The sequence below is a fragment of the Homo sapiens genome, chromosome 2, assembly GCF_000001405.40.
Source record: "Homo sapiens chromosome 2, GRCh38.p14 Primary Assembly".
Classification (NCBI taxonomy): domain Eukaryota; kingdom Metazoa; phylum Chordata; class Mammalia; order Primates; family Hominidae; genus Homo; species Homo sapiens.
The window spans coordinates 201,369,785-201,946,500 of record NC_000002.12 but is presented as its reverse complement, the minus strand read 5'-3'; the positions used below and the strand labels follow the sequence as shown (position 1 = coordinate 201,946,500).

Here is a 576,716-nt window from a genome sequence, read left to right as displayed (position 1 = left end):
AGAGAGGGTAAGTAACTTGTCCATGATTACACAGCTAGTGACAGAGGTGGCCCTTATACCTCAGAAGCTTGGCTTCAAAGTTTGCATTTCCTACCACTCTGCTATGCTAATGCAGTAGCCGCATACACCTTTCAGGCAGCCCCTATCCCATGTGAGCCACAGGATGCAGACCACCCGAGTCTGCATATTGTAAGTAAGGTATAATGTCGGTCTCAGCCCCTGAGAAGTTCAGGGAAGACTTGCTCACCAGAACTGTCAGTGCATTTTCTTGTCCATGCCAGAGATGATAGAGTGTGCACATTAAGAATCTTATAAGTCTCTTTCAAAGAATTTCAAAAACATTGGTCTTCAAACTTCCAGGAAGAAGGTGAGAATTCAGATGGCTCATTCATTCAAAATGCATTTATAAGGCTGGGCGTGGTGGCTCACACCTGTAATCCCAACGCTTTGGGAGGCTGAGGCAGGCGGATCACTTGAGGCCAGGAATTCGAGATAAGCCTGGCCAACATGGTGAAAACCCATCTCTACTAAAACACAAAAAATTAGCTGGGTGTGGTGGCAGGTGCCTGTAATCCCAGCTACTCGGGGAGGCTGAGGCACAAGAATCGCTTCAACCCGGGAGGCGGAGGTTGCAGTGCGCCAAGATCATGCCACTGCACTCCAACCTGGGGGACAGAGTGAGACTCCATCTCAAAAAAAAAAAAAATGCATTTATTAGGGGCCTGCTGTATGCCAGGTACTTTGCTGGGTTCTAGAGAAGTGATAATTCAGACTTGGTGGTCCCTGAACTCAGGACACCTCTAGTCCTGGAACATGTGAAGATGAAGTGGAAAGGGAAGGATGTTTCTCCAGCCATGGGAAGACCTGGGTGGGGGCCCATTCTGCCATTAACCTGCTCTGTGACCTCTGGACTTCAGCTTCCACAGCTGTAAAGTGAGTGGGACTGGACAATCTCTGAAGACCGTTTCTAGCTTTAAAATTTGATTCCATGCCAGGTACAGTGGCTCACGCCTGTAACCCCAGCACTTTGGGGGGCTGAAGCAGGCAGATCGCTTGAGCTCAGGAGTTCAAGACTAGCCTGGGCAACATGGCAAAACCCTATGTCTACAAAAATACAAAAATTAGCGGGTCATGGTGGCATGCACCTGTAGTCCAGCTACTCGGGAGGCTGATGTGGGAGGATTGCTTGAACCTGGGAGGTCGAGGTTGCAAAGAGCCGAGATTGCGCTGCTGCACTTCAGCCTGGGTGACAGAGCAAGACTCTGTCTCAATAAAAAGAGAGAAAGGTCATCTTTGAGGAAACTGCTGCCCTCCGACCTACTTTCCTTTCTCTGGCATGGCTTGGGGGAGCACCTACCTCCTCAAGGTCAGGTTTTTCTTTCCTTCTCTCTACAAAAGTCAGCTTGGGAAGGGTGTGCCTCTTTGGACCAGCATTCCCTTTGGCTTCTGTCAGCATGAGACTTGAAGCCTGCAGAAGAAATTAAACACAAAGACTTGGGACACAGTCCAAAGAGAGACATTTCTATTTTAACTAAGAGTTCCTCCTCAAACCAAATTATCTTCTGTGGCAAGGCCATTTATAGCTGGGACTAGGAAAGGTAGGTAACAGTAACAAGAGAAAACATATTGGTCTAGCTTTTACATGTGGTACGTATTGGTCTAGCTCTTTATTGGGTAGATAAGTAGCTGAATGAGACAAGTGTCTCTTGAGGAACTTTCTATTTATGAGGCAGCTACCCCATGAAATTCCAAAAATAATTTTAGGAGGTTTAATATTAAAGACACTTACGTAATAAATCCATATGTAGACAGCTATACCCAGAGACACATCAAGATATAATAAATGGAGATATAAATAGAAAAATATATACATATAGTAAATGGAGATATAAATAGAAGAAAAATCTATGGTAATATATTTGTTGTGATAGAGTACTAAATTTAGCTTTGAGCTTTCTGGCAGCCAAGGCAAGATAGGAAATACGACGAGATATGTGTATCATTTTCATCTGGTAAAAAGAAGAATACCAGTGTGAGATGCTGGGATTGCCAAAATTCAGAAAGATGTTCAGGAGAACAGACTTCCATGTCATCAAATAATCCTACTAAATGTATTCAGGTCAAAAACACCCCTGTTTGTGTCTCCTTTCAGATAGTTTTATATTTAGTTTCTTGGGGTCCTCATTTCTGAAGGCTTTCATGTTACATAAAATATATTAAATAAATTTGTATGTTTTTCTCTTGTTATTAATGTCTTCTGTTATAAGGGCTTCAGCCACGAACCTTGCGATGGGTAAGAAAAAGAGTACTTTTCCTCCCCTACACTATAAAGGATATTGGTCAATTGAGAAAAAGATTGTATCAATGTTAACTTTAATAAAATTGATAATATACTATGGATATGTAAGAGAGTACTCTTATTCTTATTCTTAGTAAATACATACCGATGGTTTTAGGGGTTAAAGGGCCATGAAATATGTACAGTTGACCCTTGATGGCACAGATTTGAACTGCATTGGACCACTCGTGCATGGATTTTAGTTATACCAAGTGTGCCCAACTCTCCCACCTCCCCTTCCACCTCCTCCATCTCTGCCACCCCTGAGACAGCAAGACTGATTCCTCCTCTTCCTCCTCCTCCTCGGCCTACTCAGTGTGAACATGACAAGGATGAAGATTTTCTGATGATCCACTTCCACTTAATAAATAGTAAATATATTTTCTTTTTGTTATGATTTTCTCAATAACATTTTCTTTTCTCTAGCTTACTCCAGCTTATGTGTTAATTGATCATTTATGTTATTGGTAAAGCTTGTGGTCAACAGTAGGCTATGAGTAGTTAAGTTTCCGGGGAGTCAAAAGTTACATGAGAATTTTTGACTGCATAGGGGGTTGATGCTTCTAACTTCTGCATTATTCAAGGGTCAACTATACTTACTCTCAAATGGTTCAGAGAAACATTTGACATATATGTGCATGGGTAGGTAAAATTATATATTTGTATGTATTTATATGTGTGTGTATCGAGAGAGAAGAGAGAAAACGAGAAAGCAAATGATGAAACAAATGGGCAAAATATGAATCCAGGTAAAAAGTAGATGGGTTTTCTTTTTTTTTTCTTTTTTTTGAGATGGAGTCTCACTCTGTTGCCCAGGCTGGAGTGCAGTGGCACGATCTTGGCTCACTGCAATCTCTGCTTCCCGGGTTCAAGCGATTCTTCTGCCTCAGCCTCCCGAGTAGCTGGGATTACAAGCATGCACCACAACACCCGGCTAATTTTTTATATTTTTGGTAGAGATGGGGTTTCACCATGTTGGCCAGGCTGGTCTCGAACTCCTGACCTCAAGTGATCCACCCACCTCAGCCTCCCAAAGTGCTGGGATTACAGGCGTGAGCCACCATGCCTGGTGGATGGGTTTTCTATGTATGATTTATAATCTTGCAACTTTTCTGCATGCTTGAAATTATTTTTGAATAAAAAGTTTTAAAAATGTATGCTCTTAGATGAATAACTCTTTGGAACATGTTGTTACATAAACTTAAGACTTCTCTTCTTTTGTTCTTCAACAAACACTTCCTGAAAGAGAGATCAGCACTCTACCTCATTTCCCTGCCTTCAGCTCATGACTCGACCCAAGCAAAACTGTATTCCGTTTGCAGCTTTCTGCTGCAGCCACACTTACTAAGGCCAACCCCACCTCAGTGTTCTCCACTTGGCAGCCTCCCAGTGGGCCACATCCTTCATGACGTTCTATAGCATCTGATATTGTTGACCATGCCCTTCTACTTGGGACTTCTTCCAGATCTTGGCCCCACTGCACTGTGATGATGTCATCTCAATCATTTCTGGACTCATCCTTCTAAATGGAGGCTGTCCCAAGGTTTGGTCTTGGATTCTCTTCTTTTTTCTCTTTCTCCCTCTCCTTTTCAGCACCTGAACCCGAGGTGTGAAGATAACGATGAGGTTGACTTCCAGAATTGTATCTTTAATCTGATCCTTCTCCAAGACTCCAGAACTCCGTGTACAGTTGCTTTCATCTCAGCCTCCACGTATCCTGACTCACACTCTTCCACTTACCCTCAATCCTGTTCTGAGGTCACTTAGTAGATTATTCAGACTCATGACTCTGGCACCTTCTCTTCCTCAGCTTGCCCTATATCCAATCCTGTTGGTTATTCTCCTCTGTAATACATTTCCAATCTTTTTCCTCTTCACCATGGCTATTTCTCTGACCTAGTCAGGCCATCACCATCCTTGCTTTCATTGATGGAACAGCCTTTAACTGTTCTACCCATCTTTAATCTCTACCCCTTTGTCCTGTCAAGAACCTATATTTCTAAAACACTAATCTGATCACATTGCCCCTCTTCTGACATTTCTTCATGGCTCCCCAGTACAAATAGAATAAAATTTAAATATCCTAGGCATTCAAGGTCCTCCATTATTTAAAGATACCCTATCATTCTAACTTTGTCTTCAAAACACCAAGTACCCCACTCATGCTGGGCCAGTCACCATGCCCTGAATCCTCCTGCACTCCCTTCACTCGGAATCTCTGCCTCTCTCTCCGTTTATAACACCCCATCCTTCCTGTCACTTCAGACAGAACCCTCATGCTGCCTGCACCAGGAAGTCCTCCTAGGGCTCTCACAAGCTGAGTTGGCCTCTTGCTCCTGTGGGTTCCCTGGTGCCTTGCTGTACCTCTGGTGCTTTATATTCTTCATGCATCTGCACCACCTGATCCCATCCCTAAAGAACTGTCTGCTCCAAAGACAGGCGCTCCTTACCTGTGGCATCTTCGTCATTGTGGAGGCACTCAGCCAATGTCTGTGCTGACTCTGCAAACTCACAGTCTCACCTGTAAGAGGTAAAAATGCTTTTGCCAGCCTGTGACATTTTCCCTCTTGTTGACTAGAACCCAACTTTTAGCAACCTGTTTGGTTTTCCACTAGTCTGGGATTCAGGAGAAGACATGGTAGGCACTGGTTGGCAGAGCTGCAGGCCACACTGTCTGCTCCCTGGGACACGGACAGGAGTAGGCAGGGAGAGGATGCCTGTTGGAGAATCTGAATAGGGCTGGGAAGAAATAGGAAAGAAACAGCCCTTTGGTTTTGGGACATATCCTCACTAGAAGGCTGTGTCTTCTGGTATAAGGGAAGAAAAGCTTGCTTTCCTCAAACATTGCTAAGTTCATGGCAGAGGCCCCTATAATAAAAGAAAGATACCAAAAGAAAAGTATAGAAACTTATTTAAGTTTTACATGACACAAGAGTCTTCATGAGGAAATGAAGACCCAAAGAAACAGGCAAATGTGTATTTTTACGCTCAGCGTGATGAAGAGATGGGTAGTCATGGAGAAGTATGATTAGACAAGGGGGCATGATCTAATGGCAATAAACTAGGGAGGGTGAACTTAGCAAGGCCTGTTCATATTTTTCTCTGTGTCCCTGTGTTTTCAGACATAAGGATGTTCCTCTCCTCCAGGTACAGGGGGGCCCCCTCTCTGAGTGTCTTTTGACCCACTTCAGGGGAGAAGGGTGGAAGAAAGGTAAGAGGGACCTTCCTAGGTTTTATGACCTGCTGCTGCTGTTTCTGCGAATGCCAAGATGCCACGTACTGGGGGAGTGTGTCCAAAGCCCATTGCTGGGAAGCAGATGCTGAGACAGAGTCAAGAGTGCAGCAAGAGGTTTGTTGAGGGATAATGCCTGTGAAAGATGAAAGGGCAAGGAAGCCGAATTGGGTAGGGAGAGTCTGAGAATGCAATGCACATCTGACGATGTCTCTCTCAGCCAACTCACTGGGAATGCCATGCTGGTAGAGACTCCAAGCCCCACCCTCCACCATGCTCAGTCATTAGCTAGGGCTGACCAAGAAGAGGTAACCTCAGAGCCGGGGTGAGTCCCAAAGGCTCTACCAACTGGAGGCTGTCAGCCCACCGCACTCCTTGCAGTGGAGTGGCAAGTCATCTCTTGAGGGGAGATCCAAGCAGCACACCCCTGAAGCTGTCACAAAGGCAGTAGGGAAGCAGCTGGATCGGCGGGTCCAGCTGTGGAGATGTGGAGACATTAGTATCTCCCTCTCCGTCTGAGCCCCCCAACCCCCTATTCTCTAGGCCCACAAGTTTCTGAACCTGGTGCTCTAGGCATGTTAGTGACAAAGTATGGAGGGGACCAAGGGTCTCCCTAATCACCAGGCTAGGGTATGAGTAGAGAGGAACGAGGTTTCCAAATGGTGTGAGCTCTCTATGAAGCACAGCACAGGCTCCTGCCTCTATCAGTGTCTCCTCCTCCCTATTAGAGATGTGATCCTGAGTCTAAGTCTCCAGCCTGTTTGGAAATGTTTCATTCAACTGAAAAGGGCTGGTCGCTTTGTCATCTAAGCCTAGGCCTTCCACTTGCCTGCTGCCCCAGGGATACAGCAGAGACAGGCCACCCTTCCTCAACTTTCTTGTGCTGGAAATCACTGAATCCCTGATGCTACTGTCCCCTTAAGAAAGAAAGAAATGAGAGTCTTGCGTCCCTACAAATAGGACCCTCCCGTCACCACTCACCCTCCCCTCACCCTTCCCTTTCTTTCCCCCAAACCCAGACTGGTGAGAAACTGCCGAGAAACAACATCCACAATTAAGTACGAGGTCACATTTAGTTCAGCACCATTGGCTGCTTAATTGGCTGATTCTATTGCTGCTCTCCTCATCTGCCAACACAGCCTCTAACAAGCCGCTTGCAGAGCAATTAATCCTCAGGTTCCTGAGCCCCGGCCGATGGAAGGGTTTGCTCCCCTTCTGGGCATCATGGTTTCTGTGAACCTGCTGGTGTTGGGGAGTCGCTTCTCACCTAGAGGTCCTGGGTGAAACTTTCAGGGCTTAGAGAACCACATCATCCTAAGGAGGAGGAGGTTCCAAGATCCAGGAAGGAAGCTTGGCCTTTCTCCAGGGCCTTGAAAAGGCAGGCCTGACTGCCCTTCTAGGGTCTTCCGGGGAAAGGGAGTGGAGAGGCAGTAAAACTTAACGGTTGGATGATGCACAGAGTCGGGCAGGTCCTGGTCGAAATCTGGCTGTGTCCTTATTAGTGATATGACCTTGGGAAAACTACAGGTACTAATCTTTTCTAGGCTTCAGTTTTTTCCCATGTAAAACTGGGATCATAAGAATAACAGCAACAACTAGTATTCTATTATCACCTGCAAATAAGGATTATAGAATGTTTCTGAGTCCAGCATGCATTTTGCTGCTGTGAGAACAGTCATCACAAACATTGCCAAGGGGATGGGCTGCTTATGCCCCTTCTAAACATAGCTGGGAGAGGTTGTCAATGCTTACCGTAACTCTCTGTGCGAACATGCAGGGCCACCTAGGCCAAGCTGTGTTGCCAGTAAAAGGAAATGCCAGCCCCCTACTTTCTACCAAGACTTACAGGCTGAATGTGGGGCCGGTGGCTTGGTTTTGAAAACACTTCCATTCGTTCATTACCAAACCTAAAGCTTCTGGGCTGCTGTCATATGATGGCGTGCAGGAGCTGGAGCTCTCTAATAACTGCCCGACTGCTCTCATCTCGTGGCCGAGATGGCGGTCTCTGTTCCACCAGCTGTGGTCAGGAGAAAGGCAAATCCCAGAGAAAAATCACTTTTTTTTTTTTTTGTTATAGATGTTGGGGAAAAAATTGACCTTTAAAAAGTAGAAAAGATATCTTTTTCCTTTTGTTCAAATTCTGCCAAGGAGACTGAAAACCTAGGAAATCATTACCAATTCCTGTCTAGCCTACACCAGAGTTAGGGTGAATCCAGTTCAGTGTGGGTGGAAATAGTGATCAATGCTCGGGGAAGGTGATGTAAGTACTTCGACATGCTGGAAGGGATGCCTGGTCCCCCCAGCCTGCCTCCACACCCTTCACTTTGTTTACCTGATTTAGCAAGGGCTTTTGTGCTTCTCTGACTCATTTGCTAGGAAACTGAGAGGTGGGATCTGAGTTCTCAACTTGGGGAGTGGGGTTGGGCCATTATCCTTTCAACAGGTCTCAAAAACAATTGGCTTGATTTAAAAATAAAAAGTTACTTGAGATACCTAGGAAATGAGAGAATAAGAATGGAACCATTGAAATGTCTGGGTGTCTAAGGAATGTGCCTTTTCTGGATTTAGCTGTTTTCAATATCTCTAAGGAGGCTGGGACTTGGGGTGGGGGTGGACAGGACATGGGAAGGAGTCAGTAAAGTAATCATGTATGCTGGAAATTCAAGATAATCTCAAGCAATCATTCCTTTCAAAGTCTTCCTCAAAAATTTTACCAGGGTTAGTAAGGAGCTGAACTGCTGATTTGGAGTTGTACTTCCTTTTTTTTTTTTTTTTAAACCCCATCCTTTTAGACAGTCTTCTTAATGAGCAGGGGGTGGCTAAAAGGCAGGCAGGTTCTTAATGAGCAGGGGGTGGCTAAAAGGCAGGCAGGATGTGAGAACAGAAAGAAGGATAATCCACATAGATAATTGGGCTGTGATTAATCAAGGGCAATATTGCAGCCCTGGTTCTTTTAGGGGAAGCGCAGACAGAAAACACAGGGAAGAGCTTGGCATTTCAAACTCCTGAAGCCCTAATGAAGAAGAAATGTGTTCATGGGAGTGTTAAGGAGAGTGTCATATCATAAGTACCCAATTAAGGAAGCCCTTGCAAGATTATTCACTCCCAGGAAGTATTAAGAAGGGCAGGGAATTTGTTCGTTTAAAATCAAAACAACAACAACAACAAAACCTATAAGTTTTATAGACATTTATTGATTGGCTCCCCAATATCTATCCATTCTCCCCTTCCCCTTCTTAACAATACCCCCAACTTCCTCCGGGAAGTCATCCTCCCTCCCATTTTCAGCTGTGTGCCACAGGTGCTCCACCCCCAGTGTTAGGGAGGGAGCGCGTGATCTACTCTAAACCAATCAGTGCATCACTCTCCTCCTGGCCTTCTTGATTGGCTCCCAGTTGGGACCATCACCTTCATCTGCCCATCAGGGCCAACAAGACTCTGTTTGGGGTACTGCTGGCAGCCATCTTGCCCAAAGAAAGAGAGCCTCATGTGGGCAAAGGCTGATGAGGAAAGGAAGCTGGGAAATGCAGAGGAAAAAAAAACCCCAGCCTGTTCACATTGTTTGCGCCACTAGAACAGCTCTTCCTAGAAGTCAGCCCTACTCTAGACCTTTAGATTAAACGAAGCCGATAAAATACCTTGCTTATGTGAGCAGTTTGGATTGAATTTTTCATTATTTGCAACTGAAAGCATTCGATTGGAAGAAACCAACAGTAGAAGACCAAATGGGACGCAAAGTCAGCATCGTTGCTGGGAGAGGACATAAAGAGAGGAACACCCAGTTGAAACTCCACAATGCCTTCCTGTTATGCCCCAGATATGGAGCAGCTGATGTAGTCACAAGCCTTAGGCCTTGTTCTTGCCCCTACAGAGCCTGAAGTTACGGAAGCAAAGTCCAAGCTAAACCCTGGATCAAGATTAGCAGCAGTACTGTACAGGCCACAGCCTGTACCTGTAAACTGGCCAATCATTAACCCCTGCTTACTCTTGATGTGCAGGGAGTAGCGTGAGAGAGCATTGGGGCCTGATGCAATTTATGCACACCTTCAGGAAAACTAGTGGCATCACCTCCTCATGAAGGATGCCAGTCCCTCTTCCCTCTGTTCTGACAAGTTACCAACAAGGCCAAATGTTAGCTTCTCCTTGATAAAATAAAAGAATTCTCATTGTGGACTGTGCATGACCCTCTGTGCCAACGTCCTTGTCCGAGGTGGGTGGTGGACTTTTAGAGGGAAATGCCGGCATAATTTGTTTTGTAAAGTCTGTTCCTGGTTTGTAAGTGATCTGAGACAGGATGAGCCCTGATTCCCATAGCATAGGACCTAACATATGGGAAGTACTGGCTAAATATTTAGTGAATGAATGAATAGGACAATGAATAAATGAACTCCTTGGAACTGGAGCTATAAGAACTGCCTCACCCAATCTCTCACTTTGGGGGATCCATAAGGAAGGGATATATAGAGCAGGGATGAAGGGAAGCCCCAAGTAAACTTTCCTAGAGGAACAGCTGCTGACCAACTGTGCGACCTTGGGCAGGTGATCAGGAGTCTCTGAGCTCACCATCTTCATCAGAAAACAGAGTACTAGCATCTGCCTTATAAGGTTGCTGCAAGGGTTAAATTAGAATTATGAACATGATATATCAGCACATAGCAGATGCTCAGTAAATGTCTATTGCTTTCCCTCCTCATCCCAGCCCTTGCCACTCCTAGCATTGGCCAGAGATGCACAATCTGTGGGAATAACTGCCTAGAGGTGCACTGGTGCTCCCTTTTGTCTCTCAGGAGTCTCTCTGCCATAAACGGCAGCCCTGCAACTAGGGCATCTCCTGCACTTGGGAACCATCTGAGTTTTCTGTGGCTGCTATAACAAATGACCACAAATTTAGTGACTTGCAGGAATACAAATTTATACTGTCACACTTCTGGAGACAGGAAATCTGAAATTAGTTTCAGTGTGCTAAAGTCAAGGCGTCAGCAGGGCTAGTTCCTTCTGGAGGTGCTAGGGGAGAAGCCGTTTCCTTGCCTTTTTCAGTTTCCAGTGGTTGCCTTTATTCCTTGGCTTGTGGCCTCTTCCTCCATTTTTAAAGCGCATGACTCCAAGCTCTGCTTCAGGCCTCCTATCGCCATCACTTCTGTAGCCACATCTCCCTCTGTTTTCCTCTTATAAGGACACTTGTGATTACATACAAGGCTCACTCAGACAAGTTCAGGATAATCTCCCCATTTCGAGATCCTTAACTTAATCATCTCTATTAAGTCCCTTTTGCGAGATGAGATAATGTTACAGTAGGTAGGCAGGCAGGGATGAGCAGGAAAAGATAGGGCCCCCACCCCAACCAGGAATGTCAGGTAACCATTAGGTGATGGTCAGGCAGTTGTTAAACTGTCTCTCTAAAATAATAATTAGTCACAGCCAGCACTAAGAAAAGGCAATTTTCCATTAGAAAGAAAACACCTGAAGTGGGTGATCAGCAGGAAGATCTCAGGAGTTGGGTGAGTGGACTTGAGCATGTGCACTAAGAGGCAAAATGGCGGAGTTTAACTGGTATGTGACCTTCCTCTACACCTGACTGGTAAGGGAAGAATGCCTCAAGTGAGCATGCATACAACTTCAGTGAACACACTGTGCATGCAGCCCTTCCCAAGTGCTGGCCAGCCACTGTACATGCGGACAGCCCACCCCAAGGGAAGAATCAGGGGAGAAGGAGTGCAGACCCCGGAAGCATGCTGATATGGTTTGGCCGTGTCCCCACCCAAATCGCATCTTGAATTGTAGCTCCCATAATTCCCACGTGTTGTGGGAGGGACTTGTGGGAGATAATTGAATCGTGGGGGGCAGTTTCCCCCATAATGTTCTCATGGTAGTGAATAAGTCTCATAAGAGCTGATGGTTTTATAAGGGGTTTCCCCTTTCACTTGGCTCTCATTCTCTCTTGCCTGCCACCCTGTAAGACGTGTCTTTCACCTTCTGCCATGAATGTGAGGTCTCCCCAGCCACACAGAACTGTGAGTCCATTAAACCTCTTTTTCTTTATAAAGTATCCAGTCTCAGGTATGTCTTTATCAGCAGTGTGAAAACGGACTAATACATGTGCCAACGTATAAAGCCGCAAGTCACAGATCAAACAGTGCAGTTGAATCGCTCGAGTTGCCTACTTGGCCCTCTTCCAAGTGTACTTTACTTCATTTCATTCCTACTCTAAAACTTTTTAATAAACTTTCACTCCTGCTCAAAAACTTGCTTCTGTCTTTTACTTTCCCTTACGCCCCCTCGTTGAATTTTTTCCTCCGAGAAGGCAAGAATTGAGGTTGATGAGAGAACCTGAACAGAACAGAACAGAGACCTGTTCCGATTTGCTGCTGCCAACAGTAACACTCACACGTTCCAGGGATTAGGATCTGGGTATCTTTGGGGGCCTTTATTCAGCCTACCACAGGAATCAAGTCATAGGGAAGCTTGGTTGGGCCACGCCACACTCAGGGGCCTGCTTCTCTCTGCCTTGGACAATGGCTGTGCCACCAGGGGAGACAAAATGTACCTCTCCTCAAAGGGCTCCAGGGCTGCCCTGTGAGTTGCATTTTGTTTTTCCTGGTGAACTCTTTCTCCTAACCGTTGTCATTTGTCAAAGGCGGCAGGCAATCAAAGTCCTGGCCACATTCATCTTGCCCTCCCTCTCTTCCTCCAGGATGCAGGCCCATGACAGCTATTGCTGCCAGCCCTGGGCCCCCCACAGCCTGACATATGAAGGCTGTGAGGATGCCCAGTTGTTGGACCTGGCTCTGCTCCAGGCTGTCAGCCCTTCCATTAGTAGGAAGCAGGTCAGAGCTCTCTCTAAAGCTTCAAAAACATCGCCCCAGCCGTTGGACAGACCGGCAGTCACTTGAGCCTGTGGTAGGTATCCAAACCTCAGGAAAGTCTGTCTCACACAGGCCTGAGCTGGGCTTCACAGAGGAAGGGCATTATGTCAGTGAAAACAAAATGAAACCGCAGGGTCCTGCTTGGTGGGGCTTTGTTCTGCCAAATCCTTCAGGCTACCCGGCTCTGCCCGAGCCTCCTCCTCACTGTGCCAGGACATTCTTCAGTGACTTTGCAAGAGCAGGACAGCTGGCTTCCGGGGAGTGTGAGAAATGGCTTCAGAGGAGCATCCTCTCTGGAGGGTGGGGGAGAAAGAAAAGGGGAGAGAATTCTCATACCGGGAAGGTGGGAGGTAGTTCTTGTCAGGATCAGGATGAAATTGAGATGTTGCTCTGGCTGTTATTCATGAGTGACTATTTGGGCTAAAGTATTAATTTTTAATAACATGAAGGATGAACATGTTATAACTACCTCTAAGTAAAATCGAGATAGGAAAGAATAACCGCAGATGCTGGGAAATGGCTTTTTAAAACATGCATTTTCTATGGATAAATATAAGTCTGTATGCATTTATCCAATGCCCTCATGTGTGCAGAAATGTGAACATACTTTACTAATTCAGGTTAATTGGGTGAGATGCCTAAGTGAAATGTCTGAATTCATATTTTAATAAAGAAATGCAGTTTTATTATTTTCAAGAGCTTTGAGTAATGGGGCTAACAAGATGTTACCTAGGAGACATATTTATGGATTTATTCTTTAGGTAGAAAAGACTCCAATTTAGAATGCAGCAATTGGAGGGCAACGCTGGCAAATTGAAGGTGTGTTCTGAGTGCAGGTGGGGATGTGTTGGAGGGTTTTGATTCATAGAAAACATTAACTTGTATTAATCATTCTGGACATCAGTGCTGCGGTTTTAGGCACCAGACATAGCCATCCCCGCATGCCTCCCTACACACACACGCACACACACACACACAGGCATGCATGCACTCCATAGCATGTAATTCTGTACCAACCATGACACATCAAAGCAGAAAAAGACCTTTTCAGTCATCTGGTCAACCACTGAACCCATGAGGAGCTGGAGGGGCAGAGAGGTGAGGTGACTTGCCCAGCAGCCCACTAGAGAGTGAAAGAACTAGAATTGGGATGTGCATTCCCACTCCCAGATCAACTCTCTTTCCTCTTTTACTATTGCTTCTGAGGCATCCACAGCCACATTAGGGAAGGGGAGAAAGAAAGAGGGTGAGAGAAGAGAACAGAAGAGGCACAGATTTGGGGAAAGCAATGAATCATCTGACTACGACTTCTAATTGGATTTGGAGTGTTATTCCGTTTGTGCCTGCGCTTCCCTGCTGGGAAGCCAGCCCTGGGTCTCTGGAGCTGATACAGCAGTAACAGCAGCAGTTGCCATTTACTCAGTGTTTGTTCTGTGCCAGACACTCTTCTAAGCACTTGACATGGATTAACTCACTTAATCCTCAGAACAGGCCCTTGAAGTAGGTCCTGTTACTAAGCCCATTACATCTGTGAAGAAACTGAGGCAAGGAGAGATTAAGGGTCTCATCCAAGGTCATAAGTGACAGAGCCAGGACTCAAATCCAAGCCCTCTATCTTCAGAGCCCTCTCTCACCTGGCACTACTCTGCCCTAACCATTTTGCTCTACACTAGACCTCCCAATAAATGGCACAAAATATTAGCCCTTCAGCCACTGGCTGCCCAGGCAAGGACTGGAGTGGCTGGAGCCACTTGGTTAGTTGCAAACAACTTCATTTGTTTGCCCTGGGGTGTCTTATGTTGTATTATTATTTTCTCCGTGTGCCATGGCGTGAGGAATGTTGGAAAGTGCTGCCCTATTCTGTAATGTAGTCACGATGGATGATTCAGTTAGTTTCGTGCTTTCTGGCTAGCTCAGAATAAATTAGCCACAGGTTTAGCCCTGCCGGCTGATGATTTAGCCTCCCAGACTCCGCTCAGTCCTCTGGGAGGCATCTCATAAACACAAGGGAGAGAGGGCAGGAGTGTGTCTGAATCTGCATCAACACCTCACCTGCTAGAAAGGCTGTGGCACATGTGCCCTCTGGGAACAAGTCGGCAGCCTCATCTGCATCTATGGACAGGACTTTCCAATGCAAGGAGAAAGCATCAGGAGCCGGAGTCGCACAGCAGCCTTGATTCCTCTAACCCTGGGTGGCAGTTCCTTTTCAAAACAATGTTGACTTCTCACCCTGACATACAGGGGTGCCTGCATTTTGTATTGGCATTGCAATGTTGTGTTCTTTTGGAGAACTACGTGTTCTGGAGATGTCAGGGTTAGAGGAGTCAGCAATTATGAGCTTATGAGATAATGACACGTGTGTTTAGTGTGATGGCAAATTATACCATAGAAAAAAATTTTGAAGATTCAGAGTGAACTATTTTCCTATATAAACTTACTGCCTCAGGAAAACTGTGGTTAAAATGATAAATTACCAGGAAACTTCAAGTTTCCCCTAGAGAGTCAAAATAAAAATACAAGAAGAGGCATTGTTGAAATAATCCCAAATTGGAAACAGTGATTATTCAATTAAAAATAAGTGTGGTTACACTTTCTATTTATATAGTATCATCTGGCAGTTTTTAGCCTTGAGACTCAAAGAGAAATCTAGTAATCCTAGACTTCAATATCCTCTTCTCCATGAGTTTTGCTATCCTACTCAACATCTAACCTTTTTCCTATAAATCTCCAAAGAAGTAGCTTCATCTCCTCTCCTGTAAATCTACTTCAGCTTTTTTGGGCTTTGTGACCAGAAAGCTCCTTCTAATGTCTATTCTGAATCTTGTTGCTATGATTTAAACCCATAATCTGTTGCCTTGTCCTAGGGAAAAATGGCAGCCACAGTTAATCCTTCACATTCTTAGAGAATATAACAAGGTCAACCCCTGACCTCCTCTTCTCCCTACTTAGCTCCATTTTGGGAGAGGTTTGTCTCTGGGCCCTCTCCAAACCCACATCATAGTGGAGTTCCAGAGTCTGAACCTAAATGCAATGTGGTGGTGAACAGGGTGGTCTCTGTGGGTTCTACCAGTCTCCCTGATTCACTGTTCCATCTGTAGAGACAAGGCTTGGCCAGCCTCCTGGGAGGATAAACTTGTGGTTTCCTCATTTACTACCCAGGAAGTGCAGGGTGTGCAGGAAGGAGTAGAAGAGGCACCACTTGGAAAAGGTGAGATTGGTCTGGACACCACTGCATGCTGGCCTGGGATCTTGGGCACCTCAGTTAAGCCTTCATAACCCCCTCCTTGATGTAAGGGAAAATTGTACCTACTGCACACAACCTCATAGGATGTTCTTAAGATCGAAGGAGATGAAATGTCATTGAAAAGCTCACTCTTCCCTCAGCTCAGCCCAGAAGGTTAAACTGGTTCCCCTTTGGCCCAGAGCCCAGTGGCCGAGTCCAGCTGGTTGAGACAAGGGGGTTAAGTCTAGGAGGCAATGGTCCAGTGGCTGGGCTACACCCTACTGAGTTAAAGATTGCTGACCACTTTACAATTTTGTGATGTCTCCCCTTTATTTCCTGTGGCCATAGCCTCAATGTGTGTGACAAATTTTATACATAGAAGGAAAAAGACAGTCACCCACTGGGTTAATGTAATTTCCTACACAAGACTCGAAAATGCCCATTACAGTGAATCCTTTGGATCAAGGCCTAGCAAATAGAAGACTGACATCAAAATACAAATATTTTACCTGCGATGGGTGAACCTCTGACAGCTGTCTCTACATTCTCACCGATAAGTGAGTTAATTCCCTAGCAAATAGCCAGGCCCTTGGGGGATGGTACGTGTCATTTTTGGGGAATGCTGGATCAACAGGCAGTTTGGAGTGGAAGAAAGGATATCAAGCTTTGGCCCCAGATTTGCCATTTGTGAATTATGTGACTCCAAATACCTTGCTTAACCTCTTAGCTTTCTCTTCTGAAAAAAAAAATTTAAGGATACACAATACACCCCACAAGGTGGGTCTGTATTAAATAGCAGAGTGTGGGTGTTGAATGTGCTTTATAAAACAGGAAGGGAAATGCACAGTGTTGGTCATTGTCATCGCTATGGGTTTCCTAGGACCCAGTGCCAGTGGAGAGAGGTGTAAATCATAAGCTAGTTATTTTGCTAAGGACATGGGTGTGTCTGTGTGTGGTGTGTGTGTGTGGAGTAGGGGAGTCTATGAAGGGTGTCAGACACCAAGATCAACAAAACCATAATAACAGCTTGCATCCTGGAGCCCCTGCTGGGTGCCAGGCGCTGTGCTAACTGCCTGTCTCTGTTACCTTCAGCTCTCATGACAACCCCAATAGTATTAGTGATATTAGTAGTATATTCATTTCTTTGAGGAAAGGAGCTCAGAGAGGGCAAGTAATGGTCCAAGGTCACATAGCTAGTGAGGGCTGAAGCTAGGACTCAGGCTGGGTGACTCTAGGACTCATGTCCCTTGCATTTACTTCCCTATAGGTCTCCTTCCAGGTTCAGTACTCCAAAACCATCATCAGGGAAGCCCTGGTTTAAACAGCAGTCAAGTGGTTCCTGGCGCTGCTCCCACTCAGTCAACAGACAGCAATAAACTGGGGTTCCCTGGCTCTTCACTGGGAGGCTTGGGAGATCCCAAATGAGAAATGACAATCCTGTATTTGTTGTTAACCCAAAGTGCCTGTTCCTCATTTAAGGCATTAGTGGTTGTAACAGAAATAGTAATATTTCAACAACAGTGGTGATTAGTTACAGAAGGAGCCAAGTGGCACTCATCTCCATGTCAAAAGCCCTCCCTCCAGGCCCTTCCAGGCACCCTGGCCTGTGGTGCCATGTTAATTGAGACAAGATTGGGTGCATTCAGGGTGGCATGGCTGTAGACAGTGCCATGTTAATTCCAAGTATATTTTCTGCCTGGCACCAGCCGGCAAGGCCGAGCTTGTGTGCAACAAGCCCTTTGAAACTCAAAGAACTTTTCATCAGCCTGCAAGAGAGAAGAAAGTAGAAGAAAAGTAACAGGAACAAGAGCAAGTGGGGTGGTAGGATTCACCCTTTCTGCACAAGGGGATGGTACTGGCCCCCTCCCTTCACTGGAGAAAGGGATAGGGCTGGAAGGAGACGAACAAGCATCCTGGAAGTCCACAAGCCTCTCTTTAAGCTCCGGAGTCTCAGCCCGGCCTTGATTTGATGTCTCATGCTCATTTAACTCTCAGCCACTGGGCATGTGTGACTTGGGAAGAAGAATGAGGGGTGATTTGTTTCAATCACATAATCCTTCATCCACAGGAAATGCAGGGACCATTGGTTTCCTCCTGAGGCCTCCCAAACCAGAAGGCCAACTTTGTAGGTGTGCAGTTTCACACCCCGGGCGTCTACCATACGGGGACTAATGGGGCAGACGGGAAGGAAAACATCCCAAGACCCAACTGGGGTCACCTCCTGCTCCATGGAAGGGTTGGGGACCAGCCAGGGTGCAGGCTGGGCCAGGGGAGGGAGGGATGTTCCCGTGTGGCAGGAACCGAGAACAAATGTGGGTGAAGTAGACGAGGTTTAATTTAGCAAAGGTAATGTCATAATTGTCTCCTCAGCAACCACAAGGTACAAACTCTGGGAAGGAAGGCTGTCTGCATACCCATATTTAAAGATCCATATATACCTATGAGTATTAACAACGCAAAAAGCTCTCTCTCTCCCTTTTTTTTTTTTTTTTTTTTTTGGCTTCAGTGCTAAGATTCTTGGTCTACAAATCACTGTTCATGTTAAAAACTTTTCTGAAGCTACCCAGTTAAACAAAAGATAAAAACAAAAACAAAAACAACCAGGCTGGGCATGGTGGCTCACACCTGTAATCTCAGCACTTTGGGGAGATGGAGGCGGTCAGATCACTTGAGCCCAGGAGTTTGAGACAAGCCTGGGCAACATAGTGAAACCTTGTCTCTGCAAAAATATAAAAAATTAGATGGGCATGGTGGTGCACACCTGTAGTCCCAGCTACTTGGGAAGCTGAGGCTGGAGAATCGCTTGAACCCAGGAGGTGGAGGTTGCAGTGAGCCAAGATCGTGCCACCGCACTCCAGTGTGGGTGACAGAGTGAGACTCTGTCTCAAAAAAAAAAAAAAGAAAAAAAAAAGGAAACAATCAACCATATTCTGCCGTTATTTTCCCAACTTCTAACCCCCCTTTTTCTTCTCCTAAGTCTTGGATCATGCCCATGACGTAGTTTCTGTACATTTGCCCCTGTGGAGAAAGATCTTAGTCAACCAACAGTCTTTATTGATCTAATAGACACTACCATGTCTATTGCATGTCAAAGCAGAGGAGTGCCTGTGTTAAAACTAGGCAGTCCCTGTTCCCAAAGTGAAAAGAGAAAAAGTACAAATGGTAAATGCTAAGTTGAGGAAGGCACCGTTTTAACCAGAAGTCTGGGACCATCTGAGCTTCCTTCCCTCACCTAGGGTACTTACTCTTTGCCATTCTTAGTGACTTCCCACATTTAACCTCATTTAATGTTCTTTCTTAAAAAAAAATGAAATGCTTCATGAATTTGCATGTCATCCTCACACTGGGGCCATGTGAATCTTCTCTGTACCATTCCAATTGTTTTAAGCACATGTGCTGCTGATGCAAGTACTCCTTATTCTTATATTTTATATTGCTAATACTAATTCCTACAGTTATTGGGTGTTTACCATGTGCCAGGTACTGTGCTAAGCTGATTACTTACATTTTCTCTTTACTTCTTCATGTAGGCTGGTATTCCTCTCCTGTTTTTCAGATGAGGAACAGAGGCTCGGAGGCATTGTCTGAATTTCATTGGCTTGAAATCACAGGGTGATGGTTAGGCTCATGCTTAAGGCTCCGTGGTGCCTTGACTCCAAATCCTAGGCACTTTTTATTGCACAAATACGGCTCTGACAGCAAGCCTGTGAAACAGGTATCATTCACCCTAAGTCAATGGGGAAACTCAGGATGAAAGAGTTCAAGGGATTGATTGCTCAGTTCCCTCATTAGGAAATGGCAAAGCCTACTGGAACTTGGGTCTTTTGACAAGTTCAGTGTTCTTCCTGTGACCCATGCAGTGATCCTCGTCAATGGGAAATCAGATTAGTTCAGCCTTCTTTCCTTAGTCTGTCATTACCCAAGCCCTAAACTCAGGTGCTTGGACCTTCTTAGTCCCTGGGCTAAGAAAGCTAAGTCTCATGATCCTCCAAGGCAACTATCATCAAAAAACACTTTCCAGTGCATTTCAAGCACAGTCATCCTTACCTTGGTTTGACTACGTTATTGATTCCTCAGGCTCCCTCTTGGGTTCTTTTCCTTTGAAGTCCCACCTCTCTAGAGGTCTTCCTTATCTCTTTGGCTCATTACCCTTCTTGAAAACTTCAAGCTGACTTTCTCCCTTCAGTTCTGTGCCCTGGGTCACACACGAGAGTCCATGCTCCAGCCCAGCTGTGGTCTTCCTTGAACCTGAAAATTCCCAGCTGCCCCTTGAAGGACCCACACATCTCTGGTGCGGGGATAACCCAAGGGGCGCTCTCTCTGCACATTCTCTGGGCCCATCCCCCCTCCTGTTGCTCCCACCTTGGGCTTCCCATCCTCCTGGAAAAGGTTTGAGGCGTGATAGAGTTAACGCAATCCAACTCTTGCCTGTGAGGGAGAGCTTGGCACTACTTACAAACCTCCTCGTTGCCAGGGGGGCCCTGTTCTCCATCATCTTCTGCTCCCTCTCTCCAATAAAAGGACCCATTTAAACCATATTTTTCTTATTAACAAGCTTCCTACTAAATGGCTTCAGCTGTGCTTGTTGATTTATAGGGCTTAGAAAGCACTGCTGAGCCTTGGCCCTCCCTGTGGGTCCAAGGGCCTGAGTGAATCATGCTGCTGTGGTGACATTGTAAGAGGGCAGAAGCCACCCTCCAAGGGGCAGCTCCAGAGGGGGCTTCTTTTTTTTCTTTTCAATATTTTAATTATGGAAATGGCCCAATACACAAAATTAGAGAAAACAATACAATGAAACCTCTTGAACCATCCCTTTGCCAAACTTGTTTCATCTGCTTCTCCCTGCTTCCAAACCACCCCCACTAGCTAGATTATTTTAAATTAAACCCAAAATATTGTGTTCTTTTATCCACGACTATTTCAGTATATTTTCTAAGAGATAAAGAGCATCTGGTCTTTTAACATAACCACAATACCATTGTCACATCTAAAAATATTAACAATAATTCTTTCCTTTTTGATGTTTTACTTTTATTTATTTAATTCTTTTATAGAGACGGAGTTTCATCACGTTGGCCAGGTTGGTCTCAAACTCCGTGACCTCAAGTGATCCACCCGCGTTGGCCTCCCATAGTGCTGGAATTACAGGCGTGAGCCACCATGCCTGGCCAACAATAATTTTTTAACATGATCTGATATCTACTCAATGTCCAGATTTTCTTGATTGTCTCATAAATATCTTTTTATATTTGATTTATTTAAATCAAGATCCAATCAGTGTTCCCAATTGCATTTGACTAATATGACTCTTATGTGTCTTTTTGTTTTAATCCATAACAGTTTCCCCTTTCTTTTTATTTCCCAGGGGCATCTTAATGTAGACAGTTTCCTCAAACTTATGTACACTGTGCCGTCACCGACAAAGAAATACTGAAAGCACCCGTGTCAGCAGAGACCTTCCTTGTACCATGGATTCAGTGATTCCCTTGAGGGTGGCCCTAACCCACAGGCCTCCATCCACTGTCCCTCAGAACGCCTTCAGAAGGCTAAATCATCTTGCTCCAATGCCAGTTGCAATGATGGGATCCTAAAGTGTTGAGCAGTTACTAATCCACTCACTCCGAAAATGACTCACATTTATTAAGTATTTACCACAACCCAATAGGATAATTTTTTTTACTATCCTCATTATATAAATGAGGAAATGGAGGGATAGAGGAACCTGTTTTACTTATCCCAATTGGTGGATCTGGGCTTTGAAATGGAATTGTCTGATGGACACCCCCACTTGCTCAATCACTGAGAGACCCTGTCTCTGCATGCAAGATCTCATTTCATGCCAAGAGGTTTGCTGAGCTTCCAGGCCCCTCTCAAGCAGGACCAGCAGAGAAGAAGGAGAAATCTTGATCAGTAGGATGTCGTAGTTCTGAGGAAAGGTGAGAGCAACAGGGAGCTGGGGATCTCCTGCAAATTCCCTTTGTCCACGCTGGGCTGGTGCCCATTTCTATGCATTGCCCGAGGCGGGCAATGAACAGGCTTCCCACCCCCTCTTTCACAAGTCCCCATGAACCATTATTACCACATGCTTTCGGGCCCACATAAATATCACATGCACATGCCCTCAGATCCATACCATGCACTCTACCCAGCCACTTGGCTGACGGGCCAGCCCCCATATGGCTCATTCCTACAAAGGCGTGCTTGCAACATGCACACCTTCCTGTACTGAGTAAACACAGACATTGGAGGCCATGGGGGAGGAGAGGGGAGCTGGTATTTTCCCAGTGGCAGCCAGAAGGAAAGGTTACCTGACTTCAGATAGAAAGGTGGTCTGTCTGTCTGTTTATCTATCTATCCATCCATCCATCTATCTTTCATAGATCTTCTTAAGTCCTGGAAAAGACAAAGGCTTTGCAGCTCCTGGTAGACCCAGGGAGTCTAGATGGGGCTGGAGGGCTTATGAACCAGGGTGGAGAAGATGGAGTGGGGTGAGGAGCCTGCTGGTTGAATACAGCTAAATCTAATTCCCCCCATCTGAAAGTGGGGAGCTCTCATCTGTGGTTCTAAGTGATAGAAAAACCCCAACTGCTAGCAAGATAATCCAATTTCCTTTCTCCCTTGTGCTGAAGGGAACGGCCCTGACCCTCCTGCTCCAACTTCATGCTGGGTCTCAGTCTGGCTAGAACTCTTTCTGCCTACAGCAGAATTCATATCAAAGCCTAAGCCCCCCAGGGTTCATTAGGAGGCATTTATTTCTGCATATTCTTGGAGGGCAGGAGGGAGGATAACTTGATTCGCAATGCAAATTGCTTGGCTGTAATTTCAACTCTCCCTCCCTTCTCACAGGGAGATTTTGCTGGTTATTAAAAATATATGATTGCCTCTAAAATAGCAGTGACAGCCGCTCTGCTGGGCAGAGCCAGGTGCTGCTGTTTGAAGGCTACTGAATGATGTGGAATGAATGCCCGGGCAAACGCAAATGGAGCCAGTCCCCTGCTCCTGTGCCAGTATCCAGGCTGCAGATCGTAGGACTGCTGGCCGGGGTCTGAGGTGGACCCGGGGACTTGGCCTATGTGGTCTGCAGCTCAGGCTCAGATTTACCTTCTGCTGCTGTGGGGCACACAGCAAGGGTTTCTGAGCTCTTGGCTTCCTGCTCTCTAAAGGTGGGGGTAAATAAGGAGCTGGACACAGAGCAGCTGGTACACAGTAGGTGGGCAATTTGCTGGGCAGGCCAGGCTCTCCCCCTCCACACCCCTGCTGCCTGGCTCAAAGACATCCTTCCTCATCCCACTGCCTTCCCCAGTCTGGACTACTGAGATCTGATCCGTCACAAAAGTATTGCCTAGGTCTTCTGGTCATGATGAACGTCTCACTTGGTCTTTTCTTCTCTGTATTGCTGTGGGAGCTCAGCACCCCCAGAACTATCTAGGCCTTTACCCTTCACGACCCTGTAGACATTGGTCAATGCATAAGGGGAAGAGGGTGGGCAGGACCTACGCGATGTGAGCATTGAGCAAAGCCAAGATTTTAGGCCAGACAGGAAGGAAATTTCCTCCATGAGTCTGAGATACTAACCTGGGATTCTCCTGGGAGGCTGGATGGCGGCACCTGCAGGCTTAGGCCAGCCAGAGCCCAGGAACTATGATGCCCTCGTCATATAATAAACACATAATCACAGAGGAGCACAGACCGCTGTGTACAACTGTGTAAACCAAAAAGGATCTGAGAGAGGTCTCAATCCATTTAGAAAATTTATTTTGCCGAGGTTAAGGACACACCATGACACAGCCTGAGGAGGTCCTGACAACATGTGCCCAAGGTGGTCGGGGTACAGCTTGCTTTGATGCATTTTAGGGAGACATAATACATCAGTCAATACATGTAAGGTGGGCGCTTCCAGGTCACAGTGGATTTAAACATATTCTGATTGGCAATTGGTTGAAAGAGTTATTATCAGTAGAAAGGAATGTCTGGGTTATGATAAGTGGTTATGGAGTCCTAGGTTTTATCATGCAGATGAAGCCACCAAGTAGCAGGCTTTAAAGAGAAAAGTAAATGTTCTTATCAAATTTAAGGTCTCTGTTGACATTAATGCTGAAGGGGTCTAATGAGGCATGTCCAATCCCTACTTCTGGTCATGGCCTGAACAAGTCCTTCAGATTAGATTTTAGAGTGCCCTAGCTGAGGGGGAACTTCATTCCGGTGGTTGTGGAGGGGAGTGGGGGGCTTCAAATTTTATTTTTGCTTTACAACTGTTAGAAGGAAGCCATATATTTTGAAATTTTAAAATTATCTTTTAATTCAGATTTTAAAAGTATAAAAAAAGTGTTTGGCAGTTCTTCATAATGTCAAATGTAGAGTTACCATTCGAGCCAGCAATTCCACTCCTCCATCTGTAACCAAGATAAATGAAGACATAGGGTCCCAGAAAAACTTGTACACAAACGTTCGTAGCAGCACTACTCATAATAACCAGAAAGTGAGCACAACACAAATATCCATCAAACAATAAATAGAAAAACAAAATGTGGTACAGCCACACAGTGGAATATTATTTAGCCATGAAAAGGAAGGAAATACTGATCAATGCTGCAACATAGATGAATCTTGAAAATAATGTTAAGTGAAAGAAGCCAACCACAAAATCCCATATAAAATAATCATATTATATTATAATCATATTATATATAATCATATGATACATATATGATATATTGAATATATAAATATATATTATGATATTAATATATATAATATAATATTATATGATTCCATTTATAAGAAATGTTCAAAACAGGCAAAACTATAGAGACAGAAAGTAGATTAGTGGTTGCCTAGGGTCAGGGGTCAGGGAGCGGGGGAGACTAAGGAGTTACTGCTAATGGATACATGATTCTTTTTTGGGTGATGAAAACATTCTAAAATAGAATCAATTTAGAATATTTCATCACCCAAAAAAGAAACCATGGTTGGTTTCAAGATGGTTGTACAACTCTGTGAACATACTGAAAACCACTGAATTATATACTCTTACATGGTAAATTTTATGGTACGTGAATTGTATCTCAAAACAAAACACAAACACACACAGAAAGGAGAGACGTGGATAACATTAGAAACCCATGCTGAACACTCATGACGTTCAGTGACTCAAAGACATTTCCTTGCTCCAGCCTGCTCAGGCTGGGCACTTGTTTCATTGGTGGCTTCCCTAGTCCTGCTCACCAGAGCCAGAGGACACTCACTGAACTGAGAGGGAAGTGGGTTTAGGACAGGCAGAGGGGACAGTGATGGGGCATAGTTGAGGGGAAATTTATACATCCCATTGTCATCCAAGAGATGGTGCAGTCTGAAAAATATAATGATGACATTCACAAAAGGTTTAAACAAATCTCTAGCTGACAGAGGCAGTCCTCACCTTTGAGGTTGATGTCATGAGCTTGTCAAATGAAATAAACGATATCTTATGCAACAGGAGATCTAAAAGAACAGTTAGACATGAATTCAAATTTTTAACAAATGTATTCATCACCAACTCCTGTAGCTCTGTCTCAGGCGCGCATGCATGCGTGCATACACACGCACATGCATACCCTGGCCTGCATTCCTGGTTTAGTTTTGAAAAAAACAGGAGCCTTCTTCACAGGAGGGGTCTGGTGCCAGGCTCCCTCCAGGGGTCTGGGAAGAGAGATCCCTACGGTTCTCCAATGTCCCTCCTCCACATCTACCTAATACTGTAGATCTTCAACTTTTTGCAGTTTTGGAACCTTCCATGCCTCTGTGGATGCTGACCCTGGAATGCTTTTCTCCTAATTCTCTGCCCAGTAACTTGACTTTATAGAGCCATCCCTGACCTTTCCTTTCCCCGGAGGCAGTTGGTTTCTGCCTCCTACTCCAGGCTGTGGTACAGCTTGAGGCTGTCCCCTGGGTAGGGAACAGGCACAGGCCCTATTGGATTGTGAGTCCTCAGGGGCAGGGACTGTGGCTCACTCACGGGAACTGTAGCATAATGCGGGGAATACAGTAGGTGCTCAAGTGATAATGGGAAGGAAGAAACAAGAAGAAGATAGAGGGACAGAAGGAAAAGGGAGATCATTTGTAATTTTTATTTATTTATTTTTTTGAGACAGAGTTTTGATCTTTCTCCCAGGCTGTAGTTAAGTGGCATGATTTCAGCTCACTGCAACCTCCAACCCTGGCTTCAAGCGATTCTCCTGCCTCAGCCTCCCGAGTAGCTGGGATTATAGGCAACTGCCACCATGCCCAGCTAATTTTTGTATTTTTAGTAGAGATGAGGTTTCACCATTTTGGCCAGGTTGGTTATAAACTCCTGACCTCAGGTGATCCGCCCACCTCGGCCTCCCAAAGTGCTGGGATTATAGGCGTAAGCCACCACGCCCCACCTCATTTTTTATATTTAAACAAAATTTTGGGTACGCTAGCTCATGCCTGTAATCCCAGCACTTGGGGAGGCCAAGGGAGGCAGATCACCTGGGGCCAAGAGCTCCAGACCAGCCTGGCCAACATGGCGAAACCTCGTCTCTACTAAAAATGCAAACATTAGCCAGGTGTAGGGGTGGGCGCCTGTAATCCCAGCTGCTGGGGAGGCTGAGGCAGGAGAATCGCTTGAGCCCAGAAGGCAGAGGTTGCAGTGAGCCAAGATTGCGCCATGGCACTCCAGCCTGGGAGACAGAGTGAGACTCCATCTCAAAGCATCAACAACAACAACATAATAATAAAATTTTTATACAATAATATTTAAAAAGAGAAAAGGAATTTGTTACAAGAGGTCTCTGAGTTTTATGTAAACTTTTTATTGGTATGCAGTTTCATTCATTAATAACGTGGAAAAGGAGAAACTCAGGCATATTTTACATCTTAATGAAATTCAAATAGATTTAAGGATTTCAAAAATTGTTATTTTCCCCCAATTTCTTAATTGTGATAAAATACACCTGACATGAAATTTACCATTTTAACCACCTTTAAGTGTACAGCGGTATTAAATATATTCATAATGTGGGGCAACCATCAAAACATGGCTATCTTTCATAGTCAATATTCATTTCTCCCCTGGAGAAAGGAAAAATCATTTCCCCTCCTCCAGAATGACGTTGGTCTTTTCTACTTCTGGAAAAATGGGGTTTGATTGATCTAAGGGCAGAATATGGAACTCCTTTTCTCTTTGTTCAAGTGGAGAATTCACACGCAGGATCATTCCCTTTCAAATCAGAAGGGGCTTCACTTTTTTTCCTTGGTCCAAACCCATCCCCCTCACGCCTCCCTGTGTACAAACGCATCAGGTTTGTGGACTTCAAAGGGCGTTCCACATGAATGCTGGAGATATAGGGGTTCGGCAGGTGGGAACGGTCCCTCTTTATTAGCATTTACCAAGCTTTTATAATCATTAACTAGTTACCCTGATGGACTAAGTCCCATAGGCACTGATGAGAACAGTCTGAACACAGAAGGATAGAAACGGAACTTCTGACTGGGTTACCCTATTCCTGTCCCCAGTCAGCTCCCTTTAGGAGGCAGTTTTCAGAGCTGAGGGCCGTATGGTGCAGAGGAAAAAACACCGTACTGATTCTTGTTCCAACTCTGTCATTAGCCAGCTCTGCGGCCATGGATACTTCCTTACCTGTTTCCCAGGGAGTACTACGGGTGGCCTCAATCAGAGAGAGAAAATAGGTAGCATATGGGCTACGACTGATGTCTTCCTGCCACCATGGCAGACACTGTTAACCAATCATTGTCCTTTTCCTGAGCCTGGGTAGAGCTCCATACTCCCAAGTACCTACAACCCATCAGATGTCCTTGCAAGCTGCTGCTTATTTACCACGCCTGGACTAGAAGGTCTCTTCACTATCACTTCCAGGGTTAATGTTCAACAATTTTAAGTATTACAGCTATACATTTTGTTTTGGCAACCACCACCAACAGACCTCATAAAATTGGGCTATTCTGTTCCAAGGATCTCAGAGTATTTCTGTCCTTAAAATACTCATAGGAAACAGGAAAATAAGCCTGCATTCCAATGTCCCAGATGTCGAGGCTGCCTGAAACAAAGGGGATGGCCTAGATACTCTGAAACAAGTTCTAAGCAAGGCCAAAAGCAAAAGCCGGCACTATGTCCACGTCCCAGTTCTTCCCTCAGGAGTAAGGGGCAAGAGCCAGCCTGTCTATCCAAAGGGGAATTCCCCTACGAATTAATGTGAATTTGACATTAAAATGAGGTTCTTCTCATACCCTGCAGGTGGGAATGTAAAGCAGTGCCCCTGTTTTGGAAAAACATCTGGCAGTTCCCTAAAATGTTAACCATGTGTATACATAAGATCCAGCAGTTCCACTCTAGGTATATACCCAAGAGAAATAAATCATATATCCACACAAAAACCTGTACATGAATGTTCACAGCGGGCAAAAGTAGAACAACCCAAATGACCATCAACTGATGAATGGATAAATAAAAATGGTATATCCTAAAATGGAATATTATTCAGCCATAAAAAGGAATGGAGTACTTACTGATAGATGCTACAACATGGATGACCCTTGAAAACATTATGCTAAATGACAGAGGCCAGACACAAGTGACAACAAATTGTAGGATTTTATTTATATAAAATGTCCAGAATAGGCAAATCTATAAAGACAAAAAGTAGATTCATGATGGCCTAGAAATGAATAGGATGGAGATTTAAGGGGTGATGGTTAAGGGCTATGATGTTTCCTTTTGGAATGATGACTATGTTCTAAGATTGGGTGTAGTGGTGTGTCCCTATAGTCCCGGCTACCCAGGAGGCTGAGGCAGGAAGATTGCTTGAGCCCAGGAGTTCAAGACCAGCTGGACAAGAAAGGGAGACCCTGAGGTCGGGTGCGGTGGCTCTTGCCTGTAATCCTAGCACTCTGGTGGGCCGAGGCAGGTGAATCACCTGAGGTCAGGAGTTTGAGACCAGCCTGGCCAACATGGGGAACCCCATCTCTACTAAAAATACAAAAATTAGCTGGGCATGGTGGCATGGGCCTGTAATCCCAGCTACTTGGGAGACTGAGGCGGGATAGTCGCCTGAACCCAGGAGGTGGAGGTTGCAGTGAGCCCAGATCGCGCCACTGCACTCCAGCCTGGGCAACAAGAGTGAAACTCCATCTCAAAAAAAAAAAAAGAGAGAAAGGGAGACCTTGTATCAAAAAAAAAACGGAAAGAAAATGTTCTAAAATGGATTGTGGTGCTGGTTGCACAATCAACCTATATGCTAAAAGCCATTGAATTGTACACTTTAAATGAATGACTTGTGTGGTATGTGAATTATACCTTAAGAAGGTTGTTTTAAGAAGCTGTTTTTTTTTTTAAATTTTTTAAATAAAATGAATAGACTCCATTTCTGTAGAAATCTTAATGTGGCAAGTTAAAGGTAGTTTTGTGTGTGTGTGTGTGTGTGTGTGTGTGTGTGTGTGTGTGTGTGTGCCCAGTAGTGATAATAGAATAACATCTCACAAAGTGTTCTATGACTTGGTAATTAACAGGACTAAACACTGATCTGATCTTTTAAGGTCTGACAAATGTGACCCCCAATATCTTCACCCCTACAAATACCACGTCCTGTAGCCACTAATGTCTGCACTCTCCCTGTTAGATGTCATGAGAAGTGGCTTGCAATAATCTTCTTTTTTTTTTTTTTTTTTTGAGATGGAGTCTCACTTTGTTTCTCAGGCTGGAGTGCAGCGGCGTGATCTTGGCTCACTGCAACCTCCGCCTCCTGGGTTGGAGCAATTCTCCTGCCTCAGCCTCCTGAGTAGCTGCGATTACAGGTGTGTGCCGCCAAGCCCAGTTAATTTTTGTATTTTTAGTAGAGATGGGATTTCGCCATGTTGGCCAGGCTGGTCTTGAACTCCTGACCTCAGGTGATCCACCCACCGCGGCCTCCCAGAGTGCTGGGATTACAGGCGTGAGCCACCAGCCTGGCCGGCTTGCAATAATCTTAAAGGAGAAGCTCAGCCCAGGTCAATTCTGTTTCTTGGCCCTGATGATGAGAAGAAGCTCCTGAAACTGAGTAGCTGCTGGCCTTGAAAGCTCACCTGAAAGGGTTTTCTGTTCTGGTGACTTCCACAGACACCTGGATGAGGGCTTTTGCAAGAATTCTTCTTTCAATTCTCACATACAGCCAACTCCTCCTTGCCTGTAGGTCTCCTAGGGCAGAATTTGTTCTTTCACCAGTCTCTGACCACTGAGATCTATCCCTCTTCTCTTCCCCTTGGCAGCAGGGCTACCTTTCCAATACACAAAGGGTTTCCTCTGCCTCTGTATGCCCCTTTCCATAGGCCCCTTGCCCTCCTTCTAGCTGTTCAATGCAAGCTATCTTCAGTTGTTCCAGGGCATTTGGGCCTTTTCAAAGGGAGGCTTCTATGTTGCCTCTTATCCCTTGTTTCTTAGGGAGGACAAAATAACCCCTGGGTTACACACATAGGGAAACTACCTTCATAAATCCAATATGGTTTTCTGATACCTTTCTTGCTGATGATAAAAGGGGAAAATATCTGTTTAATCCACAGTGGGGTAGCCTACCACATGGTCATGCCTATCTCCTCCTTACAAGCCTTCCATCCCTCTCCTTTGTGTATAGGATAAAGTCAGAACATATATGACTCTTTACAAGCTTCCCTACCTAACTTACTAGGTCACATCCTGACACTTCCCCTAACACCATGTATTCTCTTGCCCTGTGGAATCATGCACCCCTGCTGTCATCCTGTCTCTTCCATACCTCCGAACCTTCATAGATGAGGATCCCCCTCTCCGCAATGCCCTGCTCCCATCCACTCTGTGTTTCCTTACCTGGCAAATTCAACTCACTTTTTTGGAAGGGAGTGCCTCTGGGAAGCCTTGCCTGGTCTCCCAGGCAGGCTACTTGTGCCCATAACTCTATATGTAATTCACTGCTTGACATACACTTTGTGATTCTTTGTTGCTATGGTTTGAATGTCCCCTCCAAAACTCATGTTGAAACTTAATACCCAATGTAGCAGTACTGAGGGGTGGAGCCTTTAAGAGGTGATTGGATCATGAGAGCTTGGCCCCCACAAATGGGTTCATCCATTCATGGATTAATAGATTAATGGGTTATCATGAGAGGGAACTGGTAGCTTTATAAAAAGAGGAAGAGAGACCTGAGCTAGCACGCTCAGCCCTGCTTGCTGTGTAATACCCTGTGCCACCTCTATGCTCTGCAGAGTCTTTACCAGCGAGAAGGTCCTCACCAGATGCAGCTGCTCAACCTTGGACTTCTCAGCCTCCGTAATGGTAAGAATAAATTCCTTATCTTTATAAATTACCCAGTTTCAGGTATTCTGTTATAAGCAACAGAAAATGAGCTAAGACATTTGTTGACTTGCCCATCTCCTTCACTCCATGTGAGTACCTCAAGGGCAGAGATGATGTCATGGAGATTCATTAATTCCCAGGGCCTAGCAACATGTCTGACACATAGTGGGCCCCCAAAACATAAGTCAAATACTCAGTAGCCCTGAATTTGTGACAGTAAAACATTATTTTAGTGAGATAAATACACACACACACACACACACACACACACATATATATACACACAAATATATGTATATATATATATATATATACACATCTTATTAAAGAAAAAATGTGTATATTTTCTTTTGGAATGGAGGAGAGGAAACTAAGTTTGTGTATAAACAGAACCTTCAAGAATTTGGTTTCATTCCAGTGATAGGTTTTTCTTCAAAAATCTAATTGTTGTGTGGATTATGGGTACACCACCCACCTAATTAGGGGAGTCTCCTCCCTAATCCCTGAGGTAAAAATCCCTCCTCAGCATCACCCTCTTCATGGTTGAGGAAGATTCTCGAGTATCTCAGTTTGTAGAAGGCGGAGAAAACAATGAAAGGAACAGTTTCTCGGGGTCTAGATCTGACCAATGAGGAGAAAGTGGTTGGAGAGGTGATGGAAATCTTGTAAGAAAACCACCATATGGCGTTGGTTCACCACTCCAAACTACAGTGTTAGTCTGGGCTATGTCGTTCACTGGTCCTGGTGGCTCACCCCAATATATGTATAGTTTTTACTTATAAATTGTGTTTATGCTGCTGTACCAATCGTATACAATTAAATAATGCAAGCCTTTTATATACATATACACACACATCTACAAGTGCATACATAGTCATCCCTTGGTATATGTGGGGACTGGTCCCAGGACCCCCACCCCACTTCCCGTATATCCAAATCCATGCATACTCAAGCCCTCCAGTTGGTCCTGCAGAACCTGTGCATATGAAAAGTTGGCCCTTGCTATAGATAGGTTTTGCAACCCGTGAATACTTTATTTTCCATCTGTGTTTGACTGAAAAAAAATCCAAGTGTAAGTAGACCCTTCAAGTTCAAACCTGTTGTTCAAGGGTCAGCTGTATAATATATAATCTGTGCATGATTTTACATGTCCATATTTAACAAAAATTGTATTTATTACTATGCCTATATTATAAAGTTATGTAAATACAATATGTATATATATTCTATTTTTTTCCTAGCAGCTTAAGGGATCTTAACGCTGTACTACCACTTCCTTCCTACTCTGTCCCCTAATTTGGGGATGACCATCTAATTTAGCACAAATTCCAGGAAACAGAGCTCATTCTCCCATGTTTAAGAAGGAGAAAAGTGGCCAGCTGTGGTGGCTCACACCTGTAATCTCAGTACTTTGGGAGGCTGAGGCAGGTGGATCGCTTGAGGTCAGGAGTTCAAGACCAGCCTGGCCAACATGGTGGAACCCCATCTGTACTAAAAATACAAAAATTAGCCTGGCGTAGTGGTGCGTGCCTGTAATTCCAGCTACTTGGGAGGCTGAGGCAGGAGAATTGCTTGAATCCGGGAGGCGGAGGTTGCAGTGAGCCGAGATCGTGCCATTGCACTCCAGCCTGGGTGACAGAGTGAGACTCCATCTCAAAAAAATCAAACAAAAAAAAAAGAGAGAAAAATAAGACTCAAAGAGTTAAAGGAATAGCCCCAAGTCCCACAGCTAGTGGATGACAGTCATGTTCATTCCCCCAGCCTCAGCTGCAGGGGAGCTTATAAGCTCAGTGCAGAGAGGAGCTTATAAGAAATCTGAAGGGCAGCCACAAGTTGTATAGAGCCCCAATTGTCGTGTAAATCATTTAGGAACAAATAGAAACCGACTCTCATCCCCTTTTGCAAATATTAGAACATGCAAGAATAAGTGTTTTAGTGAAGCATCTCAGCTTCATGCAGTTCCTGGGCCTGAAACCTTATACACAGTGAGCTGCAGGTTGATAGCAAACCAGCCCTCTGTGTATACACAGAATAAGTGATGGCTCCATAAAACATGGATTTCTTTAATCTACTGAGGGAGCACCACTGACAAGACACCACGAGGGCACAGCTGTGTTTACTCCAGGGTCACCTAGCATTATTTATAATAAATGCTTTCTCTTTTGCACTGTGAATATGAAGTATGTTACCACAGGACCAGACGCTGTTAATGGTCCTACATGGCTGTGAGCACACCAGCCAGTCTGAGGTTTTATAGCATCCATCACGGGACACCAGGATCCTTATTAAAGAGGCAGCTTTTACAGTGTTTTCCGAGCACCATATTTTCTGGACCCAACCTGCAGGGAGAGTAGCACTTCAGTGAATGATATTGCTCAGCAGGCCTTTACACAGGGTCTGGGGCTATGAATGCGCGGGAAGAAAATCATCAAATGGTATTTATGATGTGCTCTCCTGTGTTGATGTGGTGCTAGGGGCCATATGAGGAAACTTAGAACCTCTTGGCCCTTTTCCCCCAGGAGCTTCCACTGGGAAAGAGAACACCGAGGAACAAGTAAAAATGATGACAAAATCCACCACATACAACCTGGAGTAAAAATGTAATTAACTTTGATTTACAGTGTGTAGTTCAAACTTTGATCAACTCAACCCTTCTGGGCCACCAGAAGTTTTTTTTTTTTTTCTTCATTTTCAGCCTTGTTTAATATCTTATCAATCTGTCTCAGGCTCCTTTTCCTATTTAGGAATCAGAGTTTACCAAATACAATCTTATCTTTCTTTGAGGACCAAGAATTTTTGTGGTGCCAGGTTGATGTCTGTGAATGCTGACTCTCTTTCTAGGGGTGTGGTCCGTGTGCTCTGTGGAAGACTGAGGATAAAATGGGCTGGCTTTGATGTCAAAACCTGGCTCTGCCACTTCACTAGCTGGGTGGCCTGGGACAAAGCACTCCGCCTGTCTAAGCTTCTGAGCCTTAGTGTCCTCATCTGCAGAGTGGAACTAATTATAGTTACTTTGCTAGGTTAGGAGGAGGCTAGGACTAGAGACAGTGAGTGTAAAGTCCTTCAAATAGTCTCTGTTATGTAGGAAGCACTAAATTAATAATAGCTCTTCTTATGTCATAGCAAGACAAGATGGAATAGGTATTGATCTCAGGACACGCCCATAGAAACATAGATTGCTTGTAGGGAATATCCTAGCGCCTGCCCAGATCCTCTCCTCAGCGCCAACCCATCCGTCCCCCAGCAGCAGTAGGTAGAAATATCAAAGGTGGATGGCTCACAGTATCTTATTGCCTGGGCGTTGCTCCAAGCCACCAGGAACCGCCTCACCCAAGGCTGTTCTGTCTCTCAAACCAGATGATGTGGATACAGAGCTTCAGCCCCTTTGCCTCAGTTTGGGGCTATTTTGAAGGGCCATCCCAGTTCCAGAGCTGCCTGTAGGATTGTAGGATTGCCTAAGGCCTCAGATGCAGTTGCATTGCAGGCCAGTGTCTCAGCCAGATCTAGCTTTTTGCACCAGAGAGAGCTCCCCAATAAACCTGTGGCCCCCAATCCTGTCAGGGTCTGTTTGAAGAGAATTCAATCTAGGATCTTGCTTAAAAGTAAACTGTTGATTTAAGTTTCTCTTGAGATTTGAATATTTCTCTCAAAAGTGATACGCAGAAAATGTGAAGTGAATGTGTCTTCTGGTTATTTAGGCTTCAGCTGATTGTGTTGGATTCCTATTGTTGCGATAACATGTTATCATAAATTCAGTGGCTTAAAATAGCACAAATTTCTTACGATTCTCTAGTTCATAAATCTAAAATGGTACTCACTGGGCTAAAAACAAAGATTTCGGCAGGGCTGTGCTCCATTTTGAAGGCTGTAGGGGCAGTCTGTTTCCTGGTCCCTTCCAGCTTTTTGAGGCTGTCTGCATTCCTTGGCTGATGGCCTTCTTCTCCCATGTTCAAAGCCAGCAACAGCAGGCCCGGTTCTCCATCACATCACTCTTTCTCTTCCGCCTCACTCTTACACTTGTAAACCAAAAATAAAATTCAAAGGCCCTGCCCACAACCATGTGAATGGACTCCCTTCTCAGTCAGGGCACCCTAAAAATCTAACCTGAAGGACCAGTTCAGGCCATGAAGGGAAGCAGGGGTTGGACATACCTCATTAGACCCCTCCAGCATTAACATCAACACAGACCTTAAGTCTGATAAGAAATTTACTTTGCTCTCTAAAGCCTGCTACTTGGAGGCTTTATCTGCATGATAAAACCTAGGTCTCTGCAACCCCTATGGTAACTCAGACATTCTTTTCTACAGATAACAGATCTTTCAACCAATTGCCAGTGAGAATCTGTTTAAATCTACCTGTTACCTGGAAGCCCTCCCCACCTTTGTGTTGTCCTGCCCTTCCAGATGGAGCTAATGTAGATCTCACATGTATTGATTGATGTATTATGTCTCCCTAAAATGTATAAAAGCAAGCTGTACTCCAACCACCTTGAGCACACGTCGTCAGGACCTCCTGAAGTTGTGTCGCAGGTGTATCCTTAACCTTGGCAAAATAAACTCTCTCTTTTTTTTTGAGACAAAGTCTCGCTCCGTTGCCAGGCTGGAGTGCAGTGGCGCAATCTCGGCTCACTGCGACCTCCACCTCCCAGGTTCAAGTGATTCTCCTGCCTCAGCCTCCTGAGTATCTAGGACTACAGGCACATGCCACCACGCCCAGCTAATTTTTGTATTTTTAGTAGAGACGGGGTTTCTCCATGTTGGCCAAGATGGTCTCGATCTCTTGACCTCGTGATCCGCCCGCCTCAGCCTCCCAAAGCACTGGGATTACAGGCGTGAGCCACCGTGCCCGGCTGGCAAAATAAACTTTCTAAATTGATTGAGGCTTGTCTCAGATACTTTTTGGTTTACACACTTTCAGGACCCTGTGATAACATTGGGCCCACCTAGATAATCCAGGATATGTTCTCTATTCTCAGGTCAGCTAATCAGTTACCTAAATTCCATTTGCAACTTTAATTCCCCCTTGCCATGTAACATAGCATGGGTATAGGTTCCTGGGATTAGGATGTGGGGATCTTTGGTTGGGGGGTGGGCAGTGTTCTGCCTACCACACTAATCAAAGTTTTGCTATTTAACTGATAAGACAAATGGGAACCAGACCAAAGTAAGCAAAGATGGACTTACTTGGATAATTACAACATGTATATATTTTGTCATGTGGGATATTTCAGGACTGTGAACATCTGGAGAGCACAGCATGATGGGGGCGGGGGGTGCTTTGGGAGGAAGTGGGAGGCAGCGTAGGCAAAACTGAAAGTGACAAGAACTTTAACCAAAGTTATGTTACTGCAAAAAGTAGAAGAGCTGTGCTGTAAGTAAATCAGCAAGGAAGGGTTTAAGTAGGGTCTAATGTAGTGATGAAGCCCAGCTACAGTGTCTTTGGGCTGGGTTAACTACCCTGACTCATCAAGTGTTGGCGACTGAAAAAGGTTGTGGAAGGATGATCTCGTGTGTATTGATTACCCAATGGCTGGCCACATAAAAATGGACAACTTTTGTTAAAAGGCTGTCTGGGCTCAGATACAGCTGCAGGTTTTTAGCAACTGGAAGGCATTTAAGTTAAGCTCAGGGTAGTTGCAAGAATGGAAGTTGCTGACTTCCTATCAAAAAAGCTGCCTATTCTGATTTGTCTCTTCAGAGCCCCAAATAGTCTCTCTAGCCCTAAGCCAGCAATGGCTTAAGGCTCCACATTGCAGAATGGAGAGGTGGGTTGAGGTGCATGTGTGTGAGCGTCTCTGTTTAGGCAGGGTCCTTTCCCGCAGTGAAACCTTTTGCTCATGTTTACAATTCACTGAATAAAAGTTTAAGAGTCTAGGAACATACAATTCAAAAGGACTTGATGACCTCATCAATTTCTCCTGCCTTAGTAGAGCTGAGTGTCTGGGGCTTCCAGGCAAGTTACTTGTGAATATGTGTAAGGAAATTTAAGGTATGTTTTAAATAAACATACCAGAGCTTATGCATCCCACATGAGGCTCTCCTTCAAAGCAATCTCCCTGGAAGATGAATTACTTATTCCAAAGATGCTGTTAAAAACACTCTGGATCGTTTCTTTTTCGACACTGAAGTGAATGGAGTATCTTGATGAGGACAAATATTTATCCTTTAAAGGTGGATTTGATTTTTAACAGCTAAAATTCATTTAGATCAAAGTCCGGGGAATAAGGTGCATGATCAAGTTAAGTAATACCATTTTAGATTAAAAGATGAGGATGATAAAATTGAGACTCATTTTCTCGTGAGGATTGTGTATGGTTCTGAAGGCCAAAGAGCCTGAACAATGGCAGTATTGATGGGGTAAGCTGGCACTTTTCAAAGAGATTTCTTTAAAAGACAACACGTTTGAAAGCAGCAATTTTTGGAATCTATTTTTTTAAGCCTATTGCCTCAGAGAGACACTGTAGAATAGTGATTAGAAGCATAGGCTCTCAAAGCAGTTCTGGAATCTAAGCTCAGCATCACCATATATAATATCAACTGTGTGACTCCAAGCAAGTCACTTAACTTGTGTAAGCTTCATTTTCTTTTTTCTTTTATTTTCTTTTATTTTTTTTTTTTGAGATGGAATCTCACTCTGTCACCCAGGCTGGAGTGCAGTGGCACTGTCACAGCTCACTGCAACCTCCACCTACCAGGTTCAAGTGATTCTCCTGCCTCAACTTCCAGAGTAGCTAGGACTACAAGCATGTGCCACCATGCCCAGCTAATTTTTGTATTTTTAGTAGAGATGGGGTTTCAACATATTGGCCAGGATGGTCTTGAACTCCTGACCTCAAGTGATCTGCCTGCCTCGGCCTCCCAAACTGCTGGGATTACAGGCGTGAGCCACTGTGCCTGGCGAGCTTCATTTTCTTCATCTGAAAGGGAGGATTATAATATTAACTACTGGCTGGGCATGGTGGCTCACGCCTGTAATCCCAACACTTTGGGATGCTGAGGTGGGCGGATCACCTGAGGTCAGGAGTTCAAGAACAGCCTGGCCAACGTGGTGAAACCCTGTCTCTACTAAAAATACCAAAAAATTAGCTGGGTGTGGTGGCGCACGCCTGTAGTCCCAGCTACTAGGGAGGCTGAGGCATGAGAATCACTTGAACCCGAGAGGCGGAGGTTGTGGTGTGCCGAGATCGCACCACTGCACTGCAGCCTGGGAAACAGAGCAAGACTGTCTCAAAAAAATATATAATAATAATAAAAATAATATTAACTACTTCACAGATGGCTATGAGGAATAAATCAGGTCATATATATGAAAAGCATGAGGTTATGTGTGCAGAACCCCTATTCTACTACCTGACATATAATAAGTGCCCGATAAATTGTGGCTATTGTGTTTCTTCTTTGTCACATTGTGTACACATAAACACACGACTATTCATGCCTAGATGGGAGTAAATCCATAATGTTGATTGTATTTGTGATGTGTATGACAATACTAGTAACTATCATTTATTATACAGTTGTCATGAGTCAAACCCTTTCAAGCCTCATGATAACCCCCTTACAGGCAGGTACTATTGCTGGACCCATTCTTACAGATGAGGAAGTTGAGGCTTAATGAGGTTAAGTAACCTGCCGAAAGGCATTCAGCTACAAAGCTGTGGAGTCAGGATCTGAACCCAGGCACTCTGACACTTTTAACCCTTTCCCACGCAGCAGCTTCTGAAGCCCTGTCAGTCCTCTTCACAGTGACATGAAGACATCACGAGTAGACGTTCAAGTATGGACATTGAAACCTCAGGGGCTGGATTTGAGTTTGAAGCCCAGCTTACTCACTCACCGGTCATGTGGCCCAGGGGACTAATGAAGACATGATTCCAGGACAGCATCTAGTACAGTCTAGTCCTCAGGAAACAGGGACTGAAATTCAACATGGATGAAACCTGAATCAACTGAGTGTTCCATGCTCAGAATGGTTTTGGTCCCCCACCCCCTACCCTTGAGACATATAAGCTCCCCTGGGCGATAGTAGTACAAGTGTTCTGAAAGGCTTTGGTGATAGCCGAAGTATGAAAAAGCAGCCTTACTGATAGTGGAAAATTCTCCTGAAAGTGGGCAAAGTGTTTCTATCAGATTATGGCCAAATTCCAGCTGGGGTGAAGGAGGTGACAGACAAAACCACTTAGTGTTCCTACTCAGTCCACAAGCTGACACTCTGATCAAGCACTTTTCCTAGCACGTGTTCTTGGAGAGCAGCTTGTTATCTGAGGCTGGGGGCCGGGGCTGCCTGCCAATCCCCGGCCTGCAACAGTGCTTTCTCATAGAGTCACATTAAGTCTGAATGGTCACAGGGAAACCTAACGTTGCTTGCAGTTTAGTCTCTGGCTGGTCTGGATCATTCATTCATTCATTCATTCATTCATTCCTCTTTCTTCTGCATCTGGGAGACTCCACACCAGGTTCCCGGGAGTGATTCTGATCTTGGGGACATGTGGTGATTCATTTTTAAAAAGAGGCTTATTTACACGACTACATCTGCTACATGCTTTTTTATCTGTTCTTTGTTGTTGCCTGGAACGACACCTGTTAAATGACCTACATTTTGCCTTCTACCTGCCCTTTAAAAGGACAGAGCAACATAAATTTACATGCACGTTGGGTAGAAGGTGCTTTATTTTCCACCAGATAAAGTATATAATATGGAATTGACAATACTCAAAAGTGCCTCTGATGATTTTTGTTAAAATTCTTCTCAACTGCCCAGTTTCTCACCATGAAAAACCAAGCACTGTCCTAGTTAAGTATCACCCACCCAAGAACTTTTACAAATGTGAACTTGCTTTCCTACTTGGTCAGCATCCACTCCCAACCTAGAAATGTTATCCTCAATATTGAAATTAAAATGGCTTTCCTGGTTAGTTATCTCCCTTTTCTCACCTGTAAATGAGAACCTTTAAAAATGATTTCTGAGACACCTTCCAGTGGCCAAACTTGTGATTCTCTGTTTTGTAAGACAGACAAATGTGTGAGTCTCTCTGTGCCCCAAACAGCAAGCCATCATTCTAACCCAAATATTATTCATTTCATTCATTAGCTTAATAAATGCTTGGTGAATGAGCGACCGAATTAATTAATGAATGCCTACTGTGTTCCCCGCCCCAGGGAACACACGGATAAATAAGACAGCTTTTGCCTTTCAGCAGCTCACACTGAAGAGAGAAACAGATGTATAAACAGAAGTGCTGCTCAGTTTAACTTTCTTTTCAGTGAGTTTTATTTACTTATTATTATAATAAACATTTTAATTTATTTAGTGCCTAGTCTGTGTCAGGCATGCTGCTGGGTGTTATACAATGAATCTTCACACTCACTCTACAAAATAGGCATTATTGACCTTATTTTAAAGATTAGAAAACCAAGGTCAGCAAGTGACAGACTTGATCTGGTTGGCTCCTAATCACGTGTTTGTGGTATGTGATTACTAAGTCATATGTGTATGATATGAGATATATGATCTTTACTGATTCTGGAAAGAAAAGCAAAATGGCACCATGATTTGATCTCAGTGGAAGGCAGCAAGTGGTGGTGTTTCCAATTCATTCGCTTAACCAACATTGATTGAACATCTTCTCAATGTCCAACTTACACTAGACACTGGGGATAAAATTAAAAAGCTAAGCATTCTTCTAATCTCCTAACGCTGTCAGTTTTTAAAAAGGATAAAGAAGGCTGGATGTGGTGGCTCATGCCTGTAATCCCAGCACTTTGGGAGGCCGGGGCGGGCGGATCACCTGAGGTTGGGAGTTCAAGACCAGCCTGACCAACATGGAGAAACCCTGTCTCTACTAAAAATACAAAATTAGCCTGGCATGGAGGCACATGCCTGTAATCTCAGCTACTCGGGAGGCTGAGGCAGGGGAATCACTTGAACCCGGGAGGCAGAGGTTGCAGTGAGCTGAGATCATGCCATTGCACTCCAGCCTGGGCAACAAGAGTGAAACTCCATCTCAAAAAAAAAAAAAAAAGAAGAAGAAGAAGAAGAAAGAAGTGTCAACTAATAATTGCAATGAAATGGGACCAATACTATGATGTACATAGCAACAGAGTGCTCTGGGATCCCAGAGAAGAGAGCAACTCACCCTGGGCTGGAGGACCTTTCAGCTGAGCATTGAGGGATAAGAGTTCACCAGGCAGAGAGGATGGAAGAGGGCATTCTAAGCAGAGGGGACAGAAAGTGCAAAAAGCTAGGGATGTGAACAGAATACTGCATTCAGGGAATACTGAGAAATTCCACGTGGCTGAGTGTAGAGGAAGCGAGTGAGCCTGGAGGCTGATGGAGCCAGCTGGAGTACTCAGTTGGGGCCATGCTGAAGAGCTGGTTCAGAATTTATCCTATGACTGATAGAGATTTTTTTAGGGGGGATAGTGACATCATCTGATTTGTTTTTTAGCAAGAGAACACTGGCTTCCGGGTGGAGCAGTGATTATCAGCCCTGGCTACACATTAGAATAATATGGGGAGCTTAAAAAAGTCCTGTGCCTATGTTGCAGACCAGAGCAATTAAACAGGGACCCAGGCATCAGTATTTTCAAGATTATTCCAATGTGCAGCCAAGGTTGAGAACTACTGGTATGGGGAATACTCCAGAGAAAAAATTGGTGGCTGGAAGGCCAGTTAGGAGACTACAGGGCAAGACCTGCAGAATACAGCCAGGACAGTGTTCTCACTTTAGTGAATGCAGATTTACCAGGCTCCACCCCACTCAGTTCCAGATTCAGTAGGTCTGAGGTAAGCCCCGAGAATTTGCATTTCTAACCACTTCCCAGGGGATGCTGATGTTGCTGGTACAGGGACCTCACTTTGAGAACCACATAGCCTGGCACTGGCTATAGAAGAAAATGTACTGAAAGGTATTTAGGAGGCAGGGAGAGGGGAATCAGGCAATTGGGAGGATGGTGATGCTGTTAACCAAAACGAGAATGGAGAAGACCTTTTTTGCTTTGTTTTTGATGTAGGGAGAAGTTTGGACATGCAGAATTTGACATATTTGTTAGAAACATCTAGGTGAAAGCACCTCGTCAAGCAGCTGGAATTACTTTTCTAACCATCAGGAAAAAGTGAGGCGAATTCCGGGACAAATTAGGACCTTAAACTTACCCTAATTGAAGATAGATATGGACCTTTATATAGCTTGAGAATATATATTACTTATAATTAGAAACCTTTGACTGTGTGTGGTGGCTCATGCCTGTAATCCCACTACTTTGGGAGGCTGAGGCGGGCAGATTGCTTGAGCCCAGAAGTTCGAGACCAGCCTGGGCAACGTGGTGAAACCGCATCTCTATTTAAAAAAAAAAAATTAGCTGAGTATGGTGGCTTGAGCCTGTAGTCCCAGCTACTAGGGAGGTTGAGGCTGCAGTAAGCCATTATTGTGCCTCTGCACTCCAGCCTGGGTGACAGAGGAGACCATCTCAAAAAAACAAAAAACAAAAAAAAAGAAAAAGAAAAACACTTTTTTTTTCTGATGACATGTTTAATTAACAAAAGACTAATGGTGTTCTTTTAGCCACTGGAAAAAAAAAGATTGTATATATATATATATATATATATATATATATATATATATATATATATATATATATATATATACAGTTAACCCTTGAACAACATGGGTTTGAACTACATAGGTCCACTTATAAGTGGATTTTCTTCTGCCCCTTCCACCCTGAGACAGCAAGACCAACCCTTCCTCTTCCTTCTCAGCCCTTTGAATATGAAGACAGAAAGTTGAAGAACTTCATGATGATCCACTTCCATTTAATGAACAGTAAATATATTTTCTCTTCCTTATGATTTTCTTAATAACATTTTCTTTTCTCTAGCTTACTTTATTGTAAGAATACAGTATAAAACACATACATAAAATGTGTGTTAATTGGTTGTTTATCTTATTGGTAAGTCTTCTAGTCAACAGTAGATGATTATTAGGTAAGTTTTTTTTGAAGAGTCAAAAGTTACATGTGGGCCGGGTGTGGTGGCTGACTCCTGAAATCCTAGCACTTTGGGAGACCGAGGCGGGAGGCTCACTTGAGACCAGGAATTCAAGACCAGCCTGGACAACACAGCAAGATTCTGTCTCTGCAAAAAATTTAAAAAATTAGCCAGGTGTAGTTGCATGTGCTTGTAGTCCTAACTGTTTGGGAGGCTGAGGTGGGAGGATGGCTTAAGCCCAGGAGGTTAAGGCTGCAATGAGCTATGATTGTGCCACTGCACTCCAGCCTGTGTGACAGAGCTAGATCCTGTCTCAAAAGAAAAAAAAAAAAGTTACATGTGGATTTTCTACTGCACACAGGGTGGGGAGTGGGGGTAGGGGGTGGGGGGCTTGGCACCTCTAATCCCTGTGTTGTTCAAGGTCAACTGTATATATCTATATGTGCCATTAAACCTTGTTAAGTATACTTAGGTCAAAATGTTTAAACTGCTTCCACCAGCTTTTTGCATTCATCTTCATACATAAAAGAAAATAAAACTTTTATTTGTCATATTGATAGTTGTCATGCTTTCTTTTTATTTTATTTTACTTTTATTTTTTATTTTATTTTATTATTTTTTTTTTGAGAGGGAGTCTCGTTCTGTTGCCCAGGTTGGAGTGCAGTGATGCGATCTCAGCTCACTGCCAGCTCCGCCTCCAGGGTTCATGCCATTCTCCTGCCTCAGCCTCCCGAGTAGCTGGGACTACAGGCACCTGCCACCATGCCCGGCTAATTTTTTTGTATTTTTAATAGAGACAGGGTTTCACCGTGTTAGCCAGGATGGTCTCAATCTCCTGACCTCGTGATCCGCCTGCCTCAGACTCCCAAAGTGCTGGGATTACAGGCGTGAGCCACCACCGCGCCCGGCTGCTTTCCTCTTATTAATGAGAAGAGTCCAAGGTTCCCCCAGTGGTAAAACACAGGGGTTGGGTTTTGTGCCTGCTGAGGACCCATCCACTTCCAGCATTCCATGAATTTGCCTTTGATTCTCTGTCAGTTTTGCCGGAAAGATCTCCGAGAGTTGGTAACACTGGAAAAGTTTTTTTGCCCATTTTAACTTTTTTAGAGTTCATTTCTATCAAAAACTAGTAAGGCCCTATTGTCAGAGCTATGTCTTAAAGGTATTTCCAAACTTGTTTCTTATTCTTCACTTGACAAGTGCTGTCACAGGGCTCCATCACTCCTAGAGTAACAGCTACCAATAAACAGAAAATTATTTCCAACCAGCTAACATGCTGTTTACTTTCCAGAAAAATTGCACTTTCCAATCTGACAGTTGATCAAGGGGTATCCCGCTGCTGTCAGCAGGAAGAAATGTTTAAACACAGAGATGGGAGTTTAAACATTTTCTCATTATCACAGAATAAGGGGAAAAAACACAAATAAATAAATAAGTAAAAATGGCATCCAGACTCTGTAACCCCCTGCTGGGAGCGTAATGAAGCTGGGTCATGTGACCTGAAGGAGTGGGCTTTTATCTCTGGCCCCAGTATCGTTACTCAAGTGACACCTGTCACATGACCCAACTTCGGTCTTTTATCTGCCTTCCCCAGGCACTCTTTTGGGGAACTGTCTTTTCCAGAGATGCGTGGCCCATTGCAGCCATTGTAGTGGGCGCTGTTCGTGTGATTAGCCTGGCCTTTTGTGTTTCCTGCCTCGAATCCGCTAGATCTTTCTCTAAACATTGAAACATAAAAAAATTACAAAATACCTACAAAACTGAAACAAAAACCAAAAAGATCTCAAAGCGGAAAAAATCAGTGCCATTATTTTATTCATACAAGTTTTCAGGAATTGGAATTGGTCTGCAGAGAAAAATATCTATATTTTAAAATTCTGATCCTCATTTTTTAATCTGTTCTTCAGAGTAGGAGGTTAGTGAAACCCAGGGTTCCTGCAGCTCTAGCCAGGCTTACCAAATGGAGCCACAGTCACAAACAGAACCAGAATCAGGTGTTGTCGACTTTCCCTCCCAACGTCATCCCCAAACCCAAACTCACTGTTAAATCTAAGTTGGTTCCATATTGTCCTCCTGCCTTCCCTTCCAGGTCAAACCCCATGGGTATTAGCATATTTAATTCCCCTGTTCCTTTTTTTTCATTTACTATCACCACCACCACCTAATTTTTATAGTGCTTACTATATGCCAGGCACTGTTTAAAATATTTTATTACTTATTATTTTTTGAGATGGAGTCTTGCTCTGTCACCCAGGCTGGAGTGCAATGGTGTGATGTTGGCTCACTGCAACCTCCACTTCCTGGGTTCAAGCGATTTTTGTGCCTTAGCCTCCCGAGTAGCTGGGATTACAGGTGTGTGCCACCACACCTGGCTAATTTTTGTATTTTTAGTAGAGACCAAGTTTCACCATGTTGGCCAGGCTGGTCTCGAACTCCCGACCTCAGGAGATCCTCCTGCCTCGACTTCCCAAAGTGCTGGCTTACAGGCGTGAGCCACAGCGCCCGGCCCAATTTATTTATTTTTTTTTGAGACAGGGTCTTGCTCTATCACATAGGCTAGAGTCCAGTGGCACCACCACAGCTCACAGCAATCTCTGAACTCCTGGGCTCAAGCGATCCTCCCACCTTAGCCTGCCAAGCAGCTGGGATTACAAGCGTGTGCCACCATGCCCAGCTAATTTTTTAATTTCTTGTAGAGATGAGGTCTCACTATGTTGTCCAGGCTAGTCTCAAACTCTTGGCCTCAAGTGATCCTCCCACTTTGGCTTCTCAAGGTGCTGGGATTACAGGCATGAGCCACCGTGCCCAGCTTCTTTAAGATATTTTAAATGTATTAATTCGTTTAATCCTCACCACCAACTCTATGAGTCAGATACTATTATCATTCCTATCTTACAAAGGAGGAAGTGAAAGCAGAGAAGGGAGGTAACTTGCCCCCAAATCACACAGTTAGTAAGTGGCAGAGACAGATTTGAACAAATGCCTGATTGTGTACCACCTGGCTCCTGATTCTGTACACCTGCTCAATGGTTTGATTATGTTTTATCTGTGTACTTTACCTCTTCTCCAGTCTCAGAGGACATGCATCTCTTACCCTCTCCCAGGCAAACATAGACTCTCAATCTCCTTTCCTTCAATCTCTGAATCTTCACTGATTCATTTATTCCACAAGTGTTTCCTAAGCACTGACTATGTGTCATGCACAATTCTAGGTGCTTGGGATATATCAGTAACAGAACATATCAAAATCATTTTTCCTGTGGGGCTTGATTTCTACTGTGGGAGATAGAAAACATAACAAATGTAATACACTGGTACATCATATATGAAAAAACAAAGCCAAAACAGAACAGGACAAGGGAGAAAAAGTGTGCTGGGTTGCAGTTGAAACATGGTAGAGTTCATTCATTCAAAAGACATTTACTGAGACTCTGCTACATGCAAGACAGTGTTCAAGGTGCTTGAGATACGCTAGTGGATAAAACAGATTCCTAGGCCGGAGGTGGTGGCTCACCCAAAGGCAGGTGGATCACCTGAGGTCAGGAGTTCAAGACCAGCCTGGCCAACATGATGAAACCCCATCTCTACTAAAAATACAAAAATTAGCCGGGCATGGTGGCATCCATCTGTAATCCCACCTACTTAGGAGGCTGAGGCAGGAGAATTACTTGAACCTGGGAGGCGGAGGTTGCAGTGAGCTGAGATCACACCATTGCACTCCAGCCTGTGTGAGAAGAGCAAAACTACATCTCAAAAAAGTATAAATAAAATAAAATAAAACATATTCTTATCTTCATGGAACTTACATTCCAGCTGGGGGGAGAGAGAAACAATAAATATCATAAATTGGTAAATCTATTATGGAGCACGACATCAAGTGATAAGATGCTTTAGAAAAATAGGGCAGGTTAAGGGGGATTGGTGTACAGGAGGCTTCCAAATTAGTGGCCCATTAAATAGGGTGGCCAGGATAGGCTTCACCAACCGGTGACATTTGGACAAAGGCTTGAAGTAGGCAAGGGAGTTGGCTGTGTGGATATTTGGAAGAGGGGTTCTAGGCAGAGGCACGAGCCAGGCAAAAACTCGAGAAGGGATCATGCCTGGTATTTTTGGATTATCTACTGATTCTTCAACTTCTTTCTCTCTTTTTTCTTCAGCTCATAAAAATGTATAATCTCTCCTATGCCAAACAAAACACGAAACCTGTCAGTCCTTCCGTGCTCTAGTGAGTCCTCCATCTTTCCTATCCTTTTATGCAACAATTTCTGAAAGATATTCCCTCATTCTGCTTTCTTACCTGTCACTGTCTCTTTAATCCATCGTGCTCTTCTATGACCACCATGCCATGGAAGCTGCTCCCTTGTAGGTTACCAAGGACAGGTAGCCTCCCAAATCCACGGCCTTTCTTTGTTCACACCTTCCTGGTGGTTTTCTCTGCAGGCTACTCAATCTTGGAACGCTCTTGTTAACTTCTGTCACACAGAATGGTTCTAGTCCCTCCCCTCTCCGCACAACACCTCCCCTTTCCACCAATTTCTAACCACTAATGCTTTGTCTCCTTTGTTGATTCTTCCATCTCCAAGCTCTAAATACTGCTTAAATAAAGCTAATATTGAGCTTTCCCAAGGTACAATTCTTGTGCTTCCTCTCTTCAGATATGTTCTCTTGGGCAGTCACATCCTGGGGACTTCAAGGACCATCAGTGTGTAGATGACACTCACTCACAGCCATCTCCACGTCCTGTTCCCAGGCCGGCGGTTCTAATCATCTTATGCACACCAGTACCTCAAACTCAAGATGTCTAGAAGTGAGCTCATAACCGTCTCTCTCAAAGGAAGTACCCAACTGTGAATGATGTAACAAGCCATCCAGGCCCCCAGATTGGAAACCTTATGCCCATTCTTCACCTCCCACTGCCCCCAACACCACACGGCCCAATGATCAATTAGTTGCTGTGGCAGATTCTATTGGTTGTCTGCCCAACAGTCTGTCCCGACTTCTTCCTCAGTCATCTCCTCTGTGATAGGGCAGACTGATAGGTGGTCATGACTATTTAGGAATTTGCCCCTCAGGAGAGGTGGTCCTGCTTCAGATCAGGAGGAAATCCTGAACATTCTAAAGCAGCTATCGAATTCCCCTTGCTAGCATTTCAGAAGCAGGTATGTGACAGTCTTATCAGAAGATATAAAGAGAACTGTGCTTTCTTGCTTTCTTTCCTTTTTTTTCTTTCTTTCTTTTTTTTTTTTTTTTTGTTAAGACAGTCTCACTCTGTCACCCAGGCTGGAGTGCAGTGGCATGATCTCAGTTCACTGCAACCTCTGCCATCCAGGTTCAAGCAATTCTCCTGCCTCAGCCTCCTGAGTAGCTGGGATTACAGGCACCTGCCAACACGCCCAGCTAATTTTTGTAATTTTAGTAGAGATGGGATTTTACTACCTTGGCCAGGCTGGTCTTGAACTCCTCACCTCGTGATCCACCCGTCTCAGCCTCCCAAAGTGCTGGGATTACAGGCGTGAGCCACTGCGCCCAGCCTGTGCTTTCTTTTAAAATGAAGCATACAGGAAGAGATGGTCTCTTCTTCAACTGGATGTAGACATATCTGCATATGATGCTGGGAATTGTGGCAGGATCTTGTGACCATGATAGGAACCAGCCTGAGGACTAAGGCAATGAAGGACACTGAAGATGCAGTGAAGAAAGATAGAAAGACCCTACGTCCCTGTGATGTCATTGACCCATCAGATGAATCAATCTTGGAGCCACCTACTTCTAGGCTTCTTATGTAAAATAATACCCTTGTGGGTTAAGCCATTGAATTGGGGTTTTCAGTTCATTACAACCCAAAACACCCTGTTCTTTCTTTTTTATTAGTTTTATTATTATTTTTTTTAGCGATGGAGTCTTGCTCTATTGCCCAGGCAGCCTCAAACTCCTAGGCTCAAGGGATCCTCCTACCTCAGTCTCCTGAGTAGCTGGCAATACAGGTGCATGTCACCTCTCCCAGCTCCTGTCCTTTCTATAATACTGTCACATTGGGGATCTTTTGTTGTTGTTGTTGTTGTTTTTGAGAAGGAGTCTCACTCTGTCGCCCAGGCTGGAGTGCAATGGTGTGATCTCGGTTCACTGCAAGCTCCAAGTAGGTGGGACCACAGGCGCCCGCCACCAAGCCTGGCTAATTTTTTTTTGCATTTTTAGAAGAGACGGGGTTTCACCGTGTTAGCCAGAACGGTCTCAATCTCCTGACCTCGTGATCTGCCCACCTTGGCCTCCCAAAGTGCTGGGATTACAGGCGTGAGCCACCGCGCCCTGCCCGGGGATCTTCTTATCCCTTCAATTGCCTGCCTGGCACACTCTCCCTTCATGACAAAGCCTATGTCATCTCCTCTGTGATAGGGCAGATTGACATGTTGTCATTGGATCTTATATTTATTTACAGCTAACTCTCCATTAGACTATATGATCCTTGGGGAAACTGTTAATTTTTGTATTTCTATTGCCTGGATGTTTGTTGAATAATTAATGAGAAGGATTATTTTACATCTTGGTTCCATTTTGGTCTACTTACAAGATTTTCTTGTAATATCCAATGATATTAATAGTTCTTACAATAGAAACAATTGTGTATAAGGATGATAATAAACTTGGATGATTTCATTACTATGCACATGAGATCTTATATCAGGTGCACATCAACCCACTTAGGGATAGAGAAGAGTTAGAAGTAGAAAATGTGCAGAAAATCAGGGAGGATGGACTAAAATAAAACTGCCCTCGGAATTTATTAATGAAAGGTGTCAAAACTAATCAAAAGGTGTTCATCTTCTCTGTCAATGTAACCGTCAGGAAAAGACCTTCTGAGTTGTTTGGTTCTAAGAAGTGTAACTTTTCAGAGTGATTTATTTTCTTCCAGCATCCACTGGAGGCTCTCAGAGATTTTATTTTTAAAAGGCAAAATCTTTAGAGACTAACTTCAAGGTGGTATTAAATGCACACTTAAAATATCAAGAAATGTTAGAAGACATCACTATCAACTCTCGTATAAATCCTGACACTCTATGTCAGCACCGTTCAACAGAACTTTCTGCAATAATAGAAATGTTCTGTATCTGCATCATGCAATATGGCAGCCACCAGCCTCTGAGCTATTGACATTTGAAATATGGTCAGTGTGAATGAGAAACTGATTTTTACATTTAATAATTAATTCAAATGTAAATATAAAGTCACATGTAGCTAGTAGCTACCACGTTGGATAGTGCAGGTGTGTGTTTTATGTGTCCTGGTAGCAGTCAGGATAGACTAGGTTATACTATAGTAACAAATAACCTCAAAATATTAGTGGCTTAAAACAATAAAGTTTTACTTCTCTCTTCCACTACACCTTCATCATATGTCATCCAGGAACTCTGTTCTACATCTCCTCATTCTGGGATCATCTTAAACACTGCTGGTCACTGGAACCGAGGGAAAGTAAAGTGAAATTTGAGTCAGATGTGGTGGTGCACACCTGTAGTCCTGACTACTTGGGAGGCTGAGGTAGGAGGATTGCTTGAGCCCAGGAGTTTGAGTCTGTAGTGTGTGATGATCACAACCTGTGAATAGTCACTGCATGCCAGCCTAGGCCACATAGTGAGACCCCGTCTCAAAAAACAGAACAAAAAAAAAAAAAAAAAAAGGAAAGAAATTTGGAGGGTCTTATACTGGCAATCAAATGAATGCTTGGCCCAGAAGTGACAGAGATCACGTCCACTCACAATTCATTAGCCAGAACTAACCACGTGGCCATATCCACCCATCAGAGAGCCAAGAAGTGCGACCCCATTATGGATGCCTGGAAGACAGAAATATTAGGAGAATAGCACTAGTGGCTAAGTAAGCATCACTAAAATAACTAGTGCCTCAAACTGAACAAAAATAAATTATGTTTTTTAAAGTCTGGTGTTGGTCTATACGGAAGAAACAACCAAAACACGGGATGAAAAAATATGCACAAATTCCAGGAATGTTTATTTGATAAAATTGAGAAATGAAAGATTTAAATGTTTTAGAGTCTTATAACATTTATTAAGCTTTTGAATAGGTAAATCCATTAAAGAAGGAAGCACAAGCATAATCATATGCATAAGGTATATGCATATGCATAAGCATAATGTTCCTCCATTATAAAGAGGATAATTCTGTCAACTTCCACTTAATAAAATCAATTTTTTAATAACAAAATTTGTCTATTCATTCCTGCAGCAATAGTATCTAAGCATAATTCCAAGTATAATCTGTACACAGCTGTTCCAAAGTCATTATTGGAGAATCTTGGAATTAGACGGGACATTGGAGGTCAGCTCTTCTAACCTCCAACATGGGAATCCCTCCTATAGCTCTCATATCTTCAGAGAGGCAGAGGAATCCCACTACTGTTGTGGGAACTCTTTGTATTGATGGACAGGTAAAACTGCTCAAGAACTCTTGCTGATGCGTCAACAGTAGCATCCCTGAGCTTTCGATTGGTACTAGCATTATCTCTGGGGGACAGCGAAATTATACTATTAATTCATATTGTACTTAAAAGTGCCAATTTCCACTAAGTCATAGCCTTTTTTAAGTTGTAGCCCAAAGTGTAAGAATTTAAGTCAGATGAAATTTGATGCAAGTAAGTGTTGTTTTGGCCTGCTGTTCATTGGCTTCTAGCAAGGTGTCTTTTGAATCATGATCCAATACTAAATAGCAGCTGCCTCTGCAAGAGTTGTGTATTCTCTAAATTCGATAGGTGTCAGGAACATTGGAGAACCAGGTCTGAGGTTTGCATCTTCACTCTGGCATGCTACTATGAAGGAGTTACCTAACTTCACTGAGCCTCAGTCTCCTCTTTTGTGAAATGGAAGTCATAAATTAATAATAATAGTACTTACTTCAAGGAGTTGTATAAAGTTGTCCATGTACTCTGATTTATTCGAGTAATTAATAAAAATATTTGACCAGAATAGGACTCAAGACTGAACCTTGTAGCACACCACGGCTGGCCTTTCTCTGGGTTAAATAAACACCATGATTTGAGTACATATATCTGCTCCATCACCCAGCCTACACTGTTTCATCTTTCAGGTATAGCTGGACAGTCTTTGTCAAATGCCTTACTAAAATCAGATACTTACTCAGGCAGGTTGATTTGGGCTACCCATGTGTCTTTTTCCTTTTTCCATCTCAGACATTGGGGGATAGTTACTATTTTTTAATTATCTCTTAATTAGTTCCTCCTTGCTCTTCCAAAGGATATACAGAGGTCTCTGGTTTCTAGGCTGCTACATTTCCTGAGATGATCCCTGGACAGAAGCGATTTGAGTTTCCCTGGCTGCTTTTAGAAGGAGTCATTGTATAAAACGGCACACGTGTTAGCTAAGACAGATCTCTCATTTTACTTGAGGGGTGTGTGTGTGTGTGTGTGTGTGTGTGTGTGTGTGTGTGTGGTGGTGCAACAGGGCTTAAATTACATCTTTGGAACTCTGCTCCCAACTACTTATTCAATATCTCCACCATCAAACCAGCGCTTAGATTCCCCATCACTGTTGCCATCATCACAGACAATTAAGATTCAGTAGGAGGAGATAGCCTGAAATTCATTTCTAATCAGCAGCCAAATCCAAACTTCTAAAATATGGGTTGGGTGGTAATACGTTCTGATAATCCAGTTTAGTGAAGGAGGAAGTGCCCCCTACAAAATAATAATAAATAGTCCTCAGGAAGTCCTTTTGTTAACAATGTTATCCAAGAAACCATCTTTTTCTAAACTTTAGGCTAGTTTTCTCCTTGCCACAGAAATCCTTTTGTTGGGAGAAATTGTAAGTGAACACAGGAGTGGCAGGTCTCTGTAAGCACCAGCTCTGTCTCCAGATTCTTTTAAATTGTCAGTCTCTTATCTGTCTTTTTGGGAAATCAACCTTCTAGCCCAGGAATCTCTTAACAAATGCCAAAATGAATGAAGTTATTCAGAAGCCCTCTTCTTAGACTTAGTTTATGTCCAGTTTTTTTAAATCAATCACTTAAATTCTATGCAAATGACAATAGCAATAACCTTCCACTGAATTTTCTTCCACTATTATGTACTATTGCCTTGAACACCATATTTAAACTATTCCAGGTCATAGGTGAGGACATAAAGCCCCTTGTTCAGTATGGAGTTAGATTTGAAGCTTCTTAGTAAGCTGAAGCAAATGAAAACCGAAACTGCAGAAATACAGCCCTGGAAGTGAATGAAAAATAAACACAATCAAAATAATGAACAACAGAGTATTGATGAAGGAAAATCAGTTAAACATTGCAAAGTTATTGATGGCATTATATATATTGATAGAAAAGGTAATGATAAAACATAAGGGAGGCAGCATCTTAACCCTGGTTATAAGAACTAAGAAAGCTTTGCAAATAATCAAAATCTATCTCCAGATGGCTTCTATAAGCTATCATTGTAACTCACCACCACCAACTGCTCAAAACATGCCAAGCTTTGAAAGAATATGTGTAAAGCCCTTACTGTAGTGCCTGGTGTGTGGTATCTATCCAGTAAATTTTAGTTCCCCTCTATTTCTCTGTTGTAGACATCAGTACACATTTTTTCCCTGCCTGAAACCGACATTTTGAAGCTCTTTCAAGAATCTTAATTTTGAGGCATTGCTGCCAGTTACGAAGTCCTAATACGCCAATTTACATTTTGACTCTCCTGAAAAGTGAATATTTTAACATAAATTCAATTCACTGGAAAAGATTTACAGGCCCCAAGTGTCCATGTGATTACTGCTTTTAGTCTCTCTAACTCTAGCACTCTAGATTTTGCTGATCCCAAGCCATTTATTAAACAGTTTAATTGCTCTAGCTTTTCCCTCTTGTGGCTCATCTCAGTTTTATCTCCTTACATTCGTACCAAGGCCTAGGGACATCATGAGCTTACTCCAGCAGAGGCAAAATCTGCCTTCTCCCTTCTTCAATTGCTGGCGCAGGCCACAAGCTTGACATGCTGCATTTAATTGATTTTCTATTGTGACCAATTTATGTCTACAGGTAGCAATTTTTTGTGGAAGGTCACTGTAGATCAGAAAGGCAAGGTTATCTCCCTACCTTCCAGCTGCTTAAGAAAATAAAATAACAACAATAGAAATAATAATAATGTTAATGGAGCACCACCATCTGAGCCCATTTCCATTAGTATCTTTGATAATTTTATGAAGGGTAAGGCCCTCCACTTCACAGAATGCAGCTAAAGTTCATTCTGTCCTTATAACTAGCAGGTTTAAAATAATTATACAGTAAAAGCTCTGCTCTAGAGAATATTTTGCTTGGGAAATACCATATTATATCACCAATTGTAATTCTAAATGTATATTGTCAAAATACAAACTTAGGTATTTCATAAAATGCTCTGAGGATCAGCTATAATTTTAAACTTCCCTGCTCTTTGAAGACAAGACAATGATCTTAGAAGAGCCAGGAAGCCGATATCTTTAATGTGTATATGCCTTTAAATCGTGACAGCCAAAGATAGAGATCAAAAGAAAGAATGAAGAGTGAATCCAGCCATGTGAGTGATATTGTTGGGGGGTGTGTAGGGAGATACCGGTGGTTACCATCTAGGCCCCTGGGAAGCACGGCCAAGCTGTGGTTGTCAAATGGGTGGCCAAATCATAGGATAATGCTTGTGGTTTGGAATATAGCCAGGGTCACCTAAAGGGCGGGCAGGCTGGCTGGCAGGCTGTGCATGTGGGCTCTACCTTGATTCCTCTATCTTGTTTGCTGTCCCATCTACCACCATGGAAGCCCCAGTATGGGAAGTGCTCTTGAGACATCTATAGGGTTGTCTATACTACGGTGACTTTTGGAGTTGTCCCACCTGGCTTCCTGTGCCTGCTAGCAGTACTCATTTAAGGGTATGGTGGGTTTGGGAAAATCCTTCACAGCACCCCTTCCTCCTCAAGATTACCCTGGAAGGTAATTTGTGCCACAAAGGTGACCAACCATCCTGGTTTACCCAGGACTGCACCAATTCTAGTACTGAGCATCCTACATCCCGGAAACCCCTTTGTTTTGGGGAAAACTTTGTTTGTTACCCTTACCAGGACAAAATTTTGCCCTGTCAGTTGACAGTGAGAATTCCCTAGTTAACGGAAAACAGTTGTTTTCAATTTGCAAAAGTTGCACCTTAGAGTCTATACAAATAGATTTCCAGCTGGGCACTGTGCCTCACGCCTATAATCCCAGCACTTGGGAGGCTGACGCACCAGGAGTGCAGTGGTGCGATCTTGGCTCACTGCAACCTCTGCCTCCCTTCGTCCCACCTGTGTCAGCTGAAGATCTCACACCGATGAGGAAGCATAGAAGTTCTGTCTTAGGAGCTTTATCCCTGCTCCGGGAGTGGAAGAGAAAGGCAATGCATGTAATTATTCTCTTTGCCCAGCCCAGGCAATGGAGGCCTGAAGAGGCAAGGCCACCTGTCCTAGAGCTGGCGAAGAAGAACTAGAAACAGCACAGAGGTGCTCTGAATCCCTGAGCAATGTCCTCTCCACCCGGCACCAATTGCTTTTCAATTTGTTCCATAAGGAACCTCACTGTTGCAACCACTTACCTGGAAGAACCTTGGTGATCTCGCCCTTTCTTTTCACCAGCATTTGCTAAACTGGGCTGGGTGGTGACCTTTCTGGTAGGAGGCCAAAAGGTCACACATTTCTGGCTTTAGCCTCACTCCTGAAACTGTAAACAAAGACTCCTCTGTAGGAATGAAAAGAGAGAAGCACCAATATGTTATTTCCTGGGATCTTCTGTGGTATATTTTTGTCTGTTGTAATATTTGCCACCTGAAGAAATGTCAAAACATGAGCCAGACTTATTTACTAATAATTCATACTGACTCATAGATGACTCACTTTACTGAATCCAATAGTTGGCAAGTGCCTTCTATTTAATTCAATTTAATGCATATTTACCAAGTGAACACTTGTGCAAGGCAGTATGCTACTTGTTGAAGATGATAAAAATAGGAATACACACACATACACATACAAAGAAGGACCAAAAGTGAGGCACAAACAAAGGATTATGATAACCTCTCCCTCCAAGTCTATGGAGCACAAACAGAGCATAGACAAGGTGCCCTTTGAGACTTGAAGGATTACTATGCCCTCAATAGTGAAGGACTGCCAAGGAGGATATTCCCGGTTGAGGGATCAGCATGAGCAAAGATATGAAGGAAGAAAAGTGTTTGAGGGAACTGCAAGTCATCTTGCATGGTTAGAACAAGACAGACTGGGAGATAAAGTTGGAAAAATAGTTGGAACCAGATGGTGAAGGGAACTAATATCATGTCAAGGAGTCCGGACGTTAGTTAGAGGGTGATGTTCGAGAGTGATAGGCAATGAGCATCACGTTGGGCTAGATATGTTTTAGGAAGTTTCCAATTTTGTTAGATACATTAGGCAATCTTTTTTTTTTTTTTTTTTCTTTTTTTGAGACTGAGTCTCACTCTGTGGCCCAGGCTGGAGTGCAGTGGGGTGATCTCGGCTCACTGCAGCCTCCACTTCCTGGGTTCAAGTGATTCTCCTGCCTCAGCCTCGCAGTAGCTGGGACTACAGGCAAGCATCACCACATCTGGCTAATTTTTGTATTTTTAATGGAGACAAGGTTTCACCACGTTGGCCAGGCTGGTCTTGAACTCCTGACCTCAGGTGATCCACCTGCCTCAGCCTCCCAAAGTGCTGGGATCATAGGCATGAGCCTCGGGGCCTGGCTGGCAATCTATTTATATAGACTCTAAGGTGCAACTTTTGCAAATTGAGAAAAAAAAAACTATTTGAAAATATATATACTACCTTTGATGTCCAAATCAGGTATTTGGTTAGCTCAGAATACTGGCAGTTCGCATTTTCCCAAGTGCCTGTGTTTGTTAAGTGCTTGCTACTCCTGAATGCTCACTACACTAAAGCTACAAGCCAGTTCCTCCAAAAGTTGACATTGCAAGGGGCTTATCTGAAAAGTACGGAAAATAAAACTTCCTGGCAGATTGCTGTAAGTTTAAAGAAGATAATATATGCAAAACACCTTGTGTTAGTTTATGATACACAATATGTTTTTAATAAATGGTAGCCATTGTTACAAGTATTAGCACAGATATCTGAGAAAAATAGCAAGAGGCAGCAGCCACATTGTCACCAAAGCACATCCGCAAAATTTACTCAGGGCCCCTTTCCACTTGGGCATTGCTTTTCCCAGGTTCACAATTTGCATAAATCTGGGGTGCTCAAAATATCTCACAATTTAACAAAAAGAGAGCCTTCTGTTATTACTGCACCAAAAGCATAAAATGCCTTAAATAATACTGTTTGCTGGAAGCTGCTCACACCCAAAGGGAAGAAATAAACTTGCCAGCTCTGCCTCGCCTGGCCTAAACTTCTGCCCTTAAATGCTGTGGGTAATCTGGGGTCTCGTTGTCTTGTATTTGGAATCGCATATTCCAAATAGGCTGGAAAGGGGAGCCATCATACCATTTGTTGATATGCATAAGACATTTTCACACGGATATTATAATATGCAATTTTGTATTCTACTTTCTATTAGATCTTGTCATAGCATAGACAGTTAAATGGCTAAAATAAACAGTGCGTATACTTTACCAATTATTCTCAAATCAACTCAAATCCAAACCATTTGGGGAACTTCTCTCGGGGAGAAGTATCCTCTTGCCTTGGGGACAGTGGCATGAAAAGCTGGGATTTCCCTCCGGCTTCCTTGCCCCTCAAAAGCAGCAGCTCCTCAAAAGCAGGGAGGGAGGGAGAGAGAGAGAGACACTATCTGGCAGAACATGCTGGGAAGGCAACCGGTTAATCAAAAGGATTCCAATTTGGCTGTGGACTGCCAGACTCTCCTTCCCAACTCATAGAAAAAGAAAAAGGAGGAAGAAAGAAAGAAAGGGAAATAAAAAACGAAAAAAGCTGCAGCGCGGCTCTCCTTCAGCAATCTCACAAATGCAAAACCTTCCACTCTGGTGACTCCTCATTAGCTTCCCGAGGCTGACAGCATAATTATCGCAGCTGCTTCACTCTTAGAATAAATAAATATGAAAGCGGGTGTTTAAAAATTTTTTGAGAAGGGAAATTCAGTCATCTAGACAGTCGGCAGGACAAGTTTATTTAAAACTTTTAGATTCTTATGTATTTAGATCATTTCGGAACGAGATAATGAGATAGTTGTCTTTTTAGTCTAATTGAGTTCCTAAGCTCATGGCTGTTGGCTGTCACCCCTTTCAAACTTTGCTTTAACTTTCCTTCCTTTAGAAATCTGATCCTGGTGTCTCCATTTACTCTTCCTGGGCTGATAACCTGAAGGCTCAGTGCACTGGAGTGCAGAAAGTGACTTAATGGGATTGAGGGGCTAAATAACCTTTCACAGGAAACAAGATAATCAAATCTCTTTTACTTGCCCATAATCGCTAAAAGAGAAAGCACAAGCAAAAAAAAAAAAAAAAAAGGTTGAAAATTAAGCTATCATTTCAAAATGTCTTGTAATCTTCCGTGTCACGTGGGTTTTGCACTACTCTCCCACATCATCAATCCATCAGCTGGAGATGTTTAGTGCATTCAATTATTCAAAGTGCACACATCCTCGTGATTATGCGGTAATTTTAGCTCATGTGTATGTATAGAGAATTCATATCTTCAAAGCCCAGAGGATCACACAGCACTTTAAATTGAAGTTGCTAACTAACACGAAGTGCACTTAAAACTCTGACTAGGGGCACAATACACATACATTTCCGATTAAAGCAGATGATCTTTCCTTTTAAAATTAATTATGCCTATTTATTTTTTCCTTTCCCTCCTGCCCTTCATTCTCCCAGGACCAAATTTATATGAACCCTTGCATTCGGTGAGTTAGAAGCATTATAAAAATAAATATTCTGTCAACCTGGGGTAAAGAAAACTAGTGTTAACCCATCATGCAGATGGAGAAACTGAGGTTTATTACAGCCAAAACACATTATGTTGGGAAACAAAAAAGAAGAAAACTCAGGTCCTTTGACTCTCAATCCACAGCTCAGACTGCCTGTGCCATTTTGTTTTAACTTATTCTTTTAAACAACTAAGACAATATAACACCAGTTTAAAGAAAGCTCTGAGAAAGGAAAAGAAATGACCTACAACCCCCCTAAACTAGAATAGCATTTTTATTTTGTACACTACCTTTCAGTTTTGTTCATGTGCATATTAATTTTCAGAGATACTTTATAATATGCAATTTTGTATTCTAGTTTCTTATAGCTCATGTTACAGCATAAGAACTTTCATAATATCACACAATTCTATTAATGATCATTTAAAATGGTTACATAGTACTGTATGTTGAGTCAATATACCAACATTTGTCCAATTGTTTCTCTGGTGTTTAACAGTGACATTGCTTCTTTTTATTTAAAAAATTGTAAAACATTATAGACAACACTGCAATGAACATTTTCATTAATCTAGGTTTTAGGGTTTTCCCCCCTATTCAATTATTTCTTTGGATAATTTCCAGGAACAAAGGTATAGGGTATAAGGGTATGATCATTTTTATGGCTCCCGATATGCATGCTATAACACTTTGCAAAAGTTTCAATACCATCAGCAGAGAATCATTTTACCACAATCTCATCAACACTGGGAGCTATTAGGTTACAGGAAAAAACAACTAATTTAACGGTAATTTGTATTTTTTTAATCCCTAGTAAAGCAGTCAATTTATTCCATGTGTTGCTGTGCTCTTTTTGTTTCCTCTTGCATAAATTGCTATTTTATGCCTTCAACTCATTTTCCACTGGATTCCTTGATGTTTTCTTATAAAACTGAATGAGTCACAGGTGAAACAAAAACATTTATCACCATCGATTAAGAAATCTTGGCCAGACAAGGTGACTCACGCCTGTAATCCCAGCACTTTGGGAGGCCAAGGCAGGTGGATCACCTGAGGTCAGGAGTTTGAGACCAGCCTGGCCAACATGGTGAAACCCTGTCTCACTAAAAATACAAAAATTAGCCAGGCGTGGTGGCACAGGCAGGTAATCCCAGCTACTCGGGAGGCTGAGGCGGGAGAATTTCTTGAACCTGGGACATGGAGATTGCAGTGAGCCAAGATCATGCCATTGCGCTCCAGCCTGGGCGACAAGAGCAAAAGTCCATCTCAAAAAAAAAAAAAAATCTTAAAACCCAAGGCTGATTGCATATATTATTACAAGAAAAGAAAAGAAAAGAAAATAAACTAAAGTAAGATGGCATTGAGGAAGAAGTTGGTCCTGGGGTGTAAATCTCTATTCAACATAAATTGAGCCCTCTTAATTGTGAGATATTAAACACGCTACCTGGAGATGTGTGGAATCTTTCCCAGAAAAGCTTTAAAATAAACACAGTACATGAGAGAGTGGGAGGAGCACAGAACTGGGCATCAAGATCTTGGTTCTAATCTTGATTTTGCAGCTAAGTTCCTATGTGATCTTTAGCAAGAACAATGAATAGTAGGAAAGGAGTAGCTTTTAGGAGTCAGATTTGAAGTAAAATCTTGGCTCTACAACTTTCTAGCTGTGTGACTTCAAGCAATTAGCCTACCTGACTTCCAGCTGTCTAATCTGTAATATGAGGATAACAATTCCAGCCTCACCAATTAGTACATAGATTGATAATTTATATAAAGCATATAGATGTCCAATAAAAGGCAGGTACGATTATTCTTCCCTGGGCATCAGTGACTCAGCTATATAATGAAGGTATGGAATAAGTAATCTTTAAGATCCTTTATAAATAACTCTTTTCTGAATTATTTATCTTTACTTGGAGACTCAGCCATGAACGTAACAAATTTAACCAACTTAAGGGCTTGGTAGGGCTGAGGGACTTGGTTTTCCCAGACTTCTCCCAGCAACACAATGCTATGCAACCCCATAAACCACGTCTCAACCCAGTATCTCCTCTAACATATTGAAATGGATGGAGAACAACTTTGTGCATAGAAGGTGAGGAAGTGTGTTATGGAGGACATCTCCAAATTCGCTTCTTAAGGGCTGATTAATGGAGGATTTAAAAGGTGGACAGATTGGTCTGAGTTACGTTACAAACTCCTAGAAGTAGCACAGAGTCAAGAGGATGGCTGAGAATCTTCCCTCCCTCTTTTCCAACATCCCCAGCCCCTGAAACCTGGCCTCATAGAATGACAAAATATTCTGGTTCAACTTTGAATAGAATACACAAAAAAACCAATAAACAGAATAGGTTTGAAATTACGTGGAAGCATTCAGAGTGAAACTAAGCTTGATTAGTACATGTTAAAGAATGTTTAAATTGTTGCAAAAAGGCATACGATGGTAAGAAAAACTACAATGGTATATGAGTTAAGACTGAGCCACTATGATTAAAAAGAAGACAACTTCAGAATGATCTTAGATGGTATTGAGAGGAACACGACATTCCTTTGCCCGTATGCCCTTCCTCTCCAATCATCCAGACCCATCATCTTTCAAGGCCCACTCACAAAATCATCCTGGATCCCCACAGCTGGAGTTAATCTCACCTCCTTCAAACACTTAGAGCACTTTATTTGTATACTTGATCTGCAGCTGTTTATATACTTGTCTTATTTCCTAAAGGACCGTAAGCTCTTTGAGGACAGGGTCTATGACTAATTCATTTTTGTATCCTTTAATATCACACCTCATGGACACTCAGTAAACCTCCAATGAATGAATGGAACATGATTCTCCCACCATGCAAGAAATTTGAGTCTATGCTGCCTCCATATTCTCAGAGATAAGCAAAATAATTGGAACAGATTCAGAAGAGAACAATAAAACAAAATGACTAAAAAGTGGGAGAAACAGAATTTGTATTTGGAAACAAAGGTTAAAGGAATTCAGCCTAAAGTGGCCTTTGGGAAGTGATATCATAGGGACCTTCCAATATATTAAGGAGATAACACTCAAAGAAGGCCTGAAGTTATTTTATTGAACCAAAACAAAACACGACTCAGATTTTAACAGGGCAATGAGGCATGCTGAAGAACTTTCGGAGTATAGATATCGGGATGGTGTGATCAAAGGTAGAGGTAAATGCCATGCTTTCTTCCATCCCTATGTGTATATAAGTATACTCTAACAATGGGGGCTGTGGTACAGCATTTTTGCAAAATTACTTGTGAAACAATTGCAAGCTTTTTAGATTTTCTCCCCCTAAGATGCTAAAACCTGTTTTAAAGGAGAAGGGGATTTAGTCCAGGAAGGAATGGGAGACTCAAGTATGAGACTTGGCTAGCAAGCAAAATGGGACCAACCCAGAGAGAGAGAGAGAAAGAGAGACAGCCTTTGATGTCCTGACGATCAAGGACCATGGCTTAAAGACCAGACTCTTAAATCACGTGTCATTTACTGCCTCAGATAAAAAATACTTTTCTGGATCAGTGTCTGTAGTTCAAAATGGCTAGGTTCCAAAATCAGTCTTAAATTTCCAAGGGTAACATTTGGAAGGTTTCCTGAAAGAACAGAGCGGAGCCAGTTTTAAGAAGGGGCAGCTTAATGATTTCCTACTACCCCCACCCCCAAATCATTAAACAGTGTTCCTTTCCCAGAGCCCAAGTTCATGCTGAGGGCAAAGAGAATTAAATGAAGAAGCTGAACCTGCAGCTAAGATTAGAGAGTTGCCAAGGGCCTAATTTTAGGTCCTAGCTGCTCCAGCTGACGTCCTGCCCTGCTGGCTCAGCCACGAGGACCACAAGTGTGGCCATAAGCCGGTGTCTGAGTGGGAAGAGCGACTCCCTGGCCATCTGCAAAAGCAATTAGCTTGCTGTTGGCTGTGTTTTGAGAGGGACTACCAATAATTTCTCCTTCAACAAGTGTTTCTTCAGGTGTTCACGAGTCAATAAGGGAAAATGTCAGAACTTGGCAGAAGTTCCCACATGCTTGCCATTCTAATATTCACACTTTTCCACTTCAGGTGCTGTCCAAAAGGAAACTAATCCTGGAATTCCTGGTTTTCATGGCAAATAACCCCCTGATAAATGCCCTTTGGCTCTAAGCGTACTGCCACAACCTAGGGAAAGCATTGTTCGGGACTTCTCAGCGTCATGAAAATAGAGATGGACTGGAACAATTCTTTCATTTTGTGTGGAATTTCTATGCCGCTCCTACACTGGGATTTAGGCTGTCCTTCCACTCTCCACGTATTTCCCAGTCCCAGGCTTTATGCTTTAATTGTCTTCTTTAGAGGGCAGACAATAAGAGCTGGCATCTTCCAGATCAAAGGGGAAACAGAATATATTTTAAAGTGACAACTCTGTTATCCTGCAACCAGAATAAAATCAGAATAATAAAATGATATAAATATAAGCCCCTAAATAATTTTATACTGAAATGCCACCAGAGAGCAAAATTTCTTGCATAATTATGGCAGAGAAACTCTCCTTACAAATCACTCACAAGAGCATGCCGATTTTTGCACAATTCTCATGCCTGGGGCAGCCCTCCTCAGGGATGGAGTTTCTATGTCCCTGCAGATTGGGAACTGTGATTACCCACTGGTGTGCTCTGTCTGCAAAGGAGGCTGTTAATAAAGGCTCATTGCCAGGGGCAATGAAAAAGCAGGCTGGCACTGCCAGGCCAAGGACCGCATCTCTTAGTAGATAATGTGCTGGTGGTGAGAGCCACTGTCACGAAGGTGCACAAACCAGCCCTGGCTGCTTCTGTCTCTTCCTCTATTTTTCTTTCCTGGTAGCTTTGCTTTTTCTATCTACTTGTCCATCTGTCTATATACATATTTCTGCACACCCACCACCCTGTCACACACATACACAAGCACACACACATGCTCGTGCACTCATGTGCACGAGCACACACACACAGAAGCACACACACCCAATCTTGCCCCCGCCTTTCCCTGTCTCTTGGCACCGGCGCTTTCATCTTCTCCCTCGGGGATTCGAGATGTCGCTGCAGGAAATGCTTGTCCGCCGAGGCAGCAGCAGCAGAGCCCTGTGGCTTTGACAAACCTCATTTAATTGGGAGGAAGCCAGGAGAATTTGAAAGAACTGAAACATCCACGAAACTCCTTTTATCAGGCATAATTTAAACTCTGCATGGAAAAACCCCTATATGTATAAAGAAAAGTCAACTTCCCTCCTGCTGTGAGCACTCCTGGTTTCCCCCGCTAGTGCAGGCAGCCTCCTACAAGATTCCATCTTTTCATTTTTCTAAAAGTGTCAAAGTAGATTTGGGCTCTGTGACTGGGCGAACAGGGAAGGAATACAGATTGTTCTCTCTGTCTCTCTCTCACACACACACACACACATACGCACACACACATATACACACATACACACACAACCTTAGATACCCATGCACCACGGCCCCTCTGTTGGTGGCTTTGCTTTTGGGTCAGCCAGGAAAAATCAAAACCCAAGTTTCTAACAACACATCAGTTTGGACAGTGATTGTTTCTTCCTAATCATCTTGCGTCAAGCAAAAGCTGGAGCCTAGAAAACTCTGAAGATCCCCAGCAATTGTCAGCATGTGGAATAACAGATCCTAAAGGAGGGCCAATGGGGAAAGTTTCTTTAAGTGGAGAGAAGGGAGTGTGTGTGTGTGTGCGTGTGTATGTACATCCAAGCGTGTACACTTGCATGAAGTAATAGAGTTATAAGTCCCAAGTCTGACAGGAGAAAGCTGAAAAGGAACAATCTAGGGGCTTGGACTGGGAAGAGGGGATTGGGATGGGAGTGGCCGGGGAGGAATGGGGCTGAAGTGGGGGCAGAGGTACCAGGAAAGGAGTGAGAACTGTGGATCTGCCTGCAATGTCTTTTGTTCCACCCATATGCCTCTCTCCTCCTTCCAAATTCCACTTTAGATTCACCTCCAGTCTAATCCATCTCATTTGAATTCTTGTTCCTCCAAATAATTGCCTTCAACACACACATAGTCTCTGCACATCTGCAGTTGATTATGCACAGATTTTTTGCTGTTTAGATATGATGTGTGCTGATATGTGTGCGAGGGTGCCCCGTTTCCTCTTCCTCACCCTCTTTTCCTCCCACTTCATAAGAACCTGGAGGCCAAGGACAAGTCTCTTGTTTTCCTCAACTTTTTATAGCACTCAATATGTTCTTGACACTTAATGGCAATTTAATAAATACTAATGACTGACTCTTTCTACAGGGTTAAGTAAGACATTAACCCCAGTTGTATGATTATGGTTATTTTTGGAGATCCTAAATGACTCACTTTAGTCATAAAACAGAATGCCTCAGCAAGTCCCAAACTAAGCGCTTTGGACTGCTGCAGGACGATGTCCTAGACACAGAGGAGCTGCGTCTGCAAACTCTGGCAAGGCGGACCAGGCTGTTTCCACACCTCTTGGGCAGTAGCTCCTCACCCTGTCCCCATCCTTATCTCACTGCACCCCATCGCCACTCCCCCACGCCCCTTCCAGTGTCCTCATCGCAGTTCCAGCCCTTAGGCCCTCCCTCCTAAGCTTTCTTTTCTCTGGCTTAGGACTTCTAAAACCAACCCTGGCTGCTTCTCTCTCTTCTGTTTTTCCTTCCTGGTAGCTTTGCTTTTCTTGTCTACTTGTCCCTTGCTCCTAAAACTATTTTTAGTTGAATGGTGGATTTTTTTTCAAAGAAACCTCACCTAAGGATAGTCCCCCATGACCACTGCCCACATCCTCCTGTAGCCCTTCCTGGCCACAGTCCAAGAAACATGACGGGAGTTCCAACCACATGATCCCTCAGCAGATTTCAGGTTTGGAAGATGACTTCAGGCCCAGGCAGCAAAGGCTGATTCCAAGGTAACTTGTGTTTACAGGAGGTGGGCAGCCTCGGAGGAGACCTCCCTTCCCCCAGCACCCCACCCCGGCACTGCCTTCTGCAGCTTGCTATTACCAATCAAGAAAGGCCCAGCTCCCTCTCAGGACATATCCGCTTCACCTATCATCTTACTCTCCGCAGAAAGGGAGAAGAGTCTTGTTAGAAACACTGGTGTGGCTTCCTGGCAGATGGTAGCTAAGGCAAACAACTCAGAGACAACGTCCATCTCATCCAATTTCTGAGTGTAAATGTGTACCTGTGAAATGTCTGGACCATTACAAAGAGGTCCTTGTAACCTCTCCCCACCAGTGCTTCAGAGTTTGAGAGAAGCTCATGCAAAACTCAGACAAGATTAGGTCCTATCTTGCTTCTCCCAGGCAAACTGATCTCTAACTTCACTCCTGGGGGTAAATGCTATGATTCTCCGGTGCTGAGGCAAACTACTTAAGACACCAAGACTTACACACACACGCACTCACGCACATGCACTCACGCACACGCACACACTCCCTCGCTCACCATCAGGAAGCTGGTACAGCTGAGATGGCAGGGCGCTGAAATAATCATGAACAAGTGCTTCCTGGGCGGAGACGCGGTCTCTGGGAAAGCCTTTTAGCATCTGGGAGGCCAGGTCTTCAGCTTCAGGAACCCTGCCCAGCCTGGAAAAGTGGGAGAGAAAAATAGAGTTTCTCCAGCAGCCTCCCTTCTGAAAAACAAAGGGATAAAAACAAAAAGTAAAGAAAAGGAGATGGCTAGACTTAGATTTTAAGTAGAATTTTCCTGGAATTGCTAAAGTTGATGGCAACTGGAAAAGTAACCCCCATACTAAACTCTTACTGACTGTCCTGTTACTAAGTTGAAGGGGAAAAATCTCCTCATTCTATCACTCAGCTCCCTTGCCCTCCACCGTGTGTCTGGGCACCATGTACACATAAAAGACACAGAAATATAATTATAAACAGAAATATATAATCAAGGATTCTTTTTGGAGGAACACTGCAGCCCCAACCAAGTAGAAAGGCCTGATTCAAAATACGATCGAACTCTGAGAGGCTGAGGTAGGCAGATCACTTGAGGCCAGGAGTTTGGGACCAGACTGGCCAACATGGCGAAACCCTGTCTCTACTAAAAACATAAAAATTAGCTGGGCGTGGTGGCATGCACCTGTAATCCCAGCTACTCAGGAGGCTGAGGCATGACAATCACTTGCACCTGGGAGGTAGAGGCTGCAGTGAGCTAATATTGCACCACAGCACTCCAGCCTGGGCAACAGAACAAGACTCTGTCTCAAACAAACAAACAAAAAACATGTTCAAGGCTCTGGACTCCAAGGGTGGCAAGCACAGAAATCTGGAGGGGGAAAAGCACAGAATTCTAAAGAGGTGATTCTGGAGGGTGAAGCTTGGGTAGAAAATACACTTGTTTGCAGCATTTCTGAAGCTCACCCAGTCTTATTAGTTAGGAAGCTCTCTTGGTTCCCTTGAGATGGAGCAGAGGAAGAGAGAGAATTAAGTACTTAAATCACAGTAAGGACAAATCCTCAAGTTGATCTTATGTTGAAATATATATCTGGAGATGAGCAAATACATTTATTGAGCAACTACTATGTGCTAGTAAGTGGTTGGCTTTGGGAGACACAGGACAAGACTGTCTTCTGGCAGCTCAGGTAGAGGAGTCAGATGTTCATCAAATTATCACACAGATGTCTAAGTACAACTGTGAAGAAAAGAATCCTATGGTCTGACTGTTTGTATCTCTCCAAAATTCAAATTTATGTTGAAACCTAATCACCAAAGTGATAGTATTAGAAAATGGGAACTTTGGGAGGTAATTAGGTTATAAAGGAGGCTTGAGAGAGCCCTTTTGCTCTTTCTGCCCTGTGCAGACACAGTGAGAAGGTGCCATCTGTGAAGCAGAGACCCCTTGCCCAACACCTAAGCTGCTGGCACCTTGGTCTTGGTTTTCCCAGGCTCCAGAGCTGTGAGAAATACATTTCTATTAATTGGCAATCACTCAGTTAAGGTATTTTGTTATAGCAGCCCAGGTATAACATTTTGGTTCCCCTGAGATGGAGCAGAGGCAGAGAGATAATTAAGTACCTAAATCACAGTAAGGACAAATCCTCAAGTTGACCTTATTTTAAGGGTTAAGATAGCCTCAATACCTGACCTATAATGGGAAGAGGTGGTCAGGAAAGGATTTCTTGAGGAAGTGGCATTTGAGCTGAGAGTTGAAGAATGGAGGGCAGGAAAGAGGCAGGCCTTGACTGACAGGGATCTGTGGTACCTACACAGACCCTAGAGTGGGAGGGAGAAGCCAGAGTTTTAAGAAGGGAATCAAGGCCAGTTGGCTGGCCCAGGACAAAAATGGGGAGAGAGGCCTGACATGAAGCTGGGGAGGGTGGCTTGTGGGTCTTCATGTTTCCCATTTACTTACAATGCTTGAAAGGCTTTGCTCATCTAATGCCAATCATTTATGTACACCCAACTCCACAACCCACACATAGGTTTATAACTGGAAAGGCACAAGAGGGAAAACTGTGCATATCCCAGCGGGCAGCTGATCATGGGACTGATGTCTGACATTCAGAATTAAGTTGTATGGCCATGAGACACCACAGTAAATCCCCAATTAAGCAGACATAGATGGGCTTACTTAATGTCAAATACACCTACTGACTTAAAGCAAGAAAGATCAGATATTATTTCCCTTCCAGGTGCCATGATGCAGAGATGCTGGAAGTCTTGGCCCAGAATTCTAATTTACCTAATTTTTGCATAAGATTTGCATTAAAAAATTTGAGCTATTTGATTCCCAAGACATGAAACTGTTTCTGCAAACAGATAACTACTTTCAAACTCAGGAATAATTGCTTCATAGGCAAGATAGAGAAGAAATTTGCAAATTTCCAAATCCTTGCAAATTTCCAGGCCAGTTAGGAGAAAAAGGAATTGTGTAGAAGTCTACTCATTTGCTGTGGCCTGAAGAAGGACTGGCAGATATATTCCTCATCCAGGGTATCCTGTCCAGGCAGAGGTTTTTTAGGGCCCATGAAATGGACGTTTGGAAGAGGAATGTTAGTACAAATCACTAGAGCCTAGGATCTCTCTGGAAGGAGACTCAGGGGAAATCTCATGAACAAATTTTAGCTGGTCCACCCACACTATTGGGTAGTGAGGTGAAGTTTGTGCCAAAATTTGGCCCTGAATCCACTTTCTGCAGGCTTCATGCTTTCTGGTTAAATATGAACTTCTGGACATGGGGAGGGCGGGTAGGTGGTGGGGAGCAATGCATCTATCAACTTCCACCTCCACAGTCCCACCCCAATCAGCGATTTGTTCTCTCGAATACTCCCCCAGCATTAACCCACAACAGATGGCTCCTGAACTGCCCTGTAGTGAGGGCTGAGGGGCTGCAGTCTGATTGGACAGGGAAGGCTGGGAGACCTGTTTTAAACTTGTGTTAGCATGGCAGGCATATTGTTTTTATTTAGACTGTGTTTGTGTAGAGTGTCTGGGGAAGCCAAGAAAGGCTAATGGAGTTTACAGGGGTATTAGGGGCACCCCTTTTCTTATAAGAACAGGTTATTTGGCCAGAGCTGTGCCTCATGTCTGTTATCCCAACACTTTCAGAGGCTGAGGTGGGAGGATCACTTGAGCCCAGGAGTTCAAGACCAGCCTGGGCAACATGGTGAAAACCATCTCTACCAGAAAATACAAAAATTAGCCAGGTGTGGTAGCATGCACCTGTAGTCCCAGCTACTCAGGGGGCTGAGGCGGGAGAATCACCTGAGCCCAGGAGGTCGAGGCTGCAGTGAGCCACGATCGTACCACTGCACTCTAGCCTGGGTGACAGAACTAGACCCTGTCTCAAAAAAATAAAATAAGAACAGGTTTTTGTTTTTGTTTTTTTTAAACCAGGTGAATGAATAAAAGAAGGGTAGGTACTAATTAGTGCAAGGACCTCTTTTTTAGGATTTTCCATTTCAACCAACAGAACCTACCCTCACCCTCCCCACAGGGTTGTTTCAGGGCTTCTGGTGGTTTCTGGACTTGTTCCAGTCTCACAGCCTCTGAACTATGACTGCTGCACTTTGCTTCTCCTTCTCCTTCGCCGGTAGAGGTGGTCACCAGGGCAAAGCGGGCAAGTGAAGTCTCTTCCTCCTAGGAGCCAAGTGTGTGTCGGTCTCCCCTGTACAAGCCAACTCCACCCCACATGAACACAAACCTTCACTGGCAGCACTGGTAGCAAGACCATTAGGATCTGGGCCTTTGGCAAGTGCCCCAGTAATCGCCGCCTTGCTATCGCACATTGAGCTCTTTTTGCAAGGCTGAGGAAAGAGTCCCGGGAAAACAAATGTTACTTTTTGGGCACAAATGTTGATTTACTGACATCTTCCGTGTTTGTATCATTATGCTTTTTCCTGTCACCTATGGCCTTGCTTGTTACCAATTGCCTTTACTGTCATAGTTGTACATGTGGCCACCACCTCTAACTCCCGCTGGAACAATTATCCACTGGTTACAACCCCTACTTTAAAAATAAACATTGGCATAAAAAAATGAACATCACAAATGTTAATTTGCCTACCAGCACCTTTCCAAGGTAAATGTGAATTCATACTCTTAGGTTTGTGATGTTAACTACCAAACATGACAGGAGTATCTTGCAGAGGTAGGAAAACCCCCCGCCCAATTAATGAGAATCTGCTATTAAAGGTAAAGAATCCTGTGATAAATCAGTCCTTCTAGTAACATTTCAAGAGGTGAGAAGTGTTCCAATGCCAAAATAATTCATACTTATTTGTAGAGCACTTAGAAAATGCAGAGAAGGAAAATTATGACTAGCCCATCACTCTGAGATAATCCTCTGATACTCAAAGATAATCACCATTGCTTGAGGTCTTTGTTTTCTTCAGTCCTTTGCTTTTAGACAGGTATAGTTTTTGTTTTACAAAAAAATGGGATCATACTATACATGCTCTTATAACCTACTTTTTCCATTGAACTACCTTGATCATCTTCCCATAACTTTGAATCACTTTCTAGGACATTATTTTACTGGCTGTTATCGTTCGATTATGTAGGCATATCATAATTTACAGAGCTAGACTCCTATCTGAGTTGTTTCCTTTATTGTTGGGATGGAGGTAGTACTATTAAAATCACGCTGTAACAAATATTCTCAAAGAGAAATCTTTGTGGGTTTGTGTATATTTCCTTAGGATAAATTCTTAGAATTGATGTTCGGTTGAAGGATATATACAACATGTTAAAGTATTTGATTCATACTATCAGCTAGAAGAGCTGTAGATTCATACTATCAGCTAGAAGAGCTGTACCAATTTCCATTTCTGCCAGCAGCCTAAGAGCGTGCTCATCCCTGTGGGCAAGGATAATAAATTCATTCCAACCCACCTGAATTGCCACAGGCCCCATTGCTTATAAAAGTCATAAAAATAATTAAAATTGTGTATCAATCCTAAAAGATGTGCTGGGGGCCGGGACAGCTACATGTAATCTTAAAAGTCCAGAATAGAAACACAAACAATAAGAAAAAATGAAAATTGAGTTTTGTGACTGCGTAAAACACCATCTACTAACCCATCACTCCATACTACTAAAATCTGGTTGTTCTCAGGGGTCTGGGACAGCAGTTTTGATTTCCTAGCACAGCCTGGCTCTGAGTATAAAAGTCTCCCACCCACAGCACTGCCACTGACCTCTGAGGTGCAGGACAGGCTGGTCAGTATGAGCTCAACTGGGTTCTTTGGTTTTCCCCCTAGACCTACAGGAAGAGGAACAGGGCAGGGATAGAGTAGGCACTTTTTAAATGTTCTCAGTTTGGGATGTAGTAGATGCCCACAGTCAGAAATACATCCAATACTAGGAAGAAACATTGCAGAAGCTGTCCTACAATTTGCCAATCAATCTAAAAAGTGAGTGCGTACCTACTAGGCCCACATTAAGGAGATCACCATCAAACCTCAAGCAAGCCCCGGGGATTCATCTACAGGCCTGTGAATGGTTCCACTGCACCTCTGAAGGGATTGTGTAGAAAAGCCAGTGACACTTCGGCTGCTTGTTACTCGCCACATCTGCAACCTGATTCAACAGCCAAATCCACAGAGACCTGGGTACCGGATGAATCCTGGCTCTACCACTTACTTAGTTGGACTACCTTGGCCAAGTTACTTAACTTCTCTCAGCCTCAGTTTCCTCCTGTTTGACCTGGGAATGATATTTGTAAGGATTAAATATAATAATATATGTAGCACCCTGCTAGGTACATAGTATATATCCCATCCAATGTTAACCCTTTCACAGAGCCCTTCCAAGAGCCAAGAATTTTCCCATGTGATAATCCAGGCTAACGCTGCCAATGGAATTTTCCATGATGATGGAGATATTCTATTTTTGCTCTGTCCAATATCATAGTCACTACTCCAATGTGGCTACTGAATCCTTGGAATGCAGCTAGTGCAACAGAATGGAATTTTAAACTTAATTTAAGTAAATTAAGAAGTTAAATAGCCACATGTGGCTAATGGCTACTGTATTAGACAACATACCTCTAAACACCCCTAAACATTACCTCCCCCCAACTTTTTTTTTTTTTTTTTTTTTTTTTTTTGAGACGGAGTCTCACTCTGTCTCCCAGGCTGGAATGCAGTGGCACGATCTCAGCTCACTGCAACCTCCGCCTCCCGGGTTCAAGCGATTCTCATGCCTCAGCCTCCTGAGAAGCTCGGACTACAGGCACATGCCACCACGCTCGGCTAATTGTTTGTATTTTTAGTAGAGACGGGGTTTTGCCATGTTGGCCAGGCTGGTCTTGAACTCCTGACCTCAGGTGATCTGCCCACCTCGTCCTCCCAAAATGCTGGGATTACAGGCGTAAGCCACCGGGCCCAGCCTAGACATTACTTCCTGTGTTAAAGATCTGAGCAGAGAAGCCAGAAGTCTGAGAAAAGGTGAATACATATTGCTAGGGGACAAGGGAAGGCGCAGAGGCCATGGGTGCTATATCGTCAGAAAAGCCAGAGAGGTATTCAGAGAATTCAAGCCTTGCTCAGCCCTCGAAAGAAAGGCTGGTGGGGTGATAGCAGGAGGCTGGTGAACTATCTTCTGCCATGGGACAGGGGCAGCTGCAGCAGCAGCAGCATGGAGTATTAAGATGGTTCTCAGGTTGAGAGTTGCCATTTACTTTGGAAGCTGATAGTGACATGAAAGAAAGCCACGGGCCATGCTAAAATCCACATATCTCTAGGTAGAGGGGAAGGAGCCTGACTATACTGCACGTCTTGAATGAAGTGATAAACAGTAGTTCCCTAGAACCTGTCTCCAAAAGGTTTCAGGTTATACAGTGCTGTTGAAAATAAGAGTGGAGGGTGCAGATGTCCTGGAGATACCTGTCCCTCCCAGTGAAAGATCTCTGGTAGTCCATAGTTCTATGTTCCTAACCTATTTTACTCTTTGTACCCTGATATTTTATTCTACGTGGAGGCTTTTTAAAGGAAATGAACAGTAAGAGTGAAGAATTCAAACAACTTTTGGTTAAGTTAAATTCTACCATATTTTCAGGGAAAAACAATGTTCGAGTGTTCAGTCAGGATCTTGGCCAGTGAAACTCTTCCACTTCTCCCCACCTGCAAGACTGTGTTTTTCTCTGACATTTGAGCTCGTTTCCCCTGTCTCTGATGTTTTCCTCATTGCCCTTTTTGCCTCCTCACTGAAGCAAAAAGAACAGAGCCTCGGCTAATTACTCTCAGATCAAATAATACTGGTTATTGTAATTGGTCATTGTCCGAAAACACTGAGTTCTTCTTAGCCCGGAGGTTGCCTGGCACAGCTTAGTTAGCTAACTATTCCCGGAATGTCTCTATTATCTGTTTTACTTTGCAAAAGAAACTAGGGATTTGTTGAAAGCTGGTAATAAAAGTCTGCCCTGGTCTGAGCCGAGACTGCGTAGAGAGGGCCTGGGAAAGCATGACCCCCATGAATCAAGTTGCCCCCCCTCCAATAGCCACTCAATGATGTTATTTGGTTTCTCTGTGTCAGAGAATAATAAACCCACTAGGTTTTCTTGCAGACCAACACTCCCTCGTTCTCAGGGCCTGGGGCATGGCTGAGGGACACAAAACAATTTTAACGACCAAACTCACTGAAAGTAAAATGGTTCATAGAAAAAAATTAACAGACTCTCAGGGGTCTGGCGCTTCCAGAGGCATCTTCCTACAGCTTAGAGCCCCCACATGGAAGTGCTCGGGGGCTGCTGTTCAGTGGACTGAGATCCAGGGAAATGTCTCTCCAATCCTGCTTAAAGATCCCTTAAAGATCCCTTCCTGAGGTAGTACTCACCTGTTCCAGACAACATGAAGGCTTCGAGGCGTAGGCAGTGGGAACCATTCTGGGAAGCATACAGAGGGCGTTAAAAAATAAAATCCACCCGAAAACCCTGTTGCCAAATATACTGTTAAAATTCTAAATGCTCTTCTTGGCTTGGTTTAAAAAAATGATTCAAGTATCAGGTAGGCTAATGTGATTTTTAAAGCCTCATCTCCTGCTGAATTTTTATGATTTGGTGAAAGGTCACTATTATGGGTTGAATTATGTGCTCCCAAAATTCACATGTTGAAGTCCTAACCCCAATTACTTTAGAATATGATCTTATATGGAAATAGGGTCATTGTAGATGTAATTAGTTAAGATGAAAGCATTAGGGTGGGCCCTAATGCAATTTGACTCACATCCTCCTAAAAAGGCAAAATGTGGACCCAGAAATAGACGTGCGTCAGAGAAGGTGAGGCGAAGAGACTCAAGGAGAAGACGACCATCAACAAGCCAAGGAGAGGGACCTGGGACAAATTCTCCCTCACATCCCTCCCACGGAACCAACTCTGCCAACACCTCAATTTCAGACTTCCCAGTCTCCAGAACTGTAAGACAATAAATTTCTGTTGCTTAAGCCACCCAGTTTGTGACTTTGTTACAGCAACTCCAGCAAACTAATACAGTCAACATATTCAGTAAAGTCAATAAACATTTGTTTAACATACACTGTGTGCAGAGCATGTACCAAGTGCTGGGAAGAATACAAAACAGATCAAAAGAAACCCCACTACCTCTGCAGAGCTTACAATTCATTTGGGAGAACAAGTATACGCGCGTGAAATGTGATGAATAATGAGGCAGTCTTAAAGACTCAAAAGTGGTTAAAAAAAAAAAAAAGTCAGGGGAGCCAGGCGTGGTGGCTCTTGCCTATAATCCCAGCACTTTGGGAGGCTCAGGCTGGAGGATTAGTTGAGACCAGGAGTTCAAGACCAACTTGGACAACATAGTGAGACCTGTCCCTACAACAACAACTGAGCCTGGTGGCATGTGTTTATAGTCCCAGCTACTTGAAAGGGTGAACTGGGAGGATCACCTGAGCCTAGGAGGTTGAGGCTGCAGTGAGCCGTGATTGTGCCACTGCACTCCAGCCTGGGAGACAGAGCAAGACCCTGTCTCAAAAAAATAAATAAATAAAAATAAAAATAAAAAATAAAGTAAGGGGAGCTAATTTTATATGTCACTTGTGGTAAAAATGGAAGTGAATCCTGGCTTGAATATTCCAAAATAGGTGATAATAAAAATTGGAGCACTCTATAACATTTATATTTGGGTGTATGTGTTTTCATGATTCTTAGTATTGATACCATTTAACCCAAACAAAAACCATCCTAAAAGGGAATGATTTCTCATTCACTCAAGAAATACTAACTGAATGCTTCTTCTATGTAAGGGCTTCTTCTATGTAAGAGGAGCTGCAGGGGAGGCAAGCTGATGGATGCTCTTTATCAAATTTCCTTTATTGTCCACTCCAAATTGAGAAAATAATATTTCAACTCTCATTCAAAATGGTATTTCTGCCTTATATTTTTCTTAGGCCTGAAATGTAATTATTTTGTTTGTTAGTTTGTTTAGAGACAGGATCTCACCCAGGCTGGTGAGTACACTGGCATGATCATGGCTCATTGCAGCCTGGAACTCCTGGCCTCAAGTGATCCTCCCACCTCAGCCTCTGGAGTAGCTGGGATGACAGGCATACACCACCACGTCTGTTTTTTTTGTTTTGTTTTGTTTTTTAATTTATTTAGAGATGGGAGTCTCGCTTTTTTTTTTTTGTCCAGGCTGGTCTCAAACTCCTGGCCTCAAGTGTTCCTCCCACCTTAGCCTCCCAAAGTGCTCGGATTACAGGCATGAGCCAACGTTCCCAACCATTATTTTGGTTTTAAAAATCTCTTCCTCCAGTTCCTATATAAATGGAATAAACCAAGGCTGTTCATCACAACAAAGAATTTAATCATGTTGGGCAAAAATTAATTTGATAATACTCATCTGTTCATGTTGGCATGCACATAGATCTGGAAGACTACTCACTAGATAGTGGTGGTGGTTACAGGGGCTTACCCTTTTTCCTTCTTTGCCCATTTTCTCAAACATTTTTGAAATAAAGCATATACAATATTATTTTGTAATTTCAAAAGGAAGTTCAATGAAAATTTGAATTCATAGTGCTAAGAGTTGTAGAGTGAAAGGAGTGATCAAAGAAAGTGACTTCAGCTGAGTTTTCAAGGTCAGGCGCAATCAAATGTGGACCTCTCTGCTGGCATTTTATAGTCCCAGGTGGGCACTAAGAGAAGCAATTGTCTATACAGGTTATTTACTCTCTGTTCAGTATGATTTTGCCTAAGTTCAAAATAACCAGTAAAGATAAGAATATCTGGCATTTGTTTAGTATGTTTCTCTTCAAACCACTTTCTGCTGCCTATTTACAGCTCTTCCCTGGCCAAACAAAATCAAAATATTTCCTCATTCAGTCATCTCCCAATTTCAATCAACAAAATGAAATCCATTTCCATCCTTTCCCATTTTCTATTTTTCCCTTCTGAGAGGTCTATGTGCTGTGTTTTTGGCCTCCAATATTTTAATACTCTTTCTAACTTGAGTGGGGTTCTTGTGGCACATGGGTTGGGGGTTAGCTGACTTAGGGTTTCAATACAGACTCTGCTGCTTCAGTTTTGCTGAGACCTCATGTAAGATACTTTGACCATCCATGGCAACCCTCAGTTTTCTTTCTTTTTTTTTCTGATTTTTTTAATTTAATTTTTTTCATTATTGTACTTTAAGTTCTAGGGTACAGGTGCACAACCTGCAGGTTTGTTACACAGGTATACATGCGCCATGTTGGTTTGCTGCACCCATTAACTCATCATTTACATTAGCTATTTCTCCTAATGCTATCCCTCCCCCTGCCCCCCACCCCATGACAGGCCCCGGTGTGTGATGTTCCCCGCCCTGTGTTCAAGTGTTCTCATTGTTCAATTCCCCCCTGTGAGTGAGAACATGCGGTGTTTGGTTTTCTGTCCTTGCGATAGTTTGCTCAGAATGATGGTTTCCAGCTGCATCCATGTCCCTGCAAAGGACATGAACTCATCCTTTTCTATGGCTGCATAGTATTCCATGGTGTATATGTACCACATTTTCTTAATCCAGTCTATCATTGATGGACATTTGAGTTGGTTCCAAGTCTTTGCTATTGTGAATAGTGTCACAATAAACATACATGTGCATGTGTCTTTATAGTAGCATGATTTATAATCCTTTGGGTATATGCCCAGTAATGGGATTGCTGGGTCAAATGGTATTTCTAGTTCTAGATCCTTGAGGAATCGCCACACTGTCTTCCACAATGGTTGAACTAGTTTACACTCCCACCAACAGTGTATAAGCATTCCTATTTCTCCACATCCTCTCCAGCATTTGTTGTTTCCTGACTTTTTAATGATTGCCATTCTAACTGGTGGGAGATGGTATCTCATTGTGGTTTTGATTTGCATTTCTCTGATGACCAGTGATGATGAACATTTTTTCATGTGTCTGTTGGCTGCATAAATGTCTTCTTTTGAGAAGTGTCTGTTCATATCCTTTGCCTACTTTTTGATGGTTTTTTTTTTTTGTAAACTTATTTAAGTTCTTTGTAGATTCTGGATATTAGCCCTTTGTCAGATGAGTAGATTGCAAAAATTTTCTCGCATTCTGTAGGGGCAACCCTCAGTTTTCTCAATGCAAATTGAAGGTGGTATTCACCTGAAGCGAACCAATGAAATAATGAGTGCAAAATGCCTGCTCTGGACCATTAAACAAAATAAATCCTATCTGCTTTTCCTTCCTCTTTCCCTTCCTTTGAAAAGTTATGGGCAGTATAAACAATGCGTGGCCAGGCACTTGGACCCAGGACCCGGGTGAACCCACACTATGCCTCTTACCAGCTGTGTGACCGGAAGATATTGCTTAACCTCACTGGGCCTCAGTTTTCCCACCTGCAGAAGAGGGATAGTAATAGTTTCTACTGCATAGGGTTGTGAAAGTAGGATAGTAAATGTAATATAAAAATTTCTTCACTCTGTCTCTTTTTTTCCTGCTTCTCTCCCTTTCTGACATAACATCCCTCTCTCTCCCACTCAGGTGTTTCTGCCTTATTGTTAGTTCTCCTTGGAAACCTCCTCTAAATGTCTTCTACTAAAATTCTAACTTGCTCCAAGCCCCAGTTCCTCTAAGTCTGACTTGATTTCTTCTGAGTCCTCAGTGTGGGTCAGTGGTGTGTTTCTTAGCTTGGTAGTATGGTAACATGAACACAAGCCCAAGCTCAAGTCTCCTTTTTGCCACTTACGAGCTTTGAGACTTTAGGGAAATTGCTTAGCCTCTCTGGTTAAATAATTGAGAAGTTTCCAAATCTGTAAAATGGGAATCATTTTCCAGTTGCTGGGAGAATTACAAAAGATTAAGCACGTGGCCAGTCGTAGGGGCTCAGTAAGTGTTAATCTTATTCCTTTTCTTCTTTTGGTTCTGACCTCTCATTTTGGAGAGGTAGGTTCTCAAAGGGAGCTGCATACTGGCATCGTCTGGAAACCTTTACGAGAAAGGAAGCCCTGAGGTTTGATTCAACTAGCCTGGGAAGGGTCCAGACATTGGTTACTTATTGTACTGTTATTATGAGTTTCTTTTGGTTTTTGAAAGAGGTTCTTATTCTGTTGCCCAGGCTGGAGTGCAATGGCATGAGCATGATCACAGCTCACTGCATCCTTGACCTCCCGGTCTCAAGCCATTCTCCTGCCTCAGCCTCCTGAGTAGCTGGGATCATAAGTGCACACCACCACTTCTGGCTAATTTTTAAAATTTTCTGTAGAGATGGGGTCTCCCTATGTTGCCCAGGATGGTCTCAAACTCCAGTTTCCAGCAATCCTCCAGCCCCAGCCTCCCAAAGTGTTAGGATTACAGGCATGAGCCACCATGCCTGGGCTGTTATTATGTCTTCAATGGTCTCCAGAATTTTCCAGCGAGGAGCTAAGGCAGAGGACCTTTGGTCTAGCAAAGAGGGCAGGGTCTATCACTCACCAGCAACTCAACAAACACTTCTCTGAGGCTCATTTCCTCATCTGTAACAACTCAAATGAGGTTGTTGTAAGAATTTAATTAATCAATGTATATACATGTTGCAGAACACAGTGTCTGACACATACTTAATATGTTTGTTCAGGGATGTGAGAGAGGAAGCATGACAAGGGAAAATTCAGTTCTCGTAAATTCTGCCAGAAAAGGATGACCTGTAATAGTTGCCCCAGGACCCCAGGAATAACAACATTTTGTACTTGAGTCCATGTTTGGGGTAGAAGGATTGTGCTGACGCCCCTCCCACCTCTATTTTGTAGCTACATTAGCTGAGACAGGAATGGATGTGTCCGGGTCAGTCAGGGAGCTGCTATTAAGCAGAAGCAAAGCCCATCGCCTGTTTGTGGCCTGCCCTCCCACTCAGGCAGATAACCTGAGGCTGAATGACCTTGCCTCTCTCCCATTGATTTTTCCCAGTAGGTAAGCTGTGAGTGATCAGTGAGAGAATGATCCACAAACAGATAGGCATTTCACACAGCACCATTTCAAGAGGAGTCTGGTTTCTCTGGCTTCAATAGCCTCTAAAAATAATAGGTCTGGAGGTAGCTTGTTTCCCTTCTCCTTCCAAAGACAAGAGTAAATCATTAGACCTGATTTTTCTCCTTCTCATCCCTCTGCAGTTCTCTCTAAAAAGAGTTCTCATTTGAGTTCAATTGGAATTCGAGGCAGGAAAAGCAAAGTTGCAAAAGGAAAGTAATAAAGCAGAGCATTTAAATTTCCAAACTAAGTGGAGTGAAATCAAAATGAGGGCAGAACTGTTGCTACCATAGTAAAAACCGTCCATTTTTCATAAATATTTAATAAAGCTCATTTCACAACGGAATTCAAATCTGGTAACCTTAGTCAACAGAGATTTGTTGATTGATTTAGTAAAACATCACTGCACCATTCTGAGTCTCAGCTCAAGGTAAAACATTTTCTAGTTACTATAGTCTTGCCACAATCACCCTAAGGTTATCTTATAGTGCTGTCTACTGAACTACACCTCTGGAATTTCCTGAATACAATGCATTCTTGAGATACCGTATATTTAAATAGTTGATAATGTTGTTAGCCTTATTTCGCTATCTGAAGCAGTAACTTGAAAACTGCACTGCCAAAATCTGTAACTCTTTTTCTCCTACGTGCCCTTCACCCTCACCCCAAACACACACACACACACACACACACACACACACACACATTCACTCATGTCCTCAAAACTGTTTGCTTCACTCTTCCTCAGGTAGCTGGCTTGGAAGTTTCTCTAGTATTTGGCTCAAGGCTTCCCAAGCTTTTTTTTTTTTTTTTTTTTTTTTTTTGTTGAGATGGAATCTTGCTCTGTCGCCCAGGCTGGAGTGCAGTGGCACGATCTTGGCTCACTTCAACTTCTGCCTCCCAGGTTCAAGAGATTCTCCTGCCTCAGCCTCCTGAGTAGCTGGGACTATAGGCACACACCACCACACCTGGCTAATTTTTGTATTTTTAGTAGAGATGGGGTTTCATCATGTTGGCCAGGCTGGTCTTGAACTCCTAACCTCAGGTGATCCACCCGCCTCGGCCTCCCAAAATGCTGGGATTAAAGGCGTGAGCCACTGCACCTGGCCCTTCCCGAGCTTTAGAGTCCCCTTTGAGCATCATCAGGATGCTCTAAAAGCCAGTGTCCTCACTGAGGGTGCTCCTTGGCATTGTTCAACCTTGGTCCTCCAACTCATATTTGTAGCGTATCACTTTTCTAATTGTGAATCAAAACTTTCTGTGGATTCTGAGAAAATATCCCATCCGCTAAAGCCTGTTCCTGAGGTCTCTGTAAAGGAAGGAGAGACCAGGCCTTGCTCCTGGTGGATGGAGAAGGTGGAGGGAATGGGCATAGTCAGGACTCTCCCCTCTCTTAGAGGCAGGGCTATGACTGAACTCTGTCTACCCCAACAAATGATTTTTGACCTATGGCTTGATCATGCTTTTCAGTGAGTGTTGTATTTAATGAGGCATCATTTGACATTGACAACTCCTTGTAGTCTCCACAAATATTGAAGGGCCACCACATGCAGCCAATGAGCTCAGCATTGAGAATACACAGGCATGGAACCCAGCCCTCTTCCAGTGAGTGCTGGCCATATGATTTCCATGGTATTGCTAGGATTACCTACTAGTCTCCTTTAGCTCCTCTGGCTGTTCCTTCTCAGCTTCTAAAGACTCCCTTCCCTCTACCCAGTCCTGCAGTACTGGCCCCACAGGGTTCCCTCATTGTCCTTTCTTCTTTCTCTACACTCTCTCCTTTGGGCAACTAAATTCACACCTGAGGCTTTAAATACCGATTTAAGCATGTGACTTCTGTATTTCTAGGCTGGACTTTTGTACTCACAGTTTATATTTCTACTTGCTTTTTAGATATCTCCATTTTGTGGTTCCACAGATACCTTAATCTCAAAATGTTAAAACCTTATACTCATTACCTTCTCTATAAATCTGTTCCTTCCCCCTTCTGTTTCCTTTGAATAAAATAGCAGGGGTGGCCGGGCACAGTGGCTCATGCCTGTAATCCCGGCACTTTGGGAGGCCAAGCTCACATCTCTTTCTTTAAAAACCATCCCTAGGGCAGGCACGGTGGCTTATGCCTGTAATCCCAGCACTTTGGAAGGCCGAGGTGGGTGGATCACTTGAGGTCAGGAGTTAGAGACCAGCCTGACCAACATGGTGAAACCCCCGTCTCTACTAAAAATACAAAAATTAACTGGGCATGGGGCCGCACACCTGTTATCCCAGCTACTTGGGAAGCTGAGGCACGAGAATCACTTGAACCCTGGAGGCGGAGGTTGCAGTGAGCCAAGATCGCGCCACTGTACCCCAGCCTGGGTGACAGAGTGAGACTTCATCTCAAAAAATAAATAAATAAAACTATCCCTAAATTCCCCAAATTAAGAGGGCCATTTCCCTAGTTCCTTCTTTTCTTTTATTTTCCTGTTCTTTCTTGTCATATCACAGCCAAGTCCAAGATTTCCCTAGTTTCTTAAAGATCCCCAGGCAATGCTGCTGTAGTATACTTCCCACATTGTATTATTTATTTATTTTCCCCTCTAGACTATATTCCTGGAAGGCAGGTACCAGTGTCATATTTATTTTTTACTCTCTCAGTCCCTAGTACCTAGCATTCAATACATATTTGCTGAATAAATAAGAAGTAGATGGTTGGATGAAAAATAAAAATGAAATAAATATATTAAACCTTACTTTAAAAACGTTAAAGTAACTCAGGTGAGCCCACTTGTATACCTGCTCTGTTTATGTGTGTTTCTTTTGTTGTTGTTGTTGTTTTTCTGAGATGGAGTCTCACTCTGTTGCCCAGGCTAGAGTGCAGCAGCATGATCTTGGCTCACTGCAGCCTCTGCCTCCTGGGTTCAAGTGATTCTCCTGCCTCAGTCTCCTGAGTAGCTGGGATTACAGGTGCCTGCCACCACACCTGGCTAATTTTTGTATTTTTAGTAGAGACAGGGTTTCACCATGTTGGCCAGGCTGATCTCGAACTCCTGATCTCAAGTGAACCACCCGCCTCGGCCTCCCAAAGTGGTGGGATTACAGAAGTGATCCGCCCGCCTCGGCCTCCCAAAGTGCTGGGATTACAGGAGTGAGCCACCACACCCAGCCCCAGCTCTGTGTTTTACAGAGCTTGATGGTGCAAAGCACTGGCCATAAACATGGAGAAGGAGGCTCTGGTTTGAGCCATTTACATGTTATTTGGCACCTTGAGGCAGGCCTCTTTTATTCTTCAACTTGGAAGGAACTTTTATTTCTTTTTAACATTAAGAACATTTATTTATTATTTTTTAATTAATAAATTAAAATTGTATATATTCTTGGAGTTTTACTTTAGAAAAAATACTTTTTACCTGCTTTCACTCACTTGCAATTTTTCCTAATCTTAATTACTTTAAGATCATCTACTCCTCCCTCAATAAAAACTAATAATTGACACCAAATAAATTAAAGATGAGAAAACTAAAAATAAATGTAGAAACTAGAAGCAACCATTAATGAAGATCAAAGTGGCTGTGTATCTAAATTAATTTCACTGACTGATTTGGGGGACGGGTTAATAAAGATGTTAATAGTAACTCCCCAGGAGCTTTCAGCAGCGCTCCAGAAGTGAGACAGTAATGAGCCCAATCGAGGTTCATAGATTCAGTGAACGCCAGTGGCTTCATTAGCTGTAGCGAGGGAGGCTGCTGGAGTCCCAGGGTAGGAACTCCACTCAGATTACACTCCTGAAATATGTCGCCAGGCTCACAGATTCTAAAATCACGTCTGGGTGGAAAGACATAATCATTTGGAAATGAACCTGCAAAAGTTTATGGCCAGTCCCCAGTCTAGGGCACTGTTTTAATTACCAAATCATTATATCTGCCCTTTGATAATTAAGGTAAAGTGGAATACGGCTACGACCCACTTGGAGTCCAACAGGTGTGGATATTCTAGGTCACCCCCTTCCTGGTTAGGTGACCCTAAGCAAGTCACATACCTCTCTCAAAGCCTCAGCTCTCTCATCAGTAAAGTAGGGTTTACAACATTGTCTCTATCTGATAAGGCTGTTGTGAATCAAAGTAAAGTAAAATATGTAAAGTGTCTAGCTCATAGTTAGTCCTCAATTATTATTACCATTATTAAGGTGAATAATAACTTACATGTTCTTCTTTGCAAAGCAGACAATAAGAATTATTTAGAGTCCAAGAGGGTGCAATTGGAACTAGAACTCAGGTTTTCTAACTCTTAGTCATTGATTTCATTTCACAAATATCTACTGACTACTTATTATGTGCCAGGTAGGGGGCTTGTGTAAAATACTAGAAGCACTAGAAGTGGTCAGGTGTGCTCTGTAGAAAACTTCAGCACTCTTTCCACTATACCATGTTTGGGTGAAATTAACAATGGTAACACTAATGTTGTCTGTGATTTAGTAGCCCTTACTAGATACCCATTATGTAGCATGTAGATGACAAGGATTCTCCCAGGGAAAGGCCCTGTGGGTACAGAGTGGGCAGACATATTACTGCAGTCTAGGTGTGGGGAGCAGAATGGACCCATCACCAAATAAGAACAGCCTTAACGGGCACACAACTGACTTAGGTAGGCATTTGAAAACTCAGAGTCAGCTCTTAGGATGTGCGGATTCAGGCAAGGTTTAGGCCATGCAAGTAAAAACAAAAGTCAGTTCTGGTGCCTGGAGGTATTTCTGACCTCTAGAAGAAAGCCAATATTTCTAAGGGAGCAGAGATAGCATCAGTTCTCACACACCTGTCACTGGGTCTGAACCATGGCAAGTCACTGAGCAGCTGAACTTCCACACTGTGTAAAAAACCAAATGGAGGCAGTGGCTCACACCTGTAATCCCAGCACTTTGGGAGGCTGAGGCAGGTAGATCACTTGAGGTCAGGAGTTCGAGACCAGCCTAGCCAACATGGTGAAACCCTGTCTCTACTAAAAATACAAAAATTAGCTGGGTTCAGTGGCGTGCGCCTGTATTCCCACCTACTCGGGAGGCTGAAGCAGGAGAACCGCTTGTACCCAGGAGGCGGAGGCTGCGGTGAGCCGAGATCATGCCACTGCACTCCAGCCTGGGTGACAAGTGAGACTTCATCTAAAAAAAAAAAAAAAGAAAAAAAAAAAAACAAACCAACAAAAAAAACTGAATGGGAACTTTTATTGAGTACCTACTAAAAGTTAGGCACTATAGCAGATGCAATTCAATATAATTTATTTTTCAGACTCATCCTGCAAAATGAGACAGAGGGATACAACATGATTAATGAAAGGAGAACAAGGTTTGGATGCAGATTTCAGCCATTTCCAATAAGTATACACCTCTCTGTGAGCCTAGGAGAAAGCCTCTGTTTCCTCATCTGTAGAATCGGGCTACTCCACCCAGCATCGATCTTGGCAGGCAGTAATAGGATTAGCAATTGTGTATGTTCTGTGTCTGGCACATAGGAAACACTTTTACAATGATAGGATTTCTCCCATTTTGCAGATTACAGAACTAGGAAATAAGTAACTTCCTCAAGTTACCCCAGATAGTAAAAGGGGGAGCTTGGACTTACAGTTCCATATGAATTGATGCCTGCAGTTAAAGCCTCTTTTATCAATATCTTTCCCCTTAGTTCAACCCACTGAATAACTCCCTTGGCTAATAGCTCATACAACCAAGCTGATGCCGACCCAGATGCAGACCTTAGCTTGTGCTCACAGCAAACACAGAGACTTGCTCAGAACTCATTGAGCCCAAAGCAGAATAGCTCTTTATCATCCCAGTGGGGACAAGGATCATTTTAATCATCTTCTGTCTCATAGTGGTTTCAGACGCAGTGAAGCTCTCACACTGGATTTAAGGTCAAAATGAGACATTCCTAGAACAAGGCTGCATTGCTGCAGTACGATGCTGTCCGATGTCAGTATGCCATCCATGCTGTTTCTTGCTTCCACCTGGTGGTCAGAAGTTGATAAAGCAAGCATACTGAAAAACAACTGGGCATCCCTTGGCCTGTCGCTTATGGTACATCTGATTCTGGTCCCTGCAGGGCTTTTAGTACCGCTTTCCTGCCTTTTGATTTTCATTACGTTCTTCTAGTGGAAAAACTTCCCACGTGCAGTGTTCTTTCCTAGGACTAAAATAACCAGGATAATCCCGGATGCTTCCCTGCGGCTGAGCTCATGTCACAAATCAGGCATGATTTTCAGCAGATATTTCTTTAAAAGTTTGAAGGCCTCTGTGGACCCTATTCCCTTCTTTATGGGAACAAGCATCAAAGAGACAGGAATAAAATGCTTTGCACGCACATCAGGAACTAATTGCCAATTTGGCAAATGCATTGACTAATGTCATGCACTGTTATTTCTAAATCCTCTCCTGTCCTTGACCCCCAGTATCTAGATGTAAACTTGGAACCATTAGTGGAGAAGGATAAAGTCTTCTGGTGCCTCAAATGGAATTGAGAGGGATTTAAACTCAGCGCTTTTGAGTTTGGTGAAATGAACCCAGCAGTACATTAATGCTAGGATTTGAGCTCACACAGCGTGAGCGCTTTCAAAAACCGTGTTTAAGGAAGCAAACAGAGCTATGACAGACCCTTTCAGTGGAGCAAAAGGAGTTGGATGAAACAATCAATGACACATTAAAAACCACAACTGGGCTGCAATCATGTAGGCAAGAAAAAAAGTTTCTCTTTATCGCAGGATCTTTGCATCTAATGAGATGGTGACTGGACAACCTCCAGAGGAGTAAGGCCTCCGTTTACTTTAGTTGAGAAATGTCTAAATATTTAGTTGATTCTCTTAAAAGCTCTACATGATTCTGTAGCAAACTGATTTCTAAGGTATGATCTTATCAGCTCTGTATTGCCATTGGAACATCTATTTAAAGGGAATTTGAGAAAGAAAAATCAGAAAATATTATTAAAAATACAAATGTTAACTTTTTCTCTCCCAAAATTAACTATTTTTAATACCCTTCAGATGCTTAGTTTAGGACCAATACCTTTCCAGCTAATACTTTCTCTTAATTTGTTCTAAATTGAGAGAACTCTCGACTGGGCTCCCCGCTGGGCTCCCTCAAATTGTACTGGCTGAATTCAAAGTTTGGGGGTGCTTATGACTACTTCGAATGAAATGGAAAGGAATGGAAATCTCATCCAGAATGGTATTCTCTGCTTCTTGTATATTCCTCCTTTCTATTGGTTCTGATGGTGAAACCTACACTGTATGGTTTGGCATAGCCACTGCCCAGGGCTTCAGTCTTCAAAGCGGAGTGGCTCCTGAGTGCATTTTCGTGGGAGTGGTAGGGAGAGCTAAGAAGGCTAAAGGAACTTTGTAAAAATGTCTCTAGAGGTTCGCCATTTGAATGCACAATACTGTCTTCTACTAGCAGATTTTAGCCAAGACCAACATTCAATTTGCTCTAAGTTTCTGGGATCTTCAGCGCCACAACTCCTGTCCATTCTAGCTACGGCATCCATTGGGGCTTTAAACTCTTCCAACTTTCTGATAGCAGAATCCTCTCCAGCTTGCGGTTCTTTATTGCTTCCTGTGGAGTATTATTAAGACTCACCAAACTCTCTCCCCTCCCCCACTGCAGGAGGCCCGCGCAGCCCCGGCCCGCCAGCTTGATTAATGTGTCTTGGCTAATTGTGTGAAAGACGGCAGCCCTTTAGCAAGTGTGACCAGTTTATTGTTCAGCCAATCACGGGCGCCTCAGTTAGCATGTGAAAAGGGGGTGTGCTGCCGGAGGAGGGTGAGTGTTCTGGCGGCTGAGTCAAAGGAGGAGCGTTTTGGGGGGTCACAGAGCAACACCCACTTCTTTGAGGGGATGTTACTATGCTCTACTAAACCTGTAAACCTCTTACTCAAAACACTTTTTTCTCCTCCCTCTTTTTTCAAGATTTATTTTTTTTCCCTTGGTGAAAGCAGGCAAGACACTGGGTACTCTGCAGATGGAGTTCACGTTCCAGGGTTTTTAATATTTCACTTTTATATTTCTGTTAGAGAATGATCCTGCTGAGAGTCTGGGAATCCGTGCTCGTCAGAACCCCCTCACTGACATTTGGATATATTGCTCTGAAAGCTATCCCAAGAGAAAAGATTAAACAAAAAAAGCGCCTACTTTTCAAAGCCTACTTTTCAATCTGCCCACATCAAAATAAGACAACTGGCCCTTTGAAGTGGAGGACACAGAGTTCTCAGCCAGCTTGCTTAAAACGGGGAGTGGGGGAGACAGAAAGGAAGGGAGGGAGGGAGTGAAAGAGAGAAGGAAGGAAAGAAGGGAGGGAAAGAGAGAGAGAGAAGGAAGGGAGGGAGGGAGAAAGGGAAGGAAGGAAGGGAGGGAGGGAGGGAAGGAAAAGCAAGTTTCCAAAATTATACAACCCTCTTACCTTGCCCAGGTTTAATCAGGCACTAGAATCTGAATTGATGGCTAGAAAACTTACAACCCTGCTCATCAAAGCTCCAAGAAAACAGTTAACTGTCAGAGAAATCCGACTGGGTCAGCATCAGGTGACTTTTTAAAAGCTGTACAAATGGAAACTTTGCTGTCCTCCTAGAGGTGTCCAGATAAGGCCTAGAAATGGAGGCATGGGTGTAGATGGACACTGGATGGTTCTCCCAAGTTCCGGACAACTGGACTCCCTCAAAATTGTACTGGCTGATTCAAAGTTTGGGGGCTCCTAGGACTACTTAGAATGAAAAGGAAAGGAATGGGAAGCTCATCCAGAATGCTGCTGACACGGTGCTCATCTGTGACACTTTCCTGGCTCCCAGCTTGTCTTCTGCTCCCCTTAATCACTGACATTCAAGTGTTTAGAAGCCACAGCAGCTCAGGGATGGGGATGGGTAGGGGGTGGCTCAAAAGGAACTTATTGACTCACGTAAGAGGATGTTCCTGAAATGCAGATGTTGGAGACCCTTTTAAAACACAGTCCTTGGGATTGAGTTATCAATAATACTGACCCCATGGCCCAAGATAGGCTGGACTTTTAAGATTTCCAAATCCAGGTTTAGACATCATGTCTATGGCTAAGGTTCCAACTCCCTTTGCTCCATAAGCTCAGCCTGGCCCACAGCCACAAACTCTCCAAGCCATGGAAGCAGGGCTCACAAATGAGCACCCCAGTAACAAAGAGAACTGGTGAAAGAGTGTGGGTGAATGAATCCAAACCCAAACACTAGAGATCCAAGAATGCACCCTCTCCATCTGTGTAGCCCCAGCGCACGGCACAGCACCTGGCAGATAGTAGGTACCTGAAAATTTTTGACTTATTTGGATTAAATTGAAAACTTAAAAGAAAAACAATGGATGATGAGCCCTATGGATGTTGGGCCTGGAGACTTTTCTTCTTATATAGAAAAACTGCACATTGTTTTGAAACAACAGAAAATTTTTTAAAATGTAACATATTTTCTCTGTTTTATTGGAACCCAGTTATCTTTTTTTTTTTTTTTTGAGACGGAGTCTCGCTCTGTCGCCCAGGTCGGACTGCGGACTGCAGTGGCGCAATCTCGGCTCACTGCAAGCTCCGCTTCCCGGGTTCACGCCATTCTCCTGCCTCAGCCTCCCGAGTAGCTGGGACTACAGGCGCCCGCCACCGCGCCCGGCTAATTTTTTTTTGTATTTTTAGTAGAGACGGGGTTTCACCTTGTTAGCCAGGATGGTCTCGATCTCCTGACCTCATGATCCACCCGCCTCGGCCTCCCAAAGTGCTGGGATTACAGGCGTGAGCCACCGCGCCCGGCCGGAACCCAGTTATCTTATTAAGCACACAATCTGGCAGGGAAGCACTTTGGCCAAGTTTCTTGATTATTGCTCTCACCAAGACATTTTGTATTAAGGATCACTGTTGATTGCCTGGACCAACCTGAAACCCAAATGTCTGAAGTTTGGGGGAGCAGCATATGCCCACCACAGTAGCTTTGTATTGGCATCATCCAAATTGTTTCCTACAATCCATCTGTGACTCTAAACTTCTGCTGGCATTCTCAGTTAGGAAGCTGAGGGAAAATAGAGAACAGAGTGGACAGGGAGAAGTACAGGCAGGGCAGGAAAAGATGAGAGCCACGTTCTCCTGGAAACCATGGCAACTGGAGATAGGAGCAATTTGCAGACTGGACCACGGCTCCACAAGAAACTTGTTCTTTTTTCTCTATCTCAGACCAATGGAAATAGGCACTATTCTAAGTCCTGTGACCAGAGAGTAGCATTTTTCTCACGTGTTAAACTCTAGAAAAATAGTTAGAAATCATAAACTATTTGCAAATGATATTAAGGCCTTTTAGCAATAGATATAACCATTCACAAAGCAGCTGAAAGGACTTTACAGTTAGTCTTTAGCTTGCTGTAGGGCTTCCATAATCCTGGTGGTTCAAGATGCCAGATCCCTATGGATAGCTGTAAGCAAAAGTATTGGATGCTAAAGAAAATAAGAAAAAGAGTCCCCAGCTCCCTATGTATTTTATTCTCTTCTTTAATCACATTTTAACTCTACCTACAATTTCTTGCTCTCAGGAAACCCTTCCAGGATAATCTCATACCAAAGTTAGTAAGGACAACAGGCCAGGCGCGCTGGCTCATGCCTGTAATCCCAGCATTTTGGGAAGCTGAAGCAAGTGGATCACCTGAGGTCAGGAGTTCGAGACCAGCCTGGCCAACATGGTGAAACCTCATCTCTACTAAAAATACAAAAAATTAGCTGGGCATGGTGGCGGGTGCCTGTAGTCCCAGCTACTTGGGGAGGCTGAGGCAGGAGAATTGCTTGAACCCAGGAGGTGGAGGTTGCAGTGAGCCGAGATCGTGCCACTGCACTCCAGCCTGGGCGATAAGAGCAAAACTCCATCTCAAAAAAAAAAAAAAAAAAGTAAGGACAACAATTTGGGAAGATTTCATTTTTAGTAATGGAACAATGTAAGACCATAAAGACTAGAAAAATCTGGCTTGGAGCATATCCACCCTAATCTTGTCGTTATCTGTACCTTTCTACCTCCCCTTCAACCCTGCCAGTGAGAGCTCAGCTTTGGCATGGGCTTTATTTGCTTCTTCAGCTTCTAATATGATCCTTCATCCTGTAGTTCAGTGCCTGTCTCCTCCCCTCTGTCTCAACATCCTTGAAGTGACTACTGCTTAATCTGATCCCTCTGATGTGGCCCTGCGACAGCTTCTCAAAGAATTCCCCCATGGATAACACTTCCAGCACTTCTAAATCGATCCCAGAAGCCAGTCTTGAAAGATGAAATGTGTGAGAGACAATGACCAAGTGTCAGGTTTACAGGCAATGAATGAACTCTTAGTAAGTATAACCTACAGACAGCTTACTTGGCATGTCCTAGGCCTAGCGAGCCTCTACCTCTGTTCTGTTGCATTAGCTTTCTTTTTATACATATGCAATTCAATACTAATCAATACACTTATGACAGTCAGGGGGCCCAAAAGTGAGCCCATCTTTTGAGTTGTTCTTTTGAGCCATTGGGTATTTGACAATGGATGTGGAATCCACAGTAATAGTCATTTCAAATTCTATTCAGCTTGCTACTTGTGTTTTACAGAGCTGGGGAACTGGTCTAACCTCAGCTACTCTTTCAGTGTCTTCCTCATACAAAGATTAGTCAGGGAATATATGAATGTAGAAATTCCTCTACACCCATCTTTGCCGCTGAGTTCACAATACAAGAACGCCCTGTTAGCGTGGCCAATGCTCTCCTTACATTACTAATTCTCAGAGTATTCAGAAGCTCAGATCAATATTACCTGGATTGTAGTTAGGTAGCTTGGAGACTCCCGGCCAAGTATCCTCTGTAGGGACTCCCAGCACCTATATAAAGCCAAACAAAGAAAAAGAAAGGTGAGGTGGGGAGATGAGGTGGATGGAAGAGGTATGGAGACATGCAGGACAAATCAGGGAAGAACAGGGAAGCGTCAGATGTATGTCCCATTGCATGACACCAGCTGATGTATACGAGAAAGAAACTTGAGTGTTTCCAACGTTTGTGGTTTCTTGGGCAAAACTGTAATACATTCCTATGGTCCGGGGCCTGCATTCTTACTGACTCACTTGTTCTGAGGCAGATCATACAGCCTTGCTCAAAGTCATGTTCTCATCACTGAACATTTACTGCATGATTATCATGCATTAGGACACCATGTTGGGAGCTAGGGATATAAAGAAGCAGGAGTGACTGTCTCTTTGCCTTGCATCAGATGACCACATGTATATTGACAGGAGACACTTGACAGCTTAAATTATGCCTCAGCATGGGTATTCAGCTGTTCCCTGATGTGCTCAAATTAAAAAGGATTCAGATTACTGAGCTTCAGGCAATGGAATGTTGGCTAAAGATGACCCCAAAACTAACTCTAGTCTTTTCTATTACATTCATCTCATCTGCTTGTTTTCTCTGTGACTAGCAGCTTGGAATATGGTATTTGGTTTTTCACTGATGGATTGTCATGGGAACAACATCACTTGAAAAAGGGCTGGTCTATGCTTTGAATTACCGATGTTTTTTTTTTTTGAGACGGAGTCTCGCTCTGTCGCCCAGGCTGGAGTGCAGTGATGCGATCTCGGCTCACTGCAAGCTCTGCCTCCCAGGTTCACACCATTCTCCTGCCTCAGCCTCCTGAGTAGCTGGGATTACAGATGCAAGCCACCACGCCTGGCTATTTTTGTTGTTGTTGTTGTTGTATTTTTAGTAGAGACGGGGTTTCACCGTGTTGGCCAGGATGGTCTCAATCTCCTGACCTCGTGATCTGCCCACCTCGGCCTCCCAAAGTGCTGGGATTTCAGGCATGAGCAACCGCGCCTGGCCTTGAATGACCAATTTAAAGCCCCAGTTTTTAGTTAAGATGTATGAAAATAAAGTCTTTCGGAGTATAAAGCCAAAACAGCTCAGACTTTGGATGAAGCCAGCACCATGAGTTCCCCGGTAGGCATTACCTTAGTATTTTTTTTTTTTTAAAGAATAATCATAAAAGCCCATAGACAGTTATATATGGGAGACAGAGTAACATTGTTCTTGTGAAATACTAATAAAACACTAGTAGCTTTCATTACACTACTACAGTATAACTTTTCTTAGAAGCATATCTCACTATAACTCTTTTTAGAAACATCTCTTACAGAAAGAGTCTAGCGAATCCATCTGTAAAATGCTGGTTATAGATACTGGCCCAATTATTATGGCAGGGAGTCAATTGCCCAACAATGACTGAATATAATCAATGAAGAATCCAGAATCTTAGTGTCTATCAGCTTGTTGACTAGGAATCTGGCTGAGAGATGTACTTTTTAGCATCTGTTAAGCTTGTCTTTAAACAAAAGACAGTGAAGTGCTATTTTCCCTCATATAATAAAAAAATCATGCCACCCAGTAAAATCTTCCTTCTTTGATCCATTCCCTAAACAAACTGAAAAGTGACTGAGAGGATTATAGGCTTTTCCTATCAACCACCCTGAGCCCGAGGGAACACTAAGAATCCTGGAATCCATTTTGAAAAACCAACTGGACTAATTCTTCTTTTGTGGGAGAAGGCCAGGGGACAAGAAACTAATTCTTCTTTTTTTAACCTACCATCTTATGTATTTGCACAGATGCATGTGTAAACAAGTGGGTGTGAGTCACATGTACCCATACATCCTCTGTTGGCTGGCAAAGTGCAGTGAAAAGAAAGCAAAGATAATGAAGAGAAAACAATAGAAGAAATAGGTGACAACCACTATCATGTTTTCTCTAAGGTGAAAGTTACCAGATGGTTGGTTACTTTGTATGATATTTAACTAAAGCCAACAAAATGGATACTAAAAAAAGTTTTTTTAATCTTATGTTCAAAGCTTTAAGCTTGAGATTTTAAAAGTTTAAACAAAAATTCAATATACTTTATTTGGAAATTTGATCTCAGTTTCTATTTGCAAGTTATTGAATTCTTTTTCACTTGAGAAAATTACTAAATCTCTCCTTCACTGTCTGGGAAACTGAAAACCAAAAATTGTTGTTTTGCTCCCTCCCTGAAGGCTCTTAAAAGGCAGCCAGTGAGTGCTATGTTTCAAACCACAGTGGTCTGAAGGGGCTGTTTATCTGCCTTTGTTGGAATGGAAACTAAAAGCATTTTGATTAATGGATTCAAAGTTTGCATAGTTTATTCTGATTTTAGAACTAAATCCAGGATTATTTATGAAAAACACTTATTTAAAATTAGTTTTTAAAATTGATCAGAAAGTGGTGACAGCTATTATTTAGATGTAAACACACACACTACAGGCACTTCAGAAAAATAGTAAAATAGAGACTCAGGACTTCTCAATGTGTTTTTATTCCTAAGAGTGAGATCTCAGGATAAATATAGAACAAATTATGGTTAGAGGTTAGGAGATTTAGAATGGACCCATTGCTTTCAGGGATGCACTTCTGACATCAAATATCACAGATTCTGAAGTGTAGCTTTCCTGTTTTCATCTGTGTAGGCTACGTTTAGTAAAACACAAATTCAGGAACTATTTATAATCTGTATAATTTTCTAACCTGCTTATAGGCAACAAATGTGAAAATAGACAAATGGGAATAAATAAAACTAAAAAGTGTCTTCAGAGCAAAGGAAACAATCATTAGAGTGAAGAGACAACCTACGATGGGAGAAAATATTTGCAAGCCATACATTTGATAAGGGGTTAATATCAAAAATATATAAGGAACTCAATAGCAAGAAGACAACCCCATTAAACAGTGGGCAAAGGGCCGGGCACGGTGGCTCACGCCTGTAATCTCAGCACTTTGGGAGGCTGAGGCAGGTGGATCACCAGAAGTCGAGAGTTCGAGATCAGCCTGGCTAACATGGTAAAACCCTGTCTCTACTAAATATACAAAATTAGCTGGGTGTGGTAGTGCACACCTGTAATCCCAGCTACTTGGGAAGCTGAGGCAGGAGAATTGCTTGAACCCAGGAGGTGGAGGTTGCAATGAGCCAGGATCAAGCCACTGCATTCCAGCCTGGGCAACAGAGTGAGACTCGGTCTCCAAAAAAAAAGTGGGCAAAGGACTTGTTGTGGTTTAAATGTTTGTATTCTCTTCATAATTCATGTTGAAACTTTATCCCCAATGCAACAGTATTAAGAGGTGGGGCCTTTAGCCACCTTTAGCGTGTGATTAGGACACAAGGACAGAGATGAATGCCCTTATAAAGGAGCTAGAGGGAATCAGTCAGGCCCGTTTGCTCTTCTACCCTTCCACCATGTAAGGACACAGCATTTGCCCTCTCTGGAGGATGCAGCGACAAGGCACTAACTTGGAGACCAAATCTCTCACTGGACAACAGCCTACAGTGCCTTGATCTTGGACTTTCCAGCCTCTAGAACAGTGAGAAATAAATTTCTGTTCTTTTTTTTTTTTTTTTTTTTTTTTTTGAGATGAAGTCTCACTCTGTTGCTCAGGCTGGAGTGCAGTGGCACGATCTCGTCTCACTGCAACCTCCTCCTCCTGGGTTCAAGCAATTCTCCTGTCTCAGCCTCCCAAGTAGCTGGGACTACAGGTGCACACCACCACGTTCGGCTAGTTTTTGTATTTTTAGTAGAGATGGGGTTTCACCATATTGACCAGGCTGGTCTTGAACTCCTGACCTCAGGTGATCCACCCACCTTGGCCTCCCAAAGTGCTGGGATTACAGGCATGAGCCACTGCGCCCGGCCAATTTCTGTTCTTTATAAAATGCCCACTCTAAGGGATTTTGTTATGGTAGCAGGAATGGACTAAGAACCTCAATACACATTTCTCAAAAGATGACCTACAAATGGCCAAGAGATATATGAAAAAATGCTCAATATCATTAGTCATCAGACAAATGAAGTCTAGGACCATGGTGAGATATTGCCTCATAACTATTATCAAAAAGATGAAAGAGGTGTTGGCAAGAATGTGGAGGAAAGGGAGCATTTGCACACTGATGGTGGGCATGCAAATAGCACAGCCATTATGGAAGATGGTATGGAGGTTCCTCAAAATATTAAAAATGGAACTACCATATGATCCAGCAATCCCAATACAGGGCATGTACCCAAAGAAATGAAGTTAGTTTGTTATCTACAGTCCCATGTTCATTGAATGCAGTTTTGTTACTGCATCTATAGTTTCTTGCTCTGCGGACAAAGTGAGAAAGTCATCACGTTCAGCAGCTGTGTTATCATTTATACCACTATGTCTCAAGCAGGTTAGAAAATTATTATTTTTTCTCTTTCCAGCATAGTACCTAGCCCATTGTGAGTCCTAAAGAGTGATCAGGCTTTGAGAAGCATCTTGCTCACTTTATTCTATGATTTCTAAGTGCTGTGCTAACTGAACACTAAAGAACCGTAAAATGATTGCTTTTTAAATTGTGTGGTCATTCAAAGATAGTATGTCATATTTTAAAATGTTATTTGAAATTTATATTTATTATTATTAGAGATGGGGGTCTCACTATGTTGCCCAAACTCCTGGGATCAAAGGATCCTCCTGCCTCAGCCTCCCAAGCAGTAGGGACTATAGGCACACACAACTATGCCTAACTGTATATTGTATTTTAAAAATCAGTTTATGAGGCTGGGCGCGGTGGCTCACGCCTGTAATCCCACCACTTTGGGAGGCCAAAGCGGGTGGATCACGAGGTCAGGAGTTTGAGACCAGCCTGACCAACATGGTGAAACCCCGTCTCTACTAAAAATACAAAAGTTAGCCAGGTGTGGTGGCGGGCACCTGTAATTCCAGCTAGTCAGGAGGCTGAGGCAGGAGAATCGCTTGAACTGGGGAGGTGGAGCTTGCAGTGAGCCGAGATGGCACCACTGCACTCCAGCCTGGGTGACAGAGCAAGACTCCTTCTCAAAAAAAAGGAAAAAGAAAAAAAATCAGTTTATATACAACTCTTCAAATACTAATGGCACACAAGGATATACTTATATTCTTTTCAAATAAACTACTCTTCAAGTATCCTAATAGCACATCTTATTTCAGTATTACAATTTATATTAACTATCTATACATACATCCTTTTACATATATACATAGTTTATGTTTGTTTCACATATATTTACGTATACTTCACCCATCGCCCTACCTAGACTGAACAACACTTGAAAATACAGATCATGTGTTTTTCTTATTCTTCTTTTTTTTTTCCCCCTTGGCTTATAGCTTCTTACAAGACCTTGTAGAGTCTTGTAGAGTTACTCGCCTCATATATGGTGAGTAAGTGTTGTTTCCTGATTAAATGACCAGGAAAAACTCTTCAAATGTATAAAAGGTCATTGCAGCATCAGAACTGCAATTGTGCTTCCTCTATTGTGGACAAGAAATAATACTGCTAAGTGAAAGAAGAGAACAATCGGGTTAAATTTCAGGTAATACTTGCTAGCAGTTAGGTTATTGAAACATCTGTACAACAATTTGTATGGGACAGGAAGAAAGCAAGCATCTATTGAGCATTTATGGTGCATGGAGCTTGTTATGCATTTGTTTTTATGGAATTCTCAATAAAGAATTAGAAAGTCCTTATTATCATTGTTGCCATTTTACAGACAAGGAAACGAAAGTTCAGAGGGACTACATAACTTGCCCATGTTCATTTAGCTAGAAAATGGTTAGAATTCAAACCCAGGTCTTTGGACTCCAAAGCTATGACAGTAGGCTGTCTCCAGCTTAGATGATGTTATAGCACCCAATAACATAATGTGAAGATAGCATTGCTCTGTCTTGCAAGAAAGTTTTTAGAAAAAGTCTTTTGGCTTGGATTTTTTTTTTTCAGTTGTGAATGCTTCCCAGTTTTTCCCATGTTCCTTCATAATAGCCCCCATGTTTCTAGAAGAAAATTTAATGTCAGTAATTAATCTCTATAAAATGTCTTAATTTCACAAAGTACATTTTATTTTAGCCAGAAGACAAGCAGCAGGATCCAGGATAGCAAGTAATAAAGTACCCCCCTGCACCCCGCCGATTTAAAGCCCCTTGACACATTCTACAACATGGATGAACCTTGAAAATATGCTAAGTGACATAAGCCAGATACGGAAAGACAAATTTGTATGATTCCACTTATATGAGGTACCTAGAATAGGCCAATTCATGGAGACAGAAAGTAGATTAGAGGTTACTAGGGGCTAGGGGAGTGTGGGGAGGGAAGATGGGCAGTTATTGTTCAGTGGGTCCAGAGCTTCCCTTAGGGATGATAGAGAAGTTCTGGAAATGGATGGCGGTGATGGTGGTGCAACTATATGAATGTATTTAATGCTGACAAGCTGTACACTTAAGGAGGGTTAAGACGGTAAATTTTGTTTTGTATATTTTACCACAATAAAAATATGACCAAAAAAGGAAATATACAGATGACTATAGTATGACTGTAATACTATATAAGGGCCATAAAAACAAAGCATATCATAGGCAACTGCGGTAGGGATAAATAATGAATTAAGAAATGGAGCTGCATACACACACAAAGGCACCTTGACACTTTAGGAATTTGGCTGTGGATAAGCATGATAAATGGTACACTTCTTTCACACTAAGAGGGAAAGCCTCTGTTCTATCAGGGTTCTATGAAAATTTTGTGTCTTTTTTTTGTTCCCCAGCCTGGAGTGCAGTGGCGTGGTCACAGCTAACAGCAGCCTCGACTTCCCTGGGCTCAAGTGATCCTCCCATCTCAGCCTCCTGAATAGCTGGGACTAAGGTGTGCGCCACACAGCCCACTCATTTTTGTTTTTGTAGGGATGGGGTTTCGCCATGTTGCCCAGGCTGGTCTCGAACTCCTGGGCTCAAAGCAATCCCAAAGTGCTGGGATTACAGGCATGAGCCACTGCACCCAGCTAAAAATTCTATGTCTTATTTTCAGTTGACAAAGATCCAGGGCCAAATATATGGTAGCATTAGAACTGGAGGTAGCAAGGTAGGGACATGTCTGAGTAGTAATGGCAGAAATTGCCCTGGGAGGTTAAGACAATACTAATGACAGGGAGCAGGAGACCTGAACATCATTCAGTGAGCTGGATTCATGGGCTGCTATGGGGCAACAGGGAGTTTCCTGACCACACATTCCCAGGGTGCTTATAGCTGTGGCAAATGCTACAGTTTCTACAATCTTAATATAGGGCTTAATATCTCAGAGCAGATGGACTGCTTCATTTGTCTGTAAGGCAAATTTGGTTCAAAACTTAAAATGCAGATATTTCATTTTCTTTAGAAGAATTATTCTCCTACCTCCCAGATTTTCTCCAGCTGTTCAAGGATGTTGGAAACCCCAGGAAACAAAGGTTGACCCTGGAACATTTCAATAAAGATGCAGCCTGCACCCCTAGCAAATGAAATAAGAGTAAATTGACACTTTGAAAGAAATCATACAAGCGAAACTGAACTACTAGAATTTCTCTTCCCAAGAAATATTTTAGGGAGAGTTAAATACGGACCACATGATATTAAAAGTCTTGGGCCAAAAAAAAAGTCCCTATGTCAAACAAAATAAGAACAGCCCACAGCTTTTTATTAAAATGGAACACCACGAGCAGCAGTTAGGAAAGCAGTAGAGTTAGCAAACATTGTAGATCATTCAAGCTCATTATCTGTTTTAGGAGAAGAGGGGAAAGTACTGTATCCCCAAATTTCATTTCATCCCCACTTTTCATTGAGTCTAAGATGCTATCATTGTAAGAAGCGTCATTGGTTTTTTGCCATTAAGACAAAAAAATGCAAGTTAAACTATGACATGATCAGAATGTTCATTTTATACTTATTGAAAGGGCTGTTATAAATTTAATTAAATAGAGATTATTTTCTCATATAGCATACTTGTACACGAAAAAGAGAAACATTAAGCAAAATAAATTGGTTTCGGTATTCCTAAAACTTTTTCACATTCAGCATTTGACTCAGACTCTTTGATGTCTACACTTACCCATGTATCATCCTCTATATTAAGAATTTGATGATGCAGCATTTCTTAAAATAATCCATAAAACAACAGAGAGTCATTGGTCCTGGGCTCCTAAGCTGGCCTTGCAGTTATGTAGTGTTAGCTTACTTTTGACTCCTGCTTAAAGAATGTTGCTAAACATGTCTGATTTACTCCTTCTCCACAACCATTTGGTTCCTAGGAGTTTAAAAAAAAAAAGAAAAAAAAAGGACTTTTCTTTGCAGAATTTTCTTCCAAGTCGCTGACACCAATTCTGCAATTTTTTTTTTTTTTTTGGTGGAATCTTGGTCTGTCGCCCAGGCTGGAGTGCAGTGGTGCGATCTCAGCTCACTGCAACCTCCGCCTCCCAGGTTCAAGCGATTCTCCTGACTTAGCCTACCAAGTAGCTGGGATTACAGGCACCTGCCACCATGCCTGGCTAATTTTTGTATTTTTAGTAGAAACGTGATTTCACCATCTTGGCCAGGCTGGTCTTGAATTCCTGACCTCAAGTGATCCACCCACCTCAGCTTCCCAAAGTGCTGGGATCACAGGTGTGAGCCACTGTGCCTGGCCATTCTGCACGTTTTGATGCTGGCTCATTTGATGTTCACACATGTGCAATTCTAACTACAGTCACAACTGCAGCCTGGCTGACTTATATTGTTAGATGCTACTGATTATAAGGTGCATCCTGATTTAATGGGAAATGTTCATCTTTAAATAGATTAAACAGTGAAATGTAAATTTTCTTTCATACATGGTCAAGCTGAAGGATAATTAGAGAGGGACAGGAAGGAGTAAGATTTATTTTGCTAATAAATCTTAGCAAAAATCAGATTTTTATTCTCATAAGTCTTTTGAGTATTAAAAGTGGTTCAGGTGACTGATTACAGAGACTATCCCCATGGCCCCATACTTCTCTCTCTCTCTCTCTCTCTTTTTTTTTTTTAACCGCAAACCTCTTTCACTATACCACATAATTTTGCAAACTCTCTTAATCATTTTGCCATTTTTGTGTGGCATGATAAAGAACGAAATTTAAGTAAAACATTTTATCGTAGATAATATTATTAAAAATTTATTATCAAGTTTATTTTAAAATATGGTCCTTAATATTATTCATATGTGTTTATTACATATTTTTACTTTTTCCATCTGACTGCAGACATATGGTCTTTTTTTTTTTTTTTTTTTAATACAGATGGGGTTTCGCCATGTTGTCCAGGCTGGTCTTGAAATTCTGGGCTCAAGCAATCTGCCTGCCTAGGCCTCCCAAAATGCTAGGACTACAGATGTGAGCCACTGTGCCTGGCCTGACAAACACTGTTTAGATTACTTTTCATTGATTGTGTAGGAGAAAACAGATTTCTTGACGATCAAGTTTAAAAATTGCTTTGTGTCTGGTTTGGGAACAGAATACATATTAAAAGAAAGACTGAAATTTATTTGTATCTTATCCTGTAAAAATATACAAAAACCCTTTTCATAATCAAATATTTGGTTTTAGCTTAACTGACTGGCTTGTTCTTAGAGTTTTGTTTAAAAAATGATATCAGACTGAGCTTTGCAAGCAGGTTTTTCCTCCAGCAAGCAACAGGTTGTTTTTATTGCCAATTTTTTTTTTTCTTTTTTTTTGAGACAGGGTCTCACTCTGTCACTCAGGCTGGAGTGCAGTGGTGCAATCTCAGCTCACTGCAACCTCCACCTCCCAGGTTCAAGTGATTCTCCTGCCTCAGCCTCCTGAGTAACTGGGATTACAGGCATGCACCAGCATGCCTGGCTAATTTTTGTATTTTTAGTACAGACAGGGTTTCACCATGTTCGCCAGGCTGGTCTCAAACTCTTGGCCTCAATTGATCCGCCTGCCTCAGCCTTCCAAAGTGCTGGAATTACAGGTGTGAGCCACCACACCCGGCCTTATTGCTGATTTTTAAAAAGCCAATTTGGATATAACAGCCCCATTTTATTCTTTTTCTTTTCTAATTTTTTTAATAGAGATGGGATCTCACTGTGTTGCCCAGGCTGGTCTTGAACTCCAAACCTCAAGCAATCCTCCTGCCTTGGCCTCCCAAAGTACTGGGATTACAGGTGTGAGCCACCACACGCTTGGCCTATTTTTTCTTTTCTACTGATTTCTGCTGTATAAGAAACATCTTGATATGTGACACAAGAATTTTGATCAGATAAATGTAACTTATGAATTTGGTAAAGTATCTTGAGGTAAATTTGTAGAATTATTATTATTTTAAAGTTCCTCATTAACTTGTATTTAAATATCCATGTTCTTTTTGTCTCCTGTCTTTAAAACAAGAGATACTAAGGGTGTAAATGAAACAATATATGAAGGCAAATAAAAGTGATGGAAAACTGTCAAATGCTTAAAAACACCCTGGTTGCTAGCAATGGTCCACTAAGAGATAAGCCAACTGAGAAACCTAGTTAGTGGGCACCACCAAATGGTCTCCACCCTGCCCCCCATGACTTCGCCACATGCACTTTCTTGAAAGGCCTCAGACCATTTTGTTTTGGAGTAAAAATAAATACGTGTCTGTGTATATAAAATACATGCATAATTGGGTTATTACTTGGTTATAAAAGAGAAATGGAAATGTATTGGCTTTTAAAGGCATGAACTAACCCTCTATCCAGTTCCCAAACACCTTCCAGAAACCCCAGGAGCTCACAAACCACTAGAAGGATTGAAAATATTTTAAACAAGTTTCAAAAAATGACATTCCTAGGTTTAAACCTGTAATTCACTTTCTTTTCTCCCCCAAAAAGCCTTCCATTGCCTGGAAGAAGCTTGTTGCCTTTTCATGGTGTGTTTTCATACTTAACAGCTGTAGGGAACCAAGAAGTCATTTTGTTACACAATTCCTTAGTGTCCTTTATCTTCTATACCACTAAACTTGTATACAAAATTATGTAAAATATATTGGCAAAAACTAGAGCATTCAGGCCATTACGTAAGTACCATAAAGTAACACAAGATGTTTGTGTTCCAGAGATAAAATGCCAATATTTGGTTTATATGGTTGAAATTCTCCATTTGCATTTTGGGGAAGGTTGAAACCTTCCTCATCTAACAAATCTAAGTCTAAGGTTACTCATTTATATACACGCACATGCACACACACTATGTATATAGTGTGTGTATGTGTGCACTTGTGCAAGTCTTTAGAACACTTATAAGACAAAATTCCTAAATCAATTTTATTTCAGTACATGGACTATCCATAGGTACTGTAAATATCAATGCATTGATAACAAAACAAGCCCACACTGTAAGTTTGAAAGGTGACAGATCTGTTCTAGGTGTAAGCATTGTAATCCTAGCACTTTGGGAGGCCGAGGCGGGCAGATCATGAGGTCAGTTCGAGACCAGCCTGGCCAACATGGTGAAACCCCGTCTCTACCAAAAATCCAAAAATTAGCCGGGTATGGTGGTGTGTTCCTGTAATCCCAGCTACTCAGGAGGTTGAGGCAGGAGAATCACTTGAACCGGGGAGTTGGAGGTTGCAGTGAGCCGACATCGCACCACTGCACTCCAGCCTGGGCGACAGAGCCAGACTCCATCTAATAAAAAAAAAGAACTATGCAATTTATCTTATTTTTTCATTTCTGTTCAGAACTGTTTCTTTTTTTTAATTTGCTTCTTACCCTTAGGAATACAAGTCATGTGGCTATCATCTATTTTGCCCACCACAGACTATTCTTAAAGCAAACATTTTAAATATTCTGAACATTCAAGTCCAGATAGGGAACCAGCTTCTATTTCCTTTTATTTTTCTGTTTTGTCCTTAAATCTTCATTCCTGGGGCTCCTCTTACCCTACATATCTTTAAGCTTCTCTGAGGATTTCTGCTGTGTGGAGATACCCGTGGGGCAGCCCGTGTAGACGAAGGGGAAATTCATATGCAGGGGAGAAAAGACCCTGTGACATCAAACATTAAACCCTTCCAGAAGGGAGAGATGTGCTGGGTCATTTTATTGTTCCAAATGTGGTTCTTCAGTCAAGTTAGAGGAAACTGCTTAGATGTTTTCTCCTCTTTCTGGTTCTCCTCCTACTTTTTCTCTATTCTGAGCATGAACAAATTCTTCCATAAGAGGGGGAAAGATTCCTCAGATTCCTTAGGCAGTCCCTGGAGAAAAAAAATCCATCTCGGGAGTTTTAGGCTTTTTGGAGGTGCAAGGAGAATATCAAAATGTTGTTGGGAGAAATGAATCAGTATTTCATTTCTTACTGTTGAAGTTAATTCAGAATAACGTAATATATGGCAGTGACATGACATTCTCACTTGCTTTTCTCTAGACCACCCTTTTTATATTTGGAAGTTTGCAGCGAGAAATGTGACAGTAAATGATCTGTTAGGCAGAGACAACTTTCTCTAGTCCTAACACCAGCAGCTGCCTGAAACTGATACTGAATAGATGACCTTGTGTACTGAAATAAATGCTTCTGGAAAACTCAGTGTACTACGACATGGATGAACCTTGAAAATGTTATGCCAAGCAAAACAAGCTAGACACAGAAGAGGTATTGTAGGATTCCACTTTTATATGAGGTACCAAGAATAGTCAAATTCATCAAGATAAAAAGCAGAATCGTGGTTACCAGGGACTGAGGAGAGGGGGTAATGGGAAATTATCATTTAATACGTGCAGAGTTTGAGTTTGGGATGATGAAAAGTTCTGGAGATGGACAGTGGTGACGGTTACACAACAATGTGAATGTACTGAATGCCACTGAATTGTACACCTGAAAATCGTGATGAATGGTAAATTTTATGTATATTTTAACACAATACAAAAAACTAAAAACCACACCATTTAATAATCCTAAAATATTGCATTTTTCTCACTAAAGTCACTAATGGAATCTTTTAAGGTCTGAAAAGGTAGCAGAAAGAGAGAGAAGAAAAGACGTCAGAAGATGAGAGAATGTTGGTTGGGAGCTTTGGGAATAACCAATATGTCCTAGTTGCAAGTTTTCCATAATTAACTAGAGCCCCTGTTTATTTGCTCTGGCCCCCTACTGACACTGCTGCCACCAGGCCTCATTGTGAAGGAGAGGCTCTGCACTACGGGTTATAATTGGTTTCTTTAAGACAAATGCACTAATGCTGACCCAGTGTCATCTACCTCCTACAAGGGCATTCACTTTGGACCCTATGGGGTTGCATGGCCTAGCAGAATAGGATTATTCTTTCTTTTTCATTCTTTGTCAACTGGAAATCTTCTCCCTTCTCACTTCCCCTCTTATCACTCTGAAAAGAAAAAGAAAAAAATGGGAGGAGAGGGATCTCAGTGTAAATACCCAAGGTCTAGCAATTACTTTGAGGGTAAACAAATATAGTGAGCTCAATGGAAGATGCATATTGTTCTATTTCTACATTACATTTTTAGTTTTACCAGGAAAACAACAATCAAATGGAATGAATAAGAGTAATAACAATAATTTTGACTTATAACTGCATTTTTATATTGTGTCATTGTTGCTCATGGTTAAATTCATGAAACACTTATTCATAGAATAACATACATTTTTGTATATGTGGTAAAAAGGTAAGAGATATAGGTTGATGCAAAAGCAACTATGGTTTTGCCATTACTTTTAATGGCAAAAACTGCAATTACTTTTGCACCAACCTAATACATAGTTTAAGAGAGACTTAAAGAACTGGTAGATGAGCTGAAGAAATTACCCAGAATGCATCACAGAAAGTTAAGGAAATGGAAAATATGAAGGAGAGAAGAGAAATGGATAACAGAAGAATGTGGTCTAATAGTCTTTCATTGGAGCTCTACAGAGAGAGAATAGAATAGAGTCAATATTCAAAAAGAAAATGGCTGATGAAAGACATGAATTCACAAATGGAAGAAACACAAGATATACCAAACAGGGTAAGTAAAAAGAAATCCACACTGGACACCTCCTAGAGAAAACTGCATAATCATAAAGGCAAAGAAAAAAGTCTTTAAAACATCCAGAGAAAATGAGATCACCTGCAAAAGGAAGATAATAAGGCTAAAAGCAAACTCCTCGACAGCAACAATGGAAGACAAAGAAGGGGAATGACATCTTCAAAGTTCTGAGAGAAAATAACTGTCAGTCTAGAATCACATCCCCAACAAAACCACCTTTCAATAATTAGGGTTTATCTTCTGAAAACAAAAACGAAGAATTTGCCACCAGCAGGCCTACACACACACAAACAAAACAAAACACTCTAAAAGATGTATTTCAGGAGAAATGAAAATTATTCTGAAAGTGGTAACTAAAGTGTACAAAGGAATAATGAGCAGTCTTAAATTTATTTGCCCTTAGTGAAAATAGCTTCAAAGCATATAAAGCAAAAGTGGATAGAATTCTGACAAATCAACAATATAGTGAATGAGTTCAACACACCTTTCATTGGTAGGTTAAAAAGACAAAAATAATATAAAGAAGATTTGGATAATATAATTAGCAACCTTGAATTTTTGAACATATGTAAAAATGGGTACTTGGCCAGGCGCGGTGGCTCATGCCTGTAATCCCAACACTTTGGGAGGCTGATCACCTGACATCTAAAGTTCGAAACCAGCCTGGCCAACATGGCGAAACTCCGTCTCTACTAAAACTACAAAAATTAGCCGGGTGTGATGGTGTGCTCCTGTAATCCCAGCTACTTGGGAGGTTAAGGCAGGAGAATCGCTTGAACCCAGGAGGTGGAGGTTGCAGTGAGCCGAGGTTGAGTCACTGCATTCCAGGCATGGAGACAGAGTGAGACTCTGTCTCAAAAAAAACAAAAACAAAAACAAAAACAAAAAAAAAACCCCAGCAGCACTCAACAATTGGGTGGACACACACATTCTTCTCAAACACACATGAAGAAATTACAAACACTGATCACATATTAGGCTAGTGCTGTCTTACACTAACTTTGATGAAACAGCAAGGATTTCGCAATTTGGAGGCAACTTTTAATCTTGAAATAATTTCAAACTTATAGAAAAGTTGCAGCAGTATAAAGAACTCTCTTATATCCTCCAAACAGGTTCATCCATCGCCAATATTTTGTCACTTTTGTTTCGTTATTTTATCTATCTATCTGTCTGTCTGTCTGTCTGTCTGTCTATATCTTTTCTGAAACATTAGGGAGTAAATTGTAGATATCATGACTCTTCATCCCTAAATAATTATGTTGGTATTTTCTGAGAACCAAAGTATCCTCTTACATAACAACAGTGCAATTATCAAAATCAGGAAATTTAACATTCATCCAATACCCCTATCTAATCCACAGTCCCTACTGAAATTTCACCTATAGTCCCTACAGTATTCTTTAGAGCACCATCTCCCCCAAGATCCAATCTAGGACCATGCATTACATTTAGTTGGCAGGTTTCTGGAGTCTCCTTTAATCTGGAACAGTTCCTCAGTCTTTATCTTTTAAAATCTTGACACTTCCAATAAGTACAGGTCAGTTACTCTGTAGAATGTCCCTTAAACTAGGTTTATCTGATGTATCCTCATGAAGAAGATGAATAGGCTGGGAGACTTGGCCTACAAGGTATCAAGTATTATTGCAAAGCTATAGACATTAAAAAAAATGAAATATTCACTAACAGAAAATAAAGTATAGCTAAACAGATCAACATGGATGAATCTTAGAAACATGTAACATATTGAATGAAACAAAGCCAAGTCACAGAAGACTAGAAGCAATATAACATCATGGCTGAGGCAGGAGAATGGCGTGAACCTGGGAGGCGGAGCTTGCAGTGAGCTGAGATCGCACCACTGCACTCCAGCCTGGGCGACGAGCGAGACTCCGTCTCAAAAAAAAACAACCCTTAAAATCAAGTAAAACAAAAAAATATTTTTAAGAATACCTCTAAAATGTAAAAGGATTATTTTTAAAAAGATATGAGAATACTGATGAAAAAAGGAAAAAAAATTTTGGTAGAAGGCCTTCTAGTGGAGGGGCAGGTTGATGGGAAAGGGACACAGTTGATAGGACAGTACGGATTATGTTCTAGTTGTTACACTGGGTAGCAGGTTATGAAGTTCACGTTATTAAGCTTCTTAATTGGTTGGGCACGGTGGCTTATACCTGTAATCCCAGCAGTTGGGAAGGCCAAGGCAGGAGGATCTCTTGAAGCCAGGAGTTTGAGACCAGCATGGGCAACAAAGTGAGACTCTGTCTCTACACTTTTTTTTTTTTAATTAGCCAGGTGTGGTGGCACACACCTGTATTCCCAGCTACTCAGGAGGCTGAGGCAGGAGGATCACTTAAACCCAGGAGTTGGAGGCTGCAGTGAGACAATCTCACCTCTGTACTCCAGCCTGGGCAACCAAGGGAGACCCTGTCTCTAAAAGTAAATTAAGCTTCTTAACCTACATCGGCTTTCTTAATCTTGATACTACAGATGTTTTGGGTTGGAAAAATCTTTGTTGCAGGGGCTGTCCTCTGCACTGTAGGATGTTTAGCAGTATCCCTGGTCTCTACCCACTAGATGCCAGTGATACCCCCCACCACCCCACCCCCAGCTGTGAAAACAAAAAATGTTTCCAGACATTGCCAAATGTCCCCTGCAGAGCAAAATTGCTCCCTGGTTGAGAATCACTGATCTACATATATGTTATATATACTCTTGAATGTTTTAACTATTCCATAATAAAATTAGTTTAAAATTGACGGGTAGAAGTTTCACTCTGTGAAACATAATCAGGAAGACATCATTAAGAGCTGAGTAAGCCAGAGCCTGCCGGAGTCCTTTGAAGTGACAGTGCTGAGCGGTGTGAGCTGACAGTTTCAGGAGGGTTTTGACTAGCAGATGATATTTCTATAAATTGTACTGGGTATCAGAAATCAATGACTCTACACTGGAGAAAAATGTCTGCAACCTTTCTTAATTCTTTGGGAGATCTAAAAGCTTAGTTTAGCCTTTTAGGACACCATTTAATTTTTTAAAATCAATTATGGATTTTTGAAAATGGGGCTTTGTGTTTTTATATAAACCCTTTCTTCCAAGGTACTGAAAGAGATTCATATATTTCCTTACCTTTGGGGAGTTGTCTACGTCTGTAAAGTCATCACATATCTAACAGTGGCCCCCAAATGACTGGGAAGTCTCCAGGAACATGATCCAGAGAAAATAACACTGCCGTTCTAGGATGATGCATGTCTGACAGCCCATGCTCACTATTGTAACCCATTAACCTTAGAGCCTCCCCAACTCTGTGGCTTTACTTGATAGCACCTATCTGGATTCTTTCCTTCTTTCCTTCCTTCCTTCCTTCCTTCCTTCCTTCCTTCCTTCCTTCCTTCCTTCCTTCCTTCCTTCCTTTCCTTCCTTCCTTCCCTTCCTCCCTCCCTCCCTCCCTCCCCACCTCTCCCCCCTCTCCCCTTCTCCCCCTCTCTCCCCCTCTCCCTTTCTCCCCCTCTCCCTCTCCTTCTCTTTTCCTTTCTTTCTCTCTCTCTCTCTCTCTCTGTTTCTTTCTTTCTTTCAGACGGGGTCTCGCTCTGTAACCCAGGCTGGATTGCAGGGGTACCATCAAAACTCACTGCAGCCTCAATTTCTCAGGCTCAGGAGATCCTCCTACTTCAGCCTCCTGAAGTGTTTAATTAGCCATCATGCCTGACTAATTTTTTTGAAAAATGTAGAGACAGCATCTCACTGTGCTACCCAGGCTGATCTTAAACAACTGGGCTGAAGCAATCGATCCTCCAGCCTTGGTCTCCCAAAGCGCTGTGATTACAGGCATGAGACGGCAAGCCCAGCCACCTATTTGGTTCTTATATTTGTACTACAATTCCATTTAACTCAGATGGAGAGAGTTTATTACCTTCATTTTTAAAAATGGAGAAACATAGACACAGAGAGGATACATGACTTTTTCAAGATAACAGAATCCAGAGTTAATTGATTAGAAATCGAACTGGCATGAAAATCAGGTGTCTTGAAGCTTGGTCTTTATGCTTTTTTTTTTTTTTCCTAAACCAGGCTCTGAACTACGTTTGGACATGTGTGAGTATGTTCATGCAGATGTGTGTGCATGCACATGCACGTGCACACACATCTGTGTGTCTGTGGTTTGGGGATATATGTTTGTTTCTCTGTGGATAAGGTGTCAAGGAGAAGACAAGGCAAAGGATTAAAGAGAGGAGCTAGGAGGAAAGGCGTGAAAGAAAGAGCATGAGATTGCCAGGGTGCAGTGGTGCAGCCCTATAGTCCCAGCTACTCAAGAGGCTGAAGTGGGAGAACTGCTTCAGCCTGGGAGCTCAAGACCAGCCTGGACAATATAGCAAGACCCCAATCTCAAAAAATAAAATAACATAAAAAGAGTGTCAGATTCAGAAGATGCCTTGGGCAGGAACTCTGTGGGTCTCAGTTCAACAGTAAAAGGTTATAGAATAATTGCAAGAATCTTCTACAAATATTAGTATTTTTTTAGTAGAGCTACTCAGAAGGCTGAGGCAGGAGAATTGCTTGAATCTGGGAGGTGGAGGTTGCAGTGAGCTGAGATCGTGCCACTGCACTCCAGCCTGGGCAATAGAGTGAGACTCCATCTCAAAAAAAAAAAATACATATATATATATATAAAAAAATATATATAATATATAAATATATAAATATATAAAATATATATAATATATAAATATATAAAATATATAATATATATAAATATATAAATATATATAAATATATAAATATATATAAATATAAATATATATAATATATATATAAATATATATAAAATATATATAAATATATAAAAATATAAAAATATAAATATATATAAATATATAAAAATATATAAATATATAAATATATACAAATATATATAAATATATAAATATATAAAATATAAATATATAACTATATAAATATATATAAAATATATAAATATAAATATATATAAAAATATATACGTGATTGCCATTTTTAGAATTATTATTAAAATATAATGTAGATGATAAAGCAACCCTCGTGAGTAGGATGACTCACATTTTCTCGGCACCACTCTTACCATATGTCCAGCTCAGAGGAATATTCAGTGGCTCCCAGCAAAGCATCAGGGGGCCGGTACCAGAGGGTCACGACTTCTGAAGAGTATGTCTGGCTGGGAATGGACTTGGCCCGGGCAAGACCTGTCCAAAAGGGAAAAGCATAAAACCCATCGTTCTGGACCTTGGCTTGCACCATGATGCACTGGACCAGGGTAAACACCATTAGAAAAAATAACACACAAACTTTAGGTGCTTTTAGTAGAACTAATCACTATCTTGACTCTTGTCTATCACTTCATCAAGTGAATTTCTCAAATTTTGGCCTGCTTTGCAGCTAGATGTGGCCTTCTTGGCAGCTGGGTGTGGTCAGGTGACTAAGTTCTTGCCTATATGATATGAACAGAGGTGATGTGTGAACTTCCAGATTATGCCTTAGTGGAGGGGTTAAGGGTTCTGCTTCCCTTTTCTCCCTCCTCTGGGCTGTGATGAGCAGGAAGTGGCAGCCATCTTGAAACATACAATTGGGGATGGAGGAGCCACGTGACAGAAGCAGCCTGGGCCAAGATAGCATGGGGCCACCATACATGCTCTGCCTGCTTAGGTCAGGACTGTGATGCGAAAGAAAGTTAAGTTTCTAGCATGTTATACCTCTGTAATTTTGGGTCTCTGTAACAGAAACTGAGCTGTTCATGACTAACATGGCCACCTTCCGTTTTGGCACTCCAGGAAAGCCCAGTTTAGTAGATAAACGGTAGGGACTGCTCATCCAAATTAATTAGTTTGGTAGGACCTTAGATGAATTTCTAAGTACTGTTCTGCAAAATGAGTCTTTCTGTCAGTCAGCTGTTTATCTCACAGAATTGCATGATCTATTGTTGGGAAAAACTTCAATAGATGAGTTTGCTATTGTGGAGAATTGATAAACAAATATCTGTTAAATGCTTACATGTCAGGATAAAAGCTGCCATCTCAGAATAAATACTGCAGTGATAGTATCACCATTTGGCATCTGCCAAACAGAGAAGAGTGGTTCCTTAGCTCACATAGAGCCAGTTTTTCAACAAGTACTTATTAAGCACCTACTATGGTACCAGGCACTAAGGATAAAATGATAAGCAAAAACAAACCCAGGCTGCCCTCATTATGCTTACAGTCCAGTTGAGACAAAATCATCACGCAAATCTATATATATTTGTGTGTGGGGGTGTGCTCACACATGTATATATATTTGTATGTATGCATGTATGTATTTATGTGTGTGAATATAATTATAAACTGCGATAAGTGCTAAAATGGAAGGATACAGTGATACTTAGAGGAAATCTGCTTCACTTTAATGGGAATAAAACTTTGCATCTCACACTTATATAAAGAAGGTAGGAGAGCAGGAACAAGTGTCCTGGAGTCTCCATCCTGACAGGAGTCCATGCTACAATCTGGGGTTAACCTCTTTATCATCTTGGGATAATCTCAATCTATTCCAATATAATTTGTATATTCACTTAGATTTAGGAAAACTTACTAAGTACAGTTTACTCTACCAATGTCTCTATATCAAAACTGGCAGTGGGGCAGCAAGGGTGCCCAGCTTTTGGCCATCTGACTAAACTGGGACTTGGTGGAATCCTAGAAAGCTACCAATCCCTCCCTGTTTCGTGCCTCACACTTCCTTTGTGGTAGTTTGATATCCTCACAAAGCATCATGTTCTTGGGCCTCCAGTTTTCAAAGGCCAGGCCCAGTCAACGCTTAAACAAGTGCACACAAAAGCATCATTGTTCACAGCCCAGAATGAGACCCGAGGGGCGACTTACCAAAATCAGCCAGTTTGAGCTCTCCCAGGTGACTGATGAGTAAGTTCTGAGGTTTCAGGTCCCTGTGAAGAACGTGTTGGTGGTGGATGTACGCCAGGCCCCGCAAAAGTTGAAACATGAAAAGCTGGAAGGAAGAAACACTATCCATAAGGAGATTTGAGCCACCACGTGCTGATTTCGCCTCTAAATCAAAAACAGTCATCTCAAAGAATATAGTAAAAGTGTCTCTTGAGAGACCAAAAAAAAAAAAAAAAAGAAGAAGAAGAAGAAGATTTTTACATTCAGAGGGGGAAGAAAAAGGACAAGAAAAGTCAAGTAACTAGACTGTGTCCTAAACAAAGGGATTCTGGCTTTTCCTGACATCTCATTTCTTTGATACTGAAGGAATTACCCTTCTTTAAAAATCTAAAGTGAAACTTTGAAGTTTCCTTTGGAACACTAGTTATTGATTTAGATGTGAAAGATTTAATTTTTTTCCCCACCGATGAACTTGGCATATAAGATCAAAGTTGACCTGGAAATGATATTCTAAAGTTTACAACTGCTTAAGTTTTCCAGGCTCTCCAATATGAAACCCTTTTAAAAACACAACACAAGGAGACCACACTAAAAAATATATCTTTAGATGGTATTAGAAAATAAAGAAATCTTTATCTTTTTAAAGCTATTTTTAAAGTCTTAAATTCAAAGTTGAAAACAAGGGAAATACACAGTACAGATGAAAAGGGAAGAGAGACCAAAATAAGTTAGACCCCCCCCCTCAAAAAAAATCAAAAAAGAATAAGGAACAAATTGTAGGAGGAAGAAGGGAGAAAGGGTAAATGGTAGTGGTGGAGAAATAAAAGGGAAAAACACATTCTGAGCCCCAAATTAAAAATGTTTCATGTGGTTATGAGGCACAGAAACCAAAGCCATTAACTAGGTTCCCATCACTACAGAAACTTACGGGAAAAAAAGAATGCTTAGTATTCCAAGTATCTTTTGCTATTTTCCAGTGCCATTGGCAATTGAGAATTCAAACACCAACATCAGTATTTACAAAGACGTATGTCAACTGAGAACGTGTTCTGGCAGTTCAGAAAGGAAGGGCTAGGCCCAGCATTCCTGGGACATGGGCAAAATGGCAGATGCAGAGTTATGTGGATTAATCCTCTTTTTCAACAGCATCTTAGAAAGCTAGGACTTTCAGAGATGCTAGGACCAGTATTGATCTAACAAAGACCTGGAGACATTGGAGCCAAATGGTCCAATGGAAGCAGGAGCATGGAGAGTTTACCTACCATAGCATACCTGCAGCTATGCAGGTTTCATGTAGCTACCACATCAGGTTCATAAACCATTTAAGTATTTTAAAAATTTCTTATGACTCCTAGTTCAAATGTTAACTGGTTCTATGAATCTTCCCAGCATTTTCTCTTTCTGATGCTTCAAATATACACACATTATTCATTTTACCATTCACCAAGCCACGAAGCTTCCATAGCACAAAATTCCTACACTGACATTTAAACCTTCTGATTGGTTATAAATATAAATGTCCATGGAAAAGGTAATACAAACAACCAGCTTAAATTCCAGGTAAAAGACAAGAAGATATGATAGTATGTGCTTAAAAATACGTTTTTCAGACTGGCGCAGTGGCCCACGCCTATAATCCCAGCACTTTGGAAGACCAAAGCGAGCGGATCACCTGAGGTCAGGAGTTCGAGACCAGCCTGGCCAATGTGGTGAAACTCCATCTCTACTAAAAATACAAAAATTAGCCAGATGTGGTGGTATATGCTTATAATCCCAGCTACTCGGGAGGCTGAGGCAGGAGAATTGCTTGAACCTGGAAGGCAGAGGTTGCAGTGAGCCAGGATCGTGCCTCTGCACTCCAGCCTGGGTGGCAGAGCAAGACTCCATCTCAAAAAAAAAAAAAAATGTTTTTCAATATGCAGGACTAGGGAAAGAGGAAGAGGAAGACAGGTGGATAGAAGACAGGAAGCTGGTGACCAGTGAGGGATACAACCTTTGGGATAGCATGCTTATCCTCAGTTTACAGAGAAAACCAGGGCTCAATGTAACTTTTAAAACATGTCTAGGAATAGTCAGAGCCAAGACTCAAATTCAGACTTGTCTGACTCCACTATACCATCCTGAGAAACTAGAGAAAAGACAGAAAATGAAAACATGACAGGGAAGGAGAGAGCCAGCTGGCTGAGTCAGAGACAGAGCTTCTTAGTAGGTCAGCTTGAAATGCCTTTTATGTCCCAAGTGTAGACTATTTTCACTAACTAGCCACAGTCCCTTCCCACATTCTTGCCATTCAACCCCTTTCCTCTCTGCCAGATACGTCTACAGGCATTTGTGAGTGGTAAAGCACTGCGGTATTAAGGTATGGTATTTTATAACCACATTTCTCAAAATTGCAGTCTGTGCTGACAAACCTCATCACCCACTCACCCTTTCATCCCTTCCAACCTGGATTCTTCATTCAACACTACAGAAGCTTCACCAATTATTGCATCCTAACATAACCAAATATGATGGTGTCTGCACAGTTCAACATCAGCCAGATCGTGGGTGACTCTTTCCAGAAAGGCTTCCCAGATCCCAGGAGTTAGACCTGTTTCCAACTCAATAAGTTTTGGGGGAACAAAATAATTCCATTGAACTAGTGCCATCTGGGCCAGGAGTTACTCAAAAACCAATGAGATCCGTTAGCCAACTCCTTATAGGGAAGCCTGAGTCCTTCCATCCCCCCTGGAATCCCTGGGACTCATTCTACTAGAAATCTGAAACAAGATAACCTCACGAGGATTCCCACCCTGTCTTCCTTGGTCACAACTCAAAATATAAGCCTCTGACTATTCCTTTTCCTCCCAACATACTCATCTCCATTCTGTTCTGTGCTTCCTCTGTTTAGCTTCATATCTATTGCTCCTCTCTCTCCCAAACATTTTCACTGTTTAGTCTCCATTCTTCAATCCTGCTTTAAAAACTACCTAAAAGCTAACCTCTGGTGAATTTCCTTTTGGCTCCTTTCCTTAAATGAGACCTTGAGCTCACTGCTTCCCTATAATATTCTCAAGTGGATGTTAGTTTTTCTATAACTTCCTCATACCTTTGACCACTGACAAGTGTCATAAGCTGCCTCCCTTTTCCCCACTACCACTTCAAAACCATTACTTCTCTACTTTTAAGTAAAAACCCCTGTCCCTTGGATTTTAATGCCATCCAGCCACATCTTCCATTACTCTTCTTTTAGCGGTCATTCACTGAACTCTCAATCCCTCTCTGTCATTCACTGAAGATGTGGGCACTTGGATCACAGCTGTTGACTCCATGACATTAGTGCCCATGAGAACAGCTCTAGCCAACCTCAGCTCCAATGATCTGCTTCTCCAATCCACTTCAGACACTAACTCCCGTGGTCACACACTAGATCTTGCCATTGTATGGAACTGTTTGTCCTCTGAAATACAAAATTCATCCCCCTATAAAAATGCTTTTGCAACGATTGTGTCATTCACAATGTTTTTTTACCATGGTTTCCCATGACTTTTCCTATGAAATCCAATGGATACTTCTTATTCCTTATCTTTGCAGCATTTGGCATCATAGACCATGCCTTCCTTCCTGAGGCACTCTCTTCTTTTGGTTCCACAATCTCCTAATTTTTCTTCTGCCCCTCTGGCTGTTCTTTTTATAGGTTCTACTTCTACTAAAATCTAATATATTGATATTCTGGCCAGGCGCAGGGACTCACACGTGTAATCCCAGAACTTTGGGAGGCCAAGGCAGGAGGATTGCTTGAGTCCAGGAGTTCGAGACCAGCCTGGGCAACATAGCAAGACCCCATCTCTATAAAAAACAAAAATAGGCCAGGCACAGTGGCTCATACCTGTAATCCCAGCACTTTGGAAGGCCAAGGCAGGTGAATCACTCAAGGTCAGAAGTTCAAGACCAGCCTGGCCAACATGGTGAAACCCCGTCTCTACTAAAAATACAAAAATTAGTCAGGTGAGGTGGTGGGTGCCTGTAGTCCCAGCTACTTGAGAGGCTGAGGCAGGAGGCTCCCTTGAACCCAGGAAGCGGAGGTTGCAGTGAGCTGAGTTTGCGCCACTGCACTCCAGCCTGGGCAGCAGAGCGAGACTCCCATCTAAAAATAAATAAATAAATAAAAATAAAATTAAAAAATAAAACATAATAAAATAATAAATAATAACTTATTGTTATTCTTAGGGTTCCGTCTTTGATCTTCTGTTATCACTCTACACATGCTCCCTTAGCTATCTTACCCACTGACAGTGCTCTAATGAACAACCGTATTCTGATGATTTCAAAATCTTTATCTCCAACTCAGATTGCCTTTCTACTTTAGGCCCACACAGTCTGGAGCTCGCCTGTACATCCCATAATCACCTCAAACTTAGCATGTCTAAAACACAATTCATGGTATCTCTCCAAAATAAATTTTTCTTTCTGATTCTCTATCACAGTGAATGGCACCATCATCCATTTTAATACTCAGATCCAGAAAAAAATATCGCTGACTCTTGTTTTTCCCGTCAGTTCCGGCTAAGTAATTGGTCTCATATCTGTCCACTTTCTCCCACCATCATCTCACATCTGTACCACTGTGGTTCTGATTAGCCTCACTGTCAAGGCTGGAACCTTAACAGACACCAGCATTCAGGGAATGAGTAGAGGGAGAGAAGTTTTCTGTGTGAGTAGGGGGAGAGAGGTAGAAGAAAACAAGGAGAAAGTAGGGTCAGGGGAATATAACATTTCAAAAAAAAAGTATTGCCCTCATCCCAATCTATTCACCACACTGTCATCAGTGTAAGCTTTATAAAAAGAAAATCTGAATTTATCACCTCTTTGTTTAAAACCATTTAATGGCGCCTGATATAAAATAGCACGACTGTGATATTGTGAAATATATATTTGATCTTCAACTAAATTCCTGACAGCCAACTCCTAAAATCCTTAGAATCTCCAAAGTGATGTCTTTTTGTAGAGTTGACTGATAGCTGGCAGACCATTGGGTAGCTTAGGATAGGGACTGGTCACTGGAAAGACCAAGGCATGATTAGGGAGGGGAGAGGGGTTGAAGGTTAAGTTGATCACCAGTGGCCAATAGTTTAATAAATCATGCCTACACAATGAAGCCTATGCAAAACCCAGAAAGATTAGGGTACAGAGACCTTCTGGATAGCTGAACTCTCATGGAGGCTTCTGGAGGGTGGCTTGCCTGGGATGGGCATGGATGCTCTGTGCCCCTTCCCACATTCACTGATGCCTCCACCTTGGAGAACTCATCCCTACTCCCACCTGCTTTGATTTGGATAACCTCTTCCTTTGTGCCTCCATATACCCACAATAAATTCCTTTATTTATTAGTGTGTCCCTCACAAATCCACAAGGTCAATGCATCAAGAGTATGACTTTTAGCTGTATTCCTGATGCTTGTAATACTGTCCACCATACCCTCCTTCTTGAAATTCTTCTTCCCTTGACTTCCATGACAGTGTGTATTTTTTTTTCAGATGCTCTACATTCCTACAAGCTGCTTCCCTTCATTCCTTCATTTCCTGTTCCTCTTCTCATCCTAAAAGGCAAAAGTCTCATCATCAGTCCTCCTCTCTTTGTGTATTTGCTCTTTTGGTTGCCTACTCCTTGTCTTCTAAACTCTATGTGCTGATGACCCTCAGATCTACACGTCGAGCTCACAGCTCCCTTCTGAGCACAGATTTCCTTTTAGGTTGCCTACTGCTCATTTCCCTTTGGAGATCCTGTCTCACCTGGGACCTCAACACGTCTGAAACAGGACTCCTCTTTCTCTCCAAACCAACTTCTTCTCCTATTTCTGTTAATAGAGCTACAATTCTCCTCGTCAGTCAAACACAAAACCAGTTATGTTTGGCCCCATCCTTTTCCTCCTCATGCTCACATTACCAAGAGGTGAACTCTTCTTTGTTACTGATTTTCACATTCCTCTCCATTCTTATTGTCACTACCATAATATCAACCTTGATTACTAATTGCTAACTAGATCCTTGCTGCTCAGTGCTTGGCTCTTGACCAGCACCATCTGCATCAGCTTGACTCATGTTAGAATGCAGAGGCTCAGGCTTAAACCCAGACTTGTTGAGTCAGGTTCCCGGTCACTTGTCTGCTCACTGAAGTTTGAGAGGCACTAGGCCAGACCACATCAATAAACCCTTTGGCTCACACCTGTAATTCCAGCACTTTGGGAGGCCGAGCTGGGAAGATAATTTGAGGCTGGGAGTTTGAGGCTGCGGTGAGCCATGACTGCACCATTGCACTCTAGCCTGGGTAACAAAAAGAGACTCTGTCTCAAAACAAACAAACAAACACTTAAGTGGAATCCCTGACTCTAGTCTCTTATTTCCTTTCATATATCCTACAGACCACAGTGATATAAATTTCTTCTGATCATATTATTTTCTCTCAACTCAAACTTAATGACTAATGACTGTACTGTCTAAGGAATAAAATCCACATTTCTTTCTTTTTTAGGGACAGGGTCTTCCTCTGTCACTCAAGCTGGAGTGCAGTTGTGTGATCATGGCTCACCTTAGCCTCAAACTCCTGTGCTCAAGCGATCCACCCACCTAGCCTCCCAGGTAGCTGGGACTACAGGCGTATGCCACCATGCTCAGCTGATTTTTAAATTTTTTGTAGAGATGAGGTCTTGCTATGTTGCCCATGCTAGTCTTGAACTCTTGGGTTCAAGCGATCTTCTTGACTTGGCCTCCCAAAGTGCTGGAATTATAGGTGTGAGCCACCATACCCTGCCTAAGGTCCACATTTCTTAGAAAATGAGGCTCTCAGCCACCTACCCAATATATTTCCCCAGACTTGTGTATGCTGTTTCACTAATATATTCTGTATTTCAGGCCAACAGAACTAGAAATGCAGTATGGCACTAGTGGGAAAGAATTTTAACTAAGAATCACTTTTAGCAATGGCATAAGCTGGTTCTATAACCTCAGGCAAAATGTTTGTCCTCTCAGATCTTGGATTTCTCCTCTGCAAAATAAGGAAGTTAGACCAGGCCAGTGCTTTAAAGATTTTTTGACTGCAGTCTACAGTAAGAAATATATATGTATCTGGTATTCACATCCATACATAAAAATATAAGTACAGTTACAATTGGAGCAAAAGTTGCAGAAAATAATACTTGCTCTTTCAAAATGTAATGCATGCTAATATTTTCTATTCTCTTCTCATCCATTTATTTCATTTTTTAAAATGCAGGTTGCTAACCACCATATTGATTTCATAACGCACTAATGGAACCTGGAGATTGCAAAACACTGTGTTTCCTCTAACCCTAACAAACCATGACTCTGGGGTCCTCTTCCTTGAACATATCCTCTATTTCCCTACTCTGTACCTTTGCTGAAAACATTTTCTCTCCCTGTAACATGCTCTCCTATTCTAGACTGTTGAAATGCAGTGTGTTTAAGATCTGAAACTTTTTTTTTTTTTTTTTTTTTTTGAGACGCAGTCTCACTCTGTCGCCCAGGCTGGAGTGCAGTGGCGCGATCTCGGCTCACGCAAACTCTACCTCCCGGGTTCACGCCATTCTCCTGCCTCAGCCTCCTGAGTAGCTGGGACTACAGGCGCCCGCCACCACGCCTGGCTAATTTTTTATATTTTTAGTAGAGACGGGGTTTCACCGTGTTAACCAGGATGGTCTTGATCTCCTGACCTTGTGATCCACCCGCCTCGGCCTCCCAAAGTGCTGGGATTACAGGCGTGAGCCACTGCGCCCGGCCGATCTGAAACTTCTTGAAACTAGAAGATATCTTTGATGCCGTTGCACATCTACAGTACTAGATCGTATTTCTTTCTTGATATTCTACACAAGTGTCCTATAATAGTATTGGTGTGTATTTCTTATCTCTTGTTTTTGGCTGTAAGTCCCTTGAGGGCAGGGATCATGTCTTTGAAGCATTTAGCACAGTGTCTGGTATGTGAGAGTCACTCAAGCCTGAAAATCTCACTCTCTCACAGTTATTCTTTCTCCAATCATTCTTCTATTTAATCAACACCTGTAGGTCCTTGAAGCCTTCCACTCTCTTCATAACTATCAGCAAGCTGCTTATCTTCACTTCCTTCCCTCAGATTAGACTCAGACTAGATGCCACTGGCCAGCACATTAACTTCTGTCTTGATAATCTCTTCAACTCTCTTGCCTACCTGTCTCTTCCTTTCACATGTCTGGCAGAACTTCAACTCTGACTCAATCCAACTGTCTACATTCTCTGCTCCTCTATTTAAATTGCCAAGCATTACCATAAAAAAAAAGTCCCGCGATGGTGCAGATAATGTAATGGTCTTCACCCTTACCAGGGTCCTTAACATACCATGAAACATTCCTATTTGATTTCTCTAGTTAGCTCCCTATCCCATTCTCCACACAGCTAACTGGTATTTTAATTTTTTTTTTTCACTCTCTTTAACCCTTTGTCCTCAAACATTCCTTTCCAAAACCTTACTTCCAGGACTGGGTTAGGTTCCCTTATTATGTGTTCCCACAGTATTCCTAGTTACCATGGTCATAGGCTTTAGCACTTTGCTTCTCACTGCCTATTTATTTGTTATAGCACAACTTACATATTTCTTTTTTTTTTTTTTTTTTGAGTTGGAGTCTTGCCCTGTCATCCAGGCTACAGTGCATTGGTGTGATCTTTGCTCGCTGCACCTCTGCCTCCTGGGTTCAAGCAATTCTCCTGCCTCACTCTCTCGAGCAGCTGGGGTTACAGGTGTGCGCCACCACACCTGGCTAATTTTTTGTATCTTTAGTAGAGACGGGGTTTCACCATGTTGGCTAGGCTGGTCTCAAACTCCTGACCTCATGATCTGCCCACTCTGGCCTCCCAAAGGGCTGGGATTACAGGCGTGAGCCACCGCGCCAGGCTAACAACTTATATATTCCAAATGTACAAAAATTAGTATCATTTACAGTATCTTAAGATAAATTTCCTTTGAATGGGAGCTTTCTTTCCAGTACTTTGAGCTCTACAAGCTGTATCTAGAAAATTTACTACTATGGAAAATGAAGACTGCTTACATCAAGTATGGGGGAAGGGGAAGGGCCTGTGGTTTTTCTTTTTGATCAATTGCTGTAACACTGTCCTTCAGATGGCTGAGGGTGTTTCACATTTTCTTTAGACATCATTAGGCGCTGAAGCTCTTGAAGGATAACTTTGATGATATATGAATTCTGCCATTTTGCTAGCGCTGATATGGCTCTTGGGTTCACCATTCCATTAGAACTATTAACTCTACTCATATTAATTTTTGTTACAAATCTTACAAAGGGGAGTTCTTCTGGGTATTTAGGTCCACATTCTATTTTAAGGCTGTATATTTGGCTTTCATAAATTGCCTGAGCCCATGGTGGCTGCCATCTTGCATTGCTGTTGCTTGAAGACTGGCCCTCACTGCCTATTTAAGTTCATATATCTTACTGGACTTTAAGCTCATTGAAAATAAGAAACAGAACTTATTCATTATTGAAACCCCAGAACTTATTACAGCAATAAGTACTCAATAAATATTTCTTAAATTAATGAATAAATGAATACATAAATAAATATTAGTTAAATGAATAAATACATCATATACAAATTTCATACGGTTATTTTAAGAGCCAATCAATTAATTAATGCCAATAAAACCTTAGGGAATGAAAAGTATGAAATATAAATGGTTTCTAAAATTTATAACAGATGTAGAATTATAGCTAATTAAGAGTTTATTATTTCGATTCTAATGACTGGAAAAATGGGAGTTAGGGCCACATATATAATAGGATCTGCTAGTACAAGTATTGCAGACTTCACCTTAGACCACAGTAATCTGATATGAAGAAGGTATTTATTTTTTGATGGCCTAGCTTTACTTTTTTCCTTTTAGTATAATTCTCCTTCACTCGTTTATTCATCTAAAGGCACATTTGCATGTAGCCATGACTGACAGCATTAGGTTGCTCAGAAAACATTGCTCCATATCTTAAGAAGCAACTCAGCAACTCTTTTTCTTTTTTCTTTCCTTTTTAAAAAAAAACAAAAACGAAAACAAAACAAAACTTTTTTCTGGAATATCAGTGATGTCCATCCTCTTATTTAGTATCATAGGACTTTGCTTTGTGAGACAGTCTGTTTCAGAATTCTCCTTCTGTGGGCAAGCCAGGAGAGGGTCCTGACCCTTAACGTACTCACTCTGACATTATGAGGATGAAGCCCTCCTGGATGCTGAGACATATACTGGGCCAGGTCTGTGTGCTAAATAAAACAGCGGAGAAAGAGAAGTGAGTGAATTTAGTGGTGCTTAGATAGCATCCTAAAGCAGAACATTGACTTGACTGTCAGAAGGTATTACGAAGTACAGAATTTTAAGAATAAGGTGCAAAAGGAATATAACCAGGTTTTCTGAGAACCCACTGTTAAGGTCAAACACAGTGTGTCTTTCTAACTGGCTGTTCTTAGAACAAAGCCTGTTTCTCAGCACAGAGATGCTCATTTTAAATGACTGGCACTGAACACAACGACGCAGGAATTTTTCACTCTCCAAGTGTCCTTGGAGGCAAGTCAAGTACACATACCTTATAAGTTCTTTCTACTTATTTAAATATTTTTTCTTCCAAAAATACAACATGAGTTATTCTTTAGCAAGCTTGCATACAATTTTTAAATATCTTGTGATTTTTACCTTTATTGTCAATGAAAAAATGTTGGATTCTGCTCAGATAGTGATTAAAATTAGATTAAAAATAAGTGCAAAAGTTTTATTTAGAAGGTAAACTCAAGATCCTCATTTATTATTGCTGATGAGGGGAAAAGGGACAGCAAAAGTCATGGGTAAGGAAGCAGGACCAAAGATGGATGTGGGAACAATAAGGTTCTACTAATCACAATAATGAAAATTTCCATGATACTTTTCACATTATAATAAAAGTTTTATCATGCCATAAAATATTAACAGATTCATTATACAAGTACCAGGTTATTTTTCTCAAGTGTTGTAAAATGCTCGAACAACTCACCATGTATTCAAAAACGAATGTCAGTGTCTCTTTGGTGTGGATTATGTCATGCAGGAGCACAATATTGGCATGTTTCAAACCCTTCAGGAGAGAAGCTAGAAAAATTAAACAAAATGTTAAATCCATCATTGATAATGAAAGTGCTGCTCTAAAGATATCAGACGGTATATATTTTTTCAACATTTCAAATCAAACATTCTGGTTATTTTACTGCTGGAAAACAATCTCTTGTGGCAAAAGAATATTTAAAATTACAAAGAACCTTCATTATTTCAAAAATGGCAAATCATTGCAACTTATTGTTTCTACAGGCTAGAGTGGTTGCAAAAAATATGTTTCCATTTACCTAATCAATTTCATCAAAGCACTCAGAGCACTAAATGCTCCCCTCTGGGAATCTCATCAATCCAGCTTCAGAGCTACAGGAGGAGAGGCCTGGAGAGATAAAGGGCTTTGGAGGAGCAGGAAATGGAGTGTTCTGCCTTCTAGAGCAGGACTTTGTGACATATGACCAGTCTCCAAAATTCTAACTCCCACAAGCGGTCAATAGGGCCGGTGGATATGATTGGTGGGAGACAGGGATAAAAGCATGGGGTAAAGAACTGTTGAAACATGATAGAGACTGGAGATGATTTCTTAAAGGTAATGTTGCAAACCTCTGTGGAAAGGAGAAAATGTGAACTTGAAAAGAGGAGTCGGCCAAACTTGGGGAGCCCAGGGAGGTGAAAGTGGAGAAGGCTGAGGGCTTTCTCTTGCCTCTTCAATAATCGGTTACTAAAGGCAGCCTTGAAGGAAAGAAGTCATCACAAAAGGCCAAGTGACTGGGAGGGGTTTGAAAGTGTGTCTTTGGAGCTTCTGGAGATAGGAAGACCTCTGGCTTCAGGAAAGCAGAGACTAGAAAAGGTACAATAAAGAGACCATGAGGCCGGGCGTGGTAGCGCATGCTTGTGATCCCAGCACTCAGGGAGGCCGAGGTGGGTGGATCACCTGAGGTCAGGAGTTTGAGACCAGCCTGGCCAACGCGGTGAAACCCCGTCTCTACTAAAAATACAAAAATTAGCCGGGCGTGGTGGGGCCTGGTGGTGCACACCTGTAATCCCAGCCACTCGGGAAGCTGAGGCAAGAGAATCACTTGAACCTGGGAGGTGGAGGTTGCAGTGAGCCAAGATTGCACCACTGCACTCTGGCCTGGGTGACAGAGCGAGACTCCATCTCAAAAAAAAGAGATGATGAGGCTCACCTCAGGGCAACCCTGCATGAAGAAATCGTGTCTTTAAAGCTTAAAGGAAAGGAAAAGTAAAGGATAAAAACTCAAAGCATTATTCTGTAGCCTATGCCTGCATATCATGAATCTCCTGCACCAACTCCCTCCCAGTGTAGAATTCCATAAGATTAAAAACAACTGAAATACTCCCTTAAATTTAGGAATAAAATTATTTTCTTTAGGCATCAACCTATTTTAGTGAATCTGTCGTTTTGCCCTCCTGACAGCCATTCTCCCTTCTAGCGGGGGCACTTCTATTTTCCCCTGGAAAAACAACCGTCTTCTTCCTCAGACCATGCTCATCTGGTGGAACTGACCCGGCCTCTACCCAAGAATGGGCATATGACCCAGGGCTGGCCAATCAGAGCACGGCACTCCCCTATCCCTAGTGATTGGTTCAGAGACAGGCACAAAACCCAAGTTTGGCAGAGCCCTGTTTTGCTGGTGCCATTAGAAAAGAAGTGCTTTCTTTTCTATTGTGAGAGCTAAACCTGTGGGATTTAGCCAGGAGTTGCTGGGGTCAGATTACCAACACCTGGTGACAACATGCCTGGGAATAAAATGAATGCACAGCAAACCAGTGTTGGGTAATGAGAGACACGGCTTCCTGATGATATTGCTTATGCCCTACCAGCCTGTAGTTATCAGATCTGTGAGCCAGTGAATTTCTCTCTTTACTTGTCAATTTAAGCTGACTTACGCCGAAGGAGCTCCATCACACCTGTTAACCTTATTTGCTGTAATGACTAATGCCTTAATTTTTACTTTTTGCCCCCAGAGTCCTTATGGGCTAAATTTATTATTTCACTTTGACAAATGTGTTGCTTTGTAAATGTAATAAACAGCTTCTCAGGCATCTGTTTAATCTCCCTAGTCTCAGACTGAAGGCCACATGGGAATTGAGGGAGTGACTTTCCCCCTTTTTGAGATGCTGCCACACCACCTAGTACCACACTCAGCCGAGAGTAAGCACTTAATTTGTCAAACATATTTATTGAAAGTCTTAAGGAGAACTGTCTGTGGAGCCAGAAGCCCTAATATGAATCCTGGCCCTGTCACTTCCTATCTGAGTAAGCTCTGGAGAGTATCTCAACCTAAGTCTCAATTCATTCCTTAGGAAAAGAGACATCGTCTTTTCTGACTTACTTCATAGGGTTGATATGAGGATGGAATCAGATACCATTTGTGGAACCTTGGTAAATGTAAAGCATTACAGAGGCAAATTAGAATTAGTATCCCTTCCCTCTTCTTGCCAGCTTCTTGCCCCTGCCTTTCACCCTGAACCCCACTAAACGTCTACTTTCAGTCTTAAAATCTTGTTTATGGTATGTTTCTGCTAGAGTTTTGAATACCTTCCATATTTTCTGACCATCAGTTGAGAATGCTTATACTTTAGGTGTATTTTTATTTATAAATTATCTCATAAATTTCTCTCTTTCCCCCACCCCTATGTTACAAAGCATATAGCAAAATTAGATTTCAAAAGGATATGGTAAAGCTGAAATTGCTAAGAATATTGTTAAGATATTTTAATTTTATGTTTAGTATAATTTTAGTCTCACCTAACTATATTACTAAAACTCCAGATGCTTCTTTTTAAATCATGATGGCATGATTTGTTCATTATGATGGCCTCATGCTCTCACTTGCTAAAATGGCCAAGGAAAAATATCTACTTGGAATGAGGCTTCCTGCTAACAATACTGGGTATAAACTTCATGTCATCTTCTTGATAATTACAGTTTTTGTAGGAGTAGGAAAAATGTCTGTTTTGTATTTCTCTGTTGTTCACTTACATTGGAGTTACTAGTTTTACCTTCAACCCACAGTTTCTTTGCGGAAATCTTTTTAACCATTCATCCATTTTATGAAGATTAACCACTCGTACACGTCAAGTCCTCTCAACTTTTTATCACATACAAATCTATTGGCATTACCTTCCAAATTGTCCAGAACCCCTCCCTTGCCATATCTTCTGCCAGCACCCTGGACCAAGCCACTATCATATGTTGGCTGAATTATTGCAAATGCCTGCTTCCCTGCTTTCCTCCTATGGCCACTTCTTCACAGGACAGCCAGACACTGCTATCCTTCTCAAATGAGTTAGGGCATGTGCCTCCTGGTTCCAAACCCTCCAGTGGCCTCTCATCTCCTGCAGAGTAAATTCAAAGGACTTGCGATTTCCTGCCCACCCTACTGTTGGCTGTGCCCATCGTGACCTGTCATCTCCTCACACTCCCATCTTTGCTCACTTGGCTTTAGCCTCACTGGCCTCCTAGCTGTTCCTTAGACACACTTGCAAACACATTTCCACCCCAGGATTTTACACTTGCCAATGTCTTTTCCTGTAATCCTCTCTTCTCACCTCTCTGCCTTCATCCTCCCTCACTTTCTTCAGAGCCTCCGCTCAAGTGATACATATAGGTGCAGACTTCCTTGACCATTCTAGGTGAGATAGCAGCCCTCTACTCCATCCCACCTCAGCAGCCCTCCACCCCATCCCACCTCTACCCCATCCTACCCTCTCTCTCTGGGCCCTGCTTTATTCTTTTCCATAGTGCCTGTCACCACCATCTGACATTTTATATATAAATATTTGTTTATTGTCTGTCTCCACAATTGAGAATATAAACTCCATTGAGAGTGGGCACTTTTGTTTTGTTTTGTTTTGTTTTTTTTGCTTATTGCTATATACTCAGTGCCTGGAACAATGTCTGGCACTCAATAAATATTTATCTTTAAATTAGTGGTCACTAATTACCTAATATCATTTCTATACCTCTAGTTGGTTGGTAAAGGGTGTTTCTGTTGAAGATGCTTTTATTCCTTCTTTCTTTTAGTTGTCTCCCTCATTAGATTATAAATATTCTATGCTTTATGGCCATTCCTAGTACTGCTTTTCTGGTGCCCTAGAACTACTGAAATCGTTATATGAAAACTGTGAATGTTGCCGAATAATGAATAGGGAATTCAGATGAAAGAGCAGATGATGTTTAAAGCATTTATCTCACAGTATTGTTTATCATTTTGGTCCATCCACCAGAGGGATCTGAAATGCCTACAGCCTCAGATGTGTGGGTCTTAAACCCAGGAAGACAAGGTCTTTCTTTCTTCTAATTTTAAGGACATTTTATAAACTGCACAGCAGGATGTGATATCTGTCCTGCAGACTAAACAGTTGAGGGACACAAAAGTCAACTGAGAAGGGCAAAGATCCTAAAATTAGCATTCTGAGTCTCATAAAATACTGTTTTTTTATTATTAATGTATCCTATGTATACTTATTTTTGTTTTTCTTCAAAGAAAAGACACAAAAGTAAATAGGGATGTCTTTAAGGCTCCAGAGGAAAGCTGATTCTCCAAGTCCTAGGATGTCGCTCTATGTAATGAAGGCCTGGTAGTCAAAGTCGTCTTTAGGCTGTAAACTCATTGAGGGCATGGATTGAACTTGCCCTTGTCTTTGCATCTCCAGCACTAGCACAGGCCTGGCATGTGGTGCTCAATAAGTGCTCATGAATTAATGAAAGCCAGGCCAATTGTAATGAGTTTATGAGGAATTATATAATGAGTCAATGATGGAGTCCTCCCCAACCCTCATTGGACATTGAATAAAAAAGTGTTTCTAGACCCTGTTGTTACATTTCCTTTGATCTGAGAATCATAAATCAAGTCAATGAGTCAAGTTATGCATTCCGAGAAAAGAAATAATTGAAATAATTTTAGATAAATGTTAGAGAAATACTAAGACAAGTGTCAGATAAGTAGTTGTCTTGGTATCTTTGGAATTGTAATGCTGATCACATACCATTATCCTGGCATTATTTTGTTTTATAAAGACGTAACTATGCACAATGAATTTGCTGTATTTGTCATGTGATATGATGGTGTTCAATGGCAGACTTTCTGTCAACCAGGCCTACCCTAGACTATTTGTGGTCATTGGCAATTCAGAAGTTCTAATCAGCCTCCTCCCCTGCCTCATTGTATGACCTTAGGGAGGCTCCTTAGCCTATTTTTGGCTCAGTTTTCTCATATATGGATTGGGAATCATTACTTTGTAATGTTTTTCTACTAGAGAATGATCTTAAAAGATTCTTAGCTGAGACTGTTTCTAATTTAAACACTGCAATTACCGGCACTGTAGAATCAATGATAGAATCAGAATTGATGAATATACAACATGATGTATTATTTTCTTTAAAATATTTCTTTTGGACACACAAGTGGCCAACAAACATATGAAAAAATTGCTCAACATCACGAATCATCAGAGAAATGCAAATCAAAACCTCAATGAGATACCATCTCACACCAGTCAAAAAGGCTATTATTTAGAAGTAAAAAGTTAATGGATGCTGGTAAGCTTGAGAAGAAAAGGGAGTGCTTATACACTGTGGGTGGGAATGTTAATTAGTTCAGCCACTGTGGAAAACAGTTTAGAAATTTCTCAAAGTGAGGCAGGGCAGGCAAGTCCCAAAACTGGGGCTTAGCCTGGGAGGGTTCTTGGCTTCACCCAGGAAAGAATTCAAGGGTGAGCCTGTGGTGTTAGACAGCAGCTTTTATTGAAGCAGCAGTGTTCAGCAGCAGCGGGTGTACCTCTCCTTGCAGAGCAGGGCTGCCACATAGGCAGTGTGCCCAGAGTAGCAGCTCATAGGTAGCTCTACAGTTATATTTATACCCACTTTTAGTTATATGCAAATTAAGGGGCAGTTTATGCAGAAAGTTTTAGGAAAAGAGTGGTAATTCCAGGTTGTCAGGTTGTTGCTACGGGAAAGGGTGGTAACTTTCAGGTGTTGCCATGGCAATGGTAAACTGACATGGCACACTGGTGGGTGTGTCTTCTGGAAAGCTGCCTCCCCCCAGGCCCTGTTTTGGCTAGTCCTAAATTTGGTTTAGTGTTCAAGCCCCATCTCTGGAGTCGAGTCCCATCTCCTGCCTCAAAAAAACCAAAAACAGAATTACCATTTGACCCAGCAATTCCATTCCTGGGTATATACCCAAAGGAAAATAAATCGTTCTGTCAAAAAGACACCTAGACTTTTATGTTCGTCACAGCACTATTCACAATAGCAAAGACATGGACTCAACCTAGGTGCCCAGCAATGGTGGATTGGATAAAGAAAATTTGTACACTGGCACCATAAAACACTATGCAGCCACAAAAAAAAAAAAAAAAAAAAAAAACCATTTCCTTAGCAGCAACATGGATGCAGATGGAGGCCATTATCCTAAGTGAATTAACCCAGGAACAGAAAACAAATACCACATGTTCTCACTTACAAGTGAAAGCTAATAACTGGGGGTATTGGGAACACACAGACATAAGATGGGAATAATAGACACTACACCAGGGACTCCAAAAGGGGAGAGGAAGGGAGAGGGACACGGGTTGAAAAACTACCTATCAGGTACTATACTCACTATTTGGGTGACAAGATACCTCAGCATCATGCAATATACTCATGTAACAAACCTGGACATGTACCCCTTGAATCTAAAATTAAAGATTAAAAAAATACTTCTTCTGCATTTTCCTTAATGTTTATATAAAATGTATAATAAAAACAGATTTCTATTTTTATTTTTACTGTTGCTAAACAATAAATACTTTAGTTAAGCATTTCCAAATTCATCATAATAAAGTAGAAGGGATTTTAAATAGAATAGAAATGGATTCTAACAACTCTGATTACTATCTCTGTGACCTCAGACAAGTTAACTAACCTCTCTGAGGCTAGAATTTCTTTATCTCTACAACAAAAATAGCACATTTTACTTCCTAGGGTTGGTATAAAGGTTTTAAAAATATACATTATGTAGGGGAAGGGGGAGATTATGTCATATGCCTTGTCCTCAAAAAAGATTAGTTATATGACTCCTTCCTAAGAAAAATGCTATTAACAGGCTGAAAGTCCTCAGTTTAAACCAAAAGTTGACCACTTGAACAAAAATATTTAAAACAATGCACATTATATTAAGATATTGCTATAAAGTTTCATAAAACTAAGAAATGTTGTACTATGTAAAAACATAACACATTAGCCTATTCAAATGAAAGTATTTCCTCCTAGTTGTAAAAATCAACACTTAAAATACAATTCTAGAGTCAATTATGAGAGATTTCCAAGGCACTATGAAGGCCTCTGCTTTTCTTAATTAGCAAAGGAATGAGGGTGGTAGGGAACACATCTATTTTGTGTATTGCTGTGTATCTAGCAGTTCGGCAGAGTACCTGGTCATAGTAGGTGCTAAATGAATATTTCTACAGTGGGTGCGTAGAAAGCCTATGAATTTTTGAATCAGAGAGATTTGGTTTGAATCACCACCATATAGTGGAATAATATTAATAATATCTATCTCTAAAGATTGTTAAGAGGATTGAAAGAAGTATGAAAAGCACTGACACATGTATTAAGATATATTTCCCTTGGGAGGCTGAGACACGCAGATCACTTGAGGTCAGGAGTTCAAGACCAGCCTGGCCAACATGGGGAAACCCTGTCTCTACTAAAAATACAAAATTAGCTGGGTGTGGTGGCACATGCCTGTAATCCCAGCTACTCCGGAGGCTGAGGCAGGAGAATTGCTTGAACCCCGAAGGCAGAGGTTGCAGTAAGCCAAGATTGTGCCATTGCACTCCAGCCTGGGCAACAAGAGCAAAACTTCGTCTCAAAAAAAAAAAAAAAAAAATGTTCCTTAGTGCTGTTCATACTTTTGCTAGTTTCATAATATCACATGTTAAGGTCAAATGAAAATAGTACTCCAAATGACCAGACTAGTAAATTGCCACATGTATTCTACCTGTATAGAAAGAGACCATATATGTAGTAAAATCATACTTAATAAATCTTTGGCTGCTATACCATCAGGGCAGCCAAATTGTTCAGGAAAAGCAATTCCTGCTTCAAGGCTTTTTAAAGAGGGCTGCATTACTTGTTCAGTTTTCCTGCACGTGCCTTTCGGTTGCCTTTTTAGCTAGTGACCCTGGATTTTAGCTAATGAACTCCAGCTGTTCTTACTTTGCCTTCCAGCCCTTCTCATTTAACCTCCTGTCTCCCTGGTCTCACATCCTTAAAGTTCTTACAGGAAAAATGGGACAGTGCCAAAGTTTTCGAATAAAGCCTCATATCTTCTTGAGGGGAGAGGGCTCTTTTAACAAGGGCTCCAAGCTTTTATAGTGGTGTAAAAAGAAACATTCATTGTTGGAAATTGGATTCCTAACAACCTCCAATGTGTCAGAAATCCTCTTGTGGTTTTTAATATTACACGAGCAAAGCATTCGGTAAGGTAAGTCCATAAAACAAACCAAGAAAGTCCACAGTTGACTACTAAATGTAATTGTAAACACCTGTGATGGAGAGGCAATTCCTCCGTAAATATGCAATGAAAGAAACATTTAGCATACAGAAGAAAACGGATCCAGGTTTTCTGAACCATGCTGAGAACCATCTGTTAGCAAACCTGGCAAAAGGTTTCACTGTTACAGTTAAATGTCAACCTGAAAAACTTGGCTGTGGGCAATATCTAAGCAAAGCCAATCTTAAGCAATTGGCAAACTCAAGCTCACAAAGGAAACCTTCCTCTTATGCGGGTGACCTGGGAATTTCTATTACGTTCACAAATACTCTTTAACCTATCCATACATCTCTTTCCAAATCTGATCATCCTTTCATGGAGACCATTAATAAGTACATTAGTTAATGCAGTTTCCATTATATTAAACACTTAAAACCATGCCTTCTCCCAGAATGCACCTGATCCTACCAGGATGAATCTCTGGCTAAACCAATAGCCCATTTGGCCCTTCCAATTAAATTCAAAATGATGTATTCCTCAGGGGCTCTGAAAGACTTTTGAAAAGGGTATCAAATTCAGTTATAAACTCATTTTCTGAATTGCTTTTTCCATGCTTGTTTGCATAACCTATCCTTCCAAGCTCAGTTCAAAATCTAGTGACTCCATCAGTCACACTGAGACTAACTTGCTCTCATCTTAGTTTATGTCTTTTATACACTTGTAACTTGAATCATGTGCTCTGTTAAGACTGCAAATGATAGAACAAAGACATGGGTTTCTCTTCTCATCCTTCACAGCATCCAGCAGCATACTCTGCATATAGCATGTGCTCAGTAAAGAACAGAAGATAAGTAGTTAAAAGTGGGAGAAAATAAGGCCAGGGAAGTGCCATTTCTCTGGGATTTTGCTGAAATGCATAGCAATCCTATCATCATCTTATTTCAAATGGCTCATGCAATAAAGGTTGATAAATTATATTTTTAATGATTCATTTCACTATGTTGGCTTCTTGATGTTTATGTTATAAAGTATTAGTTATCTTGATGGTAAATAAGACATTACCCAGGAAAAGAAGAATGGAATAAAAATGGTCAACATTTGTTGAACTCTGAAAAACTGACTCTGTGATAAGTGCTTTATATACATATTCTTGTTGAATACTCATAACAACTCCATGAAATAGGTACCACTATTATCCTCTTCCTGCAAGAAACTGAGTAATAAATAGCTAAAGTAACCTACCCAACATCATACCACTAGTGATTGGTGGACCTGTGCTGCAAACCCAAGTCCATTTGACACCAGGTTCCTCACCCATTTGCTGTACTGTCCAGGGCACAGAGAAAATACAGGCAGAACACTAAACATGCATGCCTTCTGGAGAATCTCCAAGTGCTAGCTAACAACATGTTATGTTCAGGCAAATTTCCCAGTAAGAATTTGTGTGATTATATATTTTCTCTTTTATAGGAATTTTCTGAGGTTATATAGGTATAGCCTTAGCACCTAGCATGAGGCCAAACACATGGAAAGTATTAGTAATTGCTCAGTGAATTTATAGTTTTGGTCAAGTGATATAATAGTTTTAAATCTCAATTTCCTCAAAATTAAGTAATAAAATAGCAGTGTAAATTTCTTGAAAAACTTGTATGAAAAATAAAAATGTAATTATAGTATTCCAGAAGAATCAAAACTAGATGCTGAATGGATCAATGCAATACATTTTTTACCAAATCAAGGACTCAAAACAGATCTATTGGGTCCATTTCTGCTGTTCTTACCTTCTCGGATAGCTGTAAATGGGACTCCTTCCTCTGCATTCATGCTGATGACTTTTAAAGCCACTAGTTGTCCATTTATTCTAGAAGAGAGGGATTGAGGGGCACACACTTATTGAGGTGGTTCAAAGCAGCAATTTATACCAAAGATGGCTTAACAAAAGCACTTTCACTTCAAAATATATTCTAGCATATAAATCTATAATTTTCTCAAAATAAAAAGTTTAACATGTATCAATACATATATAACATATATATTCCAAAGCATTTTCCCTCTTTACTAAAGTGATATATATATATATGTCCATTATAGAAAATTTGGAGCTTATTATTATTTTTCATCTGACTTATTGTAGTGTTTTTTTGTTTTTTTGTTTTTTTTTTTTTTTTTTGAGACAGAATCTCGCTCTGTTGCCCAGGCTGGAGTACAGTGGCACGATCTTGGCTCACTGCAACCTCCACCTCCTGGGTTCAAGCAATTCTCCTGCCTCAGCCTCCCAAGAAGCTGGGATTACAGGGGACCCCCACCACACCTGGCTAATTTTTGTATTTTTAGCAGAGATGGGGGTTTCACCATTTTGGCCAGGCTGGTCTCGAACTCCTGACCTCAGGTGATCTGCCCACGTCAGGCTCCCAAAGTGCTGGGATTACAGGCACGAGCCACCAAGCCCAGCCTTGTAGTGGTCTTCTAACAGTTTCCCTGCTGAGACACTTGCACTCCTACTATTTACTCTCAGCAGAGTAGTTGGAGGCATACTTTTCAAATGACAATCAGGACAAGTCACTTTTCTGTTCAAAAGCCACCATATCTCCACGCATTACTTAGAATAAAAGCCAAATTCTTGCAGCGGGCTTCTAAGTGCTACCTGATCTTCCCAGGCCACACCATTATTCTCTCTCTCTTCATTTCCTCCTACTGTCCCCTCATTCATCATTTTATTCATATCAGCTAAGTGCTGAGAATAGAGAAGATTTTAATGCAGGTATAAATCCATTGTTTTTAATACAGTGGGATTAAAATCATATTGTTAGTAACCTTTTTTCCTCCATGTAACTTTTCTCTTATAGTTCATTCTTGTACAATCCGATATTTAATAAAGATTTAACATTTCATCAGGCCGGGCACAGTGGCTCACGCCTGTAATCCCAGCACTTTGGGAGGCGAAGGCCGGTGGATCAGGAGGTCAGGAGATCGAGACCATCCTGCCTAACACAGTGAAACCCCGTCTCTACTAAAAATACAAAAAATTAGCCGGGTGTGGTGGTGGGCACCTGTAGTCCCAGCTACTGGGGAGGCTGAGGCAGGAGAATGGCGTGAACCTGGGAGGCGGAGCTTGCAGTGAGCCAAGATCGTGCCACTGCACTCCAGCCTGGGCGACAGAGCAAGACTCCGTCTCAAAAAAAAAAAAAAGTGCATACCCTCAGCCAGGCGCAGTGGCTCATGCCTGTAATCCTAGCACTTTGGGAGGTTGAGGTGGGTGGATTGCCTGAGCTCGGGAGTTTGAGACCAGCCTGGGCAACATGGTGAAACCCCGTCTCTACTAAAATACAAAAAATTAGCCGGGTATGGTGGCACGCGCCTGTGATCCCAGCTACTCAGGAGGCTGAGAGGAGAATCGCTTGAACCCGGGAGCCGGAGGTTGCAGTGAGCTGAGATTGCGCCACTGCACCCCAGCCTGGGCGACAGAGTGAGACTCCATCTGAGAAAAAAAAAAAAAAAAAAAAAAAGAGTGCATACCATCATCATGATTTATGACTTTTGATGTTGACCTTAGTCACCTGTCTGAGATAGTGTTGGTCAGGTTTCTCTACTCTAAAGTTACTCTTTCTCCCCCTTTTTCATACTGTACTTTTAGAGAAATGCCACTATGAATGACCCACACTTAAGGAGTGGAGAGTTATGCTGTACCTCTTTGAAGGTATATTATCTACATAAATTATTTGTATTTATTTGGCATGAGAGATTTGTTTCTTCTCTCCCATTTGTTAATGTATTGAATCATTTATTTATATCAGTACGGACTCATAGATATTTATTTTATACTTTGGGTTATAATTTAATACCACTTTTTTTGGTTGCTCATATTTTTGCAGCTTTGTCCTTTGGAAGCTCTTTCGGTTGGCTCCTGTGTCCCTCTGTCATAGCCCTATCATGTGGGTTGGCTTTTCGCTTTCATCTTCTTTTTTTTTTTGGCCTATTTGAAAAGTAAAAAGGTTTATCGCATTTTAATTTATATTTCTTTAACCATATGTGAAACTGACTTTTCATAAGTTTATGGATCTTTTCTGTTTTTCTTGTGATTTGCCGATTTGCCCACCTTTTTATTGAACTATTTTGCATATACTTTTCCCCAGTTTCTTTTGTTTGCCTTATCATGTCTTTGAAATTTTGTTTTAGAGTTTTATGAGGTAAGTATTTTCCTCAGAACATGGTTCTGTGAAATTCTCCCCCAAACCCTGCAAAAAGTTTTTTGGCAAATATGTTTATAAGAGAAAATGCTTTTTTTTTTTTTTGAGACAGTGTCACTCTCACCCAGGCTGGAGTGCGGTGGTGCCGATCTCAGCTCACTGCAACCTCTGCCTCCAAAGTTCAAGTGATTCTCCTGCCTCAGCCTCCTGACTAGCTGGGACTACAGTTTTATAAATAAGGTAACACTTGAACCAGGAATCTGATGGCGAGGGGGAGTCAGCTGTGTGCATGAACAGTGGAAGGCAGCTCCAGGCAGAGGGAACAGCAAGTTAAAAGTCCTTGACTGAGGCAGGAGCAGTCTGTCATTGAAGCAGGAGAGGGGAAGGAGATGAGGACAGGGAGGAGCTGAGTGTGTGCCGGGGAATGGAGGGTAGGGATTCTATAGGGTCTTGTACAGTGACCATCCAGAGACTGTTGTATTAGATATTTACAGGATATTTGTATTAGAAAATCTAATAATGCAAAGATGTCAATAATTCTCTAACGTAGAGTTTTGATATATTCTAAAAATAGCCTAAAGCAACAATAATTAAAATCATGCAGCACAAATATAAGAAAAGATAGATTAAGGAAACATGATTTTTAAAAGATTAGAACAGAAAGAATTTCAAGTATTCGTGAGATCTAATATATAATCATGGCAGCATTTCAAACCATCAGAGAAAAGAAAATCTAATAAATGGAGCTGGGGTGATTGTGAATATACAATATAAATTCCCAGTAGATGAAAGAGTTAAATGAAAAAGAAAACATAAAGTAACTAGAAGAAAAGATAAGTGAATTCTGTGTAAACTTCGGGCTGGAAAGGTCTGTGCAGAACAATCAAAGTCAGAACTCAGAAGAGAGGATCAGAAGTGTCCATGGTGCCCATGTATCCAAGTATGTTCCAGGGTGCCCCCGTTCCGAGCCACCTTGAAAACAGTTACCATGGCCAAATTGATATGAGGAAGCTTAGAATAAAATAAAATGTGGTCCTTTATTGCAGATGTTCTCAGCATTGAAAAAAGTTAAGGTACACCATGACTAAAACAGATTAAGAAAGTATAAAGGGCCAGGGGCAGGAGAGTTGCTTGAACTCAGGAGGCAGAGGTTGCAGTCATCTGAGATCGCACCACTGCACTCCAGCGTGGGTGACAGAGATTCCATTCCAAAATAAATAAATAAATAAATATATAAATAATAAAATAAAATAAAACTGTATGTCCCCTACAATCCTGTTTTAACAAGTAAAAATAATAATAACAGCATAAATACTAAGATAAATAATAAATATTTAGTCTTGTAGTAGTTATATAAAATTTTTCTTTTTTCGTTTTTGGCCAGTTAAGTGAAGCAGTGGGAGTGGAGAAGGAACAAAGAAATCTGTAACTGGTTGTGATCAAGTAGTTGTAAACACCACTGCACTCGGATCAGCTATATTTTTAAAATTAATATTTAACCACTATTGAGCCATTACTTTTCTCTCTATTGGAGTAACATAAAGAAAAAAGCGACCATCCAACTTTCCCACCTTGACTAAAAGGGGAATTCATGGATCTTTTACATATATTTAACAAAGTTGGTTGTTTACCAAAATTAGTACTTAGCTTTTGGATAAGCAGTATTTTTATTCTCCAGACATTTTGTGTATTTTGCAAATATAAAAAATCTAGGATTTATCATCTTTTGCATGTACCATAATTTGCAGAAACCAACTTCAGTTTCTTCTATAAAGGCCAGGTGGAGGAATGAAGCAGCAAATTCCAGGTTGCCATTACAAACCTCTGTCATTGTGATTTAGGGAGGGATATAAAAAACCTGTTAGAGACGCTTTACCAACTGTGCCTCCCACAGGCCTGAAGAGTGATAATTGTTCTTTGGGTCAGTAGTAGAGAATGTCTATTTTCTTTGAATTCTCTGAATTGAATGCAAGAAGGGAAAGGCTGATAAACATTTAAGTGGGCTGATTTTAATTAGGGCAGGGCAGGTTTGTTTTTCTTTCAAGGCTGTTTAAGTTATCATGTCTCTCTCCCTGTCGGCCATGGTGTCTTGCACAGGTCCTGAGTGCTATGAACTTCTATGATGTCTCACCTGGCTTTATAATATGAAATTGGGGGGGCGGGACTCTCATCTCTAAAGTCTCTCCCAGCTATGTGTCACTCACCTGCTAATCCCCTTGTAAACTGTCGCATAAGAGCCTTCACCCAGCTTCTCCAAGTTCAAGTAAGATGAGGCTGCCCCAAAAGGGAGGCTCTTCCTCTGCTCTAGGGGAATGGGGAAAAGGAGCGGGTGAAAGGGAAGAGAGAAAGAACACTTTTTTTTAGTGTTGACTTTTTTTCCCCAGGGAAATTAGACAGCATTGCCAGAGCAGACTTGGGAAGGCTCGCTCAGTAATTGCCCTGGAAGCAAGGGCCGGCCTCCGTAGACAAGCTCACATTAAATTCTTCTTGATCAACATCAGCTGCTCACTCACCCACTGAAAACCCTGCCTCAGATCCTCTTCCTGAAAACAATCACTGTTACTCCGTGGCCTTTTACTCTTGAACTTCTGGGCACGGGCAGCTTGAAGTCCCCTGGGGTGAAATGAAGTCATGGAACATGATGCTTCTTTTAGGTCTGTTAGCTAGAGAAAAAAGAAAGAGCAGAAATAAAATTTATGCAAAGTAAAGATTCAGTGCCTGGTAAAACCATTTTTTCTTTATTTGCCTCATTTTCACTCTTCAAATGTTTTCTAAGCTTCCTGTACCCCCAAAAGGCACTTTTCTTGAAAGATCCCTGAAAAAGACCATAATGGTATCAACTCCTGAAATACTACATTCTTTCTTCACCTAAAAATGTGTCTTTAACATTCAGGTTAACCTAAATCTCTTTGATGGATGTTTTGCAACTTTTTTCTGTTTAAGTCTGGCTTTTTTTTTTCATGTCCACTTAATTTATTGCTGTAGGGGAATAATCTATGGCATTGCTAATAATCATGAACTAATTACTAAAGTTTCAAATCCATAGCATACCAACTAATACTGCAGCTTGCCTTTTAAGTTTCAGCTCTGTAATTTAGGACCTTAGAGATTTTGAGAGAACTACTTTCTCGACTTCAAGCCAAGTGAGTTTCGTGCAGCCCAAAGCCAAGGATTATTTTTCCCTTTTGGTTTACAAGAAATTCCCCAAATTTGATAACTACAGCCATAAATTTTCTGTGACTTTAATAGAATTTTCATTTTATTGGTTTAGACCTACCGCAGAAGAATCAGATCCCGCTACAAAAAGGGAGTGTCTGAACTCCTTGGTTTATCAATAGAGAAAGATGCTCTCTCCTGGGATACAAATACCTTGAACGCAGCCTCCGTGGTCTCAGGCTGACTCCTCCGACAGCTGTGTGCCTCGCCTCCCTCTGAACAATGGTAGCAGCTGCATCCAGGCTGTACAGTCTTTGCACACAGCTCTTGACCCATAATCTTGTAGGTTCAAGGAGAAAACCCGCACTTGAACCTTTCCCCCACTGCCTCTCCTATCCTTGTTCTCTCCCTTTTTGCCAGAGGTCAGCAGCGTGGAGCTTTCATATGACTCACATGATGGCTCTGCCTGGAGCAGCCTCACAACTTCAGCAGTTTTTCCTTATCAGTGCAAGAAACTCCACATCAGACAGGGATTGCTTGCATTCAGATGTGCACAACTGAAAACGAGGCAGCTGTTATTGAATAGAATAAAATTTGGCACAGTTAAGGTTCTTGTTCTGGCCACAAGTTAGTGCTATTGGTATACATAGTTTTTAGGGATTGACATTGCTTATCTATGCAATGATATTTATATGATATCATTGATGGTGATATTGATATTAGGTTTTCCTGGTGCTAAAGTGGACATGTTGAGGAGTATTTTTCTCCCTACCTTTTATCTGAAAGCATTTTGGTTTTCAGACTTTAAAACAAATTTGCTACCTAGCTAACTTTTAGTAGTCAAAGAAACCACAGAATCATAAAACAGGAAAAAAGTTGAAAATATCTACTGCATCTCTTTGCCTTCAAACAATAGTGTATCCAATAGTCTTAGAAGGGTTGCCATTCATTCATTTATTCAAAAACTATGTGGTGAGCACCTATGTTGTTCTTAACTGTACAAATGATGATATTAGCCAATGGTGATGGAGAGAGAGGAGTTTGAATGAAATACTTTCTTCCTTTCTTGCTTGCTTCCTTCCACATATATGTAATTAATGTTTACTATATGTAAAGTACTATATTAACAGCACAACATGTCAAGGAATCTGGCTTAAATTGGTTTGCAGTCTGTAGTCTTCAAATGCAACACTTTTCTCTGTTAGATTCCTAAGATTATTGCCACTATAATATACTAATCATAAAGTGAGACAGAATGGAGGATATATAAACAATCATTATTAAGGGAAAAAATAAGAGTTATGTCTATTATCACAACAATATTTATGAATATTTGATATTTGAACCTCATGATGGTTTTTTAAAATGTTCAGGTAATTTAATTATGAGCATGTATTTTTTCATTTCAAAATTGCCACAAGAGAAGAGACTTAAGCCAATTCCAAGATTCAATCTAGAGATATTTTTTGAAAAAAAAAAAAAAAGAAGAAGAAGAAAAGGAAGACTACTTGGCTCAAAGACCATTCAACTTTTTTTTTTTTTTTTTTTTTGAGACAGAGTCTCGCACTGTCGCCCAGGCTGGAGTGCAGTGGCGCAATCTCGGCTCACTGCAAGCTCCGCCTCCCGGGTTCACACCATTCTCCTGCCTCAGCCTCCTGAGCAGCTGGGACTACAGGCGTCTGGCACCGCACCCGGCTAATTTTTTGTATTTTTAGTAGAGACGAGGTTTCACCGTGTTAGCCAGGATGGTCTCGATCTCCTAACCTTGTGATCCACCCGCCTCGGCCTCCCAAAGTGCTGGGATTACAGGCGTGAGCCACCGCACCCGGCCAAAGACCATTAAAGTTTTGACTGACAACTGAGAGAGTGAGAAGCTAGTTTCTCAGAATATTTAATTCCATTTGAATTTATAATAATATAATTATAATACATTTTATCAGAAATGCTAATTTCTTCCTAAAAGATTGTGAATTTCATCACATAAAAGTTATGTCCCAGGTCAAGTTTATGATGTCTTTTCTTGCATTTTTTTTTTTTTTTTTTTTTGGAAACAGGGTCTCCCTCTGTCTTCCAGGCTGGAATCCAGCTGGGTGATCACTGTTCACTGCAGCCTCAGCCTCCTGGGCTCAGTGATCCTCCCACCTCAGTCTTCCGAGTAGCTAGCTGCAGGCCTGTGCCAAGACAACCAGCTAATTATTTTTTATAGACACAGGGTCTCACTATGTTGCCTAGGCTTGTCTTCAACTCCTGGCTTCAAGCATTCCTCCTACCTCAGCCTCCCAAATAGCTGGCACTGGGGGTGCACGCCACCATGCCTGGAAAATTCTTTTATTATTTGTACAGACAGAGGTTTCACTATGTTACGTAGGCTTGTCTCCAATTCCTGAGCTCAAGCGATCCTCCTGCCTCCCAAAGTGCTGGGAATACACGCGTGAGCCACAGCATTGGCCTATAGCCTGATTATTAAAGGTGTAAATTGCTATGTTTAGATACTAGAATTAACTACTTTTTTTTTTTTTTCTTCCGGAGACAGGGTCTTGCTTTCTTGCTCAGGCTGGAGTGCAGAAGCTATTCACAGGCATGCACCGCGTACCTGTCTAGAACTCCTGGGCTCAAGCAATCCTCCCACCTCTGCCTCCCAAATAGCTGAAACTACAGGTGTGTGCAAGCACACTGGCTTTATAGTCTTGTTTAAAGCCAAGGAAAAATATCTGATGACTTCTTAAGATGTTTTCTTGCGTGTTAGAAATAGCTTTTGTTCTGAAAGATTTCTGAAAGACAAAAGACTTAGATGATTTCATTTAGCATTGTGCATTAGGCTCAGCTTCTGAACCACTCCAGATTGGCTTGGCTGTACCTCCTTTAGCAGCCTGGTCGCCATCATAGCAACAGAGGCCATTTCTGGGGTCTTGAAGCACACTCATTGTTGCTGCCACCTCCCCCCATCAGAGGACAAGAAGCCCCAACACATGAAGCTGACTGACCAGGAGAAACCCTTGCGCTTGCCCACCAGCCTAAATAGACCAAGAGCCAGAGAGGCTCAGGCTTCTCTAGCAACTGCTTGCGAGGGCCAGGTGATACAATCCAGAACTGCAGGAAGTTCCATGGAGCACGCTTCCACCACTGGGAAGCCAGAGATGTTGTGGAGCTGAGATCAGCTCAGAAACATGCTCCATTTGGGGAGTGTCACTTGAGCCTGGGAGTTTGAGGTTGCAGTGAGCTATGATTGCATCATCCACTCCATCCTGGGCAAAAGAGTGAGACCCTGTCTCAAAAAAAAAAAAAAAAAAAAAAAAAAAAAAAAAAAAAAAGAGAGAGAGAGAGATGAAAGATGAAAGAAAGAAAAAAAGAAAGGGAAAAAAATCTTCCATTTATAAGGTTGATGCAAAAGTAATTACAGTTTTGCCATTACTTTCAATGGCAAAAACCACAATTACTCTTGCACCAACCCAATAATCCTAATATTTGCTCTCTCCTTCTCCTCACTTCTACTTCCCTAGGATTGTACAAACTGCCCCTACAACCCTACCCCTTTTCCTTCAGGCTCTGTTTTCAGGGAATTTGTGTTAAGACAAATGGTAGCCACTTTTTAAATTGGCAGTGAACATTTTAGGTTACTGATCATTTCAGGCTAGCTTCTCCACCTACCACATTTTTGGAGTTCTTTTTCCTTTCTCAAGTGGTGTGAATTCAAATTACTATGTTTAGTTAAGAGTTGCCATTTTTTTCCAGTCTTTGCATTCTATCTTTATTTAGCCAAATATAACATTTCTAGAATATGTTGGTTATCACAGCATTCAACAGATAATATGAGAAATAATGTAAAATCTATGTTATAAACATTGAAAATAATTCATATATGTCCACACAATGGAGTAATATGCAGCTGTTAAAAGAAAGGAGATCTATATATAATGACATGGAGTGATGACCAAAATATATTGTTAAGTTAAAAAAGCAAAATGCAGAACAATATTTGGTGGCAAAGAAATGAAGGGAAATAAAGTATAGTCAGGGCCAGGCATGGTGGCTCACACCTATAATCTCGACATTCTGGGAGGCCAAGGTGGGAGGATTGCTTGAGCCCAGGAGTTGGAGACCAGCCTGGGTAACATGGTGAGACCCCATCCCAAAAAATAAAAATAACAAATAAAAAAAGTGTAGTAGTAATCTTACCAATAGTAGCAATATTATTGCTATTATTTTAAATCTGTTGTAGAGGAAAAAAGATTTCTCACCCATCTCTAGGTTCATGAATGACATCCATATACCAATAGACAGATTAACAAGAGAACAGCACACAAATTTATTTAATGCAAGTTTACACAACACAGGAGCCTTCAGAAATGAAGACCCAAACAAACAGGGAAATCTGTATTTTTATGCTAAGCTTGATGAAGAAAAGTAGATAATTGTGAAGAAACATGATTGGAGGACAAAAGGGTCTGATCTAATGGTAAGAAACTGGGGAGAACTTAGCAAGACCTGTTTGTTCAGATTATTCTTGGTGTCTCTGTGTCTTCAAGGATAATGATATTCCTTTTTACGGGGTATAGGAAATTTATCTCTGGAGTTGAGGTCTTATGACCTACTGTAGAGGAAAGTCAGCTAGATTTTATGACCTGCTTTAATGGAGAAGGGATGAGAGGAAGATGGGAAGATGAGAATGACTTTCCTGCTTCTGCTATTTTCTCAAATACCAAGGTGCCATACTTGGGGGTAGCATATTCTCAACCCCATCATTATTATAGGCATATCTTAGGTTAAAACTAGTGAGCAATTATGCTAATGCCATTGGAAACCAAACTTTTCAGCGTGAGAGAAAATAGACATAAATATCAAATCAAAGAAATCAAGTAAAAATTATGTGATCTTAAATTTGACTTGGAAATAAAAACTTACGGTTTTTATTTGTTTAAAAAAAGCTCTGTCAACCAAAAAGACCTAGAAGCAATGACAACTCAATAGCTATGAGCAGCCCTACTGCTCCAATTTTGGTCTCTTAACACCATTTTCCACTAAAAAGAAAGAGCTAAACATCCATGGAGAAATGGTGGATTCCAGATTCCAGGTCTGGAGTATGAACTCAACAAATGAGCCTGGGATATCTTTCTTGCCAGAAAACAAGGAAGTTATCAAGAAAGATGTCCTAGGCTCATCTTAAGCCAGTTGGAGTCCTGTCAAAAGGATATGAAAGCCAACCTGAAAGGGACTCTCATTGGTTTAAGATTGGGCAATCTGAGTAGCAAAAATAATAATGACTGCAATGGATTGAAACACAGGGAATGCGTAAAATCTATAACTTTACAGTAATTCTAAACAAAAGTGGTCACTTGAAGGTTTCTAGTTTACAAACTTATTACTCTGAATATTAATAAAGGAGAAAAGTCAAGTATTTCTGTTTTCTATATAAATTATTTTTTCAAGATTATAAAATACTTAATGAGGGAAAATTTTTTCCTTATGGGAGAATTCCAGCTAATAAATGCAGAAGAAGGGATAGAAATAGAAATATCACTATCATGGAATCTCTAATGCAATGATCTAAGAAAACAATCATTAATGGATGCTAAAATCATTAGGTGGAGGATTGATGAGGAACTTTGCAATGAAGGGGTCAGGCTGACACTATCTGAGCCCACTGATCAGTCTTAGCTTCACTAAATTTGGGACATCCAGATACTATGTGCCTCCTGTTATGATGGAACGGGACATATAGCACCACCTGTGATGTATTTTTGACTGAAGAAAACAATTAAACCAGAATCTAATAAAGTTTCTAGCTCTAAAACCAAATTACAAGAAACATGGAGGACGCAGAAGTTAAATAACACCACAAGGAATCAAATAGGCAAATCAGGAAGGACAAAAATCTCTAACAGATTTCTCTAACAAATCAATGGCATTAAATAAGAAGAAAATGAAGAGAATTTAAAAGACTTAAGGGCCAGGCCCAGTGGCTTACGCCTGTAATCCCAACACTTTGAGAGGTCGAAGTGGGACAATTGCTTGATCTAGGAGTTCAAGACCAGCCTGGGTAACATAGTGAGACCGCATCTCTACAAAAACTGTAAATTAGCCAGATGTGGTGGCATGCACCTGTGGTCCTAGCAACTGGGAAGGCTGAGGTAGGACAATTGCTTGAGTTCAGGAGGTCAAGGCTGCATAGAGCCATGGTTGTGCCACAGCACTTCAGACTGGGTGACAGAGCAAGATCCTGTTTCAAAAAAAAAAAAAGACAAAAGATAAAAAATGCAATATGTAGATATTGTTTGGATCCTGATTTGAACAAATTAACTGTAAAATGACATTCCTGAAAGCAGTATTGAAATTCAAATATGGTATTAGATGATTTTAAGAATTTATTTTTAATTTTACATGATGATTATGTTTTAAAAACAATCCTGACATTAGAGATGTACACTAAAGTATTTATAGGTAGAATAGCATAATTTCCAGGCTTCCTTTAAAATATTACAGACATATAATGCTGGGGGTAGAAAATACAAAAGTGGTAAAAATATTGATCATCGTTTAAACTGAGTGATAACTATATGGAGGTTCATTTCTGTGTATTTAAGACTTCTGAATAAAAATGTAGAAAAATAACAGTATTAAAAAAACACCTTTATACAAAATCTATACATTTCAATAATGTACTTCTTTTTTTATATTCATGGCTATTTTCATCAAGGGTAGTGGAGGCTTTCAATAAAAATACAGCAATCATCATCATCATCATAGCAACAGCTACCATGTCACTGCTTGCTCTGTGCCAGGCTCCATGCAGGCAGAGATTAATCCTTACAATGCCATGACAGTGAGGTAGGTACCATTATTAACCACACTTAATCATTGAGGGAACTGAGTTCAGGGAGTTTAAGTAACTTTCCCCCAAGGTTATTAAACTAGCAAATAGGCCAGGCATGGTGGCTCGTGCCTGTAGTCCCAGCACTTTGGGATGCCAAGGCGAGTGGATCACCTGAGGTCAGGAGTTCGAGACCAGCCTGGCCAACATGGTGAAACCCCATCTCTACTAAAAATACAAAAATTAGCCAGGTGTGGTGGCACGTGGCTGAAATCCCAGCTACTTGGGAGGCTGAGGCACAAGAATCGCTTGAACCCAGGAGGCGGAGGTTGCAGTGAGCCAAGATCTCGCCACTGCACTCCAGCCTGGGCAATACAGCAAGACCCTGTCTCAAAATAAATAAATAATAAAATAAACTAGCAAATAGTAGAAAATATTTATAAAACTCCCCAAAGACTATATACCAAATTTCACAAATTTTATTTAATGAGGAGACATTAATAATTTGTATTTGTAAAAGAGCATGAACTCTCTCTCAGTGTGCTCACATTTCTTACTAATTATAAGGCTGAAGTTTAAATGAGTTGTTATATTTCAAATAAACCAGTAATAGATAAACTAAACCAGGTATAAGTGATGCTAGTTCATTAATCAGGAGGCCTGTAACATTATCCTTTGTAAAAAGATGGTATGTCTTTTGGTAAAAAATAAAAGCAGCAGAGTACAATTCTTTTTTTTTTTTTTTTTTTTGAGACGGAGTTTCGCTCTTGTTGCCCAGGCTGGAGTGCAGTGGTGCAATCTTGGCTCACTGCAACCTCCACCTCCCGGGTTCAAGTGATTCTCCTGCTTCAGCCTCCCAAGCAGCTAGAATTACAGGCACGTGCCAACAGACCTGGCTAATTTTGTATTTTTAGTAAAGATGGAGTTTCACCATGTTGGCCAGGCTGGTCTCGAATTCCTGACCTCAGGTGATCCACCTGCCTCAGCCTCCCAAAGTACTGGGATTACAGGTGTGAGCCACCACGCCCAGCCAATTCTTAAGTCACACTTCTTCCTGGAGTACCCTAACTTGAAACTGACATGCTGAGAGTGCTGTCTGCTGACAGTCAACAGAACTGCAGGCACATGGTATCTAGGTCTCCTTTGTAGCCTTACACACATACCTATCTGTTCTTTCTTTATATCATACTATTATTTCATAATAGTATGCTATTTGTTTACTTGTACTTGCTTTTCACAATGAAGTTGATGTTGCAAATTCCAGTGTTATCTTCTGTTTCCATTGTTTTTAATAAAGAGTAAGGTTCGAAACTGGTGAGTTATTCAGTTTTTACTGACTTTAAAAGACCATTCTTGGGGCCTGCGAATAATATGCTTAGGTTTCTAGCCTTAAATTCCATGGTCCTTGCCTTGATACTAGATTCCTGCCTCTCATTCAGGCTTTCTCCACATCCTGGACTTCACTCCTGAAACAAGATTACTGGTTGTGGATCAAAATTCTTTTAACTACAAATGGAATGCTCAAGAATGCTGAGTGATTCCATATGTGTAGGTCCACATTCTAAATCTACTGGAAAGCATTTGACGTGAAAAAAAAAAAAAGACATTGCACAGGCAGGTAAGGAAATCTCATTGCAAGGTGTTCTTGTGACAGAATGGCTTAGCTTGTGAAACAATGCCATTCCAGTAGTCCTCCCCAATCCATGGTTCTGCTTTCCATGGTTTCAGTTACCCGTGGTCAACCACAGTTTGAAAATATTTAATGAAAAATTCCAGAAATAAACACCGCATAAGTTTTAAATTGCACGCCATCCTGAGTAGTGTGATAAAAATCTCACACTAACCTGCCCAGGATGTGAATCATCCCTTTGTCCAGCTTATTCACCCTGTATATTCTTCCCTCTTATTCGTTACTTTGTAGCCCTCTAGGTTATCAGATCAACTGTATCTCAGCGCTTGTGTTCAATAACCCTTATTTTACCTAATGGCCTCAAAGCGCAAGACTAGTGATGCTGATATATTGTTACAATTGTTCTATTTTATTATTAGTTTTTGTTATTAATCTCATATTGTCCCCAATATAAATTAAACTTTATCATAGGCATGTATGTATAGGAAAAAACGCAGTGTATATAGATGTTCGGTACTAGCTTTGATTTCAGGCATCCACTGTAGGTCTTGGAACACATATCCCTCGCCGCTCACAGATAAAGGGGGACTGCTGTGTACTGAACACTGTACCTAAAAAAGGACTCGTCATCTCAAACTGTAGGAATACTTGGGATAGCTGTAGAAGCAGGGAAAGTGGAAGACTTCTTTCTTCCAGTCTAAACAAAAAAGAAAATTATGCTTCTACAGACTGGATACTTTCTGTTTTTCTTTGCATTTATACGGTTGATTGGTTTCTTGAGTCTGAATGGACTATGGGAAAATTCCAGAAAGGACTTGAACTGATGATGTGATTCCCCTGAAATGGAGAACCACAACTTTATATTTAATTTTCCACTCTCAGTATAACAGCATGAATTTTTAAAAGAATGACTCAACGTTCTTTTTATAAAGAACAGGTTGCAAATATAGCACAATCAGGTCCCAGAGTGAGGCAACTTGTCATGAATTTAGTCCAAGTCTTCTGGCTCTAGGAAGTGAAAATAAGAAGGCAAACACATGGTTTACTTACATTTACTCATAACCATTCTGTGGCAAAATTATTAAATAATTTGCCCAAATAAGCAAGATGTGGTAGAACTAGGATTTGAACCAAGGTGGATCAGCTGCAGAGGCCATACTTTTAGCCTACTTCACCATTTTCCTTCTCCATACAATTTAAGAATGTGGAGATGATGAGTCATACCAGAGTTTTTGTGCCCGCGCTTGCTTCTGCCTTCCTTCAGTAGGCATTATCACCGAATATGGCTACCATTTTGTATCTGTTCTAAACAAGCACTTTGCATACATTATCTTAGTTAATTCTGTGATGTAGATATTTATTCCCCCAATTTTGAATAAGAAAACTGCAAATTGTTCAAAGTTTTTTAGAGCATAGATATCAGAACTAGAATTTAAACTCACTGGTTCTGGGATCAGTGGCTCACGCCTATAATTCCAGCACTTTGGGTGGACGAGGTGGGTGGATCACCTGAGGTCAGGAGTTTGAGACCAGCCTGGCCAACATGGTGAAACCCCGTCTCTACTAAAAATACAAAAATTAGCTGGGTGTGGTGGTGTGCACCTGTAATCCAAGCTACTTGGGAGGCTGGGACAGGAGAGTTGCTTGAACCCGAGAGGCAGAGGTTGCAGTGAGCCAAGATTGCACCATTGCACTCTAGCCTGGGTGACAAGAGCAAAACTCTGTCTTGAAAAAATAAAAATAAATAAATAAACTCACTGGTATTGACACTAGGGACTTAGCCATATCTCCAACAATGAGGACCTGGGTACTGTGAGTAAGCACCCTTTCCCCTGACACAATGGGTCTGAGAGCTCAGCACATCATTCCTTGTATGTGGGATTTGCTTTTTGATACTCATGTGAAAAAACTTCCTCTCTGACAGGAAACATGCATTACTAAAATAGAGGCTGAGGTGAGCTTCCTCCACCTGCTGTCTTCAATTCCATGTCTCTCTCTCTAGCACTCCCTCACAGTCAGTGTACATGCAGAACAATCAGTCCACTATAGAAGTGCCCAGCCTATTGACTAAAGAATGATGATATCTTTGTACAACTTGTTAATTCCTGTGAAGTACACTGAAACGCTCCCATTAACTTCTTTAATATTATCCTAAAGTTTCCTGCTGTGTCAGAATAAAGTGGTCTGGCCTGGAAACCCTCCTTTTTCATGAAGTTCAGCACACTCCGCAGTACTAAAAACAGTAATTTTAGAACTGTTTGAAAAGTCTTCTGCAAGTTATTATTACTTTAAAATATGCTGCATGTTTTGTGGATGTATAAAATACAAATAAATGCAAGTTGCAAAACCTGATTTGTAAATTTCTGATATTCACAAATTGTGTGGGAGATCCTCTAAGACTCCCTCTTCCCATCTCAATCCCAGGGTGCCTGGACACTTTCTGGCTCTCTTTCCAGAAAGAAGACAGCCTTGTACCGACAGCACCACTCGGTGGTCAGGATGGAGAACTGACCAAATCAACTTTTCTTCCCTCCCAACTTTTTTTTCAAGATGATGATGCCCTTCCAAACCCCAAACCTCTTCACCTACCCCAATTTTCCTTGGACTTTGCTACTCACAGCCAAGTTGGTTCCACCTCAGGCACTCTTTCTCAAATGTACACACATCCTTTGTTAAAAAATCTTTTTTCTTTGCCCTATCCAGTTGCTTCATAACATTTTCTCACTCTTCCAACTGCCTTTATCACATACATAAGCCTAGCAGTTGCTAGGGCCAGACAAGCCGGACTTGGCCCCAAGGCTCTGAAATGTAGAGGGGCTAACCACACTTTTTAAAAATTAAGTATTTTAAAGCTTTGTGTAAAACTGATTAGGCCATTCACCCCTCAGAAATTCTGTCCTCCTCCCAGCTCCCAGCCCCTAGTATCCAGTTGGCTCCTGCCCATAGCAGAGTCTTCTATAGCAGCCAGGGATGGAGGTGCAAAGTAAGAAAAGAAAATGGAAAGGAAAAAAGGAAGGAAGAGAGGGAGGGAGAGAGGAAGAAAGAAAAAGAATGGAGAAAAAGAAAAAGAGGGAATATTTTCGCCTGGGGGACCCCTTATGTAGCTCCCTTCCTCACTGTTTCCCATGGGTGCTGGGACTGAGAGGAAGCATAAGGGGACCCCAAAACACTCAGTAGTTAAATGCATAAAAATAATAAATAATCTTATAATGCAATATTTCTAAAACAAACTTTAAAATTAAAATAGGCTGGATGCGCTGGCTCACTCCTGTAATCCCAGCACTTTGGGAGGCTGAGGCGGGTGGATCACCTGAAGTCAGGAGTTCGAGACCAGCCTGGCCAACATGGTGAAACTCCATCTCTACTAAAAATACAAAAATTAGCTGGGCGTGGTGGCGGGCACCTGTAGTCCCAGCTACTCGGGAGGCTGAGGCAGGAGGATCGTTTGAACCTGGGAGGTGAAGGTTGCAGGGAGCTGAGATCACACCACTGCACTCCAACCTGGGCAACAGAGTGAGACTCAGTCTAAAAAAATAATAATAATTAAAATAAAAATTAATGCACAAAAATCTATGACGAGCAAAATAATCAGTATCAGAATTTTAAAAAGAGAATAGTGGTTTCCAATCAGTCCACAGGTCCCAGGTCACTGGGCTGCCAGGAGGGCCCCCCCTCCCCATCCTCCTCTCTGCCCCAGCCCCTACAGAGAGGGTTGATCTCTATGTGAGAACAGATCGACAACACAGGGCTTTATATATAGGTGTTTCCCAAATTATAGGAATTATATTAATTTTTCTACTTGATTCAATATGTGGAAGGATATTTTGATATCCATAAGTATAAAGGCACACATTGTTCCTTCTGCTTTGGGCTCCCATATGGCTGGGCAGGGTGCTGTTTCTGCTCACCAACCCCTTCTTCGCTGTGCCCCACAACTCCATGGTTTCCGTGGATCTCTCGGTCCTGGTACCCTGAAACATGCTTTTCTCTAAGCACCGATATTCATGAAAAATGACTCACTCCATACCAAGGGTTTTTTCTTCTCATTTTCTAAATTACAAAATACTGCAAAAGCATTGCTTTCAGCTAAGAACGACATCATAAATCAGTAATTGTAAGTAAGCCCAGGAACTAAACCATTATTAACCTCACTGTTTCTATGGGAAAACAATTCACTTGCAAATAAATATCTGAGGCATGATTTTTTGGTAGATGGGGGACTAATGCTTTTTAAATAAAAACGTATATAGAAATGTATGTGTTATGCATTGTAATATGAAAAAAGAAGCTCTTTAGCCCTAAACTACTGCTCTTAATTTTTAGAAAAAAAAAGAAAGAAATTTTAAAAAGAAAAAAACAAACCAACCAGGGTGCTTGTAATGCCCAGCTTGAGATCAGAATGCTAGGCCATGTCAACAGTACAGGCTTTGCCAACAACACTGAGACAAGAAAAGAAAAAGACAGGGAAGTATAACACCATTAGGCACACATTGCATAAAACTATTCAGATATAGAAGAACATTTTATTTAAATATAGATATTTACATTTTATTAAAATATTCTTGCTTTGATGTCTAATTACTTATAAGTCAATATAGGATTTATGAATGTGTCTCAACCAGTCTCAAACAGCATGTGCTTCCATTTTAAAAATAGCAAGCTAGCATCTGCTTACCTGCAGCTGGTGATTAATCATTCAGTCCACTCATTATTTTTTGGTATGAGATGAATAGAAGCATTGCTATTTAAATCATTCCTCCAAATTACCGCATGTCATCAGCAGGTCTTTGCTCTTCACTTTGGGCTTTATCTTCTTGCATGAAGTTCAGCCACATAGTAAAATACTCCCAGATGTCAATGAGGGGTGAGTGCCCCTTTTCTAAGATCTCATCCACTTAGAATCTCAGCATATATTTTTTAAAAACAATAATCTAAGTTATTCTTAACTACCTTGTTTAACTTGAGAGAGGAAATGTAATCTAATTTAGTAAGAATAAAAAATGTAACATGCACACACACACACAAACACACAATCTCTATTTTAATAGTTAAGTAGAATAAGGTACCCAGACTACGACTGTACTTTGAAAGCGCAGAAGATCTTTCTGCGGTTTATTTATTTATTTATTTATTTTTGAGACGGAGTCTTGCTCTGTCGACCAGGCTGGAGTGCAGTGGCGCTATCTCCGCTCACTGCAAGCTCCGCCTCCCGGGTTCACGCCGTTCTCCTGCCTCAGCCTCTCTGGGTAGCTGGGACTACAGGCGTCCGCCACCGCGCCCGGCTAATTTTTTGTATTTTTAGTAGAGACAGGGTTTCACCGTGTTAGCCAGGATGGTCGCGATCTCCTGACCTTGTGATCCACCCGCCTCGGCCTCCCAAAATGCTGGGATTACAGGCGTGAGCCACTGCGCCCCGCCTGCAGTTTGTTTTTTTAAATGCCTCTTTGACCATTTCTGATTAAACATCCTCAAGTTCCCCTACTTACCTATGGAATCAAGTGTCGATTCCTCAGCTTGGCTTCTAACTGCCTGACTCTATCGTGCCCTACCTACCTGTGTTCACAGGAGCCACACCAGCAGCTCCTCTTTCTAACCAACCTTCCTTGCTCATCTGGCTGAACCTTCACGTGTTTCTCATCTGACATGTTCCCCTTCCTTTGTGCCTAGCCCTCCTTCAAGTCCAGACTGAGGTGCCATGTCTGCTAAACCTTTACTTGCTTCTTTGCCCTCCCCTCCCCAACACTGACTTTCCTCAAGGCTGAGCTCTGGGTCACTGTCTGATTTGTGCAATCTTTTTTTTTTTTTTTAATTTTTTTAAAGACGTTCTCGCTCTGTCACCCAGGCTGGAGTGCAGTGGCATGATCTTGGGTCACTGCAACCTCCACCTCCTGGGTTCAAGTGATTCTCCTGCCTCAGCCTCCCGAGTAGCTGGGATTACAGGAGTGCACCACCACACCCGGCTAATTTTTGTATTTTTAGTAGAGACGGGGTTTCACCATGTTGGCCAGGCTGGTCTTGAACTCCTGACCGCAGGTGATCCACCCACTTTGGCCTCCCAAAGTGCTGGGATTACAGGAATGAGTCACTGCGCCTGATCCTGATTTGTTCATTCTAATCACTATTTTTATTGTTTTCCTCACAAGATGGTAAGTATACTGTCAGGGTATGAACTAGATCTTCTACCTCTTTTAGAGTCCTAATAAACACTTGTCAAATTAAATAAGAGTACTTATATAAATGTGAATACACCTCTCCCACACACCCACACATACACACACACAGGATGGGCCCCTGGAACCAATGTTTACTTAGTATTCATTCCGATCCCCCTCTAAGGCATATCCCTGTACCACCCTCCCATGAATCTTATCCTCAGTTTTTAATACTGGCCTTCACTGACCTTGTTATTTCATTTCTGTCATCCTCTATCATCCCTTTCTTAAACCGCACTTTTTATATTAGTCCTGAACTCTACTTAACACCTTAATTTGTCCGGGCGTGGTAGTTCACACCCGTAATCCCAGCACTTTGGGTAGGCTGAGGTGGAAGGATCACTTAAGGCCAGGAGTTCAAGACTGGTGTGGGCAACATAGGGAGACCCTGTCTCTGCAAAAAATCAAAAAATTATCTGGATATGGTGGTACCTGCCTGTGGTCCCAGCTACTCAGGAGGCTGAGGCAGGAGGATCATTTGAGCCTAGGAGTTCGAGATTGCAGTGAGCCATGGTTGCCCCACTGTACTCCAGCCTTGGTGATAGAGTGAGACCCTGTCTCAAAAAATAAAAAATAAAATAAAAACACCTTGATTCATTAGGGGTTGAAGTAGGGAGAAAGCAGAGTATTTGGAGTTTGGAGACCTGGGTTTGAGTCTCCCACTTAGAATAGCTGAATTAACTTGGACAGGTCACTGGGCCTCAGTTTCTTCATCTGTATTTTGGGAATAATTATTCCTAGTATGGGGTTGTTTTGAGGATAAAATGCACACACAAAGAATTTTGCAAATAGTACATTAAAAATATATCATATTGCAACATTATTAAAATTAGTCCAAATATCATCACCTCCCAGAGGCTGCATCACATACCACTCCACACTTGTGGATCACTCTGGGGAAGAAAAGCCATTGCTTTCAGTCTTTTTGCCGTTTGAGACGAGGAAGATCCTTGTCTTGTATGACTTTTAAGGATAGGGAAGTGGGAAGAACTCTCTTCAATTCCTCCCAGTGGGCAGCCAATCACAGGATGTGAACTATAAGCAATGGCAACCAGGTAGGTGACAGAAAAGGCAAGTACTTATGTCTATTTCAATGAACTGCATTTCAACAAATGGTTAAATTGCTGAATCTCAATAAATGAATTCATCGAATAGTCAGTAAAGTGCAAGGCACTGTGCTAGACTCACGAATTTAAAAATAAGTAAAATTGAGAGCTTAGACTCTAATAAGAGAGACAGACAGGTTTGTAAATTAGTGTTATATATGCCATGATAAAAGAACTTATAAGTAGATTTGACCCAGACTGTGCACTCACAGTATTGAGTCTACAACAATATATAGAGAGATACATTTGGATATCTTTTCTGTTTTCCTTTTAAGGTCAGATTCTGCTAATAGAAAATCTAGCTTTGCTGTCATGCTATCTGTTGTCGTCGTCATCGTTGTTTTTAAATGCTTGGGTTTGGAGTATCTACTCTATACCTTGACCCCACATCCTCTCTAGATACTGCCCCAGGTTTTGACTCCGCAGCAAACCTTGAAGGAGATGTCTTCACTTCCTCACCTCCTATTCTGTCTTTAACTCACCCCAATAAAGTTTCTGGGTTTATTGCTCTAACAAACCTGCCTTTGCCAAGTCACCAGAAATTCCATGCTATCAAAATCCAAAGGCTACTTCTCAGATCTTACCTTGCTTTACTCTTTGGTGGCATTTAACACCATAATCATGCCACCCTTTTTGAAAGCCTCCTTGATTCTGTGAAGTGGGCACTTCCTTGGTTTTCCTCCTGCCTCTCTGGGGACTCCTCTGCAACCATCTTTGCTGATTCCTCCTCCCCTGCTCAACTTCCTAATTTGAGTGGACCCAGTGTTCAGTCTGGGCCTTATCTGTACTTTGCTTCTAGATAACTTCATCTAGTCCCTTGGCTTTGAACGGCGCCTATCTATGAATAATTCTCAAATCTCCAGCGTGACTTCTTTACAACACCAACTGTCAATTTGACATTTCTACTTGACTGCCTAAAAGGTATTCCAAAGTTTAATAATATGGCAAAAACAGATTTCTTGAACTGTGCAGAGATGGCTTCTCCTTAGTTTTCTCCAGTTCAGAAAATGGTATTCTTGGCCGGGCGTGGTGGCTCATGCCTGTAATCCCAGCACTTTGGGAGGCTGAGGCGGGCGGATCATGAGGTCAGGAGATCGAGACCATCCTGGCTAACACGGTGAAACCCTGTCTCTACTAAAAATACAAAAAAAAAAATTAGCCGGGCATGGTGGCACATGCCTGTAGTCCCAGCTACTTGGGAGGCTGAGGCAGGAGAATGGTGTGAACCTGGGAGGCAGAGGTTGCAGTGAGCCAAGATCGTGCCACTGTACTCCAGCCTGGGTGACAGAGTGAGACTCTGTCTCAAAAAAAAGAAAACAACAACAACAACAACAAAACCCAGAAAATGGTATTCCCATCAATCAGTTACTCAGAAAAGTAAACCCAGGCAGCATACAAATAAAATCTCACATTTAATCCATCAGTAAATCATGTCAATTCTACTTCCAGAAAGTAACTCAAATCTATCTAATTCTCTATTCATACAGCTGTCTCTCTCTAGTCCAAGCATCACCATCCCTCATCTGGCCTAAAGCAATACCTTCTACTAAGTTTCCCTGCTTCTGAAACCACCTTTGCAAAAATTAAAACTGAGGAAATTATGACAGTGAAAGTGATCAGACCTAACCGACTCGATCCTGCTTCTAACCTTTGAGCTGTCCTTGTTCATTCCTGGGTGAAGGCCAAACTAACTTTGGGAAGGAAATCAGTTCATGGTTTGACTCTGAAACAAAATTGATAATAACCCTTTCATGAAAAAGGGCCCCTTCATGCCTGGGGACCAGTTTGCCTTTGCAGGACTAACAAGGTAGTTATAAGACTAGAAATTAGGTTTAGGAGTCATGCAGCCTCTGGCTCCAAGAGTCTGAACCTCCCCAAATTGCTCCTGGGGATAATGTTACTATTATAAAACCTAAGATCAGTGCTTGGGATATTTTGCAGACCCTGCACTGGATGGATCAGCTGACACCACCCGGACCCATAATCTGGCTCAACCAGTTCTGTCATCCCACTCAGGAACAGAAGACAGCCAGAAAACCCACTTCGACCCCCTATGATTCCATCTCCAATCTTACCAGTCAGCACTCCCCACTTCCCAAGCCCCTACCTGCCACTTTGTCTTTAAAAGCTCCGATCCCCCAAGACTGATTTGAGTAATAATAAAACTCTGGTCTCCCGCACACCAGCTCTGCCTGAATTACTCTTTCTCCATTGTAATTTCCCTGATAAATTTTCCTTGATAAATCAGCTCTGTCTAGGCAGCAGGAAAGGTGAAGCCATTGGGCGGTTACTTCCTTCCTAAATTTCCTATAATCTATTCAGTCTGAATGAACTTAAACAAATAATATTAATTTTATGAACTCCTAACTCTTAAGTAAACATCTTTTTAATATTCTGTTTAATGAAATGGAAGTACCTGTAAAGCACACGCTAGAATGAACTTTGAAAAATACAAATCAGGTCAGGTCATTCCCCCACTTAAAACTTTCTGATGGATTTAGGATAAAATACAAAGTCATACTCTGGCCTACCAACCGCTACATGATCGTTGTAACCTCATTTTGTGCCACTCTTCCCTCTCACCCCTTCTCTGCTAGCTATTTTTGGCCTTCTTTCTGTTCTCATTCACGAACACAAATCATTCTCAAACACAAATGATTTCTCCCTTCAGAGAACCCAGCAGGATCTTGGACTAGATGCTTTCCATCTTACAATCTCTAAATAGAATGAGTGTCCCAGGGCTCAGGCTTCAGACTGCTTCTCTTTTCTATCAATGACTTCCAGTGTTATATCTCCAGCCCTGATCATTCTCCTCAACACCAGACTCCTATCCAGTCAATGCCTAGTAGCCATATAAAATATTGCCACTTTCTGAACATGAAAACCTAATACTTCCTTCCCATAGCCTCCAATATACTCTTTTTCCAGTCTTCCCTATCTCAGTAAATTACAGCTTATTTTTTTTTTTTGAGACGGAGTTGAGTGCAAGGTTGCTTACTGCAACCTCCACCTCCCAAGTTCAAGCGATTCTTCTGCCTCAGTCTCCCTAGTAGCTGGGATTACAGGCAGATGCCATGACGTCCAGCTAATTTTTGCATTTTTAGTAGAGACGGGGTTTCACCATGTTGGTCAGGCTGGTTTCGAACTCCTGACCTCTGGTGATCCTCCTGCCTCAGCCTCCCAAAGTGCTGGTATTACAAGCGTAAGCCACTGCACCCAGCCAGCTCATCTTTACCAATAACTCAGGCCTTAATTCTTTTTTTCAAAGCTCATGTCTAATCAATGAGCAAATATGGCAGGCTCTACCTTCAAAATACATCCAGAACCAAACCGCTTTTTACCTTTTCCTCAATTGCCGCTTGGGGCTAAGCCATCATAACTATCTGCAACTATTACATTAGCCTCTTACTGATCTTTCCGCTTCCAATCTTCCACTCCTACATTCTGTTCTCTACTCTCCACAAAGCAGAACAATCATCCCTTGAAAAAGGGAAGCTAGATTACAAAACCCTCTGTGAAAAGGCCTCCAAGGGTTGCCTGTATCACTCAGATAAACCCTTAGTTCTTTTCCTGGCCCTATTACCAGATCATTATCTACTGGCTCTTATCTTATCTCTCACCTTCCCACCCTTTTCTCAGCTCTAGCAGCAGCACCCTCCTTGCCTTTGCAGTTATGTCCATGTGGTTTATGTCCTCACTTCTTTACAGGTCTCTGTTCAGATGTCTTCTTCTTTTTTTTTTTTTTTTTTGAGACGGAGTCTCACTCTGTCGCCCAGGCTGGGGTGCAGTGGCGCGATCTCAGCTCACTGCAAGCTCTGCCTCCTGGGTTCACGCCATTCTCCTGCCTCAGCCTCCCGAGTAGCTGGGACTACAGGGGCCCATCACCACGCCCGGCTAATTTTTTGTATTTTTTAGTAGAGACGGGGTTTCATTGTGTTAGCCAGGATGGTCTCGATCTCCTGACCTCGTGATCCGCCCACCTTGGCCTCCCAAAATGCTGGGATTACAGGCGTAAGCCACCACATCCGGCCCAGATGTCTTCTTAAAAGAGAGGCTTTCCCTGTCCAGTTAATATAAAATTAGACCCTTTGCCTTCTAGTTCCTCACCTTTCTTTGTTGTTCTCAATAATAATAGTAATAACAACATACATAACATTTACTATGTACCAGGTACAATAGCACTTTATATATATTAGGTCATTTAAATCTCATATCACTCCATAAAGTAGGCAACATTATTATCCGTTTTCTGGATGATGACATTGAGACACAGGGAGGTTAAACAAATTGCACCAAGGTCACAAAGCTGGAGTTGAAATGTGAATGCAGGCTGTCTGGCTCCAGCATGGCCTTTTAGCTACTGCACTATTTTGCCTCTTTATAGCCCTGGTCATTACCATATTTTAGATTTATTATCTCCCATTCTTCCCACTTGTTTCAGTTACTGCTGCATAACCAACCACCCCAAAACTTGGTGGCTTAAAGCAACAACTTATTATTTCTCAGGAATTTAGGTCAGGAATTCAGGAAGTGTTTGACTAGGCTGTTCTTCTGCTTCACTTGGCATTGGCTGATGCCACTCATTCAGCTGCATTCAGATGGTGACTGGGCTGACCTGGAAGGTCCCAGAAGGCTTTACTCATATGTCTGGTACCTCAGTGTTTATCCATGTGACCTCTCTCTTCATATGGTCAATCAATCTGGGGTATACCATGGAAGCTGGCTTTTTAGAGAAAAACATGGAAGCTGGCTTTTTAGAGAGAAACATGGAAGCTGCCAGTTCTCTTTAAGGCCTTGATTCAGAACTTCATTACTGCCACATTCTATTACTTAAAAAAGAAAGTCTCAAGGCTAGCCTACATTTGCGGGGAGAGGACACAGGATCCATCTCTTGATGTCAATAATGATGTTTGTATGCATGGAGGGAGGAAGTGATGACTTCCGTGTTGAGACTCTCTTCCACACCACCAGAGTGTTTGTTCCATGAGATCAGGGACTCGTGTCTATTTTATTCATTATTATGTCTTTTCAGCGCCTATAACAATGCCTGACACATAATAAGTATGTAATAAATATTTATTTTGTCCCTGAATTTAAGGGGCAGGTGAAAGGAGTCTGCAAAGGTAAAGGAAAGGTCTGAAGGAGTAGGGGGGAAACTCCTGCTATGACTCTTGGAAGGAGTGTGTCCCGGCAGTCAAGGAAGAAAAAAGTGAAAGGAAGATACGATTGAGAACTAGACCCTTAAGGAAAATGTTTAGGGATGGGTGCAGTGGCTCACGCCTGTAATCCCACCATTTTGGGAGGCCAAGGCAGGCGGATCGCTTGAGATCAGGAGTTCGAGACCAGCCTGGGCCACCTGGGCCACATGTGAAACCCCATCTCTACTAAAAATACAAAAATTAGCCAGGTGTGTGCACCTGTAATCCCAGCTACTTGGGAGCTTGAGGTGGGAGGATCACTTGACCCTAGGAAGTCAAGGCTGCAGTGAGCCAAGATTGTGCCACTGTACTTCAGCCTTGGCGATGGAGCAAGACCCTGCCAAAATAAAGTTTAAAAGCTTTAAAAATAAGTAAAGAGCATATGATTAAAAATTTAAACAGCACAAAATGGCATAGAGGGAAAAGTGAATTTTCTTCTCCCTCTTGTTCCTGATTCCCCTCCACAGTGGTAGCCACTCTTTATCCTTTCAGAGCTAATACATGCATATACTAGGATAAAAATATATGTTATACCTATCTATTTGTTGATAACTAAAATTAAAATCCTGAGTCCCCCACCCAACTGAATGGACCCTCTTTTGGCCAAGGGGACCCCTGAGAAACCTTAAAAACTGAGTTCCTGGCAATGGCAGAGTCAGACATGCCTCATTATAACCCCTCCCTTCTGTGGCTTAGACACGTGACGAGCCGTTAAAATAGAGATCACAAGACTGATGGAACAGACTCTTTGTGGCAATAAGATACCAAATTACAAACAGGATCTAAGGTCACACCAGGAAAAGGTTGTCACACACCCCTACACTTAAAGAATAACCTATGTTCTGGGCCAGGTGCAGTGGCTCGCACCTGTTTGGGAGGCCAAGGTGGGAGAACTGTTTGGGCCCAGGGGTTTGAGACCAGTCTAGGCAACAGAGTGAGACCCTGTCTCTACAGAAAAAAAAAAAAATTAATTAACTGAGTGTGGTGGCATGCACCTATAGTCTCATCTACTCGGGAGGCTGAGGTGGGAGGATCGCCTGAGCCCAGAAGGTTGAGGCTACAGTGAGCCATGTTCACGCCACTGCACTCCAGCCTGGGTGTCAGAGTAAGATCCTGTCTCAAAGATGAATGAATGAATGAATGAGCTATGTTCTAACTGCCAAAGGTTTCTTTCTTTCTTTTTTTTTTTCCTAGCAGCTAAACAAGTGCTGGCATTGAGATAAGCAATATTAAAACAATTGCAGCTCATTTACCACCAGATGCTGACTAACTGAGCCTCTGTCCCACAAGCCATAACTATAGCTTTGATTGGACAAGACACTGATTTCAGTAACTTTCTCCTGATAAGAGACCACCGGCCATGGACTGGTTCTGGCTAGTTCACAGTGGCTGAGCACTTAAGTGCCTTTGTATTCCTGCTTCACCTTCAACATTAAATGCATTACATAATTATAATTGCCCTCTATATCAAAATGATATTATAATTATGTAATGCAATTAATGTTAAGTCTCTATCCCAAAGTGAACATGGGGTGCATGTAACATGCATGCTATTCAGTATACATGTGTCAGGACCCCCCTTAGTGAATATTCAATCTGTTCAATGTGTATGTTTAGCCAACCCATTCAGCTCCTGACTCAATCGTTCCTCCTTCAAAATGCCTGCTAATGGTCTCTACTGTAGGCTATACTTCCAAGCCTGTCAGTATGGCCACCTTGCAGGTTATAACTCTTTATAAGAAAAGAAGTCTCAGCGGGGTGCAGTGGCTCACACCTGTAATCTCAGCATTTTGGGAGGCCGAGACGGGTGGATCACGAGGTCAGGAGTTTGAGACCAGCCTGGCCAGCATGGTGAAACCCCATCTCTACTGAAAATACAAACATTAGTTGGGTGTGGTGGCGCGTGCCTGTAATCCCAGCTAATCGGGAGGTTGAGGCAGGAGAATCACTTGAACTTGGGAGGCGGAGGTTGTAGTGAGCTGAGATCAAGCCACTGCACTCCAGCCTGGGTGACAGAGCAAGACTCTGTCTCAGAAAAAAAAAAAAAACGAAGTCTCCTTTCTAAATCTGAGACAATTTGTATATCTCAAATTTAGAAAGGTGATTCTTCAGTTTACACTATCTTCCAACCTACCTATCTCTCTCCTGAAAAGACATACATAACACACAATTGGTAGACTACTATGGACAGGACTTAGCATCTAGCTTTTTTCTCTTATCTCCTAATTTCCAGATCATTCCATATCAGTATATAGAGATCATCCTCTTTGTTTTAGATGGTTGCATAGAATGCTTCCATTCTATGACAGTACCATTAGATTACAAAATGAGAAGATGACTATTGATTTCAGTAGACTTAAGGAAATGGTGAGGAAGACTGGGAAGTCAGAAAGTAGAGGTAGGAAATGAGGTTGGAAAGGAAAAAAGGCAGAAAGTAAAAAAATTAAAGATGAGATAGATAGCAGGTTTATACACTGTAAGTATATAGGAATAAGAAGACAGGCAGAGGTTGAAAATACATGAAGGAGAAGGGATAAGTAATGGAAATGTAAATAAAAAAATGAAATTCTTAGCCCCCCCAACCAACTGAATAGATCTCCCTCCACCCTCCTTGGCCAAGGGGATCCTAAAGAAAACCTTAAAAACTAGTTAAGGCCATGATGCGAAGGCAGGTTGGACATACCTCATTATATCCTCTCCCTTTGGAGTTTAGACCAGCATTAAAGTGGTCTAAACCATTTTCATGAAATGAAAATAGAGATCATAAGACTGACAAAATAGACTCTTGTAGCAATAAGATTATCCAACTCTAACCTGACTATGGTATAGCATTACAAGACAGATAGTTGGCCCTGAAGAAAATAAAAATATTTTACCCCAAAATATATTTCTTTGACATATTTTGAAATGACCCTGCAAAGCTGTCTCTTGTGGGGGGAATTTGCATTTTATACAGAATCACTTTCCTTTTTCAGGTCTTTTCTTGATCCAGGAGAGATTTAACCAAGAGTCTGACACATTTTAAGGTCCTATAACATATGCTACCTGGAAGCTTCATCTACGTAACAAGAACCTTGGCTTCTATAACCCCCTTCATTTTAACTCAAATATTTCTTTCTGCTAACTTCAACTCTTTAGGAAAAGCTTAGCTTTTTCAACCCATCATAAAGTCTCTGAATCCACCTATAATCTGTGAGCACCACCGGCCCCCCATGTATTGATCTATGTCTTTGCCTATAACTTCTGTCTCTCTAAAATGTATAAAACCAAGCTATAACCCAACCACCCTGGGCACATGTTCTCAGGACTTCTTGAGGCTGTGTCCCAGGCCATGGTTACTCATGTTTCGATCAGAGTATATTTAACCTCTTCAAATATTTTATAAAGTTTGTCTTTTTTCATCAACAGAACAAAGTCTTTCCTTTGGGGAGATTAGGGATCCTGAGTTCAGGATCTTCTAAGAAGAAAGAGGGAGAAGAAAAGGACTCGGTGAAAAGGAGCCGGGGCTCGGTGGCTCGCGCCTGTAATCCTAGCACCTTGGGAGGCTGAGGCACGTGGATCAATTGAGGTCAGGAGTTCGAGACCAGGCTGGCCAACATGGTGAAATCCCATCTCTACTACAAACACAAAAATTAGCCGGGCGTAGTGGCGGGCACCTGTAATCCCAGCTATTTGGGAGGCTGAGGCAGGAGAATCGCTTGAACCTGGGAGGCGGAGGTTGCAGTGAGCCGAGATCGCGCCACTGCACTCCAGCCTGGGCGACAGATCGAGACTCCCTCTAAACAAAACAAAACAAATCAAAACTGGTTGCAGGTAGGTTTTGTGGTAGTGGCTGATGGGATTTGGGATTTAAGGAAATTCACCTCTAGTGGTCTCACTTTCCTCAGAGATGTAAGAGACAAAATTTTTTATTTTTATTTTTACCAAAGCGGGTGAGTGAGTAGAGTTCAGTAAGAGGTTAGAAGAGCGTGAGGGCTGGGAACAGCAGGGGAGGGGAATAGGAGATAATCTGAGTAGCAATGTGTAAATGTGACTGTCTTAGGCTCAGCAATATTGCGTAGTCGCACGTGGAAGTCCCGACTGAAGTTGGACACTTTTCGTTCGCAGTGGTGCCAATTCTCAGGGTTGTGTGATTTTCTGCACCGATGCAGGAGTGAGCAAGGTTGGTTGAACTGTTGCAGACTAACAGTTTTGCAGGTGGGCGAAGGATCAGGGAGGAAATTGAGTTGAGGGTGTTGGTGAATAGGATATAGGAGTTTCAGAACCCGACTACACATCTGTCGTTGATGGTCTAAATATTTGCATGTTTGCAGGTCCAGCGATGGCACAATGCCTAGCAGCAGAAGGTTTGCACCCACTGTGCGACATGAGTGGCAGCTCTGGAAAATCATAAAATCATGGGAGGACTTGAGAGTGCAGGCTGGGTGGGGTGGGACTGTGGCTGCGAAAAACAGTGTTATGAAACTGTGCGCGGGACAAGAAAGCTGATTTTACTGATTGTATATTGGGGAGTACTACGGGAATCACTGGAGAGGCCACTTCATTTTCTCCTATCCCACCCCATCTTTTGGGGTTGCAACTAACCAGTAAGTTTACACATTGAGGATACAATGGCGAAACGGGGCCGCGAGGCGATGACGTCATTCGCGGGAGTAGGGGGGAGAAGCGACCACTGTTAGGGTACTGTCCATAAAGGCAATTTGAAAATATTTCAGCCTTTTTACTTTTATACTTCCGGCCCTTGCAGTTTGAGGTGGTAACAAACGACTGCTGCTCCCAACCACTTTCACCACCGCCTGTTACCATGGGAGCGCTCGGGTAGCTAGGCTTGGACGACTCTATTCTACGTCATCATCAAAGCGCATCTCAGGACTGATAGCTCCGCCCTAAACTAAGGGAGAGACTGTGCTCCCAAGTACGTAGCCTGCAGTGCCTAACGCATTCTCAGCAATTTTGACCCCCAACAGACGCCGTCGACAGTCTCCCAAGAACAATTCCCAGGAGCTCGGATTCCAAGAGCCGCCCGCGCCCTCGTTTACCTTCGCTAGTCGCCCTGCAGCCCCGCCCTGTCCGGAGGCCCCGCCCTCCATGAATCAGCTGATCCCGCGGACCCACTGGGTTGCCAAGCTCGCGCCGGATGCGGAGCGCGGTGCTGCCGGTGGAGCTTCAGGTGAGCGAGTGTGGGTCCCGGGTTGGCTATTGGCTAAGGAGGGCTTATCGGCTGGGACCCCTTGTATGCGGAAGGCCGGGGACAGGGAGCTAGGCGGAGGCTGTGGTCGAGGCCGGAGAGCGCCCTGCGGGGGGCCTGCGGAGACGGCGCCCGCATTTTCCCAGCTCTGGGTGCGATCGACTGCTCCTGCCGGTCCAGCAGCGCCCGAGGCGGCCCCTGCCTTGGCCCCAGGTTCTCCCACTTGCCCCGGTCTCTCCCTCCCCAGACTGGGCGCCGCTGCAGTGGTCTCAGCTGCGTGAAATTCCTTCAAGCCCCCTCTTCCCGCCTCCACCCACGCTGCCTTCCAGCTATTCATTCACGAGAATTTCTTGAATGCCCACACTAGGCGCTGAGCTGATAAACTGGGGTCCGTGGCCTGGAACCCTGCTGAGTGTCCCTGGCGGCCTTGCCACAGGGTGCAAATCGCGTTGAAGAGTGGACCAAGGGCTACTTGAAAAGGCGGTTGCGGAGAAAGAAAATAGCTTTGATAATAAGAATTAGTAGTTTAGGCAAGTCTTTGAGCCTATCAAGTAATTCATCAAGAGGAGAAGATAAGTTATTTTGAGAAGCGAAGCCAGAAAAATAACACAGGTCCTTGACGCTGGTGTTCGTCCTCGGATAATAGGGCTGCTTTGGAGACAGGCAACAGTAGACTGGTAGAATCGTTCTATTGCTTAAGGCTTTGATGGTGGAAGAGAAAAAACACTCTTGTTGAAGTGGCATATCCAAGAACAGTGCTTTCTTTCTGGTTTAGGATGGAGAAGGAACTGACTGCTGTACCCAAGTGAAGATCTTTACTCAGTTACCCTTATATTTGGCTATATGGAATAAAATTGTGTGATATGTTTATTCTGAGCAGGTACAAAACTTCAGCAAACCTATTGGTCCCACATTTTCCCCCCCATTTATCATATGATTTGGAGTGACCGGTTGACCTTTGAGTTAATGAATAATTTAAAGCAGTGAAAAATTTTTTGCAGTAAACTACGGTGTTTTAACCTTGATAACATAAGCATAGTGGTTAAGATTCTAGGCTTTGTATCTGAACATACCCAGAGTCACATCCATTTACATCTTTGATTTTGGGCAAGTTATTTAATCTCTCTGCCTCAGTTCTCTTGTCTCTAAATTGGGGATAAAAATGTTTTCCTGATAACAGTACCTTTACGTGTAATGGTTCATGTATCGTATTTATTACAGTGCCTGTTTTATGGTAAATATTCAATACATATTAGCTGTTTTTATAATTAATTCCTCCCACTACATCATGATCCAAACTGACTCTTTTCTTAAGTGATGGGGAAGGGAACTGAATATTTTAAGGAAGTAGCTATAAAATATGATTTCAAGTTGTTCTGTAGTAATTTTGGTGTTCCATAAGGACATTTTAATGTGAAAAAGATACTGACAGAATCTATACATGGTTTGAATTTATTAGTTTCTAAACTATGACCAGTATTAGCAGATTTAAAATTCATAATTATAGCAAGAAAACGTCAAAGTTGTTTAACAGTGTTAAAATTTGAAACTGTAATGATCCAGAAAAATGAAATACCAAACCGATAATTTTGGGAAAAAAACAAAACTTGAGTGGCATTATGCAGGCCATTTACTTTTTAAATGTACTCAATATAAACAGGAATCCCTTCTCTCCAAATTTCAGTTTTTCAGAATTTGGGCTGTCATTTGAAACACTTACTTTGGGCACTTTGACTGTTAAAGAAGCAAAGGGTATGCTAAGAACTTCAATGAGTCTTGATGTTAGTGTTTTTGTAATTAGGTGGAATCTCCTACCTTTTCATGAAAACTGGGTTTAAAGCAGTAGCTGCTGGGTCCATTCTAATGATAATCTCAAAAATGTGACTGACTTGTAAAAATCTACAATTATTTATTAATGTGAGACTAGGTAAAGTATGAGTTGAAAAACTAGGAAGAAAGGCAGAGTGGTGATTTTTAAGCTTGTATAAAGGAAGGCCCGCTTTGGGTACTATGAGGTACCTTTCTCACTCAGAGGCATGCTGTGAGGATTTGTGACTTTTAAATCATTTAGCTCTTTTTATAACTTTGTGGAATTAAATCTACCACGTATTTCAAGTGTATTCAGGATATGAATTTTCCTGGTAGAGAGTTTTAACAGATTTTTTTCTCTTAACCCTTCATTGATGACCAAACAATTTTGTTGTCTGTAATAAGAAAGTACTCGGTTTTGTAGGGTGTCAGTCCTTAAGAAAATGTTAGGTAGTCATCAATAAAATAGCAACAATCTCTGGCTTGTTTCTTTTTCATATTGCATTTAATTTTCCTTTCCCTGTCTCTTATTCATCTGTATATGTGATGGTGCTTTCTTTAGCTTATGTCTTGATGTTTGCCTGCATGTAGCTGAACTGATTGATCCAGGTGGGTAGAGGAAAAAATATTTAAATTGGTAGTTTTTGGAGCTATTGTATATTTCTTTCAAATTTGAAGAAAATTTACAGTTTTCTCAATACCTATGAGAAAAAGACTGGGGTTTGTTGGCAGAGTTTCGCTTAGCTGCTAGTGAATTATGTCCAGAGAGAAGATCAGCTTTCATCTCATTAATTCCACAAATTGATCATCTCATGTTTCCCTTAATTATCACATTTTAAATATTTTTCTTTTGAGTCATCACACAGTTCTTCAGTTCACATGGCCTCCCTATCAGGAAGGGAGTGGTTTAGACCCAATAATGGCATTTGGGTGGGCTAACATTCACTCCAGGATTTTTTTTTCTTCCACAGCCTAAATTTTTGTAGAGCCAAGATCTTAACTAAACTTGGGGCAATTGGCTAAGCAAACATATAACAAGGATGATTATAGCAGCTCTTTAAAAGAGCAATAAAGTAGAGCAATCCAACTGTAAAGATTAGTGGGGAAATGGATAAACTGGTTTATTCATGCAATTCAATACTATCTTCTCATAAAAATGAATGAGCTAGATCTATACTTACCAACATATATACATCTCAAGTATGTAATACTGGGTGAAAAAAGCAAAATGCTAAAGGATTTATACAGTAAGATGCATTTGTGTACACTTTGAAAGCAACATAATAGCATGCATTATTTATTGATATGTGTATATCTAATGAAAGTACATAAAAGTAAATATGAAAACGTGGGAATGGGATACATTAACTTTAGAAATAGTAACTAATTCTGAGTGGAGTTTCTTCACCTCTGTAACTTATTTTTTCTTGTGTTTTAAAAAAGAGCTGAAGCCAATATGAAAATATGTTAATATGTGTTAAAACTGGATGATGAGTACATAGATTTGTTATTTATTTTTACAGTTTTATGTATAGTTAAGATAGTTTGTGAAACTAGCACTTTAACATTTTTATTTATAATCAGGACTGTTTCCCAATATGTTTGCTTTATTTTACTTTGTACCCTCAAATTAGGAGACTGTGGAAAAAGAACTCTTCTTTCCCTGCAATAAGAAAGGAATGTGCCAGTGCAGCTCCACTATGTAAAGCTTTTCTAAGGAGAGGAGACAGACCAATTATTTGGTCAGTTTTGCTTTGCTGTTTGTGCTCCTGGGAAAATGCTTTCTTTAGGACATGAAGCCTGCAGGGGAATTAACATTCTAGAGATGCTTGGGAAATGTAGGCATATACCAATCATGAACTCTGGAAGTATAGGGGAGCAAGTTGTATAATAAGGCCCTCAAAGGAATTTGGACATGTTGTGACTCAGATACAAAATTACTACAGATTTGTGTAGTATTAGCATTAACACTTTGAAAAGCTTAACTTGGTTACATTTTATTACAACGTAGTTATCTTGAGTTTATACCTTGAATGCAAGTATCCCAGTTGTTGCTCAAAGAAAATAGTTGTCTCTATAGATATTAGTAAGTAACCTGATGACAATGTGTTAAATGGTTGACTAATGAATAATACGTTTAGTAGCTGATCCCTAATGTAACCTCAGTATTTAAACTTGTGAGTTAAACAATATTTTTATTTCTAATAAAGAGAACCTGCTACTAGCACTATTAAAGCAAGTGAAACTTGTATCACGAGAATAATATTTTTTAGTATGTGTATTTCCTGTTTAGTTATGTGGCCCCTGAATGATCCTAAGCACTGTTATCAGTTGGTGAAAGAAGTCATCATACTTTGAACTGTAAATCTAATATTGCCTTTGAAAAAATTGTGGCCATTTTAATAAGAGAGTAGTTGCAAATATTAACGGAATAAGTAGTTTGTGTCAGGACTTACCAGGACATTCACTGTACCATGTAATAACAGGCACAAATAGTGGCAGTACCTGGGAATTTGAAATTCATTTGTTAGTATTATAATATTCATCACAATGCATCATGGGATTATTATTTAATAATCCTGAAAAATGTGTTTAAAATATGCAGTGGGTACAAAAAAGAGCTAAATGGGCATTGCTGGGAACTTATTGTACCATGTTTACACACTTTCCCCCCACTCCACCATGAATAATTTCCGATTAGAGGATCGTCATAACCAGGAGAGTGTAGTTTCAGTAAGTTTCAGCATGAAATTAGCAAGGCATTAAAAAAAGACTGTAAAGTCTTCCTGTTTCTCATTGCACCAAAAGCTGTCTGTGTACTAAGGAGAAAGGGAGAAAGGAACACTTCTCTGAGTTGTTTAACCATTTTTAAAGTGACATGAGATAAAAGTGTCTTCATTGTTAGGATATACCTTTAGCAAATTATATATGAGAGTTTCTATTAGGAGAAGACACTTTTTTCTTTTGTATCTGTTACTGACTTTTATTACAGGCACTAGAAATCTATAGCGTGGAAGTCTGTGGATTGCAACTGAAAATCAGGGGCTGTATCTTTCACTCAAGCACTCACTTAAATGTAACCAGCTTGTTCAGAATGATTATTATGGGTACAAGAGTATACCGGTGAATAAGTCATAGTCTCTGACCTCCAGGAGCTTAAAATATATTTTGAATCAGTGACTTAGTGCATATCCTATTAGTAACAACATTATAACTAATAAGTAGCTTTCTAGGCCAGCCTACCGAATATATCCAATGCCTTAATTTACTGAATTCTCTTACTCTGAGTCAAGATTTGAAGGCTCATTGGCTCCCATACTGGTATCAGGCAATGCTTTCTGTGCAGCAGTTAAGGCTGAGAGGCGTGGGGTTCCAAGTGGCCTTCTTGGTGGTTAGTTGGCCAAGGCTTCAGTGCAAGGTGAGTTTTCCTCAGCCTTCCACAGTGGTTGGGAAGGCTTCAGTGGCAGGATATCCAGGAAGTAGCAGTTGTTGTTGGTGTATAGATTATTTGTAAGTCAGGTGTTTGAGTCAAAGGTTACCATAATCCATGTGTAAACATTGACCTAGCCTCTAAAAGCAAATTATTTATTAAGCATTTACCATGTGTAAAATACCAGACTCTGTTATTGTTTACTGCAAAGTGTAAACTCTGGTTTACTACATTGTAATAATATGTAACCAACTCAGACTTTAAAAAGGAGGTGTTAATGACTATAGGAAATTGATGGTAATTTTGTATCCAAATCACTTGTCACTCTACTACATTGTAATAAAATGTAACCAACTCAGACTTTAAAAAGGAAGTGTTAATGGCTACATGAAATCTATGGTAATTTTGTATCCAAGTCACTCAATGTCTATATTCCATTCAGGGCATTATGATACAGTTTACTCACCTATTATTTTTATTGCCTTTCTATCTGAATGTCTTGTCATTCTAATCACTGATTAACATTACTCTTATAACTACAATTATTACTGTTGTTTTACTATTTTAAACCGGTAATTGAGACAGGAGAATAAGACTAGGAAGGCCCAGTTTTGCTAGTGTAAATTAGCTTTCTTATCCCTTAAGGGTACTGTCTAACTCTATAGAGAGCCATTATTCTAATGAGAAAGAGAACATACTAGTATGGAAATTTCTTAAGGGCAGGAAGTCATGTATTTACAGATGTTTATTGAGTACCTGTTATATATCAGGACTAAGCTGCTGGGATGTACTAGAAAATACGATATTTGTCACTCTGCTTCCATGGAAATTTTAGACTAGCATAATACCTGGAACATAGTAGATGAAAAAAAATACATGTGGTTTTAGTGGTTGAAATTTAAGCATTTGCAAGTTATTATACTTATGACTCACAAATTTACCTTTCACCGAATTAAGCCAAAAAGACTTTATCCAGAAAATAGTTGAGTAGAGATGAATACATAGGATCCTGCATGATTTAACTTTCTCTTTGCATTTGGGATAATACACTCAACACATTTCTCTACCACATTTAAAATTTTTATTTATATCCTGCCTTCTTCCCAAAAGGATTTAAAGCAGCTTACAAAAATGTATAGCAGGGTGGGATAAAATAAAGAAACAGACTATACAACATGCATACTGTGAAGTCCTCTTCACTTCCAGGTACCATCATATGGAACCCTTATCCTCCCACCACAAAATGTATAATTCTGCTTATATCTGTACCTGTGATCTCTCTTCTTTCAAAAACGTAGACCTTTCTTCTTATGAAAAAAACAATCCCCCCACATATATTCTGGATGGCATCCTCCTTCACTTTGTCTGGGACTTTGGCTCTGCCCACTGTCCTCATCATCCTTGTATCCAGGACCACAGCCTTTGTCATGCAGACATATTCAGCTTCCTCCCATCTCCCCAACCTCCAGCAAAAGAAAACCCTTCATTTTCACATTCCCCTTCAGCTACTGCTCCATTTCTTTGTTTGCCATTTCAACATTTTTCAAAAGGATCACCCACTGAAAATAAAGATATTTCCACATTGTCACCTCCTGTTTATATTCAGCTTACTTCAATCTGGTTTTCAGTGCCCAAACAAACCACTGAGATTGTGGCCATGCTCAGCCGTTACCTGTGTTGGCAAATCCAATGGACACTTTAGTTATCTTACAAGACCCCAGCTGCCTTGACCTAATTGACGTCCTCCCTGAAGTGCTTTCCTTTGCTTTCATGTGCCCACGGCAGACCACTTCTCAGTCTCAGTCCTCTTTGTCCGATCCTCATCCTATCCAACTTCCAGGCGCAGGAGCTCCTTAAAGCTTGACACTGCGCTTTCCTTTCTCTTTCCATATACCCAATGACATTATCTATTGTCTTGTTTTTAAACACTATCCATACGCCCTCCCAAGTTTAGCAGCTGCTGAGACTTTTCTCTTGAACTCCATGTTCATATATTCAGCTATTCACTTAATATGTACTCTTGGGTTTCTCACAGACATCTTGAACTTAAAAATAAATTTTATCCTACCAGAATCTTATCTTTGCTTCAGAATCGTATCTCCCTCACTCTTGCCCATTTCAGGAAATGGAGCCACCAACACACAGCTATTTGAGGCAGAACCAGGGATCATTTCTGATACCTGCTTCTCCTTGGTCCCCCACCTTTGTCTAATCACCAAGTACTAGTTGTTCTGCCCCCAGAGCATCTCTCATTTATTCACCTCTTCTTCACCAAATTGGCAGCATTGTATGAAACTTAAGAACCCAGGCTTCCTTCCTCCATTGAGAAGATGAGCCGATGGAGTATTTGCAGGCAGGATATTCCTTGCAAAAATTCATTTTGGTGCTCCGTGAGTGTTCACCATAAAATTGGTTTAAAACTTTTGAAACAAATGTAAATCGTCATTGAAATAAATCATTGGCCCTTCGCATTGGCTCACGCCTGTAATCCCAGCACTTTGGGAGTCCAAGGTGGGCAGGTCACAAGGTCAGGATTTCAAGACCAGTCTGGGCAACATAGTGAAACCCTGTCTCTACTAAAAATACAAAAATTAGCCAGGTGTGGTGGTGTGCACCTGTAATCCCAGCTACTCGGGAGGCTGAGGCAGGAGAATCATGTGAACCCAGGAGGTGGAGGTTGCAGTGAGCTGAGATCATGCCATTGCACTCTAGCCCAGGCGACAGTGCAAGACTCCATCTCAAAAATGAAAAAAAAAAAAAAAAAAAAAATCATGAAAGCATCCATAGACTGTCCCACTGGAAGCAATGCAACTCCCCAGTGTACTCTCCAAAATGAAGTAAATGTTCAAAGTACATAAAAGAAACCAAGTTAAGTATAAAATAGTTAAAAGTTTTGAGACTTCTACTAAAAAACGATAGTTGTTTTTGAATATAGATTCCTGGTCCTTTATTCAAAACCCTTGGGGCAAGGTGCATTTTGGAATTCAGATTTATGTTTTGTTCTTTAGAGTAAGATGCATAAACTATATATTATATAACACTTCCTGTGGGATCTGTGGTGCTGCCCTATTCATACTGATATTTCTACAACACGATGTATGAATATTCACACTAAAGGGATAAAAGTGATAAATAACCTCATATCAGTTCAGGTCAGATTTTGCTGTCAGATGAGTTCAGGTCAGATTAGATTTTGCCACCAAAAGTGTTATTGAAAAAACTTTTAATTTTCAGAGCTATAGATTTCTGGTTAAGGTATTGTAGACCTGTAAGATGGTTGTAGCTCATCTTTCTAACAGTTGGGACATCTAGACTAGATTGTTGTTGTTGTTGTTGTTGTTAAGGGCACTTCCAGATCATGGTATTAAAATGATATCCTTGGCTCGTACAGGACAACTTATTTCTCTGTTAGATGTAACAGAAGGATGTGTATCCAGTGGAGTCTAAAAGTGGCATCAGTTTATTAAGAAGCAAGGTTTGCTCTTTGTTTAAAGGGCCCCCTGGGGTTTTGTTACTTTACATATCACTGTGAAGGAGATAATAATTTGAAGGATAGAGTGGTATGCTTTAAAGTGAATCTAGCTGTGTCCTGCGGTTCAGAAGACTGAAGTCTGGTTTGCTCATTTTACGGAGATGCCATTTATCTGTGGAGAGGCCATGCAAGGTAAGAGAGGGTCCCACAGTAAATGCTGTTTATGCAACATCACATGGCTTCTTTATCAGAGCTGGTTAACAGGTCTATGCAGGAAAGTTACTGTAACAGAAGAAAAGCAGCAGAGTACAAGGATCTTGCCCTCTTAAGGAATGATAAAGACCTTAAAGCTTCTCTGGAAGAAATATCCCCAGAGGAAGTTTTATGATTAGGCAATTTTATAAAAACTTAAAATGTTAAAGCAATGAAATAACATACAGAAATTTGAATGCTATTTGACTGGTTGAGGTGAGTCTTAATAGATTTCCTGGAGAGACAATCATAAAAATATTAGAAAGACAAAAGTTTTTCATTTACTTTCTTTTCCTGGATGGATACGTAATTGAGAAAGAATGTTAGATTAAATAGAGTTGGTAAATACCACCCTTACTTAAGTATATGAGGATAAAACTTTAATAACATAAGATCCCCACATTTAGTTGCAATATTCCTTTTTAGTTATGTTTCCTCAGCAATCAGTTTTCTTCATTGCCCTATTGGAGTTTCAGGCAGACGTATCTTGTTGGAAGATGTCAAACATATTAAACACCATTAAAACAAAATGAGATAGGGGCCGGGCGCGGTGGCTCAAGGTGGCTCATACCTGTAATCCCAGCACTTTGGGAGGCCGAGGCAGGTGGATCACCTGAGGTCAGGAGTTCGAGACCAGCCTGGCCAACATGGTGAAACCCCGTCTCTACTAAAAATACAAAAATTAGCTAGGCGTAATGGCGGGTGCCTGTAATCCCAGCTACTCGGGAGGCTGAGGCAGGAGAATTGCTTGAACCTGGGAGGCGGAGGTTGCAATGAACCGAGAGCGTGCCATTGCACTCCAGCCTGGGTGACAAGAGCAAAACTCCGTCTCAAAAAAAAAAAAAAAAAAAAATCTGTAAATACTGATGTAAAAAGATGTCTGTGAAATAATATATTAGTTTTCTACTGCAGCTGCAACAAATTGTTATGAACTTAGTGGCTTAAAATAACACAAATAAATATATTATCTTCAAGTTCTGTGGGCTGAAAGTCTGTCACAGGTCTTGTAGACTAAAGTCAAGGTGTCGGCATGGCTGCTTTTTTCTGGACGCTCTAGGAAAGAATTCTTTTCCTTGCCTTTTCAGCTGCTACCTGTCACCTGCATTCCTTGGCTCATGGCTGCCTTCTTCCATGTTCAGTCAGCAGTGTAGCGTCATCTCTGACCCTGCCTCCATCATCATGTCTCTTTGATTCTCCTCCTGCCTCCCTCTTCCACTTTTAAGGATGTTTATGATTACATTGGGTGCACCTGGATAACCAGGATAATCTTTCTATCTTAAGGAGAGTTGGTTAGTATCACACAACCTAACATAGTCACAAGTTCTGGGCATTAGGACCTTGATGCCTTTGGAGACCGTTATTTGGCCTGCCCTATAGTAAGTAAGAAAAGAAAGTTGTAAAAACAGTTTGTAGAGTTTTAATTCCATTTAGGTTAAAAAAAAAAATGAGTGGTGGTGATAAATAATATTGAGTAAGGTGTAACCAACTTTAAGAAAACTGTGCTCAAAAATCTGGCACTAAGAGAGAATAAAGGTTGACTTTATTCATTTTATCAAAAGATTCTCAACATTTTTGATTGTTAGTAGGACAAAATTCCGTTTACATATAGTGTGTCAGTTGTGTGAAGTAAGGTGTGCTTGTGTGCTTCCACATCCTCGTAGAATAATTCTCTGGCTTCCGCTACCTATTGTTGAAATTTAATCAAGGGCGTAGTAACTCCATGATCTCTGATAGATAAGCACAGATTAGATCTGGTGGCAGAATTTCTCTGTACACCATGAACTGTGCATTTTACAAAAGGCTAATTACTATCATGGACAAAGCATAGTAGCACTTAATTGTATTTATTAAATGAATATCATTTATTAAATTTATTCAGATATATCTCTTGTTAACATAGTACCCATTTTCCAACTTTGAATGATTCATAATCTTTCTAAAATAAGCATTAGGTGGAAAGTAATTTTCTTCAGATGTACAGATGGGAAATGGTAAGAATTCACAGGCAACCTGGAGGAAACAGATGGACCCCAGATCACTCCTGCCAGTATGAGCTGTTTCCAGAACACAGTGACCATTCCATATCCTTTTGCAGAAAAACCACAAATTTGGCCCCAATATTTTTATGGTTTACACAAATAAGACCTAACTGCTTTTGTTTTCTTGTGTTTTGGTACCCTTACAAATGTGGATTTCTGAGTTGAAATGCACTCAGCATTTCTGTTTATTTTTCTATCTCTTATTTTATTAAATACTGAGTTTCTAAACTGATGGGCCATGATATTTGTAACTATAATTTTCATACAGCTATTTTCTATTAAAGGTGGATTTTAAAACAGCTGATTTAAAATTCAGACTTCTTTCTTTCAACCGTTTGGGTTATGAGGCATGTTGGTCTGAATCGAAGGTGATTTGGGGAAAATGTTCCTTCTTCCAATAAGTGGAAAACTTCCTATTTTAATGACATAATTTTTGTGCATTACTGAAAAGTATAAATTAAAACTACTTGAATCAGATACATTACTGAAGAGATTTTAGAAAATCTGAGTTAATTGGTATTTAAGTCTTCATGCATTCCAGACAGAGCGTTTAAAAAGTACCCTTAATGTGTGTGTACTTTTTGTACTTAACACATTGATTTTTCAGATTGAACTTTTTTCTTTATAATAAAAAACAAAATCTATTGCCTGGAAGAGTACAGCTTAATTGTGGGTAGTCTTTTCTTCCTTTGACATTACATTTGACAGTCAATGGGCATTTTTATAAGCTTAGTGGGCAGGCTCAGCCTATGTTTGACTTTGGCAGGCAAGATATGAAATAGTTTAAATAGTTTTACTGCATATTTATTTCCTAGTGAATGTGCACTTGTTAGAGGGCTGCTTTTTTTTTTTTTAATGTCTGAGGGGTAAAATATTCTTTTACTGCTCTTTTCCTTACTTGTACTGTTTAGGTCTTGATAGACTTTCTGTAAAGAAGGAATGATTTGGTGATGGAGTGTTCCCACTGACCGATGGACTCAAAGAAGAGAAGGTAAAATCATTTCTTCCTTTTCTCTTATCCTCCTAGGAAAACATAGCAAACAGCTTCACATATGTGTAGCTTCTCTTCAGTTTAATTTTCTTGTTGATGGTTGTTAAGTGGGAATAGTGACATTTGTAGTTAGTTCGTTGGTAAAGATAAAATTTTAAAAAGGCTTGTTAGTTGTAAGCTTTGTAAGAAGCACTAAATGTCTTCATTTCATCATTTTAAAGTGCTTGTAGCCATTTTTCCCTCACAAATAATTTCAGGTTTTCAGAAGTAGCCTTGCTAATCTTAATCATCTTCCATCCTTAAAGAACTAGTTATGGAAGATATTTAAAAGGAAGGTTAAATGTATACTGTTCCTCCTATAGAACCATGGTTATGTCCAGTTATAATTTAAGGGAATATTATTTAGCAAATATAGATAAATGCTTAGCTATTCAAAAGAGTTTCTGTGCCTCATTAAAATTTTGGCATCAGCGTTCTAGAAAAAAGAAAATGAAAAAATGTATTACCAATGGTGGCACATATCTTAATGTGCCCTTTTCTTAGAAGAAGGCAGTTAGGATATGGTCATTACTGTGCAGCTATGTGTTTTGTATTCTTTAAACCGAAATCATCAGATGTGTAGAATTCTTTAGCTAGAACTTGAGCAAAGCATTAAGGATTTTACTGATATCTATTATAAACTTGATTCCTAAAAATTTAAATAGCAGTTCTACACTTAAACTCAACATAAAGTGAAATATGAATTCCTGTTTCTCATATTGTTCTCATCAAGTACTTTTTACTTACTATAAAATTTTATGATAAGACTTCAACTTGGGCATGTTGTAGCTTTGATATCTCAACAAGGAGTGAATATATTGAGAAGTTAGAATCTTGGAATTTTATGCTACCAAATGCTAAAACTTCTAAAAATAGCCCAAGTTTTGTTTGCTTCTTAGATGGAGAAAAGTAATTTGTGGGTTTAGAGTGTCCTTCAGTCTTTTTTTTTTTTTTTTTTTTAGACAGAGTCTTGCTCTGTCGCCCAGGCTGGAGTGCAGTGGCAAGATCTTGGCTCACTGCAACCTCCGCCTCCCGGGTTCAAGCGCTTCTCCTGCCTCAGCCTCCTGAGTAGCTGGGACTACAGGTTCACGCCACCATGCCCGGCTGATTTTTTTTTTTTTGTATTTTTAGTAGAAACAGGGTTTCACCGTATTAGCCAGGCTGGTCTCGAGCTCCTACCTTGTGATCTGCCTGCCTCGGCCTCCCAAAGGGCTGGGATTACAGGTGTGAGCCACCACGCCCCACATCCTTCAGTCTTTTATATAAATAGTTGTTTTACCTTGGCTTCTGTGAGCATAACCAAAGCATAAAATAGGTGCTAATTCAGCTATCTGACCTAGTCATCCATGTGCTGGTAAAAGGTACAATCATGAAAAGTATTAAGAACAAAGGATACTGTTCTGAATTGTAGAAACAATTAAGCTATGTTTCTTGATGTTTTAGCTCAACAGAGGCAGAAGGATCCAAGGAAAGAGGCCTGGTCCATATCTGGCAGGCAGGATCCTTTCCCATAACACCAGAGAGATTGCCAGGCTGGGGAGGAAAGACTGTTTTGCAGGCAGCCCTCGGAGTGAAACATGGAGTTCTTCTGACTGAAGGTAATGAAAAGAATGGCGTAACAAATACGAACTGCAATGCTAACAAATGCCTGAGTGTGGAAGGTCAGGTATGGGAGTCATTGGATACTAGGGGTTCTTTTTCTTTTTCTTTCTTTTTTTTTTAAATTTTATTATTATTATGCTTTAAGTTTTAGGGTACATGTGCACAACGTGTAGGTTTGTTACTTATGTATACATGTGCCATGTTGGTATGCTGCACCCATTAACTCATCATTTAGCATTAGGTATATCTCCTAATGCTATCCCTCCCCGCTCCCTCCACCCCACAACAGGCCCCAGTGTGTGATGTTCCCCTTACTGTGTCCATGTGTTCTCGTTTTTCAATTCCCACCTATGAGTGAGAACATGCGGTGTTTGTTTTTTTCTCCTTGCGATAGTTTGCTGAGAACGATGGTTTCCAGTTTCATCCATGTCCCTACAAAGGACATGAACTCATCATTTTTTATGGCTGCATAGTATTCCATGGTGTATATGTGCCACATTTTCTTAATCCAGTCTATCCTTGTTGGACATGTAGGTTGGTTCCAAGTCTTTGCTTTTTTTTATTTTATTTTTTTTGAAACTGAGTTTTGCTCTTGTCGCCCAGGCTGGAATGCAATGGTGCAATCTCAGCTCACCACAACCTCTGCCTCCCAGGTTCAAGCAATTTTCCTGCCTCAGCCTCCCGAGTAGCTGGGATTACAGGTGCTCACCACCATGCCCAGCTAATTTTTTTGGTATTTTTAGTAGAGATGGGGTTTCACCATGTTGGCCAGGCTGGTCTTGAACTCCTGACCTCAGGTGATCCACCCGCCTCGACCTCCCAAAGTTCTGGGATTACAGGGATGAGCCACCACGCCCAGCCTAGGGGTTCTTAATGAACTATTTCTGTTTTCAAGATATATTCTTACTCCCTTATCAGGAATCAGATTAGTTCTTAAATTTAAAATATACTATTAACTAGAATAAAAGGGAGAGTTATAGTTTTAAAATTTTATGGTAATAAATACATGAAAAATTAACTTTTTAAAAGGTTACCTATTCAGAGACTCTTGCTATAACTTTTGTTCATTAAGTCTATCAGAATACTAATGCTAATAATAGCTAATGTTTGTTAAGCAGTTGTATGCCAGACACTATACTAAGCCCCATGTGTTAGTAGATAACAAGTTAGTGAGATAACAAGTTCCATGTGTTATCTCACTGAATCTGCACTGCTACCTTATGAGGTAGCTTCTATTATTATTCACAGACAAGGAAACTGAAAGTCAGGGAGATTAAATTTTCCCAAGCACACACAGCTATTGAAGTGTCAGAGTCAGGACTGGAACTCAGTCTGATTTCAAAGCCTGCTTTTAAAGCCACTTGGCTGAACTTTCTCAATATAATTTTTTTTTTCAGGCATGAATAGCAATTCACAATGCATATTATAAAATCTATGAGTCTATTACCGAAACGTGTGCTGTAATTTATAGAGGTACCTTTAATCTTAATGGCACTTTATCAACTCAATCATGACAAATTTGACTTGGGCACCAATTGCCATCTACTTCACTAATTTATAAATTTCTGCTCTGTAAGTATTTATTAAGGTATTAAATAATGCTTTGGTATTTTCTTTCTAGGAACTAAAGGAAGACAAATTCTAGGAAACAAGGATTAAATCTGGTCCTGGTGGTTGTATGGGATAAACATGGATTTCTTTCTAGTTTGTCTTATATCAGTTTTATTATAATATTATTCTTCAGGACTTTAAAAACAATCTTACTTTAAAAGTGTGAACTATATTCAATACCTGTCCTATGAGATTTAAAATATATAGTTCTCAAGCAAATATAAGTGGAATTCTGTTGTTGTTTTCAATAAGATATTTGGAATATTTTCATTAAGCTAATGAAACTGGCTGGGCACAATTGCCTATGCCTGTAATCCCAGCACTTTGGGAGGCCAAGGCAGAAGGATCCCTTGAGCCTAGGGGTTCAAGATCAGCCTGGGCAACATAAGGAGACCATGTTTCCTGGGCAACATAGGGAGACCATGTTTCTACAAGAAATATTTTAAAAATTAGCCAGGCATGGAGGCCTGCGCCTGTAGTCCCAGCTACTTCAGAGGCTGAGGCAGGAGGATAGCTTGAGTCTGGGAGACCAAAGCTGCGTGCAGTGAGCTGTGATTATGCCACTGCACTCTAGCCTAGCTGACAAAGTAAGATCCTGTCTCAAAAAAAAAAAAAAGTTATTCGACTATAAACATGGTATCTTTAGAATCATACCTTCAAGGCTAGGACAACTGAAGGAAAACTTTTCAAAAATATTTAAATAGCCTATCGTTATTCATGTTTAAGCAGTGTCCTGGTATTAAGTGTCACAGTTACCAAAAGAAAACGTCGTCTAACACAAGTGTATGTTTGAAATTGCATACGGACCTCCAGTGCTATCTTTTCCAGCTGAGGAAATGGTTGAGTGCTAGAAATTTTCAAGGTTCTTCATCTCTATTAAATATGACCATTAGCTCATAATTCAATGAAGATACCTCATTGATTCACTTTTATTTATTTATTTATTTATTTATTTATTTATTTATTTATTTATTTATTTTGAGACGGAGTCTCGCTCTGTTGCCCTGGCTGGAGTGTGGTGGCACGATCTCAGCTCACTGCAACCTCCACCTCCTGGGTTTAAGCAATTCTTCTGCCTCAGCCTCCCGAGTAGCTGGGACTACAGGCCAGTGCCAGCACTCCTGGCTCTTTTTTTTTTGTATTTTTAGTAGAGACAGGGTTTCACCATATTGGCCAGGCTGGTCTCAAACTCCTGACCTAGTGATTCGCCTGCCTCTGCCTCCCAAAGTGCTGGGATTACAGGCGTGAGCCACTGCACCCAGCCTGTTTCACTATTTTTTATATGCTCCAGTTTTTGTTTTTGTTTTTTAAGGAGAGGGATCTAAATATCCATTTCTTTGCAGTATTGCTCTTTCTAGTGGAATAATGTTAATTGAAAGACTTGGTGAGCTTTTTCAAGTATACTGTTGTATTAGGAAACAAAGTTTAAAAGAGCTTAACCAGTGAGCTTATTTTCTCATGTCAGTATTCTTGAACCAGACTATACATTTCCTAATAAATGCACATATCTTCCCTGTAGCCACTATTGAGTCCTTACTTATATAGATGATGTGATGAGTTAACTTGAGTGTATACATGTATCTGCCATGTATAATAGGTCAAAGATAAAGTTTGCATGTTTTCATCATCAACTCAATTGCTGCCTTATGAGAAAAAAAACAGTGCTTATTTCTTCATTAATTAAAAAAAATCATAAATCTCTGGTCATATGGAAAAGAAAGGATAGTGGGCTTGGCTCAGTATTTTTTAAAACCCGTAGCCAAGTCTTTGTTTCATTGAATTTTTAGCCAGCATAGCTTATGTGTACCTGCTCCCAAGCTCCCACAATACTACAGTAAAATTAAGACTTGGTAGCATAGCTGGACATACATGAGTTATTTATATACCCAACTCACTGGTGCCTTTCATTAATTCTAAAGCTAGCCAGTTATTCTGACAGGTTCATTTGCTTTTTTGCTTTGTTCTGTTGTGATGATTTGCTTTTTATTTTTAACATTTTTTAGGCTTACTTCACTTTATTTTTCTTGTATAAAAACCCTATGTTGTAGCCACAGCTAGAGCCTGGGTCCTCTGTCTGGAGACTCTGGTGTGGGTCTTGACGAGGTGGCCAGTGAATTCCTGATACGGAGACTTGGTGAATACAGTCTCCTTCCAGAGGTTGGGGGCCAGTTAGCTGTAGGTCTTGGAGATGGCATCATAGGTGGCCTTGGTGAAGTTGGCCAGGGTGGCAGTGCAGCCCCTGGCTGAGGAGTAGCAGTCATCGATACTGGCCATCATCAGCAGCTTCTTGGGCACTAGGGCTAAGAGAATGCCAGTGCCTCTGGGTGCAGGGATGAGGCGCACCAGCACAAAGCCACAGCAGTCTGTCACCTTGCAAGGGACTGCGTGGTGCTTGCTGATCTTGTTCCCCCAGTAGCCTCTGTGCACGGGGACATTGGAGAGCTTGGCCAGGATGATAGTCCCTTGGATGGCAGTGGCCACCTCCTTGGAGCAAGTGGCCATTGTAGTCCCCAGTGGCAACAAACACCTGGAATCTGGTGTGCTGGCCAGTGCGCGTCTGCTTCTGCACTGGCACAATCTTCAAAACCTCATCCTTGAGAGAGGTCCCCAGGAAAAAGTCAATGATCTCAGACTCCTTGATGGGCAGGGAGAAGTGATAGGTTTTCAGCAGGACTTCATCTTCGTGTCTTTGACCAGGCAGCTCAGCTTGGTCATGGGTGTCCACTCCTTATCCTCAGCCTTGCCTCCTTGAGCTCTGTGGCCCCGACCCTGGCCCCAGATGCCACTGCCCAAGCCTCCATGGAAGTCACTGTGGTTCCCCATCCCAGGGTCTCTGGGGCCTCTGGGCCCTCCTGCTGCCCTAGCTTCATCTGCCATTTGATGTTTTTTCAGAGAAGAAGCTGATTTGCTTTTTAAACAAATCTCACCTCAGAAAGACTAGCTAGTATCTAGTACATAAAGTCCAGGGTGAGCATCCCACATTAAAAAATCTGAAATCTAAAATGATCCAAAATCCAGAACTTTCTGAGTGCTGATGTGATGGTGCTCAAAGGAAATGCTCATTGGAACATTCAGATTTGGGATGCTCAGTCAGTAAGCATAAGGCAAATATTCCAAAACCTGGACCTGAAATCCAAAACACCTCTGGTCCCAAGCATTTTGGATAAGTGATACTCAACCTGTATATTTATGTAACATCTCAAAACTATATATAATGTGACATACAAAGTGAAGACAGCCATGTCTTGTTAAGAACTGGTGCTTCCTGTACAGCCTAGAGGCATAAAGTTAATTTCTTAGTTTTGGCCAAAATGAATCGCTAATATTTTTAAGCCATTGCATAATTTTTTGCTGTTCCAACTTGTTTAGTAGTAGTGAATTGTAGATATTAGTGAATGTGTCTGTTTTGTCTTATTTTTTGCTTATTTTATCTTAACATGGTTATTTATTTTGCCTTTGAACACTTGGAATCTGTTTCTATAATAGCCTGGATGATGGCCGTTAGGAGTGGATTGATGTGAGGAGTTTGTAGGATGAGGCTGAAGGAAAGGATTAGCCTCCTGCACTTTGTAGAAATTCTCACTATAGTGCAGAATATTAAAAAGAGTCATTTTTAAAAAGATGAATTAATGTGAAATACTGTGTGCTTGAACCAGATTTCTACAACTGCTTTTGAAAATTTAAAAAGAAAATCCAATTTGGTTAAATCTATAGGGGACTAAAAGTTTGCTGTTAAAATTTTTAGTTAATTCACTAACCCTTTTTTTTTTCTTTTTTCTTTTTTTTAACCTTCAGATGGTGAGGTCTACAGCTTTGGGACTCTTCCCTGGAGAAGTGGACCAGTGGAGATTTGTCCAAGTAGCCCCATTCTAGAAAATGCCCTGGTTGGGCAATATGTTATTACTGTGGCAACAGGAAGCTTCCATAGTGGAGCAGTGACAGACAATGGTGTCGCGTACATGTGGGGAGAGAATTCTGCTGGCCAGTGTGCAGTAGCCAACCAGCAGTATGTGCCGGAACCAAATCCTGTCAGCATTGCTGATTCTGAGGCCAGCCCTTTGTTAGCAGTCAGGATTTTACAGTTGGCGTGTGGCGAGGAGCACACTCTGGCATTGTCAATAAGCAGAGAGATTTGGGCATGGGGTACCGGTTGTCAGTTGGGTCTCATTACCACTGCCTTCCCAGTGACAAAGCCGCAAAAGGTAGAACATCTTGCTGGGCGAGTGGTGCTTCAAGTTGCCTGTGGTGCTTTCCACAGCTTAGCCCTTGTACAATGCCTCCCTTCCCAGGATCTGAAGCCAGTCCCAGAACGATGCAACCAGTGCAGCCAGCTCTTGATTACTATGACTGACAAAGAAGACCATGTGATTATATCAGACAGTCATTGTTGCCCATTAGGTGTGACACTGACAGAATCTCAGGCAGAAAACCATGCCAGCACTGCTCTCAGCCCCTCCACTGAAACCCTTGACAGGCAGGAAGAAGTATTTGAGAACACTCTTGTAGCAAATGATCAGTCTGTTGCTACTGAACTGAATGCAGTAAGTGCTCAGATCACAAGCAGCGATGCCATGTCCTCTCAACAAAATGTCATGGGAACAACTGAAATTTCCTCTGCCAGAAACATACCATCATACCCTGACACCCAAGCAGTCAATGAATACCTACGGAAACTGTCAGATCATTCAGTAAGAGAGGACTCAGAGCATGGTGAAAAGCCAGTGCCATCTCAGGTACCTGCTCAATTTTATAAAATAAAAGTGTGTCTAGAGTTGAACTGTATGGGCTTTTCTTTAGAAACTTTAAAATGAGTAAGGCTTGGTAGCATTTTTTATTTTTTGAGTTTGATTATAATTTTGTTTTATCAGGCAAGCCTAGATAAAGGAAAGAACCTGGATTAATTCAAAATCACTCTTTATGTTTGTTCTGGCCCTTTATGATATTGAAAGGTGTCATGTTGGGCTTGTTTTATAAGTAGGAGCATTTCATTTTTTTTTCTTGCTAGTACTTTTTTTCTATGGCTAAAGTACTGAATTTTGGTGGGCCCTGAATAGTTTAATATAACTAGAGATTCACAAAGATTCTTCTTACTTGTGTTTGTAACACTCTTCAGAATTCTGTAGAGAAAAGTCTTTTCCTTCTTTAACAGGGAAGATTGTTTTGTGGCAGATCCTTCAATTGTAGGCAGATTTAAAACTTACAGGCAATTACATGTTTCAGTTTTTTTCAATTATAGCTGTGGTCCTTACTGGGCTTAATTTGAAGAGGTGGCTAATATTTTATCTTTTTGTTTGTTTGTTTTTGAGATGGGGTCTTGCTCTGTCACCCAGGCTGGAGTGCAGTAATGCGATTGTGGCTCACTGCAGCCTCGATCTCCCAGGTTCAAGCGATCCTCCCATTTCAGCCTTCCAAGTAGCTGGGACTATACACATGCCACCACACCTGCTGATTTTATTTTTAAGTAGAGTAGAGCCTGTTGCCCAGGCTCATCTCAAACTCCTGAGCTCAAGCAATCCTCCCACCTCAGCCTCCCAAAGTGTTGAGATTACAGGCATGAGCCATCATGCCCAGCCTATTTTATATATCTTATTAAAACTATTTTCATTTTGAAGATTTGTGGTAGAATGAACAAAAGTTGTTTATCAGTAGCACATGGTAAAGTTTGAGTTCCCGCTTAAACTAAATTGTTTTAAAAGGATTATTTCTGTGTTTTACTCTTAGTGTGGCCTTTTGATTTTGCTTTACCAAAACTGTAAGAAAACAAAACAAAAGATCATACTCATAAAAGATCTGTCCTGCAGTGTTTCTTTTTAGGTTTTTGAAACCACATAGCCTCTTGATTCTCAATTCTTATTGTTTACTCTGTCAGAATGTGAACATGAAGGTATTTTTAGAAATAGTCTTTATTTCACAATCTATTCACTGAAACTTGTGGGTATTTGAATTTTTAAAAAAATCAAGGATAAGCTGTTTGGAGAAAGGTATTATAAAGTCTGAACAAAGCAAAAGTAGTAGTTTAACAAGAATGCATGTAGAAAATTCTTAGACTGTACATGCTTATCACATTTTACTTACTTTGTTAAACATTGGAAGTTTTTGTTACTTATGCTAGTAACAATGTGTGTGTTTCTATTGAATTAAATTTAATTTATTTAAATTAAATGTGTGTTTCTATTACATTTAATTTATTCTTTGTAAATAACATCTCAATCATACAGCTAATTCACAAGGAATTTATTTGTTTTAGGGCAAGTTTTTTCTCTTCTGGCGAGATATAACTGAGACTCTCTCACTTGGGAAATAAACCAAAGTATTACTGGTTGACTGGAACTCCTAAAATTATATATTTCATCAAAATTGCTAATTATGTTTTTTGTAGGGGAGGGCTTATTACTATATTTTTAAATATAATTAAGTAGAAGGAGCCAGTTAGAACAGTAGTTCAAGGTTTATATAAGGTAGAGTTTTGTGACTTTGCTGTACCTAGTGGTTAAGAACCCCCTAAAATAGTTACCTCTAAATACCATCACTGCTTATGTAAGGAGCCTTTGTAAACAAAAAGTGGACATAGTGACACTAGTTCTTCTGAACAAGCTATCGTGGGAGCTGTATCACCAAAGAAGTAATAGGCTTTGTATTTCTTTTTCGTTTTATTAAGTATATTTGTTTATTGACTATTTACAGACTAATTTGCATGGAAATAGCTCTTTTGAATTTAGCGTTTAATTCAACAAAATGTTTTGAGTACTTACATGTCAGGCACTTCGCTAGGTACCAGGAATTATTTCCTTTAGGAAGTCAGATGCCAATGTTAAAATATACAAACAAACACACACACACACACACACACACATGCGCACACACACACATTATATTTGTATTTTAGTTTAGGACAAATGAAGGAATGTGTATATTCCCTTTGAGATCTTTGGGTACAATAAGAAGCAAATTTTTCAATATGATCTATGCTGATGAGCTGAAAGCTTTTTTATGTGTTTGGTAGGTACATTTAATGACCTTCCTTTTTAGGGAACAATGATGTTTGACAGCTTAGAGTAAATTTCAACTGATTTTTTCATTAAGATATCAGAAAACTTTAGTTTGACTTTCTAGTACACTTCTAGAATCACACTAAGAACACTGGTTCCAAATGTTTAATTATTAACCTACCACATTTGCCATCTGTGGTAGCAAGAGCAAAGGTAATCCTACAGCTTTTCTAGCCCCTGGGTCATAGAAAATAACTCATTGATGAGCCAGTAAAGGCACTCGAGTTGAGCATAATTTGGGAGATGATAGGTTACAGGTATAACTTATTTTTCCATCTCCATATGCTATATCTAAATTTCAATTTATAAAGCATTTCAGGGAAAGCTTTTTTTTTCTTCATAAAATCTAATTTTTTTCCTGCCACTTCTAGGTAGTAGTCTGTATAAATTTTCCTGAAAGGGATCAATAATGAAATTTGCATTTTTTCAATCTTCTGTCCAGGGCTGTCACAGTGCACTTGGCATTAAAGGCAGTGTTTTCCATGCCTTTTCTTCTCCCTCCCTTTTTACTGTGTTTAATTTTATAAAAGCAGCCGAGGCTTATTTTGAAATACCATAGAAAAACACAACATCTAGACAAAAGGAAGTACTTTGGAGAAGGAACTGTATTTTGAGTACTCATTTCCATTTAATGTGTTAACTCCATGATCAAGAAGAGAATACCTTTAGTTGAAGATGAAGAGAACTTCTGTCGTTTTAGATTCTTACATGCAAATAGCGATGGATATTAGCCTTTCTTTTTATTGATTGCTTGTTGCATAAGGGATTATATTTTTATATAATTTTTTATGTGTGTATATTTTAGCCTCTTTTAGAAGAAGCAATTCCTAATCTCCACAGCCCGCCTACCACAAGCACCTCAGCCCTAAACAGCCTGGTGGTCTCTTGTGCATCTGCTGTTGGTGTGAGAGTGGCTGCTACTTATGAAGCTGGTGCCTTGTCACTGAAGAAAGTTATGAACTTTTATAGTACAACCCCTTGTGAAACTGGAGCTCAGGCAGGCAGTAGTGCCATTGGCCCCGAAGGTTTGAAAGATAGCAGGGAAGAACAGGTTAAACAGGAATCAATGCAAGGAAAGAAAAGTTCAAGTCTTGTGGATATCAGAGAAGAAGAAACAGAGGGAGGCAGTCGAAGACTCTCCCTCCCTGGATTGTTGTCACAAGGTAAGGAAATAACTAGGTTTTGTGAATTGACTTTTGGGGAATCCAGGATGCTCCTGACATCGCATGCTGTATTATTAAAAAAGCTGTCCTAATTATGAAGCTGACATATTCAAATGTGAATATTTATTTAATGGTGGTTTTAAAAGAAAGTTACATGTTTATCTGCTTTAGATATCACTATAAAGTTAGAACGTCACTTTTTCTTGATGTTTGCTCCTGCTTATGAACCTTATTGTGAATCTTATTTTATTGTTCTGGAGTGTTACAGTACCCTTCTTATTTCCTAATTGGGACCGATACTCCAGATCGATGAGGTTGGAGATGCGACCATTGGATAAGTGAATTACTGTACTTGACTTGAAAGAGGAGAGAATTCTTAAGCTTCAAGAAGAGAAAATTTCATTTTCTGAGACCATAGGCAATAAACTTTTTAGAATATTATGCAGTTGGTTCTTCTCCTTTTCTCAATCAGTTCAGCAGTCTCAGCCATCTGGACTTAATGCTTCTCAAGAGTGGCCTGCAGACCAGCAGCATCAGCAGCATCTGGGAACTTGTTACAAACGCAGACTCTCAGGTTCCACTCTCGACTTACTGAATCAAAACATGCATTAGAGCAAGGTCCCCCAGGTGATTAGTATGCACACTAAAGTCTGAGAAGCATTTGATGAGACCAGGATTTGGCAGACTTTTTCTGTAAAGAGCCAAAGAGAAATATTTTAAGGTTTGTAGGACATCCTGTCTCTGTGACAACTACTCAGCTACGCTGTGGTTATGTAAAAGCAGCCAGAGACAATATGTAATGAATGAGTGAAGCTATATCCCAACAAAACTTTATTTACAAAAACATATGGTAGGCCCTGTTTGGCCATGGGCTATAATTGACCAACTCCTGGTTTACATGATTTTGTGCAAAGCTCAAAAGTTAGGAATTCTAGACTGTACTAAAACTTACCTTTTTTACTCTGCACCTGTTTCTCCCCTTGTTCTACTTACTGAACACTCTTGTGCCACTCTTAATTCTCATTACCACCAGATTTTCCTCTACACAAATAAAACTTAAGTCATGATTAATGTGAATATATATGTATATATATATAATATATATGATGTATAAGAAGGCCTATGATCTCTATTAAATCTGAAGGAGAATCTTGCACCAAACTTTTCTTATTCTTAAGTGTCCTTTAGCATTTTAAGTATATAAATATATTTGCAATCTCTTTGAACTACAAATGTGGAATATTTTTTCATATCATTACATCATGAATCCCACTAATAGACTTATATCCTATGGTTAAATTTTACTTAGTAACCTAAAGTATCTTTCGAAAAATTTTACATGTACTCTTTTCCCCCTCTCTAAGAATTATCTGGAGTACATCCTTGAGGAATCTTCAAGTAGGTTTATTTGAGTCTCCGTATGCATAGAAACGATACATTCACCAGAAAAGATGTTGATATTAGGCAGTGATGATCACTTTCTTGTGGCCCTCAAGTTAATGACCTAATGACTAAGTCTCTACTGAGTGACATTTGATGATTTTCTTCAAATCTTATCCTGGCATCAAACACTATTCACATAGTGTTGTGTGTGTTTGATGTAATTTTGAACACTATAAAAGATGGCAATGTTCTTTTAAAACATTTTTTAACATCTCTGTAAAATAATTTGAAATAGGCAAGTACAAAAGCTTTTTAGTATATCCCTTTCATAATCTTTTTCCCGTCTCAGAAATGTTTACATTTTATAGCTAAAATGAATTCTTTATTACAATTATTCATAATATATTTCAACTTAGACCTTGACTTAGAAAGGCTTTTTGTGTTTTAAGAGATGGGAGCCGGGCACAGTGGCTCACACCTGTAATCCCAGCACTTTGGGAGGCCAAGGCAGGAGGATTACTTGAGATCAGGAGTTTGAGAACAGCCTGGCCAGTATGGCAAAACCCTGTCTCTACTAAGAATACAAAAATTAGCTGGGTGTGGTGGTGCATGCCTGTAATCCTAGCTACTCAGGAGGCTGAGGCAGGAGAATCACTTGAACCCAGGAAGCAGAGGTTCCTGCGAGCCGAGATCATGCCATTACACTCCAGCCTGGATGACAAGAGCGAAACTCCGTCTCAAGAAAAAAAAAAGAGACAGTGTCTTGCTATGTTGCCCAGGCTGGAGTGCAGTGGGTATTCACAGATGTAGTCATAACACACTATAACCTCAAACTCCTGTGCTCAAGGAATCCTTCCATCTCAGCCTCCTGAGTAGCTAGGACTACAGCCACTTTGCCTGGCTCGTTAATTTTTGTTTTCAAATGAGAAAAGTATTTGTCAGCCTTAGTATAGTATTTTGTTCAGCATATTCTTTAGAATACAAGTTCTATAGGATGTCACTAGATGTTGTACAGAAAAGGTTTCTGTGGCTAAATGTTTGGAATTCCAGCTGGGTTAAACATATTTAAACAGGGCTTTTATTTACAGGATTTGTCACCACCTTCAGTGTGTGCTAATGTGTGTGTGAATCTCTGCAGAGGAGGTAGTGGGAGGATAGATTGTAGCAGTGAGTATTTACCAATTTCATTTGACTAACAGGTCCCCTTTTCTACAGAGAGCCTCTAGAATATGCTTCAAAAATACCATTGGTGGCGTATGTTTTTGAAAATCTTAAGTTTGTCCAAATGATATGTTTTCTTACCCTCTGGACTCCCACTCCTTCACCCCACGTCTGGTTGGTTTTCAGTTTCCCCCAGGCTCTTAAGAAAGGCTGCACGGGTGAAAACGAGGACAGTGGTTCTGACCCCCACATACAGTGGAGAAGCAGATGCGCTCCTGCCTTCTCTGAGAACAGAAGTGTGGACCTGGGGGAAAGGGAAGGAAGGGCAGCTGGGGCACGGCGATGTTCTGCCTAGGTAAGCGCTACCAACATTTACCGATAGAAGTTGGCTTAAACAAATAATCTCTCTCCTGGGAAGGTCTCTAAATCTCACTTTCCTCATAGAGGAAATCTGGGCTCTTCTAGCTTCAGATTATTACACACCATTAACTCTGATAAAAAGCTGTCACTTTACTCTTGAATTTGTTCTTAACAGTAAAGGACTTGGCCAGGCCTGGTGGCTCACACCTTTAATCCTAGTGCTTTGGAAGACTGAGGCAGGTGGATCACCTGAGGTCAGGAGTTTGAGACCAGGCTGGCCAACATGGCAAAACCCAGTCTCTACTAAAAATACAAAAATTAGCTGGGCATGGTGGTGGGCTCCTATAATTCCAGCTACTCAGGAGGCTGAGGCAGGAGAATCGCTTGAATCTGGGAAGGGCAGAGGTTGCAGTAAGCTGAGATTGTGCCACTTCACTTCAGCCTGGGCAAAAGAATGAAACTCTTATCTCAAAAAAAAAAAAAGGAAAAGAAAAAAAAAGCAGTAAAAGACTTAAGTATCCATGGTGCGCTTTTCCATATCTTCTTCAATGTGTGTTCATCTTGGAGTACAGAAAGGGGTGTTGGGATAAGATTATATTTCACTGGAAGACAGGAATGGCTCAGATTTTTAATTGATGAAAAAGAGGCCCCCACCTGTCACATAGGAAAAGAAAAGAGCCAACAGTTTTTTTTGTTTTGTTTTTTAACCTGAAAGATGTCTCTGCCACTGCCAAAATAACTATAATTCAAACATCAGACTATGTCTATTCACATATATTAGGGTAAAACTGGCATTTTGTTTATTAGAAATTGTTACGACATTAACAAATTAGATATTGGGAAGTTTTTAAGTGAGTAATTGGAATGATTATCTAAAGTAGTGAGTTAATATAAATGTCTGTATTCATAGTAGAGTGAAGGCAACTGGAATTAATTTAAAAATTACCTTCCTTCTGTGGTTATTTTTTACTGTATCCTAAGTATACTTTTTGCTATAAAGAATCATTTGTAGTTTTATGATTCTTAACAGATTCTAAATTATGGGGATTAATTAGTGATTGATAGACAAAGGTTAAAACCTTCCAAAAATTATTCATGATATTTAGGAGTAGATTGACCATATATCCATTATGTTTATTTTAATGTTTTCTTTAGAAATGTTTATTTTTACACGACAGCACTTTATAATTTGAGAAAGGCTACGATTCTTGCTGAGAATACTTTGACTTTGTGTGCCTGTGTGTTTCTTTTTAAGGCTTCAACCGTTGTGTGTAAAATGTCTGGATGGCAAAGAAGTAATCCATCTGGAGGCAGGTGGTTACCATTCTCTTGCACTTACTGCGAAATCCCAGGTAGGAGGCAAACTATTAAATGCTTTACCTTATTTTCATGGAAGGCCAACATGACATTGTTGGACCCTCATTTGTTGATTATCTGCTATATGTCAGGCAATGATAACCGTATCTCATTTTAGCTTTCCAATATTTTGTATGGTATTATTTCCACTTTACAGACGAGGGAAGTGGAGTAAGAGAAATTATGTAACTTGTCTAAAGTCACACATACGTAACAGTAGAGCTTGGATTTAAACACTTTTCTGCCTGATTTAGGAGCTTTCTATAATGTGTTCTCACCTAAAAAGAGAACCCCAGATTTTCCAGGGTATTGGTGAATTTTTATTTGTTACAAAGAAGATACATAGTAAAACACTAAGAAAATAAAGTCATTTTTCTTTAAAACTGTGGGACCTGAAAGTGACCTCTAGCATTACTAAAAACCATACCCATGTACATAAACATAAAGAAGTTGTTTTAAGTTTTTTTTTAAACCCAGACTGCTCATCTGCAATAAGTTAATATTAAATATATTCATATTTCGATAATGGTGCTTCACCAATTCCTTTATCTTTTTAAGAAGCCAATAAAGGATTCGAAGCCCTTTTAATATTTGATTTGATTGCACATTTCACATACTAGGCTAGCCAAAAAACTAACATAACTTGTATAAATATTAATATTAGGAAAGAAAAAGGGGAATTTACTGTTTTTAACATGATTCATTCAAAAGACTTAAAAATGAGAGATTAGGAAGGAGGTCAGTTACAAAATAAAAATTACTGGCTTTATTATATACATATAATAAAACAAAACATACTCGAGGAAATTCTGCTCAGAACTACACCAAAAGTGTTAAGGAAGTAGGAATAAGTATAAAATGCATATAACCCATATGATGCAAACTTTAGAACTCTTTTGAAGGGTCATGAAAGCAGTAGTAAAGTGAGAGGTTTTATTTTTGGATGAGATGCGTCAGTTGTAAAAATGTCATTTCTCTCTTAAATCATTAATCAGCACAGTGAAAATTCAGTACAGTCCCCAAAATATTCCAGTGTAATATTTACAATTTGATAAAATAATCCCAAAATTACTTCAGAAGAATAAACATAGGTGAGCCAGGTAAAAAGAGAGATTTATCCTTATATATTATAAAATTAAACAGATCAATGCAACAGAAATATGCCTGTCGGCTAGAAATAATCTCAAGTATATATGAGAATTTAAGATATAAAAGTGGGTGTTTCCATTCAGTTGGGAAAACAAGACTTGAGTATCCGGTAAATGTAGTAAATGTTTACTGGCTTCGTATTTGTAGGAGAAAACTAAGATGGCTATACATATTCTAATTCTGGGTGTATTAATGATGTCATTAAAAACTAGAACTGTGTGTATGTGTGCGTGTGTGTGTATGAACAAATTAAGATGAGTCTTTTAGGCATAGAAAAAGACATAACATCAAAACTGGAAATTAGAAAGTAAGATATGTTTGTCAATATGATAATTCAACAGTCCCGAACAGCAAATAAAACAGTGTAAACAAAATGAAAATACGTAACAAACTGGGTAAAAATATCTGCAACATATGTGATAAAGTGTTGCTGCACTTATATATAAAGGAACAGTTGTCAAAGGATAAAAATTGTCAAAAGGATATTTATATTTTCGTCATAAAAGAAGTAGAAATGGCCAGCAATAAATGAAAAGATGATCATTTAGCAAATACATTTAAATTAAAAAACAACAGTACAGTGTTTTTCTCACCTATGAGATTAACCTATGCAAACCTAAGGATTACATTCAATGCTGAGCATTGATTAGGATGTAGGAGAAAATGTGCGTGCAGTGCAGGCAGGAATGTAAATTGGACCTTGCTGGAAGAGAGTTTGTCAGTATGTATCAAAAATCAGAATGGCATAGTCTTTGCCTAGGAATTTATCCTAAGCAAATAGATACATGAATATATGTATTCAAGGATTTTTCCTATCCTTTTTAATATTAAAGAATTGGAGGCTGAGTGTGGTGGCTCATGCCTGTAATCCCAGCACTTTGGGAGGTTGAGGTGGGCGGATCACCTGAGGTCAGGAGTTCAAGACCAGCCTGGCCAACATGGTGAAACCCCATCTCTACTAAAAACACAGAAGTTAGCCGGGCGTGATGACAGGCGCCTGTAATCCTAGCTACTTGGAAGGCTGAGCAGGAGAATTGCTTGAATCTGGGAGGCGGAGGTTGCAGTGAGCCAAGATTGCGCCATTGTGCTCCAGCCTGGGTGACAAGATCGAGACTCTGCTTCCAAAAAAAAAAAAAAAAAGGAATTGGAAAGAACTTAATTCAGTACGTAATTTGTTAAAGTATATGCACAGTAGAGTTCTAGATAGTTATTAACAATGATGTTACAGATCTATACTTACTGATGTGCAAAAGAGTAGGTGCCACCAAGTGGTTGATCAGTGATTTTCACTTTATTTCTATTTTTATTTTTGTACTGTCACAGTCTTGTACAATGACCATGAATTACTTTCATAATCAGAATAAACAAACATTTTAAACCTAGTCATTGCAATCTAGTTTCTTTTGTCTGTAGTGTCGTGTAGGTACTTGTGTTTCTCTTACAGTAACTCTTCATGTATGAAAGGTTTTCTGTTCATTCCATAGTACTTTTATCTACAGAGTAGGAAATCATGATTACTCTTCCTCTATATCACTTAATGTTTTTATTGCTTTCTCTAAAAGAGGCAGTATACGATAATTCCTGGGATTAAATCCTGCCTCTTACATATGAATTTGTGACCATGGGTAAATTAACCTCTCTGGGTTTCCTTATTTATTTATTTTTGTTAGGATTGTTGTGAGAATGAATCATCAATTAATATACAGAAAGTGTTAAGAACAATGTCTGGCAGTTAGTAAGCACCTGAAAAGTGTTAGTTATTGTTATTGTTATTGTTGACTCCTCAATTCTGCCTTCTTCTTTTCTTTTCTTTTTTTTTTTTTTGGGATACCGACTTTTGCTCATATTGCCTAGGCTGGAATGCAGTGGCATGATCTTGGCTCACTGCAACTTCTGCCTGCCGGGTTCAAGCCATTCTCCTGCCTCAGCCTCCCAAGTAGCTGGGATTACAGGCATGCACCACCATGCCCAGCTAATTTTTGGACTCTGTCTTCTTATGTACCAAGACTCTATTTGCGCATTATCTCTGGTCTTGTTAAAAATGAATTTCCTTAATATCTGTTAAAGAGTGAAAGACTAATATAAGTACTTAATGTATAATTGTTGGTATTTGTGTATATATGTTAATTATTATAAAGGTTCAGAGTTGATGTGCAAAATCAGATTCACAACGCTTAGCTACTTTTCTGTGTTTTTTTGATAGGTTTACTCATGGGGTAGCAATACCTTTGGTCAACTTGGGCATTCCGATTTTCCAACAACAGTTCCTCGTCTTGCAAAGGTACTTTTGTGAACTTGATAGCAACTTATTCCACAATTCTTAGCTGTAACACCTTATACTTCTCCATTTCTTATTTTAAAATATCGGGGGAATTTCATACGTACAACCTAAATTTGTTTTGGTTTTCATAAGAAAATTTTTAAAAACAGGAAGCCACGTGTTTTCAAGCTAAATATCCGTTTTTTATGTGTTTATATTTCTTAGCTTCAACTGTTCATTAAATATGCATAGTTTCTTTGTTTTTTTAAGTAAAAAAATGAAAAAGTGCTTTCTTTTAAAACATGTTTCTAGGACTCTGCTGTTTTCTCAGCGTTACCAGATAATGTCTACTCTTTGAATTCTCCATTGTTTGACTTTTACATAACATTATTTGATGGTGTAATTTTGTGTGTGCATTTAAAAATAACATGCAGAGTAGTAAAACATTTTTTTTTGTAAGCCTTTTCACTTTCTGTAGTAAAGCTAAAAGTAGAGGTGAATTTTTTTTTTTTTTACTGTTAGATGGATTGGTTTTAGTTTATGTAATGCCATTGAGAGATTGGTAGCTTCTAGTCTCTTTGATGAAGTTCTGTAGCAGTGTTTCTCCACCTTGTGTTCCGCCTCATCACCCTGAGGAAATACCAAATTCTCATCAATTGTACTGGTTCCTTGAACAAGAGTTTTAGGGTTTTTGGTAGAGATGCCCTCCATGTGACAGAATGGAATATGGAGGTCATAGATATGTAGTTGGATTCTGATATCTCCCCGTTCCCAAGACATGCTCCCTCTGGAGTAATGGAGATTAAAGAAGGGCAATTACGTCAATTTTAGGAATATGATTTGAATGTGACAGTTAATAAATATGCCAATAATTCATATATGCAATGTGCACTGTGCATCTGTCACTATTTAAGATTTTTACATGCTGCCTTTCCTTTTGGTGAACTTAATTTTACTGGGAAGAAAAGGCTTAATAAAACATTAGGGAACAATTATTACTTCTAGCTCCAATCTGAAATGTTTTCAGTATAAAACATCGTAGTAGTAAGCTATTCAGTTTCTGATACATTATCACAAACAAAGATATTGCAAATCATTGTTCCTTGTTTTTTGTTTATTTGAAGTGTGTGCTTATTCATACTAAGGAAACCTTTGTAATGTAGCATGGAGACCTGAAAATCAAACTCCTTTTTAACATTTTAGAGCAAACAAGAGAATAGTTTGTTACAAGATTTTAGTTTCATAACTCTCCGACATCATTGGGAGCTTGGTTTTTTTATTTGAGGAAGGCTGAGAAAAACATTTTTGAAGTCATCCTGATTAATCTGTGAGAATTAAAAGTGAAGGCAGAGTGAGATTTGAGTTAGTTTTGAGACTAGGAAGAAGACTCCTTTTGCAAAAATTGTAATGCGTCCTTTGCAAAATGAATGGGAAGTCCGTTATTTGGATCGCCTGAATTTGAGAACATAATGTCATGCCAGAAGAAGACTGCTATAAAATTAGTAGTAGACACACACACACACACACAACACACACACAAAATCACCTATGATTTGGAGCCTAGCTAGATACTAAGGATCTAATAGATTAGGGGTTGTTCGTCAGTCCAGGAGTCAGTGCTGAAACTATCTAAACACAAAGGATCTAACAGATTAGAGAGTGTATTTGTGTGTGTGTGTGTGTTGCCTATCAGTCTAGGAGCTGAAGCTGGGTCTAGAGGTTAGAGGTAGTAGTTTTTGCAGTAACACACTTTCTCCAAATGAAATCTTATGAGGAATCCCATACATAAAACCCACAAATGAGGAACTACTTTGGTTAAGGATGGAGTGGGGGCCTAGAGCCCTGGCACCTGCCTTGGCATGGTGGCCACTGAATCACTGTGTGGAATCCCGAGGTTTGAAAATTATTGGTTTAAAGGCAGTGGTTCTCAAACTTTTGCATACATCAGAATCACCTGTGGAGTGCTTGTTAAAACAGAGTGCTGGGCTGGGCGCGGTAGCTCACGCCCGTAATCCCAGCACTTTGGGAGGCTGAGGCGGGCGAATCATGAGGTCAGGAGACCGAGACCATCCTGGCTAACACGGTGAAACCCCGTCTCTACTAAAAATACAAAAATTAGCCGGGCGTGGTAGCGGGCACCTGTAGTCCCAGCTACTCGGGAGGCTGAGGCAGGAGAATGGCATGAACCCGGGAGGTGGAGTTTGCAGTGAGCCGAGATTGCGCCACTGCACACCAGCCTGGGCGAAAGAGTCTCAAAAAAAAAAAAAAAAGCGACCGAGTGCTGGACTCTATTCCCCATTCCCCTTCCCCCAGTAGCTCTGGGGCCTGGGAATTTGTGTTTCTAACATGTTCCCAGGTGATGGCTGCTGCTGCTGCTGCAAAGACCACTGAGAACCACTGGTCTAAGGGATCCCTGCAGATGGGCTTCTCAGGGGCTCTGCCTGTTTTAACATCCTGGGAGTAGGCACAGTAAAGTCACGTAGGACTGGTAGAGTTCCAAGTGGGAAAACTGAATTTTAGCACCCAAGAGTTTAGTTGGCCAGAATAGAATTTAGCCTTATTAGTTTGTTTTCTTTTACCTCGATTTTTGTGCACACAGCCAAATGTGGAAGGACAGAGGTATGTCCTAATTGTCACTTCAAGAGTAGGGCTCTGGAAGTTTCTGGGTCTCTTCATTATAATACAGTCTGTGCAGACTTCCAAAAGTAACAATAAAAAATTAGATGTGTGGTTTTTCCTTTTTAAATTCCAATTTTTCAGATTTTTATAAAAACAGTTCTAAATTTAAAAGCTGAACAAGGGATTCCGTCTTACTCCTGCACCTGCTCTGCATTTGATTGGGCAAATTGCTGGGTAAGTTTGCTCTCAGATATGACTGACTGCACCACGCTTATTTAAGCAACCTAACGTTTCAGTTCCTGTGGATCCGAAGTTCTCTCTGATTGCCTTTATCTTGGACAGACACTATCTTTCTGTCGTTGCAGATAAGCAGTGAAAATGGAGTCTGGAGCATAGCTGCAGGCAGGGATTATTCCCTGTTTTTAGTGGATACAGAAGACTTCCAGCCTGGGTTATATTACAGTGGCCGACAGGACCCTACAGAAGGTGACAACCTTCCAGAGAATCACAGTGGTTCTAAGACTCCAGTACTTCTCTCCTGTAGTAAGGTGAACAGGAATTGGATCCTAAGGCCCACATTCAGTAACACATAAGAAGTCTTTTGTTTTTGTTTTTATTTGTATGTATGGCTAATTATTAGTAAGCATCTCTAACTACCTTATTTAAAATTGCAAACTCCTTTCAAGCCCCCTTCACTCCTTATCTTCTCTCTCCAAAGGGCCTATCACCATCGAATACACTATATAATTTACTCACTTTGTCTATTGTCTGTCCTCCTTACTATAATGTAAGATTCAGAAGGGTAGGGATTTTAGGCTATCTCATTCACTGCTGTAGCATAGTACATACTTTATAAATATTTTGATGATATTTGATGAGCATAGTACATACTTTATAAATGTTTGTTGAATTAACACCCTCATGTAGGAATATTGGAAAGTACATTTTACTATGAAGTTTCCTGACTGCAGCCGTAGAGCCCTCGAGGTGAATTAGAAATAGAGTAGATGAATTTCTAACTATTAAGTGGGAAGTAACAATGCAAGAGCCTGAGATAGGCTCATGGCAGACCATGAGAGACCCAACAGACAACCAACAGTGTTCTGTTTTTCCCTGCTTCACTTCTCCACTTTTAATTTAATTAAATTAATTAATTTATTTTTTTGAGACTGAGTCTTGCTCTGTTGCCCAGGCTGGAGTGCAGTGACACAGTCTTGGCCCATTGCAACCTCTGCCTCCTGGGTTCAAGCAATTCTCCTGCCTCAGTCTCCCAGGTAGCTGAGATTACAGGTGCCCACCACCACGCCCAGCTAATTTTTGTATTTTTAGTAGAGACGGGGTTTCACCACGTTGGTCAGGCTGGTCTTGAACTCCTGACCTCAAGTGATCTGCCCGCCTCAGCCTCCTGAAATGCTAGGATTACAGGCCTCAGCCACCTTGTTTGGCCTTAATTTTATTTCCTACTGTTTACCTACTGTTTATCCCCTTTTTATTTGATCTGCTTTCCCACTCTGTTTTCCCTTCTTTTTTGTAAACTGAAACCATTGGCTTATTTCTAGCTTTCTTTTCCCCATAAAGTAACTCACATTCTCAAAGTGACATGCTGCAGGGAAATTAACCCCCAAAACTAGTATATTCTAGGATTTCTTATTTTTATTAAGTAAAATAGCATATGGGCTTTTTTTTTTAGTCTTTGTGTTTGTTTTTCTGGCTAGTAAGTTATGAATGTGTGGGGACAAGATCTTTCTTGCTAAAGGTAACATTGGGACCAAGTACAATGGTTCATCCCTATAATCCCAGAACTTTGGGAGGCCAAGACTGGAGGATCACTTGAGGCCAGTTCAAGACCAGCCTGGGCAACATAGCAAGACCCTGTCTCTACCAAAACAAAACAAATTTAAAGATTAAAGGCAACATTGGCCAAGATGTGTCTGTAGTTGCCAGTCCTGGCTTTACATTCCCCATGAATGATTTCACAGTCTAGATAGACGATCAAATAGGCTGATGAAAGGAATGAAGCTCTCGTGTGTGTCTTTGGTTACCATGGGATGTTAATAGTGCATTGGGTCTGTAGCTTGCCTGCCTGATTTAATGGGATATGTGAATAAAGACATGGAATGTTTTTTATACAGTGGTATCTGGGGTAAATGACAAAAAGTCCCTTTTTAAGAAAATCTCTTTTCATTGTACAAAAGGCAGGTTAATTCTTAGATCCTAGATATTTTAATATATAGCATAGAGATCCTCCCTGGTCTCATTAATCTTATTTTACTCGGAAAGTGGTCCTGAGACATGTATCCCTATCATTTGGATCTTTATATATCCAGGGGGTCTGTTTCCAAACAGTTGTAATGTGAAATGAAAGGTATCTTGGAGATAATTGAAAGTAGGTGTGTATAGTTATGTATAGATCTGGATATGCATATATAACAATGATGTACTGATGAACCAGCTCTAAAAAAAAGCGACCCCGACGACCCCCCCAAAAAAAACCCTAGTCTGTGGTGCTTGCAGATTTTCACTATGGCCAATTTTCAAGCTGCCAATGGTTTAATTACTTGCTTGCAAATTTTCTGAATATTTAACAGTTAGCTCTTGTCAGCTGATATAAGCCAGCTTCAGTATACCAAATTAGTAACATAATTATATGTTATATTTAATCCTTTTGTTTTCTTCTGTTTCAGCTTGGATATATAAGCAGAGTGACAGCAGGAAAAGATAGCTATTTAGCCTTGGTGGATAAAAACATTATGGGGTATATTGCCAGTCTCCACGAGTTAGCTACTACAGAAAGACGATTCTATTCAAAACTAAGTGATATCAAATCTCAGATTCTCAGGCCTCTTCTCAGTTTAGGTAAGTTGCAACCCCCTCTCTCCCACCATTAAACCATCAGGTCTTTATCTCTTCTTCCTATGTCACAAATAATGAAAACCTGTTAGTTTATGGTTTACTTCTTGCTATGCACTGTCTTTGTGTGTGTGTACACAGGTAGTCAACAATTTACAAACTGTTTCCAATTTGTCAATAGCCTCACTGCCCCTGCCCTGTCCTACCACTCCCAGAGCTCCTGCGGCTTCCAGAAGTAGAAAATGGAACTTTTAGGATATTCATGGCAGAGGAACAAAAACAACTTTGGGAAAGTTGACCCTACATAAAGTTAGACTTCCAAACAACACTTCTCCCCCTGCTGGTCCTAAGAGATCTTCCAGTATACTATCTGAATTTTTTATTTTCCTCATTATAGTTCTTAGAATTGTATCAAGTAGAGATTTATTTGGATTTACAAGTAGTCTCTTAAAGTTGTGGATAACTATAAGAGTGTTAAAGCTCTTATCCGACTGGGCTTGGTGGCTCACTCCTGTAATCCCAGCACTCTGGGAGGCCGAGGAGGGCAGATCATGAGGTCAGGAGTTCGAGACCAGCCTGGCCAACATGGTGAAACCCCATCTCTACTAAAAATACAAAAATTAGCCAGGTGGGTGCCTGTAATTCCAGCTACTCGGGAGGCTGAGGCAGGAGAATTGCTTGAACCCGGGAGGTGGAGGTTGCAGTGAGCTGAGATTGTACCACTGCAGTCCAGCCTGGGTGACAGAGCAAGACTCCATCTCGGGGACAAAAAAAGATCTTATCCCTCAGCATGAGTTGATTAAATCTGATTCTTTTTCTTAGCTATGCCCAGCTACAAAGAGGTTGGAAGTGACGGGGTAATACAGAGGCAATGGGTTACAGTAGTACTAGATGGGATGCCACTGTCCAGATATACTGGGTACCTGGGGGTCTCTGGGAGAATAGAAAGGAATGCAGAATGGAAGTTGAGGGAACTGTTGCAGATAAACTTTTCCTATTTCAAATTTTTTTTCTGGGTTTGGCCCTACAGTCAGAAAACAGGAAGTTTTCTTTCTCTTTCTCTCTCCTGCACTCCTTGCCCCACTGTGTTGACCCAGAATTCAGGTTAATTCTCTAGTACATCACTTTTGCCATGTTGAGGACATTGTCTTCTGCAGGTCAGCCCATTGTTTCTTTCTTTTTTTTTTTTTTTTGAGACAGAGTCTTGCTCTGTCACCCAGGCTGGAGTGTAGTGGCACAATCTCGGCTCACTGCAACCTTCACCTCCTGGGTTCAAGCAATTCTCGTGCCTCAGCCACCTGAGTAGCTGGGACTACAGGTGTGCACTACCACTCCTGCTAATTTTTGTATTTTTAATAGAGACGGGGTTTTGCCATGTTTCCCAGGCTGGTCTTGTACTCCTGGCCTTAAGTGATCTGCCTGCCTCGGCCTCCCAAAGTGGTGGGATTACAGGCATGAGCCACCGTGCCCGGCCTGCCCATTGTTTCTAGTGGAAAAACATCTTTTCAAACAACTAATTTACAGTCTTTGTGAATATAATCCCTTTGTAAGCTGAGGACTGTCTGCATTTGTGTTTTTGTTTTTATTACCTTCTGCCTTTTAAGTGTTGTGGAGTCTCTGTTCTATAAATTCCCCTCCTCTAGGTAGGCTGAACACTCCAGGACTTTGCCAAGAGAAAGGAAGCAATCTAAGCTGGAAGCTTCCTGGATTGCTCTGAAAGAAAGGTTAAATCTGCCTCTTTCCTGTCCTGGTTGCTGATTTCTTTGTTGGTCTTCCCAGTCTACTTTCCTAATTGCTTGGAAAGAAGTCCTAGAAATGAGGAACTTTAGACAGGCAAAAAGCAAATAATATCCTGGTGCCATCTCTGAAATTCAGAGCATCCTCAGTGGTCCAATGTTTGGATTGCCTTCTCTGCACTGAAGGGTTGGGCTTTTCAAAGAGGCAAGTAGAGCAGAAGTCAGAACAAAAAAGCTGAAAATGTTTACAAAGATATAACTCCCCAAGTGAGTTTAATTCCTGACTGTCACTAATCAGTGGCTTAAGTTAGATAATTGACTTCCCTTCTCTTGGCTTCAGATTACTTATCTTCAAAATGACCAGAGAGTTGCATTAGCTCAGTGGTCCTCAAATTTGGCTCATCTTTAAAATCACCTGGAGAGTCTTTTTTAACAGAAAAAGCCATCCTGGAATCTATAAGGTTCCTGTGAATGTGTTTTTAACAAGTTCCTCAAAGGACTGGATACTGTGATCTTTGAGGTTGCTTTAATACTGTAATCATTTGGGTTCCTTAGTTGAGAGCACATGGCAACAGGTTAAGTAGTCTTAGAGGAATTCATAATCATAATCACATCATAATAAAGTGATCGGTTTTCAGTTTGTGTTGTCATCATCATCATTATTTTGTTATAGAAAATTTGGGCACTACAACTACAGTCCAGCTGTTGCAGGAGGTGGCTAGCCGATTCAGCAAGCTGTGTTACCTCATTGGTCAGCATGGAGCCTCATTGAGCAGCTTCCTTCATGGGGTAAAGGAAGCCAGGAGTTTGGTCATCCTGAAGCATTCAAGTCTCTTCTTGGATAGTTATACAGAGCAAGTATCCAGTCCCGTGTCATGTTCAATCTCTGCAGGGTTATTCTGCCAAGGAGAACAGCTCCTTAATCAGAAGAGACTAGATTAGGGAGAGTGATATAAGGTAATAGAAATTGCAAAGCAGTATTTTAATCTTAAGCCAACTATAGTTCTGGATTGCTAAAATTTAGTCTTCTCTAAATGAAAAAAAATTTAAAAATAATGAATTATCATGTTTTCTTCTATATTCTAGCAGAGTGATAGCATAATTTACATTAAATGTACTATAATAAGTCTGGTTCTTTAGAAAACAATTTTGTTTACTTAACTAAATTGTACTAAAACTTGGAAGAAATTAGTAACTAAACAAATTATTTCAAGACCAACTGCTGATTGTAAATATGGAGCTGTTCTGATGTCTGCTTTTGACTTTTATATAAATGGAAGTTTTAAAAGACCCAACTATTTTTAACATGAAGATGTTTTTCCTTAATAAAACCTGGAATAGTTATTCAAGGTTCTTTGCATATTTTTCAAGCAAAATATCCCAAGTGTACTTGAAAATGTAACTTAAAATGTTTCTCACGTTTTCTTAACTTGTATTTTGATATGATGATGTGAGGCATAATTTAAGTGTTATTTTAATGTATGTTAGGTTATGCTTTGATCTGAAGTATGTATAGGTTTTGTTCTCTATTCATTCACACCTCAACCATCCAGCAAACACTGAGTGCCCACTCAGTGCCAGGCATTTGCGGGGAGCTCCAAGCCCACAGCAGCACAGCATGGGGCCTGCGAAAAGCACCAGCCCTCAGGGAGTTCGTGTTTTGTTGGTGTTTTGTTTTGATTATTTATAACATAATAACATGTGTTTATTACTGAAAACTGCACAAATAAAGATAATCAAAAATCACCCATAATCCTACCACCAGAACTAACCACTGTTTATCATCTTAGTGTATTTCCTTTCCAACCTATATAATATGTACAGATAGTTGGATGCTATTTTAATTCTAAGCAAAATTGAAAATATTTGAAGCTGTTGTCAAAGAGGAAGTACCCTGGTTTGAGTATTTTAACTCATCATCTTTCAGAAATGAAAAATAAAAATAATAGAACTTGATACTAGTTTCTTTTTTAAAACTAGATTTTGTTGTTTCTGTGATTCCAGCTTTTACTGGTATAATTTTCCTTTTTTGACTTGAATTCATCTCATAATACCTCTATTTCACTTCTTTTTCTTCTCTGGTACTTTAGGCCTTATGCTTAAAAATGCTTTTGATACTTTGGGCTTTTTTTAACATAACAGGTTATTCCTATAGATGGGGCAAGTAAAATATTTGGGTTTATGTATGAATCTTTAAAATTATTTTTATAATTATAAAGTTATTAAAGCCTGGAGTGCAGTGGCACCATTACAGCTCACTGCAGCCTTGACCTGCCAGGCTCAAGTGATCCTCCCACCTCAGCCTCCCAAGAAGCTAGGACTACAGGTGCATGCCAGCACATCCAGCTAATTTTTTTAATTTTTTGTAGAGATGGGGGTCTCACTATGTTGCCCAGGCTGGTCTCAAACTCCTGGGCATAAGTTATCCTCCTGCCTCAGCCTGCAAAAGTGCTAGGATTGCAAGTGTGAGCCACTGTGCCTGGCGAAAATTATTTTTAATTGTGATAAAATACACATCACATAAAATTAACCATTATAACCATATTTAATTGTATAGTACTGTGGGCTAATTTTACTAGGAGTTTCCCTTCTTCCTCAAAGTCAGTTGATTCCATTTGCCAGCCCAAGTGTGTACAAGAAATGTACAGGGCTCAAAGCAGTATAACTAGACTTGTTCTTTAGCAGCATATCAATATTTAATCAACATTTTCTAACACTGACTCAAGCACTTTTAACATATTTTCTTACCTTCACTGTCATTTCTTTTTTCTTTTTTTTTTTTTTGAGCTGGAGTTTCGCTCTTGTTGCCCAGGCTGGAGTGCAATGGCACGGTCTTGGCTCGCCGCAACCTCTGCCTCCCAAGTTCAAGCGATTCTTCTGCCTCAGCCTCCCAAGTAGCTGGGATTACAGGCATCCGCCACCGCGCCCAGCTAATTTTTATAGTTTTAGTAGAGACGGGGTTTCACCATGTTGGCCAGGCTGGTCTCGAACTCCTGACCTCAGGTGATTCACTTGCCTCAGCCTCCCAAAGTGCTGAGATTACAGGAGTGAGCCACCGCCCCCAGCCTTCACTGTCATTTCTTAATTGGGAAACCTGAAGTGAAGATTACAGAAAATTTTCATCAAAAATTCAACTATTTTAATTATGTTTTCTCAAGTATGTTAATTAAGTTACCACGTAATAGATATTGCTTGGTAGATACCAAGTAAATTACTGCATTTTCTGCTTAGCTTTAGGTGTTTTTAAAATTTCCTTTTATATTACCATCTTTTTTTTTTTTTTTTTTTTTTTGGGAGACAGTCGTATCCTGTCACTCAGGCTGTGCAATGTTGGAATCACAGCTCACTGCAGCCTCAACCTCCCAGGCTCAAGGGATCCTCCCACCTCAGCCTCCCAAGTAGTTGAGACTACAGGCATGTGCCACCATGCCTGACTAATTTTTCTATTTTTTTGTAAAGTCGGGTTTCCCCATGCTGCCCAGGCTGATCTCAAACTCCTAGGCTCAAGCGATCCTCCCGCCTTAGCCTCCCAAAGTGCTGGGATTACAGGTGTGAGCCAATGTGACCAGCCTTATATTACCATCTTTACTAAGCTGGAATTCCCCTACCACTCCCTTTACCTCCATTATTGTAATTATTACACAACCTGCCCTTCACAAATGTTGACATCACAAAACTTCTGAAATTCATTGGTGAAATAATCAAGAATTATCTATTCCAGGTATGTGTTTGGAAACTGAAGAACTAATTTACATTTCAACTAATGTACATGTGTTTTCTTTTCTGCTCAAGGTATTGCACATCTATTACAAATTTCCTGGTTATGGGAGGATTCCAGCTTCTTGCTAAGCCTGCCATGTAAGCAAACCCACACCTTCCAGTTATCATTCTCTCCGCCAAAGATGACATTTTATAGTGCTCTGTTTTCGAGTGCTCAGGGAAAGCTTTGACTTCATCATTTTACCAAACAAGTCAAAATATAAACTTTCAGTAAGTCTTATAAAGGACAGGTACTATTAGCCACTGGTTATCATTATAAGTAGTATGCTATTGAAAAAGTACTGAATGACTAGGCTCAGGTTCGGGGTCCTTCTGTGCTATCCTTGAGACTTTGGACAACTCTCTTTACCTCAGTAGGCCTAGTGTTCTTCATCTGAAAAATGGGAATGTTCTCTCCCATTGGAGAGGAACAAATAATGTATGTGATGATGCACAGAAAAAAGTGTTTGCGCAGATACAACCTATTTGCATTTAGCTTCTGGGTAAATAATTTAAAGGCTCCTTACACAAGGCAATAATCCTGAACAGATAGTTTCTCAACAAGTGTTGACCCAGCAACAAAGCCAAGGTTTTAAAAATTCTGTGTTTAAGTTTTTTTTATTTTTAAAATAGAAGAGATAGGGTCTCACTGTGTTACCCAGGCTGGTTAGGAACTCCTGGGCTCAAGGGTTCTCCTGTCTCAGCCTCCCAAAGTGCTGGAATTATAGGCATGCACCACTGTGCCAGGCCAAAAATTCTGTATTTTAATAGAAAATACTTTAAATATGTACTTACCACCCAGATTTAGCAGATGTTAATGTTTTGCCATGTTTGCTTTTTTTTTTTTGAGACGGGGTCTCGCTCTGTCATCCAGGCTGGAATGCAGTGGCGCAATCTTGGCTCACTGCAACATCTGCCTCCTGGGTTCAAGCAATTCTCCTGCCTCAGCCTCCCAAGTAGCTGGGGCTACAGGTGTGCACCACCACCCCGAACTAATTTTTGTACTTTTAGTAGAGATGGGGTTTCACCATGTTGACCAAGCTGGTCTCAAACCCCTGACCTCAAGTGATTCACCCACCTCGGCCTCCAAAAGTGCCGGGATTACAGGCGTGAGCCACCATGCCCAGCCCCATGTTTGCTTTTGATTTTTTATCCTAATAGAAGGAATGCTAACATTCTCATCTCATTTCTAGTTTTAATGAGAATACTTTTAATATTTCACCATTAAAAATGATTACTTTAGGTTTTTGGTAGATATAATTTATAGGGTTAAAAAGGCCCTATTTCTAAAAGTTGTAGAGGAATTTTTATAATGTTAAATATCTGAGTTTCCAAATTCCAAAATTCAGTAATCTTAATGTATTAAGGTTTTAATACATTGCTGAATTAAATTTACTTATACAGTTGTCTCTTGGTACCCATGAGGGATTGACTCCAGGACCTCCCAAAGGAAACCAAAATTCAAGGATGTTCAAGTCCCTGATATAAAATGGCTTAGTATTTGCCTATAACCTGTGCACATCCTTTCATATATGTTAAATCATCTCTAGATTACTTATAACATCTAATAAAATATAAATGCTATATAAATAGTTGTAATATGGTATCGTTTAGGGATTAGTGACAAAAAAGTGGTAGAAACATAATTTTTTTATGAAATATTTTTGGTCTGAGGTTGTTGAATCTGCAGATTTGGAACTCACAGATATGGAGGAGCTTTTTCTCCTTTTCTGTTTCCTGGAAGTTCATAGTTTATATGAAGTAGGAATTATTTGTACTTTGAAGATTTAGTAGAATTCATCTGTAAAAATAATCTAGGTTTCATGGGGGCATTTGCTGTAGGGAGTTTTTACTGATTTAATGAATAGGTATGTTCAGGTCTTTATTTCTTCTTATGGCTTTTGTTATTTATATTTCTCTGGAAAATTGTTCATTGCACCCTTGTTTTAAAGCTTATTGGCATAATGTTCCTACCATAGTCTTAAAATGATTACACCAGAATAACTGTAGTTGTACCCCCTGTTTCTCATTCTTACGATTATTCATTTGGGCCTTTTATCTTTTTTATCTTGATCAGTCTTGTCGGCAGTTTACCCCTTTTTAAATTAATTTTTTCAAAAATTAGGGAATCATTTCTTTCGCTTTTAAAAAATTTCATTAATTTCTGCTTTTTATTTCCTTCTACTTTCTTTTTGTTCACCTGTTAACTTCTTAACAACTTCTAGTTTAGCACTTGGTTCATTAATTTTTCAAATTTAAAATTTTTCTAATGTAGCCATTTAAGGCTATAAATTTCCCTCTAATTGTTGCTTTAGCTGAATCTTACAAGTCTTAGTACGTTTTGTTTTTATAGTCATTCAGTTCTAAATATTTTCGAAAGTATTTTTCTAATCCATTATGAATTATTGGACTCACATGCTTGTTGATTTCCAAAATATAGGGGTTTGGCCTTTATTTTTTTAAAATGACAGTTTCAAGAATATGTCTTTAACCTTATGTAGTAACTTTAAAATTCTTGATCTTAATACACCACAATTTTCCATTCTTTTACTTTCAGCCTGTCTGCATTGTTTTGATATATTTCTTATAAGCAGCACATGGATGGACTTATTGTTTGTTGTTGTTGTTGTTTACATTTGAGAACTTCTGGTTTTGACAAGTTTACATTTGTAATTACTGATTTTATATTTATTATTTTAAATATCTTTATTATAATGAATAAAATAGCTTAGTTAACCTATAATGTTGGTGAAATGCTGAATCATAGCCAAAGAAAATAGGAGAAAATGGGGCTGTAGCCAAACCAATAATTAAATGGAGCAGAAAGAAAATTCAATAGTTATTTTTGCAAATAGTAATGCTTGAAGAAAAGCAAGTTTAATTACAGGAAGATGCAAAAAATAGATGGAGACTTGTGACAGTTTAAATGGAAAGCTTCTGGGCTTCCTGAAGGGCTACAGCAGTTACTGACCCTGGTTCCTTATTCTGCTGTTGTTGACCTTCCTCTGGTATTTCCGAGTTAGATTCACAGTACTGAAGAATTGACCTTGTTAGAGCAGAAAAATGAGATGACATAAGTTGAAAGCCTCTTGCCTTTTGCACAGCACCATGCCCAGAGCCTGGGTTTTACATAGTTAAAGGCAGCAATGACATCTTTTTCCAACTTCTGTTTACAAAGTCAATATTTAAAATTACCGTAAAGATTTCATTTTCAGAGGAGAGTTTGAGAATGTCTAAAGCACAGCTAGGCTGCCCACATGGCTGTTAGTGGATCTTGGATGATGATGCACAAGCACTTATCATTCATCTAATTGATCACTCAGCTGCTCACATCAGGCTTGCCTGGTGGTTTGATTATTATGCAAGTTTTTTTCCTAATGTGATAAAATATATGTAATGTCATATTTATCATTTTAATCTTAATTGTACACTAATAAGTGTACAATTTAGGGGGCATCAAATACATTCGCAATGTTGTATAACCATCACTATTTTTTCATTATCTCTGAGAAAAACTCAGTGCATGATAAATAATAACTCCCCCCATACTGTCTCCCCCTGCCTGCCTGGCTCTGGTAACCTCTATTCTACTTCCTCTCTGTTTGAGTTTGCCTGTTCTAGGTACCTTATATGAGTCGAATCACGTATTTATTTGTCGTTCTGTGTCTGGCTTATTTCTTTAAGTATAGTATTTTCAAGGTTCATTCATGTTGTAGCATACGTCAAAATTTCATTCCATTTTATGGCTGAATAATATTCTCTTGTATGTACACATTACCACATTTTATCAATCAGTTCATCTGCTGATGGACACTTAGGTTGTTTCTACCTTTAATATTTTTTTATTTTAAAAATCTGAGTAAAAAGTACAGACCTTGCCATATAAGGAAAGAGTGATATTGCCACTATTAGATTAAAAACTCCCAAGAAAAGATAAGCTGATCAGAGATGGTTTCTGGTTCAGATTTCTTAGGAGTGTAGCTTGGCCTCTTTCGGGGAAGATTATAGGTAAGGACATGAGTGAGTCCTGGAAAGTAATGGAGTTCACAAGAGTTGGAACATTTCTGGTCTACTGTAGACTGGGTACTGGGTATTGAGGAGAAATATGGTCCAAGGGAGTTTGTGTTCACTATATCTTACCTCCGTCTCTCAGGAGCAGGTCAAAGCAGAACACTTGTGTAAAATTAAATAAGTCCTCAGCTGATCTCTGCAGTAGAACGTGGAGAAAGAAGTAGGAACATTAGCACCAGCCAAATATAAATAAAATCTGGGCACTTTATCTAAGATCTTTTTTTTTTTTTGAGACAGGCTGGTCACCCGGGCTGGTGTGCAGTGGCACAACCACGGCTCACTACAGCCTCAACTTCCTGTGCTCAAATGATTCTCCTGCCTCAGCCACCTGAGCAGCTGGGACTACAGGTGTGCGCTTCCATGCCTGGCTAATTTTTGTATTTTTTGCAGAGACAGGGTTTCATTATGTTGCTCAGGCTGGTCTCAAACTTCCGGGCTCAAGCTATCCACCCACCTTGGCAGCCCAAAGTGCTGGGATTGCAGGTGTGAACCACTGCACCCAGCTCACCAACTCTTACTGCTTTACCATTAAGTATTTTGGTTTGGTGAGCTAAGCCTGAATGGGTTATTGATCAGCATTAAAATTTGGAATAAAATTTTAACAATGAATTTATTAAAAACTGAATATTAGCTAATTTTTGGCTTCAGTTTGAAATGCTTTTGAAGATCTCAGCATTGAAATCTTCACATATAATCATCTTTATTGTTTCTTGTTAACTGTAATACTAGTTCTTGCAGCTTTTTATTACTTTCCTATAATAAACTCTTGTTAGGTGATCAATAATTGAAGGAAAAAAGAAGAAATTAGAAGTGTTTTAATATCCACACTAATTCTGTTGGAGCAAGGAGCTTTGCTTTTTCTTCCAGTGTTTCTATTTAGCACAGCTGCCTAGAACAATTAGTCTTGCCATTTATTGCTGTGACTTTTGGCTTTGAAATTAACAGGTAATGGTGTCAGCTGGTCTCTGATTATTCATCTTAAATTGTTGGATGCATGATTCATTTCCTAGAATATAGGCACAAGTCTGTGATTAACCGTTTGTATTGCTACCATTTGCTACTTTTCATACTAAAAATCCTGTCTTATAGATAGGGAAATTCTTTTAATTATATCTGGCTTATTTCATTGTATTTCTACTTTCACAGCACCTAAAAAATGTGCATTCTGAAAGAGGTACTTTCTAGTGAAATTTTTTATTTAATGTACATATTACCAATTCCAAAATGATTAACTAAATTTTTTTTTCCTCTGCCTCTAGTGATTTCCTAAATAAAAACCAAGAGCTGTTGCAAGATTTGTCAGAAGTGAATGACGAAAACACTCAGTTGATGGAAATACTGAATACTTTGTTTTTCTTGCCAATCAGACGACTTCATAATTACGCAAAAGTTTTGCTAAAGCTTGCTACTTGTTTTGAAGTGGTAAGCTCCCATGTATACCTCTTTGGACATTTGGAAAGCCAAGGATCATAGTTGTTTGTATGGATTATGCCACCACAAGATCTGGAACTCCAGTAATTTAATATTTACCTGTGTCTAATTAAATTTAATTTTCTTCAGGGAAATGACAGAGGAAAGTATGACTGTAGATAAATTGAGTTTTCTGTGGATTCAGTTTCCCTTTAGGGCCTTATCAAGATGAATAAACTGTATTCATTTTATGAAACTGTCTAAAGTTGAGACTCTATCAGATGCTACTCATTCAGTAGTTGTCAAAATTTATTGGATGCATGCTGACTATGAGTTAAACAGAGCTCTTTAAAGCCCTGGCTTTCTGTATAATGGCATACACCTGTAAGGCAGGGGTGTTACCCAGCCTGGATTCATGCTAGACTTTATGCCAGGTGTTTAGGTTACCTTAGCAAATGCTGAGAGGAATCAGTTACAGGATTTTCTCAAATGTTAACTAGTCCACCCTTACATAAAACTAGTTAGGTGGAATCCTAGGAAGTTAGCACCACACTAGGATATAGATGTATGTTAAAACTGGTCCTGAGACATTCACCTTTCAAATCCCATCGAAATATGTGATTTCATTTTGTTTCTACCCTGAAAGGCTCTAGAAAAATTATAATGACTCCAAAGTCCCTTATAGGTTTTTTTTATTGTTGTTGTTGTTTGTTTGTTTTTGAGACAGAGTCTCGTTCTGTCACTGGGGCTGGAGTGCAGTGGCGCAATCTTGGCTCACTGCAACCTCCACCTCCCAGGTTCAAGTGATTCTCATGCCTCAGCCTCCTGAGTAGCTGAGATTACAGGTGTGTACCACAACACCGGCTACTTTTTTTTTTTTTTTTTTTTGTATTTTTAGTAGAGATGGGATATCACCATGTTGGCCAGGCTGGCCTCGAACTCCTGACCTCAAGTGATTGGCCTGCCTTGGCCTCCGAAAGTGCTAGGATTACAGGCATGAGCCACCACGCTGGCCCCTTGTAGGTTTAGAATCCTCTTAATCTTTGGGTCTGTCTCTTGATCTAAACAGATTTCACCCCTCAGAGTGACCCAGGAACTGATTGATGTAGGCTTTCTACATTTGAGCCTGCTGTGAAACCAGACTAAAGAAAAGACCTACAAGGTCTTTAAACTGATCTAGCTTTAGCTGTGAAGGTTTGACCTCTCAAATATCCCAATGAGATACAGCTTTCACCTCAATATGGCCTCAATTAATAAAAAAATTTTCCACCAGATCAGCTTAGAATTGTTGAGAGTCAGAGTTCAGTTTCCCTGGATGTAGCTTTCATATGCTTTATATTTCCTTCCTGAAACACTCCCACTCCCATCCTCATTCTGGGACAAAAGTCATTTTATCATGAAAATAAAGCCCTCTTTGACTATATTGGTTCTCTTTCACCTATCCATCTCTGAAGGATTATTTACTCTGTGTTTTGCTAACACTTTCTTTCTCTATTATTCACTTCTCATGTTATATCAATGGCCCTTATCCTTATCACAGGGGTTCAAAATCAACTGTGGAAGCTTTTTCAAAACAAAACCTGCCTGTATTCCATCACTATACGTTATAATTTAGTAAGTCTAAGGCACAGCCTTGACGTCATATATGTGTGTACACATATATGTATTTTTTTAAATGTCTCCATATAAAAATAATGATGATACTTTTATTGAATGAATTCTATATGCCAGGCACTGTTCTAAGCAAGTTATATGTATTCATATATACATATAACTTTAATCCCCACATCAACTCGGTGAAGTAGGTATTATTATTATTACCGATTTCATCATCAGCCTTTTACAGATAAGAGAATTGAGACACAGCTGAGAATTGGCAGAGCTAGAATTAATATCCAGGCTCTGGTTCCAGAATCTGTCCTCTTAACCTACTTTCCTAGATTGTCTTTTATGATATATAACCTATTAACAAAACCACTGCATTATTCTGGTACATTTTTTATCTTGTCTAATTATGGTACAAAGATCATACCTTATTTTTTTTTCCCTAGCACTCTAGCAGAATGTTTTATATGTGGTAGATACTCATTAAATGTTTCTTAAATGAATGGAAAAAATGAAAATGAGTGACTCTCAGAATTGTAGCAAGTAAAGTAATTACTCATAAACGTGAGAGATCATCCTTTGATCTTACCTTCTGCTCCCTCGCTACATGGTGTAGCGGTTACACCCATCCCAGTAGTTGTTTCTCAAAACTTGGTTTGCAGACCCCTGGGGCTTCCAAAGACTATTTCAAGGGGTTCACAAGGTCAAAACTATTTTCATGACAATACTAAGATATTTGCCTTTTCCACTGTATTGTCATTTACACTGATGGTGCAAAAGTTAAGGTGGGTAAAACTGCTGGCTCCTTGGTAGGAATCAAGGCAGTGGCACCAGACTATACTAGTAGTCACTGCGTTCTTCACTGCCATGCAGTTGCAGTTAAAATACAATTTCGCTTAAGAATGTCCTGTTATGTGTGGTGACATGCAAAGTACATGTAAAGCAGCTCTGCTGCATGCTGAAGTGTGGCAGTTTTTCAAGAAAAAGCATGACTGTGATAGTTGAGTTGAGAGCTCCTCTTGAAATAAATGGGTTGCTTTTTTTTTTTTTAAACTTGAAAGGACAATTGACAGATAAACTGATTTTTCAGATTTGGATATTGGCAGATATTTTCTCAGAAATGAGTAAATGAACCTGTCATTTCAAAGAGAACAACTGATAGTATTTGTTGCCAATAATAAAATCTCAACTTTTAAGCGAAAATTAGAATGTTAGAGATGGATCTGCCACTGTGAGTCTGACAGTTTCCTGATACTTAGGACTTTATCTCATGAGATTGGTAGTTCTATTATCCTGTGATTTTTGATGTTATAGAAAAAAAGGTATCAACATTTGGAAAATCTGCATAATTCAGTCAACCGATATTTTCCATATGTCCAATCCACAATCATAGATGGTACAAAGCCATAGATGGTAAAAGACCCATTCAAAGTGCATGATAGACCCCTGGATTTTAACATCACAGGGTACAAAAAGCTCATTGCTGTGGTTTCAGATTCTACATTGCAGCTCCCTTTAAGAATCTACCACATAGCAAGTTTTAATATAGTATCAAAGGAGAATATCCACATTTATTTGAAATGGCTATTAAAATGCTTCCCTCTATTCCAGATATATACCTTTATAAGGCCACATTTTCTTCATAGGTTTTAACCAAACAACATATAACAGATTAAATGCAAAAGCTGATATAAAAGTCCAGCTGTCATTTTTAAAGCCAGATAATAAAGAGATTTGAAAAAATGTGGACCATTGCCACTTTTCTCACAAAAAAAGTTGTTTTTTTTTTTTTTTTTTTTTTTTGAGACGGAGTCTCGCTCTGTTGCCCAGACTGGAGTGCAGTGGCGCATCTCGGCTCACTGCAAGCTCCGCCTCCCGGGTTCACGCCATTCTCCTGCCTCATCCTCCCGAGTAGCTGGGTCTACAGGCGCCCGCCACCACACCCGGCTAATTTTTGTATTTTTTTAGTGAATACGGGGTTTTACCGTGTTAGCCAGGATGGTCTTGATCTCCTGACCTCGTGATCCGCCTGCCTCGGCCTCCCAAAGTGCTGGGATTACAGGTGTGAGCCACCGCGCCCTACCATTAAAAAATTTTTGTAAGTGAATTAATAAAAGCTTCTAACATTTCTTAATTTTATGTTCTAATATGGTAAATATCAATAGATACAGTCCACATAAGAAAAATAAAGGGATCCCGAGACCAAAATATTTGAGAACTCCTGCTCTATCCTGGGGTCTCTGCTGCTCTATTCACTAACTGCCAGGTTTTGTCTCTGTCACCTGAGTTATGCCCCTATTTCATATGTACTTTTATGTAGTAGAATTTTTCTGAAACCAATCTCCTTTTCCCAGTCTCCTGCAGTGTGCTACTTATGCTCGTGGGCTGAATTTTCTCCTACATTTAATACTATATGTCTAAGGCAGACTGAGGCTACAGATTCTGCATAATGGTTTTATGTTCTTTTTTTTTTTTTCCTCTTTAATTTTTGCCCTGTAGGCATCTCCAGAATATCAGAAACTGCAGGATTCCAGTTCTTGTTATGAGTGTCTTGCTCTCCATCTCGGCAGGAAAAGGAAGGAAGCAGAATACACACTGGGCTTCTGGAAGACCTTCCCCGGAAAAATGACGGTAAGCCATGCCAGTTGTCATTTGTTACCCTAGCAAACAGCAACCATTTCGATAACAATTGATACAATTTTCTCTGTTCCTCACTTGTTTGTGGTAATAACCTTTTAATGACCCCTTTCCTAAAATGTCTAAGGACCATACTAATGGGTACTCTAAATACCTTCTCTCATTTCTAGAAATCCTCTCTGAAGACTTACTCACCTTCTTTAGTTTGTTTTTGTCTTCTTTTTAATCTCCTTTGAGCTCTAATTTTGTGAAGTGTTTAGATCCCATATAAATTTAGATTTTACACCAAGCTAAGCTACGACCAGCAAATTCCCTTAAATGTGATTTGTGTCTGTTTTATTTTCTCTTTACATGTTAAAATAATTTTGATTGTTTGACTTGTATTATATTTGTCTTTAATTCCAGGATTCCTTGAGGAAGCCAGAGCGTCGACTGCTGTGTGAGAGTAGTAACCGAGCCCTGTCTCTGCAGCATGCTGGGAGGTTTTCCGTGAATTGGTTCATTCTCTTTAATGATGCCCTGGTCCATGCCCAGGTAGGCTGGATTCCTAACCTTAAAAGAATTCCTGAAAGGTGGACCCCTATCCTTATTAACTGTACTATCAGTTTATGTTCAAAACTAGTGTGATTTTACTGAAACTGTTGACTAAAAGAGGCTAGCCATCATTCTCAGCAAACTATAGCAAGGACAAAAAACCAAACACTGCATGTTCTCACTCATAGGTGGGAACTGAACAATGAGAACACTTGGACACAAGAAGGGAAACATCACACACCGGGGCCTGTCGTGGGGTCGGGGGAGGAGGGAGGGATAGCATTAGGAGATACACCTAATGTAAGTGACGAGTTAATGGGTGCAGCATACCAACATGGCACGTGTATACATATGTAACAAACCTGCACATTGTGCAGATGTACCCTAGAACTTAAAGTATAATAATAATTTTTTTTAAAAAAGAGGCTATTTTAGCTACAGCATGGATTTCTGTATGCGTTGGATTTCAGAGAACTTCTTAAGTTTCCAGCTTGAGAATGAGTGTCAGCCATGTGAAGAGGGCCCTGCAGCAGAGATGGCAAGGCCCTTTGGGTTAGCTGTGTTATGGGGACAATGTGGCAGAATTGGTGGCACCTACATGGGCTTAACTATTTCAAGGGGTTCTGCAGCAGAGACTGCAAGGCCCATGTGGGTTAATGACATGAAGGGGATATGGGCAGAGTCCCCGAGGTCTACATGGGCTTTCATAAAAGTGCCTCCGTGTTCTCTGTTTCAGTTCTCCACGCACCATGTTTTCCCTCTGGCCACGCTGTGGGCAGAGCCACTGTCTGAAGAAGCTGGTGGTGTGTAAGTGCGTCCCCCCTCCCCACCCCACCCCGTCCAAGTCTGTTACCCAGGTTGCTTCCTTAAATGTGAAAAAAAGCTCAGGAAGGCTTCGGAGACAGTCTCCTCATTCTGTATAATGAGGCCCACCTCTCAGCACATTAGACAGTAAAGTAGTCTATTGATAATAAAATGGCCTGTTGTGAAGATCATGGCAAGTCACGATTAGGTGATGAAAGGGCATCTTCATTGCACACATCCCCATCGTTCAGCACAGAGCAGAGAATTCTTTGTTCTTTCCACCGTGGTGGCGCCCAAAACCAAGCAAGCATTTACATTAATTGATTTCTGTTCCTCTTGAAATAAAGAGGTTGCTTTTCATATTTGAGGATCGATACTGTAATGACAGGTTGTTAAATGTCCTGGTATTTATCCTTGTGAACGTTTTAGGAATGGCTTAAAGATAACTACACCTGAGGAGCAGTTCACTCTCATTTCATCTACACCCCAGGAAAAGGTTAGTCTATTATGGTATTTTCCTTCAATCTTCGCCCTGGCTCTTTCTGCCTCTTGTGTAATAAAGAAGAAATATAAATTGTTCTTGCTTGACTAATGATGCACAGTTCTGTCTGATAAATCTTCATTAACCCAAAACTGTAGGTTCTTCATTGTTTTTTTTTTTAATGTGACTTAATTTTAAACATATAGCAGAGAAATACAAGAGCCAGTCAATATTACTCTATTAATAAGAAAAGCATTAGGACACAAATAATTTATTCACACCAAAGAAAACTAGCAGGATTTAAAGCAATGCTTGATGAATTGTTGCCTTAAACTTATTGACGTTACTTTTTGCTCCTAGACAAAGTGGCTACGAGCTATAAGCCAAGCCGTAGATCAGGCTTTGAGAGGGATGTCTGATCTCCCCCCTTATGGAAGTGGTAGCAGTGTTCAGAGACAGGAACCACCCATTTCACGCAGTGCCAAATATACTTTCTACAAGGATCCTCGCCTAAAGGATGCCACCTATGATGGACGCTGGCTTTCAGGGAAGCCTCATGGCAGGTGAAAATGTTGAAGATTTATGCCTGGGGTGAGGATGATCATCACATGATAGAAAAAGTATTAATTATCTGAAATATTAGTTGACATGCATTATTCTTTGCTTATGCATTCCAGAGGGGTTTTGAAGTGGCCTGATGGAAAGATGTATTCTGGCATGTTCAGGAATGGCTTGGAAGATGGGTAAGAAAATTGTGTAAAACATGACAGTAAATTCAAGTTCGGTAAGGTCGTAAATTATGTTATTTTGTATGCAGAGCTGCTTTTCAAACAAGTAGTAGATTTTTGTTGTTATTTTTTAGAAATGCACATGTATGAGCATGAAGAGAGCCAGGAGTGAGGGGTACAGCCTCTGATTTACCTAGACTGGGTCATTTTCCCTGATAGCCGTGTGACCTCAAATTACACAGCCTTCCATCTGTTAAAATGGGGCTATGTTTTCTATTCATTTCTCAGTTGTGAAGACTGAGATCTTTGGTAATGTTAATGGTGGGACTATTGAGATGGTAGTCCTCCTTTACACAAAGGACATAGAAAAATTTTCCTTTCAGTCGTTTTAAGTCATCTTTAATTTCTGTGATCTGTTAAAGGAGAAATTTTCCAAGTGCTATATTATCTCAATGATGCTCTAATGACTTTTTAAAAATAAGTTTATCATGTTTTCTAACACTGTAAATGTATTTACATGATTAGTTTATGGCAGTATTTTGTATAATGTTAAGGAAGTAATTTAGTATATAAAAAATGTTGGGTAGGTGATTTTGTGTGTCTGTGTGATCATGTAAATTCTTGTGATGTGTTAAAATCTCTTTTTAATAGATTGTTAGAATGAGAAGAGACTTTAGATCATCTAATTTACCCACTGAGTTGCCCCTCTTATTATCCAAATAAAGGAGCTAGATACCTGGGCTTACCGCATGGTGGTGCAGGTAATTAGTGACAGAGATAGGTGAAGGACACAGGTCTTCTGTTTTTCACTGGAGTTGGATTAAAACACCATATCTTAGTGTAGTGGGGCTGATGTCCCACTCCTCTTGCCAAACAGCTTAGGTTATAGATTCACCTTAAACCAAGATGCTGTTTTAACCCTTTACTCCTACAGGTGAATGTTTTCTCTGTCTTCCTTGTTAAAATGTTTACCAGGATATACATACAAAAGGTGAATATGTCATAAATGCATCTTCTTTTGTTATTTTTTCTTTTTCATGGCAGGTATGGAGAATACAGAATCCCAAACAAGGCAATGAACAAAGAAGACCATTATGTGGGCCATTGGAAAGAAGGAAAAATGTGCGGTCAAGGAGTCTACAGGTAACATTGGAAAGGCTGTTGGACTGGTGTTTGTTTTTCATATAACCATGTAAACCTGAATGTTTGCATAGCCAAAATTTCCAAGTTTTAAGTTTTGTTTAGTCTTATAGATAAAATTTAGAGGAGTAAATAAAATTGAAACTCTGTGTGATCATCTTTTAAAGGTTAACCCCTCATCTATCGCAGGATTAAAATACTGGATTATTAAATTTAGTTCTTATCTAAATTTTTTTTTTTTTTTTTGAGATGAAGTCTCGCTCTGTCACCCAGGCTGGAGTGCAGTGGCGCAATCTTGGCTCACTGCAAGCTCTGCCTCCCAGGTTCATGCCATTCTCCTGCTTCAGCCTCCCGAGTAGGTGGGACTCCAGGCGCCCGCCACCACACCCGGCTAATTTTTTGTATTTTTAGTAGAGACAGGGTTTCACCGCGTTAGCCAGGATGGTCTCGATCTCCTGACCTCGTGATCCACCCGCCTCGGCCTCCCAAAGTGCTGGGATTACAGGCATGAGCCACCGCACCCAGCCCTAAATTTTATATACCTTATAAACCATAATTTTATGAAAAAATGGTCTTATCTATAATAAGACATATAGGATTCTAATGGACAAAACTTTTATTCTTCCCTCTTAAAAATAACTCATTATTTCATTTTCCCATAAGAGAATAAAAACACATTGTTTTTCATGTTAATGCAAAATACCACACATGGTGTCTTTAACTTTTTAACTTTAATCATTCGAAAATGAGGTTTTTTTAATTGGTGAAAAATAATCATATAAACAAATAATTATAGCTACCAGTGAGACTGAGTATGGTTTTGGATTTTCTAAACTTTGTAAAAATGAGCATCAGAATTCAATGTGCATGTGATAATTATCCATTCTTTCCAACCACAGCTATGCTTCTGGTGAAGTATTTGAGGGCTGTTTTCAAGATAATATGCGTCATGGTCATGGTCTTCTACGAAGTGGGAAATTGACGTCCTCTTCTCCTAGTATGTTCATTGGCCAGTGGGTAATGGATAAGAAAGCAGGATATGGTGTCTTTGATGATATCACTAGGTACAGTATTCTCCTTCTATTCCCACAGTTTAAGCCAATGATTAAGCACCATCATTATTTAACAAGCAGTTTATACTTATTTTGTCTTTTTCATGGAGATTAGTAAGATTTCTTTGAGTTTGAGTAGGTGAAAAATGAACCTTCTTTTATGACAAACCCTTTTATTTACTTTTTTATTTTTTGAGACAGGGTTTCACTCTGTCACCCAGGCTGGAGTGGTGCGATCTCAGCTCACTGCAATCTCTGCCTCCTGGGTTCAAGGGATCCTCCTACCTCAGTCTACCAAGTAGCTGGGACCACAGGCACACACCACCACGCCCAGTTAATTTTTTGTATTTTTGGTAGAGATGGGGTTTTGCCATATTGTCCAGGCTGGTCTCGAACTCCTGGCCTCAAGTGATCCACCTGCCTTTGCCTCCCAAAGTGCTGGGATTATAGGCATGAGCCACCGAATCCAGCCTCTTTCTTTTTAAGTTAGCAAACTTTTGTGTAAGAAAAACCTGTGCATAGGTTTTATTCTGCTTATTACATTTTAAATGAAATTATTTAGAGTTGAATTCTAGACCTTCTTTTTAAAAATTATGTATTTTAAAGTTACCAAGTAACTACCTGGGATATATACAGATCTGTGTCAGACCACAACATTAAATTCCTCAGAGAGGATTACTGAGTGAGATGTCTTTTGCTATCACTTTGTCCCATATTTGAGGAGACAAAGTTAACTATTTTAACTAGAAAAATGGAAGCAATACCAACCTAGGGTTGATGCCTGGGATCTCCCATGTGATAATTGTCTTTTCCCTACTTTATCCTTATCTTCAGTGCTTTTTCTTTTCTTTTTATTTCTGTGCAGGGGGGAAAAGTATATGGGAATGTGGCAAGATGATGTGTGTCAAGGGAATGGTGTGGTGGTTACCCAGTTTGGATTATACTACGAGGGCAACTTTCACCTTAATAAAATGATGGTGAGTGGAATATTTGCATGTAGTTATTACTAACTTTTTAAAGCTCCTTTGTCCTTAACTTTTTAAATCATCTTTTGATTAGTTTCCACCTTCTTAGTACTATTTTCCTTCTTTTAAGATTCCATAAGGCTTTGGGGATATGACTGCGTGCACTCTTAAGTTACTCTGTATTTTATGTGTTGTAATTTTTCTCTTGTTTCTTCTTGTAGGGAAATGGGGTTTTGCTTTCCGAAGATGATACTATCTATGAAGGAGAATTTTCAGATGACTGGACTCTTAGTGGAAAGGTTGGAAACTAGCTTTCTTTTTTTTTCTCCCTAATAAATTCTTTTACTAATTTTTTTTTACTTTAAAAATAGCTGATTTACATGCCATAAAATTCACCCCTTTCAAGTGCACGTTTCAGTGATTTTTGGTCAACATGGCTGTACAAACCACCACCACAATCCAGTTTCAGAACATTTCCATCGCCCAAGAAAATCCCTTCTGCTCATTCAGTGACTTCCATTTCCACCTAAAGTCCCAGCCAACCACTAATCACCCTTAATCACTCTATAGATTTGCCTTTTTTGGGCCTTTTGTATAAATGGAATCATACATGCAATCTCCTCTATGTGGCTTCTTACACTTAGTATAATGTTTTTGTTTTTTCCATATTGTGGCATGTATAGTATTTGTTCCTTTTTATGGCTGAATAGTGTTCCAAAACTACATTTTGTTTATCCTTTTACCAGTTGATGGACATTGGGTTATTTCCAACTTTAGACTATTGTAAATAATGCTGCTATAAACTTTTGAATGCAGTTTCTTGTGTAGACATATGTTTTCATTTTCATTTCTCAAGTAGATGCCTGGAGTGTAATTGCTAAGTTGTATGGTAAATTGATGTTTAACATATTAAGAAACTGTCGAACTTTTTTCCAAAGTGTCTGTACCATTTTACATTCCCATCAGCAATGTCTGAGGATACTAATTTCTCCATATCAAAAAATATTTCTTATTTTCTGTCTTTTTTCTTATAGCCATTCCAATGGGTATGAAGTGGTATCTCCTGGTTTTAATTTGCATTCCCTAGTGACTAATGATGTAGAACATGCTTATTAGTGATTCATATATCTTCTTTGATGAAATGTCTATTCAGATCTTGGCCTATTTCTAAAATTTTGTTTGTACTCTTGTTGAATTGTATGGGTTCTTTCTGTATTCTGGATACATGTCCTTTATCAGATATGATTTGTAAATATTTTCTTGCAGTCTGACTTGTCTTTTATTTTCTTAATAGTGTCTTTTGAAATAGAAAAGTTTTTCATTTTAATAAACTCTATAAAAAATTTTATGAATTATGCTTTTGATGTTATGTCTAAGAAGTCTTTGCCTGTTGGCTCAAACCTGTAATTCCAGCACTTTGGGAGGCCAAGGCAGGTAGATCACGAGGTCAGGAGATCAAGATCATCCTGGCAAACATGGTGAAACCCCATCTCTACTAAAAATACAAAAAATTAGCCAGGCGTGGTGGCGGGCACCTGTAGTCCCAGCTACTCAGGAGGCTGAGGCAGGAGAATGGCGTGAACCTGGGAGGCGGAGTTTGCAGTGAGCCGAAATCGTGGCACTGTGCTCCAGCCTGGGTGACAGAGCGAGACTCCGTCTAAAAAAAAAATGAAAGTTTTATAGTTTTGCCTTTTATATTTAGGTCTGTGATTCATTTTAAGATAACTTTTGTATATGGGCTGAGTTATGTGTCCAAACTAATCTTTTTGCATATGGCTATCCAAATTTCCCAACACCTTTTCCCATTGAATCTTGGCACCTTTGTTGACCAGAAAATGTGTTTATTTCTGGTCTCTCAGTTACATTTCACTGATAAACATGTCTCTCCTTGTGTTAATACCACACCATCTAGATTACTGTTGATTCCTAGTAAGTTGTGAAATCAGGAATATAAGTCCTCCAAATTTGTTCTTTTTCAAAATTGTTCTGGCCAATCTAGATTCTTTGACTTTTCATATAAATTTTAGGACTGGCTTATCAAGATTCTGCAATAAACCTTGCTAAGATTTTGATAGAGATTGCATTGAATCTATAGATTAATTTGGGGAGAATTGCCATCTTAATATTGACTCTTCAACCCATGAACATAGAACACCTCACAGTTTATTTACATCTTTAATTTCTCTTGGCAATATTTTCCAGGTTTCAGTGTACACATCTTGCATTTCTTTGGTTAAATTTATTTCTAAGTATTTTATTGATGCTATTGTAAAGCGTTGTTTTCTTAATTTCATTGCTATAATATAAAAATGCAGTTGATTTTGTATTTTGTTCTTGTTTCCTGAAATCTTGCTGAATTCGTTTATTAGTTTTAGTGGTTTTTTTTGTGTGTGGATTTCTTAGGATTTCTTACATACAGAATCATATCACCTACAAGTAAAGACATTTTTGCTTCTTTCTTTACAATATGGAAGGCTTTTATTTCTTTTTCTTGTCCAGTTGCACTGGCTAGAGTCTCCTGTGGAATGTTGAATAGAAAAATGTTAAGATTGGACATCTTTACATTGTTTTCTATTTTAGAGAAAAGCTTTGTGTGTGTGTGTTTGTGTGTGTGTGTGTGTGTGTGTTGAGATAGTGTCTCACTCTGTCACCCAGGCTGGAGTGCAGTGGCGTGTTCTCAGCTCCCTGCAGCCTCAACCTCCTGGGCTCAAGCGATCCTCCCTCCTCAGCCCCCCAAGTAACTGGGACTATAGGCACATGCCACCATGCCTGGCTAATTTTTTTTTTTTTTTTTTTTTTTTTGTAGAGACAGAGTTTCGCTATGTTGCCCAAGCTGGTCTCAAACTCCTGAGCTCAAGCAATCCACCCACCTCGGCCTCCCAAAGTGCTAGGATTACAGGCATGAGCCACCATGCTTGGCTGAAAAGCATTTTTTGTTAAAGTGCTTTTCCATTATCTGTTGAGATGATCATGTGGTTTTTATCATTTATTCTACTAATATGGTGTATTATATTGGTTGCTTGTCTGATGTTAAACCAACCTTGCTTTCCTGGGATGAATTGTACTTGGTCATGGTGTATAATTTTTTTTATATGTTGGTGTTGCTGGATTTAATGCGAATATTTTGTTGAGGATTTTTGCATTCATATTTATGAGAGGTAATGGTCTGTAGTTTTCTTTTATTGTGATGTCTTTGTCTGTCTTTGATATCAGGATAATTCTGGCCTCATAGAACAAGTTGGGAAGTGTTCCCTCCTCCCCTATTTTCTGAAAGTTTGCGAAGCTTTGGTATTATTTCTTCTTTGAATGTTTGGGAGAATTCACCAATGAAGTCTTCTGGGCCTAAGCATTACTTTGTGAGAAAATTTTTAATTTCTAACTCAGTTTCTTTACTTGCCTTAGGTCTATTTAGATTTTCTATTTCTTATTGAGTCAGTTTTGGTACTTTTTGTCTTCCTAGGAGTTTTTCTATTTCTCTATGTTATCTACTTTGTTGGCATAAAGCTGTTCTCTTAGTATTCCATTCTGTCTTCGTATGTTTGTGATGCTTTAACAAAATGTCATAGACTGAGAAATTTATTTCTTCACAATTTTGCAAGCTGGGAAGTCGAAGATCAAGGCTACAGCATTCCCTGTTTGGTGAAGGCCTTCTTGGCTGAGGCCTCACATAGCAAAAGATGGAAGGGCAAAAAGGCCTAAGATAGTTCCCTCTGGCACTTTTATTTTTATTTTTATTTTTATTTTTATTTTTTTCGAGACGGAGTCTTGTCTGTCACCCAGCCTGGAGTGCAGTGGCATGATGTCAGCTCACTGCAACCTCCACCTCCTGGGTTCAAGCGATTCTCCTGCCTCAGCCTCCTGAGTAGATGGGATTACAGGCACGTGCCACCGTGCCCAGCTAATTTTTGTATTTTTAGTAGAGACGGGGCTTCACCATGTTGGTCAGGCTGGTCTCGAACTCCTGACCTCATGATCTGCCCACCTTGGCCTCCCAAAGGGCTGGTACTACAGGCGTGAGCCACAGCGCCCAACCCTCTGGCCCTTTTCTAAGGCACTGCACCATTCATGAGGACACTGTCCCTAATCACTTCCCAAAAGACCCCACCTCTTACTACCATCACAGTGGGGTTTAAGTTTCAGCACAGATTTTAGAGGAGACACACTTTCCAAACAATAGCACCTTCTAACTTTTTTAATTCTATAGGCTGGTAGTAATAACCTGTTTCACTCTTGATTTTAGAAACTTATGTTTTCTCTTTTTTTTCTTGATTAATCTAGTTAAATGTCAATTTTATATATCTTTTCAAAGAAGCAACTTCTAGTTTCATTGATTTTTCTTTATTTTTTGTTTTCTATCTCATTTACTGATTTTTGCACTAATCTTTATCATTTCCCTCCTCTTTCCTGCTTTGGGTTTAGTTTGTTAGTTTGTTCCTCCTTTTGTAATTTTATTAGGTGGAATTTTACATTACTGATTCGAGAACTTCCTGAAAAGATAGGTGTTAACAGCTAAAAGTTTCCCTCTAAGCACTGCTTGTAATTTACATCATCCCCTAAATTTTGATATATTGTATGGTCATTTTATACAGTTCAAAATATTTTTGACTTTTCCCTGTGTGTGTGTTTTTTTCTTTTACCCATGGATTATTTTCATATACTCTTTTAGACATGCATGTGCCCATATTTTGTTTGAGTTTTAAAGAGTTGGAGACTGGTAAAGAGCAAGTTAAAAAGGAAAACAACCATTTAGTGCTTTTTTTCTCTTGATTTTAAAAATTGAGGGCTGGGCGTGGTAGCTCATGCCTGTAATCCCAGCACTTTGGGAGGCCAAGGTGGGTGGATCACTTGAGGTCAGGAGTTCAAGACCAGCCTGGCCAACATGGTGAAACCCCGTCTCTACTGAAAACACAAAAAATTAGCTGGGCGTGGTGGCGGGCGCCTGTGATCCCAGCTACTTGGGAGGCTGAGGCAGGAGGATCACTTTAACCCAGGAAGCGGAGGTTGCAGTGAGCCAAGATCGCATCACTGCACTCCAGCCTGGGCAACAGAGTGAGACTCTGTCTCTAAATAAATAAATGAATATTGAATATATTTCCTCTAACCCCACATTTTATTCTCTGACTTTACCTAGGGAACACTGACTATGCCAAATGGAGACTACATTGAAGGTTATTTTAGTGGAGAATGGGGATCTGGGATAAAAATCACTGGAACCTACTTCAAACCTAGTCTATATGAGAGTGATAAAGACAGACCTAAAGTTTTGTGAGTAACTAGTGTTAATTCTGGATTAATTATTGAATGTTTGGAGTTGTCTTGCTTTTATCAAAGCTGGTTAATATTTTAAAAGCAAAGTCAAGTTCTTAAAGTCTTCTTTTTTATTTTATTTTATTTTTATTTTTTGAGACAGGGTGTCACTCTGTCACCAGGCTGGAGTGCAGTGGCATGATCATGGCTCACTGCAGCCTTGACCTCCTGGGTTCACGTGATCCTCCCGCATCAGCTTCCCTAGTAGCTGGGACTACAGGCACCCGCTACCATGCCCGGCTAATTTTTCTAATTTTTGTAGAGACTGGGTCTTGCTATTGCTCAGGCTGGTCTTGAACCTGAGCTTAAGCGATCCTCCTGCCTCAGCCTCCCAAAGTGCTGGGATTACAGGTATGAGCCGCTGCACCTGGCCAAAGTCTTTTTTTTTTTTTTTTCTTAAACAAGATGTAACCTCCTTGAATTGTCAACTGACACTGCTTTAGATGACTAAATCTGTAGTCTTGTCTGTAGTCTTGGTTTAGATTATAAGCCTTAAAGCATGGATGTTTAAAAGGAAAGTTCCATGTGTGAGAGAGTGTTCTTTTTTTTTTTTTTTGGAGGTGGGAGGGGAGATGGAGTCTTGGTCTGTCGTCCAGGCTGGAGTGTGGTGGCGTGATCTTGGCTCACTGCAGTGTCTGTCTCCCGGGTTCAAGCGATTCTCCTGCCTCAGGCTTCCAAGTAGCTGAGACTGTAGGTGCACACAACCATGCCAGGCTAATTTTTTGTATTTTTAGTAGAGACAGGGTTTCACCATGTTGGCCAGGCTGGTCTCGAACTCCTGACCTCAAGTGATCCACCCACTTTGGCCTCTCAAAGTGCTGGGATTACAGGTGTGAGCCACCGCGCCCAGCCTGAAAGAGCATTCTTAAATGGAATCTGTACACAACTTGATTTTGAAAAGTAAAGAACATACACACACACACACACCCCAAGTGGAATAGTAAAATCTGCATATATGAGGAAAAAAAGGCAAAATCTAAGTATATTATACCCATTGCATTTTTGGCTTTATTTTCTGTTCTCCCACCATCTCTCCCTAGATGTGGCACAATCACAGAAGTGGACAGTTTTTGGCATATGTCTGTTTTTCTTTATTGATTGCAGCTTTAATTTTATTATTATATTTGGTAGCACCTCAGGTTTTTGTTCCCAAGGATATGTTTTCTGTACCATGTTTATTCTTAGAGTCTTTTAGAACCCAGTATGTAATGCATTTTAAATTCTCATTATAAGATGTGCAAGGTTCAGAAAGTCCTTGTTCTAACAGGAATCAATTTTTATTTTTATTTTTTTTTAATTTTTAAATTTTTTTTTTTTTTTGAGATGGAGTCTCACTTTGTCACCCAGGCTGGACTGCAGTGGCGTGATCTCAGCTCACTGCAACCTGCACCTCCCAGGTTCAAGCGATTCTCCTGCCTCAGCCTCCTGAGTAGCTGGGATTACAGGTACGGGCCACCACGCCTGGCTAATTTTTTTTTTTTTTTTTTTTTTTGAGATGGAGCGTCACTCTGTCGCTAGGCTGGAGTGCAGTGGTGTGATCTCAGCTCACTGCAACCTCTGCCTTCTGGGTTCAAGCGATTCTCCTGCCCCAGCCTCCCAAGTAGCTGGGATTACAGGCATGTGCCACCATGCCCAGCTAATTTTTGTATTTTTAGTAGAGATGGGGTTTTGCCATGTTGGCCTGGCTGGTCTTGAACTCCTGACCTCAGGCGATCCACCCTCTTTGGCCTCCCAAAGTGCTAGGATTACAGGCGTGAGCCACCATGCCCAGCCAATTTTTTGTGTTTTTAGTAGAGACAGAGTTTCACCATGTTGGCCAGGCTGGTCTGGAACTCCTGACCTCAGGTGTTCCACCTGCCTTGGCCTCCCAGAGTGCTAGGATTACAGACATGAGCCACCACACCTGGCCAGGAATCAATTTTTTAAAATTAATTCTGTGGAATTATAGGAGGCAGAGTCAATTGGTTTGCTTTGTACTTAGTATTCCATACACTTTAATATCCAAAAAACAATAATTAGCTAAAAAACATTCCTTTAAAATTTTCATTTAGTGTTTTAAAAATAGAATTACCATCAGTCTTGGCAGTTTTGGTCACGAAAAAAGCATTCTCAGTTGTATGTTAGAAAGTTTCTGTTCTTTGGAACAATTTTGCACAAAAGAAATGATTAATAAAAGGTTGATATGACTTTATTAGCAGGAAGCTAGGAAACCTGGCAGTGCCAGCTGATGAGAAGTGGAAAGCGGTGTTTGACGAATGTTGGCGCCAACTGGGCTGTGAGGGCCCAGGCCAAGGGGAAGTTTGGAAAGCATGGGACAATATTGCTGTGGCCTTGACCACCAGTCGGCGCCAGCACAGAGACAGGTGAGTGAACACCTGCTCAACATACAGCAGAGCATGTTAGGAAGATGAAACTTAAGACCAGTAAGTAGTCAAGGCTCACCACATTTAATTTAAAAGTTAATGATTTACTTCGCTTCTGAGTAAGAGAGATTAAAACACACTTTCTTTATCTTCTGTTGAACTCAACTGTTAAACCTGAACAGAATACATGGACAGTTATTTATGAACTCTGAAAAGTAAATATCAACAAGTAGATTGAGGAAGAAAACCTGAATTCAAAGTACCACAAAACCAGTGGTGAGTTTACTTAGATGTTTTGCTCCAATATCCCTCAGCCAGAACTCAGTGCAGCCTGAAACGTGAAAGCAAGTACTGTGGTGCAGACAGACAGGGATACAGAAAAAATCCCTCTGGTTCTGGCTCAAGGAGTGACAAAGGGACTCCTAAAACTCAGAGTGGTTGATATATACTCAGTTTTCTTTCTGTCTTTTTTCTCTATTCTCTCATGCCCAAGCCTCCAGGACCTTCTGTGGCAGTAATGGTAGCAGCTGGAGCAGGCGTGAACAGGAAACTTGCAAAAGTCAAAACTCTTGAGAGAGTGGAATCTTCTTCCCCCTTTGGTGGCTCCTTAGCTCAAGGGAAGGCCAAGCCCCAACCCCATTGCATTTTTGGCTTTGTTCTCTGTTCTCCCACCATCTGTCCCTAGATGTGGCACAATCACGGAAGTGGGCAGTTTTTGGCCAGAGGACCTAAAAAGGGGTGCCTGCGAACCAGAAAATACTGGGGATGTGATGGAGAGAAGAGCTCTGGGAAACAAGCCCATAAAGTTGTTTGTGAACTCCTGGGCTCACCCTAGACCTGCACATGTATGAATTTGATCCTAATTAGTACCAAAGAGTTTGAGAACCAAGCTCATAGGTTGACCACTCAGGTCCCAGAGTAGTCATTAAGTTGTACACTCACAGAACAAACCCAGGAAGGATGCAAAGGCTTTGAGAAGTGAACTGGCATTGGCACCATGGCCCACAGGAGACTAAAGCAAAAATATCTGCTGTTTTAGGGATTCTCAATATCACTTACACATTCAGTGATTTGCTGGAAGAATTCACAAGACTCAGCATATAGTTGTACTCACAAGTAAGATTACAGCAACATGGTAGGGACGCACAACCAGATCATAAGGGAAAAAGACACAGGTAGAGTCTGGAGGAATCCATGTGTAAGCTTTCCATGATCTCTCCTTTCTGGGATGAGTCACACACAACACAGTTTTCCCTGCAGCAAAATGCAGCGACACGTGTCTCATGTTTCTGCCCAGGGAAGCCCACTAGAGACTCAGTGCCCAGGGTTTATACTGGGGGCGGGTCACATAGGCACCCTGTGCTTGGCAGTTGCCAAATTCCACAGTCCCAGCTTACAGGAAAGCAGATGTTCACCATAAATCACATTGTTAATCTAAGGAAAGCAAAACACCTTTGTCAGTATATGGAACTTTTACGAAGCTTAATTCCCAAGTGCCAGCCAAGGGTCAACCTTATAAGCAGGTTCTTTTTTATTTTATTTCATTTTTATAAATAGAGACAGGGTCTTGCTATATTATCCAGGCTGGTCTCGAACTCCTGTCCTCAAGAAATCCTCCTGCCTCGGTCTCACAAAGTGCTGGGATTGCAGGCGTGAGCTACCACACCTAGCTCAGGTGCTTCTAAAGATAGCAGTTTCAAGCCTGCTATGTTTACTGTTTTATGAATGTCAACATTCTCCATAGGATATAAACAAGACCCAGAGTTTTATAATGCTCAAAATATCCAAGACATTAACCAAAATTACTCAGCAATGAAAGAACCATGAAAATCTCAATTTATTTCAGGAAAGAGAATCAATAAATATCAACAGATGACATAGATGTTGAAGTTGTCTGACAAGAACTTCAAAGCAACTATTATAAAATACTCACATGTGCAATCACAAACACCCTTGAAATAAATATTAGAACAAATGTATCAGCAAAGAAACAGAAGATATAAAGAAGAGCCAAATCAAAATTTTGGGGTTGAAAACTGCACTAACCGAAATCACTTATTGTATGAACTCAGTGGCAGAATAGAGATGGCAATGGAAGAGTCAGTGAACCTGAAGATAGATCAGTATGGATTATCAAATCTAAACAACTGAGAGAAAAAACATGAAAAAATAAAAAAGTGAACACAGCCTCATGGACTTGTGGGTCTAAATTTGTTTCCTTAGAATTCCAGAAGAAAAGGAGAAAGAATGGGCTGGGCATGGTGGCATGCACCTGTAATCCCAGCACTTTGGGAGGCTGAGGCAGGCAGATCACCTGAGGTCAGGAGTTTGAGACCAGCCTGGCCAACAAAGTGAAACCCCATATCTACTAAAAATACAAAATTAGCCCGGGCCTGAATCCCAGCTACTTAGGAGGCTGAGGCAGGAGAATCGCTGGAACTCGGAAGGTGGAGGTTGCAGTGAGCCGAGATAGCGCCATTGCACTCCAGCCTGGGCAAAAATAGCAAAACTCCATCTCAAAAAAAAAAAAAAAAAAAAGAAAAGAAAAGGAGAAAGAATGAGGGATGGAACATTTTGTGAAGAAATAATGGTTGAAAACTTATCAAGTTTAGTAAAAAGACGTGAAACCCATAGATTCAAGTAGCTGAACAAACTCCATCTTGGGAAAAACCACAGATAACCATGTATAGACACATATTAAAATTCATGGACAAAGATCTTGAAAGCAGTTAGAGTGAAATAATGGGAAATCAGCAATTCAAATGACTGCATATTTCTCATTAGAAACCTTGGAAGCCAGAAGGAAGTGGCCCAACATTTTCAAAATACTGAAAGAAAAGTTACAGATGTACTTGTTCATTTCTCTCTTTTTCTCCTTTTTAAAATTTTCTTTTTCACCTTCTTTTCTTTTTTTTTTTCTTTTCTCCTGCTTTTCTCCATCTGCCTTTCTTCTTTAACTTGACCAGTAACTCCCACAAGCATTGCTTAGCATTTGGACCTAAAGAATTTACTAATCCCTGCAGCAAAACTTCCTAATTAACTGTGACTTTCTTGAGTTTAATTCTAGATAATGGTTTGTTTGAGCTGTGCCTTCGTTGTTAAAATATCAAGGAGCATACTTTAATCTGTGCGTGTAGCTACATACAGTTAATTTTTAAATGAGCTTTATGCTGGTCTTCATTTCCACATGTCAGTTGCTTTCTAAAGGGAATTGAAGAAAAATTGAGCAAGTATCCATTTATTCAGAATGTAAATGTTTGTTCTGAATAATTAAATGTTCTAGTTTGCTAAAAGTTACCAAATTCTTTAAATAAATTACCAGTATTCAAATAATTTTAATATACTAAAGTATAGTTACATAGAAATTAAATTCCAGAGGTTGAAAGATACTTCAGGAACTTTAAACATTTCACAGTCAAGTCTAACAAATACTAATTGTTATTCTAGCCTGGAGAGATTAGTTTAGAGTTTATCTAATTGAGTATCTCCAAAATTGATACTTAAAGTAAACCATAGTATAATTTTTGCTTGCTTGAAATTCGTGTATGTGTTTCAAGAAATTAAATGTAGAAAGAAGTAATTTTTTTTTCTATATTTGGGATAAATAGGAATTGATTTTAGTATTTCATTCATGAAGTTCATAATTGTTACCTTCTACTCTATCAGTAGAAGAAATGGAAACTCCCAGAATTGATGAAAGCCATTGACTGCCCCTTGTGCGTGATACAGATGGTCAGCTTAGTACAGCCTGTCAGTTCGACCTTAAGACTTTAGCCCTTCAGTTAACCTGGGTTAACTGTTGTTAGTTAGGTGTTTCTGAGAAGTGAAAATGAATGAACTCTTTATATAAAATTATGTTGCTACCACAAAGATCTTATATGTTTATCTAAAATCTCTAATAATAATGATTATGCACAGTTTTCAGTTTCTCATTGGTTGTCATCTAATGATAGAACACTATTACCAAAAATTTCAGTTGATTACTAGCGTGTGTTTTCTCTTAGTATCTTCATCCAGTTTCTGTTTACCCGTTATGTGCTTACATTGTCACCTGTTGGAGTGTCATTATCTCCTTGCTTCTTAACCTTGTTTTCATTTCTTCCTTTGCCCTTTGACTTATTTCCCTTTTTCCTTAACTCCCTTCCCTCTTTTATTCCTTTTATTCCATTTTTCTGTTGTCACCAACGGGTCTATCACCTTCAAGCTAATATTGTATTTATCTTCAAGCTAATGTCATATTATTTCCAACACCATGGTTTAGATTGGAGTAGAATCTTCATTAATTTATTGTAGAATCTTCATTGTAGAATGAAGAATGAATCTTTATTGTAGAATCTTCATTAATTTATGGTACAAAGTAACACTACCTGATTTTTTGAATGAATGTTATGTAAACTGAGTACCTAATAGCAGGATCGTGATGATTTCTGAGTTCGTTGGGTTTAGTACTACGTTGGATGCTCCACTTTGACTGGAGCTAGTGATTGTGTTTCATGTGAGTATTTACACGTATCTTGCTTTCTTGATGTGAAATACAACAGACTTTTCTTTCCCTTTTTATAGTCCAGAAATACTGAGTCGTTCACAGACTCAGACACTAGAGAGTTTGGAATTCATTCCACAGCATGTTGGTGCCTTCTCTGTGGAGAAATATGATGACATCAGGAAATATTTAATAAAGGTAAACTAGAGTAAAAATTACATTGGTCTTGTGAATTAATGATTCACCTACCACAATATATCATTCAGATAGACTCACAGCTTAATGTTATTCTAATCCTGTTTTTGCATCCTGTGCATTTCTTTTGTTAATTATCAAACTACCAAGATTACATTTCTACCTAAAGATTGTCCCATTATTATGATAGAACTTTTTAAAGTTTTTTAAGGCACTCAAGGGGGTTCTTAAGAAATAAGATTAGAGTTTTAAATTGCTTTTTGTTAATAACATTAGCAAACTAGAGATTGTGTAAGTAAAGCATGCTGCCCTCACCCCTGGAGAGGGTCTTTGCTTCCTTCGAAAACTTGTAAGACCAGCTACAATTTAAAGTGTGATGTATATTGATGGGAAGTGCAGGAAGGAGTATTCTGAGAAGTCAGGGGAACTGAAGGATGACTGTTTCAGAGTATCATCAACAGTCAGTGTTTAGTTTTCTCCAAGGTAACATTTTCTATCATTTTTGTGAAGTTTAAAGTATATTTGAATCTTTTTAAAATTTTGTATTCTTTTTTTTTTTTAGATATGGGGGTTCTCACTGTGTTGCTCAGGCTGGCCTCAAACTCCTGAGCTCAATTGATCCTCCTGCCTCAGCCTCCCTAGTAGCTGGGACTATAGGCATGAGCCACCACATCCAGCAGAATCTTTCTTTTAGTGGTATTCCATATCAGTACTTCCAAAGCTATTTGCCCAAAATGTTAAGGAGATTCTTTGATCAAGATTAGGAACTCCAGCTTCATATAATTGGGGTAGACAGTACTTTCAAAAAAATTAAAGTATTTGAATATTCCTGGTCCCAAAATTGACTCTTGACATTTTGACAATTGTGTGTCATTTATGAAGTTGTTTCTTGTTGATGGATTGTTTCTGCTGTTAATGCACATCAACTGACTTCATTGATTCTTTTCCTACTCAGGCCTGTGACACTCCTCTGCACCCCCTGGGCAGGCTTGTGGAGACACTGGTTGCAGTGTATAGAATGACATACGTGGGCGTAGGAGCCAACCGCAGGTTATTGCAGGAGGCTGTAAAGGAGATTAAGTCCTATCTTAAGCGAATTTTCCAGCTGGTGAGGTAAGAGAGCTTTTCACTAAAGTCTGCGGGCTATGGAATACTATTTTATACCAGTGCTTGGGTAGTTTCACCCTGAATCATCAAGAAAATAGTTTTATGCCACAGTCCTTTAATAGATTAAGTAAAACATGTTTTAAATGTATGTGTAAGCTATAAACATAAAAAAGATGAACCTTAGCTATTGTTATTTATTTATTTTTATGTCTTATTAAGTAAAGCTAAAATAAATGTTTGGGGTTTTTAAATCTAATTTTGGTATGAAGTATAGTAGTCGTCTTATTTAGATTCAGTCTCTAGGCAAAATCATGTATCTAAAACCCAACCACAGAGTAGACAAAGTTTAATATGAAGTTTTGCCCTTGAGTTTTTGTGTCTTGTCCTTTGGCAACAGTATCACATATGTTCATTTATTTAACAAATATTTATGGAGCGTTTCTATGTAATAGCCATCATTCTAGGCTCTCAAGGGATTTATCAGTGAACAAAGACAAACAGTCTTTGCTGTCATGGAGCTTACATTCTAATGGGGGAAAAGAGTAAACATAAAAAATATATGTAGTATGTCAGATAGTGATTAGCACTATGGAGAAAAATAAAGGGAAAGAGTACTAGATGTGAGATGCTATTATTTTGAAGAGAAGGTCAGAGCAGACTGACTAATACGGTGGTAGTATTTGAGCAGAGACTCGAAGAAGGCAATTAAATGAGACAGTAAGCATCTTTGGGAAGAGAGTTCCAGGCAACAAACAGATTTAAGCTTGTGAGATATAAGATCTTTTACTGAGTTGAAGCCAACAAGTAAATACTATAGTGAGATAATTATACAAAAGTTTGTAAATTTGTCCCAGAACTTCCATATATTGTTTGCCTCAACATTGGAAATGTTTCAGGTTTTGAGGGAGAAGTGTGGTCTATTAAAAAGATCACTAGCCTGGGCTAGCTCTGACATTAGCTAGATGAGTATAATGAAAGTAAGTGTCCTGACCTTTTTTAGTTTTTTTCAACTATACAATTAGGGCAGATGGAGGTGCAAGATGTAAGTCTACAAAAATAGAGAAGACTGCATATTGCCTTTAAAGGGTCAAAATTTAAGTCCGTAAAAATAAGAGAAAATAAACTTATTTATGGTAGAGTACACTAGCATACAAGAAGTCAGAGATAAAATCTATGGCAGAACTCAAAGCCCAGGAAAAAAAATTCCTCACCAATTTATCCCCTTGATCATTTGAAAAATTAATTTTCAGCAAGTTTTAAAAACACATTTTTAAATTTTAGGTTGAGTACAGAGGGAAATAATAGACACTGAGGACTCTAAAAGCGGGGAGTGTGTGTGGGAGGGTGAGGGTTGAAAACTTACTGATAGGATACAGTGTTCACTGTTCAGGTGATGGGTACACCAGAAGCCCAGACTTTACCACTACCTGATATATCCGTGCAACACAACTACATATGTGCCTCCTGAATCTATAAAAATAAAATAAAACTTTACATTGTGTCTTCTATAATTAATCATTTTTTCCCTTAATGTTGGACACTTAATTTCTGTCGGTGTTTGCTTATATTGTAGAAGAGTGGTCCTTGCTCAGAGTTAATATAAATTGACCTCAGATGAGATTTGCCAGTAAGGAACACATATCTCATATAGATCAGAATTCTCCATTCCTTGGTAACTAGACAGGAGAAAATCATAGCACGTGAAGATTTTGTAGTGGTATTATTCATTAGCTGCATTCTTAATTTTATCCTGTTAGAAACATCAGTTTTCTCAGGGAACTAAAATACTTAGTTGATAATAAAGCTTGCTCTCATAACTAATGGAAATGTGTTTTTATGCTTTTCAACCCCCCTAGAGGTATAATTGTATAATTATATTTTTTATTCTTCCTTAGGTTCTTATTTCCTGAGCTGCCTGAAGAAGGCAGCACAATTCCTCTCTCTGCTCCTCTGCCAACCGAAAGGAAGTCTTTTTGCACTGGGAAGTCAGATTCCCGATCTGAATCACCAGAGCCAGGGTAAATGGAGTTGGGTGGGGACAGTGAAGAAAGGGAATGGTGACTAGATGATCTTACTCAAAGAGTCCCAGCGAGAAAGTGTGTTCTCTAGATCTATTTCCTCATTTCTAAAATGATATGGTTGGGGCCAGGAGGGTTGGGGCCAGCCACAGTGGCTCACACCTGTAATCCCACACTTTGGGAGGCTGAGGTGGGAGGATTGCTTGATCTTAGGAGTTCAAGAGCAGCCTGGGCAAGATAGGGAGACCCCATCTCTACAAAAATAAAAAAAATTAGCAGGGCATGGTGGCACACACCTACGGGTTCAGCTACGTGGGAGGCTGAGATGAGAGGATCACTTGGGCCTGGGAGGTTAAAGGCTGCAGTGAGCTGTGACTGCACCATTGCGCTCCAGCCTGGGTGACAAAGTGAGACCTGTCTCAAAAAAAAAAAAAATGTAGCTGGGTAGGTGCCCCCTCTGAGGTCCCTCTTAGTTCTCTCAAGTACTATTAGCCATACCCCAGGAAAAAGCAACCACAGATGATCTGAGCACAAAGGCTGCTTAGCAAAGGAAGTAACATCACACTGTCCTAGAATAACCTCAGAGAAATCAGCCTCAAAATGGAAACAATGTAGGTTTTCAGTGAGATTTTTAATTCATGAAAAGAATTCACAGTTTCCTCTAAGACAAAATTATAGATAATGTCCTCATATCAACTCCATATGTAAAGAGCAGAGTAATATTATAACTTCTTTAAAACTTCCCATCTCTACTTTTGACTTTTTGAAACTGAAGCTCTACCTTGGATTCTGTATTCAATTTTAATATGAAAAATGCTCCTTTTCTCCCACTCCATTATTTTGTAGTTATGTAGTAACGAGTTCTGGATTATTGCTTCCTGTGCTGCTACCTCGGCTCTACCCACCGCTGTTTATGCTTTATGCTTTGGATAATGATCGCGAGGAAGACATTTACTGGGAATGTGTCCTTCGACTAAATAAGCAGCCAGATATTGCTCTCCTGGGCTTTCTTGGGGTGCAGAGGTAAGTGTAGTAGTTACAAGCGCAACCAAATGGTTTTAATTTAAAATGCAAACTGCATTATTGGAAATTTGGCACTTTGATATCTAATTATATATATGGCTTGTAATTATTTTTTGCATATGTCTTCTTTAACAAAATAGTGATAGTTAATAATCTTTATTTCTGAGAATATTTGGAGATGAGTATGAAACCTGCTGATTCTTTGGAATGTGTTTTTTATTATGTTTTCATATATATAGTAATATATATTTATTATATATTAGTAATGTATTTTATATATTATGTATAGTTATATATATATATATATATAAAGTGTGAGCTATTTTGCCTGGTATTTTATAGCTCTTTAGAGCAGAATACATATCTTTGGCATTCTTCCTTCTCTTCTTTTCTCTCCTCCCTCTCCATTTGCAATTTTTAAGTTAAAGGTTTTGAAGTGTTTTTTTTTTTTTCTTTTTTTGAAAGAGAGTTTCACTCTGTCATGCAGGCAGGAGTGCGATGGTGCAATCTCAGCTCACTGCAACCTCCACCTCCCAAGTTCAAGCAATTCTCATGCCCCACCCTCCCAAGTAGCTGGGATTACAGGCGCACGGCACCATGCTCAGCTAATTTTTGTATTTTTAGTATAGATGGAGTTTTGCCATGTTGGCCAGGCTGGTCTCGAACTCTTTGCCTCAAGTGATCTGCTCGCCTCGGCCTCCCAACGTGCTGGGATTACAGGTGTGAGCCACTGTGCCCAGCCCTGCTGTTTTTATTAGAAGGTATTATTGCTTGCTATCCAGGGAATACTAAATTATTATGTTTTCTTTCTAGGGCAGTGATAAAGCTGATTCCACCTCCCCAATCTCTATTTGTGCTACCAGGAAAAGTGAATAAGCCTCAATTTTTTTTTTTTTTGAGACGGAGTCTTGCTTTGTTGCCCTGGCTGGAGTGCAGTGGCACCATCTTGGCTAGCTGCAACCTCCACCTCCCAGGTTCAAGTGATTCTCGTGCCTCAGCCTCCCAGCTAGCTGGGATTACAGGCCTGTGTCAACGCACCCAGCTAATTTTTATATTTTCTTATTTTTGTGCTTTTTTTTTATTTTGTGCTTTAATTGTTTTCAGTGGAATAATTCAGTAGTAGAAATGAGATAAAACTGAGTGAAGGAAAAATATTTGGTAATATCTGTAACGTGTAGGTTATTGGGATATAGAATGACAAATCCCTTAGGGAGATGATAAAAACTCTTAAATCACTTCTGGAATGTTTATAAAAACTTAACCTATTGTGGAGCAGTTCTTTTTAATGGGGACAAGGAAGCCAATATAGCTGTCAACTATTTTTATGGGATTTTGTTTACCATAAGTAACAACTTATATTAATAATTTATGGATTCCATTATAGGAAATTTTGGCCAGCAACCTTGTCAATCCTTGGAGAGAGTAAAAAGGTATAGTAGATTTTCTTTTCCTCAGCAAATATGCTTTTCTCTAATGGGAAGGATTTGAGATAGCAAAACTTTTTCATTTTACTTTGATAGAACAGTACCCAAGCTTGTGTTTGCATCTGTTATTACCAAAGACCTGCACTCTGACATCAGTATCATTTATTTCTGTTGTTGCAGAAAATAGTTTTCCTCCTTGACCTTCACTCTCTTTTTTGCAGGTTTTGCCAACCACGAAAGATGCTTGTTTTGCCTCAGCAGTAGAATGTCTGCAGCAGATCAGGTAATCTCTGATTTGTTGAAAAGCCATACAAATCAAAGTAGTGCTTGGTCTATTAAGATATTATTAATATGATCTTATCTTTACCTAAGCCTTAAGCATCCCCATTCTATATGCTGATGGTGTCAAACTCAATCTGGAAATCAGAAATCAGAATGAGACCCTTGGGTTATCTTTTACTCTAAAATGACCTTGCATTTTCAAAAGTAGGAGAGAGCCAAGCCAGAAATTTATCCATATAATCACATCTTTAGCCAATTGGAAATTAACCAAATTTCTCATTCAGAAAAGAGCATATATTAGGAGAATGAGATTTCACGTGGGTAAAAGGAAACAATATATGAATCGTAGACAGTTGGAGGCTACTTTTCTCATAGCACCATGGGAGTACAAAGTCATCCTTTCCAACGACTCATAATGCCTAAGTGTCCGGGTTAAGGCATGTGAATCCCAGGAGGGAATATTGTCAAAAAAGCACGATCAAATGGCTTTATTAAGAAAATTATAGGATGTCTTTTTGTCATTGTTTCTGTAACAGCACAACATTTACCCCATCAGACAAACTTAAGGTCATCCAGCAGACTTTTGAGGAGATCTCTCAGAGTGTCCTGGCGTCACTCCACGAAGACTTCTTGTGGTCCATGGATGACTTGTTTCCTGTTTTCTTATATGTGGTGCTACGGGCCAGGTAACTGTTTTATGACTTTGTTATTAGTGAGTCGTTATTTTTAAAAGTCTGCTGCTTGCATTTTCTGAACTGACAGCAGGAGTACGCTCTTCCACTAGAAAAAAATCGATTAACCCATTCCACTGTGACATTACCCTTTTATTGAGCTGTTCTTTCTTTTTCCCATCAACTAGATTCAAAAGGAGAATGGACATGTAAGTGAAAATAACTCAGCATCTTTTTCTCTCTGGGGCAGGATTAGGAATTTAGGCTCTGAGGTACACCTCATTGAGGATCTAATGGACCCCTATCTTCAGCATGGGGAACAGGGTATAATGTTCACCACCTTGAAGGTGAGTATAGTTATTATTTAATACTTTCTTATCTTCATATCTGTCTTTCATTTACCATATTATAAATGCCATTAACCACTTTTTTTGTATAAAAGTTTAATGCAAACCTTAAATGCCTTTAGAGCACATTTTGTTCTACACTTTAAAACATTATATAGTATATTAAAGTAGGATAAGCCAGTTGTTCCTCAAAATACTAAAGCAAATTCTTCATTATCTAATCCTCCTTGTAAATTGATCAAACTGTTATAAATGTTTACATTTATATAAATAATTGTAATTCTAAAAAAGAAACAGAAAGGATTCTTAGTGTCCAAGAAAGTTTCCAACAGGAGTGCTATTCAATGGAACAGGGTAAAACACAGAAGGCAGTATGTAAATAATGAATTTGAATTCCATCTTCTTTCTTTGCCTTGTATTTACTGTAACCAATAGATTACAAATGAGCTTCTTTGATCTGGGTGGCCTGGAGAGATTGTTAGAAGTCATTTGTTTCCTGCCTTGATTTTTCTTGGAATTTGGAAGAATCACTCTAAAGTTTATTGAAAAAACAGCAGATAGAAAGTGCAAAAACACTTGTGAAAAATGAGAAAGAATAGACCTACTCTTCCAGTTAGTAAAATTTATAAAATTACAATAATGAAGATAAAATAGTATGTGACTGTCACAGGAATACACAATTACCTAAATAGAAAGGATAGCTCCCATATAAACACATCATAATAAAAACTTCACATGAAAGTGGAAACACCAAACCAAAATGGAAAAGAGGAATTATTTAACAAATGGTAAAACAAAGTATTGGATAGCTTATTAGCAGTTTTGGAGGGAGGGTAGAATAGCAAATTATATAGATGCTTTGGGGTTTAAATATAGAGAAAGGAAGAGAGAAGGAAAGACAGGTAAATTAAAATAAGAAAAATAATTAGAATTCAATGTCAGGTTTCTGGCCTAGGTTAACTATTTAAACTTTTCAACTAAAATACCATTAATGCTTCTTTTTTTTGAGACAGAGTCTCACTCTGTCGCCCAGGCTGGAGTGCAGTGGTGCAATCTCGACTCACTGCAACCTCCACTTCCCAGGTTCAAGTGATTCTGCTGCCTCAGCCTCCCAAGTAGTTGGGATTACAAGTGCCTGCCACCACACCTGGCTAATTTTTGTATTTTTATTAGAGATGGGGTTTCACCAGGTTGGCCAGGCTGGTCACGAACTCCTGACCTCAGATGATCCACCCGCCTTGGCCTCCCAAAACGCTGGGATTACAGGCGTGAGCCACTGCACCTGGCCTACCATTAACACTTCTATTAAATAAACTGAAAAGGGGGAGAAACTGGGGAAAATATTGGCCACAGATGACTTAGATTATTAGTGTTTATGTTATTTGAAGAGTATCTCTAAACAGATCACCAAAGAAGAAACTGAACTAGTAAGTTTACATGTAGAAAAATACTCAACCTCACTGAAAATCGTAGTACTGCAGATTTAAATAAGGTACCATTTTGTGCTGTTAAATTATCAAGAATATTTTAAAATTACTGATGGGGTTATAGTGAAGTCATTATTATTCCCACATTGCTGATAATGGGGTAAGTAGCCATTACCCTTTTGGAAAGCAATTGTTACTAACATAGATATCAACAACATCAAAAAATGTGGAGTTTGACTCAATGGTTCTACTCCTGGGGATTTATCCTAAGAAACTAAAGAATGGAAAATGTTACATGTTATCTGGATGTGTTATTCATTGGGGTATGAGTAATTCCCATACCTGGAAACTCATAATTCAGGGTGCTTCTTAAAAATGCATTCTTGGAAGTTATGACTCCCCAGGTCTGCAATGATGCTTAATCTGTATATTTATTAATCATACTAGGTGATTCTAATTAGAGTTGTACCTTTTAATGATTGGTATACTCTAAATGTCCAATCAGTAATGGCAAATTGTGGTGTCTCTGCATGTGAAGAATATTAGCTAGCTTGTAAAAAAACTTTGTTTTAGAATAAGACGGGAAATGAAAAAATTTTGTCTATACTAATTACAAGTAGGCAAAAGACAGCCACTAGATAGGGGAACTAGAAGGGAACAGGGAAAAGTGAAATCAATTAAATCTGTTGGGCCATCAGCTGAATTTGTTCATAAGGGATTTTGTTTCTTTAGTCCCATATGCATTGCTCTCTTTATGTAATTTCTTTAAAAGTGAATTTGAAATTATTTTGAACTTTTCTTCCAGGCATGTTACTACCAGATTCAGCGTGAGAAGCTTAACTAGGCTGCATAACAGCTTGAAAACTGGATTATCTACTACAGAGTGTTATAACACCATCTGGAGTCTTCCTGTAGTGGCAAAAAAGAACAGTGTTGAAATTGGAAAGGACTTTGTGTTATTTAGGTTGTTAGAATGAGCCTTACCAATAATAAGAGCCCTGAGCCCAGAAAAAAGGACTGTATAGTTTAAAGGGAGGATTGAAAGGGAGGTAAAAAATCAGATTAGACCAGTTCTTGGCCTATGATAAGTTCCAAAAATACCATTTATCTACTATTTGAAAAAAGAAGAGGATATCCCTTCCTACAGTAAAGGGTATGTCAGCTACATGAAGTTGTAAGAAAAGCTTCCAGTAGAGCTTCTTATATTAAAGAAGTTGATGGATATTTTTGAATTTCTGGTTTGCCTGAATCCACCTGCAGTTACCCCGATCCGTTTGCAAGAACCAGATCGTACTTGAAACTATAGTGGCCACACTCTGCCTTCCTGAGTCCCTTCCAGTCATGTGTGCATCATGTCTCTTTGCCAAGGGAGGGGAGAAAGGAACTTTTAAACTGCAGTTTTAACTTTTTCTAAGCTGTTTCTTGATGGGAGAGGTTCTGTGCAAAACTACCACATTCTGTCCCCAAAATGTGGAATGCATCCAAATAGGAGTCTTCTGCCTCTTAACTTAAAAGAACATAGGAATTTTGTTTTTGGTTTCTTTATCATGCTACAGAGAGTGAATACACTGGAATTCAGACACCGACTCTGAGCTGCTAGGAACCTCATTTGTCCATGTGCAAACGCTGTATTCCAAGGCCTGTGAATGGCAGCCTGAGGAAGTTTTGCATGCAGGCTGTGTTTTCGAGCAGGACTAACAACTGGGAAATAAGCAAAAAACTGCATCGATCCCCAGCCTGGTGTTGTTCTTCCCTATACTTCACACTGAACTCAGGATGGGAAGAAAAAGGAAACAAGCTTTGGCTTTTTCCATCTCAAAAGTATTGTGGCACCTCAACATTTCAGTGTTTTGCTTTTTAAAAAATGCCCTATTGTAAGTTGTTGGTTTATACTGTATAAGTAACACTAGTAGCTGTTTTGAATAACATAGGTGCTCTTCCTCATCTCATCTCCTACACCGTGGTGAGCATACAGAGTGTCCTGATTTGTGTTAAGTGACTGAGAAGATGTTAATTACTTTTGAAAAAGGATCATGGTTTTTGCTCTACTTTATAATCAAGACAAGTGTTTATTAAAATACTGTTTTGGAATGTTGGCTGTAATGTAACAGCAATTTTCATAATAAAAGGCATTCATCTTTATGTGGTTGTTTTATGATTGTAGAAGAAATGAACAGGGCAGCCTAAAAGATGAAAGGAAACCCAGACTTAGTATTTCTTTAGCCCACATTGTAATCCATGCCTCTAAGTATTGGCCTCAAAAGTCCCTCTGGGGTTTTAGAAATCTCTGTCTTTAAAATAAACGTAAACCAATAGTTATAGCACCCTTTCTAGCAAAGAGCAAATTAACTTTCTGACCCCAATAACCCAAGGACACGGGTCTCCAAAGAAATCTATTATTTCTTTGAATAAAAAGCATATTTTGATAGTTACTCGTTATTTTTTTTCCTCCTAAACAGATCGAGGGAAGGGAAGGTGAGGCTTTAAAATTCTGCTTAGAAACGTTAGATATTAATTATCTCCCAGTTGTAATGTTTTCTCAAGAGGCCTTTCCATCTTGTTGCTGCCTCTACCAGAATGTGCCTGTCCTCTGTTGGAAGGGGACCAACCCTTAAAAATCCGTTTATGTTAAATACTTTGCATTTACATTGGAGATTGTTTTGAGTTTCTGAACAAACACATAAATAACCACATTTGCCTGGTAAAGCCAAATTTACAGAATTTCTGACTCTGGGCGGGGGTGGATAATATGTGGAAATGGACAAACAAAAACTTTGAGACAAATTGACCCATTGAGAAGATTTCCAATGATGATAGGCTGTCTCTGTTCTAAGAAAAGCCATGTTACAATTCGTCCTTTTACTGGAGTCTTGAATGAAACTGTTCAGTTACTTTGGATTCTTCCTACTATATGCTTTTCAGATAGCATATTAAAGTTATAAATTTTGAAGTGTATTGGAAGAAAAACCCTAAATCTCCAGGCCAATGTTTGTAAATAGAAGTCCTTGGCACTCCTGCAGCAGTTTACAATGGTCATTCACATGCGTAATGAATGCTTACAGCAGCCCAAGGATGCAGGTGTTATCCCCATTTCCCCCCATTTTTCAGACAAGCAGTGACCAAGATTTGCTCACTGCCAGAGCTGGGACTCCAGCCTAGAACTTCCCTACTCCCTACTTCCCTAGAAGTCCAGTGCTTTTTGCTACTACAGCTGCCAGAGATGTCATTTCATAGCTGGTTATGTATTGAAAGTTCTTAAAAGTGAGTTAAAAATGAAAATCTTATTGAAATCAAGTGCTTTTCACAAAATATGCTGTACTCAAAACACAAATGTATCACATTCCCAACTTGTGTTTTCATCTATGATGGAGAGATAAGGAAAGCCATGTGATTAATATGGGTAGAAGGGCTGAGGACCCTCTGATAATTGCCATTTGGTCTCTACCTTTTGCCTTGCTGTCAGCAATACCTTCCTCTCCTTTCTGCAATATCCCCTTCCAAATGCTCTCCCCACTGAGCACTCCCTGCAGTATTAAGTTTTCAGATAAAGAAGTAGCTCCTATCTGAGACAGAAAGCACTATTTGTTAGGTTCAGAACAGTGGCTTGGGAGGGGATTGACCAGAAGGTACTGTTTTTGATGGGTTTCTATTATTAGCTGAACAGTCTTCAGTTGTTTTCTCACCATAACATGAGAGATTTAATAAGGTTAGTAGGTTATTGGCTTATTTCCGGTCCTGCCACATTTTTTTCTTTCATTAAAAATGCTATCTTCTGTTGTGGAATGTCTGTCATCTTGAACTAATCAACAAAAATACTATGTTTTTCTGCCGTTAACTATGTGTTGGCAATTTGAGAGAAAATACTAGAATGTAGGTTTGAAAATGATACAAATTAGACTTCAAGGAATACTTAAGAAGATTTGTGGCAGGAAAGGCTTGTGAGTAATTTAGTTGTTAGGCTGGGTTAGGCATCTGTGGATTACATCAAAGAGGATGTGCAGAGATTTTATCGGGAGCAGTGAGGTGACTTTGGCAGCTAACAGGCCACTAGTATCCTACTAAAGCTTTTGTCTGGATAGGAGCAACATGCATGTTTACAGTCTTGCAGGTAAGAGACCTTGGCAAATAATCCTCAGTTACCAGAAGATGTATCCATAACTGCCTAGCTTGCCTGTCAGTTTTTAATAGCTAAAGATATAAATCTGGGTAATCTAACTCAAATGGCTTAGTTTCATTTTAACTCAAATGATATGGGGAATTTTATGATCTTGAAAGAGCAGGTTTTGCTTCGAGAAGCCATTTCTTCAGTATGGAATAATGAGTTGTCAGGAAGATTGAGTACAATGGGCATTTGCCCTGGTCCTAATCAACAGCATTTGGACCCAGAGGAAGCCAGCTATTTTTGTAAGGGCCATTTCTCATCATTAAGTTTCCAAGTGCTTTTTTAGGGTTTGTCTAGTAAAAAGCACTATTTTGAAAAACAAGCATAGTAAGGGTAGGGGGTTGTGGCATTTAATAGTACGTTTTAAAAAGCTAATGGAAATACTTTTAAAACAAGATTTAGGACAAATTCCTTAGGCATCAGTCACACTAATGCATCTTCTGAGTCAAGAACTGGCTATCCTTTCTGTGTACTCAGTCCGGAATTGCATGTGGTGGGTGCTTACTTATTTGCAGTCTCAATCAAGAATTCTCACTCTCAAGATAGCAGAAATAGATAAGCTTCAACTGACAAATTTGGTACAGAAGTCATGGAAAGGAAGGTAAGTCTTTTGCCAGGCATCATGCCAGGCATCAGCATCTTTCAGGACTAAGGAAACAAAAGAGGAAAACTCGATTTTACTACATGTTAACTCTACTGAATACCTCCTTGAATGTCAGATTCCTTATCTGTAAAACAAAGGTTTTGCATTTGATTATCTCTAAGATCCGCTTCTGCCCCCAGTTTTAAAGTTTGATAGGGAAAGAGGTTTAAGTCAGGATACCAGGCCAGGGAGGAAAGGAAGGGAGGGCACAGGCCTCTGGAGTTCAGCTGCCTCCCCCATTAGGATTGAAGTCCCAGCTGCTGGCTACTGCCTTGAGGGAGGTATCAGCCTTTTACTTCTGGATCTTGGCCTCTCCTTGTTCTACCCCTTCCCAACAACAACTGAACATACCAAGTGCTTGCTATGGCCCAAGCACTGTTGCAGGTGAAGCTGCAGCATGAACAAGATAAGCAACATCTCTGCTCCCCAGGCCCTCTGCAGACATGACACCTGCGGGAGACAGACACTGAGCAAGCCAGTGGATACAAGAACTGGGAAAATGAGAAGTGCTATGAGGGCAAGAAGTTGCAACTGTTTTCTTAGCTACCTGGAGGGAGGGAAAATCATTTTCTGGAAGTTTTTTTCTATGAGTTTTGTCTTAGCTTTGGCTGTCATAACAAAGTACCATAGACAGTGGCTTAAACAACAGAAATGTATTTTCTCATACAGTTCTGGAGGCTGGAAGTTGAAGATTGGGATGCCAGCATGGTTGGGTTCTTGCGAGGGTTCTCTTCCTGGCTTTCAGATGGCCGCGTTTTCACTGTGCCATCATCTGGCAGGGAGAGAGAGAACACATGAACTCTGATGGCTCTTACCCAGACGCTAATGACATCTTGAGGCCTCTACCTCATGACCTTAACCCAGTTACCTCCCAAAGGCCCCATCTTCAAATGCCATCAACAATGGGGATTAGGGCTTCAACATCTGAATTGGGGGTGGGGACACAACATTCAGTCCACCATAAATTTGTCATAGGAACCTGAAGATGAGGAGCCAAGCACAGTTTTTAGAATTTGCATAAGTTGTAGATTACTGTAATTATTGTTTTTGCCTCTATGGCTGAGAAACTTTGGGTCAAAACGAGCCTTTTAGAATGTATGAATTAGTTATCTAGGTAGCCCTGAAGTTGGCTCTAGATTTATTAGAAGCTATTTTAACCATTGCATTCACTCAAGAAACCACCGCCTATCTGTGAAGCACAGTCTATCTGTAAAGCTCCCTCACAATAAATTCATCTCAGAAATATGTAGTCTCTAGTGTGTGCCCCCAACTGCTGAATGGGTAGGCCTAGCTCAGCACAGTCATTCGGGCATTAAATATGGCAGAAATGTGGTCCACCTCATGACGTGCAAACAACAGTTGGCTTGTTTAATCTGCACTGCTTTGCCAAGGACGTGTGATTTGTGAGGTGCTGGAGGGGAACCAATTTTAAGAGTCAGCCTGAGTGTCAGCCTCATCTGTCTGCTCTGACTTTTGTCTGCTCTCTAGCAGGCACTCCATCTCCCTTTTCAATTTTCTACCCTGGAAGTGCTCCCCTCCAGGGAGGAAGATGAGTCAGATATGCAGCTGTGATGCTAAATGATTCAATAGAGTCAAAAACAACACAGAACACAGGAAAACGCATTGTTTAATCTGACTCAATTACAAGTGGGCAAGGTAGGTGATGGAGGGCAAGTCAAAAGCATAACGATGTCAAGCTTTGGTAGAACCTAGCAAACCGGAAGACTTCAGGGTGTTTGGAAAGGAATGTGTAGGGGAAAGTTGTCTAAAATGCTGTAACAGCTTTCTGTGTTGCTCTTCTCACTGCCTTAGAATTTAGAGTCAAAATAATAATGATCTTTTCTTCTTTTAGATAGCCTTCCTGGCTTCAACCCACAATCAGTCTAGATTCTAGACAGTGGTTCTCAACCCTATCAGAGTCAATACTCCAGTCTTTAACAACTAATTTGAAGTGTTCCTTTTATAACAAAAACCTTAATGTATTCTTTATTGTCCTACTATAACAATGTTGTTGGTCCCTACCCCCACCGCATACCCCTTGGTTGTTACCATTTTGGTGCACTCTGAGCCCACTCCAGCTGCTAGCCCCTCCACTTCCTATCCGAAGGTATACATGTTGCATGCTGGAAGAGTCAGAAATAATGCTCTCTGGGAAGAGCTCTTAACCTGTTGGCTCTAACAGGGGCCAAGAGAGTGAGGGTATTTATATACCAAGGTTGCCATTGGTGTATAAAAACCCTCATGTTGCCATTGGTGTGTAAATACTCTCACTCCCTTGGCCCCTGTTCCCCCGTGGGATTAAGCTCTAGTTGCCTACAGTGGTTACTTCTTGATGACAACCTATTACTGGCTTTTTCACCTTCCCTGCCTCAATACCCTACTCCCCATTGTATATTAAACCAGTGCAAAAGTGTCTTGTGTTTATATGTAAAGAAAAGTTGGCGTCTGGATTCAGATAACTACAGGTTTTATTGTTTTTCAGTGACATGATAGTTCAGTGGGACATTTGAAAGCTATACAGGGCATGAGGCGATTCTTCACTGTGTAGGGCAACTTGTGGAAAACTTTGCTTAAAGAGCAGTAGGCATATTTTCTTTGCCCGTGTTTTCTTAATCCCTTCCTCCCCTACCCTGTTGGCCGAAATGTAGGCGTGATGACTGGAGCTGCAGCTGCCATCTTGGAGCAGGTAGACAGAACCATGCTACACCCTAGGGTGACAGAGCAGTAGCCGGAAGGAACCTATTCCCTGAGGACTTCGTGGAGCAAGGCTGCCCTATTAGCCCTGGATTCTCTCTGTCTCTGAACTTTCACACGAACAAGATATAAACTACTCTGCTAAGCCAAAATTATTCTGGGTTTCTACTTCTTGAAACTAAATCTACCTAAAGCAATACCAAAAATAAACATTAAAATAAGCATTTCAAACTAGTTTTCAAAGACTGGTATTAAATCTGATAGGGTTAAGAAAACTGTCTAGGCCAGGTGCGATGGCTCACACCTATTATCCCAGTGCTTAGAGAAGCCAAGGTGGGAAGATTGCCCAGAAGTTGGAGACCAGCCTGGGCAACATAGTGAGACCCCATCTCTACAAGAAGTTAAAAATTAGCCGAGTGTGGTGGCACATGCCTATGGTCCCAGATACTCAAGAGGCTGAGGTAGCAGGATGATTTGAACCTAAGAGGTCGAGGGTGCATGATCATGAGCCATGATCATGCCACCACACTTCAGCCTAAGCAACAGAGTGAGACCCTGTCTCAAAAAAAAAAAAAAAAAAAAAAAAAGGGAAAAAGAAAACTGTCCAGACTCTATACAAATTGTAGGATTGAGCCAGGAAAGCACTCTAGAAACAAAACAAAACAACAGATCGTTACAGTGTTGTCTCTAAATTCCAAGAGTGTGCCTCAGTAATAACCCATAATTCTTGCAACTGTGACCAGACCAGCTAGTTCTTCTATGAAGAACTATAAGGTGCAATGAGAGGAAATGGGGCACCTGAGTGGAGCTGGTCCACGCAAGACTTTTCTGAGCTCTAATGATGGGTAAAGTCAACTGGGTAAAGAGGTGGAAGATAAATAAATATAGTATTTGTCATTTACTTCTAAAAAGTGGGTAGGTGTGGTTTCTAGGAAATCAATTCTTCTGAAAGGCTAAAAAATGTGTTTAAAACATGGAGTTAGGGGGAGCATTTTATGCAATAGTCGTTTTCTCTTTCACGCCACTGGTGATGGTTAAGAGTAGGCACCACAGGGGAAGACTGTGTTTCATTTGATGTGTATCCCAGTGTGTAGCACAGGGCCTGGCTTGCTGAGGAAATGCTATTGAAAATATATTCCAGTGTGCTGAGAGCTGGTGGCCAGTGGGACTGAGTGAGCTGTGTGCCGTGTATTGACCCGCTTCCTAGTCCTGAATTCCTTTCAGAAGCTCCGGCAGGGAGGATGATACAGTCAGACAAAGGAGCAGATCCACCAGACAAGAAGGACATGAAGCTTTCTACAGCCACCAATCCACAGAATGGTATGTGTCACCAGGACTCCTTTTCTAGACCAGAAAGTAATATCACCTCTGACATGTGATCAAATGAATAGGCAGAAATCCTGACAGACTTACTGTGATCCCTATGAGGATCTTGTACATTTTTGGTTGCACTACTGCCCTACCAGTGATAACTTTAAGAACAAATTTCAAGCCAGGAAGGAAATAAATGGACATGATGGATTCAAAACCTTTTTTTCCCTTACCTGACAATGTTTTATGTAAAACTTAGAACTTCTTAAGTTGTTCACATTCAGAATATCACTACAACACTGTGAAAATACTGTCAAAAAATAGAATATTCACTAAAATCTGTTTAGAGACCCTTTAATCAGGAGAATACTGAGCTTTGCATTAAATCTATTGGGAGTTAGAATTTTTCAATATCACTCTCAATAAGAATTTTTTGAGAGGATGAAATGACTCTTATGTTTGAGTTAGAGAAAGAGGATACAGAACACAAGTAGATAATTTTGGGATAAACGACAGGCTGGTAAGATGGGGGAGGGGAAAGCAATCATTTTCCTTTCATGACATCTTACATCTGCACATCACGATCTATTATTTTACTCAGTGTTAAGAACAACACTATGACAAAGCTAGCACCTTCTCATCTTGGGCAAAGAAACTGGGTTTCGGATAGCTATGTGACTTTGTGACGTTCACAAAGTAAGAGGTGGAACAGGGCTTGAAGTCAGATCTTTTGGCCTGAGATCCAGTGTCATTTCCACTCCTGGTGAGACCCCATGGCATGCCCCAGCTATCTGAGTTGCCTTTCACATTTACACCCGCACCTGCCACCCCATCTCTGCTCTCTTCCTTTCCTAGGCCTCTCCCAGATCCTGAGGCTTGTGCTGCAAGAGCTGAGTCTGTTCTACGGCAGAGATGTGAATGGAGTGTGTCTCTTGTACGATCTCCTCCACTCGCCGTGGCTTCAGGCTCTGCTAAAGGTGAGTGCTTCTTTGCTCGGAAGCCTTTGCTTGCTGAAGGGGTTGTGGGGAGTGTGTAGAAAATGACAGCTTCAGTCCATTCAGGCTGGATAGTGGAATAGTTTATAAACAACAGAAATTGATATCTCACAGTTCTGTAGGCCAGGAAGTCCAAAATCCAGTCGGCAGCAGATTCAGTGTCTTTTGAGGGCTCCCTCTCTGGTTCCTAAATGGTAACTTCTTGCTATGTCCTCACATAATGGAAGGGGCTAGCCAGCTCTCTTGGGGTCTCTTGTATAAGGGCATTAATTCCATATTCATGAGGGCAGAGCCCTGATGACCTATCGGCTCCCAAAGACCTTACCTATTTTTTTTTTTTTTTTTTGAGACAGAGTCTCACTCTGTTGCCCAGGCTGGAATGCGCTGGCCTGATCTCAACTCACTGCAACCTCCGCCTCCCAGCTTCAAGCGATTCTCCTGCCTCAGCCTCCTGAGTAGCTGGGATTACAGGCACCCACCACCACACTTGGCTCATTTTTGTAGTTTTAATAGAGATGGGGTTTCACCATGTTGGCCAGGCTGGTCTCAAACTCCTGACCTCAGGTGATCCGTCCGGCTCAGCTTCCCAAAGTGCTGGGATTACAGGCATGAGCCACCACACCCAGCTAGCCTTACCTTTTAATATCATCACATATGCATTTTGGAAGTACACATTCAGATCATAGCAACTACTTACCCAATGGTGTCATTTATCAACTGGTAGGAAATTTCAACTTGGAAAAAGTTCTTAGAAGGCAACTCTCAGAGAAGAGCTACACAAACTTCTTCGCTTAGGAAGGAATTAACTTAGGTGGAGGAGAATATGGTAGTCCCTTCCTTTTCTCCCCACAGCTCTTTTTCTTCCAGAGGCCCCCTGGAATCACAAAACAGCCACCACGATGGTCATTGGCAACACTTTATCAGCTGGCTACAACCGTTTGTCCTTGCAGCAACCCTGGATAAATAAAAGTGCTTTAAAAAGTTATTCCTATTTGTTTGTTAAAGTTAGAAAGTAAAATATCTACAGTTCTGTTTAGGTACCCTGAAGTTTCTTATTCTAAAGTTTCTTCTGGCCCAGTGTGATGGTTCATGCCTGTAATCCCAACATTTTGGGAGGCCGAGGCTGGTGGATCACCTGAGGTCAGGAGGTTGAGACCAGCCTGGCCAACATGGCAAAACCCTGTCTCTACTAAAAATACAAAAAATTAGCCATATGCAGTGGCACGCACCTGTAATCTCAGCTACTCTGGAGGCTGAGGCACGAGAATTGCTTAAACCTGGGAGGCAGAGGTTGTAGTGAGCCAAGATTGAGCCACTGCACTCCAGCCTGTGTGACAGAGAGAGACTCCATCTCAAAATAAATAAATAAAATAGAATAAATAAAGTTTATTCTTTTTTAATTTGGCTAAAATTCCATGCACTATACAATAGCGTCTAATAGATAGTAGAAAAATAGCATCTACTATCTAGTAGATGCCACTACTATAATTTTGTTGTTCTGAACAAGTGTTATTATTAAGAGAGATCCTTTTGAAGTTATTTTTTGGGATGTGGGTATTTCCTTCACTTAAGTGTGAAATGTGGTCTGTCTTATAGTGCATGTTAATATTATACAATAAAAGTGGCAACATCTTTGGCATGAATGAAGTACTCCTCATAGCACCTGTTATAAAACACCTGATTTCTATCAGGCATTTTCCCACAGGATCAGCTAAGATAGGAGTTTTAATTTCATGATGGGCATTGCCTTTGCTCACCACTGCTAGGCCCTTGGTGAGTTATCCAATCAGCCTTCATCACTTCCAGGTAAACCTGAATGCGGGCCCTGGGATAGAGCAGGGAAGCAGCATCATCACTAATCTGGATAGAAAAGACTGGGGGCTCAGCCGGCCCCTTGGGCCTTATTTCTTCGTCTGTAAGAGAAACTCAATTCCTAAAATAAGATCAAGGGGTGCATTGCAGAGCTAGGCAGGCTTTGGTGTCCTCAGCCCAAACCTAGATCTTGGTATGGAAAAAAATTCCCAAGGGTATGTGGAGATGAAGTTGGAATTTTAAAAAATGAACTTGTACTAGAGAATTAGGAGAGGAATGGGAAACAGCCCCAAAGCACAAAGCAGAGTACAGAGAAGCGTTTGTGGCATGCCCACCACTTATTCAGAACCTTCAGTGGCCCTGAGCCACACAGCTCACATGCTGCACAGGCGCCCAACACAGGGGTCCTCACAGGTGTCTGGTCCTAAAGGGCCCCTCCTTTAAGACGCTCCTTTATGCATCATCTACAAATCCCCATTGGTTTCAGTCCCAGACACCCTACCCTCACTCTGTTTAACAAGATTAAAAGTTTGAATTTCTTTTTATTACTGAAATGCTTGGAGAAGATCAATTTCCCAATGGCAGCCAATAATTAAGCTTTTGAAGCATCGGGGCCACCAAACTCAAGTTCATTTCTCTTTGGCAACTAGAGACACAACTTACTAAACACCAACCACACCGTGCTGTGCAGCCATTGGTGCAGTTGCCTGGGGTGTTTCTTCTCTTTGAGAGTCTTAAATCCAAAATGGCAATAGTCATATTATCAATATCAATTCTCCCTCCCTTGTCCTTCTGCAGATTTATGACTGCCTCCAGGAATTTAAAGAAAAGAAACTAGTTCCTGCCACACCACATGCACAGGTGTTATCCTATGAGGTAAGGAGATTTTATTCCACAGGATAGTAGAGCTCTGATGTGGTGCCATTTTCCCCACATTGCTAGTTCAAATGAATTAAAGGTTCTAAGGAAAAGTTTTATTGATGACTATGCATCTAATAAATGTTTCTAATTGAACTTTAATATAAGGAAGAACATTGGCTGGGTATCTCCCCAAATTAAAACACTCCCCACCACCACCCACGTCATTTTTAGCGTGTGTTCATTTCTTTCTTTTTTCCTAAGTCTCGTACTCCATTTGCCCTTCATAAACAGGGTAATGTTATAGTAATAATTCTCGGATTTATATCTCTAGCCTGGAGATTTCCCTAAATTCCAGTCTCAAATATCCAACCGCCTCCTCTCCATCTCACTTGGATGTCTAACGGACTCCTCCAAGTTCACATGTTCCAAACTGAGCTCCCGATCTTCCCCACCTGCCGATCACCCCCACCCACTCTTCTGGAAGCCTTTTCTATCTCAGAAACGATACCTGTGTTCTTGCAGTGCTCAGGCCAGAATCTTAGGGGTCATTTCGACTCTCTTTTTCTGATACCTCACACCCAATCAGATAGCAAATCCTCTCAGCTCTACTTTCAAAATATATCCAGGATCTCACCAAAATATATCCAGGATCTCACCACCCCATACCATCATCATCATCTCTTACATAGATAGTTGCAAAATTGCCTCCTATCTGGTCTCCTGTGTCCACTCTTGCTCCTCTACAGTCTACTCTCAACACGGCAACCAAAAATACCCTCTTTGAAAGCAAGTCAAATCATGTCACTTCCTCACTAACACTCAAACCCTTCAAATGACTTCCCATCTCAGAGTAAACACCAAAGCTCTTTTTTTGTTTTGCTTTTTTGTTTTTGATACAGAGTCCTGGTCTTTCACCCAGACTACAGTGCAGTGGCATGATCTCTGCTCACTGCAACCTCTGCCTCCTGGGTTCAAGCAATTCTCGTGCCTCAGCCTCCTGAGTTGCTAGGACAACAGGAACCCACTACACCTGGCTAATTTCTGTATTTTGGGTAGAGACGGGGTTTCACCATTTTGGCCAGGCTGGTCTCAAACTCCTGACACTAAGCTATCTGCCCACCTTGGCCTCCCAAAGTGCTGGGATTACAGGTGTGAGCCACCACACCTGGCCTAAACACCAAAGTTCTTACATAGCTGAACACAATCAAGCTGCTGTTACCTCTTTGACTTCACACTCAATGCTTTCTCCATTCACTCTGTTCCAGCCACATTGACCCCTTGTTATTGTTTAAATTCATCAGGCTGGGTGCAGTAGCTCATGGCTATAATCCCAGCACTTTGGGAGCCTGAGGCAGGCTGATCACTTGAGCCCAGGAGTTCAAGACCAGCCTGGCCAACATAGCGAAACCCCATCTCCACTAAAAATACAACAACAACAAAAATTAGCTGGGCGTTGTGGTGCATGCCTGTAATCCCAGCTACTTGGGAGGCACGAAAATTGCTTGAACCCAGGAAGTAGAGGTTGCAGTGAGCCGAGATCACACCACTGCACTCCAACCTGGGTGACAGAGTGAGACTATCTCAAAAAACAAACAAACAAACCCAAAAAACAAATCATCAGGCATGCTTCTGCCTGGGGCCCTTTGCACTCGCCATTCCTTATGTCAGCAATGCTCTTGCCCAGATATATACCTGATCTGTCCCTCATCTCCTTCCAGTCTCCACTCAAATGCCACCTTCTCAGTGAGGCTTTTCCTGGTCACCTATCTAAAATTGTATTCCCTCCTAGCACTTCCTAGCCAGCTTCCCTGGTTTATTTTTCTTCTTAACACTTGTCACCATCAAACAAAACTATTTTACTTACACATTTCATTTGTTGTCTGTGTCTCCTCCCTAGAATGTAAACTCCATGAGAATGGAGATTTTTGTCAGCCACTGCTGTTTTTGCATCACCTAAAACAGTTCCTAGCACACAGTAGTGTTCAATAAATATTTGTCGAATGAATGAATAAATATAATCCATTTTATTATTTATTGCCCATCCCATATTAAAAGAAACAGCAAAAAAGAAAGAAAAAACTTCTGCTCTCAATTCCAGTAATCAACAATTCAAATTGTTCTCAGTTGTCCACAGGAAAAGCACATATATAATATTTTATTCAGTTGAAATCCCAGTGAATGGAGGTAAACCTTTGTAAACTGCTTGTTTTCATTTGACTGTAGGTAATGGGGCTGACTAAAGTCTTGAAAGGTCTTATGTCCTCTGAAAGCAGGTCTACGCCTAAACCACAGCAGAGAGAGCAGAATTTTTTTCCGCTTAGCACTTTTTATTGTAACAAGCATTAAAATTGCTAATCAACTGATACTCTAAAAGAGAAATTATGATTTCCATTTTCTATTTGAAGAATGGAGCATCCCATGGGATTAAGCTCTTTGAGTTCCCCAGGTACGTTCCTAGAGAAACTCATACAGCTTCATAAGCCTGCAAAGCATTGACATCAGCCAACAGCTATTATATTTTAGAGGCACTAGAGGAAAAGTGCCTTGGTTCATATGCTGTTACCAAATTGGTACATCCTCCATGCCTATGTGCCAGGATTGGGCATTGGGTTTAGATCCATCTCAACTCTTGAATTCTATTTGCTATATTAAAGTAGCAATTTTAATGAATAAAGAAGGATGGTAGGCTTTAATGGATGGCTTTATAGATGAAAAAGAAGGCTCCAGTAATAGCTTTTTAAAGGTCAATATCATGTTAGTATGTATGTTATCCAGCCTGGGTGAGGTTAAGTAGGTGATAAAGATTTTTTAAAATTTTTATAATGTATCCTTTTCCATGAACCAGGTAGTGGAGTTATTACGTGAAACCCCTACTTCCCCTGAGATCCAAGAGCTGAGACAAATGCTCCAGGCTCCACACTTCAAGGCAAGTGCCTGCTAAAATAGAAAAGATGTCCCCATCTGGCACATAGACAAAGTTGGGAAGGAGAAATATATGTGATGGAAAATGTTCTCTCTGAATAGATGTTCTATTACTGTACACGGTTACTGACCAACAGATTGTACTTAAATATGTGGGACTCAGATGTGACTAGCTCAGTGTTGTCAATCATGCAGTCAAGCCTGCTGTGTTTATGAGGAGGCATCCAGAACTTTCCATGGTGCTTTGTTTCCCCTACAAAGCTATTGCCCATCCAAAAATCTTGGGTAGCAAACAGGGAATGTTCTAGTTATAGAGGAATACCTCCATGCTTCCTTTCCAAAGTGGGACTATTTTGAGTTTTAGATAATGTGTGTGTATTTGGAATATACAGTATAATGATGATTATCCCTGTGAGAGGGTTTATGAAGAACATTTGATTGCAGAACAGAAACCTATCTCTTAGTACTTACAGATTTGAGACCAATTTATCAATAAATTAGAACTTTAAGACAATGTCTGTATTTGGAGTGCTGAAATTTATCAGTCAAAAGTTATAATTCACAACACAACCACCAGTCATCAAATATCCTCAACGGCACGCACTACTTAGAGAATTTTCTGAGTTCCAACTAAATTGTGTCTACCAATCTCAGTCAGGGTGGCAGAGTGACAGCTTCTCCAGCCCGTGAAATGAAGAATTTAACCTAGTGGACTAGTCAAAGAAACTCTTTGATCATACCCTATGATCATACCCTATGATCAAAGAGCTTGATCATATGAACTCCTCATTCTGTACCACATGAGCCCTTGAGTGTTACTAACAAATTAAACCAGCAAGATATTTTGATTGCTGCCCTTCGTTCTACCTTAATTGGGGAAAATATTATAAAAGTTGTTTTGTAGTTCAAACTCCACAGGGGCATCACAGATTACATGGGCTGCCAGGAAATAAGAATGTCGTGGCATAATACATTTTAGCAGAAATGAAAGAGTGTATTGTGCATTGCTTAACCTCTCTGTGCCTTATTTCCTTATCTGCAAATTGAGGACAATTAATGTACCTGCCTCATAGAATTATTGTGAAGATCGGATTAATTCATATAAAATGCTTCGCACTGTGTCTGGCATGTCTGTATTGGTGTTTGTTGTTGTTGCTGTGTCTTAGATAGTATTGAGTTACTATCTTCTAGAGGGGTTTGGCCCATGTGTGACATTTGCTCACCTTTTCCTTCCCTGTGCCCAGGCCTTGCTCAGTGCCCATGACACGATAGCTCAGAAAGATTTTGAACCCCTTCTCCCTCCACTGCCAGACAATATCCCTGAGAGTGAGGAAGCAATGAGGATTGTTTGTTTAGTGAAAAACCAACAGCCCCTGGTAAGGAAATCATTTTTTATCTTTCCATTTAGGGTAAGCTTAGGTTAATTGTGAACCAAATTATATCTAGTGGTTACTTGGGCAGTAGCCTTGCCTGCGATCACATATACAGTGATAATAACGGCTGTCAACTCTGCAAGTTTTGCCTGTGGTTTCAAACATATTACATGTCACGGTGTTTTCTCTAAGGAAAGATTTCAGCTTAGTGTTTTTCTTTTGTGAAAAGTAAGATGAGATTTATAAGACATTTTTGTGAGAAATAAGACATATGTTTTATTTTAATATTTGGCTTTCTGACCTATGCATGTATTTCCCTCAATTCCATTGCATTTGCCTATTTCCTTATATTAATGAGAAGCTAAGGAAGGCATTAATCTGATTTTCTAAGAACAGTCCCTCTAATTAGGTTTTAATTGTGGGAGGTTTCTGTATCTTTGGATGAATCTAAGTATTCTTTTATGTCTGTGTGGTTGAAATGAGACTCCAGGAAGCCAAAGCCGAATGGCCTTTCCTTTTTGATGGCATGCTATGACTGACAGGCCACAGGGCACTGTGTGGCCCCTCCGTCCCTGGTTGCCTGAATAGCCTTGTTTGAAAAACCAGAGCTGCATTGATTGAAAGACCAGAGCTGCATTGATTGAAAGACCAGAGCTGCATTGATTGAAAGACCAGAGCTGCATTGATTGAAAGACCAGAGCTGCATTGATTGAGGGAAGCCACCTGGAAAATGGTCATGTCAGGTAACAGAGGGATCTCGTCTATTCTCTCTTCAGGGAGCCACCATCAAGCGCCACGAGATGACAGGGGACATCTTGGTGGCCAGGATCATCCACGGTGGGCTGGCGGAGAGAAGTGGTAAGCTGGAGCAGCTGGGATTGAGAGTTACCAGAAAAACAGGAAACCCTTGACTGTTTAGGCTTCTTTCTAGAGAAATCCCTTTTTTTTCTTTTTTTTTTTCTTTTTTTTTTTTTGAGATGGAGTCTTGCTCTGTCGCCCAGGCTGGAGTGCAGTGGCGTGATCTCGGCTCACTGCAAGCTCCACCTCTGGGGTTTGCCATTCTCCTGCCTCAGCCTCCCAAGTAGCTGGGATTACAGGCGCCCGCCACCACGCCCGGCTAATTTTTTGTATTTTTAGTAGAGACGGGGTTTCACCGTGTTAGCCAGGATGGTCTCAATCTCCCGACCTCGTGATCCGCCCACCTCAGCCTCCCAAAGTGCTGGGACTATAGGCGTGAGCCACACACCCGTCCTGAGAAATCCCTCTTTCTTAACTTGGGTCAGGGCTTTAGTAAGTTCCATTTCTTGGATAAAGCAGTAAAGAAAGAAGAAACAAATATTCCAGAGAAATCTTACTCCTCTCCTTCACTGAGTCCTTCCCATTCTAGGTACCACATTAAAGTCTCTCAGTTTACATTCTCATGGCAACCTCAAAGGTAACTATTATCATGCCATTGTATAGATGAGGAAACTGAGGCTCAAAGAGATTATGAAACTAACTTGCTCAGAGTTACACCGTTTGAGTCAGGATTCAAGCTGCTTAGCTCTATATTCCCAACTTTTTCTCTGCACTTTGTCCTTCTACTTTCAGAAAGGCATAGCTCTTTCCCATCTTGAAATGCCTTTTGCTCACACTTTCAACCAGTTAACCAGATTTTCATCCTTTCACTGCTGTTCTTCTAAAAACTTTTTTTTTTTTTTTTTGAGACAGGGTCTTAATCTGTTGCTCAGGCTGGAGTGCAGGGGTATGATCATGACTCACTGTAGCCTCAACTTCCTGGGCTCAAGCAATCCTTCCACCTCAGCCCCCGAGTAGCTGGGTCCACTGGTGCACACTACCATGCCCAGCCAATTTTTCTATTTTATGTTTAGATAGGGTCTCACTATGTTGCCCAGGCTGGTGTCAACCTCCTGGGCTCAAGCAATCCTCCTGCCTTGGCCTCCCAGACTGTTGGGATTACAGGTATGAGCCACCACACCTGGCTACTGTTGTGCTTCTGAAATGAGTGGTTCTATACCTGTTATACATCTTCACTACCCCGAAGCCCTAAAACCTAGCACATGCTTTATACTTCAACATTCTCATTGTAAATACCAAGAATTTCCTAGTTGCTAAGTCCATTGGCCCTTCCTTCCTCCTCAGTTTTCTTTTCTTTTCTTTTTTTTTTTTTGAGACAGAGTCTCACTCTGTCACCTAGGCTGGAGTGCAGTAGGGCAATCACAGCTCATTGCAACCTCTGCCTCCCGAGTTCAAGCAATTCTCCTGCCTCAGCCTCCAAAGCAGCTGGGATTACAGGCATGTACCTCCACCCCCAGCTAATTTTTTTTGTATTTTTAGTACAGACAGAGTGTCATCAAGTTGGCAAGGCTGGTCTTGAACTTCTGGCCTCAAGTGGTCCACCTACCTTGGCCTCCCAAAGTGCTAGGATTATAGGCATTAGCCGCCATGCCTGGCCCTCCTCAGTTTTATTTTCACTTCTTGACCACATCTGATGCTGTTGACACCTTTCTTGAATTTTTTATCATGCTTCGTTTCTGTTCTATAACACCATTCCACTTCTTCTCTCAACTATCTGACAACTCCACTGTTTTACCTCACATTTCTCAAGTCTTCACTTAAACCCCAAGTTTCTCCACATTTTCTCTTTTGAATAATACCTACCCCATTTCCTTTTTGTTGTTGACTTATGACCCTGACATCTTTGGATTTAGTGCTATTTTCTTACCAGCGTTCTGGTTCCATTTTACAACATCAGACTAGCAAAAATAAAAATATGACCATAAGTCAATGCCAAGTATTTATGACGAGGTAGAAAAATGGACTGTTCACACATTTCTGGGGGTGATGTAAGTTGGAATAACCAGCTTTCTTTTCTATTATTATTTTATATTAAACATTTTTAGAGCATGCTTGGGTTAGTGAGTTAAATAGCTATCGAGGTAGCTACTGCTATTTTTATCCTACTTCTTTGTATCTTTCTTTGTTTTTTGTTACTGTCTGCCTAGGGTTGCTATATGCTGGAGACAAACTGGTAGAAGTGAATGGAGTTTCAGTTGAGGGACTGGACCCTGAACAAGTGATCCATATTCTGGTAAATCTTCTTTTTGCCTTTTTGTTAATGACTTGGAGAAATGCCAAGGCTGAACTGGGACCATCAAGCCCACGTGTGTGCACTGGGATGTACCGGGGACTCAAGTTCTCTTGGCAGCTTTCTCCCTCCAGGCTCCCAGACCTTGTCTGTCACCCATGTCACTTGCTGACCTCCCTCCTCTACCCCGAGAAGTTCTGGTCCTGGCTGGGAAACTTCCCGTCCCAAGCAGCTCCTTCCTCCTTCAGCCACGGGAAGACTGCCAGGGCCCCCAGCCCAGCTCCCTCATCACCTGGTTTGCTCCATTGGAAACTGAACCTGGGGTGGACAGAGTGAGACTTAGTAGGAGAGTCTGAACCCAAGCAAACCACTCCTTCCCCCACTAACACTTTTCTATGGCTGAAATGTTCAACATCTTCCTGGAGGGCAGCCTTTCTTATAGTGGATAGACCAGTGGTTCTCAAACTGGGTTCCTGCCAGGATTTCATAGCAGTGGCTTAGAGACTGAGGCGAGGAGTGGTGCTATGAGACAAGCACCTAAATCCTTTGTAAGCCACTGCTGCAAGATTCTGTGTGGTATAGAATGTGCTGCAAAGGAAGCTTGAAGTACTAGAAATCACAGATATGCATGGCTTCTACCCCCTGGTGCCAGCTGTGATGTTGCCGGGACAGTGGGATTTTGAAATTCCTGAGTACAAACGGGGTCTTAATCTCTAGATGTTTAATGCCCATCACAGTGTATGTAACAGGGGAATTCTTCCTTCCCCCGGTCTGAGAGCTCCCTATTTCCTCTATTAGTTTGGAAGGTTGTCAGTTCTCCCAGAAAACTTAGGAGCCCCTCTTCTTCCCCATCAGACTGGGGTATCTGGTGTAGAAACAGGCATTCAGGAAATGCTTACTGAGTAAGGGAATAAGGAGGGAAAGTCAGATGGAGATCCTGTCTCTCCCCAGGGCCTGTGTGAGGAAGACCTTGCTGGTGGGGTGTTTCTGTTTCAGTGTAGGGTGGGGGGGGGTCCCTGGAAGAGGCCACTTCAGTGTGGCTTTTAGCAGACCAGCGACCCCAGAACCACACAGCAGGGCAGATGCAGGGGTAAATTGCTTCCTGATTTCCATTTCTGGATGGTGACAGCTGCAGAGCCCTTGTGAAAGGCTCTTGGGGGATTTTACCATGAGACCTGGATACATTGCACTGTAACTCTGTCCACCGAGCCCCAGTAACCCTGCTAGCTCCATGATTGTCATCCTTTCTCCTCTCTTATTTTCCAGGCCATGTCTCGAGGCACAATCATGTTCAAGGTGGTTCCAGTCTCTGACCCTCCTGTGAATAGCCAGCAGATGGTAAGAATTTACTGAGCCTTCAATCTCACACACAGTAAATCCCCAAGTAACAGCAACTAAATATGATGCGTAATAATCCTATCCTTTGTACTGTGTTGGACCTGGATTCAAGACTGTGTTGGATATTTTTCAATACTGATGGCCCGAGAAGCAAAATAAGTAAATGAGTACAGTACAAGGAGATGGGATACTAAGAAGTCAAGAAGCAACATAAAAAATCATGAACATTTGAGCCTAAACTTCTCTAAGCTAAGAGATTCTGTTCCCAAAGATGCTTTTTATCATGGTACTTAGGCTCAGGAGGCGAGTTCTCCTTTTTGGTGAGGGTGGAGAGGAAAGATAGGAGTAGCAGGTGGAGGAGTGGGAGAAATGGTTTTAAGTCATGATGGCCCATGGGCAAGGGTTCTTCGGATGGCACCATTAGGCACCTTCTGATAGCGTCATTATGCACCTGCCATCAGGTGTACGTCCGTGCCATGACTGAGTACTGGCCCCAGGAGGATCCCGACATCCCCTGCATGGACGCTGGATTGCCTTTCCAGAAGGGGGACATCCTCCAGATTGTGGACCAGAATGATGCCCTCTGGTGGCAGGCCCGAAAAATCTCAGACCCTGCTACCTGCGCTGGGCTTGTCCCTTCTAACCACCTTCTGAAGAGGTAAGGAACGTCACCACTCCTGGACTCAGGGCTGAACCATCAGGAAACAAAATGTTTTTCTTGGGTTTCTGTTACCTCAAGATGAGATAAAGAGGGACAAGCAGATGAATGAACACACACACACTGGTTTATAAATCCAAATGTCAACTTATCGATAAACCCTAAGCATCTTAAATACCAAGGAGACGAGAATAATCATATCAGCTAGAAAACAGGGAAAAGTCTTGGGAAACTAAATTAAACTTAAAAAGTGCTATGGCCTGAATGTTTGTGTCCTCTCCAAAATTCATATGTTGAGACCTAATCCCCAATGCAATAGTATTAAGAGGCGGGGCCTTTAGCAGGTGGTTAGGTCATGAGCACTCTGCCCTCATGAATGGGATTAGTGCCCTTATAAAAGAGGCCTGAGGGAGCTTATTTTCCCCTTCCACCATGGGAGGACCCAGCTAAAAGGTGCCATTTATGAGTCACGGAGTGGCCCTCGCCAGACACTGCATCCACTGGCTCCTTGATCTTGGACTTCCCAGCTTCCAGAACTATGAGCAAATACATCTCTGTTGTTTGTAAGTGACCCAGTTTACGGTACTTTGTTATAGCAGCCTGCACAGACTAAGACAAAAAAGGATTCATCTTTCAAGGCTGAGTTGAGACCTCAATTTCAACCCACCACCCTCACCTTATGCTACTGAGTTTTGACAAGCTACCAAGGGAGGGCGTGCAAATAGAAAGAAGCAGCAGTCCCAGGCTCAGCCACTGTTAAGAGATCAAGAAGAAAAAATGGAACCAGTAAAAGATATTGAGAAGGAATGACCAACGAGGCAGAATGAAAATCAAGACTGTATGGGGTCCTCATCAGCTATATCACCTTCTGCTGGGAAGGCTGAGAATTGACCACTGGATTTAGCAGTATGACAGTCATTAGTGATCTTAATAAGAGCAATTTCAGTGGAGAAGTGGGGCCGAAATCCTCATTAGAGTGGGATTTGAAGAAATGGATGACAGTGAGCATAGGAAACTCTTTGAGACATTTTGGGAAAAAGCAGAGCAGAATGATGGAGAAATAGCCAGAGGGGAGAGTGGAGTGGTGTGAGCGAAATTTTTAGATGGCATAAGTAATGGGAGTCATCCACCAGAGGGAACATTTTGATGATAAGGGAGAAACAGAAGAGAATTGCTGTTGTTGATGTCTTTGAGCAGGCGGTAGGAGATATGCTTTAGTATTCAAGAAGAGAGCTTGGCCTGACCTAGGACCATAAACAGCTCATCCATAGAAATGGTACCACGAGGGAAGATGGAGTATGGGGCACAGCTGAGGGTGGAGCATATGGCAGGCACTTGTGGAAGTTCTCTCCTAACTGTTATTTTCTCAGTGAAATGAGAAATCATAAGCAGAGAGCAGGGTGGGGAAGGGGGCATTGGGAAGGAGAGAGTAGAAAGCTTGAAAAGTTTCCATGAGAGTTGGAGAGCAAACAGATTAGGTAAACATAGTGTGATCAGCATTAAAGGCCCTCTTAAGTTAAAGGTCATATATTTGAAGTGCTTCTGGGGTGCGGGTCCAGATTAGACAGAGGGTTGGATTTAACAGCAAATCAAGAGGGGGCCAAGGGACAGATTATAAGGATGGAGTGTGACATGTAAGCTGTTTAGGAGGGAGATGAGGAAATGAAGCAGGTGAGGATTGGTGAGAAGGAAGTAAGATCAATGGATTGCAGGTCTTTATGAGGTCAACGGTGTATTGGGGCTGGGAAGATGGGAAGTGTTAGTAGGAGAAAGGGATGCTGGAAGTTAAAATTAAGGAGAGATTGCTGTTGTCAGTACTGATGAGGTCTTGGGTATGACAATGGGAGGCAGTGGCTGAGGTTGAATGAGGGAAAGGTTATTGGAAAAGAGGAGATCAAGCACCCAATAGGCCAGGGTGCTGAAAGGGACATTTGTATGTGTGATAAAATCATTGAGAACTGTGACAGAACAGTGTTGAGACCTAGGAGTGAGCAGGAGTGAGCTGGCGATGGCTACCAGAAAAGTAGTGGGATGATGTTCAAAGCTGGGGGCTCCTAGGGAAGAGGAAGAATAATCTGGAAATGGCAGTGAGAAGCAAGGACACACCCCCCACCTCCAGGCCCAGTGGAAGGAAAGCTATACACAAGGATGTGCTGGAGCCATGTGACGCGAGCCATCTCTTCACACACCCACGTTCAGTGAAGACAGGATGGTAGCTTGAAATCAGCCACCGTGAGAGCATCAACACTGTAGAAATCAGCAGAGCCTCCGAGTCAGGGCTTCCATCCCCCAGAGCTATTTCACCAGCACCCCACTGGGCGTGGGAGAGGAAACATCCCCCTCTTGAAGGCTGCAGGAGAAGCAGACCACAGGGAGAGTTGGGCTGCAGTTAAAGCAAGAAGAAAGGGCTCAAAGAAGAGGCTGAGGTCTAAGAGAGTTTGCTGAAGATTTGCTGTGGGTTCCAGAGGGCGTGGGTGGGTGGAAGGGGTCTTATAGGGATTAAAGCACAGGGGATAAGGGGTGACCTGAGCTTGGGGGCTGAAGGACATGAACAGGGATAAAGGCCTAATGAGATTAGTCCTCATGGTTTCAGGTCAGAAAGTGGTGAGGAGGGTCTGGCAGGGGCCTTGCAAGGAGCACACAAAACCCAATTATGGGTTTCTTGGGGGGGCACACAAACAAAGAATGATAGGAAGTTCTCATGCTGCTTTTAGTCATTGCCACGTGAAAACCTAATATGAAAATAAGAAATTAAGCAATTTCATTTAGAAGCAATATGTCAATAGCAGAGTCTACACAAATGTCTTGTTGGGGACAGAATAATGGAAGGCACCTCGGACTCTCCTGAATCTCATTCAGAAAACCAGGAGGCACATTGGAGGACTGGAGGAGGGTGTTGAGACTAAATCCGCTGCCATATCTGGGCAAGAGGCCTGCCCCGAGCGCGGGCTGATGTGGCTTTTGAGAAGTCAGTATCTCTGAGCCTCAATAAATGAGGTCTTTGATATCTACAAACAATTTTTCTCTCTTCCTACCTCTCCAACTTTGCTATGAGTAAAAATGAGCTGGGTATTTTGTAAAATACGGATTCCCCGGCTCTGCCCTCCCCTCTCTGAGGATCTGATTCAATAGATATGGACTGAGCCAGGAATCTGCATCTTCACCAAGCGCCTCAGGTGCTCAGGGTAAGTGGTATGAAGAGCAGCATTGTGCTTAGGAATAGTGAATGAGCGCATAAAATATTTTTTAAACTCTTTATAAGAGTGACAGATTTGAATGCAAGTAGCTGGGGGGGTTTTGTTTTGGTTTTGCTTGTTTGTTTTTACTTTCAACAGGTAGAAAATTATATCTGATTTTAGAAAACTGTGAAAGAGTGAGGAGGAAGGCTTCTCCAAAAAGGGCATATTGGTGGAAAATAATACCCATCTAAAGGAGTTTGGAATGACTCTATTGCAAATTGGGGGAGTTAGATGTTGATGGTTTGTGCCAGAGTAGCAAATATTTTTGGCAAGTAGACGTGACTTTCCAGTGAGAGGCCCCATTCGCTGGAGTTTCCCCCAGAGGGAACATGTGAAGATGTACAGGATAGCATTTTGTAAGAATGAAAAACCAGGAGCTCCCAGAGGAGAAAGGCCAGGGTGAAGCCTAGAGAGGAAGCTGATAGAGAATGAGAGACACAGAGACAGAGATAGAGAGAGATCAGACTACCAGGTAATTAACCATGGAGTAACCAAGGAAAGGTACAGAAGGTTAAAAAACAGGAAACACAGATATTTACAGAGCTCATCACCTAACTAGGAATCAAGAATCTTGGCTCTGGCCTGCATGTGCTGTGAATTAAAGTACCTTAATTATGCAGAGAATATTTCTGGAAGAATGCACAAGAAACTGAGCAGAAGGAAGGGAAGAAGCCTTACTTTTTAAATGTTTTTATTTTTTGAGATGGAGTCTTGCTCTGTCACCAGGCTGGAGTGCAGTGGCATGATCTCAGCTCACTGCAGCCCTGGCCTCTTGGGTTCAAGCCATTTCCCTGCCTCAGCCTCCAGAGTAGCTGGGACTCCAGGTGCGCACCACCACGTCCAACTAATTTTTGTATTTTTAGTAGAGATGGGGTTTCACTGTGTTGGCCAAGCTGGTCTCGAACTCCTGACCTCAGGTGATCTGCCTGCCTCGGCCTCCCAAAGTGCTGGGATTACAGGCGTGAGCCACCACACCCAGCCTACTTTTTTATACTGTTAAGATTTTTACTCTGTGTATATGTTATCTCTTCAAATAATTAATGAATCTGAATGCCCTGCATGTCCATGCTAATTGAGTTTACAGTAAGGTCTCATGTATTATTTAGTCCTCACGATGCCAAATGCGCTGAGCCCCATTTCAAAAGTGGGGAACTAAGTTTCAGACATTAGGAGATTTGTCCAAGATCCTAAGGAGGGGAAGCATGCCTGGAACCCAGGTCTGTTGAATCCCAGTCCATCACTTTGTAGATTATAGCATAGATGCCTCCTGCTGCTAACTGTTCAACCTCCACCACATTGCTTGACTTCCCTGGATCAGTTTCCTCATTTCTAAAGTGAGGAAGGTGGACTAAATTGGCCCTTCTTCAACTCTCTTGTGAATTAGAATCACATGGAGAGTTTGATTTAAACATGTAGATGCCCTGGCCTTATCTCCAGGGAATTGGAGGCAGGAGCTCTGGGAGGCCCAGATTATTTGCATTTTAACAAACACCTCAGATGTATTCCAAAGTTTGAGAGATTAAATTAGAGCTTGTTGCCTTTAACATACATATGACTTACCTGGGCTCTTATTAAAATGGAGATTCTAATTTGGAAGGCTTGGGGTGGAGACTGAGATTCTGCAGTCCTCACAAGCTCCCAGGTAAAGGTGATGCTGCAGTTCTGGGAATACAAAGAACAGAGTGTCTTCGAAATCTTCTCTTGCTCCAAACTTCACAGTGTTGAATAAAGAAGGAAGAGCAACTTTGCTTAGAAAGTTGCTTTGAAGTAGGCAAGGCAAGGAAAACCTGCCCAAAGAAATTGCTGGGGGACTCAAGGGAAGAGGAACAAGTCAACAGAGGTTTCAGGTGCCAAGAAAAGGTGAAGCCTTGCCCTGGAGCCCAGGGGTGATGCTAGAGATCAAGAAAGGAGCAGAGTCATCTATAGAAACTGTAGAGAGCCTCTAATAGCCTGAGAGGGAAACCTGAACATGTCATGAGAATTCGAAGGAGACTGCAAAGACAGGCTAACATGCCTGAGAGGCAGCTTACCACGGGTCATTTACTGAAACTCCATGTGCAAACTTGTGATCATGTGCGAGATTGTCACTGTAAGTCTTTGTTGTTCTGAAAAGATCCCGTGAGGCAGAAGAAGACATGAGAGAGCCTATATGTTTGGAAAATTTATTTGACAATGTATTTGGAGAAGCAATCACCCTTTTCACTTGAGTGAAGGCAGCAGAATTCTAAGAAACATTCTGTTTGTCGTTGCTCTGGGTCTGTTTCATCTAGGTTAACAAAGAGTGGTTTTTGTTTGTTTTTTGTCGCATGGTTTTTTCCCCCCCATAGGAAGCAACGGGAATTCTGGTGGTCTCAGCCGTACCAGCCTCACACCTGCCTCAAGTCAACCCTATGTGAGTATTGCAACTGCCCGACAGGTTCTTCCTGTTTGCAATAAAGACCATGGCATTGCAGTAAATAAAGAGTCTAATTGATGTGAGGCTGGCCATGCCACATGGGAGATGGAGTTGTTATTTAAATCAATCTCCTTGAAGGGCCCTAGATTAGGGGTTTTTCAAAGGTAGTTTGGGGAGGGCGTGGGGGTGGTGGCTATTCAGTGGGCACTTGCTACTGATTGGTTGGATCAGAGACGAAATCATAGGGAGTTGAAGCTGTCCTCTTGTACTGAGTTGCTTCTGGGTGGAGCCACAGGAGCCATTGGTTGGTGGGTCCAGATGGAGCCACAGGTGTCAGACATGCAAAAAACCTAAAAAGATGTCACAAAAGGCCAATCTTAGGTTCTACAATAGTAATGTTATTTGCAGGAATTATTGGGGAAATTGCATATCTTATGACAGTCTACACCTTAGCAGAATTCAGGCTCCTCTCCTTCCACTAACTTGATGGTCTCTCATTAGCTTTATAAAGGCGGCTGAGTTTTAGGGGAAGGACTGTTATCATTTAAACTATAAATAAAATGTCTCTCAAAGCGAACCCTGGAATGAAGGCAGCTTGAAAGCTAAAAGCAAGAGGAGCTTGGGCTAGATCAGATCTCCCCCACTACCATAATTTTCTCACTGATGTAATTTTTACAAAGGCAATTTCAGTATGTGTCTACCTCAGACCCAGCATGTGCATCCTGGGAGAGCCTGCTTCCTCCCTCCAGGGCTGGCTTCCTGCCTAGGAGATCTCTAAATGTCCCCACTGCCCCCAAATAATCTCCCTGGCAGCCAGCCATCTGAAGTCCTACCGTTGACATTCCTTCTTTGGATTTAGAAGGGTTTTCAGTTTATGAAAATGCATATGTTCTTATCTTGGTGACACCTGAAGACATCCCTCCCCAAGTTGAGGCCTTCCAAGATCTCTGCAGCTCATATGTGCATTATACCTGACTGGCAAGCAAGGCTGCATAACTACACATATACCTTCATTTGGGTTCTATCAACTTAGAGGACTTAACCTTCACACTGTTCAGAAGCACTGATTAACAATTGTGTATGCCTTTGGTGAATAAATATGGGATGGAATTGTTACTTAATGAATGCAGTTTGATTGCTAGACAATATTATTCAAGCAGCTGGGGAGTGGTGAGTAAAGGCTCCATGGTGGCAAATGCTTGATTAAAGGTGCTGTGGCTTGGCAGAGGCCAGCTGAGCCTACTGAGCGAGGCCCTTCTGAAATGGCCCTCAGGTGGGCCCTGGAAAGGGGGTAAGGGAGGGAACTGGGCACCAGAAGGACGGAGGGGAGGCAAAGAGAGGAGACTGGAAGGACACAAAAAGTATCAACATCACAGATCTGCCCGGGGCAAGCCTCACCCACTTTATTATGTCTCCCTTCTCCAAGCCAAAAATTACTTTTCCTTTTATTTTCTTATTGAAAAGATGTGAGGACAACTATAAAGGCAGTTTTTGACAAAAGAAAACATGCCTTCTCAATGACAATATTTTCATATTAACTTCCAGTGGTGAACACATATTTTAGATGGTTATAGTAATAGCTGCAATACCACTTTTTATTTTTTTAAACTTAACATCTTTTTTTTTCTTTTTTAATTATACTGTAAGTTCTGGGATACATGTGCAGAACGTGCAGGTTTGTTACATAGGTATACATGTGCCATGGTGGTTTGCTGCACCTATTAACCCATTATCTACATTAGGTATTTGTCCTAATGCTATCCCTCCCCTTAGCCCCCACCGGCCAACAGGCCCCCAGTGTGTGATGTTCCCCTCCCTGTGTCGACGTGTTCTCATAGTTCAACTCCCATTTATGAGTGAGAAAATGCGGTGTTTGGTTTTCTGTTCCTGTCTTAGTTTGCTGGGAATGATGGTTTCCAGCTTCATCCATTCCCATTCAGTATGATTCTGGCTGTGCGTTTGTCATAAATAGCTCTTATTATTTTGAGATACGTTCCATCAGTACCTAGTTTATTGAGAGTTTTTAGCATGAGGGGGTGTTGAATTTTATCAAAGGCCTTTTCTGCATGTATTGAGGTAATCATGTGGTTTTTGTCATTGGTTCTGTTTATGTGATGGATTACATTTATTGATTTGCATATGTTGAACCAGCCTTGCATCCCAGGGATGAAGCCAACTTGATTGTGGTGGATAAGCTTTTTGCTGTGCTGCTGGATTTGGTTTGCCAGTATTTTATTGAGGATTTTCCCATCGATGTTCATCACGGATATTGGCCTGAAATTTTTTTTGTGTGTGTGTCTCTGCCAGGTTGATGGTATCAGGATGATGCTGGCCTCATAAAATGAGTGAGGGAGGAGTCCCTCTTTTTCCATTGTTTGGAATAGTTTCAGAAGGAATGGTACCAGCTCCATTTGGTCCTGGGCTTTTTTTTGGTTGGTAGGCTATTAATTACTGCCTCAATTTCAGAACTTGTTATTGGTCTATTCAGGGATTCAACTACTTCCTGGTTTAGTCATGGGAGGGTGCATGTGTCCAGGAATTTATCCATTTCTCTAGATTTTCTAGTTTATTTGCATAGAGGTGTTTATAGTATTCCTTGATGGTAGTTTGTATTTCTGTGGGATCAGTGGTGATGTTGTCCCCTTTATCATTTTTTATTGTGTCTATTTGATTCTTCTCTCTTTTCTTCTTTATTAATCTGGCTAGTGGTCTATCTATTTTCTTAATCTTTTCAAAAATCCAGCTCCTGAATTCATTGATTTTTTTGAAGGTTTTTTTGTGTCTCTGTCTCCTTCAGTTCTGCTCTGATCTTAGTTATTTCTTGTCTTCTGCTAGATTTTTGAATTTGTTTGCTCTTGCTTCTCTAGTTCTTTTAATTGTGATGTTAGGGTTTCGATTTTGGATCTTTCTTGCTTTCTCCTGTGGGCATTTAGTGCTCTAAATTTCCTTCTAAACACTGCTTTAGCTGTTTTCCAGAGATTCTGGTACATTGTGTCTTTGTTCTCATTGCTTTCAAATAACTTATTTATTTCTGCCTTAATTTCATTATTTACCCAGTAGTCATTCTGGAGCAGGTTGTTCTGTTTCCATGTAGTTGTACGGTTTTGAGTGAGTTTCTTAATCCTGAGTTCTAATTTGATTGCACTGTGGTCTGAGAGACTGTTATGATTTCCGTTCTTTTGCATTTGCTGAGGAATGTTTTACTTCCGGTTGGTGGTCAATTTTAGAATAAGTGTGATGTGGTGCTGAGAAGAATGTATATTCTGTTGATTTGGGGTATAGAGTTCTGTAGATGTCTATTAGGTCCACTTGGTCCAGAGCTGAGTTCAAGTCCTGAATATCCTTGTTAATTTTCTGTCTCGTTGATCTGTCTAATATTGACAGTGGGTTGTTAAAGGCTTCCCCTATTATTGTGTGGGAGTCTAAGTCTCTTTGTAGGTCTCTAAGAACTTGCTTTATGAATCTGGGTGCTTCTCTATTCGGTGCATATATATTTAGAATAGTTAGCTCTTCTTGTTGTGTTGATCCCTTTACCACTTTGCAATGCCCTTCTTTGTCTTTTTTGATCTTTGTTAGTTTAAAGTCTGTTTTATTAGAGACTAGGATTGGAACCCCTGCTTTTTTTTGCTTTCCATTTGCTTGGTAAATATTCCTCCATCCCTTTATTTTGAGGCTATGTGTGTCTTTGCATGTGAGATGGGTCTCCTGAATACAGCACACCGATGGGTCCTGACTCTTTATCCAATTTGCAGTCTGTGTCTTTTAATTGGGGTATTTAGCCCATTTACATTTAAGGTTAATATTGTTATGTGTGAATTTTATCCTGTCAAAGCTGGAGTGTCCCAGGTCAACTTCAGACTGCTGTGCTGGCAGCGAGAATTTCAAGCCAGTGGATCTTAGCTTGCTAGGCTCCGTGGGGGTGGGATCTGCTGAGCAAAACCACTTGGCTCCCTGGCTTCAGCCCCTTTTCCAGGGGAGCAAACGGTTCTGTCTTGCTGGTATTCCAGGCGCCACTGGGGTATGAAAAAAAACAAACAAACTCCTCCAGCTAGCTCAGTGTCTGCCCAAACGGCCGCCCAGTTTTGTGCTTGAAACCCACGGCCCTGGTGGTGTAGGCACCCAAGGGAATCTCCTGGTCTGTGGGTTGCGAAGAACATGGGAAAAGGGTAATATCTGGGCTGGAGTGCACCCTTCCTCACTGCAAAGTCCCTCACAGCTTTCCTTGGCTAGGGGAGGGAGTTCCCCGACCCCTTTCACTTCCCAGGTGAGGCAACACCCCACCCTGCTTTGGTTTACCCTTTGTGGGCTGCACCCACTATCTAGCCAGTCCCAGTGAGATGAGCTGGGTACCTTAGTTGGAAATGCAGAAATCACCTGCCTTCTGCATTGATCTTGCTGGGAGCTGCAGACCAGAGCTATTCCTATTCAGCCATCTTGCCAGCCACTTAACATCTTATCAGAAACATTTTTCATGACACAATCTTTGTAGTGATATTTTAGTTACTTCTTCCACGTTTTGAAAATTTTTTTTTTAAAACAAACTTTCATTTATCAAAGGCACATGAAAATGCTAATTACAGTTTCTAATCAGCATCTGATAATTACCTGTAGTATAACTTCTGGTTTTCATTTAATTTGCTTATGTGGCCTGTGTGATTTATATTAGACTTTCTAGAAGTCCATGCTGAAAATAGTTTTCAATATTCTATTATTATCCTCACAAATATCTAAGTCCACGAGCCTCAGGTTTGGAGCCACTGACTTAAAGGGTCCCCTCTCTTAGGGAATGTTTCCGGTAGACATGATTATTTTTTAAACTACTAGAAAGATCATTTATTTTCAACTATTATAGATGATCCTTCAATTAATATTATTTTGTATGTTTCTGCTCTGCTTAAGTCTTATCATACCCTCCTCCCCCCAAAAAAATTAGGGGCAGGCTACTGAGTCCAAAGATATAGGGCAATTTTATTAATGAAATGTTATTGATGTTAGTTTGCAGATGATTATTAAAATGTTATTTACTGAAGGTGCACTTATAGTTGTCTTCCCTCTTTCTTTCCCTTCCTCCCTCCCTCTCTCCATCTCTCTGTCTTCTTCCCTTCCTTTCATTGAAAATTTGGGTTCCTAAAATATGCTGAAGTAAGCATGTTAATTCAGAAATTCATAGAATGCTACCCTTGTAGAACTAGCTGGGATGGAAGAAGGCGGGATTTACCAGAAGCAAGTAGATTTCCATTTCCAACAAGGCTCACAAATGTATCAGTTTTATAAAGTATTCATTTATCATTTTCTTACTAAATCTTCCCTGAATTTCTAGAGAATAAACCCAGAATACTAATTACAATAATTTTTGCACATTACATTTCTTATTGTAAATTAATCTGAGAAAATATAGTACAGATACTGTGTTCTTTTTATCCCCCCTGCTTCAATCATTTGCTTGTACTCAGCAATTTCTATGGAAGAAGGTAAGAAATAGTATTTAGGAAAAAACTCTTATCTCCAAAGTCTTTTAGAAATTTCTTGTAGTTTAAAGAATTCACTTTAATTCAGTTCAGCTATTTATTAAGCTCTTCCTATATACCTAGTAGTGTGATAGTCATTATTAAGCTCTTCCTATATACCTAGTAGTGTGATAGTCATTGATTTATAAAAATATGTCATTCAAAGATATGCATGCAAAGTATAATTGTCCTAACACTGAGAGGAATAAAGAAAAGAGAAGCAACATTTATATGCAGCTCCAGAGTTTAACATAGCGTATGGCAAGAACTCAATAAAAGCTGTGAAACTGATGAGATGTTTTGTTTCAACTGCTTTATACATATTACCTAACAATAAAACTATAGTGAAAATTATTATTATTATTCCCATGTTATGGATGAAAAGATTGACACTGAGAGAAGGTAAGAACAGTTGTCAGCAGTTGAAAACAGTGTAATCTGGATTCAAGATTCCCTCTGTCTAAAAGGCCCTGCATTAGGGAACAAATGGGACCTTCAGTTACTATCCTTTCCCCTTCTCCATGCCCAACCATCTGGATGACTCATTATGATGGTGCTCTCTCTCTCTCTCTCTCACACACACACACACACACACACACACACACACAAAGCAAGATGCTTTCTGCTTCCAGAAAGAGGAAAAAAGAGGTGTCCCCTTAGCCACCAACCACAGTTCATCCTTGAATTTGGAAAGGGAAAACAGAGAACTGCAAGATGACTTTTGAAGGCTGATCTATGGGAACAAGGCTCCAATCTGTGTCCCCCCAAAACAAAAAAGGTGTATGACACAGGAGGGCAAGAGAAGAAGGTGAGGGAGAGAGGGGCAAGTCCAGGGTGCCTGCTTCTGGTTTGTCTACTCAGGGTCATGTTACAGGCTGCACTGTTAAGAGTTGTGAAGGGCAACCTGGGCATAGCCCTTGGTGGGAGGGAGGAGCTGGGAACTGTACGGTAGTGGTGGGTGATAAGGCCATGGTCTTAGCTTGAGCTTCCGTAACAAGATACCACAGACTAAGTGGCTTAAACAACAGATATTTATTTTCTCACAGTTCTGGAGGCTGGAAGTCTAAGATTAAGGTTCCAGCAGGGTTGGTTTCTGGTAAGGCCTCTTCCTGGCTTGCAGACAGCCACCTTCTTTGCTGTGTGCTTATGTGGTGTTGCCTCTGTGCATCCTTAGAGGGAGAGGGAGAGGGAGAGAGAAAGAAGAGAGAGAGAGAGAGAGGAAGAGAAGAGAAGAGAAGAGAAGAGAAAGAGAGAGAGATCGATTGATCTGATGTGTTTTTTCTTCTTATAAGGCCACCAGTTCTATCAAATTAAGGCCCCAGCAGTATGACCTCATTTAACCTTAATTACCTCCTTAAAGGCCCTCTCTCTAAATACAGCCATACTGAGGGCAAGGGCTTCAACATATGAATACTGGGGGGAACACAATTCAGTACATTATCCTAGCTGATAATGTGGAATCATTGATTTGGGGAGAACAAAATCAGTGGCCCTATCTTAGATCCCAGAGTCAAGCGTCAGAAAAGTCAGAGCTTCTCATGCTGTTACTAGATAATCATGCCTGGTTTTTTGTACCTTCCTCTGTAAAATAAAAATGAAAATTGTAGTCTTTGTTTGCCCTAAAGAAAAACAACTTTGTTATGTACTGGGAACTAATGAACTCACTGTTGTTATGGATGGCTAATAACAATCTAATTATTTAACTAGGAAATTAAATTAATCTAATTAATTAGGAAAATAATCTCTAAATGAATATAAGTAAACAAATGACAGTGCAGAAAATCTCAACCATGCCACTCGTTTATCTGTGTCCCTACCTGTATGAGACAGTGTTATTTCATAAAATTTTTCATATTTCACTTAAAAACATTAATGAGTGATGTGGTTTTTAAGGGGTGGCGATAACACCTTATAGTGTTATAAAGGTTACCTTATAGTGTAGCTTATTCTACAGACTATACTTTGGACTACACTTTTACAGACTATGTACTTTTGGAACATGTATAAGCTTCATTTATTAAATCCGTATTTGTTGAGCACCTGGGATGTGCTGGGCACTGCTAGAAACAAGATGTAAAGTGCTGAAAGAAAAAATTCAGAACCTTTATTCAAATCAACAATTTTGATATTTAAAAGAAAACTCAATTTAAGAAATAATTTATCATTTGCCCACTATGTGCAAAATACTGTACTAAGAGTCTGTAAAAACTAGTGAGGCAGTCCCTGTCTTCAAGAAGCTGTCTAGGAGAACAAAGAAGGCAAACCCCCGAATGGTTATAGATGTAGAATAGATGTGCAGTAGCAGACAGTTCAAGGTAGTAGGAAGAAAATGCTCTGCAAGGGGGTATTCATTCTGATCAGTGTTTGGGATGGACCTAGAAGCATGACAGGCACAGGGAACAGTGTAAGCAAAGGCTGTGATGTCCACTCTAATGGTAGCGTAAGATGCGTGAAGGAGAGAAGCAGATGACAACCTTCCAAGCTGGGTTTAGATCATGCTGTAGAGAGTTTTGAGAATTAGGATAAGTAGTTTTTAAAGTTATGTTCCTTTATTCTCTTATATATACTTCAGCTAAAGGTAAAGATAATTCACATTTATTGAGTACTTACCATATGCCTGAGCTTTTCGTGCATTTTCTCAATCCTAGCCTATATGGTAGGTACTGTTACTCTCCCCATTTTCACATGGAGAACAGAGGCTTAGAGGTCAACTAATTTGTGCAGCATTCAAAAGCCTATGGTTTTTAATTTTTAACCATTTTATGTTATATAGCCTCCCACATCATACATTTTCATTTAATATAGGAGAGCCCTTTTTATCTCTCCAAGTAAGCAATAGTTGTAAATTTATCATAAGGTGGACTGAGTTTTATTGACATACCTAATTTTATTTGTATTTTGTGAGTTTTATTGACATACATAGGGAATTTTTTTTATTTTTATTTATTTTTATTTATTTTTATTTTTATTTTTAGATGGAGTTTCGCTCTTGTTGCCCAGGCTGGAGTGCAATGGCACTATCTCGACTCACTGCAACCTCTGCCTCCCGGGTTCAAACGATTCTCCTGCCTCAGCCTCCCACGTAGCTGGGATTATATAGGCATGTGCTACCACACCCGACTAATTTTTGTTTTTTTTGGTAGAGACATGGTTTCACCATGTCGGTCAAGTTGGTCTCGAACTCTTGATCTCAGGTGATCCGCCCGCCTCGGCCTCCCAGAGTGCTGGGATCACAGGCATGAGCCACCATGCCTGGCCGGGAATTTTCTTTTTAATGCAGACACATTTTAAATTCTGTTTCTCCCTTTCTATACTCTTTTATAGAAGATGACATGAAGATTGATGAGAAATGTGTGGAAGCAGGTAACATTTTCTCTTGATTGCTTTGCTGTTAGAAGAAATATGAAGCATGTCAATTATAGATTATCTGAAGCAGAGGTGTCCAAAGGGGCCATGGGCCTTTCCTCTAGAAATGTGTAAAATGACCCTCCACCCCCATCTATCTTCTGTAGTTCTGGCACTTGGAAGGAGAAGCTGTGGTAATGTCTCCAGGTTCCCACTGATCTACTAGAAAATGTTCTAGAAAGCAGTGCTTTGTAAATGATCTCAAGAACACTTAGTAACTCTCAGCATATCCGATGGTAGAACACTTGGAAACCTCTGCTCTTTGTGAAATACCATAAAATATTGCAGTATCAAATTTTTAAAGAGCAATATATATATTTTATTATTAAGTTTGATGCCATCTTCTGGTGGATTCTAGTATAGATAAATAGTAGTAGGTTCCAAAATGATGAGACATGCATGAAAGTTTTTTACATTTCTACTCTTTAATTTTTTTGTAAATTGGGAAAAGATTTTTCAAATTTAGTGGCAGAACTAAGATTGGCTTAAGAATCACTAGGATTTTGTTAGGAGACCAGTTGGAGAACCTTAGTCTGACAGGTGAATCTGTCTTTGCTTTACAGGCTAGTCTAGTTTTTAGAAGTGAGAGAACAATGTAAAATTTTAAAACAGTGGGCATTTCAATGATTCACATATATTTTCCAGAGCAACAGCAGAATACTGCTGACATTATGTTTATTTTACCAAGTATACATTTTTTTAAACTTGCAGTAATATTCATTTCTTTTCTACAATTTCCATTATATTTTTATTAGGTAACAATTCACATAGTTCAAAATTTAATAACTACAAAGGTATATTCAGTAAGAAGTTCCTCTCTTTCCATGTTCTCCTACTCATTTTTCTTTCTTGGGGCAATAAATTTTAATAGTTTCTTCAGTATCACCCCAGACATATTCTGTGCACATAAAAGCAATGATGTGGCCGGGCGTGGTGGCTCATGCCTGTAATCCCAGCACTTTGGGAGGCCGAGGTGGGCGGATCACGAGGTCAGCAGATGCAGACCATCCTGCCTAACACAGTGAAACCCTGCCTCTACTAAAAAAATAGAAAAAAAAATTAGCCAGGCGTGGTGGCGGGCGCCTGTAATCCCAGCTACTCAGGAGGCTGAGGCAGGAGAATGGCGTGAACCCGGGAGGCAGAGCTTGCAGTGAGCCGAGATTGCGCCACTGCACTCCAGCCTGGGCGACAGAGCGAGACTCCGTCTCAAAAAAAAAAAAAAAAAAAAGCAATGATGTATGTATTTCTCCTTCCCCCTTCATCACCCCCATCTTTTTTTCCAAATCCAAATGCACATACTCTTTGATAGCAAGATATGCACACTGTTCTGTTCCTGGCTTTTCCAACTTAACATTCTGTATCTTGGAGGTGACTCTATCTTAGCACATAAAGAGCCTTGTTTTATTTTTTTAACAGCTTATTGGTTATTGTATACTTATACAATCATTTATTTGTAGGCATTGTGTTATGTCCATTTGTTTCTATTATAAACAGTGCTACAATGAATTGCCTTATAACTATATCATTTTACATGCATGAGAATACCTTAGATGCAGCATTGCCTGATCCAAGGACGCATGCATTGGTAATGTTGCCATGTATTTCAAATTACCCTCCATGTATGTTTCTTAATCCTTAATCTCTCTTTAAAATGCTAACAAGAGTTGTTTTAACTAATGCGGAAGTTGGTTTATCTCACATCCTTCTCAGCCACCTGATCAAGCCTACGTAATCAAGTCATTCATATGCTCACTCTCCTCGTCATCACCCCCGTTTGTGGGTCCGCAACTCTTCAGGCAGGGTGCACCCCTCCTACATCGGCAAGCCCTCTGCAGCAAAGCCGAGCAGTATCCAACAGTCTCTAGGGATTTCCCTGACATTCCACTTTCCCCTTCCCTCTGAGCTGCTTTTTACATTTTATTTTATTCACCTTCTATTATTTTATTTATTTTGAGCTCCTGCTGCACCCCTGACTGTCATCATGGCTCAACTGCCGAATACCATGTGTTTCATGTAAAGCTGATATATGCCATAGAGACACCATCGATTCGACCTTGATTTAGGAAAAAAACTTTACAAAGGTGGTGTATGGGCAGAAGTAGGGGCCAGAGAATTAGACTTAAAATATAGACTCAGTGTAGATGGTCATGTAATAACATTTTTGATTTTTGCCTCCATGAAAAATCATAGATGAAGAAACATTTGAATCTGGTAAGTAAAAAATGAGTATTTGGTACTGATTTTTAAATGTATATTCTAAATTTTGATGCAATTTATACACATATTTATAATAACTGTTTAAATATATCAACATTAAAAAATTAAAAAGTAACTGCGTGTATCCCACATCATGTTGTCAACCTCAAATATACATTATAAAATTTATTTTTAATTTTAATTTTTAATTTTTTTGAGACAAGGTCTCTCTGTCACTCAGGCTGGAGTGCAGTGGTGTGATCATGGCTCATTGCAGCCTCGAATTCCTGAGCTCAAGTGATCCTCCCACCTCAGCCTTCCAAACAGCTGGAACTACAGGCATATGCCATTACACCTGGCTAATTTATTTATTTATTTTGAGACAAGGTCTCAGTCTGTTGCCCAAGGTGAGGTGCAAGTGGTATGATCATAGCTCACTGCAGCCTTGACTTCCTTGGCTCAGGTGATCCTCCCACTTTAGCCTCCCAAGTAGCTGGGACTACAGTCCCATGCCACCATGCGTGGCTAATTTTTCAATTTTTTGTAGATACAGGGTCTCACTGTGTTGCTCAGGCTTGTCTCCAACTCCAGGCCTCGAGTGGTTCTCCCACCTTGACCTCCCAAAGTGAGCCACCACACCTGGTCCCAGTAAAATGTATTTTAAAAAATACAGCAACAGTGCAGTTGTGAGATGTAGATTTTACCTTAGCCAGTACTTCTCACAGGGCTAGTACTGTCCCTGATGTAGCATTTTGGAACTTTTTGGGAGCATTTTTTTATTGTCACATTGATTGCGGATACTCCTGGCCTTTAACTGGTGTCTCTTGACCCACGTATCTTCTGAATGTCCTGCTGGACAAAACTCGTTACAAATATAAAAGCGTCATTTTTCAACACACAAAAAGTTTTCATAAGATTTAGCATGAGAAGCACAGTGGTTTAGAAGACAGTCATTACAGAGAGAGACATTCAAACAGAATGCAGGCATTGCCTTGCAATTATTGAATGATTTATTCCACGTATCCTGTTTATTCGATATTGCTAGTAAATAAACTGGAAAGTATATCTATACTGAATTAATTTTCTTTTTCTTTAATATATTATTTGTTATTATTGATGACATATGGTATCAAGTGTCTGTCCCTCAAAATAATGTTGACATCATTAAAAACAAAATAGGCCCCACAGAATTTTATTTTTAAACTGCAAACCTGCTGGGGCATGTTAACATGACTTATCCAATTCCAAGTATATTATTTTTCCTCATTTTCTCCCATTTCATTGGTCTCTAATTGCTTTGGCATATTATCTTTACCCCAATTAAGGCAATTTTCTTCTTTCTCTTATCACATACAAATAAATCTAGCCTTTTATTACTTACCAAAACACTTTTTATTCTAGTGTCCACCTGTTTCTTTTCTATTTTTCTGTACTTCATATAAGGAATATTTTCTGATTTTCTTACTTCTCTTGAATCCATGCTTCGTTATAAGTAAATATTAATATAAGCATCTAGTAGTTTCTTAGGTCTTCCAAATATGTTATGCCCAAGGATTTATATTTTGATATATATACTTTTTTTTTTTTTTTTTTTTGAGACAGAGTCTCACTCTGTCACCCAGGCTGGAGTGCAGTGGTGTGATCTGGGCTCACTGCAATCTCCATCCCCCAGGCTCAAGTGATTCTTGTGCCTCAGCCTCCTGAGTAGCTGGGATTACAGGTGTGCACCACAACACCCAGCTAATTTTTGTATTTTTAGTAGAGACGGGTTTCCATGTTGCTCAGGCTAGTCTCGAACTCCTGATCTCAAGTGATCCGTCTGCCTTGTATATATATACTTTTAAAATATATATATATTTTAAAATATAAATTACTTCTTTTAAAATGTTTTTTAATGTTACAGCTGGAGCATTGTATTGATTTTTAAAATTACATGTGTGGTAGATTATGCCATCTATTAATTTCCTTTCATAAAAGTAGAGAGATGGCTACAAATATTAGTTATAAAAAAAGAAAGCATTGAGACAGATGAGTTGTGAACCACTTTTCTAAATTATTTACATTTATGTTGTTTCAAAATTTCCTATTTTCCGTTAGATGGTTGGCCTGTTAGAAATAATTTAATTGATTATTTATACTTGCCCATTTGGCTTAGTTTTTAATTCCCCTAGCTTATTCTCATCCTTCTTTGTTCTGTCCCACTGGAAAACACTCCACATGTGAAGGCTGAGGTTGAGGCCGGGGAGTGTTTGCGGGTCTGTGGAAGGAGAAGCAGTGGGTGAGACCACCGACTCCAGCCAGATTGGCCAGTTTGAACCCTGGGTTCATTACTCACTAACTGCGGGTTCTCTGGCTCTTAACCTCTCTGCCCTTCAGGTTCCTCACCTCTAAAATGGCAACAATAATTTATATGAATAAAGTGCTTAGAACAGTGCCTGGTACACAGGAAGTGCTACACAAGTGTTAGCGGGCATTATTATTGTGAAATCTTGTTCCTTGGGGGAGTCAGCAGCCAGTTCTTTTGAGAACAGCACTGCAGAGGGAGGTGCCTACTGTAAAACGCCCCTTGTGGACTCCTCTCAGCTGGAAAAGTGAGAACTCTCAAGCATCGATACGTTCTGAACCCAGCTCTCTGAGGAGCTCAATTAAGGAACAGTTAGCACCCAGCTGGCATATTTTCTAAGCATAGAACCCTTGGCATTCATTCCATGATGCTTAATTCTGTTACTTAGACTGCTTAGTGAGCAGTTAAGGTTCTTCAGTTTCGGTCTGTAGTCTGAATAAAGTATAGTATGACTTCCTTGAATTTCCCCAGGAGGTGACGAGGTGATTGTATGGTTTATTTAATCAGAAGCGTCATTAAAAAAAAAAAAAAGGCTGGATATGGTGGCTCACGCCTCTAATCCCAGCACTTTGGGAGGCCGAGGCAGGCAGATCACTTGAGGTCAGGAGTTCGAGACCAGCCTGGCCAACATGATGAAACCCCGTCTCTACTAAAAATACAAAAATTAGCCAGGCGTGGTGGCTCATGCCTATAATCCCAGCTACTCAGGAGGTTGAGGCAAGAGAATTGCTTGAACTTGGGAGACAGAGATTGCAGTGAGCCAAGATAGCACCATTGCACTCCAGCCTGGGTGACAGAGGGGACTGCATCTCAAAACAAACCAAAAAACAGAATATGGCTATTTTGTGATATCTAGAAAACAAAGAAAACAGTTTGCTTTGTATTTGGTTTCCTCTGTCTTCATGGGGCAGCTGGGGATGGAAGTGTGTGAGACCCAGGAAGGGGAAGGAATGAGGACCCTCGCTTGGGCCAGAGGCTGCTGCAGCACCCAGCAGCAGCACCATTTCTACCACTTCCTCCCCTTCACAGAGCTGCTGCAATACTGCCTCGGGGAGAGAGGAGGGAGAAGGCTCAAACCTGTTGCTTTCCTTTAACTTCTCCCTTTGAAGCCCTATTTTGTGCCAACCAAGTAGAGTCTTCCTGAGTTAAAAAGCCTTCAGGGAGAGTCTTGATAGGCAACTTTCAGAAAAAGTTACTGTCCCAAGCAGCAGAGTCAGGGCAAACCAGTTTCTCAGTCCCAATCATGTGGTGATCATTTGCCTTGCCAGGCCTTACCCGAGTTACCTTTTGCTAGTGGTGACGTGCACGTCTTGCTTATGTCATTTGCCTTGATTTGATGGCTAACATGATCTTCTTAAAGGCTTAACTTTTTCATGTCTGTTTCTGCACTTACCCAAATATCCAGAGGAACTTTCAGAAGGTAATTGTTTTTATTTCCTAGATATACCAAATAGAACTATGTTTAAGATCTTTCAGTGCCTCAAAAATGAATACTTGACTGGATAATGTTTAAGATGAAGATACGGAATTTGTTGTTGTTTATGGTTTTCCCCTCATATTTACATTTTTTCCCGAGGAAACACACTTCCAAACTAAGTTTGTGAGGTTCTCCAAGGATATGACATTTTGTGGGTGAAATCAATGATTAAATATTCAGTTTCATAGACAACATTTAAAAGAACAATAAAAATAATTAAGCTTTATGAATGTATCCCCAAGAAAACATTTCCTTTTAAACTTACTGACATATCTAAGTGAGAAAATATACTTACTTACCAGAAGATGGAATTGATATTGGTGTGTTTTCTTTCTATGTATTTTAAAACACTTAAAAAAAAAAGGTTAAGAAAAAAGGTTGCATATGTCAGTTCATTCTATTAACAAATGCTCTTTATATTTTATATATATGTTTATATTTGAGACGAAGTCTCTCTCTGTTGCCCAGACTGGAGTGCAGTGGTATGATCTCAGCTTACTGCAACCTCCATCTCCCAAGTTCAAGTGATTCTCCTGCCTCAGCCTCCCAAGTAGCTGGGACTACAGGCACAAGCCACCACACCTGGCTAATTTTTTGTATTTTTAGTAAAGGCGGGGTTTCACCATGTTGGGTAGGCTGGTCTCGAACTCCTGACCTCAAGTGATCTGCCACCCTCGGCCTCCCAAAGTGCTAGGATTACAGGCATGAGCCACTGCACCTGGCTATATATTATTTCAATGATCAGAGCAGAGCTGTATATTTGAGAAGGAACTTAAGTAAAAAGTAATTTGAAAATAATTTTCTTAATAACTTTTTTTCTGGAGTTTTTTCCTGAGATCTCAATGAAAGGAGAAACAGGAGTTTGAACTATCTCTAGATGCTTCAGAGGCAGTGGGCACAGTTTTCCTCATTTTGTCTCTCAGAGTCCTGGCCAGTCAGAAACATTTGGCAGCCACAGAGCAAATCTTATCTTATATAGAATGAACCCTTTTAAGAGGGAGAAAATAAAAACCCATATCTAGCAAAGAGATTAATTACAGGACTTGCAGAAAAAAAAAATTATAAACACAGTATGGTCAAGAACAAGGCCGGGCGTAATCCCTGTAATCCCAGCAGTTTGGGAGGCTGAGGTGGGTGGATCACCTGAGGTCAGGAGTTCAAGACCAGCCTGACCAACATGGTGAAACTCCATCTCTACTAAAAATACAAAAATTAGCCGGGCATGGTGGTGCGTGCCTGGAATCCCAGCAACTCGGGAGGCTGAGGCAGGAGAATCACTTGAACCCAGGAGGTGGAGGTTGCAGTGGCCGAGATCGTGCCATTGCACTCCAGAGTGAGCAACAACAGCAGGGGGGTAGGCAGGGAGGGAGAAGAACAAAAAGCTACTTTATGCTTATTTAAAGTTATATGATACTGAATCATAGTAAAAACATAAGAACTGGGTATGTATTTTTAAACATATCCTAAGGAAACTTATCTTAAAAAATTAATAAACTCGTTTTGGCTTTAACCATACTAGACAGAATACATTCAGTGTAACGCTCAAATTCTGTGAAGTGCGTCCCTATAGTTTGTTGTGTGTGAATAATAGGATGAAAAATGCTTAGAACATTCGGTGAGCCACTCAAGGATAAATTCAACTCTGCTGCCGTCTACTAAGGTGGTCACTTGAAAAGTTGAAAATGATTTCATGAATTTATTCTGAATAAACTTCTCGCTCTCACATATTCTGCTCCATCTGTTCTTTGTGTTTCAGACAAGGAGGAGTTTGTTGGCTACGGTCAGAAGTTCTTTATAGGTAGGTGATAAATTAACAAGAGGTGGGTCTCTGTCACTTGTTAAATTATGTTTCCAAACCTGACACTGTTTTGAAAGTTTCTTTTGCTAATGAACATTTCCAGACCTGTTCCTCATTCTAGTTTCCTTTTCTTTCTGTCCTTTTTTCTTGTCAATATTCTGATCCATTAATTATTCATTGTTATTCATCTAATTTCCACTGGGTTATCTATTAATTACTCATCAAACACAAATCTTTTTGTTTTCTTCCAGACTGTTTCGTAACCTATTTATCTTATGCTAAAGAGACAAAGTCTCTGACTTTTAAACTTACTTCTTATGGCCACATTTCTATCATCTGTCACCTGGGCAGAGCTTTGTGAAGGACCAGGTACCACTCATGTAAAACCGCTCTGGGCTTCCTTCTATAGGGAGGCAGGGGAAAACTAGCAGAGCCGCAGGGTCTAGAAGGTTGGTTCCCAAGCTGGATGCATTTTGGAATCATCAGGGGAGCGTGAAAAAAAAAAAACAAAAAAAAAAAAAACAAGGGGCCACCTTTCTGTATTGCTTTCAGAATCATTCAGCCTAAAAGCTATTAGGTAGAGCTGAGCAGAGTAGGCAGCTACACAAAGGTGGAGAGTAAGGAGCATGAGCAGGGTGAAGAAGGCATCTGTGCAGGGGACAATGGTAGCCTGGTGCCAATTGTCAGAGGCAGAGTAAAATCAAGAGGGCAGCTGCCATCACTTGGCCTCTGATACCCAACAGGCTTTACAAAGATGCCCGCCTCATCTAGCTTGGGCTCTGACACTTTGTGCGAGGCTATCAACACTGTCTGTCCCCTATCTTGCACATTTAAGTGCTCTTGATTGATACAATAAGCAAAAAAAAACAAAAAAACAAAAAAAAAACAAGGGCCAGGGTTCTCACTGTTAGAGAAGGGAGTTACAAACATGGAAAGGGGAAGTCTAGAATGAATCCTGTAGTGTTGGATTGACATTGTATGTACTGGTGTGAACTCATGGTTTTCAATATATAGACATACAAATATAGATCGAAATGTGCATGTGTATTTATATGTACACATAGAGTTGCTAACTCTGTCTACTGAGAGCACCTGGAAACAGCTCTGAAGATACCAGAAAGCCCTATGATTCGAAAGGCAGATTAAGCAGGAATCTAGGAGCTTAGAAATCATGACCCATGTGTCCAACTTTGCACTGATCACACAGTCCTAAGCAACCACCTAACCTGTCTGTGTCTTAGTGAAACCACCTGAAAAATGTGAAAAATGAGCCTGCTCCACTCTTTCTACCCTGGCCCAAGCCACCCTCATCTCCCACCCAGACCACTGCAGTAGCTTCCTAACTGCTCTCTCCTGAGGCCACACTTGCTCTCCCTACGGTTTACACCAACCAGAGGAGTCTTTCAGAAACATGAATCAAATCATGTCACTACCAACAGCTTCCCATCACACTTCCACAACAATCCAACACTTTCAGAGGCCCTGTGTGATCTGGCTCCAGCCACTTCCCTGACCCTATTTCCATACTCCCTGTTGCTTACCGCCCTGCAGCTATACAGGCTTCCTTGCTGTTCCTCAAATGCTCCAAGCACAGTTCGTTTCTCTGCACCACTGCACTTGCTGTTCCCTTGGCCTGGCTTGCCCGTCTCTGCAGAGGCTTCCTGATGTGGCTCCCTGCCTTCCTCCAGATGTCTGCTCAACGCCAACCTTTCAGAGATACTCCAACCTTACTGCCTATCTAAAAAAGCACCCCCATCACTCTCTATCTACCTCATCTTCTTATGAGTACTTATTTTTTGTTGTTTTTTATGTTTGTCTCTCTTCTTCTACAAAATGTAGATTTCATGAGAAAGTGGCCTTGGATTAGTTGAGCCATCTATCGCCAGCACCCAAGACAATGCCTGGCCCAGAGCAGGTGCTAGATGGGCTAGCACAGGGGGCATTTTCATATTTTTCCCTCATATTACTTCCCATCTTCTAACTTCAGACAGACCTGACTATATTAATGAACACTTTAGGATCATGGTTGCTACATATTTCATCAGGTGTGAAGCTACAAGTGATCTCTCCTGCCTGGTTCTTACGTTCTGTGCACTTCCCCTCCCTAGCTGGCTTCCGCCGCAGCATGCGCCTTTGTCGCAGGAAGTCTCACCTCAGCCCGCTGCATGCCAGTGTGTGCTGCACCGGCAGCTGCTACAGTGCAGTGGGTGCCCCTTACGAGGAGGTGGTGAGGTACCAGCGACGCCCTTCAGACAAGTACCGCCTCATAGTGCTCATGGGTATGTCCCAGCATGCACTGTCTCTCCTCCTCCTTGAGAAGTCTTCCTTCTAGATTCAGGTGTCTTGCATTGGGAATAATGGTGAAAGTAGAACTCTTTATGGACCCCCATACAAATACCTTTTTTAAAAAACAAAGCCATTGTACATGTGTGTTTATAAGTAACATTTTATTGTATCAAGCTTTTTAAAAAATCTACAAGTGAATGTGTTATGACATGGTGTCCATGAACTATATAACCAGTATTACGATGTCATTATGACTGAGATTTTTTTTTTGCCTGCTTAGAATTGTTCTGTAAACATAGATGAGTGTTTCCCCAGACAGATCATTAACCTGTATCCTGAAAATAAATTCTTAAGGTCCATTTCCCTGAGAAATATGTTAAATTCTTAAAGTCCATTCCCCTAAGAAATTTGTAACTACTTCCTTTAGAAAAGTATCTAACATCTTCTGGACTGTATCTTTGGTGCTTTATAAAGATCATGGCAAAGATAGTGCAGGAGTGACCTGCTTTTGTGACCATGACTTTTGCAAAGTTGGTCCCTGTAGCAGTAGCAACTTGTATCCTACTGCCTTCGTGTCTGCCTGTTTAGCTTCATGAGCAAGGCAGGTCCCTGTAGAGCAGAACGATGTGCCTTACAGCTGGGACCAGCAATATCATTTGCAGGCCCCATTGTAAAATGCAAATGCAAGGGCCCCTTGTTAAAAAATTATCAAAGATTTCAAGATGCAATAGTAGAGAATTCATCCAAGCACAGTATCCTTCTAAGCATGTGCCCTGTGTAACTGCACAGGTTCTATACCCATGAAGTCGGCCCTGCCTCCGGCCGGACATGGGGGTGCTGATCGATCATCTGTCAGGAATGTGCCCCTGAATTCTGTAAGTCACAGAACCTATAATTGTTGATGCTGGTTTCTGGCTGTCACTTGATAAAAACCTCATTTGAAGAAGAAAGGCAGAGCTCTCTGATTCTCTAAAATGAGACCAGCTAATTCTCATGGCATTCAACATTAGATGAAGTTTGCTGGGGGTCAGGTTCCTGTGATTCCTTACCTCATTCCTGAATGTTGAAACAATGTGGATTACTCCATGGGTCACTAGAAAAATTCCCAAGAGTTTTCTGGGGTTCTTCCAATTTATGAGAAAGGAAGTTACATAATTTCCCTAAAAATATTTGCTCTCAAGTTTCTTCAGTAGAAGGACTAAAATGATAATTCCATCACATAATTATATTTATCCACATCTGATGATTTCTGTGTGTGACTTTTTGTGTTTAGGACCCTCTGGTGTTGGAGTAAATGAGCTCAGAAGACAACTTATTGAATTTAATCCCAGCCATTTTCAAAGTGCTGTGCCACGTATGTTTAGTTCTGCTTTCATAATGGTTTGTGTTTTGGTAAAACTTTCTTTGCTGATCTCATTTAACTATGTCATTCCATCTTTGTTGTAAAAGTATACAACACCAGGGATAGTTCTTAAGTATTTCTAACCATATTTATTTTAATAAGGAAAACTGACTTATTGGAATGTAGGCAGCTGGCTTTTAAAAGGGCTTTTTTCTTTTTTTAATTATTATTATATTTTAAGTTTTAGGGTACATGTGCACAACGTGCAGGTTTGTTACATATGTATACATATGCCATGTTGGTGTGCTGCACCGATTAACTCGTCATTTAGCATTAGGTATATCTCCTAATGCTATCCCTCCCCACTCCCCCTACCCCACAACAGTCTAAAATGGCTTTTTTCTATTTCTTAACATTATAGGGATGGCCTTTCAGGCAAACTAATAGTTAGCAATAATAGTTAACATACACCCAGTGCTTACTATCTAAAAATTGATATATGCCTATACAACTTTATATAAATTTATGAGTATGATTATAAAATACACAGCTTTTTAAAAAATGGTGTTTTCTGGCTGGGCACGGTGGCTCACTCCTGTAATCCCAGCATTTTGGGAGGCTGAAGTGGGTGGATCATCTGAGGTCAGGAGTTCAAGACCAGCTTGGCCAACATGGTGAAACCCCGTCTCTACTTAAAATACAAAAATTAGCTGGGTGTGGTGCTGCATGCCTGTAATCCCAGCTACTCAGGAGGCTGAGACAGATAATCGCTTAAACCTGGGAGGCGGAGGTTGCAGTGAGCCGAGATTGCACCATTGCACTCCAGTCTGGGCGAGAAAGTGAGATTCTGACTCGAAAAAAAAAAAAGTGTTTTCTTATTTCCTTTTACTCGTAACTCCTTTATTTCTCCTAAGCTCCCCCTTTACTACTACCAGCTCCAAAGCAACTCCTAAAACGTAATCTTCCAGACTTTTCTCTATATAGAGTTGTGTGAGTTTTTTACCCATTTAGAGTTGTTATATGAAGTTTTTTTTTAAGCTTTAACATTTGAGAGCTACAATTCTAAAAATAGAAGGAATTATTTGTTTCATACTGAGATTCATCGTTCAAAAAAAACCTTTAAAATCACTCTAAGACAACCTGTTTTATTGTAAAAATAGAAAAGATCAAGACTTGAGATAGAATTCCTGATTTCAACAAAATAGAAAGTTCATAATAATGCATGTTTATAATAATGTATAATAATGCATCGTTTCTAATATGTGTAAAAGAAAGTTAAAATTTTGACTGAGGCACTAAGATGCACATCTGTAACGAGGAATGTGAAAACAAGTTAAACTCTTCACACACCTCGAGGGTATAAAAGGCTTGGGGAGGGAGATTCATGGGGCTTTTTGGGGAGGCTTTTATTGGAGAGAGCGGTGCTGGGTGTTCCCGACCCACTGAGTGTGGGAAGAGTGTGTGGGTGTGCTTGCTTCCCCCTCCCCTCAAGGCAAGACAGAGGAACCTAGGGGAACCACTTGGAGAGCTTCCTATGTGTCTTCTGCACTTTGGGGGACACAGAAGAATGGTGTCCGAATTACACCTGAAAAATCCAAAGGAGAAGAGCTTACAGGAAGTGGCCAATGGCTATAATTTGGGAAGTAGCTGTCCTTGTAGGGTCCATCACAGCTAGACTTGTGATGTTCCCCAAGGACCAGATCTGGGCAGGTAATGTATAAGACAGTCAGCCCAGGGTTATATGATTCCTGCCCAGGAGGAAGCCTGAGGAGAAAAAGGCCAAAAGTGGATTCCCAAATATATCAGGCTTTGGAAGGAATCACAGATGACAAACTGGAATAGGAATGGACTTGAGAGGCCTTGTGTTGGTGAGATAGGGTTTGCAAAATAACCCAATATATCATTTAGGAGAGAAAGAGCCGGATTTAAGGATCTGCCAAATCTAAAGAAAGCCAATAGCAGCCAGAATCAGTATTTGCCAAACCAGAACCTTCCTTCCTGCTTTCCTCTCCCTCCCTGCACTCTAGCCTTAGAGAGTTCTAAACCAGTGGAAGTGAGATCTATCGGGGGCAGAGAGAAGCAGGAGCAGTAGAAATATGGTGAAAGGAAAGAGAAGTGACTCATACTCTCGTCTGGCTCTCGTCTGGCTTCTCTGAGCGCAGGCTTCCCTGGTGCAGCAAATTTGAGCCAGATGTGTGGAGAAGCAGCCTAAAATCTAAGTGAAGTTTATAATTTTGATGATTATGTGAGAATGGAATTTTAATTAGTCAGTTGAGACTGGATGATGAAAATGAAATTGTGGCATGAGTGATGATAGACTTTTAAAATTAAACCTGAGTGAAAGAGTCATGGAAACCGCTAGTGTTTTTTGTTTTGTTTTGTTTTGTTTTAAGACGGAGTCTTGCTCTGTCGCCCAGGCTGGAGTGCAGTGGTGTGATCTTGGCTCACTGGAACCTCTGCCCCATGAGTTCAAGTGATTCTCCTGCCTCAGCCTCCCGAGTAGCTGAGATTACAGGCACCCACCACCATGCCCAGCTAATTTTTGTAGTTTTAGTAGAGATGGGGTTTCACCATGTTGGTCTGTCTGTTCTCCAACTCCTGAACTCAAGTGATCTGCCCACCTCAGCCTCCCAAAGTGCTGGAATTATAGGCATGAGCCACCACACCCGGCCAGGAAACTGCTAGAATTTTGTGCAGGGGCTGGGGAAGATCTTGCCTCACATAAGGGCTGTGGGAGACCAAGAAGTTGCTTTATGATCGCATGCTATAGGCTGTGCTTTCTGAAGTACTGCTTTCATGTACAGGAATGTGCATTAATCTGAAAAGCAAAAACTACCAAAGAAATCAACATTTTCCTTTTCTTTCTTTTTTTTTTTCTGTTTGTTTTGTTTTGTTTGAGATGGAGTCTCACTGCATTGCCCAGGCTGGAGTGCCGTGGTGTTATCTCGGCTCACTACAACCTCACCTCCTGGGTTCAAGCAATTCTCCTGCCTCAGCCTCCTGAGTAGTTGGGATTACAGGTGTACGTCACCATGCCTAGCTAATTTTTGTATTTTTAGTAGAGATGGGGTTTCACCATGTTGGCTAGGCTGGTCTTGTACTCCTGACCCCAGGTGATCCACCCGCCTTGGCCTCCCAAAGTGCTGGGATTACAGGCGTGAGCCACTGTGCCCGGCCAAAATCACCATTTTTCGATAGTCTGAATAAAAATAAAATGCCCACAGAATATAGAAGAATTTTAAGAATATCAACGTAGATTTTTAATCATTCAAAGTGAGAAAATACTGCTCATATTTTGCTTTTTAAATTGAGGTTTTAAGCTTAAAATGGATACCTCGAGTTATACATCAATTCACAGACTTTAACCTACCATATAAATATTAGTCCAGTGGAAGCAAAGGAGGAGTCATCTTGGGTTTAGATTGACATAATTCACTATCACCTGAGAGCTATAAGGTTTTACTAGAATTTTGTTTTAAGTAGGAAGCTATGGGAGATGTGATGTAACTGTAGGAACTCTAAGGATCTGATGAGAGGCTTGAATAAGGAAAAAACAAAAATGACCCCAAGATGACATTTGCTTTTAGACCCCCTTGAAGGTTGGTAACTCCTTTGATAATTTAAGGCCGGTTTCTAGCTTCTACTTGATCATTTCCATGTATTGATATCATCAGATGTTGATCTATTTCATCCTTAAACTTTGTCAGATGCAAATACACAAATTCTGTATGAATAAGGGGAACTAATGGTAATATAGATTAAGGGACTAGCTTTACAGTATATAGGATGCAGAGTTGAAACTGTCTTACTCATCTTTGTGTTTTCAGAACCTAACATGATACCTGGAACATAGTAGGCACTCAGTACACACTAGTTGAATAAATGAATGAGCAGACAACAAATAACTTTTAGATATTTGATGAACTCCTATATTCTATACAACCTGGCACTATTTAAGTTGAAGAGTCTGTAATCAAAGTGGCCATATCAAAGAATCAGACTGAATCTAGACTCAGCTAATCTTTCCCTCCTAGAGATCCCTAAAACGAATCACCACTCGGTTGGGTATTAATGCATCTGGTCAAGATTGCAGAATGTCATGGGCTTTCTCCATTTCAAATTTGAGAATCTATTGTTGTAAAAAACACTCATCTAGAGGAGTCAGAACACGTAGGTTCTAATTTCAACTTCGCTTTTCATCAGTCTTATGAATGTGAGCAAGTTTCTCCAAAAGCTTTTCTTATGAGTAAAATATAGATATTAACAGTTTACCTAAGGTAAGAGTGTGGAAGATGAAATGAGATCATGGGAAATGCACTATCCAAATGTAAGATATTATTGGTATTGCTACCTGGGAGCTTTCAGGCATCTAAAGGTTCACACATAATTCACTAGCACTTATTTTGAAGTAATAACAGGTGTTCCCTTAGGTCTTTCTTATGCTGGCTTAATACCTAGTGCATTCTTTTTCATACCATAAGCACTCAGTAAAGGTTTATAGACTAACTGATTTTGATACGAGAACTTATCACCAATTCAGGCTTCTTCTTTTTAGTTCTAGCATTTTATCTCCTTGATTATATATTCATTTATTTATTTTGATTAGATATCTTTATTCAAATGCATATTGGTAATCAAAGAATTCTGAAGACACTGAAACCTTTCATTCCCTTTTTCTGATAGACACTACTCGTACTAAAAAGAGTTACGAAATGAATGGGCGTGAGTATCACTATGTGTCCAAGGAAACATTTGAAAACCTCATATATAGTCACAGGTAAAGTAGAGGTTCAGAAGCTGATTCTTACCTCTTGTTGTTTTACATTTGAAATAGATTCCCTATTTTTATGTATTTTCCAAATCTCCTGGGTAATTCCTTTTGTTTCTGAGGAGTTAAGCAAGAAATGTACATCGATATACAGCACACCAACTCACTGGGTTTAGAAAGGGAGCAGAATGGAGTCTGCAAACCTTGGAGAACTTGAGGAAATACATAAACTCTAGATATGCTCATTTTGTTCACCTCTTGAATATCTATTCATTCTTTCTGTGTTAATAAAGTCCACATATTTATATTCAACTCTAGTGCAGTTTATCCTCATGTTACTACTAATAATATTTTCCTTGTAGAAAGTGTTCTGTTTTGTTTGGCCTGCTCTTGCAGGATGCTGGAGTATGGTGAGTACAAAGGCCACCTGTATGGCACTAGTGTGGATGCTGTTCAAACAGTCCTTGTCGAAGGAAAGATCTGTGTCATGGACCTAGAGCCTCAGGTGGGTCCATGGTGGAATATTTATGTCCCCAAACAATGAATGCGTATCATCCATTTTTTGTGCACATGCTGTAGGTTATAGTTGAGACATTTATTCTGTTAGCCTTTTAAGAATAAGGCCATTTCCCATATATAAGATCTTACTTAACGTGTCAATTGACAACATTTTACTTTTAGTTGGGAAAGAAGTCTTGCTTCTCAGACAGAAAAGCAGAACTGATTGAGTGGTCACAAAGAGAAGCAAGAATCTTTCTTGCTTTAACCTTGATCACAAAGGCATCAGAGTAACTTCTTGTGGAGTGAATAAGATGTTGCTTTGTACAAGGAGGTGAGGTTTCTATGTTGTCATATCTGTGGCTACCTTCCTGAGACCACATGTAGAATGGAGCAGGGGTGAGCAAGTTAAGGTAAGATAAACAGCATGCAATCCGTAGGCCCAATTTTTATGAACTTTGTATTTTCTTCGTGTGTGTGTGTGTGTCTGTGTGTGTGTCTGTGTTTGTTTTGTTTTTTGAGACAAGGCCCTGCTCTGTCATCCAGACTAGAGCGCAGTGGCATGATCTCCGCTCACTGCAACCTCCGCTTCCCGGGTTCAAGCAATTCTCGTGCCTCAGCCTCCCGAGTAGCTAGGACTACAAGCACAAGCCACCATGCCTGGTTAATTTTTGTATTTTTAGTAGAGACAGGGTTTCGCCATGTTTGCCAGGCTGGTCTGGCAATGGAACTCCTGGGCTCAAGTGATCCACCTGCCTCAGCCTCCCAAAGTGCTGGGATTATAGGCATGAGCTACTGCGCCCAGCCATGTTTTCTTAGTCATTTAGAAATATACTTTGTGTGCTAGAGAATCAGAGGAAAACAGATGGTAGTAGTATCCAATGTGAGATAATAGCAAGAGGAAAGGGAAGTGAAGGTGAAACAGAGCTGATCCACCTTGAGAGTCTGTCTTTGTCTTTGTCATATGAGATCATGTATAGAATCCTACTCTCAGTAAATGAGATTCTCTCATGTATAGACTCTTACTCTGCTAGTAAGATTTCAATTGCTAGTCATAGCTAATAAGAGTCAGGATCTGACCTTAATTTTGATTCTAAAACTACATCTTCAAATTTTTAAAATGTTCATTTGTTTTTTAGAATTGAGGAGTTGAGGGTACATGAGACTATACTCTAAAAATAATTGCTAATTTCTGGTCTTAGAAATTTTGAGAAGCTTCATGTTCACTCTAGAAAGCTAGGACTTCTGTTTTTAAATGTGCATTTAGATCAGGTGCAGTGGCTCATGCCTATAATCCCTTGGAAAGCCGAGATGGGAGGATTTCTTGAGGCCAGGTGTTTGAGACCAGTCTGGGCAACATAGTGAAACCCCATCTCTACTAAAAATACAAAAATTAGCTGGGTGTGGTGGCACACGCCTATAATCCCAGCTACTAGAGAGGCTGAGGCACAAGAATTGCTTGAACTGGGAAGGCGGTAGTTGCAGTGAGCAGAGATCCCACCCCTGCGCTCCAGCCTGGGCAACAGAATGAGACTCAAAAACAAAATAAAACAAAACAAAATAGCTGGGCATGGTGGCACATGCCTGTGGTCCCAGCTACTTGGGAGGCTGAGATGGGTGGATCGTTTGAGCCTGGGAAGCTGAGGCTACAGTGAACTGTGATTGCACCACAGCACTCCAGCCTGGGTGACAGAGCAAGACCATGTCTCAAAACAAAACAAACAAAAAATAAATGTGCATTTAAATTTTCTGTGTAGGATATTCAAGGGGTTCGAACCCATGAACTGAAGCCCTATGTCATATTTATAAAGCCATCGAATATGAGGTGTATGAAACAATCTCGGAAAAATGCCAAGGTTATTACTGACTACTATGTGGACATGAAGTTCAAGGTAAGAGCAAGTCAAAAACTACTGTATTGCTTTCAGTGGCTTCTGCGTGGGAGAGATCTGGGTTGGGCTGGGCCAAGGATCTCTGATCTCATTGTCCTCCTCCTCCTTTTTGACCCCCTCTCCAAAAGGCCCTCAATAAAATGGTTTACTATGGTTTTATTTAAAAAAAAAATTAAAACTGTATTGTTTCTACAGGATCTGTGTTAGAGAATGTAATTTTTGTTTCTAATGGATAATGCCCTTACGATTTATCCTTTTGGATGGACATCACTTACAGATATAAAGTTTAATAAATGTTATGATGCTACCCTTATTTTTTACTTTCTTATTTTTTTGGGTCTAGCTTAAAAAAAAATCCTTGAGCCGTAGTTTGCAAAGCCAAACAGAAATTGGGCATGTATGAGCCTGGTGTTTGTATTTTAAACAGAATATCTTTTACTTAAAAGCTTACTTTAAAAATGCTCAGTGAGTATATCTCATCTGTAAAATGATGATGGTAATAATAGAGGGGGCAAGCCAAGTGAAATTAATCAGTGATCTCATCCTAGAACAGGTGATTTTTTTTCCGGTTGCGTACATATATTTTACATTAAATATGCTTTAAATATTGTGTCATAACATACATTCAGTAAGGTGTACAGAGTGTACAGTTTAATGAATTTTTATGTGTGTATGCACCCAGATAACCATCACCCACATCAAGATATTACAGCCACTTGTGTGTGTGTGTATATGTGTGGTAAAAATACATAAAACTCACCATATTAACCGTTTTAAGTGTACAGTTCAGTGTTAGTATTTAGTGTTAAGTATATTCACATTGTGTGAAACAGAGCTCTAGAATTTATTTACCTGGCAAAATTGAAACTAAAAATATGAATGATTCACTAAATATTTGTATGTCATGCTTGTACAAGGGCCATGCTAATCTCTGCATTGTTTCAGTTTTAGTCTGTGTGCTACCAAAGCAAGCACAGGTATCTTTAAATTATCCTTTCTCTTATTATTTTTATTTTCATATTTTTTGCAATGACTATGGAGGTCTGATTTTCCAGTTTGCCTTGTGAACAGTGGAGTCCATGAATGTATTTGCTGAGTCTTATGGGCATTTAAAATTGTTCTCATTTTTATGGCAGTCTAAACAAATTAACAAAATTGTTTCTGGATCATATGTATGGTCACTTTGTAAAGCCACAAGATTTTGGTGCCTGCATTTGTGTTTCAGATTGTATTGGTGACAAGTTGTACTATTTTCATGAACTAATAAGAAAATAACAGCAATGAATTTAATGCATTAGTGCCAAGTGAATGCCAAATTACCTTCATTAAATGAACATTTCACAATAGTAGAAACATAATATAACTGGCTTATACCATCCTCATGTTGAAAGTGGCCATTTTGTATCTTTAATGTTATCCCTATCAGATTAATGTTCACTTGAAATTTATGTTTAAATTTTATTTAAACTGGTACATTTTCTTTGGTTTTATGTTGTATATGGTTAAAAAGTTTCAAGTGTTTAGGTAAGAGTAAGATAAGTTCACACGGGAAGTTGAGGGGAGTAATCTGTCTGCAAACTATGACTAAATTTTGCAAAACATGACGAGACATTAAGACTAAAGATTAAAACATAAGTTTTGTAGTTTAGAAGACATTTATTGGACCTCATTTTTTAAAATAAAAACTTCAGTCTTTTATTATTTAAAAAAACTTCCAAATTAAAATTTCTTTATCTCAGTAATACATTTCTAAGAAATAAAGGATGACATACTGTGGATAGTGATATACTTTTCCCAGCTTTGCTTATGCTTCACATTAATTTAGAAGGATATGTTTATACCTGTTATAATAATTATATTTTCTCTACAAAAATTAGCTGGGCATGATGGCATGTGCCTATAGTCCCAGCTACTTGGGAGGCCTAGGTGGGAGGATCACTTGAGCCTGGGAGGCAGAGGCTGCAGTGAGCTGAGATGATCCTACTGCATGCCAGCCTGGGACAGAGTGGGACCCTGTCTAAAAAAAAAAAAAATTATTTTATCTATACTTAGCCACATTATTTCAATAACAGAGGGCAAAAAAATTACTATTTTCTAGTTTGCTGGTTTTGTAGAATTTTGAAAAAATATTTTTGAAACTTTATTGAAAATCATCTGTGCAAAATTTTCGGACCTTACTGTTTTTATACATAGTTTCACAACTGAATGTGACAGCATAACAAACTGTATTTTTTCCATTTGTCCAATTAAGTCTGTACTATCCATATTTTTCTATTTCTCCTAAAGGATGAAGACCTACAAGAGATGGAAAATTTAGCCCAAAGAATGGAAACTCAGTTTGGCCAATTTTTTGATCATGTGATTGTGAATGACAGCTTGCACGATGCATGTGCCCAGTTGTTGTCTGCCATACAGAAGGCTCAGGAGGAGCCTCAGTGGGTACCAGCAACATGGATTTCCTCAGATACTGAGTCTCAATGAGACTTCTTGTTTAATGCTGGAGTTTTAACACTGTACCCTTGATACAGCGATCCATAGTTGCAATCTAAAACAACAGTATTTGACCCATTTTAATGTGTACAACTTTAAAAGTGCAGCAATTTATTAATTAATCTTATTTGAAAAAAATTTTTATTGTATGGTTATGTGGTTACCTATTTTAACTTAATTTTTTTTCCTTTACCTCATATGCAGCTGTGGTAGAAATATGAATAATGTTAAGTCACTGAGTATGAGAACCTTTCGCAGATTTCACATGATCTTTTTAAGATTTAAATAAAGAGCTTTCCTAAATAAAATAAGCAATAGTTAACTTTAGAAACTGTACTCTATGAAACGTGTTTTATGAAAACATCTTTTACAAAAAGTGCTTACTTGACTAACTCAGCAAGAAAGGTTTAATGTACACATTTCACATCTAAAATCAAAACCTACAAGAAACTGCACTGCCTTCACTATTTACAAATCGGCCTACAAGGAAAAAATTATTCTCATGAGAGGTGTGACAAACACTAATTTTCCTTAACAGCCAATATCTACATGCAGGCCTAAATTAGAAAAAGGCAATGGATTAATCCCAGAGACCTATATATAGAAAATCACAAGAGTGAAACCGTGTCTCAGAGTTAAAGAAACCAGGGACTAACAGAAATTCTTGAGCATGCAGGACGGCAGATAAAAAACAACTTGCTAAATAAAACGCCTAAACTTCTTCCATTGTGAGATTAAAAAACAAAACAAAACAAAACAAAGCAAACTGGCTGAAAGTGGTTAGTACTAACACGGATGGCTACCTGGAGTCTGTACAAAATGAGCTTGCTGGCGTCACAGCTTGAATCTTTCCCCATGTTTCACACTGACTCCCTCCAAAATTTGCACATGCGACCCATGAAGGGACATGAAGAGGTAACTGCGAACGCCAGAGGATTTTCCAGATGGCTTCTTTCCTTCCACCAATCACCTACTAATCCCAGAATCCACCCCCTAAACGTTTTCTAATAAAAATACTGTCTTAAAGCCAACACAGGGAGACAGATTAGAGCTATACTCCTGTCTCCTTGTTAGCTGACTCACAATGAAAACTTTTCTCAAAAAATCAGCGCCATAATATTGGCTTCTGTGCGTATAGGGCAACAAGCCCCGTTTGTTTGGTAACAAGATTAGGATGCCATTACAAAGTGCTGTTTCTCTTTCTTTCCCCAGATTTGAGATTTCCAGGCGCTTTCCCTGTCCCTGTATCTGTTCATCTTCTGCATCATTCTCTTCTCCATATCCACACCATTCTTCCATCTTTCCCATTTCTTTCTTAACTGTAAAACAGAATGCATGATTCAAAATATTTGTAGTTCTCTGTTACTTAAAGTGAAAGTTATCTTTAAAAAAAAACAAACCCAACCAAACCAAACGATGCAAATCAGGTAGTTTGTAGTGATATTTATGTGAGGTTGGATTTGATTTTAAGGTTGAGAAAAAGTTTTTCCAAATTTGATTTACACAGTTGTGGGATGAAGGGTAAGCAATCGGAGAAAATGTGAGAATTGCCTATATTAATACACATCCACACACCCAGGCCTGCACAGACTCGTTGGTCCTGGAGAGTAAACGCATTCCTCCCAAACCCAGCAGCGCCTGGCAGGACAGAGGCGGGCGGGGACCTGGCTCAGGGGGCGGCTGCCTCGCCAGGCGCCACGAAGCCCCGGCGTCCCACAGGTCCCGGAGGCCGCTGCGTCGCGGGGAGCTGGGCTCGGGCCGCCGGCGGTTGCGCCGGGGCAGCCCCGCGGGGAGAGCACCATGAGGACTGACTCGGGGGCTCGGCTGGAGGAGGGCCACCTGGTGAGCGGCGAGGGGCGCGTCGGCCTCGAGAGGTGGCGGGTAAACAGCTACACTTGGCAGTGGGGGTGGGTGTGTGTGGGGGGGCGCCAACGAGCTGGGAATCACTAAGGGAGGGCCTTGCTCGTGGGGTGCGCGCATCCGCCCCTCCAGTGTTCACAGGAATGGGACGGAGACGCAGGCGAGGCCGGGACCGAACTCCCGGAGTGGGAGAGAGAGGCCTGGCATGAAGTTTGCGGGGACCTGAGCCCGCGTTGCCACGACGACGCCTCACTCATCTGAGGCCCGGGGCCCGGCGGGTGCCGGGGCTTCCAGCCAGGCCTCTCCTAGACTCCTCCGAGGAGAGGTCTGTAGCTGCCCAGAAGAGATCTGTTCGCCTGCGGAGTCCTTTAATTAAGGTCTTCCGTCACGCCCCGCTTCCCGCAAACAAATCACCGCCACCACTTAGGAAACCACGGGAAAGCTGTGATTGCAGCGCCACGGTCGCCAGATTTCTGCTCCTGGGCACATTACCCCCAACTCCGAGGCCCCCTTTTTGGCAGGGCTAGTCTGGACTGGCCAATCCAGGTCCCTGCACGCCTCTCACCGCAACATCCCCGCAGGGCGCTGCGCGCGGGGTACTAGCCAGGCGGCGCGGCCCGATGACGCATTGCGCCTGCGCGCGCGACCGAGCCGGGAGGGGTGGGGCGCCAGGTGCTTGGGGGCCGGCGGCCGCCGAGGCCGGCTAAACGCAGAATGGGGAAGAATCCTGTGGTAAGCGAGCCTTAGCTACTTTTAATTGTTAGGATTTTTGTCTTCAGTTGAGCCGTCCTACTTTTGAGGATTAGAGGTTGGGTCTCTGGGTGGGTGGAACGTCATTTTTGCGGGACTTTTGAAATCAGTTACGTGAACAGAGCCCTGGGATCGATCGCGCGCGCTTCGTAGCATCTTTAGAACAATAGCGCGTTCCTGTGACTGTCATTCTTCTCCAATTGTAATTTTGACTACTGGATGGTATTACGGCAGCTTGCCTCGTCCTAATCTTGTAGTACTTGCATTAATCTACTGTTCGAACGAATGGATTGCTAAATGGGACAAACTACAAGAGTGTCTAAAATTTAACCCTTTTGAATAAATGTCTTATGCAAGCAGCATGAGATACTTGGAACATTAAATTGGCTTCTAGGCATTTCTGTTACTATATGATTCTAAAATACTTCTCAACTGTAATGCTGTCTGAACTACAAACACTTTTCTTATTCATGTAAATGAGGGTTTAGAAGGGTTCCCCCCACCTTTCTTTCTGCCCTAAAACGCATTCTTCCCAGTGTATGCAACTGGCCTTTTTAAAAATTGTGTTAGTATGTGGTTTAAAACCTCCATTTGTTTCCCATTGAATTAAAACAAAATCCAAACTTCCCTTGGTCTGCAAGGCCCTAACTAATCTGGCTCCTGCCTACCTCTCCTTGGTAATTGTGCGGCAGCCTTGCTGTCCTTTTACCTGAAACATTCCAAGCCCAATTTAACCTAAAAATATTTGCATTTGTTCCGGTTGCTGCTTTCTCATTCAGGTCTCAGCTCAAACTCAGAGAAACTTTCCCTAACAAAAGTAGCACTCAGTCTCCTTCATTCATTACGTTTTGTGTGTGTGTATCTTGTGTATATATATATATATGCACACACGATATGTATACAAGATATGTCTTAAATATAGCATATAAATATATTTTATCGTACATGCTGCATATAATATATAGTATATATTATCATATATATATTTTTAACATTGTTTCTAATACTCAACCACTAGAATGTAAGTTTCATAAGAGCAGAGTTCTCTCCATTGTGTTCATTAGTGTATTCCTAATGCTTAGAAAAGGGCCTGGCCTAGAGATGGAAAGGAATGTAGGAAGGAAGGAATTTTATATGAAATTTAGGATGGGAGAACAAATTTTAAATTGCCCATGTTTCTCATCAGTACCTCCCAGGTTTCACTGATGAACAAGATTATCAAGAGATTTGAAGATCCTAGTCTGATCCATTATATTTTTCTGTCATGTCTGAACAACAGACTTTTGAAAGAATTGCTTTGGCCGGGCGTAGTGGCTCACTCCTATAATCCCACCACTTTCAGAGGCCAAGGTGGGCGGATTTCCTGAGGTCAGGAGTTCAAGACCAGCCTGGCCAACATGGTGAAACCCCGTCTCTACTAAAAATACAAAAATTAGCCGGGCATGGTGGTGGGTGCCTGTAATCCCAGCTACTTGGGAGGCTGAGGCAGGGGAATTGCTTGAACCCAGGAGATGGAAGCTGCAGTGAGCCAAGATCGTGCCGTTGCACTCCAGCCTGGGCCACACAGCAATACACCATCTCAAAAAAAAAAAAATAGCGTGATGGTATTTGAAGTAAAGATGCTCTAGGCTTTTACTTACAAGCAAATTTATTTTTTCCGCCACAGCGTCCTCCACGAGCTCTTCCACCTGTGCCAAGGTAAAAATAATTTACAGTAATTTCATTATTGAGCTTTAAAAATGGAAAATGAAGACAGTGGAAAAATTGACTAGTATCATTGCAAAATTACAATGATTCAGGAAACTCTTCTGAAAAATTTAGGGATTTTCTGAAATTTTAAAGGTGAAAAATCCTTGAATTTTAAGAATAACAGTTATAATGGAATGTTATATTTAAAAGCCTGAATATCAACATGGTAGGATAATGGATCCATTCCCTTTCTAACTGTTTTGGTGTCTTTTTTTTTTTAAATCAGAATTCTGGTCTTTTGTGAGAATAGTTTCCTCAGAGTTTAAGCTGATTTTAATCAGTCACAAGTAAGAGTTCTTAATCTGCTTAATCCATTTTATTAATAGACAGTAGGGAATATGTATATGTAGGTTCAGAAAATATTGACATTATTTTATTAGCAGTGTTATTAAACCACTTAATTATAAACAGTAAACTAGTTTGTAAACTAGCTATTATGTGAAAGCTAATTTTATTTTAAATTTGTAATGATTTAAGTCAATTTTCACTGTGAATATTAACAGGTTTCTAATTAATTGTTTCTTTTTTGTCTTTGTCCTGCTGATTAAATTTGTTTGGTGTTATATGACGTGTTAGTCAAGGTGAGTTAGTTTAATGTAAATATAATATTTGGTGTTCAAAAATTAGTTTGATTCCTTGGTTTGTTTCTCTTAAAACTGAGTCTGAATGGTGTAATTTGTAATTCTACAATATGTTTTTGTGAAATAATCTCCCATGACTACCATTTAAAAATTGTCATTGATACATAGCACTAGATGACCTTTCCATTATAAAAGCACTTCATCCCTGAATGGGGTCACCCAGCACATAACTGTTGGCTAATTTGTAGCTCTATAATGAGGACTGCACCTTCCTTTGTCTCATTTAGTCAGGGTAGACAAGGTTATACTATACTAAAACCCCCAAATCTCAGTGACTTAGTGTCACACAGGGTTATTTCTAATTAATACAAAGTCTGCTATGGCAAAAATGGGGGACCATTACCTTTCACTACCTTTTTACTATTGATATAGCAATCTAGGCTACTTTTTTTTTTCTTTTGTTTTGAGACAGAGTCTCACTCTGTTGCCCAGGCTGGAGTGCAGTGGTGTGATCTCGGCTCACTGCAATCTCTGCCTCCTGGGTTCAAGTCATTCTCCTGCCTCAGCCTCCTGAGTAGTTGGGATTACAGGCGTGTGCCACCATGCCCAGCTACTTTTTGTATTTTCAGTAGAGACAGGGTTTTGCCATGTTGGCCAGGCTGGTGTCGAACTCCTGAGCTCAAGTGATCTGCCTGTCTTGGCCTCCCAAAGTGTTGGGATTACAGGTGTGAGCCACTGCGCCTGGTCTGCAATCTAGGCTACTTCTGTGCTGTGGTCCCACCATCTTAACATGAGGCTTCCTCAGTCACCACAACAAGGGAAGAGAAAGCTGGAAGATTACTCACTGGCTCTTTCAACGTTTGGCTCTGAAATGACACAGATCACTTCTGCTCACAGCCTATAGGCCAGAACCAGTCATAGACTACACCTATGTGCAAGGAGGCTGGGAAATATAGGGGATCAGATGAATATTTGTTGAACCCACTTTCTGTGTCATGGTTTCTAACATTACTGACATGCAGTGTGCTACTGGTACCACACTGTGGGCTCTCTCTGATCTTCTCAATTTCTTGCCTTCTTCCCCTAATCTATAAACGTTTGCCAGGCCCAGGGAAGAGAGGGAGAATTCTTCCCTGTTTAAAAGTTCTCTTCTGACTGTTCTCTGCATTGAATTTTAGGCACCCTTTTCTGTTGACGTTTTTTCTTGCTTTATAGATGATATTCCACTTAGTCGTCCTAAGAAAAAGAAGCCCAGAACAAAAAACACACCAGGTAAGACGTTATTCTTTGTTGTGTGGGATCACAAGTTTTCCCAGGACCTCAGGCGTAGTAAACATCACAGATAAGGGAGAATTAAGGCCCCAGCAGCCCCGAATCTCCACTTCATTGAGGATAGAATTAAGGCCAGTTTGAAGCAGTGGAATTCCTGGTGGTGGTGAGGTACAGGGCAGTGGGCAGCCTGAGGAGTATCTGGACGCATTCATGGAATAGAAGGTGGTGCCATCTAAGCTCCTATTTCCATGATATTCCTGGACTCTTTAAGGTCTTTTATCCCCAGACAACATACATGGTTTTAAGCTATGATTGATTCCAGACCCTTGAACAAGATACTGAATTTAGAAACACAGAGTTCTTAAATCTCACTTCAATCAGAATATCTCTACATTACAGCATGAGTCTGAAGGCATGGCCACATCATCATTTAAATAGTAAAGCTTCAGTCATGAGCAGAACTCGTTTTTGTCTTAGTCATCCACTGATAATCCTGGAAGTTGCATCCGTAACTCTAAACTCAGCACATCTAGAATCCATCGTTGCCTTTAAGAATAAATAATTTTTTTACGTCTCATGATTTTCTGTTAATGGAACCTACCATTTTCCCAGCCCTCAGGCCTGAAACCTCAAGATTATCTTTACCTGATCCTTTAACTTCACTCTTTACTTGAGACCTCTCACACTCCTAAAAGGTTTCTGTGGTTGCTGCTCCTTTTTTAAAACAAACAAACAACAACAAAAACATAAAAGGAATCATACATACTATCTTTGTTTCTTAATACATAGAGTTCTATGTATTCTTAAACAGTGACTTCATTGTATTACATGATAAGAATGTACCATAATCACTGCTCTGTTATTTATTTAGGTTATTTCCAATTTTTCACTCCAACAATGTTGCAGTTCTGCATAAAATAGTGGGTGGTAGGGAAGAAGTACTTCTGTAGGATGGATTGCTAGCAGTGGAATTGCTAGGTGCAGGATGTGTGCATTATTAGTATGACTGACTCTGCTAAATTACCTTAAGGAAGCTTTAGTTATTATCTTGCTACCTGTAGAGTCTGAGAGTGTCTCATTCTCTAAATCCTTAACAACATTGGACAATAATCAATCTTTAAAATTTTTTTGTTAATTTAGTGGGGGAAAAGTAGCTTATTTTAGTTTACATTTCTCTATGTACTACTGAGGTTAAACATTTTCATTTGTTTATTGATACATTTCTATTTTTTTTTTTTTTTTTTGAGACGGAGTCTTGCTCTGTTGCCCAGGCTGGAGTGCAATGGTGTGATCTTGGCTCCCTGCAACCTCCACCTCCTGGGTTCAAGCGATTCTCCTGCCTCGGCCTCCTTGAGTAGCTGGGACTACAGGCGCATGCCACTACACCCGGCTAATTTTTGTATTTTTAGTAGAGAGGGAGTTTTGCCATGTTGGTCAGGCTGGTTTCGAACTCTTGACCTCATGTGATCCGCCTGCTTTGGCCTCCCAAAGTGCTGGGATTCCAGGCATGAGCCACTGCACCCAGTGCAATTTCTATTTCTTTTGTGAAGAAGACAAGCAAGGAAGGGAATGCAGTCAGGTATGTGTTAAAATTCTTTTAAAAGATTTCATGAGGGAAGAAGTTGAAGTGAATGACCAAATGAAGAGACTTATAAATTACCTGCTAACTCCAATTATCCATGATGACTTTATTATTCTTTAACTTATTAATGAAGGACTTTACTATATAGAGGCTGATGAAAATTCTTAAGGCAAGAGGCAAGTAAGAGAATTCTCTATGGTATCAGTTTTTATTATGTTTTCCACCTTTTTCAAAGTTCTAAATGTTCTGAAGCAATTTCTCCTCCTCCTGTCTTTTGCTCTTCTTTTTAGCCCCCTCGTTTTTTCTTCCTCAGCCTTTCTTATTCCTTCATTTATTTCTTTTCCTAACTTAAAGCCCAAAGTTACAGGTGAGGAGGAAGGAAAGATTTGGGGGATAATTAGTTCTGAAAGAGATGGGGTTATTCTATAGGAAACATTCTAGTTACCTTTTCCTCCATCTTTTTAAGATTCAGTGATCTTTGCTCAAGTAATCTCATTTTTTTCTACTCTGTTTTTCTATAGCAAGTGCTTCTTTGGAAGGCCTTGCTCAGACTGCTGGTCGAAGGCCCTCTGAGGGCAATGAGCCATCAACTAAAGAACTCAAAGAGCACCCAGAGGCTCCTGTTCAAAGAAGACAGAAAAAGACAAGGCTACCTCTTGGTATGTGAAGAAACCAAGGTTAAGTTGTGATAGCACTTGTGATTTTGATGACATGATAAAAACCTCTCTGCTTTCATTTCTTTCCCCCTATCCATATCCCACAGGTGGTTTCTTGCTTTTATGTTTAAAATATTTACCACTAGAATAACTCCAATGGCTTAAGCCAAGAATACTTTACAGGTCTCTTTTGATCATATATGTATAGATTATGAGAGGAGGGCAACAAATACAGGACTAAACAGAAAGTTCAGATCTCAGTGCATAGAAAAATCTAGTAAATGATGAAATGGACATTTCAGATTAGTGGGGAAATGGTAGATTCTGTACTAACAATAATATAGTGAAACAACAGCTAACATTTGTTTAGTCTTTCTATGTCCCAGGCAGTTCACAAGGTAAATAAAATACTATACCATTTTTTGGCCTATCAAATTGGCAATGCTTTTTTCAAATTATAAAATCCAATATTGATGGGAAATGGGTGCACTCATGCTTTGCTCATAGGAGCATAGATACAGCCTGTCTGGATTTCTGGGAATAGTAGTAAATTCAATAGCTGCAGTAATTAAAGGATGTTAACTGCAGCGTTATTTATAAGAGTAGAAATTGGTAATGACCCAGATATTTAACGGTGTGATACTGGCTAAATAAATCATACTTCATCCATAAATAGGAACCAGGTACCCATTAAAAGGATTGTTAGGGTGACACAGATAATCATCAGTTGTGTATTATTAAATCAAAGAACAAAGGTTATAAAATAGTATGTATTGGAGGATCCCATTTTTGTAAAATATACTATGTTAATTTCTTAGGGTTGCCATAACAAATTACCACAAACTGTGTGACTTCAAACAACAGTTTATTTTTTCATAGTTCTTAGGTGAGAAGTCCAAAATCAAGTTGTCTGCAGGACTATGCTCCCTCTGAAGTCTCTAGAAAAGAATCCTTCCTTGTTTCTTCGAGCCTCTTTTTTTTTTTTTTTAAGATGGAGTTTCACTCTTATAGCCCAGGCTGGAGTGCAATGGTGCGATCTCAGCTCACTGGAACTTCTGCCTCCCGGGTACAAGCGATTCTCCTGCCTCGGCCTCCTGAGTAGCTGGGATTACAGGCATTTGCCATGATGCTCGGCTAATTTTGTATTTTTTAGTAGAGACAGGGTTTTGCCATGTTGGCCAGGCTTGTCTTGAACTCCTGACCTCAGGTGATCCGCCCACCTCGGCCTCCCAAAGTGCTGGGATTACAGGTGTGAGCCACCGCGCCTGGCCATTTCTTCTAGCTTCTTATGGTTGTTGACAGTCCTTGGCATTGTTTGACTTGTGGTGGCATAATGCCAATCTCTGCTTCCATCTTCACATTTTTCCTTGTGTGTCTGTGTCCACATTTCCCTCTTATAAGGATATCAGTTGTTGGATTTAGGGCCCATTCCAATCTAGCATGACCTCATCTTAACTTGATTTCATCTGCAAAGACTCTTGTTTCCAAATAAGGTTACACTCACAGGTATTATGAGTTAGGACTTGAACATATCTCTTTTTGGAGCACAGTTCAACCCAGAACGTAAATATGTACATACATCTACATAGTAAAAAGAATGGAAGAATATAGCAGTGTTACAGTGGTAGAAGTTTTAGAAGGAGGAAGTATGATTTTTAAAATTTTCTTCCTTCATTTATTTTACTAATTTTTTATATTTTGAGCATTATGACTTTTATAATAATTAGAAAAATGACAAAGAGTTGTATTGGAGCAAAACTCAGGGAAGGAACAAAGATGGGGAGATTAGTGCTCTCCTATTAACATCAGCCCTTATTAATAATTTATTATAATTTTCCTAATTACTTGTCCTTCTAGAAAACGGCGTGTCTTGATTGGATGGAAGAATTATAGGAGTAGAAGGGCAGGAACTAGAAAAGTCAGGAGAATGGAGCATAATTTTGGAAGGCAAGTTGAAGTGGGATGCCACAGTGCCTGGGGGCACTGAGGGTCTATGAGAACGAAGGGGCGGATGATGGCAGAAGAAGGAAAAGAGACAGAAATGGTGCTCAGACTAGCTTTAACTACTCTACAGTTTATTTCATTAGTGGCAGTAAATGTAGTTTCATTAAAAGTGCCCTTTTAGTAATTTAGTTAAGATACAAGTTTAAAAATCAAGATGGATACCAATACCTAGTTTTATAATTTGTGAAAAGTGTGTTTACAGAAATGACTTTTTTAGAAAATTCAGGACCCAACTAAGTTTTGAATCAAAAAGGACCTGTCATTGCCATTCCAAAGTACACCAAGCCTGGCAGGTTCACCTTTCTAAGTTTCTGGATTTAAAAATTGTGTTTTTATTTATTTTGTTCAGGATGACCAATGGTAGGCTCTACTGCTTGCATTATATTTCCAGTCGAGGCTGTAAGTATTTTATTACAATAGAATTGTAAGGTCTTGAAGGTATTCCAGGGAGCTAGTATTTCCAGGTAGGAAGAGTAGCTAGTGGATTAGAAGAAGGCTTCACTGACTCATTTAAACTTAATACCTACCCTGTGTGCAGAAAAGAGTTAATATAGCAGACCTGAGACTGCTATCCTTGGAAAAGCCTGCTGATAAGATTGGCCGTTAGCTGGCATCTGGGAACTTGGATGATAAACAGCTCCCTACACTGATAGAAAACTTTCCCTAAATTATAAGGTGACTCACGGTGCATTTGTGCACACATAGTGATTTTTGCTGAACATCTGTTTCCCTTCCGGGCATCCAGAATTTTGGTATGTGCTAGGCTTATGTGACTAGCCCCTAACCTTGGGCACTGTCTCTGATGAGCTTCTTTTGTACAACATGTGTCACATGTGTTGTCACAACTCATTACTCTCCAGTAATGTTAGTACATCCTATTTGACTCCACTGATAGAGGACTCTTGGAAGCTTGTACTTGGTTTCCTCTGGACTTGGTCCATGTACTTTTTCCTTTTGCTGATTTTGCTTTATATCCATTTGCTGTAGTAAACCATAATTGTGAGTGTGATGATTTCCAAGTCCTGTGAGCCCTTCTAGAAAGTCAGCGAACCAGGAGATAATCTTGGGAATCTTCAGCACAGCCTGGGTATTGGGTTACTTAATTTTTTTCCATATTGTTTGGCATTACAATTTCAATTTTTACATTGAGAGTTTAGAAGTATAACATTTTTAAAAAATTAAAAATTTGTAAGATAGTGAAAACATTTTTGCCCAATTAAAATTCTTGAAGTTCTTTTCTCTTATACAAGTCTTGTACATTACTTTTCTTTTTATGTTTTAGTTATTTGAAAAGTTAAATTTATTTTGTTTTCAGAATTGGAGACTTCCTCCACCCAAAAGAAGTCATCTAGTTCATCTTTATTACGAAATGAAAATGGTATTGATGCGGAGCCAGCTGAGGAGGCAGTTATTCAAAAACCTCGGAGGAAGACAAAGTAGGAATTTATTTATTCTTCTAACTATTCTCCAGGATTACCCTGATGCTTTGTTTGGAGCTCCGAAGCAGTAGCTTCTCATTAAGTCTTATTACATACTTGTATTTGTGTACCTCTAGGATAAGTATTATTACAAAAAATCAGTTAAACCAATCGAATGATAAATTTCAGAAGAGTAAACCACTGAGAAAATAAAAAAAATTAAGATTGTACTTAAATAAAAAAACTTAAGAGCCATCTCTAAAAAAGAAGAACACAAATAGAATATATAAGTAGCAAAATTAAACATTAAGGATATTTAAAAATTAAAGATAATGAAATAGGCTATTGTGATTTATTTTCTTATGTTAACAGAATTCAAATTATGATTATTTTAGGAATAAGTAAAACTGGGTTTTAGCATTAAGATAAAATGAGTAGTGTACTTTAAAGAAATAACACTGGAAGTCATATATATAGCACTATTATTTGTATTTGAAAATGAACCTACAAATAGTGATCAATGTCTGTGTTAGTCCGTTCTCACACTACTAATAAAGACATACCCGAGACTGGATAATTTATAAAGGAAAGAGGTTTAATTGACTCACAGTTCAGCATGACTTGGGGGTGCCTCAGGAAACTTACTATCATGGTGGAAGGTGAAGCAAACACACCCTTCTTCACAGGGCAGCAGGAAGGAGAAGAATTAGAGCTGAGTGAAGGGGGAAGCCCCTTACAAAACGATCAGATCTCCTGAGAACTCACTATCACCAGAACAGTCCCTTGACAGGTGGGGATTATTACAATTCAAGATGAGATTTTGGGTGGGGACATAGCCAAACCTTATCAGTATCTATACAGAATCATACAGTTTTAAATTTGGAAAGAAGCTTACAGATCTAGTTCAGTCACTTCAATTTTCAAATGAGAAAACTGAAGCCCTCAGAAATGTAAGTAACTTGCTGCACATAATAGTTAATAACCGATTTATTTGAGTAAAAACCACATTTCTTAACTCCAAGTCCAGGGCCCTTTCCATTATATTTATAGCTAGTTCCTTATGTAAGTCTGTAAAAAATTCAATAATCATCTATTTTTCATACATACGTCCTTATTACAGGAAAACCCAGCCAGCAGAATTACAGTATGCCAATGAGCTAGGAGTAGAAGATGAAGACATAATCACTGATGAGCAAACTACTGTGGAACAGCAGTCTGTATTCACTGCACCCACTGGCATTAGCCAGCCTGTAGGCAAAGTATTTGTGGAAAAAAGCCGTAAGTAGATGCCTTGTTTTAGAATATGAACTCTTTAAAAATTGTCCAAGGATATCCTTTATACTTCTGGAAATCTGAATTAAGGAATTAAGCAAAACTGTGTACAACAATTTATACACAAAACTGGTCATCATGCTATGATTCATGAGAGTGAAAAACTGGAAACAACCTAAATGTGAAATAGGAGAGGAATAATGTCAGTAAGTTGTGGTGTATCTATATAATAATGTTCTTCACCATTAAACATAATGTTTAGGGAGAATTTTTCATTTTATGGAAAGATTCTGATAAAAAATGAGCATATACACATGTGCACACACACACACACAGTTTGATCTATGCATAGGACAAAAGACTTGAAGGAAATAGGCTCAAATATTAATGCTGGTTGTTTCTGGATTTATGGGGTTATGGGCAATGTAAAGATCTTCCCCACCCCTGCCTGATTCTTTATTCTTTCTTGTACTTTACCAGTTTGCTGCAATTGGTAGTAGTTGTGGTGGGACAGATAATAATATAAATTCTACAATTGACAATAAGAGAAAATACATGATGATACTACCATATTAAATAAGAAATACAACATTATAGCTGTATATTCTTTTGCAAGATAGTTGTGACATTGTATAATGTATACTAGGTTTGCAGTGTATTTTAGCTCAGGCTGCTATAACAAAATACCACCGACTAAGTGGCTTAAACCACGGACATTTATTTCTCATAGTTCCTAAAGCTAGGAAGTGCAAGACAAGGTTCCAGCAGATTAGGTTACTGGAGAAGGCCCCTTCCTGGCTTGCCGACAGCTGCCACTGTGTCGTCATGTGGCAGAGAGAGCTCTGGTGTGTCTTCTTCTTCTTAAAAGGATTATAATCTCATCATGGGAGCTTTATCCTCATGACTTCATCGAAATCTAATTACCTCCCAGTGACCTCGCACTCACTGGGGGGTTAGGGCTTCAACATATGAATTTTTGGGGGACGCATTCCGTCTATAACACAGTGTTTAAGAAAAACCTACTCAAAGCATGATCATGACTATATACTACCATGGATATGTTAAGCATATGCTGCCTAAAGAACTCATCTGAAACATAAAGGTTAGTCCTTAAAATTTACAATTTAGATTTTGTGTACCTTGTTTTAGAACCCTACTTCAGAAGATCCCATTTAAGGGATCTTGCAGTTCTTGGCCAATAAGAAACCTGTGGTCTAGAGAGGCTGACTTACCCAGTGTCTCACAGTTTGGTTAGGGTGGAACTGGGACTTGAACTGTGGTTTTATGACTTCTAGTCACATGGTTTTATTCATCTACCACGTGGTCATTTAAATTACCGCAGTTCTTTTTCAAGCAGTATCACTTAATCCTCATTTTTATTCTTGCTTCACTTAGCATAGAAATTTCCCTGCTAGAGTAACTGGCCATAAAAGGTACCAGTGGTTCTATTGTCTGCCCAGAAGTTGTCTTTTCTTAGGGAAAATTGTCACACCCCTGTCTTTCATCCTCCAAAACACCTGCGAACTGGGTTTGGTGAGGATAATTGAAATGGAACCTTTCCTGTTTCCTGAGGTCTATTTGTGGATTACTAGATATACAAGAAGGAGCCTCTGAATCAACAGTAAAAAGGCTAAAGCCCTGCTCATACAATATTGCAGTGCTGACTTTTGAACTGATGTTCTTCACAGGAATGTTCTAAAGAGAAATTTATGAAGCAGCCTATTTCTTTCCTGTCATCCCAGAAAGCCATGCTACACATCCTGACATCTTTTCCTAAGAAATTTAAAGTAGTTTTCAAATATTGACTTACCTTGATAGTATAGGCATATAAACTTTAATACTTCTAAAGTCTCTAAATTAGAATTTTGTAGACTAGGTCATGTTAAAGATTTCTAGACTTTATTCTGAGTTGAAAGTTCATTTTTTTTTATTAAATATAATTGATTTCTGAAATTGTTACTTCACTTTGGATTGAGAAGAAAATACACTGACATCGCTTATTTTTCTTCAAGATGAAAAATTATGTTTAAGGAACCCCAAGAAAAGATCCTTCTGAAATAGGTACTGAGTCAAGGAGAATTTTCAGATAGAACAGCAATATTTCAGTCTTAGTTTGCGGCTTCCTGAGTATGGAATTTAAAAAAAAAAATGGCTACCAGGGTTCTCTCTCGCTAGTTGTTAGTAATTACGTTATGTGTTCTTAGGGAGATTCCAGGCTGCTGATCGTTCAGAGTTGATAAAGACCACAGAAAACATAGATGTGTCAATGGACGTGAAGCCTTCCTGGACCACCAGAGATGTGGCACTTACAGTGCACCGGGCTTTCAGGTGGCTGCTTTTGTTGGACTTTTCTTAAAATAAATGTTAACTGAGTTCTGTAATTAAAGAAAAAAATAACCTCTTGGTTGTTCAGTATTATTAATGAAATCACAACTTAAAATGGTAGGTAGGTATATTTTTTAAACATCCTATTGGAATTGAGTGATCTACCTATCAGTGTAACTAAAAAGAAAGAGCTTGCTTTTACTTGTCATGAAATGTTGAATTTTATTCTTGTATATGAAGAGATTTTAAACATGTTTTAGCTTTTTACTTTAGTAATTCATGTATAATAATCAAACCCTTTTCCATTCAGGATGATTGGTCTCTTTTCTCATGGATTCTTGGCTGGCTGTGCTGTGTGGAATATTGTTGTGATATATGTTCTAGCAGGAGATCAGCTATCCAACCTCTCAAACCTTCTGCAACAATACAAGACCCTAGCGTATCCATTCCAGAGTCTTCTGTACTTGCTTTTGGCTCTGAGTACAATTTCAGCTTTTGACAGGTAATGCCTATGACTCCAGATCTGTCTAACTTCTTCAGGAGGAAATGCTGAGCAAAATGTGTCACTGACCATGATAGTTTTCAAAATAGAATTATAGAGTATCAATGTTACTTCAAAAAGTTTTAAGGCCAGTCTACTTCTGTTCTTTTTTGAGGGGATGAGACCATTGTAAACAAAATATTCCCAAAAGACTTCACCCATTCCAGCATCAATTCATAAGTCCAAAATTTCATCCAAATATAGTCAACTCAGAAGTTCCTAAATGTCATCTAAATCAGGTATAGGTGAAACTCAGAGCATTTGTATTTGTCTCCTAGCACTGCTGTAACAAAGTACCACACACTGGCTGGCTGAAAACAGCACATTTATTCTCTTATGGGTCTGGAGGCGAGCAGTCTGCAATCAGGATGTGGCCAGGGTTGATTCCTTTTTCCAGGGCTCTGAGGGAGAGTCTGTTTCATGACCTTCCCCTCACTTCAGTGGTTGCTGACAGTCCTTGGCATTCCTTGGCTGTAGATGCATCATTCCAATATTTGCCTCTATCGTCATGCAGCACTTTCCCCCTGTGTATCTCTGTATCTGTGTCTATTCTAATAAGGACAGCAGTCATACTGGATTAGGGTTCATCCTAATGACCTTATCTTATCTTTATTACATCTGCAAAGACCCTGCTTCCAAATAAGGTCACATTCATAAGTACTCCAGGTTAGGAGTTCAACATATCTTTTTGGGAACACAATTTAGCCCCTTTTAAAAAAAATCCACCGAGTTAGAGCCCAATGATATGGGTAATAGAAAGAGGTAGAAACTAATGAAATTTTATAGATCAAGTTTAATTTTCTTTAGGATGTTTTAACCCCAAAGGAATGTTGTCCAAAGTAGTCTAGTTAGATGTTTTATGTGGCCTTTGTAAATTAGATAATTTTGTCATGCGTGTTAAGTATACACTGTAGCTACTTAAAACCTAGTAATAGTATATGTGCTAGCATTAGACTAGAGAAGGAAAAAACTATAGTCAAGAAAGTAAAGTTTTGTTAAGTTTACAACTGCGCTGTGACAAGAAACTTTTATATTTTCTAGGATTGACTTTGCTAAAATATCAGTAGCAATCCGAAATTTTTTGGCCCTGGATCCTACAGCTTTAGCATCTTTCTGTGAGTAAGCAGTTTAACATGATAACTGTGTAATACTTCAGTTATACCATAATTTTGAACCAGGATAAATATAATTTTTTTTAAAAGTTGTATTACTGCTCCTTATAAACATTACCTATAGATGTTCAGTGAATTTGTAATTAGAAACATAAAAGGCATAATATTGATAGAATTATTTTTTCAATTGAGGTTCATCTAAATAACTTTGAAAAGCTTAATTTATTGTACTATATTACTTACTTTTTAACTTTTGTATTTTCTACTTGACATTAAACAGATTCAGCGGGTATGGCCTTTTAATAACAAACAATATTTTATATCTTTCTGATCATTTGGAATGCATTTTGTTCTAAGTTTTGAGAATATTAATAAAACTAGTTTTAGGACCTTGAGCAAGTCATTTAACTTTTAAAAAGATGTTCTAGGTTCTTGTCAGTTCTAATGATGAAATAGTGAACGTCTCAAAAGATCCTTCTGCACCTATTGTTCTCAAAAATTTATATAAGGATGTCTGGCCTATTGAAATATATTTATTTGGTCAAATAAATTTCTTTTATATCATCAGTCATGAAAGTATAGATTATTTTCGATATTAATCTATAAATTCAAAATAAACCAGGTTGTTAAAAATTATTAGTAATTTCATTTGTCTTTTTCTCAGTGTACTTTACTGCTCTTATACTATCTCTGAGTCAGCAAATGACAAGTGACAGAATCCACCTTTACACACCTTCTTCTGTTAATGGTAGCCTCTGGTAAGAATTCACAATGACATTAGCAATTGTTAATGGCAATAACAGCAACTTTTCTTATCCTTCCATTCTTTTTCAACTGCAAATAATGAAGGCTCTGTTTTTGTTTCCAAATATATGGCAAGAAAATACTTATTCCTTTGGTTAATGGGTAACTATTGTTATGTCCACCTGCATTTTTAATGAAATATCTTCCTTTTAAAAATCTGTTTTAGATCTTCAAGTTATAGTTTTTTTTTTTTTCGAGATAGAGTCTCGCTGTGTCACCCATGCTGGAGTGCAATGGCACTATCTCGGCTCACTGCAGCCACCGCCTCCTGGGTTCAAGCGATTCTGCAGTCTTAGCCTCCTGAGTAGCTGGGATTACAGGCACCCGCCATCATGCCTGGCTAATTTTTGTATTTTTGTAGAAATGGGCTTCACCATGTTGGCCAGGCTGGTCTTGAACTTCTGACCTCAGGTGATCCACCCGCCTTGGCCTCCCATATTGTTGGGATTATAGGCATGAGCCACTGCGCCCAGCCAAGTTATAGTTCTAAAATAAGTCATCATATGATGGACGGAAGGAGCCCTGCATTCTTACCCCCTGTCAGGGAGTTTCATATCCCAGAACAGTGATGGGAGTGAGTAGCTGGGATAGATTCAGAAAACCAAGCAATGCTAGAAAGAGCGGAACAGGGAGAGCCAACATCTGCAGATCAGCGGCCAGCCATGAAGCTGACAGGATGGCTGAGATTATAGTTCATAAAACTTAGAGAAGCAGTCTTTTTTTTTTTTTTTTTTTTTTTTCCCCAAATGCTGCACGTAGCATCCAAAAGTAGTCTTTTTTGAGAGAGTGGCTAGGGACATTAGGTAAAGAGAAAGCAAAGATACTTTATTGAGGATTAATGTCATGGTAGTTGGAAGGAAAACTTTTAGAGAATTTTCTTGGGAATACTAACTTTGCATTTATATGAATGTATACAGCAGATCTGTTCAGAGTTTAAATAACCTTTGAACCCTTGTTCTCATTATATATGTGGTATATTTTACAGGGAAATTATATTTTCTTTCACACTTTACTTGTTATTTCTCTAGGAGAGGACTGCTGTTTTTTCTTAAAGTTCATAAAATAGATATATTTGTGTATATGAACCAAACTGAAGGCACTTCTAATGAGTGTTTCTACATTTTTAGGGAAGCAGGAATTGAGGAACAGATTCTCCAGCCATGGATTGTGGTGAATCTCGTGGTGGCTCTTCTGGTTGGATTATCTTGGCTATTTTTGTCTTATAGGCCAGGCATGGATCTTAGTGAAGGTATTAAAGAAAAAAAATAGCATAAGAATATCCTGAAATCTTCTATAATGGTTTTATAAACCTCCTTTTAATAGGTATAGCTTATAATATTCCAATAACAAAGACACATTTAAATTAAAATGATACAAGAAGAGAGAAAATAAAGTGGTGTAACAGAATGCCAAGAGAAGCAGGGAGGAGTGTCTAGGAGGGCTTGAGTCTGGAACTACTTAATGAGGGGCTTCTGTGGCCCTTGTGCATTTTCAGGAGGTATTTCTTCTCTTGGAACCCTTCAAGTAATGTAGAAAAAGTCTTTGCTCTTCACTTCTCTTAGTCTCCTGCTGATGAATTTTGAAATAAATCATGCTTTGTCTACATAGCCTCTCTGTCGGACACATACTCAAGTCAATTATTCTTCCTTCTCTATTTGGTACAAATTCTTAACCGTTCATTGGCTAACAGTGTTTAGTACTCTTTTAACATGCTCAGTGTGCAGTGATTCACTCATCTCTAGTCCCCAGACCCCTTTTGGAACACCTGAAGAAGAATCATCATATTAGCAAACTGCTAACCTTTTATGCTGCTTGAGGAACTGTTTAGTATTTGTATTGTAAATTGTGTTTCCTTGGCCAATGTTCAACAGTTTTACCCTTGAATATCTTTTTTTTTTTATTTTTTATTTTTGGAGATGGAGTCTCGCTGTGTCGCCCAGGTCAGAGTACAGTGGCTCGATCTGGGCTCACTGCAAGCTCCGCCTCCCGGGTTCATGTCATTCTCCTGCCTCAGCCTCCCGAGTAGCTGGAACTACAGGCGCCCGCCACCACGCCCGGCTAATTTTTTGTATTTTTAATAGAGACAGGGTTTCACCATGTTAGCCAGGACAGTCTCAATCTCCTGACCTCGTGATCCGCCCGCCTCGGCCTCCCAAAGTGCTGGGATTAAGGCGTGAGCCACCGCGCCTGGCCAAACATCTTTTATGGATATTTTCTGGGTCTTGGTTATTATTTTATTTTTTATTTGACCAACTATTTACAACCTATCTGCCTCAGAAGCCTTAGCATGCAGAATTTCGCCAACATCTATGCTAAGTAATAGTTTAAATGTAGAAAATGTCAGCTAATAACATTCTACATTGTGGCTGGGATCAAAACTGCATCTGGATTGTGCAGTATTCAGTCTAAATATTTCCAGAATCCTGTTCTTTTAAGGCCATGTTAGTCATACAACATGTGGATTTAAAAAGTAAGTATAAAATGAGATGATAATACCTGGCTTCTTGCGTTGTTTTGATGATTAAATGGGATGACCCATTTAAAATATCCTGGCACACATCTCTTGTTAGTTCCAAGTCCTTCCTCTGTATCTGTCCCCTATGTTTCAGATGATCTGATCACTGTAGAATTAGACATTTTAGCTGTTTAATGATCTTTGATTCTCTAAGTGACTTAAATTTCCAGGTAGGATTGTGTATATTGTCTCTATTACATTTTACTTTTAAGGGGTCTATAATTTAAAATTTAAATATTTTAAAATGTAAAACTTGTACATTTGTTATCAGCTTACCTTTTAAATCATATTTCACTGTCAAGAAATCTTACTTGAGGGCTTTCTATTAGTATATATTATGTCAATTTTTTAAAGGACTATTTATAAATAAGCTATACAACTCTGTTGGAGGTACTGGGAAACAATTTTAAGTATGATCTGTTCATTTTCTTCTCCAGAGTTAATGTTCTCCTCAGAGGTGGAAGAATATCCTGATAAAGAGAAAGAAATCAAAGCCTCTTCATAATACCAGCTCACCTTTGGAGGAATAATGACCCAGTATTTGTCCCATTTTTGTTTTTAAATGTATTTTTATAAGATGTATACATGTGTATTTGTAATAGATTTTTTGATTATATAATACTGAAACATCTCTCAATATTATGAAAAATGTTAAAATTGTGTTTGCTGTTTATGTCTAAACATTAATTTGTCTAGCATTATCATCTTAATGACAAAGGGAATAATGAACTAGAAACCAGCAAGTGAAAGTGTTTATTTCCTATTTTCTCAAAACAGTTGTATTTATAACTATTACCTTAAAAAGCACTGGTTTAGAAAAAGCCATAACTTAAATAGTGTTATAAAATATATATCAGGTTTAAACATAAATTTAGCGAATATGGTAGAAGGGAAAAAAGCCTTCATTTTTGACCTCCCCTTACTGAATAAATTGAAATATGAAGTTTGTCTTTTCTGAAACTGGCTTAGTGATTGAGTATCATGTAATAATTATAATATAATTTAGCTTGAAAGATGCTCTACATTATGACCAATAAAAAGGGAATGTATGTTTTGTTTGAAAAATTATATAACCTAAATTTTTTACCTAGAAGTAACTAAAAAGTTGCTTCTCATTATAATCTGTACTAGTGGTTCTCATATCTGGTTGTACATCAGGATCATAGAGGGAGATTTTAAAAATCTATGTAGCAAAAGAGGCTGAGCAGGGCAAGGCTCAGGGGAATAAAGGAGAGACCTGTGAGCTTGTGGGCTCCCAGTTGACATCTGCAGTACCCTTTCCTCTGTCCCTTTTTTCTGAGTGACAAGAAATAGGAGTAGAAATTCACCATCTCTGTTCTCCAGCTCTTTGTCAGAGAGGTTTCTGGTTTTCCAGGAAATCCCCCTCTTGAGATGGGTCCTGCACTGGGAAAGATCTCTTCAGAACTATATCCAATGGTACCTCAGCTGTTGTATATGAGACCCTAAAGCTCAAGTTGAGGAGAAGACTAGCTATGGGAAAAAATGTTTCAAAGGCTGTTGAGCACATCAATAAAACTATTGAGCCTGCCCTGATTAGCAAGCACCTGAATGTTATAGAACAGAAGAGGATTGACAAATTGATGATAGAGACAGTTGACCCTGACAATAGGTCTAAATTTGGAGTGAACATTATACTGGGAATCTCTTTTGCTGTTTGTAAGGCTGGAGCTGCCGAAAAGGGATTCTCCCTGCTGTCACAGAATTGTGAATTTGCTGGCAATTCTGAAGGCATCCTGCTAGTTCCAGCTTTCACTGTGACCAGCAATGGTTCTCAATCTGGCAATAAGCTGGCAGTATAGGAGTTCATAATCTTCCCCGTCAGCAAACTTCAGGGAAGCCATGCTCGTTAGAGCCAAGGCTTAGCACACTTGAGCCGTGTCATCAAAGAGAAATGTGAGAAAGCTGCTGCCAATGTGGGGGATTGTGGTAGGCTGCATAATGTCTCCTAAAGATGTCCATGTCCTAATCCCTGGAACTTGTGAATATACTACTTTACTTGGCCAAAGGGATTTGCAGATATGATTAAGGTTATGAACCTTAAAACGGGGACATTATCCTGTATTATCCAGAAGGGTCCAGTGTAATCTTATGAGTCCTTAAAAGCAGAGAAGAAAGCCTTTTATGTCTGTGGTCAGAGAGGTCAGAAGTTATGATATTGCTGGCTTTGAAGATGGAAGAGGGGGCCATGAGCCAAGGAGAGTGATGACCTTGCAGCTGAGTACGGCCCTTGGCCAACAATGAGCAAGGAAATGGATTTCAGTCACATAACCACAAGGAACTGAGTTCTATGAGTATCCCAAATGAGCAAGGAAACAAATCCTCCCCTAGAGCCAAGAAAGGAAGGCAGCTCTGTGGATACCTTGGTTTTGGCCTGGTGCTGCCCATGTCATACTTTTGACATACAGAACTGTAAGATAGCAAGTGTATGTTGACTAAGCTGCTAAATTGGTGGTGATTGCTTATGGCAGCAATAGAAAGCTATATATCCTAGAGAATAAAGAAGGCTAGAGCTGCTGTGGAATGCACTTGGGAAAGCTGGCTACATTGATAATATGTAACTGCCATGGGCATAGTTGCCTTTGTATTCTTCCAGGTCTGGGAAGTACAACTTAGACTTCAGATCTCGTAATGACCCAGGAGGCATATAAACCTGAGCAGCTAGTGGCCCTGTACAAGTCCTTCATCAGGGAAAAACATTGAGTATTCCCTGATTAAGGACTTGTACAGAGGACTCTGTTTTCCCTGGTGTTTCTGGTGTGTCTCAAAAATTGTTTGACTGTGATGACAGGGAAGTTTGGAAGAAGTTCACTGCTAATGCATGTCTCCAGGAAGCAGGGAATGATCTCACAGTGACACTTGAGGCACATTGCTGAGGCCGTCGATGAGAATTCATGTAACTTTCTCCAGCTTACAGTGGACTAGATTGACATGCAAGCTGATCCAGTCCAATTGGTAGGGCATCATGGTTTCTCATTACTCACTGACTTAAAATACTTTTATTGCCATCCTGGTGAAGCACTGCACTGGGTAGATAACACAGGGGCACCTTGCTGATCAGAGCCCTTGGCCAGGTACAAAGAGCTCAGTTTCTAAAACTCTGTCATTTCAATAATGTTATAAATTGAATCATACAGTATGTAATTTTATGGGATTCGCTTTTTTTCTGTTGATCTCTTTTTTTCTGAGTCATCTCAGCTGTTGTGTGTATCAATAGTTCATTTCCTTTTACTGTTTTGTTTGGTTTAACTCATTGACCTATTGAAGGATATCTGGGCTCATTCCAGTCTGTGAATAATGCTGCTGTGGACATTCATGTGCAAGTTTTTGTGTGAACATTAAGTTTTCATTTCTTTAAGATAAATGCCCAGGAGTGAAACTGATGGGTTGTATGTAGTTACAAACTGCCAAGCTGTTTTCCAGAGTTGGCGGTACCATTCTAATTTCCCATGACAATTTTTTGAAGAGTCCAAGCTAGTTGCTTTAGAGTGCCTCACCTACATTTTTTAATTGTCTGACTTTTTCCTAATGACATCACTTAATTTGTTCCTCAATCTCCTGAATTTCCTATAGACTGGAGGTTAGGTCTGGTGGTTTGATTAGATTTTTTAAAAAAATATGACTTCATCTGTGATGCTGTGTACTTTATGTTGCATAACATGAACCCTAAGAACAGAGTGAGCTGCTGGACAGCAAGTTTCATGGGGTGCAGTAATTAACACACCACATAGTATAAATCTGAAATAATGACAAATGTGTTAAGGGCCTTGGGATATTGGGCCATGTACTCTGAGGAGCACAAGGTGAGGTGCAGGTTCCTGCCCCTAAAGAACTCTATCTTTTGAGATTAGCAACTAACAGTGTGAGCCCACTAATAGGATGTGAAAGTTGTCAAAATCAAGTTCTGGTCATTGTGTTAAAAATCCTAACAAATAGAGCTGGGGAAGGCCGTGAAAGGACGATTTTCATGCACAGATGTCTGATAATGAGGACTATCATTAAAAGACTGCACAAAACCACACCTTGCACAAAGGCCATCACAACCTGACACACACAAAAAATACTTCTATGAGGACATTTGCCCAGCAACTCCCTGTCCAATGTCCAACTGGCAACATCCTTGTTATTGATCCTTGTAGCCAAGGATAATTCTCTCAAAACAATCATTTTTGCTTTAAAAACCGTTGTCTTCCTTGACCTCCCTGTATATGCACATAGTTTACTGTGGCACTTGTATTCTTATTGCAATGCCTACTCCTGAATAAACATCATTTTCTTTCAGAGAGTCTCCCTCTCTGTTATTTAGGCTGACAAGGATATGCCAAGAAGTAGCTTGGATATAGCAGTTAACTCTGCCTTTAGGATATGTGTATGGGGATATAAGAGTTAACTAAAAGCTGACCTTTGAGTTGGTCCTTGAATAAAAGAAGAATAGATTCCAAAAATAAGAGGAATAAATAATGATCCTGAGCTAGGAGAGTACATTTTGCAGACCTTTGGTTTCCATATTAAGAAATTCAGATTTTTATGTACAATAAAGAAGTTCTGGAATTCTCTGGTTTTGTTCTGTTTGCATTTATTTATATTTTTAACTTTTAGGTTCAAGGGTACATGTGCAGGTTTGTTATATAGGTAAATTTTGTGTCATGGGGGTGTACAGATTATTTCATCACCCAGGTAATAAGCCTAGTGCCCAAAAGGTAGTTTTTGATCCTCTCCCGCCTCCCACCCTTCGCCGTCAAGTAGGCCCCAGTGTCTGTTGCTCCCCTCTTTGTGTCCATGTGTTCTCATTGTTTAGCTCGCATTTATAAGTGAGAACGTGGTATTTGGTTTTCTGTTCCTGTGTTAGTCTGCTTAGGATAATGGCCTTCAGCTCCATTCGTTACTGCAAAGGACTAATACGGGGGCAGTGAAAGGGATGGATGACAGCAGGTTGGCAGACCCATGAGTAAATCATTGCAATTGTCTCGTGTGTGTGTTGTCCCAAATTAGGTGCCATAAAGGGAAAAGGTAAGTAAGATTCAGATATTTAGGGTCAGAATTTTAAAATGTGTCTGAATGTTTAAGATTTTGTGGATATGACATTGCTGCACCAAATGAGTTTGGAACCTACTAGAGGTTTAAGAGGGAAGATGAATATTAACGTGTTATGTGTCTGTGGAACAATTGGGTAAAGATGTCAAAGTAGACTGTTGGATATTTAACGTCTGGAGCTCACGGGACAGTGTAGAGGAAGTAATGACTGACACTGTAAATCTTCTAGAAAGAAATGGTGCAGGGAGAAAAGGACTCGTGAGGGCTACAGGGCGGACAAGACAGTGAACTAAAGTGGTTGGGCCCCATGAGGGGCCTTGCTCTCCACCAGCGTGCTCTGATTTCCTTCTAAAGGAGACTGAAATGGCCTGGCAAGTGCTTGCAGCAGACCCTCCAGGCTCGCTAAGCACGCATGCTTCCAAAGCTGCCTCCAGCCACTCCCAGCATGGGCCCGGCCTGAGTGGGTCACTAGGCGGCACGCACGCGCTGGGAAAATGTGAGAAAGGCTGCGGGAGGGCCGCGCCTGCGCAGTAGCGGGCCGTCGGTTGGGCGCAGACAGGCCGCAGAAGATGGAGAGATGGAGCCACCCCAAGAGACAAATAGGCCTTTCAGCACACTTGATAACCGCAGCGGGCAGGTCCAAGTCCTGTCCGCCACCCCGCTATTGCAGAGGAATCCCTACAGCAGCCCGGATATCATGCACATTAAAGGGTCGGAGGCTTCTTCGGTCCCTTACGCCCTGAACCAGGGCACGACGGCCCTGCCTAAGAACAAGAACCAGGAGGGCACCGGGCACCGGCTGCTGAACGTGAGTGAGCGGGGGCCTGGCCGGCACCTGGAGGACCGGGGCCAGCAGGGCACCTGGAGGGTGGTGAAAGGATTAAAGGGTTCAATGTGTGCCAATTGCATCTCCCTTCAATTGGCACACATTGAACCCTTTAATCCTTTTTTTTTTCGTTTATAGCAATTCCTTTTTTTTATTTTTATTTTTTATTTTTTATTATACTTTAAGTTCTAGGGTACATGTGCACAACGTGCAGGTTTGTTACATAGGTATACATGTGCCATGTTGGTGTGCTGCACCCATTAACTCGTCATTTACATTAGGTATATCTCCTAATGCTATCCCTCCTCCCTCCCCCCAACCCACGACAGGCCGTGGTGTGTGATGTTCCCCCCCCGTGTCCAAGTATTCTCATTGTTCAATTCCCACCTATGAGTGAGAACATGCAGTGTTTGGTTTTCTGTCCTTGCGATAGTTTGCTGAGAATGATGGTTTCCAGCTTCATCCATGACCCCACAAAGGACATGAACTCATCCTTTTTATATGGCTGCATAGTATTCCATGGTGTATATGTGCCACATTTTCTTAATCCAGTCTGTCATTGATGGACATTTGGGTTGGTTCCTAGTCTTTGCCATTGTGAATAGTGCCATAATAAACATATGTGTGCACGTGACTTTATAGCAGCATGATTTATAATCCTTTGGGTATATGCCCAGTAATGGGATGGCTGGGTCAAATGGTATTTCTAGTTCTAGACCCTTGAGGAATCGCCACACTGTCTTCCACAATGGTTGAACTAGTTTACACTCCCACCAACAGTGTAAAAGCGTTCCTATTTCTCCACATCCTCTCCAGCACCTGTTGTTTCCTGACTTTTTAATGATTGCCATTCTAACTGGTGTGAGATGGTATCTCATTGTGGTTTTGATTTGCATTTCTCTGATGGCCAGTGATGATGAGCATTTTTTCATGTGTCTGTTGGCTGCATAAATGTCTTCTTTTGAGAAGTGTCTGTTCATATACTTTGCCCACTTTTTGATGGGGTTGTTTGTTTTTTTCTTGTAAATTTGTTTCAGTTCTTTGTAGATTCTGGATATTAGCCCTTTGTCAGATGGATAGATTGCAAAAATTTTCTCCCATTCTGTAGGCTGCCTGTTCACTCTGATGCTAGTTTCTTTTGCTGTGCAGAAGCTCTTTAGTTTAACTAGATCCCATTTGTCGATTTTGGCTTTGGTTGCCATTGCTTTTGGTGTTTTAGTCATGAAGTCCTTGGCCATGCCTATATCCTGAATGGTATTGGCTAGGTTTTCTTCTAGGGTTTTTATGGTTTTAGGTCTAACATTTAAGTCTTTAATCCATCTTGAATTAATTTTTGTATAAGGCGTAAGGAAGGGATCCAGTTTCAGCTTTCTACGTATGGCGAGCCAGTTTTCCCAACACCATTTATTAAATAGAGAATCCTTTCCCCATTTCTTGTTTATGTCAGGTTTGTCAAAGATCGGATGGTTGTAGATGTGTGGTATTATTTCCGGGGGCTCTATTCTGTTCCATTGGTCTATATCTCTGTTTTGGTACCAGTACCATGATGTTTTGGTTACTGTAGCCTTGTAGTATAGTTCGAAGTCAGAAAGCATGATGCCTCCAGCTTTGTTCTTTTGGCTTAGGATTGTCTTGGCAATGTGGGCTCTTTTTTGGTTCCATATGAACTTTAAAGTATTTTTTCCAATTCTGTGAAGAAAGTCATTGGTAGCTTGATGGGGATGGCATTGAATCTATAAATTACCTTGGGCAGTATGGTCATTTTCACAATATTGAGTCTTCCTATCCATGAGCATGTAATGTTTTTCCATTTGTTTGTGTCCTCTTTTATTTCATTGAGCAGTGGTTTGTAGTTCTCCTTGAAGAGAACCTTCACATCCCTTGTAAGTTGGATTCCTAGGTATTTTATTCTCTTTGAAGCAATTGTGAATGGGAGTTCCCTCATGATTTGGCTCTCTGTTTGTCTGTTATTGGTGTATAGGAATGCTTGTGATTTTTGCACATTGATTTTGTATCCTAAGACTTTGCTGAAGTTGCTTATCAGCTTAAGGAGATTTTGGGCTGAGGCGATGGAGTTTTCTGAATATACAAACATGTCATCTGCAAACAGGGACAATTTGACTTCCTCTTTTCCTAATTGAATACCCTTTATTTCTTTCCCTTGCCTGACTGCCCTGGCCAGAAATTCCAACACCATGTTGAATAGGAGTGGTGAGAGAGGGCATCCCTGTCTTGTGCCAGTTTTCAAAGGGAATGCTTCCAGTTTTTGCCCATTCAGTATGATATTGGCTATGGGTTTGTCATAAATAGCTCTTATTATTTTGAGATACGTCCCATCAATACGTAGTTTATTGAGAGTTTTTAGCATGAAGGGCTGTTGAATTTTGTCAAAGGCCTTTTCTGCATCTATTGAGATAATCATGTGGTTTTTGTCTTTGGTTCTGTTTATATGCTGGATTATGTTTATTGATTTGCATATGTTGGACCAGCCTTGCATCCCAGGGATGAAGCCCACTTGATCATGGTGGATAAGCTTTTTGATGTGCTGCTGGATTCGGTTTGCCAGTGTTTCATTGAGGATTTTTGCATCGATGTTCATCAGGGATATTGGTCTAAAATTCTCTGTTTTTGTTGTGTCTCTGCCAGGCTTTGGTATCAGAATGATGTTGGCCTCATAAAATAAATTTGGGATGATTCCCTGTTTTTCTATTGATTGGAATAGTTTCAGAAGGAATGGTACCACCTCCTCTTTGTACCTCTGGTAGAATTTGGCTGTGAATCCGTCTGGTCCTGGAGTTTTTTTGGTTGGTAGGCTAGTAATTATTGTCTCAATTTCAGAACCTGTTATTGGTCTATTCAGGGATTCAACTTCTTCCTGGTTTAGTCTTGGGAGGGTGTATGTGTCCAGGAATTTATCCATTTCTTCTAGATTTTCTACTTTATTTGCATAGAGGTGTTTATAGTATTCTCTGATGGTAGTTTGTATTTCTGTGGGATCGGTGGTGATATCCCCTTTATCATTTTTTACTGTGTCTATTTGATTCTTCTCTCTTTTCTTCTTTCTTAGTCTTGCTAGTGATCTATCAATTTTGTTGATCTTTTCAGAAAACCAGCTCCTGGATTCATTGATTTTTTGAAGGTTTTTTTGTGTCTCTATCTCCTTCCGTTCTGCTCTGATCTTAGTTATTTCTTGCCTTCTGCTAGCTTTTGAAAGCATTTGCTCTTGCTTCTCTAGTTCTTTTAATTATGATGTTAGGGTGTCAATTTTAGTTCTTTCCTGCTTTCTCTTGTGGGCATTTAGTGCTATAAATTTCCTTCTACACGCTGCTTTAAATGTGTCCCAGAGATTCTGGTATGTTGTGTCTTTGCTCTCATTGGTTTCAAAGAACATCTTTATTTCTGCCTTCATTTCGTTATGTACCCAGTAGTCATTCAGGAAGAGGTTGTTCAGTTTCCATGTAGTTGAGCAGTTTTGAGAGAGTTTCTTAATCCTGAGTTGTAGTTTGATTATGCTGTGGTCTGAGAGACAGTCTGTTATAATTTCTGTTCTTTTACATTTGCTGAGGAGTGCTTTACTTCCAACTATGTGGTCAATTTTGGAATAAGTGTGATGTGGTGCTGAGAAGAATGTATATTCTGTTGATTTGGGGTGGAGAGTTCTGTAGATGTCTATTAGGTCTGCTTGGTGCAGAGCTGAGTTCAATTCCTGGATATCCTTGTTAACTTTCTGTCTCATTGATCTGTCTAATGTTGACAGTGGTGTGTTAAAGGCTCCCATTATTATTGTGTGGGAGTCTAAGTCTCTTTGTAGGTCTCTAAGGACTTGCTTTATGAATCTGGGTGCTCCTATATTGGGTGCATACATATTTAGGATAGCTCTTCTTGTTGAATTGATCCCTTTACCATTATGTAATGTCCTTCTTTGTCTCTTTTGATCTTTGTTGGTTTGAAGTCTGTTTTATCAGAGACTAGCATTGCAACCCCTGCTTTTTCTTGTTTTCCATTGGCTTGGTAGATCCTCCTCTATCCCTTTATTTTGAGCCTGTGTGTATCTCTGTACGTGAGATAGGTCTCCTAAATACAGCACACTGATGGGTCTTGACTCTTTATCCAATTTGCCAGTCTGTGTCTTTTAATTGGACCATTTAGCCCATTTACATTTAAGGTTAATATTGTTATGTGTGAATTTGATCCTGTCATTATGATGTTAGCTGGTTATTTTGCTGGTTAGTTGATGTAGTTTCTTCCTAGCATCAATGGTCTTTACAATTTGGCATGTTTTTGCAGTGGCTGGTACCGATTGTTCCTTTCCACGTTTAGTGCTTCATTCAGGAGCTCTTCTAATGCAGGCCTGGTGGTGACAAAATCTCTCAGCATTTGTTTGTCTGTAAAGGATTTTATTTCTCCTTCACTTATGAAGTTTAGTTTGGCTGGATATGAAATTCTGGGTTGAAAATTCTTTTCTTTAAAAATGTTGAATATTGGCCCCCACTCTCTTCTGGCTTGTAGAGTTTCTGCCAAGAGATCTGCTGTTAGTCTGATGGGCTTCCCTTTGTGGGTAACCCGACCTTTCTCTCTGGCTGTCCTTAACATTTTTTCCTACTTTTCAACTTTGGTGAATCTGACAATTATGTATCTTGGAGTTCCTCTTCTCGAGGAGTATCTTTGTGGCATTCTCTGTATTTCCTGAATTTGAATGTTGGCCTGCCTCGCTAGGTTGGGGAAGTTCTCCTGGATAATATCCTGAAGAGTGTTTTCCAACTTGATTCCATTCTCTCTGTCACTTTCAGGTACACCAATCAGAGATAGATTTGGTCTTTTCACGTAGTCCCATATTTCTTGGAGGCTTTGTTCATTTCTTTTTATTCTTTTTTCTATCAACTTCTCTTCTCACTTCATTTCATTCATTTGATCTTCAATCACTGATACCCTTTCTTCCACTTGATCAAATCGGCTACTGAAGCTTGTGCATGCGTCACATAGTTCTCGTGCCATGGTTTTCAGCTCCATCAGGTCATTTAAGGACTTCTCTACAGTGTTTATTCTAATTAGCCATTCATCTGATCTTTTTTCAAGGTTTTTAGCTTCTTTACAATGGGTTCGAACATCCTCCTTTAGCTCGGAGAAGTTTGTTATTACTGATAATCTGAAGCCTTCTTCTCTCAACTCGTCAAATTCATTCTCTGTCCAGCTTTGTTCCCTTGCTGGCGAGGAGCTGTGTTCCTTTGTAGGAGAAACGGCACTCTGATTTTTAGAATTTTCAGCTTTTCTGCTGTGGTTTCTCCCCATCTTTGTGGTTTTATCTACCTTTGGTCTTTGATGATGGTGATGTACAGATGAGATTTTGGTGTGGATGTCCTTTCTGTTTGTTAGTTTTCCTTCTAACAGTCAGGACCGTCAGCTGCAGGTCTGTTGGAGTTTGCTGGAGGTCCACTCTGACCCTGTTTGCCTGGGTATCACCAGTGGAGGCTGCAGAACAGCAAATATTGCAGAACAGCAAATGTTACTGTCTGATCCTTCTTCTGGAAGCGTTGTCTCAGAGGGGCACCCAGTTGTATGAGGTGTCAATTGGCCCCTACTGGGAGGTGTCTCCCAGTTAGGCTACTCGGGGGTCAGGGACCCACTTGAGGAGGCAGTCTGTCCATTCTCAGATCTCAAACTCCGTGCTAGGAGAAGCACTGCTCTCTTCAAAGCTGTCAGACAGGGATGTTTAAGTCTGTAGAAGTTTCTGCTGCCTTTTGTTCAGCTATGCCCTGCCCCCCAGAGGTGGAGTCTACAGAGGCAGGCAGGCCTCCTTGAGCTGAGGTGGGCTCCACCCAGTTTGAGCTTCCCAGCTGCTTTGTTTACCTACTCAAGCCTCAGCAATGGAGGATGCCCCTCCCCCAGCCTTGCTGCTGCCTTGCAGTTGGATCTCAGACTGCTGTGCTAGCAGGGAGCAAAGCTCCGTGGGCGTGGGACCTTCCAAGCCAGGCATGGGATATAATGTCCTGGTGTGCCGTTTGCTAAGGCCATTGGAAAAGTGCAGTATTAGGGTGGGAGTGTCCCGATTTTCCAGGTGCCGTCTGTCACAGCTTCCCTTTGCTAGGAAAGGGAATTCCCCAACCCTCTGTGCTTCCTGGGTGAGGCGATGCCCCACCCTGCTCCGTGGGCTGCACCCACTGTCTGACAAGCCCCAGTGAGATGAACCCAGTACCTCAGTTGGAAATGCAGGAATCACCTGTCTTCTGTGTCACTCACACTGGGAACTGCAGACGGGAGCTGCTCCTATTTGGCTATCTTGGCTTTTTTTTTTTTTTTTTTCCAAGATGGAGTCTCATTCTGTCGCCCTCCCCCAGGCTAGAGTGCAGTGGCATGATCTCAGCTCACAGCAACCTCCGCCTCCCGGGTTCAAGTGATTCTCCTGCCTCAACCTCCTGAGTAGCTGGGATTACAGGCACCCACCACCAGGCCAGGTGAATTTTTGTATTTTTAGTAGAGATGGGGTTTTGCCATGTTGATCATGCTGGACTTGAACTCCTGACCTCAGGTGATCCACCCACCTGGCCTCCCAAGGTGCTGGGATTACAGGTGTGAGCCACCGTGCCCGGCCCCCTTTAATCCTTTTGAAACCCTCTAAATTAGAGGGTGGTAATACCTGAGAAAGAGTTGACCTGTGGGACCTTGGGCAATTATTTAACTTGTTAGAGTCTCGTTTTATTCACTGTTCAATGAAGACAATTACTACCTGCCTTACTTAAAGGAGAGCAAAAGGAAATAATGATATAAAGTGCTTAGCACAGTACAAAGAACAAAGTACAGAGTCAAAAGTTAGCTGCTGTCACCATCATCATCATTACTGGGATTTTATTTATTTGGTTACAGGGCCAAACTTCAGAAACTTTAGTTACCCCTGTTTTCATTCCTGAGGTTATTACAGAGTGAATCTGCAGAAGCAAATCTGCATCCTGTCTGCAAAGTGAATTATTGGCCTCCTGAAACTCTTGAGTTTACCACTATACTTAGTAGTACCACTAGAGCATGGAGACCTAAACGGCAAAGGGGAATCAAATTGAATCTCACCTTTTCAAAGTTGTTGGAAGATATTAGGACATTTTCAAAAATCCTTTAATTGTTAGGGATACTAGCATTCATCTGTGATAAGTGTCACAAATATTTTCTCATAATTCAACAGTTGTTTTTTTTTTGACTGTTGATAGTGCTTTTTGCTGTGCAATCCTTAGTTTCATTAATGTTTAAAATGATTTTTCTGTTCTCTATTTTATTTCTGCTCCAATCTTTATTATTTTTTTCTTCTGCTAACTTTGGGCTTACTTTGTTTTTGCTACACAGTTATTAAAAGTGTAAAGTTAGGTTGTTTATTTGAGATCTTCTTTTTTGATGTAGATATTTATTGTTCTAACCTTTCCTCTTATAACTGCTTTCGCAGCATCCCATAAGTTTGAGTATATTGTGTTTCCATTTTTGTTGGTCTCAAAATATTTTTTGATTTCTATTTGATCTCCTTTGATCCCTTAGTTATTCAGAAGCCTGTTGTTAATTTCCACGTCTTTGTGAATTTTCCAAATTTCCTGTTACTGATTTCTAGTTTCATAACATTATGTTGATTTTGTATGCTGTAACTTTACTGAATTTATTTATCAGATAGAGGAGTTTTTTGTAGGAATCTATAGGTTTTTCTAGATAAAAGATCATATCATTAGCAAATAGGGACAATTTGACTTTCCCTTTTCCAATTTGGATGCCTTTTATTTTTTTTCTCTCGCCTGATTACTCTGGCTGGGACTTTCAGTACAGTGGTGAAAGTGGGCATTCTTGTCTTATTCTAGTTCTTAGAGGAAAGGCTTTTAGCTCTTCTCCATTCAGTATGATGTTAGCCAGGCATTTGTTATATATGGGCTTTATTATGTTGAAGTACATTCCTTCTATGCCAGTTTGTTGAATTTTTTTTTATCATGAAGGGATATTGAATTTTATCAAATGCTTTCTGTGTCTATTGAGATGATCATTTGGTTTTTGCCCTTAATTCTGTTGATGTGATGTTTGATGTTTATTGATTTGCATGTGTTGAACCATCCTTGCATTCACTGGGATAAATCCCATATGATCATGGTATATATATATATTATCTTTTTGATATGCTGTTTCATTCAGTTTGCTAGTATTTTGTTGAAGATTTTTGCATCTATGTTCATTAGGGATATTGACCTATAGATTTCTTTTTTGTTGTTGTATCCTTGTCTGGTTTTTGCATCAGGGTAATACTGGCCTCAAAGAATGTGTCAGGGAGAATTCTGTCTTCTTCATTTTTTGAAATAGTTTGAGGAGAATTCATGTTAGTTCTTCTTCGAGAGTTTGGTAGAATTCAGCAGTGAAGTCATGTGGTCTGTGACTTTTCTTTGTTGAGAGACTTTTTTTTTTTTTTTTGAGACGGAGTCTCGCACTGTCACCCAGGCTGGAGTGCAGTGGCATGATCTCGGCTCACTGCAAGCTCTGCCTCCCAGGTTCACGCCATTCTCCTGCCTCAGCCTCCTGAGTAGCTGAGACTACAGGCGCCCGCCACCACGCCCGGCTAATTTTTTTTCATATATTTTAGTAGAGACGGGGTTTCACTGTGTTAGCTAGGATGGTCTCGATCTCCTGACCTCATGATCTGCCTGCCTCAGCCTCCCGAAGTGCTGGGATTACAGGCATGAGCCACCGTGCCTAGCTGAGAGACATCTTATTACTGCTTCAATCTCATTACTTGTTATTGGTCTGTTCAGGCTTTCTATTTCTTCCTAAGTCAATATTGGTCACTTGTATTTGTCTAGGAATTTATCCATTTCTTCTGAGTTTTCCAATTTGTTAGTGTATAGTTGTTTCTAATAGTCTCTGGTAATCTTTTGTATGTCTGTGACATAGTTATATTTCCTTTTTCATTTCTGAGTTTGTTTATTTGAGGTTCTCTTTTTCTTGGTTACTTTAGTAAGGTCAAAAGCCAAATTTTTGTTTTGCTGATTCTTTGTACTTTTTAAAGGTTCTATTTCAATTACTTCTGCTCTGATCTTTGTTATTTCTTTTCTTCCACTAATTTTAGGTTTGGTTTATTCTTGCTTTTCTTCTTTCTTGATGTGTATTGTTAGATTGTTTATTTGAAACCTTTCTACTTCTTTGATATAGGTGCTTACTGCTATAATCTTCCCTCTTAGCACTGCTTTTGCTGTATCCCATAGTTTTGGTATGTTGTGTTTCAATTTGTATGAGTTTCAAGAAATTTTTTAATTTTCTGTTTAATTTCTTCCTTGACCCAATGATCATTGAAGAGCATGTTGTTAATTTACCTGTGTTTGTACAGTTTCCAAAGTTCCCCTTGTTACTGATTTCTAGTTTTATTCCATTGTGGTCTCAGAAGATACTTGATATGATTTTAATGTTTTAAAATTTGGTAAGACTTGTTTTGTGTCCTAAGATATAGTCTGTCATGGAGAATTTTCCATGTGGTGATGAGAAGAGTATGTATTCGGTAGCTGTTGGATGAAATATTCTGTAAATGTCTGTTAGGTCTATTTGGTTTAATGTGTAATTTAAATCCCATGTTTCTCTGTTAGTTTTCTGTCTAGATGATCTGTCTAATGCTGAGAGTAGTGTGTTAAAGTCCCCAGATATTATTGTATTGGAGTCTATCCTTCCCTTTGGATGTAATACTATTTATATATCTGAGTACTCTGGTGTTGGGTACATAATATATTTAGAATTGTTATATCCTCTTGCTGATTTGACACATTTATCATTATATAATGACCTAATGACCTTTTTTTAAATTGTCTCTTTACTGTTTTTTACTTTAAGTCTATTTTATCTGATATAACCATAGCTACTTCTGCTCCTGGCATAGCTATTCTTGGAATATTTTTTTCTATCCCTTTACTTTCATTCTGTATGTGCCTTTACAGATGAGATGAGTTTCTTATAGGCAGCATATAGTTGGGTCATGTTTTTTTTTTTAATCAACTTTTTTGCATTTTTCTTTCTTTCTCTTTTCTTTTTTCTTTCTTTCTTTGTTTGTTTCTTTCTTTTTTTTTTTTTGAGACAGGATCTTACTCTGTCACAGAGGCTGGAGTGTAGTGGCATAATCACTGTTCACTGCAGCCTCAACCTCCTGGGCTCAGGTGATCCTCCCAACTCAGCCTCCTGAGTAGCTAGGACTGTAGGAACTCGCCACCATGCCTGGCTAATTTTTATATATTTTGTAGAGACGTGGTTTTGCCACGTAGCCCAGGCTGGTCTGGAACTCCTGGGCTCAAATGATTTGCCCACCTTGGCCTCCCAAAGTGCTGGGATTATAGGCATAAGCCACTGTGTCCAGCGTATTTTCTTTGTAGTATTGGTGAAGTGCAGTAGTGAGAAGTGGGGAAAGCATTTTGATTTTTTTAAAAACATGCATTAAAATATTCCTCGAGGGTCACATGCCCAGAGAGAGCATGAGAGCTCCATGCCCCTTCCCCTCTACCAAAATTTTAAAAAAAAGTGTATACACATTATTATCATGGTGACTGAGTTTTTTGGCATTCAGTTAAGTTTTGTGCCTGAGGCTGGGTATGATGGCTCATGCCTCTAATCCTAGTACTTTGAGAGGCCAAGGTGAGAGGATCACTTGAGCCCAGGAGTTTGAGGCTACAACGAGCTATGATTGTACCACTGCATTCCATCCTGGGTGACAAAGCAAGACCCTGTCTGCCCCATGACCCAAAAAAATTATGCTGGAGGCAATTACCCTATATGAGTCCCAGCTCAGCCAGCAGGTAGTAGGTGCTAATAAATGCTTATAGAAGGAATGCTTACCATATGTAAAATCTAGCATTGCTGTCCCATAATGCAAGCAGCATTTGTTGCTAGAGCTACATGACAAAGCTCCACAGACTGGGTATTTTAAACCTCAGACATTTATTTTCTCACAGTTTTGGGGCTTGGAAGTCCAAAATTAAGGTGGTAGAGTTGGTTTCTTCTGAGACCTCTCTTCTCAGCATATGGGATTAGGGTCCACCCTGATGACCTCATTTTAATCTAATTACCTCTTTTAAAATCCTATCTCCAAATACAATGACATTCTGAGGCACAAGGAGTGAGGATTGCAACGTATGCATTTTTGGGAAAGGCAATTCGGTTTTTAACTAGAGTAAACTCTTAAGTATTGATTACCATATACCAGGTACTGTATATTAGTTGCTTTCTTTATATTAATTTTGTGTGTGTGTGGACAGAGTCTTGTGTGTGTGTGTGTCCCCCAGGCTGGAGTGCTGTGGCAAAATCATAGCTCACTACAGCCTTGAACTCCTGGGCTCAAGCAATGATCCTACCTCAGCCCACAGGCATGTGCCATCACACCAGGCTAATTTACTTTTATCTTTTGTAGAGATGGGGGCCGGTATCACTAGGTTTCCCAGGCTGGTCTCGAACTCCTAGGCTCAAGCAGTCCTCCTGCTTTGACCTCCCAAATTGCTGTGATTACAGGTGTCAGCCACCATGTCTGACCTATTTATATTAATTTCCTTAAGTCTCACAAGAGCCCCATAAAATAGGTTCTGTTATGATTCAGCAAATTGCATGCAGCATCTCTGGGTTAGAGAGGTTAAGTAACTTGCCCAGGGTAACACAGCCAGAGAGGGCAGAAGCAAAATGTAAACTCAGTAGGTCTGGCTTCTTTTACCCAAATCCGAAAGATCGGGTCATGTTTTTTTGATCCATTTAGCCAGTGTATATCTTTGAAGTGGAGAGCTTAATTCATTCACATTCAAGGTTATTATTGATAGGTGGGGGCTTATTCTCATCATTTTATTAATTAATTTCTTGTTTTGTGTGTACTTTGTTCCTTTCTTTCTCCCTTACTATTTATTATAGTTGTTTGGTGGTTTCTGTAGTAGTAACATTTGAATCTTTACTTTAATCTTAACTCTGCAGTTAAATATATTAACTGCTCTCCATAAGTCTTTTTTTTTTTTTTTTTGAGACAGAGTCTTACTCTATCGCCCAAGCTGGAGTGCGGTGGCGCGATCTTGGCTCACTGCAATCTCCACCTTCCGGGTTGAAGGGATTCTCCTGCCTCAGTCTCCCAAGTAGCTGGAATTACAGGTGTGCACCACCACGCCCAGCTAATTTTTGTATTTTTAGTAGAGGTGGGTTTTCGCCATGTTGGCCAAGCTGGTCTCAAACTCCTGGCCTCAAGTGATACACCCACCTCGGCCTCCCAAAGTGTTGGGATTACAGGTGTGAGCCACCGTGCCTGTCCTCTCCATAAGTCTTATCCTGAAGTTTTCCCCACTATCTTTTGGTTTGGTTGAAGCTCATCTTTTAGTAGGTTTCTTGGGAGGGGCTCAAGAGTAAAATGTTATCTGGAATGCCTGTTTCATGTATTTTTTAAAATAGCCTTGATACATGAATGCTGTTACTTTGTTGGATAAAAATAGACTTGGTTGGATAAAAATCCTTGGCTTGACCTTCCTTGCCTTGAACTTTATAAAAATACAGCTCTGCAGTTGCATTGCTTTGTATGTTGCCCTTGAGAAATATGATGCCAGTCTTATTTCTTATCTTCATAGATAATTTGGTCATTTGCCTGTAGGCAAGATGTCTTTATAAAGCCTAATAATCTTACTAGGACACATCTTGGAGTTGATCATTATGAGCCAGTTTTTCTAGACACATGGTGAGTCCTATCCACATACAGATTTTTCTCTTAATACTTAAATTTTTCTTGGATTATAACTTTAAACATTCGTTTTTCCTCCATTGTTTTGTTTTACTTCGAGGATTTTTCATTTGCCTGCCTTCCAATTCAACCATTTTTCTCTGACCCTTTATGCTTCTTTCTCTATCTCATTATCATTCTCTTCACTGGTTCTTATCTTCTTCAATGCCCCTTATAAAGTTTTTTTGAATCGATGCTACCTTTGGGCACTTTATAATTTAGCATTTATTTCTGGGATGGTTTGTCTTTTTTAAAAATTTCTTTTCTGAATTGATCAACACTCATTTCATTTTTTCTTTCTTCTCTTTGGTCAACTTCTGTTTTAATTGTTGAATAAATGAATGAATTGTTAATTGTAGGCTTAAAAACATCTCCAAATGCTTGTTTGAAGATACTTAATTCAGTTTGAAATCTTATGTTATAATTTACTTCTGTTTTGTGGTTATTTGGGAGGAAGAATTTTTGTCATCTGAAGATTTCTCCCCATTTTCTCCCTATAATAGCTTTTAATGGAGTTGGTCGGATTTTCCGTATTTCTTGGCCATGGTCATTTCTTTGCCATAGTTTAAGTGTACTCTCTTCTTTCAGTGTATTGAAGCAGTTTTTTTTTAAATGGATGAAGTTGTAATTGATGGGAGGTAAGGGGAAAGGAGGGGCATAACCTGTTGTTCTCTTCGGTTTTTCTGGTATGCTTAATTTTCCCCTCTTATATCCTTCTTTCTCTTCCCTGCCATGTATGCAGGGATACCTCTTCTTCTCTGATGCCTTCACCCCAGAAGCAGTGCGCATCATGATGAGCTACTTCTGGTCCTTCTCTTTCAGGTCCCTTCTCTATGGCCATTGCTGTGAACTACCAACTCCTAGACCTGTGGTCAGAATTTTTGTGCTCAATGTTGAACTTTCTCTTTCTCAGGATGATTTTGTCTGTGCTTCCTTTTGTGTTCCCTACTCCTCTCTGTTCTTTTCCAGCATCTCTTAAGATTTCTCTTTCCTTGCTTTCTGTCCCTATAGTGTGTGTGTGCATGTGCATGTATATGTGTGTATATGTGTGTGCATGTGTGCATATATATGTTTGTGTATGTGTGTGTGTGTGTGTGTATGTATATATATATTTGATTGAGTAGAGATTCAGACTCAAAGTATCTCCTATACTAGGGCCAACTGGAATTCTCTTTATAAGCTTTTCAAGATATCCTACTAAATATTCAATTTCTTAACAAACTGAAGAACTATGTACTTTTCTCTTCTTTCATGATTCTCTTAATTTTATATTTGTGTACATTTTTATTTCTCTACTAACTTCTTATTGAGGATAGGGATGAGTTTCTTAATCATATTAATACCCCAATACCGAGGAGACCTGACACTTACTAGAGATTCATACAATAATTATTGAATTGATGTTTCATCTAGTTATGTTTGTCTTTCTCTTCCCAAATCTTAATTTATTTACATTGTAGATGCTGAGAAAAACTCTTAAAGAGTCTGATAGTGAAGAACTGGAAATAACACAGGAGACGCCAAATTTGGTGCCATTTGGGGATGTGGTATGTATGAGTAACCCTCAAAAACCTGTATAAGTTATTTATTATTTGATAATCAAACAGTATATGCAGAAAATGGTTCTCTCTGATGGCGTATTTATGAATTTTTCATTTTTATGAGTCAGAAAAACATTGTAATAATCACTGAAATTATGGAAAACATCCTGATTCACAGAAATAATATCTTCTATATTAGGGATTCCCAAATCTAGTTATATCGGAATTACCTCAGATGCTTTTTATAAAACATTAACTTGAGGCTCCACCTAAGATCTGCTAACTTAGAATCTCTAGGAGAGGAGCCTGGGAATCAGTAATTTTACTGAGCTCTTAAAGTGATTATATTTATTGCTAGATCATGCTAAAGTCTGAAAATTGATCCTGCGCCCCTCCCCGATCCAAAAAACCTCCTAGAAACAAAAGCAAACACCCCCCTCTCTCTTTCACACACACACACACACACACACATACACACACACACCACACAGAGGGAGGACGCAGTATCTAGGCTGAGAACCAGAAAAATCTGTTATTCTGTTTTCAAAGTACAGAACAAGACATGAGAATCTACATGCATATAGAACTGTCAAATATTATGACATTCATTTACAGTTATTTTTATTTTCTGAACACTATTAGAGTGGTAACTGGGTATGAAATAAGAATTTTTCTTGTCCCTCTACCTCCTATCATATACAATGTTTAATATAATATTTCTGTTGTTTTTACTTGGTTTTAAATACTAAACATGGCTAAATATATTTGGCTAATTCTCATATTAGGATTCAGATGTTCCTGCATTTATTTTGTATTTGATTTTTTGGTTAAGCACATGATGCAATTTTCTTTAACATTTAGAAAAACTTGGTGCAAGAGCATGAATATTTTACAGTCCTTGGCATGTTATAGCCAATGAATCATTGCTGAATGAATTAAGTGGTCTTAGGACACTGGATAAAAGAGTTTGTCTGAAATAAGGCACATTTCTTAATTTTATATGCAGGGTGCTATATTTTATCAGTTCTCACCTAATATCAAATAAAAACAATTTAAAGAGTGATGATCAGATTTATGTTAATAATGAATTATTATTCTTTGGCTTTGTATTCTTGTTCATTTTAGGTTTACTTTGAATGTGGCCTGCGCATTTTTCTTCTGTATTTCTGCTTTCCGATGATTTCTATTAACTAGATATTTTTCATGAGAAACAATATTTCAAATGAGAAAAACCAACAACGTGGAGTTTTACTTTTTAAAAATAGAGCTCAGTGTAAAGTGAAAGAACAGTTAACTTTTTAAATGCATTCACTGTCTGTGTTTTTGTTTTGATTGTTGTAGGTTGGCTGCCTGGGCATTCATATAAAGAACTGCAGACATTTTATGCCTAAGAGTATCCTTTCTTTTGATTTAAGAATCATAGTAATTATATCTCACTGTTTCAGTTATCCATTGCTGCATTACAAACCATTCCAAAACTTAGTGGCTTAACACATTGACCATTTTATCATCAATCACTACTGTTCATTCACTATTTGCTTCTTCTGCTTCATGATATAAAAGCTTGGGCTGTTGTCTGACAGTTCAAAAGGGCTAGAATATCTGAAGTGGCCCATTTACATGTCTAGTTGCTTTAGTGGGGATGCATGGAAGGCTAGACTTAGCAGGGATGCTGAAATGGTTGGATCTCTCTCTCTTTCCCTAAGTCCTATCATGTTTTATCCCCCTTTATTAATTTTAATTTAAAAATATATCACAGTAATATATTATTTATCTTGATTACTAGTTGTTGGTGTCCCCTTAAATTTTGTGCTCTAGTTGAGTGCCTTTTTGGCTTACTAGTCCCAACCCTAGTCACATTCCATTACATTTTATTGGTTAATGTAATCATAGAGCCAGCCCAGATTTAGTGGCAGGGGAAATAAAGTGGACTTTTTGATGTGAGAGTAACAAAAGCTTTTCAGCCATCTGTAATCACCTCAATCACCATATAAATGAAAGGAAAAATATATATCTTCTTGTATGATAATGCTAATTTATTTGTAAGTAATGTGTGCTTCCTTTAAACATTTTTAAAAGGATTTAATTTATATTGGTGCTTTTAAACAAGCTGAGTGCTTATTTTTAGATTTATCACAGCATAAAACCAGCCTCATTATGGAGATTTGATGTTTCTTTTTTATATAAAGAGAATTTTGGAAAATAATTCTGTATAATGAGATTTTTGAAGATAGTTAAATCTTGAAACAAAATTGTTTTACTCTGTAGCATTCTATGAAAGATACAATACAGACCAATATAGTATAAATGAACTATATTCTTAAGTGAATTAGAGTAGAACACTTTTTGTCTCAAAATTAAAAATAGGTTAATCTGATATATTTTTAAATATTTTGAATTTCTACATAATTTTCCTTAGGAAAAATTTCAACTATATATTGCATATACTTAGTCACCTTGAAATTAATACATAGCAAAACTTGCAAAGGAATTTTGTTGGAAATGTGAGGTTAAAAATATAAGGGATGTAAGGAAGAATCAACCTTCTTTTACTTATATTGTGTCCACCAGTGATGGGCAAAAATACTATTTTAGAATACTTTTTTTCTATTGTTTAATGCTACATGATTGATTCTTAGGTTTTGGTCTGAATCGTTTAATGTATTAATTTTATAATGTATTATTGTTCAATTACAACAAAATTTATTTCCTGAATATCATTCTATTTTCAGTCAGTTTACAACATTATGCTAATTTATTCATTCGCATCTCTATAAACAAAGCTGTGAAATGTACAAAAATGTGTAGCTTGCTATCCAAAAACGATGAGAAGAACACTGTAATTAAGTTCGATGAAGTGAAGTATTTTTCTGTACAGGTAATGTTAATATCTCTTCTAGATATTAGAATGGCTCCTTATAGTTCCAAATATTCTACCCTAATTCTGTCTTTTTATAAAAATGAGTAGAAAAGAAACAAAAGCAGTAAGTGCCTTTTTATTTGGTATCTTACAGTATTCTATTTCTATACCATGGGCTATAGTGGTGTTTTAAAAAAAGAAACAATTTTACTGCGAAATGCATAATCTTAGTAGATTTCTTTCCTGAGATGTTACTGTCTGTGGTTTCCAGTATTCATTCTGCATGTATTTATCTCTATCTTGCTCTTCTCTTCCCATCTACTGTCTTCCACCTTAGAGTTTTTCCCATCTCCTTTCCCATTCCTTTTCTTCTATCCTGTATTCCCCTTTGTCTCTAATTATTTTTTTAAGGATTAACTTAGTCAGTCTTTATTACAACCCACACACACACACACACACACACACACACACACACACACACACTATCATCCTTATTTTACGGATGAAGAAACTGAGGCACTCTGTGGTTAAGGACCTTTCTTAAGGTCATAGAGCTGGTAAGTGGTAAGTGGTTGAGCTGGGAATGTGGGCAGTCTGGTTTCAGACCACACTTCATTAAACTGCCTCACACACCGGCACTTACTATGTTTCTGTTTACAGTTAGGCTTATTAGAATCTTAAATGTATCTTAAAACTTTTTAAAAAATGGCTGGGCGCAGTGACTCACACCTGCAATCCCAGCACTTTGGGAGGCTGAAGTGGGCAGATTACTTGATGTCAGCAGTTTGAGACCAGCCTGACCAACATGGTGAAACACTCTCTACTAAAAATACAAAAATTAGCCAGGCATGGTGGTGCACACCAGTAATCCCAGCTACTCGGGAGGCTGAGGCAGGAGAATCCCTTGAACCCAGGAGGTGGAGGTTGCAGTGAGTTGAGATCATGCCATCGCACTCCAGCCTGGGCAACAAAGCTGGACTCTGTCTCAAAAAAAAAAAAAAGAATGACATTATTCCATACAGCTGCAGGATTCATCGATTTGTCCAATTATTTATTACATTAGTTGAATTTTAGGGAAATCCTAAAGCCTTTTCTCCTCTATGCTCCATATTATTTTTCAGACTTTATCTGTTTAAGTGTTGAGTAGTGAAGACAGTTTTTTATTTTTTTTATTATACTTTAAGTTCTAGGGTACATGTGCACAACATGTAGGTTTGTTACATAGGTATATATGTGCCATGTTGGCTTGCTGCACCTGTCAAGTCATCATTTACATTAGGTATTTCTCCTAATGCTATCCCTTCCCCAGCCCTCCAGCCCCCTACAGGCCCTGGTGTGTGATGTTCCCCACCCTGTGTCCATGTGTTCTCATTGTTCAATTCCCACCTATGAGTGAGAATATGCGGTGTTTGTTTTTCTGTCCTTGTGATAGTTTGCTAAGAATGATGGTTTCCAGCTTCATCCATGTCCCTGCAAAGGACATGAACTCATCCTTTTTTATGGCTGCATAGTATTCCATGGTGTATATGTGCCACATTTTCTTAATCCAGTCTGTCATTGATGGACATTTGGGTTGGTTCCAAGTCTTTGCTATTGTGAAAAGTGCCACAATAAACATACGTGTGTATGTGTCTTTATAGTAGCATGATTTATAATCCTTTGGGTATATGCCCAGTAATGGGATCGCTGGGTTAAATGGTATTTCTAGTTCTAGATCCTTGAGGAATCGCCACACTGTGAAGACAGTTTTTTAAGCATAGGTTTTTGTTGTTGTTGTTGTTTGTTTGTTTGTTTTAAGCAATGAAAAAACAAGGAATAGTTTTGCTGGAGGCAACACATACTGTTTGTTTTACTCTGCAAATAGTTTTTCCTAAGCTTCATTGGCAAATTCTCAAGAATTTGGGGGATATATGTCCATTTAAATAAAATTTGAAACATTAATACTTGAAAATAATGTAAAGTATATAGTAAGGTGTTTATCTTCATTAGCATAATCAAAATCTGTTTCCTGTATTTATTTAAATAGGTACTGTTAGTTTGAGCACATTAAAAGGACAGTTTTAATGGAACTCTAATAGAAAGTTTGAGAATGACTTAATAATTACACAGAAAATTGGACAAGCAAACAAAGAAACATAAAAAAGCAAGACACATGTTAACTACAGGGAAATTAAAAATGATACAGGAAAGGAAATATAATTATTGTAATATATTGTTAAACTCTGACAGTTACACATATAAACTAATATAAACACTAACAATCTAACAAAAATGTATGTTATAGAATATATTGGAGGAATGGCGAGAAGTATGAAAACTGTCAGGGGAGAATTGAGAGATAATATTTTTCTTCCACAATATGCAGTTAGTAGTTAGTATTTCAAACTAAAAAAAAATCAATGAATAATATAAACATGTTACTTAGAAACATGAAGGCAAAACTTAGAGAAATTTATTTAGAGGTCGAAAAGGCAGCTTCTGAGGAATGGAAATTAGGGGGTGAGTGGGGTGGAATTCTAAAATTGCACCCAGGATTTAACTTACAGAAGTATGACTGTATGAAAACGTGGAGAGGTACTGTCATTGAAAAAAGAATTTGTTATATTCTCTGAGAGTAGGGGACATGACACACCACTGAGGGCCACAGGGGAAGTATCAGAATGGTCAGGAGGCAGAGGACAGGAGTGAGGGGAGAGTCTAGGCCTTTTGGGGGTTGCTGAGGGAAAGGCAAGCCAGGAAACCAGTTTAGGATTGGCTAGTTTGAATAATTTCAGGGGTCTTTGGGTTATAGGAATGGTCTCTAGTTTTCTAATACCTGGCCCTGGGATAATTTAGGGCAAGGGAAATGTGTGTGAGAATTAGATTAGGAGGTGGTTGGCTGGGCACGGTAGCTCATGCCTGTAAGCCCAGCACTTTGGGAGGCCGAGGAGAGCAGATCACTTAAGGTCAGGAGTTCGAGACCAGCCTGATTAACATGGTGAAACCCGTCTCTACTAAGAATACAAAACTTAGCTGGGTGTGGTGACACATGCCTGTAATCTCAGCTACCTGGGAGGTTGAGGCAAGAGAATCGCTTGAACCCGAGAGACAGAGTTTGCAGTGAGCCAACATGGCACTACTGCACTCCAGCCTGGGCAACAAAGTGAGACCAAAAAAAAAAAGTGGTTGGAGCTATAGCCTTGGGATTGGTTAGTTTGCAAATAAAAGATGTGCTCTCTGCTAAGCCTTTGCTGTCTCTAGCAGTCTAACCCTGGGAGGGGACGTCTCTCCCTCAACAAGATTTTTAAGATGCCAGAACATCATAACTTACAGAAGCTTTTTTTTTTTCTTAAAAACAAAACAAAATGTGATTGACTGAGCATAGTGGCTCACGCCTATAATCCCAGGATTTTGGGAGGCCAAAGCAGGAGGAATGCTTGAGGCCTGGAGTTCAAAACTGGCCTGGTCAACATAGTGAGGCCCCATCTCTACAAAATAAATATTAAAAAATTAACTGGGTGTGGTGGCATGTACCTGTAGTGCCAGCTACTCTGGAGGCTGAGGCAGAGGATGGCTTGCACCCAGTAGTTTGAGGCTGCAGTGAGCCATGATCCTATCACTGCACTCCAGCTTGAGTGACAGAGTGAGACCCTGTCTCAAAAATATCAAACCAAAACAAACAACAAAAACAACAAAAAACCATGATTAATACAGGCGGGAGTAAGAAAAAAGTTGTTTCTTTGTTTTAACCATTGTAGAAATTCTTGACTTTATATAGTATATAATTAGGATAAAATAAAATTACATTGCATACGCTTTAGGACTTTAATTTGCTAAAATGTACAACATAGATCTAGGTTAAAATTTTTTAAATCCATGCAAACTAACAACTGAAAATACATAGGAAGTGGATTTAACTTAGTTTAATTGTTCCAGAAAGCTGCTGGGAAAGTGATATAAAAACTCAGACTGAAGAATGAGTAGTAGTGGATTTCTGGTTCTGGCCATGCTGGAATAGCTGGTATTGGACTCACTCGTCTGCTCTAAACAGCTATGAAACAGAAAACTACATGAAGGAACTATATCCTGGCATTGAACAATGGAAAGTGGAAGGAGGCACTTCTAAAGAGAAGGGAAGCACAAGCGGTGAGCTCCACATTTACAGCAGCTTTTTATCTGGCAGTGATTCCCGCACAGCGGAGTGAAACCCAAGCAGAGAGAAACCCAAGCAGAGAATGGCGGTCTTGGTGCGTGGAGGAAGCAGACGCTGAGCAGAGGGAGAAGAGAAAGCAGAGATGGCAATTTAGGGCTCCTACGGGGGCTGGAATTTGTTGAGCAGGTTTCTAAAGAAAAAGGAATAGCAGATAAAGAGCCCAGAAATCTATGTAGTTATTCTTCTCAGGTTCTTGGCTGAAAATAAGTTGGGTGTGTACAGGGTAAGCCTCCAGGAGAAACTACAGAGAACAGACGCTGGAGGGCTGAGAGCTGACTAGAAAGTTCAGAAGTCCGAATTCAGAGTTATTGGAGTCTGAGCAAAAGCAGAGAGTTCTCATTAAATAGTCCCAGAATTCTGTTGAGATCCCAGAAAGGCCAAGTTTTAAGAGCAAGGACCATGTTCTACAGAAACTGAAATAGACCCATCCTCTAACGAAGCCTCTATAGGACGAACATAATCTGCCAGGAATTGCCTTCCAAAAAAGAACTGAACACTTTTTAGAGGAAGATATTTAAAAAATCCAGAGTCTCTATCATTTATAATGTTCATTCATAGAATAAAAAATTACCACTTATGGAGGGATAAAAGCAGTCAATAGAAGTAAACCCACAGATGACCCAGATGTTCAAATTAGAGACAAGAACTTTAAAATAACTGTCATAAACGTATCAACGTGGAAACAGTGTACAAATGGTGGGCAAAATGGGAATTTTGAAGACAGTGAAAATGGAAGAGAACCAAGTAAAAATTCTAGATCTAAAAAATACAGTATTTGAAATGGATAATTCATTGAAGGACTTAAAAGCATTCTGGAAACAGTAAGAGAAAGGATCTGTGAACTGAAAGACTGGTCAATCAAAATCATTCAAATTGAAGCTCAGAGGAAAAAAAGAATGGAAAAATGTAAGAAACTGGTGGGATACTGTCACTCAATTTATAACATATAGTTGAGTCCCAGAGGAAGAGAGGAGGAAATATTTTTTTTTAACTTTTAAGTTCTGGGGTACATGTGCAGGCTTGGTACATAGGTAAACTTGTGTCATGGGGGTTTGTTGTACAGATTATTTCATCACCAGGTATTAAGCCTAGTACTCAGTTATTTTTCTGATCCTCTGCCTCTTCCTATCTTCTACCCTCTGATAGGCCCCACTGTGTATTGTTCCCCTCTATGTGTCCATGTGTTCTAATCATTTAGCTCCCACCTATAAGTGAGAACATGTAGCATTTGTTTTTCTGTTCCTGTGCTAGTTTGCTAAGGATAATGGCCTCCAGCTCCATCCATGCCCCTGGAAAGGATATGATCTCCATCTTTTTTATGGCTGCATAGTATTCCATGGTGTATATGTACTACATTTTCTTTATCCAGTCTATCATTGATGGGCTTTCAGGTTGATTCCATGTCTTTGTCCTTGTGAATGGTGCTGCAATGAGCATATACGTGCATGTATTTTTATAACAGAACAATTCATATTCTTTTGGGTATATACCCAGTAATGGGATTGCTGTGTCAAATGGTATTTTTGTTTTTAGGTCTTTGAGGAATCACCACACTGTCTTCCACCATGGTTGAACTTATTTATACTCCCACCAACAGTGTATAAGCATTCCTTTTTCTCTGCAACTTCGTCAGCATCTGTTTTTTTTTTTTTTTTTTTGAGTTTTTAGTAATAGCCATTCTGACTGGTGTGAGATGGTATCTCATTGTGGTTTTGATCTGCATTTCTCTAATGATCAGTGATGTTGAGCTTTTTTTCACATGATTGTTGGCCACATGTGTGTCTTCTTTTGAAAAGTATCCGTTTGTCTGTGCCCTGCCAAACAAAAAGACAGCAGTAACCTCTGCAGACTTAAATGTCCCTGTCTGACAGCTTTGAAGAGAGCAGTGGTTCTCCCAGCACGCAGCTGGAGATCTGAGAACGGGCAGACTGCATCCTCAAGTGGGTCCCTGACCCCTGACCCCCGAGCAGCCTAACTGGGAGGCACTCCCCAGCAGGGGCAGACTGACACCTCACACGGCCGAGTACTCCAACAGACCTGCAGCTGAGGGTCCTGTCTGTTAGAAGGAAAACTAACAGGCCGGGCGCGGTGGCTCACGCCTGTAATCCCAGCACTTTGGGAGGCCGAGGCGGGCGGATCACGAGGTCAGGAGATCGAGACCATCCTGGCTAACACGGTGAAACCCCGTCTCTACTAAAAATACAAAAAATTAGCCGGGCGAGGTGGCGGGCGCCTGTAGTCCCAGCTACTCGGGAGGCTGAGGCAGGAGAATGGCGTGAACCCGGGAGGCGGAGCTTGCAGTGAGCCGAGATCCCGCCACTGCACCCCAGCCTGGGCGACAGTGAGACTCCGTCTCAAAAAAAAAAAAAAAAAGAAGGAAAACTAACAAACAGAAAGGACATCCACACCAAAAACCCATCTGTACATCACCATCATCAAAGGCCGAAAGTAGATAAAACCACAAAGATGGGGAAAAAGCAGAGCAGAAAAACTGGAAACTCTAAAAAACAGAGCGCCTCTCCTCCTCCAAAGGAACGCAGTTCCTCACCAGCCACGGAACAAAGCTGGACGGAGAATGACTTTGACGAGCTGAGAGAAGAAGGCTTCAGACAATCAAATTACTCCGAGCTACGGGAGGACATTCAAACAAAGGCAAAGAAGTTGAAAACTTTGAAAAAAATTTAGAAGAATGTATAACTAGAATAAACAATACAGAGAAGTGCTTAAAGGAGCTGATGGAGCTGAAAACCAAGGCTCGAGAACTACGTGAAGAATGCAGAAGCCTCAGGAGCCGATGCGATCAACTAGAAGAAAAGGTATCAGCAATGGAAGATGAAATGAATGAAATGAAGTGAGAAGGGAAGTTTAGAGAAAAAAGAATAAAAAGAAACGAGCAAAGCCTCCAAGAAATATGGGACTATGTGAAAAGACCAAATCTACGTCTGATTGGTGTACCTGAAAGTGACGGGGAGAATGGAACCAAGTTGGAAAACACTCTGCAGCATATTATCCAGGAGAACTTCCCCAATCTAGCAAGGCAGGCCAACATTCAGATTCAGGAAATACAGAGAATGCCACAAAGATACTCCTTGAGAAGAGCAACTCCAAGACACATAATGGTCAGATTCACCAAAGTTGAAATGAAGGAAAAAATGTTAAGGGCAGCCAGAGAGAAAGGTCGGGTTACCCTCAAAGGGAAGCCCATCAGACTAACAGTGGATCTCTCGGCAGAAACTCTACAAGCCAGAAGAGAGTGGGGGCCAATATTCAACATTCTTAAAGAAAAGAATTTTCAACCCAGAATTTCATATCCAGCCAAACTAAGCTTCATAAGTGAAGAAGAAATAAAACACTTTACAGACAAGCAAATGCTGAGAGATTTTGTCACCACCAGGCCTGCCCTAAAAGAGCTCCTGAAGGAAGTGCTAAACATGGAAAGGAACAACCAGTACCAGCTGCTGCAAAATCATGCCAAAATGTAAAGACCATCGAGGCTAGGAAGAAACTGCATCAACTAACGAGCAAAATAACCAGCTAACATCATAATGACAGGATCAAATTCACACATAACAATATTAACCTTAAATGTAAATGGACTAAATGCTCCAATTAAAAGACACAGACTGGCAAATTGGATAAAGAGTCAAGACCCATCAGTGTGCTGTATTCAGGAAACCCATCTCATGTGCAGAGACACACATAGGCTCAAAATAAAAGGATGGAGGAAGATCTACCAAACAAATGGAAAACAAAAAAAGGCAGGGGTTGCAATCCTAGTCTCTGATAAAACAGACTTTAAACCAACAAAGATCAAAAGAGACAAAGAAGGCCATTACATAATGGTAAAGGGATCAATTCAACAAGAAGAGCTAACTATCCTAAATATATATGCACCCAATACAAGAGCACCCAGTTTCATAAAGCAAGTCCTGAGTGACCTACAAAGAGACTTAGACTCCCACACATTAATAATGGGAAACTTTAACACCCCACTGTCAACATTAGATCAATGAGACAGAAGGTCAACAAGGATACCCAGGAATTGAACTCAGCTCTGCACCAAGCGGACCTAATAGACATCTACAGAACTCTCCACCCCAAATCAACAGAATATACATTTTTTTCAGCACCGTAACACACCTATTCCAAAATTGACCACATAGTTGGAAGTAAAGCTCTCCTCAGCAAATGTAAAAGAACAGAAATTATAACAAACTATTTCTCAGACCACAGTGCAATCAAACTAGAACTCAGGATTAAGAATCTCACTCAAAACCGCTCAACTACATGGAAACTGAACAACCTGCTCCTGAATGACTACTGGGTACATAACAAAATGAAGGCAGAAATAAAGATGTTCTTTGAAACCAACGAGAACAAAGATACAACATACCAGAATCTCTGGGACACATTCAAAGCAGTGTGTAGAGGGAAATTTATAGCACTAAATGCCCACAAGAGAAAGCAGGAAAGATCTAAAATTGACACCCTAACATCACAATTAAAAGAACTAGAAAAGCAAGAGCAAACACATTCAAAAGCTAGCAGAAGGCAAGAAATAACTAAAATCAGAGCAGAACTGAAGGAAATAGAGACACAAAAAACCTTTCAAAAAGTTAATGAATCCAGCAGCTGGTTTTTTGAAAGGATCAACAAAATTGATAGACCGCTAGCAAGACTAATAAAGAAAAAAAGAGAGAAGAATCAAATAGATGCAATAAAAAATGATAAAGGGTATATCACCACCGATCCCACAGAAATACACACTACCATCAGAGAATACTACAAACACCTCTATGCAAATAAACTAGAAAATCTAGAAGAAATGGATAAATTCGTCGGCACATACACTCTCCCAAGACTAAACCAGGAAGAAGTTGAATCTCTGAATAGACCAATAACAGGCTCTGAAATTGTGGCAATAATCAATAGCTTACCAACCAAAAAGAGTCCAGGACCAGATGGATTCACAGCCGAATTCTACCAGAGGTACAAGGAGGAACTGGTACCATTCCTTCTGAAACTATTCCAATAAATAGAAAAAGAGGGAATCCTCCCTAACTCATTTTATGAGGCCAGCATCATCCTGATACCAAAGGCGGGCAGAGACACAACCAAAAAAGAGAATTTTAGACCAATATCCTTGATGAACATTGATGCAAAAATCCTCAATAAAATACTGGCAAACCGAATCCAGCAGCACATCAAAAAGCTTATCCACCATGATCAAGTGGGCTTCATCCCTGGGATGCAAGGCTGGTTCAATATATGCAAATCAATAAATGTAATCCAGCATATAAACAGAACCAAAGACAAAAACCACATGATTATCTCAATAGATGCAGAAAAGGCCTTTGACAAAATTCAACAACCTTTCATGCTAAAAACTCTCAATAAATTAGGTATTGACGTATTTCAAAATAATAAGAGCTATCTATGACAAACCCACAGCCAATATCATACTGAATGGGCAAAAACTGGAAGCATTCCCTTTGAAAACTGGCACAAGACAGGGTTGCCCTCTCTCACCACTCCTATTCAACATAGTGTTGGAAGTTCTGGCCAGGGCAATTAGTCAGGAGAAGGAAATAAAGGGTATTCAATTAGGAAAAGAGGAAGTCAAATTGTCCCTGTTTGCAGACGACATGATTGTATATCTAGAAAACCCCATTGTCTCAGCCCAAAATCTCCTTAAGCTGATAAGCAACTTCAGCAAAGTCTCAGGATACAAAATCAATGTACAAAAATCGCAAGCATTCTTATACACCAATAACAGACAAACAGAGAGCCAAATCATGAGTGAACTCCCATTCACAATTGCTTCAAAGAGAATAAAATACCTAGGAATCCAACTTACAAGGGATGTGAAGGACCTCTTCAAGGAGAACTACAAACTACTGAGCAAGGAAATAAAAGAGGATACAAACAAATGGAAGAATATTCCATGCTCATGGGTAGGAAGAATCAATATCGTGAAAATGGCCATACTGCCCAAGGTAATTTACAGATTCAATGCCATCCCCATCAAGCTACCAATGACTTTCTTCACAGAATTGGAAAAAGCTACTTTAAAGTTCATATGGAACCAAAAAAGAGCCCGCATTGCCAAGTCAATCCTAAGCCAAAAGAACAAAGCTGGAGGCATCACACTACCTGACTTCGAACTATACTACAAGACTACAGTAACCAAAACAGCATGGTACTGGTACCAAAAGAGAGATATAGATCAATGGAACAGAGCAGAGCCCTTAGAAATAACGCCACATATCTACAACTATCTGATCTTTGACAAACCTGAGAAAAACAAGCAATGGGGAAAGGATTCCCTATTTAATAAATGGTGCTGGGAAAACTGGCTAGCCATATGTAGAAAGCTGAAACTGGATCCCTTCCTTACACCTTATACAAAAATCAATTCAAGATGGATTAAAGACTTAAAACGTTAGACCTAAAATCATAAAAACCCTGGAAGAAAACCTAGGCATTACCATTCAGGACATAGGCATGGGCAAGGACTTCATGTCTAAAACACCAAAAGCAATGGCAACAAAAGCCTAAATTGACAAATGGGATCTAATTAAACTAAAGAGCTTCTTGCACAGCAAAAGAAACTACCATCAGAGTGAACAGGCAACCTACAAAATGGGAGAAAATTTTCGCAACCTACTCATCTGACAAAGGGCTAATATCCAGAATCTACAATGAACTCAAACAAATTTACAAGAAAAAAACAACCCCATCAAAAAGTGGGCAAAGGACATGAACAGACACTTCTCAAAAGAAGACATTTATGCAGCCAAAAAACACTTGAAAAAATGCTCTCCATCACTGGCCATCAGAGAAATGCAAATCAAAACCACAATGAGATACCATCTCACACCAGTTAGAATGGCAATCATTAAAAAGTCAGGAAACAACAAGTGCTGGAGAGGATGTGGAGAAATAGGAACACTTTTACACTGCTGGTGGGACTGTAAACTAGTTCAACCATTGTGGAAGTCAGTGTGGCCATTCCTCAGGGATCTAGAACTAGAAATACCATTTGACCCAGCCATCCCATTACTGGGTATATACCCAAAGGACTATAAATCATGCTGCTATAAAGACACATGCACACATATGTTTATTGCGGCATTATTCACAATAGCAAAGACTTGGAACCAACCCAAATGTCGAACAATGATAGACTGGATTAAGAAAATGTGGCACATATACACCATGGAATACTATGCAGCCATAAAAAATGATGAGTTCATGTCCTTTGTAGGGACATGGATGAAATTGGAAATCATCATTCTCAGTAAACTATCGCAAGAACAAAAAACCAAACGCCACATATTCTCACTCATAGGTGGGAATTGAACAATGAGAACACATGGACACAGGAAGGGGAACATCACACTCTGGGGACTGTTGTGGGGTGGGGGGAGGAGGGAGGGATAGCATTGGGAGATATACCTAATGCTAGAGGATGAGTTATTGGGTGCAGTGCACCAGCATGGCACATGTATACATATGTAACTAACCTGCACATTGTGCACATGTACCCCAAAACTTAAAGTATAATAATAATAAATAAATAAATAAATAAATAAAAAGAAAAGTATCCGTTTATGTCCTTTGTCTGCTTTTTAATGGGGTTGTTTGTTTTTTTCTTGTAAATTTGTTTAAGTTCCATATAGATGCTGGATATTAGACCTTTGTTAGATGCATAGTTTGCAAAAATTTTCCCCCATTCTTTAGGTTGTCTGTTTACTCTGTTGATTATTTTGCTGTGCAGAAGCTCTTTAGTTTAATTAGATCCCATTTGTCAATTTTTGCTTTTGTTGAGATTGCTTTTGGTGTCTTCATGATGAAATCTTTGTCCCTGCCTATGTCCTGAATGGTATTGCTTAGGTTGTCTTCCTGGGTTTTTATATTATAGTTTTGGGTTTTACATTTAAATATTTAATCAATCTTGAGTGAATTTTTGTATATGGTATAAGGTAGAGGTCCAGTTTCAATCTTCTGCATATGGCTCGCCAGTTATCCCAGCACCATTTATTGAATAGGGAATCCTTTCCCTATTGGTTGTTTTTGTCAGGTTTGTCAAAGATCAGATAGTTGTAGGTGTGTGGTCTTATTTCTGGGTTCTCTGTTCTGTTCCTTTGGTCTATGTGTCTGTTTTTGTACCAGTACCATGCTGTTTTGGTTACGTAGCCCTGTAGTATAGTTTGAAGTTGGGTAGTGTGATGCCTCTAGCTTTGTTATTTTTGCTTAGGATTGCTTTGGTTATTTGGGCTCTTTTTTGGTTCTATATGAATTTTAAAGTAGTTTTCTCTAGTTCTTTGAAGAATCTCAATGGGGGTTTAATAAGAATAGCATTGAATCTATAAATTTATTTGGGCAGTAATGGCCATTTTAATGATATTGATTCTTTCTATGCATGAGCATGGAATGTTCTACCATTTGTTGTGTCATCCCTGACTTCTTTGAGCAGTGGTTTGTAGTTCTCCTTGTAGAGATCTTTCACCTCTCTAGTTAGCTGTACTCCTAGGTATTTTATTCTTTTTATAGCAGTTGTGAATGGGAGTTCATTCCTGATTCAGTTCTTGGCTTGTTGTTGGTGTATAGGAATGCTAGTGATTTTTGCACATTGATTTTGTATCCTAGGACTTTGCTGAAGTTGTTTATCAGTTTTAGAAGCTTTTGGGGTGAGACTATGGGGTTTTGTAGATGTAGGATTATGTCATCTGCAAACGGATAGTTTGACTTCCTCTGTTCCTATTGGGATACCTTTTATTTCTTTTACTTGCCTGATTGCCCTGGCCAGGATTTCCAATGCTATGTTGACTAGGAGTGGTGAGAGAGGGCATCCTTGTCTTGTGCCAGTTTTTAAGGGGAATAGGGAATTGGTTTGGATTTACATCCATTGTTTTTGAAGCACATCAGCTGAATAAAGTTGAGGTTTGTTAAAAAAAAAAAAAGAGTAGGGAACCATTGCCCATTCAGTGTGATGTTGGCTGTGGGTTTCAACTAGGTATTGAAGGACCATACCTCAGAATAATAATATCTTTCTTATTATTCTGAGGTATGGTCCTTCAATACCTAGTTTATTGAGAGTGTTTGACATGAATGGTATTGAATTTTATTCAATAGCTGCATTATCTGCATCTATTGAGATAATCATGTGGGTTTTGTCTTTAGTTCTGTTTATGCGATTGATCACATTTATTGATTTGTATACGTCAAACCAACCTTGCATCCCAAGGATAAAGCCTACTTGACAGTGGTGGGCAAGCTTTTTGATCTGCTGCTAAATTCAGTTTGCCAGTATTTTGTTGAGGATTTTTGCATCAATGTTCATCAAGGATATTGGCCTAAAGTTTTCTTTTTTGTTGAATCTCTGCCAAGTTTTCATCAGGGTGATGCTGGCCTCATAGAATGAGTTAGGGAGGCGTCCCTTCTGCTCAATTTTGGGGAATAGTTTCAGTAGGAATGGTACTAGCTCTTCTTTGTACATCTGGTAGAATTCAGCTATGAATTCATCTGGTCTTGGGCTTTTTCTGGTTGGTAGGCTATTTATTATTGCTTCAATTTCAGAGCTTGTTATTGGTCTATTCAGGGATTCAGTTTCTTCCTGGTTCAGTCTTGGGAGGGTATATGTGACCATGAATTTATCCATTTCTTGGAGATTTTCTAGTTTATTTGCATAGTGGTGTTCATAATATTCTCTAATGGTTGTTTGTATTTTTGTGGGGTCAGTGGCAATATCCCCCTTGTCGTTTCTGGTTGTCTTTATTTGAATCCAGAAGAGGAAATATTTAAAGAACTAATGACCTAAGTCTTCCCCAAATTGATTAAAAATCCATCCATAGATTCAAGAAACTCAGTGAACCTTAAGTGAGTAAGTACAGAAATGATCACACATATGTACGTCCCATTCAAACTGCTGAAAACAAAAGATAATGAGAAAATCTTAAAGGCAGCCAGAGGAGGGAAAAACACATTACATTCAGATGCACAACAATAAGAATATCAGCTGACTCTCCATCAGAAACAATGTAAATCGGAGGACAAGAGAATGCCAGCTTTAGAATGCTGGGAGGCGGGGAAATTCAGCCTAGATTTCTATATTCAGTGAGAATATACTTCAAAAAGATGGTGAAAGACAAAAGCTGAGAGAATTTGTATCTAGAAGACCTGCATTGTAATAAATATCAAAGAAAGCTTCAGGTTGAAGACAAATGATCCCAGATAGAAGCCCAGATATACAGGAAGGAAGAGCACTAGAAATGGTAAATGAGTGGGTAAAAATACAAGACTATTAAAAAAATTTATCCAAAAGACAATTGAGTTTTATTATTTAAAAACACAATAATGTCAATGAATGATAGGAATTGTAGCATATGTAGAAGTGCAATACATGGCCAGAATAGCACAGAGAATGAGGAGGTGTAAATAGAATTATGCTATTGGACATGGTGGTTTAATTTTAATTCAAGATACATTGTGATATGTGAAAGATCCATATTATAATCCCTACAGCAACCACTAAAAGTTAAACAAAATTGTATTAGGAAGGAAGAAAGGAGAAAGAGAGGGAGGGAGCCAGGGAGAAGGGGGGAAGGAGGGAGGAAGATGAGTGTGGAAACTAAATTAGCATTAAATTTGAGAACTTAGAAAATGACAGTAAAACTTTAGGAAATCAAGAGGAAGAAATTAGTAACAAAAGAAATAAATGAGGTATTTACAACAGTATAGATGTTAAAGAAATGTAACAATACAAAAGCTAATTAGTAATAAAAGTAACACAGTAGGCACAATTCTGGTAAGTCTCATTAAGAAAATTATGCAAAATTTGGAATATAGGTATAAATATGAAGGCAGTTAAAAACTGTAAGAGAATACCATATATAACTCTATGCTAAAAATTTGAAAATATTGATGAAATAGAATATTATATTAGAAAAATATAAATTACATTATGTTTTATCTGTATCTTTTGTAAACTGAATATAGATTTAAAATATCCAGTCTGACAGTCTTTTTATTTTATCTACATCTGTTAGTGTAGTAGTTAATATATGTAATGTTAATGTATGTAACGTTACTGTAGCATCTGTTACATTTTATATAATTATAATATATTTGAGTTTAAATCTATTACCTTCTTTTGTGCTTTCTATTTATCCCAATTGAACCATGGATTATTTTTTTCTTCTTTCCTCTTTTGTCTTCTTTTCTTCATCTCTGGGATTGAGTACGGTTGATGCTTGGACAACACAGGCACTGAGGCACTGACCCCCCTCTGCAGTCAAAACTGACTTCCCCAGTCAGTAGACTACTAATAGTCTACTGTTGACTAGAATTTTTACCAATAACATAAACAGTTGATCGACACATATTTTGTATGTTATGTATTATATACTGTATTCTTACAATAACGCAACTAGAGAAAAGAAAACGTTAAAAAAATCATAGGGAAGAGAAAGCGTATTTACTGTTCATTAAGTGGAAGAGGATCATCATAAAGGTCTTCATTCTTGTCGTTTTCACATTGAGCAGGCTGAGAAAGAAGAGAGGTTGGTCTTGCTGTCTCAAGGGTGGCGGAGGAGGAAGAGGTGGAGGAGGTAGAAGGAGAGGCAGGAGAGGCAGGCACATTGGGTCTAACTTTTATTGAAAAACCATGTGTAAGTGGACGCATGCAGCTCAAACCATGTTGTTCAAGGGTCAACTGTATTTTACAATTTCATTCCATTTTTCTTCTTTCTTGTTTTGGAGATTATACACTACTCTTTTTAAAAATGGCTATCATAGAAATTATGTATGCTTATCAAATCCAATGTTTAACAATATCCTCATCTTTCATCCTTCTCCTGGGAAGAGCAAGGATCTTAGAAACTTTAATTCCATTTATCACCCTCAACTAATATGTTATTATTGTCTCTTTTTTTTGTATTTTTAATTCCCTTGAGTTGTAATTTGTATTTATTTAATATAGTCTATATTTGTTTAGTTTACCTACATATTTGCCACTTTAACTTTTCTTACAGCTCAGATCATCCTCCTGGGGTCAGTTACCTTCTGTCAGAACTATTTATTTAAAATTATTTTTCCTATGAGAGTTAGTTGGTGACATAATGATTTTGTTTGCCTGGTCTTTTTTTTTTTTTTTCTTGTTCTGTAGGGAATTTTTTTTTTAATACTTTAAGTTCTGGGATACATGTGCAGAACGTGCAGGTTTGTTACATAGGTATACACGTGCCATGGTGGTTTGCTGCACCCATCATACCGTCATCTACATTAGGTATTTCTCCTAAGGTTATCCCTCCCTTATCCCCCCACCCCTCGACAGGCCCTGGTGTGTGATGTTCCCCTCCCCTGTGTCCATGTGTTCTCATTGTTCAACTCCCACTTATGAGTGAGAACATGCGGTGTTTGGTTTTCTGTTCTTTTGTTAGTTTGCAGGTCTTTATGTCATTCTCATTTTTGAATGAAATTTTTTTTGAGTATAGAATTGTAAATTTGCAGTTATTTTCTGAAGTATTTCACTATCTCTTAGCTTCCATATTTGTTGAAGAGAAGTCACTTGTCAGTCTGTCACCTTTGAAAATAATGTATCTTCCTCTTTCTGTGTGTGTTATATATTTTTTTCTTCTAATTTCACTCTGATGTGTTTGTATTTGGGTTTCTGTATATTATGTTGGGATTTATTGGCTGCTTAACCTGGATTGATGATGTTCATTAGTTATGAAAAATTATTAGCTAATATTTCTTTCTTTCTTTCTTTCTTTTTTTTTGAGACAGAGTCTTGCTCTGTCACCCAGGCTGGAGTGCAGTGGCACGATCTTGGCTGACTGCAACCTCTGCCTCCCGGGTTCAAGCGATTCTCCTGCCTCAGCCTCCTGAGTAGCTGGGATTACAGGCGTGCGACACCATGCCCGGCTAAATTTTGTATTTTTAGTAAAGATGGGGTTTCACCATGTTGGTCAGGCTGGTCTCGAACTCCTGACCTTGTGATTCACCCACCTCGGCCTCCCAAAGTGCTGGGATTACAGGCATGAGCCACCATGCCTGGCTAGCTATTATTTCTTAAAATAGTGCTTCTCTGCTCCATTTTCTTAATCCTTTATTTCCTTTCCTTGGACTCTGGTTAACTTACGTTAGGTATTCTTACACTATCTTCCATGTCTTTTAACCTATAAAAAATATTTTTCATCACTTTGTCTCTCTGCCCAGCATTCCAAGTAATTCTTCTGATCTTTATTTTATTTTATTACTATTAGTTTTATTGAGACAGGGTCTCCCTCTGTCACCCACACTGGAGTGCAGTGGCGCGATCACGGCTCACTGCAGACTCAACCTTCTGAGCTCAAGTGATCCTCCTATCTCAGCCTCTTGAGTAGCTGGGACTAAAGACGTGCACTACCATGCTTGGCTACTTTTTGTATTTTTTTGTAGAGATGGGATTTTGCCATGTTGCCGAGGCTAGTATCAAACTCCTGGGCTGAAGCAATTCACCCACCTTGGCCTCCCAAAGTGCTGGGATTCCTTAATTCTAGTTCGTTAATTCTCCAAAGCTGCATCAGATTTGTGGTTGAGTTGATATAGTGTTTTTATTCAATTGTTTTAGTTTTCTTTTCTACAAGTTGTTCCTTGTTTAGGTTTGTTAAATCATTTTTAAAGTTTCCTGTGCCAGGAGTATATTTTCAGTTTGGTTTTTGTTCCTTTAAACATAGTAAACATAGCTCTTTAAAATTCCAATATTTAAGGTGTTTTGGGGGTCTATTTTTGCTCTTCTCATTTGTGGCGCTTTGTTTCCATGCTGACTGAGTTATTTTTGACTGTTAACTGCTCATTTTCCTTGGAAAATTATTTGTGGAACTTCTTTGAGGTCTAGGATGAAAGTAGGAGCTCTACGCAAGATTTGTGTTTCTTCTAAGGCAACCGAGCCCACTACCAGTTTGGGACCATTTTCAACTAAATTCCACTTGAGATATTTTAAAAAATATAAGTCGTCCTGTTTATTTGTTTATGTTATGACAAAATATACATAATATAATGTTTACCATGTAAACCATTTTAAGTATCTGGCTCGAAATTTTTTATAAGATTCAGTGACTGTGACTTTAGGCTGCAATTTCACTGAACCGGTTTTTGTTTATAGCTTATTAGGGACCCAACACTCCGTTCTACTCAGCAGTACAACTTTCCTTGCAGCCTTCTGTAGATGTGATGGGAGAAGGGGTTCTCCATTCACTGAAGCCGTAGCCCTTTGGGTTCTCAGCTTTCTGGGAGGATGGTTGGGGAAGGACCCTCTGTTAAATGTATCATGTCTTGTCTTCTCTGTTCTTTGCCTTTCAAGACCATATGAACTGCAGTTTTAGGTCACCTGATTGGGAAGTGCCCTGAGGGCAAATGTAACTTCAGGGTCTAGTTTACTTCTCTGAGTGTCTGTCAATACTTGGAGTTTTATATGATTACTTCTCACCATTTTATTAACCCTGTTTTGCTTTTAAAATGGTATTTTAAATATTTTATTGAGCATTTGTAGTTTTCTACTGTTTCCAATAATCAAGATGCCAAATTGTTGAAAAATGGAGCCTGCCCTCTTAACTAGTCTGCTGGCACACAGGGCTTGCATTCCTTTTTCTCATTTCTTGGGGGAAGACAGTCACTAGCATAACTTTAAGAAGGCTGATATCGGCTCTGATTTCAACCATCAGGAGAAACACTGCAGGAAGGCACCTGGATTCTTAGGAGTGGGGAGGCATGACTTTTTTTCTAATTAGCAATAGTGTACAGATATTAAAGATTACATAATAATGGTACTGTGCTCCAGAGCTCAGGGTTGGGAGAGAGTTTCAAGTTCAGGCAATGGTATATATTTTGTCAAAAAGTTAAAGAACAGAGACTGAAAAGGATATTAGATATTTTTTAGTGTTGGATATTTGGATAACCTGTATTTGGATTATCTGGATTATTTGGATTTCGTATTGGGTAGTTGATTATCTTTGATAGTGTAGTTTCAATAGAGTATTGAGGGTGAACTTTTGTGTAGTGTTAAAAAGAGAATGTAGGTAATGGGTGTTTCCAAAAGATGATAATTGCCGTTAGATATAAGCAAGATCTTCATTTTGTTGATATTAGTATATATGTGACTGTGAGGTTGAAAGTTATAAAGCTAATGACATACAAAAACGTATCACTAGGTATGCAAATAATATTTATTTGCATAATATAGTATGCAATAGTATTTGCATAATAATATTTGCATAATATAGTAATAGTATATTGGATGTATGTGTTCAGAAATATTTAGGCTCAAATTTAATGCTTCTTTTCTTATATATTTTGATATTGAGGTTCCCAGACGTTATGATGATAAGCGGAATAATATTTTATTGGAACTCATACAATATGACAATAGAGAAAAACGTGCTTTCTTGTTAGGGAGTGTTCAGATACATCTTTATGAGGTAATTCAGGTATGTATAAAATGATTTTTTTCACCTTGGTATCACGTTGCCAGTTGGTTGTCCAGTTTGTTGTGATTTATTATACTTGATGGGCTTTTTTTGTTTATTATCTGCCTTCAAATTCATGTGTTTAAGAAATAAAATCTCCTTTTGGCTATATATTTTTTAAAAGAGTTGGCTTATAATAGCATAATGTTTCTAAAAATTTATTTTCCAGCCTGTAATCCCAGCACTTTGGGAGGCCGAGGTGGGCAGATCAACTGAGGTCGGGAGTTCGAGACCAGCCTGACCAACATGGAGAAACCCCATCTCTACTAAAAATACAAAATTAGCTGGACATGGTGGCCCATGCCTGTAATCCCAGCTACCTGGGAGGCTGAGGCAGGAGAATTGCTTGAACCTGGGAGGTGGAGGTTGTGGTGAGCCAAGATTGCACCATTGCACTCCAGCCTGGGCAACAAGAGCAATACTCCGTCTGGAAAAAAAATATTTTCCAGAATATGTATGTGTATATATATATATATATATATATATATATATATATATATATATATACACACATTTTTTTCCAGAATATTTTATATATATATATATATATATATATATATATATATATATATATATATTCCGGAATGTGTGTGTGTATACATATATATATATATATATATATGAAATTAAGTAACCAAAAAACCCACACTTACACTTTTAGGTTGTATCACTAACTAACTTTCTGGAAAATAAATTTTCTTGGCCCACTGCAACATTTGCCTCCCTGGCTCAAGGGATTCTCCTGCCTCAGCCTCCCCACTATCTGGGACTACAGGTACATGCCACTGCACCAGACTGCTTTTTGTGTTTTTAGTAGAGACAGGGTTTTGCTGTGTTGCCCAGGCTGGTCTCGTACTCCTGAGTTCAAATAATCTGCCCGCCTCAGCCTCCCAAAGTGTTGGGATTACAGGCCTGAGCCACTGTGCCTGGCTATTTAAATTTGCAAATAAAAGTTGCATATATTTATCGTGTACAGAATGATGTTTTGAAATATGTATACATTGTAGAATGGCTAAATAAAGTTAAACATGTTTTATTATGTTTCTGAAATGTCTTAAGACATGACTGAAGCTGCAAACTCTGTCTCTTAGTTGGCAATACAAATTTTGGTTTAGTTCTTTCATCCTTAGCTGGGCTGCTTACAGACTTCCTTGTGCATGTGTCTTTTAGAGGTTAGCCAAAGATTTGGGCAGAGTTTATATACAGATTTTATGGTTGCTTCCCTCTTGTTTTCTCCTTTCTAGGAGTCCTTTTCACTTTCCGGCAGCTCATTTTGTGGTTGTGTTGAACTCAGAGTCAAGAACTTACTGATTGGTGAATAAGTATAAACAATCTAAAGTATTTTCAGGAATGTTTTTTGTTACATACAGCAAGGAAGTCTTCAAAGACTAATGGGGTTATGTCAACAGCCAGATTGCAGGGACTCCTATTGCCCAACTTCAGAATAACTTGAACATAGATTATTGCAACATTCTGAATAAAGGAAAATTCGTGACTCCTTGGTGATCTTCAAAAAAGAGAAGAAAAGATGTGGCATAGGAAGAAAAAGGAAAATTTTAAAACAAAAGAATACCAGTTTATGAATGTAGAAGTAATGAAAGAATTACAAATTATTGTTTTTGCAACTCTTTGTAATGAATAATGATTAATTCAGTCAATATTTAGCAATGGCACTAAAAACCATTAGGTAAAAGTTTATTGGGAAGCAAGATATTTGCATGGTGCCGTAGTAACAGCGCAGGGGAAATGTTACTCTACAATAGACAGATGTGGTAGTTGCCACTTTAACCAAGAGCTCGAATTTAGCATAATGAATTGTGGATAACTTAACATCATGTACTTCCTGTAGTGATACAATGTGAAGTACACAGTATTATCTATGACTTATCGTCATCAAAAATGTTTAACCTGGCTGGGTGCAGTGGCTCAGGCCTGTAATCCTAGCACTTTAGGAGACTAAGGTGGGAGAGTTGTTGAGGCCAGTAGTTGGAGACCAGTCTGGCAACATAGCAAGACCCTGTCTCTACACACATAGAATTAGCCAGGTGTGGTGGCATGTGCCTGTAGTCCAAGTGACTTGGGAGGTTGAGGCAGAAGGGTCGATTGAGCCCAGGAGTTCGAGACTGCAGTGAGCTATGATCGTGCTACTGCACTCCAGCCTGGGTGACAGAGCAAGACCCTGTCTCAAAAAAAAAAAAAAAAGAAAAAGAAAGAAGTGTAACCCAAATCTAATCAAGCTGAGTGTAGAACTAACTTCAAGTTTACGGGAATTTAGTGAGTAGGGGAAAATGTTAAACAATACCTTAAGATAAGTACAGAAATGGGACATACCAGTGTAGATTCTTTAAATAGCTTTGGTCATTAAAAAAAAAACCAAAACGCACCAAAGATGGAAGGAACTATTCTAGATTTAAAGAGATACAACACATTTGACTGAATACAGATTCGAAAAAGTTGTAAAAGACTCTTGGGAGCCAGGCTTGGTGGTTCACACCTGTAATTCCAGGACTTTGGGAGGCTGAGGGAGGTGGATTGCTTTAGCCCAGGAGTTTGAGACCAGCCTGGGGAACATGGTGAAACCCTTTCTCTAAAAACAAAACAAAACAGCAAAACAAAAACAAAACCCACAAAAAAACACCCACAAAAAATTAGCCAGGCATGGTGACACCTGCCTGTAGTACCAGCTGCATGGGGGGCTGAGGCAGGAAAATCACCTGAGCCCAGTGAGGTCGAGGCTGCAGTGAGCCATGATTGCACCACTGCACCCCAGCCTGGGCAACAGAGTGAGACCCTGTCTCAAAAAATAAAACATAAACATAAATAAAAGACATTCTTGGGACAATTAGGAAAATTTAATAAATATTTACTGAATATTAGAAAAAATTCTAGAATTGTTAATTTTCTTGGGTATAATACTGATATTGTGGATATATATGTATGAATTTTCTTATTTTTACAGTATCCAAGGTAAACATTGGGAGTGAAGAGTAATGATGATTGCAACTTATAAATAGATCAGCAAACATATCTATACACACACAGAGATTTTAAAAAATGGCATACTGTTAAATCAGATAAATTTCTAATACATAGAAAGAGATGAAGAAGGATAAACATATGGAGTAATGAATAAGTGTAAGCAACCAGAGATTCTCAAAAATATTTTGGGAGAAGATCTTTGGAAATGACTAAAGTTCCTTTGACTGTATGGCAATTTAGGCATCAAAAAATGTGACATTACTTATTAGTTAATTTTTGTTGAAGAAAATGTAGAAGCTTAGATACTTAGACTAGAAGCATATATGCAAACTTTTCAATATTTATTTTTATAAGATCATGAATAATATGCTAATATTTTAAAATACAAAGGTAAATTTTTTAAAATTCAGAAATCACCCATCATTCCACAATTCTAATATAACATTTCATTGTTCAGAGTTTCTTTCCAATTCATTCTTATAAACATAAACAGAAAAATAGAAAATATAAAAAGACCCAAATACATATTCTGGAACTGAAAAGTAAAATATCTGAAATTAAAAATTTGCTGAATGGGCTCAACAGCAGAATGGAGGTGCTAGAGGTTTTCTTATTACTTCCGTTAAAATTTGTGTGACTATTTAAAGTAAAAATTATAACATGATCTGTGCGGTTTATAATGTTTGGAGAGGTAATGCATATGACAACCACAGCATATAGCATAGGGAGAAGATGAGGTCTAAAGGACTTTTATAATGCAAGGTTTTTGCATTTTCTCTGTTTTATTATAATAAAAATAGAGTTCAAGTCTTTATGTTGCTGCTTGATGCCATCTTCTGTCTCCTCCCTCTCCCTCAAGAAAAAATGATTATCCAAAACTTTGTATTTATTATTCCCTTATTTTTCATAGCTTTACTACTTATGTATGATTATAGAAATATTATATTTCTAAATGTAGTATGTTTCTAATATTAATACACTTAGCTAGTGTTAATTTTTTGCTGCTGCATACAATTCCATATGGGTGTATTCCTCTGTTTGCCCATAAATTAATTTTTTAGCTGATCATTTATTTTTACTTGATAAATACAGTATATATTTATGGGGTACAATGTGATGTTTTGATCTATGTATACACTGAAAAAGATTCAATCAAACCAATTAATATTTCCATCACCTCACCAACTTATCTTTTTTTATAATGAGGATGATGAAAATCTATTTTATTCAGCAGTTTTGAAATATACAATACGTTACTATTAACCAGGCAGTGCAGGAGATCACTAGAACCTGCTCCTCCAGTCTAACTTTATACACATCTTCCCTTTCTCCATTCCTACCCCTACTCCCCAGCCTCTGGTAACCACCTTTCTACTGTTTCTATGAGATTGACTTTTTTAGGTTCCACAGATAAGTGAGATCATACAGTGTTTGTCTTTCTGTGCCTGGCTTATTTCACTTAGAATAAAATTCTCCAGTTTTATCCATGTCACAAATGACAGAATTTCCTTTTATTTTAAAGCTGCATAGTATTCCATTGCATGTATGTATATACAGCACATATTCATCTGTTCATTTGGTGATGAACACTAGGTTGCTTCCATATCTTGGCTATCGTGCTGACATGAGTGCAGATATCTCTTTGACATACTGATTTCAATCCCTTTAAATGTATACTCGAAGTGAGATTGCTGGATCATATAGTAATGATATTTTTAATTTTTTGAGGAACACCCATAGTATTTTCCAGAATGTCTGTACGGGTTAAATATCACTTATCTGAAAAAGCCTGGGACCAGAGGCATTTTGGACTTCTAATTTTTTTTTGATGTTGGAATATTTGCATATACATAATGAGATAGCTTGAGGATGGGACCCAAGTCTAAACATGAAGTTCATTTATGTTTCATATACATCTTATATACATAGGCTGGTGGTAATTTTATACAATATTTTAAATAATTTTGTGCATGAAACAAAGTCTTCATTGTATATTGATTGTGGCTTGTCTGTCACATAGGCCAAGTATGGAGTTTTTTTACTTCTGTGTCATTTTGGCACTCAAAAAGTTTCTGGAAAATTGTGGACCTACTCATTACAGCAGAGATGACTATAGATATTGAGCAGGGATACCAAAGGTTAACGTGGTTTAAAAGATCCAGCCATCCCTGAGAGATGCGAGAAGTACTCAGTCCTATCGGGACTCAGCTTATCATATAGAATTATGTTTAAGTAACCCCTCTCTTAGGAGGGTGCAAGGTTAGAGGTAACCAGGCCCATGCATGTTTGTGTCTTTCCACAATGTCAGGCTTTTATTAATGCTATTTCAATCACAAAAGCCACAAGCTACATGGAGTTCCCAAGGAGCCAGTTCTCCTTAAGTACCTCCCGTTCACTCCGCGTGCCGTGGGCACACAGGCTCAAGCCACTCCACAAGTCAGTCAATATTGCAAACATACATAATAGTACACTTAGTATGTAAACATTACATTCCACAACAAAGTAACATTTAATATCAAGAGGAAAAAGAAATAGGAGAAAAGGTTAACGAACTGGCCTATGGGGAGCAAAGAAGACAAAAGGAGCCCTGGTCTGGGCTGGGCAGTCCATTGGTCTTGCAAGGAAGAGTCTGAGGTTGCAGAACCTTCAGTGGCAGAAGTCAAGTTCTTATCACAAGTGACTGTAAGATGGTGTCAGTTAAGATGGCTGTTTCGAGCTGCTGAAAGCCTAATCTTTTATAGTCACAGAGTCCTCTGCTGAAAACAGTGGAAGAGTATGCTTGTTTCTGTCCTTATCTGGTTGAACATAGTCTTTATTTTTTTATTTATGCCTTAAACAAAACATCTTATCCTTGTTGGCAAAGTGCCCTACGAAATATAAAATGGAGTCTTTTTCTAAGATGGAGTTAGTTATGGCAAGGATGCTCGATACACCCTCAAAAACAATGTGGGCATGGCAGTTCCTTTAAGACTTTCAAAAAGGGGAACTGTAACTTAGCAGGAACATTTTTGTCTACAACATAATAAAAATACATTTATTTCTGTTACTTGAACTTGGAATTTTTATTTTCTTCTTTTGAACATTCCTTATGTTTGTACTTTGGCTATTAGGTTCATATGTGCATTTGAAAAATTATTACCTGATTTGTGGTTTAGGTCATTGGTCCCCAATCTTTTTGGCACCAGGGACTGGTTTTGTGGAAGCAAATTTTTCCACAGACCAGCATGGGGAGGGTGGGTCGAGATGGTTCAAGTGCATTACATTTATTGTGCACTTTATTTCTATTATTATTACATGGTAATATATAATGAAATAATTATACAACTCATCAGAACGTAGAATCAGTGGGAGCCCTGAGCTTGGTTTCCTGCAACTAGACAGTCCCATCTGGGGACGATGGGAGGCAGTGACAGATAATCAGGCATTAGATTCTCATAAGGAGCATGCAACCTAGATCCCTTGCATGCATAGTTCACAATAGGTTTTGTGCTCTGATGAGAATCTAATGCCCCCACTGATCTGGCAGGAGGTGAAGCTCAGGCGGTAATGTGAGTGATGAGAAGTGGCTGTAAATACAGATGAAGCTTTGCTCGCTTGCCCACCACTCATTTCCTGCTGTGCAGCCCAGTTCCTAATGGGCCATGGACCAGCACCAGTCCATGGCCTAGGGGTTGGGGACCCTTGGTTTCGATAATATACAGGGAAATACATGGGTAATTCTATATTTAAAATTTTTATTTTTTTTTCTAGAAAGGGTGCTTCATTGAAGAGGTCCAAGTGTTGCATGGAAACATAGTAAGGACTTTACTGAAACTTCCTAAGTTTTATGTGCATGTAATATATTCTTAACATTTCATGTAACTTTACTCTGATATTATTTGTAGCCTACATGTTTTTATTCTTTTAGTTACCATACCAGTCACTGTTTGAAATAGTAGAAATGTATGAAATAGAAAGTACAATATTAACTAACAAAAATCTCCTCCTTCTCCTCCTCCTCTTCCTCCTCTTCTTCTTCTTCTTCTTTTTTTTTTTTTTTTTTGCTAAATGGTGATAAAGAAAATTAGAAATCATTGGGTAAGAGAGTAGAATGCCTCTGGCTGCTGCCTTGACATGCATAGCCTCAGGAGCCTCACTTGCTAAATTGAGGAAGTATTATTTTTCTCTCTGGAGCGTTTCTAAAGAGTTGTTTGCAGTTCTTAATTTAATTTCTTTTTAAGTGCTTAAAATTAGTAGTTGGATTAATTGATCTTTCTATTCAGAGAGGCTTTTGCTGCCAGTGGCCAAAACAGGGGCTAGGAACATAAAAAACAGAAAGATGGACACTTGACTTTATTACCTCTCATGCCCTCCTTTATCAACCTGGGTTTCAGAGAAGTGAAATCACTTGTCTAAATCAAAATTTTATCTGAAACTGGGACTGGAGGTGAGAGGAGTGTGAGTAAATAATTAAAAATATACATACATGAATGTATATTTGTATATTCATACACATGTTTGAATCACGTGTATATATGTATGTCAGCATCTCAGTGTAATCCCAGTAACAATTAGAAGTTGATATTTTCCATATTTTAATTGTATAATACTACTTAACTTTAACATAAAGGGTTTTAACATTTCAGGAACTCAATAAATTCTTCTGTAGGAGTTCCTTGTGTAAACGCTTTTTTAAAAGTCAGGAGATTCATACTTTGGCTTTTCTAACTTACAGATTTGTAAGGTAAAAATATCACTTTTTGTCCCTTCTCCATTAAAATATCATCCTGATCAAACAATAAAATTTATCACATGTTTAGTTTGTCTGCAGGCTGGAGGTGGAATTTATGTTCTCCTATGGAAACTTTGGTTATGGATTTTCACATCAGGTTAGTTCCCCTCTTTTAAAAGATTATTCTGTTGTAACTCTTCAGTCAAATCGTCCTCTTCTGAGGCTCTATTTCAGTTTGAACAATTGTTTAAAATAAATATTTTTAAAAGATGCTTCTTTACCTCCCGACTTTGAGGTATGTGGGCTTCTCTTCAGCCTAAAGAAAGATGAGACTTTACTATGATTTGTTTATACATTTTAAAGCAATGATATTTTATTCAAAATGTCTTTATTATAAAACTTGATTTTAGGCTAGGTGTAGTGGCTCACACCCATAATCCCAACACTTTGGGAGGCCGAGGTGGGTGAATCACCTGAGGCTGGGAGTTCGAGACCAGCCTGGCCAACATGGTGAAACCCCATCTCTACTAAAAATACAAAAATTAGCCAGGCATGGTGGCAGGCGCCTGTAATCCCAGCTACTTGGGAGGCTGGGGCAGGAGAATCGCTTGAACCTGGGAGGCGGGAGTTGTAGTGAGCCAAGATCACACCACAGCACTCCAGCCTGGGCGATAGACTGAGACTCTGTCTCAAAAAAAAATAAAATAAAACTTGCTTTTATTTGTGTGTACACATACATGTTGATGTAATTTGAAACACAAGTATTCAAGAAATCAGTGTGGATTTCTGCATCTAAAAATAGTTTTTAAAAATTGAGTAATTGCCTGGCCTGGTGGCTCACACCTGTAATCCTAGCTACTCTGGAGGCTGAAGCCGGAGGATCACTTGAGTCAGCCTGGGCAATATAGTGAGATCCTGCCCTGAGAAAACAAAATGGAGTAATTGATCTAATTCAGATAATATTTTGTACTCATATGGTCCTTTCCTCCACAGTTATTTCAACATCTGGTGCTATTTGAACTCTCCTTGATTCATCAAGAGACTAATAAACCCAAAGAAGATATCTTCCTAATTTTGACTTCCTCCTTTAAATTCACTACCATAGGTCCACATTGCCACAAATACTTTTATGTACTAACTTATATCCTTTTCTCTCATTATATCCTTAGGCCAGATTCCTAGAAAGGAAATTCTTGTCCAAAACAATGACCTTTTCAAGGAATTATTCTAGAAAAGTTGTACCAATATATACTCTCATCAAATATTGAAAGAACTCTTAATATTCCTGGGTGTCACCAGTTTTGTGGTATTCAAAAATGCAGTCCTCTTAGTGCTGCTGTTATATAGGGGAAATGACCTTTATTTGCATATCATTTTTCACTTTCAGTTTTTCCTTTCTAAAGTTTTGGGTCTTTTTAAATTAGGAATTGAGAGTGAAGACATCAGCCTTATTTAACAAGTCTACCGCTGTGTTAACTGAGAAATCTCTGTAATATGTTTTAAAATTGTGCCTATATTATGTTATAATGATGTTTAATACATTTTGAATCAGAAGTAATATACAGATGAAAGCCACAAGGAACAAGCTTTTTTTTTCCCTTCTCTGCTTTGATTTTTTACTTTTTCTTCTGTTATTTTTTAAATTTCTTATTGTAATTAGGCCTTATAGGGACCCCTAATTGTTTACTCCTTTTGTGACAGTTATAGCTTATGAGCACCAACTCCGGAGGTAGGTTTTGTGTCTGAACACAAGTATAATATATAGTAATAGCCATTTTTAAGGAGAGATATTCTTTTCAGATAAAACTGGGCAAGTATTATTTTATGTAGGTGGAATCTACTAAAAACCAGGAACAAAGGAATTGTATGGAAAAGAATAGGATATATAATAAAAGTTCAAAATAAAAACTTGATTTTATGTCTGTGAACTTTTCAGTGATATTGTCCCCTACTTAACCTATCGTGATACTGTAAACAGGGCACTACATTGGGGGCAGATAAAGCTACATTCAAGTCCTGACTCTTGCCTACTGTGTAGCCTTGAACAAATTACTGATCTTCAGTATCATCTGTAGAATATGCTTAGTTACTTACCGTATAGGTTTATTGAGATGGTTAAATAAGATTAAAAGTATAATAAAATGCTTGGCAAATATTTAGTACCCAATAAATGTTAGTGTCTTCTTTCCTCTCTTAATTCCTTATTTCCTTACATGTCTCATTTAAGGCCTATTTCATAGTCCTGGGGTATTCATAGCATTATGGTATCAATATGGTATGGTATTACAATTAGTGAGTTTTAATTGAAACTAAACAGTGCTAAAATACACTTACATTTTTTTCAGTTAAAACCTCTTCAGAAAATTACTGAGCCATCCATGTTTATGAATCTTGCACCACCTCCAGAAAGAACAGATCCCGTGACGTAAGTGTTTTAAGTCTCGTTAATATGGTCAGATCATGTGGCACTTAAAACAATTTTAATCCATTTGGTGGAGCATTTTGGTGGAGTTATTTTAAGAAGTCCCCAGGACATGGCCAGGATGGGGTAGACTCTGAGGTGAAGAGAGTAGTGAATTGTTTTGCTTAATAACAGGGAGAAATTTTGAATTTCTGGATATAGCCCTGGATAGAGGAGTTGAGGACGTATGGAGATAAAAGAAGAGAAGGAGTGCCAAGTTCATGGCTGAAGGAGGGAAGGGAGGAGTAGCTTAATAAGGAAAGCAGGCCAAGGAGATACCCCTTTTGGGAAAAGAGGTGAGAGACTTAACATAAGACTGTCTGATAGTTATCAGTTTTCTGCTCTGCGGTATAGTAATGTTACCCTTACCTCTACACCACTCCAATTGCTACAAAATCATCTGTAAAAAGTCTATGGTAAAACAAATGTCATTAGCAAACCAAAAGTAACTTAAAATATAGTATGCTAATCAATCTTGAAATTTCAACAATAAAAATAGATTATAGAAAAATGAGCACCTGAGAAAGAGATTTAATCTATGGTGTTATCCAAGAATAAGAAATGGAAAAAAGCTGAAATGGGATTGAGGGAATTAGGTGTTGAACGGGAAATTGTGCTCTGAAGTGCTTATTTTCCCGTAGTCTCACCAACACTGGATATTATCATTAAAATACTTTATCTATTTGATATTGGTGATTTGTTGAAATAGTAAAGCTGAACTTTTTCTTATGTTTACCTTTCTTCTTCATACATTTATTAAATAAACATTTATTGAATGTCTGCTATATCCCCAAGTCATGGCAAATACAAAGACATCTGAGGCCTTCTCCTTGCCCTTGAGTAGCTCGTGGTTTAATGCAAAATAACATAAAAAATAATTACTATGATGATGCCAATGGAATAAAAGCCCTTCAAGAGCCAAACATAAAGAACTGTGGGATGCCAAGGAGCTTCTAATTCTTGTCAGGGAAGTTGGGGAGGAAAGAATGATCAAGTAAGGCTCCACAAAAGAAAGTGCTTGGAGTGAGACTTGTAAAAGTGGTAGTAGTGCATCTGGCTGATTTTGGAGGAGTGAGGGGACACATTCTCTTGATAGAGCACAGAAGTAAAAGCAGGGAGCCATAAGAGACTCTATTATGTTAGAGAACAGTCTTTAGTTGAGAGTGGCTAAGAGATGGAGCAAGGAGGAGAGCAATGAGGGATGAGCTAGAGGAGTTGGCAGGGGCAAGATACGGTGATTGAGAGTTCAGGCCCTAGAGCCAGACTGCATGGGCTCACATCCTATATGACCTTGGGCAAGTTACTTAGGCTCTTTATGCTTCATTTGTTGAATGGGATAAAAATTAAAACTACCCAATTGAGTTACTATAATGATTAAATAAGTTACATGTAAAGTACTTAGAACATGGGAGCAAATAGCAAAATGCCTAATTAGTTGTTACCTATTTATAAAATTAATAAATATTTTTCATTACCATCATCATCATTGTAGGTTTATGCTTCTCAAATGTGAGCAAATTTTACTCCTTTGGGTTCTCAGGAATGTACTCCATATATACTCCAAAAGAACTATTTGAGTTTTTAAATTTATATAGACAGAAATCTGGAGAACATGTATAGGGATGGATATTAAGGGCAGGGGATGATGGTGGAAGGAACATAAAGTTGGATCAGGCTGAGTTTATTGATATGGACTTACTAAACAGAGATTATTTTTATTTATTTATTTTTTTGGAGACAGGGTCTTGTTCTGTTGCCTAGGCAACAGATCATGGCTCACTGCAGCCTTGACCTCTTGAGGCTCAATCAATCCTCCCTCCTCAGCCTCCCAAGTAGCTGGAAATACAGGCATTTGTTACCACGTTTGGCTAATTTTTGTATTTTTTGTAGAGACAGGGTTTTGCCATGTTGCCCAGGCTGGTCTCGAACTCCTGCGCTCAAGTGATCCACCACTTCAGACTCCGAAAGTGCTGGGATTGCAGGTGTGAGCCACTGCAGCTGGCCTAAGCAGACATTTTTGCATTTAATGCTGTAGCTTGGGGAGTTAGAAAGGGCTCTCATAGCTTGTTTACTTGAATGACTGAAAAAGGAACCAAAAGACGGCTCACAGTGAATTAGCTAGAAATGCTCGATTAATGTAGAGGAAGGGTTTTAGAGGCTCAGAGAAATTATGTTAGAGTGGACTTGCCATTTAAGATTGACTCACCCATCCTGGGAGGGTCCAGAAGACACACGTTTTACCATGACTATGAGAAATGAGTTTGTGAAGGGTATCCTGGCATCCTTGGAGAGCTCTGTGATTGCTCTTCCCTGTGGGCCAGACTTTACAGTGGCACCTGCAGTCACTGAATTGGGAAACTTAAATGCAATGGGAGTAATTGGGTCCCAGGGTGGCAGGAACCAAGTGAAGATACTCAACTACCAAAGGCAAGGTGGGCATGGTTACCATAATGGACAGTAGAATCAAAGAAGCAATCAGAATAGTCTTGCTAGTATAAACCTGTGGTGTTGGCTGTCTGATCATGTGTTCCTAGACATGAGTAGATAGGAAGCCTACTAAATTCTAACCTCATCTGTATAAGCAGAAAAGTTCTGGGTCGAGGGAACAAAAGTCTAACCTGCATCATAAAAACAGAGTCATGGCCTCTCAATCAATTCCCAGACTTGAGCTACTTTACAGACTCAGAACTCCTTTAATGAAAGGGAGGTCCTTCAAGGAAGGACCCTAGTATACTTCCAAAAATTTATGCTGTTAGTATTTCTCCCAGCCTTCCCCAAAGGGACCTATGGCCTTTTACCGTGGTATTTGTGCACTGGGGAGAAGGGAACAATCAGAGCTTTTGGGGACTACTAGACACTGTCTCTGAACTAACACTAATTCCAGAGGACTCTGAATGTCACTGTGATCCATCAATGAGTAAGGATTTATGGAGCTCAACTGATCAGTAGAGTTTTGGCTAAGGTCCATCTCACAGTTGGCTCTGTGGGTCCCTGAACATATCCAGTGGTTATTTCCCTGGTTCTAGGATGCATAATTGGAATAGATATTCTCAGTAACTGGCAGAATCATTGCTTTCCTGATCTGTGGAATGAAGGCTTTTATTTTGGGAAAGGCCAAGAAGACGCCATAGAACTCCCTCCATCTATGAAAGTAGTAAACTGAAAGCAATACTGCATGGAGGAATTGCAGAGATTAGTGCCACCATCAGGGACCTGAAAAACACAGGAATGGCGATTCCTACCACATCTCCATTTAACTCCCATATTTGGCCTGTGAAGAAGACAGATGGATATTAGAGAATCACAGTGGATTCTTGTGAGCTTAGCCAAGTGACAACTTCAATTGCAGCTGCTATACTAGATGTGGTTTCATTGTTTGAGCAAATTAACATATCCCCTGGTATCTGATGTGCAGCTACAGATCTGGCAAATGCTTATTTCTCCATACCTGCTAATAAAGACCATCAGGAGCAGTTTGCTTTTGGCTGACAAGGTGAGCAATACACCTTCACTGTCCTAACTTAGGGGTATATCAGCTTTCTAGCCCTACATTACAATTTAGTTCCCAGGGATCTTGATTGCCTTTTTCTTCCACAAAATAGCAGACTGGTCCGTTTTATTGATGACATGCTGATTGGACTTGGTGAGCAAGAAGTAGCAACTACTCTAGACTTACTGATAAGACATTTTTGTGTCAGAGAGTGGGAAATAAATATGACAAAAATTCAAGGGCCTTCTACCTCAGTGAAATTTCTAGGGGTCCATGGTATGGGTGGTGACATCCTGTATACAGTGAAGGATGGGTTGTTGCATCTGGCTTCTCCTACAACAAAAAAGAGATACAACACCTGGAGAAATAACCACAGCTGGGCCTCTTTGGATTTTGGAGGTAATCTGTTCCTCCTTTGGGTGTGTTATTCTGGCCCATTTACTGGATGACTCAAAAAGCTGCCAGTTTTGAGTGGGGCCCAGAACAAGAGAAGGCTCTGCAACAGGTCCAGGCTGCCATGCAAGCTGCTCTGCCATTTGGATCATATCATGCAACAGATCTAATGACGTGTTAGCGGCAGCCATAAGGTACCTAGCTATTGGTCAAAAATTGTTCTGAGAGGAGGGTGTTTATGATGAGATTCACTTTTAAACTGGCACACTGAGTAAAGCAGGTTGCTCTCCCTAGTGTGGGTGGGCCTTATCCAACAAGTTGAATGAAACAAAAAGATTGACTCACCCTGGGGTAAGAGAGAATTCCTCCCGCCTATCTTTGAACTGGGACATTAACTTTTCCCTGCCTTTGGACTCAAACTGAAACATCAGCTCTTCTGGATCTCCAGCCTACCAGCCTTTGGACTGGAACTACACTATTGGCTCTCCTGATTCTCAGGCCTTTGAACTCAGTCTAAAATTATACCTTTGGCTCTCCTGGGTCTCCAGCTTGCTGATTAACTTTGCAGATCTTGGGACTTCTCAGCCTCCATAATCACATGAGCCAATTGCTTATCATAAATATATTTATGTATATATACATCCTATTGGTTCTCTTTTTATGGACAACCCTGACTAATATAATGGAAGAGAGGAACAAACTAATTCGTAAAATATTTAGAATGTTTAGCTATATCTCCTGTAATTAGGAAGTGACTGGAGATGGAAGATGACAGAAGGGGAAAGGAGGAAAAAAGATGTTCACATTTAGGGACCACTGGGTATACATTTGTTGCTGTTATTTCCTGAACCAGGGAACACTTAAGAAAGAGCATATCTGGAGAAGGGGAAAATCGTGAGTTCTATTTTGGACATGTTGAGTTTAAGGTGCTTACCACTATGCATAGTATAGAATAGAGTTTAAGAATCTAAACTTTATTGTCAAAGAGACTGTGTTCAAATGTTAGCTTTGCCACTTACCAGCTGTAAGACCTTGGGAGGAGTTGTTTAATCTTTCTAACACTAGCTTTCTTATATATGAAATAGGATCTAATAATTCTCATCTGATGGGCTTGCTGTGAAAAGTGAATGAGGTAATATACATAGCCATATGAACATTGCACCTAGCACAAAATACATTCCAAAAAATTAATAGATTTTAAAAATAAAATATTAAACTAGTTCAACCATTGTGGAAGACAGTGTGGTGATTCCTCAGGGATCTAGAACTAGAAACACCATTTGACCCAGCCATCCCAATACTGGGTATATACCCAAAGGATTATAAATCATGCTGCTGTAAAGACACATGCACACGTATGTTTATTGCGGCACTATTCACAATAGCAAGACTTGGAACTAACCCAAATGTCCATCAATGATAGACTGGATTAAGAAAATGTGGCACATATACACCATGGAATACTATGCAGCCATAAAAAAGGATGAGTTCATGTCCTTTGCAGGGACATGGGTGAAGCTGGAAACCTTCATTCTGAGCAAACTATCGCAAGGACAAAAAACCAAACACTGCATGTTGTCACTCATAGGTGGGAATTGAACAATGAGAACACTTGGACACAGAATGGGGAACATCACACACTGGGGCCTGTGAGGGGTGGGGGGAGGGGGGAGGGAGAGCATTAGGAGATATACCTAATGTAAATGACGAGTTAATGGGTGCAGCACACAACATGGCACATGTATACATATGTAACAAACCTGAACATTGTGCACATATACCCTAGAACTTAAAGTATAATAATAAAAAAAAAAAGAAATTTAAAAAAAGAGTTAGAGATTTGGGTCTAAAGATTTGGAGAGAGGTCTGGGCTCAAATACTTTGTACTTCTCATTAGAACTTGAGGCCCTTCTGTCCTTTTCCATCCCTGCTGCCTATGATCTAAGTTTAGTAGTAAGGATAATCAAGAGAGCACTTATCTCTAGATTTGTGGCTCTTGGCTTTTTTCCTAGCTCTAGCCTTCGATGGCCCAAGGTGGCTAGGTGAGCTAAAAGTGTAAAAGAGAAGGGTTCAAAAGTGATAGCTGCCACTGATTTTGGAAGTGGACTTTTGTATAATTTCAATATTTCACTTTATTATTATTTTGCAGAAAAGTTATTACACCACAGACAGTAGAATATCCAGCATTCTTATCCCCAGACCTGAATGTTACTGTTGGGACTCCAGCTGTGCAATCCTCCAACCAGCCATCTGTAGTGCGACTTGAAAAACTTCAGCAACAACCCCGGGAAAGGTAAAAAAAAAAAAAAAAAAAAATTCAAAAGAGCTCAAAATTTTCATCTTAGGTGTTATTTGTATAATATATTAATTTCTCCCTTTGAGACATAGGCTTGCTATAGGCTCAGAAACTTTCATTATGGTGCCGTTGTTTCATGGGTTCAGAGATTATTTCTGATTTTTACTTGTCAATTTAGGTATCTTGTTTGAAAAAGTGTTATGCCAAAGAAAGAGGTGAAAACTCCCTTTATTTTTATTTTTTGAAACAGTGTCTCACTCTGTCACCCAGCTTGGCCCAGATTGGAGTGTAGTGGCACGATTATGCTCACTGCAGCCCCAAACTCTTGGGCTCAAGCAATCTTCCAGCCTCAGCCTCCCAAGAAGCAGGGACTACAGACACATCACACATCACCACACCTGGCTAATTTTTTTTTTTTTTTGAGACGAGGCCTTGCTCTGTTGACCAGTCTGGTCTCGAACTCCTGGCCTCAAGTGATCCTCCAGTCTCAGCCTCCGAAAGTGCTGGGATTTCATTGTGCCTAGCTGAGGTGAAAACTCATTTATGAGGGATAAAGCATAATTCTTGCTGTCTCCTCATTCACCAGTGTATTTCGTAGGTCTCGTGCTTTTTTTTTTCTTTCTGTATTTCTTGTCCTTTTTTTTGCTATGCTTCAGTCTGGGTATTTTCTTCTGACTTATATTCTAGTTCACAGGCTCTTTCTTGTTTCTATTCTGCCATTAAATCAATTGAATTCTTAATTTCAGTTATTTTATTTCTCGACTATGGAATTTCCCTTCATTTTTATAGTTTCTATTTATCTGCCACAATCCACAGCCTTGTCTTTTAATTCTTTGAACATATTTATTATTGTCTCGGTCAGCTCAGGCTGCTATAACAAATACCATAGATTGAATGGTTTGAACAATAGACTTTTATTTATTACAGTTCTGGAGGCTGGGACATCCAAGATTAAGGTGCCAACTGATTTGATTCCTGCTGAGGGCCCTCTTCCTGGTTTGCAAATGGCCTTCTATTTACCATATCCTCACACTGTGGAGGGAGATCATCTCTCTCATGTCTCTTATCATAAGAGTACCAATCCCATTCATGAGGGCTCTACCCTCATGACCCAGTTACCTCCCAAAGGCCCTTCCTCCAAATAGCATCACATAAGGGATTAGGATTTCAACATATGAATTTTGGGGTATGTACACTTTCAGTTTATAGCAATCATTGCTATTTTAAAATCCAAGTCTGACCATTTCATTATCTGGATCTTCTGTGAGTCTATTTAAATTATTGGTTTTTTTCTCTTAGTTTTCAGTCAGTTCTTACATTCTCACATGCTTAGTTGTTTTGACTGAGTGCCAGACATTGTACTTGAAAATTTATAGAACTAATTTGAGGAGCTTAATTTTAATTACATATACCTACAGAGAAAGTATACATTTGTATCTGGCAGCCAGCTGGGCTAGGAGCACTAACAATCCCAGATCACTTTAATTCAATTAAGATTGAAATTGAAATGATTTGAAGCTGGGCTTTAGTTCTTGTGAGGGGGGTTAGTCTCTTTGTGGTTTATTCTTACTCCTAGAGTCAGGACTGGGACTAGTGTGAGGCACATGAGGTAACTTAGGTCATAACATTTGAAGAGACACTCATTCTCTTTTGGGGTCCCAACCGGGTGTTTTCCAGGACTTCTCATCCCAACAAGCCCTGGACTCTGGTTTTTGTTCTCACATCGTTGTATTTCTATCTCAAAGCTCTGCTCAGCTTTTTAACTTCTTGGCCATCTCAAGGCATAAATGCCTTGAAGGAAAAATGGCACCAAATGATGGGCTCCATGTCTCTGGACTTCCTTTCTGTCTGGAATCTTGGGTGTGCAAATCCTTGCTGTCTTTATAACTCACTGATTCTTTCCAACACGATTTAGACAGTGTTTTGTCCAGCTTTTACAGTTGTGCAGTGAGATGATTGGTCTGAAATAACCTAGCTCAGAATTACAGTGATCATTTTAAAGATCATAGTATCTTTTCTGAAAGAACTTAGAGTATAATGAGTAGAGACATAAAAAAGCAAAACAAGTAAATTATAAATTAAGAAATAAACTACAAAGGTATCAAAAAGATGGTAGAAAATAAAGGAGTTGACTGATTTTTATAAGAATTATTCCCCGTCCAGGAGGTGAGGGGTGCCTCTGCCCGGCCGCCCCTACTGGGAAGTGAGGAGCCCCTCTGCCCGGCCAGCCGCCCCGTCCGGGAGGGAGGTGGGGGGTCAGCCCCCCGCCCGGCCAGCCGCCCCGTCCGGGAGGGAGGTGAGGGGGTCAGCCCCCCGCCCGGCCAGCCGCCCCGTCCGGGAGGGAGGTGGGGGGGTCAAGCCCCCCGCCCGGCCAGCCGCCCAGTCCGGGAGGGAGGTGGGGGGGTCAGCCCCCCGCCCGGCCAGCCGCCCCGTCCGGGAGGTGAGGGGCGCCTCTGCCCGGCCGCCCCTACTGGGAAGTGAGGAGCCCCTCTGCCCAGCCAGCCGCCCAGTCCGGGAGGGAGGTGGGGGGTCAGCCCCCGCCCGGCCAGCCGCCCCGTCCGGGAGGGAGGTGGGGGGTCAGCCCCCCGCCCGGCCAGCCGCCCCATCCGGGAGGTGAGGGGCGCCTCTGCCCGGCCGCCCCTACTGGGAGGTGAGGAGCCCCTCTGCCCGGCCACCACCCCGTCTGGGAGGTGTGCCCAACAGCTCATTGAGAACGGGCCAGGATGACAATGGCGGCTTTGTGGAATAGAAAGGGGGGAAAGGTGGGGAAAAGATTGAGAAATCGGATGGTTGCGGTGTCTGTGTAGAAAGAAGTAGACATGGGAGACTTTTCATTTTGTTCTGTACTAAGAAAAATTCTTCTGCCTTGGGATCCTGTTGATCTGTGACCTTACCCCCAACCCTGTGCTCTCTGAAACATGTGCTGTGTCCACTCAGGGTTAAATGGATTAAGGGCGGTGCAAGATGTGCTTTGTTAAACAGATGCTTGAAGGCAGCATGCTCGTTAAGAGTCATCACCACTCCCTAATCTCAAGTACCCAGGGACACAAACGCTGCGGAAGGCTGCAGGGTCCTCTGCCTAGGAAAACCAGAGACCTTTGTTCACTTGTTTATCTGCTGACCTTCCCTCCACTATTGTCCTATGACCCTGCCAAATCCCCCTCTGTGAGAAACACCCAAGAATGATCAATAAAAAAAATAAATAAATAAATAAATAAATAAAGAATTATTAGAGAAGGGGCCGGGCGTGGTGGCTCACGCCTGTAGTCCCAGCACTTTGGGAGGCTGAGGCGGGTGGATCACGAGGTCAGGAGATTGAGACCATCCTGGTTAACACAGTGAAACCCCATCTCTACTAAAAATACAAAAAATTAGCCGGGCGTGGTGGTGGGCGCCTGTAGTCCCACCTACTCGGGAGGCTGAGGGAGGAGAATCGCTTGAACCCAAGAGGGGGAGGTTTCAGTGAGCCGAGATCGCGCCACTGCACTCCAGCCTGGGAGACAGTGCAAGACTCCATCTCAAAAAAAAAAAAAAAAAAGAATTATTAGAGAAGATATTTGAGGTAACATTAAAGGAAAGGAGTCAGCATACCAAAGATCCAGGGGTAGAGAATTACTGTATGAATTTGTATGAAAGCTCTAAGATAAGAAGAGATTATGCCTAGAAAAAGATGGCAGCCATTTGTAAATGGACCAAAAAGTAAGGGGGAAGGTGGCTTGAGACAAGATAGGTGGAGACCAGATTATTCAGAGCCTTATAGACCATAATTTGAATTTTATTATAAGAAAAGTAGGAGGCTGTTGTAGGTGTTTTATATTATCTTTTTTTTTTTCCTTTTCTTTCCTTTTTTTTGAGATGGAGTCTCACTCTGTCACCCAGGCGGGAGTGCAGTGGCGTGATCTTGGCTCACTGCAACCTCTGCCTCCCGAGTTCAAGAGATTCTCTTGCCTCAGCCTCCCGAGTAGCTGGGACTACAGGCATGTGCCACCATGCCCGGCTAATTTTTTTGTACTTTTAGTGGAGATGGGGTTTCACCATGTTGGTCAGGCTGGTCTCGAACTTCTGACCTCAAATGATCCACGTGCCTTGACCTTCCAAAGTGTTGGGATTACAGGCGTGAGCCACCAAGCCCAGCCTATATTATCTTTTAAATATAATATTTGATCCAAAATAATAATCCATAATACTAATTATGTATAGAATAATATAATGCTACCAACCAGTTCTTAACCTAACCTAAAACATTATGGATAATTTGTATCTACTTATGAGTTTCTCTCCTATCTCATCCTCCTGCCTGTTTCCCAGAAGTTAACTACTTCAATGAGTTTTGATTTTATTTTTTGCCTTTTGAAAATTAATTTTTTTAAAAAAGTCGTATATGTAGGATGCTTAAATAATGCATTATTTGATTTTGCTTACATTACCCACCATTATGTTTCTAAGACTCATCTATGCTGTTTCATGGCATTCCATTTGGTGAATATGCTGCAATTTTCATTTGTTTACTAATAGTCATTGGTTGTATTCTCTTCCTATTGCTGCATAACAAATTATCACAAACTTAGTTGTTTAAAACAATATCTATGTATTTTCTTACGGTAGGTCAGAAGTCTGGGAAGAGTGTAATTGAATTCATGAGGCTGGCCGGGCGTGGTGGCTCACGCCTGTAATTCCAGCATTTTGGGAGGCCGAGGCGGGCCGATCATGAGGTCAGGAGTTTGAGACCAACCTGGCCAACATGGTGAAAACTTGTCTCTACTAAAAATTCAAAAATTAGCCAGGCGTGGTGGCGGGCACCTGTAATCCCAGCTACTCAGGAGCCTGAGGCAGGAGAATCGTTGGAACCTGGGAGGCAGAGGTTGCAGTGAGCTGAGATCATGCCACTGCACTCCAGCCTGGGCGACAGAACAAGACTCTGTCTCAAAAAAAAAAAAAGAGAGATTTCACAAGGCTGAAATATAGGTGTTGGTCAGCGCATTCTCATTTAGCGGGGTCCTCTTCCAAGTTTGTTCAGGTTGTTTGAAGAATTCAGTTTCTTGTGATTATAGGAGCTTCTCTTCTTCTGGAACTCTCATAATGTGATAATTTGTTTGTTTAACAGTGTCCCGTAAGTCCTGTAGCCTTTCTTTATTCTATTCTTTTTCATCTGCCCGTATTATTTCAATAGACCTTCTTTTAAGTTCAGAAACTATTTCTTCTGCGTGGCCTGGTCTCTATTGTACATTTCATTATTATTATTGTTGTTGTTGTTGTTATTATTATTATTATTATTATTATTATTATTATTATTATTATTATTTGAGACAGAGTCTTGCTCTGTTGCCCAGGCTGGAGTGCAGTGGTACTATCTCGGCTCACTGCAACCTCCACCTCCTGGGTTCAAGGAGTTCTCGTGCCTCAGCCTCCGAGTAGCTGGAATTACAGATGTGAGCCACCAAGCCTAATTTTTGTATTTTTACTAGAGACAGGGTTTCGCCTTATTGGCCAGCATGGTCTTGAACTCCTGATCTCAAATGATCCACTCACCTTGGCCTCCCAAAGTGCTGGGATTACAGGTGTGAGCCACCGTACCTGGCCCACAATTTTACATTTTATTTCAGTCATTGAATTCTTCAGCTCTAGAATGTCCGTTTGGTTCTTTTTATATCTATTTATTTGTTGAATTTATCATTTAAATCATGAATTGTTTTCCTGATTTAATTGTCTGTCTGTATTCTCTTATATCTCGCTGAGTTTCCTTAAGATCATTATTTTTAATTTTTTTCTGACATTTCATGTATTTCCTTATGATCGGGGTCTGTTACTGGAGAATTATTGTTTTTATTGAAGGTGACGTTTCCTTGCTTTTTCCTGATTCATGTGTCCCTACATTGATTTCTATGCATCTGATGGAAAAGTCACCTCTTTCAGTCGTATGTAGTAGATTTCCCAGGGAAATATTTGTATGAATATTGTATGACATCTTGGGATATCAGATTGGCGGGGCACATTGGCCCGGTTCTAGGTGGATCCAGTAGTTTAGTCTTCACATAGTTTTTTCGGCTATAATCTATATTAGTGGCATTTGCAAGTTTCTCAGTAGCCTAGGCTGAGAGAGTCTGTAGAGGTGGTGGTGTGACTTTGTCAGGGATGGTCTCACTGGGCTGTTTCTTAAATGGGTGGCATGCAGTGGCTTGTCTGACCTGGGAGTATTCCTGCCCAGAGCAACTTGTGGGGCTGTTTCATAGGCGTCAGATGTGGGCACACAGCTGTTCAGCTGGCCTGGAATCCTATCTGCCAGGGGCAGCCCGTAGGGATGTTTCTTGGGCCTGAGATGTGGGGGCACAGCTGCTTTGCTGGCCTGGTGATGTGTCTGCTGGGGGCTGCCCACAGGGCCATTTCACAGGTCTGGGATGCAGGTGCAAAGCTGCTCAGGGGCATGGCCACTGGAGGTAGCCTGAGGAGCTGTTTCTCAGGTCCTGGACATGGGCTCTTGGCTGCTTGCCCAGCCTGGGGACATGCCTGTCAGGGGCAGCCTGCAAGATGGTTTCTCTGGCCCTTATTGGGGGTACAGGGCCATTGGGCAAGCCAGGGGTGCTACGGGGCTGTTTCTCAGGTCCTGAGCATGGGTGCATAGCCACCCTGTTGGCCCAGGGATATATCAGCTGCTCTGAGGCTCAAGAGTCTCTTCGGCTTGGGGGCATGCAGCAGTTTGGCCAGCTTAAGGACAGGTTCACCCTGGGTGAGAGTGGCAGTTTCAGTTCCTCCAGCTGGAAGTATGGTGGCTGGGGTTGGTTTCCCTGCTGTGCAGGACCATAGTCACAGCTAGTACTAGACCCAGGCTCTGTGCAACTGGGGTGTAGTGTTCAGTCACCTATGTGGGTTTGGAGGTGTAATGAAGATGGCGCTCCAGTGCTGGAGAGGTGCAGTGGCCACTGTCCCCCAGAGGAGGGTGCGCTTCAAGATGGCACTGTGCTGTAGCAGCTTGGCTCACAGAGGTGGATCTGGGGGCAGCGGGGAGCATACCTTGCGTTCCTAATCCAGGGCAATGCAGCTATGTGAATTCCCAGCATCTCTTAACACTGTACTCAAGGCCTGTGAGGACTATGGGGTTCTGCTGTAGAAAGGATTGTTGATATTTGTGGTGGCAATGGGGGCTGGTGGGGATATTCTGCTAACCTTTTCCCAACAATGGGAAGTCCCTCCTGTGTCCAGGCTGATCTGATCCAGACAGAGGAGACAGGGCAGCAGAGGCTGTTTGCCTTCACACTGCCCTCCTGGACTTCCAGTCACCGCAGGTGTGTCTCCATTCCCCTGCTGCATGCCAGTGCTGTCCCTTTGACATTCCAGTCAAATCTTAGTTGTTTATTCAGTGCATTGGTCCTTTCCTGTGGGAGTGATAAGTGCCAGGCATCTCTAGTCAGCTATCTTGCTGGCATCATGGCTTGAAAAACCTGTATGAGTAGTGGGAGATAATACTAAGACAGTTGTAGATAAAAAATCCAGGGAAAATGCTACCAGTTGTTAAACATTTAGCGAATTAATTAGGAGGAGGTTGTTTTCACTGATATTTATTAAAGTTTAAAAGTGAAGTCGTCCTAGGTATGCAAAGGAAATAATTCAAATGCAATAGACAGTTGCTAGGGAGGTGGCGATAAGTGTAATTAAAAGCGCTCAGGTTATGATGTGTTAGCAATTTTGATATTTAAATCCTTGGGGTAGAAGCCTGTAAGAAAAGGCATACATGTAAATGTGAGGCTTACAGTAATAAGCAAAAAAGTGGTGAAGAGTGTAGCTCTAAAGAGGCCTCCTATTTTTTTAATATCCTGGTCATCATTAAGGTTATGAATGATGGATCTGGAGCATATAAACAGCATAGCTTTGAAGAATGCATGTGTACAGATATGGAGAAATGCTAGATGTGGTTGATTAATACCAATAGTGACCTAGTTGGCTTGATGTGGAAAATGTGACCTTTTTGATGTCATTTTGTGTTAGGGCACAAATTGCTGAGAATAAAGTGTTAACAGCACCTAAGCATATTGTTAGTGTTTTAATTGTTTTGTTGTTTTCTATGAGTAGGTGAAAAGCAGATTAATAGGAAAATCCTGCTACAACTTCTGTGCTGGAATGGAGTAGGTCTGAGACAGGTGCTGGGCCTTCTATTGTTGATGGTAATCATAAATGAAGGCCAAATTGGACAGATTAGCCAGTTGTTTCCAGAAGGAGCCCAATTAATGGAAAGATATAGGGTTGGGGTTGAGCATGAAAATTTGATGAAACTCCCATGTGTCTTAGAATAGTAAAAATTGTGCTATTGATAATAGAAATCTGATATCTCCAATGCAATATATAAAATAGCTTGGAGGGATGCTATACTTGCATCCCCTCTGCTGTATCATCATTTGATAAGTAAAAATGATATAATTCTCACCCCTTCTCATCCAATAGAGTTGCCAGTTGTCAGAGGTTGTTGGCAGTAACTGAAATTTGTATAAGGATGAGAAATATAAGTAAATATTTTAAAAATCAATGTTTGAATTTAAATTTATGTATCATATTGAAAATGCTATGATTGATCATGTAACAGAAAGTGCCACTGGTACAGATATTATTGAGAAATAATGTAACTTGAAGCTGAGTGTTAGTTTTAAGGTTTGAATAGTTACTTGGGTTATTTCTTGGCCTAGTAAATGTATATTAGAGCTGGAATGAGACTGGTTATAAAAGCATATGATGTAGAAGTTTTTACATAGTGAGGGTATGAAATATCTTTATATGTGTTGGTAATAGTTATGATAATTTCTAAAATTAAGATAAGTGAAATGGTGATAAAGGAAGAGAATAAACATATTACTTTTTTCTTTTTTTGCTTTTATTTATTTTTATTATTTATTTATTTATTATTTATATTTTTTAGACAGAGTCTCACTCTGTCACCCAGGCTGGTGTGCAGTGGTGCGAACTTGGCTCACTATAACTTCTGCCTCCCAGGTTCAAGCAATTCTCCTGCCTCAGCCTCTAGAGTAGCTGGAATTACAGGTGTGCACCACCATACCCTGCTAATTTTTGTATTTTTAGTAGAGACAGGGTTTCACCATGTTGGCCAGGCTGCTCTCAAACTCCTAACCTCAGGTGATCTGCCTGCCTTGGGCTCTCAAAGTGCTGGGATTACAGATGTGAGCCAAACACTTACTACTTTTTTGGAGTTGCATCTTTTTTTTTTTTTTCTTTTTGAAGTGGAGTCTTGCTTTGTCGCCCAGGCTGGAGTCAATGGCGTGATCTCGGCTCACTGCAAGCTCCGCCTCCCGGGTTCACGCCATTCTTCTGCCTCAGCCTCTCGAGTAGCTGGGACTACAGGCGCCCGCCACCACCCCTGGCTAATTTTTTGTGTTCTTAGTAGAGACGGGGTTTCACCGTGTTAGCCAGGATGGTCTCGATCTCCTGACCTCGTGATCCGCCCTCTTCGGCCTCTCAAAGTGCTGGGATTACAGGCGTAAGCCACTGCACCCGGCCTGAAGTTGCATCATTTTTTTGGTCCCTAAAACCAATGGATTACTTGTATCCTTTAAAAGTTGATAAAGCCATATTGTTATATTAATATATGGGGGCATTATTAGCAGTTATCGCATACTTTCTCAGTAAATAAAGAGTTTTAAGCTTCTATTGTTTTATTTATAATCTGAATTTTTTTAAAAACAGTATGTAGGTCCTAGAATAATTTTGTCATTAAGTGATAGGAGTAGCAGAGGTAGATGTATAAAGCATTTTCTAATGTGAGTGATGGCTAATTTATTAATGTGATTGGTAAATTTTCCTTGTTGCATTGTAATTAATATGCAGAGGGAATATTAGGCTATAATTAATATATTAAGTCCTATTAATAATAATGGTAAAATTAAATCATGAAAATGGTGCTGTGACTACACATAGTTCTCTGATTAGGTTGATGGTTGGTGGTAGGGCTAGATTGGTTAGGCTAGCTAATACTCATCATGTTGTTATTAAAGGGAGTAATGTCTGCAGTCCTTGAATGAAGAGCATATTTCAGCTATAAATTCATTCATAATTTGAGTTTGTGATGAAGAATAGTATGGATGAGGTGAGGGCATGGGCAATTATTAGGGTTATGGCTCCTATAAAAATTCGTTGAGCTTGGATGAAAATGGCTATAAATGTTAGTGCTATATGATTTATGGATGAATATGTGATAAGTGATTGTTTTTATTGAGACAGAGTCTCGCTGTGTCTCCCAGGCTGGAATGAAATGGCACGATCTTGGCTTCCTGCAACCTCTGCCTCCTGGCTTCAAGCTATTCTTGTGCCTCAGCCTCCTGAGTAGCTGGGATTACAGGCATGCGCTACCATGCCTGGCTAATTTTTGTATTTTTAGTAGAGATGGGATTTTGCCACGTTGGCCAGGCTGGTCTTGAACTCCTGGCCTCAAGTGATCCATCCACTTCGGCTTCCCAAAGTGCTGGGATTACAGGCGTGAGCCACCAAGCCTGACTGTGATAAGTGATTTTAAGTCTATTTGGTGTAAACAAATAGAGTGTGTTATAATTATTCATCACGGGGATACTATATGAAATGGATAAGCTATATATTCCATTAGTGGGTTTGGAATTATAGTAATTCGTATTATATTAAAGCCTGCTAATTTTATGGCTGCAAAAACTGTGGATTCAGCAATTGGAGTTTCTGTGTGTACTTTGTTAGTCAGAGATAGAAACTATAAAGGGGTATTTTGACCATAAATGCTATAATGCATGCTAATCATAAAAGACTATTATGTCAAGAGCTGAGTTTGAACACAGTAACAGGTTATTAAAAAGTGTAATGAGTATGTGGAGTTTTGGATAAAAATTAATGATACGAGTTGAGGTAAAAAACCAATTAGTGTGTAGAACAGGAAATAGAGCCCTGGATTTAATCATTCTCTTTTGTTTCCTTATCAGAGAATAATAATTAGAGTTGGAATTAGTGTTGCTTCAAAGAGAATGTAAAATAGATTTAGTTCTGTGGCAGTAAATGTTATGATTAAGAATAAATGTAGAAAGATTAATATTGAAATATGTAGCTTTTTCATATATATGATTCTTTGGAGAGATGATGTTAACTTGCTATAATTATTAGGGGAAGTAATCAATTTGTTAGTATAATGAAATGGAGGCTGATAGTGAGTTGGAGAAAAAAACTAATGAAAAGTTTAGGTTATTTTTACTAAATTGGCTTAAGAGGAATAATTTGATGAAACTAATTAGTAAGCAGTGCATAGTTGTGTGAATTCAAATTTTAGAATTTTTAGAATATCGTGTCACTGGCATAAGTATAATTGTGGGTACAATAATTGCTAGCATTGGAGAAGATTTGAGTTTTATATGTAATCTGAGCCATATGTACTAGATACCATTGTTAGTAATGCCAGGCCTATGGCAGCCTCACAGGCTGCAGATACTAGTAAAATGATAGGTATTATGGTGGATAAGAAAAAGCATATATTTAAAATTACAGGGCTTCCTAGAATAGTGATAGTATTATATGTTTTAAACATAGTAATGGAGATATTAGGTGTGATCCCATTATACTAGTAGTCCTGTTAGGGATGTGATGTAAACTAGAATGATACTGATATAAATTGAAAGCATATTGGTAATTATGCTTACCATATGAGTCAGAATTATTTGTTGTAATTTAAACTTGTTGCCATACTTAAGTCACTCATTCTAGTCCATCTTGGATTCATTCATAAGCTTAGGCCTAAGTCTAGAATGCAGTTTAAAATTAGAGCTATAGTAAGAATAACTTTTGGATTACTTGAGATGCTCATGGTAGTAGTAATAGGAGGGAAATTTCTAGGTTGAATAGAAATGTAATAGTTAATACAAAAAATTTTCTGGAAATGGCAGGCAGACAGTGCCTATTAGATCAAATCCACATTTGTATGAGCTTGATTTTTCTGTATAGATGTTTAGTTGTGGGAAGCAGAATGTGATGATTACAAGTAGTCGTGCTAATGATGTATTAGTTGCTAAAGTTAATGTAAGGTTAATTATTATTTTCCAGCTTAGACTGAAGCTAACTGATTGGAAGTCAGTTGTACAGTTAATACTAAAAGAATAGGAACTTCATCAATAGACAGAAATGTACAGAAATAGTAATTACATCTGTAAAATATCATTATTAGGTAACTTGGTTACCTAAAAACTTTGGTTTTGAAAACCAAAATGGTGGTTAAATGTTAAGTTGACATAAGAAGAAAAGGATAAGGAAGTTGGAGCTGATAATTACATGTAGTCATTGGAAGCCTGTTACTATGAAGAATATTGAGTCATTTACACCATCACAGATGGTAAAGGATGTTTTGAAGTGTTCTAAGATTTGTAATAATATAAAAGAAATGCCAGATGAAATTGTGATGAAGAGAGCTTGAAGTATATGTTTGCGGATTTCTTCTATTAAGCTATGGTGTACTTGGGTGATTGATACTCCTGAGGCTAACAGGACTGATGTATTGAGTAGTTAAACTTCTAGGAGAATAAGTGGGTGAATACCTGTTGGTGGTCAGCAACCTCCCAGTTCTGGGGTCGGGGCTAGGCTTGAGTGATAGAAGGCTCAGAAAAAAACATGTGATATGATAAATTATTCTGTATTAGAGGCATTTTTGAATGATTAATGTATGGAGGCCTTGCAGTGCACTTTCTCAGCTATCTCATCATCACTGGTAGACGGTTAATATATTAGTTAGTAGACCTACACATAATAAAATAATCAAGTTAAAGTGAAATAATATTACTAAGATGTCATGAATAGAGTTAATAATATTCCTGTACGTGGTCAGGAGCTAGGATTAACTATATGGTCAGTGTAGGACTATTGGGTCATATAGTAAAGACTATCCAGGAGTGTGGAATCATAAGCTTGAATTGGGGCTACAGCAAATTCAAGAAGAGTGAGTAAAATTACATTTATAAAGATGATAAATGTAATTGAGGCTGTTGCAAAGATAATGTTAATAGAGTTAAATCTTGAACAATGGAAGGTTAGGGTTGCCACCCCCTACCCATGCAGTGGAAAATCCATATATAACTTTTGACTCCCTTACAACTTAACTACTAATAGCCTACTGTTGACTGGAAGCCCCACCAATAACATAAACAGTCAGCAAATATTTCATGTTTTACAAAAAGTGCAAAGTTTTTGCACCTGCTGGTGTGGTTTCAGCAATGGCTTCATGAATTTTTCTTTCTTCTTTTCTTTAACAATAGTCCTTATGCTGGATTCATTTATCTTGAAATGGTGGGCAACCTCAATCTATGGTACATATCAAGCAACTCAACTTATTCTTGTAATGTCATAATTTTTCTCTGTTTCTTAGGAGCACTTCTAGCATCACTAGTGGCACTTCGTACAGGTCCCATGGTGTTATTCAAGGTTTACACTGCGAAGCTCAATGAAAAATATACAAGGGCTGGGCGCAGTGGCTCACACCTGTAATCCCAGCACTTTGGGAGGAGAGGATCCCTGAGTTCTGGAGTTTGAGACCAGCCTGGGCAACATGGTGAAACCTCATGTCACAAAAAATACAAAACTTAGCCAGGCGTGGCATGCACCTGTAGTTACTCAAGGCTGAGGTGGGAGAAGTACTTGGGCCTGGGGGGTGGAGCCGAGATCACACGGGGCCGAGATCGCACCACTGCATTCCAGCCTGGGCAACAGAACTAGACTGTGTCCCAAAAAAGAAAAAAAAAAGAAAGAAACAAAGAAAAGAGAAAGAAAGAAACAAGAAAGAAAAATACACAAGAACCACGAGAGATCACTTTTTTTTTTTTTTTTAGACGGAGTTTCCCTCTTGTTGGCCAGGCTGAAGTGCGATGGTGCGATCTCAGCTCACTGCAACCTCCGGCTCCCGGGTTAAAGCGATTCTCCTGCCTCAGCCTCCTGAGTAGCTGGGATTACAGGCATGCACCACCATGCCCGGCTAATATTTTTTGTATTTTTAGTAGAGACGGGGTTTCTCCATGTTGGTGAGGCTAGTCGAGAGATCACTTTTTACAATGACATGCATTTATTTACTGGAGAGACGTCTCACGCAGAGTTGATTAGTGTCACATGGCATTAAAAGTGAATACTCACAATGCCTGAGCTCTCTGCTATAGCAAGAATAGGTGACTACAAAATTATTACAGTAGTACAGTATGAACTACAGTTAATTTATGCAGTTATGATTTAATACAGTATCTTTACATTTGTTTGCATTTCTCTCAATTGCAAATGGCACCATGTATAATCTCTATGTGCATGAGTTTTACATTTTATAATAAATCTGTGTATATTTTATGGTAGTAAATGATAAAATAGAGTAGTACTTTATAATAGACTAGTACTTTAAAATAGTAGTACTTTAAAATAGACTAGTACTTTATAATAAATGTCTATGTGCATACATTTTAAATTTTATAATAAATCTGTGTATATTTTATGGTAGTAAATGATAAAATAGACTAGTACATATATTTTATGCATTCATGATATACTAACTGAAACATTTTTAAAAAAATATTTCTAGGCTATGCAGCTTATCTGTGAGTTTTTTCAAATTGTAACTAATCTCAAACAATTTTCCAATATATTTATTGAAAGAAATCCACATATAGGTGGACGTGCACAGTTCAAGCTCATGTTGCTCAAGAATCAACTGTGCTAATGTGGCTCCACCAATTAAATGCATGAATGGACAGCTGTAATACTGGCTGTTAGTGGTAGAGCTGCAGCCACTATGGGTTGAGTAAAAAGTCTCAATAATTACTAGTAGAGGGATAAGTGGAATGGGTTTTCCTTGTGGTAGGAAGTGGGCCAGTGTTGCTTTTGTTTTGTGGTGGAAACCAGTAGTTACTGTTCCTGCTCATAGTGGGATAACCATACCTAGATATATTGATAATGGGGTGATTGGTGTAGATGAATGACTTAATGATCCGAATAAATTTGTTGAGCCAATGAAAATAGGATAAAGGAGATTAATATTAGAAATCAAGTTTGTTGTTTTATATTATGGAATGTTATCACTTGCTTTAATACAAGTTACACTAATCATTGTATAGAGATTAGTCGATTACTAATTAGGCAATTGGGAGCAGGGAATAGAATGGGAGTGAAATGATGAGGATACTAGGTGGTCCTATTATTGTGGGAGTAATGAAAGAGATAAATAAATTTTCATTCACTTTTTTTCTTAGGGGTTTCATGTTTTGGTGCTTCAATATTTTTTGGTGACAGGTTTAAAGAGTAGGTATATTTTGAAATTTTTAATTGAAATAGGCTAAATAGGGCTAGAATTATTGAAAAAAGTGATAAATTATGTTGATGTAGCTAATTGTGGCATATTGTTGTGGAAAGATCAATGCTTTCATTCTTTAACTTAAAAGGTTAATGCCACTTAGCTTCACGATGACATAGGTGCCGATCAGTTTTTGCAGCACTAATTCAAGTACAATAGGCGTAAAGCTGTGATTTGATCCACAAATTTCTGAGCATTGTCCATAGTATAGGCCTGGTCATGTGGATGTTAGAGTTGCTTGATTTAAACATCCTGGAATTTAATCTGTTTTTAGGCCTAATGATGGAACAGCTTATGGATGTAATACATCTTTGAATGAGATTAATATGAAAATTGACATTTCCATAAGTAGGACTACTCGAATTATCAACTTCTAGTGGTCATAAATCTCCTGGTTTAAGGTCTGTTGTAGGGATTATATAAGAATCAAACTTCAGGTCTTTGTAGTCTGTATATTTATACCTAAATATCATTGGTAGCCTATGGTTTTTACAGTTGGGGAAGAGATACTCATTTTACCTATCATGTATAGGATTCATAAAGACAGTAAAGTAATTAGGATTAAAATAATAGCGAGTAAGATAATTCATACTGTTTCTACTTCTTAAGCATCTATTTTGTGTGGGTTAGTTTAGTTGTTAGTATTAATGAAATAACATAAAGGACTAAAGAGCTAATTAAGAAAACGATTATTACAGTGTGATTTTGTAAGTGTAGTTCTTCTATAATAGATGATGCTGCATCTTGAAAGCCTGACTGGAATAGGTATGCCACAAAGATATAAAGAATTTTAACCTATAAATTAACTTTGACAAAGTTATGTAACATTTTTACTAGTATCTTGCTTGTTGAAAAAGTCATAATGGTTATGAAGCTAGCCTGAAACCAGTTATAGGGGGTTTGACTCCTTGCTTTCTTATTTTTAGCTTCTACGTATATGGGCTTTTTGATTGTATAATATGGTTATGGGTGGCCATGAAATCATTCGAAATTTTTAGATGAGAGTTCCACCACTGACACTTCCCATTTTGAAGTGAAGCCTTCTCAGATTATGAAAATTATTAATATTAATGTTATTAATTAAATAAATGAGCCTGTTGATGAAATGGTGTTTCATGTTGTATATACATTAGGGCAGTGACCTGTAGTGGACCAGAAGTGTAAGGTCTTACACTTTAGTTTCTGAAAAAAATACTTAAAATATTATTTTGAACTCATAGATTTAAACATTTGATAGGCTGCAATCCATTGCAGGTTTTAATCTTTGTTAAAGTGTATTGGTCTATTTTATGTGACATTAATTTGCCTGAATTTTTTGCAGGAGAATTGGCTTAGAAAACTCTTCTAGCTTCACAGATTCACACTTCTGATGTTTTCATTTGGCTGGGGGGTGTGTGTGTGTGTAGTATAATGGAATGCTTTTTAAGATTTCCTGGGGTCCTGTCCTGGAAGAGATACTTGGCTGGTCAGTTTTGAGCATTCATAGTCATTAGACTGCTCCAGGCCCTTTAGATCTTACCATGAATCCTGAAACGAGAAAAGCCCTCCCAGTTTCAACTGCTATTCTCAAATTGTGTCTGCACACTACTGGATTTTTGTACTAAAACTATATTTTATTTGTAATGTTCACATCTATATTCATGAATGAGATTAAACTGTAATTTTTCTTTTTTGTAATGTCTTTGTCAGGTTTTATTGTCAAGGCCATTATGTCCTCATGAAATGAACTGGGAAACATTCCCTGTCTTCCATTTAATCCTTGTTAATTATATCTTTAAGGTATTCAAGCTTTTTGAAGTTTCTTGGATTAGAAGATACATCCTTTTTTTCACTTGTTTTATTGTGGAAGATATTGTATATGTATTGAATAATTATATATATATAGTGTTATGGACTGAATGTTTGTGTCTCCCTTCAAATTCATATGTTAAAATCCTAGTCCCCAGTGTGATGTTATTTGGAGGCATTGCCTTTGGAAGATAATTAGGGTTAGATTAGGTCATGAGGGTAGGACTGTTACAATGATGGGATTAATGCCCTCATAAAAAGAGAAAGAGACACAAGATTCATCTCTTTCCACTATGTGAGGATATAAGAAAGCCATCTGCAAACAGTGAAGACTACTCTCACCAGACACTGGATCTGCCAGCACCTTGATCTTGGAATTCCTGGCCTCTAGAACTGTGAGAAATAAATGTATATTGTTTGGGGGAGGGATAGCATTAGGAGAAATACTTAATGTAAATGATGAGTTGATGGGTGCAGCAAACCAACGTGGCACATGTATACCTATGTATCAAACCTGCACGTTGTGCACAAGTACCCTAGAACTTAAAGTACATTAAAAAAAAAGTCTGTTGTTTAAGTCACCCAGTCTATTGTATTCTGTTACAGCAGCTCAAACTGACTAAGACGTATAGTTTAAATACTAAGAGTAATATATATTGAATAATTTCTATAACAAGTATGTATAGCCTAAATAATGATAATAACGCCATTGTGTACATATTTATGATTCAGGTTAAGAAATACACCACCAGTAATATCAGAAATACATTTTGTGTACCCTTCTGAGGTTACATCCCTCTCCTTAACCATCCCCAGGTAACTAGTACCTTGATTTTTGTTGTAATCATTCCCTGTCCTTTGACTGTATCCCTAGACAATATATTGTTGGTTTGTCTCTTTTAGAACATTTTATAAATGGATCACATTGCAAGTATTCTTCTGTGAATCATACCATATGTATTCTTCTATCACTTGCTTTTTTCATTCATAACTTATTTCTTTCTTTAGGCTGGAAAAGATGAAAAAAGAATATAGAAATCTGAATACATGGATAGATAAAGCTAACTATTTAGAAAGCATTCTAATGCCAAAATTGGAACATAAGGATTCTGAGGTAATTGACATAATACATTCTCCTATATATAGCTTTTAATACTTTTTATTAAGAATGGGATTATGATAATTAAAAGTGATGATCAAATTTTTTGTCCTTGATATATAAAATATTTTTCATGGTTCAGGTACTTACCTGTTTTGATAATGTGCCATTCAATGAATATTTATTGATAATTTATAGGGTTTAATAGTTACTGATAATTTATAAGGATATCATTCATATACCATACAAATGACCCATTTAAAGTATAGAACTCAGTGGCATTTAGTATCTTCACTGAGTTGTGTATCCATCACCACAGTCAATTTTAGAACGTTTTTATCACCTGCAAAAGCAACCCCATACCCTTTAGCCAATACCTCCCAATTTTTCCATCCCCTCCACTAGCCCTAGGCAGCAATTAGTCAACTTTCTAACTGTATAGCTTTAGCCTATTCTAGACATTTCATATAAATGGAATCATACAATGTGTTGTTCTTTGTGATTTGCCTCTTTTGCTTGCTATGTTTTTAAGTTTCACCCCTGTTGTAGCATGTACCAGTACTTCATTCTTTTCTCTCTCCAGATAACATTCTATTATTTGGATATGCCACATTTTGTTTATGCATTCCTCAGCTGATGGGCATTTAGTTTGTTTCTACTTAAAAGCTATTATGAATAATGCTGCTGTGAACATTTATGTGCAAGTTTATGTGTGAACAAATGTTTTCAATTCTCTGGGGTATATATAAAGGAGTAGAAGCTGGACTGTGTCATAGTTTCCTGTTTCGATTTATGAGGAGCTTCCAAACCGTTTTCCACAGCAGCTGCATCATCGTACATTCCAACCAGCAATGTATGAAAGATCAACATCTTCATCTACCCTTTTTAACTTCTAAAAATTATTATTATACCCATCCTAGTGGGTTTGAAGTGGTATCTCATTGTAGGTTTGATTTGCATTTCTCTAATGACTAATGATGTGAACATCTTTCATGTGTTTACTGGACATTTGTATATCTTCTTTGGATAAAGTTTATTCAAATCCTTTGCCAATTTTAAAATTGAGTTATTTTTCTTTTTATTGTTAAGTTGTAAGAGTTCTTTGTATATTCTGGACATTAAACTCTTATCAGAAATATGAGTAAGGTTTGATATTTAGAAATATACTCTAACCTATACATGTTGACTTGGAAATAAAGGATTCATAGCTCTCTCAATGGATGGATAAAACATTGACTATGATCATAGTCTAAAATGTTAGTTATAACATATTGATATTTTCATTTTTTTATACCTCTGTGATAATTGGGCAGAGTTGGGCTTCTGTTGGATAAACTGATTAGTATTTACCAATACACTATTCATATTTTAGAGACATTTTGGAGGACTTTTTATTAAAGGGACTAAGAACTTAGGGTTCTTTTTAAAAGATCAGTATTTTATAAGTGCCCACTGATCACTTTACCTTATAATTCTCCTTGGAATTTTGTAAAGAGACACATCACTTTTAAGTCATAGGCCATAATGTATTCTAATAAAAAAAGTAATCTGTTTCCTGGGGGTATCTTCTCATACCCCCTGAAGTTACAATATTATGTAATTTATCTTGTAATATTCATCTCCCACATTCATCACTCAAATACTCTATCCATTCTTGGATACACTTTCTTTGGAACATCAACTCCTAGCCAGAGTATGTGGCTCCTTAAAATAGTGCTGTTTGAATTGCTTTCCTCACAAACCCATCTCCTTCTTGTCTTCTGTAAATTTGGGTGTGGAGGAAGGTGTATTGTATTAAAAGTAGTTATGAAGGCAGAGGAAAATGTTTTCGTTCTTTAAATATTTTCCCATATATATTTTTTTTTCTTTTTTTTTTTTTTTTTTTTTTTTGCTTCTAGGAAACTAATATAGATGAGGCATCTGAAAACACGAAAAGTAATCATCCTGAAGAGGAGCTTGAAAATATTGTAGGAGTAGGTAAGAAACTACTTTGATTTTTTTATTATTAAGATAATTGAAATCAAAGTGATTATATCACAAAAAGACAATTAGTAATTTGCTTTAAGTAGATTTCTGTTTTGTTAGGAAATAAATAGGCATTTCACTATAGTTTTGGCATATGGTAGGTGTGATAATTTTAAAGAAAAGTGTTAGACCCTATTACGAGTTTTAAAAAGTTTTAAGGCCAGGCACGGTGGCTCATGCCTGTAATCCCAGCATTTTGGGAGGCCGAGGCGGGTGGATCATGAGGTCAGGAGTTCAAGACCAGCCTGGCCAAGATGGTGGAACCCTGTCTCTACTAAAAATACAAAAAATTAGCCAGGCGCGGTGGCAGGTGCCTGTAATCCCAGCTACTTAGGAGGCTGAGGCAGGAGAATTGCTTGAACTTGGAGGCCGGAGGTTGCAGTGAGCCGAGATCTTGCCACGGCACTCCAGCCTGGGCGACAGAGTGAGACTCCATCTCACACAAAAAAAGACGTTTTAATGTTGCTTTATTTTTAAATTTTATTATTATTATTATCTGAGACAGGGTCTAGTTCTGTCACCCAGGCTGGAGTGCAGTTGCACAACCACAGCTCACTGCAGACTTGACCTCCTGGGTTCAATCAGTCTTCCCACCTTAGCCTCCCAAGTAGCTGGGACTACAGGCACACGCCACCATGCCTGGCTAATTTTTGTATTTTTTTTTTTTTTTTTTGTAGAGACAGGATTTTGCCATGTTGCCCATGCTGGTCTCAAACTCTTGAGCTCAAGCAATCCTCCTGCCTTGGCTTCCCGAAGTGCTGAGATTATAGGCATAAGCCACCACGCTTGGCCAATGCTCCTTTACTTTTTTAAGGATGAGAAAAAAGTTAAAATATTAACTATGACCTGTGAAAAGGCATTTTTATTAGACATTGTGAACTATAGAGCTATTGGTCTCTTTTATGTAGAGGAGTGTGTTTATGCAGAGGAATGTGTGTGTGTGTGTGTGTGAAAAAGAAAGTGTGGCAGAGGAAGAAGGAGAGGAAATTAGATTAGCATTACATTTGAGAATTTATCATAAAGTATCAGTAAGAGATTTAATAAGTGGACTGTTCATGCAGTCTTTTAAAAATCTCTTAAATTCACTAAGAAAGCAAGTGAAACCCAGCCATCCCATTACTGGGTATGTACCCAAAGGATTATAAATCATGCTGCTCTAAAGACACATGCACACGTATGTTTATTGCGGCACTATTCACAATAGCAAAGACTTGGAACCAAACCAGATGTCCAACAATGATAGACTGGATTAAGAAAATACGGCACATATACACCATGGAATACTATGCAGCCATAAAAAAGGATGAGTTCATGTCCTTTGTAGGGAAATGGATGAAGCTGAAAACCATCATTCTGAGCAAACTATCACAAGGACAAAAAAACGAACACCGCATGTTCTCACTCATAGGTGGGAAATGAACAATGAGAACACTTGGACACAGGAAGGGGAACATCACACACTGGGGCCTGTCGTGGGATGGGGGCAGTGGGGAGGGATAGCATTAGGTGATATACCTAATGTAAATGATGAGTTAATGGGTGCAGCACACCAACATGGCACATGTATACATATGTAACAAATCTGTATGTTGTGCACATGTACCCTAGAACTTAAAGTATAATAATAAAAAAAAGAAAGCAAGTTAAAGTATAGTACTACACTTTAAAATACATAATAATATTTCTTTATCTTTGTTTGCGGATGGCAGGATCTTACATATAGAAAATTCTGTAGACTCCACACAAAAAGACCTGTTAGAACCAATACATGAATTCAGTAAAGTTGCAGGAGATAAAACCAACACAGAAAAATCAGTTTTGTTTCTATACACTAACAATGAACTATCCAAAAAAGAAATCAAGAAAATAATTCCAGTTTACAATAGCATCAAAAAGAATAAAATAATTAGGAATAAACTTTTCAAAGGAGGTCAAAGACCTTGCACTCTGAAAACTAAAAAACATTGATAATGAAATTAAGGATAAGAAAATAAAGGGAAAAATATCCTGTGTTCATGAGTTTGAAGATTTAATACTCTGAAAAATGTTCATACTACCCAAAGCAATCTACAGATTCAGTGCAATCTCTATCAAAATTCTAATGGTGTTTTTCACAGAAGTAGAAAAAGCAATCCTAAAATTTATGTGGAACCACAGAGGACTCTGGATAGTCAAAACAGTCTTGAGAAAGAAGAACGTGGAGGTATCACACGTTCTGATTTCAAAATGTATTACAAAACTATAGCAATTAAAATAGCATGGACTGGCATAAAGATAAACATATAGATCAATAGAATAGAAGAGAGAGCCTAGAAATAAACCCATGCAAATGTGATGAACTGATCTTTGAGAAGTGTGCCAAGAATACACACAATGAGGAAAGAATAGTCTTTTCAGCAAATGGTGTTGGGAAAACTGGATATTCACATGCAAAAGAATTGAAATTAGACTTTTGCTTAACACCATAAACAAAAATCAATTCTCAATGGATTAATGACTTAAATGTAAGACTGGAAACTGTAAAACTCCTAGAAGAAAACATAGGGGAAAATCTCATTGACACTGGTGTTGGCAATGATTTATTGGATAAGACACCAAAGGCACAGGCAACAAAAACAAAAACAGACAGTGGGGCTATATCAAATTAAAAAGCTTCTACACAGTAAAGGAAACAACAGAGTGAAGAGGAAACCTACAGAATGGGGGAATATATTTGTAAACCATATATTTGTTAAAGGGCTAATATTCCAAAACATATAAGGAAACTTTTCAACTCAATAGCAAAAAAATAAATAAATAAAAAATGGACTGAGCACTTGAATACATATTTATCCAAAGAAGACATTACAAGTGTCCAATGGGTATACAAAAACTGTTTATCATCATTAATCATCAGGTAAATACAAATCAAAATCATAATGAGATATCACACCTGTTAAGATGGCTATTATTGAAAAGTCAACAAGTGTTGGCAAGGATGTGAAGAAATTTGAACCCTAGTACACTGTTGGGGGAATGTAAAATGATGCAGCTGCTTTTGAAAACAGCATGGTGGTTACTCAAAAAAATGACAAATAGATAAATCATATGATCCTGCCATTTCACTTCTGGGTGTCTATCCAAAAGAATTGAAATCAGCATCTCAAGGCAATATTTGCACTCCTATGTTTATTGCCATGTTATTACTATAGTCAAGATGTAGAAACAACCTAAATGTCATAGATGAATGAATAAACAAAATGTGGTATACACACATAATTCAGAGACATTGCAGGTTCAGTTCTAGACCACCACAATAAAGCAAGTCATGTGATTTTTTTTTGTTTCCTAGGGCATATAAACATTACATTTACACTATACTTTTGTCTATTAAGTGTGCAATAGCATTATGTAAAAAGTCAATGTACATGACTTAATTAAAAAATACTTAATTGCTGGCTGGGCACAGTGGCTCATGCATGTAATATCAGCACTCTGGGAGGCCAAGGCAGGAGGATTGCATGAACCCAAGAGTTCAAGGGTGCAGTGCATCAGGTAGGATCATGCCACTGTACTTCGGCCTGGGTGGCAGAGCAAGACCCTATCTCAAAAAATAGAGAGGCCAGGCACAGTGGCTCAAGCTTGTAATCTCAGCACTTTGGGAGGCCGAGGCAGGCAGATCACCTGAGGTCAGGAGTTCAAGACCAGCCTGGCCAACATGGTGAAACCCTATCTCTACTAAAAATACAAAAATTAGCAGGGTGTGGTCGCTCACGCCTGTAGTCCCAGCTACTCAGGAGGCTGAGACATGAGAATCTCTTGAACCCGGGAGGTGGAGGTTGCAGTAAGCTGAGATCATGCCACTGCACTCCAGCCTGGGTAACAGAGTGAGATGAGACTCTGTCATATATATATGTATGGGTTTTTTGTAAATTTTATATATATATATATATATATATATATATATATATATATATATATATAAAATCATCTGAGCCTTCAGTGAGTTGCAATATTTTTGCTGCTGGAGGGTCTTGCCTTGATCTTAATGGCTGGGACTGATCAAGATGGTAGTTGCTGAAGGTTGGGGTGGCTGTGGCAATTTTTAAAAATAAGACAACAATGAATTTTGCTGCGTCAGTTGGCTCTTCCTTTCATGAAGGATTTCTCTGTAGTATGCGATGGTGTTTGATAGCATTTTACCCACAGTAGAACTTCTTTCAAAATTGGAGTCAATCCTCTCAAACCCTGCTGCTGCTTTGTCAACTAAGTTTATATAGAATTCTAAATCCTTTGTTGTCATTTTAGCAGTGTTCACAGCATCTTTGGCAGTAGATTCCATCTCAAGAAACCACTTTTCTTTGCTCATCCATAAGAAGCAATTCCTCATCCATTCAAATTTTATAATGAGATTGTAGCAGTTTACTCACATCTTCAGGCTTCACTTCTAATTCTACCTCTGTTGCTATTTTCATCACATCTGTAGTTACTTTCTCTACTGAAGTTTTATTGAACATCTTAAAGTCATCCATGAGGGTTGTAATCAACTGCTTCCAAATTCCTGTTAATGTTGGTATTTTGAGCTCCTCTCCTGAAGCACAAATGTCCTTAATGGCATCTAGAATGGTAAATCCTTTGCAGAAGGTTTTCGATTTACTTTGCCAAGATCCCTCAGAGGAATTATCTAAGGCAGCTAAAGCCTTACAAAATGTATTTCTGAAATGAGAGGACTTGAAAGTTGAAATTACTCCTTGATCTGTGAGCTGCAGAATGGATCTATGTTTGCAGGCATGAAAGCAACATTAATGTCCTCAGACATTTCCATCAGAGCTCTTGGATGACCAGGTGCATTGTCACTGAGCAGTAATATTTTGAAAGGTATCTTTTTTTCTGAATAGTAAGTCTCAACAGCAAGCTTAAAATATTCAGTAAACCATGCTGCAAACAGATCTGCTGTCATCCATGCTTTGTTGTTCCATTTATAGAGCACAGGCAGAGTACACTTGACATAAATGTTAAGGGCCCTGGGATTTTTAGAATGGTAAATGAGCATTGGCTTCAATTTAAAATCAGCAGCTACATTAGCCTCTAACAAGAGAGTTGGCCTGTCCTTTGAAGCGTTGAAGCCAGGCATTGAGTTCTCCTCTCTAGCTATGAAAGTCTAGATGACACCTTCTTTCAGTATAAGACTGTTTCATCTACGATAAAAACCTATTTAGTGTAGTCACTTTTATCAATATCTTAGCTAGATCTTCTGGGTAACTCGCTGCAGCTTCTACATCAGCACTTGCTGCTTTACCTTGCACTTTTGTGTTACAAAAATACTGTCTTTCCTTAAACCTCACGAACCAACATTTGCTGGCTTCAAGGTTTTCTTCTGCAGCCACCTCACCTCTCAGCTTTCATTGGATTGAAGAGAGTTAGGGGCTTTCTCTGGATTAGGCTTTGGCTTAAGGGACTGTTTGTGGCTGGTTTAATCTTCTGTCCAGATTATTAAAATTTTCTCCATATCTGCAATAAGCTGTTTTGCTTTCTTATCATTTGTGTGTGGAGTAGCACTTCTCGCTTTTGTCAAAAATGTTTTCCTTTGCATTCTCATCTGGGCTGTTTGGTGCAAGAGGCCTAGCTTTTGGCCTATCTCAGCTTTCAACATGCCTTCCTCAGTAAGCTTAATCATTTCTAGCTTTTGATTTAAAGTGAGGGATGTACAAATCTTCTTTCACTTGAACACTTAGATCCATTTTGGGGTTATTAATGGCCTAATTTCAATATTGTTGTGTCTCTGGGAATAGAGAGGCCAAGGAGAGGAAGAAAGATGGGGGAACAGCTGGTCAGTGGCATAGTTACAACACACACAACATTTATAAATTAAGTTTGCCATCTTACAAAAGTCTAATATCCAGCATTTATAAGGGATCTTGGCAAAAAAAACCAAAACCAAAAACAAAAAAAAAACAACCTCGTTAAAAAGTGGGCAAAGATTTACAAAAAAAAAAAAAAAAAACCTCGTTAAAAAGTGGGCAAAGGACATGAACAGACACTTTTCAAAAGAAGACACACATATGGCCAACAGGCATATGAAAAAATGCTCAACATCACTGATCATTAGAGAAATGTGAATCAAAACCATAATGAGATACCATCTCACACCAGTCAGAATGGCTACTATTAAAAAGTCAAAAAATAACAGATGCCGGCAAGGTTGCAGAGAAAAAGGAATGCTTATACACTGTTGGTGGGAGTGTAAATTAGTTCAACTACTGTAGAAGACAGTGTGGTGGTTCCTCAAAGACCTAAAGACAGAAATGCCATTTGACCCAGCAATCCCATTACTGGGTATATACCCAAAGGAATATAAATCATTCTTTTATAAAGACACATGCACAGGTATGTTCATGGCAGTACCATTCACAATAGCAAAGAAATGGAATCAAGCTAAATGCCCATCAATGGTAGACTGGATAAAGAAAATGTAGTACATATACACCATAGAATACTATGCAGCCATAAAAAGAATGAGATCATGTCCTTTGCAGGAGCATAGATGGAGCTGGAGACCATTATCCTTAGCAACAAATGCAGGAACAGAAAACTAAATACCACATGTTCTTACTTATAAGTGGGAGCTAAATGATGAGAGCACATGGACACATAGAGGGGAACAACACACACTGGGACCTATCAGAGAGTGGAGGGTAGGAGGAGGCAGAGGATCAGGAAAAATAACTAATGGATAATAGGCTTAATACCTGGTGATGAAATAATCTGTCCAACAAACCCCCATGACACACGTTTACCTATATAACAAACCAACACATGTACAATTGAACTTAAAAGTTAAATTTTTATAAAAAAAGTTTGCTATCTTAGATGGGTGTGGTTTGTGGTGCCCCTCAACAATTACAATAGTAACATCAAAGATCACTGGTCATAGAGTACCATAAAAGATATTATAATAATGAAAAAGTTTGAAATATTTTGAGAATTATCAAAATGTGATGCAGAGACACTAAGTGAACACATGCTTTTGGAAAAATGGCACCAGTAGTCTTGCTCAACGCAAGGTTGCCACAGACCTTCAATTTGTACAAAACACAGTATCTGAGAAGTGCAATAAAAAGAGATATGCCAGTCTACATACAATGGGATATCATTCAGCATTTAAAAATAAGGAAATCCTGCCATATGTGACAACGTGGATGGACCTTGAGGACATTATACTAAGTGAAATAAGCCAGTCACAGAAAGACAAATATTGCATGATGCCATATATGTGAGGTATATGAAATAGTCAGAGTAGAATGCTGGTTGCCTGAGGCTAGGGGGAGGGGCAAATAGGGAATTGCTTTTCAACAAGTATAAAGTTTAAGTTATGCAAGATGATGAAGTTCTAGAGATCTGCTTTACAACATTGTGCTGATAGTTAACATTATTGTGTTTTGCACTAGAAAATTTAAGAGGATAGGTCTCATGTGAATTGTTCTTACCACCATTAAAAGAAAAAAGAAAGAGCTGAACGAAGTCATGTAGTTGTGACCATAGCAAATTTTTTTGCTAGAATTCTGCTTCAGTTATTTATTTTCTTTTTGTCCCTTTTAGGTTTTCCCTTTTTACATGCTAAATATGTATTCCTTATATTTCTAGGAAAATTTTACAAGTATTTTAACCAGCCTTCCTTGAATGGTCCTATTTTGTCTGATTTCATATGCCTTTATTCTAGTCTCTTCTTCCAATCCCAGTCCCATCACTTATCATCTGGAGTTTATTTCCTCCCAACTTTTAAAAAATATAGCATGTACCTGTGTTTGTGTCTTGTATTTATGGATCTGAAATGTTATCATTTACCACTCCCCCATCTTCCCAGAGATTCATCAGCTTGTTTATACTAAGTAGTGTTTATGTTTGGATAGCTGCTTTGATTTAAGTTGCTCTTTGTTTTTAGTGAGAAAAAATGTAATAGTATTTTATTAATGTACATACATATGTGTTTATTGTTTTTATGTAAAATAAAATACCCCTATTAATTGTTTAAGCAGATATCCCTCTTGTAAATGAGGAAGCTGAAACTACTGCAAATGAGGTAAGGGAAATTGGAAGAGAACTTTTAATAGTCATTATTTTATAAAGGGATAAAATATTTATAAATGGAGAAATATTTATAGATAGAGAAAGGCATCCAAGAAGTTACTCAGTTGTTTTATGGTTTCTATTATGGCAATATCTGTATAGTTACACTCTTGAAAGAGCCTTCTGCATAAAATAGTAACATTTAAAAATATGAAGATAGGGGACAAAATGTGTTGAGGAAGAGATGAAGGAGAAACAAGAAAAAAGCATGAAGTTCTACGTAAGATCTTAGAAATAAATGCCATAGATGTAACTGCAGTTTTTACTCTTTCTCACCAAAATCTTTTATCATATTGTAAACTTTGCACAGGAAATGATATTCTATAGTTTAAAATAGAAATAAACAAAACATAGAGTTTACATAATATAATTTGCTTTTCAGCTAAATTTACATAAGGTATTCATTCCATAAAGGAGTGGCTCCCCATGTAAATCAGTGAAGAGTAAAATGTTCACTTACTGCTTGACAAGTAGGATTTAATGATTTCCATTCCTGGGTCAGTGGCTCCCAAATACCAATTGAAGAGTCAGTATGTATTACTGTTTTCCGCAGTTCAAGGAGAGTAAAAGAAGATAATATAGAGAATTTTTCATAAAGCTAAATTTATTTAGTTTAACAGGCTATCCTTTATTTTACAATATTGTTCTTTGTACTGTGGTGCTATTAATATTCTCTTTATTTTCTTATATAGTTGTGATTTATGGTATCATTCCTTGTGCATTTTGTTATTAAAATTTCCTTTGTTTCATGATATATTGGTGACAGTGTAATAACAGTAAAATGTCAGACCCTCAGATTTTTTATTTTGAGATGTTGCTGATTTATAAATTTGGATATATGAGAACCACTGCTTTATCATTTTTATGGATAGTATTCTACAGTCCATGGTTTCAGGCAAGTAAAGAACTTACTATGTTTACTAAGGAATTAAAATTTACAAATAATAATGGTAATTTGTTATGCTAAAGGATAAGGGTACAATTGATTTTGAGTCATTTTCTTAATTTGTAAAATTTTCCAGTCAATAATGATTAACTGGTAGTTTGTTTTATTGCTGTATTTTCTAGTTACTGGATAATGATTCTGAGAAAGGCCTGACTATACCAACTTTGAACCAATCGGACCAAGATAATTCAACTGCTGATGCTTCTAAAAATGATGAATCAACACCTTCACCCACAGAAGTGCACTCATTGTGCACTATTTCTAACCAGGAAACAATAAAAGCAGGCAGAATACCACCTTTAGGTGAACGTCAATCAGAAAGCATGCCAGACAGAAAAATGAAAAATGTATTTTTTCCATTAGAAGTAAAATTAAAAGATAACTATCCAAGCATTTTAAAAGCAGACTCATCTCTATCAGAGGTAAATTTGAGGAGTATCTGTATAAATCCAAAGAGCAGGAACTTAGATTCATCTCCAACAGAAATTAGCTGGCAAAACAACAATCTAAACTTAGCTGAAAGGGAGAACACAGGCTTAGTTTCCACCAGATTAAAAATTAAAAGGTAGCTTTCAAAGCCAAGACCCAAAAGAAGGCCTTGAGCTCAAGGTGTCTGCCCTTATATTAGAAGTATAAGACTAGGGAGACAAAATAATCTATTTTAAAAAATTAAATACAAATAAATCGAAAATGCATTCAAATGTCTCCAAGTGGAAATGTGTCTAAGTATATTAAATATTCCTGCTTTACTTATATCAATCAAGAAATGAGGATAAAAAACTTTCAAGAAAAGCAAAGTGATTTGAGATGCCAGTAATACAAATTAATCTCTTGGGTTAGTAATTCAGCTGAAAGTGTAACGACAATAACAAAATGTAAATTCAAAGGAAATTTAAAAGCCTGAGGAGTTATTTCAGTGGAAATTCTTAATAAAACTATTATATTATAGGAAATAACATGTTCTCCTTATTACAAATAATTTTATAGTTTAAAATGAGAATAAGAGTGTGAATTTAAAGGTACACCAAATAATAGACTTTCTCAAAATGACAGCCATTCTACTTATATCTTTATATCTTATTGGAATAACTATTACAGGTAGTTCATCAAATGGTATAAAAAGATATATAGGTCAGAAGATAAAGAATTTGAGTTCTAAGTGAGATTCTGCTTCTAAATACTAGCTTGGGCATCTAAGTCTCTAGACCTATTTTTCTCATTATTTGAATGGTAGATCAGACTAGGTCATTTCTAAATTCTCTCCCAAATTTCAAAAGACATAATTTTAACTGGGAATTACTCTCAGTTACCTATGTCAAATAACATTCTTGTTTTTTCTGAATGTGAAAGTAATGCACAGTCACAGAAAATTTAGAAAATGGAGAGAAATGTAAAAGAAAAAATAAAAGCAGTTATAATTCTACTGCTAGATTTAACAATTTTATTTTCTTTTAGTCTTTCTTATGCATATGTACATATATCTTTTATGAATTTTAAAAGCTTGAATCAAAATAGACATATAATTTTTATTTTTTGACTTTACATGCATGCCACTTGAATTTTCTTAAAAATCTGCAAGATGTAGAATATCCTCAAATATTAATATTCCATAAGTTTTTAAACAGTTTTCATATTGTTGGACATTAAGTTTGAAATTAACACTTTTGCTTATTTATTTAGATCTGTGGATCTGTGATTATCTCCTAATGTATTTACAGAAATGGCATGCTAACAAATTGCTCTCCAGAAAGACTGTACCACTTTACATTCTTACCAACAGTATTTGAGTATTAATGGTCTTTTAAATAATGATTAACACTTTTTTTTGCTCATTAGTCATTTTGGTTTTCCCTGCTATGAGTAGACAGATCATGTCCTTTGTCCATTTTTTTGTTTGAAGACTTGGGGATTTTGTTTAGGTTTTATAATGAGCTCTTTTTATTTTCAAGATATTAACCACTTGTATGGGCACATAGTTTGTAGTTTACCTTTTAATGTATGTATTACATTCAGTCTGACTTCCAAAATATTCAACTTTCACTTGATAAGTAAGTTATTTATTGCTGTATAACAAACCACTCCAAAACCTAGTGGATTAAAAAAGATGTTTTATTATCTCTCAAGATACTGTGGGGTTGACTTGCTTGTTGGGCAGTTCTTCTGCTCCACTTGATGTTGGATGTTAGATGGACTTATCTAGGAGCTTGATTAGGCTGGAACACTCATGATCACTCACTTACATGTCTGACACCTTGAATAGCTGTTAGGGCTGGGCTCATCTGGGATGCAAGAACATCTGGTTTAATGTGTCTGTTTCCTTCTTTCTGTCTCAGATATATATATATCTCAGATTTGATAGATAGATAGATAGATAGATAGATAGATAGATAGATAGATAGATAATATACAGATCTCTCTTTCCGTGTAATCTTGGGAATTATCCTTCTCCTTCTCCATGGGGCTTCTACTTGTGCTCTTTCTATGTAATCTCTCTAACAAGGCTGCTGAGCTTTTTATGTGGCAGCTCAAGGCTTCCAAAATACAAAAACAGAACCTTCAGGTCTTCTTAAGACATAGGCTTGGGACGAGCACAGGGTCACCCTCACTAACTTCTGTTAATTACAGCAAGTCCCATACTCAGTCCTGATTCAGTATGGGAAGAGACTACAGAAGGGCATAAATCTTGGGAGGGGTATGCATTGGGGGCCATATTTGGAGATTAACTAAGTTCCAAGTAAATCATATTCCTCCCACATGCAAAATATACTCACTTGCCTCCCAAGATCCTCAATGTCATGCTATTACTGCATCAAGCTCAGGCTTGAAGTACAAAATGTTTTTATCTAACTAAAGTTCATGTGGGTGAGGCTTTTTAGGTATGGCTCCTTTCAGACTTAAAATCTATGAATTGAAGAGACCATCTGTCCCCTACATACAATGATGAGCCAAGAACAGGAAAATTGGAACAGACACTTAAATTCTAAATGTAGAGGGAGGGAAAACATGAGGCATATATCAGTCAGTTGACCATAGTAATTCTGAAGTTCTTGGCCTTGCCCTCATGTTTTGGCCTTACCCTTTGAATAAGCCTTTTTCCATAAGAAATAACTTCTGTTTGTAGTTGCAGCCCATGTTCAGTGTGAGGGAAGTTGAAAGTTCAAATGTGTCTTTTCATTTTTGCTTTCAGTGAAGGCTGAAATTTCACATATGTGTCTTTTCTTTCTAAACTATCCCTGTTCCTTTCAGTCTAAGATGCTATTATTCTCTTAAAGATTTTGTGGGCTTCCTGTGTATCAAATTAAGATCTCAATTAGTCAAATGTTACACTTCTAAATATCTTCAAGACAGGCCCCTGTTTCCTTGGGCTGAGAGTCAGGGTGCTGTGGCAAAATGTCCTTAAGAAATTTAGAAGTGCCCTTGTCTGGCAAAGAAGGCCTGAGATGCCACTTAAGATTCTTAAAATAATTTTTGTCTAGCTGAGTAGGCCTATGAGTCACCACCTTAAATCTTTTTGAGGCCTTAACAGATCTTACAGCCATACCCTTGTCATCTTGACCCTGAACCACATTCCAATGAACCCACAACTGAGTCCCCAATGACTAATATATTACCAAATGTGGTTATCAGTTCTCAGTCCTCATCTCTGTGACTACTTAGCCGCATTTGACAAAATAGTTCCACCCTTTTCTTGAAACTGATCTTTTTCACTGGCCTTTTGTAATATTACATTCTCCTAGTTTTCTTCCTTCTTCGTTGACTACTCTTTGCTGGGGAGGTCTCAATTGTCTCACACCCAGTCCTTGTATTTTATTTTTTTCTCTAACCTTGTATTTTATTTTTTCTCTAACTCTCTAACCTGAATAATAGGTTATTCATTCAGCCCTGTAACTTTAAATATAATTTATAAATGAATAACTTCCACATCTTGGGGCTCTTCTTTGAACTCCAAGAGCATATATGTAAAAACTTACTTCACTTAGATAGCTTATAGAAACGTCAAACTTAACATGACGAAGACTGAATTCTTAATTTCACCTCCACTAACTCTCCACCCCTAATTTAGATTCCCTCCTCTTAATGTTGCCTATTCCTTTAATCTTTTCAGCATATAAACATTCCAGGCATTATTTCTAGGTGAATGAAATATGTTGTTGAACATAAAAGACAAAAATAAATGTTCTTGTGGAGCTTATATTCAAAAAAGACAAAAATAAATGTTCTTGTGGAGTTTATATTCTTATAAATGGCACCTCTAAACTGTTAAGACCAACACCCTAGGAGTCAGCCTTGATATCGTGGTTTCTCTCATCTCTTATATCCAATCCACCATCAAGTCTTGTTAATTCTGTATTCAAAATGTATCTGAAATCCACCACTGTAATTGCTATCACCTTAGACCAAGCTACTTTCATCTCTCCTGTCTGCTATAAAAGCTGTTTTCCTACTTCCAATTTTGCCTCTATCTGGTTTGTTCTTCTCATAGCAGCCAGACCGATCTTGTAAAGACGAAATCTAAATCATGTCACTCCTCTGATCAGTATTCTTCAATGGCGTGTTTTCATGCCTGGAATAAAGTCCAAACTTCTCACCATCATCTACAATGCCCCTATTTAATCTTTCTGTCCTCATGTGTTAGCATTGTTCCCTTTGTTCACTCTGCTTCAGCCACATTAGTATTCTTACTATTCCTTGAACAAACTAAACTTATTCCAGCCTCAAGCTCTTTCTAATATTCTTCTCTGTCAGGGGAGTGCTCTCCCCTGCGGATCTTCTCAGGGTTCATTCATTCACACCATTTAGGACTCTGCTCAGATGTTCCCTCCTTAGTGGAGGCTGGGTTTGGGGGCTCCTCTGACCACTCTATGTAAAGTAATTATCTACCCATCCACCCTCCTCCATCCCTAGTATTCTTTCTTCATATATCATTTCCTGGTATCATATTATGTTTCTTTAGTCATTTATTGTCTGTTACTCCCATTTGACTTTAAATTACAGATGGTACTGAGATTTAGTCTTATTTACCACTGTATCTTACTATCTAGTAATAATGATGAGTATTTTAAACTCAAAGACATACATAATTAGAGCTGTTACTACTTAGAACTCACCACTAATAGTGATGAGTCCACGGTAGGCAGTAGTAAATATCTGTTGAATTAGTTTAGTTAAAAATACTGCAGGGTCGGCCAGGCGCGGTGGCTCACCCCTATAATCCCAGCACTCTGGGAGGCCGAGGCAGGTGAATCACGAGGTCAGGAGATCAAGACCATCCTGGCTAACACGGTGAAACCCTGTCTCTACTAAAAAACAAAAAATTAGCTGGGCGTGGTGGCGGGCGCCTGTAGTCCCAGCTACTCAGGAGGCTGAGGCAGGAGAATGGCGTGAACCAGGGAGGCGGAGCTTGCAGTGAGCTGAGATCGCGCCACTGCACTCCAGCCTGGGCAACAGAGTGAGACTCCATCTCAAAAAAAAAAAAAAAAACCCACAAAAAACAAAACAAAACAAAAACACTGCAGTGTCTTGAGGCATTTGCTCTGGGAATACATTATAACTCCTGGGCCGCACTGTATGTAATTAAATCAATCACATAGTCATAGGAAATGCAATCATTTTAATACTCTGAAGGTGGATGAACCATCTAGCTCTGACACACTAAATGTCAGGCATAAGGCAGCAAGATTATTTCCACAAAGGGTAAGTGGTAAGAGCTCTAATTGAGTTTAAAAGCCTGTAGGGTCTGCAGAAGATTAGGGTTAATGAAGGCAGAGAGTGATATATGTGACATCATTAACCTCATATCTCCGATTCATCCATTTATATTTAACTGCCCTCTTTAAGCCATGAATTCCATGCATTAAATTTTAAATCCCTTACTAATGATTGATGGTACTGTTGGGAAATATGCCGTAATCTCTCCAAAACCTTGTCCTTGCTAATTCTGTACTTGGAATCAACCAAAACCATGCATGTGAAATGCACCTTGCAATTATTTTATCCACAGACAGAATTTTCTTCTTTTTTAAGGCTGCGTAGTATTCCACTGTGTACATATACTATATTTTCTTTATCCATTGATCTGTTGATAGACACTTAAGTTGCTTCCATATCTTAGCTATTACAATAGCACAACAGTAAACACGGGGATGCAGATATCTCTTTGATATACCAACTTCAAATCCTTTGGATATATACCCAGAAGTAGGATTGCTGGACCATATGGTAATTCTATTTTTAGTTTTATTGGGAACCTCCATACTACTTTCTAAAATGGCTGTACTAATTTATATTCCCACAAATAGTGTACAAGGGTTCCCTTTTCTCCACATCCTTGCCAACACGTATCATTCTTCTTTTTGATAATAGCCCTTGTAACAGGCATGAAATGATATCATATTGTGGTTTCAATTTGCATTTCTCTGATGATCAGAGATATTGAGTATTTTTAGTATATCTATTGGCCTTTCATATGTCTTCCTTTGAGCCATGTCTGTTCAGTTCCTTTGCCCATTTTAAAATTAGGTTATTTGTTTTCTTGCTTTTGGGTTGTTTGTGTACCTTATATATTTTGAATATTAGCCCCTTATCAGCTGTATGGTTTGCAGATATTTTCTTCCAGTTCATGTTTTGTCTCTTCACTCTGTTCATTGTTTCCTTTTCTGTACAGAAGCTTTTGATTTGATGCAACTCCATTTGTCTTATTTTTGCTTTTCGTGCCTGCATTTTTGGAGTCCTATCCAAGAAATCATTGCATAGACCAGTATTGTGGAGATTTTCCCTTATGTTTTCCTCTATTAACTTTACAATTCCACATTTCCACATCTTACATATAAGTCTTTTATACATTTTGAGATGATTTTTGTGTATGGTGTGAGATAAGTGTCCAATTTTATCTTCTGGGCCATATCTATTTTTCCCAACATCATTTATTAAAGAGTCTGTTCTTTCCCTTTTGTGTTTTTGGCATCTTTGTCAAATATCAACTAATTATAAATACTGAATACTTGGGTTTATTACTGGGTTGTCTACCTGTTCCATTGGTTTATGTGTCTTTGTGCCAGTGCCATGCTGTTTTTATTACAATAGCTTTATAACATAATTTGAAACCAGGGAGTTGTGATGCATCTAGCTTTGTTCTTTTTGCTCGAGATTGCTTTGGCTGTTTGGGGTATTTTATGGTTCCATATGGGTTTTAGGATTATTTTTTCTATTTCTGTGAAAAATGACATTGGAGTTTTAGTGGGAATTGGATTGAATCTGTAGACTGCATTGGGTAGTATGGATGTTTTAAAAATATTAATTCTTACAATTCATGAATATGGTCTATCTTTCCATTTGTTTTTATCTTCTTTCTTTCCTCAGTGTTTCATAGTTTTCCTTGTAGAAGTCTTTTACCTCCTTGGTTAAATTTATTCCTAGGTATTTTATTTTTAGTATAGCTATGGTAAATGGGATTGCCTCCTTGATTTCTTTTTTAGCTAGCTCACTGTGTATAGAAACTACTAATTTTTGTTGTTTTGTTCCTTCCAAGTTTTATTTTAGGTTCAGGAGTTACTTCTGCAGGCTTGTTACATGGGTAAATTTCATGTCTCTGGGGCTTAGTGTACAAATTATTTTATCACCCAGGTAGCAAATATTGTATCCAATAGGTAGTTTTTCGATACTCACCCTCCTTCTACCTTCCACCCTCAAGTAGGCCCTGGTATCTGTTCCCTTCTTTCTGTCCATGTGTATTCAATGTTTAGCTCCCACTTATAAGTGAGAACATGTAGTATTTCGTTTTCTATTCCTGCATTAATTCCCTTAGGATAATGGTCTTGAGCTGCATCCATGTTTCTGCAAATGACATGATTTCTTTTTTTTTATAGTTGCATCAGATTCCGTGGAATATACATACCACATTTGCCTTATCCAATCTACCATTGATGGGAGTCTAGGTTGATTCCATGTCTTTCCTATTGTGAATAGTGCTATGATGAACATATACATGAATGTGTCTTTTTGGTAGAATAATTTATATTCCTTGGGTATATACCCAGTAATGGGATTGCTGGGTCAAGTGGTAGTTCTGTTTTAAGTTCTTTGAGAAATCTCCAAACAGCTTTTCACAGTGGGTGAAGTAATTTACATTTACACCAACAGTATATAAGTGTTCCCTTTTCTCCACAGCCTCACCAGCATCTATTGTTTTTTGACTTTTTAATAATAGCCATTCTGAATGGTGTGAGATGTTAACTCATTGTGGTTTTGATTTGCATTTCTCTCTGATGATGAGTAATGTTGAGCATATTTTCATACGTTTATTGGTGGTGTATATATCTTTTGATAGGTGTCTGTTCATGTCCTTTGCCCACTTTTTAATGTTTTTTTTTTTTTTCGCTTTTTGCTTGTTGATTCAAGTTCCTTATAGATTCTGGATATTAGACTTTTTTCAGAAGTGTAGTTTGCAAATATTTTCTCCCATTCTTTAAGTTGTCTGTTTACTCTGTTGATAGTTTCTTCTGCTGTGCAGAAGCTCTTTAGTTTTTATTAGGTCCTACTTGTCAATTTTTATTTTTGTTGCAATTGTTTTTGGAGTCTTCATAATTAAATCTTTTCCAGGGTCTATGTCCAGAATGGTGTTTCCTAGGTTTCCTTCTAGGGTTTTTATAGTTTTAGGTTTTCCATTTAAGTCTTTAATCTAACTTGAGTTGATTTTGGTAGATGGTGAAAGGAAGGGGTCTGTTTTAATCTTCTGCATGTGGCTAGCAAGTTATCCTAGCACCATTTATTGAGTGGGGAGTGCCTTTCCCACTGCTTGTTATTGTCGACTTTGTCAAAAATCAGATGGATGTAGGTGTGTGGCTTTATTTCTGGGTTCACCATTCTGTTCCATTGGTCTATGTGTCTGTTTTTGTACCAATACCATGCTGTTTTGGTTACTGTAACCTTGTACTGTAGTTTGAAGTTGGGTAGTGTGATGCCTCCAGCTTTGTTCTTTCTGCTTAAGATTGCTTTGACTATTTTGGCTCTTTTTGGCTCCATATGAATTTTAGAATAGCTTTTTTCTAATTCTGCAAAGAATGTCATTGGTGGTTTGGTAGGAATAGTATTGGATCTATAAATTTCTTGGGGCAGTATGGCTATTTTAACAATATTAATTCTTCCTCTCCATGAGCATGGAATATTTTACCATTTGTTTGTCTTGTCTATGATTTCTTTTAGCAGTGTTTTGTAATTCTGGTTGTAGAGATCTTTCACCTCCCTGGTTAGCTGTATTTCTAGGTATTTTACTCTTATTTTGGCTATGTGAATGGGATTGTGTTCTTGATTTGGCTCTCAGCTTGGACATTATTGGTGTATAGAAATGCTAATGATTTTTATACATTGATTTTTGCATCCTGAAACTGCCGACGTTGTTTATCAGATCTAGAAGCCTTTGGGCAGAGACTATGGGGTTTTGTAGGTATAGAATTATATCATCTGCAAAAAGGGATAGTTTGACTTCTTCACTTCCTTTTTGGATGCATTTTATTTCTTTATCTTGCCTGATTTTGGAAGAACTTCCAGAACTACATTGAATAGGAGTAGTGAGAGTTGGTATCCTTGTCTTGTTTTGGTTCTCAAGGGAATGTTTCCAGCTTTTCCCCATTCAGTATGATGTTGGCTTTGGGTTTGTCATACATGGCTCTTAATATTTTGAGATATGTTCCTCTGATGCCGTCTTTTGAGAGTTTTTGACATGCAGGGATGTTGAATTTTATTGAAAGCTTTTTCTATGTCTATTGAGATGATCATGTTGTTTTTAGTTCTGTTCACGTGATGAATCACATTTATTGATTTGCTTATGTTGAACCAACCTTGCATCCCAGGAATAAAGCCTACTTGATCATGGTAGATTAGCTTTCTGATGTGCTGCTGGATTTGGTTTGCTAGGTTTTTGTTTTTTGAGATGGAGTCTTGCTTTGTCGTTCAGGCTGTAGTGCAGTGGCGTGATCTCGGATCACTGCAGCCTCTGCCTCCTGGGTTCAAGCGATTGTCCTGCCTCAGCCTCCTGAGTAGCTGGGACTACAGGTGTGTGCCACCACACCCGCCTAATTTTTGTATTTTTAGTAGAGACAGGATTTCACCATATTGGCCAGGCTGATCTCAAACCCTGACCTCAAGTGATCCACCTGCCTCAGCCTCCCAAAGTGCTGGGATTACAGGTGTGAGCCACCATGCCTGGCCCAGTTTGCTAGTATTTTATTGAGGATTTTTGCATCTATGTTCATCAGGGATATTGACCTGAAATTGTTGTTGTTGTTGTTGTGTCTCTGCTAGGTTTTGGTATCAGAATGATGCTGGCCTCTTAGAGTGAGTTAAAGAAGACTATCTCCTTCTTAAATTTTTGGAATAGTTTCAGTAGAATTGGTACAAGTTCTTCTTTATACATCTGGTAGAATTCAGCTGTGAATTATCTGGTCCTGGGCTTTTTCTGATTGGCAGGTTTTTTATTACTGATTCAATTTTGGAACACACCAATGGTCTGTTCAGGGTTTCAGTTTCCTCCTGGTTAGGTCTTGGAGGTTGTATGTATCCAGGAATTTATCCATTTTTTCTATGTTTTCTAGCTTGTGTGTATAGAGGTGTTTTAAATAGTCTCTGAAGGTTTTTTGTATTTCTGTGGAGTTGATGATAATGTTCCCTTTGTCATTTCTGATTGTGTTTATTTGGATCTTCTCTCTTTTTCTTGATTAGTCTAACTAGCAGCCTATCAATCTTATTTATATTTTCAAAGAACCAACTTTTGGTTTCATTGATCTTTTGTGTCAGTTTTCACATCTCCATTTTGTTCAGTTCAGCTCTGATTTTGGTTATTTCTTTTCTTCTGCTGGCTTTGTTGTTGATTTCCTCTAATTTTTCTGCTTCCTGTAGAAAAATTCTGCTTCCTGTGACATTAGGTTGTTAATTTAAGACCTTTCTAACTTTTGATGTGGGCATTTAGTGCTATAGACTTTCCTCTTAATGCTTTTGCTGGGTCTCAGAGATCTTGGTATGTTTTATCCTTGTTCTCATTAATTTCAAAGAATTTCTTGATTTCTGCCTTAATTTCATTATTTACCCAAAAGTCATTCAGAATTAGGTTGTCTAATTTCCATGTGATTATATGGCTTTGAGCAATTTTCTTAGTATTGATCTGTATTTTTGTTGTACTATGGTCCCAGAGCATGGTTGATATAATTTTTTTTAAATTTACTGAGAGTTGTTTTATTTCTGGTTGTGTGGCCAATTTTAGAGCATGTGCCACATGCACATGAGAAGAATGTATATTCTGTTATTCTGGGGCAGAGAGTTCTGTAGATGTCCGTTAGGTCCACTTGGTCAAATGTCAAGTTTAGGTCCCGAATATCTTTGTTAGTTTTCTGCCTCAATGAGCTAATACTCTCAGTGGGGTGTCAAAGTCTCCCACTGTTTTTGTGTGGTTATCTAAGTCTCCTTGTAGGTCTCTAAGAACTTGTTTCATGTATCTGGGTGCTCCAGTGTTGGGTGCATATATATTTAGGATAGTTAAGTCTTCTTGTTGAAGTGAACCCTTTATCTTACGTAATGTCTTACTTTGTCTTTTTTTATCGTTGTTGGCTTAAAGTCTGTTTTGTCTGAAATAAGAATAGCAACTGCTGTTCTCTTTTGTTTTGTTTGCTTGATAGATCATTCTCCATCCCTTTACTTTGAGCCTATGGGTGTCATTGCATGTGAGATGGGTCTTTTAAGGACACCATACAGTTGGGTCTTGCTTCTTTGTCCAGCTTGCCACTCTGCCTTTTAAGTGGAGGCACATTACATTTACATTCAAGATTAATATTGATTTATGTGGATTTGATCCTGTCGTCATGTTGTTAGCTGGTTGTTGTGTAGACTTGATTGTGTAGTTGTTTTATAGTGTCAGTGGGCTGTGTACTTAAATATGTTTTTTTGGTGACTAGTGAGTCTTTTTTCCCCCATATTTAGCACTTCCTTGCTGCCTTCTTGTAAGGCAGTTCTGATGGTAAAGAATTCCCTTAGCATTCACTTGTCTGAAAATGATCTTATTTCCTCTTAGCTTATGAAGCTTAGTTTGGCTGGATATAAAATTCCTGGTTGGAATTTCTTTTCTTTAAGGTTGTTGAGTATAGGCTCCCAATCTCTTCTGGCATATAAGGTTTCTGCTGAAGGGTCTCTTGTGAGCCTGATGGGGTTTCATTTGTAGATGACCTGCCCTTTTTTCCTCTAGCTACCTTTAATATTTTTTCTTTTGCATTGACCTTGGAGAATCTGATGACTATATGTCTTGGGGATGGTCATCTATATGTCTTGGTGATGGGGATAACTATATGTCTTGGGGATGGGGATTATATATTTTGTGGACAATATCCTGAAATATATTTTCCAAGTTGCTTGCTCTCTCTCCCTTTCTTAAGGGATACCAATGAGTTGTAGGGCTGGTTTCTTTACATAACCCTATATTTCTCAGATATTTTGTTCATTTTTCTTAATTTTTAAAAATTTTTTCTCACTAAATTAATTCAAAGAACTGGTCTTTGAGGTCTGAGATTCTTTCCTCAGCTTGGTCTATTCTGCTTTTGATGCTTCTGATTGTATTGTGAAATTCTTATAGTGAGTTTTTCAGCTCTACCAGATTAGTTTGTCTCCTGCTTAAAATGACTATTTTGTCTTTCAGCTCTTGACTCATTTCACTGGATTCCTTAGATTCCTTGAATTGGGTTTCAACTTTCTCCTGAATCTTGATGACTTTGCTGCCAAACAGATTCTGGGTTCTATGTCTGTCATTTCGGCATTTCAGTCTGGTTAAGAACCATTGCTGGGGAGCTAGTGCAGTTGTTCAGAGGTAAGGAGACACTCTGGCTTTTAGAGTTGCCAGAGTTCTTTCACTGGTTCATTCTCATCTGTGTGAGCTGATGTTCCTTTAATCTTTAAAGTTGCTGTCCTTTGGATGGGGCTTCTTGCTTTTGTATTCTTTGATTCCCTTGAGGGTTTGGCTGTGGTATAAGTTGGGTTTAGTCGACTGGCTTCATTTCTGGATGATTTCAGTGGGTCAAGGCTCAGCTCAGCACTCCTGGGCTGTGTGCTCTAACCCTGGGGGCCTAGCACCAGGCACACTGCTTTGTTCTCTGGCCCCTCAAGGTTAAGCATCTGCTGGAGGGCCTGAGGTGTTCCTGGTCCTTGGGAAACAATACTCCAATGGGGACTGCTGGCAGAAGTGCTTTGTTGGAGTGACGTCAGTGGGGTCTGCACACACATGCACACCAGCAGGGTCAGCATGATGGCAGCGGCAAGGTCCACGTGCATGCACTGGTATGGCAGGGCAGTGAGGTCCACACACACGTGTGCTGGCAAAGTGGTGGGGGGAGGCTGCAGGTGGATGCATGCTGGCAGGGGCCCATCTACAAAAGCTCTCTGATGGTTAGGCAGGATCTGCCAGCCAAAGAGCTATGGCAGTGGCTTCTGGGAAACACCCCGGTTGGGCATCTGAGGCTGCACTGCAAGTCGGAGTGGCCAAGTAGGGAAGCTGGGAGTGGCCAGCAGATGGGAGGATGGAAGCACTCAGACCAAACTGGCCCTGTCTCACAGGCAAGATACCCCTGTTCTATCCAGGTCCAACAGTCAACAAAAGCCAAAATCACCTAGAGGAATATGGCAGGCCTTGCAGAATGGCCATCTCTGGCCATGGTCCACTGCAGTTTTCCTGCACCTAAACCCTCTGGGCTCCACACAGGTTGGAGCCCTGTCCCTGCCAACTCTCCAAGCAGCTCTCCCTGCCAGCTCAAATGTCTGTGGGGGTCATGGGGTCACCTGCAGCTAGGATTCTGGAGATCCATGTTGAGAGTGGGCCACTCTATACCTATTTAACCTACCCTTTCCTTAGAAGCTGCTTGGGGCCAGGAATGAGTCCTTGTGCTTGGCAACCCCATGCAGGGTTCCCAGCTTCCTCCCACTTCAACCAGAGTCTGCATCCTCCCTCCATCCACTCTCAATGCCTTCCTTCCGAAGATCTGCTTGGAGTGTGCTGGTCTTCTTGATGATCTTATCTTGGTGAGGGAAGCTCTTCCTGGCTGTGTCTAGTTGGCCATCCTGGCTCCTCTTCCTGGATTTTTGTATGTTGATTGTATCCTTCATTTTTACTGAATTCATTGATCAGTTATAAGAGTTTTTGGTAGAGTCTTTACATTTTTCTATGTATAAGATCATGTCTCTGCAAACAGGGATAATTTGACGTCCTCCTTTCCAATTTGGATGTCCTTAATTTCTTTCTCTTGGCTAATTACTCTGGCTAGAACTTCCAGTACTATGTTGAATAAAAGTGGTTAGAGTGGGTGGTGGTGTCTTGTTCCAGTTCTTAGTTGAAAGTTTTTCCCCCATTCAGTATGATGTTAGCTGTGGGTTTGTCATGTATGGCCTTTATTGTATACTGAAGTGTATTAAATACATTGAATTGAGTATTGAGGTACTTTCCTTTTATACCTAATTAAGAGTTTTTATCATAAAGGGATGTTGAATTTTATCAAATCCTTTTTCTAATCTATTGAGATAATCATATGGTTTTTTTCGTTCTTTCTGTTTATATGATGTATCATGTTTAGTGATTTGCACATGCTGAACCATCCTTGAGTTCCTGGGATAAATCCCACTTGATCATGTTGTATTAATGGATTTGATTTGTTAGCATTTTGTTTAGGACTTTTGCATCTACATTAATCAGGGATATTGGCCTGTAGTTTTCTTTCTTTTTTTGTTGTGTCATTGTCTGCTTTTGGTATCAGGGTGATGCTGGTCTCATACAATGAGTTAGGAAGAGTGATATGGTTTGGATTTGCATCCCCACCCAAATGTAATGTCAAATTGGATAAGGGGACTTGTGGGAGATGATTGCATCATGGGGGAGGATTTCTCTCTTGCTGTTCTCATGATAGTGAGTGAGTTATCAGGAGATCTGATGGTTTAAAAGTGTGGGCACCTCTCTCTGTGTGTCTCTTTCTCTCTCTCTCTCTCTCTCTGTCTGTCTCTCTCTCCTGCCACCATGTGAAGAAGGTGCTTGCTTTTCCTCACCTTTTGCCATGATTGTAAGTTTCCTGAGGCCTCCCAGCCATGCTTCCTGTTAAGCCTGTGGAACTGTGAGTCAATTAAACCTCTTTTCTTCATAAATTACCCAGTCTCAGGTAGTTTTTTATAACAGTGTGAGAACAAACTAATACAAAGAGTTTTATCTGCTTCAATTTTTTGGAATAGTTTGAGAAGAATTGGTATTAATTCTTCTTTAAACTTTGGTAGAATTCAGATTAAGCAATTTGGTCCTGGACTTTTCTTTGTTAGGAGATGTTTTATTACTAATTCAGTCTCATTACTTCTTATTGGTCTGTTCAGACTTTCTATTTCTTCTTGGTTCAATCTTGGTAGGTTGTATGTTTCCAGGAATATATCCATTTCCTCTAGGTTTTCAAATTTATTGGTATATTCTTGTTCATGGTAGTCTCTAATGATTTTTTTTTTATTTCTGTGGTATCCATTTTGATGTCTCTTCTTCTGTTTCTTTTTTTTTTTTCTGAGACAGGATCTCTGTTGCCCAGACTGGAGTGCAGTGGCACGATCTTGACTCACCACGACCTTCACCTCCCAGACTCAAGCGATTCTCTTGCCTCAGCCTCCCTAGTAGCTTGGATTACAGGCATGCTCCACTACTGCCCAGATAATTTTTGTATGTTTAGTAGAGATGGGGTTTCACCATGTTGGCCAGGCTAGTCTCAAACTGCTGACCTCAAATGATCCACCCGCCTCAGCCTCCCAAAGTGCTGGGATTACAGGCATGAGCTACCGCACCTGACCCTCAATGAACTTTAATCCTTAATTTCTTTCTTCACGCAGTGGTTATTCAGGAATATGTTGTTTAATTTCCATGTATTTGTATTATTTTAAATGTTTATCTTACTGATTTCTACATTTATTCCATTGTGGTCAGATAAGAGACTAGATAAGATTTCAAATTTGAAAATTTTTTGAGACTTGTTTTGTGTCCTAACATATGGTCATTCCTGAAGAATGTTCTGTGCTCTGAAGAAAAGAATGTATTTTCTGCAGCTGTTAGGTGAAATGTACTGTAAATGTCTGTTAAGTCCCTTTGGTCTATGATGTAGTTTAAATCCAATGTTTCTTTTTGATTTTCTTTCTAGGGATGTCTCCAATGCTAATAGTGGATTGTTGAAGTCTCCATCTATTATCGTATTGGAGCCTATCCCTCTCTTTAGATCTAATAATATTTGCTTTATATATCTGGGTGCTGTGGTATTGGGTGCATATACATTTACAATTGTTATTTTCTTGCTGACTTGATCCTTTTGTTATTATTATATAATGTTCTTCATTGTTTCTTTTGACAGCTTTTTACTTGAAGTCTGTTTTGTCTGATATAGGTATAGCTATCCCTGCTTGCTTTTCGTTTCTGTTTGTGTGGAATATCTTTTTCTCTCTCTTTGCTTTCAAGTGTTTGACAGTGAAGTGATTCTATTTTAGGCAACATATATTTGCATCTTGTTATGTTTATCCATTCATCCAGTGTGTATTTTTAAAATCGGCATTTAATTCATTTATATTCAAGGTTATACTTGATAGGTGAAGACGTTTTTTGTCTGCCTGTGTTATTTCAAAGGACCTGTCTTCAAATTCAGAAATTTTTTATTCTGCTTGGTCTAGTCTGATGTTAAAGCTCTTGATTGTATTTTTTATTTCATTCATTTAATTCCTCATAGCATTCCTGTGGTTCTTTTTTTAATGACATCTATCTCTTTGTTGAAGTACTCATTCAAATCATGATTTTTCCCCTGATTTCATTGAATCCTCAATCTGTATTCTCTTGTATCTCAGTGTTTCCTTAAGATTATTATTTTGAATATTTTTCTGGAATTTTATATATTTCCTTATGCTAGGGGTCTGTTACTAGATAATTATCGTGTTCCTTTGTGTCATGTTTCCTTGCTTTTTCATGTTTGATATGTCTCTATGTAGATTTCACATATCTGGTGTAATAGTCACGTCTTTTGGGGAAGGTTTTGTAGGGAAAGACTTATTTGTTTAGATGGGTCTTGGGTGTTGGTTCAGCAGGGTACACTGGATTTGATTCTGGATGGACACAGTAGTATAGTCACCATGTAGTTTCTTCAGCTGTAATCTGTGCTTGTGTCATTTGCATCTCAGTGGCCTAGGTTGGGAGAGTTTATGGCAGTGGTGGTGCGGCTTTGCTGGTGGTGGGCAAAGTTTCTTCCTACCCCAGGAAGTAAGGAAAAGTCACCTAGATTCAGCTTATGGGATTTGGGCATAGTTCACAATGGAGAAGGGAACTAAACCTTCCAGGTGAGGCTCTTTAGGCCAATTTAACTGACCTAACAACAACTGTGGTTGTTCCTACATCTGAATGTATATGAGGAGTTATTGTGTTATATGCTGGATCATCTCCATTACATAAACATCAGAATGATTGGAAGAGTCATGTGTAAAGAAGTGCTAGTGTGACATACAAATTACTACTTGCCTGTCTCCATGTCCCCTTCCAGATGGCTCAATAAAAAAATTTGCAGAATCCTAGGAGGACAAAGGGAAACCATGGCCTTCATTAAGGACCTAAAGGCAGCAGAAAAATTAAGAAATGCATTATCTAAATACAACATTCCTGTATGGCCAGTAAAATTTGCTAATGGAGCTGGAGACTTACAGTGCATTATTACCAACTGAATTCATTTGTTGCCTCCATACCTTAGCTGTTCCAAACATTGCGACTTACTGAATCCATTCTACAGACAGCTGACTCTTGGTACTCTGTCTTGGACATTGTCAACACACCTTTCGTACACCACTGACACCTGAGGACTAAGATCAGTTTGTAAACATTTGTAGTACTCCCTTAAGGATACCTACTCATCTACCATTTTCCACCAGTGGGTGGGTTGGGATTTAGCCTGAATGCTTGTACCCTCTGATATCCACAAGTTTCACTGTATAGATGATGTCCTATTGGTTAGCAAGTCAAAAGCCTTAGTCTCAATAGTCATGAATGTGGTAGTTACCGTGTTTCCACTAGCAGCAGTGGCTCATAAGCCCTGACAAAATTAGGTGGACTGCTTACCAGATAAAGTTTATTGGGTCTATCTGGGCAGATTCATAATGGGCAGTCCTTTTGGCAGTCAAAGAAAAACTATTGCCTTTTTGCAGTCCCCCTACCTCCACCCCAACCACCATAAAATGAGGCCCAGCACCTTGACGGGCTCTGGGCACAGGATGTGGCATGTGCCTCACTATGGCCTTAATCTTGGCTAACCTACAGACTGGCATCCTTTTAATAGGGCCCAGTCCAACAGGCTGAGTTAGAAGCTGTCCAGCAAGCTTATGTCAGGGGCTCTGCAATCCTAATGACTTTTTTGAGCTATGAATCTGTACTGATTAGAGCCTCTGCCTGAAGACACCCTTTGGGGTTTTGGACTTGTTTCCCTCTGACATAGCTATCAGGTACACTCTTTTTGAAAAGTAGCTATTACCTTGAGTAACTAGTAGCAAGAGGTACTGAGCTCTTCTCAAAAGTGAACACTCTAGCTGAGGAGACCTTGTGACTCTTTGACTTTTTCCCATCTTGAGGTGGGTCAAGTTGGACTCAGCTACTAACAAGGTAGAAAGGGCCCAACAAGCCTCACTTGTAAAATGGAAATGGTAGATTCAAGAACACGGACATCCTGGCCCCAGCAGTATTTCATCTTTACAGTAAGAAGTGGCAGTTACCCCTTTGGGGGAAACCTTGGCCCCCACTCTGCCCTCTGAAGAAAATTGCTGGTTCAATAGGGCTTTACTATAAATAATATAGTCCTCTCTTTCTGACTTAGAAGTCTTCTGGCAGCATCTATAAAACTGTGGCAGGATAACTTGACAGCTTGTAAGTAGGGTAAAACCCTAGAATTTGCACTGTTTCTGCCAATTTTGACAATAAGAATGGGATGCTGACAGAGACATGGCTTTCTGGAAGAGGAAGGAAAAGAAAACCCTGCAGGCTGGGTTAGGGAATATGAGAAGATTCCTTGGATTTCGGTGGCAAATGCTCTCATCCAAGTGGTATGAGGCAGGGGTTGGGGAGGGGAAATGGCTAATAACGGTCTTCCCCTTGTCTTGCCTGTTAATGACTGTTCAGAGGCTGGGTTGTGACAGGCAGGATCGAAACCACCCAAACGGTGCTTTGTTTGTTGCTCACTCTCCCTTAGTGGTGGGGAGGTGGGGAAGAAGGGGATGACCTCAGCTGCTTTAAGGAAAAGGCCCAGTACATTGGGGAACTTCAGGCAGGGGAAGGACACAAAGTTTTATGGTTCTGTTAGACATAGGCACCAAAGGCTCCCAGGTAGAGCTATAGCAGCATGTGCCAGAAAGAAAAAATTCCCTGTGTCTGGGAGCTTTCCGGAGGCAGGGAGGTACACGGGAGGAGGTAGTACCAATCCTGACATGAGGTGAAATAGAAAAAAAAAAAAAAAAGCCTTCCTATTACTCCAGCTTTATCCCGTAGGTGAGGCCCTCTTGCTCCCTTGCTCTCCCTACGCACCTAGTCTGAAAATAAGGTTAAACTCCTGACAGCTGTTGGAGCATCTGTGCCCCACCCCTTCCCCGCCCACCCCCATACGCAGGTGAGTCTGTGTTCTGGTAGGGGGGAAAAAAAATCTCCACAAAAACCTGAAATCAATTAATATGGTTTAAGCAAAACTTACTGTGGGGAGAAAGTTAAAGTGATCTTATGCATAGGGCTCTCTGCCAATTCAATATATAGTCATGTGCCACATAATGACATTTTGGTCAACAGACCACATGATATGGTCTGGTTCTGTGCCCCCACCCAAATCTCATCTCGAATTATAATCCCCATATGTCAAGGGAGGGGCCTTGTGGGAGGCAATTGGATTATGGGAGCGATTTCCCCCGTGCTGTTCTCCTGATAGTGAGTGAGACCAGCTGGTTTAAAAGTGTGGCACTTCCCCTTCACTCACCCACTCTCTCCTGCTGCCTTGTAAAGAAGGTGCTTGCTTCTCTTTTTCCCCTCCACCTTGACTGTAAGTTTCCTGAGGCCTCCTCAACCATGCAGAACTGTGAGTCAATTAAACCTTTTTTCCTTGTAAATTACCCAGTCTCAGTTCTTTAGAGCAGTGTGAAAACAAACTAATACACTGAATATGTGACGGCAGTACCATAAGACCATAATATCATATTTTACTGTACCTTTTCTGTGTTTAGATACACAAATATTTACCATTGTGCTTCAACTGTCTACAGTATTTAGTCCAGTAACATGATGTACAGGTTTGTAGCCTAGTAGCAATAGGCTAGATCCTATAGCATAGGTGTGTAGTAGGCCACACCATCTAGGTTTATATAAGTACATACTATGATGCTTACACAATGACAAAATCATCTGATAACACGTTTCTCAGTGTATTCACATTGTTAATTGGCACATGAATACTGCTGTTATAGCATCTATTGTTAAGGGTGTGTAATGAAATCGATGTGTTACACACTTGTACTGTGAATGCTCATAAAGTGTCAAGGGAAATTTTCCCATTCAGGGCACTGCCACATGTAGAGGAGTCCTTGCCATTTGCCACAGGTGGGTGGATCCGGATTTAAGTGAGTGCCTCTGCCCTCTGTTATTACAATTTGATATGAGATTTGGGTGGGGACATAGAGACAAACAATATCATGTAGTCTGTTGTTGACCAAAAGGTCTTTATATGGCACATGACTATATATTGAATTGGCTGAGTGCCCTATGTGTAAGATCATGTTACCTTTCTCCCAGACAGTAAGTTTTGCTCAAAGATACAGGTGATGCCCTGTTGGTTGGCAAGTCAAAATCCTCAATTTCAGTGGCCCTGACTATGGTGTTATTACACCTCTACCAACAGGAGTGGCTGACAAACCCTGACAAATTCAAGGACCTGCTTGCCAGGTCAGGAGTTCGAGACCAGCCTGGCCAACATGGGGAAACTGTGTCTCTACTAAAAATACAAAAATTAGCCAGGCGTGGTGGTACACACCTGTGGTCCCAGCTACTCAGGAGGCTGAGGCAGGAGAATGGCTTGAACCTGGGAGACTGAGGCTGCAGTGAGCCGAGATTCCACCACTGTGCTCCAGCCTGGGCAACAGAGCAAGACTCTGTCTCAAAAAAAAAAAAAAAAAAAAAAAAAAAAAAAAAAAAAAAAAAAAAAAAAACTATGGGCAGATTCACAACACTCAATTCCTTTGGCAATCAAAGAAAAAACTATCTCTTTGATCCCCTACTAGTTTTTAATTTTTTTGAGTGTGAAAGACCATATGTACTTCACTTTGGGATTCTACTTAGTCCTTTATTTAGCATGCTTTGAAAGGGGCCTAAACCAACAGGCCTTGCTAGCCAAATGGTAATAGTGTGTTTAGGGGTGCATCTGACCTGGTCCTAGCATCATTTTGGTTTTGCAAAAAAAATTGGCAGCCATTAATTTAGGCAATACATTTTTCTTTATTCTGCCACCAAAAACAAAGCCACTGGTTCAGTTGGGGCCCTGGATTCACAGTTTCCCCTAAATATCTGGACCAGGTTCACAGATGGTTCAGCAGATGAAACCTGATGGTATCAGCTGGGCCACTATGGCTGTTTAGCCCAAGGGCCAGCTATGCAGATCCAAAAATTGATTTCATTATTTCACTTAGTGGGCAGAATTCTGGCCAATACTCTTCCTAGAGAAACTTATACCCAATTTTATGTGGACAGTTCAATGAGTTTTGACAAATGTGTATTTTTGTGTAATCGTCACCCATTATCAAGAACTAGAATGTTTCCATCACTACACCATTATGTTTGATGTTAGTTATAGGGTTTTCATAGACATTCTTCATTAGGTTTAAGAAAGTCTCTTCTAGTCCTAGTTTGCTGAGAGATTTGATGAATAATAGGTGCTGGATTTTGTCAGATGCTGTTTCTGAAATTACTGATATGATCATATGTTTTTTAGTATATTAGTATAATAAAATATTAATGCACAGATATTTTTATTGTTAAACCAACTTTACGTTCCTAGGATCAACCCTACTTGGTTATAATGTATTTATCCTTTTCATATATTGTTGGGTTCATTTGCTAAATTTTATGAGAAGTTTTTCACACATAGTCATGAGAAATATAGGTCTGTAGCTTTCTTGTAATGTTGTTACTAGTTTTGGTAAAGTTGGTATTGTAGAATGAGTTGGGAAATATTCTCCCCCCTTCAGTATTCTAGAAGAATTTATGAATAATTTGTTCTTCTTTTGCTATTTTCTTAAGGTGGAGCCTGAGGTAAACAATTTGAGATATTTCTTTTTTATTACATATATTATTATAAATTTCTAAGTACTGCTTTAAATTTATCCCATAAATATTGACTTATGTTTTTATTTTCATTCAGTTCAAAACACATTCTTATTTATCTTTCGATTTGTTCTTTGATGGATCGGTTACTCAGAAATGTCTTTAGTTTCCTAACATTTGAAGATTTTCTAGAAATGACTGTAATTTAATTCTACTTGGTCAGAAAACATATCTATGATTTGAATCCTTTAAAACTGAAACTGTTTTATAGCCTACAATTTTGTATATTTTGGCCTCCAGCTGCATCCATGTTGCTGCAAAGGACATGATTTCATTTTGTTACGGCTACATAGTATTCCATAGTGTGTATGTACCACATTTTCTTTATCCAGTCCATTGTTGATGGGCACCTAGGTTGACTCCATGTCTTTGCTATTGTGAATGGTGCTGCAATGAACATACAAATGCATATGTCTTTTTGGTAGAACAATTTATTTTTCTTTGGATATATAACTGGTAATGGGACTGCTGGCTGAAATTGTAGTTCTATTTTCAGTTCTTTGAGAAATTCCTAAAGTGCTTTCCACAGCGGCTGAACTAATTTACATTCCCACTAATAGTGTGTAAGCATTCTCTTTTCTCTGCAGCCTTGCCAACATCTATTGTTTTCTGACATTTTAATAATAGCCATTCTGACTGGTGTAAGATGGTGTCTCATTGTGGCTTTGATTTGCATTTCTCTGATGATTAGTGATGCTGAGCATTTTTAAATATGTTTGCTGCTTGTATGTCTTCTTTTGAGAAGTGTCTATTCATGTCTTTTCCTCACTTTTTATGAGATTGTTTTTTGTTTGTTCAATTGTTTACATTCCTTATAGGTTGTGGATATTAGTCCTTTGTCAGACTCGTAGTTTGTGAATATTTTCTCCCATTCCGTAGGTTGTCTGTTTACTCTGTTGATAGTTTCTTTTTTTTATTTTTTTATTTTTCTTTTTTTTTATTTTATTATTATTATACTTTAAGTTTTAGGGTACATGTGCACAATGTGCAGGTTAGTTACATATGTATACATGTGCCATGCTGGTGTGCTGCACCCATTAAATCATCATTTAGCTTTAGGTATATCTCCTAAAGCTATCCCTCCCTCCTCCCCCCACCCCACAACAGTCCCCAGAGTGTGATGTTCCCCTTCCTGTGTCCATGTGTTCTCCTAGTAAACCATCTTGCCTTTTATTCAGTTTCTTTAAAAAAACTATACATGCAACTACCCTATGACCCACCAATTGCACTCTTGAGCATTTATTCCAGGGAAATTAAGACTTACATGTTCATAAAAATACCTATATACAATGTTCATAGCAGCCTTATTCATAATAGCTCCAAACTGGAACACAACCCAGATGTCCTTTAACTGGTGAATAAACTTTGGTACATCCATACAATGGAATAATACTCAGCAATAAAAAGGAATAAACTATTTATATATACAACAACCTGGATGAATTTTTAGAGATTTATGCTGAGTAAAAAAAAGACAATCCCAAAATGTTACACACTGTATGATTCCATTTATATAACATTCTTGAAATGACAAAATTATAAAAAATGAACAGATTAGTGGTTACCAGACATTAATAGGGGATGGGGGCAGGAAGGAAATGGTGAGATTATAAAAGGATATTAGAGGTCCTTGTGGAAATGTCTAGGTCTTAACTGTATAATGTCAATATCCTGGTTGTGAAATTGTACTACAGTTTTGAAAGATGTTACTATTGAAGAAAGCTGAATAAGGAAGAGAACATGAGCTCTCTCTGTTATTTCTTACAACTGCACATTAATTTACATTTATTTCAAAATAAAAAGCTTAACTTTTAAAAAGAAAGATCATTGTCAAATATTTTAACGAAAAAGAAAACTTACCTAAGATGTTTTTCTTAGGAGTGGTAGTCAGAGCCATACCCAACATATAAAACAAAATTAAATTGAAAAAGATAAATTGGGTTTGTAACCCACTAAACATATATTCCAGTATATACAATCAACAGACTTAAAAGATTGAATCTATCACCTAGGGCAACAGACTTGTAAACTGAAGACATCTCAGAGTTCTAGAACAAATTTCTGAAAGTCCAAGTTAATTGCTTCACAAACAAGTCACAAAATCTTTAGAATTCTGTGGGAAAACAATCTTCGGAGTTGTTTGAAGTTAAAAGAAGAGTTTTTTTTTTTTTTTTTTTTTTTTTTTTAATGAGCCAAGGTAGACAGTGTGTTATAGAAATGCAGTATTTTGAGGCAAACTTCTGGAGTACTAAATCTGAATTGGAAAGGACTGATAACATCTCTTTCAACTCATAGCTGATTCAGGTGACAGTCTTTCAATAGTTCCTTCACATTTTTAGAGCCCGTTCATAAATTAAGCCTTTCAAGATATAGCTTAATTAGCTTTTACTTAAACCCTGACAGTGACTGGACCCTAAATCATTTCCCCAAAAGTCAGGATGAAAAAAAGGTGAGGAGAGATGGGGAAATTAATTTTACTTAGCAATGAAAGGTAGCGTTTGGTGGTAGTAAGAGAACTCGTATGATACAGTAAAAAGACCTTGGATTTTACAGGCAGAAATATTTAGGTTTAAATCCAGATTCTTCCATGGTCCTATAACTTTGGGCAGTTTACATCTGAGTTTCAGTTTTCTCATCTGCAAAATGAGTATACTACCTATCACCTCTTTCAAAGAATTTTAAAGGGCTTGGAACATAATAGACACTTGCTAAACGGTAAGTATTAACTTTACTCACCTGTGTAAGTATAGGATAAGTACGAAAAGTAGAATCGTTGGATCAGAGGGTACAAGCGTATTTATTTTGATACTGCCAGATTATGCTTTAAAATAGATATGCTAATTTGCATTTGCATCAAAACGCTAGAAAGTACTCATCCCACACTCACATTTTCGTTTTTAAGAATTTGATGCACAAAATAATAGTCCACTGATACTTTAATTTGCATTTTCCTGATTATTAATGAGTGAACAATTTTCATGTGTTTATTATCTATTTGTAGTTCTGTTATTTGTTTATAATCTCTGCCCATATTTACAAGTCGGGTTGTGTTTGCTTACTTACATGTGAAAATGCTTTATATGTTTTGGATAACAATACATTATCTATGCTGTTTGCTATTTATGTTTTTTAACTTCTTTGAGGTCAAAGGTATTTTTAAACATCTATGTGGTCAAATTCAACACCTTTTCCTTTTTGGCTGTTGGTTTATATCTTGTTTAGAAGGTCCTTAGGTTATGTCAGTATTCTCCTATATGTTTTTCTAGTACTTTTATAGCATATGGTTTTTATGTTTAACTATTTAATCTATCTATGATTTTTTTTAATATGACGTAAGAACTTACCAATATCTTTGCTGAAATGGATAGGCAATTGTCTCAATGCAATTTATTACCTTTTCCCTATAGTCAACTTATTCTTGTCTGTCAGCATCCCTTCCTGAGGGTTTCACCCCTGTCCCAGCCCCAATCCCTAGTGTGGTTAGCAGTCTTGACACTGCCTCAGAGGCTACAAGGATGAGCATATAATTTAATTAAAAATATTAAGACAGGGTGTTCTTATTCTTTTATTTTTATTTATTTATTTATTGAGACAGTGTCTTGCTTTGTCACCTAGGCTGGAGTGCAGTGGTGCAACCTTGGCTCACTGCAACCTCCTCCTCCCAGGTTCAGGCAATTCTCGTGCCTCAGCCTCCCGAGTAGCTGGGACTATAGGCGCACACCACCACACCTGGCTAATTGTTGTATTTTTAGTAGAGACAGGGTTACACCATGTTGGCCAGGCTGGTCTTGAACTCCTGACCTCAGGTGATCAGCCCACCTTGGCCTCCCAAATGATTACAGGTGTGAGCCACATCCCCGACCCCTTATTCTTTTAAACCAAGAGCTAGCAGTGGTAATTTCCTACCAGATGAAGAGAGAATGCCTGTAAAAGCCAACATGGAGAGAGAGTGTCCTGATCACATTAAGTCCCTGGAGCCAGCCATGCCCATCCCTTAGAATTCCTAGTTAAATGAGCCACTGTATTTCCTATTTAAAATAAAGTATATTATTTCTAAGGCAAACTTCATAAAATGCAGCGATATCTTTAAAATTAAATGTATATATTATATATTAGGGTTGATTGTACTTAAAGGTTACCCCATTTGGGGAGTAAGGAATGGAAGGAGAGAACAGTTGTGATCTAAAACTTGGGAGAGTGCCTGGTTTATAATAGCTGCTCCATATTTTTGTTAAATAATTACTTAATAAGTGAATGAATGACAAATAGATTCATTTAAAAATTAACAAATATTTTGAGAAGAAAAATAAGATAGTAAAATTTCTAAGCATGAAAATAATGAAAAGTAAATAATTGTTTTTAATCACATAATTTACTATGTAAAATAACACTATTTGGAGTTTCCACTTAAGTGACAAATAGAACATGGTTTTAGTATAGATATCTTATCTCTTTTCATGAGAAAACTGGTAAAGTCTTTATCCAGAAGTGGTTTGAGGGGTCTAAGTTTCAGAGCATTTAAAACTGAATGTAAAAATAGACAAGTGGGACTACATCAAACTTAAAAACTTCTTGCATCAAGGAAACAATAGAGTAAAAAGGTAATCCATGGAATGGTAGCGAACATTTGCAAATCATATATCTGATAAGGGGTTAATATCCAGAATATATAAGGAACTTCTACAACTCAACACCAACAAAAAACAACACAGTTAAAAAATGGAGAGTTCTCCAAAGAAGCTATACAAATGGCCAATAAGCATATGAAAAGATGCTCAACATTACAAATCATAAGACAAATGCCAATCAAAACCACAGTGAATTATCACCTCCCACCCACTGGGATGGCCTCTATCAAAAGAAAAGAAAATAACGTGTTGGTGAGGATGTGGAGAAATTGGAACCCTTGTGCACTGTTGGTGGAAATGTAAAATGATGCAGCCACTATGGAAAACAACATGGAGGTGCCTCAAAATATTAAAAATAGAATTATCATGTGATCCTATTTCTGATACATAGATACATACCTATTTCTGGGTATATATCTAAAAGAATTCAAAACAGGACCTTGAAGAAATTTCGCACACCCATGTTTACTGCAACATTATTCACAATACCCAAGAGGTAGAAACATCACAGATATCCTTAGATGAACAGATAAGGAAACTGTGGTATATAAATACAATGGAATGTTATTCAACCTTAAAAAAAAAAAAGAAATCTCGTCACATGCTAGAGCATGGATGAACTTTGAGGAATTATGCTAAGTGAAATGAGCCCATCACGAAAGGACAAATACTTCACAATGCCACTGGAGTGGAGATTATGAGTGCGATCATGGCTCACTGCAGCCTCAAACTCTGAGGCTCAAGCCATCCTTCCACCTCGGCCTCCCAAAGTGCTAGGATTATAGGCATGGGCCGCCACACCCAGCTGGGTTTCAGTTTTGCCAGATGAACAAATTTTTGAGATCTGTTGCACAACAATGTGAATATACTTAACACTATTGAACTGTACATTTAAAAAATGGTTAACATTGTAAAATTAATGTTATGTGCTTTTTACCACAATAAAAAATAAAATGGAAAAAAACCACAATTGTAGGAAATGCAGTCTGTCTTTCTGTAATTACTTCAAGTTTGAACTTTGACATCTTCATTTATATAATTTTTAAGTCAACTAATTTAAATAATTAACTGCATTTAGTACTTTAAACAGTTTCTTGTACCTATAAAATTAGAAAATTCCTGCCTTTGGCACCCTTTGACTATGTCATATTGTCCTATAGTTCTCTCAGTTTACATAAAAGGCTTTTATTCTTTGGAGCAAGATAATAAATCTATTTGTGTCAGCCCAGATACATTTATTCTTAAACTTATGTTAGTTTCTATAATTTGCAAATGAGTCTTGACTATATAGCTCATCTTTTCCTGCTGCTTTGAAATTCAACATTTATCCTATGCTAATTTAACATGTGATGTGGTTTGATTTTGTGTCCCACCCAAATCTCATCTTGAATTGTAATCCCCACGTCGGGGGAGGGGCTTGGTGGGAGGTGACTGAATCATGGCGGTGGACTTCCCCCTTGTTCTGGTGACAGTGAGTGAGTTCTCACAAGATCTGGTTGTTTGAAAGTGTGTGACACTTCCCCCTTTGCTTGCTCTCTCTCCTGCCACCATGTGAAGAAGGCCTTGCTTCCCCTTCACCTCCCACCATGATTCGAAGTTTCCTGAGGCCCCCCCAGTCATGCTTCCTGTTAAGTCTGTGGAACTGTGAGTCAATTAAACCTCTTTTCTTCATAAATTACCCAGTTTCAGGTAGTTCTTTATAGTTGTGTGCAAATGGACTAATACAACATGCTAATTATTATATGCTAATTTCCTTATGTACATGAGCTGTTTCAGTATTCTGTTCCATTAATTTTGCCTATTTCTATGACATTACTATACAACATTACTTACTATAACTTTAAATTCATTTAATATTGGCAGGGAACACACATATCTGCTTTTTCATCATTTTCTTGGTAATTCTTATAAATTCTTATTGATGAAGTATTAGAATCATCTTGGCAAGTTCTATAACTCTGAGATTTTAATTGGGGTTGCATTGAATTATAGATTGGTATAGTTTGATATATTTACAAAATTTGCATCCAGGAAAATTCAGTAACCTCTATTTTCTTTATTAATATTTCATAGCTCCTGTTCATTTCTTATTAGATTGATTCTTTAGTATTGGATAGTTTCTGATGTAAACGTGAATGGGATCTTTTTAAGATTATATTTTTCAGGCAATATTTGGACATAGTGTTATATAATACCGTGTATATATTTGTATGTTGATTTTATATTGGTTCACTTTGCTAAACTCTGTTATTCTTAATTTTTCAGTTCTCTTGAATTTTTTTAAAGATAAGTGATCATGTCATCCATTAAGCACAGTTTTGTTTCCTGACTTCTAATATTTCTACCTGTTGTTTCTTTTTCTAATCTTGGCTAAACTATTAAGCAGTATTGGACAGCAGCAGTAAGAAAAGGCATTCTTGTTACAGATTCTGATGAATATTCTATTAGTGTCTCAATTTTAAGTGCAATGCATGAGGTAGGAAAGCACTTTTTTAATCCTATTCCTAGTTTGTTAGAAGATTTATTTGAAAATCAAGAATAAGGTTGATTGGGCTGGGCGCGGTGGCTCACGCCTGTAATCCCTAAACTTTGGGAAGCTGGGACAGGGGGATCACGACATCAGGAGATCGAGACCATCCCGGCTAACACGGTGAAACCACATCTCTACTAAAAATACAAAAAATTAGCCAGGCATGGTGGCAGGCACCTGTAGTCCCAGCTACTCGGGAGGCTGAGGCAGGAGAATCGCTTGAACCCAGAAGGCAGAGGTTGCAGTGAGCCGAGGTCAGGCCAGTGCACTCCAGTCTGGATGACAGAGCAAGACTCCGTCTCAAAAACAAAACAAAATGAAAAAGAATGGGGTTAATTTTTATCAAATGCTGACCCCTGTGGAGGAAATTACACAATTTGTCTCTTATAATTTGTTTATATAATGAATTACATGAATAGATTTTCTAATGTTGAACCATCTTTGTATTCCCATATAATTCCTCCTGGGTTATACTACACAGAATTTGCTATAACTTATTTAGGAATTTTGTACATCTATTCATAATGAGATTGACCTAAAAATTTGGCATCATTTATCTGTAAATGTTGACTTGGTGTTTTGTTTGTTTGTTTGTTTGTTTGTTTTTGAGACGGAGTCTCGCTCTGTCGCCCAGGCTGGAGTGCAGTGGCGCAATCTCGGCTCACTGCAACCTCCGCCTCCCGGGTTCGCGCCATTCTCCTGCCTCAGCCTCCCGAGTAGCTGGGACTACAGGCGCCTGCCACCGCCCCCAGCTAATTTTTTGTATTTTTAGTAGAGACGGGGTTTCACCATGTTAGCCAGGATGGTCTCGATCTCCTGACCTTGTGATCCACCAGCCTCGGCCTCCCAAAGTGCTCGGATTACAGGTGTGAGCCACTGCGCCCGGCCGGCTTTGTGCTTTTTTATAAGTAGATTAGTTTTTTAAAATAACCTTTTAATTTTGGAATAACTGTAGATTTACAGAACACTTGTAAAGATATTAGAGAGTTCCTATATACCCCTCATCCACTTTCTTCCATTGTTAACATCTTACATTACCATAGTACATTTGCCAAAACTAAGAAACCAACATTAGTACGTTACTATTACCTAAATCCAGACTGAATTTGTCCAATTTTTCCATTAATATACTCTTTGTGTCTCAAGATTCAGTACAGAGTACTACATTGCATTTTGTTGTCATGACTCTCCAGTTTCCTCTGGTTTTTGACAGTTTTTCTGATTTTCCTTGTTTTGTTGTTGTTGTTGTTGTTTTTAACATGACTTTGACAATCTTGATGAGCACTAGCCAGGTATCCTGCAGAATGTCCCCAATCTGTGTTTGTCTGATGTTTTTTCCATTATTATGTTTGCATTCTGAGTTTTTGGAAAAAATACATCAGTGGTGAAGTGCCCTTCTCAGTGCATCCTATCAGAGATTGATGATAGCACAGGATGACACTAGGGAAAAAGGCAGCATATGACTGATTGCTTAGAAAAGTGAACCTTCTGGGGGCCGGGTGCAGTGGCTCACACCTGTAATCCCAGCACTTTGGGAGGCCGAGGTGGGCAGATCACTTGAGGTCAGGAGTTCGAGACCAGCCTGGCCAACGTGGTGAAACCTCCTCTACTAAAAATACAAAAATTAGCCAGACATGATGGTGTGCACCTGTAGTTACAACTACAAGAATCACTTGAACCCAGGGGGTGGAGGTTGCAGTGAACTGAGATTGTGCCACTGCACTCCAGCCTGGGCAACAGAGAGATACTTCATCTCAAACAAAACAAAACAAAAAAAAAAGTGAACCATTTGGGGAGCCCCCAGCTAAATTGGTGTTCCAGTACCAGGGTGACTAGTAACCCTACCCTAGCAGGAAATGAAGGAGAACTGGATATGGGTGTTTACAGTGTGCCTTCACAGAATATTTCTTTTACCTGGCAGATGGCCTAATGCCTAGTAATCTGAGACCAGGGGGTCCTTTACACAGGAAACTTGTTTATACTAGCAGATGCCCTTTATCTCTTCTCTGACTTGTGTCCACTTTATTTCTCCTGACCAGTACACTGGCACTAGGAACCTTACCTTATGTTCCCTCCAGCATCCCAGGGAAAACCTGGCATGGAATAGCCCCTAGTTCTTCAGATGGAAGGTGCAAATTTTGCATACCACCACAATAGGAAACAAGTTCAAAGATTTTTTACTTATAGATCCTGGGCAAGGAGGGCACAGTGAGTCAGGAGGGCAGTCCGTCAGTCCCTGGGTCATGAGAAGCAGGAATGAAAAGTCAGACAGAGAGAGAGAGAAGAGCATGTGACAGAGAATAGGGCATGGGTCACTTTAAGTTTGTGGGTAAATTCCTGAATGGTCCATTTAAAGGAAGTGGTGCGAAAGCAGGGAACTCAGTCTGCCAGGTAGGAGAGATGCCTCTGAGTTCTAATCTCTGGCCGCCATCTTGAGCTATTTGGGCATGGTATAGAATTGAAAACTGTGTCAAGAGTGACCAAGCTCTATTTCTGGTATGAGAAATTTAAACTTGTATTCAAAATGGATGTCAAGGCAACATAAAATTGAAGAGTTCACTACAGGGACAAAGTGAGCCTTATAATTGTACTAGTTTACTGCCTGAAGGCAGCAGCACAGGAGCGGGAAGCCAAACAGAACTTGGAGATCTCATTGGGTTGAGGAGATAGAGTCTGAAATTTAGCAGACAGAGGCGAACTGGTAGGGTACCAGAAGAGAAAAAACTACAGCAGCAAGAAAGCTCCAGATAACTGTAAAGAAGTTCCTCTGGAGTCTTTGGCTGAATACTGATCTAAGCAGAAAATTACTGAAAGCAAGGAAAAGAACCACTGGAAAGATAAGGTAGAAAATTATAGGTACTCACACAGGACTTCCAATAATTCCATATTCTCATCAGCCAGAGTGGAAAGACTCATAACACATGAGAGTAAGTAGAATCCTTAGAAGGGTATCACCTTTGTAGAGAGGCTAAATCAGCCCCTTCTAAAGCTCCACTAAAAGTTTCTCTAGACAACCTTCTATGCAATAAATCTTAAAAGAACCCAACTAATTCCAAGTAATTTAAATGTGCATAAGAGCAAATTCAAAACGATTTAAAAGAAAGAAAAAAAAATTTATCAATCAACAACATAAAATCCACAATTCCTAACATTCAATACAATGTTACCAGGTGTTCGGCCAGGCACAGTGGCTCACACCTGCAATCCCAGGACTTTGGGAGGCTGAGGTAGGAGGATTGCTTAAGGTCAGGAATTCAAGACCAGCCTGGGTAACAAAGCAAGACCCTGTGTCTACAAAATAAATTTTTAAAATTAGCCAGGTGTGGTGGTGCCCCCCTATAGTTCCAGCTACTCAGAAGGCTGAGGCAGTAGGATCACTTGAGCCCAGGAGTTAGAGGCTACAGTGAGCTGATTTTGCAACTGCACTCCCACTTGGGCAACAGAGTGAGACTCTGTCTCTTAAGTTAAATTTTAAAATTACCAGGTATACCAGCAATGTGTGCCTGAAGTCCCAGCTACTCAGGAGGCTCAAGCAGGAAGATCATTTGAGCCCTGGGGTTTGAATCCAGACTGAGCAACATAGTGAGACCTAGTGTCTAAACAATGAAATAATAAAATGTATTTTTAAAAAATACTGGGCATATAAAAAAGCAATAAAATATGACTCATTATGTAGGGAAAAATCAAATAATAGAAAAAGATCCTGAAATGACATCAATGATAGAACAGAATGTTAAGAGAGCCATTATAAATATAGTTCATACGTTCAAGAAGGTAGAGGAAACGTGAGTATGATGAGGAAAAAAATAGAGGGTATAATTAACCCCAAAGGAATTTTTAGAGATAAAAAATATCTGAAATAGTAACCTTTAAGAGATTAACAACATATTAGATGCTGCAGAAGATAAGATCACTGAACCTGAAGACAGAGGATTAGGAGCTACACAAAAATGAAACACAAATAGAAAAAAAAAACAACACAGTATCACTAACATGTGAAAATACAAAGTGGTATAACACACATGTAACTGGAGTCTGGGAGGGGAACTGAAAAATGATTTGAAGAAAATGGTCAAAATATTTTTAAGTTTGATGAAAACTATAAACCCACATATCTGAGAAGCTCAATAGATTCCAAGGGAATGAACCTAAAGAAAACCATGCTAATAATCACATTACTAAGAATCAATGATAAAGAGAAACCTTTACTCAGAGGGGCAAAAGGCACATTATTTACAGATTTAAATAAGAAATATTTACAGAGGAACAAATAAAAACAGACTTTTTTTTTTTTTTTTTTTTGAGATGGAGTCTTACTCTGTCGCCTAGGCTGGAGTGCAGTGGCACGATCTTGGCTCACCACAACCTCCACCTCCCAGGTTGAAGAGATTCTCCTGCCTCAGCCTCCTGAGTAGCTGGGATTACAGGCGTGTGCCATGACACCCAGCTAATTTTTGTATTTTTAGTAGAGACGGGGTTTCATCATGTTGGTCAGGCTGGTCTCAAACTCCTGACCTCGTGATCCTCCCATGTCGGCCTCCCAAAGTGCTGGGATTACAGGCATGAGCCACTGCACCCGGCCCAGACTTCTTATTAGACTATGAAAGGCAGAAGACTATGGAGTGACATCTTTATAGTAATGAAAGAAAATGAAACCTGTTCACCTAGAATTCATGTTCAAAACAGTAGAAACGTTTTTTGGAGTTTGTATTCACCCTTTCATCTGCTCCTAAGTACAGCAGCACTGTTGGTCTTGAGCAGCAGAAGCCTAGTTCCCAATTCCCTTTATGGAACTGGAGGGAACATAGTTTTATTTGCAAATTATTGTATATGTCCGTTCTAAGCTGGCTGGAGGATACCTGAAGGATGGACTTGCTTGTCTCTATCTCACATAACATGGAATGAGGGCAGGAAAAGCAGTGAGCAGTATTCATAAAAGCTATCTGGGGACTAAAAATCCACAGATAACTGGGTCAAGAGATTAAATCTAATTTCTTCACTTATAAGTCTATTCAAATTGTCTATTTCTACTTGTGTCAGTTTTGGTAGTTTGGCTTTTTTAAGAGATGTGTTTATTTCATCTAAGTTATCCAACTTGTTGGTGTACAAATGTTCATAGTATTCTTATAATCCTTTTGGTTTCTGTAAAATCAGTAATAATATCCCACTTCCATTTCTGATCTTAATAGTTTGAGTCTTTCTTTTTTTCTTAATCAATTTAGCTATAAAGGTTTGTAAATTTTGTTGACCTTTACAAAGAACCATCTTTTGGTTTCACTGATATTCTCTATCGTGTTTCTATTCTCTATTTTATTTACCTCCACTCTAATCTTTATTGTTTCCTTCCTTCTTTTAACTTTAGGTTTAGTTTGCTGCTCTTATTCTAATGTATGCATTAAGGAATGTATACATAGTTCCTTAACATAAAGTTAAGTTGTTAATTTGAGATCTTTCTTTTTTTTTTTTTTTTTTTTTTTTGAGATGGAGTTTCGCTCTTGTTGCCCAGGCTAGAGTGCAATGGCGTGATCTTGGCTCACTGCAACCTCCACCTCCTGGGTTCAAGCAATTCTGCCTCAGCCTCCTGAGTAGCTAGGATTACAGGCATGTACCACCATGCCCAGCTAATTTTGTATTTTTAGTAGAGACGGGGTTTCTCCATGTTGGTCAGGCTAGTCTCGAACTCCCGATCTCAGGTGATCCGCCCACTTTGGCCTCCCAAAGTGCTGGGATTACAGGCATAAGCCACCATGCCCGGCCTGAGATCTTTCTCTTTTTTAGTGTAAATGCTTATAGCCATAAATTTCTCCCCTTAGCATCGATTTTTCTGTGTCCCATAAGTTTTGGTATGTTGTGTTTTCATTTGTCTCAAGGTAGTTCCTAATTTTTCTTGTAATTTCTTCTGTGACCCATTGGTTTTTAAAGAATTTTTTGTTTAATTTCCAAATGTTTGTGAATTTTCTAATTTTCTTCTATTACTGATTTCTAGCTTTATTCTACTGTAAAAGAATAAATTTCAGTATGTGTAGAAGTTTTTCAGTTAAGAATCATGTTAAACATGATTTAACATGAGTTAATCATGAGTAACATGTTAAGCATGAGTAACAAAAACTTAGAAACAGTGCCTTAAATCGTAATATTGTGGTTTCATGACGTCATCAGGGGCCCAGATTCCTTTTCTTTATGGACAGCCATCTTCAGCATGAGCATGTTACTGAAGGGTAACACCAGATGGACTTTATATCTCCAGGCATCACATGTATTCCAGGCAGGAAGAAAGAAAAAGACAAGTTCAGTTACATACTTATCACCTAAGTCGGCCTCTGTGTTTTTGTTTTGTTTTTTATTTTTTGTTTTTATTTTGAAACAGAGTCTCACTCTGTCACTCAGGCTGGAGTGCAGTGATGCAATCTTGGCTCACTGCAACCTCCACCTCCCGGGTTCAAGTGATTCTCCTGCCTCAGCCTCCCAAGTAGCTGGAACCACAGGCGCGTGCCACCATGCCCGGCTAATTTTTTGTATTTTTAGTAGAGACAGGGTTTCACCGTGTTAGCCAGGATGGTCTCGATCTCCTGACCTCGTGATCTACCCACCTCGGCCTCCCAAAGTACTGAGATTACAGGTGTGAGCCACTGCACCTGACTGTCGGCCTCTGTTTTAAGACACTCAGAAGAGAGAGTTAAGATACTCTCTCAACAACTTCCAATTATGTCTAGTTGGCCAAAATTTTGTCACATGGCCACTCCTGTCTGCAAAGGAGGCTAGAAGATGTAGCTCTTTTGATAGGGGACATTTCTGCCCCTTAAAAAAATGTAAGTTCTTGAGATAATACATTTTAGGAAGGCAACTAGCATTTTCTGTCACAGGAATCAAGAGACTACTTAGGATACCACTGCTTGGGGAAACATGATGGTGGCTTGTTCTATAGTAGTAGGGGGGTTGATGGGAAAAAGTGATTGGATATATATATATCATATATAAATTATATATATTATATACTCAATATATATTAATATATAAATTATATATATATATAATTTTTTTTAGACAGGGTCTCACTCTGTTGCACAGGCTATAGTGTAGTGGTATGATCATAGCTCACTGCAACCTCCCACTCCCAGGCTCAAGTGATCCCCCACCTCAGCCTCCTGAGTAGCTGGGACCATAGGCTGCACCACCACACCTGGCTAATTTTTTGTATTTTTTGTAGAGACAAGGTTTTTCCATGTTGCTCAGGCTGATCTCAAACTCCTGGACTCAAGTGAGCCACCTGCCTCAGCCTCCCAAAGTGCTGGGATTACAGGTGTGAGCCACTGCAACTGGTCATACTTGATCTGTTTTGAAGGCAGCAGCCACAGGACTTAATGCTGGATTAGTTATGGAAAGGAGAAGGAGAGGAATAAAAACCCTTAGGTTTCTGGCCTAACAATTCCAGAGATAGATGCATCATCAACTGAGAAGAGGAAAAACAGAAAAGCTAAGGGTTTTCTTTTTTGGGAGTGTGGTGCCTAATCTAAAATTGTATTTTATATACATTAAATTTGAGATAATTATCATACAGCTAAAGAGAACTCAATATCCTCTTGAATATCTCTGAGCTATTTAGAATCTTTTCCAAGGGTCACCCTCCTCCTACATTTGTCAGAAATATTTCTATTTATGCTGGAGTTAGTTCCATTTGTTCTTATTGATTCTTCACTTACATGTATCAATTTTTCTCATATATATGGTAAACTTCATTTTATGTTTATAAATGGAGGGGTATGTTGATTATATAGGTATACTCTGTCTATGTGCTGGGCAGGCTTCCCTGGAGGGTGTGTGGGGATGGAAGATGGCAGGTAGGATGGCTGAGGACTCTACATTTCCAAAGAACCAGTGTGTTTCCTGGATGGAACTCCCTTTCCTTTTTTTCAAATCCCCTTTTAGGTATCTAATTTGGAAGTGTGAGTCTCAGCAATCGTTACTCTGCTTCCCTGTCAAGGCCCAAAACTTATATCTCTGCTTAGGAATATGCCATATTCTCCTTAGAGAATGGTTTTTTGATGTTTGGGAGAGTGACTGGGAAAAGACAGTGCTGCCAGCAGTGTTTGCTCTGTGTGCACAGAGAAAGAGAGGGGTGATAACGAAGGGTCCAAGAGGTCCAGCTTTTCCAAATGCAGCTCTTTAATAACTATGGACATTCCCATGATCTGATTTTCTTTGTGTATGCTGAGTGTGATGGTTAATATTAGGTGTCAACTTAACTGGATTGAGAGATGACTAGAGGGCTAGAAAAGTATTGTTTCTGGGTGTGTCTGTGAGGGTGTTGCCAGAGGAGACTGACATTTGAGGTGGTGGACTGGGAGAGGAAAACCCACCCTCAATGTGGGTGGGCACTGTCCAGTCAGTGCCAGCTCAGCTAGAACAAAGCAGACAGAGGAAGGAGGGATGAGCTTGCTTGCTGAGTCTTCTGGCTCACTCCCTCTTCCCTTGCCAGATGCTTTGCTTCCTCTCCTCCTGCCCTGGGACATCAGACTCCAGGTTTTTCGGCCTTTGGACTCTGGGACTTGCAGTAGCAGTCTCCAGGGGGCTTTGGGGCATTCAGCTACAGACTGAGGGTTGCACTGTTGGCTCCCCTGGTTTTGAGTCTTTTGAACTTGGATTGAGCCACTACTGGCTTCTCTCTTTCTCCAGCTTGCAGATAGCCTATTGCGGGAATTCACTGTGTAATCGTGTGCGCTATTCTTCCTAATAAACTCCCTTTTATATATACATATATCCTGTTGGTTCTGTCCCTCTGGAGAACCCTGATTAATACACTGACTTGGAATGTATTGCTTCTCAGACCCCCCTGATTTTACATCTCTAATAACTATTGTTTAAGGTTATGGTTTTTCTGATTGGGTTTTTCCATTAAGTCAATTATATCTGCTCTCATATTTTCTGTATTTTCTCAAAGTTCTAGATCCTGGTAGCTCACCTTACTGATTTCTAGTATTGCCATGGTTCTTTCTTTTTGAAATAATATTTTCTGTTAATGTACTGGAACCTTGGGAGAAAGGAGAGTAGACTCACATGTTCAGTCTGCCATCTTGAAGCTCCGGTATTGGTTTGTTTTATTGTCTTTTCCTAGCTTCCTAACATGAATACCTAGAGCATTCCCCCAATATTACTTTACTGAAGCTTTTTATTTGTGAAAGAATTATATGTTCATCTAATCAATAATACCCAGTTAAACGGAGTAAAAGTTAATAGCATCCTCCTTCCTCTCCTCCAGAGCTACTTTCGTGTGAAAACAATGTAAGCATTTTGAATCCATTCACACATTTGTCCATGCTTGTAATAGGGGGAATTTTTTGTTTGCTTTGTTACAAAAATGAAATTATATTTTTCTACTACTTGTTCTTTCACTTGTTTATCATACATGTTTCTTTTTTAAATTTTTCTATTCATTTAAAGCAATGAGCCTTCAAATGTTATAACGTAAACTGTGTTTAAGAGAGATTTGGGAGAAATTTAAGCAAAGAAAAACAAAAGGAACAAAAGAATAGGTATGGAAGTACAAGATGTATGTCAAGAATTCAGAGTTAGACACATTTGGCTGAAGGAGAGGAACGATACTGGCAAATATTGAGCAACTTGCAGAGACAATATAGAGTTGGTATGTGAGGACAATGAGTGGGAAGCCATTGAGGCTTTAAGAATAGGGTCATTTATTAACTGCTTAATGTTAATTAAACCTTAAAATAACCTAAAAGTATCTCTAATAAAAATGTTACTCATTGAATTGTTATTTTAATTAATTTAGTCCATAGTGAACCCTCTACAGACTAAAGGAGATAATGTATAGGAAAGTCATTTGAAGTACCAAGTGTTCTGTGAAGAGATGTGTCACGTTTTCTCTCTGTATGAGTTGGCAGTGTGGATGCACATTATGATGCTTCTAAAGCCACTCATTCTCCCTCACTGCTATCTGGATTGTGTGGGGGACTGAGTACCCAATGAAAACTTTGGACACCTAGGATTTAAGCTACTAGTCATCTGGGTAACTTGGGACAAGAAACTTCAGCTTCAGATTCTGTGTAAAATAAGAACTAGAACTAGATTGTCTCTAAAATACTTCCATCTCTAAAAATTCAATGGTTCTGTGATCCTGTAATTGTTCCCACACATCTTGATTTAGATTTCTTTAGGGAGTTTTAAATATTCATTTAACAGTGACAGGTTGATAATCATTGAAAATGCTATCTATGGCCGGGCGCGGTGGCTCACGCCTGTAATCCCAGCACTTTGGGAGGCCAAGGAAAACGGATCACTTGAGGTCAGGAGTTCGAGACCAGCCTGGCCAACATGGCAAAACCCCGTCTCTACAAAAAATACAAAAATTAGCCAGATGTGCTGGCACATGCCTGTAATCCCAGCTACTCAGGTGGCTGAGGCACAAGAATCTCTTGAACCCAGGAGGCAGAGGTTGCAGTGAGCCAAGATCATGCCACTGCACTCTGGCCTGGGCAACAGAGCAAGACTCTGTCTCGAAAAAATAATAAATAAATAAATAAAATGCTATCTCAATATAATATGAGCTGCCATGTATTGTGTAAAGGCATCTCACAGCCTTTTAAAAATCAGATTACATTTCTTCTGACAATTCTATTTTATTTTTACTTTTGTTTCTGCTTGAAGTTGCTGTGCATTATTTTGACTTTACAAATTCAATAGGGTGACTATTATAATACCAAAGAATCCAATATTTCACATATATAATATGTATATAGATTTCTTTCATAATTGGCAAGGTATAGTTGTTATGATAAAAATATTTAGGTTTAAAAATTTTATATCTCTAATAACTATTGCAAGAATAAAATGATCTTGATATTCTTATATTACAAGTAATCTAAAATTAGAACTTCTTTTTTTATAAGGTGGCTTTTTCACCAAAAGAATATAATTCACCATCTTTCAGACCAGAATATATAGAATTCAAACCAAAATTTCAGGTGAGTCCTGAATTATTCTATCCCAGTATCATTATACTTAATTACTAGGTTTCTTCAATACTTTAATTCAATAGTTCTAAAAAGCTACTCATTAGAAACACCTGGCTACTGTAAAAAATACACATTCCCAGGTCCACTTCTGACCTAATGAATCTCAACTTGGAAACAGAACCTGGGAATTTGTATTTCTCAAAAAAAAAAAAAAAAAACCAAGGGGATTCTTAATTTGTCATCTTGGTATCCACTAGAATTTGAAAACCAGTTACAATAAGTTGCATCCATTAAAAATAATTTTGAACTACTAAGTTGAAATAAAATAAGACAAATACTAGGCTGATTCTTTCACATTTTGCTTTTTTTAGTTAGATAACACAGAAGTACGAAAAAAGAGTTTCAATAAGAATTTTTATTTTGAAGGCTGTTTCAATGATTAGAAGAGCTTGATCCCAGAGCTAAAAAGCTGCTTATGAATATTACACTGAATTTTTACTGTAATCCTGAGTTTTCTATATGGTTCTCCCTCATCCATTTCTGAGGCATTATACAGTATGCATCAAAAAGCAAGATGAAACTGTGACATGTTAAGGACTGGGTGGAGCTCATTATCATTGTTGAAACTCTCAGACTTAAAGGTAGATGATATATGCCCCCAAGTCAGTTTTTAGAGAATATTTATGATACTTTTCATGAGTTTCATTTCAGTACTTTTCACTACTTGCTTGAATTAAAAAAAAAAAATTTCCTACATTGCTATGAATGTAGCAAATATTTAGGTAAATGAGACTTGGATCCTGATGTTAGCCATTGTCTAAGGAAATGAAGCTAACACCAGAAATTGCGTTGTTAAAAATAAACTATTTATGGGTGGCTTTTTAAGTATTTAAAAATATTCCAAGTAGCAAAAAGCACTTGGACACAAAATAGTGTCAGAATTAAGAATTTGAAATTTTTCCATTAAAATTTTTATTTCAATTTCAAATATTTTAAAATAATTAAAGTTGATTTTCTCCCTTTGTGGAGGGTAGGAGACTGAATAGATACATTGACAGATTGCTCAAGGAAAATTAACTAGAAAATATATGATAAATTCAAAATCATTGCTACCAAATGTCTTACCTTTTTTTTAATATTGCAGTTTCAGAAATTCAACAAGAACGGTTTTGATCCTTTTCTAAGGAATATAAACAAAATGTCAGTCAGAAAAAGAAAAGATCAAGATATATACAAATATAGAAATATCTTAGGTGCAGAGGTCATAGAGCATGAAGACCAGGATCCTCCTTATCCAGCACAATCAAAAACTGCAGGACCTGCTAATACAACCTGGGCCCATGACCCTAATATCTTCACAACAAAGATGTTAGAAACTGAGAATAAGTTAGCCCCTGATCCTACTATCAATACAATAAAGGGTTTAGATACAAAGAATAGTTTAAAAGAAAATCTACCAAATGTATCTTTACCAAGCATCAAAGGAGAATCATCAAGGGCTGGAAATGTACAGGCAAACACATGTCACCTCTCGAAGTCTTTAAATTTTACCCCCCATATAGAATATTTAAAACAATCAATGATACTCAAGTCAATTTTAAGTGAAAATCTGCAAGACCTTTCAGACAAATTATTTTCTAAACCAGAAGTTAGTATGAACAGTGAAGCAAGAGAGAAAAGTAGTTCTCCACTTCTAAGCATTCATGATAAATCATCAAGTAGTATGGAAGACAACGTATTGGAAAAAAAACAAGATTTAAACAACTGGCTTTCAGAAAAAGACATTTTAAATTCAAAGACTACTTTAAGTCAAATAATTAAAAATATTCCTGCAGATTCATTTTCAGAAGGTAGTCAAATAATTGAAAATATTCCTGCAGATTCACTTTTAGAAGGTGGTCAAGTAATTAAAAATATTCCTGAATATTCACTTTCAGAAGGGGGTCAGATAATTAAAAATATTCCTGCAGATTCATTTTTAGAAAGTGGACCAGGACAATCTCCAGAGGTAGAAGAACATGTCTCTAAAAAACACTTCGAAGCTGATGAGAGAGATTTTCCAATTAAAAAAAATAGTAGTACCAAAAAGAAACATTTAATAAGCGAAGTACCTAACTCCAAATCAGGTTCAAGTGGCACTGTACATGACTACATTATGAGGCAAATATTCACTGCACCAATATTCTCAGAATTGGAGATAGAAGTGAAAGAGCCAAGTGAAACACCAATGAACTTGGAAAATCAATTACCTACACCTTGGAAGAGAAGTTTGTCATCACATATTCTATTTCATGAAGAAAATGCTGATGAAATAGAATTGCCACAGCCCAGATCTGCTACAAGCCAGATAATACAAGCATTTCCTATAGATACACTTTTAGAATCTGGGATAATCAAAGTGATAGAATTAGATAAAGAACACCATAAGAGTTCTTTGCTGGGTACGGGGATCACTTCTCCTAAAGGAAACCTAAAGGATTCCCAAGAGTATTATTCAGAAATCAGAAGCGAGACAGAACCTCTTTCTGAGCAGAGTATACCCATCATTCCCAAAGACACTACTTCTGTTAGTAGAGCTGAATTTATACAGGAAGACCAAAATATGTTCCCACAAGATTCAAGTTATTATTCAATAGCAAATAAAGAACTGTATTTGCCAAGAAATGGTCAGAGGCTTTGTAAAGACAAAAATGATCTCAGTTCTACTTTAGAAAGTTTAACTAACTCATTAATGGATAAACTTAGTGAATCAGATGAAATAATGTTAAAATCCTTTTTAAAAAACATCTTCAATGTTTTTTTCAAATATAATCATTCTGAAAGAAGAGGACAACCAGAAAAAGAATTAGAAAGACTAATTCAACCTTCTTTTACAAGTGACACAGAACACCTTGAAGAACTCCAAGAGGATTTTGATAAAGCAGACAAATTAGACAGAAAACCTATTTTGAGTCCAAAGTTGCGTGTGTTTCTAGAAGAACTCTCAGAGTCAGAAGTAAAACATTTAAAATCTGAATTAAGTAAACAAATCCAGCATTACCTTGTAGAAAGACTTTCAGAATCAGGACATATCACCAAGGAGGACTTACCAAAAATCTATCAAAATCTGTATCTGATGAATGAGAAAGCAGAGCAGAAAGGGCCAAACAGTTTTCAGGGGAAATATTCTGAAACTGTGAAAGAAATCATGTCTTTTGTCAACAATTTCAATCATCATTTCATAGATAAACATTTGGAAATAAAGCTGAGATCTTTTTTAAAAGAGATTCTCCAAAACTATTTCCTAAAAAACATTTCAGAAAGCAGTTTATTTAATGAGACAGCATCTGAGACTATATACCCAAACATATCTTCTCTAAGGACTAAAAGTGTCTCAATATCTTTTCATGAACTAGAACAAGATATTTCAAAGGGGAGTTTTGGTAGAAGGTTTGAAATAAACATGAAATATCCTTTAAGTAAATCTCTACAAAACTATCTGATAGCTTTATCAGAAAATGAATTATTACATCTAAAAGCTGATTTAAGCAAACACCTCCAGAGTCTTTTTATAGAAAAACTTTCAAAATCAGGACTAATGACAAAAAAGCAATTAGAAGGGATCAACCAGCATATAAATTTGCTTAATTCTAGTTCTATACCATTAAAATATATAAAAACACATTTACCTTTTAGAGATGACTGTCACTTTGTGGAGAAGCATTCAGAAAAGCAAAATAAATATTCAAGAATTGTTCAACAAACCACTTTACAAACGGTTTCTGAGGATAAACTTAGAGAAGCAGAATTGATTCGAGAGAAAGAAAAGAAATATTTTCCCTTACAGAATTTAAAGGGAAATTCATCTTTAATTAAGGAACAGAAAAGTTATTACACTAAGGAAGAAGCTAAAACACCAAGTTTAATCAAAGTACAACCTTCTTCCAATGAAAATATCCAGGCAAGTCCATTAAGTAAGTCATCAGAAATACTTACAGATATACTGCTTAAGAAACTAAGGAAAGAACATGTATTCACGCAGCTTCCTCAAGCAGAAAATTCTGTTCATAAAACAGAGATTCAAGACCCATATAGTTGGGGTGGTAAATCAAAAATAACTCAATCAAAAGCTTGGTGTGAAAAGACACTGAAAATGAAGTCCCTTGATAGAAAGGAGCATGTAAACATCTATAAATGGACTGTTCAGGAAAAACCTGAAGCAGTATTAACATCGTATCCAAGAATTCCTAATGCCAGAATGCCAAGGGAAGATGAGTACTTAAACAGAATCACTTTCCCTTCCTGGCAAAGTAGCACTTTAACTCATTTCAATACAGAGACTGGGGAAAAATCAAAATTAGAAGACCAGTATTGTCAGACATTGAAAGGAAATAATAACAATAATAAAAAGCATTTAGTAACATTTGCACAATACAAAAAAGAAATACAAACTCTTTATATAAAACCAGATGAAATTTGCAGTGAAAAATGTGCCAAGTTCCCTGAAATACAGTCATTCCAATATAAGGTTGTAGAAGATGAGAAAAACTTGAAACCACACCTCTTCCCAGAATTATTTAAGATAGAAGATCTAAAACCCAAGGTCCGAAAAGAAAGAGACCGTGTCGCCCAACCAAAAAAGTCATTTAACAAGATAGTCAGGATACTACCAACCACACTGCCCACCACAAGAATTCACCTAAAGAAGTCTGTTCCAAGGACACTGCTTCACTGGACTGCAAGAAGAACTATACATGTAATAATGTTTTTCTAAGTCTTCTACTTCTGTATTTGGCAAAGTTCTGGCAATAATTTAGGGTGTATATATCTGCATCCAACTGTGTGTATAACCTTAATTACCCCCAAGACATACAGACCTCCAATTTAAAAATTCCTCTGAAAGACCAGGTGTGGTGGCTCACACCTGTAATCCCAGCACTTTGGGAGGCTGAGGCAGGTGGATCACGAGGTCAGGAGATCCAGACCATCCTGGCTAACATGGTGAAACCCCGTTTCTACTAAAAATACAAAACATTAGCCGGGCATGGTGGCGGGCGCCTGCAGTCCCAGCTACTCGGGAGGCTGAGGCAGGAGAATGGCATGAACCCGGGAGGCGGAGCTTGCAGTGAGCCGAGATCGCGCCACTGCACTCGAGCCTGGGTGACAGAGTGAGACCCCGTCTCAAAACAAACAAACAAAAAAATTCCTCTGAAACTTAAATATCACCTCACCTGATTCAAAATACAATCACAAAATCAGCGGGACTGTTAACACACCTACTACCTTTTTATGAAATAAACAGTGGCACCCCTCCCCCAACCCACCATCTGGGACATGAATTAGAAAAAGGTGCCCTCTTCCTCTGGGCAGATTCTCCCAGCTGACACAGCCGAGAGTCAGAGTACACAGTCCTGATTGTGGAAAACTGGCTGGATTTTAGCCCTGACTAAAATTAGTACAACCATTGGCTGTGGCCAGATACTGTGGAAACATAGCCGACATTTTCTTTTCATAGAGATATAACTACAACTATTAGAGGTTTTTTTTCACATAGCGAATTATCTTTGCTTCAGTTAAACAAATATGAAGCTCCCATGTGCCAGTTATCTGGCTAAAAATTAGGGATATGCAAAATTTACAATCCATTGGATTATGAATTGCAAAAATTTAACTTCTAGTCTTTTCTTTTTTCACCACCATGCTATATCATGTGCTGAGAAACTTGAGAATTCAAATATATTTTTAATATTAACATAAAACAATTAGGAGGCCAGGCGCGGTGGCTCACGCCTATAATCCCAGCACTTTGGGAGGCTGAGGCAGGTGGATCACTTGAGGCCAGGAATTTGAGACCAGCCTGGCCAACATGGTGAAACTCCATCTCTACTAAAAGTACAAAAATTAGCTGGGTGTCGTGGTGCACGCCTGTAATCCCAGCTACTTGAGAGACTGAAGCACGAGAATCGCTTGAACCCAGGAGGCAGAGGTTGCAGTGAGCCAAGATGGTGCCAGTGCACTCCAGCCTGGGCAAGAGAGCAAGATCAGTCTCAAAAAAAAAAAAAAAATTAGGAAAGTAAATCTGCGACTAGACTTTATACAAATCATTCTAAAGCAAATTTAAAATCTAGGAATGGAAGGGATTTTTAATTTTCTGAATCACTGGTCTTCCCTATAGTATGCATAACAGGCATGACCCATAATTGGAAAAACTGCTAAGTAAATATGAGTAAGTAAAACTCATATTAAATTGATACTTTGATGTGCATAATTCTACCTTTGAGAAAATCTAATTTCTGCGTAATTGCTTTGAATTTATTTTCCACAGTAAAGCAAACTATTAGCTTTATAGTAACAGGGTAAATATTATATAGCTATATATTATACACACTATATATTATACAGCTAAATATTAGCTATATAGTGACAGGGTATAAATATCAGCTTATACTTTCAATTTTGGATTTTTCTTTTCTATCTAAATTCGGAAACTTAGTATTGAGGGGGTGAGTGTATATACACACGTGTCTACACACTCGGAAAAAAGGTAGAAGATGGGGTGATAGTCTTCAAAGAGGATTTTCTGAATTTTTTAAGACAAATGGAATCTTTAATACAACTTTTCAAGCAAAGTAAGAAATTGTGTTTATGTTAAATGATATAAGATTATATAGGATCTCAGAACCCTTATCCTAAGAGCAGGCAAGGGAGATAGAGTTATCTTTATTTCTCTCAGTTAAACCAACTGTTCCTAAACTTTCCTCTAATAGATAATTGTGTGGTAAGAGGGCATTTTTCAGATGATAACAACTTACTCATCTGATTTTCTAAAATCCAGGAATCTCCCAAAGGAATCAAGACAGAAGAGAGAAATTGAGTCGTAGGAGCACCTAGAAAAGTGACCAGTGGCCTGGGTCTCCATGCCCTTCCACTGCCACTCCAGTAATCAAGTTATATCAGCTGTGAAGGAAAATTATGTGTTACTCACTAACATAGCATAAATTATCTCATTGTGGCTTCCCTAATTGTCTTGTGTACGTAAGAGGGAAGAGGAAGAATGTTTTCTTGCCTTCTCCAAACTCAGGCAGAAATGTTAAATAGGTAGAATTTATCTTTAGACTCGTTATACAGTCTTTTTTGTAAATCTTTTTCTGACTGCCTAATTCTTATTAGTCCTGCCCAATGTTCCCTGATCCCCAGTTCTATTAATCCATCCCCACCTGTGTTCAAATCAAGCAGCCCATTCCCTTGGTGTGGCTATCTTTGCAAAGTATTATGAGATGAGCTGCTCAAACTGCTGAGGAAATTGTTTACCCTAATTTGAGGGTAACTACTAGATTCATACCTTATATAGCTATATAATAGAAAATTTGAAAAAGAATCATTTACTATGGTATATATCCTTCCAGTTATTTTACCAAATGTTTTACTTGTTTACTCAGAGTATACATGCAATTTTTTATTTTTAATGTAAACATTATAACCATATTCTTGGGTGTGGCACACACTCTCTCCCTCTGTATGTACATAAATTAAAGATGGTTATTAAAGGATGAAAGATCAAATTTTGGATGATATGAAAAGTAAAATATAAGAGTTCATAATTTATATTTGGGGTCGGAGAGAGAGATTTTGTTGGAGAGAAATTACAAAGTAATCTGGCCAGCATTGCTTAGGAGTCTGACCCCTGAGGTCAGCTCTCAAGTTTTTCAGGTTTCTAGCTTATCTTCAATATCTTTTGAAATAACGGATACTTTGTAACAGATCTTTTTAAAGCATGGTTGCTAGCATAGTATCTAGCACAGTATCTAATGGGAGGCATCGGGTGTAGGGTCTGAATTTAGAGACTGCCTAAGAAACGTTCAGTGTTTTCATTCTTTGTCTTTAACTGTTGCTATTATAAACTTTAGTCCTTGTTTGTTTTTCTTTTTTCTTTTGACCATCCATGTCAGAAGTCCTTGTAAATTTAAAACCTACTTTTAAGAAACCTAATTTACCAATTGGATCTTTTATTTTATTATTTAGGATTGTTCAGATAAATTTGAGGATTTACATGACATGACCTCATTTACACACCTTAAAAAAGTAAAATCAAGATCAAGGCTTTTAGGAAAAAGCTCAGATGATATCCATAACCATGCCAGACACTCTGCAAGACCATATACTGCTCCGGAGGTTAACAAGCAACGAGAAAGCTACAGTGGAAAGTTTACAAGTCGTCGAATGGTTTCATCAGGCTTAGTTCATATAAATGATAAAACATCAGATTATGAAATGCATAAAATGCGGCCAAAAAAAATTAAAAGAGGATATTGAAAAATGTTCGCTCATTTGTGATATTATAAAACATGTTTAACTCAGAATGATATGTGAGGCCAGCAGTCAGAATATCACTTCTCCATTAACAAAATGGTTTGGAGATCTCTTCTTTTGTGTGACAGAAGTCAGCAACCAAATTTCATCTTGTTAGAACCATTTTGTTTTGATTAAAATGAAAAACAAACACATTTGATGTAAATGTGTTTTTGTTCATGAACCTTAGGGAACAAACCCAGAAATACGTATTCAGTTTATATTCATTAACAAAGTTTTATTTCTCAGTTTTTCTTAATTTTTCCACTATATAATATCACTCCAATTTGTATTTCTCTGACTTCTCCAACCTTTGTTACACTGTAAATTTTCCCTTTCTACCCAGTTTTCAGGTGATTTGTGGTTATCAATGTGTGCAGCCTTTTGTTATGAATATATACTTTTAGGCCAGGCACCGTGGCTCACGCCTGTAATCTCAGCACTTTGGGAGGCCAAGGTGAATGGATGGCTTGAGCCCAGGAGTTCTAGACCAGCCTGGGCAACATGGCGAAACCGTGTCTCTACAAAAAATCAGCTGGGCGTGATAGCGTGCCTGTGGTCCCAGCTACTCAGGAAGCTGAGGTGGGAGAACCACCTGAGCCTGGGAGGCCAAGGCTGCAGTGAGCTGTGAGAGTGACACCCCTCTCAAGAAAAAAAAAAAAGAATACATACTTTTACTCTTCAGCTCTAGTTATATTTCTAGATTCAACAGTTTGCAATTCTCTGGGCCTTATACTTGTTTATTAACTTTTTTGGGACAGAGTTCTCGCTATGTTGCCCAGGCTGGTCTCGAACTTTGGGCTCAAACGATCCTCCCGCCTCAGCTTGTCAAATAACTGAGATTTAAAGGTGTGTGCCACCACTACCAGCTGAACTTTTATTCATTTTAACATCATCTGATATTGCATCTTTTTACACAAAAAACATAAGAATATAGTTAATATTAATTCCTGAAGCATCTCTTACACAGCAGTGACTTTCTAAGTTACTCATACAACTGTGAAAGGGCCTCTTAGTAACACCATGCTTGGGAAACTGCATAAAATTGTAGAAACTGAATAAAATATAATCTAGCTAAATCAACATAGGATTTAAATCAGACTTCTGAGAATTGGTTCTATTTCTTTGTAAGTACAATATTTGGATCTTGTTGAACTTTGATCCACTCTTGAAAAGCAAAATTCGATTTACAGAATTTTTGTTTCTATTTTTCTACCAGAAGTTATAAAGACTATGGGGTTTAAATAGAATTGGCTGATGGAAAACATAATTCCTGATCATTCAATGTTATAATCAGGATAGAAATTTTTTATAGGGACTAAGAATTTCCAATAATCCTCAAAGTTGTAAGTATTTTTTTCAATCACCATGTAACTGGGAAAACACAACTCCAGATCTTTCAGGTAGAAGGAATACAGGGAGTTGGTTTTGTGGGTGATGGAATCAAGGCTAAGAAGCAAAAAGGGATGTTGAAGCAACCCAGGGATTAGCAAGAGTGGGAAGTGCTACCACCACTCAGATGGAAAGGACAGCAGGAGGAACTGGTGCTACCAGAGTCTTGAAGCTAGAGACAAAGATGATACCGCCACTGCCAGGGACACTCGAAGCAGAAGGGGAGTGGGGCAAAGGGTGAGAAATACCATGTTTCTCCTCTCTCGTTCTGCTCTCTGATCTTCTGTTGCCTCCCTGGAAACCAGAGTTTGTGGGTACATGGGAAACGTAGATCCCAGTGAAGCAGAACAGGGAGAGAGTGGAAAATGAACTTGAGAGCTAATAGGCAATTGGCCAACAGTACTTATGAGGGAAACCATTGATTTGGTTTGCAGTAAAGGAAGAAATATTAATCTCTGCCTCATTAAATTTTTAATGGCAATATTGTGACAAGCAAAGAATTTAAAACTTCTTACCATGGAAATCTCTTACATTTTCTTTTCAAAAGTCTTTTTTTTTTAATTCAAATACTTATTCAAGAAAGAATTCAATAAATATTAAACATCTACAAAATGCCAGACACTTTTACTAAACAGCAATATACCAGTGAATGAGACAATATTCTCCGAAGTCCACAGTCCTTTGTGAACATAAACACAGAAGTAATTAGAGTTGTGTAAGTGCTTTTTGGGGAAGGTACTATAGAAGCTCATAGGAGGGCATTTTAGCTAAAGTGACTGCTAGTTTGGGTCCTTTGAAAAGCAGACACCAAAATGAAATTAGATGTGTGGTAGTCATGGCCCCTACTAATGTGTCCATGTCCTAATCCCAGGAACCTGTGAATGTTACCTTATGTGATGAGAGATTTTTGCAACTGTGATTAAACCAAAGGTGTTGAGATCGGGGGAATTATCCCAAATTATCTGGGTGGGCACAATATAATCACACAAGTCAGAGAAGGAGATGGGACCACAGAAGCAGAAGTTGGAGCAGTGCTGTGCCATGAGGGAAGGAAGTAGGAAGCCTCTAGAATCTGGGAAGGCAATAGATTCTCCCCTAGAGACTCCGGAAGGAGTGTAGCACTGCCAATCCATTTTAAACTTCTGACCTCGAGAACTGTCAGATAATAAATGTGCATTGTTTTAAGCCACTGAGTTTGTGGTAATTTGTCACAGCCGTGATAGGAAATTAATACCACCTGCAACAGATGTTTTGCGGGGAAAAGTCTGGGAGGGAAAAATAGGGAGGCAGTAGAAGATGGCTGGGAGAGCTGTCCAAGATGTAAGTCTGACCAATGTGGAAGAGAGGGAGGAAGACAAGAAGGCAGAATAGGAAATGTCTTAGACTGCAGTGTCATTCCTTTTTTTTTTTTTTTAATACTTTAAGTTTTAGGGTACATGTGCACATTGTGCGGGTTAGTTACGTATGTATACATGTGCCATGCTGGTGTGCTGCACCCACTAACTCGTCATCTAGCATTAGGTATATCTCCCAATGCTATCCCTCCCCCCTCCCCCCACCCCACCACAGTCCCCCGAGTGTGATATTCCCCTTCCTGTGTCCATGTGATCTCATTGTTCAATTCCCACCTATGGGTGAGAATATGCGGTGTTTGGTTTTTTGTTCTTGCGATAGTTTACTGAGAATGATGATTTCCAATTTCATCCATGTCCCTACAAAGGACATGAACTCATCATTTTTTATGGCTGCATAGTATTCCATGGTGTATATGTGCCACATTTTCTTAATCCAGTCTATCATTGTTGGACATTTGGGTTGGTTCCAAGTCTTTGCTATTGTGAATAATGCTGCAATAAACATACGTGTGCATGTGTCTTTATAGCAGCATGATTTATAGTCCTTTGGGTATATACCCAGTAATGGGATGGCTGGGTCAAATGGTATTTCTAGTTCTAGATCCCTGAGGAATCGCCACACTGACTTCCACAATGGTTGAACGAGTTTACAGTCCTACCAACAGTGTAAAAGTGTTCCTATTTCTCCACATCCTCTCCAGCACCTGTTGTTTCCTGACTTTTTAATGATTGCCATTCTAACTGGTGTGAGATGGTATCTCATTGTGGTTTTGATTTGCATTTCTCTGATGGCCAGTGCAGTGTCATTCTAAGTAAGTTTCAGTCGGGCTGATGGGGAGTGCTCCAGCCGAAGCCATTAATCACAAAAGGCCTTTGTCTCCCAGGAATGGGCCTGACTTGCAATCCCTGCTTCCAGGGGTAGGGATAGGATGAGGCAGGTATGGTAGGTAGCATAATGTTCCCCCAAAGATGCCTACATCCTAAGGCCCAGAACCTGTTAATATGTTAGGTTACGTGGCTAAAGGAACTACGATTGCAGACAGAATTAAGGTTGCTTATCAGCTGACTGTAGACAGGGAAGCTATCCCAGATTATCTCATTATGCCCAGTGTAATCACAGGGGTCTTTAAAAAGTAGAAGATAGAATCAAAGAGAGAACCAGAGAAATGGCAGAATGAGGATTCAGCCCCAAATTGCTGACTTTGAAGATGGACAAACAGGGCCATGAGCCAAGGAACATGAATAGTCGCTAAAAACTGGAAAGGCCAAGGAAACAGATTCCCATCTGGAGCCTCCAGAAGGAATGGAGCACTGCCAAAACCTTGATTTTAGCTCAGTAAGACTGATTTCAAACTTCTGGACCAGAACTTCAGAATAATAAATTTGTGTTGCTTAAGCCACTAAGTTTGTGGCAATTTGTTACAGCAGCCATTGGAAATACAGCAAGCAAGGAGCCTGAGGCACAAAATTTAAGAAAGCACTCACAGGGTGAAGTCATCACTCATGGTGATACCCATGGTGATGGTTGATTTTGTGTGTCAACTGTACTGGGCCACAGGTGCCCAGATACTTGGTCAAACATTATTCTGAATGCCTGTAGTCCCAGCACTTTGGGAGTCCGAGGTCAGGAGTTCTAGACCAGCCTGGCCAACATGGTGAAACCCCATCTCTACTAAAAATGCAAAAATTAGCTGGGCATGGTGATGGGAGCCTGTAATCCCAGCTACTTGGGAGGCTGAGGCAGGAGAATCACTTGAACCCGGGAGGCAGAGGTTACAGTGAGCTGAGATCATGCCACTGCACTCCAGCCTGGGCGACGGAGCAAGACTCCATCTCAAACAAACAAAAAATAACATTATTCTGAGTGTCTCTGTGAGGATGTGTATTAGGGTTCTCCAGAGGGACAGAACTAATGAATATATGAAATGGAGTTTACTAGGGAGAATTGGCTCACACTATCACAAGGTGAAGTCCTGCAGTAGGCCATCTGCTAGCTGAGGAAGAAAGAAGCCAGCAGTTGCTCCATCCAATTCCAAAAGCCTCAAAAGCAGCAAAGCCAACAGTGCAACCCTCGGTCTGTGGCTGAAGGCACAAAAGTCCCCAGGAGGCCCTTGTGCAACTCCCAGAGTCCGAAGGCCAAAGAACCTAGAGTCTGATGTCCAAGGGCAGGAGGAGTGGAAGGAAGCATCCAGCATGGAAGAAAGATGAAATCCACAAGGCTCAGCAAGCAAGGTTATCCCTCTTCTGGCCGCCATCTAGCCGTTTGGCAGCTGACTGCATGGTGCCCACCTACATTGAGGGTGGGTCTTCCTCTCCCAGTCCACTGACTCAAACGTCAATCTCCTCTGGCAACACCCTCATAGACACACCCAGAAACAATACTTTACCACAGGAGTCCCCAAACCCCGCTGTGGACCCATACGGGTCAGTGGCCTGTTGGGAACCCAGCGTCACAGCAGATGAGCAGCAGGGTGGGTGAGCATTACCGCCTGAGTTCTGCCTCCTGTCAGATCAGCGGCCACATTAAATTCTCATAGGAGCACCAACCCTATTGTGAACTCACACACAAGTGATCTAGGTCGTGCTGCTCCTTATGAGAATCTAATGCCTGATCTGAGATGGAACAGTTTCATCCTGAAACCATCCCCCACCCCATGGTAAAACTGTATACCACAAAACTGGTGCCAAAAAGGTTGGGACCACTGTGTTATCAGCTATCTAGACATCCTTCAATCCAATCAAGTTGACACTTAATATTAACCATCACACGGTGTTTCTGGATCAGACTAACATTTAAATCGGTCGACTAAGTGAAGCAGATTGCACTCTCTAATATGAGTGGACCTCATCCAATCAATTGAAGGCCTGAATAGAAGAGGAAGGCTAAACTTCCCCCAAGTAAAAGAGAATTCCTCCTGCCTGAATGCATTTGAACTGGGACATTGGCTTTTTACTGCCTTTGGACTCAAACTGAAACACTGACTCTTCCTGGGTCTTGAGTCTGACAACCTTTGGATGAGAACTACACTATCAGCTCTTCTGGATGTCCAGCTTGCTAACTCACCTGGCAGATCTTTGGACTTGTCAGCCTCCACAATCGCATGAACCAATTCCTTATAATAAATCAGTTTATGTATGTATGTATATAAAATATAGATATATTATATACACACATCGATTCTGTTGGCTATTTCTCTGGAGTACCCTAACACACCCCATAGTAGAAGATCTGAGAAGCACCATTTCGGGCCCTCTATGGTCCAATTTTTAAACTACACACATTCAGGAGAACCTCCACACAGATTTGAAAGACCTCTAAGGTCTCTGTGGGCCTCTCTTACGGAAGGGAAATTTAGAAGGGGGAGGTTAGTAGGATGAACTATAGCCCTTACCACTAGAGTTGCTCTTAGGGCCTCAGCGGTCTTCATCTTCTCCCTTTTCCACTGTCCATTTTAAATTCTTTCACTTTGGTGGGTCTTGGTGGCTTAACGGATGGAGTAACCCAAACCTTCATTCTTGAGGGGGTCCAGTCAATAAACATGAAGATAATTGTGCTTGAAATCGCCTATGGATTTGTATATTATTTGTCTTTTTAATTTTTTAGTCCTGAGGTAATCATTTTAAAATAACTTTTAATGTAATATAAATAAGATTGTATAAATTAAGAAAATCAACTGAAGTAGGTCCCAGTTTACCACACCTCCAAACTATGTATTCTTTTTGAGACATGGCAGAGTCTCTTTTCTAATTAGGAAATATTAATTAATTAAGACCTCTATGCCCTCATATGTTGTATCTCCTACAGGAGCAATAACCATACAAAAGGCCAGAATGCCTTCTGCCTCCATTTAATCAAATACTCAGTTGATTATAGATTATGTAAATAAATCTGCTTGAGAAAGGGCTTTTCTTGGCAAAACAAATCAGAATCTGTATATTAGCTCTGTCAGACTATGCAAGGAAAATAAATAAAAGCATAAACTCAATTCAGTAAATCTTTATTGAGCTCCCACGGGGTGCGTGAATTTAGGATCTATAATTTACATAAGTAGGAAAGTGTTACTTTAGCCCCCTTGTTTAAAAAAAAGCAAATTACAATTTCTGTATATATTTCAAGTGAATCATTTAATGTGAGTGAGGCTCAGTTAGGTGTTACCATAAGTATTAACAGAAGAAAAAGGGAAAGCACAAACATTTTCCCTCTACCAGAAAAGGGTCTGATGTAAGATAAACTAGCCTGTTGGTTTAACAATAGCTCATTAAAAAGGCCAGAGAATCTGGGAGAAGATGTACTTGGAAGCACTGTCCTCTGAGGGCCCATTCCCAAGGGACAGCAAAATACTGAAAAAAATTAACTGGCTCAAAAATTATATTGAGAGATAAAAAGAGTTAGTCACAGCTTAGAAAAAAATTCCAGAATAAATGACACTAGCTAGATTAGTAATTCTGATGTTTCCTTGTCATAGTACTCTGTGCGAAACAGAGGGACTACAAACTGGTGCCCCTTTGAACAGAGTGGTTTTAAATAATAGATTCTCCAGTGCACCAACTGTATTTTCAAGTATAATTCTGGTATTTGTACCTAGAAATACAGAAGAAAAAGCAGCAAGGAGAAAGTGTCAAGTATATAGGACATAAAATGATTTGGCAGCCCTAGAATTCCCAGTATGAGTCTTTTTCATCAGGAAAATCACATTCTGGCTCAGTCCAAGGTAACACTGGAGGCAATGATATTGATGGCTTGTTATAAGCAGGAGGCAACAGTGAAAGTATTGAATCCTGGCTTTCTTCTTTCATCTGTTAAAGAAACTCAAAATAAGGCTGTTGATATATCATTTCAATATATCAGTTTTGTTAGCAATAAATAACTTTTAAAGAATTTATGTTAAATGTGTTTAAAATTGTTTTCAGGTATTTCCCCTAAAACTGCCTTTGATTCTGGTCATCTGAAAACAGGAAGAAGAGCCAAAGAAACTGACTTCTTATCAGAGTTACTTTGCCCTTTCATCATTTCTAGCCAACATAGAAAATGTCTCTAAATTAATCAAAATATACACCAAGCATCAGTAATGTGATGATAGTCCATTTTATTTTTACTCATTCTGTTTTGAAGAATGAAAGTATTTTAGAAAGTCTATAATTGAACTACCAAAAGTTTTCTTGTTTTTAACTTTATTTTGTAACAAAGTTATTAGTAAGAACCTTGGTAACCAAAATATCTCATCAAGCCAACAAAATAAAGTGACTTTTTAATAGTAATTAAAAACATCGAGACAACGGATGATAGATCAGCTCACCTGTTTGAAGAAAACATGGGACAATAAACTGCTTGCTGATGGCCTGAAATTTTTAAGAAAGTTATAAAAAAAAAACCTTTATATTAGAATGTAGATTTCAGGTGTAAAAATATGTTAGAAATTAGGTTTAGTGCTATAAAACCCAATACGAAAAAGATTAAAAAGAATGTATGTCAGAAGCCCAATTCTTAGCTACAACCTTGACTAAAGGAAATAATTGTAGAGGTATCCTTCAATTAATCCATACTCAACATTTACTGCACACAGTATTTACTGACAGTAACTTAGTAGGGTAGCAGCAATTTACATTTTATACTACTTAGAGTCTTAACGTAAATGTGCTAATTAATGTCTAGAAAGAGTAACTGATTTTTACTCTCATTTTTATTGTAAAAATCAGTTAGAAAATGATACAGCTGAGACTGGAGCCCAACTCTTCTGATTTTTTTTTTTTCTTTTGAGATGGAGTCTCGCTCTGTCACCTAGGTTACAGTGCAGTGGCATGATCTCGGCTCACTGCAACCTCTGCTTACTGGGTTCAAGCAATTCTCCTCTCTCAGCCTCCCGAGTAGCTGGGACTACAGGTGCATGCCACCACACCGGCTAATTTTTGTATTTTTAGTAGAGACGGGGTTTCACCATGTTGGCCAGGCTGGTCTTGAACTCCTGACCTCAGGCAATCCACCCGCCTCGGCCTCCCAAAGTTCTGGGATTACAGGTGTGAGCCACCGCACCCAGCCTCTTCTGATTTTGAATCCAGTATTCTTCTCATTTGCTTGTTCCCACTAATTGTTCTTAGCATTGATATTTTCTAGAGCAGACAATATTTTGATCAAAAGATTTGTATTCTCCTGGAAGGGCAATGTTACAAAGCTTCTATAAAATGTAAAACATGTACATTTTGTGCTATTTAAAAGAGATCAATATTACCTTTTCTCAGGATCTTGTTGCAAACAGAGCTGTACCAAGCTAAAGAAGGCAGGAGAGAAAGTTTTTGAGGATGGTGTGTGTAATCGGTCACTATTTACTGTGTGAGTTCCACTGGAGACAAGCACACTTTCTCCAATCCCAGAGTCTACACCTGACTGGGAATTTTTCATTCTGGATTCTGATTGAGGGAAAATACTGATATCCAATGGGCTATAAGGAGGACCTTTCAGTTTCTGTAACAGCATCTAAAAGAAACAGAACTTTCCTTCAACACTTTTCAGGCAAAATATTAAAACAGTAACAACAATAAAGCTCCTAAGAGTCTATAGCAAACATGTTTAACAGAAATTATCTAGAATGTAAGCAGTCTTATGAAAGGCAAGTAGCTCAGGGATTTTAGCAGCACTTACCTGAGTTCTATGCATGTCCTGGAAAGGCACCTGCCCACTGGCTAATTCACATGCTGTAATCCCAACACTGTAAATATCTGACTTCACATTATACCCATGTAAATCCTGTAGGACACAATTAATTTGAAGTCTTTTAGTGCAAATAAGTTAACCAAAAGTTATACACATGTGCTTTTTTGATAAAGAATGGTGAACAATAATGGAAAAGAAACCCATAAGCGACAAATCAAGACACACTTCATATATGGTATTTAATTTCCTAACATAATTTTGACAAGAAAGAGAAATAAAGTCTTGCAGAAGGCCATTCACCAATCCAAATATAAAGACACAACTGTACTTTAGCCAAACTCAGAAGACACTTGAGACACAGACAACCCAATCCAACGGCCACACCTGACCTGTCTCAGTAGTTCTGGACTCAGCCACGGCTGCACTGATGTGCTGAACTGTGGGAAATCATACACAGCCCTATGCCTCTGTCCATGCTTAACCAAACTATGCAGATGGGACAGGCCAGAGAGGGTCACTAGGCCATCACCAGAAATGAGGATATGGCTGGCTTTAATACTCCTAGAACAAAAAGAAACAATGCTAAGTAACAGGAAACTGGCCAATGAAGAAAGAATAAAAATCTGGCAGGAACAAATCCATATATTCTCTTGGAAATTAAATACCCTTTACAAAACAGCAGTATAAACTGCAAAACAGTACTGCAAAACTGCTGTTTACACAGGAAATGTTCAGGGAATAGGAATTCTTTCAGCTACTTACTACAGCACCAACACAAGTAAAGATATAATTGAAAGCTACGTGTTAAGAACTGATAGCCGGGTGCGGTGGCTCACGCCTGTAATCCCAGCACTTTGGGAGGCTGAGGCGGGCAGATCACGAGGTCAGGAGATCGAGGCCATCCTGGATAACATGGTGAAACCCCGTCTCTACTAAAAATATAAAAAATTAGCCAGGCGTGGTGGCAGGTGCCTGTAGTCCCAGCTACTTGGGAGGCTGAGGCAGGAGAATGGCATGAACCCAGGAGGTGGAGCTTGCAGTGAGCCAAGATTGCACCACTGCACTCCAGCCTGGGGGACAGAGTGAGACTCTGTCTGTCTCAAAAAAAAAAAAAAAAAAAAAAAAAACTGATAATATTTTTTCAAACAAGAAATGGAATCAAATAATTAATTTCACTTTTTTTTTTTTTTTTTTTTTTGAGACAGAATCTCACTCTGTGGCCCAGGCTGGAGTGCAGTGGAGTGATCCTGGCTTACTGCAACCTTCACCTCCTGGGTTCAAGTGATTCTCCTGCCTCAGCCTCCTGAGTAGCTGGGACTGCAGGTGTGTGCCACCACACCTGGCTAATTTTTTTTTTTTGTATTTTTAGTAGAGACAGGGTTTCACCATCTTGGCCAGGCTAGTCTCAAACTCATGACCTCAAGTGATCTGCACGCCTCGGCCTCTCAAAGTGCTGGGATTACAGGCATGAGCCACCATGCCTGGCCAATTTCACTATTTTTGAATGCTGTTACAAAACACCTAATAAGCTATCTAAAAAAAAATCAAACAATATTTGAAATATAAGGTTATAAAGCTAAATGTAATACTATCCAATAAGTCTCTCATACATCATTTATAAAAATATATCTTATACATTTCCTTTAATTGTCAGATAAATTATAAGAGCCTTGTTTTTCGATACCAAACACTGAATTTAGAAACTTAACAGAGGAGGATGGCCAATCATCTGGTGACATATAATGAAACCTCAGTTAACCAGAATATAGTGTGTTGGAAATCCTTGGTTAACTAGAATTTTGCTAAAAAAAAAAAAAAAAAGTAAGACAAAAAGCTTTAAGGGGATTGAAACAAACAATAGGAAAGCAAGCTTATTTAAAAGTAACTTAATTAAAAAGTAAGACAAAGTCACAGTATATCTTAGAATAGCACTGTTTTTAACATTCAATCACTTTTGCATATACACTTTGGTAACAAGAGAAGTGATATTTAGGATGATAATCTCAAGGTACTGCAAAATAAGAAATCAAAGAAAAGTTTAATTCCAATTTATGCATAAGATGGAAAGCAGATAATGAAGCTCTTCATTTGCTTAAACAAAAACAAAACGAAAAACACCCAGCTAACTAGGATCCCATTTCCTACAGCTCATCTCCTGAACATCCTCATTAGATTGAGACTGTGAGCTCCATGAGGGCAGGCACTCCACCCCAATCCCAATAACTGCTTGGCACAGAGGATGTGGTCTGAACATGTTTGGCGAATGGACATAAAATGTAAGCAATCCACTGCACCTAATGGTCCCTTCCTCCCTCAATTTTCACTTACAAGTTTCCTATCCCTTTTTTCTAATATTCAACTGCTCCTTCCTAAAACCTCCTTCAAAGAGTTCTTCCATTAAAATTATTTCATTTAATAAATACAAATAAGTAAATACCTGTGAATACAGCCATTTTGGTGCAGATAGTTCAACCCTCTCACGGCTCCAAAGAGAATGTTTCTTATTAAAGTTTCACTCATTCCTTCAGGAAAATAGGTCCTCAAGAGTTGACTTGCTGAACCTGAAAGAAACCCCTAAAATCCTTAGATGAACATTGAAAGTGATTTTGCTTCCAGCTGTATTTTAATGTTCTTTTCAACCATAAACACAAACATACCTGTTACTTTTTGGAGTCTAACCCAAACAACACTTTCCCACACAAACATGATTTTCTTTCAAGAATCTTTAAACAATTTTTTGTAATGACACTTTAGAGATTAGGGAAGAGAATTAATGATTTGTCAATATTATTGAATAAAAATACATTCTGTGTGTATATATATATATTTTTTTTTTTCTTAAATCCAGAAGCAATTCACAAAAGCTGTCCTAAAAATCAAAGCTCTAGAATCCATTCACTATTTATTCAACACAATTATTGAACACTACTTTGTGCTAAGTACTACGTGAGCACCTGGGGACACCACAAATAAAAAATATATAAATGATCCCGGCCCTCAAGAAGCACAAGTCCAGTGAGGGACATGGACACACACAAAGATGTTTCTAATACAGTGAAATAGTTTACAATGCAGTGAAACGGACAGGGATGGGGGGCAGAGGTGGAAAAACAACTTCTTCCTGCAGAATAACAGTAGGTCTCCATTAAAAGAGGGGAAGGAAGCTGAAGGGAAGACACAGCTTGTGCAAAGGCACGGAATTCTTGGAAAAGCAGTGGTGGTTCACTGATCATCATACCAATTCTTACTTTTTTCTGCAGACTAAAATTCAACATGTACCAGATATAGAAATATACCATGAAATCTAAAATCAGTCATTAGACTTATAAATTAAATGTGGCAAATCATAAATCTAAAATCCCAACTCATCTATATAATTATAACATCTAGGCTAAGTTAATTTATTTAAAACCAGCATTCTTACCATAGGCCATAAATGGAGAAATAACCCAAAGCCAGCTGCCAACAGTGAAAACTGTCCAATAAGTTGTAATATTGGGATGCCGGAAAAAGTGGGATAGAATCACGGCTTTCTAGGATAAACACACAAGAGACAAGACATTTAAAAACAACTGTTTTTTCCTTATGATGAAAATGGCGGTCGTGGCAGCTAATACTCAAGGGTGCTTATTAGTGAAAGCACTGTTCTTAGTGCTTTTATCTATTTAAATCTCACAACCACTCCACAAAGTATGTGATATTATGATTCCCATTTTTCAGAAGACAACACTTAAAAATAAGTTAGAAAACCTGTCCAAAAGCATGCAATTAATAAAAAGAAGTGGAAGTAGAATGTGAACTTAGTTTCCCTCTAGGGTCATACTCTTAACAACTGTTCTATGTTCTTATCATAAAAACATTTAAAAATACATAAAAATCCCTCTATTGCTACCTCACAGAGAGCCACTGTTAACATTTTGGTATAGTTTCTCCTAGTCTTTTTTTGTTTGTGTAATATACATGTGCACATATAAATATTTTAAGAATTGGGGCCGGGCACGGTGGCTCACGCCTGTAATCCCAGCACTTTGGGAGGCCGAGGCAGGCAGATCACGACATCAGGAGATCGAGACCATCCTGGCTAACACGGTGAAACCCCGTCTCTACTAAAAATACAAAAAGTTAGCTGGACGTGGTGGTGGGCGCCTGTAGTCCCAGCTACTCGGGAGGCTGGGGCAGGAGAATGGCGTGAACCCGGGAGGCGGAGCTTGCAGTGAGCCAAGATCGCGCCACTGCACTCCAGCCTGGGCGACTGAGCAAGACTCCGTCTCGAAAAAAAAAAAAAAAAAAAGAATTGGAACAATATCCAAATAAAATCCTTTCCCCCTTTATATAAAAAATGATTAGTGACGATAAAAATGGTATTATAAGATACCTGAAATGCAATTCTGTCAAAATTTGTTATTCAGAAATTAATTTTGCTTAACTGGATGAAAAGGAAACTGTTTTTGATTTCTTCCATTTCCCTATGTGACTATTTAGGATGGGACTGACTAGGAGTATTGTAAAACTCCAGACTAGCATTTTGAATATGATATTCATTTGAAGGAGCAGCAGTTACCAAAGTTTGAATATATTTGTTCTTTCATATAATGAACCTGGCTTCCAAGTATTCTTTCCAATTCTGTAACTGCATGTTAATTAGAAGAAATCTGTATTTCCCTAACAGAAGAACTATTAGTTTGGGGGAGAAAATTCTTACAGATGTAATCTCCTCAAATAAACATTATATTAAATACAATCACCCCTTAGTATCCATGGAGCATTGGTTCCAGGACTGCATCCCCTGACCGCCTCCTACACACCACCCCATAAATGTACTAAAATCTAAAAATGCTCAAGTCCCTTGTATAAAATGGCATAATATTCGCATATAAGCTATGCACATCCTCCCATATACTTTAAATCATTTCTAGGTTACTTATAATGCCTAATACAATGTAAATGCTATGTAAATAGTTATGCTGTGTTTTATTTGTACTATTTTTTATTGTATTATTTATTTTAAAATATATATTTTCTATTCACAATTGGTTGAATCTGCAGATGTGGAACCAGTGGATACAGAGGCCCAACTGTGTATCATTTTCTTCATATTGTTACCTGTAAAGCTTTCAGGCGTTCTTCATTGCAGTTTTCCAGATTTGTAATTTTTATAGTTACCAGTGTTCCTGTGGGAGTATGCCGTGCAAGATGGACAGAAGTCAAGTTGTCAAATCCTCTTCCTGTAATCAGACATAAAACTCATGTTAGTAACCAAAGAAGAAAAAAAACTGACAATTTAGACATCATCAAAATTGAAAAGTCTTACTCTTCAAAAAGTACTGTTAAGAAAATGAAAAGGCACACTACTGATTCAAAGTATTAATAATACTTATCAAGCAATCCAATTAAAAAACAGGCAGAGGATTAAACAGGCAATCCACAAAATAAGATATAGGAACAGCCAATATGCCTATGAAAAGATGCTCAAGATAGAGAAATGCAAATTAAAACAGTGACACACCATTACATATCTATTATGATGACTAAAATTGTGACTTGATAAACCAATTGCGATATACTCACACAATGGAATGCTACTCGGCAATCCCATCCCCACTCCCAGTCCCTGGCAACCACCAATCTGATTTTTGTCACATAAATGGTATCAAAAAGAACACAGTTGTCAACTTCTTTTGTGTTTAGCTTCTTTCACTTGGCATATGCTTCTGAGACTCATCCACGTTGCTGTATGTATCAGCAATTAATTTCTATTGCTGAGCAATAAACAATTGTATGGCTATACCACAATTTATTTATCCATTTATAATGCTGATGGTGGCTATTAGCTTGTTTTCAGTTTTTGGTGACTATAAAGCTGCCAAAAACATTCCTATACAGGTTTTTAAGTAGACATGTGTTTTCATTTATCTTTGGCAAATATCTGCGAGTGAGATTGCTGGGTCATGTGATAAACATATGCTTAACGTTATAAGAAGTTGCCAAATTGTTTTCAAAAGTGGCTGAATCATTTCATATTCCCACAAACAATGTATAAGAGCTGTCACTGCCTGACATACTCACCAGCATTTGATATCATCAGCTTTTTAAATGTAAAACACCTAGAGTGGCATCTGCTGGCAGCCACCTAATAAATATTAGTTACCTCCCTCTCTCCATGGTCACCAAATTTTGTCAGTTTTATTTTTGAAATGAAGTTAATCTCAAATTCGTCTCCTCCCCTCAGTGTCAGCATCACTGACTTAGTTTGAGCCCTGTCCTGTTGCCCTGGATGTATGCAGTGACTCCCTCATATGCCCTGAATTCTCAGCCAGGGCACACACCAGAATTACTGAGGGAACTACTGCAAAATGCCTCTGCCTTGGCCCTACTCCCAAGAAACCCTGGTTCAGTAGCTCTGTGATGGAATATAGGTGCTGTAATTTTAAAAAAGACACAGGTAATGAAGATGACACTTCTGGTTGTGCATTGCTGATCTACTACATCTTCCTGACTGTTGCCTGAGTTGTTTTAAATTTGGCATTTTATCAATAGCAGGTCCTGCAGCAGCTGAGAGCTTAGATCCTACAGTCAGAAAGATCTGGTTTCAAATCACTAACTGTATGACTCAGAGCCTCGGTATCCTCATCTGCGAAATGGGAGTGGCAAAGGGTTAAAGAAAAAAATACATAATGTTCAGCATAATGCCTGTTAGATGCTATTATTGTCATCATGATTCCACAATGTCTCTCTAGCGGAAGGACAATTCCAAATCTCCACCTTAAATCCTCTGAGTAATAAGGAGGGTAGGTTGTGGAGGCCATTCTAAATCCAACCACATGAAGTCCTTCACAACGTGTTCCAAACCTGCCTTTCCAGATTCATCTCCTACCACTGCCTACTCTCCCCTTGTTCCCACTTGCAGTCACAGAGGAACTATATGGTATTCTCCCCTAACCATCCTTCCTCAGTCATTTACTGAGGTAAACATGTTTTTACCTTTTTAGAATTGGCACCATTTGAAACTCCTTTCTAATTTTGGGGCATTTGCCACTTTGTGTTATTTCAAAAAGGTCAGATCCTTACTCTCCCTTAGTCTCCTTGACCCTGGCATGCGACCTATGCTTGGCCAACTGGAGTACGGAGTGAAGGACAAAGCAGCAGCAGTCGTCAGAGCTATCAGCAGGGGGCCAGCGTCTGGTGGCGGGCAGTACATTCACTAGGCTGCTCCTATTCCACAGTCCTGGTCCTTGTCATGCAGCTTCTCTTGGCTTCTTCCAAGCCTAGTTCTCTAGCCAATAATTCTGTGAGTTAGCAGCACTGTTCAAATATTCCTTTTTCACTTAAGTTAGCCAGGATTGTTTATGTTGTCTATAACAAAACCTATGACTAGAATATCTAGCAAACTCTTCCTCATTCAAGATCCAGCCCCTTTTTGCCATCTCTCTTAACTCCCAGAGGTGGTTCGTTGTATGCTCCATCTTCTCTGTTCCCATAACACTTAGGACATACCTCTACTAAAGTACCCTCCAGTGCATAAAACGAAGCTATATTGTGTCTTCATCTTCCCAGAGATGATGTCAATTCCAAGTGTTCTACCATGCTTTGTTTCCCTAGCACCTAACACAATCACCGGTGTGTAGTGTTTAATAGATGTTTCTAAATATTCAGAGCAAATGTTTCACATATGTAAAGCTATAAACAATAACCCATCCTATTCCACACTTAACTGAAAAAGCTTTCTACTACAAATGATATTTTAGATAAATTTTTAAACTGAGAAGCAATTTAAAGGATTGTGACTGAAAAGATTTAGATGACTTGATTTTACTTCATACCCAGTAGAAATTATACCCATAAAATAGATGCTTCCCACAATAAACACACAAATAATAAGTATTTAGTGTCTTCCTCATCTAAATGTACTTCAATGGAAAAGTAAACGTTCTAGACAGTAATCTTGAAAAAATCTGAGTCATTATTTTAAGATAGACATAAATTAATTGAATCCACTTGACTGACACAATTAGCATCTAGTTTTATGCTGGAGGTAACAACAGAAAAACACTTGCCCACAAAATAATCTTTTTGTCATCAATTTAATTTCTAGCACTGAAGGGTCAATTAGAAATTCAGGATTATTACCTATTTCTACTTGGAGCTCATAGTGAGAAACGTTGGTGGAACATAGTACTTCACTGGCTCTAGTGGATGGACGTGACCAGGAAAGGGTTGGCTCATCAACCTGCATTTGTTTTTAAAGATAAAAACAAAATAGATGAACTTCTTGGTCCCCCTGCCCTAATATAAAACACTGGTGTTATATTTTCAAACACAGAGGTGCTCATTAGGAAGGTACTGCAAGGTGGCTTAAGACACTGTTTTAAGATCTAAAATGAATTTACCAATTGCTCATTGATGTTAGGTAGAAAGCTGTTAGCCTATGGAGAGGGCAGGAAAAGCAGATTTACAGATAGCAAGGAATACTTCCCAGTGTAATTTCCAGTAAAATGTTTAGGAGTTGCGAAGAATGTTAATTCTTCAGGATAGCTGACAAATGTACCAAGCGAAGAGCTGCAGGGACCTGTGAGGGATATTCTATGCTTGTGCTCTTGCTTTAAGCTAGAGCCATATTTCACAAGGTACATGCTCTGCTACTGAAGATGTTAACAGTCAAGGAACAGTTTCCAGACTGCAGCCTATTAAAATTGCTGATGAAGTTTTTTGCAAGATGAATCAGATGGGAGGTCAGAAAGAAAAATCAAAGAAGACAGACCTCCTAAGTGAATGACCAAGTACTGATAGGAGGTCTCATGGTGTGCTTTGGAGTGAGAGTCAGGTTTGCACCTGAATACAGTGACAGTGAAATAACATGGATGTATGAAAAAGAAGCCTAAACTACTGGCTTCATATGATAACCATGAGGGTCTCCCAATGGACATAACTACTCCAAAGGACACTTAGGAGCCTCTACAGACAGATGGCAGGGGAAGGAAGAAAGGGGAAAAATAACATTACTATGTGCTAGGAATTGTGTTAACTCCTTTTCACATTCTTGGCTCTTTTTAATCAAGAGACAGAGATGGAGTTTGAAACAGTGACAGGATTAAATGTTCCCTAAACTTTAAGAGAGCAGGAAAAAAGGAATTATAAACCCATGGCTAAAGATAAATAAGGCTGACTATTGTTCAAGAGGAATGAAAGAATGTAAAAAGAAATTCTACTATACGATTGGAAATAATCCTGATGAGAAAACAAATCAAAATAAAGCAATTTAGTTTCTCTTTTTTTCTGCCTCTTTACAATCTGATGGAAGCAATTCAGTTTCTTTAAAACAGGTAGTCTTCAGATAAACTCAGATTTAATGACCACATAAAAGAGACAGAAAGAACATATAACAGCTTTAAAAATTTTTTAAGTGATATCAACCTGTAAGCCTGTCGGGAAGGCTAGAGATGTAATGAGCTAAGGCTTATAATTCACAGGCTTGGAAAAAAACGGCATAATGTTACTGGGTGATGGACTAAAATCACAACTAATCAGCCTCTATTTTGCTTCCATCTATTCCATTGGGGAATTAGTCTTATTTAAACTAGAAGGGACACATGTTGTAAATAAGTATTCAAAGCTCTAAACAGGTTGTTTTAAGTAGGTTCAAACCTCCAGGCCCAGGGCAATTACACTTAGGATACGAAGTTTGCAACTATGATAGAACTCAGATGAAAAACCAGAATAAAAGTAGCAAACAATGACCCAATTTTCAAAAAGGGAGAAAACTACAAAGGGGCAAGCTTGATGCTGTTGCCCAGCAAAGTCAGAGATCAAATTATTCAATAGGTGAATTATGGGCACTTTAAAAAGCCACATGGTAATCACAAGAAGACAACTCAGATTTACTAAGAGTAAATCATCCCAAACTAACCTCACTTCTCTTTTTCATTTGACCAGTTAGATGATAGAAAGCAAAAATTATGGCAAAGTCCTTGCCTTTGCTCTGTTAAACTTTTTAATGACTTCCTGAAACTGAAAAAGGCTGGCTTGAAAAAAGAAAAAGTATGGATCATGCATTGTTGGGCATAGCTAATTACCAAAAAAAAAAAAAAAAAAAAAAAGAAAAAAAAAAGGCAGGACTCACAATCATCCTGAACAGCTAGAAAACTGGGCCCAGATCAGTAAAATTTTACAAGGATAAATGCAAAACCTTACACTTAAGTTAAAAAAAAAAACAAAAAACCAATAGCCTAAATACAAAATTGAGGATACCAGGTTTATGACTCAGAGGTTTCAGTCAATACCATGACAGAGAAGGTTAAATAAAAGCACAATATTGAGCTACATTTACAGAAGCAAAATTGAGCAGACTGGAAGAGACAAGAGTTTCACTGTATTCTGAAATGATTAGTATCTGGAGCACCATGGATAATTGAGACACCACAATTTAAGAGGGAATTGTAAAATGGTGATTGTAAAATGGTGATGCCTAGAGAAGGCCAACCAAATTGGTGAAGGTTCCAGCAACAATGAAGGAGTTGGAAATATTTAATCTGGAAAAGAAAATATTAAGAATATATATAGTTGCCATTTGCAAGTGGCCAAAAGACTAATATAGAAGGGTAAACAATTGTTCAGCGAGAAGAGCTGAGATCAACAGATAGAAGCTCCAGGAAGTAGATTTCAGTTCCGCCTAAGAAATATGGAGTAACCGGTGCCATCCAAGTGTGGCTCAGGCATCAAGCTGCCTCTTTCCATTATCCTCTCTCCATTGATATATTTGGAGGTTGGACGACCACCATTGACAGTAGTTGAGCTACAGGGAGGTACAAGAACTGGAAGTGAAGAGGGAATGGTCAGCAATTGGAAGGCTAGGAAAAGAAAAGTTTTGATGCCCACAAATGTCTGCTTGCAGCGAAAGGAAGTACTGTGATATGAATTTCAAGTACTTTGACAGCTGTCATTACTTCTCCATTATACATTAAACTGCTTCTAATTATGATTTGGTTTCCCATGTAACTTTTCTATAAGAGTGGATTGATAATACAATGTAAGGGCACCATTTCCTCTGGCACTGGGAGACTGGGTTTGTAATGAGCTTGATTAATGTGGATCTGATACTGAAATATGGCTCCACTCTAGGTTTGCTGACTAAATCCAGTTTATGATCCTAAGAGGCTGAGGAACAGACCCTACATCATAGTTCAATAATCAAGCCAATGAATAGCACTCTGAAGTGTTTTCAGAGAGATCCTGCCAGACTTTTACTTGTGGTGAAACATACCTTTCTGTATGTTTCTATTTTTCTATGATGACTATTTTTCTATGATGGAGCTCTTTTTATTTAAATTTCTACAATGAACTCTCAGAGATATTGTAGAGAACACTCCCTACATTAGTTGAAAATTAGACCAGATGGCCTCTCATGAATCACTGTAATGCTAAAATTGCATTATTTTAAAAAGCATCTCAGCTCAAACATCACAGCCTTTCATTTGCAAAGGTTAACTATAGAAAATGAATTTTCCTACAGATAGAGGGGTTTCCGAAGTTATAGGAGACATAAATCACTTGGAAAACCAGACTGTCCTCCAAACATGATATTTTAACATAAAATTTAATTCTATCTATAAAGTCCAGGCCAATGGAGAACAAGTTGTCCAAAGAAAAGACAACAGATGGTGTTTTACAGCATGACTCAGAGAGCGCACAAGGAAGTTTTTCTAGTCATCAGGCACCAGTTTCCAGCTGGTGTCAACTTACATTATACAACTTTTCCAATTCATTTTTCCATGAGAGACTTCAGATTATGCTTCTGCTTCTCTCACTGAAGATTTTAGTCTAAGTCTACTAACAGAGAGAGATGTGACATTTCAATCCTTAAATTATAAAAAGGCTCCAACCTGAAGGTTTGAAGGATTCAGGTGGCAGCTGTGAACGTTTGCTTAGTTCTAGGCCTCTCTCTCAGTAACAGCATGGAGACAAGAATCACTTTCCTTTCTGCCTCACCCAAAGGGAATTACTTAAATTAAAACTCAGACTGGGAGGGAGGTGGATAAAGATGGCTGAATGGAACCCTCCAGCAATCTTCCCTCACCCTTCAGGAACACCAAATTGAACAACTATCCAAACAAGAAGGCACCTTTGTAAGAATAAAAAATAAGGTGAGCTATCACAGTACCTGTTTTTAACTTCCTATCACTGAAAGAGGCACTGAGCAGGGTAGGAAAGACAGTCTTGAATAGCTGATGCCTCCCCTCCCGCATCCCCCGGGGAGGGAGAGTGCAGTGATTGTGGGACTTTGCACTGGAACTCAGTGTTGCCTGTCACAGCAGAGAGCAACACAGTAAAGAATGCAGCCAGTGCCCAAGGAGGGAGCATTTAGATCAGCCTTAGCCAGAGGGGAATCACCCATCCCAGCAGCTGGAACCTGAATTCCAGCAAGCCTTGTCTGCCACCACAGGCTGAGGCCCTCTGGGGTCCTAAATAAACTTGAAAGGTAGTCTAGGCCATGAGGACTGCAATTCCAGGGCAATTCCTGGTGCTGTGCTGGGCTTGGAGCCAGTGGACTTGGGGGGCCCATGACCTAGTGAGACACTAGTCAGGGCAGCCAAGGGAGTGCTTCTGTCACTCCTATTCCAACCCCAGGCAGTGCAGCTTGTAGCTCCAGGAGATTCCTTCCTTTCCCTTGAGGAGGGGAGAGGAAAGGAAAGAATAAAGAGGACTTTGTCTTGCAACTTGGATACCAGCTCAGCCACAGTAGAATAGGGTACCAGGCAGAGTCCTGAGGCCCCCATTCCAAGCCCTAGCTCCTGGACAACATTTCTAGACACACCCTGGGCCAGAAGGGAAACTGCTCCCATGAAGGGAAGGACCTAGTTCTGGCAGGATCCATCACCTGCTGACCAAGACCTTGCGCCTTGAATAAACATCAACAGTATCCAGGCAGTACCTGCTGTGGGCCTTGGGTGAAACTCAGGGCCATGCTGGCTTCAGGTGTGAACCAGCACATTCCCAACTGTGGTGGCCACAGGTAGAGGCTCCTTCTGGTTGAGTAGAGGAGAGGGGACAGTAAAGGGGGCTTGGTCTTGCAGCTTGGGTACCAGCTCAGCCACAGTAGGCTAGAGCACCAAGCAGACTCCTGGGGTCCCTGATTCCAGGCCTTGGCTCCTGGATAGCACTTCTGGACTGGCCCTGGGCTAAAGGGTAGCCCACTGCCCTGAAGGGAGAAACCCAGGCCTGGCAATATTCACCACAAGCTGACAGAAGAGCCCTCGGGCCTCAAGTGAACACTGGCAATAGCCAGGCAGGACTCTGCAATGGGCCTGGGACAATGGTGGCCATGAGGAGAGACTCCTTCTGCCTGAGGAAAGGAGAGGGAAGAATGGGAAGGACTTTGTCCTGTGGTTTGGGTGCCAGCTCAGCTGCAGTAGAATAGAGCACAAAGTAGATTCCTAAGGTTCCTGACCCATGGCCCTGGCTCCCAGAAGGCATTTCTGGACCCACCCAGGGCCAGGTGGGGAGCTCACTGCCCTGAAGAGAAGGACACAGCCTGGCTGGATTCAACACCTGGTGACTGAAGAGCCCTTGGTATCCTTGAGTGAACATCCAGCTGGGCAGTGGTGGCTGCAGGCCTGGGGCAAGACCCAGTGCTGTGCTGAGCTTCAGGTCTGACCCAGTGCAGTCCTAGTGGTGGTGGCAACAGGGGTAATTGTGTCACCCCTCGCCCAGCTCCAGGCAGCTCAGCATGGAAAGAGAAACTGTTTGGGGGAAAAGTAAGGGAAGAAAACGAGATTCCCTGCCTAGTAATCCAGGTAATTCTCTCAGACCTTACCCAAGACCACCAAGATGGTACCTCTGTGAGTCTGCAAGAGTCACAGTTTTGCTGGGCTTGAAGTGGTCCCTAATGCAGATAGAGTTACAGTGACCAAAGACTTAGATCACAATACTCAATTCCCTGTGAATACTTGGAAAGCCTTCCCAAGAAGGATGGGTACAAATAAGTTCAGCCTTCAAAGACTATGATAAATACGTAACTCTTCAATGCCCAGACATTAATGAACATCCACAAGCATCAAGAACATCTAGGAAAACATGATTTCACCAAATGAGCAAAGTAAGGTACCAGTGACCAATCCCGAAGTGACAGAGATACGTGACCTTCCAGACAGAGAAGTTGAAATAGCTGTTTTGAGGAAGTTCAACAAATTTCAAGATAACACAGAGAAGGAATTCAGAATCCCATCAGATAAATTTAACAAAGAGATGGAAATAATTTTTTAAAAATCAAGCAAATTCTAATTCAACTGACATACTGAAGAATGCATTAGAGTCTCAATAGCAAAACTGATCAAGCAGAAGAAAGAATTAGTGAGACTGAAGACAGGCTATTTGAAAATACAGAGAAGACAAAAGAAAAAAGAATATGAAAGAATGAAGCACACCTATAAGATCTAGAAAACAGCCTCAAAAGGGCATATCTAAGATTTATCGGCATTGAAGAGGAGGTAGAGAAAGAAATCAGAATAGAAAGTTTATTCAAAGGGATAATAACACAGAACTTTCCAAGCCTAGAGAAAGATATCAATATCCAAGTATCCAAGAAGTTATCCAAGTATCCAAGATATCAATATCCAGTATCCAAGAAGGTTATGGAACACCCAGCAGATTTAACCCAAAAAAGACATTTAACAATCAAACTTCCAAAGGTCAAGGATAAAGAAAGGATACTAAAAGAAGTAAGAAAAAAGAAAGAACATATAAAGGGGCTCCAATACATCTTGCAGCAGACTTATCAGTGGAAACCTTACAGGCCAGGAGAGAGTAGCACAACATATTTAAAGTGCTGAAGGAAAACCTTTTTTTTTTTTTTTTTGAGACAGTCTCACTCTGTCACCCAGGCTGGAGTGCAATGGTGCAATCTTGGCTCACTGCAACCTCCACCTCCCAAGTTCAAGCAATTCTGCCTCAGCCTCCCAAGTAGGCGGGATTACAGGCGTGTGCCACCACGCCCAGCTAATTTTTTGTATTTTTAGTAGAGATGGGGTTTCACCATGTTAGCCAGGATGGTCTCAATCTCCTGACCTTGTGATCCACCCACCCTGGCCTCCCAAAGTGCTGGGATTACAGGTGTGAGCCACCAAACCCAGTGAAAAACTTTCATAGTTTATCCAGTGAAAATATCCTTCAAACATGGAAGAAGAACTTTCCCAGACAAACAAAAGCTGAGGGATTTCATCAATGCCAGACCTCTCCTACAAGAAATGCTAAAGGGAGTTTTTCAATCTCAAAGAAAAGGTTGTTAACGAGCAGTAAGAAATTATCTGAAGGTACAAAACTCACTGGTAATAAATACACAGATAAAAACAGACTATTATAACATTGTAATTGTGGTGTGTAAACTACTCATATCTTTAGTAGAAAGATTAAAAGATGAACAAATGATAACTGCAATACCTTTTCAAAATAGTACAAGAAGATATAAATAGAAACCATAAAAACTTAAAAAACAGGAGGAATGAAGTTAAAGTGTACAGTTTTTATTAGTTCTCTTCGCCTGTTTGTTTTTGCAATCAGTGTCAAGTTGTCACTTTAAAATAACATGTTATGTTATTTGCAAGCCTCATGGTAACCTCAAATCATAAAATCTACAACACATACACACACAACAAAATAAAAAACAAGAAACTAAAACATACTGCCAGAGAAAATAAACTTCACAAAAAAGAAGAAGACAGGAAGGAAGGAAGAGAATACAAAACAAATAACAAAAGCCAGCAGTTAAGTCCTTATCAATCATAACACTGAATGTCAATGGATTAAACTCTCCAATGAATAGACATAGAGTAGCTGAATCGATTAAAAAAAGATTCAATTATCTGTTGCCTACAAGAACCACACTTCACCTATAAAGACACTCATAGACTGAAAATAAATAGTGGAAGAAAAATATTCCATATAAATGGAAACCGAAAAAGAACAGGAATCGATATACACATATATCAGGCAAAATAAATTTCAAGGAAAAACTTATAAAAAGAGACATGGAAGGTCATTATATAATCCTAAGCAAAAAGAACAAAACTGGAGGAATCACATTACCTCACTTCAAATTATACTACAGAGCTATTATAACCAAAACAGCATGGTACTTGTATACAAACAGACACACAGACCAATGGAACAGAACAGAGAACTCAGAAATAAATCCATACTACAGTGAACTCATTTTTGACAAAGAAGCCAAGAACATACACTGGGGAAAGGATAGTCTCTTCAATAAGTGGTGCTGGGAAAACTGGATATTCGTATGCAGAAGAATGAAAGTAGACCCCTATCTCTTGCTATATTAAAAAATAAAATTGAAATGGATTAAAGACTTAAATCTAAGACCTCAAACTATGAAATCACTACAAGAAAAGATGGAGGAAGCTGTCCAGGAAATTGGTCTGGGCAAAGATTAATTGAGTTATACCCCAAAAGTAGAGGCAATCAAGCAAAAATGGACAAATGAGATCACAGCAAGTTAAAAAGCTTCTGCACAGCAAAAGAAAAAACAAAGTGAAGAGACAACCCACAGAATGGGAGAAAATATTTGCAAATTACCCATCTGATAAGGGATTAATAACCAGAATATATAAGGAGCTCAAACAATCCAATTTAAAAAATCTAACAATCTGATTTAAAAATGGGCAAAAGATCTAGAAATAAACATTTCTCAAAAGAAGACATACAGTTCTGGGCACATTGGCTCAGACTGTAAGCCCAATACTCTGGGAGGCTGAGGTGGGAGGATCACTTGAGGCTAGGAGTTCAAGATCGGCCTGGTCAACATAGTGAGACCTCTTTTAATTAGCTGGGTGTGGTAATACACACCTGTAGTCATAGCTTATCAATAACCTGAGGTGAAAGGATTGCTTGAACCCAGGAGTTAAAGGCTGCTGTGAGCTATGATTACACCACTGCAGTGCAGCTGGGTGGCAAAGCAAGATGCCATCTCTAAAAAAAATAGAAATAAAAATAATTTTTTTTAAAAGATGACATACAAATGGCAAACAGGTACATGAAAAAGTGCCCAACATCACTGATCATCAGAGAAATGCAAATCAAAACTACAAGGGAATATCATCTCACCCTAGTTAAAATGGCTTTTATCCAAAAGACAGGCAATAACAAATGCTGGTGAGGATATGGAGAAAAGAGAATCCTCATATGCTGTTGGTGATGATGCAAATTAGTACAACCACTATAGAGAACAGTATGGAGGTTCCTCAAAAAACTAAAAAAAAAAAAAAAAACTACCATATGATCCAGCGATCCCACTGATAGGTATATATCCAAAAGAAAAGAAATCAGTATATTGAAGAGATATATACACATCCATGTTTATTGCAGCACTACTGACAATAGCCAAGACTTGGAAGAAACTTAAGTGTCTATCAACAGATGAATGGATAAAGAAAATGTGGTACATATGTACAATGGAATACTATTTAGCCACAAAAAAGAATGAGATACTACCATTTGCAACAACATGGATGGAAGTGAAGGACACTATGTTAAGTGAAATATGGCAGGCCCAGAAAGACAAACTTCACATGTCACTCACCTGTGGGAGCTAAAAATTAAAACAATTGAACTCATGGAGATAGAGAATAGAGGCCAAGAAGGGGTGCAGGGCAGAGTGGAGATGGTTAATGAGTACAAAAATATAGTTAGATAGAATGAGTAAGATCTAGTATTTGATAACATGACAGAGTGACTACAGTCAACAATAACTTATTATACATTTTAAAATAACTGAAAGTATAATTGGAATGTTTATAACACAAAGAAATGATTTATGCTTAAAGTGATAGATAAACCATTTACCCATTTAGTAATTATTACATATCATATGTCTGTATCAAAATATCTCAGGTACCCCATAAATATATACATCTTCTATGTACTCCAAATTTTTTTTTAAAAAACCCCTCAGATACTACTTCCTATTTTATGAAGAGACAGGTAACCAGAAGACTAGGGTATTAATGAATAAAAAGCCAAATAACAGAAATAAAGACAGCTGAAGATAGGACTGGGGGTTAAATTATAAGCAAAATTAACTGGGATTCACTAATTTTGTAGTGAATAAGGCATTTGCAAGGTAGGTTCCATTCTGTAGTAAAAAATGCAGTATAAAGTACGGAATAAGGAGAGGAAAAGATCCCAAAGAAATATCCTTAGATATATCTAAGATACACGGGAGCAGAACCAAATAAAAAGTGTAAGTGGAAAGGCTTCACAGATACAATATTTGAACCAATTCTTTATGGATGAGGAAGAATTTCAGAGGCAGAAAAGAAAGAAGAGTATCTCAAGTAGAGAATGAAACTAAGACATATTCTACACCAGTAAGAGCCCTCATATTATGCTAATTTAGACTTTATCCCATAGGCTTTAGGAAGCCAATGGAAGTTTCAAAGCTGGAAAGCGATACAAGCAGGCCTGTATTGGTAGCATTACTGAACACTGAACAGATGTGAGTGGTGGGAGAAGACTATGTGTGTGTCTAGGAGCCTAGAGGCAAGGAGTCCACCTGCAAGAGCCCAGGTGAGAGACAATGAGACCTGAGCAGTAGCAGTGCTCATGTGAAGTAGGGGATAGACCCCAGGGCATTTCAGAGACAGATAATAAATATGGGGACAGAGGTAGAGGCCGTGTGAGGATAACTCTAAAGTTTTTAGTTAGGATGACATAGTAGATGAGTTTTCATTAGACAAAGTAGGAAATACCATGAGTTGGTGGGTTTGAAAGAAGATTAAGGTTTTATTCAAACTGAGTAGAGATGCCTTAGAAAAATCCAATTGGAGGTATTCTAGAGACACGTCTGTTGCCCAGGAAAGAGTCTGGGGTTGCAGGTAAAAATCTGAGAAGCATCAGTTCTGCTTGATGCCAGGGTCCCCTCAGGAAACCTGTGGTAACTCCAGGACAATCTGAAATCTGAGCAACTGAAGTCATAGGAACAGGTGAAACTGCTTAGGAAGAGCCACTTTAGGAAGAGCCACTTTAGGAAGAAGAGAAATGGCCAGTTATAGACTCCTGGAAAATGGCAGGAGGAAGAAATAGTAAAGGACACTGTAAAGAAAAAGAAATAGAAGAGAAGTAGGAGTGAATAGTATTACAGAAGGCAAAGTTAGAGCATTCATTGTACTCAACCATTTTTTTTAAAGATGAGATCTCACTATGTTGCCCAGGCTGGTCTCGAACTCCTAGGCTCAAGTGATTCTCCTGCCTTGGCCTCCCAGAGTGTTGGGATTACAGGTGTGAACCACTGCATCCAGCCTAACCATTTTCTTACCAAGTATTGATGGATACTGGTTTCAGACTGTTTTTCAGGTCTGAGTGATTCAACTTGTGTTCTTGAAGTGCAGAAGCAATCCTGGAAGTCAGAAATGCATTATATAAGTGAAAAATAAGTTACAGGATAAGCAGGGGTGGTATGTAGATACAAAAAGGTCTAATGACTACAGTGGGGAAAAGAGAGGAAGGGCAACTTGCAGAAACTTGGAATTGAAGCCAGGATCCACATCATGAGGAACTCAGCATGGGAGAGAAGGGAGAAGTGGCTGGGCATGCAGACAAACTTCATATATGTGAGAATTTTATTTGGTGCTATCACTGATCCTTGCCCTCTTTTCTTGATGTCATAATAATTCATTTTAACTGTTGGTGTTAATTTTTAACTCTGTCTGTCAACATCACTGAGGTTTTCTTCTGAATATTTAGCCAAAGATTATTCTGCTGAATTCATTATAATTATTTTTATTTTGATCCTCAGCTATCTTAAGTATAGAAACCATGTTTATTCACATTAAGCCACATATTGAGTGAAAAAATAATTGTTTTTAAAGGTGATAAACATCTCTAATTATAACTCAAAGCAAATTAAAAGAGACTTACTTTTATTATCGCAATTTACATTTTTCTGCATATTAACCCATGGTTCTATTATTATTTATTGCCAATAAAGAAATGTAACACCTACATGTGATTTATCACATCATCAATCAGTGGGGTGAAGCTGACATACTATTTAGGAAGAAAAAGTATGTCAAAAGAAAAGTATAAACACATTGTATGAGAGGCTTTTATAACAAGATAACTTCAATATTTGAAAAAATTTCTTTCTTTTTTTTTTTGAGACGGAGTCTCAGTCTGTCACCCAGGCTAGAGTGCAGTGGTGCAATCTTGGCTTGATGCAACCTCTGCCTCCTGGGTTCAAGCAATTCTCCTGCCTCAACTTCCTGAGTAGCTGGGATTACAGGCACCTGCCACCACGCCCCGCTAATTTTTGTATTTTTAGTAGAGATGGGATTTCACCATGTTGGCCAGGCTGGTTTCAGACTCCTGACCTCAATCAAGTGTTCCGCCCACCTCAGCCTTCCAAAGTGCTGGGATTATAGGCGTGAGCCACCACAGCCATTTCAGAATTTTTCATTTCAAGCATCTTATTTTTATATTAACATTAAAGTACAATATCAAATGAGTCTCTTAAGATATGTCTACCTATGTCTACTTAACACTTTGTAGTCAATTACTTAAATATAAATTTCCTTTTAAGATATGCCAGAATTTCTCACTAATCAAACTAGTCATTGTCCCAGTTAGCCTTCATTACTGATTATTTTAACTTGAATTCCTACAGTCTGTATACTTTATAAATCTATTACAAAAATTTGGTATATATTCCCACTGTTTTATGTAAAACTCACCCTGAAGAATAGACGCTAACAATGTCAAGATAGCTGTACAACTGATTCCTCTGCAGAGTTTCTAATGGCTTCCTAGGGTGAATAACATTTATAATAAAACAGTTTTTGAAGATACTTATTACTGTTGTTCATATTGAAAATATCCACCAGCTGGGCAGGACATTTATATATTGTTTGGTATTTATATATTTTTACAACATTTAGCTTGAATTTTTCACAACGACCATTAATACCACTGTGCAAAAGAAGAATTAACAGCAGGCCTAAAACTGCTATTCTTAGAAAATAGCTGCTTATAAGGTTGACCCTTGGCTAGTATCTGGGAACTGGGATTTTGCAGAGGTTCCCTTCATAAGAATCGCTCACTGTGTCTAAACTGTTTGTGCAAATAATACAGTTTATGCTGAACACCTGGCTTTTTTTCTGGGAGACTGGAATTTTGTTACTTGCTAGCAGAGCACGCCTACGTGACAAGTCCCCAATAAAAACCTTAAGTCCAAGTCTCTAATGAGCTTCCCTAGTAGACAACATTTCACATGTCACAACTCTGGGGGAACTGTGCATATACTATGGAACTCCACTGAGAAAAGATTCTTGAAAGCTTGTGCCTGGTTTCCTCTGAACTTCACCCCACATACCTTTTCCCTTTGAATATTTTTGAATATAATTTCTTTATCCATTATCATAATAGCCAAGTAAAAAGTAGTTAGACCTTACAAAGAAACTGAAAGAAGATATTTTTACATATGCTGCTCCTTTGAAAACAGCATTTCTTAGTTCTCAAATAGAGGGTAAAACTTGAATGGGGAGGAATCCTTAAGTAAAAGTATCAACTTTATCCCAACTGCACAAATTTCTCGTTTAAGGAAAAAAAGTAAATATTTCGATTCAAAGAATTTAAAATATTTCACCATTGCAGAAAAATGTGATTTAAAGTTACAATCATTAACGATATAAATCACCCATTATCACATTCTATTATTTTTCACAAAACCCATAATTATGGAATAATAGGCTAAGATATTCTTTTTCCAAAATTTGAAAGCCCTGGGCAACACACAGCCCTTTGAATCTCACAATTCTCGCCTATCAAATGAAGGGAATAGACTGAATGCCCTTTCACATCTTTTCCAACTTAAAAATTGATATAAAATTGTAAATCTTAAGTAATCCTTTAGAGTAAGGGTCGGCAAACTATGGTCCATGAGCCAAATCTGACCCACCACCTGTTTTTGTGAGTAAAGTTTTACTGGAACACAGATACATTCATTCATTCATTTATATATTGCCTATGGCTGCTTTCATGCTAGTATTTCAGCAGAAAAGTAGCTGTAACAAAGACCAAAGGGTCTGTAAATACTATCTGGCCTTTACAGAAAAGCTTGCTGATCCCTCCTTTACAGAATAAAACATTTCACCTCCGTGTATTTTCCAGATATATAAAGCTTCTCTTTCAAGTGGTAATGCTTTACTTTAAACATGTAAGTAACTGTGTTATGTATTTTCCATATTACTAACAATCCAGTCTTCTAACTTCATAGTTCTGCCTCTCAGCCTTGGTAATTGATAGAATAGATTGGCAGGTATGAGTCTGGCTCCAACTTTTTGCAATCTTGGACAAACTGAAAATGAGGATAATGCCACCTGCCCTGCTAAACTTACACAATTTGAAACTATGAAAGAAATATATGAAAGTATTTGTAAACTATAAATCATCATACAAATATACTCATCCTTTTTTTTTTTTGAGACAGGATCTCCCTCTATCACCCAGGCTGGAATGCAATGGCATGATCACAGTTCACTGCAGCCTTGATCCCTTGTTCAAGGGATCCTCCCACCTTAACCCTCTGAGTAGCTGAGACTACAGGCATATGACACTACGTCTGGCTAATATTTTATACAGACAGGATCTCACTATGTTGCCTAGGCTGGTGTTGAACTCCTGGGTTCAACTGATTCTCTAGCCTTGGCCCCTAAAAATGCTGGGATTACAGGTGTGAGCCACTACACGTGGTCTACTCATTACTTTTTTAAAAACCACATTTTAATATAAGTATTCCCTATTCAAATATTATTATTATGTATAAAACAGGATGAAAGTCCTCAAGCTACTTAATCTAAAGTAGATACCACGGATCTAAATATAAATAGAAAACCAGTTGGCAGCTATACCTCATATATACATTGATCCAAATGATTTTATTTCGGTTAAGTCAAAGGGGTTATTTTTAATACTGTTTGGCTTGCTTTTGGTCAGATGGAAATTTGTAAAAGGAATTTCTGAAAGATTTAAAAGATAAGGCATAGCTAACTGGTGTGGGTGGCATATCAAAGTATAACACCTATGAGAAAAAGTAGATATGGGACAAAAGATTAGAATAATGAACATATTGAAGTATACGAGAAGTTCTTTATGAAAGAAAGAAAAACTCAATGAGAATGTAATTCATTTCTCAAGTCCAGAAGTCAATCAGGTCAAAACAATATCTCAGAGCATAAGAATATCCCATCAGAATATGCCTTTTATTATGGCTTGGCATTAACATCCAACTACTCTGACAGAACAAAATCAGATCTATATTTACAAAAACTTACCAAAAGAGACATTGAATCACTTTAGTTCACACAGAAAGTGACAAAAATCCATCTATTCCAAAGAAGGCTTTTGTTTTATCTTCCTTTCAAGATGCAGATATATCCTACTATAAAAAACAAAAGCAAAATAATTTAGATTCACATAAAAGTTCCTTAAAGAACCAGTTGCCTTAAACCCATCCAATATTTAGGCAGCTATTCCCTGATACCCAATATTTAGGCAGCTACTCCTTGACACAAGGAGACATTCCTGAAAAGTATCTTTAAAGAGCATTTATTTTTTACTGAACATTATTTGTGATCTGACATCACAACCAAGAAGCAGAGTGAAAACAAAAAGAAGTCCTGAATATTTCCAAAGCCTCAATATGTTTGCATTTCTCCTTCCCTATCTTTTCTATACTGTTTTTTGTTTGTTTTTTAAAGAACGCTGAGCAAATTTGAAAGCAATGTAGAAAACCAATTTTTGGCCCACTTTTGATATAAACAGTGTCACTTACAATAAACCCCAAGAATTTTCAATGGTTCCACATATTACAACTAAACTTTGAGACTTTCCAAAGCCCTTTCTTATTGGATTAATTACGTATTAAATCATTTGGGGTCCCTGACCAGCAAATATGGGAAAGAATCAGAATAACAGACTAGGAAATTAATTCAAGGAGATACAAAAGCACCATCCACGGTTTCCAGACCTTTACTAATAGAAAGGGTGGCAATCTTGTAAGTTTGTGGGTTCAGAGCATCCCTTTACATCTAACCAACATCATCTCTTTCATCTAAATTGTGCTTCATTATTTCAACTCCCCAAATTTGATGAACCCATCTACAAATATGTGAGCAGGATGAGAAAGGGAAGATTTTGTAAACCATAAAAACCATAAAGCAATATCCAATTTTATTGCTAAAGAAAGAGGTGAATTTATTCAGGATGTTCACTATGAACCAAAGGTAGAGATTGGGAGGAAGACGGACCTGAAAGGCTGTGATCATTTAGCCACCTACCATTCATTACCGTCAATTTAAAGCACTGGAGTTTGCTGTGCTGCAAAAGGAGGAAAGCAATGCCTGCCCTGCCAACCTTCCAGGGTGAATGAAATCAAATGAGTTACATCTCAAAGTGCCCCTAATTAGCAAACACTGTATCAGCTTGAACTATGCTTTGAAAGGTACACTCAAATGTACTGATGGCAGTACAAAACTATAAGGTTTATTTGGAAAGCAGGTTGTCAAATGTTTCAATAACCATGAAAATATTCATACTTTTTGACCCAGTAAAATTCCCCGGAGTGATCTATTCTAAGGAGATATCCAAGTAAATGAAGAAACTACACATCATAGTCAATACACTGTTAATCTGTTAACAGCCAAGTAATCATTACACAAGTGTTTAATGAGTGGTTACCATGGGTCAGGCACTGTGGACACCCGCTGGTAATCAGGGCAGACAAGACCCTGGCCACTTGTAGCTGACCTTCCCACAAGCAGAAGGGTTATGGATGTCATGATTAACCAAATTTTCTGGTTATCATGATTTTGTATCCTGCTTTTTTCACTCAATGTCAGCAAGTTGTTACTGATTTTGTCTTAATAATGTGAAACTCCATTACGTTGTCTATTTTTTTCTCTTTTTCAGAAAAGCTCAGAAGAAACAGACACAATCTGGTAAGAATTGTTAGTAATAAAAGGGTTGTCCCTATGGGGTGGTTTAATCTCAGAGATTTTTGCCTTAGATACACCAGACTATTAAGAGATAATTTTACAAGACATTTTGAGGTCAAGGCAGCAGCTGCACCCAGCAAAGGGGTGGGGGTGGGGGATTTGCTGTTATTATAATTTTCTCCGGCATGCTCTTTCACGAGATATGAATATAAACCCTTTCTTAAAAAAAAGTCATATTTAAGAGACTTATATTTCGTATTCACAAGTACATCAGTGCAGTCCCTTACACTTGTATCCAAAACGCTAATTACGATAAAGCTTTATAAGTAATTTCAGTTTGTTCCATAATAGAATGGTTCATGTGAAGACTTTGATCTGAAAGATTAACACTTTCTGTAGAAACCAAAGGGCGCATCTTCTAGAACACGGGTTTTGAGTTAATTTAGGCATTCAACAGAGGCCACTGTTACAGGGAATGCAAAAATGACCCGATGTAACTCTTTGTTGAGCTTTAAAATTACTGTAATTTTCAAAGTGATCTTGGGAACCCATAAAATCTTAACAAAGATCATAGCGACGCACAGTTCAGGAGAATTTTCCAAGCTTAGTGACTCATGCGTTCAACAAATCTTTACTGAGCGCCTACTGGGTGCCAGGCACCGTGCTAAGCAGGCGCCGTGTTACACATCCGTATCAAGTTTTGGGGAAAAGGTACTTGACAAAGACCCAGCAGGGAAAAACACAGCGTTGAATTGAAAAACCGAAGACAAAACGACACTCGAGTATTTAATTTTGTAAAAGGTTCCTTCCTAGTCCTGCTATGGGGGACTTTGCAGCGAACTTGCAGAAGGCGGCAGATAGAGCTGGGGTCTGAGGGTGTCTTCGATATGGCAACTCCCCAAGCCCGAGAGCGCGGCCAAAGGTGAGGGGTGCGGGGAGAGGGCGCCCGGGCGGCCTGGGCCCCGCGCACCTGGCACGGCCGGCACGGCCAACCCGGCAGGCACCACTGGGCGGGCTGCGAACCCGCGGCCCGGGCCCCGCTGAGCCCGAGCTGCACTGGCGCAGTGGCTGCTCGCCACCTCGGGCCGCATTCTTGCCACGGCTCCCGCCAGCCGCCGGTGCTCGGGCTGGAGGTGGGCTAGCGCGTTCTGGCCTCTGGCTTCCCGGGCGTGCGCGGACCAAGGCTCACTCCCTCACACGTCCCCCACCGGCCCCGACACCTTCCCTTCCCGGGCCTGCCTCCCGTCTTTACCCTAGCGGCGACCACGGCCAGCGACTCTCTTCAGGCTGCCAGCGGTGCGGACAGGGGCGGGCGCCAGAGCCCTGCTCGCGGAGGGGCGAGGCGAGCGCTCTAGGCCCGCTCCCGGCGCGGGGCGCGGGAGGGCGGCGAGGCCGCGACCGGGGCCGTGGGCTTGGAACTCTGCACCAGTCCCAGGCTACCCGCTGGGAACGCATTCGCCCCACCCGCGCCGGGGTCGCGGCCCCGCCTCCCTCCCCGGGGCTGGGCAGCGAGAAGGCGGGGCCTTCGAGCTTGAGGCGGGGCGGGCAGGAAACTACAATTCCCAGCAGGTCTTGCGCTGGGGCCGTGGAGGCCGCTGGGAGAGTGGCTCTCCTTTGGCTTCCCCAATTGTGTGGGGGCTGCCATTGACCCGGTGTCGCCGCAGAACCGAGGTCGCCGAGTGATGATGTTGTGAAGTCGCCCGCCTGTCCCTGCCACGCCCGGGCGGTTGCTGGCAGTGGGAGCAGCGGCAGCAGCTTCGGCTGCTGCTTTCAGGCTGCCGCTGCATTAGGGGCTTCCTGAGGAAGCGCGGGCGGACGACAGAGGATGCCGAACCACTCCAGTGAGTAAGCTGTCCGCGCAGAACCCGAACTTGCCCTTGACAACTTCCCCGGAAAGCGGAGGGACCTCCTCGTCCCAAGGTCCTCCGGTACCCGGAGGTCACGCGCGGACGTCGGAGCCGGAGGCTGGGTGCTGGAGGGCTGGGTCCGGGTCCCGCGGTGAGGCGTGGGTTGTTTCCTAAGTGTGGGTGCAAAGTAATGGGCGCTAGGCGCTGGCGTCGGTATTCAGCCCAGCTGCACATCTGAGGCTTGGCAGCTTCTCATAGCGCCTTATCCTCTGCCATACAGCATCCATCTGGAGCCCTGTCTTTTAGGATGAGTGGCTTTAGGGTCGGGCATTAAACCTTAAGCTTCAGTCGCCATCTGTGATGTAAGTGGGAGGAGAGGGTATTGGAAAGAGCTCTTTCTGGGTCAAATAGAGTTGGGCTTTTCTTGCAATTGATTTTGAGCCAGATGCCACATATCTTGAAAAAGAAAAACGGCTGACTTTAGTTTGAAGCGTAAATAATAGATATTCGCACATGTCCTTTTTAGTAGCAGCCCAAAAATTGAATTTCAACTTAAAAAAAAATCTGCGTCATAATAATAGGGATGTTACTTGCTCTTGCTCATGCACCTTTTGCTTAGACCTGCTGTTTCTACGTCAGAAAAAAAAAAAAAAAAGGTAACTTCACAGGATATTCATCAAGTTGATGGAATGGACCATAGGAACAAAAGGAACACTTTCAGTTCTTGGTCTCCGTAAATCTTCCCGACCTTTAGATCTTTGCTGTTGACTTGGAAGTCTGAGGTACAGTAGTCTCCAAATAGCAGGTTAATGGTGGTGACATGACACTTAAAAACAAATTGTGAAGGACATTTGGAGGTGAGAAAGGTCAGGGATGAAGACATTTTATCATCCTAGCAGTTATTCCAACTTTCTTTTCTTTTTTTTTTTTAAGACAGAGTCTCGCTCTGTCGCCAGGCTGGAGTGCAGTGGGGTGATCTCGGCTCACTGCAACCTCCGCCTCCCGGATTCAAGCGATTCTCCTGCCTCAGCCTGCAGAGTAGCTGGGACTACAGGCGCGCACCACCACGCCCAGCTAATTTTTGTGTTTTTAGTAGAGATGGGGTTTCACCATGTTGGCCAGGATGGTCTCGATCTCTTGACCTCATGATCCACCCGCTTTGGCCTCCCAAAGTGCTGGGATTACAGACGTGAGCCGCCACACCCAGCTCCAGTTTTCTATTTTTAAAATTAAGTAATGTCCAGCAAGTCTCAGACATTTAGCAAGCACATACCATGTGAAAGACAGTGTTTTGTTATCTTACACACTTATTCATATGATGGAAGAGGTTTGTTAGAAAGAACCAACATTTGGCCGGGCGCTGTGGCTCACTCCTGTAATCCCAGCACTTTGGGAGGCCAAGGAGGACAGATCTCCTGAGGTGGAGAGTTCAAGAACAGCCTGACCAACATGGAGAAACCCGTCTCTACTGAAAGGAAATACACCAGCCTGGCCAATATGGTGAAACCCCGTCTCTACTAAAAATACAGAAATTAGCCGGGCGTGGTGGCACGCGCCTGTAGTCCCAGCTACTCGGAGGCTAAGGCAGAAGAATTGCTTGAACCCGGAGGCAGAGGTTGCAGTGAGCCAAGATTGCACCCCTGCACTCCAGCCTGGGCAACAGCGAGACTCCATCTCAAAAAAAAAAAAAAATTAGCCAGGCATGGTGGCACATGCCTGCAGTCCCAGCTACTGAGGAGGCTGAGGCAGGAGAATCGCTTGAACCCAGGAGGCGGAGGTTGCGGTGAGCCAAGATCGAGCCATTGCACTCCAGTCTGGGCAACAAGAGTGAAACTCAGTCTCAAAAAAAAAAAAAAAAAAAAAGAACCAACATTTTAGTATTTGCAATCTGCCAGGCACCCCAGGTGGGAGCTCTTCATACTTTAGCTCACTTAATCACTTTAACAAACCTATCACACTAATCTGAGGCTCAAAGACTTGCTTATGTAACAAGGGGAGATTTAAATCTAGATCTGCCTTGCTTCCAAGTCACAGATCAGGTAACTAATACGTACTTCAGAAATTATAGACTTTAAAGGTTGAGTGGTTAAAGAGGATTGTCTAGTGTTATTGTCTAAGACTGGTTCCAACACACACCTTGGACATCTGGAATAAGTCCTGAACCCCTGCTTTAGTACTTTTGAACAAACTGATTCTCTCTGCCTACAATTCCCATTTCTTACTGAACTGCTCAGTAAGACCCGAAAAGCCCATTCCAAATCCATCTCACTTATGTAAGAAATTATAAGACTGGACTTTTATCAAAAGGTTCTTTTCAGTTTACAGGTTTTGTGAGTCTGCAAATAAAAATATGACCCTGCTGGGTGTGGTGACTCACACCTGTAATCTCAGCACTTTGAGAGCCCGAGGCAGGAGGATGACTTGAGACCAGCCTGTTCAACATAGCAAAACCCCATGTCTACCAAAAATAAAAAATAGCTGGGTGTGGTTGTTTGTGCCTGTAGTGCCAGCTGAGATCAAAGGATCCCTTGAGCGATGATGGCACCACTGCACTCCAGCTTGAGTGACAGAGTGAGACGCCATCTCTAAAAAAAATTAAAATACGAGCAGAGAAGTGTTATTCTCCACTGAAACTTTCTTTGCTTTAGTGCCCCAAATATGTTAAATACCAGTATAAGGAATGAGACAGATAATGTCTTATTTCATGTTTATTGTGAGCTCTCATTATATTATCTGTACCAGTTTTGAACCTCTTTAGTTACCATCCTGTTTAGTTGGTAAGAAATAGGAGGCAAAAAGGTAATAGTCACATTTAAATGACTTAGTAATTAAAAGAACTAAATTATTCATAGTTGAGTCATTATCTGTTCAGATCTGCAGTGTTCTTATAATAATAGGAAACATTTATGTAATACTATGTGTTAGATAATGTTTTACCTATATTAACTTATCCTCACAATAGCACTGAGGTGTTTTTATAGATAGGCAACTAAAGCAAAGAGAAGATAGTAAATATACCAAAGGTCATGTAGCTACTACATGGTAGTACTGAGTGTCAGAGAAGACAAGATCAAAATCTGTAATCTAACATTTATTGAGAACCTACTGTGTACCAGCCCCACAGCTGGGTGCTTTCATTATGAGTTAGTCATTTGTCTTTACAACTACCTTATTTAAAATGGAAGTTCAGCATGTAATGACTTGCTCAGAGTCACAGATAAGTAAACTGTGGAATCAGGATTTGAACCCATGCTTGTCGTACTTCAAGGTTCCTGTTCTTTCTTTCATTTTCCTTCAGTGATCAAATCTTTATTAAACACCTTCTGTGTGCCACACACTGTGCCAATGCTAGGAATTTAGTCTTTGCTCTTAAGGAATGTAGTTTGAAGAAGGAAAGAGACAATTAACATAGTGTGTTGAGCAATGGGATCACAGCTTGCCGAGGTACTTTGGGAGCACAGAGAAAGAACACTGAAGTTACTCTGGAGTGGGAAGGCTTGGACCAGTCTTGGGAAAACAAATGGGAATTAGCCTGGGCAGAGAAAAGGGGAAGGGGTTGTTATGGGCTGAATTGTGTCCTCCCAAAATTATATTGAAGCCCTAACAGCCGTAACCTCAGAATGTGACTGTATTTGGAGACAGGGCTTTGGGGTGATTAAGTTCAGATGAAGCCGTTAGGGTGGGTTCTAATCCAGTCTGACAGTTTTCCTTATAAGAAGGAAATTTGAGCACAAAAAGAGACACAGGAGTTGCACACACAAAGGAAAGACCATGTGAGGATTCATCAAGAAGACCAAGGAGAGAGGCCTCAGGAGAAACCAACCTGCCAACACCTTGATTTTGGACTTCCAGACTCCAGTATTGTGAAAAAATAAATTTCTGTTGTTGAAGCCACCCAGTCTGTGGTAGTTTTTTATGGAACCCCTAGCAAACTAACAAATAGGTGTTCTAGGCAAAAGGAATGACATACAAAAAGGCTTTAAGCTGTGGTTAGGTGATAGAAGTTGACATACAAAAAGCCTTTAAGCTGTGGTTAGGTGATTGAGGTTTTTTGGTGAAGAGATAAATGTTGAGAGAAATGAAACTGGAGACTAGGCTGGGGCTGGATTAGGAAGATTTTACATGAGATGCCAAGGGGCTTAAACTTTATCCTAAGGAAGATGGGATGGAGGTGGTTTGTAGCAGTGGAAAAGCATTAGATTTGCATTTTAGAAAGACTAAGACTTGTAAAGGATAAATGAAAGGTAATAAGACCGGAGACAAGGTAACCAAGGTAGCTAGTGCCACAGGATGCTGAACTAACAGTTTTCCCAGAATATTGAAATGTCTAACTAAAACAGAGCCACTGTTAATATAACATTATAAAGGGCACAGCTAACCCTTAGGGTGTACATAAGAAGATAGGGAAAGAATTTGTATATAGCTGTTTGTACCCAGAGGCTGTCTTTATTTTGACATTTTGCTTTTCCTTGTATAGATCATAAAGCTTTATACAACTATCAGAATATTCAGATTTTTCCACTCTAAAAAGTGATCTTATGTATTTAATAGACACTTTTATGGTGCTGACACAGATTTAAGCCAAATTCTTTGACAACCTTTTGAAATACCTACTATTCATTTTAAACGTAAACATACTGAAGCACAGAGAGATTAAGTAGCTTGTCCAAGATCACATAGCTAACAGGCAGCAGAGTTAAGATTCAAACTCAGTCTGTCTTTAGAGTCTGTGTTCTTGGCTTTACACTGTGCTGTTGCTATATGATATTTATCTAGCTCTTTATTTGTGAAAAGAGGGCAGAGTAATACAAAAATAAGTATGTTTGCTGTAAGAGGCATGCAGTTTATCAGAGGAGATAAGGAACAGCTCTAAGGTTTTAAAAACTGTTTTAGAGAAGAGCAGAAAGTGTTCGGAGGCAATACCTCCTTCAAGTTGGGGTTTCTGGGAAGGCCTGTTGGGAAAAGTGGCATTGAGCTGGTGTGGGAAGCATGGCTAGAATTTGGATATGTAGAATGGGGAGAGGACATTAAAATTAGAAGAAATAGCATGGACAGAGTTACAGGACTGAGAATTTCCTGGTGTGTCTAGGAAGCTAGTAAATGCAGTTCTTTCTTTTGGCTGGAATATGTTGTGTGGTTGGGGAAGATGGAGAAGCTAGTTTGCAGGGAGGGGAAATGTCTGGGGAAGAGAATTCTCGGGGAGTGAGGGGCAAGAGAAGTTGTAAGGTTTCAAGCCTGAGTAATTGAGGCATATGCCAGATGTAGTTATCTTTTAGGAGAGGAAAAAGTTCATCTATCCCCAACTCATCAGTTAACAGGTCCTGTTTTCACTATCTCACAAACCCGTAAATCCTTCTTAAAATTTCCATTCACCTAGTTTATACCTTTATTAAAATAATCCATGCGTAAATGTGATAAAATTTTCTAATTATTTTTGTCTCTAATCTCTCCATTCCAAAATTTATCCTGCATCCTGCATTTACATTTATTTCTCTCAAATGTCACTTCTATTTAGAAATGTGTTCCCTGCAGGATCAAGTTCAGACTTCTTAATCTGAACTAGTCAAATTTAAATCTCCAAATACCTTCCCCATAATTCTTCCCACTCAAATTGGTCTGTATATGCTGCCAACCTGGCTCTGTCTGCTACTTGCTGTTGGATATTATCATTATTATTTTCTCCTACCAGATAGTCTCCTCACCTATCCAAATCTTTTCCTCCTTAGGGAGTCCACTTAAATCTTACATCCTGTGTGAAGCCAGACCACCTCAGCTAGAAAAGAGCTCTCTCCCGACAATTCTGTTGTAACACTCATCAAATATTTATTATCTGGTACTATCTTATTTTCTTAGATTTCTTAGCTCATTGGATATTAGATCTAATCCAGATCATTAGAGCTGTCCCTTTTGGAGCTTAGACTTCTTAAATCTTTAACCTCCCTTTGGGCAGAGGCTGTTGTATACTACTATTTATCTTTTTTTAGTACTTTTGGTTTAATTCAAGTGGCATTTGTTGAAAGCTGTTCAATGAACAGCTGTTTGACCAGTTGTTAATTGAGGTCATTGTATTGAAATTTTCTTTTTCAACTGGCTGCTTAATATTTATATATAAGTGATGTTCTAGCTTTATTCTTAGCTTTACTACTGACTCACATAACCTCTTGAAGATACCCTGTTTAACTACCCCGTATTGTGGTTTATTCATGCTAGAAAATGAGCGTACAAAGTCTGCTGGTGGTATAGCAGTGGAACGAATTCATTTTGTAAAGATCCTTGAGGTCCTTGGAGCTTATCTATATTTATTTGTCAGTGTTTGCCAAACTTTGAGTTCTTTCTTTTTAGAAAGCTTTTTGACAAGTCACAAAAAAGGAAGGAATGATTAAATAGAGTCTAATTTAAGAGTGTTATACTCTATTGTGTAACAATGGAGTTGATGAATTGTGCATGTTAATGGTGAAAGAATTCCCCCACCAGTTTAGCTAATAGTTCATTTCAACACCAATTATTTATGGAGTTGCTTGAGCTTCTGGCATATTATATTCCTCTTCTGATCAGCAAGGAGGAGAGAGAAAATGGCACCCTCTCTTTCCTTTCAAGAAAAAGTAAAGTAGCCTCCTCTGCCTACCTTTGTTCTCTAACTTGGCATCTAATTTGTTTCTTTCACACATATATTATAATTTTGTATATTATTACAAATATATTATTACAATTTATGTGAAATTATAGTGTGAAAGAAACAAATTAGATGCCGAGTTAGAGAACAAAGGTGGGCAGAGGAGGCTACTTTAGATCAAGTAGACTGGTAAGTTTTAAAATGAGACTTAAATGTGAGAAGGAGTTAGCATATAGAGAACAAGAGAGAAAGAGTATTCCAGGTACAGTGAACAACAGTTACAAAGGCCCAGAGTTAAGAGAGTGATGAAGAATTAAAAGAAGTAACAAAAGGTCTGTGTCTCTGTGACTGAGTATGAGCAAGGAGGAGAGTGGTACAAGATGAGGGAGGAGAAGCAGGCAGGGGCCAGACTAGGCCAGACCTCACAGACTGTGATGAGAGGTGTGGTTTTATTGTCGTTACTATGAGAACCTTTGGATTTTTTAAGTATTATTATTATTTTTTATTTTTATTTTATTATTTATTTTTTTGAGACAGAGTCTCACTCTGTCACCCAGGCTGGAGTGCAGTGGTACGATCTCGGCTCACTGCAACCTCTGCTTCCCGGGTTCAAGCGATTCTCCTGCCTCAGGCTCCCAAGTAGCCAGGACTACAGGCACGTGCCACCATGCCTCCTAATTTTTGTATGTTTTTGTAGAGATGGGGTTTTACCATGCTGTCCAGGCAGATCTCGAACTCCTGAACTCAAGTGATCTGCCCACCTTGGCCTCCCAAAGTGCTGGGATTACAGGCGTGAGCCACTGCGGCCGCCCTGGATTTTTTTTAAGAAGGAGTTTAGCTTTAAAAACACTATTCTTGCTGCTTATAGAGAATGGAGAAGAACCCTGTTTAAGGCCATGATTAAGCATGGAGCCTTGTTAGGAGGTTTGTTGGTTCATAGTCTAAGAGATGATGATGGCTTGAACTAGGATGGTGGAAGAGAGGATGGAGAAAAGTGAGTAGATTTGAGGTATATATTGGTAGTAGGGTGTACAGGATTTGTTAATGGATTGGATGTGACAGGATGAGGGATGGAGGAATCTAGTATTCAGTGGATCATAATCAGCCTGTGGGAAATTTGAGTGGAGTCAAGAAGTCTGTCTGAAGAGCCAGATTGGGAGTCACTAACACTAAAAAGATAATTTAATCTGTGGTAGTGGTTGGTTGGCAAAAAGGTAATGAAAAAGCAGCTACAACAAGAACAATACAAAACGTGGTCACAGTTGGAACTCTGGAAAACACTAACATTTAAAGACCAAGGGGAGGGAATGGGATGATCCAGTGAGGAGTTTGAGAATGAGCATTGTAAGATCTCTCTCTCTCCAGGAGAGCCAAGGAAGGGAAGTTGAAACAGGGAGTAGTCAACAATATAAACCAGAGATGACATCAGATAACAATTAAGAAGTCATGATTGGATTGATTAGCAGGGACTGTTGATGACCCAAGGAGGGTGGTTTAGGATGAAATCAGGTTGTAGTGGGGTTGAGGTATGAATGAGAGGTGGGAGAGACAAAATGAGAGTATTTGAAGAAGCTTGAGTAAGGACAGAGGGTAGGTAGAGGGGAACTCAAAGACTTGGGAAAGGTAGGGGTTTTTTTAATTGTAGTTTTTAATAAAATAAAAGAATTTGAGCATGTTTAATAAGCCAAAGAAGAAGGTGAAACTGATGGAGGATAGGGATAATTAATGGAGCAAGGTTTAGAGAAGGCAGGAATAGGACTGTTGAGTTATATTTAATTACTTTTTAACTGGGTATACATATACACATGGTAGAAAAATTGAAAGGTATATAATAAAAAGTAAGTTTCTCTCTCCTTTCTGTCTTCCAGCCACCCAGTTCTTTCTCTAAGAGGAATACTAATTTACACTCTGATCAACAAGTGTGCAAGTGCATAACTGAGATTATGTTTGTCCATAATTCTCAGTTTGGAGCGAAAGCTAGCTATAGATTACATGGATTTATCAGTGGGAGGAATGAGAATAAGAGAAATGGAGAACAGATAGAGGGTCAGAGATAAGTGAGAAAAGATGTGGTATGGAATTGTCTCAGAAAAGAAAGGATGTTTAAGAGGATAATGGGGGGCGTGCCTGTGGAGTGAGGCCCACAGTTGATGACTGAATTTGCCTCATCCCTATTCCACATGGTGTTGTGACCTTTTCAGAAGTTAACTGCCTCTTTATGTTTAAAATGCAAGTCAATTTAGAAAATTGATTGCTCAAAAATTCATCATTTTTGTAAAGTAAATCATGTTTGGGGTCCAAGCGTCAAATCTCTGCTCTCTGCCCTTTTCTTTTTTTTTTTTGAGATGGAGTCTTGCTGTCGCCCAGGCTGGAGTGCAGTGGTGCGAACTCGGCTCACTGCAGGCTCCGCCCCCTGGGTTCACGCCATTCTCCTGCCGCAGCCTCCCGAGTAGCTGGGACTACAGGCGCCCACCACCTTGCCCAGCTAATTTTTTGTATTTTTAGTAGAGACGGGGGTTTCACTGTGTTAGCCAGGATGGTCTCGATCTCCTGACCTCGTGATCTGCCCACCTCAGCCTCCCAAAGTGCTGGGATTACAGGTGTGAGCCACCATGCCCAGCTTGCTCTCTGCTCGTATCGCTTTCCACTATAGGCACCTACCTCTCTTTGGGGTTATTCAGGCCAGTGGTGTAAGTTGAAACAAAAGGAAGTTTGTTGGTTTAGAAAGAGCACACCATCGGCCGGGCACAGTGGCTCACACCTGTAATCCCAGCACTTTGGGAGGCCCAGGTGGGTGGATCACGAGGTCAGGAGTTCGAGACCAGCCTGGCCAACATGTGGTGAAACCCCATCTCTACTAAAAATACAAAAATTAGCTGGGCGTGGTGGAGCACACCTGTAATCCCAGCTACTCTGAAGGCTGAGGCAGGAGAATCGCTTAAACCCGGGAGACGGAGGTTGCAGTGAGCTGAGATCGCGCCTCTGCACTCCTGCCTGGTCGACAGAGCAAGACTCTGTCTCGGGGGAGAAAATTAAAAAAAAAAAAAAGAAAGAGCACACTGTCTGGAGGAAGAAAGGAGGAGGAGGAAGAGACTAGAAACCAACTAAAATGCTTCTGAGATGCTACTACTGTTCCCAAAGCATGTAATTTAACAACTAAAAAAACATTTCAACCATTCTTAACTTTCTCAGCAAGTACTAGGCCAAACCACTGAATTTGCCTTTGTTTTATTTTTAGTTACAAAATTGAAAGACTACAAATGAAGCTTTTATTAGCAATTGTGAGTTTTTAAAAGAAGATATCTGACCATTTCTCATTTGATGTGGGGCTTATTTTAAATGCATTCATGATCAGCTGCAAATGCTCTTAGTGGAAATTGTGATAAAACTAAGCAATGAGCCAAATGAATGTTGAGTTTTGGCTTTCCTATGAGACTGACAACTAGTTCTTTTTAGTTATTACAGAAAAGTGTATAGTGTGTCATTGCTATAAAAATGATAAAGCACCCTTTTAACACCAAACTCTTTTATGCAGATTTTTTCATAAAGCACATAAGTGTTTTTCTTTAGAATATTCAATCTTAGCTTAACTGTGTTTTTCAAGGCAATTCATTTAGTTGATGTTGTATTGAAAATGTATTAATATCAACTTTGTTCATTAAATTACTTCTGTAACTCAGTGTATTGATATTTTTAATGATTAAGCTTCTAGGTAGTAGGCACGTATTTTGCAAGACTACTGTGTGTCAGTTGCTGTTAGGTTTTGGACATAACAAAAATAAGGTCCCTTCCTTTGAGGAACTTGCAGTGTAGTGAGGGAAGAATGACTAGTGGGCAGCCATCTTCTGGGATCATCCAAGAAAGGGAATCAATAAACACTGATTAACCCATTTATGCCAGAGGTTGCAAATTTTTTTGTGTGAAAAATCAGACTTTGGCGATGACCTTGAGCAGTAGGATATGACTCCCACAAGCTTAGCATTCCAATAATGGAACAGTAGGCATAAATGGGTTAAAAGCAAAAATTACAGTGAGGGATGTTAAGATTTCCTAAACCTTTTTTCCATATTTATAATCCACTTTATATTTCCCCTAGCAATTAACAGTAAAATTCTCACAAAAGAATAGAGGAAGAGCTGTCTTTTCTAGGGAGACAGTTAAGAAAGGACAGAGTGTGTTCATGTTCATAGCTAGGCTAGGTAAAAGAATACCAGGTGAGAAAAGCACTTGCTGACAGTGCCAAAGGAGGAGGAGAAAGCCAGCTAAATCCCTGGTGCTGGAGGGATGAAAGAAAGAGGTATTTGGGAAGTCAGCCAAGGGCAGAAAAACAGGTCCTGGAGTTCAGTCAAACAGACACCTTATGGGTGTTCTGATAACCTGCTTATCTGGTTTCTCAGCCAACAGCGAGTTAGAAAGGGGAGAGGCAAGCTAGCAACAGTAAAGTGTAGTAGTTGATAGCCTCACAGTGAGGGAGGAAACAAAATTAGAAATGGGCTTAAAATCTTAAAAAAAAAATAGCAATTTGGGATTATTTACTATAGGGAGAAAGAGCTCTTTAACTATGGATGGGTGCAGACTTGTTGGGGTCACATATGAGCGGGTTATTTTCTTTTTCTTTTTTCTTCTTTAAGAGGCACTTTTTTTTTTTAATACTTTAAGTTTTAGGGTACATGTGCACAATGTGCAGGTTAGTTACATATGTATACATGTGCCATGCTGGTGTGCTGCACCCATTAACTCATCATTTAGCATTAGGTATATCTCCTAATGCTATCCCTCCCCCCTCCCCCCACCCCACAACAGTCCCCAGAGTGTGATGTTCCCCTTCCTGTGTCCATGTTTTCTCATTGTTCAATTCCCATCTATGAGTGAGAACATGCGGTGTTTGGTTTTTTGTCCTTGCGATAGTTTACTGAGAATGATGATTTCCAATTTCATCCATGTCCCTACAAAGGACATGAACTCATCATTTTTTATGGCTGCATAGTATTCCATGGTGTATATGTGCCACATTTTCTTAATCCAGTCTATCATTGTTGGACATTTGAGCAGGTTATTTTCTATTTTGCCATCTTGGCTACACCACCCAGAAAAAGCTCTTTAAAAGTTTATAATCCTGGAGGATATCACTGTAGTCATTATATTATAATACAGTAATTGCTCTTCTTAGTAATGATCCTGAGTCATCAAATTATTTTCTGTCTGGCCTAAGGACTTTTTTTTTCCTCCCATGGCAGTTTATTGGACTTTCCTCGTTATCATGTGTTAACTTCAGGAGGAAAACATCTTACCATCAATGTTTTTTAAAATAAGAAAACCATGGAAAACCACAAAAAAAAAAAGTATTAAAGATTCTGTGGTATTTTTGCCATCATGTTGTCAATCCCATCTCTAGGGAATGTTTGCACCTTCAGAGTAACCGATGAGCTTAGTTGGTATAGCCCTGCACGTACACCTACTTTACTGATACCCATGAGAGACCTATGTAGACTTTTGTAAATTAGGCTAAGAAAGCTTTCCATTTCCACATGTTCTAACAGTCTCATATTCCTATGCAGTTCATTTTCCTCCCTACTATAGACTACAAGGATGTAATTTGACTACAGCCTGATTCATTCATTTAACAGATATTTATTGAATGCCTGTCATTTGCCAGATACTAAGATAGAGGTAGACTTAATTTATTGGAATAGAGATTTATTTTTTATCTATGTTCCATTTACTACTTTTAGCAGTTCAAAACAAGTAACAGAATGCTTCCCAATTTATGGTAATACATCTGTATTATTTTCTTGATATTGTAGAATTACCCACTTAAAAACAGAACCAAAGTCAGATTTGGAGTTGTCTCATTAAGAATTGTGTGATGTACATACAACACACACACAGATTATTCTGCCTCACTGTAAATACACCCAACTCTGGAACCAGATAAGTCATTTCTAAAAGCAAATATAAATTGCTCAAGAACAAATGGTTGGGGGGAGCGGATTACTTGTTTTTTTTCTTCTTCTTCTATATTCAGTAACCACTATGTGTTTTTAAAAAGTGGAGTAGAGACATAGGATTGTAGTAGAATTATCTGAGGCTTTTGCAAACTACACACACACTACTATCCTCACACTCCAGTCCCTTGCTAGTAAAGCTCAGAGGATAGAGGCCTCAGCTTTGGAAAAACATAGTTGGGTTTTATTCCTGGCTCTTAGTATGGACAAGTAATTAACCTCTAAGCCTTAATTTTCTTGTCTGTAAAATGATGACAGTAATAACATTCACCTCATGGAATTGTGAGGATTAAAGGAGGTAATCATACACAGAAAGCATTTAACATGATGCCTGGCACCTAGTAAGTACTCAATCAGCTAACTATTATTAGGAAAGACTGATTTGCAACAGAATTGAGAACATATTTCTTTATCATATGCATTTCATTTGAAACACAGAAGGCCCTTGTGTCTTTATCATAAATTGTTTACCATCATTAGCTGGTCTTCAAAACCTTCGGAGTGCTAGTTTCGTTTGTTTTATTGTTCAGTAAAGGCACGAATTTCACTAAAATGTTTTGATTTTTGCTTTCAGTGTCAAAGAGCTAGTTCCTTTTGCTCAGGAAAAGTTTCACAGGGTAGTGGTGTCTCCTCTTCAATTGTGTAGGTCTGGAAACTGAAGTTTTCTCACTGTACTGAGTTGATAAGGCCCTGAGAAAATGATACACTAATCAAATACATTAAAGAATAATAAATAAGCCAGGATGTGTGATCTTGATATACAGTACAACTGCCAAGTGGACTACATATTTGGGTCCCCATAGAGTTAGTATATTTTTCCCTTATAAGAAAGTCTGCATGAAAAACCAAGTTGCTAGGTTTGTGTGTACATTTAGAGGTAGAGGACATTTGAAGCATAAGGACCGGTATGCTGAGAGTAGGGAGGGTGTGCAGAATAGCAGTATGCGTTCTAAGAGCCACATCAGCTCAGAGTAGAGAGGGTTAAGACTGGAGGACACGGTAGGAAACTATGGCCACGGACAGAGAAGGATTAAACTAGGGCCGTAGCAATAGGCTTGAAAAATAAATTGACAGAACTGGTGACTATATAGAAAGCAGGTATTTAGGAAAGGAAGGATGACTCTTAGATTTTTGGCTCTGCTGATCAGGTGAATTGGTGATATCAACTAGTTAGTGAAGCAGAAAAAGAAAAATATTTAATGGGAGAAGGAAAAATGAGTTCAGTTTAGAATGTGGTGGATTTATGGTAATGATTATAAATTGATACTGAGATTTCCAGTATAAAATCACAAAATGCCAATTTGGGTTGAAGATAGAGACTTGGAGAGTAACTATAGTGTAGTTGGAAATTGAGGCCTTTGAAGTAGATGAGATTCCAGAGGAGAGAAGGAGAGAGAGAGGGCCCATGAGAGAATCCTGAAGAACTGGGGAGAATAGCCATTAAACGCAGGTAGAGGAAGAGAGTTCTCAAATTTCCACAGCCTCCTATTTATTATAGCCTTCAAGCTCTGAATCTAATAACCTCCTGGATTGCAGATAGCCAGTAGCCATATCTCAAAAAATTTACCTGTTCTTATTTGCCCTGAAGTTCATGGGCAAACCAAAGGCGTCTATTGCATGTTAATTCTCCCTCAAAAAGTAACCTTATCTTCAAAGCCCTTGAGTTGTCTGTGACAACTGGTTTTGAAAAACAATGAGTCTTATGTCTAAACATACTGTAATTAGAAAGTCTCTCGCCTAGTAGAATTACATTACTAAAATAGGTATGTCTTTAATATGCAGATAATTCTAGAATAAATCTAGAATTATATGTGTTTATAATACTCCATCCTGACCATCACTCACCGCCATTTTAAGTTACCCTCTGTTCTGGTCATATAAGATTGCACGTCCTGGTGCCACTGATTACTTCGTTGACTTGAAGAGCTATATTGCCTATAGTTTTTCTTTTGACACTGATCATATGGGGACTTCTGCTTCTGAAGGCCTTAAGGACTATAATTTTTAAATAACTGAAGGATTTAGAGTCATCTTAAGCCACCAAAAGCAAATTTGTGTTTTATTGTTAGAGAGGACAAAGAGAAATGAGGACATAGATTTTCTACCTCTTCTTGACTTGTTGCTGTTTTTAAAATTTGTATTTTCCTTACTGCTATGTGAAAGTGCCATTTCAAGGGGTCTTCCTAGCTATTTGATTTGAGGATAAATTCTGAAGAGCAGATTATACAGAAATATTCTTAAATCTGTTAGCACAATTGTCATCTATTCAGTCTGTTTCTAATCTTCTGTGAAGTATTTCCAGGTTTTCGGCCAATGGTGTCTTTTTATTGAAACTAGCGCCTAAATTTTGCCAGTCATCATTGAAAGAAAATTCTTTCTGACTTGTTCAGGAAGGATTTATTTGTTTCTAGAAGTACAGTACATATTTTAGTACCCACAGATTCTATTGTATAAAATGCCTCTGCTTGAGATGTATTCCCCCATTTTTGGTTAAGAGAACAGGAAATCCATGAATTCTATGATGCCATTTACTCTGCATTCCTCATTTTTGAAGACCTATACTTGTTTTTTTTCCTTTTTTAATCGTTACTTTAGTCAAAAGGACATAATTTTCTGTTGAAAAATAAAAAATATGGTAACTATATTTTATTAATATCCTGGAATATAAATTATTGACAGCAACTGCCCTTGTGAAGTAATATTTTAATATGTCTAACCCAAGTGTCAGCTGAGTGTCCAGACCCTTCAAGAGTGAAATAGTTGCTGTAAACCTTCAGTTGCATGTGAAGGTTTCATATGGGGAAGCCAAAACCCTCCTTATGATTTTTGCAGATTTCTGGTGTTCTCTCTGAGCTCCTGCCATCACCATGAGACCTCTCTCTCTTCCCTCTCCCTTTTAGGAGAAAGAAAAAACAGTTATTTCCCTGTCTCTTGCAGAGCAGTTTAGCCTTCTTTTTGATGCTATGAGGCCTTACCTTCTACCTTAAGAGACTTTTCCAAGTCTTTTCCCAAACAAAAAGTATTTCTTTCCTAAAAGAAGCACTGTTGTCAGCTGTTAAGATAATAAAATGTGTACTTTGTTAGGTATGATTTGGTAATAATAACCCTTTTATTAACACTTAATTTCTCCATTAATCTAACTTTCAAATATTTAAATAATGCATACTAAACTCAGTCTCCATTCTTGAAAAGTTATAAGAAAGCCTATCTTGAAAAGGCTTTTGCAGTGTTAGATGTGAATATTATTATATAGCCTTGGGTAGCTTTTATGCCAAATGGCAGAGAGAAGATATTGCTCACTTAAGAGACTACAGAATTTCAGGTAGAGTTTATGTCAAGTTGCTCTTTCTTTTAAAGAAATAAATCAAGGCCAGGCATGGTAGCTCTTGCCTGTAAACCCAGCACTTTGGGAGGCCAAGGCAGGCAGATCACTTGAGTTCAGGAGTTCAAGATCAGCCTGGACAACATGGTATAACCCCATCTCTACAAAGACATACAAAAATTAGCTGGGCATGGTGGCAGGTGCCTGTAGTCCAGGCTACTTGGGAGGCTGAGGTGGGAGGATCGCTTGAGCCCAGGAGGCGAAGGTTGCAGTGAGTGGAGATCATGCCACTGCACTCCAACCTGGGCAACAGAGTAAGACCCTGTCTCAAATTAAAAAAAAGAAAGAAATCAAGAATGCCTTATGAATGTGAGACTGAAGTCTACCTGTTTGAGTTTTACTTTTAGTATTTTTGAGCTATCTTATTTCCTTTGACTAAACTACATATGACCGTCACTAAATTATTTTTGACTGGCAAATAATAATTTGCTTTGTTATTCAGATTTCTAAGCCAATCATGACCTTTTATAGAAACAGTGAATTTGAAAACAAATGGATGATGGGACAAAGCATAAAACTAGGGATGTATAAATATTAGCTAATGCTGTATTAAGCATTTTTATGTATCTCCTTTGATACTGTCACTCTGGGACATCAAGCAAAAGATAGAAATCCTGTCCAGAAGTATAGTTTGAAAACATGTTGATATTGCTTATTCAGTTGCTTATGCAATTTCTTTAAGAGTTTGGTGTTCTTTTATTCTATAATCCAAAAATATCATGATTTTAGGGTATAAATCTATAGGACAGAAAGTCTTTATATGGTCTTATAAATCCTTTGAAACTCTTCTGCTTGAAACTTGAAACTTATGAACTTTATGGATAGGGACAAAGTATACTCCAGAGCAAGGGATTTAGCTGTGCTGATCATCAACAGATGAATATTTTAACTCGGCCATTATTATTATTTATAGCATGTTTGTTTTATATGTGCATAGTTTTGAGGTATTCTGTATTACAAATCCCATTTTTGTCCCTGAAAGCAGTGCTAATGATAGATTACTGGGCACAAAAGTAGAAATTGTGTAAAAATTTGATAGTGAGAAACACCGATTTAGATATATCATTGGACGATAAGAATGATTATGGGCCGGGCGCAGTGGCTCACGCCTGTAATCCCAGCACTTTGGGAGGCTGAGGTGGGCGGATCACGAGGTCAAGAGATCAAGACCATCCTGGCTAACACGGTGAAACCCCGTCTCTACTAAAAATACAAAAAATTAGCCGGGCGCGGTGGCGGACGCCTGTAGTCCCAGCTACTCAGGAGGCTGAGGCAGGAGAATGGCGTGAACCCGGGAGGCGGAGGTTGCAGTGAGCCGAGATAGCGCCACTGCAGTCCGGCCTGGGCAAAAGAGCGAGACTCGGTCTCAAAAAAAAAAAAGAATGATTATGAAGGGCAGTCCCATGATGTGTGACAAAAGATGTACCCATGCAGCTGACAATCAGCCAGAGGCGAAGAAATGTGACTGACTGAAATGGTTTTGGCAGAGGATTGTTGTTAAAGTGGAATGCCTGTTCAGTCAAAGGTGAAGGTTAGGAGTTCAAGAACTTTAAGCATGGTGAATTAAAGTGCTGCTGTGGAAACTTATCAAAAACCGCGGTTGACACCATGGGTTCAAGGCCTTTTCTTATCTGCAGGTGAAGCTCTAATAGGGATTCCTTAGCTGCCAGAGGTTACCGCCCTTTTCCTGTTAGTGAAGATTGTGTCAGGGAGGGGTTGCCTGCCTCGGCAGATATTCATTATAAACAAACAGGGCAGTTTTTAAAATGCCCAAAATATTCAACTAGGAGGAAATACTGACCCCATAAACCTAAATCTCACACACGGTTTTGGACGTTTAAACGAATGGATTTAACAGCCTTTTGGAATTCAGCCTGTTTGTAAGTAGAGCGACCTCCATGTATTTCATATTCTGACACCCTACTTATCTTTAAGTCAAATGGCAGTTAAAAAGAGGGACAAAATATTTGCTGGTCACAAATCCTATTTCCTCAGGGTCAACTTTATAAATGCTAATAGAACAGCTGTGCTGAATGTAGCCAGTGTAGCTTTCCCGCGGCATCGGTGCAGCTGGATAGTGATATGTGGCCTCTGCCTTCCTGAGGTCTGCTGCTTACTGTCCAGGCTGGGTTTTGCTGGTGATGCTCCTCCCGCCTTTTTTTCAGCTCTTAGCACTGAAGCCATGATAGAGTCTTTAAGTGGTTTAATATCTGGTTTGTAAATTACTGTGGTTTTTTGGTAAACTTTATCTGTAGTGTAGCCAGATACATTAAAATTAGTGAGTCTCTGTCTTTGTCAAAAATATATTATTTTATGAGGACAAGGTAAATTATCATTTTTTAAATTAGCTTATCTTTTGTCTGGATTAGGTTGCCACTGCCTAAGAGAGCTATTGCTGAATTGGTGATTGGCACTGTTCCTGCATGCATTTCAGCAGCCCACATGTGTTTCAAATTAATCCCCAAAGTATTGCTTATAAAATAAAAATTTTGAATATATTTCCAGTGTAAATGTTTCACTAAATAATTACATTTTTTGCAATCCCAGGCTCTACGCCCAGCAGAGGTGAACTTTCCCAGAGTTGTTTTAGCCTTCTCAATAAGGCTGTTTTGGCCAGAGTATCCTGTTTTAAGGAAGTAGCAAGATATTTTTTAGGCACAGGGCCTATATTTAGGCATTCACTGTTGACCAATTAGTTCTGTGGCTGGGCTAAACTATCTAAGTCATTAGCCATGTTGTGTCCTGCCAGCAATATTTATGTCAATGACATGTTTTGGTTGTTCTTTTTAAGTCTCATCCTTCTTAAAATAAGTTACTTGATTATTTTGCTTTATTTTCTTCTTCTTAATGTGCATGGATTACAAAGGCTGGCTTCTTGTTAAATGATACATGCCTGATTGGTTGTTTTATAAAGAAAAGCAGTGAAGTTGTTCCTAAAAAGGTTGAATAAAGATCCGGCAAAGAAAGTAGATGGCCCTGAAAAAAGTGCACAGAATACGTGTGCACAGACTAGGAAAGGCACTGAAAATGTGTCATTTGTGTTTGCCAAAGTTTAGTTTCTACTGCATTTAGGACTCTGTGTAAGCTTTTGGTTTATTCATGCATCCAAGAGACAGGAAGAGAATGATTAATCACACTAAGCTAACGTCACTCATCAGAAGGCAGGAAGTAAATTCTTTCTTAGGTTGAAAGAAGATGCTATCAAGCAATTGAGAGTAGGCCGTAGATTGTGCCCAACATTGTGTAAGGTACAATAACAATAATAATAATTATAAAATAGTACTTTGGTGATAGAAATACTAATAATAACCAGTACTTGCATAGCATTTACTATATTCTAAGACATTATTCTAAGACCTTTACATGTATTAACTCATGTTATTTCCCAATAACCCTCTGAGGTAGCTGCTACTATTATCCTGTCATAATTCACTTAGTCCCCATAAAGTAGATCCTGTTATTAGGCCCACTTAACAGATGAAAAAATGAGGTCAAGTAATTTGTCCAAGATCACCCAACCAGTAAGTGGTGGGGCTGGAGTTCAAATTTAGGCACTCTAGTTCCAGAATCCACATTCTTAACCACTGAGGTAGGCTGAATACTGGCCCTCAAAGATATGCAGTTCTTGATCCCTGGATCCTGTGAATATTACCTTATATGCCAAAAGGACTTTGCAGACATGGCTACATTAAGGATCTTGAGACGGAAGATTATGCTGGATTATCCAGTTTTACCTTAAATGTAATCACAGGTGTCCTTATAGGAGTGAGGCAAAGGAGACTTGACAGCAGAAGAAGACAGTGTAACAGTAGAAGCAGAGAGAAACTTGAAGATGCTACGCAGCTGGCATAGAAGATGGTGGAAGAAACCCTGAGCCAAGTAATACAACTCTAAAAGCTAGGAAAGACAAGGGAATGATTTTTCCCTGGAGCCTCCAGAGGGAGGGGGCATAACTCTTCTAACACCTTGCTTTTGGTCCATTGACACTTTTCATTTTTCTGACCTCCAGAACTGTAAGATCATAAATTGGTGTTGTTTTAAGCCACTAAGTTTGTGGTAATTTGTTGTAGTAGCAATAGGAAATGTATAGCCACACTGCTATGGAGAAAGATGCTAAGTATAGTTAAGACTTTTTTGTTATTAGCAAACCTTCCTCAGACCCATGAAGGAATGAGCTTTAGGAATCATCACTCTTGATAATCCCAGCTCTATGGCACTTGAAACTTTATTAGCAGGAGCACAGTTTCTTAGTCCTTATGTCCTTCTATGTGAAGATTACTCAGAGGTATCTTCAGACCGCATCTACTCCATACTTAAACGTGGTAGTCATTCTGGGTACACAGTTGGCTGTTGAGCCAGAAATTTAAGAAATACTAGACAGGGAGGGGTTCCAAGATGGCCAAATAGGAACAGCACCAGTCTACAGCTTCCAGCGTGAGTGACGCAGAAGACAGGTGATTTCTGCATTTCCAACTGAAGTACCCGGTTCATCTCACTGGGGCTTGTTGGACAGTGGGTGCAGCCCGCGGAGGGTGAGCCAAAGCAGGGCAGGGCATCGCCTCACCTGGGAAGTGCAAAGGGTCAAAGAATTCCCTTTCCTAGCCAAGGGAAGCCATGACAGACGGTACCTGGAAAATCGGGACACTCCCACCCTAGTACTGCGCTTTTCCAACAGTCTTAGCAAAGGGCACACCAGGACATTATATCCCATGCCTGGCTCAGAGGGTCCCATGCCCACGGAGCCTTGGTCACGGCTAGCACAGCAGTCCAAGATCGAACTGTAAGGTGGCAGCGAGCCTGGGGGAGGGGCGTCCGCCATTGCTGAAGCTTGAGTAGGTAAACAAAGAAGCCGGGAAGCTCAAACTGAGTGGAGCCCACCACAGCTCAAGCAGGCCTGCCTGCCTCTGTAGACTCCACCTCTGGGGACAGGGCATAGCTGAACAAAAGGCAGCAGAAACTTCTGCAGACTTAAACGTCCCTGTCTGACAGCTTTGAAGAGAATAGTGGTTCTCCCAGCACGGAGTTTGAGATCTGAGAATAGACAGACTGCCTCCTCAAGCGGGTCCCTGACCCCCGAGTAGCCTAACTGGGAGACACCTCCCAGGAGGGGCTGACTGACACCTCATACAGCCGGGTACCCCTCTGAGACAAAGCTTCCAGAGGAAGGATCAGGCAGCAACATTGGCTGTTCTGCAATATTTGCTGTTCTGCAGCCCCCGCTGGTGATACCCAGGCAAACAGCGTCTGGAGTGGACCTTCAGCAAACTCCAACAGACCTGCAGCTGAGGCTCCTGACTGTTAGAAGGAAAACTAACAAACATAAAGGTCATCCACACCAAAACCCCATCATGATCAAAGACCAAAGGTAGATAAAACCGCAAAGATAGGGAGAAACCAGAGCAAAAAAGCTGAAAATTCCAAAAATCTTCTCTTCCAAAGGAATGCATCTCCTCGCCAGCAACAGAACAAAGCTGGACGGAGAATGACTTTGACAAGTTGACAGCAATAACAAACTTCTCCAAGCTAAAGGAAGATGTTTGAACCCATCGCAAAGAAGCTAAAAACCTTGAAAAAAGATTAGACAAATGGCTAACTAGAATAAACAGCATAGAGAAGACCTCAAATGACCTGAGGGAGCTGAAAACCATGGCACAAGAACTATGTGACGCATGCGCAAGCTTCAGTAGCCAATTCGATCAAGTGGAAGAAAGGGTATCACTCATTGAAGATCAAATGAATAAAATTAAGCGAGAAGAGAAGTTTAGAGAAAAAAGAGTAAAAAGAAATGAACAAAGCCTCCAGGGCATATGGGACTGTGTGAAAAGACCAAATCTACGTGTGATTGGTGTACCTGAAAGTGACGGGGAGAATGGAACCAAGTTGGAAAACACTCTTCAGGATATTATCCAGGAGAACTTCCCCAACCTAGCAAAGCAGGCCAACATTCAAATTCAGGAAATACAGAGAATGCCACAAAGTTACTCCTCGAGAAGAGCAACTGCAAGACACATAATTGTCTGATTCACCAAAGTTGAAATGAAGGAAAAAATGTTAAGGGCAGCCAGAGAGAAAGGTTGCGTTACCCACAAAGGGAAACTGGCACAAGACAGGGATGCCCTCTCTCACCACTCCTATTCAACATAGTGTTGGAAGTTCTGGCTAGGGCAATCAGGCAAGAGAAAGAAATAGAGGGTATTCAATTAGGAAAAGAAGAAGTCAAACTGTCCCTGTTGGGAGATGACATGATTATATATTTAGAAGACCCCATTGTCTCAGCCCAAAATCTCCTTAAGCTGTAAGCAACTTCAGCAAAGTCTCAGGATACAAAATCAATGTGCAAAAATCACAAGCATTCCTATACACCAATAACAGACAAACAGAGAACCAAATCATGAGTGAACTCCCATTCACAATTGCTTCAAAGAGAATAAAATACCTAGGAATCCAACTTACAAGGGATGTGAAGGACCTCTTCAAGGAGAACTACAAACCACTGCTCAACGAAATAAAAGAGGACACAAACAAATGGAAGAACATTCCATGCTCATGGATAGGAAAAATCAACATCGTGAAAATGGCCATACTGCCCAAGGTAATTTATAGATTCAATGCCATCCCCATCAAGCTACCAATGACTTCCTTCACAGAATTGGAAAAAACTACTTTAAAGTTCATATGTAACCAAAAAGAGCCTGCATTGCCAAGACAATCCTAAGCCAAAATAATAAAGCTGGAGGCATCATGCTACCTGACTTCAAACTATATTACAAAGCTACAGTAACCAAAACAGCATGGTATTGGTACCAAAACAGAGATATAGACCAATGGAACAGAACAGAGCCCTGAAAAATAATACCACACATCTACAACCATCTGATCTTTGACAAACCTGACAAAAACAAGCAATGGGGAAAGGATTCCCTATTTAATAAATGGTGCTGGGAAAACTGGCTAGCCATATGTAGAAAGCTGAAGTTGGATCCCTTCCTTACAGCTTATACAAAAATTAATTCAAGATGGATTAAATACTTAAATGTTAGACCTAAAACCATAAAAACCCTAGAAGAAAACCTAGGTAATTCCATTCAGGACATAGGCATGGGCAAGGACTTCATGTCTAAAACACCAAAAGCAATGGCAATAAAAGCCAAAATAGACAAATGGGATCTCATTAAACTAAACAGCTTCTGCACAGCAAAAGAACCTACCATCAGAGTGAACAGGCAACCTACAAAATGGGAGAGCGTTTTTGCAATCTACGCATCTGACAAAGGGCTAATATCCAGAATCTACAAAGAACTAAAACAAATTTACAAGAAAAAAATCAAACAACCCCATCAAAAAGTAGGCAAAGGATACGAATAGACACTTCTCAAAAGAAGACATTTATGCAGCCAACAGACACATGAAAAAATGTTCATCATCACTGGCCATCAGAGAAATGCAAACCACAATGGGATACCATCTCACACCAGTTAAAATGGCAGTCATTAAAAAGTCAGGAAACAACAGGTGGCTGGAGAGGATGTGGAGAAATAGGAATACTTTTACACTGTTGGTGGGAGCGTAAACTAGTTCAACCATTGTGGAAGACAGTGTGGTGATTCCTCGAGGATCTAGAACTAGAAATACCATTTGACCCAGCCGTCCCATTACTGGGTATATACCCAAAGGATTATAAATCATGCTGCTATACAGACACATGCACGTGTATGTTTATTGTGGCACTATTCACAATAGCAAAGACTTGGAACCAACCCAAATGTCTATCATTGGTAGACTGGATTAAGAAAATGTGGCACATATACACTCTGGAATACTATGCAACCATAAAAAAGGATGAGTTCATGTCCTTTGTGGGGACATGGATGAAGCTGGAAACCATCATTGTGAGCAAACTATCGCAAGGACAGAAAACCAAACACCACATGTTCTCACTCATAGTTAGGAATTGAACAATGAGAACACTTGGACACAGTGGGGAATATCACATACCAGGGCCTGTTTTGGGGTGCGGGGAGGGGGGAGGGATAGCATTAGAAGAAATACCTAATGTAAATGATGTGTTAATGGGTGCAGCACACCAACATGGCACATATATACATATGTAACAAACCTGCACATTGTGCACATGTACCCTAGAACTTAATAAAAAAGAAATATTAGACAGAAGACATCATCTTTTTATCAGGCCTGAAAGCTAAGGGGGAAGCCGACAGGAGTGCGCATTTGAGTGTCTACTGTATGTTGGGTACCAAACTAGGAATTTGTCATTTTTATTTAGTTCTCATGTCTGACCCTTCTTATAAAGGGTGGTTATTAATATCCCCATCTTGAAAATGAGGAATGAGACTCAAAAATGTTAAATAATGGGCCTAAGGTCAGAAAAGCAGTAAATTAGGTTAAAATTCAGACTTGTCTAATGTCAGGCCACATCCATGGAACTATGTTCAGTACCACTACTCCAAACTGATCTTTCTGAGGAGCTCAGATTTAGACAGGGCATGTCCAAAGGGCTTATTTAGATCTAAAAAGTCTCCAGGAAGAACATACCATTGCCAGATCACCCTGGACTTGGTGCACAGTCTGCAGGCTGAACAGGTTCCTGAATTGCCTTGGAAGTCAGCATTTTTCTGGCATGATTCTTTAGATGGACTTAGTTCTTAGTTCAACTTGGTTTTCTCTATTCTGCTATGCAAGAATTAAGACTAAACCATTAACAAAACCTCCAAAGTTAATTTAAAGAGCAGTTTTCTAGAACAGAGGTCCCCAGCCTTTCTGCCATCAGGGACTGGTTTCGTGGAAGACAATTTTTCCATGGACCAGTGGAGATGAGGAGGGTGGTTTGGGGATGATTCAAGCGCTTTACATTTATTGTGCACTTTATTGCTATTATTATTACACTGTAATATGTAATGAAATAATTATACAACTCACCATAATGTGGAATCAGTGGGAGCCCTAAGCTTATTTTCCATCAAGTAGACGGTCCCTTCTGGAGGTGATGGGAGAGAGTGACAGACCATCAGGCATTCGATTCTCATAAGTGGGCAACCTAGATCCCTCGCACGCGCAGTTCACAGTAAGTTTCGAGCTCCTATGAGAATCTAATGCTGCCGCTGATCTGACAGGAGGCAGAGCTCAGGCAGTAATGCGAGTGATGGGGAGCGGCTGTAAATGCAGATGAAGCTTCACTTACCCACCTCCTGCTATGCAGCCTGGTTCCTGACAGGCCACAGATGGGTACAGTTCTATGGCACAGGAGTTGGGGACCCCTGCTGTAGAACAAAGATGTAGAGTCCTTAGGCGAAACATATAAAATTTTTGTGTTCCTATGTGATATATATAAAAACAAAAATAGGAACTAAAATAAATGGTAAATGTATAATCAAATCAGCTAGTATGTAACAGAGTGGTGGGCATAGTTCTCAAAATTATCATTAGATTTTCGCAGTGGTCTTTGATTCAGATATGATTAAAAGAACCGCAGCTCTGTTTGAGAATCAGTGTGGACCAGTATGAGAGATACTTTGCTTTTATCCTGTTCCTTTTCATCCTTCCCTCCTCACTCTCTCTCTCTCTTTTTCTCTCTTCACAAACAAGTATATAACATTATTTAAAAAAAAAAAGCAATGCTTTCTGGAGTGGGGCACGGTGGCTCATGCCTGTAATCCCAGCACTTTGGGAGGTCGAGGTGGGTGGATCACCTGAGGTCAGGAGTTTGAGACCAATTTGGCCAACATGGTGAAACCCCATCTCTACTAAAAATAAAAAAATTAGCCAGGCGTGGTGGCAGGAGCTGTAATACGAGCTACTTGGGAGGCTGAGGTAGGAGAATCGCTTGAACCTGGGGGGCAGAGGTTGCAGTGAGCCGAGATCGCACCATTGCACTCCAACCTGGGCAGCAAGAGTGAAACTCCATCTCAAAAAATAAAAATATAAATAAATGCTTTCTTAGAAATTGAAAATAACATTTAAATGCACTTACGGATGTAGAAAGTAGAAGTCTGTTGTTTAGTTTACCTAAATTCTGTGGAAATAGTGATCTAATTACAAGTATGTAAATGTGGAAGGAAACCCTTTTTAAGAAGTTAATCTAGGAAATCTTTGATTTAGGTAGGTGGTTATTTTATGACTGAACTATTTTTCTACTGTAGAACAGGTGTTGGTCAACTTTTTCTGTAAAGAGACATAGTATTCTAGGCTCTGTGGACTATGAAGTCCTTAAAATTACTAAGCTCTGCTGTTGTAGCATGAAAGCAACCAATTGACAATACTTAAGTAAGTGTGGCTGTATTCCAATAAAACTTCCTTTGTGGACACTGGAAATTGAATTTCATAATTGTCACATGTTACATAATATTATTCTTTGCCTTCCAGCCATTTGAAAGTATAAAAATCATTCTTAACTCACAGGTTGTACAAAAACAGGTGGCAGGCCGGGCGCAGTGGCTCACGCCTGTAATCCCAGCACTTTGGGAGGCCGAGGCGGGCGGATCACGAGGTCAGGAGATCGAGACCATCCTGGCTAACACAGTGAAACCCCGTCTCTACTAAAAAAAATACAAAAAAAATTAGCCAGGCAAGGTGGCGGGTGCCTGTAGTCCCAGCTACTCGGGAGGCTGAGGCAGGAGAATGGCGTGAACCCGGGAGTCAGAGCTTGCAGTGAGCCGAGATTGTGCCACTGCAGTCCGGCCTGGGCGAAAGAGTGAGACTCTGTCTCAAAAACAAAAAAAAAACAAAAACAAACGAACAAAAAAAACAGGTGGCAAGCCAAATTTGGCTGTGGGCCAAATTTGCTGACCATGCACTAGATAGCCTGTTATACACTAGTGCATAGTTATAAACTAGTGGCCAGTTACAAACGAGTGCATGATTTGCTGATCATTCACTAGATAGCCGGTTATACACTAGCACATTTATTCTTAGATTTCCATTGCCATTCTGTTTTTTTAAAATGTATCACTTGATTCCTAAACTATAAATCTAGGTCTTTGGAGTGTTAGAATTTAAAAGACCTTGATAAAAATTATATGTGACATAAAGACTTACATAGCAGGTGATATTTGGTTCCCTACCTAAAAATGATCATTTCCCCCTTCTTGGTTGGCAGAGGCCCTAGTTCAGATTTTGCTCAGGTAGCCAGTGATTGTGTACTTCAGAGAAGATTGCTTTCTTCTTCCTTCCAAGTTCAAGGTGTGACTCTTTATTGGTTTGATTCATTATAATTCTATTTCCTTTATAGTGACTGGTTTAGGGATGACAATTCTGGACAATACGATATGTGGAAAAGAATTCAGTTGCATACAATGGACTTTTCCTGGAATATGAAAAATGAATTTTTGACAACTGGAATTAAAATTAAAGTATCTGAGTTAATATATTAGAGTTTTACTTCATGTTGCACTGGGTAACACAGATTACTATACTGGCAAACATATTTCAAGAAAATAGTTATGTATATAAAATATAATCTTTTTTTTCTTTACCAAGACTGATTTTATTTAAAATACACTTGGAATAAATGACTATTGATCTAAGAATTTCCCTATCACTTTTAAAATTGTGTATTATATACTTTGTATTATATAGTACAGTACTTAGTTTCAGTAAAAGACATGTAAAATTTGCCATTTTAACCACCTTAAAGTGTATAATTCAGTGAAATTTATTATAGTGTATTTACAGTGTTGTGCCACCATCACCACTAATTCATCAAATTTTTAAAAAAATTTTATTTTTAAGCCAAATTTAGCAGTGAGGGACTATATACCAACTTTAATGACACTAATGTTAATAAGTTCTGATAACCCACTGCCATCGAACCAGCTGTAATTGATGAAATTTTCATCATCCTAAAAGGAATCCCCATACGCATTAAGCAATCACTCCCTATTCTCCCCTCTCCCTAGTTCCTGATAACTACTAATTGGCTTTGTCACTATGGATTTGCCTATTTTGGATATTTTATATAAATGGAATCATGTGGCTGCTTCTTCCACTTAGCGTGTTTTTAGGGTTCACTCACATTTATTCAGCATGTATCAGTACCAGAATCTTAAAGTATTTATTAAAATTTTCTGAGTTCAAATATAGAAAAATTAGGGCTGGGTGCAGTGGCTCATGCCTGTAATCTCAGAGCTTTGGGAGTTGAGGCAGGAGGATCACTTGAGGCCAGGAGTTCAAGGCTATAGTGAGCTATGATTGCACCACTGCACACCAGCCTGGGTGACAGAGCAGCAGAGCAAGACTCTGTCTCGTGTGTGTGTGTGTGTGTGTGTGTGTGTGTGTGTGTGTGTGTGTGTGGTGGTGGTGTTGCTGTTGTTATTCCAACATAAAATTACAAACTCCTTTTTTGGGAAGGACTGCTATTTATTATGTCTCTTTTTCTTTTAGTAAAATGTTTTATCATTTACAAAGTAATAGAAATTGGTAAGAAATGGAAACCCCATGCCAATAACCACAGAAGTGTTTGAAATTTTACCAGTCTGTGGAGATCTGAAAGTCTAGGTGTTAGGAAATCGTGGTCTGTACTCACTAAACTCCACTCTTAGCATCTCACTTACCGACACCTTGCAGCTTGTCTTTGGATCCAATCTCTTGGCTGAACTGGTTTCTGGAAAGTTATCATTGATTTTATGGTCCCTTACCCCTTTTTAAATAAACCGAATTTTCCCTTTGACTTTGTATAACGTTTAATTCTGTTCACATTCTATCTCTGAAACTCTCCTCCCTAGGATTTGCTCAAAGTGCTTCTCTATTCTTCTGCCTCAGTAACCATTTTCAGTCTCCTTTATTTACTTTGTTCCTTTCTACTTCTTGAGGGTAACTCTCTTGTAAAACATTGAATATTTATGATGCCTGTGAAGAGCAGGCATGAGAATGAATTAACTATAAGTAGAAGCCACAAGTTGCCAAGCAGAGACTGTCTTGATATAAATCAAATAAGTAGAATTGAACAGTTTTACTGATGACAGTTCCTGATTTTTTTAAGTATGCACATATATTTAGTACATTGTATTCCTTTGTATGTTCCACTGTTATTAAACCATTTATTTATAGACATTTAGTTCCAGTTGTGTGGTATGTGCTTTTTTTTTCCCCCCAAACCAATACCGTATGGGCATCCTTATCCCTACATCTTAGCACACTTCGTGAGTATATCCATTGTGTAAATTCCTGGTGGTAGAACTGTTAAGTTACAGCATGTGTGCATTTAAAAGTTTGGTAGACATTGCCAAATAGCCTTCTGAAAGCTTGTTCCAATTTGCACCTTTTTTTTTTTTTTTTTTTTGAGACAGAGTCTTGCTCTGTCACCCAGGCTGGAGTACAGTTGGCGCAATCTCAGCTCACTGCAACCTCTGCCTCCCAGGCTCAAGCGATTCTCCTGCTTCAGCCTCCCAAGTAGCTGGGATTACAGGCACCTGCCACCACACCCACCTAATTTTTGTATCTGTAGTAGAGACAGGGTTTCACCATGTTGGCTAGGCTGGTCTGGAACCCCTTACCTCAAGTGATCGGCCCACCTCAGCCTCCCAAGGTGCTGAGATTACAGGCGTGAGTCACCATGCCCAGCCCCAATTTGCACTTTTATCAACAGGGTATAAGAGTGCTTCTTTCTCCACACCATCTCCAGCAAAGAATATAATAAAACTAATGTTTGCTAATCTAGTGGGTGAACTTTTTTTTTGTTTATATTTTTGTTTTAATTGTGAGTGAAGTTGAGCATCTGTTTTATCAGTGGTTCTCAACCAGGGATGAATTTTGCCCCCCCCACCCCAGGGGACATCTGACAATGTCTGGAGACATTTTAGATAAAGCTGGAGAGGGTCTGGGGAAGCGATTCTGCTGGCACTTAGTGGGTAAAAGATCCTACAATGCACATGATGAAGCAATAACTGGCCCAAAATGTTAATTTTCCAAGATTAAAAAACCCTGTTTTGTATTATTCCATTTCGTCTTCTTCATTGGTTTATTATCTGTAATTCTTGAGTTTTTTAATTGGTTGGTTTCAGGTTTATGGTATACTTCTTTAACTTATCACAGTCTATCTTCAAGCCATATGTTACTGTTTCATGTGTAATATAAAAGCCTTACAACAGTATATGCCCATTTCCCCCCTTCTGGCCTTCATGCTACTGCAAAACATTCTACTTCTACATATGTTATAGACTCTACAATATATTATTAGTGTATTACTTTAAACAGTTATCTTTTTAAAAATTAAACACCTTTATTTAAATATAATTAACATGCATCAAATTACACATTTCAAGTGTACAATTTAACCACTTTTGATACGCATTTGTAAAACCATCACCACAGTCAAAATAATAAACATATTCATCATTCCAAAAACTTTTCTCCTGCCCCTTAGTAATTCCTCCCTTAACTCCAGGCAGCCACTGATCTGCTGTCACTATAGATAAGTGGACATTTTCTAGAATTTTATGTAAATGAAGTCATAAACTGTGTACTCTTTTTTTGTCTGACTTCTTTCTTCCAGCATAATTATGAGATTTATCCATGTTGTATGAATCATTAGAAAAACATTTTTCATGATGGACATTTTGATTAATTAGATTCCTGTTGTTAAAGAGCATGCTGAGTTCTAGTCACTTGATGTTTTTGTTTTAGGTCATGACTGTCCAAAGTATGATAATCACATGAGAGTGCTCGTTGCTACGGATGTCATTTGACTCATCAGAGAAAATCTGTCTAAAAGAAAATATCCATGTGACCAAATCCATTTCATTATTGAATGGCTTGATGGATTTCCTTTACTCTGATTCATACCAAAGCTGTCCTTCTCAACCAAAGCAAGAAAGGATCCTGCATGAGTCAATCCCAGAATGCAATTTTTACATCACCAACAGGTGAAGAAAACCTCATGAATAGCAATCACAGAGACTCGGAGAGCATCACTGGTAAGTCCAGTTTAATAAATATTGAAGTGCTATCGCTTATAGGAGAAAATGCAAATGCCTCAGTCCAGCATATATGACCTATCATGATGAAACCCAAGCCTCCCTTTCTAGTCTGATGTCCTCAGGGAAAAACTGAATTAATCTCTCCATCCCCTGTGTCCCCTGACGCATTAACAGAATCTGCCTTTCATGTTATTTCCTGTCTATGTCGGACTCCCCTGTACCCTTGAACCCCCGGTGAGTAGTAGCTGCATCATATCCATCTGATCTCCACAGGGTAAGGACAGAGTTACCTGTGTTTGTATACCCTGCAGGTACCTAACAACAATGCCTGGCACACAAGACTCTTGGGGTGTACAGCATATAACAAACATACATACAGGCCCATAACACCTTATCTGTAAGACTAAATCAAAAAACTCTGAGCAGTCAAAGTTTTTTTCTACACTTTTATTCAGAAACTCATTTGCCCACCAAACCAGACTTTGGCTGTTTCTAGACTTAACTCATTTAGTTTGAATACTCATATTTGCTGAAGATGTATTTATATATTTAAATATGAGGTGCTGCTGCAAAACCAGTTGGGGATGTTATATAACATACAGTTAATGTACAGTGCCACTTTTCTAAAAATCTGAAAAATTCTGAATTCTGAAACCCATCAAAACCCAAAGTTTGTTTTAATTTATTATCATTGGAGGTATGTTTATGAAGATACAATAAAATACACTCATTTTAAGTATACAGTTCGAGTTTTGACAAAAATATGCATTCAGTGTAACCACCAGTACAAACAAGTTAGAGAAGTTTTTATTATCCCACAGAAAGTTCCCTTGTACAGAGATCTCCCCACCCCTCACCTCCAGTTCCAAACAACCACTAATCTGCTTTCTGCCACTTTAAGTTTGCTTGTTCTAGAATTTCATATAAATTGAATGTGTCTTTTGTGTCTGCCTTCTTTTGTACAGCAAAATGTTTTTGAGATTTATCCACTTGTGATAAGTATCAGAAGTTGTTTCTTTTTATTGCTAAGCTGGAACTTACTCATCCCTGCTATTGTAGCAGAAAAGCAGCCTTGGACAGTACATGAAAAAATGAATGTGACTGTGTTTCAATAAAACTTGATTTACAAAAACAGGCGGGGCAGCAAGCCGAAGTTGGCCTGTGGGCTGTCGTTTGCTGACCTCTACTGTACATCAACACTTGGTAATGTCAGTGATTTTGATTTTAGCCATTCTAGTAGGTGTGTACTGGTATCTCTGATTTTAGTTTATATTTTCCTGATGACTCATGATGTTGAGCACCTTTTCATGTGCTTACTGACCATATCTAGATTTTATTTTGAGTTGTTTATTCAAATCATTTGCCCATTAAAAATTTATCTTACTATTGAAATGTAAGTGTTGAATTGTAAGTGTTCTTTACATGTTCTAGATGTAAGTCCTTTGTTAGGTAAATGGACCGTATTTTGTCCCAGACTTTGGCTTGCCTTTTCATCTTCTTACTGGTGTCTTTTGAAGAGCGGTTTTAAATTTTGATGGAGTTATCAGTTTTTGCTACTATAATTCATATTTTTGTGTCGTTTCTAAGAAATCTGCACATAAAAGAAAAAGTTTTATAGTTTTTACTTCTACTTTTAAGTCAGTAGTGTACTTTTTTGAGCATGGAATTAGGTTTGGGTCCAAGTTTTTGTTTTTTGCTTTCCAATTGGATATTTCATTGTTTCTTTACCATTTGTTAAAAATGGTCTCTTTACCCTTATTGAAATACCTTGATAATTTCATTGTCATATGTGTATGGTTCTATTTCTGAACTCTATCCTGTTCCTTTAATCCCTAAGTCTATCTTTACAGAAATACCACATTGTCTTATTTGCTGTAATTCTATAGTAAATCTTGAAATCAGATAATATAAATTCTCCAACTTTACTCTTTTTCAAAAATTATTCTGGCCATTTAAGATTTTTCACATTTTTATATAAATTGTATAATCTGGTTGTCAACACTTGAGCCGAGGAGTTCAAGACCAGCCTGCGCAACATAATGAGACCCCATCTCTACAAAAATAAAAACAGCTGGGCGTGGTGGCATGCACCTGTAGTCCCAGCTACTAGGGAAGCTGAGGCAGGAGGATAACTTGAGCCCAGGAGATTAAGGCTGCAGTGAGCTATGAGTGTGCCATTGCACTCCAGCCTGAATAACAGAATGAGAGAGCCTGTCCCTAATAATAATAACCAGCTTGTCATTTTCTCCCAAAAAAGAATGCTGGAATTTTGAATGGAATTACATAGACTCTGTAGAGAATTGATAATTTAAGAATAGTGAGTCTCCTAATCCATAAACTTGATATATATCTCCATTTACTTAGGTCCTCTTTAATTTCTCTTACCAGTATTTTATAGTTTTTATTGTATAAGTCTTGCACATATTTTGTTAAATTTAGTCTTAAGTATTTTTTTAAATGGCACTGTTTATTTAATTTCATTTTCCTACTGTGTGTTACTACTATATATAAATGAAATTGATTTTTTTAATGTTGACCATATATTCTGCAACTTTGCTTAACTTGCTAGTTTTAGTAACTTTTTGGTAGATTTCTTAGTTTTCTACATACACCATAATGTCTGCAAATGGAGACAATTTTACATATTCCTTTTCAATCTGGATGCCTTTTATTTATTTTTCTTGCCTTATTGAATGAGACATGATCTCAGTATATTGTTGAATAAAAATGGTAAGAGCAAACATCCTTGACGTATTTCCAATCTGAGGAGAAAAGTTACAGTATTTGACCATTAAGTCTCTTGACAATACCCTATATTAAATTGAGAAGATATCCTTCTCTTCCAAATTGGATGAGAAATTTTTAGCATGAATTTTGTCAAATACTTATTTTGCCTCTGTTGAAATGTTCATATGGTTTTTCTTCCTTTGTCTATTAGTGTGGTGAATTCTGTTGGTTTAGTTTTGAATTTTAAACCAGACTTGCATTCCTGGAAAAAACTACTTGGTTATGATATATTATCTTTTTTATATATGACAGGTTATATTTACTAGTGTTTTGTTAGGGAGTGTGTGTATATGTGTGTGTGTGTCTGTGTCCTTCCTAGTCCCATTAATAAGGGTTATTGGTTTGTACTTTTTTCTTTTTTCTTTTCTTTTTTTTTTTTTTTTTTGCAATGTCTTCGCTTTATTTTGATATTGAGGTAATACTGGCCTTGTAAAACGAGTTGTGAAGTATGCCTTTCTCTGTGTTTGGAAAAAGTTTGTGTGGAATTGGTATCATCTTATTTTTCATGTTTTTACTTTTTAAACTCATCTGAATCTTTACATTTAACTGTGTAGTTAATGTGGAGTTACATTTAACTCCACAGATAACTTATAATGGGGTCTTTTCTAAAAAGAAAATCCAGTCTGATCATCTGTACTTTCTATTTGCAGTATTTGGACCATTTAATTTTAATGTAATTATCACTTTAGTTGAGTCTACTGTACTCCTATTTTCTTTTTCTATTTGTTCCGTCTTCCGTTTTTTTCTCATTTTCTTTTTTTAAACTTTTTTTATTTTAATTCTACTGTTGACATATTAGCTATACCTCTTATTTTTCTCACTGCTTGCTCCAGGTTGCAATACATACCTTTAACTTATCAAAGCCCATCTTCAAATAACATTATATTTAATAAAGTGACACTCTTAAAACAGTATTCTTCCATTTCCCCCTACCATTCTACATATTATTATTACTATGCCTTTTACATCTACATATGTTATATACATAATACATTATTACCTTTGCTTTAAATTGCTAATTATGAATTAAATAAATTATGAAAATAAAAGGCTTATGTATTACCCACAGATTTAGCATTCTATTATTTCTTTTGTTGAATGAAGTTCCCATTCCATATCCTTTTTGCCTGTTTAACTTTAACATTTCCTGGGATATGGGTTAGCTGGCAATGAATAGCCATAGTTTTCTGCTTGTGTGAAAAATAAAATTACTTTTTTTTTGAGAAAGGGTCTCATTCTGTTCCCCAGGCTGGAGTACAGTGACACGATCATGGCTCACTGCAGCCTGAACCTCTTGGGCTCAAGTGATCCTCCCATCTCAGCCTCCTGAGTAGCTTGGACCACAGGCATGTGCAAACCCAGCTAATTTTTTCTTCTTCCTTTTTTTTTTTTTTTTTTTTAATGTAGAGTCAGGGTTTCACTATGTTGCCAAGCTGGTCTTGAACTCCTGGGCTCAAGCAGTCCTTTCACCTTGACCTCCCAAAGTGCTGGGATTACAGGAGTGAGCTACCACGCCTGGCCTATTTCACCTTTTTTGAAAGATGTTTTTCACTGACACATGATTCTAAATTGGCTTTTTGTCCATGTGTTTTAATGATGCTGTTCCATTGTCATCTATCTTGAAATGAATAATTTCATTTCAAGTGAATGAAACTTTAATGTTCTTTTTTTCCTATCTCTCTGCTTTTAGGATTTTCTTCTTTATCACTGGTTTTTAGCAATTTTGCTTTGATGTGGTTTTCTTTGTATTTATACTGCATGGAGTTGAGATTCTTTGAACTATAGACTTACTGTATTAATTAAACTTGGAAGACTTCGGCCACCATTTTTTCAAATATTTTTTCTGTTTCTGCCTCTTCTTTCTTCTGGGACTTCAGACTGCTTGATATGACACAGCCACTGATGTTCTGTTCAGTTTTCTCCCCCCAATCTTTTTTTCTCTGTGCTTCATTTTAGATAATTTCTATTGCTATGCCTTCAAGTTTACTGTTCTTTTCTTCTGGAGAATATCTAATCTGTTTATCTTATCTAGTGAGTCTTTCATTTTAGATACTGTACTCTAGTTCTATTTGGGTTTTTAAAATGCAGGCATATCTTCTGTTTCTCTTTCCATTACGTTCATATTTTCCCCTTAAATCTTTGAGCATATTAAAAATAGAGGATATAAAAAATTGCTGCTTATTAATTCTGTTATTTCTGTCATGACGGGTCTGTTTCTGTTGACTCATTTCCCTCCTGGTTATGGATTACATTTTGTTTATTTTTGCATATCTAGTAATTTTGTATGGACTGGTGAATATTATGAATGTTACATTGTTAGGTGTTTAGGTTTTGTTGTCTTCCTTGGAAAAGTGTTAAAATTTATTTTGGCAAGACTTTAAGTTATTTGCTGATAAGGTTAACCCTTTGAGGCTTGTTTTTCATCTGTAGGTCTACAGATCATACTCTAGACCAAGCTCTAGTGTGCTTGATTCTAGCACTGATTTAATTATCTTACCGGTAGGCATGACTGGGAAAAAATGGACATGAAGGAGACATTTGGAGGATAAAATGGTAGAGAAGGAGTTGTCAAGCCTGGGCAAGAGTAATAAATGGAACATTATCAGAATATGGAAGCAAGGTGGAAGAGCTAGTCTAAAGAATATTTAGCTTAATCTACTAAGCCTGGATTGTACACTTATTTTTAATATTACATTTTGGAAGTAGGGAATTATTCTAGTCTAGAAGAGATGCTAGGGACTAGTATCTCTTGTAATGAATGTCACTTTTGTTCTTCATCTCCACTATACCGTTGAATACCTAATAGTCTGTTTTTAGCTCTGCATGTATTTATAGTCAACTTCTCTTCCTGAGTATTAAAATGACAATCTCTATGTAATATATGTGTGGCAGGAAAAATTTGGATAATCACATGGAACTTGTAATAATAGAATTTGGATATATGTTCAGGTCTCCTATTTAAGAGATCTGTAAGGATTGAGAGCTTATTTAGAACCATATTTAAGGTTTTAAATCTGCCTCATCTCTATCTCATTGTGGTGATCAAGCCACTGCTTCTCCTTCTGGGTGAATAGGGATGTCTGATATTGCCAGCCTCCTTTTATTAAACTTATTAAAATGTCATTGTGAAGTCAAGGTCAAGTCGTAGGAATTTACTCTCTTAAGGATTTGTTTTCTTAACCAGTACTTTGTTGTTCTTTGCCAGAGCTAGAGCATGTTTCATTATACTACCCACAAAGGAAATACCACATCTCTTTAAAAGTGAGAGGGTTGATATGACATCCTGTACTTTCGCTATTTTAAGCCCTAGTATTTTAAGCATGTTAACAGAAATAACTCTCCTTTTTTGTAAACAGCTAAGTTTGGGAGGTGTTAAATGATGGGCAGTACTGGGAACAGGAAGATAGTGGCAGATACATAAAAACACAAAAGCTCAGTTTGTTCAGAGATGGGGGTGGGGGTGTTATAGGTGTGCAAGTGAGAGAGTAGTGATGTAAATAGTATTCAGTGAGTACCTGTGATCTGCCAGATACCCTGGGTGCCTTAATTGCTTATTTTAGTTACTTCTTACTACTGTTGTGTGTGATAAATGATCTTTATTTTACAAATGAGAGAAATTAAGGCTCTGAAAGGATGAATCGTGTGTCTAACAATTAGTAGAGGAGTCAGATTCAGAAGCTACGTCTGATGCCAAAACCCATGATCTTTCTAATATTAAGAGTGAAAAATAGGACAATAAGTAGATTAGACACCTGGAGGAATTAGGAGATATGTAGGACTAATACTGTATGTTGGAGACATGATGTGTAGGAACTTGCTTTCTAGGACAAGTTGTCAGCCTTTGTCCTGTAAATGGCAGATAGCAACAAGAATGGGTACAGTGCTGGATAGGAAGTCGAGACCCAGGTCTGGTGGTTCTAGTGTCCTCGGCAAGTTACCCATCTTTAAGTCTCAGTTTCCTTATCTAGGAGGCAGGATTGGATGGTTTCCGAAAGTGTCTTCTACCTTTAATACTCTGTAATTATTTAGATACTATAGCAACCTTATTTTAGCAGTCTTGATTTGATCTCTAGGTGTAAAAACTCAATAGTAATACAGTAATAAAAATAGCTGACAATAGGTCTTTCAGTCTTTTCCCCCCTCCCTTAGTCTTCGTCCCCAATCCCTCCCCTCCCTATCCCTTTCCCTCCTCCAGCTGCCACGTGTGAAGGCAGAGCAGGAACAGCCTGTGTTTAGGGGGGTGGGGAAAAAGAGGCCCAGTTCTGCCCCTCCTGGAAGGAGAGGGAAAAGGTAACTATAACTACCCAATATTGCAGCCATGGAGTCCATGTTTAATAAATTGAAGAGTACTGTTACAGAAGTAACAGCTGATGTCACTAGTGCTGTAATGAGAAATCCTGTCACTAGAGAATTTGATGTTGGTCAGCACATTGCCAGTGGTGGCAGTGGGCTAGCTTGGAAGATTTTTAATGGCACAAAAAAGTCAACAAAGCAGTGGCTGTTTTTGTCTTTGATAAAAAATGATTGACAAATATCAAAAATTTGAAAAGGATCAAATAATTGATTCTCTAAAATGAGGAGTCCAACACTTAACTCGACTTCAACACCCTCGACTTCTTACTGTCCAGCATTCTTTAGAAGAATCCAGGGATTGCTTGGTGTTGTGTACAGAACCAGTTTTTTGCCAGTTTAGCCAGTGTTCTTGGTAACTGGGAAAATCTCCCTTTCCCTATATCTCCAGACATTAAGGATTATAAACTTTATGATGTAGAAACCAAATGTGGTTTGCTTCAGGTTTCTAAAGGATTGTCATTCTTGCATAGCAGTGTGAAAATGGTACATGGAAATATTACTCCTGAAAATACAATTTTGAATAAAAGTGGAGCCTGGAAAATAATGGGTTTTGATTGTTGTGTATCATCAACCAATCCTTCTGAACAAGAGCCTAAATTTCCTTGTAAAGAATGGGACCCAAATTTACCTTCATTGTGTCTTCCAAATCCTGAATATTTGCCTCCTGAATACATACTTTATGTGAGCTGTGAAACAGTCAGTGATATATATTCTTTAGGAACTGTTATGTATGCTGTATTTAATAAAAGGAAACATATATTTGAAGGCAATAAGCAAGACATTTATAAGAGTTTCAGTAGGCAGTTGGATCAGTTGAGTTATTTAGGATCTAGTTCACTTATAAATATACCTGAGGAAGTTCGTGAACATGTAAGGCTACTGTTAAATGTAACTCCAACTGTAAGACCAGATGCAGATCAAATGACAAAGATTCCCTTCTTTGATGATGTTGGTGCAGTAACACTGCAATATTTTGATACCTTATTCCAAAGAGATAATCTTCAGAAATCACAGTTTTTCAACGGACTGCCAAAGGTTCTACTGCCCAAGCATGTCATTGTACAGAGAATTTTGATTTGACTTCAGAATTTGTAAACCCTGACATGGTACCTTTTGTTTTGCCCAGTGTTCTACTGATCGTTGAGGAATGCACCAAAGAAGAATATGTCACATTAATTCCACCTGAACTTGGCCCTGTGTTTAAGCAGCAGGAGCCAATCCAGATTTTGTTAATTTTCCTACAAAAAATGGATTTGCTACTAACCAAAACCCCTCCCAATGAGATAAAGAACAGTGTTCTACCCATGGTTTACAGAGCACTAGAAGCTCCTTCCATTCAATACCAGGAGCTCTGTCTAAACATCATTCCAACCTTTGCAAATCTTATAGACTACCCATCATGAAACATACTTTGATACCAAGAATTAAAAATGCCTGTCTACAAATGTCTTCCCTTGCTGTTCCTGTAAATTCATTAGTGTGCTTAGGAAAGATTTTGGAATACTTGGATAAGTGGTTGGTACTTGATGGTATCCTACCCTTCTTACAACAAATTCCATCCAAAGAGTCTGCAGTCCTCATGGGTATTTTAGGCATTTACAAATGTACTTTTACTCATAAGTTGGGAATCACCAAAGAGCAGCTGACTGGAAAAGTATTGCCTCATCTTATTCCCCTGAGTATTGAAAACAATCTTAATCAGTTCAATTCTTTCATTTCCATCATAAAAGAGATGCTGAATAGGTTGGAGTCTGAACATAAGACTAAGCTGGAGCAACTTCATATAATGCAAGAACAACAGAAATCTTTGGACATAGGAAATCAAATGAATGTTTCTGAGGAGACAAAAGTTACAAATATTGGGAATCAGCAAATTGACAAGGTTTTTAGCCACATTGGAGCAGACCTTCTGACTGGCAGTGATTCCGAAAATAAAGAGGATGGGTTTCAGAATAAACATAAAAGAGCATCACTTACACTTGAAGAAAAACAAAAATTAGCAAGAGAACAAGAGCAGGCATAGAAGTTGAAAGGCCAGCAGCCTCTTAAACCCCAAGTGTACACACCTATTGCTGCTGTTAAACAGACTAAGGACTTGACAGACACATTGATGGATAATATGTCATCTTTGACTAGCCTTTCTGTTAGTACCCCTAAACCTTCTGCTTCAAGTACGTTCACTTCTGTTCCTTCCATGGGCATTGACATGATGTTTTCTACACCAGTTGATAATACAAAGAGAAATTTGACAAATGGCCTAAATGTCAATATGGGCTTTCAGACTTCAGGATTCAACATGCCCGTTACTACAAACCAGAACTTCTACAGTAGTCCAAGCACAGTTGGAGTGACCAAAATGACTCTGGAACACCTCCCACTTTGCCAAACTTCAGTGCTTTGAATGTTCCTCCTGCTGGTGCGAAGCCAACCCAACAAAGACCCACAGATATGTCTGCCCTTAATAATCTCTTTGGCCCTCAGAAACCCAAAGTTAGCATGAACCAATTATCACAACAGAAACCAAATCAGTGGCTTAATCAGTTTGTACCTCCTCAAGTTTCTCCAGCTACGGGCAGTTCAGTAATGGGAACACAGATGAACATGATAGGACAATCTGCCTTTGGTATGCAGGGTAATCCTTTCTTCAACCCACAGAACTTTGCATAGCCACCAACTGCTATGACCAATAGCAGTTCAGCTAGCAATGATTTTAAAGATCTTTTTGGGTGAGGTGTCTATTTTGAAGGATTATTTCAGTTCCAATCATGGGTGAGCTGATTTACATCTTTATGTAGTTGGCTTGGAGGAACTACTTCTATGGGACAGTGAATGGTTCTGTGACAGAAAACATCTGTGTCCATGCCAGCATAGTAGTTGTATGGACTTCTAACCAGTTGAGTTTTTTTAAAGCACTGAGGATTTTTTTCCTCTTACCAACTCCTCTCCAGGTTTTTTGTTTTTTTTTTTTGAGACGGAGTCTTGCTCTGTCGCCCAGGCTGAAGTGCAGTGGCGCGATCTCGGCTCACTGCAAGCTCCGCCTCAGTGGCGGGTTCACGCCATTCTCCTGCCTCAGCCTCCCTAGTAGCTGGGACTGCAGGCGCCCGCCACCACGCCCAGCTAATTTTTTTGTGTGTGTTTCTCGTAGAGACAGGGTTTCACCGTGTTAGCCAGGATGGTCTCGCTCTCCTGACCTCGTGATCCACCCGCCTCGGCCTCCCAGAGTGCTGGGATTACAGGCGTGAGCCACCGCGCCCGGCCCCTCTTCAGGTTTTTAAAGACCCAACCCTTCCCAGTCTCAAAGAGAAAAAGGACAACTGAGTTATCTTGAATAGCTGAATTTTTTAATCAAATGTTTATTTTGGCTTGTGAATCTTGGTGTTATTTAAAAAATTGAGTTGATGGTCATTGCAAGCTCATCTATTTTAAGTACCACATGGTACACAGTCTACCTTCACAAGTCATTAGTGTTCACTTTAATATGTAAAAAATCTTGATGCTGTATTGATTTGCTTGCATTTAAGATGACAGTGAGAAAATGATAAGCATAAAGAGATCAGCTTATTTGCTTTTTCCGAGGTTACTTTTCAGATGAACTAATGTTTAGTACAAAGAGACTGAGCAAATACTACAAAATTTAACTTGACCTACATTTCGTTGGCTAACCATCTTAAATGCAAACTAATCGTTGTAAATTATATTTTAGCATGGTCTGCCTCAAATGGTAATGTATTTTTCTGCCTTCACTTGGATATATTTAGAGTCACTTTGGTATATGCTGATTTGTTTGGATATTTGACAAAGCACTCTGATGTGACTTCCCTGACTACTAACTTCATATTTCATTTCAAATTCAAACTTCTGAGGTTGCAGCATATATGAATTGTGTTTTCAAAAGGAGATTTGTAAGAATTAAACTATATTTAATAAGTAAACTTTTGAGATTTCTGCCGTATTTTTTCAAATGTAATAAACTTCTCTCTCAAAAAAAAAAAAAGCTGACATTGATAGAGTGCCTCCACAGTGTGCAAGGCGCATTGTACTAAATATAAGTATTTTTCATGCATTTGTCTCATTTAATTCATATAACCTAGGAGGTAAGTACCTTCTCCATTTTACAGATGAGGAAACTGAGGGTTAGAGTTTAGGTAACTTACCCAGTGTCACATTGTGGTATATGCAGAGTCAGGACTCAGACCAGGACTATCACTGTACCATAGTAAATTTATGTTATGTGAAGGATAGGGAAGATTTTTTAGAGGAAACTTTTTCCCCTCCCCTTTCCGATTTCCTTCACCTCACATGTTTTGGGATTTAGATGTACCACTTCTTTAAAATAAAAATGATAAAGGACTTATTTCAGTACCAGTGCTCAGTAAAATTTAATGCAATTTTTAAAAAAATTTAATGACTTTGAGAATATACTAAAATGTAATTTTTCCAGATTTTGAAGAATCCTCCACAGAATTCAAATTTTGTCATTACAGAGCATATCATTTTATCCCTTTGGAACTATTTTCTGCTGGTTGCTTTGTATTGCTTTTTCCCCCAGGCATGTAAGTTGAGATCAGACCTCTTTCACTTTATTTTTAAAAAGTATATATCCAATTATTCTGTGTCAATTAAAAATACTTTTAAAAATTCAGCAGGCTGCTGCTGCTTCAGAGACACAGACCTCTTTTAAACCGTACTAAATAGATTGATAGGGAGAAAATATGAAATTTCTACAAATTCTGAACTTTAAAAGCATAGTTATAAAGACAGGAACAACAGACGGGCATATGTGAGGGATGAGCATGGGAAGAGGGAGAGGATCAGAAAAAATAACTGTTGGATTACTAGGCCTGGTACCTGGGTGATGAAATAATCTGTACACCAAACCCCCGTGACATGAGTTTACCTACATAACAAACCTGCACATGGACCCCTGAACCTAAAATAAAAACTTTTAAAAATTAAAAAATTAAAAATTAAAAAAAGCATAGTTATAGTCACTAAGCAATATATTTAGATAGTATGTAATTCAGATTTGTGGTATCTGCATGTTCTCACTCATGTGGAAGCTGACAAAGTTGATCTGCTAGAAGTAGAGAGTAGAATAGTGGTTACTAGAGGCTAGGAAGGGTAGCGGGAAGGAGGGATCAGGAGATGTTAGTTAACAGATACAAAATTACAGCTGGATAGGTGGAATAAGTTCTGGTGTTCTTAAGCACCATAGGGTGGCTATAGTTGGCAATAATTTGTTGTATATTTTCAAATAGATAAAAGGTAGGATTTTGAATGTCCTCAATGCAAAGAAATGATAAATGCTTGAGGTAAGGAATGTGCTAATTACCCTAATTTGATCATTATACATTGTATACAGGTGTCAAAATATCACATGTACCCCATAAATATATTCAATTATTTTGTGTCAATTAAAAATACTTTTTAGAAATTACTGTCAAAAAATGTATGCCATCATTTTTACTTTAGAAGTTCTCTTACTAAAAGAAAAAAAACCTGGAGAAAAAAAAACTATACTACTAGGATATACTAATAAAAATCAGTGGAGAAATGATCTTGTCTAGTATTTCTTTGGTTATCCTACTTTAGAAAAACTAATTTTCATCAATTTTCTCTGTAGCCTAGTAAAAGTTGAAATATATTGGATTCATTTACATAGACTCTCCTCTTTAGATGTCTGCTCCAATGAGGATCTCCCTGAAGTTGAGCTGGTGAGTCTGCTAGAAGAACAACTACCACAGTATAGGCTAAAAGTAGACACTCTCTTTCTATATGAAAATCAAGACTGGACTCAGTCTCCACACCAGCGGCAGCATGCATCTGATGCTCTCTCTCCAGTCCTTGCTGAAGAGACTTTCCGTTACATGAGTGAGTATTTTTTTTACTCTTTTAGTTTGTGCATTAAAGTAATGATCATGGGTATCTTGGTATTGATTTTTAAAGCACTGATGTTTAGTAGCCATTGTTCAGTGTATACCTACTTTTATTTGAACTGATTTCACAGGAAGAGATAATTCTGTGTTATGTCTGAATGCAGAAAGTTTGTCATCCTTATGACTCTCAGTGTCTAGTGTTGCAAACATACTTAGACGTTTTCGTTACTTGATATTTTCCTCAGACTGAGTAGAAAAGGGAACTTTTTAAAAAGCAAAGTGATTTAAAATTTTAATATTCCTTTATAACTGTCAACATTTATTATCCCAGTAGTTTGTTATCCTAAGCTATCAGCTTTTGACTTTTATCTTTATTAATATCGTTGGTAAACACAGTCACAAGAATTATGTCAGCATAACGAAGCATAGTTCTTAGGTACATAAGTAGTTTTAATAATGCCAGGAGAAATAAATATACCCTATATAGTAATCTTCATTATTTAAGGATTCCTAAGTGAGAGACTGAGCCAGATTTGTTCTGAAAATAGGTCTGTTTTACACCAAGCTGTTAGAAAAGACAAATGAATTTTTAAACTTTGAAGTGTGGAGACCTTTTTGCATTTGATCCCAAAAATCTGCATTAAGGCTGAAATTACTTTTCTAAAAATTCATTTGGTAAAAAATGTTGTGTGCACAGTAGCTGTTAGAATTTATAATAAAAGCTTATGAGTTCAATACTGATATGTTTGTGAAATTCCTTTAATTAGAATTAAGTAGGTGATTGCATCAGATCCTGGACATTTTCCCAGTGAGTGCTTTAGTGTTTTAATGCCAGATTGTCGTTGGAGAAGGACTATTGTGCAATACTCATTTTCATAGTAATCACTAACTTGTTTTCAGCACTAGTTTCCTAGAATTTTTTTCTAGTCGTTTCTTAGAACTTATTACTGCTCAAAAAAAATTATAAACATTGTTTCAGCTGAAACTGAAATATCAAGAAGCCCAGTGAGTGTTGTGGTGTTTTAATGCCAGATTGTTACTGGAGAATGTCTACTGTGAAATACTCATTTTCATAGTAATCATTAACTTGCTTTTAGCACCAGTTTCCTACAATTTATTTCTAGTAGTTTCTGAGAACTTAACTGCTCAAAAAAAGTATAAACATTGTTTCAGAAACTAAAATATCAAGAAGCCCAAATACTATTGTGTTTTTGTCCTTAATATTTCTTTTAAATAGCTAAATTAAGTTAAATTAAGGCTCCAAAGGCTTTCTTGACGTTTTAGTTTGAGAATTTGCTTGCTTGAGATTTTTCTGGAAAAACATTTTTAGAAGGAACAGTATTTCTTATTTCTAGTTCCCTTTGTTCATTGAGTGTTTAAATTTCTGAGAACTTTCTTTTCTTTTCTTTTTTTTGAGACGGAGTCTCGTTCTGTTGCCCAGGCTGGAGTATAGTGGCACGATCTCGCCTCACTGCAACCTCTGCCCGCCCCGGGTTCAAGCAATTCTCCTGCCTCAGCCTCCTGAGTAGCTGGGATTATAGGCGGGCGCCACTATGCTGGCTAATTTTTGTATTTTTAGTAGAGACGGGGTTTCACCATGTTGATTGGGCTGGTCTCGAACTCCTGATCTTGTGATCTGCTTGCCTCGGCCTCCCAGAGTGCTGGGATTACAGGCGTGAGCCACTGCGCCCGGCCTAAATTGCTGAGAACTTTCAAACTGAAATTTCATCTGGATAAATTTAGTTTGTCATTATTTTGACAAAGCGTCACAGAAAGTGCCCTTTAGTTTATTTGTTCTTTGTGGACCCCTGCAATCAATGTCACTTGAGAAATTGTTAGAAATTCACATTCTTGGGCCCCCTACTCCACCTACAAAATTAGAAACTCTAAGGGTGAGACAGTCATAGCTGCCTGTGTTTTAAAGAGTCTTCCTGGTGATACTGATGCACACACAAGTTTGAGAACCACTGATACAAAGCATTGCCAACCAAAGCAAATGGCCATTTCACAGTGACATTAATTGGAGAATTAAGGAATCGGAGAGAGTGTATAATTTTGCAGATAAATATGGTCATAGAAATTATTACTTCCAATTGGTAGGTATACTTTTCCTCAGGCTCTGCCCTCAAAAATTATTAACCTGTACTGGCAGAAAAGAACATATGACTGATGAAGTTCAGGAAGCATTAACCATAAACCCAGTCATAGAGGTTAGCAGATTTATTTTTCCCTTAGATAAGCTCTCTCCTTCGGTTCCACAAGAGAATTAAGCTATACACCCTAAGACACTTAGCGTTTATACAGTGGATTACCTTATCACCCATGCATCATGTACTAGCTTTGTACAATTCTTGGGAGAATTGAGAAAATTGTCATTCAAATGGTCTGTAGGGCCTGATTCTCCCCTGGAATCCTGTTGAGAAAGACTGCCCTAGATGGTGTGTATCATCAGTTTCTCTCAGTCATTTTGAAGGCAGAAATGTTTGCTATATCGTAGCAGCAAGGGCTGTGGTCACTGCTTTAGGGTTAAAACCTCAAGACCTGCCTGTAGGTGTCAGGAGCTATTGTAGCTTTTACTATGCCATGTGGGCACTGTTTGTGTTTCATTTCTATTTTGTTGTTGTTTTTGTTGGTTTTGGTGTGGGAAAGTTGGAGAGTGCTGCAAGATTAGAATTCTTTTTGAAATTCTATAGTTGTGGTAAAAACTTTAGATCTTGAGAAGGGACATATGAGAGAACTATCAAGCACCATCTCATGTAAATGACAGATATTAGAATGGATTATCATTGGTGTTTCCCATCCTGAAAATAATGTGAGATTGAGCTAGTTAATGTGAAATTATGCAGGGACAGAACATAAAGTAAGGATTAGTGAAGTGCTTATGTATGTTAAACTCCCACCCTGTATTTTCAGGAACATTAGATTCTCCAAACATTACACCAAAAATGTTGAACATTAATTAACAACCTCTGGAAACCAAGTTGCAAAATTGTTCTGTAAAAATATCTATCGTCTCCCTGATGTATAAATACTTTTTTAGAGAGTTAGGGAAGTCTATGTCTGGAAATAAGCAAGGATCATTGCTAATTTCTGTATCATTTAACATATTTTCAACAACGAAAACTGACGGGAAAATAGGTTTTGATAGGATTGATTTTAACAAAGACAACCTGCTTGGCTACCTCTACATTCCTGGCTACAGAATTATGGTGAAGAACTAGTCTGTGGTTTTTGAAGCATTTAATTACAATGTCTAAATGCCAAGACTTTAAACACTTAAGAGTTTTGCCCTGAGTACTTTTGGAATCATTCCAAGCAGCATGTCTTTATCAGGAGTATTGTGTTAAGGAAGAGAAGACAGAACTGATTCCACTGCAGAGAGAAAAATCCATTGTTCTTTTCCATTGGAAAAGGAAAAATCCATTGTTCCTTTCTGTTTTGTGCCTGACATCTTTCTGTGCAACTGAAGAGGCCCAGCCTTTGTGGATTGGTAGTATCTAGGTTGCGCATTCGACATAAGAATTTGAAAATTCTGATTGCACTATCTAACTTTTTTGCCATAACAAATACTTAGGCATTTTAAAGTTCATTTTTGCTTTTTGAAACTTTTTAACAAAGGTTCCTGGGTTTTTGTGGGTTTTTTTTTTTTTTCTGTTTGGAAAATAACATTTGTTCTATGGAAAACTGGCAAAACGCTGAAAAGAAAACAGATCAGCCATAGTCCTTACCCAGAGATAACCACTATTAACATTTTAATGTATATCCTTTCAGGCTCTGTTGAATATAGATATTTATAGATATGCTCACACTTTAAAAAGCAAAATTGGGATCTATGCTGTTTTATTATATAACATGCATTCACAGGTGTATATGCTGGTATTTCATTAGACAAGGTCTTTTTTATGTTCTTAGTGGGGCTGCGGTAGAAACAGCAGCACAGTGGAAAGAGCTCATTACTGGACTCTTACATCATCTGAGTTTTTTCTAATGACCTTGTGAGATGAGCGTTATTATCATCTCCATACTAAAATTCCAGCTTTGCCACTAATAGCTTTCTTCGTGGTCTTGAACATGCCACATAATTTCTCTCAGAGAAGATTCCTCATACAAGAAAGTGAGATCATTAAACTAGATAACTTCTTAAGGTTCAGCTTTAAATTTTTATGCTGTGACAGATGGTAAGCATTTATAGGAAATATTTTTTCATTTTTCCTCACTAAAACATATTTTATTCTAAACATTTCTTCACTGTATTACTGTGTCCTTCATTTTTTTCTTCCCCTTTCATCATATATGACTTGTGGTTCACAGTTGTTTTTATATCCTTAACTTACTGGTCTTACTCCAAGTTAAATCTGCCACTTCATCTTTAACTCTGGTCAGTCATGTCATGTGTTTGTTAAACTCGTTGTATAAAAACTGATTTTAACTGAGCCTATAGGATGCCTGATTTTTGCTTTGGGTGTTAACCCCAGATTGGTGGTTTTAATTCCTGGCTCCAGGTCATTTTCAACACCTGGGAATCTTCTGCATACTACCAGCGCCACAGGGCTCCCTGAAATTAATTAAATCGGAATCTGGACTTAAGAGCCATTGCTCTATATTACATTTGGGTTTACAACCATTGTCTGGTTTTCTGTAATTAGTTTAGAGCATGGATATATTGATTTTATATTTTTCCCATAATTTTGTTATTGAGACCAGAAGTAAAGGAGACCATTCACTGTAAGTATTTGCCTTAATTATTTAATCCTTTGTTCCCGCTATGCTACCAAATTATATTGTGTCTATTCCTTAGGCCCAAAAGTCTGCTTCCCTTATCACTGTGGTTAAATCATTGTTAGTTTCTCTATTTGTAAATATAAATTCTTTTGGAGTACAAATGTTTATTTCTAGCTTTTAAGAAAAGTTTTTATATTTTCAGTTTAAATCTTTTTTAGTTATCTCCAATACCATCAAGCCAGCACTTTGTTTTACTTTTAACTAGGAATAAGGCTATTATTAATAATTAAGCTATAGGTAATTCCCAGATTCATTTTAGTCAGTGGTGCCAGGGAGAAAATAAGCTCAGATAAAAGTAAAACATATCTAATGATATCCCTTCATACTCAGTCGTGGGCACCCTAAAGTGTTAAGATGGGACTATGGAACTATGAATTACTGCCAATTCAGAGAATTTAAAGTCAGAATCATTTCATACCTACCAGTTCTGTTTAAGGAGTAGTAACTATAAACAGTTATATGATACGTAGCAGTTAACGAATACTTTATTGCTTAGTAGATTATCATGTTTGATCCTCTTAATAACCTCATGAGATGTGTTATCACCTCCATATTTATTATCTGAATCTCAGAAGGGTTAAGTGACTTGTTCCAGCTCACTAAAATTTATGAATTCAGCTTTTCTACTCCAAAGCCCCTGTCCTTTTCACACTTCAAGGCAAACTAGTTATAATAAAAGAGTCTAAGTCAAACACAGAATTATGTTCTGCAGTAACGTATCATGTTCAAAGTCAAAAGAGCCCTCTTTTGTTATGCATTATTAACTTTAAGATACTGTTTAGTGTGACTGGAATCATTGGAGTCATATTTGCCCTTCTCTTTTGAACTAAATTATCCAGGTACATTGACAATTCCTGAACTTGTGAAGTGCAGAAATACAGGGCTTGAATTATACAACTAATAATGTAGCATACAATTTATTTTATAGCTGAGACCTAGATGGGAGAAAGATTTTTATACAAGTAAAGGGTTTTTAATTAAGCCTAAAGGAATTATGGTTCATAACAGAACCAGAAAAAGTCCTTCAAATCCTGTTCCTTGTTTACATTAGCTCACATGGTAGATGATCATAGATGGTTATGATAATCACAGCAGAATTCCAATTAAATTCCTTTATAACAGCATAACCCCTCACTGATACCCCTTAGTAACTTTAATTTAGATTAGACTGTAAAGCAATCAGTAATTTAATCCATTCTCCCAGCCAAGATTCTCATAAGTGAGTGGCCAAACTTCCTGTCTTACCAGGGGAGGAGGAGATAGTCAAGATGTGACTGCCTTTTGATCATTTGATACTTTCTTAATTATTGTGTGGTATACACTTCGTTTGTAATGATTGGACTATTTCTTGAGTGTCTAATACATGAAACATTTCTTTTTTTTCACATATATTTTTATTCTCCTGAATGACTTTTTGTAAAAGGCTGGGGTTTTTGTTGTTGTTATCTCTCAATTCTTATTAATATTTAAATTTTTTCATTATTGCTAAAGCCTATAAATAGTTGTTTTTAACTATATTAGTTCTAGGCACAGACAGGGTGGAGCAGATGACCAAAACTTACAATGACATCGACATGGTTACACATCTCCTGGCAGAGGTAGGAATATCTTTTCTTTCTCCAGTACAAAAAGGTAAAACTTGAGGATCATTTGGAATCTATCAAATTTGCACATCAAATGGAAAATGTTGTACGTGCTCTGGGTTATTTTGTATAAGGTTGTTGCTACTGGAACAACTGACATTTCAAAGTAGAATGTTTCCTAAAGTTTATTATTGTAATGCTATACAGGATTTTTAGTTATTTATTTATTTAATGGTGTTGACTTGCCTCCCCTTCCTAGAAAAGCATTAATCTTAAAAAAAAAATCATTTTAAAATAATGCCTGCTGTTACTTACTCTACAGCAGAGCTGCCCATTCAGAAAGCAGTATCATTATCATTGCAAATCAATACCTGCAGTTTGGAGCATCTCCCCTTTTTTACTTTTAGTTTGGGCTGTGATTTGAGCTCACTTTGTCTATGGCATTTTTAATATGTATAGTGTATCTCCTCTAGTTGGCAATCAGTAGAGGTCTCCCTTTGTACCTGTTTCAGTTGATCTTATGGAAGACAGTCTTTCTTTAACATATCCTTCTCCCCTCTCCCCCCAGCTCTCCAGAATGATTTCTATGTATGCCATTTAGCGATTATTTAAAATGAGCCTTAAAAATGTGGAGATAATCCCTCCATTTTCATATGCCTATGGAGAGAAAGGATAGAAGCTTAATTTTATTTATATAATAATTACTGTAAGCAGATCATATATAAGGCAGTGAGATGTATATTGACAGTTTTCTATCCTATAGAATACAGTCTTCACCACTACCACACAGATGGAATTCCTATGCCCTTGCGAAGTATCACTATCTGCCCAGAAATAATAACTCTGGGTGGAAGCCTATTGCTTGACTTTTCTACAGACTTCCCTGCATTACCACCAGCTTCTTGAGACTTCTTTCTTCTCTATACTCTAGGCAGAATCCTGTGGCCTCAAAATTTCCAGTCTTTTATCTCCTGTTTTATTTCATATCATCATTCTTGAACCAGTTGACAACAGAGCTCTTGGCTGCACTTCCCTCTAAGCTGCTGAATGCACATAAGCTTTGCCCTAAATGGAACTCTTTTTTTACATACGTACCTGATCCATATCTTAAATACCTAATTCTGTATCATTACCATGCTTGATACACAATTGCTTTCAACAAATATTTGTTGAGCTTTTACTGTACAGACCCTATCCTCATTTTTAAAGACTATGTTGATTTTCCAATTCCCCAAAATTGTAAGTTTAAAGTTTGGGTTGCTAGACTCTTAATTTACTAGGATGATCAATAAATCTCACTTGATATCAAGAAAAGAGATGTCCTCTTGCATTTAGAACAGTGGTGGTCATCCATTTGACCAACGTTTTAAAGCACTACCTGTGTGCCAGACCCTGTGTTTATTCATTTTAATGAATGAATGAATCTTGATGCTTTCTAGGACGTTGCTTTTGATTTTACCAAAACTGACCACAAAATTTCTGAACTGCCATTTAACCTTGTTTATACTCAAAGAAAAGGTGTATTTGGTATTTTAACAGAGGGATCGTGATCTGGAACTCGCTGCTCGAATTGGACAAGCTCTCTTAAAGCGGAACCATGTCTTATCTGAGCAGAACGAATCCCTGGAGGAGCAATTGGGACAAGCCTTTGATCAAGTAAGCCTTTGATCAAATGTCTGCAGTATGAAATAATTAGGTTTTATGCAATTGAAAATTTATTTTCCTAGGTGTCCCTGAAATGATGGCAATAGATAAATAACACCAGTACTTGTTCACTTTGTTGGTGTCCATTAAACTAATCAGTAGAGAAATTAAATGTTAATTGTACAGAGGAGAACTCACGTAACTACCTTGGTCAACTTAAAGTCTATATTAAGTATCTGTAATACCTGTGGCACCCTGCTTAGATATTAAAACTATCCATACCCTTTTGTGTAGACTTTGTGTGTGATCTTATCTGAAATTTATTTTTAAAAAATAGGTACCCAAATATGTGGGTATCTTTATTCAAAAACCAAACAAAGGAAGAAAGTAAAAAGAAACTTTGAAAATATATTTATTCTATAGCAATAAACGTTTGTAGTGAGAACTGACTTATTATTAACTTGGATGGTTACATTTCAAATTTTCTGTAACTTGTTATTTTTATCTGGTTTCGTTTGTATTTTATGAATGCATTATGGATGATAGCATTTGAGCCTTTAGGTTGAAACTATTTGTTCCGAGAACTAAAATCAGTACTCCTAGGAAGACATGCACAGTGATATACATCTTAAAATTACAAGCCCTTATGATAAGAGTTTGAAGTAGGGATCTATTCTGATACTTTGAAGGTTCTTCAGTTTTGTCATGTTTTCAACTATGAATGTATTATTATCTTACGTGAATTTTTCTCCTATATTCCTATCATATATATACAATAAGAAAATTAGCTTTTCTTCTCACCTAGGAGGGAAAAAAGCTGTACTGTTGAATTAATGCTCTAAAATTGTAACTTAGGAGGTATCTGGGGTTTGTTATTCTCTTTTTAGTACTTGTTGCGTTAGTCAGTAAAACCTAGCAGCTGATTTTGTGATTTTCTTTTGTGATGAAAAATAATTGTTCCATGAATTAGAAGCTATATTGCTATAAATAATGCAAAATAAAGAACATGAAAATCAAGCATTTTATATGGACAGGTTAATCAGCTGCAGCATGAGCTATGCAAGAAAGATGAGTTACTTCGAATCGTCTCCATTGCTTCTGAAGAAAGTGAAACTGATTCCAGCTGTTCTACACCTCTTCGGTTCAATGAGTCCTTTAGCTTATCTCAAGGGTTGCTGCAGTTGGAAATGCTGCAAGAAAAGCTCAAGGAACTGGAAGAAGAGAATATGGCTCTTCGATCCAAGGTACGTTCAACCTAATTGCCATTTTCCTTTACTTTAAAGGCTATAAAGTTCAGGTCCAGGTACTATTGAGGTGAAATATGGCATAAGTAAGGATTTGCTATTGGCATTCCAATTAGAGAGTCGTGGACAAGGAGCTGTATTTTTCTTGCCTTCCACTGTTCTTAGATCCCACTGAAAAGTGGATAGTAGCAGGTTGACAGTACAATAGTGAAAGTCACAGGATAGAAAATGTATCTTGTGGAGTTTACGCAAGTAACTAAGTAGTTACAACTGTGATAACTTTTACACAAGTAACTAAGTAGTTACAACTGTGATAAGAACTATCTCAGAAAATCACAATATTCTGTGAACTTGTATAGTATGGGCATCAAGGAAGTCCTACTTAAGCAAGGATCATTTTAGCCAAGGCCAGGGATGAGCCAGGTAGAGATGTATGAACAGGTTGTTGGGTTTTTTCCTTTGTAAGTGATGAAATTTAGTCTTCAAATGAGAATTAAAGGTTTTTGTAGTTATTTCTATAAAATCACTAGAAGGTATTGTCACATACTGATTTTTTTCTTGAAGGCTTGTCACATAAAGACAGAAACTGTTACCTATGAAGAAAAGGAACAACAGCTTGTCAGCGACTGTGTTAAAGAACTTCGTGAGTATTAACATATTCTCTTTTGTACCTTTTTGGACAATTCTTTGGTAGGGTATCTCCACCTCGGAAGTTAGATCACTGGTTTCAGTAGAAGCATCTCAAGAAACAATTTTAAATGGTTACTGAAAATCTTAGAATATCACATTGAGCCTACAACCCTAAATAAGATACCATATGTATTTTTAAGAAATATATTTGTTTCAAATTGCAATTATCATTACAGACCTATGTTTTGTAAGTAAGTTATAGCATGTTAGAGTGAAAGGAACCAAAGCTCTCATATTGTTGATGAGGAAATAGTCCTGTAGAGGAAGATGATATGCCAAAGTCAGAAAACTGGTAAGTGGCAGAGCCAGGGCTTAAATGATGGCATAAAACCTAACAATCAATGAGTATAAAGTGCCAGTTATGTTTCTTTAAAGGAATGTGTTTTAGTTTGAGGTAATGTTAACCAATTTTTTAAAACAAGTCAGTTGGAAAAAGATTGGCTTCACTGGAGAAAGATAAATTTAATTTCTCCATAAATACAACAGTTGTCCCTTACCTGCAGTTTCACTTCTCATTGTTTCTGTTAACCGTGGCCAACTGCAGTCTGAAAATATTAAATCAAACATTCCAGAAATAAACAATTCATGAGTTTCAAATCGCGAACCATTCTGAGTAGCGTGATGAAATGTTGTGCCATCCTACTCCATACTTCCCAGGATATGAATCATCCGTTTGTCCAGTATCTCCACGCAGTATATACTACCTGCCTTCAGTCACTTAGTAACCATCTCTTAGTAGCCGTCAGTTACCAGGTCAACTATCGCAATATTGCAGTACTTGTGTTCAGGTAACCCTTATTATACTTAGTAATGGCCCCAAAGTGTGCTGATATATTGTTATAATTATTTTATTATTAGTTATTAATCTCTTACTGTGCCTAATTTATAAATTAAGCTTTATCATCGGTATTTATTTGTAGGAAAACACATAATATATACAGTATAGAGTTCAGTACTATCTGTGGTTTCAGGTACCCACTGCAGGTCGTGGAATGTATTCCCGACAGATAAGAGGGGACTACTGTATATAGCCTTTTACATTGAAAACAATGATATGAAAATATCACATCAATTCATTTGGGCTATGGGCTTCAAAATGTGATATCTTAGAATAGCAGAATACTAGAGAACCGGAAGGAATGTAAATTGAATTTTCTCCTCCACCATGAAAACATTACCCACCTTTTACACTTTAAAATACAGGAAATGACTTGCCCAAGAGCTCTCAGATCCAGATCTCCTGCCTGTGTATCGCCATCCTTTGAAATATTAGAGGCTATCTGTCAATTTTAAAATAGCTTTACATGACACTGAGAAGTAGCTTTTCTGCTTGTATTTACATGTCAAATTTTTCATATGAGATAGAGAGTGAATAAATTCCTAGTGGAATTCTAAAGGCTCTATTTTATGTGCATGTAAGAAGGCCAGGCTATAACAATTGCTCTAGAGGCTTTACTCAGTTTGCCACATATCCCTGAAAGGGGTATGCCAGAAAGTCTGTCTCCTACAGAAGCATTTCCGTAGCTTTATCACATTCTGTTATAGATTGTGACTGTTCCATTCTGGAAATGTTCCTTTGTTAGATTTGTTAAGATTAATTTTCATTGCTTGTGGGATTTTATGTCCCTAAAGAGTTCTCAAAGAAATGAATGAGATTATCTCTTTGCACTTGCCCTCCTTTCAGCCTTCTTTCCTTCATAAAGAAAAAGATTGAGCAAATATCGTTTTCATAAAGAAAACGATTGAAGCAAAACCTTTAGCCTGCTTGCCTTTATAAGTCGTCTCTCTTTTTAGCTTCATTGTCTCCTATTCTGTTCCCAGCATTTGCCTATTTCAGAAGAACTTTTATTTTTCTCTATTGGTTTCTCTGGATTTTTTTTTATGTTTAAGAAAAATCTATTCACGACAGTCCAGTGCTTGTTATAAAACAAGATTTAGCTCACAAGTCATAGTTTGCCAACTCCTTCTCTACATTTGTATTAATTTAAAAAAATTTTTTTTGCTTCCAAGGTGAAACAAATGCTCAGATGTCCAGAATGACTGAAGAATTGTCAGGGAAGAGTGATGAGCTGATTCGATACCAAGAAGAGCTTTCCTCTCTTTTGTCACAGATTGTAGACCTTCAGCACAAACTTAAAGAAGTAGGTTTATTCATTCATTCAACAGATATTTGTTAAGCACTCACATAGTATCTTGCACCATGCTAAGTGCTAGATACAATAAACAAAATAAACATTGTCCCTGCCCTTTTAAAATGCCCTAATCTGATTGCTGTTTTAATCATCTTTATGTCATATAAGATATCATGAATAAATACTTTCAAGTCATTATTTCTCTTTGTAAAATGGGGTTAGTGCTTCCTCAGAAAGTGGTGTAAATTATTGACTCATGCCCATTGTCCTCTGAACACCTTGATAGATTTTGTATTCGAATGCCTATCTTATTTAGCTTTTGAAAGGTTAGCTTTTTGTAGGCTTTAAGATGATACCCCAGAGAGAAATTCTTCACATGTCTTTATAAGAAAGAGAATAGCTATATTTTACTTGGAAAGGCTTCACATGTCTTTTTTAATATGTTGTTAGCATGTGATTGAGAAGGAAGAACTAAAACTTCACCTGCAAGCTTCCAAAGATGCCCAACGGCAACTGACAATGGAGGTAATGAAATCTTTATCTTGTGTAATTCAGGAGGGGAAAGAGTGACTAGTTTCTTTCATCTTCATGAATAAGAATTATTAAAGGGGAATTACCAGATTTAAAAAACAACAACAAAAGGTTAAGATGATATTATGAGATCTAAGAAGTAAAGCATTTTGGCTGGTTGTGGTGGCTCACGCCTGTAATCCCAGCACTTTGGGAGGCCGAGGTGGGTGGATCACCTGAGGTCAGGAGTTCAAGACCAGCCTGGCCAACATGGTGAAACCCCATCACTAATAAAAATACAAAAGTTAGCTGGGCATGGTGGTGGGCATCTGTAATCCCAGCTACCCAGGAGGCGAAGCAGGAGAATCACTGGAACCCAGGAGGTAGAGATTGCAGTGGGCCCAGATGTGCCACTGCATTCCAGCCTGGGCAACAAAGCAAGACTTCGTCTCAAAAAAAAAAAAAGAAAGAAAAAGAATAAAGCATTTTAAAAGTCCTGTCCCTAAAACTAGTAACGTGGTAACATCCTTCTTGATTAATAGGGAAAACCTCAACTTTATAAGATTCTTTAGGAGTATATCACTCTTTTACCAGCTGACCTAAACTAGCTCAACAGTTTTTAAAATAAGATAAGTTCTAGTAGTAAATCTTTGTGCAGGTGTGTCAGGAGAAGAAGCAAAAAATCTCTTACTTTCTATCTACATAAAATTTTATTTATTAAATATAACTTAGTGATTCTTTAGCATGCATTAGTATCACCTGGAGCCAAGCACAGTAGCTCATGCCTGTCATCCCAGCACTTTGGGAGGCCAAGGTGGGAGGATGGCTTGAGCCCAGGAATTTGAGACCAGCCTGTACAACATAAGGAAACCTTCGTCTCTACAAAACAATCAAAAACTTAGCTAGGTGTAGTGGTGCACGCCTGTGGTCCCCGCTATTTGAGAGGCTGAGGTAGAAGGATCACTTAAGCCCAGAAGATTGAGACTGTAGTGAGCCATAATCACACCACTGCACTCAACCCTGGGCAACAGAGTGATATCTTGTAGGAGGGAGGGGGAAAGAATCACCTCGGAGAGCAAGTTTTAAATGGCGATTTCCAGGCACCATCCCAAGAGCTTCTACTTCAAGTGGTCTGGAGTGAGAGCCTAGAATCTGCATTTTTAATAAGCATCTTCAACCCTGGTGATTCTGATGAACTGGGGCATATACTGCACTTGAAGAAATTTTACAGTTAAAATATACTCTGAAAATTATGTACTCTTTTATCAGATGTGTATATCTAGTTGTAAAGAAGGTTCTGAAACAAGGCACGAAGATCTACTTGTTTAGGAGGATTGAGCACACTGACATTGTATATAACACTTTGTAGGCTCTTGATCTTGTCACTTACAGACTTCAGAGTGATGTTTAAAAAGATTAATATTATACTAAACCTAACTTGACTGTAGCTGTTATACTTCCTCTGTTAAGTGTATGAAGCATTCAATATTAAATTGACAGTTCTGGTAGTCTAGCTACGTTTCAGACTTTCAGGAAGTCACATCCGTGTATAATTTTGGCCAAGACACCCCTCCCTAATTCTGGTAGCTCAATATATATATATACGCTTCTTGCTTAGTTTGTTTTAGTCTTTGTATTGAAATGATATTCATAAAGTTAGCTAGCCCTCTGGGTAAAATCAATACTTATCCCAAAAGGTTTCGGGTTTTTTTTCCCTAATGTTGTTTTGGGAAGGCAATAAAGTACACTACCATCCTTTCTTTTAGCTGCACGAGTTACAAGACAGGAATATGGAGTGTCTAGGAATGTTACATGAATCCCAAGAAGAAATAAAGGAACTTCGTAGTAGATCTGGCCCTACTGCTCATCTCTACTTCTCCCAATCATATGGAGCTTTTACTGGGGTAAGCAACTAAGAAAGATGCTATGTATTTAAAGAAATTTGTTTAAGATTAGTTTGTCCTAAAAGTTTGATGGTTTATGATGGTATAAAACATCTGGAGAAGAGATTTTTTCCTTGTTTCTGGACTCCAATTATTGATTTAGGCCCTAATTTGTATATTGACATCTTCCTTAATACTCTTATTTATTCTAACAGGTGACTTTCCAGATATATTGTATCAATAATACATAAGATGAGCCCTAAGGAAATTCAGTTTAGGACTGTGTACCATAGAACTAGTTAAACTTGGGTCATCCTACCCTAGGCCCACAGCCTGCCACTTACTTAAGTGGTGCTTTGAATATCTAAAACCTCTTTCAATAAATCTTGAGTCTCCTGATATTTTTAACTTGTTAGAATGTAAGCTTCATGAGAACAAGATTCATCTTTGTTTGATTCATTTATAAATGGTATTTTTGTATTAAAAAATTAATAAAAACTTCTGAGTTTATATTAGAATTTGTAATGTTGGTTCAAAGAGTTGTTTTAACAATCTGATTCTTAAACTTCTGTGCAATCCTGTGAACTTTTTTAAAAGACTGAAACTATACATTTTAGTAGATTTTCTTAAAAATAGGGAGGCATAATTTTGTTTTTTATGTTTGAAATAATTTTAAACTTAGAGTAAAGTTCCAAGAGTAGTATAAAGAATTTTTGTATATCCCTCACATCGATTCTTCAGTTTTTAACATATTATTGCTTTTGCCATATCATTCAATCTCTCTTTCTCTTTCTTTCCCCCTGGGCTATTTTAACAGTAAGTTGCTGATATACCTTATTACCCCGTAGTACTTAAGTGTGTATTTACTAAAAACGAGGACATTTGGACACTCTTAAGGACACTGTCCTACATAAACGCACTACAACCATCAGCATCAGGAAGTTGATGTTTATGCAGTATTATCATCTAATCCACAGAGCCCATTCAAATTTTTCCAGTTGTCTCACTAATGTCCTTCAAAGGATACATTGAATTTTGTTGTTTCCATCTGGGACAGTTCTTCTGTCTTTATTTCTCTTTCGTGACTTTTGTAGGATGTCCTCAGTTTAGGATTGTCTGATGCATCCTCATGATTAGATTCCAGTAATGCATTCTTGGCAGAAATCATGCCATATTCTCAGAGCATGGTTTCAAGAGGTGCATAATGTCTGTTTAGCCCATTGCAGGTGGTATTAATTAACTTTGATCTCTTGGTTAAGGTAATCTGCTGGTTTTTTCCACTGTAAAGTTAACGGTAATTAACAGTTAATTAAATTAACACTACTAATTCACCGTGTAGTGATGAAAATCGGCAGATACTACCCCAACCAAGTGATCAAAGTAAACATTTTATGAGAGATACTTTGAGACTAAGTATCCTGTTCCTCATCAAACTATTACCCACTAGTTTTAGCACCCATTGATGGTTCTTATCTGGCAGAGTTATTACAGTGATGACTGCCAAATGGTGATTTTCAAATTTCATCATTTTTCAACATTTATTAATTGGCATTTTTCTTTTGTAAGTTAGTGCATTCCTGTCCCATTTATTTGTTCATTTGTTCACTTAGGTATGTCATGGACTCATGGATTTCTATTTTATTCAATAGATTACAAGCTATTGTTGTATATTCAATCTGTATGTAGGATATTCAGATTGTCCTAGATATGATCAGTAGGATCTCCTTTAAGCTGATCTTGTACTTTTTGTCTCAGCCCTGGAATCAGCCATTTCTCCAAAGAGCTCTGGTTACTTTTATTGAAGAATTGTATTTCGAATCCAAGATCTGGGTGTTAGGTGTGCCCATTGATTGCTACTAGAGTATTGTGGCTTCTAGTCCCTCTCAGCAGGTAGGACTAGGAAATATATGTATTTCATACCTATACCTATACTATATATGTGTATATATATGTTTTCATCCATATATATATAAATATATATAATCATGAGTTCACACCATTGCCTCCAATTCCAGTCATCCTCAGCTGAGTCCCACTGAGCATGTCACCCATATTAGTTGAGTCCTCACCCCTGACCAGAGGAAGAGGAAGCTTGCTTTTTTTTTAAATGATTTTTAATGTTATAAAAGCTATGCATGTTTATTACAGAAAAGTTGGAAATTACAGAAAAGCAAAAAGCAATCGTTAAATACCATTAAATTCCACCCTCCACAGAATCACTGTCAACACTAGATTTAGTCCTCATCCCTGACTGGGGGGAAGAGGAAGCTTGCTTGTTCTTTTTTTTAAGTGATTTTTTAATATTATAAAAGCTATACATTGTTTTTTGTTGGTATTTTTGTTTTTACTTTTTTTTTTTTTTTTTTGAGACGGAGTCTCGCTCTGTCACCCAGACTGGAGTGCAGTGGTGCGATCTCAGCTCACTGAAAGCTCTGCCTCCCGGGTTCACGTCATTCTCCTGCCTCAGCCTCCCGAGTAGCTGGGACTACAGGCGCCCGCCAGCACACCCGGCTAATTTTTTTTTTTTTTTTGTATTTTTTTGTATTTTTAGTAGAGACAGGGTTTCACCATGTTAGCCAGGATGGTCTCGATCTCCTGACCTCGTGATCCACCCACCTTGGCCTCCCAAAGTGCTGGGATTACAGGTGTGAGCCACCGCACCCGGCCAGCTATACATGATTATTATAGAAAAGCTAGAAATTACAGAAAAGCAAAAAAAAAATTGTTAAATACCATTAAATCTCACCCTCCACAGCATCACTGTCAACACTGGGTTTATGGCCTTTCAGACCTTTTGTTTTTGTGTGCCTGCACATATATTTTCTATTTATCATATCAGCTTTTTCCACTACTTTCCTATTTGAAAAGATTATGAAAAGGTAGTTGGTTCTTATTTAAAAGTTATATTTCCAGAATGTCTTTTTTCCCCTGAATGTTAGCCTTGACTATTTCCTTGTATTTTATTATAAAACCAAAAGTATAGGATTGTAGAGACTCTGTTAATTTAAGGGCAACAATCACTTTAGAAATCTCAAACTCTTTTTCTTAGGAATCTTTGGCAGCTGAGATTGAGGGGACTATGCGTAAAAAGCTGAGTTTGGATGAGGAATCTTCTCTCTTTAAACAAAAGTAAGTACAGGTCACATGTGTTGTTACTCAATCATTGGAATAGAAATTAAAAAGAAGCCACAATCCAAAGTGGCAAGTATTACGAGATTCAGTAGTAATTTGCTTACTATTCAGTGTTTTCCTCACAGTGTCCTTTTTTTGTGAGAGAGTTCTCTTGTTTGAAAGCTTATTTTCTGATGATTTCTCCTAAATAGCTCCTCAGGGTGGCTTTATTTCTGATGGACTGCACATACATTCTCTTCTCTAGATGCTTTAGTGGCTAGCAGTGATAATAACGAACACTTCCTTTTTTGACAGAGCCCAACAGAAGCGGGTATTTGATACCGTCAGGATTGCCAATGACACACGGGGCCGCTCTATCTCATTCCCAGCTCTGTTACCCATTCCAGGCTCCAACCGTTCAAGTGTCATCATGACAGCAAAACCTTTTGAGTCTGGTCTTCAGCAAACAGAGGACAAATCACTCCTGAACCAGGGGAGCAGCTCAGAGGAGGTTGCAGGGTAGGAATCCGATGATAACAGTGATTCTGCATTTCTTTTCACATTGCCGCACCAGATTCACATACGCACATTCCAGCATTACTCTACTGTCCCAAGAAGGTTCTGGAACTGTCAGTTTTCCTTCACTTATGATGCCTTGTATCATTATTCATGAGACAGATCATGCCAAAGTCAAATTTTTTTGAATCTGTTTGGTCACTAGCATGAATACATCGGATGACACCTTCTCATAATCCGTGCTCATAATCTCAACCGCTTTGGTGATTTTTAGGATAAATGTAAGTTTGAATACATCTTGAGGACCATCGAGGTGCTGTCGATTTTCTGTTTATTTAAACTTGGATTTTTTTTTCATTCCTTTTATTAATTCAGTACATTGAATTCTATATAACTAGAAGGTAAACAACTTTACTGAAAAGTGAGCTGAAAGCTTTGCAAGATAGATGTTTGGCACCAAAGGGAAATGTTTCCTAACATAAAAATTCATCACACTAGGTTTCAGTTGCATTGCCTGGTCTGTCCTGGGCAGTGTTCTGCACCCACAGCAGCTTTGTGTCCTACTGCCTCACTGTCACACAATTATCTTAGGAGAAGATCTGAAACACATTTATGTGGATTTATACCCCAGTATCCCAGAGTACCCACAACTCAGCTTGCTGATCTTCCATTTGATATCAATTATAAGATAGCTTCCAGTTTCAAAAGTGTTGAAGTCAAAAAATGGGCATCAGACAACTATAAAAATGCAGTATTATATACAAATTTTGTTGTTTCCTTTTAAATGTTCTGCAGTGTTGATGGGTGATTCTGTGACCCAAAGCAAATTTTTTTCATATTTTAATATTTTTTAAATTATTATGTTTTGTAACTGATAGTATGCCTTAGTTTAATCCGTAGCGTTTTTTTCCTTCTTTATGATACATAAAATAATGGTACCTCTTGCAATCTATGATACAGATTCAGCAAAATATAATATTTACTTTCGTGACCACCTAATATGAATTTATAGATGGTTGAATGTGTAGTTTCATAAATTAAATGAAATAGAAAATTCAGAAAACACAGAATATCAATAAAGTATTATCTTGCCTTTCAAGTCATTTGCAATGATCTGTAAAAATGATATATAGTGTTGTTGGTGATTTTGGTTTGTTGTTATTACTTCTATATTCCAGGTATCTAGGAAAATATCATGTTTTTAATATCAGTCTCTTGAATGCTTACCATTATAGAAAGGAGAGGTCTGGGTCATGCTGATGATCCTCAAGATCTAATCAGTGAACGCGATTTTCCTATAGGAGCTCCCAGAAGATGGGCCAACCAGGACCCTCAGGAGATAGTGATTTGGCTACAGCACTGCATCGCCTTAGCTTGCGTCGACAAAACTATTTAAGTGAGAAGCAGTTCTTTGCTGAAGAATGGCAGCGGAAGATCCAGGTTCTGGCAGACCAGAAGGAAGGAGTTAGTGGCTGTGTCACCCCGACAGAGAGCCTTGCCTCTCTCTGCACCACCCAGTCAGAGATCACAGACCTCAGCAGTGCCAGTTGCCTTCGAGGTTTTATGCCAGAAAAATTACAAATTGTCAAGCCCCTTGAAGGTAATAAATCAGTAAGGGCCCTTACTAAGCCATGTGACTTACTGGAAGTTCCTTTCCCTGGAATTGAGATTTGTGTCTTAATTATAGGAACATTATGTGCAGATGATCTTTTTATCCCTTAATCTTGCTGTTTGGGTGGCAAGACTGTAGTACTTTGTGGAAAATTAATGAATGAAGAGAGTTGCATTCTCTGAATCATCAGCCAGCAGTTCTCTTCTGATGTTTTTTAATATAAACGTGAGCAGGGAAGAGGAGTAATCTTTTTCTGTCCTTTGCTAAGGAATATCATTGACAGCAGTTTCCATGGTTAGATGAATAAGATATGATAAATGATAATGATCTAGAGATAATAATTCATCTCCACCTTCCTTTTCAAAAGAGTTTTTTACCCAAAAGTATAATTGACTTAGAGGTGTGTGTGTACCTGTATTTTTCCTTTTTTCAGTTTAGTTTCTATACTCTCCTAAGAAAGAGCTTGAATTCAAAATAAATTCCTTCATTTTCTGGAACAATGACAATCATTGAATGATTCTCTGATATTATCCTAAAAGAGTTCTGCATTAAATGAAATTTTGAGTGTGTAACTTATAAAGACCCCTCAAACTCAAAGATTTTATAACTTAGTTGTATTCATTAATGATCAGTGCAGATATTTGTTGGAGTTGCCATTTTTAGGATGAAATGACTACAGTGACATAATTAGACATTGCATCTGGTGCAATTACTTGGGATGATCATTCACCAGGGTTCTGTAGCCTGGAACCAGTAGAACATATCCTCCTTTTCATTATCTTCTTCATTTTCCTATTCTCCCTGGGAGCCTGGCTTTTGACTTTCACCTTCATAGGCATAGTTCCAGGCCAGAGAAGTATTGACTTTTTTGTCACCTGGGAAAATACAGCCCACCTCTTAGGCACGTATCTTCCATCACTGCCTCAGCAGCTAAGCTCCTTTCCTATTAAGGGTGTCTCCTTGGGTTTTTTTTCACCCCTTTAGGTGTCCTCCTTAACTATTAAAACAGATTATGACTCATACCTTTGACATCTTGTCATCTTCCACTGAAAACTTTAATTTGCAGCTTTTACCAAATTATTAACACCAAATAAATAGTTTTATTGCTGTCATTATTGTTATTACACATATAATTTTAGCTTGTGTTTTAAGATTTGTGGGAAATGTAAAACATGCCTTTCCCCTTCCTTTGTTTTGCATATTCAGGATCACAAACTCTGTATCACTGGCAGCAGCTTGCTCAACCAAACTTGGGAACCATCCTTGATCCACGACCAGGTGTCATTACTAAAGGCTTTACCCAGTTGCCCGGGGATGCTATTTATCACATCTCAGATTTAGAAGAGGATGAAGAGGAGGGTATTACTTTTCAGGTTCAGCAACCTCTTGAAGTGGAAGAGAAACTTTCAACATCCAAGCCAGTAACAGGGATCTTCCTGCCACCCATTACTTCAGCAGGTGGACCAGTTACAGGTGAGAAGAGTGTCTGGTTGAATATGGTATAATAACCAGAAGTACTTTGCATTCTGACTTACTAGACAGTCAGCTGGCTACCTCTGCTCACTGGAGGGTACTTAATCTTGCATATCAGATAATGAAAATCTATAGCATTAGTGGCATTCCTAATTCTCTCCACTTTATCTTAGCCAGCCTGCGTTAGTAGATTGGGTAGAGAGCTGGATGAATTCAAGTCAGTGGTTCACAAACCTTTTGGGCTCAGAAACTCTTTATACTCTAAAAAATCATTGAGAATTCCAGAGAGCCTATCTGTGCAGGTTATATCTATTGACATTTAATATATCATAAATCAAAACTGAAAAACCATAAAAATATGTATTAACTCATTTAAAATAATTGTGTTACACAAATATGTTTAATGAAAAATAGCTAATTTTTTTACATAGTGAGAAAAACAGTTGTTCAAGTCTCTAATTTTTGACTTAATACAAAATAGCTTTATTCTCATTATCAGCATCTGCCTTCAGTCTATTGCAATATGTTGTTTCAGTTGAACAATATGAAGGAAATGCAGCCAGGCACAAACATGCAGTTGGAAAGAGTGTTTTAATAGTCTTTTCAGATATGTGTAGCTATTTTTTGATATTACACTAAAACTAGGTAAGTAGTAGTTTCTTGAACGTTTGTAGCAATGTGAGATCTGAAACCCTAACAATGAACTTTTCATTACTTTGTTAACATTAAAATGCATTGGTCAGGCTGGGTGTGGTAGCTCACACCTGTAATCCCAGCACTTTGGGAGATCGAGGTGGGCAGTCACCTGAGGTCAGGAGTTTGAGACCAGCCTGGCCAACATGGTGAAACCCTGTCTCTACTAAAAAAAAAAAAAAATTAAATTAAATGCATTGGTCGTATCCTACATTTTGAATATATCTTTGAGCCATGCTTGATTTTTAAGATCATGCGTTGGTCATTTAGAAAATGTTGATTGGTTCATGGAGTTATGCAGATTTTCCAAATATTGGCACATTTTATTACGTAAAAATATTAAAATCATATTAATATCACCACCTACTCATCAGAAAAGTCTTCAAGGATGTTCATGCTTTCAGTGGTGGATACGAGTTTTCCAAAACTCACTTTTTCTTGAAAGCTCACATTTTGTTAGCTGTTTTTCTTGAAGGACAGGCTCACTTCATTCATTTTTAACATGTCTGTCTTTCACCCAAGTCTGAATTACTATAGTTTGTCTGTTAGTTCTTTCAAGTAAAAATGGTATTCCATGAGAAAATTTCAAATCAGTTGCACAAGTGTTTTCCTCTAGATAACCACTGTATCTCAGTGTGCAGCAAGAGTGCTTAATACATCCTTCCCATTTTTCATCACACAGAACAGGAAAAAGACTCAACGGCCAAGATCCAAAATTTAATAGATAATTTTTACTGCTACTTCAAGGACATTCTTAAGTGAATATGGCTTTTTAAAAAATACCAAGTGCATAACAATAAAGAAGACTAGTACAACTTGGTGATATTGCCTTGTTTTGTGCTGAGGAGCCATCAATTTTGCCTTCCATTGCTTTTGCACCAGCAGTGCAAATGTCAACCCAGTCAAAAAGAAAAGGCCTCTGTCTTACCATTACTATGAAAGTAGCTTTGACATGTAGACTCCCACAGAGTCTGCAGACCACACTTTGAGAACCACTAGAGTAGATAAATTTGGCTGAATCATTTGGATACTAGATCTTGATTTTTTTAATGTATTTTTTCAGTTTTCTCATTTCTAATCTTTGTTTATGCCTTTTGCTTTACAGTTTTAAAGTATTGGATTCACCTATATACTAACCAGTTGATACTAGTACAATCTTTATGTATATTTATTTCATTTCCAGATTTGGGGATTTTTAATACAAAAGGTACTTGATAAATGCTATATTATTAATAAATAATGATGAGCTTTTTACATTATTAATCTAGACTTTCAATCTTGTATTTGCTCCCTAAAAATCTATTTCAGTTGCAACCGCCAACCCAGGAAAGTGCCTGTCGTGCACAAACTCAACATTCACTTTCACCACCTGTAGAATATTACATCCCTCTGACATCACTCAGGTTACCCCCAGGTAAGAGTGCCTGGGAAATCTGGGGCCTCACTTCTTTCCTCAGCTATATTTTCATGAATTTCTTTTTAAAATTACCTTCATTTTAATTTCCAGAATGTTAATTAATGTTCTGTGATAATGTGTCTTTAGAATATTTTCACATTGCATTTTCTCATTTGATTATTAAAAAAGTAGGCAGGGCAAGTGAGTATGTATTGTGTAGAGTAAACTGAGGCATGGAAGGTTGAGGTGACTGGTCCTAGGGCAGACAACTAATAAATAACGCAGCTGGGGCAATATACCCAGAGTTAGCCAAACTGCAAGATTTACAGGGCCAGTCCTCTGCACAAGCTCACCTTCACTTCTGACAACACCTGCAAGTGCAGAGGGTTCCCAAAACCACTTTCAGGTTCAGCAATTTGCTAGAAGATCTCACAGAACTCACAGCAAGTTGTTATACTTGTGGCTACTGTATTACAAGGAACGAATACAGGTTAAAATTATCCAAAGGAAGAAAGGCATAGGGCAGAGTCTTGGAGAATTCTACACGTGTCCTTAGGATTCATTACTCTCCTGGTATTGATATGTGGCAGTACACACAGAATATTACCAACCAGGGAAGTTCACCCAAGTATTAGTGTTTACAGTCTGTATTGAGGCTTCATTGTGTAGGTATGATTGATTGAACTCAGTTCAACAGAGTTGAACTCAGTCTTCTGGCCAACTGATACTGCATGACTCAAAGGCCCTACCCTAAATCACGTGGTTGGTCTTTTTGGCATGGCCATTCCTCACCCTAAGACTACTGGGTGTGGCCTGGCTCACCCTAAGATTTAGTGTGATCAGCCTCCACTCTAGCCAAAGACACTCCTATTAGTTGTGACATAGATTGCCTCCAAGGAGCAGAGGGCAAAGGCCAGACCTCTCTGGGCAAGGCCAAATTATTTACTACATAGGCTAGAACTTGAATATTCTAATATATAGTCCCTTATTAAGCCATATTGATGCCATTTCTATCCTAACAATTCCCAAAAGGATCTAAGGTAGCTTTTAAAGATATGTAGAACATGTAACAGTGTACAGTTACTGATGTGTTTGTTGCCTGTTCCTTTATATTTACCAAAGATAACTACTATAATTACTTTAAGTGCATTAAATAATAATGTTAACTAGAAGTAGAAAAGAAAGATGTTGCAAAGGGGAATCAAGAGTAAGGATATAAAATGGGTAAAAAAAATAAAGCTAGTGTGCAAATTGTACCATAAAGTCTTATGTTAGCCATGTTAGCTTGCTAAGGTTAGCCATGTATTTGAGTCTTAACTTTCTAGCTGCCAGTGTGGAGGGAAATAAGATTATGATCCACCATGTCTATAAAATAGAAACAAATGGATTATTTACGGAAGCATTTGGATGATATCCACTAAAGATCCCAATAAAGTCTGTAACAAAAAAAATCTGCATTTTTTTCTACATTGTTCTTATAGTCATCAAGATAACAAGTTTTACAAAATTGGTTCTTGAGGAGACTCTTAATACAGGTTGATGCCATTATATGAAGTGTACAGTTTGGGTAAGGACAGGCAGTTCTAGAGTCTAGTAGAAATAGGGAGATTTAGAGACTGGGAATACAATATATAGACTGTTCCATATCAGAGGCTTTTAGTTGGACTGGTTTGACCAGGGAGTCAAACTCATTTGAATTTTGCTGTTCCTATACAAGTTGGTGCTTTAGAAAGTTTGTTAATTTTAAGCTTACATTTTGTTCATAATCTTTAAAATTTTTGATATCTTGATATTTAATATATTGAGTATTTTATGTTGAAGTGAAAGTTGATCTATTAAATACTGGTAACATTTGTTTTGCAGGGAAATTGGCTAAAGAAGTACCATCTCTATTTCATCACTGTTTCCTCAAGTACATGATTCGTTAGTTTTTCTTTTCGACTAAGCATAGAATAAGAATTTTCTCATTTGATTATTATAAAAGTAGGCAAGGCAAGTATGTATTGTGTAAAGTAAACCGAGGCATGGAAGGTTGAGGTGACTGGTCCTAGGGCAGACAACTAATAACCCAGCTGGGGCTATATACCCGGAGTTAGCCAAACTGCAAGATTTACAGGGCCAGTCCTCTGCACAAGCTCACCTTCACTTCTGTATATTCAGTAGTATTACTGAATACTGAAGTAATACTGAAGAAGTATTACTGAATAGTTGTCGAAGCTATTAGTTATTTTTAATTTCCTAAAAACACATGTTTCAGGTCAAGGTTGAGAAAAAATTCATCCTATGGATATTTTTATACCATTATTGTTTGAAATTAACATTTCTTGAGAAAATGAAATTTAACAATTAGAAGTTTTTATTTCTCAATGAAATAAAATTAAAAGATTAAAAAGAAAGAAACTTCTCCCAGAAGAGTTTTCATGTTTAATTGTGAAAGATTGTATTTTTTTAAAAGTTGGTAAACTGTTTACCCATGGATTATTGTCTCAATGTATCTCACTTTATGGAATGGATATATGAATAAACATTCTAAATTACTTTCCTTAATCTTCAAATTTCTTTGCCTTCTATCATAAAATTTAACTGTATTTCTACAGATGTACATTTTAGAGTTAAAATTTAAGAGTAAAGTTATCTAAGAGTACAGCAATACCTTTCATATCCCACTGAAAAGAAATATCTTTTAATAAGTTAATTACTAAGTTATGAATTACAAATAATTAATCATTGAAGTATCATGTCAAAATTTTCATTCCCCAGATCTGTTCCACAGCATACAGTTACGGATGTGTTTGTTGCCTGTTACTTTATATTTACCAAGGATAACTACTATAATTTCTTTAAATGCCAGCTTGGAGCTTGCTTTTTATTCTTAAACACTGTCTCCCACTTTTTTTTTTTTTTTTTAAGCTCTGGGTTCCCTTCATTATCCTGTGGAAGTAGCGGTAGCAGTTCATCCAACACGGCTGTGAATTCTCCTGCCTTGTCCTATAGACTCAGCATTGGTGAGTCCATCACCAACCGACGAGATTCCACTACAACCTTCAGTAGCACCATGAGCTTGGCCAAACTTCTACAAGAGCGAGGCATCTCTGCCAAAGTGTACCACAGCCCAATTTCAGAGAACCCCCTCCAGCCTCTCCCTAAATCCCTGGCTATCCCTTCCACACCACCAAATTCACCATCTCACTCACCTTGCCCTTCTCCTTTACCCTTTGAGCCTCGAGTGCATCTCTCTGAAAATTTTTTGGCCTCTCGACCAGCTGAGACATTCCTCCAGGAGATGTATGGCTTGAGACCCTCCCGGAACCCTCCTGATGTTGGCCAGTTGAAGATGAACTTAGTGGACAGGCTGAAGAGACTGGGGATAGCCAGAGTGGTCAAGAACCCTGGTGCCCAAGAGAATGGAAGATGCCAGGAGGCAGAAATTGGTCCTCAAAAACCAGATTCTGCTGTTTATTTAAATTCAGGTAGCAGTTTATTAGGTGGACTAAGGAGGAATCAGAGTCTTCCAGTCATAATGGGTAGCTTTGCTGCCCCAGTTTGCACATCCTCACCCAAAATGGGTGTCCTGAAGGAGGACTGAGGTTCAGCAGTTAACTGACCTTTTATACAAGTTAGCACATGAAGGATAGATATGCACTGAAACATGTGGTCTGGTCTGACTTGAGAGAAAAGGAATGTTGCACAAGGGTTGTGAATGTGAAAGGGGGAATGGAGGAATGGAAATAAAATTGGGATGAGCCCTAATGGAGGAAGTCGGGCAAATTGAAAGTATAAATGAATGGGCCATGAGTGTTCAGAGGGAGAAAAGAAAGGTTTAATATACTCCTTCAGTTGAGTTTTCTTGTCTTGAACATAAAAAGTGAATACAAATAAATTCAGTAATACTAAAACATACAGAGATACTGAACTTGCTGGCACATTTACTTCTGGTAAGCATAAAGCAGAGAGAACCCAGGTTAGAAGGATGGGAAGAGAAAAGGAGCAGTTTTATTGCTTATAGAAAGCCGTTCTGAGGGGTTGGTGGGGTAAGCTCAGTCTATTACTGAGACAATAGTGAGATGGCTTATATGTTTCCCCTGTTAATATCTGGTTAAATTATGTATCCATCAAATGGTATGCTCGCAGCATTAGCAAAATTAGGAGTTTCATCTTTTTCATTGAATCACAGGTGGAGACTCCTATTTTCCTTTCTGTTTTCAGGCCTTTGAGCCCCTGGGAGCCCAAATACCACTCAATTATTTTGTATTTATGATTAATAAAAGTTCATTTTTTAAATTTGTATTTTTATACAACCTCCAAAAAAAAAAACAACTGGGTAGAGGGTGGGAGGGATTTACTTTTAAGAGGCAAAATGTGAGTAAATTGAAACCAAGAAAACTTGTTTTTAGAATATTTCGTCTGAATAAGTACAGTAGCCAAGGAATACAAACATAATTGCATGTTTTTAAAAATTCCTTGGAGGCTGGAAGGGGTTAAGCCAGAAGTGCAATCAATAGGAATTAGGGAATGTTGTATATTTATATATGTAAACTTTTTTTGTAAGAAAAGTTGGTGACAACTAAACCAACTTTTTCCAAAGTGCGCTATGCATATTTTTAATGAAAGATGACATGTATTTGCACAAAAATTCTCAGGCACATTAAATTATTGTAAACTGAAGTAAAACCCGGGTGCTTGCTTTGAGATTGTGGTTTTTTCTTCCTAATGTAAAATAAAATAAAACACATCTGCCTTCTTGATATTTATAGAATTAGAGAATAAACTTTTTAATGGGGGAGTCAAAGCTTTTTCTTTTTCTCTAAGGTTCTTTTTTTTTATTCAAACTGTATGAAATGGCAAAGTGAGGCTCTGGGGTTAGATTTCAGCATTCAGCAGTTGACACAGGCTAAGAAATGGAAAGAAGTAGATCTGTTTTTTCTCAATGTTGCTGAGCAAAGTCTGCTTCTCATCAGATGACGTGGCTTTGTCTAGACAGCACGCAGTTCAGAAAGAAATGTCTTTATACAAAAGACATGATAGAGAAAAGATGAGAGAGGGGACTAATTATTTTGTTTATGAAAATGGCAAGTAAATTACTTGATCTTTTTGGTGCTTAATTTGCAAATGTTTTGTTCCTTTGTCCTGACTTAAAGGCAGTTTTCTGAAGAACTCTTGACTCTTGCTCCTATGGTTCCCATAGGCACACCTATTCCCAGGCCAAGGAGAGTCCTTCCTCTCCCCTTTTGAGGCATCCCCGCCATCCCCCCACTTAGAGCTATGTGCTCAAAAAGCCAACATGAATGCAGTGGTAAAAATTTGTTAGTTTCTTATACTTTTTAGAATCTCTCAATAAAATTTTTCTAAATAAATTCCACAAAAACAAAGGGTGAAGATGGTCTCTCCCTTTCGTTCCCCTTCACTCAGTTGTGCTGAGGTCAATAGAGTGTAGAGTTTCAGAAAGGATTCCAGCAGGTTTATATGTGAATATAAGTGTCCCTGAATGGGGCAGGCATTAAATAGAAGAATCCCTGCTGTTTAAATTTCCCGCATATTCCAATTCACTTTTAAAAAATACCATTTGAATTTGTATTTCATAAAGTGACTCTGGGGTGCTTACTTTAGTCAATTCTTAAAATTTTTTATTTGTTCCCTAAGAAAGTAATTACTGTTTCTGTTGCCTGGACAGTTACAGTTTCCAGGAAACATCAGGAAGTAGGAAACTGTAGGGCCAGAGAGTAGTACAACGTTAAATTGTCCGATTTATGTGTATTACTTAAAGCTATAAATTGAACTAGATCTTGCCGTGCTCTGTATTGAGTATAATTTGTATACTTTTTTATAATTAATGACTAAATGATCACTTTGGAGGCAGGGTGGTGGGGGTGTATTAGCAGCCAAATAAGCACATCTGATCAAAAAGAACCAGGCTTAGATTTTTTTTAAGTACATTGATGTTGATGTTCCACCAGAAACACCTTAAGTGTATACTGTTGTGTAATGTCTCTAGAAAGGAATCCTGTCTTAAAACTGGGTTTTGCTGTTTTTTGAAGTTTCTACCTAAAATCATTTTTGGTATATCCTGATAATCTCTATAATACTAGAATTGTCTGCAAAATATAGTAAGAAGAATTGGAGCCTAATAGCTGATTCCTCCCAATTTATCTGTTATGTTTTGTCACTATTCACATTTTAGTCTTTTCTACGATAAAAATTGTATGTGTACTTTCATGCCAGTATAGGAAACCTCAATCTTTTTTTTTTTTCGCCTTTAAGAAGGTTTTCAGTGATTATACCTCAGGTATTTCTGAGTGTCCTATTGTCTAATAGGAGAAATATCTTCCCGAGCTCAGAATTAAAAGTTCTCCTAAATTATGAAGATCCCAAATCTTATGTAAATAACCTTAGGCATGAGTCCTTAGGGAGAAGTTAATGACCATTGTTAAAGTGCTTTTTTAGAAAATGTTGTGCTGTATGTTCTTGATTTGACATAAATGAATAGACTTTGGCAAGGGAGGAAATAAGTTAAAAGGCAGCTTACAAGAGCCTATTCCCTATAAAGGGTATAATTTTACACAGTACTCAAAGCTTGTTATCTTTTCTGACCATTTTAGTACAGAATTAGTACTTGGTGGTTACTAACATCAACTTGTGACATCTAGAACTAGGGCTCTTAGTGTTTAGTGGGCCACTTCTCTGATGTCAGATGCATGCAGACCTGTACTCCACATGCAACCCAACAGCAGTGCAGTGTGATAACTGAGCGGTCGCATGGCAGAGGACATCCCCCTCAGAGTGGGCACAAGTGCCCTCTAGGGCAGCCAGGGGAATACTATTGTTCGATACCTGGGATTTGACTTTGTCAAACAGCTCTTTGTGCCCCTATCTTTGTTTTGTCAAATGTAGATCAGTTAATAAACATGAGTAGCTTGAATTTTCATTTGTCTCCCTGTGTCTTTGTCACAGCTGTCTGCACAGGTAATCCTGTACTAAATCTTTTCTGTTATGTTTTTGGTTAGAAAACAACCTCTACTTGTCAAACCAACACATACACAAGAAACCACTAATAGTAATAATAAACAGATCTTAATGTATTTTCCTAGATATTTTTTAAAATAGCATAGACAGTATCTATGTATACCATAATACTTCCTTAGCAAAAGTAACAGCAACATAAAAATAAAATCTAAAGTCATTGATATGCAGATACCAAGTTTGAGAAGATTCGGGAAATATGAAGCAGTTCTTTTCCTGTAGTCCACAGTTTTCTGTTGATGCTCTTAGCTATTTAAAAGTTATTTCCAAGAAGCTAAATTTGAACATTGTTAGACTCTAACAGAAAAGGTCTTTTGATACTTTGTCTTCTTCACAATTTAATTTCTTTTTTTTTTATAATTTCCATTTTTATTTTAGATTCTGGGATATATGTGCAGGGTTGTTACCTGGATATGTTCCATGAGGCTGAGGCTTAGAGTATGATAGATCCTGTTACCCAGATACAGAGTATAGCATCCAATACATAGTTTTTCAACCCTTTCCCCCCTCCATCCCTGCTGTAATAGCCCCCAGTTTCTATTGTTGCCATCTTTATGTCCTTGAGTAGCCAGTGTTTACCTCCCACTTGTAAGTGAGAACATGCAGTATTTGGTTTTCTGTTTCTGTGTTAATTTGCTTAGGATAATGACCTCTACCTACATGCATGTTGCCATGAAGGACATGATTTCAGGGTTTTTTATGGCTGCATACTATTCCATGGTGTATATATACAACATTTTCCTTATCCAGTCCACCACTGATGGACACTTGGGTTGATTCCATGTCTTTGCTATTGTGAATAATGCTGCGATGAACATGAATGCATGTATCTTTTTGTAGAATGATTTATTTTCTTTTGGATGTATACCCAATAGTGGAATTACTGGGTTGAATGGTAGTTCTGATTTAATTTCTTTGAGAAATCTCCAAACTGCCTTCCAAAGTGGCTGAGCTAATTTACATTCCCACCAACGGTGTACGAGCATTCCCTTTTCTCCACAGCCTCGCTAGTATCTGTTTTTTTGTTTATTTGTTCATTATGAGACAGAGTCTTGCTCTGTCACCCAGGCTTGAGTGCAGTCGTGCAATCATGGCTCACTGCAACCTCAACCTCCTGTGCTCAATCGATCCTCCCACCTCAACTTCCCAAGTAGCTGGAAGTGCAGGTGTGTTCCATAAAGTCCAGTTAATTTTTGTATTTTTTGCAGAGATAGGGACTCACCATGCTGCCCAGGCTGGTCTCAAATTCCTGAACTCAAGCGATTCTCCTGCCTTGGCCTCTGAAAGTGCTGGGATTACAGACATGAGCCACTGCATCTGGCACATATTATTATTACTATTATTATACTTTAAGTTCTGCGGTACATGGCAAAACATGCAGGTTTGTTGCATAGGTATACACATGCCATGGTGGTTTGCTGCACCCATCAACCCGTCATCTACGTTAGGTATTTCTCCTAATGCTGTCCCTCCCCTAGGCACCCCCCACCCCCCAACAGGCCCTGGTGTGTGATGGTCCCCTCCCTGTGTCCATGTGTTCTCATTGATCAACTCCACTTATAAGTGAGAACATGCAGTGTTTGGTTTTCTGTTCTTGTGTTAGTTTGCTGAGAATGATGGTTTCTAGCTGCATCCATGTCCCTGCAAAGGAAACGAACTCATCCTTTTTATGGCTGCATAGTATTCCATGGTGTATATGTGCCACATTTTCTTTATCCAGTCTATCATTGATGGGCATTTGGGTTGGTTCCAAGTCTTTGCTATTGTGAACAGTGCTGCAATAAACATACGTGTGCATGTGTCTTTATAGTAGAATGATTTATAATCTTTTGGGTATATATCCAATAATGGGATTGCTGGGTCAAATGATATTTCTAGTTCTAGATTCTTGAGGAATTGCCACACTGTCTTCCACAGTGGTTGAACTAATTTATACTCCCACCAACAGTGTAAAAGCATTTCTATTTCTCCACATTCTCTCCAGCATCTGTTGTTTCCTGACTTTTTAATCATTGCCATTCTAACTGGAGTGAGATGGTATCTCATTGTGGTTTTGATTTCCATTTTCTCTAATGACCAGTGATGAGGTTTTTTTTTCATATGTTTGCTGGCTGCATAAATGCCTTCTTTTGAGAAGTGTCTGTTCATATCCTTTGCCCACTTTTTGATGGGGTTGTTTGTTTTTTTGTTGTAAATTTTTTTAAGTTCTTTGTAGAGTCTGGATATTAGCCCTTTGTCAGATGGATAGATTGCAAAAATTTTCTCTCATTCTCTAGGTTGCCTGTTCTCTCTGATGGTAGTTTCTTTGGCTGTGCAGAAGCTCTTTAGTTTAATTAGATCCCATTTGTCTATTTTGACTTTTGCTGCCATTGCTTTTGGTGTTTTAGTCATGAAGTCTTTGCCCATGCCTATGTTCTAAATGGTATTGCCTAGGTTTTCTTGTAGGGTTTTTATGGTTTTAGGGCTTATGTTTAAGTCTTTAATCCATCTTGAGTTAATTTTTGTATGAGGTGTAAGGAAGGGATACAGTTTCAGCTTTCTGCATATGGCTAGCCAGTTTCCCCAGCACCATTTTATTAAATAGGGAATCCTTTCCCCATTGCTTGTTTTTGTCAGGTTTGTCAAAGATCAGATGGCTGTAGATGTGTGGTGTTAATTCTGAGGGCTCTGTTCTGTTCCCTTGGTCTATATATCTGTTTTGGTACCAGTACCATGCTGTTTTCGTTACTGTAGTCTTGTAGTATAGTTTGAAGTCAGGTAGCGTGATGCCTCCAGCTTTGTTCTTTTTGCTTAGGATTGTCTTGGCTATGCAGGCTCTTTTTTGGTTCCGTATGAAATTTAAAGTAGTTTTTTCCAATTCTGTGAAGGAAGTCAGTGGTAGCTTGATGGGGATAGCATCAAATCTATAAATTACTTTGGGCAGTATGGCCATTTTCACGGTATTGATTCTTCCTATCCATGAGCATGGAACGTTTTTCCACTTGTTTGTGTCCTCTCATTTCCTTGAGCAGTGGTTTGCAGTTCTCCCTGAAGAGATCCTCACATCCCTTGTAAGTTGGATTCCTAGGTATTTTATTCTCTTTGTAGCAATTGTGAATGGGAGTTCACTCATGATTTGGCTCTCTGTTTGTCTGTTATTGGTGTATAGGAATGCTTGTATTTTTGCACATTAATTTTGTATCCTGAGACTTTGCTGAAGTTGCTTATCAGCTTAAAGGAGATTTGGGGCTGAGACGATGGGGTTTTCTAAATATACAATCATGTCACCTGCGAACAAAGACAGTTTGACTTCCTCTTTTCCTAATTGAATACCCTTTATTTCTTTCTCTTGCCTGATTGCCCTGGCCAGAACTTCCAATACTATGTTGAATAGGAGTGGTGGGAAAGGGCATCCTTGTCTTCTGCCAGTTTTCAAAGGGAATGCTTCTAGTTTTTGCCCATTCAGTGTGATATTGGCTGTGGGTTTGTCATAAATAGCTCTTATTATTTTGAGAAATGTTCCGTCAATACCTAGTTTATTGAGAGTTTTTAACATGAAGGGCTGTTGAATTTTGTTGAAGGCCTTTTCTGCATCCATTGAGATAATCATGTGGTTTTTGTCATTGGTTCTGTTTATGTGATGGATTACGTTTATTGATTTATGAATGTTGAACCAGCCTTGCATCCCAGGGATGAAGCCGCTTGATCATGGAGGATAAGCTTTTTGATATGGTGCTGGATTCTGTTTGCCAGTATTTTATTGAGGATTTTAGCGTCAATGTTCATCAGGGATATTGGCCTAAAATTTTCTTTTTTTGTTGTGTCTTAGCCAGGTTTTGGTATCAGGATGATGCTGGCCTCATAAAATGAGTTAGGGAGGATTCCCTCTATTGTTTGGAATAGTTTCAGAAGGAATGGTACCAGCTCCTCTTTGTACCTCTGGTAGATTTCGGCTGTGAATCCATCTGGTCCTGGGTGTTTTTTTGGTTGGTAGGCTATTAATTGCTGCCTCAATTTCAGAACCTCTTATCAGTCTATTCAGGGATTTGACTTCTTCCTGGTTTAGTCTTGGGAGGGTGTATGTGTCCAGGAATTTGTCCATTTCTTCTAGATTTTCTAATTTATTTTCATAGAGGTGTTTATAGTATTCTCTGATGGTAGTTTGTATTTCTGTGGGATCAGTGGTGATATCCCCTTTATCATTTTTTATTACATCTATTTGATTCTTCTCTCTTTTCTTCTTTATTAGTCTTGCTAGCAGTCTATTAATTTTGTTGATCTTTTCAAAAACCAGCTCCTGGATTCATTGATTTTTTGAAGGGTTTTTTGTGTCTCTGTCTCCTTCAGTTCTGCTCTGATCTTAGTAATTTCTTGTCTTATGATAGCTTTTGAATGTGTTTGCTCTTGCTTCTCTAGTTCTTTTAATTGTGATTTAGGGTGTTGATTTTAGATCTTTCCTGCTTTCTCTTGTGGGCATTTAGTGCTATAAATTTCCCTCTACGCACTACTTTAAATGTGTCCCAGAGATTGTGGTATGCTGTGTCTTTGTGTCACTGGTTTCAAAGAACATCTTTGTTTCTGTCTTAATTTTGTTATTTACCCAGTAGTCATTCAGGAGCAAGTTGTTCAGTTTCCATGTAGTTGTGCCGTTTTTAGTGAGTTTCTTATTCCTGAGTTCTAATTTGATTGCACTGTGGTCTGGGACACTGTTATAGTTTCCTTTCTTTTGCATTTGCTGAGGACTGTTTTACTTCCAATTATGTGGTCAATTTTAGAATAAGTGCGATGTGGTGCTGAGAAGAATATATATTCTGTTGCTTTGGGGTGGAGAGTTCTGTAGATGTCTATTAGGTCTGCTTGGTGCAGAGCTGAGTTCAAGTCCTGGATATCCTTGTTAATTTTCTGTTTCATTGATCTGTCTAATATTGACAGTGGTGTGTTAAAGGCTCCCACTATTATTCTGTGGGAGTCTAAGTCTTTTTGTAGGTCTCTAAGACTTGCTTTATGAAGCTGGCTGCTCCTTTATTGGATGCATATATATTTAGGATAGTTAGCTCTTCTTGTTGCATTGATCCTTTTACCATTATGTAATTCCCTTCTTTGTCTCTTTTGATCTTTGTTGATTTAAAGTCTGTTTTATCAAAGACTAGGATTGCAACCCCTGCTTTTTTTTTTGCTTTCCATTTGCTTGGTAAATATTCCTCTATCCCTTTATTTTGAGCCTATGTGTGTCTTTGCATGTGAGATGGGTCTCCTGAATACAGCACACCGATGGGTCTTGACTCTTTATGCAATTTGCCAGTCTGTGTCTTTTAATTTGGGCATTCAGCCCATTTACATTTAAGGTTAATATTGTTATGTGTCAATTTGATCCTGCTATTATGATGCTAGCTGGTTATTTTGCCTATTAGTTGATGCAGTTTCTTCATAGTGACGATGGCCTTTACAGTTTGGTATGTTTTTGCAGAGGCTGGTAGTGGTTTTTCCTTTCCATGTTTAGTATTTCCTTCAGGAGCTCTTGTAAGGCAGGCTTGGTGGTGACAAAATCTCTCAGCATTTGCTTGTCTGTAAAGGATTTTATTTCTCCTTCGCTAATGAAGCTTAGTTTGGCTGAATATGAATTTCTGGGTTGAAAATACTTTTCGTTAAGAATGTTGAATATTGGCCCCCCCTCTCTTCTGTCTTGTAGGGTTTCTGCTGAGAGATCCACTGTTAGTCTGATGAGCTTCCCTTTGTGGGTAACCCAAACTTTCTCTCTGGCTGCCCTTAACATTTTTTCCTTCATTTCAACTTTGGTGAATCTGACGATTATGTATCTTGGGGTTGCTCTTCTCGAGGAGTATCTTTGTGGTGTTCTCTGTATTTCCTGAATTTGAATGTTGGCCTGCCTTGCTAGGTTGGGGAAGTTCTCCTGGATAATATGCTGAAGAGTGTTTCCAACTTGGTTCCATTCTCCCTGTCACTTTCAGGTACACCAATCAAATGTAGATTTGGTCTTTTCACATAGTCCCATATTTCTCGGAGGCTTTGTTCGTTTCTTTTCCCTCTTTTTCTCTAATCTTGTCTTCTCACTTTATTTCATTGAGTTGATCTTCAATCTCTGATATCCTTTCTTCTGCTTGATCGATTCAGCTATTGATACCTGTGTATGCTTCTCGAAGTTCTTGTGCTGTGTTTTTCACCTCCATCAGGTCATTTATGTTCTTCTCTGAACTGGTTATTCTAATTAGCAATTCATCTAACCTTTTTTCAAGGTTCTTAGCTTCCTTGCATTGGGTTAGAACATGCTCCTTTAGCTCGGAGGAGTTTGTTATTACCCACCTTCTGAAGCCTACTTCTGTCAATTCATCAAACTCACTCTCCGTCCAGTTTTGTTCCCTTGCTGGCAAGAAGTTGTGATCCTTTGTAGGAGAATAGGCATTCTGGTTTTTGGAGTTTTCAGCCTTTTTGCACTGGTTTCTCCCCATCTTCGTGGATTTATCTACCTTTGATCTTTGAAGTCGGTGATCTTCGGAGGACGTCTCTGAGAGGACATCCTTTTTGTTGATGTTGATATTATTCCTTTCTGTTTGTTAGTTTTCCTTATAACAGTCAGTCAGACCCCTCTGTTTCAGGTCTACTGGAGTTTGTTGGAGGTCCACTCCAGACCCTGTTTGCCTGGGTATCACCAGCAGAGGCTGCATAACAGCAAAGATTGCTGCCTGTTCCTTCCTCTGGAAGCTTTGTCCAAAAGGGGCACCTGCCAGGTGCCAGCCAGAGCTCTCCTGTGTGAGGTGATAGATGCATGGTCGGCCCCTACTGGGAGGTGTCTCCCAGTCAGGATACACGGGGGTCAGGGACCCACTTGAGGAGGCAGTCTGTCCCGTATCAGAGTTGGAACGCTGTACTGGAAGATCCGCTGCTCTCTTCAGAGCTGCCAGGCAGGGACATTTATGTCTGCTGAAGCTGCGCCCCTAACCGACCTTCCCCCAGGTGCTCTGTCCCAGGAAGGTGGGGATTTTATCTGCAAGTCCCTGACGGGCTGCTGCCTTTTTTTCAGAGATGCGCTGCCCAGAGAGGAGGGATTCTAGAGAGGCGGTCTGGCTGCAGCGGCCTTGCTGAGCTGTGGTGGGCTCCACCCAGTTCAAACTTCCCAGCAGCTTTGTTTACACTGTGAGGGTAAAACCGCCTACCAAAGCCTCAGCAATGGCGGATACCCCTCCCCTGCACCAAGCTCGACCATCCCAGGTCGATCTCAGACTGCTGTGCTGGCAGCAAGAATTTCAAGCCTGTAGATCTCAGCTTGCAGGGCTCTTTGGGGGTGGGACCCGCCAAGCCAGACCACTTGGCTCCCTGGCTTCAGCCCGCT

At 39.6% G+C, this 576,716-nt stretch overlaps 7 protein-coding genes, 1 long non-coding RNA gene and 14 pseudogenes across 56 annotated transcripts, besides 21 other annotated features; 7 read left to right on the top strand and 15 right to left on the bottom strand.

Annotated features, from left to right (window-relative positions):
• Nucleotides 18,958–19,062, bottom strand: RNU6-440P (RNA, U6 small nuclear 440, pseudogene; annotated as a pseudogene).
• Nucleotides 30,811–30,920: a silencer, noted in NCBI's record as "silent region_12237". NCBI's record gives its function as "represses an Ori minimal core promoter by ATAC-STARR-seq in GM12878 lymphoblastoid cells {active_cell/tissue: GM12878}" and the evidence as "EXISTENCE:reporter gene assay evidence [ECO:0000049][PMID:35858748]".
• Nucleotides 44,038–44,761: an enhancer, noted in NCBI's record as "NANOG-H3K4me1 hESC enhancer chr2:202766463-202767186 (GRCh37/hg19 assembly coordinates)". NCBI's record gives its function as "activates a minimal SCP1, AML or CMV promoter by ChIP-STARR-seq in naive H9 embryonic stem cells {active_cell/tissue: H9 hESC(naive)}" and the evidence as "EXISTENCE:reporter gene assay evidence [ECO:0000049][PMID:30033119]".
• On the bottom strand, nt 50,951–140,072 carry CDK15 (cyclin dependent kinase 15). Of its 13 annotated transcripts, none has more exons than NM_139158.2 (14): nt 139,954–140,072; nt 138,858–139,007; nt 138,549–138,643; nt 133,939–134,018; nt 123,598–123,692; nt 122,774–122,836; nt 112,530–112,653; nt 110,738–110,858; nt 99,027–99,120; nt 91,564–91,627; nt 74,175–74,223; nt 66,334–66,473; nt 55,574–55,716; nt 50,951–53,200 (listed from the first exon to the last, which is right to left on the bottom strand). In NM_139158.2, the coding sequence occupies exons 2-13, from the start codon at nt 138,975–138,977 to the stop codon at nt 55,607–55,609; spliced, it is 1,155 nt and encodes a 384-aa protein (NP_631897.1). In that variant the 5' UTR covers nt 138,978–139,007; nt 139,954–140,072; the 3' UTR covers nt 50,951–53,200; nt 55,574–55,606. The 13 variants fall into 13 exon arrangements, 12 of the variants coding, with proteins under 12 accessions (NP_631897.1, NP_001353315.1, NP_001248364.1 ...); NM_001366386.2 differs by having other exon boundaries at nt 139,714–139,964; NM_001261435.1 differs by lacking the exon at nt 139,954–140,072 and adding an exon at nt 139,714–139,922 and having other exon boundaries at nt 55,574–55,698.
• Nucleotides 121,470–121,964, bottom strand: UBE2V1P11 (UBE2V1 pseudogene 11; annotated as a pseudogene).
• Nucleotides 142,588–142,788: a silencer, noted in NCBI's record as "peak4013 fragment used in MPRA reporter construct". NCBI's record gives its function as "represses an SCP1 promoter by STARR-seq MPRAs in K562 erythroleukemia cells {active_cell/tissue: K562}" and the evidence as "EXISTENCE:reporter gene assay evidence [ECO:0000049][PMID:32103011]".
• Nucleotides 165,209–165,278: an enhancer, noted in NCBI's record as "active region_16994". NCBI's record gives its function as "activates an Ori minimal core promoter by ATAC-STARR-seq in GM12878 lymphoblastoid cells {active_cell/tissue: GM12878}" and the evidence as "EXISTENCE:reporter gene assay evidence [ECO:0000049][PMID:35858748]".
• Nucleotides 165,289–165,518: an enhancer, noted in NCBI's record as "active region_16993". NCBI's record gives its function as "activates an Ori minimal core promoter by ATAC-STARR-seq in GM12878 lymphoblastoid cells {active_cell/tissue: GM12878}" and the evidence as "EXISTENCE:reporter gene assay evidence [ECO:0000049][PMID:35858748]".
• Nucleotides 165,529–165,598: an enhancer, noted in NCBI's record as "active region_16992". NCBI's record gives its function as "activates an Ori minimal core promoter by ATAC-STARR-seq in GM12878 lymphoblastoid cells {active_cell/tissue: GM12878}" and the evidence as "EXISTENCE:reporter gene assay evidence [ECO:0000049][PMID:35858748]".
• ALS2 (alsin Rho guanine nucleotide exchange factor ALS2) lies at nt 165,568–246,234 on the top strand. 10 transcript variants are annotated; one of them, NM_001410975.1, is made up of 34 exons: nt 165,568–165,624; nt 177,556–177,635; nt 179,118–179,272; nt 184,683–185,620; nt 188,742–189,099; nt 191,830–191,998; nt 193,259–193,355; nt 196,712–196,789; nt 199,753–199,935; nt 202,072–202,243; nt 204,647–204,827; nt 207,766–207,831; nt 213,063–213,225; nt 217,318–217,449; nt 217,861–217,989; nt 218,726–218,796; nt 219,223–219,289; nt 219,635–219,837; nt 219,952–220,017; nt 221,047–221,145; nt 222,042–222,206; nt 223,060–223,171; nt 223,381–223,458; nt 228,291–228,424; nt 230,665–230,829; nt 235,393–235,510; nt 236,463–236,620; nt 238,510–238,632; nt 239,479–239,655; nt 241,040–241,085; nt 241,301–241,362; nt 241,898–242,047; nt 242,283–242,379; nt 244,612–246,234. In NM_001410975.1, exons 2-34 carry the CDS (start codon nt 177,616–177,618, stop codon nt 244,648–244,650), a joined length of 4,971 nt encoding a protein of 1,656 aa, NP_001397904.1. In that variant the 5' UTR covers nt 165,568–165,624; nt 177,556–177,615; the 3' UTR covers nt 244,651–246,234. The 10 variants fall into 10 exon arrangements, with proteins under 10 accessions (NP_001397904.1, NP_065970.2, XP_006712717.1 ...); NM_020919.4 differs by having other exon boundaries at nt 230,662–230,829; XM_006712654.4 differs by having other exon boundaries at nt 165,568–166,522; nt 230,662–230,829.
• Nucleotides 165,729–165,898: a silencer, noted in NCBI's record as "silent region_12236". NCBI's record gives its function as "represses an Ori minimal core promoter by ATAC-STARR-seq in GM12878 lymphoblastoid cells {active_cell/tissue: GM12878}" and the evidence as "EXISTENCE:reporter gene assay evidence [ECO:0000049][PMID:35858748]".
• Nucleotides 182,891–183,787, bottom strand: RPS2P16 (ribosomal protein S2 pseudogene 16; annotated as a pseudogene).
• Nucleotides 246,226–246,725: an enhancer, noted in NCBI's record as "OCT4-NANOG-H3K4me1 hESC enhancer chr2:202564499-202564998 (GRCh37/hg19 assembly coordinates)". NCBI's record gives its function as "activates a minimal SCP1, AML or CMV promoter by ChIP-STARR-seq in primed H9 embryonic stem cells {active_cell/tissue: H9 hESC(primed)}" and the evidence as "EXISTENCE:reporter gene assay evidence [ECO:0000049][PMID:30033119]".
• Nucleotides 246,726–247,227: an enhancer, noted in NCBI's record as "OCT4-NANOG-H3K4me1 hESC enhancer chr2:202563997-202564498 (GRCh37/hg19 assembly coordinates)". NCBI's record gives its function as "activates a minimal SCP1, AML or CMV promoter by ChIP-STARR-seq in primed H9 embryonic stem cells {active_cell/tissue: H9 hESC(primed)}" and the evidence as "EXISTENCE:reporter gene assay evidence [ECO:0000049][PMID:30033119]".
• MPP4 (MAGUK p55 scaffold protein 4) lies at nt 247,857–301,627 on the top strand. 2 transcript variants are annotated; one of them, NM_033066.3, is made up of 22 exons: nt 247,857–247,914; nt 252,447–252,625; nt 253,472–253,593; nt 256,222–256,299; nt 259,130–259,210; nt 260,451–260,582; nt 261,356–261,437; nt 263,585–263,670; nt 264,934–265,005; nt 265,467–265,663; nt 271,230–271,294; nt 276,751–276,768; nt 280,129–280,167; nt 282,400–282,420; nt 286,155–286,169; nt 287,983–288,024; nt 290,133–290,303; nt 291,584–291,664; nt 296,336–296,429; nt 296,817–296,925; nt 298,676–298,810; nt 301,097–301,627. In NM_033066.3, exons 2-22 carry the CDS (start codon nt 252,547–252,549, stop codon nt 301,289–301,291), a joined length of 1,914 nt encoding a protein of 637 aa, NP_149055.2. In that variant the 5' UTR covers nt 247,857–247,914; nt 252,447–252,546; the 3' UTR covers nt 301,292–301,627. The 2 variants fall into 2 exon arrangements, with proteins under 2 accessions (NP_149055.2, NP_001424953.1); NM_001438024.1 differs by lacking the exons at nt 276,751–276,768; nt 280,129–280,167; nt 282,400–282,420; nt 286,155–286,169.
• Nucleotides 299,681–299,785, bottom strand: RNU6-651P (RNA, U6 small nuclear 651, pseudogene; annotated as a pseudogene).
• Nucleotides 302,880–303,139: a silencer, noted in NCBI's record as "silent region_12235". NCBI's record gives its function as "represses an Ori minimal core promoter by ATAC-STARR-seq in GM12878 lymphoblastoid cells {active_cell/tissue: GM12878}" and the evidence as "EXISTENCE:reporter gene assay evidence [ECO:0000049][PMID:35858748]".
• TMEM237 (transmembrane protein 237) lies at nt 302,998–326,315 on the top strand. Of its 2 annotated transcripts, none has more exons than NM_001044385.3 (13): nt 302,998–303,142; nt 305,577–305,608; nt 306,236–306,240; nt 307,456–307,512; nt 309,616–309,753; nt 313,070–313,190; nt 314,293–314,450; nt 316,649–316,772; nt 317,080–317,271; nt 318,352–318,425; nt 319,087–319,180; nt 320,354–320,475; nt 322,179–326,315. In NM_001044385.3, exons 1-13 carry the CDS (start codon nt 303,101–303,103, stop codon nt 322,244–322,246), a joined length of 1,227 nt encoding a protein of 408 aa, NP_001037850.1. In that variant the 5' UTR covers nt 302,998–303,100; the 3' UTR covers nt 322,247–326,315. The 2 variants fall into 2 exon arrangements, with proteins under 2 accessions (NP_001037850.1, NP_689601.2); NM_152388.4 differs by lacking the exon at nt 302,998–303,142 and adding an exon at nt 303,831–303,892.
• Nucleotides 303,710–303,899: a silencer, noted in NCBI's record as "silent region_12234". NCBI's record gives its function as "represses an Ori minimal core promoter by ATAC-STARR-seq in GM12878 lymphoblastoid cells {active_cell/tissue: GM12878}" and the evidence as "EXISTENCE:reporter gene assay evidence [ECO:0000049][PMID:35858748]".
• ENO1P4 (enolase 1 pseudogene 4) lies at nt 323,246–323,684 on the top strand (annotated as a pseudogene).
• On the top strand, nt 327,323–459,080 carry CATSPERT (catsper channel auxiliary subunit tau). 22 transcript variants are annotated; one of them, XR_007069662.1, is made up of 17 exons: nt 327,323–327,601; nt 341,804–341,890; nt 343,226–343,277; nt 344,617–344,762; nt 364,284–364,406; nt 371,175–371,219; nt 372,224–372,292; nt 374,481–374,560; nt 380,629–380,772; nt 398,891–398,996; nt 400,880–400,958; nt 409,019–409,065; nt 410,181–410,480; nt 450,532–450,606; nt 451,742–455,332; nt 457,412–457,607; nt 458,599–459,080. XR_007069662.1 is itself a non-coding variant. In NM_001168221.2 (16 exons), the coding sequence occupies exons 1-16, from the start codon at nt 327,371–327,373 to the stop codon at nt 458,887–458,889; spliced, it is 5,463 nt and encodes a 1,820-aa protein (NP_001161693.1). In that variant the 5' UTR covers nt 327,323–327,370; the 3' UTR covers nt 458,890–459,080. The 22 variants fall into 22 exon arrangements, 21 of the variants coding, with proteins under 21 accessions (NP_001161693.1, XP_047299461.1, XP_047299462.1 ...); NM_001168221.2 differs by lacking the exon at nt 457,412–457,607 and having other exon boundaries at nt 409,022–409,065; XM_047443505.1 differs by lacking the exon at nt 457,412–457,607.
• Nucleotides 383,361–384,050: an enhancer, noted in NCBI's record as "NANOG-H3K27ac hESC enhancer chr2:202427174-202427863 (GRCh37/hg19 assembly coordinates)". NCBI's record gives its function as "activates a minimal SCP1, AML or CMV promoter by ChIP-STARR-seq in naive H9 embryonic stem cells {active_cell/tissue: H9 hESC(naive)}" and the evidence as "EXISTENCE:reporter gene assay evidence [ECO:0000049][PMID:30033119]".
• Nucleotides 387,589–387,648: a silencer, noted in NCBI's record as "silent region_12233". NCBI's record gives its function as "represses an Ori minimal core promoter by ATAC-STARR-seq in GM12878 lymphoblastoid cells {active_cell/tissue: GM12878}" and the evidence as "EXISTENCE:reporter gene assay evidence [ECO:0000049][PMID:35858748]".
• On the bottom strand, nt 388,232–389,545 carry MTND5P31 (MT-ND5 pseudogene 31; annotated as a pseudogene).
• Nucleotides 390,468–392,117, bottom strand: MTND4P29 (MT-ND4 pseudogene 29; annotated as a pseudogene).
• On the bottom strand, nt 392,111–392,405 carry MTND4LP16 (MT-ND4L pseudogene 16; annotated as a pseudogene).
• MTND3P16 (MT-ND3 pseudogene 16) lies at nt 392,470–392,813 on the bottom strand (annotated as a pseudogene).
• Nucleotides 392,889–393,642, bottom strand: MTCO3P16 (MT-CO3 pseudogene 16; annotated as a pseudogene).
• MTATP6P16 (MT-ATP6 pseudogene 16) lies at nt 395,452–395,977 on the bottom strand (annotated as a pseudogene).
• MTCO2P16 (MT-CO2 pseudogene 16) lies at nt 396,194–396,870 on the bottom strand (annotated as a pseudogene).
• Nucleotides 397,028–397,227, bottom strand: MTCO1P16 (MT-CO1 pseudogene 16; annotated as a pseudogene).
• Nucleotides 421,368–421,568: a silencer, noted in NCBI's record as "peak4010 fragment used in MPRA reporter construct". NCBI's record gives its function as "represses an SCP1 promoter by STARR-seq MPRAs in K562 erythroleukemia cells {active_cell/tissue: K562}" and the evidence as "EXISTENCE:reporter gene assay evidence [ECO:0000049][PMID:32103011]".
• On the bottom strand, nt 443,813–451,812 carry LOC124906113 (uncharacterized). The gene is made up of 2 exons (XR_007088052.1): nt 451,723–451,812; nt 443,813–445,868 (listed from the first exon to the last, which is right to left on the bottom strand). It is a non-coding gene; the product is annotated as an uncharacterized LOC124906113 (long non-coding RNA).
• Nucleotides 462,236–462,994: an enhancer, noted in NCBI's record as "OCT4-NANOG-H3K27ac hESC enhancer chr2:202348230-202348988 (GRCh37/hg19 assembly coordinates)". NCBI's record gives its function as "activates a minimal SCP1, AML or CMV promoter by ChIP-STARR-seq in naive and primed H9 embryonic stem cells {active_cell/tissue: H9 hESC(naive and primed)}" and the evidence as "EXISTENCE:reporter gene assay evidence [ECO:0000049][PMID:30033119]".
• Nucleotides 465,655–494,761, bottom strand: STRADB (STE20 related adaptor beta). 3 transcript variants are annotated; one of them, NM_001206864.2, is made up of 12 exons: nt 494,563–494,761; nt 491,649–491,755; nt 487,637–487,717; nt 476,449–476,548; nt 473,425–473,546; nt 471,746–471,854; nt 470,759–470,882; nt 468,711–468,882; nt 468,310–468,414; nt 467,900–468,144; nt 466,970–467,012; nt 465,655–466,493 (listed from the first exon to the last, which is right to left on the bottom strand). In NM_001206864.2, exons 2-12 carry the CDS (start codon nt 491,658–491,660, stop codon nt 466,473–466,475), a joined length of 1,134 nt encoding a protein of 377 aa, NP_001193793.1. In that variant the 5' UTR covers nt 491,661–491,755; nt 494,563–494,761; the 3' UTR covers nt 465,655–466,472. The 3 variants fall into 3 exon arrangements, with proteins under 3 accessions (NP_001193793.1, NP_061041.2, XP_005246726.1); NM_018571.6 differs by having other exon boundaries at nt 465,655–466,469; XM_005246669.3 differs by having other exon boundaries at nt 465,655–466,469; nt 467,900–467,938.
• Nucleotides 481,320–481,819: an enhancer, noted in NCBI's record as "H3K27ac hESC enhancer chr2:202329405-202329904 (GRCh37/hg19 assembly coordinates)". NCBI's record gives its function as "activates a minimal SCP1, AML or CMV promoter by ChIP-STARR-seq in primed H9 embryonic stem cells {active_cell/tissue: H9 hESC(primed)}" and the evidence as "EXISTENCE:reporter gene assay evidence [ECO:0000049][PMID:30033119]".
• Nucleotides 494,191–494,870: a silencer, noted in NCBI's record as "silent region_12232". NCBI's record gives its function as "represses an Ori minimal core promoter by ATAC-STARR-seq in GM12878 lymphoblastoid cells {active_cell/tissue: GM12878}" and the evidence as "EXISTENCE:reporter gene assay evidence [ECO:0000049][PMID:35858748]".
• Nucleotides 494,834–495,688: an enhancer, noted in NCBI's record as "H3K27ac hESC enhancer chr2:202315536-202316390 (GRCh37/hg19 assembly coordinates)". NCBI's record gives its function as "activates a minimal SCP1, AML or CMV promoter by ChIP-STARR-seq in primed H9 embryonic stem cells {active_cell/tissue: H9 hESC(primed)}" and the evidence as "EXISTENCE:reporter gene assay evidence [ECO:0000049][PMID:30033119]".
• Nucleotides 494,901–495,430: an enhancer, noted in NCBI's record as "active region_16991". NCBI's record gives its function as "activates an Ori minimal core promoter by ATAC-STARR-seq in GM12878 lymphoblastoid cells {active_cell/tissue: GM12878}" and the evidence as "EXISTENCE:reporter gene assay evidence [ECO:0000049][PMID:35858748]".
• Nucleotides 495,043–569,294, top strand: TRAK2 (trafficking kinesin protein 2). 3 transcript variants are annotated; one of them, NM_015049.3, is made up of 16 exons: nt 495,043–495,151; nt 525,795–526,084; nt 538,904–539,098; nt 545,407–545,483; nt 547,008–547,124; nt 548,147–548,356; nt 548,921–548,999; nt 551,057–551,187; nt 551,629–551,703; nt 553,455–553,592; nt 556,621–556,700; nt 556,998–557,201; nt 558,500–558,798; nt 560,017–560,283; nt 562,285–562,390; nt 565,283–569,294. In NM_015049.3, exons 2-16 carry the CDS (start codon nt 525,994–525,996, stop codon nt 565,956–565,958), a joined length of 2,745 nt encoding a protein of 914 aa, NP_055864.2. In that variant the 5' UTR covers nt 495,043–495,151; nt 525,795–525,993; the 3' UTR covers nt 565,959–569,294. The 3 variants fall into 3 exon arrangements, with proteins under 3 accessions (NP_055864.2, XP_047301534.1, XP_047301535.1); XM_047445578.1 differs by having other exon boundaries at nt 495,043–495,308; XM_047445579.1 differs by lacking the exons at nt 495,043–495,151; nt 525,795–526,084; nt 545,407–545,483 and having other exon boundaries at nt 538,990–539,098.
• Nucleotides 521,221–521,721: an enhancer, noted in NCBI's record as "H3K4me1 hESC enhancer chr2:202289503-202290003 (GRCh37/hg19 assembly coordinates)". NCBI's record gives its function as "activates a minimal SCP1, AML or CMV promoter by ChIP-STARR-seq in primed H9 embryonic stem cells {active_cell/tissue: H9 hESC(primed)}" and the evidence as "EXISTENCE:reporter gene assay evidence [ECO:0000049][PMID:30033119]".
• Nucleotides 521,722–522,222: an enhancer, noted in NCBI's record as "H3K4me1 hESC enhancer chr2:202289002-202289502 (GRCh37/hg19 assembly coordinates)". NCBI's record gives its function as "activates a minimal SCP1, AML or CMV promoter by ChIP-STARR-seq in primed H9 embryonic stem cells {active_cell/tissue: H9 hESC(primed)}" and the evidence as "EXISTENCE:reporter gene assay evidence [ECO:0000049][PMID:30033119]".
• SCYL2P1 (SCYL2 pseudogene 1) lies at nt 532,993–536,181 on the top strand (annotated as a pseudogene).
• Nucleotides 569,295–576,716: the final 7,422 nt, after the last annotated feature.

Coding starts and splice junctions, on each gene's coding strand:
- STRADB (NM_018571.6), bottom strand. Junction 470,883..471,745: donor TTCTCCATTTATGGCCTATG/GTAAGAATGCTG, acceptor GGTTTCTTTCAG/GTTCAGCAAGTCAACTCTTG. Junction 468,883..470,758: donor CAAAATGGCTGTATTCACAG/GTATTTACTTAT, acceptor TTTTTGTTCTAG/GAGTATTAAAGCCAGCCATA.
- ALS2 (NM_020919.4), top strand. CDS start 177,616: ATGGACTCAAAGAAGAGAAG. Junction 222,207..223,059: donor GTCTTTGATGATATCACTAG/GTACAGTATTCT, acceptor ATTTCTGTGCAG/GGGGGAAAAGTATATGGGAA. Junction 230,830..235,392: donor CGGCGCCAGCACAGAGACAG/GTGAGTGAACAC, acceptor CCCTTTTTATAG/TCCAGAAATACTGAGTCGTT.
- CATSPERT (XM_047443505.1), top strand. CDS start 327,371: ATGGAGCCACCCCAAGAGACAAATAGGCCTTTCAGCACACTTGATAAC. Junction 410,481..450,531: donor CAGACTCATCTCTATCAGAG/GTAAATTTGAGG, acceptor TTTTTTTATAAG/GTGGCTTTTTCACCAAAAGA. Junction 455,333..458,598: donor CTGCAAGAAGAACTATACAT/GTAATAATGTTT, acceptor TTTATTATTTAG/GATTGTTCAGATAAATTTGA.
- CDK15 (NM_001366386.2), bottom strand. CDS start 139,836: ATGGGTCAAGAGCTGTGTGCAAAGACTGTACAGCCTGGATGCAGCTGC. Junction 134,019..138,548: donor GTTTACAAGGGGATTAGCAG/GTGAGTGACACA, acceptor CCTCTCTTCTAG/AATAAATGGACAACTAGTGG. Junction 91,628..99,026: donor AGCTGGAGAAAATCTGGGAG/GTAGGAGAATAA, acceptor GGCTTTATATAG/GTGCTGGGAGTCCCTACAGA.
- TRAK2 (NM_015049.3), top strand. CDS start 525,994: ATGAGTCAATCCCAGAATGCAATTTTTACATCACCAACAGGTGAAGAA. Junction 556,701..556,997: donor TCTTCTCTCTTTAAACAAAA/GTAAGTACAGGT, acceptor CTTTTTTGACAG/AGCCCAACAGAAGCGGGTAT. Junction 562,391..565,282: donor ATCACTCAGGTTACCCCCAG/GTAAGAGTGCCT, acceptor TTTTTTTTTAAG/CTCTGGGTTCCCTTCATTAT.
- TMEM237 (NM_001044385.3), top strand. CDS start 303,101: ATGAGGACTGACTCGGGGGCTCGGCTGGAGGAGGGCCACCTG. Junction 303,143..305,576: donor GGCTGGAGGAGGGCCACCTG/GTGAGCGGCGAG, acceptor TTTCCGCCACAG/CGTCCTCCACGAGCTCTTCC. Junction 317,272..318,351: donor ACAATTTCAGCTTTTGACAG/GTAATGCCTATG, acceptor TATATTTTCTAG/GATTGACTTTGCTAAAATAT.
- MPP4 (NM_033066.3), top strand. CDS start 252,547: ATGATACAGTCAGACAAAGGAGCAGATCCACCAGACAAGAAGGACATG. Junction 253,594..256,221: donor GGCTTCAGGCTCTGCTAAAG/GTGAGTGCTTCT, acceptor GTCCTTCTGCAG/ATTTATGACTGCCTCCAGGA. Junction 265,006..265,466: donor CTGTGAATAGCCAGCAGATG/GTAAGAATTTAC, acceptor ACCTGCCATCAG/GTGTACGTCCGTGCCATGAC.